This window comes from Camelus ferus, chromosome 21 (assembly GCF_009834535.1).
Source record: "Camelus ferus isolate YT-003-E chromosome 21, BCGSAC_Cfer_1.0, whole genome shotgun sequence".
NCBI lineage: Eukaryota > Metazoa > Chordata > Mammalia > Artiodactyla > Camelidae > Camelus > Camelus ferus.
The window spans coordinates 26,384,482-26,950,098 of record NC_045716.1 but is presented as its reverse complement, the minus strand read 5'-3'; the positions used below and the strand labels follow the sequence as shown (position 1 = coordinate 26,950,098).

At 56.1% G+C, this 565,617-nt stretch overlaps 6 protein-coding genes, 2 long non-coding RNA genes and 1 other non-coding gene across 39 annotated transcripts; 6 read left to right on the top strand and 3 right to left on the bottom strand.

Annotated features, from left to right (window-relative positions):
* The first annotated feature begins 11,272 nt into the window (after positions 1 to 11,272).
* C21H16orf74 (chromosome 21 C16orf74 homolog) lies at positions 11,273 to 36,880 on the top strand. 2 transcript variants are annotated; one of them, XM_032464500.1, is made up of 4 exons: positions 11,273 to 11,470; positions 19,586 to 19,630; positions 33,838 to 33,978; positions 36,344 to 36,880. In XM_032464500.1, exons 2-4 carry the CDS (start codon positions 19,603 to 19,605, stop codon positions 36,400 to 36,402), a joined length of 228 nt encoding a protein of 75 aa, XP_032320391.1. In that variant the 5' UTR covers positions 11,273 to 11,470; positions 19,586 to 19,602; the 3' UTR covers positions 36,403 to 36,880. The 2 variants fall into 2 exon arrangements, with proteins under 2 accessions (XP_032320391.1, XP_032320392.1); XM_032464501.1 differs by lacking the exon at positions 19,586 to 19,630.
* Positions 36,881 to 46,205: 9,325 nt separating this feature from the next.
* On the top strand, positions 46,206 to 55,754 carry GINS2 (GINS complex subunit 2). The gene is made up of 5 exons (XM_032464499.1): positions 46,206 to 46,405; positions 46,673 to 46,787; positions 50,681 to 50,780; positions 53,793 to 53,919; positions 54,115 to 55,754. The coding sequence occupies exons 1-5, from the start codon at positions 46,316 to 46,318 to the stop codon at positions 54,238 to 54,240; spliced, it is 558 nt and encodes a 185-aa protein (XP_032320390.1). The 5' UTR covers positions 46,206 to 46,315; the 3' UTR covers positions 54,241 to 55,754.
* On the bottom strand, positions 55,752 to 159,730 carry GSE1 (Gse1 coiled-coil protein). 8 transcript variants are annotated; one of them, XM_032464488.1, is made up of 16 exons: positions 158,665 to 159,730; positions 90,945 to 91,163; positions 80,389 to 80,588; positions 75,299 to 75,474; positions 74,673 to 74,870; positions 73,951 to 74,142; positions 73,194 to 73,504; positions 72,378 to 72,702; positions 69,213 to 69,826; positions 67,949 to 68,061; positions 67,454 to 67,724; positions 65,881 to 65,994; positions 64,832 to 65,203; positions 63,023 to 63,301; positions 60,298 to 60,401; positions 55,752 to 59,585 (listed from the first exon to the last, which is right to left on the bottom strand). In XM_032464488.1, exons 1-16 carry the CDS (start codon positions 158,699 to 158,701, stop codon positions 59,451 to 59,453), a joined length of 3,660 nt encoding a protein of 1,219 aa, XP_032320379.1. In that variant the 5' UTR covers positions 158,702 to 159,730; the 3' UTR covers positions 55,752 to 59,450. The 8 variants fall into 8 exon arrangements, with proteins under 8 accessions (XP_032320379.1, XP_032320381.1, XP_032320380.1 ...); XM_032464490.1 differs by lacking the exon at positions 158,665 to 159,730 and adding an exon at positions 126,836 to 126,930; XM_032464489.1 differs by lacking the exon at positions 158,665 to 159,730 and adding an exon at positions 107,783 to 107,982.
* Positions 157,621 to 159,823, top strand: LOC116658773. The gene is made up of 3 exons (XR_004314076.1): positions 157,621 to 157,770; positions 158,914 to 158,977; positions 159,702 to 159,823. It is a non-coding gene; the product is annotated as an uncharacterized LOC116658773 (long non-coding RNA).
* A 65,165-nt stretch (positions 159,824 to 224,988) lies between these two features.
* On the bottom strand, positions 224,989 to 448,224 carry LOC116658770. 6 transcript variants are annotated; one of them, XM_032464494.1, is made up of 4 exons: positions 445,614 to 448,222; positions 305,341 to 305,521; positions 290,307 to 290,471; positions 288,461 to 288,789 (listed from the first exon to the last, which is right to left on the bottom strand). In XM_032464494.1, the coding sequence occupies exons 1-4, from the start codon at positions 447,927 to 447,929 to the stop codon at positions 288,746 to 288,748; spliced, it is 2,706 nt and encodes a 901-aa protein (XP_032320385.1). In that variant the 5' UTR covers positions 447,930 to 448,222; the 3' UTR covers positions 288,461 to 288,745. The 6 variants fall into 6 exon arrangements, 5 of the variants coding, with proteins under 5 accessions (XP_032320389.1, XP_032320385.1, XP_032320388.1 ...); XM_032464497.1 differs by lacking the exons at positions 288,461 to 288,789; positions 290,307 to 290,471; positions 305,341 to 305,521 and adding exons at positions 359,862 to 360,360; positions 441,388 to 441,457; positions 441,685 to 441,870 and having other exon boundaries at positions 445,614 to 448,224; XM_032464498.1 differs by lacking the exons at positions 288,461 to 288,789; positions 290,307 to 290,471 and adding an exon at positions 224,989 to 225,801 and having other exon boundaries at positions 445,614 to 448,221.
* Positions 346,677 to 346,748, top strand: TRNAT-GGU. Its single transcript has one exon. It is a non-coding gene; the product is annotated as a tRNA-Thr (tRNA).
* A 70-nt stretch (positions 448,225 to 448,294) lies between the features above and the next one.
* Positions 448,295 to 472,399, top strand: LOC116658772. 2 transcript variants are annotated; one of them, XR_004314075.1, is made up of 6 exons: positions 448,295 to 448,630; positions 462,068 to 462,200; positions 465,316 to 465,543; positions 465,693 to 465,771; positions 469,305 to 469,380; positions 472,106 to 472,399. It is a non-coding gene; the product is annotated as an uncharacterized LOC116658772 (long non-coding RNA). The 2 variants fall into 2 exon arrangements; XR_004314074.1 differs by lacking the exon at positions 472,106 to 472,399 and having other exon boundaries at positions 469,305 to 470,991.
* Positions 472,400 to 488,168: 15,769 nt separating this feature from the next.
* CIBAR2 (CBY1 interacting BAR domain containing 2) lies at positions 488,169 to 505,933 on the top strand. Of its 12 annotated transcripts, none has more exons than XM_032464477.1 (11): positions 488,169 to 488,642; positions 492,033 to 492,153; positions 494,306 to 494,415; positions 497,445 to 497,679; positions 499,339 to 499,407; positions 499,494 to 499,595; positions 499,705 to 499,710; positions 500,479 to 500,583; positions 503,413 to 503,526; positions 504,785 to 504,892; positions 505,624 to 505,933. In XM_032464477.1, exons 3-11 carry the CDS (start codon positions 494,387 to 494,389, stop codon positions 505,732 to 505,734), a joined length of 879 nt encoding a protein of 292 aa, XP_032320368.1. In that variant the 5' UTR covers positions 488,169 to 488,642; positions 492,033 to 492,153; positions 494,306 to 494,386; the 3' UTR covers positions 505,735 to 505,933. The 12 variants fall into 12 exon arrangements, with proteins under 12 accessions (XP_032320368.1, XP_032320367.1, XP_032320373.1 ...); XM_032464476.1 differs by lacking the exon at positions 492,033 to 492,153 and adding an exon at positions 489,222 to 489,411; XM_032464482.1 differs by lacking the exon at positions 492,033 to 492,153 and adding an exon at positions 489,222 to 489,411 and having other exon boundaries at positions 494,306 to 494,504.
* Positions 505,934 to 506,923: 990 nt separating this feature from the next.
* KIAA0513 (KIAA0513 ortholog) lies at positions 506,924 to 565,240 on the bottom strand. Of its 6 annotated transcripts, XM_032464473.1 has the most exons (14): positions 565,008 to 565,139; positions 533,466 to 533,581; positions 528,601 to 529,095; positions 526,390 to 526,489; positions 525,576 to 525,649; positions 523,129 to 523,199; positions 521,801 to 522,005; positions 520,944 to 520,984; positions 520,377 to 520,455; positions 517,901 to 517,978; positions 516,700 to 516,729; positions 513,718 to 513,798; positions 513,177 to 513,271; positions 506,924 to 512,164 (listed from the first exon to the last, which is right to left on the bottom strand). In XM_032464473.1, the coding sequence occupies exons 3-14, from the start codon at positions 528,927 to 528,929 to the stop codon at positions 512,115 to 512,117; spliced, it is 1,233 nt and encodes a 410-aa protein (XP_032320364.1). In that variant the 5' UTR covers positions 528,930 to 529,095; positions 533,466 to 533,581; positions 565,008 to 565,139; the 3' UTR covers positions 506,924 to 512,114. The 6 variants fall into 6 exon arrangements, with proteins under 6 accessions (XP_032320364.1, XP_032320363.1, XP_032320358.1 ...); XM_032464472.1 differs by lacking the exon at positions 516,700 to 516,729; XM_032464467.1 differs by lacking the exons at positions 506,924 to 512,164; positions 513,177 to 513,271; positions 513,718 to 513,798 and adding an exon at positions 556,919 to 557,062 and having other exon boundaries at positions 513,806 to 516,729; positions 565,008 to 565,145.
* Between the last annotated feature and the right edge of the window lie 377 nt (positions 565,241 to 565,617).

Below are 565,617 nucleotides of genomic sequence, written 5' to 3'. Positions count from 1 at the left end.
CGTCAGAGTCGAGCCTTTCAGTGGTGCTTTCATCTGAACTCCAGAAGGCTCCGGCACTAGGCCTGCGAACTGCTGGGAGGAGAGGCCCGTCTTCTCTCCGAGAACTGGTGTGAACGGTGGCTCCGGGTGGGTTTCCCCGGTCTGAGCAGATGCCCTTGGCAGGGCTGACTCGGGTCTGACCAGCTTACTGGAAACCCCTGGTCTGTCTCGGCCAGGCTGGTGCTGTAGCCCCGCCACAGCTCTCGGCCACACGTGAAGACCCTGCACCCTCCACCCGAGTGCTACGCGACCATCCGGTCCCGGCGGCGGCCTGCTGGCGGTTTGAAGCGCCCAGGCCAGGATCAGCACTGCGTTCTTGCCCTGGGGCTGCTTGTCTGGCATCTCACGTGGGCTCCACTGGAGCACAGCCCCCTCCCATCACCATGGCCAGGGGTGCCCCCAGCCTGCTGTGGGGGTGCTGTGAGGGGCTGCGTTCTGCTCCTCCTCCCTGAGGTCCTGCCTGCTTGGAGAGCTGAGACTGCGGGCCACCCTCCCACCCCTCCCAGGCTCTCAAGTCATCAGGTCAGCCCTGCCTGTAAACCCCATGTGGTGACCAGCGTGCCTGACACACCCAAACTCTGAGAACCCCAGTTCCAACCTCCAGACATCTCCCCTTCTGTATGTGAACCACTTCCCAGCAACCCCCGACGCTGACCCTAGCGTCACCCCTTTGGACCCCACGAGAGTCCCACAGCTGCCGTCCCAGGACAGCCTTCCGGAAATCGCCCCGTCCTCCCTCCCGTTCTTCCTCCCCTGTCTGGTTTGGATGCCCTTATGCCTGGGCCCCGGTTGGCCCAACCCTCTGTCCTCGAGGCCAGAAACTGGGGATGTGAGCCAGGGATTAATGGCACGGAGTAAGCTTCCGAAAGCCATGGGGGCCATCGGAAGGCCTGAGCTTAAAGATAATTTCCCTTCTCTGCAAAGGCCAGGCATTTAGTCCAAATGGGCAGAGTCAGGAAACAGTTGGCCAGCCAGGGACCGGGAGCAGCCACAGCCCAGATGGCCACCCGAGAAGAGCGAGTGACTGTCCCCAGCCGGAGGCACGAGACGGCCGCCCACCTCTTCTCCTAGAGGTAAGAGTTGGGGCGCCGGCAGCCTTGCAGGGGCTTCAGCGCAGGGCGTGGAGGGAGAGCAGCCTGGCCCCCCTGCTGTGCCCCTCAGACCCCCAGAAGGCTTGGGGGAGCCCCTCTCTGTCCTCACTGGGGAACTCCTGCCAGATGCCCAGCCTTGTGCAAGCACTTTCCTGTTCTCTTCTCTTGAATTTTGAAAACCACCTTTATTTTCTAATAGCAGAAGACACTCCTGGGTTTGTGCTTTTGTTTTTAACGTAAAGATTATAGGCGTTCATAGTCGGGAAGAGGTGGCAGTGCCGCTGCTTCCCACTCCCCCCACCCCACGTCACCAACTAAAGTCAGTCTTTCCAAATTCAATGAAACGAGGTATTGAAATTAAGTGACACGTGGGAAAGCCAGTTGACTTTCTCTCTCTGTTGGCTGCCAGCGCCTGCAGGGAGGATGGTGTTTCCCAGCCGCGCAGATCACTTTTTCTTGGAGGAGAGCTCGCTGCCAAGGAGAGACTCTCCGATCATCCAGGTTTTGTCTTTGGGCCGCAGGGAGGCTGTGACCCCCTCACTCCCCAGCTCAGGTAGCCGGGGGCTTCCAGGGAGGGAGCTACACTCTGGGCCCCAAGGCAACTTGAAGGTGGATTTGGACTCGGAACTCCCTCTTCTGTGAGGACCCCACGCAGCTGAGTATCTTTGTAGGTGGGAGTCGTGATGATGGGCCTGCGTTTACTAAGCTGCCTGGACCTGGTGTGTTTGGAGGTCTCCTAACGTCTGCTCTTCCAGACGGGCTCGTCTGTCCCGGGGCGAGGGCCGGGCACTGAGGCTCCCCTGTGAGCCACCTGCTGCCAGAGTGGGCACCACCTGCTCTCCAGGGAGTAGTCGGCGCCCTGAGCACTGGGCACTGATTTGGCACTTGCAGACTTGAAAAATAACCTTCAGTCTCTGGATAAACGAAAGAGAATCCTGCACTGATCAGAGGCATATACGAAAGGGGTAAAAATGCCAGTTCTGACCCTGGCTGGCTGAGTTCAAATCCCAGTTCCACCATTTACTAGCTGGTGACACTGGTAACCAGCTGGTGGCTTAACTATTCTGCCTCAGTGTCCTCATCTGTAAAATGGGGGTAAGGATGCCTCCCTCTTGCCCTTGATGTCATTAAGTCAGTTCATTCATGTTTGGCACAGAGCCAGCACTCAACAGTCACGACTGTGACTGACTCAAAGTTCCTATTACCAGCTGCTGGTCATGGAGAGTGGCCACATTTTTGCCCCACATCAGCTCAGTGACACAGGTACTCTTATCCCATCTCTGAGCTGTGGGAATTGAAGCACAGAGAGGACAGGTGACTTTCTCAAGGCCTTTCAGCCATTCATATTTTTCATTCAGCACGGTTTTAGTTTTGTTTTATGAAATATTTCAAGTGAAGAAAAGTACAGAGACCGCTTTAACCTGTACACGGGTGCCTCACCTGTCTTAGCATTTGGCTGTATTTGCTGGATTTCCTAACAGAGAAAATGTTGAGATAAGACCCCCTTGGTCCTCCTGTCCCACTCCCCTTTTCCTCCCCGCTTCCCAGAATCCACTGCTCATCTGAAGCCGGTGGGCGTGCCTCTCCGACAGTCCTGGGCGGTCACATGTGCAGTGAGGTACCGCTTTCTCTCTCTCAAGGCGTTCCCACTGACCTCACACCGTATGATTTTGCTTTCTCCCACTCATTGTGCTTTCGAGTGTTCCCCGTGTAGATGCAGGCAGATGTAGTTCCTCCCCTTGGCTGCTGGGCGGTCTTCCATCGGACGAATAGGTCCTAATAATATGCCACAGATTGTCTGTTTGTCCTTCTGACCAGCAGAGTATTTCCAAGCTCACTGTTTCACACAGGACACTGCAGGGAACAGCCCCAGGCCCCTCCTCATGCTCACATGTGCAGGCTTCTCTGGACACAGATCCTTCCATGGGGTGGCTGACAGAGCAAGGGGTGAGCTTCCCCAGATGGTGCACATTGCCCTACAGTCTCTGCATTTCTACTCCCTGAGCAAGGAAGGCAGTTCTCAGCTCTCTGGCCAGGACCAGCACTTGTAAGCTTTCAATGGAGTGGCATCTCCTCACAGCTAATTCATTAAGTGCTTACCAGCAGCCAGAGTTCACCAGGCACCGCGCACAGTTACCACGTGGCAAAGCAGGGACCAGGAGCCCAGTGCCCTGAGCCCAGGATCCCACGTGGGAGACTGTAGACAGAGGGTCTCTGCTCCCCCTTCCTGCAGCCCTTACCAAGCTCTGATTTACATAATCGGTTATTTACAAGTCTGCAGCCACCACCCCCTTATCCCTCATCCCTGGGGCAGTGATCCCCTCCAACAGAAGGTCTCCATGTTACTATTTTTTGCATCTCTAGAACCGTGCTGTCCCATATGGCAGGCGGCAGCCACATGTGGCTTCTGAGGACTTGAAATGTGGCTAGTCCAAATCAAGATGCACTCTAAGTGTAAAATACACATGGGCTTTGGAAGACTTAGCATGGAAAGAAAGAATATAAAACTATCTTATTAGTAATTTTTATATGGACCACATGTTGAAATAATTTTTGGATAAATTGGCTAAATGAAATATGCTATTCTTTATACTTTTTTTAAACAAGGCTACTGGGAAATCGTAAACGGCACCTGGGGCTTGAGTGAGATTTCTGTTGGAGAGCAGAGCCAGGCTAGCGCCTTGTGGCAGGGCCTGGGAAAGTTTGATGAGTAAGTGAGTGACCAACGCTTTGAGAACAGAACCATGGTGTGTCTGAGTCCCCTGTGGCCCATTCCTGGTGTTCTCAGACTGTGCAGAGCAGCTGGTCCCTTACTGGAGACCCCAGGGGAGGGAGGGAGTGACCGCAGGAGCCGACAGCCTGTGGAGGGAAGACTAGGCATCTGCTGGGCCAGCCCCCTAGAGCACGGCCTCCCGGAAAGCCCCATATTGGCCAGAGAAACAATGTTCTGCAGAACAGCTCCGGCGCCTTTGGAGTCTGCCCTGTCCCAGCCGCTGCATGTGACACCCCACTCTCTGGCACTGTCCCCTGTAGGTTCATCCAAAGCCCTGGGGAGGCCAGGACCACACTGAGGGTTGCAAGCCAGCACTTGGCTACCCAAGTCCTCCCGGAAGAACGCTCGGCCCCGGGCACAGTGCCCTAGCCCTGCGCACCAGGCGCCCACTTTGATGCCTCAGAAAGGTTACCTTTGAAGATGCCAGTCCAGGCGGCTGAGCCAGGCGAGGCTTGAAAAATGAGCCCTAAGGCTCTAGCCCGCCGCATTCTGAGGAGTTGCCCCTGAGCAGATGGGGAGCCCAGGCTGAACTGGGGGGGAGGTCCCTCTCTTTCCAAAGATGTAAGGAAAGCTTTCCCATCTGGAATCTTTGGGAAAAGTCTAGTTCACTTAAGCTAAGGTTTCAGGTCACTGAATCTGACCCCTTCAGGCCCAGCGCTTAAACATACTTTAATGGTTTTAGATGAGAAATAGTTAACAATGGTGTTTATCCTTTTCTCTGTGATGAATGGTGACACCCCCAGGGTCTGTCAAGCACAGGATTGTTTGTCCCTCCACCGCAGTCCCCAACGGGCACACTTTCTGGGTATTTGTTCTCCTTCTCTGGTACCAGGCTCTTCACCAGCTGGTGCTTCTGGCTCCAGCAGGGCCCCTGACTCCCGCATCCCCCCAGCTCACTGCCCCCTGGCTTTGAAATGCTTCTACTAAGCTGAGCTGGGAAAGCCAAGCTTATTCGAGAACATGTGAAGTAAGTCTTGCCTCTGACCCCTGCTTTTCTTCACTTGAAGATCTTTCCACTTCCAGACCTGAAGAGCTTTGCCGTTCTTTCTTGTGGCTGCAATCTTGTTTGTTTTCGTTTACTGTTTTTCTCTCCAGCTCTGGAACCATTCGTAGGTCATGGAGAGCCCACTGGGCCTGGTGCAGCCCTGGTCCATCCGCCTGACCAGTGTCTCTCCCAGCCCCTCCAGCCCAGCCTCCCTGCAGCAGGGTGGGGCCAGCTTTGCAGCCCTCTAGTCTGTCCACCACCCGGCTGAGAACGCTGCCGAACTCCTCAACCCCCGGGGGCCAACTGGTCTGGCCCCTCTGACCTTCGGCATGGCTCACGCTGCCCTCCCACTCTGGGCTCCTCCGCCAGGCCTCCCAAGGGACTTCAAGGCAGGGCCGCCCTGTGGTCACTCCCATCCTGCCACCTTCCCTGCCTTCTTACCTCATCCCTGAACCCTGCCATCTGCCCTGCCGCCCCCGACCTTTGCCCCCATAGCTCCCATCGTGCTTGCCCCACACATGGCAGGGCTCTCTCCCCTCAGCCTGCAGACTCCACGAGGCAGGGTCCTCCTTGTCTTTCCCCCATACCGCCAGCACCGAAAAGTGCGGGCACCTGGGAGGTGCTCCGCACGTGAGGAGCTGAAGGAATGCGCGGCTGCCCCAGCTCTTCTCTGGCACAAGTGTGGGCTGGGAAACACCAGACCTGGTTCCTCTGCCCTCGTGTGCCCCTCCCTCGGGGCCGGGCTGCCCAGCCTGCGGCGCCTCGGGGGTGCTCTCCGAGGTGCCGGGCGCCGCCGCCCTCTCCTCTTCCTCGCCCTCTCTGCCTCCATTCCTCCTCCTCTGTCTCCTTCCGTTCTCCTCCAGGCGCTCCTGCTTTGTGTTCCCTCTTCTTTCCACACCCCCTACCCTTCTTTGTGGGGGCCCAACCTTTGCCTTCCCGCTCCCCTCTACGGGTGCTCCAGCCCCTCCGTAAGACTCCAGGGCTCGCTCTCTCTGCTGCAGAGCTGCCCTCAGGCTGGTGGTGTGGCTCAACCACCCATACCTCTTAAAAAGCCCAGAGCCCCAGAAGCCCAGTCATTCCAGGGCCTGGTCCCTGGCGGGCCGTGCCTCTTCCTGCATCAGCTCTCGTGGCCGAGCCCAGGAGGTGTTAATGCGGCAGCTGGTGTCATTGCTGTTGTCATGTTACAGCCTTAATGAGGTGTAACTTACACACGTAGCATCCACCTGCTTTATGTGCCCAGCTCAATCATTTTTAGTAATTGTACAGATCCCTCTGTCCATCTGCAGTCCCTCCTCATTCCCAGCCCCGGCCCTAAGCAACCACCAGTCTGCTTTCTGTCTCTATGCATTTCTCCGTCAGGACACTTCCTATACAGGAAATCATCCTCAGTGTGGCCTTCCGTGTCTGCCTTCTTGCACTGACATGTTGGTTTTGCGGTGCACGCATGCCGTGGCAGGTGTCACTGCTTCCTTCCGACTTAAGGCTGAGTAGTATCCCACGTCCGGAGGGACACGGTGTAGGTAGCCCTGCTCAGCGGGGGGCTGTCAGGTTGTTTCCAGCTTCTGGTTCTTGTGGATAGTGCTTATACAGGCCTTTTCTTTGCATGGCCACATGTTTCCATTTCTCTTGGGCCGGTAACTAGAAGGGGAATTGATGGATTATTTGGTAAATAAATATTTAACTTTCTAAGAATCTGGCAAGCTGGATTCCAAAGTGGCTGCATCATTTTACATTCCCTGTAGTAATTTAGTAAGAGTTTCTCCACATCCTCACCAGCATTTGTTACGTTCCTTTCATTTTTCTGTTATAGCCGTCCTAGCGCACGTGAGGGCGGGTCTCACTGTGGTTTTGGCTTGCCTCTCCCTGAAGACTAGTGATGTTGAGTGTCCTTTCATGTGCCCCTTGACCATCTGTACCTCTTCTCTGGTGAAATACCTATGCTAATCTTTTAAAAAATTTTTAAATTTAAATTTCAGCTTTAATTGGGTTCTTTGCCTTCTGGTTATTGAGTTTTGAGAGTTCTTTATGTATTCAGTCCCTAACCAGGTATATGATTTGCAAATGTGTTCTCCCTGCAAGCAGCTTGACTTTTCATTTTCTCAACGGCGTCTTTTGAAGTTTTTAATTTAGATCAAGCAGCCATCGATTTTTGTGACCCTCCAGCTCTTGGTGGGCACTGCTTTTCCTGCTGGGCGTGATGACCTGGGCCTTCCTGGGGCTGTGTTTTGCTGTCTCTCTCACTCACGCAAAGGCCCTGATTTTCACTCAGCGAGCACTGAGGGGGGCACCCAGCAGAGTGAGGATATCAGGCTCTGTCCCTCATTAGCCCAAGACCCCGGGCAAGTAACAGCTCCTCTCTGGGCATCGATCATTTCGTCTATAAAAAGGGGGTAACGATAGCACCCACTCAGAAGGCCATGCAAAGTTAGTGCTTAAAACAGTGCCTAGTACCTACTTAGCTATGGATTCTTCCCTGCTAGTGAGACAGACCACCGGTAGTGGCGGTGTGAGCCCTCGGCAGCCTGCGGTAGCCTGGCAAATGGACACCTGCTCAGAGCTGTGAAGTCGGGAGGAGTTCACTGGACATGGGTGGGTGGGGGGAGGGGCATTTCAGGAGGAGGCGCCGTTCTACTGATCTGGTCATTTCTGCCTTCCTTGGGCCGCACCCTGAACCCAGAACCCCGCACAGCAAGTGTTTTCTCCTGATATTTACACGGCTCCCCGCTCCTCCAGGGGCTTAGTCAAAGGCCACCTTCTCAGAGTCTTTAATTGTCCACCTTGTCTAAAGCTTTAGCTCCCCACCCTTTATAGCCTCCTCTGCCGTTTTATTCTCCTTTAGCACTTAGACTCTAACATCCATAAGGGGCAAGGGTTTCTGACTGTCTCATTCACTCACTGGGTTCTCAGAGCCTAGAACTGTGTCTGGTACATGGCAGGTGTTGTCACCGCTGGAATCCTTGATGAATCATACACAGGAAGTTGCTCTCCAAGCCTTTAGCCCCCAGGGGAGGGGAGGGGTGGAACTGCTCTAATTACTCTCCTCCTACTTCCTCTGCAGACCCAGGGGCTCAGAAGGGAGGGTGCTGGGCACAAGTGTCAGGGACCTGACTTCACAAACCACTCCCGGGAGCCCACACCTCAGGAATCCTCCCTCCAGCACCTGCCTTTTCCCAAAGCTCCAAGTGATTCTGCTCACAGGCAAGTATGGGGCTGCCGCCCTGCCTTCATCTCCAGGCTCTGTGGGTTCAAGGCTGCCCCCTCCTCTCCAGTCGCTGCAGCTGCTTCCAGGTGGGTGGTAAACCCACTGAGCTCCACGCTCCTCCAGAGCCCCTGGGGACCCCAGCTTCCTCTCCCTGCCCCCACCCCAAAACTAAGACCAACTTCCTCAGGGTGGGCACCTCAAGTGGCTGCCAGGAAAAGTGTCCAAGTGGGCTCTCTCTCACCAAAAAACCACACACACAAAAAAAAATCACTTTATTTTGGAAAATTTCAAACACAGAGAAAAGTAGAGAGACTAGTATAATGAGCCTCCATGTACCCATCACTGAACTTCAACAATTAACATTTTCCACTGTTTTCATCTCCCTTTACTCCTCCCACTCTCACTCTGCCACCTTTTCATTTTCCTAAGTCTTAAAGCAAACCTCATCATCACACTAATTCACTCATAAATGCTTTCCCATAGGTATTACTGACAGATCGCAGATCAAGGCTTTAAAAAAGTGATGCCACTGTCACATCTATTCATATTAGTGATAATTTTTTTAAGTTTTTTTAAGTTTTTAATGGATACTGGGGATTGAACCCATAACCTTGTGCCCACTAAGCATGTGCTCCACCACTGACCTATACCTACCCCCCCAATATTAATAATAATTTCTCAATATTGTCTAATACCCAGACTGTGTTCAGTTTTCTACTAGTGTCACAAATACCTTTTTCTAGTTGGTTGGTTCAAATCAGGATCTGCCCAGGCTTCCCGCATGGCATTTGGCTGATTCGTGGCTCAAGTCTGTAGTCTTCCAAGTGGGCTCTGACTCTACATGTCCACACAAGCAGCCGATTAACGTTGCCTGGGAATTTTTACCAAACACCCATACCTGGGCCCTACCTGGACCATTCAGGTCAGGGTCCCCAGGGTGAACCTGGGTCTGGGTGTTCGCTTCATTCATTTTTATTCATTTATCGATTAAGCACCAGGACTGGGTACTACTGGAATACACTGAGGGGTTCTCAGCTGTGCCCCCCAGGGGACAGGTGGCAATGTCTTGAGATGTTTGTGGTTGTCACAACTTGAGGGGTGCGATGCCACGGCATTTAGGGGGTGGAGGCCAGGGAGGCTGCTGGACATCTTACAGTGCACAGGATGAGCCCCCATGGCAGAGAATGAACCTGCCCCAAACGTCAAAGTGCTGACATGGAGAAATTCTGATACTGAAGCCCAAACTCCACTGTTTTCAAGGGGCAGAGGCCTCCTGGGAGAGGAAGCAAATTAAACTGGATTCTTTCCACTCCTCCTCTCAACCCCAGCTGACAAAATGATCCAGGGGCTTCTTGTCATTAGCCCCTTGTCCCCTCCCCCAGTGCTGAGTTGGGCCAGGCTCCCTCAAGAGACTGGTGAGACTGGCCTCTCCTTTCTCTGCTTACAGGAGAGCAGGGCACAGGTCAGAACTCACAACTCACCTGCCAGGTGACCTGTGACTGTCCTGCGCCTCAGGCCCCACACCTGGGAAACAGAGAGGAGGGCCATCCTGAGCAGGGGTGACATGGGGCCAAGCGCAGAGGTGATAGTCAGTGCCAGTTATGCTGTTCCCTGTGGTACCCGGTGCCCAGTACAGAGTAGGTGCTCAAAAGGTGCTTGTAGAAATTAATGGATCCCACTTCTCCTTGTGGAAACCTGGGCCCAGAGACAGGCCGAGCTCACAGCCAGCTCCCAGCACTCAGCCGGCTCAAGGATTCTCCGCCAGCGGAAAGGGCTGCGTTTCCGCGACAGGAAGATGGGTGGCTGTGCCCGCTGTCCCTGGGGGCTTCCCTACCCCTCTGTTGTTACCATCACAGGAGACCATGCAGAGCAGCCCTGCCCTACAGCTCCCTGGGGAGGAACATGGACGAGGACCATCACACCCCACCTTCCCCCAGGATGATGGGGGTGGGGATGGGTAGTGGGGCACCCTGCCCCTAACCCTGTCCCACTCTGTCCTTCTGCTTAGGGGAGACAGGAGACATTTCCTGCCTGTCACTCTCACCTTGATGCAGTCAGGGGAACCAAAAGATTGCAATATTTTTAGGAATGACTCAAAGGGAGAACACAGCTGGGGTGCTGACTCTATTACCTGCAACCTGATTCTTTCCTGTGCTCCCCAAAGGAGTGTCATTGTCTTGCTCTGAGACTCAGTTTCCCTTCCTAAGCCTTCAGAAGGACACAGAGCACAGGGTGTGGTGACCTTGGACTGGTAAGATGGAGCTGGTGTGACAGGCTTGTGACAATAACATGAAAAGCACTTGGTAGGGGATGGCTTTGTTATTCCTGGCAAGCTGGGTAGGTGCCTGCAAAGGCCTCCTCTCCGTGGGAGGCCTCCTCAGGAACCCATTTGGATAAAAGGTCTCTGCACCCACACAGTCGGGAACCAGGGAATTACTATCAGCTGGGCGTCCTCAAAACCTGAAGCCAGCCCGCAGCCAGGAGGCAAGTCCTAACACCCCAAGCTGGGCCGCACCGTCTGGTTCACCCCCAGAAGTAGGGGGCAAAAGCATGTGTGCAGAGCCAGAGGGCCAGAGTCTAACACCAGGCCATCTGAAGCCCCACAAGCCTGAGACTAAATGGGGTTGGTGGGGGAAGCTGCGCGTTGCTAACGTGTCCCCAGGGGCCCAGGGCAGGGGTGGGAGGCGGGGGGAGGGGGAGTGGCGATATGGTGGAGCCTTTCACTTCTCCCCTCCCCTCTCTGCAGCCTGGAGGTGGGGCCCTCTCAAGCACGGCCATCTGGTATGGGGGAACCCCCGAGGCCCACCTTCTACCACCCAGGGGTGCATGGCCGGAGCCTGGTACGCAGCCTTGGGGAGGGGCGCGCTGTGGAGAGCCCCCCCACCTCCCCGGCCGCTGCGCAAACTTGCCCCGGCTTTCACCCCTCAAACTCACCCGCCACCTTAACCTTACCCCTCCCCGCACCCCGCTTCCCGGCCGGCGAGAGGAAACTAAGGAGGGCAGGGGTACTCCAAGAAGCCGGAGGCCGGGCGCTGGGCGCGCCCCTGGCTGCTCCCCAGGGAGGTGGCGGGCCCGCGCCGCGCCCCCCGCGCCCCCCGCGCCCCCGCGCCCCCGACCGGTGCGATCCTGCGCCCGAGGGCGGGGCGGGGCTGCTGTCAGCTCCGCCCCCCCGGGGGCCGGGCGGGGGGAGGTGTGCGCGCGGCGGCGGCGGCTGCGGCCCGGAGCCCGGCCGCGGCGGAGCGGGAATCCCCGCGCACTGCCCGGCCCGGGCCATGACCCCCGCTGCTCTCTGTTGCAGGCTCGTCGCCGCGGCCCCTCGAGCCAGGCCGCCGCCTCCACCAGCTCCCGGGCGGGCCCCGCAGTGAGCCTATCAGGAAGCGGTGAGTGCCCCGCGCCGCGCGCCCGGGTGCCTGGCAGGACGTTGCCCACCCCACCCCTTCTAGAAGACGGTGCTCTTGCTGAGAGCCGCAGACCCGCGGAGCAGCGTCCACGCCCCACCAGCTCCCGCGGCGGGAGGGGCGCCCCGGGGAGCGGTGCGGGACCCTCGCGGGTTCGGGCGTCCCCTCAACTTTTGCAGACTTTTCTGCGGAGACGCGGATTTGGGGAAACTTAGGCCCTCTGTGGCCGGGTTACAACTTACACTGGGCGGGGGGGGGGGTGGTCCCCGCGCGTGGAACGCTCTGGCCCCCTACTCTCCACCTGCGCCCCGCGCTGTCACGAGTTCCTGGGGAATGGACTAGACCGCCATTCCTGAAAGCTGGAAAGCAGCCCGGCCGGGGGGTGGGGGCAGGAGGCCTCAAGAGGAACCATTTCCCCTCTATCGAGTATTTCATAATGTATTATTTATGCACCGCCTCACTTAGGGGCCCCCTTCGCTCCCAGGGCATCAAAGCGGGTTTGCAACCGCAAAGGGCGACCAGTGTGAACGCGCTCGCGACTTCTCTCAGCCGGCTGAGCTCAGCGGAACCGGGGATAGGCACTCATGGCAAAGTGGGACCCGCCGCCCCACAGGGCCAGGCTGGTGGGCAGGGTCAGGGCCGTGGGGACTTCTCTCAGAGTGCCCCCAGGCTGTTAGGCCGCGACGGAATCAGAGAAGTCTGTACAGGCTGAGCCACCTCTGCCTCACTGAGAAAGAGGGAGGAGGGGAGTGGAAGGCAGCCTGATGGAGGAACTTCTCTGATACAGCAGTCTTTGTGGAACAAACACCTCATCTTACAGATGAGGAAACTGAGGCTCAGAGAGGCACACCTGGATTGGCAGGCTATGGCCTTTCCTGCACAGCCCCCAAAGGTGCTTGCGGAGCCCACGTCCCAGGCTGGGCTAACTCCACAAAGCACTTCCTTACCTGTCCAGGCCACACCCACCTTGGGTTCTGGGTCCCCACCCTGGATAGGAGGGAGGCAGTGTATTTATGGAAACACTTAATCCCCCTGCCAGGCCCAAGGAGGCTGAAAGCTCTGCCAGTTTAATCTCCTCTCCCTGGAAGCCTTTCTCTTGCCAGTGGGGCGCTCTCAGTGGGCCCTGAGCCCAAGGTTTAGATCACCCCTGGAGACTTGAATGGGAACTTCCCCTCAGTGGACACGGAAAGACAGCGATACCTAACGTTTATTGCACTGAACGCTGGTGCCCATCACCTGCGTTTTCTGTTTTCCTTCTCTGACCATACATTGTTGTTATCCCCATTTTACAGATGAGGGCACAGAGACTTGTAAAGATACAGTGACTGATCCCAGGTCACAGGGCGGGTATGTGGCAAGGCCTGGCCTTGAACCTCTAGCCCTCATAGTGTAGGAGGTACACCAAGTACACACATCCTCCCATGAAAATACTGTTAAGATATACACACAAGAATAGGCACACATTGAAAGTGCACACTCAGATCAAGAAACAGAAATTCCCCCAGAATTCCCTCTTGCCCGTTGCAGCCACAGTCTCCCCTGGGAAGCCAGGGGGTGGTGCTGGGTCTCCCACAGACAGTGCCACACTTTTTGTTTGGTGCAGAGAACAAGTTGTCTTTTCTCTTTGCGTTGCAAACCTGTCGTGGCGGGGTGGGGGAGTGGGGGGTTGGTTGGAGCTGGCAAGCCCTCACTGCTAAGGGCTGGTAGTTTGTGGCTCCTGACTTCAAGGGTGCTGTAAAAACAATGACATGTTTCCTAATTAACCCCATGATTAATTAACCATTAACCCAACTTCCAATAGAATACCCCTTTATTTTTAAATTAACATTTTTGGGGGAGGGAGGGTATAGCTCAGTGGTAAAGCACATACTTAGCATACATGAGGTCCTGGGTTCCATCCCCAGTACCACCATTAAAAAAACAGAACAAAACTCTGAAAAACGTTTTTATGGACCTATAATGTATGGAAAGTTGCACAAACCGTGAGTGTTGCACTGGATCTCACAGAGGCCCAGAGGGGCACTGGGCAAGTATTTAGCTCAGGCTTACATGGCTAATCAGTGGAAGCCCACAGCTAGACTGCCAGGTGGCCCAAGACCCTGCCCAATGACAGCAAAGCAGGTGGGGATTTTGGTGGGCACCTTGCCCCACCCCACCCCCACCCTCTCTCTCTTCCTGTTGGGCCGCTGTGGGCCATTCAGTTGCGGGGCCTCCCCAAGCAGCCTCCTGCAGGTCTGTAGGCTAAAGCCAGGGAGACGCTGGGGTTTGCACTCTGTACCAGGATGGGAGGCGAGTTAACGCTTGTAGCATCTGTTCCCTGCACAGTCCCTTTGGCTGTTATTGTAGGGATTCTGATCCCGTGGCAAAAAGAAAGTGCCTTAAAAAAAAAAAAAAGGGGAAATGGGGGAGGGTATAGCTCAAGTGGTAGAGTGCATGTTTACCATGCATGAGGTTCTGGGTTCAATCTTCAGTACCTCCTCTAAAAATGAGCAAATAAATCTATTTACCTCTCCCCTCTACAAAAAAAAAAAAAAAAAAGAAAGAAAAAAAAAAGAAGAAAACCAAAACGTGCCATGTGCCTGCTGGGAGGCCCGACTGGCCATTCTGCCAGTACCACCTTCCTGGTGTTTGCTGTGAGGAAACAGGCACAGAGAGCTTGCCCAGAGTCCCCCAGCTGGGCATGGGAGCTGATTCCATTTAGTCTGGTGGGTCCACCCACCCGGGCACACTGTCACACTCCTCAGCTGTGACTCTTCACCCCTGCCCTCTCCTTGGTCCTCAAGTGGGATCTTTGGTAAGGATGTGAGGCTCCGTGCCCCGTGTTGAGCCATGACCTCCACGGGGCTATTCTGATTTCATCTGGGGGTTGATTCTGCAGAGACCAGGATCAGATCTCTCACCTGACCCTGCCTTTCCCTCGCTTTCCCTCCCTAGGCCTGCATGGTCTCATCTGGGAACCCCTCGTCTGGGTAGGGTCACCAGGGTTAGCAGAGCAAAATACAGGGTGCCCAGTTCAATTTGAAGTGCAGATCAGCGGTGGGTAATTTTTAGTGTATGTCCCATGCTGTAGGGGCATCCCGTTTTTATATGGCAGCCACTTCCAGTTCCAGATCTGTGTGATTCATTCCGGGAAGGGTTCAATCCGTCCCCCAGAGCCCAACCTTCAGGAGCCCCAAAAAGAGAAACTGCAGGGAACTGGCCAGCGTTGGAGCCAGAATTCTAAAAGCAGTGTCCCTTCTGGCCCTGAGTGGTTCTTGTGTCTCCCACACGCAGGGCTCCATCTTAATTACTTTTTACTTTGTGCAGAGAGCACGTAAGTTGGCTGTTCTCTTCATGTGGCAGGCCTGCGGGGGGTGGGGGAGAGAGCTGGTAAGCACTCCCTGCCGCGGGCTGGGGGCTGGCGGCTCTTACCTTCAAGGCATCTATACAGGCTGTAACAGACAGCCTGGCCCTGTGGGTCCTTTCCCCTGGAGATGCTCGGGGCTGTAGAGAGGCTGTGTGGTATGCAAGCAGCTCTCCATTTATTTCGCCGGCTTGGGGAGGGGCAGACCCCTGCAGGAGGAAGTACCGGTTTATCTCTGCCCAGGACTGAGAGGAGCCTGTCAAAGTGGCCATTTGGCGGTGGGGAGGGTTTTTTTTTTACCGGGTACAAGAAAGAACCTGTTCTCCTTCAAGCTGTTGTGCAAATAATTAACAATCTGATGTTTTGAAGGGGACGTAAACAGAGCCCGATTCAATAGGAAAGAGAAATTCTCACCCCCTGCAAATGTGTGAAAGAAAGAGAACATTTATACCTAATCGCACGGTTCTCTTGGGCCCCACTGCTTTCCCAGCATCTTGCCAAGCTAAGGGGGCCCTCTCATTAAGTTTTCTTTCCTCCCATTAAATCTTCATTTTCTAATTGTAAACATGTGTATCTTGGTAACAAATTCAGACAGTAGACACCAGTGCATGTGGAATGCTGGCGCACTGAGCGGTGGAGGGGTCGGGGGCTCGGCCTCCCAGAGCTGCTGCTCTGAGCCCCATTCCCTCATCTGTAAGGCAGGGGTGACGATCATGGTATCTTGGAGGGTGGAGTTAGGGTTAGGGTTAAATTTCTGTGATGAACTCAGCCAGGACTCCACCTGTTGAAAGCATTCACTCGATATCTGTCAGCTGTCATGGTGGTGCCACTGAAGTTCATGGGGTAGTCACCTCCGTCCCCACAGTTAGGCGTCTGGCTTCCATTCGGACGGAGGGAGAATCACGCTTTCACACCTCCTTCCCAGACATCTCATCCCGTTTACAGGAGGGGGCTTCTCCTGTGAAAGCATCTGTCGTCTCTGCAGGGGGCTGGCCCTGCCCCAGTACCATCCTCTCGAAGCCCTGTTCATGGAGGGAGTGGAGTGGGCAGGGCTCTGTCCACAATCCTACATAAATTGCCCCTGGGAGCGCTTCCTCCTGATGCAAGAGGCCGCACCTCGGAATCAGGGACTACAGGACAGCACCGGCAGAGGAGCACTGGATCGTGACATTAGGATGCTGATAGTGAGGTGATGAGAGTGACGACTCTCCTAGGCCCTGTCCTGGAGGCTGGGTCAAGATGCCTGTTTTACAGGGTAGGACACGGAGCCTGGGGGCCAGAGCATCAGCATCTCAGACTCAGAGAGGGCAGTGACTGGCCTAAGGTCACACAGCTCCTACACACCCCCGGTTCCTCCCAGCCACTCCCACGCCCACCGCCTTCCTTCTGTGTTTGTGGGGAGTTACAGCAACAGGCACTGGGATAAGAAAAGTCAATTTGTGAAAGCTCCATTCAGGAAATTTAGAAACCTGAAATAGAAGCGCTCCACGTAGACGTGACCTCTAAATGCAGAGTCTGCCTGCCCCTGCCCCCCGGTGTCCCCTGATCCACACTGCGGCCACTCCCAGGTCCTCCTCCTTTATTGACTTCCTTCTTTCCCTGAGTGTTTTGAGATAGCTTTTTTTCTTAAGTCACTAGGCAGCTTTGGGGGCAAAACCTATGCATTTGGGACTATTTTCTGGGAGGTGCTGCTCCAGGCACAGTGTAACACAGAGCCTCCCCCGAGCCAGAGCCCTGTCCCGGCCGCCCCTCCAGCCCCGTGGGAGAGGTTGCAGGAGAGCAAGCCGCAGCCTGGGTGCCGCTGGGGGGTGGCGGCGCCGAGCAGAGGCAGAGGGACTCCACTTTTCTTTCCTCCGTTGAGTTCTTCTCTTGAAATAGTTTTGAGCTTGCAGGAAGGCTGCAGAACAGGAGATGCGACGAGCATCCTCCACCAGACATGAAGCTTTCCCCGCAGTTGTTTTCTTTGTCTGCCTGCTTGCGTGTTAATGATCCCTGGCTGAGCTCTTTGAGGGTTAAGCTGCAGAAATGATGGCCCTTGGCCACAAACACTTCAGTGTGTTTCCTAAGACTGAGGACCCTCTCTTACAAAAATCCAGCCCAATGATCAAAATTAGAAAACTCAACATTGGCCCCCTACTGTCACCTCCTAGACAGTTGTCTTTCTTTTGACCATTTTATTACTTTTCCAACTGACACAAAAGTATGTGATGAACTTCCATCTCCCAGCTGCAGCAGTGGACAGCACCCTGTGCCCTCCCCCTCACTGTTGTTGTTTTTCTGGAGTATTGTACAGCAGAGTCCTTCATCACGTCATCGTCAGTGAGGACTTTAGCATAAATCGTTTTTACAAACTGTGGGGTGGGATGTCGTAAAATCTATTGGGTGGGCTGTGATCAACACTTACCCAGGACCAAGTGGAAGAGAGCAAACTGTAAACTCAGAGTGCGCTACACGCAGCGTCTGTATGGTTGTGATGTTAAGGGTGGCCATCGGGTCCTGGGTTTTATCTGTTGATGGTCCTGACCTCAGAGCTGTAGACCCCTTGGCAGGAGACCCAGGCTGGGTGGGGTCGGGTGGGGTCATGGAGAGAGAGAGAGCTAAGCTGAGGTTGGAAATATGGGCTTCGAATCCTGACCTCGCCACCTGCTGCCCATAGGACCTTTTTGCAGGTTAACTGACTTCTTGGTGCCCGTTTTCCCATCAGCAAAGTGGGGATAGAATGGTCCAGTCTCAACGGGCTGTTGTAGGGATTAAGTGACCGTGAGTCTCTGTGAAGGAGCTCAGAAGGCTGCTGGGCACACGCGGATGCTCAGGAGAGGTGCCCATTACTCCCCCAGGCCTGGTCTGGGGCTCTCTTTCTGCAGCGCCAGCATCCCCCACCTTTCCCCTGAGGGAGGACACACTTTCCCTGGCATCTCATCGTGCACATTAGAACATTAGACTCCCCTCCCCAGGGGCTTTTGAAAATCCCAGTGCCAGGCCACACCCCAGGCCAGTTACCCGGAATCTCTAGGGGAGGGGCCCAGGCGTCAGTTTTTTTACTTCAGGTGCCCAGGCTCCTAGTTTCCGGCCCAGAGCAGAGCTGCTCCCACTTTGACCAGCACGTGGATCTCCAGGGGCTTTGTCAAATGTCTAGCCTGGCTCAGTGCAGCCAGGTGCGCCTGGGTGCTGCACTGTGGCTGCTGGTAGTGAGGGCCTGGGGAGCCCTGGCCCGCATGGGCCCCTGGAATAAAGACGCTCCTGTGTGCGCTCAGAGTAACTTCTCAACTACGGAACCAGGCTCTGTCCAGCTCAGTTCTGACCCTTCTGTGGCCTCGTGCTGCCTGGACTGCCCACACCCTGGTTCCTCCCATGGGCCACGCCCCTCTTGTGTACATTCTGTTCCTGAGACCTGGGAGGCTGTTTCCTACTTGGTCCACTCCTGCCTGTCTTCAGGGACATGGTCCCTAGGCCTCCCAGGCTGGGGCAGGAGCCCTCCTCTGTCCTCCTGACCTCAGTCGGCTCTCCCTGGGCTCACCACACCTCTGTCAGCTGCTCCACCCCCGCCCCCAATCATCTGAACAGCCTGTATCAGGCACAGGGCCCCATTTGGCCCTATATCCACCTGTGTTGGGTCTTCTGGGACCAGATGCCAGGATGGGAGGTGTGCAAGAAGTGTATTAAGGGACGTAGGGATGGGGGCTGGGAGGTCTGTGCCCAAGGAATGGCAGAGGCAGAGAAGGCAGGAGCAGGGGGCATCCGAGGACCCTTGGCAAAACCAGAGTTGGCCATCGGGGCGCTTGTGTCTCCCAGTATTGACCTGCCTTAGATCCCAGCCTCCGTGCAGGATGAAAAAACTTGCAAGGGTGGGGCTCCCATTCCATCACACCCACATCAGAGGTCTGGGGGTGCTGCCTGTGGCCGTCCCCACCCCCTCACCCACCAGCCTGGCACACTGGTTCTCCCAGGAGTGAGGGGATCCCTGCCCGCAGCCTCTCAGAGACCCAAGGACCCTCCGAGGTGGAAATAAGGGCCTGCAGAGCCTCTGGGGTGGGCCGCAGCCAGGGGTCAGGGCAGTCCTGGGTTGGAATCCCAGCTCCACTCCTTGTAGTCAGCTGGGTGGCCTCAGGCAGCTGCCACCACCCTCTGAGCTTTGATTTCCTCCTCTGTGAAGTGGGGATGGTGATAGCACCTCCTAGCACTGTAACTGAGGCTGGAGAGTCAGGTGCGCCCTCAGGGGCCGCCTGTTTTATCAGCAACTCAGTGCGCAGGAGCCATCACGTTGCAGGAAGAGCATGGGAACGCTGCCTGGGAACACTTTAACACCCATGGGCCAGGGGCTGGGTTCCCTTCCTCTGTTAGATCTCCAAAGAGCCTGCATTTTGGAAGAGGGACAGCATTATAACAGAAGGTGTGCCCATCATAAGGGCTCAGGGCCCCTCCACAGCCCGCCCAAGGGTCCTCTTTTCCCTGAAAGAAAGGCAGGTGGTCCTGGTTCTGCCTCATCGGCCCCGGCCAAGCCGTCACCTGCAACTTCACTGGCTTGGCCGCCGCACTCGGCCTCCTCTGATATATTCAGCTTTGAGGAGGTGCCTGAAAGTTTTTTCTACCAGCACACACCCGTCTGTGAGCAAATTCAGCCCAGATGTAGTCAGTGGGCGCCATCAGGTCGCGGTTTCTCTCTGCCACTACTTCCTGTTGTGCACCCCTCAGTCCGGGGGTGGGGGCCTGGCCGTGTGCGGCCCGTACAAAACAAGCCTCTCCTGTCTCCCCAGGCTGCAGAGGCACCGACATGGGGCTTAAGCTGACCTGCCTGAAAGGTAAGCTCTGGCTCTTCCCCTCCAGCTCTTGTGGGGGGTAGGGCAGGGGCGTGGAGGTGAGGGAGGGAGGCAGGAGTCAGGGGAGACCCAGAGTCCCCAGTGTTGCTGCCTCAGGGTGGGGAGAGGGGACCACCACTGAAGGCAGCACCTGTATACAGTAGGCTGTGCGTAAGTGCGTGTTCTGACTGAGCATTCCTTCAGGGTTTCCCTTTCACTGGAGTCGGGTGATGGGGGAACGTCACCACGCCCCTCACACCTCGGTTCCCCCTGTGGAGGGATTGCTCCCAGGCTGTGCAGAGTAAGGGGGTGAAGGGCTGCGGAGGAAGGTTCCAGGCACACACCGAGGTGTTCGCTCTCCGCCCCGAGGGCCTGCTATCACCAAGGCAGGCAGTCCTGCCTGCCTGCCGGGTACTGGGGAAGGAGGACTGGGAGAAGGGAAGGCCACTGGGAGAGAGTTCCACAAGGACACAGAGTCACTGAGGGCACTGTAGGTGGTGGCCGAGGCAGCCCGGACCTCTGTCTTGTGCTCCGGACCTTTCTGTCCAGCATCTGAAAGACCTGGGGACATCCTAGACCAAGATGGCCCGCACAGACCCCTGGCCCTCCAAGCCCATCATTCAGTGACAAATGCTCCCACCCAGCGTCTCCCCAGCCTGGAATCTGGGAGTCGCCCTGTTAACCCTCGCCCACGTGCGGCGTGCCCCCCAGCCCTGACTCCCCACCTGCCTGTCTCAGGCCGGCCCCAACTCCATCCCTCTGCCACAGGCAGTCAGGAGGTACCTGGGATGAGGGACCAGCCTTCAGGTCCCCTCGCCAGGATGAGGGAACGCCAGGAGAGAGTCTGGTTGGCCCTCAGAGGGGGCGGGGCGTCTTGATGGACAGCTCCTCCAGGGTGGGAAGCAGTGGTTCCCCTGGAGGAGTGGGGGGAGGTGTTTGTTGAGCAGGTGGGCGTCCAGGAGGGTTAGGGGCCTGTGGTTGGGTCCAGAGCCCCAGCCCTTCCCTTAGCTCAAGGACCGACTTCCTTTAGACTTTGCTGTAGAATCTCCCTACAGAATAGGCATTCAGGACAAGCTTTTTTTTTTTTTTGGTTTTTAATTGTAATAAAGCAGACATAATGTAAAATTTGTCATCTTGACCATTTTAAGTGTACAATCCAGTGGCATTAAGTACATTCACATTGTTGTGTAACTATCACCACCATCCGTCTGCAAAACTTTTCCATCTTCTCTGACTGAAACTCTGTCCCCAGTAAACACTCACTCACCCTTCTCCTCCCCCAGTCCCGACACCCACCACCCACTTTCTGTCTCTGAATTTGCCTCCTCTGGGTGCCTCATATGAGTGGAATTATACGGCTTCTGTCCTTTTGTGTCTGTAATGTTCTCAAGGTTCGTCCATGTTGTAGCAGGTGTCAGAATAGTCTTCCTTCTTTTGTTTTCTTGAGGTATTTTATTGAAGTATAGTTGGTTTACTATGTTAATTTCTGGTGTACAGCATCGTGATTCATTTATACATATATATATATATTCTTTTTCAGATTCTTTTTTATTATAGGCTATTATGAGGCATTGAATATAGTTCCCTGTGCTCTACAGTAGGACCTTGCTGTTTATCTGTTAGACTGTCCTTCCTTTTCATGGCTGAATAGTATTCCACCATGCATGTAGACCACATTTGGTCTATCCATTTACCCCTCAACCGACACTGGGCTGCTTCCACATTTGGCTGTTGTGTCAGGACATCTTTAACAAACCAAGATCCTGGAGGGACCTGTGGGGCCACTTTCCTTCCCTTTCAAGACCGGGGGCTCGGCCAGGGGAGGAGACCCAGGAGCTGTAGGTGCTGAGAGTCCCTGGGAGACCTCCCTGCCCCGCCCCCGCCCCCGCCCCCACCCCTGCAGGACTGATGCTCAGGCAGCAGGGAGCTTTTAGAACGACCACCTTCAGGCCCTGGAGGAGCTAAGTGCTGGGTTGGGTGCGGGGCCTGAGGCACCAAGCCAGGGAGCGCATGCATTTTTTATTGCTGGCTCTCTGGGGCTGGCCCACCGGCCTCTCCCACCCCCAGCCACCCCAGCCTTGGTCTCTGGAGGGGATGAAGTCAGCACAGGCTTGGGTGTGACTCAGGGCATGGGCGGGGGGCGGGGGCACAGAACCCCTCACCGCTCTCCCTGTGCTTAGCCGGGAGGACTCAGGCCCACCAGCCCAGGGGTCCTGCATCCTGCTCTGCTGAGCCTTGTTTTTTTGGGATTTGCCCCGGACGGGAAGTGGCGGAGGGCTGGACAGCTGTGCCCCGTGATGGTCACCCTGTCTACGTCCCGTCCCTCGCTGCCCGGTGCTTCCACCTGGCTGTCGGCGCTGGGCAGTGCAGTTCTGTGCGCTGCCTTGTGTTTTTTTGTATTTAACGTGTGGGTGCGAGCGCTGCACGTCTCCGGGCAGAAGCCCCTTCTTGGTTCTTTAAGGCCTCTATTCCGTTCCGCCAAGAGTTGGGCTTTGGACTGTTCACCACATGGAGCTTTTGTGGATAGTGCCATTTTGAACATCTTTGCTTTCTGATTTTTAAAAGTTATTTCTTTGGGATAAATTCCAGAAATCGGAATGACCTGGTCCAATAATAAGGACAGGCAGGTGAATTCTTACTGGGGAGTTCACCTGGGCCAGGCCTGGTTTCGGGCATTCTGAGCTGGTCCACTCATCCGTCCCTTCTCCCGCCATGAAGTGGGTGCTTTGGGGGTTCCCGGTTTCCAGAGGAGGAGGCTGAGGCACAGAGAGGCAGTGCAGTTGCCTGGGGCCACACAGCTGGGACTCAGGATGGGTGTGAACCCAGGCAGGGCGGTCCCAGAGGCCTCGCTCCAGTCACTGCTGGTGTGGCCTCTTTAGAGGAAAACATTTTAATTCAACCTTTGAAGTAACCGCGGTAGCCAGGAGCTTGGTTTACGTGATCTCTTAAGTCTTCCCATTAACCTGTAAGATGGTGTTTTAGTTTCCTGGGGCCACTGTATCAAATGATCACAAACTAGGGGGCTTAAAACCACAGAAATCTATTTTCTCTCCATTCTAGAGGCCAGAAGTCTGGAATCAGAGTGTCAGCAGGGCCAGGCTCCCTCTGGGAGCTCTCGGGGAAGGCCCCCCACCCCGCCTCTTCCAGCTCCTGTGGCTCCAGGCGTCCTTGGCTTGTGGCCGCCTCCCTCCCACCTCTGCCTCCGTCCTCACATGGCCTCCTCCCCTGTGTTTCTCTGTGTCCTGTCTCTTAGGAAGACATCGCAGTCTCCTTTGTCTTCTGAAGATGCCAGTCTTTCGACTTAGAGCCCGTCTTAAATCCAGGGTGATCACATCCCAGGATCCTTAGCTCATTATATCTGCAAAGACCTTATTTCCAAATGAGGCCATATTTTGAAGTTCCGGGTGGATGTGGACTTGGGGGGCGCTTAACCCACCACAAGTTCCTTCACCTCGGAGCCTCCTGCGCGTGAGATGAGAAGGCTCCTCTCTGTCCTGTTGCCTGTCTGCCGGTGCAGTGTCAGCCCCAGGCGGGAAATCACGACAGTGTAACACTGGGGAGAGGACCACAGCTGTGCTGAAATCCTTTTGTTTCTGGTTCCAAAGGAGGGCGGGCACAGGGGTGCACTTTAAGTGGGGTCCTTGTGCTCACGGGCCTGGCAGTAGCAGCTGTGCCCTGTGGGACTGGTCCTCTGTCCAGAGAGCGTCCCCTTATGCCTTCCCATGTAAAGGTGGGCGTGTGCTGGCGTCCCTGTGATCCAAGCCCTGCTCCCTAAGCCACATCCCCTGAGTCACTCATCTCATCCTCACTAAAGCTGGGCAGCGGAGGTAACTTCACAGGAGCGGAGACCAAGGCACAGGGAGCTCCCACTGGCTCCATGCCCCACTGCCGGTCAGGAAGGGCTTGGCTCGGTGGACGGCAGGGAGGGCGCATGGTCTCCCTGATTCGTGAGCACTTTCTGTCCCCGTCGGCAGTGGTGGCCCTGCCGAGGGAACAGCACGGTGGGGCTGTGTGCTTCTCAGTGGGCAGGGGTCCCCGGACCTGCAGCCTCCACGTTACCTGAGAACCAGACAGATACTGAGAATTCTCAGGACCCACCCAGACCTGCTGAGTCAGAAGCTCTGGGGGTTTTTAAGAAATCCCCTTTGGGGGATTCTGGGGCTCAAGGTTGAGAACCACTAGTGAAGTAGCTTTGGAATTAGAGATCCGGGTTCAAATCCCAGTTCAGTCCCTAACCAACTACAACCTTGTGCAGGATCACTTCCCTGCCCTGCCCAAACCCGTCTGTGAAATGGAGTGATGAGTGGCACCATCTCCTGGGCCAAGTTTCAAGAATGATGAGCACTAGAGACGGTGCCCTGGGTTTCCTGGCCCTTGGCGCCTTGCCAATCCAGAGGCAGCCCCAGCCGTGTGGGGACCCTAGCAGGGGAAAGTTCAGCTGGAGGTGTGGGGTTTCCCGCTGCAGCCACCTCAGGGCCCTGGTGTGGTCTCTGGGAGTCCCCAGAGGATGCTAGCTCCAGCCCCTGCCAATTCCAGCATCACCATGGAGACAGGATCCTGCAGATGGGTCCAGGTGAGAACTGCAGGGGCCAGATGCGGGACAGGGAACTGGGGTTTACATCAGCGCGACGGGAGGCCCCCACAGAAGGGAGGGGCAAAGGTGTTCATTTGGCTAATACATTTTGAGCATACCTTAGGGGTTTCATGCATTTGAAGGGAAGGTCCCATGGTGGGACCAAAGACAAATCTCTTAATTTACTGAGCCTTAGTGTGCCCATCTGTGAAATGGGCAGGGGCTTCCTGCCCATGGAGATCCTGGGGAGGGGAGGGTCCCTAACCTCACTGCCAGCTTGGGACCAGCAGGGCAGCATGATTCCTGACCCCGCGGAGCCTGAGAGTGAGAGGAAAGGGAGGTTAATCCTGTGTGTGCCGTGGTTAGGGACCACGACTCCTCTCCCACCTGCTGGGAGACTTGAGGCCCTCCCTCCCTCCTTCGGGAGGACAGCAGGTGCTGGGTTTAGCTTAAGCCTGACAAGGGGCTAAATCCCTGCAGAGAGCCAGGAGGGCTGCAAGCTCTCCCGGGTGGCAGGGGGAGGTGGGGGCAGGGGCGGGGTCAAACTAAGCCCCATCTGCTTCAGCGAGCCCCTGTCTCCTGGGCCAAGATCTGTTCAGAAGTTTCTAGAAAGAGACCTGTATTGGAGCCTACACCTCCCTGAATCGGTGCTTTTTGTTTTTAACTGTGGAATGGGCTCAGTTAGCGCTGCTGGGCCAAGGCTGTTGTTGGGATGGGAGGGCGCGCGTCGGGAGCTGGGTACAGGGCCTGGGGCGTGGTGTGTGTGCAGAAGTGGCCACTGGGGGCCGTGGTTATTGCTAAGATGTGCCCACCCACTCTCCTCACTTTTGAAACATCTTTGAAGCTGCATTTATGCCCGTGAGCCAGGCCCTCCATGGCTGAAGCGATAGTCCTGGCGCCCACCCCGTGGTCACTGACTCAGCCAAGAGTCCCGCACACAAACAGGTAGCTGTCCTCAGTCTGTCCCAGGTGGCAGGGCAGACCGTGGCCTGGGGAGCGCTCGTGGCATCATGCCCACGTGGGCAGTGGGCAGCCGGGCTCCCACGGGTGGGGTTGGGCTTCCGTGTGGTTGTGGCAGGACCTCCACCAGTCCCAGGAGCTCAGGAGCTGAGATGACCCTGCAGAGCTGTCCTGGTCCAGGGGGCAGGGCTCTTACCTGGCATCTCCCGGACATGGGGAGAGCTGTCCCTGGAAGGGTAGGGCTGAGACCAGGGCAAGGAGAGTGAGGCACAGGTCTGGCCTTGAGAGCAGGTGCCTCGGGAAGTAGTGCCCCCTAAGCTTCTTGCTTGTCCCGCTGCAGGCCCACCCAGCTTGATGAACAGCTTTCTTGGGCGGAGGGTAGGTCCTGGGAGGGGCTTAGCCGTGAGCCATCAGCGGGCAGCGCTCTGGGCCGCTGGAGACTATCCTGGGCCAGGAGGGTGGGTCTGGGCTGCACAGCCCAGCATGTACTCAGGCCGAAGACGCAGAGCAGGCCTGGCCCTGCGGACCCCTGACCTTTAAGCCAGAGACCCCAGTCACAGCCACCCACCACAGCCAGCCTTAGCTCCAGGTCACACGCTCTGATAGCCCAGCCATGGGCTTCCCACTTGAGGGTCAGAAGGGTGAGTGGTGCAAGGCAATAGTCTACAGCTGTGAAAAAGGACCAGCAGCTCCACTGAACGCGTAGGAAGCCATTTCCAACACGGGCAGGGAAGGGAAGAGAGCAAGGTGCAGAACGGGGCCTGATGCCGCCGCCGGTGTTGGAAAGAGAACAGGAATATTCCTATGATCGTATGTACACATATATACACAGAATATTCCAGAAGGAAATACAAGAACATGGTAATCATGGCTGTCTCCAAGTGAAGAGGAGCTGGGTGGCTGGGGAGTGAGGTGAGAGCAGGACTCAGGTGGACTTGGGTCTCTCCCAGCTGCCTGTGTCTCTGGCCTGGGGAGGCTGGCTTGATCCCGTTCCTCGGGACTCTGTGGGCTGGACTCCCGGCTTCCCTGGGCTCCCACGACCACACCCTGGGTGGCGGTCCTGAGTGGTTCAAGGAGAAGGAGTGTTCCTGGTGGTGTTCCCATCCCTTTCCTGTCTCTCCAGGCCTATGCTCTGAATTCTCCCGCAGCCCTCTCACTGCTTGTTACCGTCTCACCTCCTCACCTTGATCAAACCTATCCTGCAGTAGGAGTGCCCTACCTTCCACTTTTGACCATTCCACCTCCTAAATCCGTCTGTGTCAACATCTCCTCAGAAAATGTTTTATTTCTCTTTTTAATTATTTTTTTGACTGTGTAAACCACCTTCAGGGTACAGAACGTAAAATGTGCAGAAGGATCTGTAGTAAAAGGTCAGCCTGCACTCTCCTCTCTCCCAGCCACCTGCTTGGAAGCAGTCGTTGTTACCTCCCAGTCTTTGGTCCGCTCTGCTGTCTGGCTGCACCGCTCTCAGGCCTCTGCCACCCACAGCTGGGTGGACACGTCCCTGTCCCCGGGATCCAGGCACCCCCAGGATAGCACCACTCACCTCCTTCCTCTGGGACTAACTGGAATCTACTTGCTTAATTGCACAGTAATAACAGTAATGTTCTATTCATAGCAGTAATAACTGTTAATAGTAGCAATAACGATATGGCCCCACTAAACACCTGCTACTGGCCATGCTGCCCCAGACCCCTGCCGCCTGATGTCCCATGTCCTTACACATCTTTCTTCTGGCAGGGGGCCAACCACACGTAGCTCCTTTGCAGCCAAGGAAACAAAGGCTCAGAGAGGGTCAGCAGCTTGCTTAGCTCACACAGCTGGCAAAGGGCAGACTCGGGGAGGCCAGCCCCTCTGGCCCAGGCCATCCCAAAGCCCCTTCCCGTGGCTCCAGCCATGTAGGTGTGCAGGGGGCCACTCGGGACAGAGGAAACCAGCAGCTCCCAGGCACCTGCTCTGAATGCCCAGATATGGTCTCAGTCACTAACGGCTCTGTCCATGGTTCTCAGCTCTGCGGGGATCTTGCCCCCCACTGGATAGAGTTGCCAGATTTCGGAGGAAAAAATACTGTAAAACAGGCTGCCCAGTTACATTTGAATTTCAGATAAACATGAACTCATTGTCAAGGATAAGTATGTTCCCCATATTGCCTGGGATATACTTATACTAAAAAAGTGTCTTGCATCTTACTTGGCAACCCTGCCCCCAGGGGACCCTTGCCAACGTCTGGAGACATTTTTTTGTCACAAATGACAGGAACTGCAGCATCTTGAGGCCGGGCATGCCGCTCAGCGCCCTCCAGTGCCTGGGACGGCCCCGCCACCAGGAATAACCTAGCCCCAAACGCCAGCGGCACAAAGGCCTAGGACCCTGAGCTGCGCACATCGCGCTTTTCCCACCGGCCAGGCAGGTGCCAAGTGCTTTGCGGATTTTCTTTGACTTCAGGTCTCACCGTCATCCTCTGAGGGCAGGTCTATCCCTGAGTCCATTTTAGAGACAGGTAGACTGAGGGCCAGGAGGAGGCCCGCTTGGCCCAGCACACAGTGGAGAGGTGATGGAGCCGGATCTGGCTCATCTGAGCCCTCACCCTGTGTGGCCGAGACCCCGAGTAGCCTTCCAGAGGGGCTGGTGCTGGGAGGAGTGAGGACCATCTGCCGGAGCCAAAAAGGGCTGGCGGGGAGGGAGGGACTGCCCGAGTCCAGGCGGAGGCAGGAAAGCAATTGCAGCCCAGGGAGGCGAACGCTTTCCCCACCTTGTTGGGCCGGAAGCGTCTCTCTATCTCTGGCTCCTCCTCCCAGGTTCTCTCCAGCAGCTCATCATCCCTGACGCAAGCTGGGGCTTTTTCCTTAATTAAAAAGAGATTTAAAACATCCACTGCCATCTCCATGAGGCCCTGGCTGCTTGGAAAAGGTAAAACCCCCTCCCACCCTGGCTTCATTTGTAATAATGCAAAGCTTTTCCCTTAATTGGAATTAAAAAAAAAAAGATTATGTGCATCTGGAACCCTCAGAGGCATTTGTCAGTTTGTTGTTTTGAAAGACCTGCACTCAATCCAGATACTCCATCATCTCTGAGGAATTAGTGCCAGCCCCAGCCTCCGCCCAGCCCCAGGGCCTTTGTGCATGCTGCCACTGACCTGAGTGCCCTCTCCATGTCTCTCCCGCCGCTCCTGCCACTCCCATCTCTTCCCTTGGGGAAGCCTTTGCTGAGTCCCCAGGTCTTGCTCCTTCTTCCTCCTATCACTGGCCCAGGCTCTGGAAAGTATTTTTTGCTTCCTGGCCCCCAGGAGGGCAGGCTTTGCATCACATCCCCTGCGATTTCTTTGTGCCTCAGTGTGTCCATCTGAAAGATGGGCTTCTCACATTGCCAGCCTCACTGGGAGGACCAAATGATGAATCCCTGCGAAGTGCTCACGCAGCCCCCAGGCTCCCGTGAGCACTGTCCTCCCAGCTCAGCAGCAGGGGCCCCTCCCAACAATGGCTTGGATAATAGGAGACCCTCCCTATTAATTTTTCTGGCCTCCTCTGAGATCGGGGTCCCAGTTTGCTGCTGGGGCCTGAAGCAAAAGGTGGAGGAAGGCAGTGGGGGTGGGAGCAGAGAAACATCTGCTGAGACTGTGTTGTGCTCTGCTGTGTCCCCAGCACCTGGAACAATGCCCAGCGCACAGTAGGTGCACAACAGATGCCTGTTGACTGAGCACCTCCCCTGGGCCCAGCTCTGTGCTGGGGGCTTATCCCCACGCAGCAAGGGAAGGGGGCATCCCCTCACTGTGCAGGTGAGCAAGCCAGTGGAGCGAAGTCAAGCAGGGCAGCAGGACGATGGGGAGTTGACTCAGTTTTTCTTCCTTCCCGAGCCCGTGGCCATGCCAACTCAGTGAGGAAAAGGGTCTCCGAGTGTTAAGTTAGACCCAGGAATATCTTGTCAGAGTCACCCCACAAACAGCATTGAGCCTGATGCCAGCTGTGTGACTGCAGGGGTGAGACGAGATCCCTGACCTGCACTGGGGATGGGGGGGCGACACCCAGTAGGTGCTCAGTATTGGCTGAGTCAGTGACTAAGTGCTAAGGTTGGGCTCTCATGCTATTAATAACGGCTCACGTGGATCGTGCACGGCAAGGCTGGCTCTGTGGTTTCCTCACCGGCTAAATGGAAATAGCAGTCAGACCCCTTGGCTCTTCTTAATGCTCTCAGAGCCCCCTGGAGGTGGGGACTATTAAGTACCCCACTTTGCAGGTGAGGAAAGAAGGCCCTGGCTGCATTGAAGCCCAGGAGTACATTCTGGCCTCCTGCTGCACTGTGGGCTCAGCAGGACCACTGTGTGTGATGATGCTGTGGGGGAGAGTGGATGTGGTCCCCAGGACGTGGTCTCTGAGCTGGCACCAGGGTGCTGATCGAGCGCCATTTTGGAAAGAACCAGCAGAGGGCGCCCTTAAGCCACGCTGCCTGTAGAGGGGCTGCACCTGCTCTTGGCTCCAGCCCTGCAAGGCTGTGGCCTCTGGGTGGCCTAGGGGCCAGGAATGGTGCCTTGTCCTCTGAGCCTAGGGTGTCCTGAACAGAGAGCTTCTGAAAGATGAGAAGTGGTGTGGCTGATCCCAGAAGAGGTGATGTGGGTGCTCAGGCCCTGAACCATCTGGCCTCTGCATGTCCTCAGACACGTCACCTCCCTTCTCTGAGCTTCAGTTTTCTCACTGGAGAGTGGCCATGGCCCCAGCATCTGCCCTGAGGGATGGAGTGAGGATTAATGCTATAGGGGGAATGGCGTACTCAGCCCAAAGCCCAGCATGGGGGATGCTTCAGAAGGGGCGGCTGATCTCTGGGAGGTGGCAGCAACCTTCACCTGTCCCGGTATTTACCCCCCAGGGCCCCAGCCAGCTGGCTCACCTTGGCCACTTCTCACACACTGGGCAGCCACGCGCCCCACGCCCAGTGTTGCATTCCTAGAAGGTTGGTGTCATAGCTCCACTTTCCCAGCCGGGGATGCCGCGGCTGGGAGAGGACGGCCTCGTGTTCCCAGGCACCCTCGCTCTGGGTTTCCAGCTCCGGTTGTTAGGCTCCCATCAGAGCCTGTTGAAGTCCTGGTGGCCCGTGTAGAGCGGTGAAATCAGGCCCCCTGGGAGCAGGATCCCCCCAACTTGGTATATTTTTTCAACTTCCTACATGGTTGTAGGAGGCAGCCACGGTGGAAAACCACTGCCCTGGAGCCGGGCAAGGGCAGAACCAGGTTTCAGAGGGATTCCGCCTGACCTTATGTCACAAAGCCTCTGTGTTCCAATCACAGGAAGGCCAGCTCCAGGAGGCCAGGGCTGTCTGGCCCAGCCGGCTCCGTCTCCAGCATGGAGAACTGTGTGTGCCCCAGAGCAGGGGCCTGGTCAGGACTGGTGACAGCCACCAGCCCAGAAGCTTCCTGTGCAAGCTCCTCTTTGCATTGTCTTCAGTAGCTCTGAGGATCTGGGATTCACTGCCGGCCTCCTCCCTCCTCAGGGCCTGGCCCCCTGGAATCCCAGCCAAGCCCTTCCCCTTAGGAAATGGGTTCTTAATGGCCCGAGACCAGCACATAATTAACAAATAACAATTCCGGCTTTAGCACAAATGAACTTCTTGTCTGGGACAGGGTTGGCATTTGTTTTTAATCCCCAGAGTCGGCCTTATCTCCTGAGAGCTGTTTCCTCCTGCTCAGCCACCTCTGCTCTGAGGCTGGGCCGCCCAGGAGGATTGAGAGGGGCTGGGGTCCCGGCATCCTTCTTTCCCACCTCTCCTCCCTTCTCTTCCCCATCCTCCCCATCTTCCTCCCCTGTCCTCCTCCTCCCCTCCCTCCCCCACCTCCTTCCTCCCCCTCTCCCCTCCCTCCCCTCCCCTCTCCCTCCCTCCCCCTCTTCCCCTCTCCCCCTCCCTCCCCTCTTCCCCTCCCCCTCTTCCCCTCCCCCTCTCCCCTCCCCCTCTTCCCCTCCCCCACCTCGCTCCTCCCCCTCTTCCCCTCCCCTACCCTCTTCTCTACCTCCAATGTCTCTCCAGGGCCCACCGAGTGACCTGATGCTTCCCGATTAAGAATGTGGGCTTTGCCACAGAACTCCCAGAACAGGTTAAAATGCAGATGTGGGCCCTGGGAGGAGGGTGGCTTTTCTCTGTTAGCATTTATTTTAGGACTTGGGAATATTCAACAAGGAAGGGTCCTAGGAGACAGAGGGGGGAGGCTCCCTGTCACAGATATCAATAATCAGAGCTGGCTTTTGTGGCTGGTGCTCTGAGACGCGCCTTATGGATGATTCTAGAGGAAACTAGCAAGAACTGAACACCCTCTTGGCCCCCCTGGCTTGTTGGGCAGGTGCTTCCCAGGAATTCATTCATTCCATTCATTACATTCACTTGCTCAAGCCCACTGCCTGTCACCCCCCTGCAGCCGAGTTTGGGATGTGGGGTTTGCTTTTGGCATTAACGGGCCTCAGGCTTTCCAGGTTCCACTGTTACCTGTTAGAGCACCAGGCATATCCCTGATCCAAACTCTCCAACTCCTGGGTGTTATAGAGCAGGGACTGGCAGACCCTAGCCCATGGGCCAAGTCTAGCTGCCACTCCTGTTTTTTTGTAAATAAAGTTTTATTGGCACACAGCCCCACCTCATTTACATATTGTTTGTGGCTGCTTCTGCGCTCAAGGGCAAAGGTGAGAAGTCGCAGCAGAGACTGCACAGCCCCCAAAGTCAAACATATTTACTGTCCGGCCTTTGCAGAAAGGCTCCCGGCTCTGTTACAGGGTCGTGGTTGCAAGAAGCACCAGCTTTTGGTCAGACAGACTCAGGTTTGGGTTCAGATCCTGCATCTGCCACACACTAGCTGTTCAACTCTGTGCAAGTTCTTACCCTCTCTGGTCCCAGTTGCCACATCTGTGAGTTCGCACCTTACAGGGCAGCCGTGAAGACTGAAGGAGGAAGTGCTTTGGGGGCACCCCATGTCTAGCACGCGTCAGATGATCGTTAAATGCCGACTGTTACAGGGATAACACGATGGCTTCCTCCAAGTGGCTTCTTTTTATTTGCTTTACATTCCGGGTTTCTGTGTAAGATGGCAGGAAGAAATGGCTCTACTGCTTTAAAGAAGGTGTAAAAACCACTGCCTTCAATCAAGTTGGCAGCAGCCTTAGTGGGTTTTGAAGGATAAGTAGGAGCTCACCACCCTGACAAAGCTGGAAGGAGTGTTCCAGGCAGGAGGAGCAGCCCGTGCAAAGGCATGAGAGGGCTGGGGGGCCCAGGGCACTTGGATATCTGTGAGTAGTTTGGGGAGTGTGGGCAGGTGGCAGGGAATAAGGCTTCAGAATGAGTTTGGGCCAGATCGTGAAGGCTGAAAGCTGGGCTGAGGCTGACTAATTTATGATCAACAGTTCCAAAAGTGTATTTCATGACTCAGGGTTTTGTGAGCTGTTAACAGGTGTTCCTCCAAAAACGGACTTGAGGTTATTTAAGTTCAGGAAGCCTAGGGTTAAGCACAATTAAAGCAGCTTCCTTACTGCAGGACTTCTCAGAGCCTTTAATTCTCGAACATGCATGAGGATCTCCAAGAGAAGAATACAGTAGGTGGGATTCAGCCAATAGTCAAATATATGGGGTTCCCAAACTCATTTGATCATGGAATCCCCTTCCTGAGGGAGCCTGAGGAGGCCAGTGTTCCAGGGAACACACTTTGGAAAATGCTGCTTGTAGCTAGCTGTCAGGAGCCAGTGAATGTTCTAAGCAGGTACAAGGTGTGATCACATTTGCAGCTTCTGGCTGTCATTTGGAGAGTGGGTGGATGAGGGATAAGCCAGGAGCAGAGGCTACCTGGAGGCCAGAGGAAAGAGGAAGGATGTCACAGATACCACAGTGGTGGGATCTGCCGGCTTGGTGGTTGATTAAGTTGGCTGGAGGGTGAGGAGGACAGGAAAGAATTGTGGCCGAGGCTGTGGTTTCTGGCAGATGGTGGTGGCACTGACACACGGGAAGAGTGGAAGAAGGGGTCCACGGAGGAGATGGTGCGAGTACTTTTATGTCAGCCGGAGATCAAAACTGGGCTCGGCCGGGTTATCTGCCCTGAGTTCATGGGAGACCATAGGACAGCGAATTCAGCATCTTGAAGCGGACAAATTCCTTGATAAGTACAGCTTAGCAAAACGGACATGAGTAGAAACAGAAAATCCCCATCTCTATTAAAGAAACCAAATTTGTAATCCAAAGTCTTTGCACAAAGAAAATTCCAGGCCCAGGCAGTTTCTCTGCCGAATTCAGCCCAACACTTAAGGACTAAGCAACACTGATCTCACACGGCCTCTCCCAGAAAATAAGTGGTGGGCGCCGGCTCCCCGCACGGCTCCGAGTCACCCGGGCCCATGTTCCGTTTCCGGCCCTGTTTCTTTCATCCACTCTGAGTCCTGTCTTGAGTTACCTACTGTGTGTCACACATGGAGGTGACGTGAGTGAACAAAGCAGAGGAAAGAGACTTAGGCGAGCTGGGGTGGATCACTTCGCCCTCCTGAGACTCGGTTTTCCACCCCTGCGAAGTGGGGACGTGGAACCTTCGGGTCCCACGTTGCTGGTGGCGGGAGGCGGCAGGTGGCGGGAGGGGGCAGGTGGTGGCAGGCAGTTCCCAGCAGCCACTGATGCTTGTCTCTGTCATGTGTGTACATGTGTGTCCCACGACCTGCCCTCTCAGGCTTAAAAATGTGTGTCAGCAGCAGCGGCAGCCACGACGAAGCCCCCGTCCTGAGCGACAAGCACCTGGATGTACCTAACATCATCATCACCCCGCCAACGCCCACGGGCATGATGCTGCCCAGGGACTCCCGGAGGGCAGGTGAGGACCTCTGGCGGCGGGGCGGGTCTGGGGGTCTGGCTGGGCACAGCTCACACGGGCCACATCTGGACTGCATGTCTGCCCCATCTCCAGTTTATTAAAAATTTATACTTGGATCTGCATATGCTTCACCCGTGGGCCTCGCTGTGGCACCAGCCTCAGCAAGACGTGGCTTGTTAAGTAATTAGCCAGACAGCCCCCGCCGGCAGCCGGCCGAGTGATGGCTGGGGCTGGGTGGCCGCTGAGGTGACTGACGGGCGCCCCCCCACCCTGCAGCCAGGGGCCTGGGGCTCCATGTCACTGGCTGCAGTGGTTCAGCTGGACAAGACGGGCTTGGAAACTCACCCACGCCCCGCCTAGGGCTGGTCTCCGGGCCTGGCAGGTGCAGCTCGCTGCAGGGAGAAGAAAGGAGGTGGGATTGTTCCCAGGGAGTGGGTGAGAGGGGGAGGACCCCACTGGCCCCTCTGTGGACACCGGTGGAGCCGGGGCTTCAGGTTGCTTTTATTCATGAGCAGATTTACTGAGCGGGACCTGTGCTGTGTGCTGCGGCTGCTGGTGTTAGTAAGAACAGTAATCGTAATAGTAACAAGTAGTGATTATGGTAGCAGTAAGTGTATTTTTCTCTTGAGGCCTCACAGTAACTGAGTTAGGTCCAGTTTTCATCCCGGTTTATAGATGGGTAAACTGAGGTTCAGGGAGGTTGAGACTCATTCACTGCACAGCTGGTAAGTTGAGATTCAGACCCAGGTGCTGTGATCTGGAACTTGTCCTCCAGACCCCAGGCTAGACGCCCTCTCAGTGTACCATTGTTCAGCCAACTGACCGTCATGGTGTGAGCCCAGCCTGGCCTGTGCAGGGGACACAGGCCAACAAGGCTGACGTGGGGCTCGTGGGGGTCTGGTGGGGAACTCAGGTAGGCTTTTCCAGAAGTTCTCAGTTTGGATGCCCACCAGGGTGAGTGACCTGGAGGAAGCCATGGGCTCTGGGCCAGGCCCCCTGCAGGTTCTGGGGCTGGGCCGTGTTCAGTAGTGACTGATTGCCGTGGGTCACATTCCTGTGTCACCTTTTCAAGTGCCAGGCACTGGGCTAAATGCTTTTCACAAGTCTTATTTAATTCTCATTCCAACCCTATGGGCTGTGAGGATCACCATTCTCTCTACTTTACAGATAGGGAAACAGGTCCAGAGAGGGGCAGAGACTCAGCCAAGGTCACACAGCAAGGTGGGAGAAGAGCTGGGCTCTTGTTTCAGTGTCTAATGAGACAGGTCAGCACAGGCAGCAGAGGCCCAGGCTCTTGGCTCTGACACTAAGCTCCCTTTCCTTTCTGAGCCTCAGTGGCCTCATCTGTAAAATGGGATCATGACCACCTTCCCTGCACCAGGGCCGGAGTGAGTGCAGAGGGGGCTCATGGTTACTCTACACAGTCTGTGGGATGAGAGCCTAGAGGCCCTTGGTGCCCACAGAGACTCCTAAACCCCTTTACGCGTAAGCGGTCCTGGAGTAGGTTGGTGCAGGGGGATCGGCCTCCTGTCCTGTCGGTGGCAGAGCTCAGGTCTGATGCTCTGCTCTTCCCCGTTTAGAAAGGGGTGCAGGAGAAAGGGCACAGGCCATAGAGTCGGGAGCCCTGACCTGGGACCCTGGCCCCGCCAGGCAGCAGCGCATGGCTGTGAGCAGAGGGCTTTGCCTCCCTGAGCCCAGCCCGCCCCCGTCGCACAGAGAGCGACAGCGCCCCAGAGAGGCCGTGAGGATGCGAGACAAGGAGGGCCTGGCTTCCCACCCAGCACGGTTCCTGTGTTGTTGGTCTTCTCACCAGAGATACTTAGGGGAGAAGCAAAGACCCCCAGACCTGGACGGTGCTTCCTTCCGGGCTGTGGGCTCTGAGTGATGATCAGATACCTGGGGGTCCCCCGACAGTGAGGGACTGGGGAGAGGCCTGCCCAGACCACCCTGCTGACCAGAAGCAGGTCTCCCCATCTCTGGGCCTCCACTTCCCATCTAGAATGGGAGGTGGATGTGTTGACCTCCTGTCCAGCCTGGGGCTTGATGGCATCTCCAGGATGGCACTCAGAAGAGGCTGAGCCAGGGTGGGACCCCGGGGGGGTGGGCAACAATCCCAGAGACTTCAGCCAGAGATCTGGGGGGCTCGGCACTGGGTGTGGGCAGAGGATGGGAGGGACGTCCCGTGAGACCCAGTGTGGTTGGGGTCCCCTCTCAGAATCTGCCAACATCACTGCCCATATGTGGAAGGGCTCGAGGCCGTGCTATAAGGCAGGGAGCCCAGGGGCAGCGGCCCTGGAGCTCCCGGGAAGGGGGCCTGGATGTGGTGGGGGGTCCATCCAGATGTTGATTCTCCCTCTGCTCCTAGTGTGGCTGGATGAGACGGGGTCGTGCCCGGAGGATGGAGAAATAGACCCTGAGGCCTGAGGAGGAGGCGTGGGCTGGGGATTCATCCGCACCGGCCCCTGCTCTGGCTGCCCCTCACTCCACGCACCCGGGAGCCTGGGACAGATGCGCTGAGCAGCCGGATGGGAGAACAGCGACTCTGGCACTTGACCAGAGAGGAGTGGCAAGACGCACGGGGAGTCAGCCCTGCCCGCTTCCAGAACAACGTTTCCCAGGCCCCACTAAGTGGGCCAGACTCTAACGCCTACACGTGCTTGCTGACCCCCGGGGTCACGGTGACGGCCATTAGGGTGCCAGGGAGAGGCGTTCTTCTGGACAAACACAGACGCCCAGTGCCCTGGGCCATGCAGATGGCTGCCCAGGAGGTCAGCACACACAAGAACTTCTTACAAAGGACGGGTTCCATTTTTCACAAGTTGTCTTACAGACAGAGAAACAGTCCAAAAGTGATTTATAATTTCCTTTTTGCATTATTATAAATAAAGACCCTGTGCCATGAGCAGTGGACCCTGCTCCTTGGGGGGGCAGAGGAGGTGGCGCACAGAGGAGGTAGGTTTCTGAGAATTGCTTGTCACGGAGGGGCTGGTCCATCTGGTGACGGGTCTTTGGATGGTCTTGGCGCCTCAATTTGCTGATGGCCCAGGAGGCCTGGGTGTGTGTGGCCAAGGGCACGGGCTCTGAAGTCACATGGACCTCGTTCGAGTTCCAGCCCCGCCATGCCTGCGCACAGCCGCAGCATCCTGGCGATGCCGCGTCTCTAGGATGGGAGGTGGTGGGGTTTTTATGAACTTGCTGGTGTCGCCCTCTCCTCATAGACTGCTCTGATCATGCACATGTGTTTCTGTTTATTTTCCGCTGTTTCTCCTGGTCCTGGTTTGCCCACTCTCTCAGCATTCTTCCTGAAGCAGGCCTGAGCCGTGCCTTCGCAAGCAAGAAATGTATCTGGGTGGTGATCCTGGGGTACAGGGGGTTGGGATCGGGGCCCCAAGGCCCCTCTCAGGCCCAGTGATTCACCAGAGGGACTCACAGAACTCGAAGTTTATAGTGGAGTTTATGGTTTATGACAGTGAAAGGATGCAGACCGAGAGGTGACAGCAGGCATGAGTGTCAGCAAAGGCACGCAGGCAGCACACGTGGGGGTCACCCCTCCGGGACGCGCACCGAGCTCATTTTCACCGGGGGTTGGCCACAGAGACGTGCGGTGGCTTCAGTCTCCAGCTTCCCCAGAGGTCAGGCTGATGCTGCGGGACCCAGGCCCACCACAGAGTACACTGTTCAGACTGTCCCATGTGGCTGAGGCCCCAGGCAAACAAAGACACTCCTGTCAGGCGGGATATTCCAAGGGCCGAGAGGTCGCCGCCCAGGAGCGGAGGGCAAAGACCAGAGCTCGGGGGACACAGGAAGGAGGGAGCGTGGGGCTCCCGTCCGTCCGTGCTCCCGCTGCCCGAGGGGAGGAAGGGGTCTGCGCACGTCACCTCCACTGATTGCTGGCCGAGGGCCGCCCCGGGACCCCCAGCACTTCCTGCCGGGCCGCCTGTGGACAGTGGGCTTGCGGAGGAGACACGGGCACACCCTGGCCCGCTGACACGGTCAGGGCCTGCTCCGTGGGTGCACAGCCTGCAGGTCCCAACAAAGCCCACATTCCGGAGGCCCCACGCTTGGTTTCCTGCTCCACTGTTGCCGTCCTGAAATTCTCTTTTTGGTATGTACATACTTCTATTGAAGTACAGTCAGTGTGCTACGTGTCAGTTTCTGGCGTACAGCACAGCGCTTCAGTCATGCGTGACCACGCAGACACTCGTTTTCATGTTCTTTTCCACGTGGGCTACCGCGAGATTCCCTTAGCTATACAGTGTGAACTTGTCGTTCACCTATTTCATGCGTAGTAGTCAGTATCTGCAAATCCCCAAATCCCAATTTATCCCTTCCCGTCCCCTTCCCACCCCCATAACCATAGTTTGTTTTCTATCTCTTTGAGTCTGTTTTTCGTTTTGTAAATAAGTTCGTCTGTCTCTTTTTTTTTAGATTCCACATATAAGTGATATCATACAGTATTTTTCTTACTCTTTCTGGCTTACTTCACTTAGAATGATACTCTCCAGGTCCATCCATGTTACTGCAAATGGCACTATTTTTATTCTTTTTTATGGCTGAGTAGTATTCCATTGTATAAATACACCACAACTTCTTTATCCATTCATCTGTTGATGGACATTTAGTTTGATTCCATGTGTTGGGTACTATAAATAGTGCTGCTATGATCATTGGGGTGCAGGTGTCTTTTTGAATTAAGGTTCCCTCTGGATATATGCCCATGAGTGGGATTGCTGGATCATATGATAAGTCTATTTTTAAATTTTTTTTTGAATCTCCATACTGTTTTCCATAATGGCTGCACCAAACTGCATTCCCACCAACAGTGCAGGAGGGTTCCCTTTTTTTCAGAGGCAGAATTTGAACCCAGACCCCATAGTCTTACCAACCACACAAACCTCAGAGAGGTTGAATGACTTACCAAGCACATATTTCTTTTTTTTTCCCCAATTTTTTTAAATGGAGATACTAGGGATTGAACCCAGGACCGCATGCATGCTAAGCATGTGCTCTACTGAGCTTTCCCCCGATGGCCCCCAGCATGTATCTCTTGTTAATTGTCCAGGCAAACCATCCCTTTCCTCCTGGATTCTCTGCAAGTGAACTGGCACTTTGCCCCAGTCCTGTTTCCTCTGGAACTCGGGGGGTGCTGGGTCTCAGGGCTGGGGCTGGGTGCTCGCCCTGAAGGCTGGCTCAGTCCACAGGTGTGGGGAGCCCCCATAGCTCCGTGGGTACTGTTCAGAGACCTCTAGCCCACTCAGCAACCTGCTGTGGCTAATTACCACTTCATCCCAGGCTGTTAGTGCCCATGGCAACAGGGAGAGGGCTGTGAGCTGGAGATGGGGGGCTGTGCAGCCCTAGGGTGCTGGACCTGGCTTTCTTGCAGGGCCCAGACGAGCCCGTTGCTCTCCTGGGGAAAGGCCTTGGGGCCCAAGGCACCCACACCTGTCTTGGGCTTTTGGGGCTTCTTGAATCTGGAGGGCTTGTCCCCAGTAAAGCCAGCACTGGGGATGCACCCCAGGACAGTGCCTGCTGGGTGAGGGCAGAGACACCCTTCCTGGCGATATCTGCGCCCCAGGCTGCAGGAAACCCCGTGACAGTACTCGCTGTCCAGCACCTGTCCCTGAGGTTCTGGCTTCTAGCAAGCTCTATCTCCCCATAAAGGAAGGGCGAGGTGGAGGGGCCCTGCTCAGTGCAAGCGCTCACCACAGAGGGCATGAGAGCAGGGGCAGAGCACCCCGCTGCAGCCCAGCACCATTCTTAGGAGCTAGGAGAAACAACAGAGGGAGTGGGTTTGAGCAAGGGCTTTGGTGTCAGCCAGACCTGCACTGTACAGTGTGACTTTGGAAAGTTATTCAAGCTCTCTGAACCCTTCCTGCACCTGTAAAGTGAGGATAACAGGACCTCCCACGTGGGGCACATCTGTAGATTAAGGGAAATAATCCATGTACAACCCTGCATGGTGCCCAGCACAGAGCAAATGGTCGATAAATGGGAGCCATGACCAGGCAGGTCACCTAACTCCCTGGGCCTCTGTTTGCTCATCTGGGGAATGGGGACAGCACCACGGGGACCTGAGGAATCCATGACATTGAGGGTGTGAATGTGGGGTAGGTGGCTAGAGCGACGGCTTTGGAGCAGAGCACCTGGGACCACATCCGCAGAGGTGTCATCAGTGCCCCGGTTTATGTGACAGCAGGATTGTGCCACAGCACCCGTATCTGCAAGGGCTTCCTCTGGTGCCAGAGCCGCTGCAGCGTTAGGGGGGCTTTCACGGCACCTGGCAGTCCCCCTGACCCCTATGGATGGGAGTTAGCAGATAGGTACCCCACCTTCCCAGTCCCTTGGGGGGTGGTGAGGCCACTCTAAGAAATATTCTCGTCTACCCAGGACTTCTGAGACTCGAATGTGCTCTCAGGGGGGATCTGGTTCAAATGCAGATTCCGTTTGGGGAGGTGGGGGGGTGGTCTGCTATGGTGCGTCTCTAACCAGCTCCCAGGGCAGCCATGTGGGTCCAGGGACACACTTCCTAGCTGCCTGAGGTTCCAGGGGTCTGAGCCCTGGGGGCAGCAGGAGAAATCTGCTCCTTGACCTGAACCAGCTCCTCTGGAGTATCCCCACCTTCCCAGGACTTCCTGGGCCTGCCTTCCTTCCGAAGAAGCCACTTCCACCTAAAGCCTGCCTCGGGGCCCACTTCCCAGCCTGTGGGTATCCATCCCTGCATTCGCACTGGTCAGCTGGGGCACCTGGAGCAAGTTACTTTGCCTCTCTGAGCCTCACCTGCTTCAGTCTTCAAATGAGGCTAGCAACTAGGTGGTTACGGAACCTAGAATCATGCCTGGCACAGGGTCTAAAAGTTCCTCTAGGAAGTGGGCGATTAAGCTGATGTTTGCAAAGCCGTGTTTGAGAAGATCTGTGGTCCCAGCCTTTTGGGGTTGTTGGGTTCTAGGGGAACGTGACCCTCCATGAAAGGTCAGGGGTGCTGTACAGGTCGGGGGGGCTCCAGAATGACAGTTTATTTTGAATCCCAAACATGGCTCCCTGATTCTTCTTTCTTGAGTCTGTTCTTCCTTAAATACATTCTGGGGGAATGGCTACTGATGTCTGCAGTTTATTTTTCATTTATTTTTAATGCCAAAGCCACACGCACTGATGAAAACCCACAATGAAAAAGCTTGGTAAATGGCTCCCGGCAAAGTGTGTGTGGAGAGGCAGGGAGTGGGGCAGAGGTCACAGACCATGGTGGCCTAAGAGGAGTTAACAGCTCCAAGCAAGCCCATGACCCCAGCCCTGGTGTGTCCCGGAGAAGTTCCCAGGTCCCAAGAGGTGGGGGAACGTTGGGGTCCTCGACTTGGGATTTGTGCTGTTTGCCTCCAGGAGGGAGGGCTGGAGGGGAGAGAAGCATGAAAACAGATGGAAATGTAGTTTTTTAATGACAGCAGCAGATGGCGAAAAGACACACGGGTGTATTCGCACCGTGTTGGAGCCGTTTGAGAGCGGCCGGCTCAGCCGTGATGGGCGCCATGCGGATGGCGTGATGGTTCCCCCACCAAACCCTGGTGGCCAGCGGGATGCAAGGGGGCGGGGGGACACTGCTGGGCTGTGCAGCGTCACAGGTAGAAGGGGAAGACCTGTGGCCACCTTGGTGGGGTCCGGAGGCATCCCCGGCCTGGCTTTTCTGGACACTGGCAGGCAGTCAATGGCTCTGGTTCCCAGCAGTCCCTCCTCTTGGTCCCCGGGGCTGCTGCCCTAGGTCCAGCCATCACCACCAGCCTCCAGGTGAGTCTCCAGCTGCTAGACCGCATCCCCACTCCATCCCCCAGAGTTCTCTCTCTAAACTGCGAATCTGTTCATGTTTCTCCCCCACCTGTGTCCCTCAAACGGCTTCCCGTTGGTCTCAGGATCTCGTCCAGTTTCTGGGGAGCAGCTTACACAGCGGCCCTGGAGAGCTGGCCGCTGCTTGTCTGTCTCGCTTCACCTGCCACGCACCCAGCAGGCAGAACACCTTGAGGGCTGTCGTGGAAATATCACCAGGCGTGGAACTTCCGTTCTGGGGCCCAGCTATGTCACTGCAGCTGAGAACCTTGCTTGCGTCAATCCCGCCCACCCTCCAAGGGCTCCAGGAGACGGGGATATCAGGACAGGTCACAGCTGGAGCAGCTGGGCCCCACCCATCAGAGCTGCTGCCGGCCAGAAACAGCAGGTGAGGTCAGGCTTGCAGGGGTCGTGATCACCCCAACCTCAGAGACCGAAGAGGTGCGGAGAGGCGCAGGCAGCGCCCACAGACGTTCAGGCCCCTGGACGTGGTAGGGGTCTAGTTAGGGAGGCAATCCTGTCCTACTGTGAGGGCCCTGCCCGGTATCAGCCCGTCGCCTCTCTCAGCCAGGGCAAGGGATGGGAGGGTTTGGGGAGGAGGTGTTTTCCATCCTGCATCTCTCTTTTGCTGCTATGACTGTAATTCTAGCCCCTCCTTAGACGGGAGACACCAATAGCCGCAAGTCACTGCTTCCCTGAATGTCCTCCGGAGACCACGGGAGAGCGGTTGGACCATCCACTGTGGCCGAGGCCTGGGCCCCACCCGGAGTTTCTGATTCCCTCAGTCCAGGTATGGCCAGGGCATCCAGCGGGTGATTCTCATGCACAGGCAGGGCCGAGAATTCCTGGAGCTTCTCAGTCACCTCTTCGATTCTTCATTTTCCTGGACCACAGCCTCCTCACTGTGAGAAAACCGCTCCCACGTGGCAGAGATTCAGAGCAAGAGGCAGACTGATCCGGGATGGAACGAAGGTGCTCGGGGTCTTTCCCAAATGTGCTCAGCCCTGGGACTCATCGAGGGTGCATTGAAGGCAGGAGTGAGTGCCCTTCAGAGGATCCCAGTCCCCCACAAAACTGTTTCCACCTGGGATTTGTGGCCGCCGTCCTGGACACCATGACTACAGGACATTTCCAGCATTGCAGAAGAATCCATGCCTTTAAAATCAGAAGTCCAGGTTGCTGCTGTTCTGTTCCGTTCTGCAGCCTAAATTCTACTGTGACCACAAGGTATGCGCAGTGCTGACCCCCTGAATGGGGCAGGCGTTTCACGGCTGCTCAGTGATTTAGGTGCCCTGGAACCGGCAGAGGAGGCTTCTTTAAACATTTTATTAAAGAGTAGCTTTAGATTTACAGAAAAGTTGCAAAGATAGAACAGAGGCTTCCGTATACTGCACCCCCAGCCAAGTTTCACCTGTCATTAACCCTTAATCTTGTGTTACGCTGGTCCATTTGTCACAATTAACGAACCAATTGTGATCCATGATTATTAACTAAGATCCATACTTTATTCACATTTTCTCGGTTTTCCCCTAATGTTCTTCTTTGCTCCAGGTTCCCATCCAGGATCCAAGTAAGACATTTAGTTGTCAAGACTCCTCAGTCTGCCCTGGACTGGGATGGTTTTGTAGACTTTCTGACGACCTGATGTTTGGAGGAGGACTGGCCAGTTGTCTGGAACTGTCCCTCTAGTAGGATTTGTCTGATGTTCTTCTCAGGATTAGCCTGGAACTGGAGGTTCGGGGAGGAAGCCCCAGGACAAAGCACCCTCCTCATACACCCTTCCGGGGTGCCTGCGGTCACCACGGCGGGTCATGGCTGATGTTGACTTTGGTCACCTGGCTGAGGGCGTGCTGGTCAGGTTTCTCTGTTTTTCCCTGTTTCTGTCTTGTCCTTTGTGGAAGGAAGTGGCCACAGGCGGCCCAGACTTTAGGAAGTGGTGAGCATCCATACACACCATCTGGAATTCTGCCCCAGGGACTCTTCCCCATTTGTTTTGTGTCCAGCTCTTAATTCATTATGGGCCATTCTGACCCCTTAGGGGGAGGCAGGTTTTACAACAGGAGACCATGGTGTGGGGGCTCTGACTGCTCCATCCAAAGCAGGACCCCATACTCCCCCCTCCCCCACTTTACTTCTTGTCTGTCTACTCTCTCTTTCCCCCACTTTCAGAGGCCAGGCTCTCAGAAGTCCTCTCTGGGTCCTGGAGTGGCTGGGAGCTGGACCGGATTGGGGCAAATCACTCCCCTCCCCAGTTTTCCCAATTATAAGAACTTCCTGGGGAGTAGGGGGCATGTCAAATGTGTGATTACTGCATCAGAAAGTCTGAGTGTGTACCTTAGGAAGAGACATTTTAAATAAGTTTTATTAAGGAATAATTCACATATTATAAAATTCACCCTTTTAAAGTTTGCAATTCAGTAGTTTTTAGTATAGTTACAGTGTTGTGCAGCTACTACTAATTCCAGAACATTTCCATCACCCTCAAAAGAAGCCCCATGACCATCAGCTGTCACTCCCCACTCCCCTCCCCCAACCCTGGTAAGCATTAATCTAGTTAATGTCTCCATGGATTTTACATATTCTTCACAGTTCCTATAAATAGAAACATGGTTTTGGCATCTGGTTTCTTTCATATAGTGTAATGTTTTCAAGGTTCATCCATCCACACTGGAGCATGAATCAGTGCTTCATTCCTGTTTATGGCCGAGTAATATTCCATAGTAGAGACTACGTGTTGTTCATCCAACCCTCAGCTGATGGACATTTGGATGGTTTCCACCTTTTGGCTGCTGTGAATCGTGCTGCTTTAACAAGCCCCCCCTAGGGACCCTGATGTACACTCAGGTCTGAGACTCCAGGACACTACCGCTTTGCGGAGTGTAAGGCTGTAGCCCTTGCATCTGGTTCTCGCAAGGCCCTGCCAGGCAAGCAGCAAGCGACACTGTCCCCATCTTACAGGTAAGAACACCAGGACACCAGGCTCTGCCAGCTCTCCTACCCAGCCTGCCGAGGCCTCTCCCAACCTCAGCTTTCCCACCAGCTCTTTTCCTTTGCTCTTTTCCAGGCTGTGAAAATCAGGGAGGGAAGCCTCGCCAACTCTGGAACGCAAATATTTGCCAATCAAGAAAACATTCCCCCATCAGTCAAAACCTAGACAAGCTGGCACAGACTCTCTGCAGATGCCTGAGGGAGATTCTATTTTAGGAAGGGACAGGTGGCCTGCAGCTTCCCCTCCTCCCCAAACATCCGGGGCTCTTTCTCTTCCTATCTTGCTTGCAGATGAGGAGACCGAAGCTCAGAGGTCACACAGCTTCCTGAGAGATCTTTTATTTATTTCTTTTAAAGTAATGTCTTCATAAAGGACACAATGAAGAAAATCTCCAGGTCTGTAATGGCAGTTTCCAGTGCAGGCAAGCAACAGACAGCTTTCTAGGTGATGTGAGGGGCAGACCTCAGTTATGGTTTCGTCATCCCAACAGCCTGACCTGGGGCAGGTTTCAGAGGGTTAGAGAGGAAAGAGTGGGGTTTTCTAGGGTGGGGCAGCTTTCCTGTAGGAATACAGAACCCCGAAATCCTGCGTCACATGTGCTTTGTTTTAGAGCCTAATGATCAGGGTTTCAAACTCAGCCCCTTGCCTGATTCCACCAGTCCACCTCTAGTTGCTTCACCTCCTGGGAAGCTTTCCTAGCCTATTACTGACCCATCAGAATCTCTGGTTAAAGTTTAACCCTCTGTCCCCACCCTGGACCCCAAGCGTGTGCATGTGCACACTGGGAATCTGCTGGGAGGGTTTGAGAACCACTGCTGTTAGGTTTCACACTGTACAGGGAGCACCTGGACCAACCAGGAAATGAGCACTTCAATAGTATTTGCTGCAACCGAACAAACATGCCCCTGTACAAGTCTCACCTGGGGAGCCTGCCAATGTGCAAATTCTGAGCCTCTTTCCCACAGTTTCTGAATTGGAAGATGTGGGTGCGGTGGAGGAATGAGCATTTTTTTTAGATATTAACCCATGTGTGTAGGGAGGACTGAAGATTGTAAAGTTAGAAGGAACAATGCCTTCCCTCACTCTGCGACCTATTAAATGCACTTACTCCTGGCTCCGAATCCACCCCCCACCCCCCAGGTTGACTCGTGGTGTTGGCGGGAAGGCGCACAGGGCAGGGAAAGGGACGCTCAGAGTGGTTCCACGTGCAGGAGGGCCCGCCCGCGGCGCCAGGTGCGCGGCCCACAGCTGGGTTGTGCGGGGACACGGGAGAGGGCGCGGCCTATCCACGAGAGGGCGGGGTCTGCGCGCAGCCTCTTTCAAGCTTGCCAATCGGCGGGCTCGCAGCAGCCGCGATCCCCACCTTCCGCCACCCCGCGGAGAGCGCTGCGTTCCTATAGGCCGGCTGAGGCTCCTTCCGGCCGTGGAAGGGGTGGGCCTCACGTGGTGGCGGGAAAGCGGTGGCCGCGGAGCGTCTTCCCGGACGCTGAGGGGCCGGAGGCCGCGGCGAGTCCCGTTCCGGCCGCTGGCGCCGCCATGGACTCGGCCGAGGTGGAGTTCCTGGCCGAGAAGGAGCTGGTCACCATTATCCCGAACTTCAGTCTGGACAAGATCTACCTTATCGGGGTGAGGAGCCGGCGCCGGGGAGAGGCCGGGGTCGGGGCTTGTGGGGACTCCGCGCGGCCTCCGACTCGTGCGGTCGGTTCTCCTTCCCAGGGCGGAGCCGGGCCCGGCTCCCACAGGTGCCGGCGGGCGGCGCTCTGGGCGCGGGGGGCGGGGGAAACGCCGCGGTCGGCCGAGGTCGCGCGCGGGCTCTTGTTTGTATTTGGGCTTCAGCTTGGTGGGCGGCGGCGATGCTCTGTGCCGTGTGACGGGGTGTGTGTCCTTGGGCAGGGCGACCTGGGGCCGTTCAACCCCGGCTTACCCGTGGAAGTGCCTCTGTGGCTGGCCATCAACTTGAAACAAAGACAGAAGTGTCGGCTGGTTCCTCCCGAGTGGATGGACGTGGGTAAGGATGTGGGGGAGGAGAGGGGGCCCTGGGGGCTGGGGGACACCCTCTCGCTGGTGGGGGCACGGGGTCCTTAAGCTGAAATCAGTGAATGGTTCCAGCCTCACCTCCCAGAGTCTGCTGGGAGCCACTGTTACTGATGGTCGTTGGGGTGGGGTTACCAATTGTAGTTCAGATTTTGATTCTAAGACATTTCGACTTGCTCTTAAAATTTTAAATATTATATAACATTAAAGGAACTTTTTTTTTTTTGAGTTAGGGGGAGGGTATAACTCAAGTGGTAGAGCACATCCTTAGCATGCAGGAGGTTCTGAGTTCAATCCCCAGTACCTCCACTGAAAAACCAAATAAACTTAATTACCGCCCCCCTGCACAACGCGCGTGTGCGCGCACACACACACACACACACACACACACACACACAAGCATGCTGAAGAGTAGTGTCATTATCTTACATTACAGAGGATGCATGAAAATAACGCGTCATCTGTACAAGGAAATATTATATGACCACCTGAAGGGATGAGGTTGTGACACATGGTACGACATGGATAAACCTTTGAAAACATTAAGCAGGAAAAAAAAAACCCACACACAGAGACCACATATTGTATTATTCTATTCATATGAACTGTTCAGAGCAGGAGGATCCACAGAGACAAGGTAGATTAGTGGTCACCTAGGGGTGGGGGCTTGGGGGGGGTGAAGGAACAATTATAGGGTTCCTTTTGGGGTGATGAAAATGTTCTAAAATTGATTGAAGTGATGGGTGCACACCTCTGTGAATATACTAAAAAGCCACTAAGTTGTACAATTTATATGGGTGAGTTGTATGGTAGGTTGATTATGCCTCAGTAAAACTGTTGGAAACAAACAATACTGCATCAAAGATGCAGACAGACTTATCCTGAAACTTTGCAGTTGTCACTTAGGAGGTATGAGTGGCTCCTTAGGGTAAACAATCTTAAATTAACTTTATTCGGGGTCGGGGTTGGGGAGCATAGAGAATTTAAAAAGCCTGAGTAGTTTTGATTGTCCCCTTCACTTTGGGAGTCACCTGGAGTCCCCCTCCTAGAAGCAAGGACATGGGGAGCCAGGCACACTCAAGTATAGTTTAAGAAAGACTGCTTGCGCAATTTGTCTTCATCCCTGTCCGATTAGGATGAGTGAATCTGGTGGTGCTCGGACATAACAGGAAAGTCCAGTTCCTTCTACTCTGCAGGGCTTTTTTTTTAGCAGGAACTCCAACAGACTCTGGTTCTGTTAGTACAGCATCCTTGTCTGGCAGTTTTGGCCTATTCAAACCCAAGGAGATACGGCACATGAACCTGCCAGCGTCAGAGAGAAGGTGCAGAGAGAGTCAGCCTGAGCTTTTCACAGGCCTGGGCCGTACTCTGGTGAGAAGTAGTGAAAATCACTGGTGAGCCCGCAGGCTTGCCCGGGAGCCAGCCACTCCTCCTCCTATCTGCCGGTTCCTGGGCTTTGTCTGAATGGAGCCATCTGGCGTGTCAGCTGACTTTTCTGACTTCTTAACACAGTGTTTTTGAGATTCAGCCCTGTTGCGCGTGTGGTTGCAGCATTCTTCTATCACTGAGTCGTGTTTCATTCACTGAGTATTCCAGTTTGGTCACCCGTTCCTCTGCTGGTGGATATCTGGGTCATAGTGTAGGCTGCTGTGAATGAGGCTGCGTTGAACAGTCTCAGCTGAGTCTTTCTGTGGGTACGTGTTTTTATTTCTCTTGGGTAAATAAATACCTAGAGCTGTGGAGTTGCCAGGTCATGGGGCAGCCTGTACTTAACTTTGTTAGAAACTGCCACCCAGCCCTCCAGAGTGCTTGAGCCACTCTCATAACAATCCCAGCAGAAATGCAAGGAAGTTCCCGTTTTAAAGAAAAAAAAAGTTCCTGTTGTTCCACTCCTGGCCAGCGTTGGCTGTTGTCAGTTGATTCATTGCAGGGTTGAAACAGAGGTATTTCATACTCTGTCCGATTTAGATGTTAGGAAGGAAAAGAATCAGTCTGCTGTGTAGAAAAGATGAGTGTGGGGAGAGGGCAGTAGGGAGTTACCCTGGCAAGAGCTCAGAGTGGCTTGACTAGTTAGTTGACAGAGTTGGGTGGAGTCTAGGCGCATTTGGAAGAAAGGATCAGCAGGATTTGCTAAAGGACAGGCCGTGGGACCTGAGAGATGAGAGTTAAGGGTGACCACCAGGGTTGCTGGCTCGAGCTGCAGAAGGAGGGGGAGGCGCCGTTCCCTGAGACTGGGCAGACTAGGGGAAGTTTGAGGGTTGGAGGGGGAGCCAGGAGATGGATTTGAACATGTGACATTGGAGGTGCCTGTTAGCTGCCCAAGTGGAGACAGTGTGGGCAGTCAGGAATTCTGGGGAGCGGCTGGTCTTGGAGATACAAATTTGGAAGCCACCACGAGTGCATAGATGGCATTTAAATGATGTGGGATGAGAACACACGGGATATAGGTTTAGGTGCGGAGAGGTGCCAGGAGCTGAGCTCTGTCCTCCAGTGTGTCGAGGTCAGGAGGGCCTGGAGGAGGTGGGGAGGTGGGAAGAGGACTCGGGGACAGTGGTGTTCCAGAAGCCAAGTGATAAATACACTGTGAGGATTGACCCCTGTCAGATGTGATGAGGCCCGAGTCGTGGCCATTGGGTTTGGCTGAGCAGAGGTGGTGTGTGTGAGCTGTTTCAGAGGGTGAGACAGGCACCCACCTGAATGGTTGAGGAGAGGCAGTTACCACCAGTGTCAGAGAGCCCTGAAGTTTTGCTGTAAAGGGCACAAGAAATGAATTGGTAGCTGGAGGATTTGGTGTCAGGGGAGGCTTTTCTTTTTCTGATGAAAGATGTTACATAGAGTTTGATAGAATGGTCAAATAGTGAAATACTGATCACTAAAGAGTGAGAGACAGTTGCTGAGCGGTGGTCTGTGCAAGTCGGAGAGGAGGGTCAGGGCGGGGGCAGTTGCAGGGGGTTGAGCGATGTGGCCAGAGGGGGCGGGTGGGCGCCCAGTGAGGCAGCAGGTGAGAGATGAGGGGGAGGATGGGCGGCAGGATGGAGACCCCGAGGGTGAGCAGGGCCGGGAAGGGTCAGGGGCAGGACCGCGCAGAGGGGGAGGGTGGCCAGCCATTCAAGGTGAGACTTGGCAGCACAGTGGTGTCTGTGTGGCCCTTTGCCATGGTGGGCGCAGACTCAGGACTGGGGTTTTCTCAGGCGTGGGGGAGGGACAGAGGGGTGGGAGTGAGGCTGTTGCAGTGTGTGGAGCGTTTCCTGCTGGGTGGAGTTGGACTCTGCTGTTTTCTTCAGGTGTGTGGCTGCCAGCCCCCTATTAGCTGTAAGTTGTCTTGCTCTCTTCGGAACAAGGTTCAGTATAAATACGCCTCTCCAGTCACTGGTTCCTTTCATCCCTGCTTGCGTGTAGGTAGAATAATTTGCTCTTTCCCTAAGAAAAGAACTTCTGGCTCGGACATACTGTTTTCATTAATGTATTCTGTAGGCCAGAGCAACGACAGTTCAGCATGAGGGTCTATGTTCAATGCCTTAGAATAACCTCTAATGAAAAAAAAAAGACAAATGCATACATGTCTATGCATGACGGCCGCTGTGCTGTAGACCAGAAATTGACACATTGTAACTGACTATGCTTCAATTAAAAAATAATTTTAAAAAAAGCAACAACAATAGCAAAAATTTACCACCTTCTCTAAGAGAAGTGTTTGAGGAAATAGGCCGTGAATTACCTAGTTAGCGATAGACATGTTATTCTAAAGTTTTCCCCTCATGTTGTTAGTTGATTGAGTAAGTAACATAGGTGCTTGGTAACTTTTGGAAGGTTTTAAAACTGTTTTGGTTATGGTCATGGTAAATTGTGTTTACTTTTAAATTTCAGAAAAGTTGGAGATGATGAGGGATCATGAACGAAAGGAAGAAACATTCACCCCTATGCCCAGCCCTTATTACGTGGAACTCACCAAACTCCTGTTAAACCAGTAAGTACCTCGCGCTTCCTGGAACCCACACTGCAAGCTGGAGCTCGCATTTCTCACCCCCTCCTGCCGTGTTCCACACTTGTTACCGAGGCACGGGGTATCTTTGGCCGCCCCGTTCCTCTCCTCGGTCAGTGATCTGGGAGTCATTGTGGGCATGCGCGCACTGCCCCGGGGCCTTTCTCTCCTTTCTCCCTTTTCCCTCTCTCCTACCCTTCCCTCTCCCGGTAAACCCTTGGGTCTCCATTCTGCGTGCCGACGGCCACTTGATACCGGACTCCAGGACGGGCCTCTGCCTCCCTAGCAGTAGCCTTTTCCTTAACTGCACATGTTTTGTTGTAAAGCTGTACCCCTTTCTCCTTTGGGCATGTGCACTGGAGTTCTTGCATCTCTTTCATAGGAAAGGCCCAGGGCTCACAGTTGCCTCCGACCCTGAGCTCTAAGGAAAGTGCACTGGGGGCAAAAATGTGCTGTAGTGACTTCTTGTGTCCCCTCGTCCAGTCCAGGCTCCCCATCAGCTTCTAATTCATTCTCCACCTTCCAGCCAGAGTGGACTTTCAAAGGTAAAGCTGCCATGTATCTCCCCTTCTCCTGGGAGCCTCTCCAGGGTTTGAGGTCCTCATGACGGTCTTTAAAGCACCGCAGAGCCTGTCTCCCTCCTGCCTTCTCACAGCCTCCTGTGGCCCTGCTCTTCCCTCTCATTGTCCAAGTTCCAGGCTCACGTTGGCCTCTTTCACTTCTTCACACACGCAGAGCTTGTGTGTCCCTCTGCCCAGTTAGTCCGTCTCGTCTCTGCTTCCTCCTTTGGTTTCACGTAACAGGTCCTCCCTCCCAGGTTGAGTGTGCCTGTCCCCCTGGCAGCTCTGTGTACCTCTGCAGCGTTTGTCGGTTGTAATTCTCTAATTATTGTATGCCTGTGCTGTCCCCCCACCCCCAGTTTTAATGGGCAGGGACTGTGTCTTGTGCGTGCCAGCACAGTGCCTGCTGCTGTTTGTTGAATGAATGAATGAAAATCTGTGGAGGGGGCAGGCAATTGTGGATACTTTGCTTAGGAGATACTTGGAGTATGTTATCTACTGTGGTCTTAAAGGGCTGTTCTTTTTTAAGTGGGAGCATTCCTGTGTAGACTATGTGTCTTAATAGTTTTGTCATGAGGGCTGTTCTTAGTATGGATGGTCACCACGTCTTTCTTCCGTGCGTGCTGGCTGTTACCCCTCTGGGGGTGTGGCTGGTGCCGTGATCAGAGCTTGCCCTGATTGTTGTTGCGCGGGGCCTCCTTTTTCATTCTGTGGTTGTCACATTAGGAGATACTTGGAATGTAATTTGCAAGAAGTCAAGCTTTCGAAGCCCTGAGTACCTTTTCATTGATGGATTCAAGAGGGGAACTAGAACAAAAATTGGCAGCTCCCTACTGCCTGCCGTAGAGCAGCGAGGGTCAGGCGTCCGCCGAGCAGCACTGTGGAATTCAGATAAAAATGTGCATAATGTGGACTTGTCCTTAAGCTGATCCAGGGCTGCAGTTCACAACATTCTGAGTGTACAGTGTGCTAAACTGAGTGTTGCACTAGGTAGTGGAGACAGTCATGCAGGCTTGAGTCCCGGTTTTGTGGGGAAGAGCTGTGACCCTGTTAGCAGGTAGTTACCCTGCAGTGTCATAAATGCTGTTCGGAGGACATTGGATGCAAACCTAACACCCGGCGGTGCCAGAGGGGATCCCTGGCTTAGAGGAGGAGGGATAACTTACTAGGGGAGGGGGCAGCGTAGGTAGAAGGACAGAAGTGTGAGAGGCCATGGTGTGTCTGGGGGACCAGAGCTGCCGGGACACACCCAGACACGTGAGCCGTGCGGGAGGGAAGCCTGTGGTGGTAAGGTCCCTGGGCGGGTGTCATGGGGGATTGAGAGGACCACTGTGGCGGTGGGGGCAACTCAGGGGAGAATACGGAAGCAGAGGTGAGGCTTGTTCATGTTTGGTTTTTCAGTTCAGCACGTTATGTATGCTGTTCCTTTTGAAGCCCTTGTTTTATAATTCCTTACAGTAATTCGCTCAGCAGGGAGACCTTTGTTCTGCAGTTGTTAACAAGAACCCCGGGTCCTTTGTTCTCTAACCTGCAGTTCAGAGCTTAAGATCCAAATGTTTGGATCTCAAATAAAATCTGCGACATAAATTTTCACCACTGATTCTCCATCTACTAAATCACGAGCTAATTTTCGAATGTGGAAAGACCATCCATCTCTAGCTTCTCCTAGAATGTCTGGTGATGAGACGTGCTGGCTTTTGCTTTTGTCTTCTAGTTTCATTCTTCCTTTAAAGATGAGCTTTAAACTAAAGTGTGTCACCCAGGAAGGCAGGCTGTTAGTGCCCCGCACCTGCCCCCGCCCGGACCTGCCCCCAGCGCTTGCTGCTGTGCTGCAGATGCTCAGCTGGGACTTCTCCTGATTTCTGCAAATCTGTGTTTGTTTTCCCTGAAGAGTGGGACACCGCCTGTCCTTCAGGGCTTTTGTGGGGTGGGACTGCTGTGCAGTGCCTCGCAGTGCCAGGCAGAGGTGTGGTCTTCTCTCCCTGGTGGGTTGCTACCCTCTTGGATAACCGGTGGGGTATTAGCGTTAGAAGCCATGACCTCTGAGCCAGCCCTTGAAAGAAACTGATTCTAGATGGAAACTCTACAGCACAGAACACTCAGTTATCCTGAGACAGACGATGACCAACAGGAGAGCTAACTCTCTTTTAGGTGAGCTTCAAGTCCTGGCACCGCACCTGCCGTGGGACCATTAACAGGAACCCAGATAACTCGGTGTGGATCATGGCTGAATTTTCTCGGCACCAAGCTTAACCGCTAGAAATCCTTACATTTTAAAATGGGAAAAACAGAGCATAACCAATTTGGAGTCTAGAACAGCTTGTGCACTTTGCCTAAATCCAAAGAAACATTTAAAAAGAAACCACTTCCACCTGGATGTTGGTTTAGTTCACCGAGTGCTTCCTTATGCAATTTATGTCACCTTTGCTTCCCTTAGTGCTTCGGACAACATCCCGAAAGCAGATGAGATCCGGACCCTGATCAAGGATGTGTGGGACACTCGCATAGCCAAGCTCCGGGTGTCTGCTGACAGATTCGTGAGACAGCAAGAGTCACATGCCAAGGTGGGTGCACAGCGGGCCCGCCCACAAGGGCCTGACATCTGCATTTCGTCTGGGGGGGCCGTCGCAGGAAGAGATTACTGGCTGTGCTGGGCTCTCAAAAAATTATTTACTCGTTTATTTTTATTCAGTAGATTTGATCTTTTTCTCGAAGGCAGAAACTCAAACCAACCCAGCCTGTTCTCCCTTCTGTTTTAGCTGGATAACCTCACCTTGATGGAGATCAACACCAGTGGGGCTTTCCTCACACAAGCGCTCAATCACATGTACAAACTCCGCACAAACCTGCAGCCTCCTGGAGGTGCCCAGTCTCAGGATTTCTAGGGAGACTCTGGTTTGTAAAGGCCTCGTGTCTGCCGGCAGGAGGCTCCCCAGCTGGTGAGTGCGTGCTCAGGACTTGACGAAGGTACTCACATTTCTGGAGCGCAAGAACTACTTCTGAACGTGTAGGGGAAAAAAAGCGCCGTGAAGCAAGGAATGGACCTATAACGATGGGAAGCAACAGACTTGTGCTTAGTCCCCAAGGTGCTCATTAATTCCCCGTCTGTATCTAGCAGCCAGCTGTCCTTGTATAGGGGTGGAGGAGAAAAAGAGCTTTGGCAAAACAAGTTATTTTCCCCAGCAGAGACTCAGGTCTCCTGCACAGAACTGTCACAGGCAGGTGAGTATTCACTGATGTCAAGCATTGCTTTTAAAAGATAGAGCCACAGTAGGAGTGGCAGTGGTGGCCTCGGCCTTTTTTCTTTCTTGCTACTGATCACTTGGATTTAATTTAGAATGTCCTTACAGAGGTAGTTCACAGAGAGGATAGCAGACGAGTGGCTGGTGACAGCGAGCCATGTCCATCTGAGCCCTGAGACATAGTAAAGATGGGTTGGCCCAAATCTCTGTTGGGTTTGTTTCCTGCATAACTACCCCCTGACAGGGGCGAGCCAGGTGGCTAAAACAGCCTGATCGACCAAATAGAGAGGTAGGTAGCAGGTGGCCGTCAGCTTCAGCCCAGGACTCTGCACGTCTCATTCTCTGGTCTGCTCCTGGGTCGGGTCTAAAGGGTGGCTCGCCATCAAGGGGAAAGTCGGGGAAAAATTAATCCCGTGTTACTGAGTGTGAGGGTGAAGCTGAAACACGACACCAGGAGGGAAAGTGGGGACGTGGTGCTGGACGGACTATTACAGGCAGCGGTGGCTTGAAAGGTATTTTACTTTCTCCCTAGGAGAAAACCGTGTAGCTGTAGCATTCTCGAATGGCTACGTCCCCTGTAGAAAGCGCCTTACCTGGAGAGGGGAGTGATGGTCTACTCGCGCGCGTGTGGGTTCAGTGAGCAGCTGTTGGCAGCAGTCGCAGCGGCGGTCAGAGGCAGCGGTGCACCAGCTCGGGGGCTTTTTGAGGCATGGGTGTGCTTAATCAAATGAGGCTAGAGTGCCTGCTGGTCTCTGCCCTTCAGTGTTTCAAGTTACAAGCCTAAAGTTACTCAAGCACTGTTTCCCCAGCCCAGATTGGTGCCCAGCTGTCCCTCCAACAAACAGCTGGTGGCTCTTACTTGAGCACTGAGGGCCAGATGTGGAGGGATCAGGACCCAGAAGACCTAGTCCTGCCTCTTCAGCTCGCTCTTACGCAGAGTCCTTCAGATGTACTTTGGAGACTCTTCTAGCATGAAACGAGCTACTGTGGCAGCTCGGGAGCTGCGCGTGTCTCAGATCTCACCCCGAATACCCTTCTCTTAAAACTTGGCTGAGGTACAATCCAGTCTGCATGTTTTACCTGTAAAGCTATAGAATTGTTGAGCTTTTATTTTTGAGGGGCTTTATTATAACATAAAAGATTTTTTCTCAACATGATTTAGGAAGATTTTATTTTTTGAATGTTGTCAGAAATTACAGCAATATATTCATAAATATCTAATTACTACATTCAACAAATAATATTACAATACAATTAATTCAAACAAGTACACTTAGAACAGGTTTAATTTCACAGCATCTAAACTGCCCCCAGAGTGACCGAGGCACCGTCCCTCCTCCCTCCCGTCCTGGCTCACTGTTCTAGCAGGTAAGCACAGGGCACAAACAGAGCAACACAACCGATCAGCGTGGGCTTCCTCAGGTCAAGGCAGAGCTAAGGGGTTTAAGTGAAGCGCTGGATCAAAAAGTTGGGGACAGACTAATGCAAGTAGTAAGAAAGTCAATAGCTTGGTTACTTGAAAGGAGCACAGGGACTGCTGCCAAGTGGCTAACATACACTTGAGGAGTCACAGCATGGGCGGTGCTGACCGTCTCCATCTGATGGTGGGTCCTTGGAACTTTCTACACCTCAAACCATGGCTCAGAGGGAAAGAGGGGGGTCTGATTTAATTTTTGAGATGTGGTAGCATTGTGAGCTACTTGAAGCACCATCCCATGTATGAACTTTAAGATTTCCTGTTAACAATTCTCTGCTGCTGAAGTTGTGGGCTCCTCTTAATAGTCTGAATTTCCCTGAGGGCATAATCAATGCCAATCAAGTGTTTTATTTACTGTAGAATATAGACTAAGCTGTTGAAAGTCTTATCTTGGTCACCTGTCTGAAATAATCGATTAAGATCATGCTATTTTATGTCAGTTTGGCTCTGATTATATGAAACAAAGAAAGCCTCATTTTCAAAGGATCAGGTTGTGTGGTGCCAAGTTTGGGGGAAAGCTCTGGGTGGTTTCTGACAATCTAACTGTACAAGCCCGGGATTCAGCTTTGGAAGAAATCCCTCACAAGGGTCAGTGAAAGCGCCTTCGGAGGACAGAGGGCAGCGTCTCTCCCAGGTGCTGTGGGAAGACGCGCGGTCGTGAAGCACTGAGGTCTTCATGAAAATACTGGCAAAAGTTCCATAATCGATTCGATTCTAGGGCAAATGTGGTGCTTCTGAACGTTGTCATTGCAGTGTGAGCCAGCTGAGGACAGTGGCAGGGATTCCCTATTTGTGAATTTTTGTTAAGCCCAGGCTGGAGAGACTTAGATGCTCCTGCGTTCTTTCAGAATCAAGTGTTTTCAGGTTATTAACTGAAGAAGCCACGACTGGGTACTGTCTCAGTGGTGCACTTGTTTTCAAGACACTTTCTTACCTTTTTCTTAGTTTATTCATGCTGCCTCACTGGTTTACATCATATTCTGATTGTCATATTCTCGAGCCCGAGCACATTCAGAGAGCCGCACGGATGGGTGGGGTACCGTGCGGCAGAGCGATGGAGAAGCTCCGGGGGGTGGGGGGGGGTGTCACTCGTGTAGAGGGAAAAGGTCGTTAGTTTAGCTCTTGGTGACACAGCTTCCCTGCCCCGGGCAGGCATCCCTTGAACTCTCCCGTAACCAAAACCCAGCTGAGGGGCTCCCCTCGGGTGAAGGGCTGGTCTGTGCTTTTCTTCCCCATCAACTTAAATGGACTACTTTTCCCTCAGTGCTGAGTAGCAGAGGCGGCCAGACCCCTGTGATGGAGGAAGAGGACTGGGGGTGAAGTGTAAGATGTAACTCAAGCCTTCAGACCAGGAACAGTAAGCAGATTATTAATAGAGAAATTCAATGATGTTTGGCCCTGATGGTCGGCCGTGGGGCTCCCTCTGAACACCTGTGCCCACCATCTTCGCAGGTAAGGAGGCCCACAGAACAGCCCTTAGTTTTTGTCAAGTCAAGTCATGTCTGCAGAGAAGAAGGTGCTGGCTGACTGCTGGTAATACTGGCGGCACTTTCTGTCTGAGTTTGCTAATAACGGGAAGAGTCTTGGCAGGCATACAGAGCAAACTGTGTGGGAACAGATAAAGCCACGCGCTGCCATCTGCCAGCAAGCTGTTCCACACAGCTAAGGTCTAGGGCTGAGGGCATGGCCACCGGTCACAGGGAATGGCCTTCCTGAAGGTCAACCAGCCCTTCCCTGGCCCAGGACCAAGGGGCTCCTCCCCGTCTTTCCCGCCAGACCAACCACTGGCTGCTGTGGCCTCTGGTCAGGCCCACTGGGGCATGAGAGCCCCTCCTGATCTGGATTCAGCACTGCTTGAATGAGCGGTGAGTGGGACGGGAAGGAAGCTCTCTCTGCCCGGGCCCTGCACTGATAGGGTGACGCCTGCTCCTGGCTGCTGCTGTGCCGTCACAGTAGGTTCAAGAGGAGTTCTGCTCAGATACCATTTATCCTGCTTTTAGGCTGTTAAAAAAGCTTTGCATCTAAAGCCCCTAAACTTGCTATTTTGCAGCTGCTCTCAGACTGGACACACAAACTGCTCACTTCCCAAAGCCCTGTGTCCGTGTGCCCGTGTGCCCGTGTGCCCGTGAAGGTGCACCACAGTAGCTACGGTGTTCCCACTGCAGACCAGCCTCTCCTCACTTAATAGCGACTGGTTAGCATCGCCGCCTGCTGTCCTGAGTGGGGAAGGGGCACAGGCGGAGGTAAAAAGCAGCGCAGGGCTTTCTACATGACCTTCTGGTGCGACTCAAAAATGAAGTGATCGCATAGGCGCCAGTGGTAAGCTCTTTTACTTTTCGTCTTCTTTAATTTTTAAAAACGCTTCAGTATTTTAATGTCCTGACCAGCAGCAGTACAAACACTAAAAGCAAGTTTTTGCCCAAAAAAACAAAAACAAATAAACCCCCCAAACAGGAAAACAAACAACAAAAATCCCCCCAAACCACATATTAAAAATGGCAGGCTTTTTTATAACAATAATTAAAGTAATAAAAACATACAAAACTTTGTTTTTTAATATATATACACAGTACAAGGCTGAAGCACCTTTGACTTTTCTCTCAAAATTTACGTTTGTATGAAACCACCACCCACTGCAGTAACAACGCGGGGTGAGTATGTGTATACACAGAGCTCGGTACATTCTCCCCCCCCCCCCGCCCCAGAGTAATAAAAAGGTACCTTCAGTTTGTTGATTTGCTTTATCTTTAGGTAAAGAGCTTTTCCAGGGAAAAGCCTTTGGGTGAGGCTTCAGTACTCTTGCTTTGTGTGCTTTAAGGACCTGTTGCTTTGAAGGGAATTTTGCAGAAAAATAACTGAAACAAACAAAAAAGCCCTTTACTTAAAACGCACCCCGCCTTCCTCCAGCTGAAGCAGGTCTCCTCCGCCCCGGGGAGGAAGGAGACCGGCCCCGCCTGCAGCGAGAGCAAACTGGGTTCTCGAGGCCTGGGAACACGGCAAGGAAGGGCACAGAAGCCGTGGGGTCCGACCTGACGCACCCAGGGGCTACAAACGAGAGTTTTAGTGTTGGTAATAGAGCCTTCGTTTTCAGATTAAAAAATGATGGCCTGGGAAAAGAATAAAACCGCCTTCAAAAAGAAAAAGCTACGGGCATCCTACATTGGTTGCTCGCTGAATTACAAAGGTGATTCAATTGCATTGAAGTCAAGGCGAGTTCTTTCTTTTTCTGTGGAGCCTGGAATCCTTTGCTTCATGCATGGCACATTCTCATTTTTTTTTAAGCTTCAAACCTCCCAGTGAAAAATATTAAATATTCAAGGTAATAAAATAGATAATATTTCTATACTATAGGTTCGGCCTAGTGCAAGGGAAACCGTCACCTAGGATAGCCCTTAAAGTAGCCCCTAGGCCAATGCATTGCAGGCAACGCAAGGCACTTCCGTAAGTGATCCAGTTCTGCCTGGAGTCGCTCCCTTTCTGAAACAATCTTCTGTTTCTGGCTCCTCAACTCCTGTAGAGAGAGAGGGTCAGGTGAAACAAACTCATCTCACGCTGTGAGGAAATGTGTGGCGTGCGCTGGAGGCCCCGTGGGAAGGAAGCCCTCGCAGCTCGGTGTTCTGGCAGGGGCCTTGGGAAAGCCAGCTCCAACCGGCCCCCAGCCTTGGGTTCTCACAGAACCCGTGTCTGCTGCTGTCTCGGCTTCAGCCCTGCGAGAACCAGCCCTGCTACTAACAGCTGCTGTGTCAGGAGTGGCCACGGTGTGCGAGACCTGGCCCAAGACAGGTGACGAGGGCTGGGATGCGGGTGGGGAGGAAGCTTGTGTGGCTGTCGGGCAGGCCGCAGCGGGGGAGGGGAGCCTGTCTTGCCTCAAGAGCCTTCCTCCTTCCATCCTTCTTAACGAAGCACAGTAGGGGAGTCTGATAAAGGAAGTAAACAGTTCCCTCAAAGAGCATCTTCACCCTTGAGGATCAATATTCTGTGAATTAATGGCAGACAGGTCCTTCCTTAGGTGTATCTTGGGTCATTAACTGATTCTTGAATCTCCCCCTAAGACTACAAGTTTTGATCTCTCAAGAGCAGGGTTCCCTTCAGCAGTTGCCTGTATGGGCGCTCTCGAACCCAAACTTGAAAGGATGAACAAAAAAAGCATGTATTTGCTTTCGGAGACCCTCCCAGGAGCCCACCGGCAGCCCCTCCGGCCAAGGCAGGGCCCTGAGACTCACCGCCACGCTGTGGGAGAGCTGCTCCGCGCTGCGGCTGAGGCTGTAGTGCTGGGCCTCTAGCCGCCTGCACTGCGTCTGCAACACCTGCCGCTCCAGGTTCTGCTCTGAAAAGTCAAGCAATGTTGACACATTTTCTGCAGGCAGGGGCCACGGCCTGGTGGGCGTTCCCCTCCCAGCAGTTCTCTCCTTGGGCCACGCTGCTCCCAGCCCTTTCAATTGTGCTGGGAAATACTTGAGTGCCACTAAAGTAAATCCAGCCCAGTGGAATAAAGACTAAAGGATCTAGCGTCAAAAGGCATTTAAGAAATACAGGTTAGGAAGTAAGGGTAAATTTATGGCCTTAAAAAGGATTTTTCAGAAAGAAAGATAAAAAGATAAGAGTTAGGCTTGAAGGCTTTTAAACTGTTAGAAAAAGACCCAAGTAAACTTAAGAAATATCAAGTATAGTTTTAGTTAGTAAAATCTCTGCCTTTCCAAAGGATACTGAACCTGGTTTTAACAGGACTTCAAACCTTCAAGAATAAATGCCTACTTTATATGAAATGTTTCAGAGAATGAAAACCAGGAAGGCTACCTAACTGACTTTACAGAAGCCAGAACCATCATGATAGCAAAATAAAGTACAATAAAATCAGTCTAATATCACTTAAGAACATAGATTAAAACCTTAATTCAGCTAAGAGGAAGCAACGTCAAAAAAAAAACATCAAAAGATGAAAACAAGTAAGGTCCTCATCTTGATACAGCTAGAAAATACATGTGAACTTTCAACAGCCACACAACCGTAAACCCAGCAGCAAACAGGAACCTTTATTAGTGGAGTGTTTTGAAAGCTTTGCAAACAAGGGCCCCACCAGTGCCCCTATTCAACAGCCTTGAGATCCTAGGCAGTGCTGTGTGACAAGAAAAAGTACGAATTCAAAAGGAAAGAACTAAGGTTCTCACCTGCAGGTCTGATCATCTATGATTATCTAAGGAATAACAATGACGAGGTGATGCCTAAACTAAATCTGAGAAAAGTAAACTGCTCATTGAGAAAAACAGCAAAAATCTATCACAACTTAATGCCATATTTGTAGATGGACAGCACTATCGAAGATGTCCATTCTCGGGGAGGGTAGAGCACGTGCTTGGCATACACGAGGTCCTGGGTTCAAACCCCAGTATCTCCTTTAACAAACCTAACCCCCCCCAAAATGTCTAACCTCCCCAAATCTGTAAATTCAATGCAACTGAAAAATCTAGTGGGATTTTTTGGGGGTGGAACAAATAAAGTGATCATAAAATTCATTGGGGAAAGCCGAGGGCCAAGAACAGCTGAGCCATCAGAAAAGTCCTGGCGAGTTGCCCCAGGCAATGGGGGTGTCGCAAAGCCCCCCGTGGGGAGAGGGCGCCCCAAACCCACCAGATAACAGGGTGTCCAGGTGCAAAAGGTGGGGCTAGATTTCTACCTTAATCCATCCATGGAAATGGAGTCTAGGCCTAAGAAAAGCAGAACTTGAAGACTTAGAAGGAAATGGAGAGTATGTCCTTGGGGTAAGGAAGGAATTCCCAACAAGACCCCAAAAAGCCAACCTAGAAGAGAGAAACTTCACTCTAGTAAAATAAAATATGGTAACATGCAAAATGAGGATTCTAACTGAAAGAGGAAAGAAAGCAAAATGTAGGTGTCGATGCTCTGACTGTGGCTACAGGGACATTCCTTTCGTCTGTACTAATAAGCTGGTTTTAAAATGCTTGTTTTAGGTGCAAACTAATAATTCTATCTAATAAAACTGGAAAAGGAGAAAAAATTGTAAATGCTTATTTCAAAGTATTACTTAAATGATCACGATAATCATGATAAAAACGAACATTCCTGTACAATATGGTAATAAACAGAAGGTGGCGGTGGCGGCCTAGGTTTTGCGAGCGGTGGCTGGCACCTCCCAACTCTTGTCGGAGCGATGCCTGGCACCGCCAACCTGCTGAGGATGGTGAGCGCAGAGGGGTCCCCGTGGGGTGCCTGCATCAGCGCTCTGCCCCAAAAGGGCCCCCTGCCCGGTTCACTGCAGAGGAGGGGGGGACCTCCAATTCTCCCTGTGCCAGACTTAGACCACAGCCTCTGTCTAACAGGCACAGAGACAGGAGGTGGTGTGCTGGAGGCACAGTGACAGTGCCTGAGCTCTGCCAGCGTGGGCTGCCCCAGGCCAGGTGGGTCCACACTCGCAGCTGAGCGAGGACAATCCTGCGCTGATCCAGGACCACAGTGCCTGTGAGGGAAGTCTGCTACCACCCTGAGATGCTTCCAGTGCGGCACAGGCTCAGGCAGTGACAGGCCTGCCTCTCTGGGGGCTCTGTGAAGTTAATCAGCGTTGCATTTTCTGGGACCCTTGTATGTAGCCACAAGTGTCAGGACTGACAGAATATTTAGGAGCGCAGCGAAAACAGCAGAGAGGGCAAGGCCCAGGTTCGCACTGTCATACTGCATGGGGACAGGAGCTTGGTGCTTAAATTCCACCAGTGAGAATGGCCTCAGTTTTGTCCATGAGGACTTCCATCATAAGGAAGCCGGAGGAATAGTTCTGGAAATAGTGCTGAAGAAAAGGTACCTTCTAGTGTTTGTTTCTACTTGTGTCCCGGGAGCCTCCATCAGTGGCAGGGAAATCTTGCACCGACCAGTCTATTAAGCTTTCTTGCACTTTCCCGATTGGGCCCTCAGCCTGCTCCCCGCCCCACTGCGTACCTTCTATGTGTTCCTGGTAAGCTTCAAAAATGGCCTCAATCCCTTGCCACTTGCGCCTGGGGGGGTCCTCATCGTCCTCCTCCCCGTCATCGCTGTCGTCGTCCTCTGAGTCCTGGTCCATCTCCTGCTGGAGAGGGCCCTTCCTCACAGCAGGGGGCTCCTGCTGCCCGTTGTGCTGGGGCAGGGGCAGCCGGCTCGAGGCCTGCAGCTCAGGAATGTTGTAGTGGACGGACGTGTCAACCTTGTGGTTCTGCTCTGCAGACAGCACAGCTGCGGTTCCTGGGGAGGGAAGACAAGCGCGTCACAGGGCCTGTGGGGGCCGCGTGCTGGGGGAGGGAGGGGCAGGGAGCAGGAGGAGAAGGGGCGACAGCATGACTACAGGTCTCCCAGCAGACAAGACGAAGTAAGAGAGGCCCGTACCCTTCCCACACCAAAGACGGCCCCATCAGAAGTGGCTGGAGGAGTCATGAAGACAGCGGCAGCTCTGGGCTCCCACTGACCAGACATGTCTGTGATCTCAGCTGAGCCGGTCTCTGAGCTGCCATGCCCTGCTCTGTAACACGGGAGTCTCAGCTGCTCTGGAGTCTAAGCTCGGCCCTCGCTAAGCATCACTTCCCTCATGAAATGCAGGCCCTTCAGTCCCGAGCACACCCAGGGCTCTGCCCTGACCAGGACTCCGCTGTCGCTGGGGCCTGTTGAGACGAGGTCCGCTCTGTGCTGGCCCTGCTGGAGGCGGCCTACCAGGTGCACGCTGCCTCCCTGTGGACGGCAGTCACCGCACTAGGACAGCTCAGCCTGGCAGGGGCTGGACGACTTTAAAATCCCGAGGAAATGGTCAAATGTAATACCGGAGAAGGGTTGAAATGGAGCAGGGAAAACGTGTCCACTGGCCACAGGAAAGCCTCTGTGGGCGTGTCCTAGAGGGGCACAGAGGGGTTTAACCTAGCCATCTAGTCAAAACATTTCCTTCTTGAAAAACATGATTCAGGGAACGTCACGACAAACACCCAGTAAAACCCTCCTCCTGACCTGGGGAATTCTTTTTTTAAAATCACTGCAAAACCCACTGCCCTTTCTTTCCTTTTTGGGTATCATTTCTTCTCTCCCGACAGCATTAACTTACCTGAAGGACGCTAACGACATCAGACCTGTATGTCTAAAAACGCTCACCTATCTCCTCCGCTCTTAGACGTTATCACAGAAAACTGTCAACGGTTTTGGTGTGATAAGCAAGCTCTCTTTCTGGCTCCTGGGGAGCGCAACCCTCACTTATACTCAGTAGGATCCCTCATATTCACTAAGGGTTCTTTCCTAGTCAATTTCAGCCTAATCTGATTTGGTGGGAATGAAACGTAGTGACCTCTGTCCTCCGACCTGCAGGGGCTCCCACCAGAATGTCCAAGAGGCATGAATCTGGGGGCTCAAACGTGGGGCTGGAGCAACCATTATGTCACTCAGTGCTCGCCGGGTCTGATCATGAAGGAAAGGCAGGTTTCCAGGCGAGTCTGTGTGGGGGACTCTGGAAAATGACTCCCTCGAGAAGCATGGATCCTATTTTTGCTGGAAAGGCACCTAGCCTGCCCTTACTGAAAGGGCGGGCCTTACTCAATTCAGATGTAAACTTCCTTCAAGTATAGTCAGCCAGCAGACCAGCATCTCCTGGGAATGGAGCATCCTCGGTCCCCATCCTGGACCCCCAGAGGCAGAATCTGCCTCTAATAAGAACACCAGGTGTCTCTCGCACCCCGCCCGAGGTTTGAGCGGCGCTCCAGAACAAAGCAGCAGAGCGGGCCCAGGTAGCCTCGTTACCTTTATGCTTCTGCAGGGCCTTCTGGGTGGACTGCAGGACGGACTCGTGGAACTGATGTGCAAACTCCTCGGCCACGAAGGGCTCCCAGGGCTTGTTCTTCCCGTTGATGCTGTGGGACAGCGGCACGGGGACGTCCTTGGGCGCGGGGCCCCGGATGTAATGAAGCATGCTCAGGCTCTTCCTGCCCCCGGGGGTCTCACTCAGCCTGGCCTTCTCGCCGCTGGCAGGAGCCGTCTCCTGGACTCGCGACGGCTCCTGGGGCCGGAGCTGTTCCAGTCTCCCAGGCTCCGTGGCCTTCGGGACGTCAGACAAGGAAGCAGCAACACCCACAGGCTTCTCCACATCCAGAGAGGCTTGCTGCGTGGCTGGTTCTTTTAGAGAAAGTAGGGAATGTGTTAAGAGCTGCAAGTGAACAGGCAGACCCTGACCTCTAGAGCTTACACTGAATAGAGACTTAGTGCAAAGGACCAAGAACTGCGAGCCATTTAATTAAATGTCAGTGCACAGTGTGGTATGTTTAGCAGCAAGTCCATCCTTGAAAGGTGCTGCCCCAGGAAGGCATCTAGGAAGAAGAATCTGCAGGAAGAAGCAAGTTGCCTCAGGTCATCCAGAAGGCAGAAAGTGACGTAGCCCAACCCGACAAGAAAGACCGCGTTAGGAGTCGAGGACAGGGCCGGAGCATCAACGTCTCCTGCTCCATTAGCAGCACAGCGAGGTGGAGTCAAGAGTCAGAGCCAGAGCAGAGAGAGGAGTGACAGCAGGTGGCGGAGAGGCCTGGAAGGCGGAATGAGCAAGACAGAGACGCCGGGAGGAGAGCGCCAACCAAGGGCCGACCGATGGACAACGGCCACAACCATGCTGCCCACTGGGCGGGGCTCTGCCGAAGCTGGGACCCCCCCTTAGCTCTCCGAGCCCTGACTCTGGCCGAGGAGGTCCTTCACACGCCCAGGAAGCTTAAGAGAGAGACGGAGAGAAGCGCACGCTGTTTCCAGGAGGAAGACGACCTGGAGTGGACAGTCCCGGTCGGTGGCGGATGGGCTGGCCTTACCGCTCAGGGAGACAGCCGGACTGTCCCTCGGAGAGTTCCTGAGCGGGTCTGCCACTGCTGCTGACAGTGCCTTCTGCTTCATGGCCTGGAGCAGCTCAACAAGTTTCTCTTTGTCTATGAGAAAAGCAGCCTGAGATTAACAAGATGGTTGCATCATTTCTGAGAGGGAAGGGGGCAGGAGTCTAGCCCAGGCCATGACTGGCAGGCAGGCAGTTAAGTCCTTTAAAAGGAGAAACAAAGCCAGGGGGACAGCCTGGGTTTAAAGGAAGAAGCTTCCTTTCAGAGCGAGCCTAGATTCTTCCTGGCTTTTACTATGTAACATTTCAGATGTATTCCAAGAACAGCCGTGCGTGTATGGCGAAATAACAGGTATCAACGATCTTCCGAGGTATCTCCTGAGGATGTGTTCTTATTTATAAGATGAAAAAGTTGTCCCCAACACAGGAAACAACCCTGAAGAGCTGAAGAGCCACACCCCACCGTCCGGAAGCACAGGCCGCTTCCAGGCACATTCTCCTTTCCACCGCTCACGTCACGCGAGTGTGATTTCCACGACGGTTGCCATTTGGGGAAAAGAGACCCAGACCCTGTGACATTCGATGCCACAAATTCCTGGTGCACTTCAGGTACCTCTTGCTGACAAACTTAAGTGGCCACGTCACTGGTGGCTTCTAGCAATTAAGTCAGGAAAAAAGATGCTCTTTACAAACAAAACTACACACATTCTTGGGGATCTGTACTGAGAACAACGTGCCACTGCCCCTTTGAGGCAAAGCAAGAATTTCAGCTCGCCGGTTAAACACAAAAAACAAACTGCCACACCCACCTAAAACAAAGGAAAGCAACTAAATGACCGATAAGCACTTCTGCTTTCCTCTGACGTCCCTCCAGAAAGAGCTGACCCGGTGTCAGTGCGGTGGACTCGGAGGTGTGTGCCCCACACAGGCCAAGTTCTCCCCGAGCCACATCCTGGCACTGAGTGAGTGAAAGCGGATGCCCCAGGTGGCGTGCAGAACGCACCACTTCTTCTGCACCAAGGATTCCAGCCCAAGAACCGGCCCCAGCACGGCCCTTGGTGGCCAGACTGATCTGGAAGCATCTCTTCGGAGAAGCCGTCCACTCACAGTGGGTGTCGGCTCTGCCTGGCTGCCACGGACCACCCACCGCCTCCTGGCGTCAGAGTACCCAGCCCAGCGGCCACGGCAGCAGCCCGGAGCTGAGGAGCCTGGAGCGCCCAGCAGAGGAAAGGCGCACCTCCACCCCACGCCCGGGGGTCGAAGGCACTGGGGGAGCCGAAAAGGGCCAAGAGCAACCATCAAGCTTACGGCGGCTTTACAGAGAACAACGGCGAGTCCTCAGCTCCGCCCGGGGGGAGAAAGAGAAGATGGGCCTCGAATGGGGCGACTTGAGTTTCGGGCGGAGAGGAGCATGATGGCGAAGAGACAGTGGGGCAGGTCAGAGCAGAGGGGCTGCTTCCCTGGGGAGCCCAGGCCCCCCCCCTCCCCAGCTTCCCGAGGGGCACTCGGCCTTCCAGGCGGCCCCGCCCCCACCACGAGGTCCAGGCAGGCCTTACCCTTCCTCTTCTCCGCGCTGATGTGGGTCAGATTGAAGATGGTCAGGAACTTCCTCTTCTCTTCGAAGTTTGGGCTGCAGTTCATCTCATCGGGGCTGTAGCGGGTGGTCAGCGCCAGCCTCGGCGAAGGCGTCTGCCGCTTGCTCTGAACCGTCGGGGGCGACGGGCTCCTTTCCCTCAGCATCCGCCGCCGCTTCCTCCGCTTCTGCGTCAGCAATTCCTCCTTCTGCTGTTGGGTGGTCAAGCCAAAAAGTTGCAAAAACTCTAGCTTCTAGATTGGGAAAGAAAACAAATGAGTTTGAAACCACTGGCAGTGGTCTGCCTCCACTGACCCAAGGGCCCCTCCTGGGGTCCTTGAAGCCCATGTGCCATGGCCACTCTGTGCCGGGCCTCGAGGGAGGAGGACCCCGACGGCGGGAAAGCCAAGAGGCGGGCCCCGAGGAGGGTGCCAGCATCCAGCCCACAGCCTGACAGTGGCCACGAAACCCCAGATACCTCAGAGGATGTGTCCAGTTTGAGGGGCGGCTGCTCGGCCACACAGCGGAGGTGGGCCCTGACCTCTTCTTCATCACTCTCATCATAGGAGTCGTCCAGGTCGTAGTAGTATCCTGGCAGCAAGAACACACTGCTTCAGCTGGGCAGGGAGCCTCAATCCTCCAGTGGATGTATAGAGAGCACCCCGTGGAGTGTGCAAACCCACCCATTGGCCCTACTGGCCCTTTGAACACCCCCAAACCTAGATTCCTCTCGTCCCAGGTAGAAACGCACACTAACCCCTAGTCCGAGGGCTTTTCAAGGCTGGGAAGTGGGGGGCAGGAGGCAGGCACCAGGCTTCCCTTGGATCCACAGCCCCCAAATGGTCAGGTGGTCCCTGGGCTGACACTGATCCCTCGGCAGGGGACCGTTCATCGCACAGGCCTGGGGCCGTGTCCAAGGCAGCCCAAAGCTGTCTGTGCACATCTGCTGTCTGCTGTGGCCATCTGGGTCCGTAACTCAGGAGGGGACAGGCACCCTCAGCTCCCCGCTCTCTCAAAGGCACAGAGCATGCACATAAACTCACATGCAAAACAGAACCTCTGCACCTGAGGGCACCAGCGCGCTCCCCGCTCCTCCTCACGAGGTGAATAGAGGACAGCCTTCTCAGGCCCTAAATCTAGCCTAGAACAACCACACAAGACTCACTCGGCCTCGGCCCCAGCTTCTGGCTAAGACACTGAATTCAGCACTGTGCAGAACCTGAGTTTTCCACAGAAGAAACTAGTCTGGAACTTCTCTGATCCCTCCTGGGCAGACGGGGGGTGCAGGTGGGTGCCGGCTCACCTGTTCTCTGGCTCTTTGGGGGAACCCGAGGAACTGGTGTTTAAGTGCCATCCCAGCCCTAGCAGGAGCTGGAATGAGAGGTGGCCAGACCTCCCGACCCCTACCCCAGCCCTGGGGCCACCTGCCTGCAATTGTGACCCTGGCCCCAGTGAGAAGCCCCCGCTGGACCCTGGCCCGCTCTCCCAACAGCCTCCTCCTGCTTGTTGTGCTGCACTGTTAATACTTAGGACTGTCTTACTAGCCCCAGTTCATCGTTTATAACTGTGCATGCTGAGTCAGCTTTGCACTATGGCAAGACAGGCGAAGGAGAAGACAGGGAACCTGCTCCCTGGAGCTGCTAAACCTCAGAGCAGAAGCCAGGAGTGGGAGAAGAGAGGCCGAGAGGCGAGAACCACCGCCCCCTGGTCCTGGGGGCGAGGGCCACCTGGGGAGAGCGGACCTTTCTCCTGGGCCTCCCGCCGCCTGCGCTCCTCCAGGTCCAGCTTGCTGACCAGCCTCCGGGGCTGCTGCAGGAGCTCATCGTAGACGTAGGCAGGGTCGGGGCCCCGAGAAGCTGGGGGCCGGGAGGGCGAGCCTGGCTTTAGGGGCCCGGTGAGCTCCCCGAAGGGGGCAGGATGGGCGAGGGAGGCCCGCTGCTGGCCCAGGAGGGTCTGCGTGGACTTCTCGAGCTCAGCCAGGAAGGGTGCGGACCCGTGAGGGAAGGCCGGCTGCTCCAGGCTCCCTGCCTCCCGAGGCGGCGGCTGGTACTTGTCCAGGGGGGTGGCCTCGCGCTTCCGGGGCCCCTCCTCTGCCTTTTCCGGGCAGTAGATCCTTTCCACCTTTACCAGTGGGACGGCCGCCTGGCGGCTGGGCTCAAATGGGGTGGGGTGGCTGTGCAGGGGATGGCCCTCTGGGGCACGCCTCGTGTCCAGCGTGCTGTCCATCAGGGACACCGGGTTCCAGAGGGCTGTGGGCACGGAGTGGTGCTGGGGCTTGGGCGAAATGAGGGGTGGGGGCCCTCCAAAGTGCTGTGGAGGGTCTCGGCTTCCCGGCTCATGGCGGTTTGGTCCCGGCCTAGGGAGTGAACAGAACCAGCCATCAGTCCTGAGAGGATGGTTGCCATCAGCCACCCACTGGCCCCCGGCTACCTGCCAGCACCTGGCAGCGAGGGACAACTTCTATGGCAGCCCAGATGGGAACTCACTTAGCCCGCCAAAGCTGGAGGGGAGTAAAGGCCTCCTGTAGGCCCCCATCCAGGGCCCCTACCCCACAGTGGAGGGACCACACCTCCTCGAAGACAGCCTAAGGCAGGTACACGCAAGCCCGCTCACGAGAGGAGACAGAGACTCCAGGTGGGCTCTGCTTGCTGAAGGCGCAGCCCCGCTCTGTCCTGTTTCTCACTCATGACCTGGCAGTGGCTCATCCTGTCCCACCACTCCCTAACTTCCCATCAACTCCGTGAGGACAGAGCCTCATCTTTACTTTCCACAGGCAGACCCACCACAGGGACACAAGATGGCTCTGGCGCCTAAGGTGTGGCCACAACTTCCTCTCCCCACTGCACGTGGACAGAAGCCAGAGAGCAGCTGCTGGGGAGACCCCGACAGCCAGGGCAGGCCTGGCTGCTGCTGCCCCCCAGTGGTCCCCGGCAGAACTGCAGCAACCCCACAAGCCCCTATAACAGCAGCTATACCCAAAGGGTCTTCAAGGACCGGGCGGAGTGCCTGACCGGGGAGCCAGGCAGGGAGGGAACTGGAAGGGACCTTCCATCAGACAAGCAGCTTTGCTGGAAGCCAAACTAAATGACTCTTTCCTTGGTGCCTTTAAAACAAAATTCAACTTACAAAAGACAATCTGGGTGTTGTTTTTCCAAAGTTAGTTATCTATTTTTTGAAAGAGAAGCCCCATGCCGCCAAGGTGACCCAGGGCAAGGCCTGAGGGGACGGAAGGTGCAGAGAGCACGGCGGGCGCGTGCCCAGGCTCTCAGAGCCCTCCCTGCCAGGCCAAGGAGGGGACGGTAACCACAGCCACCAAGGCTCCTTGAGTTATTCCCCAGCTCAAGCTGGGAGACAGCCCCGAAGCCGCTGCTCCTCTAATGGGCAGACAGACCCTCATTAAGTAAAGAGCAAAGGGATGAGACCCATCAGTAGAGTGAGTGTTTCATGCTCTGAAGCCAAGCACAGGGTGGCTTTCTAGCTTGGAGGATGACGGCTTCAAAGAGCATCAGGTTCGTGCTGCTGGAGGGCCGCGCACGCCGCCAGCAGCCACGGGCACCACCCGGGCCAGGGCCCTATTCCCCACCCAGGGCTCCACCAGGATCTGGGCAGAGGCCACCCCTGCTGGGGGCAGCAGCACATAGGCCCTGACAGCTGCGCTGGGACTCTGGGGGCCCCACGGAGAGGAAGACACCCTCTGGAGTCAAAGCTGGACTCCAGATTTATCCAGAGATGCTAGACGTGTGATGCTAGGAGATGTTGACTGCGCTCTCAGTCTCGAGTGTGCAGGGATTGGAGGAGCAGAGGGCAGCTCACAAGCAGACAAGCCAGCCCCTGTGTGGCCTTGGGGTGGGCCCAGAGCAGCAGGGGGACAGTCTGCAGCAGAGGGGACTCACTGCAGCCATACTGAGCAGGGCAAGCCGGAGGCTGCCGGAGACCCAGCCAGAGCCCAGCCACAGTTCACTCCCAGTCACACCCAATTAGCCATGGAATCTCTTTGGGGCCTAAGTGGGTGCAGACGTGTGGCTGCTGGGTGAGCCAGTGGCGCCTAGGACACAGCGAGAAGACCCACCCGTCAGCAAAAAGCTGGAGGAATGAGAGACAGGGAGCGGAAGAAGTGGACGTTAAAACACCTCAGACCCAGACACCCTAGTGTTTCTTGTCCCCAGACAGCACTTTGGACATTGAAGGCTGGAAGGATGCTCAGAGGGCCTCCCGCCCCACCTCCTCTGTGCACAACTGAGGAAAACGAGGCCCAGAGAAGGGAAGCAGGGTCCAGCATCCCTGAGGGCTGGCTGGACTCTCTCCGCCCACTCTACCTGAGGGTTAGGGTTAGCCCTTTAGAATGAGCTCTGGAGGGATGGAGGGTGGGCTGGGGGGCCCGGGGCCACAGCCGTGAGCTCACAGGGTGAGCGCTGGCAGCTGGGGGTCAGGCACAAAGGCCTCTAGGAAACGCTTTCATAACAGGTCCAGGAGATGGGAATTTTTTTTAAATTATGAAAACAGAATTAATTTTTTGCTTACAGAAAAATTAAAGGCAGCCCCTTCTCATTAAAAAAAAAAAGTCTGGGCAGAGAGAGACGGAAAGAACAAACGGAATTAGTAATTGAAGATCCTCCCTTGCCCTCTGCAGGCACCACGGGTGTCCCAGTGGGGGCGCAGCTGGGCTGCATGGGAAGGATCCGGTTCTGGGCACGGGCTTGGCGGCAAGGCAACCTGAGGATGGGCGCCTTCGGGCAACTGCCTCCTGTCCTCGCACTGCTCCCTCACGAGCAGGATGGGGGTCAGAGGACAAAAGGAAATAAGAAGTGACAACATTCAGCAGAAAGCAGGCAAACCGTAGGCACTCAATAAATGCTAACCTCAGGGAGTTCCTGCACCCTTGGCCCACCCCGCTCGCCAGGCCCCACCTGGTGCTCTCCGGCCTGTGCTCCGTCTCTGTGGGCGCTGGCGGCCGGCCCATGTCCAGGTGCTGCTCCAGCACCTGCTGCCGAAACTCGGAAACCTGCGACTGCCGGTCCTCCTTCTCCTGCCGCAGCCGCCGCTGCCGCGCCAGCCACTTCTCCTCCTCGTTGGTGCGCTGGATCAGCAGGGCCGCGGCCGCGCTGCTGCCGGGCAGCGAGAAGAGGCCGTGGTTGGAGAGGAGGCTGGGCAAGCCGTGGTGGGGGGTGGGCGCCGGGTGCAGTGGGTGCTGCACGGGCTTGGGCGCCGGCAGGCCCGCGTCCTTCAGCTTCTCTGTGGGGGAGAAGGGCCGTCACAGCAGGATCTTGGCCCCAGGCTCCTTCCCTCTCAGCCCCCCTACCCCGGGGGCCCTTCAAAGGGTTCTCTCTACAGCCGGAGGGGCATGGATGCTCTCAGGAACTGGCCTTGGCCCTTGTTTAGTTGGAGGCTGCCACCAAGTAATGGACTATGGTGCACCAAGGCTGACTGTTAAACATGTTGTTAAAAGTTAAGATTGTATATTTATAATTTTTAAAAAAAGTTACAAATACTCAAAACTATCCCTTCCTAAGACTTCTGCTACACCTTCCTGCGGTGCACGTCCTTACAGTTATCTGCACTGCTGTCTGTATCACACGCCTCTCTCCCCAGCCGCCCCCCCCCCAGCCTGACAGCGGGAGGCCTTGAGCCCGCACCACGCCCTCGGGCGGAGCCTACACAGCTGAGCCCAATCCTCGGGGAGCTGCCACGGCACGTGGCCCCTGGCGCAGCCCTCCCCCTGGTACCTGCTCTGGTTGGGGCCAGCTGCTCTGGGGGCTTGGCCCGCTCCTCGGCGGCGTGGCTCCGCAGCCCGTGCAGCTCGGCCACGGGCAGGAAGGCTGGCTCCAGCGCCTTGGCGGCCAGCAGCTCCTTCTCGCGGGCCCGCTGCTCCCGCTGGCGCTCCAGCTCCCGCTCCCTCTCCCGCTCGCGCTCCAGCTCCTTCTCCCGCTCGCGCTCCTTCTCCCGCTCCCGCTCGCGCTCCTTCTCCCGCTCTCGGTCAGCCTCCCGCTCCCGCTCGCGCTCCCTCTCCCGCCTCAGCTCCTCATCCATCTGCAGCCTGCAGGGTGAGCAGAGGGGGACGGTGACCTCCAGCGCACAGGGTGTGCAGGGACCGGGACGGTCCCTTAGGGAGTGTGCCCAGAAGTGAGAGACTGACTCCCGAGCCCAAGGTTTTCGTGAAAACCCAGCATTCCCATCCGAATACTGATGGGAGGTAAGCCAGGTTCTGCTTCTGTTACTACGTAAAGAAACCCAAAGTCCATTAAATCAAAAGGTGTGTACAAACGCCCTAGAGCCACGAAGAGCTCACAGCCGGGGGCTGGTGACTCCGTGACTCTGAGGCCAGAGCCCCGCCAGGCACCAGCCAGGAGCTCCAGGCACCCACTGTCACCGTCCCTTTTGTAGACGGGCAGACTGAGGCCAGGGTGGCTGGCCTGGGCTTCTTCCTGCTCTGACAGCCAGGGCTGGAGGAGCGGAGATCACCCAGCCCGGGACACGGCTTACCGCTCCGCACCGAGGCTGGACATCCGCTCCGAGTGCAGTGCCGCCAGGGATGAGTGGGAGAGCTCGGGCGGGTAGCGGATCCCAGAGAGGTGGAGGTGCACGGCCGAGGGGTGCAGTGGGGGCAGGGAGCCGGGCGTGGGGATGGGGTAGAAGGGCGAGCGCAGCGCTGATAGGCAGTAGGAGTCGTCCATCCTGTGCCGAGAAGATGGGGCCCAGTGAGCACTGACGTTAAAGGGAAAAGGCAGGGCCCGCCATTCCACCAGGTGCTCCGGCCAGGGCACCTCCACAGAGGTCCTGCAGACGGAGGCCACACCCACAGCCAGCCGCAGAGCCCCTTCCTCACAGCAGCCGACAGGTATCAGCAGCTCGGGGCGCCAGGCCCAGCGGAGGCCTCCGTGGAGGACACTCCACAGCGTAGCTGCAGGCCTGTCAGGTGGGACTCAGGAAGCTTCCACACAGCAGGGGCACCGCTCCATCCCCACTGGGGCTTCCTGGTCACACACAAACTACGGCTCTGTTCTGTGACAGTCACATGCCACCAATGGAGCCAGTGGAAACAAAAGTGGGAAAGGCCAGCAGCTCAAATGCAAATTTTCTACCAGGGCAAACTTTTAACAGCTAATCTGGAAGGTTGGGAGGAGCAGCCCCCGGTCCTCCCCAGGAAGCTGGCCCCGATCAGTGTCTGGGTGAGGGTGGGTGGGGGACGCCTGGGGGCCCCTCACCTGAAGGCCGGGTGGGGGAAGGGGTGCGGGGCCAGGTAGCCAGGGTGGTAGTAGGCGGCAGCAGCGGCCGGGTCCAGGCCGAGGGGAGGCAGGGAGGACACGCGGAGGTCCTCGGCGGTGTGGTAGGGCCGGAAGCTCCTCAGGTAGTCCTCGGGCACTGTGCTGGGGGGCACCACGTGGTGCACAGGCCGCTGGAGGCTGCAAGCAGGATGGAAGGAGCAACCAATGGAGGTGAGCGGAGCTCCTGCTCCAGGCTGGGAAATAGGCCAACCTCCCCGCACCCCTCACAAAGACAGGTCTCTGGGAACAGGTCCAGGCAGGAGGCCCTGGGCACAGAGGTGGGCAGCTGCTGTCCTCACCAGTGGGCGCAGGCCTGCTACCTGAAGCCTGGAGAGACCCCCGGCCCAGGAGCCCAGGCTGGGCGTTTAGGGTTGTTGGGTGGGCAGCAGAGCCAGCCATCAGCTCAGCGGGGAAACGGCCGGTGGGTGCAGACGGGGCTGCCGGCCCAGGGCTGAGCCACCATCTGGCGGCTCTCGGCTCAGCTGGTGCGGACTCACACTGCCGGCTTCAGGAGCCCAGGCCCCAGCCCGCACATCCCAACTGCCGGGCCTCCGACCTGTACTTACTTCAGCGGTGGGAAGCGGGAGTCCTGTACCACCGAGCTGGGGGAGATGCCAAAGGGGTAGGGGGTGCTGAGCAGGTGGGAGGGGATGGCTGGGCCCCCCGCCTTCTCCTGGGGCAGCGGGGGCTCCACGATGAGGCGCTCCCGGCCGCCACTGCTGCCCCGGGAGCCGGCGTCCTGCTGGAGGGCAGAGAGCAGCGGTCAGGGCGGGGCGAGGAGGCAGGCAGCCGGCCAGCTTGCTGCTGCTGCCAGCAAGGACGGGCTGGGCCTTCCCCCAGACCCCCGGGGCGGGGGTGCTCCTTTAGCGCACGTTCCAGAGATGGCCTTTTCTCAGGGTTCTTGCCCAAGCCCGTGGTATGCGGGGCGTGGGAGGCACAACAGGAAGAAAAGCACACACGGGTTTGCGCTCTCCTCAGTCAAAGGGCAAGGATAGACCCTTCAGGATCGGACACAGGTCCCCAAGCCGAGTGCCCACAAGGAACACAGCCACGCAGGGACCTACCCCGCCTCGCACACGCACCCATGCCCATCCAAGCACGATCTCCCACAGGGGCACGCCAGCTCCAAACTGAAGATTCCAGCACCCTAGGAAGAGAGCTCTGCCGACAGTGCATGCACAGAACCGTCTGGAGGCCCTGCCTGCTGATCACCAGGTGCGCACAGGCACCCGAGGGGCCGGGACATCAGCTGTGCTGGCAGTTGCTGGCCTGCATCACAGATACCTCGCCCCCGATGCCCATGGAGAACGTGGCCAAAAAGCTGGCGCTGTCCCCGGGCTGAACATGCCGGCCTGCCCTGCCATCAAACCCTGGGATGGCCCTGGCACCAGCCAGAGCAGGCAGCTGTGGGGCTTCAACTGGCCAGACTTATCTTGAGGGTGCTGGGGGCTGTGCCCTGCCCACCCCAGACTCCTGGACAGAGGGCGAGGCCTGGGGCCTGGCCGGCGAGGCAGACCCCGGGGAAACAGAAGGGGCTTGCTCAAGGCAGGAACGGGAAAAAGTCGGCCCCCGTCACCCCTGGCCACATAAAGGAACATTCTGCATGCCCATCCGCAGGAGCGTGTAGCTCCATGACCGTCGAAAGGTCCTGTCGCTCTGGTTATTCACGCGGCTTAACGGGAGCCGCGAGGTAAGGCGCAGAGCGTTGACTGCAGCCAAGGCTGCATCACCACGAGAGCCCTGCACAGCCTCGGCGAGGATGCTGCCGGCCCCGGCGGCCCCGAGCCCGAGAGCTCCGGAGCCCGGCCCTTCCTGGGGCGGATCGCACAGCACCCCCCGCCCGGGGTCAGGTCTGGCCACTCCTGACAGCAGCAAAGCAGGACACGAACCCAGGCCTGTCCACCTAAACCTGCGGTGTTTCCACCACGGCCCGGAATGCCAACACCCTGAGGACAAGGGGGGCCAACACGCCTCTGCCTCCTCTCTGAATGGGCACGTACCCAGGAACGACCACCGCACACAAGGCAGCGACAAGAGCCCGTCCCCAAGAGGACGTCCTCCCCTGGTTCCTCCAGCCCCCGCAGCCCCAGCTCTGCCCATGGTCTCCCTCTGTCAGAGTCAGGAGACGGGGCAGCAGAGCCCCCCAGCTGACCTAACTCCCCTCGTGGGCAACAAGGGACGGACTGCACCCACCCCCGTGACCCGTCCTCCACGTCAGGAGGGGTGACGCCGCAGAGCAGGCAGGGCCCATCCGTCAGGCATATTTACCAAACAAGCCAGGGCCAGGCCACCACCCCGCCCTCCTCAGTCCTCCAGGAGACACAGCAGCGACCGTTAATTGAAGGAGACAGGCCGCTGATTGGAATTTTTAATGAGCGGCAACATCTGTTCCCTCCCCGCGCGTCGGCACAGCCCCTCCAGTCTCCCGGCGGGGTCCTTGCGGTGCGTGAACCCCAACTTGCCCTTCCCAGGAGGGGTGCTCACGAGGCAGGTGGCAAGGGTGGGGCACACAGGCGCACCAATCCCGGGTCAGGGCGGGGAGCCCAGAACTCCCACCTCCCGGTTTCAGGAGACGCCTACACAGGCTGGGCCAGGCGCAGAGTGGACTGCGGTCTGGTCCTGGAGACCCAGGACGGGTCCTGCAAGTGCCTGCTCCTCGGTTTCCCTGGCTGTCAGATGGGCCATCACAGCAGCCCTCACAGAGCAGAGGGGACAGCGTGCAGACAGATATAAGGGGGAAGCGGGGCGTGCACGGCAGCCGCGCCACCGAGCCGAGCCCCCTCCTTGTGCTCCTTATCCAAGGGACTGTTCCCAGGTCAGCACTGGGCCCCCCCCCACACCCCTCCCTCCACTGGCACCAGCACAGGGCTGACTGCCCCTCACAGGGGCCACTGTGGGGTGGAGAGGCCCTGTGCCCAAAGTCTGGGGTGGACTAAACAAGGAACAGCATGGCCCTGAGACATTCTCCAGAAGGGGACACAGCAGCTGGAACCTGAGGGCCCCCAGGTACCAGCGCAGCTCCTCTGACAAATGCTGGGCTGATCGACAGGCCGGGTGGCCTGGGCTCTGCCTCCACGCTGGCAGCAAGGCCCCACTCCCCCTCGGGCAGGAGTGGCTGGGAGACAACAGCCAAAGGTGTTCTACCCTCAGCCCAGGACAGCAGAGTCCTTGGAAGGGGATCTCAATTTGAGGATAAAATCTGGGGAGAAGCTCTAGGCAAACCAGGCCATCACCCCCTTCCCCATGCTTCTGACTGTGTTTGCTAAATCCAACGGGGGGGGGGGGGGCCAGGCAGCCCCTGCCACAGAGGAAGGGCCTGGATGCACCACCACCCCCAGCCCAGAGACGTCCTCAGAAGCCCCCCACAACCCTTGGCGGGACAAAGCCCTGCCTGAAGGCAGCTGGGCCAGATGGCACCTTCCTGGCTAGCTGCGGACAAATACGGAGCCGGGGGGGGGGGGGCGGGGGCGGGGAGGGCCAGCAGGCAGGGAGTCCAGTGCCAGACCCACGCGTCTCCCGTCTGGCTGGCGCCCTGCCAAGCTTGTGACAGGCACCTGGGAACGAGGTCAGGAGGGTGGGCTGGGGCAGCAGCCCTCAGTCCTGGCCAGGCCTGGGAGGCTCAGCTGGCCCCCCCTAGGCCCCCGACTGCGGCGGCCAGGCCTGCACCATGGGGCATCTGCGGGCGGCTCTCGCTTCTGAGTGGCAGGCGGCCTCAGGCGCAGCTGGAGAGATGGAAGGAGGGAGGACGGGGGGTGGGGGGGAGAGGGTAGCGGGAGAACCCTTCATTCTCTGGTGATTAGGAAGGGTTCCACAGGCAGACGGGCAGACATGCCCTGTGAGCTTTAAAACAGACAATTTGTCATTTCATCTGTCCTCTCATGGCTCCCGCTACCCGGGAAATACCGGTGACCCCGGCGCAGAGGCCCCGAGGCCCCCCACGACTCCCTGCCGCACAGGAGCCCCACCCCCGTGACTCACGTGCTGGGACTTTAGGAAGTGACTCCCTCTCCTGTCCTCACGTCTCCCCTCCCCAGGAGGATTAAATTCTCCCCTGAGCCTTTGTGCGGGAGCTGACAAGCCGTACATCATCCGCTAATCCAGCTCTGTCCCCCCCACCCTCCCTGGTGGCATCAGTGTTTCATGAACCGCCGGCTCGGTAAACGGCGGGGCAGACCCACCACGGCCCTTCCTCTGGGGTTACTGAGTGTTTCTAAGGCAGTCAGGACCCCCGAGGAGGGAGGGCCAGTGCTGGGGGGTAGGAGGCCCACCGTGAAGGCATGTGAGCGTCCAGGAGGGAGACAGCTGGGAGGCTCCTGGGTCTGGAGGGGCAGCTGCTGTGTGCAGGACCACAGGGAGGATTCGGGCCATGGGCACCGTCACCAGCCAGGGCTGACCCAGGGACGCATCAGGACCCAGAACCCGCCTGGGCCCAGTGAGTCACGAGGGTCACGTGGTCAGGGTCCTGCGGTCAAGGCTGACTGCCAGGGGGCCAGGGGACCCTCTGGAGGCAGGAGGCTCCGGCGAAGACCTCTTGTCCTCGACCTCAAACCAGGACTTGGGGGGGGCTCAGGCCGGGACCTGCCCGCCAGGCCCAGCCCTGCCGCCCCGTCTCCCAACTGCAACAAAGCCAGGAGAGCAGCCTCTGGGTGGGCACGGGGCCATGGCCAAGTGACCATCTGGGAAGGCCCGTCACCTCTGATGTGGGGGTCAAGCTAGGGCCACACTCAGCTGGGGGTACTGGCCTATTTCCAGGAATCCAGGGATCCACCTCTGTGGATGGAGGCTGGCTCCTCCAACCTCCAGGGCAAAGAGACCCTGAGTGATGACCAGGTGGGGCTCTGGTGCCCGTCCCCCAACTGGAGCCAGCAGGGCAGAGAGCAGGGTTGGGGTGAGGTGAGAGTTCCCCCCTCCCCCTTCCTCCACTTTCTTTGTGGTTTAATTAGTATTTCCAAGTGGTGCTATCCCTCTGGGAACTCGGCAGAAAAATCCAGGAGAGAAGTGCAGCACTAGGGTTCTCAATTAGGAAAGGCCCCTGCAGGCTGGGAGCACCTGGGAGCCGGGGCGGGTGGAGGCTGGCCGGGCTCAGCCCCGGGGCCGGTACTGAAAACCGCTCCCAAGGCCACTGGCTCCTTCTGCTCAACCAGGTCACCTGGGCAGGGCACATCTGGGGACCCCCAAGTGTGGGAAAGGGCCTCCTGGGGTGGGCAGGTGCCAGAAGTTAAGACAGAAACAGGAAAACGTGACGTGTGAAAATATGGGCTGGCATTTTCGCTACTTTAATCCTGTGTGTGCAATAAATAATAACAGCTATTGTTTACCAAGTGCTTATGATGTGCAAACACCGTTTTAAGCTTCGAGTCTACCCCAGATTCATGAGGTTGAGTCCTAACCCTCAGGACCTTGGAAAGTGACCCTACTTGGACACAGGATCTTTGAAGAGGATGATTAAGTTAAAATGAGGTCACTAGGGTGGGCCCTGACTCAACTAGGACTGCTGTCCTTATGAGAAGAGATCAGGACACAGACACGCACAGAATGCGACCACGTGAGGACTCAGGGAGAGATTTCAACCCCAAATCCAGGCCTGCTCTGCGGAAGGCCGCCTTCCCAGGAGCTGTGGCCGTATCTGGCCGCCACCCACACACCCTGCACTCACCTGCCGGCTCTCACTCCTCCAGACGCCATTGACGGTCTTGGTGGGGGCGATGGTCACTACGGGGGGTGTGCTGGGGACGCTGTGGCCCCCGGGGGGGACAATGATGGGGCCCATGGGCACACGCTTGGGCGTACTGGCGGGGGAGCTGTGGTTGGTGGCTGGAGAGGACACGGGGGACGACTCGCTGCTCAGTGAAGACCCTGCGGGAGAAAGACACAGTAGCCTGAACAGGTGTCCCCAGCCCCAAGCATCACTCCCATGTGTAGTCCCCCCAGGGAGGTCTGGGGACTTCCAGGCTGGCAGGGGTCAGTTTAGTTCCTGGCAGTTCCGGGGTGGGGGGGGGAGAGGCAGGGCCCTAGGGGTTGGGAGGAATTCATTTTGGGTCCCAAGAAAGAAGGCACCCATATTAAGCCAAGCTGGCCAGCAGCACAAGGGGCGAAGAGGAGGGGCCATGTGTGAGGAAGGGGTGACAGGGTTCAGGTGTGCCGGCTCCCCCAAGCCCAGCAGGCACCAGGCTCGCCCTGATGCCTCCTGCCGTGTCTCTGGTCCGTGACTGAGGCACATCCTGGCAGAGGGGTAGCAGAGTGGCCCCTGGAGCTCTGCTGTTTGGGGTGGCTTCCTGAGAGCCACGCCCAGGCCCAGCAAGGTTCAGGTGTGGGCATACCCACACCCTACACTGTTCTGGGCTGCAGCCTGGGGGTGGAAGGGACCCCCGCACATACTCACACAGAAGCCCCTCCGGCACGCAGGTCCGGGACCCAGACCCAAGGCAAACCCCACCTCATCTGAGAGCCACGGAGAGCTCCTGGGGCCCTGTGTCTGGGGCAGGCCAAATAGGGGATCTTCAGATTCTATTCCACAGCACAGCTTCAACAAATTCTAGGCACCACGTTTGCCCACAGTCACAGGGGCTGCGTGGGCTCACGTGGCCAGAGGTGGCGGCACTGGGACCTGAACACTCCTCCTTCTGGCTTTGACTTGGGGTGGGTGCCAGCCTTGATGTGGGCGGATCTGGCTACAGAGGCCCCCCATCTTGCAAATACTCCCCTCTGAGGGGGCCCACTGGGGGCTCCTGCAACCCTGGGGGTTGGGGAGGAAGACGGGCCAGCACGGATGCTGAGGGCCCACAGCTGTCTGGACAGAGCTCTGCCCTGGCCAGGGTGCTCCCGGCTGGGCAGCTCCAGTGTGGACTCCCTAGGCTTGTGCACGGCTCACACACTGTACAGGGCAGCCCCACGAAGAGACACCAGGTCCAGCCAGATCTGCCCCCAGCCGAGCTGCTCGGCGACCGCGGGAACACCACCAAGTCCAGGCACCCCCTCACTCCCAGCTCCCACCCATCAGCGTCTGGCAACAAGGGCAGTGAGCCGTCACCTGAAGGCTGCTGCCCCTGAGGTGTGACCCAACTCCCCAGACGGACTCGCCAACCTCAGCCCACGCACCAGCAGTTCTGCAACCCCAAAGTGGCCAGGGCCAACCACTGAGACCGAGCCCTGGGTCCAGGTCCCAGCCATGCCGCCCAGTGGCTGGGGCAAGCTCCGTGGCTCTGGGTCAGATGTCATTACTGCCCACAGATAGCCAATGGCAGACAACAAGGCCACCTTCCTTTCCCAGGGGGGCAGCCCCCGAGATTTTGAAACAAGCTACGCCTGACAAGCGGATGAGAAGCAGCAGGAGGCGGGTCTCGGCTGACCCGGCCAGCCCTGGGGCGCGGAGCTGGCCGCTGCCATCCTTCGCAAGTCAGCACAGGGCATCCCTGCTCCCTCACCAGGTTTGCTCAACTTGGGGACACTGGGTACATCTTCCCAAGCACCATCTCTGCCCACACCAGGGCCAGGTAACCCCTTGCCCGGGGACCTGGCTGCCGTCCACCAAAGACACAGGCCCAGCAGCTCTAAAGGGAAACTCAGAACGGGGGCCCCGGGGTGGGGTGGGGGGAGTAAAAAGCCACCAGAGCCCTCAGCCACGCAGGTGGGTGGCACAAATGCCACTGAGCGAGGAAGACAAAAAATGGGATCCAGATGCTGTACCCAGTGCGGGCAGAACGGTGGCCAGGGCCTCTCCGCTTCCTGATCAGGCGTGGTTCACTCTGAAAACCTGCCTTGCCGGACACTAACGTCTATGTACTTTCCCGCAGATACTTAGATTTTGGTAATAGTTTCATTTTAAATTTCAGGAGAAGGGAGGGGGGAACCAGGTGAGAAATCTTTCTCTTTAAAAAAGGAACTTCCATGGAATTCCTACTGCTCTTTTTTCAGTCATGATGGCTTTACTGAGCTGTAACTCTCTCGTCTGACGCTCACCCACATCAAGTACGCAATTCACCAGTTTTTAGTACATTCACAGCCGTGCCACCAGCACCAGTCAACACTCAAACCTCTCCTTCGCCCCAAAGAGAAACCCTGTCCCCATCAGCAGTCCCTGTCATCTCTGCCAGCTCTTGGCAACCACCCACCTGCTCTCTGTCCCCATAAATCTGCCTCTTCTGGACATTTCATGGAAACGGAATTTTATGGCCTGTTGGGCCCGGCTTTGTCCCCTCAGCATGATGCCTTCATGGCTCGTGTACGGGGACGCCTGAGTCAGGATATCATTCCTTTTCCTGGCCGAGTAATATCCCACCATACGGACCGACTGCATTTTGTTCAACCGGTCATCTGTCCGTGGACACTGGGGTATGTCCACCTCTGGGCTCCTGGGGAGGGTGCTACCCTGACTGCTGCTCACACTCCCCCCACCCTCAGCCCCAGGTGCATGGACGCCTTGGAGGACCTACTGTGTGCCTGGCCTGCACCCCGGACTGCCCCGTGGAAACTCTGCTTGTGGGGGGAGGAAAGTACTATGAAGCTAAAAAAGTAAAGAAACAAACAAAAACAAACACAAGGGCCCCCAGCAGTCAAGACAGAGGTTGCAGTGCCTGGAGGAAAAGCTGGGGTCAAGGTCAGGGGGCTCTGCTCCTTAAGAGGCCGGGCAGAGGGAGGGGAGGCTGAGAGCAAACCTTTCAGAGCCCTGCCTGCACCAGTCCCTGGGGCCTCGCAACCAGGAGAGTCTGACGGCTCAGGGGTCACACCATCTGCACGTGGGGACTCAGGGCCACCTGGCTCCCGCCTGGCTGCACCCTGCCACCTCTCAGCCCACCCTCCCAGCCTCCGCCCCCGTGCCATTAGCTCGGTCTCTCCGATTCCCCTCGTTTTTAAATGTGGGGGAGTGAGGAAGCAGGAGGGGCCGGCGAGAGACCGGGAGCCCAGGGGCCAGGTGTGCCCGCCCGCGGAGGCCTCGGGCAATCAGCAGCCTCGCCCCTTGGGGGTGGGCCAGACGGGCTGTCACTCCGCGGCCAGATCGATCCCTTACCATGCACCCGCCAATTAGTGTGATCGGCCAGACCCCCGTTCTCAGGGCGACTGCGAGGGCAGTAATTAACTGGCGGTATGTGGCCAGAGTCAGCAAGACGCGTGTGGATGGGAGATGACAGGCGGCAGGGCGTCACCTCTGTCATCTGACCTCACGGATTAGCGCCCGAGGCCGCCTGGGCACATGTAATTAACAGCTGAGACCCCAACATCGTGGCAAGGAGAGCAGGAGGAAGGCTGGAAATAAAACTACAGCAACACAGACGCCCACGGACTTCCTAGACGCCTGCTCGACCAGCCATGCAAACAGCCATTGAGCACCTACTGGATGCCCTTAACAAGGGCTTCTGTGCCAGGACCACCCCCGCCTGGCACACTGGTGGGTGGCGGTGGTGGGGCAAGGCCAGGCCTCAGTCACACTGCAGAGTGAGTCAGGCCACCTCACTCAGGGCAGGGACAGAGAGCAGATGAGGGACAGTGACGACCTGATGTGTTCCCTGAAACTGGACCCTTGGGACACCTTCCTGAGACACCCACTCCTGTGGCCGGAGCCACTCCAGGCTTCGCAGGGCTGGAGAGGCCCACGCCGCAGGGACAGCTGGGGTGCTGGCTGCAGGTGGCCGTGACAGGTCTAGGGTGGGGATCAAGCAGCAGGGCAGGCAGCCACCTGAGACCCTCCGACACAACCACGTGTGAGGCACAGAGACGAAGTCCCCACCGCCAGCCCACGGAGGCAGGGAGCAGGGTGAGAGCCCCCTGGACTCCCCACAGGCCTGGCAGAGGGGCCAGCCGGGCACTCGGTGTGCACAGGGCTGCCCTCGGCCGCACAAAGGTCGATGGCTCCACCAACCTACAGCTCAGGGAGAACCCCTGGGAAAGAGCCCCACAGGCTGCACAGGCCTGCTTCCCTCCCTGGCCCGGGGCACTCCCGGCCGGCCTGCCAGCCTCTCCACGGTCGGAGCAGCCGGGGCCCTGTCCACCCACCACGCTGTCTGTGGAGCTCTCACCCCGCCTCATGCCTCCAGCCAGCGGTACGCTCCTGTCCCCAGCGCGCCATCATGTGATGGTCACTAAGCCCCAACCAGCAAAGGCAAGGGTGATCTTTATCATGAGATGCGTTTTCAGGGGCCAATTATTTGACAATGAGCAGGACTGGGGCTGGGAGGATGGTGGGTTCCCGTGTTGCCTGTGAAGGTACATGAGGGGCAGAGAGGGGGTACACGAGGGAGAAGGGGGGAAGGTGGGCCGAGGGGAAGCAGAGGGGGCTTCTGGGAGGTGTCAGGGGAAGTCACTGTTGCACCAACATGGCCTGGAGAGGTGTCTTGTCCAAATGCCCCAGAGCCAGGCATCACCCACTAACCCTTCCTCTCCCATCTGGCTCCCTGCAGAGGGCAGGCCCAGCTCCTTTCCATAGGACTCGCTCTCCTCCAAATCCCTGGCCTGGAAGACAGAGAAGGACAAGGTGCCAAGACGCCCCTAAGCTCACACCCATGCGACACGACAGACGGGGCTGCAGATGCCCCAGGAAGTGCTGCACCGCCAAGCCCTGCGGCCACGCACCCAAAACACATGCCGTGAGCATGCCGGGCGGGATCTTTTCTCCCCTCATCTGTTCAGCTATTTTCTTTAAAAGAAGCAGATTTCAGGAGGCCCAACAGGAGAGCCCCGCCTCCCGCCTCACTCCGGCTGGCTGTGTGACGGCACCACTGCTGGGCAGTCACACCCCCAACCTCGACAGAGCGGGGCATGCTCCCTGGCCTCCCAGGAACAGGACCTCGGTCTAGGAGGCTCCGGGGGCCCAACGGAAACCAGACCCAACTGCAAAGCCAGCCACAAGACGAGGCCTGCAGACAGCAGACGCCTGCTCCCCTCCAACCGCGCTCGGGGCTGACGGGTCACTTCTCTGGCAGGCGGTGGAATTGGTGCCTGTGCTCTTGGCAGACCAGCTCGGTGAGGCCGCTCGGCAACCCCCACGCCCCACTGGGAGGGCTGGATGTGGGATGCAAATAGGCCTTGTGGCTCCAGAGCCCGCCCTGCCCCCTCTGCCCCCAGAAGAGGAGACTGGCCTCATGGGGACCAGAGGGGAACCGGTCAGGATTGCCCTACGTGCTCCCGGGGGTGGGGAGGCAGCACGGCCCTGAGTCTCACGCACCATCCCTGAGCAGCGGCCAACACGTCGGGCTCCCACACTGCCCTGCAGCTGGGGAGCCCCCGCCTGGCACTGACAAAGGGTCTCATGGGTACAACCAGGACCACCAACGTGGGGTCAGACCCAAACTGCACCCCAAGGCTCCTTGCAGAACGTGCAGCGTGGGCCTGGTCAAGTCCTGAGACCCCCTTTCTCCAAAGACCGAAGGCGACGGTCTCTGGCACGAGGGTCTCAGGGGCACGAGGGTCTGTGGCGGGGGCTGCCCTGGGCCTGGAAGCACCCACGCTGTCGGGACAGGCAGCAGCAGCCCTGGAGGCCAGGGCTGACCCCCCACCTCAGCCCAGACGGGACAGGTTCTCCCTCAAAATGGGGCCAATTTGGGTCTCAAGACGCACACATGCGCAGCACTCTGCTCTCCCAGCCCCTCCCAGCGAGAGCCCCGGGCTGTGCTGCTGGGGGCGGGGGAAGGCAGCGGGGGCAGGGAACAGGGTGGCCATGGTTGGTGGACCTCATCTGTTGCATGCAGCGCTGTGCCTGGAGCTCGTGTTCCCCCCGGGTCATTAGTATCTTTAAGGCAGGATGTTATCCTCACCCTGAGAACAGAAGATAGCTCAGAGAGGGAGAGCGCCGTGCCAGGACACACAGCAAGGACGTGACCAGAGCCTGCCAATACCCATGTCCGCCTGGCTGAGTGCCCACTTGGAAGTGGGTGACAGGGCCGCGCGGGTCCAGGCGTCCCCCTGCGCATGCAGTCCCTTCAGGAGTCCCCCAGGGGCAGACACGCAGGCCGACGGGGGCCCGAGCAGGGCCGTGTGGCTATGAAGGAAAGAACGTGTCTTGGAGCCTCAGGAAAGGTAAAATTCCCACCTCCTCACGTCCTCTCTCGGGGGCAGAGCAAGTGATGCGGCATGTAGATTCCTTCCTCGGAATTGAATTTTTAAACCGCGCCCCGGAGACACGACGTGAGGATAGACACAAGCCTGGGAAGCAGAGGGCAGAGCCGGTTCGCGGCTCAGAGTAAGACGCCTCCGCGGTGGGGGAAGGGGGCGGGGAGGGTCACGGGTAGCCGGAGGCACCCAGGGCAGAAGCCAGAGCCCGGGCGGTGTGCAGCCGATCAGGACGGCCCCACAGCAGGAGGGGGGCCCGCAGCCTCGCCTGTCTCCTCTGCACCGTCAGGCCCACCTCCCACCACCTCCCTGTACAGGTCTGGAGCGATGCTGGCTCTACCTGGGACCGCTCTGCCCGTGAGGACGGGGCTGTTGGGGCTTGGTCATGGGGTCCTGGGTCACCTCAGCCTCCAGATACTAAGATGCTAGCTCCTCTAGGGGCACAGGGGCGTTTTACCCCAGCATCCTGGGGCACCTTAAAGAGATAGGAGGCCTCGCCCTCACAGGAGGGAGGCCTTCAGCAGAGGCCCTGGCTCCCTCCCTATGAGGAGGGGGACATGGGCGTGGGGGGGCCTAGTGGGGGCGGGACACAGGTTCGCGGAGTTTCCAGTCTCCCCTCTGCTGCTTATGACTCAGGAAGCCAGAAGCTGAAAGCTAGGTTTTGTCCAGCGGCAGCAAGATGGATAGAGAGCAAAGGCCAGGCCTGCACTGGGGACGCAGTGGGGGACTGCCTGGCACACAGCAGGCAGCTCATTAGGCCATCACCACCGTGATTAAGGAGGGAACAGCCCTCACTGGGGCTACCTCCTCACACACCTGGTGTCAGGTGTGAGGTGCCGTCCAACCGCCAGCTCATTCAGTCACCAAAACCAAAGAGACACCGGGCTGAGCGCGGGAGCCGGTCACGGGGCTGCACGAGCCCACAGGTGGCAGACATCCAGACAGCAGACTCAGAGACAGATCGTGGCTGCCGGGGCTGCGCACGGGTGTGGGGACGGGGTGCTTTTTAGGGGCTGACAAAAATGTTCTGGAATTAAGGGTGATGGTCACACAACTCTGAATGCAGGAAAACCCACTGAATCGTATGCTTTAAAAGATCAGTTTCAAGGGATGTGAATGATATCTTAAGAAATTAACAGGTTTAAAAAACTCACACCTTCTCCCCCATCACCAAGCCCAGCAAACGTCCCCCTTGGGCTCTCTGGAGGGGCAGGGCACGGGGTCTGGGCCCTGCTGGCTCTCCCCTCGAGCCCTGACTGCATCCAGGCTTCCAGAAGCTGACAGCCCCCACCTCTCTCTGCACCCACCCCCACCCCACCACCAAGCACAGACCCTGCACCACTGTGGTGGGTGCTTGGGGGTGGGGCCGAGGCACCCCTCCCCCAGCCAGGGCCATGCACTCGGGCTTGCCGTCCTGAGTCCAGGTATGTCCACTTGGAAAGGCTTAAGATGCAGCAGCAAAGGACACACACAGGGCACATTCTTGCCACCTGTGTGACCTGAGGCTCACGCCTTGACCTCTCTGAGCTGCAGCTTCTCCATCTGTACAATGGGCCAACTCTGGGCTGCCAGCCCAATCTATAGGCAGGTGAGCTGGCCAGTCAGCACTGGGGCGACTCAGTGCGAAAAACGGGGGCCAGGTGTGGGTGTGGCCCAGAGGATGCTCCAAGGAGTGACTGAGCTCATGCCTTCAACCTGAGGCCCCAGTGGGGTTGACCAGATGGAGCATCACAAATAGCGCTCTTTGCTGCTACTTTTAACTCTCAGACTTTGCTTGTGGCCAGAAATGGCGTGTGCCCAGGACACACAGCACGACTTCATACCAGGGCGGCCCAGGGTCCAAATACTGCTCCCCAGGTGCTGAGTCCCCCAGGCCTTGGCCTTCTCATCAGAATGATGGGGTTCACTTTGGGTCAGCCCGCCGCAGACACCACCCTCTGAAGACAGTATGAGCTCGGGCCAGCGTGGCTCACCCCTCTCCTTCTCCTGACCCTTTGCTGCAAAGTCCCTGGGCACCCTTCCCAGAGCACCACGCAGAACACTCGGATACAGCTGGGGGAGCAGGGCCCTCCCAGCGGCACACTCTGTTCCTGGCCAGCGAGGCTCGGCAGCCTCTGCCACACTGGCTGCCCACTGGCCTGTCACTCGAGCCGGACACTGGAGCCAGCCTGGGGCAGCAGAGAGGGGACAAAGGCCATCAAGGCAGCTTTGCTCTGTGCCTGAGGCCCTCACATGAGCCATGTCTGCAGAACTCGCCACTGCCTGCCCTTGCACCGCCACATCCTCTGTGCATGAGGGGTGTCACCCCGGGACGAGCCCAGCTGCCAGCAGTGGACACAGCTGGTGGATGAAGCCCTGACACTCGGGGGTGACTCAGCCAGATGGAGCCAGCGTCCTCCCACGTGCTGACGGCTGTCTCTGAAAGCCGCACCGGCCCTGTGTCTCTGCCTCCTGGGATGCCAAGGAGGAAGTCAGTCAAGTCTGCTGGGCAGATTCTGCCCCAGGGGGGCTTCTCGCAGACTCTGAAGAAACCCCCAGGTCTCAACCCCGGCTCAGGTTTCCCACTGCAGACACTTCTCCTGTGGGGCTTGCGGCCAGCCTGGGACGAGTGCTCGGGGGGGGGGGGGGCCTGCACCGGGCCAGGCAGGGTGCTCACTGCCTCTCTGCTCTCCAGCTGTGTGGTGTGCGGTGGCCCGGAACGGCAGGGCCTCCGGACACCAGCGGGGCTCCTGCCTGCTGGTCTTGTCCACATGCGGTCAGGGCGTCCCCTGGTGGGCGTGGAGGCGAGGAGAGGCGTGTGTGCAGGGACAGGGAAGGCCTGTCTGTCTGGGTGGACAGGGCAGCCCACTGCAGGCGGATGCCCGTGGCAAAGCCCATCCCTAGCAGAGCAGGCCCCGCACGTGGCCTTTCCTCCTGGGCCGATATCCACTCTGCCCGTCAGTTCCAGCCTATTCCCTCAACACTTCCTCCTCCACCAGTAACCACGGAAGCAGGAAGGGCCTGGGAACAGGTGGAATTCAGAAACTGGCAGATGCCGAGCCCACCCAAGTCAGGACCAATGTCCGTTCTGCAGAGCTGGAGGCCTGGGGTCTGTGAAAACAGAGTTCCCGCACTCATGTCCTCTGGGTGCCCAAGAGGGCCGCGGAGCCCAGGATCAAGCCTCGAATATTCAGGGCAAGCAGAGCATCCAGGGTACCCTCTTCCTCTGCCTGGGAGGTCGACTCCCTGCCTCTAGGCAGTGAGCCCAGAGGGTGTCTGAGAGGCCTGCACCAGAACCCGCAAGGACCCAGGCCTCCTGGCAGCAAACTGCTCCTGCCACCCTGACTCATCCAACCAGCAGCCCTTCACCAAGACAGGCTGACCGTCACCCCTAGAAGTGCTCAAAGCCAGTGCTGTAGCAAGTCTTGTGGTACAAATAGGAAGGCTGAAGTTCAGAGAGGGTCCGTGTTTGCCTAAAGTCACACAGCACATCACTGCCCAAGTGACACCAGGGGATAGGGCTCTGGATTGCTGGGGGACACTTGTCCACGCCACCACAAAACTCCAGCCTTGGGGGGTTAAGCTGTGCCCCTCCGCTCTGGGACAAGGAACGTTTCCAGAGACAGCATGCCCTGCCACGTCTGAGGTGGGTATCAAGGCCTGGAGTTCCTGGTCTCCCGGGAAACATGACGCCTGGGAAGAGGTTCCCCCAAGCAGGCTGGGGGCTCCTGAGGCGGGCAGCAGGGCCCAGCACGCCCTCCGAAGTCGCCTGGGGCTCCCGTGGCCCAGCACGCCCACCGCCTCAGCCACGGGCCACCGGACACCCCCGCAGTGGCTCCCGGAGCCCAAGAAAGACAGAAGCAGCAGAGCGCGCGAGAAGCAGGAGCAGAGCAGAGGTGCCGGGGATGGCGGGCTCCCAGGCTCCCGGGGCCCGGGAGGGCCTGCAGGCAGACAGCGCTGTCCCCGCCGGGACCGAGCAGCCCGAGAGAAACAAGAGTAGACGGGGCTGCAAGCATGTGGGCGGGCCGGCCCTGCCTCCGGAGACCTTCAAAGGCGGCGCGGCTCGTGGGAACAGCTGCGTCCCGGGCACCTGCCCCTCGCAGGAGCTGGCGAGGCCTGGGCAGGAAGGAAGGGGCTGCTCTCGCTCTCTCCCCCTCCCTCGTGCCGCAGCCTGGCAGGCGCGCCTCTTACCTCTGGGCTCCTCCGCCTGTTTGGCGAGCTTGCGCAGCGCGGCGGCAAAGCTGGAGGACGGCGCGGCCTGGGCCGACAGCGCACTGCTGGTGGCGGGGCTGCCGCTGGGCACCAGGGCGCCATTGAGCGGCGAGGGGGTGAGGGGGTTGACGGTGGCGGTGGTCCTGGTCGCGGTGGAAAGCATCCCTAGTGAAGGGGACTTGGGCTCATGGCTCATGCCTGAAACAGGAAAAGAAGAACCAGAGGTCACCCAGAGAGCAGGAGGGCCCAGCACCAGAGCGGGGTCTGCAGGGCCCGGGACCGGCACCAGCAGGCGGCATGCAGAGACGGCAGGAGACCCGGGCAACCCGGCAGGACAGGTGAAGCAGAACAGAGCCAGCGCTGCGGAAAGACTGGAGCCTCGCCCCGGCGATCCCCACCCTCTAAGATCCATCCACAAAGAACCCTGTGCCCAGGACCCTGGTGATTTTAGAGGCCAAACAGCTCGTGCCAGCACGACCCGTGGCACGACCCCACCACCTCCCCAGGGCAGCATGGAGATTGGAAAGCGCCTCCTGACAGGGGTCGGGGGAGACGAGGTGCGGGCCCACATTCCTGCAAGAACTGCAGGAACACCCGCAGACAGAAGGGCGGCATCGGTGCTGATCACGAGAACAGCTCACATTAGAGCACAGCCTGCCCGGCCGCCTGCCTGGCACTCTGGAGAGGCTGGCTCTGTACTGTGCCCATCTTCCAGAAAAGGAAACTGAGACTCGCACAGGCAGGCAGCACAGATCTAGGATCATTCCAGGGGATTGGCCAGAGCCCTGTGTGCCACCAACACACCCCGCTGAATCTCAAAGCCACCAGGGACCCGGCAGGTCTGCACTGAGAAGGCAGCTCGGAGGACAGCAGCAGGCGGAGAGCACAGCTGCCCGCAGACTGTGCCGGGGCCCCGCCCACACAAAAAAGACTATAACTGTGGGTCTGCACTGCCATCCGCGGAGAAGCCCCCTTTCCCCCAGGCTGGCTGGCCGAGGAGCTGCCTCCCACATGGGGTGACATCAGACGCCTTCCCAGGAGCCCCCAGCCTTTCAAGTCCCAAGGAGGCTGGACCTTCTCCAGCCTCACCGCCCCATCATAAAGGCCGGCCAGGCCCCCTTGTGAGCGGGCGCAAGCAGCACCATAAATAAGTTTTCCATTAACATCTCCTGCCTTCTCGGGGGCACTGGCCCAGTCCCCGTTCCCTCACCATGAGTACATGCGAGGGGCGTGAACCCAGGCCCACGGCCTCACAGGGGGCGAGCCAACGGGCGGGCGTGCGCAGGGAGAGGCAAACCAACTTGCAAAGCCTCAGACGGAGACCTCAGGGGAGCAGCTCCAGGGAAGAGCATGGGGTCACCTGGAGAGGGGTCCGGGGGAGGCATGGAAGGGGAGGGCGGACACAAACACAGAACATTCAAGAAAATAACGTGGCAGGAACGTGTGCTTCCCCCGGCAGAGGCCCCCACCCCAAGAGGCTCTCTGCACCCCCCAGAGCCCTTCTCATCTCTGCAGGGTTCTGTGTTCAGTCCATCTAAAGTCTAACTAGAACCTGCTTCTTCACCCATCCCCATGGGTGGCCAGGTGAGCACAGGAGATCCCCACAGGTGGGCCCCAAGACCTGCCCTGCCCATCTGCTGCCCCCAGAACTAGCCAGGAGAGGCTGCAGGCCCCAACACACATCCCAAACACTGATTCTTGGACAGCCGGGCTAAGGTCGCCATCAGTTTCCTGCCAGGCAGGTGGGAAAAGAAGTCTTGGGGGCATGGCCAGGTAAACGGCCATGGCAGTGGGGGGTGGGGGCTGGGGCATAAAAGACAATACCGAGGCAGGCGCAAGCTCGAGGGAACACCATTCTCCTGGGAGAGGGTCTGTACCTCGGAAACAAAGGACCCCCACAAGAGCCCCTGCGCCCACAGCCAGCAGGCTGGCCTCCCAGCTGCTGGCGGCCACGTGGGCGGTGCCACGTGGGAGGGGGAGGGGGACGGCACCGGCAGCAGCAACCCCGTTGAGCAGCTGGGGCAGCGCTGACCCGAGGCCTGACCCTGTGTGTCTTCCTCTTTCTGGAAGAACTGGGGAGAAGGTGGGAGCAGGGGGTGGGATCCACATGCCCACAGGCACCGCAAGCCCAGCAGGGAACGCAACAACCCAGTGGGGTGGGGGGTCCCTGCCCCAGGAGCCCGATGGCTAGAAAATGCAGGTTCCTAACAAGAGTCCTTTCTCAGCCAGCCTGGCACCCAGCCAGCTGTTGGAAGACCCTCAAGCACGACGGACACCGAGCTCTGGAAGGGCAGCCCCAGGCCCCTGTCGGTGCCCTCTTCTCCCAGGGACAGAGAGCGCAGGACTTGCACAGCTGGCCACAGCGCAAGGAAGCAGCAGGAGCCTAGAGGTCGGGGCTTACACCGAACAGGCTGCCAGACGCCGGGGCTCGAGTCCCAGCTCTGCGGCCTCTCGCTGTGCAACCTTGGACAAGTTACTCTGCCCCTCTGGTCTCAGCCTCCTCATCTGTAAGCTGCAGATAAAGACAGAGTCCCTTATGAAATTAATCCCATGAGGGGCTTCAGAGCAGGCCTGGCACACGCCAGGGGCCACTATTATCGTCATACAGCTAGTCAGCTACCGAGGGCATAACAAACCCAGGTCTGGGTGGGTGAGGGGCTTGGCGAATCCATACAGGTCAGGCTCAGCAAACTGGGACCCGAGCTGATGAATCTGTGCCACCTGCTACTAGCCCCCCCCCCAACCTGGGGGACCAGAGCTGCGATGAGGAGAGGTGACTCGGTGTCAGGAGTCCGTGTGCTGTTTGGGATGGGCACCCCTCACCCCAACCTGAGAGCCCTCCCTGCCACTGTCCCTTGCTCCTGACCAGGCCGGGAGCTGCACAGCCCAGCTCTCCACGTCCCTGAGTGGCAGTAGCTGGTGGAAGTTAACACACAGGACACCCCAAGACAGAGGGGGACCAGAGCTCTCGTCTTGCTGCCTGCAGGGACAAGGACATGACCCCAACACGAGCTGATCTGGGCAGCCTAGGAGTCATCCAAGTCTCGCTTGGGACCAGACACCCTCAGTGGATCAGTGGGGTTCTATTTTGGGGGAGGGTATATACAACGAAACACCGCCCTTGCAGAGACCCAGTCCCGGCACAAAGCGCACCAGGTCCTGGAGGTCCCACCAGCACTCGGAGGAAGGCACCACCATGCGGGGCTGCCCCGGGGACAGTTCAGCAGCACACCTAAGACTCAAACCCGACTCCCAGGCCCAGATACACGTCCTCACCACTCATGACACCACCTGCCAAGGCCAACCTGTGATGCCAGACCACAGATGCAAACACCGTCAGAGCTGGGATTTATGATGGGGGTTCAGAAATACGTCCAAAGTCTGTCACTCATGCCTTCAAGAGGTGGAGACAAACCCTCTTCTCTCAAACGTGCGCCAGACGTCTCAACTCTCCTGCTGAATAGGGTACAGCAGAGGTATGGAGTGTGCCTGCCAAGGTGAGGTCATCAGAGCCCCCTGGCCACCTCCCTGGGCTCCTCAGGACTCCTCTCTCTGTGGAGAGCCCCACGTCTGGGGAACTGAGCAGCCATGTGGGGCACCATCTTGGCAGGTGCTCACTCCTCTGACCCCGGGAGTCATCAGACGAGATGGTATCAAAGACGGAGCCAGAGCCTCCAGGCCAAGCCACTCCCAAATCCCACATTTGGGTTTGGGGCAGGTTTTTACGCAGCATCAGATAACTGGTCCAGTGAGCATCATGGCATCCTCCATCAAGACCCTCAATCTCTATTTTCTTTCTTCATGGACCCCAAGTTCAACCATCTCCATATACTCCTGTGTCTTTACCTAGAGCTTCCAAACAGGCCCCTCTGATGCCATCAAAGGCCATTAACCACCTCCCCGTTCTTCCTGGCATTCCTTCAAATCCTATCAACTCTAAGAGAAAAGCATTACTGTGCCCATTTTACAGATGGGAGAATCCAGGCTTAGGCCCTTGGGCCAACCCACAGTCAACAGCAGGGCTGGGATTACCTGACCATACATATAGCTGGTCAGGTCCCAGATACACACCCATTCTGGGGCGGTGGGAGAGGGGCTGGCTCTACTCTGCCCCACAGCCCCCACTACACGCTGTCATGAGATGGCCGGGGGAGGGGGAGCAGGGATGTGACCCAGGCCACGCGGTCCTCCCGCCTCCCAGTGACCCGTCTGTCCCCCGAGCCCAGGGAGCAGATGTGAGGTCACTGCCTAGTGGCCACATGACAGGCTGGCCAGCTGGGACCTGGGTGGACACACTGTGGTGGCCAAGTGCCAGCGCTGGGCAGGATGGTACAGAGGTGCTGGAATAAGCAGGGGACAGCCACGGAGCAAGTCGCAGGTCAGACTCCAACACACCAGACGCCCCCAAGGCTGTTGGGGGTGGGCTCTGGTGGCAGTAAGAGGAGCAATTTCCTCGTTTTTGGCCTTTTTACCTCCCTATGTTCTACCTTTTCTGTAGCAAACCAGGGTTTTTTTGTTTTTGATTTTAAAAGGGGGCCCTCAAAGAGACAAAGACTTGCCTCACGTGGCTGGTATAACCAACAGGAGCATGGGGCACCCCCCAGGCTGGGGCCTCCCACTGGCCGGTCGCAGGAGCCCAGGGAACTGGGGCTGGCCCCCAACCCCCACCAATGGCCTTAGCCCTTCCTGGGTGACCAGGGTCTCAGCAGGAGGGTCCAATATCTGCCTCCTGCCTCCCTGGGTCAGCTACCACCCGAATGTCATTGTCACCCCTTACAGGCATCCAGTGACACTCTACCCCCAGAGTCTGTCCTCCCTCTCCTCCAAGCCTGGAACCTGCTGCCCAGGCCCCACCAGAGGCCTGCAGCACCCGGTGTACAGCCCCCCTGGCCTCCTAGGGGTCCCCCAAAGCCAGCATTCTTGCTGTGGTGTCAGCTGTGGGCCCTGGAGCAGCTTCAAGCTGGGGAAGCTGCTCTGCTGATGTCAGGTCACTTAAAATAGAATTCCAAATGAACAGCTTCGTTAGGGGAGTCTAAAATTAGCATTCCTCCTCAGCAAGTGTGCATCAGAATGGCCGGGGAGGGGAAGCGGGGGCTTCGGGACCACCGGCAGCCGGGGTGACAGCTCCCTGGCACAAAGGACATGGAAGGACAAAGGCCAAACTCGAGGGACCCAGAGCCCAGTAACGGGTCACCCTGGACCTGCTGGTAACTGACACAGCCTCCGGGAGCCCACCCCGACCTCTGTGCTTCACCCACTAGTCACAGGCTCGGAGTCACTTCAGGGTTGCTCTGCCCCCTGCCCACCCAGGTGTCCTACCACTGAAGCCAGGCAGGTGCCACCATGACATAATGGACACCCCAGGGGCAAGTAAGGGGGACAGTGGGCCTCAGGGCAGCCCCCAGAGCAGGGGCGCCTACCCCCACCCCGCCCTCATTAGAGAGGTATTTATTAACTTCTGCGGTGCCTGGCCATGGGCTGAGTTGTGTCTACATTATCAGCTCATGTAAATTCATTATCCTAACAGCTGGGAACAGGCTCCTGCAGCGTGAAGGCCAGTGATGGATGAGGCCCAGGGGCTGGGGCGGCCCAGGGCAGGGACAGGGACGGGGCTCCCTCCCCGCTGTACCAGCCCCAGCATGTGTGGAGCTCAGATGGCCTCCCGGCCTTCCATCTGCATCACATGCTGCTGACCTCCTCTGGACAGGTGCCTCCTGCCACCGCTGGCTGCCCCCGCGACCCCCCAGGAGAAGAGAGCCGCCACAGCCAGATGCCCAGAGGCAAACGCAGCCGCAAGGCCGAGGGCAGGAAAGGAGAAGCCCCCAGCCTGGCAGCACCCGCAAATCAACTCGGCCCCTCAGACCGTGTCCCTCGGGTGGCAATGGCCTAACGCCCGTCCAGCACTGCCAGGGAGGCCCTCAGCCGCCCTGCTCCTTCCACCAGTGTGGTGGCTTCCATCATACTTTTTTCTCGTCTCTGCCTAAGTTTCTAGCACGGCCAGGAGCAGCACAAAGCTTTGGGGGGGGGAGCAAAGAAAAATCCAAGGGCAGAATGGTGAGCCCAGCTGGTGGCACAGAGGACATTTTCCAGAACCACCTTGTTCCCAATGCTTCAGAACAGACCTAGATCGATCGGGGTGCCTGCTGTCCGAATGCTCCGAGCAGCAGGACATGAAAAGGGGGGCAGGCCCCTAACACTCCATTAAACACGGCCTCGGCTCCCGCCCCCTCTGCGGCTCCCGCCCCCTCTGCGCTTGGCGGAGGGCGTTACTAATCAGCACGCAGCGGCCTCCCTCCAGCCCCCCGCGGCTCCTGTAATTACTGCCTCCTTTCATCCCGCTCTCCCTGGCACCAGACCTCAGGCCTGCTCCCTCCATGCTCTGTAATTACAAGCTAATAGCTGAGATGAATTTTCTGCTGGCTCCCGGTTCAAGCACCAATCCGCCCCTTCCCCCGACGGCCCCCCCTGGGGTAATTACACCCCACGAGGTTGGGCCCAGCAGGGCTTCACTTCCAGGCCCGCGTGCGCAATCTGGACTGGGTTTCTCTAATCACCCCTCTTGGTAATTTTTCATTACCACAGAAAGAAATGTTTGTGAACAAATACAGGGCGTCCCCCAGCTCGGAGCCCCCCATGCCCCGGCTCCCCCTGCAAAGAGGGTGAGGGTTCTGCAGCCCTGACAAGGCGGAGGTCACCTGAGCAGAGACCCTGGAAGGCGGCAGCAGCGGCGTGGGGCACCACGTGATCCCGGGAGCCTGAGCAGCTTCATAATAAATTCATTATTATATTTGTCTTCGGCTGTTCTGAGTTCACCCGCACGAAGCAGTTTTTCTTGGGGGTGGGGGCGGGGGAGGCGACTGGAAGAGTCGGGGAAGGTCTTGCTCCTAGATGCACAGGGGAGCCTGCTGTCCGCCTTAACGTTCTTTTCAACTAAGGTTGTAGGTTTCAAAGGGGACGGGGCTTCTTCTGGCCCTGAGTCCCAGAACTGGACGTACTCCCTAAGGCTACAGCCCGTAGCTGGCAGGCAGAGCCAAAGCCACGGCTAATTGCTGGAGCAGGGGCCGGCCCTAGCAGATGGCCTGGATCCTGACCCGGAACCAGAGAGGAGGGTGGGAGAGAGGGGGGGGAGGGGAGGGGAAGAAATGGGAGGAGGGGGAGGCCAGCCTGTGCGACCAGAGGGGACCCTGGCCCAGGAGTGAAATGAGTAACAAGGCAGCTCATTTTACAAGGAGTCTGCCATCCTCCCCCGCGCAGACCTATCTATCAGCAGCATTTATTAAGTCACTCCAGAGTAATGAGTGCAGGAGCCCATGAGCTGCAGGAACTGTCCAACAGGACCCCAGTCAATGAGAATGGGAGCCCAGGTGTGAGCCCACCGCCCAGCGCCAGCACCTCCGGGTGAGCTGTTGGCAAAGCTAATTTCTGGTGTCACTGGGCAGCCACCGCCAACAGGTCCAGCAATGCCCCACAGCTGCAAAGAGAGGGCAGCCACATTTCGGGCTCCTGCTGCAAAGCAGGTGGAGGTGAGAGGAGATCGAGGCCCGTGCAGGGGTTGAGGTTCAAGGCTGCAGACAGCCAGGAGTCCAGGAGGTTCCGGTGGAGGCAAAGGACGGAAGTCAGGCAACAGATGGCAGCGACATTTGATGGCGATTATCCTAAGGGCTGCTGCGTCTGGAGAAGCCTGGGATGGACAGATGAAGGGCTGGCGGCAGCCAGGGGGCGGCTGGGCGGCCTGGGAGGGGTGCGGGGTGGGAAGAGGCAGAAAACCTGCAGCCTCGGGGAAGCGCACAATTAAGACAAAAGAGGCTGAGAGACAGGGTCAAGGTTGGAGCCCAGGACCACTGAGGCGTTCCTAAACAGTGCGGGCAGTAACAACAACATGGCCTGGCTCTGCCCGGAGCATCAGTTACCCTTCGTAGCAACTTTAGGAACAGACCCTGAGCAGACAGGTCACCCAAGGAGCCTCTATACAACCCACTCCCTGCCCCCATTCTACAGACGGTTAAACAGAGGCTGGAAGAGAGTCGCACCCCTGTCTTTGGTTGCAAGCCGAGGCTGAGGAGCAGGGACGGGAAAACAGTTTTCCTTGCTGCTGTCCCGGCCACTTCCCTTTAAATGAGGAGACACTGGAAAGGACCCCCCTACTAGGGGTCACCTCCCATCCTGCAGGCTGCTGTGAGCACCCAGCCAGGGAGGAGGAATACATCTGACCTCGGGGTCCACCCGACCCCCGCGCCCCACATTCTGGCAGCCTGGGCTGGAGGGCACCCAGGACAACCCCAGGAGTGACTCCTTTGTGTGCCTGAGGCCCCTGAGCGAACCAGGCCACCTCCAAGCTGAGCCTCACTCACAAAGGAGCCCTTTGAGCAGAGCCTGGAGGCACAGGGTGCAAGATGTGGGTGGGGGTCAGAGGTGTCCAAGGCAGATGTCCCAAAGGACAGGAACCCAACTTGGCCAGGAGATGGCCACTGGAAGCCTTCAAGTTTCTATGGAGCGAGCAGCAGGCTAGGGCCAGCAGGTGGGGAAACAGGCCAGGAGGGCAGGGGTCAAGACCAGGTCCTTCCTACAGAGGGAGGAAACCTGAGTGGGGGACCAGACTTTGAGAAGAGGAAGCAGGACACTGGGTGTTAGTACAGCTCGTGCCCCGCTCCCCAGGTGAAGTGGCAGGAACGGAGGATTCAAGAGCGTTGCCCCTTCAACACTGAGTGAATGTTGACAAAAGCTGTCTGTGCAGGGCAGGCATCCCACCTGCATCTCTAGACCCGAAGGGCACACAGTAGGTCCACAGCCTGCATAGGCACGTCAGCTACATCTTCACAGGTGCACAGCCGACCAGATTCAACCTGGAGAAAGGCGACACCGGGCATCCGTGCTCAGGCAGACTGGTAACTTCGGCGGTTACGACAAAGGACTGCACCCTTGGTTGGAAAACCAGCCAGGAGACCTGGTCCCCGGCCTGGCTCCCCCTGAACCTCCCGGTGCGGTCCTGTCAGGTCACTATGTGGTCTGAGCCTTGGTTCCCCCATCAGTACTTTGGGTGGGAGGGGGGACTAGACAGGGGGTGCCAGAGGCTAAGCTGGCCTCCTTTCATCCATCCACCTGGTTTGATTTGGCTTGAAGTCAAGACATGTTTAAATGTGAATCAATGGACAGTATCTTAAAACTGGAAGTTTCAAGTCAAAAGACAACATAGTTTCTCTTGAAAAATTAGGAGCCACCAAATCAGAATCCCAAGAGTAGCAACTGTCCCTTAATCTGTCCCTAAGTCCCCAGGTTGCCAGAGGCCCCACTACACCCCACTGTCTCAGGCTGGTCAGCTCGCCCAACGCCGGGAGGTCTCTCCAGTCCAGAAGCGACGTGGGTTTGCCTGGGCGATGAACAGTGTTTGTAGGAGCTTAATAAATGCGTGCGCGACCAGGACACTCCACTCAGGTGCTAGTAACATCTGAATTCATCCAGATTCAACAGGAAGAGGTAACCCCATCCACCCTTAGCTTCAGAGGTGAGGGCCCACCAGGAAGGAGGCCGTGATCCTGGTGCGTGTCAACCACAGGCGGGTCCCACTTGAATCAAAGCCAGGACTTGCCTCAAATTACAAAATGTTTTTCTGGGGTAGCGGGTATAGCTCAGCAGTAGAGCACATGCTTGGCGTGCACAAGGTCCTGGGTCCAATCCCCAGTGCCTCCATCAAGAGGGGAAAGAAAGGTTTCTCTGCTTTTACAAAAGGTCCATTCTCACAATGGTTCCAAGTGGCAGATCAGATCCACTCCCCAGAAAAAAACCCCACTGAATTCTGCACTAACACCTTTCCCCAATATGTTCTACCTGGGCCAAAAGGATACTCAGTCCTTAATGGTGCTTCCACGGTCCAAGTTCTAACGGTGTTTCCTCTTCTGGGCTTATGTACCTTCTTCAAAGTCCCATGTACCGTTTCCAGACATCAGTAAACACCCCATTGGAAAAAAACAACTACCCTGCAGCCAAAATGGGCTTCCAAGTAGGGCCACCAGGGAAGAGCCTGCAGAAACAGTCACAAGCCACCAGCCACGAACTCCCTCGTCCCAACCCTGGCACACGCCGGGTCAAGCTGGTCACCCTCCTCTGGCCACAACCGTTCTCCAGCAACTGCTGCCCAGCCTAGCCTGCACAACCCCTAACTTCTCAAAAGGAACAAAATCCCCTCCACAGCGCCAACTGGGAACTTGTAAGGCTCCAGGCAGGACGCTGAGGCCAAAACCAGTTCCCACGGGTACCGGCTTCATCCCCCAGGACGCCAGGCCAGTGGCAAGGAGCGACCCAGTCTACCCCTGGGACCCGCTGCAGGGGCAACAAAACCCAAGGTTGATCAAAGGGCTTTCACTCCTCTGTAGGGGGAACGAACGACCTTGGAGGCCAAGGGCTGAGGGGCACAGCAGGCACCCCAACTAGCCAGAATCGGGTGCGTCAATGTCTGGGTTGTACAGGCGGGCAGAAGAGCAAGTCCCTGACATTCTTTCTGGAGGAATCTGGCAACATCTTTAAAGATCCGTCACCCAGCCCTTTCCCCTCTTGAAATCTCTTCAACAGATCAGTCCCGAGGTGTGTGCACACCCGTGGGGGTCCCCGTACGCGGCATGGACGCTGCTGGTGACTGCAGTACGAAACCCCGAGACCCGCCAAGGGCCCCGGCAGGAGAGAGCCCGGCACGGACACCCCGCCGCATACACTACCACATCAGGAAGACGTGGTCCTGCCCCTTTCCACTCGGAAACCAGCTGTTTGGTTAAGATGCACTCCCTGTGCTCATGTGACAGCTTCCCAGGTCTGGCACCCCTCCTTAGTCTTACAAAGACACATATTTAGGTGAAAACTGCACGTTGCAAAAAGCTAAGTTGATGTTTTCAGAAAGGAGAGGCCTGGACATCAATCTGACTTAAAACACACCACCTCAGCCCATGCTTCCGTCCCCCTCCATGTCCTAGCAGGGTCAACCAGAAATCCTCTTCAACAGACAGGGCCCCGAGAGCCCAGAGGGCAAGGCCACGGGGGCTGACTGGGGGCCTCAGTTTGCTTATCCTGTTAAATGGGAGCAACCAACCAACTAATGATCATGCAGCCCTTCCACCTCTGGCAGAAGTCCCTCCAACGTTCCCATCTGACGAAGAATTTTAGCTTTATCCACATCCAACTTTGTCTAGTCTAGCAAACCCTCATGTGTTTCAGGGAATACAGGAAGGCCTCACCTCCTACGTAAAAAAGTTACAAAACTGCCTTCAGAGATAAACGGACACCCAGAATTCAGTAGGATGAATTCGCTCATGTCCCTTGGTTTTCCATTTCATACAGAGGGTAGGTAGACAGACAGGCCCCGTGGTGCCTCCATTTCTCCCAGCTAATGGTCAATCCCTACCTGCAAAGACAGACAGCAAAGTAAGAGCACATCCCCATGTCACGTGTGTCGCACGAGGCAGTTGTCCCTCCTGCCCCCTAAACAGGCAGGATGGCGTGGTAGGAGGCGCCCCAAGCTCTGGCTCCGCTGGGGGGAGAGGAGACGGATTCACACGAAGGAGGCCCCCGCAGGCCTGGCCCTCCTCAGCGTGACACGTGGGTTTTCCCGTGTTTTCCTTTGGGACGGCTTAACCAGTCCCACGTCAACACCACCCAGAACGAGAGTCTGCCAGTCGGTACCTTTTATTGCTGCCTGTGGCCACAACCCACTCTGAGCACTGAGCACAGGAAGGGCGGGGCTAGGGGAGGGCTGCCGTTTCACCGCCCTCCTCCCTCCCCATTGGGAGGGGGACACAGTAAGAATTCGTGGTTTCAAGGCCCTGGGGGCAGGCGAGGCCCCAGGAGAAGCCGCCCACTCAGCCCCAACAGGAGAGGGTCAGCAGGGGCCCACTTGGCACTTTGAGCCTCTGGGTCTTGGGGGGACAAGTGGCCGCAGCCCCTCCCCACACCGGACACTGCCAGGGCGGGGGAACAGATCCTTCCAGGCCTCTGAAGTTAAAATCCTAGGAATCCTAAAGCCAACAGGACGGGGATGATCTGGTGCTGTTTCTGACAAACCTGGACACAAGAGCCCTCAGTGACAGGCGCTGCTCTCTCTGGGTGCTTTGAGAGAAAGCATTTAACCCTCAACAGCCCGAGAATGAGGCGCCCGTCATCCCTACTTGACAGATGAGGAAACCGAGGCCCAGAAGCAAAGCGCGCAAGGCTGTGGGGGTTGAGCCACAGGTGAATGCTAACGCCCTGGCCAGGGACTGCCCCACAGATCCACAGGAGGAAGAGCATGACGCCAGGGGCTCATGCCAGGTCCCCAAGGTTTTCAGCCCTTCCCCTGCATGGACCCCTTCAGGGCAGGCATGCAGTTTACGTACGTTCCGTCATAAATCCTCAATTCCGAAAAGGCCTCTGCACCCCCAGTCTACAGGTGGGAAACAGCTGGTTACGGTGGGAGGACCTACACTACGGCCTGCCCACGCGGGATGCCCCCCCTGTCCTGGGCCTGGCAGCAAAGTCACGGCAACGTGCAACTCTTCACACAGGTCAAGTTCTCCAGCTGGAGGAACCAGTTCCAGAACGGGAAAGCTGGGCCAGAGCTCCAGACAGACACAGAAGCCACCCATCCAAATCCACCTCTGCACTGGACAGCCTCACTAGGAGAGGGGCTCCCAGCTCACCTGGGGCAGGAAGGACACCTACCTTCAGGATTTTACCCGAGGTCAATGCAAAGCCCCAGGCAGCCAGAGACCCAGTAACGGAGTCTCCGGCACTGTTTATCCACTGCCTGCCCAGCCAGGGGAGGGGTGCTCGGCCCTATGCAATTCTGGGGCACACAGGGCAGACTCCAGCTTCCCAGTGAGACCCCACGTCTCAAGAAGCATCAGCCATACTTAAGTTAAAAATAAATTTTAAAACCTCCGCCCCCCACCTTCCCCACGGAAAGGAAGTCCTATCTCCTCCTCCCAACCCCCAGCAGGAGGCCCTTTCAGCTCAGCTCAGCTGGGGGCTTACAGAACGCAGATGTCTGGGCCCCACCCCTAGAGATTTGGGTCTTGTTTGGTCACAGACCCAGCCTGGGCGTTTTAAAGTTCCCCAGGTGAGTCTGAAGTGTAGGCAAGCACCTGGGCTGGGGGCTTCCTGCTCCCCATACACCTCCTTCCTCCGTTAAAAGTCACCTCCTGGAGACCTCCAAGTCCCACAGGGACCCCCCCCAAGCCTCAAGTTCACCCAAATTCCCCTCTTCCCCCCAGATGTGTGCGAACTCTGGTACCCTCCCCTTCTCTCCAGGCCTGGCCTCCATCCCACCCTCTCCAGAGGCTGCTCTCACTTCCCCCAGCCCTACAGTGGCTTCCTCTCTGAAAGCGCTGAAGGCATCAGGAAGGGAGGGGCAGCTGGTCTGAGGGACCCCCGGGATGTGGAGCTAAGTGGAGAATTCCAGGCAGAGGAGAGCCCCAGCAGAGACAGGGAGACAAGGCACTGAGTATGAACCCCTGAGGTTTCATCCTGCTGGAGCAGGGGCACAAGCCAAGAGGCCAGTGGGGGAAAGACGCTACAGAGGCGAGATTAAAGCCAACCCCCCCCCCCCCCGTTTTGGCAGGCAGGCAGAGTGTTATCTGTGTGTGCACGTCCCAGCTCAATAAATTCTCATTGACTAGAATGCTCCCAAACGTCACCTCCCGCCCGTGGCCTCGGCTGAGGAGAAAGGCCAGCGCTGGAAAGTGGAGCCAGCGGCTCAGCAACCCGCACCACACTCAGCGAGAGGAGAGAAATTAAAGCGAGTGGCCAAGCTGAAATGTCACCCGAAGCACAGATCCCTGCAGGTTGGAAAAACAGCTCCCCCAGCACAGCATGGAAGCCGGGCGGGCCGGCCTCAGGCAGCCCTGTGGTTTGGAGGCTGCTGTGTTGCCACAACAGAGGGAACTGACGAGCTACCACCCAGCCCCAGCCCGGCACAGACTTCGAGTAACCCAGGCTGGGAATTCCAAGCCTTCGGATGGGGCCAGGAAAAACCTGCCTTGCTGGCTGACTCCACAAGCCCCTACGAGTTCCTGGGGCAAGAGGAGAGAGGTAGCAGCCAGGTCTTGCTCACCCGCGTTCTTCTGGGGAAGTGAGAGCTGCAGGCACCCACCCCTCTGGTAGGGGCTCCAAGCCCAGAAGTCCTTCTTCCTTCAGAGCAGGAGAAGCAGAGACAACTCCTGCCAAAGGGTCAAGGGCTGTTAGGGACTGAGTGGACTGGGGAGGTGTCAGGCTTGGAGGTGCAAGACCCACGATGGCCACAGAGTGGCGCTGTGCAGAGTTTGGCTCCTCTGGCCAGAGATGCTGAACCCAGGGGCTGGAGGCTTCTGCTCCCAAACCCCAAGGCTCTCTCGGAACTGCAGCTCCTGATCTTCCCGCAGAGGCAGGGAAGTTATCAGAGGCCAAAGGACTGCATAAGGGCATGGCTTGACAAAGGAATCTGAGCTCCAAAGGGAGCAGCTGCTTCTAGCTGTGAGCTTAGGCTCTGGTTCTCAGTTCCAGTCTGCACAGTAGAATCACCTGGGGACCCCCGAGAACTCCCCAGGCAGGGGCCGCGAACCCAGAGGCAGTAGCTTCACTGGGCTTGGGGAGGCCTGGCCACCTGCAACTGTAGAAAACCAGGTTGCAGGATCTATAAACCCATCTCAACTGCAACAAGGAGTTTCAGGATTCCGGAAGCTGTACCCAACAGGTCAGGGCCTGCGCTGTCAAGGACTGCCTGTTACCTTGTTCAGAGCCTGGCCCCACAGATAGGGTGGGCCTCCCAGCCTCCCTTCCCAAGGCGGGGCTGACCCTGGGTCACCACCCTGGCTGCTCACCAGCTCCAGACTCTGCACCGCCCCCAAAGTTCACATAAAGGAAGCTTGAAGTGTCAAAACTCTGGCTGGCTGGCTCCTGAGGCCCCGTTCCCTCCTCACTGCAGTGCGGGGTCTACTCCTGCTCTGAGACAATGTGACAAAAGCCAATCCCACAGCACCCTCTTTCACCCTGGCATCAGGACTGCACTGATAGGGGCTGATGTGAAGTATCCATGTAGCTGTTATCTCTGAGCCAGGCCTGCGAGCTTCCTAGTCCACCAGGGCCAGGGCACGGCGGTAACTCCCCTGAACAGCCAGCAGCTGGGATGACACACAGGCGGCCAGTCGGAGCCTGCGCCCTGGGCCCCCTCACCTGTGGCGTGGCCCAGCTGAGTCAGGTTCCACCGTCCCTACGGGTGGAGGCAGCCCGTAAACACAGGCTGAGCAACACTTACATGCCCCAAGCCTAAGTAACATCCAGAGGCAGCCTGCTCACCTTGGTCCCTTCACTTTCCACGGGGGGCGGGCGGGGTGGCAGCGCAGAATCCCAGGGGAGAGGACCCAGCCAGCTAACCAGGGGACATTTCTAAGTGCCTCACACCAAGACCTTCTGACCTTCTGTCCCTCTGCTTGGAAATCGGCTTAAGCGGGGAGGTTCCCACCCAGAATCCGCTGGGCCCTTTGTTCCAGTCTTTCACAAAAGCAGCCCTTTTTTTTTCGTCTGGTGGTCCCGCTTTTTGTTTCCAAACCACAGCCTGTGTGGGCCCCAGATAAGGCACTGCAGGGGTTAACAAGGGTTTAATGTATTTTAGACGCACTCCGCAGACAAAGGCTAGTTTACAAAACAAGAGCCAAATCGACCTCAACTCGGCTAGTATCCACCACCCAGCAGGTGCTTCCCCGCCGAGCGCATAGCCCTCCAAACTTAAAGCCGGCGCTCGACCAAGGAGCCCCGGCACATCACGTGGGGGCGTCGCAGCAACCCTTCACCCAATCCGGGGAACCCTTTCTCCCCAAGACCCGCGACTCAACCTCCACTGCGCACTCCTAAGTGGTCCCCGGCCCCCCCTCCAGAGCTCCGGAGGGTGAGCACAACTCCCGCTCCGCCTCCACGAAGGGAATTTAATTAGCCTGCTGGAGAGGCGGGCGGGCGGCCGAGGAGGTGTCTCTGGTGCTGCAATATAATTGAATCGGCTCCACTCAGTCGGGCCACTCGCCGCCCATCAGCGCGGCCGCCGAGCTGGGGGCGGGGAGGCGCATCCAGGCGAGGCAGGAAGGGCCGGGGAGGAAAAAAAGGCAGCGCGAGTAGGGGGCAGCGGATGCAATCACCTCCCACCTCCGAGGCCGGGGCAGCCATCTTCAGCAGGGGGAGGGGCAGGGGAACTGCTCCAGCGAGGTGGGGGGGGGTGGGCAGAGAGGGAGGAGAGAAGCGACGGAGCCCGGGGCGCGCCCTTGGGAAGCAGGGCGTGGGGGTCGGAGACCTGGGAGGCTGCAGTCCCGCCCTCCCGGCAGTCTCCCTCGCTCCGAGGGAAGGGGGAGGGGAGCAAGACAAAAAGCCAAACGGCGCGGCCCCAGGCGGCGAGCAACCCCCTCCCCAGCCGCCGCCAGCACCTGCCGCGGGGGCGCACCGCCGCCCCCCTCGATCCCTCCCCCGCCGCCGCAAAGTTTTCACTCCGGCTTCAGAGTGTCGACAGCTCACCGAGAGCCCCCCAGCTCCCCACCCGCGAGCTCTTAAGCGTCCCTCGCTGAACGCAGCCACCGAGCCCGAGCCTGCGGCGGCTCGAGCCCCCGCCCGGAGCCAGGCGGCCCAGGCTGCGACCCGCCGCGGGCGGGGGGGGTGCTTTGGTCGCTTGCCTGTTCCGCTCAGCTCTTATCGCCGCTCACACTCTGGGGGAAGTTGCCCTGGAGCCGTTGGCGGCTGCCCCCGCGGAACCCGCGAACTTGGAGGAGAGGGGGGCGCTGGGGAGGGAGGGAGCGCGGAGACCGCCCCCCCCCGCCCCCTGCCCGGAGCGGCGCTCTCACCTTTCATGCCAGGGCCCCGCAGCTCCGCCTCGGCTGACACATGCTGGAGCCACCGTCGCCCAGTGTTTGTCTAAACTGCTTATCTCACCCGGGGCTGCTCGGCGGCAGCGACGACTTGGGCCCGCTGGGGAGGTGGAGCTTCCGGGGCCCGGGCCAAGAAACACCTGCTGCTGTCGCCGCCGCCGAGGACACACCCAAGCGCAACGCCGCCCACTCCCGGGCCACTGGCTCGCTCCCGGCTCCCTGACCTCAGCCAGCGGGAGGTGTCGGGTTTCAGCCGCAAACACGCGCGCGCGCACCGACGGACGCCCGGGTACACCCGCGCGGGCACACGCCCCTCCCCAGCCAGGCCGGCCAGGTGAGCCGAGGACACCAGCTGGTAGGGAAAGTGCCACCCTCAGGCTCTCGGGGGTCCCTGGCTCGACTGGTCAGGGGATCCCCAATACACTGGTGTCCAAGCCTAGCCACTTGAGTCCAAAAGTAGGGAGCAGTCACTTCCAATACGCCCGCCAAGCGAGAAGAGCCCTTGTGCGTCTCACGACCGCTTCCCCGGCGCCTAGAACTGTCTGGAACAAGCAGGCCCAACAAGGAATGAACGGATAAACTCACGTGTTCCTGGAGGCCTTTTGGAGGAAAACTTTCTCGGAGCCGGAGTGTGTGTGCTGGGGGTGGGAGGGTAGTACAAGATAGGCTGTGCGTTTATCCTCCCCACCCCCACCCCTTACTATCCCAACTTGAAATGGCTGAATGTTAAGAACTCGGGCCTACGTGCCTTCCTCTCAAAATTCTAGGAACTCCCCTTTCTCGTTTTGTTTTAAGTAACTTTTCGGAAGGCCACAGTGCGGGGAGGGGCGGGGATAGTTCTTTTAAGAACCCATGTCTCAGCGGCTGGAGAGTCCACGGAGGCGCCGCTCCGCCAGGGGGATCATTAAGTAGCTGGGGTTGCGGTCAGAGGCGAGGCCGCCCGCCTTCAGAAACTGGCACGACCCACTGGGCCTCTGGCCCCGGAGCAGAGCCTCCCCATTCCTGGCACCCCCCCCCCACCCCACCCTACCTCACCCAGGCACTTGACAGACTGGAATGACTCAGGGAGCGTCCTGAAATTCCTGGGCACCCACAGGCGGCACGGCGAAGGACTGAGGCCCCAGCCTCCCCACCTCCCGGCTCCGCCCCGCCCCCACCAGCAGCGGCGCCGTCGACCCGCCTCGAGCCCACCCCCCACGCGGCCCGCGTCTCCAGGAAGCGCCGGGTTAATGGGGCAGGCCTCGCCCGACGCCCCAGGCCCTGGCGCGTTCCGGCGCCCCAGGGCTCTGACCTTGCGGGCGTCCAAAGCTCCCAGCGTTGCTCAGATGCCCCCGGGTCTCTCCCTGTACAACTCCTTTTGAAAATTCTCTAACCTACAGCTTTCACACCTTTAAGCCCGGAGGCAAACCAGTACCCACCGCCCCCTCCCGCACCGCCCCAAGCAGCCGCCCTAGCGCCGCGCTGCGGGTTTCAACTTTCGCCCACCGGTGCCAGCCCGCGCTTCTGCCAGCCCCAAACCTGCCCCGGGACATGCCCGCGCCGCGCTTGGCAGGCGCGCACGCAGCCGTCCCCGCGGGCCTAGCCTCCCCCGCCTTCCCTCCTCCCTCTCCCTCCCTCCTCGCGCCAGTCCGGATTGCGACGGGAGGGAGCGCTGGGCGCCTGCCACCCCCCATCCATCTGTTCCCGATGACGCTGGCGGGCCTGGAGCATTCGGAGCCCGCGCCAGCAGAGAGGAGAACCCGCCTGTGTGCCCGCGGGGGGCCGAGGGGCAGAGCCCGGACAGGCGCCCCCAAACCACTCATTCCCCTGATCCACCTTCCACCGCGGGTCGGCCCCTCTCCTTGCACAAGTCTCCTGGCCGACCACAAACGAAAAGGGAAACGGACTCGCGAGGCCGGGGGCCGTTACTGGCTCCTACCTGCGGGCGCTGGCCGGCCTTGGCACCATGTGGGAGGGGCGCTTCTCCTCCACCACCCGCCTCGCTCCGGGCCTAGCCTCCCTCCAGGGGGCCTAGGCCTCTGCCCGACGCTGTAATTTAGGCACCACACGGTGTCTCCGCAGCGCGGCCTCCGGTAATTTATCGCCAGCAGTGGCCGGCATATTCACCGCGGCCCTGGCGGCCAGGACGTGGGGGAAGGGGTGCCTCCATCCCGGTCTAGAGTCTCGGGTGGGGGGAGGGGAGGGAGGAGTTGAGAGACCAACTACCGGCCTAGGGCCTGAAAAACAAAATTAAAAACCTCTGGGGGCGGTTCCAGCCCTTTCCCACCTAGATTACAGGCTGTGGGGGGAGGGGAGTAACTTGCAAATGAAACAACTCGCACCTGCCCAGGAGTCTCCTCCCAGCCCAGTCTCCAGTCTGGGCACCCACGCCCAACCTCCAAATCTCTCTCACCAGGACATGGGCTCGCGATTATTTCCCTTCTTCCTTGGGGGGCCCCCGGTGGTGGTGTTGGGGAAAGGTCAAGTTCTTCCACCTGTTTAAGAAGGATCACAATGGTCGAACAAAAAATCTGTGGGGTGGCCACTGCGGTTTATCATTTGGCTAATTTTTAGAACTGGCCGATCCCTCTCTTATAGACATCTGGTTCCACTGGATTGCGAGACGGGCAATCTGAGCCCCATTTCAAAGATGAGGAAGTTGAGGCCAGAGTTGCTCAAGGTCACGTAGGCACTGGTGCGATTGTTGCTGGCTGGGAGCTGCTCGCACCTGCTGGAGTCTCCCTGTTCGCAGCACAGCCGGCGGAGGCGGCTGGGAGCTGCAGGAAACCCCAGCGACCGCCGGGAGGCAGCAGCGAGCTGGCTGTGCGTGCCCTGGCTAGAAAATGCTGGCAGCCACCAGGCGGGCTGGCACGGGGGAAGATGGATGACACTCACTGTCAGTGCGCCCGGCCGGAGGAAATTAGTAATCCGGGAGCTGGCCTCCGAGTTTAAGGGTGGGAATTGCTCTCCCACAGCCCGCGCACTCCTCACTAACGAGGTTTGTAGCTTGACTCCTAATCTCAGGCTGGCCACCCTCCATTTCCCTCCAGGCGTGTTCTTTCTCCTCCTTGGCAGCTCCCACCCCGCAGCCAGTCGTGAGTTCTTCCTTGGCAAAGTGCTCCCTCCTTGCACTCCTCTCCCTCATTCCCATATGCCTGGAAACCTGGCAGAAAGAGGAGGTCCAGTGTAAGAGGGCAAGTTTTACCCAAGGCTGGGGCCAATCCTATGGGGGGCTGTAGGGGGACACTTCCCAGATTGAGGACACCTGCCGTGATGACCCTGCTCACCAGAGGCGATAGATTGCTGGCAAGTGCCTGCCCGCACCCCCAGACTCAGGTCAGTGAACAGTGCCTCCTGGAGCAGGAAGCAGGGGTCAGAAGGCCCTGAGCACTTACTCAGGTGCGTCCTTGTGAAATCCAGCCCACATCCAGGAGCTTGGGACTTGGGAAGCCTACCCAGCCAAAGGCATGAAAAAGCCCTCAGTTAAGGAAAAGCCTCAGGACCCTGTTAAACTTACCCACTGAAGCCCGGGACTGACAAGGGATCTCCTGGGAAGAAAGGGTTGACTCTAACCAACATGGTGGACATTTGTCACTCAACAAACACACTAGCCTTCCCAGATACACAACTGAAAATGCCAGGCCCAAGGGGGAGGGTGCTGATAGGAGGGGTACTTTGAGGCAGCAAGGAATTGAGAAGACAGGAGGGCGTGTTGGCAACTTACCCCTCACCACCACCACCACCACCCAGGGACCGTCCTGGGCCAGGTAAGGTTCCCAGGAGTTGGAGGCACTACTTGCCACTGTCCTCCGCTGAGTCTCAGCACAGGTCCAGCCCCTGGTCTATGATGGGCCCTGGATGCCAGGGACGGGGGTTCTGCAGTCCTGTTCTTTATCTTCCTGCCACTGATCCACAGGACTCATGGTCTAACAGTGTCCTCCACCCTAACCAGCTGTTCCTAGCACATAAGGGCTGCGTGTCACCATCATTTTTCCATCACCCCAGACACTCCATTCAGCATCTGAATTGGCAGACAAGCATCAGGGACCTGGACTTCAGTGTGGGTGGGAAGGGAGGTTCCCTTCTGCTGTTTACCAGATACCTAACATGTGCCAAGGCAGCTCAGCTCCTGTCACTTAATCCTCTCGGGCCCTGCAAGGTGGCCTCCTGATCTCCATCACAAAGCCCAGTGAGGAGACCCAAGACGGTTAATTGACTCATCTAGGGCTCACAATTTCGACCCCAAGCCTGATCCAGACTGGGGGTGTTGCCTACACCTAGCAACATTTCTCCGTAGCCTCTGCTGCAGATACACGGGGAAGGGGTAGCTGCAGCATCTCTGCTGGCTGTCCCAGTGTCTGAAACCATTCTCCCTTCCAGGGGACTGAGGGACCCAGAGCCCAGCACCCTGGGATTTGTGCCATCCCTCTGCATGAGTGGTCCACTCACCCCAAGGCCACCGATGTAGAGGGCACCACCAGGGGCACCAAGGGCTGAGGGGCAAGGGGCCTGCCCAGCCGCCCCCTCCATCCCCAGCCCCTCCTGCCCTGCCCTGTGGCCAAACCTCCATCACTTGTACACTGAAGTCCCCTTTCTCTCTCTAGCCAGCTATCACTGGTCCAGAAATCCTCTCCATTCTTCAAAGCCCAGCTTAAATCTTATCTCTTCCAAGAAGGCTTTTCCCATCCCTGCCTCTAGAATTCATCTCTCCAGGGACTGCGTCCCACTCTTAGATAGAGATCGCACAGGGCAGCGGGTCTCAGATAACGGAGAGGAGGGGTGGGAGAAGAGTGTGCGAAATACAGGTTCCCAGGCCACCCTACAGTCTGGGTCAGGGCCAGGGAGCGCATCCTTAGCAAGCTAGGGGCGGCGGTGGGGGGGTGGGGGGTCCTGTGCCTCCCTGTGATGACTGGAGCCCTGGACTCCCCCCACCCAAGAGAGAGTCGGTGCCCAGCAGGGAAGTGACACAGCCCCAGCTTCCAGCCGGCCTCTGCACACTCACATTTCACGCAGACCCGCAGAAAGGGTAAAAAGGGAGGGAAAACCCTGGCAGCCCCTCTCCTTCCCCCTCCCCTTCCCTCCCCAGGCCTGCCCTCCTAGGGAGGAGCCAAGCTCTCCAGGGACTGGGGAGGGGGGCACGTCTAGGCCTGGCCTCGCCATCTCGGCCGGCTGTCCAGTGGCCAAGGTCACCTCCAGGGAGCAGGAAGGGTTAAGGCCCAGACGACCCCTGTGGACAAGGTGGCAGGAGTTTGCCTCTTAACCCTGGGCTGCCCCAACATTTCCTGCCCTTTCAGCGCCGGCTTCCAGGCTGCACCCAGCTCACAGCTGCACTCCTTTACAATCAGTTAACAGCTGTTTTGCATAGATTTTCAATTCTAATTGCCTCGCTTTGTGAGCCGCTGAGCCCTGGTGAATGGGGAAGCCGCCGCACGGCTAGAAAGCAGGCGGGGAGGGGGGACGCTCCAGAGGGACTAAAAGGAAGCCAGTGTGCGCGGGGCTGGCTGCTTTTATTTTTATTTTTTAATAAAAGAATACTCCCACCACGAACTGCCCCGGCTCAGCTCCTGCCTCTCCTTGCCTGGAATCTGAAGATGCCCCCCCAAACTTGGGAGGGATGCCCACCCCCTCCCCACTCTGACCCGGGCCCCACAACCTCCCCCAGACACAGTCCCCTGGGGGCAGCTTCCAGCCCTGGAGCCGCTGCTGGAGCCAGTGCTCCCCTCCCCCCACGCCCCCCCAGCCCCCTAGGCTCTCCAGTACCCAGATATGGGAAGCTAATTGGACAATAAAGTTGAGCAGCGAGGAAACGCGCTCTCTGGAGACAGCTGGCATCTATAAAAGAGAAATATTTGCATTTAAAACCTTTAAACTTTATACAGCGGGGCCAGGCCATGGCAGGGGAGGGTGGATGGATGAGGGGGTTGCTCAGACCCTCAGGGGGGCAGCGGCTCCTGGAGGAGGCAGCCCAGGCTGCCAGAGGTCCACGGAGGGCCTGAGGCTGGTAGTTCTGAACTTCTCTGCCACCCGCGACCGCGACCCCACCCCCACAACACGCCTGCTGTTCCCTGCAGGATACCAACTGGCAGACCCTGGCCTGGTGGCCTCACCACGGATCAAGCACAAACCCTCCTGGCTCCCTACCCACACAGGGGCCCAGGCATTTAATGGGAGTCGCAAGGCCTTTCCAGGTCAAGACCATGAGGCCGGAGTCCACACCCTCGTGGTGGGCCTGGCTGGGCCCTGCCAGGTAAGCAGAGCCTCAGGCCACTCCCCGTCACCCGTCCCTCCCCCTGGCTGCTGGCTGAGTCATGGTGGGGAAAGTGGCCCCCAGGGTGCAGCTTCTGGCAAGAAGACAGTTTGCAAGGAAGGCCCAGGGCTTCCCCACTCGTGTGTGCTCACCTCCGATGTGCAGCTGTGGGAGGACACACCCCTGCTGTGCTCAGGGCCCCTTGGGGCAGCGCCACCCCACTGCCTGGGTGAAGAAACAGAGGCTCAGAGAAGTCAACTGCTTGCCAGGGGCTGGCAGGCACCTCCCCCTCCACGCTGCTGCTGGGGGGAGAGGCAGTTTTCATTTCCGCACTCACATGCCTAGTTCCCATTTTTCATATTTGAGAGAAACCTGGCCACATTTTCCTACTGTCAACATTTGCAGTGTAAAGCCGGGAGAGAACATGTCCCTGAGTGGTCTTATTCTAGCAGGCTTTCATGACGTAGAGCACTCTGAGCCTCAGCTCCACGTCCTGTCTACTGGCAGGCTGACATTGAGGGGGTACGGGGTGCAGACTCCCAGCTCTGCCTTCCCGGGCAGCAGCGGAAACTTCCAGGGTGGAGGGGTGGTGGCAGAAAACGTGGCCAAAATCAACAGCACACGCGCCATTTTCAATAATGTCAAGTAAGCAAAAACCAACCAGAAACATCCCCTCTGTTCCGGAGCAGCCTGTCCTCACAACTTCTGTTCCCAGCAGGAAAGTATTTCCAGTCCCAGCAGTGCCAGCTGAGTTCCTGGCTTGGCATTCAAGGCCTCGGGCAGCTATGATGAAACTGCCTTCCCCCCACCCACCCACCTTCTCCAGCCGCTGAGCTCCCACAGCCTCAGCTGACTTTTTCACCGTCGCTTCCTAAACACGACTGCCCGGTCATCTTTGTGTCAACCTCATTCCAGAATCAGCCACAAAGCCAATTGAAAACACGGTTTCTGAGAGAGCCCACTGGCCTCCGGGAGGGATGGGAGTGGGGCGGGGAGCGGGCCCGAGGAAAGACCCCTGGGCTAAGCCTGAGGGGCTGCGGCCTGGCGGAGCAAATGGCCTCCTCGCTCACTGGGCCCCAGTTCTGCCAGCTGTTGACATGCAAGCAACACAGTCCCTTCCCAAGCTTTAAAGTGAGGACGAAACATGACACTAAACCGGAAAGAGCCTTGCACAGTGCCTGGAACACAGCTGGAGCTCAAGAGAACTACTTACATTTGGTGTGAGAAGGAAATGGATGGCAAGGAGGCAGCAAATAAAACAGTTTTACAAGGAAGCAGGTGGGCAGGCAGGGAGGCCACGCTGGCACGATTTTGGGGGAGGGGGACTGAGGCGTGGGCCAGGGCAGCATGGGTCTGGCTAGAGGCCTTCGGGCATCACAGACCCTCCGAGAATCACGCCAGCCCTTCCCCGGGCACAGCCCCATGCTGGCTTCGGGGTCAGTACTACTGGTCGGTCACCTGCAGGGTGTGGGTAGCCGGATGGACAGGAGGAGAGCAAGAGAGAGCCACCAAATTTCTTGGGTTTGTCATTTTTTTAAAATGCTTGACAGTATGCAGTTAGGACTTCCTTCTCAGAGATGTGTCTTAAAAATGACCTGGGAAGGGAGGGTTTAGCTCAGTGGTAGAGTGCATGCTTAGCACGCACGAGGTCCTGGGTTCAGTGTGCTGTACCTCAAGAAAGGAAGGAAGGAAGGAAAGAAGGAAGGAAGGAAGGAAGAAAGAGAGAAAGAAAGATTGTACATCAACTACAATTCAATAAAAAAATTTTTTTTGAAAATCATCCAGCCACCCCAGTGTCCTTCCACGGATGACTAGATAAACAACGGTGTCATCCATCTCTGCCAAGGATTATTATTCAGCCATAAAAAGGAGTGAAGTCCTGATACATGCTCCAGCGTGGATTAATACAGTGAGACTTGAAAACGTATGTCCACACAAAAGCTTGGACATGGATGCTTGTGGCAGTATGTTCAGCGCAGCCAGAAAATGGAAGCAACCTAACTGTCTATCAACTGACAGTGGATTTTAAAAACCTGTATATAGTCTGTCCACCCAGTGGAATATTATTCAACCACGAAAAGGAAGCAAATACTGAGTGTGTTACAGCACGGATGAACCTTGAAAACAGCATTCTAAGGGAAAGAAGCCAGACACAAAAGACCACTTAGTGTGTGATTCCATCCACGGGAAGGTCCATCCAGAAGATACATCCATAGGGACAATAGATCAGTGGTGGCCAGGGACAGAGGGGCGGGGCAGGGACCGCTAATGGGTACAGGGTTCCTGATGGGGTGAAAAACTGTCTTGGGCCGAGATAGAGGTGCTGGTTGCACAACTTCATGAAGGTATTAAACGCCACTGAATTGTTCGCTTTAAAATGGTTAATTTCACGTTGTGTGAATTTTACCTCAATTTAAAAAAAAAAAAAGATCCAATCTGAAGGCCCCCCAGGTTGGTCCGGGGAGACGCAGGGCAGGGCACAAGTTTCCAGAGAACCCCAGCATCCCCTGGGAGTTCCCTTTCATGCTGTTCGCCTTGGGTATTTCGAGAGAAACTCGTCAGGTTCGAGCATTCTCTGCTTCCAGGGCGTTTTCCATGCTCAGCCCCACCACTCACACAAACGTGGAACACACTCAGTGCTGTCCCTGCAGACGGGACCTCTGAGCCCTCGAGGTGGGGGTTGGCACTGTCCTCCCCCAACTGCGTTTTTCACCCCCATCAACAGTTCTCCAGCCTCGGGGGCGGGCAGGCCATGCCCCGTGAGCTCTGAGCAGCTGGGGGTCAGGACACTGAAAGGCACACACCTGTCCTGGAGCAGCACTGCAGCTGGCTCCCGCCACCTGGCCACCGGGCTGGAAAGCAGCCAGCTGTGACCTGGGCAGGCCTAGGGGACAAGGAGGGAGTGGAGGGTGGGGTGGCATGGGGAGGCTAGGCCCCCAGAGATCACCGGTGGCAGGAGAGACCCCAATCCTGGACCCCTGACCTGAGGCCAGCGTGGCCCATTGGGGGTCAAAAGCCGGAACGCCCAGGAAGCTCCCTGCCCCATGTGCCCAGGGGGCAGGCACACTTCCGCCTTCTGAGCCCGGACACCCAGCAGATGCAGAAATCCGGGTGGTTCCCTCCTCAGCTTCTCAGGAACAACCCTCCTCTGTAAAAATTAACCCGCTGTCCTCCAGCCCGGTGAGGGGTTTTCCTTTCTTCTCGGTCTATCAGTCAGCTCAGAGGACAGGGCGCCAGGACCCCCACCCAAGTGGCCACACAGACAGGCCTCCGGCCCAGGAGAGCCCTGGGGCGGCGAGTCACCCCAGGCCCCGGGCCAGGCGGGGCTGGACAGGGCTCCGGGCCAGCCAGGCCCCTGGGGTCCCCAACAGCGCCAACTTGAAAGGACCCCCAGAAACTTATGTGGGGGCCCACATTCCCCGATTCTCCTTGCACATTTAAAAGCCTTCAGAGTTATTTATGTATCAAAAAGCCCTGCTGAAGCGCACCCGTGGGGCCCGTGGGTTTGCGCCCACGCCTGCACCGGCAGGCTGCTCCCGCTCCCCCCCACCCCCCGCCAGGTAGCCAGCAGGGCTCTGGGAGCTGAGATTTGCTGAGTGCCTACTATGTGCCAGGCCTTTGGCTTCTTGGCGCAGGAGGCTAAGGCTGGGGTTTGAACCCAGCTTCCACTCTAGAACTGCACCCTCCTCTCCCCTCCCCCTGCATTCTCCCCGCACCACCCCCATCCTTTCCAGATGGCAGAGCTCCTGATCATTTCTGGATTCATTATCCACTGCCTGCCATTAAAGTCCTAAACCATCACTCAGACAATGAAATCCCAGTTGCCTTTATCGCTGGCCAATTGGACAAGTTGGATGTGGGCAGAGGACTGGCCCTCACCCAGCCTCGGCCCCCACGGCCAGGTCAGGGGCTTCGGGACAAGTGCTCTCCTGACAGACACCAAAGGCTAGACCCCCTCTTCCAGGGTCCCCTCCTGGGCTGCCCTGTGACCTCACCTCCTCGGGCTCCTCTCCCACTGGATGTCTACACCTTCGCCTCTCAGGACCTCACGTGCCCACCTCTCCTGCCACAACTTACAAATCCAGGTGCCAGCCCACGTCTCCACCCTCCCACACACAGGCCTTTCTAGAAGAGTCTAGACACACTGGAATTCTTTCCTTTCTGTCCTGTGCTGACCAGGCTGAGCCAATGGTGGAGAGAAAACAGCCTTCCTTATTTCTGGACCCTCACAAGCCCTTAAATAACTGTTCGCTGAATTCATCTAAATGAATTTAAGAAGCCCCTGGGAGGACGCAAGCCCTCATCAGCAACAAATGCTGCACGAATCCCTCTTGCCCCAAAATAAACTCAGGACCCAGGAACCTCCCAGAATGTACGTCCTCTCTTCCTAGAATGCTCAGCGCCTGTCCAGAGTAGACGAGGATGGGTGTTTCCTAACAGCCCTTACAGAAGCCTACATCTGCAAGGCTGCCCATCCCTCCCCCAAAAGTACAGTATTCTGCACAGAGGCGCCAGGGCAGCAAACGCGGGGGTTCTGTTGTTGTCGTTTTTAAGGCTCCCAGACGACCTTAAAAGAAGCACGCAAAGAGGCACACCACCAGAGCTTTCCCAGCTTCAAACTCAGCCAGCCCCACCCAGCACCAGCCTCTCACCTAGAGTTCAGTCTCCTCTCCCAGGGATGACAGGGACACTGGAGAAAGCTCTCAGCCTGGCCCTCCTGTCGACTCAGGGTGACAGCTCCCAGCCCCTCCCCTTGGCCCACATCTAGGACTCCATTCCCTCCCCAGGCGCCCAGCTCCCCGTGCAGACCTGCCTGGCTAGCAATTTGAGCCCAGGGTGAGCACAGGCCAGCTCAGGAGTTCTATTCCTGGCTCAGCCGGCAAATTGCGTCGTGACCTTGGGAAAGTCCCCACGCTGCCTGACCCCATCTGTGAGCAGGCTCTGCTGGAAGCCATGTAGTTTCGAGGTGACCCTGCATCTCTCCTGGGGGAGGAAATGCTTACCCAACTGTGCCTCCGAGGCACAGGGGGCCGGGGGCACACAGCCGCAGCCTCAGATGCTCCCGAGGTGGGACCCTGCCTGCCGGAGCCAGACCCCTATCGCAGCAGGGAGGACAGCCATCCTCTGTGACTGGGGGAGCATCTCGGAGCCCTGCCCATGGGTTGGGGTGACAAGCTCACCCCTCCTACAGTCTGGCTGGGATCTTAGGAGGAAGAGGAGCCAGGAGGGGGAAGGGCATGGTTCTCCTAGTCCTCCGGCCACCTCCACCCACTTCTGGCCGTGCTTCAGACAGAGAGCAGGCCAGAGAGGTGAAACGCAAGAGCTGTGGTGACAGTTGGCCAGGGCAGAACCTGGACAGGAAGCTGGCTCTCCAAAGCCACCCCTCTGCTCCTTCTCTTAACCCATGACCTCCAAACTTCACTGTCCTCAACCAGGTCCGCAGGTGTCACTCCCCAGCTGTGATGTCCGTTGCCCACATTCTAATTTGGGGGTGGGGTTGGGGTGAAGCCCAGGAATTTGCCTTTTCAACAGGCAACCCGGGCTCCCTCTCCTGGGGGGGTGCCCCGGGGCTGCCCCTTTGAGAACCACCCCCTTATCCCAGCTGACAGATCATCTGACTTGTGGCGTGATCCTCTTTTAAAAATTAATTTTAATTTATCTCTTCCCCGCCTCTCTCCCCCAAAAGGCTTCGAAGCAACATTACCAATCTCTGATATGGAGACGTGTTTATTATTTTTATGGTTTCTGCAGGAAGCTCCCCGGAACTCAAAGGGGAATTATATTCAGAAAGAATTGGGTCCCCAGCGCAAGTCAACATTATTCATTTAACAACTTCTATCGGCGCATGGAGATGTGAGCAGGGCCTTACCCAGAGATGTCTCCTGTGGTTACTGGAAGATTTAATTCACAACATCCAAGAAAAATAATTAGGGGAGTAGGAGGAAGGAGGGTGTGGGGAGGGGCCCACGGGCACTGCGGTTCCTGGTGCCACTCGCTGCCGAAAGTTCCCCCCAGAATTCCCATGGCTTTGACCGTGGGTGGCAGGTCCCCTCTGGGCATGTCTCATCGGGCACCCCACATGCGGACGGGGTTGGGGCTGGTGCCACCGAGCCAGTCAGGACAGAACTTTGGGCAGAAGGAATCTCCAGGCCCCTTCTGACCAGCCGAGCCTCCCCTTCCCGGCACTCAGCAGGTGGGGGAGCGGCCCTAGCCCTGAGCACCCTGCATGCAGGCTGCCCAGGAGCCCCCTCCCTGCCTGGCCGCCCAGGAGGCACACACCTCGGCCTTAGCAGGGATTCTGCGAGAAGGCTGAGCATGCGGGGGTCCAGGGAGGGGGATCAGGAGTCCCTGTCCAGCTATTTGCAGCGCTAGGGCTTTCTTAAGCTCCTTGTAAATTACACGGGCAATTCCTGAAAGATCAAAGTTGGTTTGGAGTGAGGACACAGAGCTCAGAAAGCCAGGTCTGGCTGGGGATAGGGGTCCTTCTGTGAGAGCTGATGCCTGCTGCTGGAGATGACCGAGGCCCAGAGCACACTGACCCCCTCCCCACGGTGGCCAGGTGTGACGGGGCAGTCGGGCCAGCAGCTTCGTGGTCAGGGCAATGATTTACAACGGAGAGGGGACAAGAGGCAGGGCGGGGACACCTGGGAGTGACCAGCCCAGGCCTGGTGCTGACAAACCCAAGGGCAGCCCCCAGAGACCCAGAAAGCAGGCATCTGGTACAAAGAAACTTCTGGGCCATTGTGTCCAGCCTCCCCTCTGAGAGATGAGATAGTGAAGCAACAGGAGATGGGACACAGGCATAGGAGGAGAAAGAGAGAGAGAGCTAGGAAAACATCTTTCCTTGCACACTGTTTTGCCCTGAAAATGCCTAGGGTCTGGTCCAAGGAACCACAGCCATTTTTATGTTTTCTGTCACTAACAAGTATGGTTTCTTCTAGCCTGGGGAACACTACAAATCTATTTTGTCCCACATCTCACCTTCCTCTCTATGATTCTGAAAGACAGGACACCGCCTCTCCCAAAGGTCCCCAAATTTGATCTCTACAGCCCAGAGAGGTTAAGTGATCAAATCCAAGTCACACAGCACCACAGACAAGACGGAAATTCAAATCTGATTCCCAGACCAGTCCTCCCTCCTCTATCAGGAGAATCCAGGAAAATCTAACCTGAGACCAGTAACAGCTGAGGACGGACCATCTTTTAATTATTTAAGACTCTGCATAAGTAAACACTTAAAACAGCACTGTCCAACAGAACTTTTTGTGACGGCGGAAGTGTTCTGTATCTGAGCTGTCCCATACAGTTGTCCCTAGCCACGTGTGGCCACTGAGCCCTTGAAACATGCCCAGTGCGACCAAGGTACTGAATCTTTCATTTCATTTACTTTTAACTAACTTAAATTTTAAAAATTAAATTTTAATAGCTACATGTGGCCAGTGGTTACCATATTGGGAGGCAGAGACATAGAATATAAAAACAACCACATTTTCTGAGCCAAAGGTTGAGATATTTGGGCCTGACAGGGACACGTGGGCTCACTGAGAAAGCAAGGCAGAGTATTTAATTTGGGGAGAATCCAAAGCTTATATCTTTAGTGAGTTCAGACCCCCGGCTGCCTTCGAGAGGGTCTCCTGGAAAGCTGGAGTCTAGAGTCATCACTGGAGTCTGAGTACACTCCTCCCCAGGGAACTGTGCTAAGGCCTCATTTCTCTAGTTAGTGACAGGGGTCTGCAGCTAAGGTTCACCAGGCAGGGGGCCACTGTGACCGTGTCAGACGAGGTAATGCATCCGTCCTGGGAGCTGTGATGTGCACTGAGTGAGGACGCAGAGTCCCACCTTTGGACCAAGTGTAAGGATTGTAAATGGATGGACAGACCGATGGAAAAACAGAAGACGTTTGCTTTCAGAAGTCCCAGCCACATGGACTGTGTCCAGTTTTCCCCACAGGCCTCAGTGGGTTTTCAGGAAGATACAAGTATTCCCTGGTCAGTAAGATCATGATGCCAGTGAGCCAGCAATCTGCCCCCAGGGGTCCTCGGCCGGGAGGCCACCTCCTCTCTCCCTCACTAGGTCTCCGGAAAGGGGCTGGCGCTCTCAGGCTGCCTTTTGTTAGGCTGAAAAGGACAAGAGGAGCCCTCACAGAGGAAGGAGGCATCCTGGATGTCTGAGACGCAAACCCCAGAAGACTAGACACACAAGGCCAGCAGGCTGCCTGTGAGGCCTGGGAAAGGGGCTGTGCTGTTGGGGCCGGGGCCGGTCTGTCCTAAGCAGAAGCACAGATGCCCTGGAGTCAGGGATATCCAGATCTAGGCGGCCCCCGCCTTTCCTCTGTGCACCACCTGGGCTTCCTGTCCCGAGCCCTGTCTTCCCTGGGTCCTGCTCATGGCACTGGGGGCCTCTCCCATCAGGGCCCTCAGCACAGCTCAGGGCGGCCACATCCCCCAGTGACCACACGTCCTGAGCATCTATTTAGTGCAGGCGTCGCTTGGTGGACTTTATCCCTGTCATGTCCTCTGATGCTCCCCCAAGCCCACTGGCAGGGACAATCATGATCCCCACCCTACAAACGAAGAACAGGCTCTGAGAGGTCACGGGGCTTGTTCAAGTTGCCCAGGGAGGTCGGGCTCAAAGGGACAAAGGCTCGAACTTACACTCATCACGCAGGAAGAAGCACACTGTGTGTTTGTTGAATGACTGCATGAGCCAGTGAGTGAAGGACGGACCATTTGAAGCAGTTCCCGGTGGGCTAGGGGACTGAGGCTGGGTGCAAGAGAAGTATGAAGGCAGGCAGGCTCCCACAGGAGGCCCTGCAGAAGGCCCCCACAGGAGTCCTGGCCGGCCCAGGATCCCCAGTTCCTGGGGAGACTCCTGGGCTCACAGATAGGGCCTGAGACATGGAAGAGCAGATGGAGAAGCTGACCGCAGTGGGCAAGGAGACCTGCAGGTTCTAACCTCTGCCCACCTGCCCCTACCAGTCCCCTGGGATGGGGCCAAGGCCCTCAGCAGCGGGCCTCCTGCCCTAGCTGTCAGGGCCTCTCAACAAACCGCAGGCAGGCCAGGCCTTGGGCAGCCTGTGCTGGTCCACTCCTCCCCTAGGCTCATCTCCTCCCTCCCTTTTCTGCAAAGAAGTCAAATTTGCCACTCAGATGCATTAACCAAGCCGGTAATGAATGGCGACTGTGTGGTGTGCCCGCTTGGAGGGAGAGAGAGACGCAGGCCAGGCACAGACCCCAGCAACCGGGCAATTTTCCAGGCTCTGCTTCTGAGCCCCTCCATTCAACCCTCCTCCCACCCGGCCCCTCCTCCGGCTCCCGCACCCCCCCCCACCCCGCTCCCCATAAGAGAGAAGCAGCATGCTCTGTCATCAGAACCGCATTGTTCTGGCCAGAAGAAAAAACGGGTCCAGCAGATGGCAGGTGTAACAAAAGCAGCTTGCTGTGGCCAAACCAATTATTTATCTAATTATGATTTACCACTTAACCACATGATCTTTCTGCAGAGTTGTGGGCAATTAAAACCAGGGTGACTATGTGGATTATGCAAATGGGCTGGAGCCCAGCGAATAAAATTGGAGATTAGACATTCACACAGGCAGAAGCTGGCACAGGGCAGCCCCCAAGGGAGGGGGGAGTGGAGGGGCTGGTGGGGGGTAGGCTAAGGGGCCGGGCTGAGAGGTGGTCAGGAAGGATGGGGAGCAGGAAGGAGAGAAGAGAATGGAAGGGAAGGGGATGGAGGGGAGGAGATTCGGCTGTGGGAATCACCCCTCTCCCGTCAAGCCTCCAGGCTGCCCCTGGGATGACATCAGGCCCCGGGGAGACAGGGAAGTCAGGGCAGCCAGTGAGACAGGAGCTGCAGAGACCCGGGTGTTGCTAGGCCTGGGGGGAGGCACCTCCAGGGTGACTTGAGGCCCGGCTGGACAGGTCAAGCTGAGGCTCCAAGAACCAAGCCCACGGGCAGCCACACTCCAGGACTGTGAGTGGCAGCCGGGGAGTCTCAGGGCAGGGGGATGAGGGGAGGGGACTTGGGCCCTCTGATGAGGTGACATTCCCCGAGGCTCTCTTGAGCACCAGCCCTAGGCTTTGCAGGTTGCTATGAATTATTTTGTTTGCTCCTCACCACCACCTTGGAGGTACAGCACCAGTGGCCCCATTTTACAGATTAGGAAACTGAGGCCTAGCAAGGCTCTCTGCCCAGGTGGCCCATTGGGCTGGTGTGGATGTGGCTGGCCAGGGAAGCCTTTGGACCTGTGCTGAGCCCTCAGGTGGCCAGGGCTGGCTGGAGGGGACAGAAAGGGTGTTTCTGTCAATCCCTGATCCCATCCCTCCACGGGCTGACTCCGAGTGAGCGCCTCTCAGCCAGCTGCCTGGTGAGGACAGGTCTGTTCAGAGAGGTGGCGACCACCAACAAGGACCTCCAGACCAGGACTCAGGACAGCCAGGATCAGTCCCAGCTCCGGGACTGACCAAGCAGCTGTGTGACCCTAGTCAGGTCACCTGTCTTTAGGCTCAGTTTCCAAACAAAGGGACCACAGATGATGGCTCCTCCGTCCCTCTGCTACTCTAAAATTGTTGCGATACACACCAACATCCAAATGTGATCCAGGGCTCCCAGAGGCAGCTGAGCAGATGAAAGAGAGACCTGGAGAGGGACAGGGTGCCCATGGGGATGTCCAGGGACCACCATCAGTTTCCTCTATTACTAATCAAAGCAAAAACTTGCAGAACATCCACGATAACTCCTGCTTCAAAGGCTCTGGGTGTCTTACCCCATAAGCCTCATAGCAACCCTGAGAGGTGGGGCTAGCGTTATTTCCATCAACTGAGGCACAGAGAACCCTCTCTGTAAGTAAGTTGCCCAAGGTCACACAGCCGGCAAATAGCAGAGTTGGGGTGGTCATGCATGCATGCATTCATTCATTCATTCATTCATTCAACAGATATTTGAGCAGACCCTGACATGCCAAGTTTGGGGCTGGAAGTTACACATAAAAAGCAACCTAGAAAAAGGTCCCCTTTCTTAAGGAGCTGTGTTCTGGTGGAGTGACGTTTTTGCATCTGCTGTGATTAAGCAGAGGAGGGGGCTACTTGCCAGAAACGCTCCTCCCCTCCCACTCCTGTAGTGAGGGGCAAACCCTCCTCCCACAGACCCATTTGAAGGTCCCCATGACACAGGAAGGGGGTCAGAAAAGGAGAACCACATCGAAAATCAGTTCCTAATACGGGTGTTTCTCCCACTGATCTGCACCTTCTAGGGGGGTGGCCACTGGCCCAGAATGCCTCTCAAACTAAAATAGAAATTACTTAAAATTCAATCAAACAAAAACTTCAGTTCCTCAAACTAGTCCTCAACAGCCACATGTGGCCAGTGGCTACCATTTTGGACATCGCAGATCTAGAACATTCCACCACAGTGAAATCTTGCACTGAAGCACTGCTCCATGGTAAGGTATGGGTGGGCAGGATTTTCGTCTGTTTTGTTCACAGATGAATTGCCAGCATCTAGAGCAGCGCCCAGCTGTTCACTTACGGAAGGAGTGAGTGAATGCAATGCCTCCCCTAAGAAGGACTGAAGTGCTGGTGTGGAAAAGGAGCAGCCGGAGTCCCGGTGAAGTCTGCATGCTGACCAGCTGGCCCCCAACCGCAGCTGATGTCCAGGCAACCTCCCCAGGACCCCCACCCAGCAAGGCCGTGGGGAGGAGGGATGGTTCTTTGTGAATAAGCCCATTCCCTACCAAGACGCAGACCCGGGGAGCCGAGGCGGAGGGAGGGGTGCCTCCTCTCTGAACTAGCCATCCTCAGTGCCTCCCTTACTGAGCCAGGGCCCTCGGATCAGACGCGTGTTGGGGTTGCGTTAGCAAGTGCCGCCCAGTAAGAACTTTGCACTCTGAGGATCTGATGAAAGCATCGGACTTTCTGCTCAAAGACTGTCAGGATAACCCTAACCAAGCTGCAGCGTCAGGGGTCTGTGACCTAATGTGTCTGCACACACTGGGAAGTTCTGGCCTCCCCGCAGCTCGGCCGAAGGCGCAGGGTGGTGGGGTCCCTGCTCCAGCTGGGCTTCAGGTGGCCTTCATGACACAGGCTGTGACCTTGGCCCCAACCTCCAATGCCAGCGCAGAGGGCTGGCAGAAGCCCTCACTGTCCCGAGAAGGGCACTCGCCCGCGGGCCACCGCGCCAGTCCAGCTCTGTGAGCCTGTCCCGTCCTCTAAGAACCTGGTCCTAAGCTCCCTCACTGCCCAGCCACGCAGTACGTGCGGAATCCCTGGGAGACAGTATTGTCTCCATTTCACAGGCTGGAAAACAGAGGTTCCCGAAGGCATGCAAACTGCTGAGGCCCACAGAGTCGGTGGGCGGGGCCGGGGTGTAAGCCAGGCCTGAGCTGGAAGAGGCGGCTGGGGGTCTGCTGGGTCCCTGCTCTGTCCCCCACACCCCTTCCACACTGGCACTCACACCCTCACACTTGATGCTTCCTAAATGTTATTTCCATGGAGAGCTGGTAAACAAACAGTAGCGACCCACCCCGTTCCACAGACCCCGGGGCAACTCAAACACTAGGAACTCCAAGAGTTCTTCCAGAAACGCCCAGAGCCCCACCCACCAGGTGCAAGGCCCCGCCCACCCTCGGCCCCGCCCTCACGGCCCTACCCAACTGTTGCCCCGGCCCCGCCCACCCGCTGCCCGGGATCACAGGCCCGCCGCCCTCTCCACCCGCGCCCAGTTCAGCCTCTCCAGCGAGTCTGTAGTACAGTCGGGGCGGACGTGAGCCCACCCACCCCTGCCACTCGGAAATAGGGCCCTACCTGACCCAGAAGCCACCCCAGCAGGTATGGACTGCGTGCCTGGGTCTCACGCCTTGGCACTCTTGACCACACTCAAACCGATGAGGAATCTGGGCGGAAAAAAAAAGCTCTTTTAGCTCTTGCCTGGAGGCTGGCGGCACATGGAGGGGGGAGCACCAGGGGAGGGGGCGAGGGGGGCCAGGGGGGTCAGGACGACCGTGCCCTCCGGGCGCGCGTGGGCTGGGGGAGGCCGCGGAGGGGCGCCGGCATTTGCCTCCCCTCCTGCAGCCCAAGCCCCCACCCCGGGGCCCCTCCTGACAAAGGCCTGCCTTCCTCTGGGGAAGTGCACCGTATTAATAACGCAGCGGCGGCAGATTCCGCCGCCTGCCTGAGTTGATAGGAGATTTATGCAGCCTGCAAAGTCGGGAAATACAGAAGTATTCCTGATAATACTTCTTGTCCTACCAAAGGTCACGGGCAGGGCCCATCAATCCCGCGAAATAAAGAAGGTCCCGGTTTTGCTTGTTCTTCAGCGAAGGAGGAGAAGAGCCTTTTAATCGCCTCATTTGGAGAGCAGGCTGGGGTTGTATGTCATCCGAATTACAGATTCAGCATTAATTGACCAGATGTGGGGGGCTCGCTCAGGGCCCCGGAGGACCATAAAGCCATTCCCACACTGGTAATTAGCACACAGAGCAGCCCAGGCTGGGCCACCGGCCCCCTAAGGCACACAGTGAGAGGGAGGGAGAGCACCGGATGCTGGGGGGGGGGGGCACTGGTCATCCACTGAGCGTGTGCAGTGTCCCCTCAAGTCCAGGGGTCCCAGAGGCTCAGAGTCCACCCTCAATGCAGGGAGACTGAGACCTGCCGCCCAGTAAGGAACACTACATCCTAAAACTGCGGAGAAGGGGGTCCTTTCTCCATGGTAGCTGCCCTGGGTGCATCCAGTGGGCCGGCCGGGTTCTGCCCTCCTGCCGGGAACTCAGTGGGATGCAGGAAGTCAGCTGCAGAGCAGGGGCGGCCCCAGTGACCTGCAACAGTGGACACGAACCCACCACCAAAGGGATGGGCTCACCAGCTGACCTCCTGGCAACTGCAGAGGGTTGGCTGGAGAGGGAAGGGGCACGGCCTCCTCTGCAGAGAGCCGGGAGGACCAGAGGAGACAGCTTGGAGGGGCACAGCTACAGGAATAACATTGAACAATTTTGCAACCAGTCCAGCAAGGCCAGAGGCTGAAGCAGGGTCCAAGGCTGCCTATCCTGCAAAACTGTAACTCTTTACTTGATATGGGAAGGTCTGGGGTCGGGGGCCCAAGGAAGCATCGAGGAAGGAATGGGGATGGGGTGATGGGGATCAATAGCCCTGCTAGGACAACTCGGGCAAGAGCCAGTTTTCCCGTGGGAGACCTTCCTGGGGTCTTGAGAGCCTTCCCCTACCCTTCCCTGGGCCTGTGTTCAGTGATGGGGCAAAACCTACCAGGGGCCTGATTCTAGAAGCCCTGCTGCACCCAGGTGTGTCCCTGGACATACCTGGGCAGAAGGTGGGACGCACACCATCGTCCCCAGGACCCCAGCAGGTGCGCCCTCATCTCCTGCCCTCCCCCCTTGGGAGCCCGACCACCCAGAGCCCCACATGCGCTGCCGCTGGATCAATTCTGCTGTAATGTGTTTTATGAACATGCAGATGGCATGGCTAGGGCCAGGGGGAAGGTTTTACCTTGGGATAAGAAATTAACACTGGCAAATAGCAAATTTACTGCATGTATTTTCATTTTCCTAATACCAGCACCATCTGCTAGCAATTGGGGCTCTACATCGCCGTTTTCCCCCTTTATTTCTCCTGCCCGCTCTTTTTTATTTATTTTTTTCATTTTCCGCAGGCGGGCCCTCCAGATGCCCCCAGAGGTGGGGGTTTCATCATCCCACTAGAGAATCCAGGCTGCAGCCAGCAGCCAGCCTGGACCGAGGGGCATCCCTATTTCTGTCTTCTCCAGGCTGTGAGCAATGGAGGTGCCCCCCAATTCCATGCCTTGGAGGGATGACGTGAGCCCAACAAGAAAGACAGGCTTTAACCAACCCACACACTGAACTGAGGCAGCTCAATAAAATCCAGCTACATCAAGACCCCTGGCAGCCGTGGGCACTTATCTCTCCCTTGCTGCTTGCTGGAATTACTTAAAATTAAAAAGCTAGCTACTGTGCATTCCTACATTGAGCTCCCACCAGGCAGGAGGAGTGATGTGGGACTGGGGGTCTCTGGGGCTACAGAGGGGCCTGGGGGCATGGATGACTCATGCACAGAGAAAGGGGGGAGAAGGAAGCTCGAAGGTTCCTTGCAACACAGAGAAAGCAGCCTCTCTGCACCCAGCTGTGTGCCCAGGGTTCTGTGTGTGCACTGGGAATGCTCTCCGTATGCAAGGCCACAGAGCAGGACCGTGGGCACGACAACAGAGCTCAGCGGGACTGTGAGCACCTTCCAGGAGCAGCTATGACTCCTGACCATGCAACCTTGGCAGAGCAACAGCTGGGGTGGCTGGGCTCCCAGAGGGAAGGAGTCCATCCTGGGAGCCCCGTTAGGACCCACACCTTGACACCAGCTGGTGGGGCACCTACAGGGAAGCACGATGAGAGAGAGGAGTGGGAAGAGAGAGCCCAGGGGGGCAGTGAGGTCCTCAACCCCCAGCAAGGCCAGGGTATGCTCACACCGAGAGCCAGAAGGATTCCTGAGTCCAAGGCCACGCTGGGCTTCAGTTATGGGCTGAACTGTGTCCCCCCCACCCCAACACCAAATTCCTGTGTTGAAGCTCTAACCCCAGGACCTCAGAGTATGACCTCATTTGGGAAGAGAGTCATTGTAGATGTAATTAATTAGCTGAGATGAGGTCATGCTGGAGTAGGGTGGGCCCCCCATCCAACGATGGGTGTCCCTATAAAAAGGGAACATTTGGACTCAGATGCACGTAGAGGGAAGAAAATGTGAAGAGACAGACAGAAGACAGCCCAGGAGAGAGGCCTGGTTCAGATCCTCCCCCCACGGCTCAGAAGGACCAGCCCTGCTGAGAGCCACCTTGAGTTCACACTACTGGCTCCCAGAGCTCTTTGACAATACATTTCTGTCCTTTAAACCACGCTGGTTGTGGTACTTTGCTGTGGCAGCCCTAGGTCAGCTGATCAGCCCTTTCTCGGACATCTGAATTGAAACCAGAGGCCACCTAGGTCAGCCTCAGGCTCCTCATCTATAAAATGGGGATCATTACTGTCTTCCTTCACAGGTAACAGAAAATTCATTAGTGATAATAACTGCATTCTGATGTTCTAGGCACTTCACATGCAGTCCTTGCAAAGCCCCACCTCCCACCATGAAGTAGGTTCTTCTATTACCACCATTTGACAAACAAGAGAACAGAGGCACAGAGAGGTAAAGTAACTTGCCTAAGGTCACACAGCTAGTAAACAGCAGAGCCAGGAAATGAACCCAGGCAGGCCAGCTCTGGGTCCGTGTTACTCACCACGTCCCACCCCTGAGCAAGAAGAGGTGTAGCCCAGGGACCTGGCTCAGTGCCTGGCTTGGAAACACTCAGGAAAGACCACTGCTGGTGTCCTCGCCGCCAGCTTTACAAAGGAGGCATCTGAGACCCAGAGAGGAGAGGTGACTTGCCCAAGGCCATTCGGGATGCCAGACAGCAATTACGAAGGAGGGTACTAGACATGGGCTGGGAAAGGGCAGAAGACGCTCCTCCTCCCACCACCAACAGAGATGCGGCTGGGGAGAGAAACATCCCCAAACCAACAATGGGACAAAGCAAGAGTCTGGAGAAGCTCCCGGCCACACAGGAGAGGGTCCTGCTGTCCCAGGCGCCCCTGCTGGTGTCTCCTGGAATGTGTCCCCCTACCCCAGCTCTGGGCTCCATCCCTGGTATCCTGAAAATGCCACTTGGGCGGCCACGGAGGAGGGCTACCAAAAAGGGGAAGGGGAGAAGGGAAGCCTCAGGTGGATGGATACGGCCATTTCAGGAGCCACAGCAGCAGGGCAGAGCGAGGAGCATTCCAGACACACCCTTGGGGACTGACGGGTAGAGACCCCTGGACACCCCAGGATGCCGGCGGCACACAGGCTTGAAAGACAGAGCCACGGAGGCTGGCACCTGGAGGCCAGGCATATCTCATTGTCCTGTCCACCTGGCCAGCCGCTGAGACCAGAGCAGGTGGAGGCCGCCACCTCTATCCCTCCCGGCAAACCACTCACTGTTCATCACGCCATTACCCCCACACCTTTTAAAAAAACTCCCCGGCAACTTTTCTTTCCCGCAAAAGGGAGGAGGGAGGATCCAGCCCCACACGGCGGGATCCGGCCCTGGAACACGTTCCCCAGCCTATCTTGGGTGGGTCTGTCACAGGTGTGAGCCCAGAAAATGTGGACAGCACTAGATATTTCCAAGAGGGTTCTGGATGGATGGTGCATGGGAGTCAGGGGGAGGGAGGGGATCGGGCAGGCAGGGAGCTGGCGGGGGTCTCAGCAGCCTCCACGCTGGCACGCTCTTCATCCAAACAGACGGCCCCACCTTCACCCCAGCTCAGCCAGCGCTGCCCCCACCAACTTTTCCGGCCAGAGGGAAGCCAGAGCATGAGATTGGAGGATAAATTTTGATTTGAAAGAATTTTATCGCTCAGCCCAATGATGGCTTTAAATATTAAAAAGGCGTAAAACGGAAGGGGAACGGAAAAGCTGTACCAAGTACCAGCCTCAGACGGCTTTTGCCAAATACGATGCCATCTGAGAAAGAACGAGCGTTCGGAGAGAAAAAAGTGTGCAGGGGCGGGGGAACCATTCTGCCTCCCTGATCCTCCTGCTTTGCAGACATTTTCAAAGCAGCATCCTGGATCTCCCAAACCTTACCAGAGACAGGTAATACATTCATTATTGATGGATCAGTACCCGGAGAGTGTAAATTACTGAAACAAACATGGCATAATTAGGGCATTAGAGGGAGCGTGGAGGGAAGGCAGGGTATGCCACACTTGGCTGTGGCTTTCATCTTTGCAGGTGTTCATCTCGATGGCAGCCAGCATCCCAGCCTGCTTACCATATGCACATCCCGGCTAGCCAGTTCTCAGCTGGGAGGTCCACTGGGAACTCCCTCCTGCCCAAAAAGAGGGGCCACGAACCAGCCAGGCATTTGGGGGAACCAGCAGAGGGGAAGAGAGGTCTCTAAGCACACGCACACACGCATATGCACACATATACTCAGGGCCACACACAAATGCAGGCACGCACACAAAGACCCAAGGCCAGTCTGTGGGCTGTGCAGCTGGTGAGCCTGTGTCCCCGTCCCCATGCGTGCCCTCAGGATTTCATGACAAGAATGAAACTGATCAGGCAGCCTCCAGTTCCATAATTAGGGCCAATTGAAGGAGACAAAGAAATCTATGGAGATCACAGTGGGAAGTGGTAGTGATGAACGCTGGCTTTGAAATAGCATTTTGTACTCACTGGACCATCACTGTCTTTACATAAAAGCTGCCTGCCTCCTTTCTCCCGCTCCCTCCCCTGGGGCAGGGCGGCCAGGGAGGCTGGCTCCAGACAGCACCTACCACCAATTGCCTTTTTGGGGTCAGGCCTCATCTCTGGTGGCATGACAAGGAATGGGGTGGGGAGGGGGTTAGTCCTCCTTTTTCGGTCTGGTCTGCGTGTGTGTTTTGGCGGTGGGAAAAGACAAAAGGCAGGCATGGAAAGCACGCTGTCTCCCAGATGCCTCTGAATTAGAGGGAACTCAGGAAGGTGATGAACTTACTGGCTTTCTGGAACAGGACTGTGCGCGTGTGTGCATGCACGCGTGTGTGACTGTGTGCACACATGGGTGTGGATGTGTTGTAACCATGTGTGATGCCTTGTGTGGCTTGTGCATGCACTGCGTGCGGTTGTATGCATGTGTGCACACAAGGATGTGCACGAGTGCATGTGTGACTGTGTGTGCATGCAAGCTCCCCACGCCTGATGTGAGATGTGTCAGTGTGTGTATACGTATGTGTATGATGGGGGGACCCAGGTGTTGAGAACCTTGGCTTCTGAGCTCCTTTCTTGCTCTCAATGTACTTCCTTAAAAGTTAAGACAACAAAACCAGCCCATGCCCAGAACTGGAAACCTTCAGCCCCTGAGGACCCTGGAAGCAGACAAAGAAAGGTGAGATTAGGGGGCACTGGGGCTGCTGGCAGAACTGCAGACTGCAGGGCACACGTGGCCAGGGCTGCCCACGCTGGGCACAACCATCACTCCTCAGGATTCTGGCAGGAGACCCCAGCTGAGAACCGCCACCTGTCTCCTCAGCTGCCTGCTGCCCGGCTACAAGGCACGTGGGGTAGGGGTGCCAGCCTTGCCTGCCGTCTTCTAGAATTCCAGCCGGAGACCCCATGACACCACCCTCCGGAAGGCGGCTGCTGGGCAGCAGCGGCACGCCACACTGGGAGGAATCAGGGGCTCCAGGAAGCGTCCCCGGCTGGCATCCCCATGATTGTGCCAGCCTGCTCACGCACGCATGTGTGGTTTCCCTCCTCGTGCCCGCGGTAATCCTCTGACTTTACAGCAAATTATTAAAACTCACTTATATTTAATCTGCCTTCTGGAATTAATTGAATTTTTACGCTCAGCAAATGCCACAGTTTGTGCTGCCTCCCGATCGCTGACTTGGAACAGCTAAATGACAAGGCGGCAGACCAACCGCAGGCTCTGCAGACGGGCTCTGGGGGTAAAAAGGCATTAGGAGGTGGGGGGTGTCGGGGGGCCTGCACAGGACAGCCTGTCCCCACCTGACACCCTGAACCACTGAGCAAAGAAGCTCAGTGTATCAACACAGGGGGCTGGGAGGGAGACCTGGGCTCAGTACCTGGGGGTACCGTGCTCGACAGGCTCCCCCAGAGACAGAATCAAGCCAGGAAGGACCCCTCCCCTGGCCCTGGTTGACTGCAGGCCAGGGGAGCTTTGCCCTCTCCCAAGGGACTGGGCTCTGGCCAGCCCCCAAAGAGGCTCAAAGAATGCCATCTCCTTCCTCAAACCTGGCATTCACAGCAGCCCAGCACAGGGGGGCTTCCGACCCCTCTGAACCCCGGCCAACTCCTGCAGCGCAGTTCCACCCCGAAGGCGCCAAGGATCCAAGGTCACGTGGAACCCTGGCATGCTCCCTTCTTGCTGGGACACATTAATCCATGGGGTGCTGACACCTCCAGGGGAGGAGGGGCAGTGTTTGCAGAGCCCTGTTTGGGGTGCTAAGTGCATCCTCTTACATCTGCCAGGTTCAGAGTTCTAAGTGAGATGACACCAGGGCTCATGCAGAAGCGGCCGTGTCTGTCTACTCCCGCCCCCTTGCCTCCTGATTTCCGCGCCAACAGCCAATAGCCCACAAACCAAACAGAGGCTAGCCACCGATTTAGAAATTCTGAGCCAAGCCCACCCTAGGCATCCCCACACTGGCACTGTCTGCTTCCTGAATATGACTCATTATCCAGTTGGGGTGGAAGGCTTCGAAAAATGCAGACACCCTGCCCCCTCCACCCCAGCCCAGGTCCCCTGAACCAGATGTGCTGGGTGGCAGGGGGCCTGGCGGGGGCACTGGTGGGGAGTCTGTGTTTTTTTTAACTCCGTGAAATTCAGATGCAGCCAGCTGGGGCTGGGAACCTCAGCCGGCGAATTACAACACTGGAGGGGCTGCACACTGAGCGAAGGTGAGAGGTCAGCCCAGTTCACCAAGTGCGGAAGGTCCACGCAGCTGTGCACACGGTGCGTTTAGTCCCTGGGATCAGAGACAGAAGGTACCACAGGCCCAGTCCCCACTGGACAGCCAAGTTACCTGGCCATGCCTGTCCCTGTCCCCTACGCACACACACTTGCGTGGAGTCAGGGAGCAAGGGCCCTGCAGGAACAGTTCACCTGCGTCCTGCCTAGTGTCCCTTCTCACAACAGTGGTACAGAAACAGGAAAGACCCATCAACCCTGCCCTCCCCAGCTCCCCCAAACCCTAATCCCACAAGGCACACTCCAAGGTCTGTCTTGGCCCTCATGTGCCCTTCCCCTTCAGATGCAGCAGAGAACCCAGCCTCCTCAGCTCCCGGCCTCCTGGGCCCGGCCCCTGGGCCCAGCAGGCTTCCACGACACCACCCCACGCGGCCCTGGCCCGGGCCTGGTCGAGGCGGTGCTGGTGTCTGTTCCCTGGAATCCCTTGTCACCAGACACACTGACCATTCTGGCTCCCAGCAGTCTGCTGTCAAAGCCACAACCTCAGTTGTCAACACTGTCACCTACTTAGTTCCCAGCACGGGCAGGGGAGGGGGGTGGGGTGGGAGGAAACAAGGAGTCTTCATCTCTTGGCCTCTCAGGGAGCCTCCATCTGCCTGACTCCAGCTCCTAATGCAGCAGGAGAGGGAGGCAGGAGGGGAGGAGGGGAGTCCCTCCCCAAAACAGGCCATAGGTGTTTCACCAAATCCTTATTAAAAGCATTCTCCAGGTCAGGCCCAGGGCCCGGCCCCGCCCGGAGGCCATCAGCCCACCTCCACACTCCTCTGCCACCGGGCAGGACCAGGAGACAATGCCCAGGTGTTGTATCTGGGGCCTTAGTCACTGTCGTGGTCCGCTCGGGCTGCCATAACAGAACGCCACGGCCTAGGGGCTTAAAAACAAGTATGTATTTTCTCACAGTTCTGGAGGCTGGGAGTCCAAGATCAAGGTGCTGGTAGGGCTCTCCCCTTGGGGTGCAGACAGCTGCCTTCTCCCTGTGTCCTCGTATGGTGGAGAGAGAGAGCGCCAGCTCTCTGTGGCTCTGCTTAGAAGGGACACTAATCCTATGGAGTTAGGGCCCCACCCTTACGCCTTCATTTATCTCTTAGTTACTTCCTTAGAGGCCCAATATCGGAATATAGCCACACTGGGGGTTGGGGCTTCAACATATGAATTTGGGGGGGGAGGCACACACATTCAGGCCATAACAGCGACCCCTTGACACGCATCAGCCACCGCCGCCAGGCTGTGTGGCCAGCAGGACACTTGAACTTCTGGGCATCATCTGGTTATCATGTGTCAAACAGAGATAACAGTCTCTCTGGCAGGGGCAGGCAGGTCCAGATGAGGTTTGACAGGCTCCTTGCGCACCTCCCCGCTGGAGGCTAGATGGCCAGGAGGGCCCAAATTCAATAGCAAGGCAGAGACACCAGCCCTGCCCTCCTTCTCTGGGGCTCAGCCGCAGCGCAGCTTCCAAGGCTCACCACCTCCTCCCAGGTCCTTCTCACATCTCTGGGAAGTGTCCCTCCAAAGGCTCTGCACGTGCTGCTCTTTCTCAGCTCATCTATTTCTCCCTCTCACCACACGTTTTTCCACTGCAGGGCCATAGTATCTGCAACCCAAGCCACCGCTTGTTCCTCTTTGCTTTCCCTATGACTTGAAGGAACTCACTACACATCAGCAGAAGGCTGCCAGTCGGGACACCTGGCAACTTAGTGCAGGAGCTGAGCCCGGTTCCAGCCACAGGGCCTTTGCACTTGCTGCTCCTGTCACTTGGCTTGCTCTTCCCCCAGGAATCTACTGGGCTGCCTCCCTCACTCCCATCAAAGCCCTTGCTCAGAGGCTTCCCCTGGCCATCCTATGGAAAACTCTGCCCACCACTCGCCCTGCTCTGGCCTTCCCCTTTCCCTGCTGTACCTTTCCTCTGTAATCCCATCTAACACATACCTTATCGATCTTGTCTGTTGTCTACCTCCCCAACTATTGTCAGGTCCAGGAAGTCAGGAATTTTCATTTGCTTAGCTCAGTCCTGGATCCCCAGTGCCCAACATTCAGTAGATACTCAATAAATGTTTGCTGACTACATGGAATGAGTGCCCCGTCCATGGAGGTATTCAACCCAAGCATGGATGATCTTTCAGGGCCGGTTCTGACCCAAGACTTGGCAGTTCTGTGAGTTTTTGAGACGGGCTCCTTGAGAAACCCTGCTCCCGTATGAGGGATTGGAGACCACGCAAGAAAACCAGCCTCCAGCAGTCTCCCACGCTCAGGTCTGGGGAGATCCCCTAACCTCAGCCCTAGGCCCCTTAGGAGCGACACAGCAGGACCCAGCCAGACCCCGCTGCCCCCAGGCCTCCAGGACATGTCACTTTGCCCCGGCCTGCCCAGCACACAGCCCGCGCAGGCATGGCTGACACAGGCCGCCTGGCAGCAGGGCCAGGCAGGATTATCATACATTAAGACACAATTACGCCGTGGAAATTTACAATGCAAAGCGCCCTCCCCAACAAGTTGGCTTCAGAAGTATTCCAAGAATACAAAGCACAGCTGTGTCTGTGACTGACCCACCCCCATCCCCACCCAAGCTGGCCCCAGCCAGAATTTCAAAAGAAGCGGGTGGATGAGACTTCGCAGAAATCCCATTCTGCCCCAAAGGCAGAAGCCCTGCCCACGGAAGGGCCCTCAGGGTCTCTAAGCCCCGCCCCAAGGGGAGGGTCCTCCACGGCCCAAGCCCCACCCAGGAAGCTCCATCCCAGAATTCCTCCAGCCCTGGAGGCTCCAAGCTGGCATCACCGGGTTCTCCTCTTCCTCACACGGAGCCCTCTTTCTTAGGGGCAAGAGAACCACAAATCCCAAGCCACATGCTGGCTGTGACCTGCAGTGAGGCGGAGCTTCCCACTAATAGGTATTCTTGAGGACCTACTGTGTGCCAGGCACTGTGTTAGCGCCAGCTTGCTACCGTGAACAAGACAAACCCAACCTCTCCCTGTTCTGGAAGCGCCTACAGTCCATCTGGGGAGACACACAAGAAAATACACAAAAAATGCACTGTAGGTGTGTGAGGCAGACATGCAGGGTGGGAGAGGGTCAGCGTGCGCAAAGGCCCTGACGCAGGGCCATGTGTGAAAGCAGGCATGGAGCACAGCAGTGCCGTTAAGACAGCAGGCTTGGGGGTCAGGGGTAGAGCTCAGTGGTAGAATGCGTGCTTGGTGTGCACGAGGTCCTGGGTTCAATCCCCAGTGCCTCCGTTAAGTGGGTGAGGGGAGATTGCAGGCTTTATTCTGAGGTTTTGAGCAGGAGCCACTTGATCTGATCTAAGTGCTGGCTCAGTCTATATAGGAATCCTTCTGCCACTTTCTGGCCACAGGACCTTGGGCAGGTCACTTAGCTCTTTAAGCCTCTGTTCCTCTCTGCAAAATACAATAGCCAAAGTTACCACATACTCACTATGCAGGACAGGAGAGAGGACAGAAGCAACGGGCTGGCACACGAGGGGGCAGTGGGAGAAAGCTCTTGGAGCCTCAGTTGCCCCATCTGTAAAATGGGTACCAGGGGCAGGGTGACCTGTGTCTTTGGCCCCTCACCTGGGACCCGAGGTGACCCGGAGCAGACCTCCCGTCCCCCTTATCTACACAGGGGCCCAGCAGCTATGCTGTCAGCGGTATCAACAGCATTAAGGTGAAAAAACTGACTAGGAATTATTTACCCTGCGGCCATAAACCCAGGGGCCGCCATGCAGGAGCAGCTGTCTCATCTCCACCCTCCCAGGTGTCAGCACGCAGTCTGGGGCTGCGCTAGCCTCCTGGGAGAGGCTCCTGCCAGTCGCCTCAGCCTGCTGGGCCCTGGCAGGAGGGGCTGGGAGGAGCCAGAGCTTATCTTAAGATTCACAGGGCCTTCCACCAGCCTCGCTGGCTCCAGGAGAACAAAGGCCAGCAGCCTCCTAACACCAGGTGGCTGACAGTTCAGCAAGAGGCTCAGAGAGGGGAAGGGGCTAGCCTGCAGCTACACCGCACAGGTCTGCTGTCTTTCCCAGCTGCCAACCCCAGGCTCCCCGGACATAGGCGCCTGCTGGACAGAGGAGTCGGCCACTGGGCTTCCGACCAGCTTGGCAGGATCGGCTGAGAATCAGAAAGTGCTGGAGACCTAGGGGGCTGGGTGGGGGGCACCCCGACTTCTCCCGAAAACTACAGGTGGAAAGAAACATCAGTTCCAAGTCAAAGGTAGTGCCTTCTGAAGGTGTGGCTCCCAGGGTGAGCGACGCAGACCTCTGGGCCACTGTCGCACCCTGAGCAGGCTGCACTGCCCTCCTCGCCTGTGCAGTGGGGATGATGCCGGGGTGGGCAGAGGGCTAAGCGAGCTAATACGCAGGAACTGCAGGGCACGGGGCACACAGCAGGTGCTCAGAGGGCCCCCCCACACCCCTGCCCCCTGTCGCTGTCGGGGCAGAGCTGGGGGCGGGAGGGCGGGCCCTGAACCACTTCCTCCACCACGGTCAGCAGGGCAGTCTGCTCCTGACAGCAGATAAAAAATGAAAGTGTCTTGAATGCACAGCCCACTTCTCTGGAGGGTGGTCACCACGGGGTCCCCTGTCCCCCTGCTCTGAAGGGCTTCGCTGAGCTTCTGGCTGGCACCGCAGGCAGGCCACCCCACCTCCAGGACCTCAGTTTCCTGTCTGGGACAAGGGGGTGGAGTGATATCACGCAGGGCCTGCAGTTAGGGAGGGACCTGCTTGCTCTTACAAACCAACCAGCCCAAAGTAGGTGGGGGCTCCCCTAGTGGCCCAGTGACAGCCCAGGGGGCCCTGCTGCCCGTCCCCAGAGTTTATAGCAAGGCAGAAGCACGAGGCTCCCAAGGTCACGTGGGCATGGCCAAGGGATCCTGGGACCCACATCGCAACCCCAGGACACCACTGCCATTGAATTTCTCCCTGGGCCTCAAAGGAAGCAAAGGGGCTGTGACACCCATAACACAGCCCTGCTCTTGGGAGGACTGGGTTTCTTGGAAGGAAGAGTATGGAGGCACTTCCCGCTGGGAGCAGGGCTGGAACAGTCTACTGGGGGTGTGATGAAGGAAGCTGCTCAGAGGTCAGCCCTGGGGCTCCGCAAACCCAGCTTCCCCCATCACCGGGGAACCCAGCCCAGGAAGGAGACAGGCCGCGCCTGGCTTCTGCTGGCTTTTGAAAGGCAACCTCACCTCTGGATTCATTTTCTTTCAAAGTTCTTCTTAGGTAGATAAACTCTTTCCTCTTGGATTCTGTAAAACCCAGTGATTTTCAAATTCCAGTTATATCTGAGACCACATCCCTGTAGAATGTGCCTTTCTCTCCAGAATCCACACGACTCAGAAGCATTTGGTAATATTGTGTATTAAGGACGTGCCATAAAAATAAATTGCATTGTAAAAGGGGCCTCTTAACAGACAACCTCGGCTCTGGGGTTAAATGTCTAATTTCATACCATTATCCACAGTGAGATCAGGCACATCAAAGGGGACCTGGGACGCTGGGCCTGCTCCCGCAGGCCACCAGCCTGGCACAGAGCGGGTTCAACAGGGCCCTCGGGTAGGAAACCCCTTCCAGGTAATGCTTCCCCTTCCTCCCCCCTCCACTGCTTTAATACCAGAAGACTCCTCGGGACCAAGTGCTCCTGAAGACAGCTGTCAGACACATTATAAAACAGGAAGAAAACACACACACACACACACACACACACACACACACACACACACACCCACACACACACACACACACACACCACACACAAACACAAAACGAGGCACCATACCAAATGCCAAAATATCATGAAAATTCAAACAGCTAAAACAAATATAACCATAAAAAGACTAGATTCCTAGAAAAGCAATCTCTGCAATTAAGCAGTTTTCTGCTATATAGTGATAATCACCTAATTATACTATTAATGACAGTTCAACCTGCTTTGAAATAAAAGGACAGTCTTCCATAACAGGATGCCAGCTGTTAGTTACAGATGTCAAACATCTTTAATGCATTATTATTAAGGGGGAAAAAAACTCTATAAAGTGAATACATCCATATTTCTCCCCCAACCCCATGAAAAAAAACATCACCATGAGCCACGTTGCTTTGGCAGTACCCAGGTGAAAATGGGGAAATAAAACGACACCCCAAGGAGGGGGTCTGAAGGGCGGGCAGGGAGGGGGAAGCCGTGTCCCCCCCTCGCCTGGGTCTACACGGGGCGTTTGGCCACAGACAGGCGCCCACCGCAGCGGGAGACGTGTAAGGGGGAGCTGTACACATTCTAACGGCATCTTTCACTCCTTCCAATGAAGTAATCTCCGGAACCAGGGGGTTTATGCCGGGACCAGACCTCTCGGCCATTCTGCCCGTGCTCCCCCAGTCGACACGCACAGTCAGATGCGTGCTGTGGGAAGCGCTCAGCGGCAGCTAAATCTGGAAGGACTCAGGTCACCCAAGGTGGCAGCTGCCTGCCTGCCTGCCTGCCTGCCCGCCCGCCCGCCCGCCCGCCCTGGACCCTGCAGACATGTGCGCAGGCTTACTCCCTGCCGAGATTTCTTCAAACCGTGTGCACCTTTGACATTTGGGAGCCCCGAAGTGTAATAAATATCCAACTTTGTCTTCTGACAATAGGTGGCCCCATTTAATTAACTGGAACATAAAAAGCTGGGAGGAGGGGGAGGGGGGTGTGGGGAGCAGCCAGGGAGCCGGGGATTAACCGTTTAAGCAAGTGGCTGGCGGGGCGAGGGGGGCTTCGGCCTTGTCAGGAGAGAGCAGAGCACAGACAACCACGATAAATTGGAAACAGGGGCACTCAGGGGTCCCCCACACAGCAGATCCCATCACCCTGTCCGGATCCCTCGAGGGGCCCCCGCAGATCTCCAGGGTGACAGGGACAGACGCCAGGCCGCCTCCCGCCTTGTGCAGATGGGTGAGAAGGAAACCCTTAGGGCGAGTGGCATCTAGAAAGCATGAGAGAAACCCACCCAAATCTCAGCAGAGCTGCAAAGGGGACAGGCTGGCCTGGTGCTTTCTGGAAGGTGCACCTGCCACGTTCCCAAACCTGCTCCCCTGGGAGCTCTTGGCAGGGTGGCCGGGCAGCCCCTTAGAGGCAGGATGGAGATGCCTGGAAAGGAACTGGTTTGGGCATCTCTTCGGTCAGGTCGCTCTGGTGGCCTCATGACCCCAAGTCCTGTAGAGGGAGGGGCAGCTCTGTAGAGTCTGGCTGCTGCTGACCCGCGGGGATTAAGCCTTGGGTTTTAATGGGATAGAAGAGGCTATGTCAGAGGGCAAGAGAGGATTTCAGAGCTGCTGAAAGGCACAGACTGCTCTCAGGAGGAGCCTTCCTAGCTCAGCTTAAACTTGCTGTGTGAACCCAGGCAAGTCACTCTCCCTCTCTGGGCTGCAGCTGAATACTGGCCGCTGGGATTTTCCCAGGCTGAATTCTCACTGCAGAGCTGAGGAAAAGCATTCTGGAAGGTCATTTATCCATTTTACAACTTCCACGGCCGGCCCTCAATAGCTTCCTTTCTCTCCCACAAGAGCACCAGGGCCAAGCCAGCTCTGCACTAGTTGGACGTCCTCCAAGAAAAACTCAGGCTCGGGGGCTGCCTGTCAGAGCCAGACAGGAGGCCTGGGCGCTCCTGCCCCAAGGGGGGTTCGGGGGGCTCTCTGAACCAGCTCTCCGGGAGCTGGTGGGCCCAAGGTGTCTTTCTGCCTCAGCCAAGAAGGCAGCACCACATCTGCCCAAGTTCTCCCCCAAACCCCCACCCCGAGGTGGGTGGCAGAGGTCACCCACATGTCCCAGCCCTCATCCCTTTTTCTATGGAATTCAGCTTTGGAGAAATGTCTCTCAAATTCCTAGGAAGTTCCCTAGAAATGCAGGAGGGACACTCGCTCACAGTGAGTCCACGTGGAGCACCGACGGCCAGAAGAGGGGAGGGAGTTCCCAGGAAGGGACTGGCGAGGGCCGGGGTGCTGCTGGCCACCTGCTCTGGCCTCTCCTGCCGGGCAGCCCTGGCGCTGCTATGAATACCAGATGTGGAAGTCATCCTTTAGTTTCATAGAGTTTCCAATGAATGAGTTGCTTGAGACAGAAAAACAGCGGGTCCCTGGGACACTGTTCCATTTCACAGCAGTAAAAACTGAGGCTCAGGAAAACAGTCTGGCAGGCTCAGCAGCCCCAAAGCTTAAATCTAGAGCCACCATGTGATCCAGAAATAAAAACATGTCCGCACAAACACATAGTACACAACACATAGGAGCGTAGCAACATTATTCACAACAGCCAAAAAGTGGAAACAGCCCTAATGTCCATCAGTGGACAAATGAATAAACCAAATGTATACCAGCCACACACTGGAACAGTATTTGGCCACGGAAAGGAATGAAGGTCTGACACCTGCTACAACATGAATGAACCTTGAGGACATTATGTTAAATGAAAAAAATCAGACACAAAAGACCACGTACTGTATGATTTCACATACATGGACTGTGCAGAACAGGCAAATGCATCGAGATAGAAAGTGGGGGTTGTCCAGGGCTTGGGTGATGGCATAAAATGGGTCCAGGATTCCTTTGGGGTGAAAAATGTTCTGGGACTAAATGGTGCTGATGGCTGCATACTTTGTACTAAAACCCACTGAAGCGCAGACTTTAAATTTGCTGTATGTGAATTATCTCTCAATAATTTACAAAGCCAGTGGAAACTCAGAGACGTGCAAGGTGGCAAGGCCTGGGAGGGGATCCCTGGGTGCGCAGGACTCCACGTGGGGGTCTTGTTTTGACATTATGTACAGTTTGGGGCCATGATCCTACAGGGAGGTGGAGGGGGTGACAACTGAGAGGCTGGAAAACAGGGGGGTCATTACTGCCTCTGGAATCCAAATGTCAGGGGCTCCACTACTTATTGGCTGTGTGACCTCGGTTAAGTCACTTAACCTCTCTGTGCCTCAGTTTCCACTTCTGTAAATGTGGCTGGTGATAGCAGTGCCTGGCTAAGAGCGAATGTGAACGTTGGAGGAACCAATCCATGGGAAGCCCCTTAAACCCCTTCGCCTGGGACTTCAGGCACCCCCACAGGCAGGCCCAACACTCACAGTCAAAACCATCTCTTCCCAGTCCAGGACTCCCCCTCCTTGACATCCAGGCTTCTGCCTGTGATCCCTCTCACGCAGATTCCCCAGACGGAACAGAAAGCCTCCTGGGCACGCAGAGGTGTCCCTTTCCGGGATCTTCGCTTGTACCTGGAAGAGGTCACTGAGGTCTCATGGCTGCGGGGACCCCTAGGATTGAGGGTGGTCCCAGAAACCAGAGTGGGATGGAGAGGGGGAGCTGGGTTCCAGAATAGCTTCTCTCAGGTTTGTGCTCCGGGTACATCGTTTCACCTGCTCTGGAAAATAAAGCTCCCCATCCTCCTGGGCCTCCCAGGGAGTAGTACGGATGGACTAAAGCGTGCATGTACGTGAAACAGAGAATCCGTTTGGAGACCTTCTAAAGAGACATCCCGCTCAGGAGACGAAGTGCGTGTGGATCTGCACATCGTAAATCACTAGAGCTGTGGTCCTCCGGGGCCCACCTGGCCCCCAAAGCCAATGCCACTTGACAACGGAGATCACTCCTTCCTTCATCAAACTGTCACTTGGTGGTTTCTGGCCCCAACCTCCATCCCAGCTCACTTCCCCATCCCACTGATGGGCGCTGACACCGTCTCTCCAGCTCCCACACACCCCTCCCTGGCCCTGTCACCCACAAGGGACACTGCCAGCCTGAACTCCACAATGGCTCTGGCTCTGGGAACCCCTGTTTGAGCTCCTGTTACCTCCGAATTATCCTTCCTGTGTTCAATGTTACAGGTAGGTCCAGGGGTTCCCCATGGTCCCAACACAGCAAAGAGCACCCCCTACCCCTGCCCCAGGCTCTGAGACCCTCCCTGTGAAGACTCAAAGGCTTTCCCAGGCCCCTGCTGGCGTTCCCACCCCGCCACCCCGGCCCAGGTCACAAGCCTGCACTGTCTGATGCACCTTTCTGTGATGATGGAAATATTCTCTTCCTGACCGTCCAGTATGGTGGCCACTAGCCCCACACGGCCATCGAGCTCTTGAAGTAAGGCCAGTGTGACAGAGGAATGGAAGTTTTGATTTTGTTTCATTTTAATTAATTTAATTTTCCATTTCTGTGGCCGCATGTGGCTGGGTCTGGCCCCTCGCTACTCCAAGTGTGGCCAGTGGATCAGCTGCAGCAGTGCCACCCGGGCCTGGGGAGGATGCAGATGACCTTGGAGCGCAAGGGAGGGAAAGTCCCCATCTGGTTTGTCAGGCACCACCTCGACCCACTTGAATCAGAACCTGCCCCTTAAGATCCCAGATCATTTGAGTACACAGTACACTTTGTGCCTCCTCCCTTCACACTTGCCCCATCTTCCCCTTTCAAAACCCAACAACTCTTGAGAATCTCTTTCCAACATCACCTCCTACAGGAAGCCCTCTCAGGTTGCTCCAGCCAAAGGGGAACTTCCCGTCCTCCAAATCCCTGGAGTCGCCTGCATCCTTCTAAGGCCCCAGAGCTTGCAGCCAGCTCGTGGCTCAGCCTCTCCCCTTCTCAGGTGGCCAGGAGGGCCTCAGAGCCTGACCTGTGACTTACTTTCGATCCTCCCGTCAGCCCCTCCCAGGCCTGGCACCCAGAAGGTGCTCAGAAACTGCCTGAGCAGTTGCAGTTGCAAGAAGCCAACATCTTTCCAAACCAGGGCAAGGAGAACAAAGTTGGTTGCAGGCTATTTGCTTTATTATTCCTTCCACCAGGCTCACCCCACCGGTCTGACCCGCTGGCTGCCTCTCTCCGAGCCCAAGCACCTGGGAGGTGACAGAGCCCTGAGTCAAAGGCACCAAAACCAGAATGAAAGGCAGGCAGGTGGAGTTACTGGTTTCAATAAACCAAGCAAAGCCTCATGTGCTTTTCATGACCCTCTCTGCAAGCCGGGAGGAGTGCCATGGCTTTGTCACACAGCAGGTGTCAGCCCTCCAAGATCTGGACCTCGGGACCCCGGAGGCCCCCGAGCATTGCTGGCAGAGGTGGGTCAAGGGCGAGATCTCTCCTCCTCCAGGGTGCTCCCACTCCCCACCACGCACTTGGCAGCCTCCCCTAAGTCCTGGGCTCTGAGCATCTCCCCCTACGCCAAGGCCTTGAAGACCAATGCTGACCGAGAGCCAAGGCTGCCTGGAACTCCCCCACCCTGACCAGACAAGGCCCCAAAACAGGCCTGTGTGCCTGGGACTCAGACAGGCCACATTTAATCCCATCTGGCAGCTCGGCCTGCCCCCGAGAGCCGTGTCTCTGAAAGCTCACTGCAAGGAGCCGCCTGTGAAGCCTGGGAACCCAGGGCCGCAGGTCATATCTTGGCTCTAACCCCGGAAGCCGCCAGAAACCTCGCTTTTCTGTGTCCTCCTCTGCCAGGCGGGGGATCGAAACCCCCGTCTCCACCCGCCGGGGCTCAGGCAGGAAGTGGCCTCAGCTCCACACACAGGCCGTCTCTGAGGTCTGCGACACAAGCGGGCCAGTCCAGGCGGGGGGCAGGTGCAAAGCCCCAGAGACTCACCCAAAGCCACACGAGCCCGCCGGGGCTCCCAGGCCCTGCCCGCGGCACACTGTGGCGACAGCGTGATCTGAAGTCATCGGTTCCCAAGAAGCAGGGAAGGCACACATGACACAAGACTGCAGTCACAGGCCCCCGCCTGTGCTCCAGCGCTGGGCTGGGGAGGCCTGCGGAGCCTGCCCGGAGTTCCGGTCCCAGCTGGAAACGAGATGATGGTGACAAGCACGCTAACAGCAATACCAACAGCAGGCGAACAGCCGCAGAGGGCCCGCTCCGCACCGTGCGCCCCGCTGGGCGCTGGAAATTACAGGCCCCTTTACTTCTCACAGCAAGCTCAGGAAGTGCCATCCCCCACGGTTTACACTTGAGTAAACTGAGGCAAAGAGCGTTCCAGGAGCCTGCCCGAGGTCTCACAAGGGAAAAATGGCAGAGCCAGGATTCAAACCCTGGCCACCCGGCTTCTGAGTCCACGAGCTCAACTAGCAGGCTGTGCTCCCTTACATGTGACAAGCTGGTCGGGGGGGGGGGGTCACTCCTGCCATCACAACCTGGAGGCGCAGAGAAAGGAATACCCAGTGCTGATGGGTGAGCCCGGACTAAGCATGGCGGAGGGGCAGAGGTCAGGCTAGACAGACAGGCAGAGGGTTCACTCCCAACGGCCTTGCCTCCCATACTCAGAAGCCAGTCTCTATCAAGGAAGAGCAGATCCCAGCAGAACCATTCTGGAAACGCTAACCTACTACACAGAGCGGTTCAATATGGCAGAGGCCTGTTAGAGTCCATCTCAGAGGCAGTTTCCATAAAACCAACCGGATGCTGTGCCAGAACCAAAGGGTGCCCATCAGAGGGCATCTCATGTCCCTGGGGCGCCCCAGCAATGACTCCTGGGAGATCCCAGGAGAGCAGCAGTGGCAGAGGAGCGTGGGCCTCGGGTTCCCTTCTGGCAGGTGTATCACTGTCGGTGACTCCGCGATGCCAGTCTCTGTTGTGAAACTTGGTGGGTCAGGAGCCCTCTGACTAATGCTCCCCTCTCAGGCCAGTCCTGGCGCTGGCCTCGCTGCAACTGTGCTGATGAGATGTGAGTTATCAGCCCCATCAGTGGACTGAGAAACTGAGGGAGAGAAGGGCGAGCGGTTTCCCAAGAGCCTCCTCTCCGGGCGGCTCGCCCGCTTCTGGGTCACAAGTCTCACTGGCTGCTCCAGCCACTGAGCAATCCCTGCGTGTTGAAGTCGAGGATGAATATTCATGAGCCTGTCTGGTTCCACACTTTCATTTCTGGCCCAAATTAATAATTTACCATGGAGTTTCATAAAAATCAGACATAGCTCATTAGCAGCTCCCCAAAAGTCACTCCAGGCTCCTCACCGATCTTGGTGAGAGGCCGGTCTTTCTTCTGTGACAAGTAACAAGGCTGTTACTTCGAGAAACAACCCTTATGTGAACAGGACTGGTGAACCCGACACTGGGGGCTCCCGCTGCCATGGGAGGCCACCCAGGTTTGAGCACACCCCCCCCACCGAGGCCTCTGCATGGAGCTCCACCAGATCTGCCTTAGGACACTTCGGAAGCTGTCCCTGGAGGAGGACGGAATCCTTCCCCTGCTAAAGACAAGGCTGCCACCTAACTGGACATGGAGATGGTGGGGGGTGGCGTGCGCACGACAGACTGCACCCCATGTGCTGTTCGAGCACCTTGCTGTGCCCCTATCAAAACAGCAGGCTTCACCCTCCCCCAGCTGACCCTCGGGGGCTCATCCCTCACTTGTAACTAACAGAATGTGGCGTAAGTGACACTATGTGACTTCTGCGGCTAGGTCTAGGAGGCCATGCCACTTCCCCCTGTGAGCCAGGACCCCTGTCTTCAGAGCCCTAACCCCCATATATAGGAAGCACAGCTCCCCAGAGGCAGCCATGCTGTGAGGAAGCCCCAGCCACGTGCAAGGGCCCCACGGGGGCGCTCAGACCAAGAGCCCCAGCTGAGGCCTCAGCCAGCAGCCACAGCATCACCTGCCAGACGGGAGAGTGAGACGGGCCCTCAGATGATTCCAGAGTCTAGCCACCAAATTGCCTTCAGCCTTCCAGTCTCCCTAGCTGAGGCCCCAGGCCTTCAGGAGCAGAGACCAGTGGTTTCCCAACCTGCCCTTTCTGAATTCCTGCCTCACAACATCCATGAGTATATTAAAACTATGCTGTTTTATAACCACACATGGGCTTAAGAAGTCCCCCTCCCTCCCAGGGAGTCCTGGTCCCCTGCAGACCCACCCACCAGCCACCCAACTGTTGACATGGCCCGCCCACCCACGGCCAGGACCCTGTGGTTAATACAGAAGTAAGGATGGGTTAAAATCTGCCTGTGCATGAACCTTCCCAAAAGAGAAGTGGTGGGGGGACAGGGACATCCTGGCCCTGGGCCCTTAAGGCCCCAGATAAGGCTGAGACACTCACTCCCAGAGTGGGTGAGAAGCCCGTGTGAGCTGCCAGCCCTGCCTCACCTCACCCCGTCCGTCCTTTCTCCAACTGCTCGCAGGCAGGCAGCCCCACCCCGCTGGGCCCCTCCAGTGAGTTCAATTAAGACCCAAGCACTATCTCCTCCTCCCCTTCCTTTATGTTTCCTGCCTGCCCCCCCTTTCTCTTGTCAGATAATCACGGGAAACCAGCAAACGGTTGACACAGTTACCAAGACAACAGAAGTTAGGACCGGCGAGGAGGTCTGAAAGCTAATCCTAAATGAATTATAGGACAAGAGTGACAAGGGGGTGGGGACCAGTGTCGGGCAGCTTCAAAGAAGGCCCCAAGGTACGAGACAAGGTGCCGTCTGCCTCTGGAGGTGGGCTCTGTTGCTGGCTTGAGGGTGACACTGGAGTCCGCTGGGGGTGGGGAGGTCGGAGAAGGCATTCATTAAAATGAAATTCTCCACCAGAGACGATCTGGCCATGCCACCTACCATCCAGTAAGACTCAGGGCCCAGGGTTTACCCAATATAGATTTTCTGACGTGGGGGGCAGTGGGAAAAGGGCCAGGGCGATCTAATCAAGGCGATTCCATTTCTTCTTTACTTAGTTAGAACTTGCCATCTTGTGACCAGAGCGCTATGCACGGCCCCAGCTGGCCGACAGCCATTTCAAGAGGTTGAGCAAAGCAGCCTGCCCAGCCCCAGGGGCCGCAGGCAATGCCCTCCCTGCCCCGGCCACTGCCCTCATCAAGCAGGACTCAGCCAGGCCCCTCGGGAAGGGCCTCCTCTGACGCCCATCCAGAATCTAACACAGGCAGCACAAAGTCCACGGCCGGGAACTACGGATCCAAAGGTAATCGCAGCTAACGGTTCTACAGCACGTGGTCTGGGCTTCCACGGATGAACCTGGAACCATCGAATGCTCATGACAGCCCGAGGAAGTTGGCCCGCCGTTGGCCAGGTTTAACCGATAAGTAAACTGAGGCCCAGGGGGAAGGGTATAGCTCAATTGGTAGAGCGCCTACTCAGCACGCAAAAGGTCCCAGGTTCAATCGCCAGTACCTGCTCCAAGCAGGAATCAATGAAAAAACCCAATTACCTGCCTCTCAGAATCCAAACAATACAGGAAACTGAGGCCCAGAGAAAGTAAGTAACCTGCCCAGACTCACACGGCCAGGCAGGAGCTGAGGCAGGATCGCCCCCAGTGCTGTCGCCCCAGTCTTTGTTCCAGCCAGGGCTGCAGCATCAGAAGTTTGCTGATCTGGGGCCGGCGAGGCCGCCAGGGCCACCACGGAACCCCAGCTCCCGGCTGCTACCTGCCTCCTCCCGAGTGCAGGCCCTGGAAACCCACACACTTTTTTCCTAGGAGGCCCTTCCTGGTTATTCTACACCCTCTGCCCCCAGCCTCCCCTGACCTTTGTCTAGCTAAGGGCCCCGGTGATAATCACAACCCCATTCTCAAACGTCCCGGGGACCAGCTGCCCCAGCTCAGTTTCCACAGGCAGGCCGAAGTGTTAGACCAGTTCTCACACTTGAGCGAGCATGAGAGTTTCCTGGAGGGCTCGCGAGCACAGATTGCCGGACCCCGCCACAGAGAAGGAGGAGGCGTGGGGCAGCCAGGGTGTGGGCAGAGGGGGGCCACTGAGGCCAGAGACCTGAAGACAGGGAGGTGTTAGCCTCGGTAGGTCTTGTGAAGGGGTCCTCGAGAATCTGCAGCTCAAATCCCTCCCAGCTGATGCTAATGCTGCTGGCCTGGGAACCCCACTTTGAGAACCACAGAAGAGTCAGTCCGGGCTCAAAGGCCCCCTGCCCTGCTCTCTTCCTGCAGGACCCCATCACTCTGAGGGGAACCTCTGCAGACAGTTTGCTTCCACGAGGGAGGCTGTCAGGGCCACCTTCCTAAAACAGATGGGACAAGGCACACCACCATCTGACCCACCTGCATCTCCAGATCCCCCCCACCTCTCACTGCCTCCAGGCTGCCAGTCTGGTCCAGCCTGCCACCTGTCTGGCCTGAGGCCACAGCAGTCACCTCTACGTTGGTCTCCCTACTGCCTTCTGACCACCTGGACTCTCTCTTAGCTCTGCAGCCAGAGGAGCTGCTGAATTTGTACCACCTACCCCACCCCCCAACTCCCAGCTCCATCTCCCCTCCACCCTCTCCCCATGGCTCATGCCCTTCAAGGACTCAGGGCCTTTGTACATGCTGGACCCTCTGCCTGGACATCTCCCCTTCAGCTCTCTCCAGGGCTAACACCTCCCTGTCTTCAGGTCTCTGGCTTCTCTAGCCACCCTCTGCCCACACCCTGGCTACCCCCTGCCTTCTCCACAGCTAGCACTGTGGGATACAGAACCACATGCTCATTGCTAAAGCAGAGGGCACGGTTCTTGGGAGCTTCTTGGCTGTATTTCCATGTGCCTGGGCCAGTGCCTGGCATGTCATAAACATGTATGGAATAAACAGATGGACTTGGCTACTTTAAAGCCCTGGGTTCCCACCCACTTACAGCATTGGCCTCATGACATTCAAGCCCCGCCCCAATGCGGTTCAACCCACCCACTGGCTTCTCTTCCCACCACACTACATCATCCCTCCTCGTCAAGCTCTCCCCTCCCCAAAAACTATCCTTCTGGCCCTGGGGTGCAGTGCAAGGGCCACCATCTCCCAGGGGCCTGGCCCAGCCCCACCGGGGTCATCTCTGCTTCCCACCAGCTGGGTCCTGTCCACCCTGCCCAGACTCTGAGGGCAAGGGCTGGTCCCAAGGCTGCTGCCTGGCCTCCGGGGTCTGGCACATGGGATGGAACAGAGAAGGGAGAAAGGCTTGAAAGCCCCCTGGGCGGCCAGGGAAGGCTTTCTGTGTGAGCCCCACCCTGCCCGCTCACTCTCTCCTTCCCATGCTTCCCGTCCAGGACCCACCAAGTCTGAAAGGGGCCCTGCTGTCTGGACACCCGCAAGGAGGGTCTTCATCCTCTTTAAAGGACGCACAGGCTTCAGAGCCCTGCCACCAGAGGGTACCTCTAAGAATCAGGGCAGAAGTGGGAGCCTTCCCTTCCAAGTGCTCAGAGCAGAAAGGCCAGCACAAACATCATCTCCTCTCTGAGGCCTCCTGGATACTGACGCCACCCCTACCTCAAAACCAATCATTGGCTCCTCTGCACTCCTAGAAATTTCTACACACACCCCTGGGCAACATTTGTCACCCTGAATTACTCAATCCGCATCCCCCACTACCACCAAAGCAGGGACAGCCCAGGGCCCCATTCTTAGCATGCCTGGCGTGAACTCTACATGCCAAATATCTTAACAGTGGCTTCCCTATTCTTGTTCATTCTTTCTCACTGTAATAGCCTCCTTCTACCCAGTCTCAACCTCTGCACCCCTCACTTCCAAGGCCTGCCTCCAATGCCACCTCCTCCACAGAGCCTTCCTGGATTTCTTCCACCAGGGTGATTGATCCTGGGAGACTTCAGAGCACTCCGTCCTTGCTCATCTCGCTCCTTGTGTATTCCTGAAGCAACCTGAGAATGAGACACAGACCTCCTTCACTGTTCCTGACAGGTCAACACAGGGCCCAGCTCCCCATGGGGCAAGCCTTGCCCAGTTCTGGTGGTGATACTTAGGAGGGACCAGATTTGTTTTGTGTCCCAGGAGGACAGAACTAGGTCAAATGCATGTGTGTGCTCCCTGTGAAAAGCAGTGTTCTAATGGCCCATGGTGGCGTGCTATGTCTGACCCTCAGTAACCACCAAATCGAAAGAAGAGAGGGGCTGGGCCATCTGACCTCAGAGATCCCTTCCAAGTCCAATTTTCTGTGACTCCCAACCCCGCAGGCCATTAAACAAGTGGCCAAATGCCCACTGGGCAGCGGTCCAGAGCTGGTCAGAGGGCGCTTCCTGTCTCTCTGTAGGAGGAGCCGGGAAAAAAAACAGGGAGGCACTGATCCTTCAAGACCACGGGCCTCCGCCGGGGGCCTGGGCTCTAGGGCTGGGGTTGCTAAGGCTCTGGGGGTGAGACCTGGGCTCAGATTAACTCAAATCCAGCCCACCCCCAGCAAGCACTGCCCAGCTGTAATCCGGGCTGAGGGCAACCATCAACCCCAGCGCAGACTGTGGAGGGCCTGGCATCGATGGGAACAAGCCAGAAAAAAAATGCACTTCCCCTAAAGACTTGTAAAAAAAATTCTCACTGATTTTTTTCCCTTTTACCCCAAGCTTTCACAGCTCTAAATATGCCACACTTAGTAATTTTACGAGCAAACTAAGCTATACATCACACGGTTTTATGTTCCTAAATTAACAAAAGGACTTTAAATCTATATGGAGCTCTTAAAAAAAAAAAAAAAAAAGCACTGCATCTATTTTTATTCCCTCACCCCCAAATTCCCCCTTCCGCTCTAATATACTCCACCCCCACCCCCCCGCCTGGGTGGCTTCGAAATTTCTGCTGATTGCATAGCTAGACCACCAAGGAGAGACAATTCCAAACACAGACGAGGAACTACTTTGCTAAGGTCCCCCAAGAGGGGGGTCAACTGTCCTTCGGGAAAGGCTACTTTGGGGGCCATGAAAGCTTGACATTTTTTTCCTGCAAAGTGGAATATCCTAGTAGATAAACGCCCTGTTAGGATAGGATGTACCCCAGCAGAAGAAGAGGCCACATCTACCAACCCAATCTCACCAAAAATCTAAGAATTAGAAGTCAACAGGTCCCTAAGGTCTTCTGACATCCGTGTTCTTAGCTGCAAAATGCAGGGCAGACTAGATGACTGGAGGGGTCCATTTGCACTTGACTGTGGAGAGAAGGAAGCACAGGGGGGCTGTTCCATTCACACATGTCCACGTCCAGGGGTAAGATGGACAAGCGACATGGAGCCCTGGACTTGGAACACAAGCCCAGGTCCAGACACTCCATCCTTCCCCTGGCTCTGTCTCTGGAGCTGGGTGGCCCTGGCCAGCTGCCCTCCAACCCTCCACCTCCCCCTGCAGAGAAGGAAGAGAATCCTCCCTGCCCCTGCCCCATTCTGGGGCAGGACTCCAGGTAGCATAATGACTGTTTGCTCCAAGAGCATAAAAGAGACTTCTCCAGACTCCAAGAGTCAAGGAGATAAGAAGTAGGAGAGTTTGCAACTGGGCTGTATCAGATTCCCACCCATGGAGTCAGAGCGACACATTTAAGCAAGAAAAAAAATCTTAATGAGAACCAAATTGAGCAGGGGGGTGGGAACCAGACCAGGCCCCTCGGAGAAGGGCTGGGCCGCATCTGGGACAAAAGGGCCCCTGGCTTTCCCAGCTGACAGATGGAAATGTGGTGGCCCCTCCCCATTTCTCAGGGGTGTCGGAAGGTTAATTGGTGACTGCCTGGAAAGTGCTAGATGGGAGACGAAATCAGACCCTATTAGGCCCAACCTGCTCCCAGAGCAGGCCCTGGATGGTTCCAGAGCTGCCCCCAAAGCCATAGCCCATTGCTCGTGGCCCGGCAGCTTCCGACAGTGAGCCAAAGCCAGGCATGAGCTTGGTCACCGCTGGCAACTGTGGTCAACCCGCCCCCCACCCAGCTTCAGCTCCTGAGGTGGCACCCCAGGATCTGGGCGCCGGCAGCTGGAGGCCCACGGTTCCTGCCTGCTCGCACCTGCAGCCTCATCCAGGGCTTCCTGGAAGCAGTCTGGGGGGTGAAAGTAAAGCCTAGGCAGCTCCTCACAGGCCACTTGGGCCTCAGTTCACCTTCCCAGGCACCCTCAGCCCCCAGCAGGGGAAGCCTGCCTCTTGCAAGCTCTGTCCAAGGATGTGGAGAGCGGGGTCTGGGCCAGCTGACCCTTGGGGGGAACCTGGGGGCATGGAAAATGTTCTAGGGAGACCAAGATTCTCTGATAGCAGACACCAACGGGCTGTGTGGCTTTGGGCCAAGTCCCAGCCCTCTCTGAGCCTCAGTTTCCTCACTGGAAAATCTGGAGTGTCCTTCCCAGCAGTGGACAGTAAATCTACAGGGGAAGCCCGGGTCACCCAGAGTTCAGCATGGGGCCAGGGTGGGGTCAGCTGACAGCCAAGGAGTACTCCCTCCACGAACTCCAGGAACAAGATAAGGGGGCCGGCAGGGCGCCACCGCCAACACCAACGGCAACTCCCTCCCTCACTCGTTCAACAAATATTTATGAAGCAGAGACTCTGGAGCCAGACTGCCTGGGGTCAAAGCCCGGCTGTACCGCTGACTGCCCGTGTGACCTCCACCTCTCTGTGCCTCAGTTTCTTCATCTGACAAGTGGGATTCCATTAACACCATGTCTGGTATGGAGTGGGCACCATATAAAAAGTGACTGCTGCCACTTCTTCCTCCTTATCATTTTTATTATTGTTATTATTGGTCTGATGCTGAGTCAGACCTTTTAAGAAACACACAGTCCCCCCTGCATGGAGCTCACAGCCTGGTGAAGTTCAGGAAAGGCGGGAGCAGGGCGCATGTGCACACAGAGGGAATTCTGAGAAGCCTTAGAGATCCCAGCCACCCACTGGTCCTGAGCTCCTTTTGCACATGCCCAAGTCCCCTTCTCCTGCTACAGGAAGTGTCCTCTGCTAGATCCCAACCCTCCCACCAGTGAATGAGCACCAGAGGCCAGACACTGCATCGTTGGGGTGATAGGCCTGGTCCAAACACCCGAGTTCCAGTCCCAGCTCTACTATTGAGAAGCCCTGTGACTTTCTGCAAATAATTGCATCTTAATAATAATAGTTATTATTATAGCTATCACTTGCTAAGTGTTAACTTCACCCCAGGCACCATTCTGAGTGCAGTGTAAGGATTCACTCTAATCTCTGACACCAGATGTTGGCAAATTTCCCCTGTAAAGGACCAGATAATGTATTTTAGGCTTGGCTAGCCTTGTCACAACTACTCCATTTTGCTGTCATAGCTCAAAAGCTGCCACAGATAATACAAAAAAGAACGGGCATGGCTGTGTGCCAATAAAACTTTATTGACAAAGATCAAGCAGTGGGACGCAGATGGCCACCCCCTGCCTTATGTCCATACTGAGGTAAATACAATTATAGACCCCATTTCCCAGATGGCCCAGAGAGCTCAAGTCACCTGCCCAAGGTCATGGCTCGGAAGAGGCAGAGCAGGACCTCAAACCTACAGTGCCCGGCCTCAGGCCTGCGAAGCAGGGGGAGCCATGCTTGAAGCCAGCTTGGCTGTGAATGGACTGCCCCCAGGAAAGGCTGTACAGGCAGGTTCTGGGCCCTGGCTCCCTGGGGTGACAGATACTGTGACAGGGGACAGAACAGGGTCCCAGAGGCTCGAGAGCACCTGGGTGTCAGCCTTCTAAGGCCATGAAGCCCCAGCACACCAGGTTGGCCGTGTCCAGGCCCCTGCTTCCCGGGCCAGCATGGCGGGCAGCAGCCAGTTTCATGTCCCAGCTCCACCATTTCTGAGTTGGGCCAAATGCTAGTTCCTCTGAGCCTCACATTCCTCATCTGTGAAATGGGCAGACACCAGCACTGAGCTCAGGAGTGGGAATGAGAGTTACAGGACAGATTCCCGCAAAGCACACGCAAGGGGGCTGGGAAAGTTCATGAGAACCAGGTCATTCCTTTGACTATTCCCTCCACTACTCTAAGAGGACTTGGCCAAAGCCCAGGGAAGCAAAGCACTTGACCACAGCTCTTCCCAATTAAGCCTCTACACTGTTACAGCAAAATTATAAAGTACAAATCCTAGTGAGGCAATTGAAAAAAAAAAAAGAAAACTCTAGTGGAGGGAGGACAAACCTCCTTCCACAGGCAGAGAGGACGCGGGCCCTGACCTCCCTGGGGTCCCGACCTACAGCCCTCACCCTGCCGCTCAGGGCTTCACACCAGCCAGGATTGATTTTGCTTAATTGCTCTGGATCCTAGCCTGACACTTCCTCCTTTTCTCTCTGAGGCTTCCAGTGTAAATAGAAAATCGGTCACCTGATGAATAAATATGCACCAGCAGCCACCCAATGGCAGGTGAAGTGGGGTGTAGATTACAAGCACCTGTGCTTTTAAGACGCCCTGTACTTAAGAAGATTCATTCTTGCCACAAATGCACTGAGTGTCTACAAGGCAAGGCGCAGCTCTGGGGGCGGCGCTGCAGGTACAAAGAGGAAAGAATCCTGCCAGCTTCTCAGCGGCTCCCAGGCCAGGGGGAGGCCGCCTGGAGACACCAGCCAGAGCAGGAATGCCGGGCCACAGCTTGGGTTCAAAGGGCCCTGGGGCATCTCACCAGGCACCAGCTTTCAGCCACCTGGGGTCTTCCTATGGGAGAGACTGGGGGCGGGGGGGGGGGGGCGGCTCTGAGCCCAAGGACTGGGCCCTGTGTTAGAACACAGCCCTTTTGTAAATTGGGGATTCCGGTTCTAATTCGGGCCGGATCTGCAGAGGGTAATACAGAGGGGAGCAAGGGGCCGGATTTGCATTTCAGGCAGTGAAGGAAAGAAAAAAGAGATCAAGGGTGGAGTGCAGTCCCTGAATATTCTTCCTTTAAAAGTGGTGGAGACACCAAGAACGAGACACAGACCTTGTCAGTTCCTGGGAAGGGCTAGGGACCCAAAACAGCCACAGAGAAACTCACAAAGGGTAAATGTGCGGACTTCACACAGAACTGAGAAGTCCTTCCCACTTTTTCTTTTCCCTCCTAGCCTCCCCCTACTCTTTCAACTTGGTAAAAATATTTGCCCTGATTCAGGACCAAATCTCGCAGATCTGGGTCCTGCCCAGGCCCATTCCCTCCCCCACAGTCCTCCCGGGGGATCCAGGACAGCACTGGGAGCCACAGCCAAAGTGACAGGGGCTTCTGAACACAGAGGGAAAGAAACCAAAACCCAGCACCCAGCCACGTGCACCTTTCCCCAGCAAAACAGTTCAGAAATAAACCTCTACCGGCAGCGTCTTCTGCAGAATTTTCCAAGCCCCAACATGAAAAGCCCAGGAACTTCCCCTACAGCACCCCAACGTCTCCCCACCCCCAAATCCACAGACGCCCCAACTTCTATAGGAAATGTGTGTCAACGCCCAGGGAAGATAAAACTCTCAAAGGAAGGAAAGGGAAATAAAAACAGCTCATTCCTAGGACCAGCGGTCATACGCAGACCAGCCTGCCTGACCTGGGGTCACGTGGCACACCAGGGATAGGCCTGGTGAGTTACTCCCGACCCATGGGGCACTGAGGGGGGGTGACAGCGCAGCTGCGGGGAGGGCCCCAGGGATCGCCAAGATTCCCACCCCCCTTCACCAGGAACTGTGGCTCACCAGCTACTCTTCAGCCTACATGTAATTATTTTTAAGGTTTCAAAGTCCAAATAAGGTGGACAGAAGAGGGGTTCCCCAAACCTCCGGCTGTCACCCCCGCTCCTCCTCTTTGGGCTGCAAGCGCGACTCGCCCCGAAACAGAAAGTTACAGGGCAGGCTGCTGTCAGGGCTCAGGAAGGTTAGGGAAACAGGAAGACACGCCAACCACCCTCCAGAGCTTCCCCCGGCCCTCTCCTCCGATCTCGGCAGGCACAAAACCTTCCAGGGAATCCCAGGCAGGAAGGGGGGCGGTGGGGGGAAGACACACCACGCTCACGCGGAGACCGCGCAAGGGGCTGGCTGGAGGGAGAGGAAAATAAGCCCTGGGACTCGGGGCGGGGGTCGGGGGGCGCATGCTACCCGATCGTGGCGGCCTGCAGGAAAGTAACTTCACACCCGGTGCTTAATTCACCTCGGAAGGCTTGAGTGCCCCGGCCGCTCGCTGCGCCGCCGCCACGGAGCCGGCTCCGGGCAGACAAAAGGAGCGAGACGCGCAACCCCCGGCGGCGGCGCGAAGCGGGCGGCAGGCCGGGTGGGCGCTCCTCGCCGCACGTAGCGCACACACCGCCGGCCGGACCGTAGCGGGAGCAGCGGGGGCCGCGCGCGCCTGCTGGTCCGCTGGGGGCTCGGCGGACCCACGGCCCCGACCCAGGCCGGGGGGATCTGGAGGGGTCGGGTGGGGTGGGGGTCTGGGGCGCGCCGGCGCCGCGCGGGACCAGGGGAGGCGCACAGAGCTCGCTTACCTGGTAAGTAATACAGAGGAGGCTTCAATCCAAACATGTTTCAGATTAGAATTCCATAGTGGCCAGAGAGGGATGAAGAAGGAAAAAAATGTTAAAACCCAGTGAGGAGACAAAAAGCGCCGTCCGAGCCACGGCGCTCAAAAATGTCCAAAACAATAAAATAAAGGCAGAAGAGCGATCCTGACAGCGACGGAAAAAAAAATCAGTCTTTTTTTTTTTTTTTTCCTCTCTCTCTAAAATGATCAAAAGGCTCTCTCTCCGGCCAGCACCCGAGCAGTTTCGGCCACCTTGGCCCTGGCAGATCCACAATGAGGTAACTGACGACCAGGGAAGGGCTGGAGCCTCCACGGCTGCCCGGTGTCTTCGCCGCGTGTGTATTTTCTGCCTTTTGGACTTGAGATGCAAATAAAAGAAGGAGGGGGCGCACGGCGGAGGGAAGCAGGCGGGAGAGCGGAGAGGAGCGCGAGAAAAATAAAGGGGGGAGGTGAGGGTGAGGAAATTGGGGGGTTAAGATCTTCAGGGATTACTCATTTGAGAGAGAGCGAGAGAGAGAGAGAGAGAGAGAGAAGCAGCCCCCAAAACGTGCGAGTAGCAATCTCTCCTCCATTCAGCCATTTGAATGTCAAGGGCGAGGGTCAAGGGACCTGTTTCCAACAGGGTTTCACGTTCAGAACCAGAAGGAAAAAGGAAGGGGGGGGCGGCGGGAGGGGGTATCTCTTGTTGCCAAGGAGAAATCGGCTTTGTTTTCGTTTCCCCTTAGCTACTGGGTGAGGAGGGGCGGGGTGGGGGAGAGAAGGGGGTGGGGAGAGGGAGGGGAGAGGAGAAAATTAATACCCAAACAGCCAAGAAGTACCGAGGGGGAGATTTCTTCTCGTAAATAAAAGAGGCAGCGATTGCAAACAAGTCTCGGGCAGAAGAAAGCAGGCCGAGGAGCCGGCTCCCCTCCCCCTCTCGCCACCAACACCACCTCCCCCCACTTTTTTTTTTTTTTTTTTTTTTGGTTATCTCCCTGGCCCGGCGTCCCACCACTGACTCAGAGAGCAAGGGTGGGGGAAGGAGAAAGAACTCGCGGGGGCTCGGGCTCCCGGGCAGAAGGAGCCAGGAGGAGAGCGGGCAGGCGAGAGCGCACGGCGGTGGAGAGACCCTCGATCAATTTTCATGCAAGAATCATTATCGGTAAATTGGAAAGCTGGCTGCCTGACAGCAGATTTGTCTCCCCTAATGAAAGCGAAAGGGTAGGGGCGCAGCGGCGGGGCGGCTGCAGGCGGCGGCGGCTCCTTCCGTCTCTACTCGGCATCTTCCAAGAGCTCCACGCTTCACAGGGCGATAATAATAGTTTCACTTGCGAGCTTCCCCCCGCGCGGCCGCCGAGCCGGGCAGCAGATCCATGCGGATCGGGATCGGGGCGCGGAAAGCTGGGCTCCCCTCTCCTAAGGCGGGGAGGGTGCTGCTGTTGGAGGCGGGGTGCTCCCCTCTGCCCCAAAGCAGGGGCCGTTTGCAAACTGTGGGCGGCTGCGGGCGCCGCCGGTCCCCCCCTCCGGCTGCCCAACTCCGCGCTCTGGCCGCCCGCCCGCCCGTGCGTCCTCCCTCCCTCCCCACCCACGTCTGACAGCTGCGGGAGCGAGGAGTTCACTCGCCGCTGGGGCCTGGGAGGAGGATCCCCAAATCGTGCCCCGGGAGCTCTATCCCGCCTTTTGTGAAACCCACACCGGGCTGCGGAAACACACTGCACCGGCCCAGGGTGAGCTCCTAAGGCGAGGAGCTTCTTTCTCCCCTTTCTTTTCCTCACCCCTCACCCCACCCCTTAAAAATCCCTGCTGCAAGTGTAATCAAATGCTTGATACCATCTCCCACACTCTCCCTGCACTGGTGCATTATCAGATCCGGGAAGGCATGCTTCCAGGCAAATAGACCTAATAAATGCTATTACTGGGATTCTGCAAGCCCCGGCTGCACCATAGTAACGAGAGCCCTAGCTAATTTGGTTTAAGAAAACGACCAACTGTACAGAGTGTGTGAGTGAGTGTGGAGACTGGATCCCTCCTCCCCACCCGCCTCTCTTTCACACCAGCTCAAGAAGGCCCCATGTGATAATTCCCCAAATCGAAGGGGAAAAAACCCTGCCGCCAAACCACATCCTGTGCACTCATTGTCCAGCCCAGCGATTTTAAAGAGACAGGATCCATTTACCCACGCCCCGCCCCACATACACTTCAACGCGCGCTGCACAGCTGCCTCTTGATGTGACAATTTATTTTCAAGCCCTTTTACCTTCTGAAGGGCTCCTCAGTGGCACAACCAGCCGGAATCACGACTTGGTAACACTAAGGGGTCACCTTTTGACCCCAGGTACAATCACCTTCGTTTGAGGAACGGACCTGAGCCTGCAGGCACACACCGAGGGGCACCAGGGTCACGCCAGGCTTGGGTTCCTGCCAACGCTTTCCAGCCGCTGCGTAAATTAGGGGTCCCAAGCAGAAGCTGGGGTCCCTGCTAAACTCGAGGGCTTCAGGTGACAATTGGACTCCTGGAATATGATACTCTAGAGGAGAGCTCAGGAGGGCAAATTGGAGGAGGTGGGCGGACGCCGCGTGTCCTTTGACCCTTTATGCCACTCACCACACCCCCACTCCACGTCCACCCCACCAGAAAATCTTAAATGGGCTGGGCGGAGCGCTCGGAGCCAAGGGGAGGGGTGGCGCTCTTCCCCGCCACCACCAAACAGCTGGGTGGGTGCAGCGCGCAGGCGGCTGCCTTCTCCGCCCGCTGGGCCGCCGCTGGTGCGAGGAGCGTCTTTTAATGCCCCACTCCCCGCGGCGCCCCGCCCGGCGCCCCCTCCCCGCGGGCGGCCGAGCGCGCAAGGGCACCAGGGAGGGCCCCGGGGCTGCCGACCTGGAGGAAACCGGCCGCTCGGGGCCGCCGGCGTCCGCCGCCAGCATCTGGCCGCTCCGCCCCGCGCTGACCCCGCAGGTCGCGCTCGGCCCTCGGCGGCGGCGGCCCTTTGTTTCCGGGGCTGCGTGGCGGCGCGCTCGGCGCTCCCTGCGCCCCCCCCCCCCCGCCCTGCGCCCGTCGCCGCTGGCGGCCCTGCGAGGGAGACGACGGCCTGGCACGGCAGGGTCCGGGTCTAACACCTGCCGCCCGCCCCCGGATCGGCCTCTACTTCAGTGCCCACTTTCACCTCCCAGCTATTTAGCACCCATTTAGCACCCGTCCAGTTGATAATCTGCGCCTCCCTGGGAGCAGGGGACACCAAGGCGCGCAACAGACAGCCAGGGTGAGCTGCCCCACCCCCTAGACCCCTCAGAAACATAGGGAATCTCTGATTCTGCTTGGGGGAGAAAAATATAACTTTTTTAAAGACCCTAAACTATCAGTTTCTGTTGTCATTCTTTTATTGGTTTTTAATTCTCGGGGATTACAGGAACAACAGTAGCAATTAATACCGAACCTTCCTCTACTGTATATGCTAATGGCAGGAGCCATAAAAATTAATTTGAAAACATGTCATTACACAATAGCTGTACAGGCAATAAACCTGTAATTATGGGCCAATCACAGGCAGGGTACAGAGGGAGGGATGGTCCCCCAATCTGCTGGGCGCCCCCCTTCCCCTACTAAAGTGGAGAAGATGGTGTCAGAAAGAAGCTTGCCTTCTGGGAGCCACCTGTGGAGAATGCTCCCAGACTGGGGGCTGGCAATGGGGGTCTCTAGTTCGAATTCCAACGACCCGGCTTCTCTGCAAGGCCCTCTGGAGACAGCTGCTCCAGGGCCAACCAAGACTGAAATTGTGGGAGGAGAGGCATGGCAGAGCCTTGGAGAGCATGGGGGCCTGGCTCGCTGCTGGTGGGTGAACATTAAAAGCAGTAGGAGGCAGAGAGAAGGGGAGACCCCACACTGGCTGACCAGCACCGCTTATCTTTGCTTCCCTGTCAAAAGGCAAACATCCCCCCACCAGTAAGTATTTGAACGCCTGCATCAAATTATCTCAAAATGCTCAGGCCAAGCCCTAATTGCTTTTGGCCACTCCCTTGGGAAGGAGGTGAGCACTAAGATTCTAGTGATACCCTAAGCCTCCTTGGGCCCTGGGTCTGGGTAGCTCAAAGGAGGTTAGTGACATTTCCTGGTGACAGAGACATGCGTAAGGGAGGAAAATATGAGCTCTGCCATGGAAGGGTGGCTGCACCGCAGCTCCCAACCCGATGCCAAAACAGCTGAAAAATGTAAAGCAACCCCTGCCGTGCCAAGCAGCCTGCTTAACCGGCTGACTCCCCACTGAATGGCTCGGTTGTTTGCCATAATGTGGCTGAACGGGGGAGCTGGAAGGATTTTCCCTTTCCCACCGGCCCTTGTGGCTTCACTGGAGTTTTTGGAACCCATCACTAAGGCCATTCATTTCCAGGGGAGTCACCCCTCCTGTGGTGGTGCCTATGGACTGGCTGCGGGTGGGAGGGGCAGCCAATCTGGGCCAACCTGGACCAGCTGTCAGGTGCCCAGGTGAGAAGGATAACACTTTTCTGGGGATTTCAGCTCAGTGGGATTCTCTGCAAGGCTGGAATACCATCTCCATCCCCTCTTCTCTCTCAGAGCCTGGCTGTGGCAATACCCTGTCCTCCTGCTCTGTCAGCTCACTTCTGGGGAGCAGTTGGGCACTTACAGAAAAGAGGCAGCGATCGGTGCAAGCTGAGTCTCCAGTGTCCCTTCTGACAGTTGAGGCCACCGAAGGGCAAACTCATCCCCACCTCTCCGAAGACCCCTGCCCAGGTTGCCAGCCAACCCAGGGTCAGAGGGAAGCTCCAAGCAGTGTCAAGAAAGGCAAAGAAAACCACTTCATCTTTCGATGGGGAAACAAGCCGGGGGCTGGCTGCTTCCCTGGAGGTGGCGTGGAGCCCACTAGACCCCCACTAGTGCAGGGGGGCCCCCTCCTTCCCACTCTCCCCAGCTGCACTTTCAAAATGGAGGGGCCCCAGACTCCCTCTAGTGGGGCTACTGTTGCCACAGCATGGAGACAGCCTAGCCAGCCAAGAGCATCAGCTGAATGCAATAAAAATAGTCTCGCAGCACGTGCTGAGAACACAGACTGCGGACGGGGTCTGGAGTGTGCAGCGATGGGGTGTCCGGCTCTGAGCCCCAGAGCTCACTGCCTCTCTCTACCCATTGAAACACTTGTGGCTGCCTGGGCCAGGCTGTGACCTCCCCAAGGATTCCAGGGAAGGGAGGAGAGGGGAGTCTGGGAGACCACATGGCTAACCTGAAATGCCCCTTTGGGCATTTCACTGCCCCCTCCACTTCCCTCTCTAGGATAATTATGCCAGCTGATGTTCCCTGAGCACTCAGTCTGCGCCAGTTGCTGTTCTAAGCACTTTTCATGGATAACTCATTGGATCCTCATAACAACTGTGTTCAAGGTCACCATTAGGAGTTCCATTTTCTAGATGAGGCACAGAGAGGTTGAGCACCTTGCGCAAGGACACACAGTGGGTAAGTGGCAGTTTGAAGCTGAGCTGGGTCCAGAGTCCATGTCCATATGCATCCGCGGTGTGGAGTCAGACAGACCAGAGTGTTCAAATTCCAGCTGGGCTCCCACCCACTGTGTGCCCTCAGGCAGTGATGTCACCACCTGAGTTTCCTCACCTGGAAAATGGGATGAAATTGCCGCTGCATTCCAGGAAGATGCGGGTGTGTAACCACTCTGGTGTCCAGCACAGAGTGAGGACTCTGTAAACAGACCTGGAAATTATGCCGATGTTTTGGGTAACAGTGGTAACAGCGAAAACAGCAGCCACCACGGCGGGGGCCTCGGCACACCCAGGGCTCCGCGCTACGTGCGTTGCTAAGGATGTTATCTTACCTGGAACCTGCCCCCACCCCCCGGGGCAGACCTACACCGACCATCACCCCATTCTGTACATGAGGACACTGAGGCCCCAAGAGGTGAAGTCACTCACCCCAGGGCACGCAGGGAGCGGACACACCCACTTTCTCCCTTCATCCGGCTCTGGTCTTTAGGTGACTGGACGTGTGTGAATGTTCTGTCTCAAGATAAGCAAGTCTGACGTTAGGAGAGAAAGGGAGAACTAATGTCCCGTCAGGGTGACGTCTGCAGACCCAGGCTTCGTTTCCATCTTGGTGTGTTCACTTTTGCTTTCCTCGTACCCAGGGGCTCCAGGGTGCGCCCCATCCAGGGAGTGCTGTCCCGTCTCAGGGGTCTAACTGCGCCTCTCGCAGCCTCCTCCACCTGCCCCATGTAATGATGGGCTGAATGGTGGCCCACCAAAAGATATGTCCACCTGGAACCATGAATTTGACCTTAATTGGGAAAGGAGTCTGTGCAGATGTAATTAAGTTAAGGATCTCAAGATGAGATCATCCTGGATTATCAGGGTGGGCCCTAAGTCCAATGGTAAGTAGCCTTATTAAAAGAGAAAGAGGAGAAGACACGCAAGTGAAAAAGCCCACGTGGAGACAGAGGCAGAGACTGGAGGGGCGTGGCCACAAGCCCAGGGACACTTGGAGTCGCCAGGAGCTGGAAGCGGCAGGAAGGACCCTCCCCTAGAGCCTCTAGAAGGAGCAGAGCAGCCCTGCTGACATTCTTGATTTCAGATTTCTGGCCTTCAAAATATTCAGGAGAGACTACATTTCTGATGTTTTAAGCCTACCCAGTTTGCAGTCATTTGTTACAGCAGCCACAGGAAACTCATACATCCTGTCACATCTGTGAAAACGGAAAGCCCTCTATCCTGCCAGCCCAGGGAGGCCCTGGGCCTTGTCCAAGGCTGGATGCCACAGGCCTCGAGCCAGCTGGGTCGATCTGAGCTTCAGGCCTACAGGAAAGGCCGGGATGAAGATGAAGGACCCAAGGGCAGGTGTGTGCTCAAGCTGCCTGCTCTAGGTGAAGCTGAAGTCAACCCCCTTGACTAGGGGGCTTTCTGGTCACCTACCTGCCCTCTCGTCTCCCCTACCCACGACACACAAGTGTTGGCTGGGGAATGGGCAGCAGCCCGGGTGGCAGGAGATCACTGAGTATGGCTATCTGCTGGTGAACAGAGGGCTGGCCAGCCCAGCCACACCATCCTATGAACTGAGGTCTCTGCCTGCCTTCTGCATCCCAGCCGGCCCCACAAGGCCTGGGGCCACAACAACAAACTACAGAAGCCTGGTGGCCAGCTTTTCACCAAACCTGTTTCCCTTTCCTCCTGGGCTCATACCCAGACTACACTTCTCAGCCCCCCACGCAGATGTGTGGGGCCAGATGACCACATTCTGGCCAAGAGAATGTCTGGTTGAAGTAAGAACTTGCCACTTTCAGGCCTGGCCCAGAAAGGCCTCATGCATGAGCCTCCGCATTCCCCTTCCGGGTCAGCAACAAGGATGACCTTGACTCCACATATAGAAGACGCAGCACCTCCATCAAGCACCCCCAGGTGTTGGTGAAAGCAGAGGCCCCTTCCTGGCTCCCCGTCAATTATACATTATGTTGGGATGTGATTAAGAAATAAACATCCACTGTGTAACTTCCCTTGGGAGTGCATGTGGAGGGTAACTTCTAGTGCCAGAAATCTTTGAGCTCTCAAGGCCTCTTTGTTAGAGCAGCGAGTGGTAGCTTAATACACATACCAGTAGGTCTCCTTTACGGATATTTACTTAATGACTCTCACTGCATTGAATGCTTTAAGTACACTATCTTATTTCATCCTCACAATAAAAATAAATCTATCATCCCATTTTTCAGATGAGCAAACTGAGGTCTGGAGAAGTAAAGTGACTTGCCTAAGGTCACGCAGCCAGTAAGAGGAAAACTCACATTCGAACCCAGACCCTGCATTTTAAACTGCTCTCGATGACAACCAAGCTAGCGGGAGCTGGCAAAGGGGCTTTTGCCCAGAAATCCGTGCTCCCCTCCTTTTTTTAAGTGGAGGTGCTAGGGAACCCAGGATCTTGGGCACGCTAAGCATGCTCTCTACCACTGAGCTCTACCCTCCTCCAACCTTGGAAACCCTTTTTAAGGAAAAGCCAGGCAAGCAAACAAAAACACCAGGAAGGGCAAGAACACTGCACGTTGCTGTCTACACACAGAACTGTGTATCTGACCTCCAGGTTAGGGCTGCCACTGGAGCAGGCTGCCGGCAAGCTCACAACTGGGGAACTCTGCAATAATGGTTTTACAAGACAGACGCTGTGATATGGCCAAAGTGCTCCCTCCCTGTGGGCTGCGTGGATGCCAGTGAAATCAGACAGAGACTGCATCTGGGACTGCCAGGGCCACACAGCATGTCCCTGCAAGAAGGCCCTCTGCCTGTCCTCGCGCGCTCCGCAGGGTGCAGGAGGGCCGCTTCTGCAGGCAGACTATTCGTAACCTCGGATGGCCCTGGTTGTCAACGTTCTGCTTCGTGCAGAGCCAGCAAGCACAGGGCTGGCAGGCAGCTGTTGGAAAGCACCGAGGAAGGTCTCCGGGGGTAGGGAAGACACGGGAGTCGGCGCGGCAGCACCTTCTGGGGACACGGCGACAGCCCACGTGTGGCCTGCCTCTTCAGATCCTGCTGCAGCCGCTGTCCTGTTTGGCTGCCTGGGGGCAAGCTGACAAGGCTTTCTTCTCCCCACTGGTGCCTGCACACCAGGGATCAGGCGAAAAAGCCTGTTCAAGGGAAAAAGGCATCTGTGAACAGCCTTTCCCGCTGCCTGCCGCTGGCGTCTGCCGGGAAGGAAGGAGTCACCGCCGGGATGTAATTACCTGTTTGTGGATGATGCACAGACCTCCCGCCTCCCCCTGGGCCGAGCCGCTCCAGGTCCGTGCAGCCCTCTGGCTGACATGACATGGTGTTGAACGGCGGCTTCTGCCAGCTTCCCCTCACGCTGGGCACACTTTTCAGTGGGACAGAATCCAAGTGGGGAGCCTTGGGCCCCCTTTTTACTCTTCTCCGCCTTTACCTTGCACAGAAATCCTGGGCGGGCCCCGCCACTCCTATCCCTGTGCCCCTCCCCTGCCCAGCATCTCTCTTCGGTCCTCCGTGGCCTGAGTTGCCCTCTATTTTCTTTCTTTCTTTCTTTTTTCTTTTTTTCGGTGGAGGGAGGCAATTAGATTTATTTATTTATTATTTTTAGAGGAGGTACTGGGGATTGAACCCAGGACCTCATGCATGCTAAGCACGCACTCTACCACTTGAGCTGTACCTCCCCACTGAGCTGCCCTTTCTTTATCCTCCAATGGGTCATGTCTGAACTGAGGGAACTCCTGACATGCCCCCAAGAAGAGACTCTCCCCGCCCGGAGAACAGCTATTCTGCCTAGTCATTTGCAAAGCATGCATGTGGCACCGCTGACATTTGGAGCCAGACAGTTCTTTGCTGAGGGGGCTGCCCTGCGCACTGTAGGCTGTGTAACAGCAATCCTGGCCCCGACCCACTGGATGCCAATGGGACACTCTAGTTGTGACAATGAACATGTCTCGAGACAAGTTCAAATTTATGCCCCACGTGTGGGAGGTGGTACCAAAATCACCCTGGTTGAAAGCCTCTGATGTAGCACAGAGGATCCAGCCAGGACGCTGAGGGACCTGAGTTTTAAACCCAGCACCACCGTTGGCCTCGGGCAAACAAATGCCTGCTCTTGGCCCCAGTTTTATCACGTAAAAAATTAGAGGGGCTGAATGGGGTGCTGTGGTCTTCCAGCTGTCTCTGATTCTTTGATGCTGCTTAGAACCAACGGTTCCAAAGTGGGGCTGAGCTTGTGATTCAGGAAAAAGGATCATAAGGAAAGGAATCCAGTGATGTTGTGGTGTTCATATAGAAAAAGAGGAGGGAGGGGCCAGTATGTTAAGTGGGCAACCCTGGTGCCTTGTGGCCTTTCTTCCACAGTCCTCTTTCTCTCTAACCTAAACAAAGCCTGCTCTGAAAAAAAAGTACCTGCTATCAGTCATTTACACTCTAGTATGATTTAGCCCCACTTTACTATCATCATAAAACCAAGGCTATGGCCCTGATTGGAGCCATCTCAGGGCTAACTGGAAAACAGCTGTGGGATATATTTGGGGAAAGCAGGACAAAGGAGCCATTCTGCCCACTTGGGTTGAAATGGTGGTTTCAATTTCATAACATCATGTGAGGAGGTGAACTTCCGGGTTCCCTGTGTTATGGCCCGTTACAACAGCTGCCACGGGGGAGGAAACAGCATCAGTCAAGAGCTGGGGTTGGGAGAAGTTACGCGGCTCCGAAGAACTCTGATAAACAGGCAGGTCCAGGAGGACCACCACCAAACCAGGTGCTGAGTGGCCAGCACTGAGCGGCCAGGTGCCCCAGGCTTCACAACCATCAGTCTCCTGATAGCACCTGGAAAACACCAGCTTGCGCTGAGCTGAACAAAGCACCAAGGCCAGAACATTCTCAGTTGGTGACCACAGTCCTGACCCATGGGTCTCAAAGACAGGATTTCCGGTTGTTTGTGGGGGTGTATTATCCCCGAATCAGTTCTGCTTCAGCTTTTGATTGGGAGGTAGGATGACTTCCTAGGGTAGGGGGAGCATCCACCTATTTAATCCCATAGAGTGGGAGGGGTGTGGGTTCGGAAGAGCGGCTGGGTCCCAGTGCAGCTCCACCCACCCCCATTGAAGGTACAGTGTGGCTGTGGCCATCTCTGGCCTTTAGTCTCCTCCTTGGTAGGATGCTCAAACTAAATGATCCCACAGGCCTTCCAGCTCCGCAAGCCCATGATTAATAGAACTCAGACACACCATCTGCTCACTCTGACATTTAAGAAACAGAACAGGTTTCCAAGAGAAAACTGCCCCGTGTAGCTTGCTTTTTCCTCCTTTGCCGACTGATCAAGGGTGGGTTCACACTCTCCCCGCATCCCAGCCCTGACTTGAAAAATCTCAACACAGACACACACACTGATCACACCCAGAGCTATCTCCTCCGCTTCTCCGCAAAGGTCACAGATGCAGAAGTCAGCTGATGCCCCGGTAAAGCTGAACCACTGGCCCCCTTCTGGGCCCTGCACACTTTATGATGCCTTCTCCGGCTGGACGGCGGGCGAGACATGCATCTTGCTAACACAGCCCCAAACTTCACAGCTGAGCTGGCGCTGACTCATCTTTCCCACTGGTTCAGCTCCTCCTCGGTGCTGGGGAGTGAGAATCGCTGCCCCCTTCACAGACGGGGGCAAACTGAGCTCCAGAAGGGAAGGGTCTGCCCTGAGGGCACACAGATGACAAGCAGGGTGGCAGGGGCGTGACCTGGGCAGCGTACATGCATGTCACATGTTTGTGCCACAAAAGGCAAGTTCCCACAGCCTGGCTCATCACAGAGGATGCCCCCTAGGCTATGTCCTACTGATGGCCTTTCAAGCAAGGTGGCCTCACCTCTAACACCAGGTGCAAAAGAAATGGGTAACAGGGCCACTCTGCTGCCAGACGCAGAACATGGACCCTCTGTGCCACGCCAGTGGCCCTGTTGTGTCCACCAAGTGGCCTATGATCACCAGCACCTGAAGCCAAGCCAAGAGGAGGGAAGTGAAGGAGACATTCTGGGCCAGGTGAGACCCAGCCAAGCCCCAGAGCTGAGCCTGGGCAGCGAGGACATGGTTAGACCAGTGATGGCCACGTAGCAGCTAGGTGTTCTGATGGGCCCACTCTGTGGCTTCCCCCAACTGCCCAGGTCCTGCTTGGCTGGGCCTGCACAGGAGGGTCCTAGGAAAGCCCCCACCCAGGGTCTGTGACTCCGATCGGCTGAGACTCAGGGGGCCACCCACAGCCAGAGAGCCCTCTGGCTGTGGGTGGCCCCTGGGGAGCCAGCTGGTCTTCAGACTCTCTCTGTTGCACTTGGCCACCTGCTCCTGTCCTGACCACCCTGGACACAGCGTCTGCCACTCCTGGCCACTCTCCACGCCCAGCACAGATGTCCGTCTCGTGCTGTGTCCCCAGTCCTGCCCACTGCTCCCAGACTCTGCTTGGAGAAGTGGCCTGGACTTCCTGTTTCTCATAATGGCCAATAAAATCAACCCAGGGAGCCACATAAAAATATCCCTCCAGCTCCTTCAGCGCACCAAAGAGCTGAAAAGACAATAAGGAACCACCAGGCCAATAGGGACGGGGAAACTGGAATCGTCAGAGCTGACCTGAGGCCACACTGGCCCTGAGGGCGTGGACAGAGTCACTGAAATTTGAACTTAGGTTTTTATGGCCTTGAAGGTTAAGGAGGACAGAAAGCAAAGCCTGGGTCCCTCTGTACTAGTCAGGGGTCTAATAGGAAGACCCTCCCCACAATAAGTCAGGGCCCCGGAGAACTACCTAGTCAGGGTGAGAGTGATGGGGGAGCCAGCCAGCCCTTATGCAGAAGCTCAGTCAGACTGAAGTCGAGGGCGCCCCGGGAACATCAAGTTCTGGGCTGGATTAAGGAGGCTCCAAAGCGGTTGTGTCTCTAGGCACCCACTGGAAACAAATACACACCCTCCCAAAGGAAATCAGCTCCATCCTGGGCTTCAACTTATACGGGCAAAGTCTGAAAGAAACATAATGACCGTGCAGATACTAACTATATATAAGATACGTGAACAACAAGGTCCTACTGCGGAGCACAGGGAACAGTATTCAATTCTTGTACTTCACCTATAATGAAAAAGAATATGAAACGGAACATATATGTGTATGTGTGACTGAAACATTATGCTGTGCACCATAAACTGATGCAACATTGTAAACTGACTATACTTCAATTAAAACAAAAAACAACCCATAATGACCAGGCATCAGAAGTGCACACTCCTGGCAGGGAGTCGGCAGCAGCAACGGCGGACAGAAGCAGACCTGCCAACGGCCCCAGGGGTGGGACTTACCAAAGCGTCCGCAGCTCTAGGTCAAGGGAGAAAAGATGAGCCTGAAGGACCCTGCAGAGAATGGGAAACCGAACCTGGAGAACCATCACATCTAAGACCTTGCCAGGCTGCAGTCTCCACCGGGGCAGGGCCTCTGCCTGTTCCTTGCCCCCTGACCCGCCAGAACCGCGCCGGCCCCACAGCCCGAGCTCAGGAGATACCGCAGGTACCTGCAGACCGCTGCACCGAGCGCACATGGTACTCGAGACCTTCAGGGAGGCCAGAGCGTGGTGATCCAGGCTGGCTCCAGGTAGATCTGGTGAATCATTGTGGTCAGTGAGCAAATAGGTGAGAGAAGGTGATTAACCCCAGATTTCCCTTCACTAGTGACATTTCTCTGTGTGAAGGTAGAGGTGCTAATGAAAAAACAAACTGAGTCACAGAACGGCCTTCACAGTGGGAAAAAACACCCCAGAAGTGTAATGATAATGACTACTGCAAAAACGCTGAATCCTGGAGGCCAAAACAAGCACCCCCCCACCGCTATAATTTCGAGTATCCGTTCTTTATTACGATTCATGGCCTTGGCTCTCAAAGCATCTACCAGGGAATCTTTCTGTGGGGGCAATTTTGGTGCCTGCAATTAGCTGAACAGGCATCTTTTGTCCCTGCTAAAGCACTCAATTGCAGGTGTAATTAGGTTCCCTCACCCCTGAAATCTGCAGAGAGCCGCCCGCCTTGACTAACTGCACCCACAATTAAGTGCTTATGGGCATGTGGCTGGAGCCGGCAAACATGTGCACGCAGCTAATAGCGGGGGCACCGAGCCGGCTTTCAAAAATAGACACTGTGTTGGAGAAATCCAGCCTCTTTCCATTTGTTGTTCAAACGGCTCTGTCCAGCTGGGAATAATGAGAAAAGACAAACACGCCAATTAGGCGAGGTCCATACATAAATAAACCACACAGCTCCTTAATTAAGCCACTTACAGGAGTGGGCAAGGCTGGAGGAGATGGGGGAAAGGAAGGCCGTGGCCCGGCCTGGAGACGCAGGACTGCCGATGCCATTCCGGCCAAGATGGCGGCACCAGGATGGGAGGTCTCCATCCATCACTGGGGGCTGCAGACCACTTCAGCCAAGGGATGCTGGCGGGCATGGGGGCCGACCTGGGGGCCAGAGGAGGATTGGTGGGGAGGGGGAGGGGTCTCCAGACGCACCCCAGGGCGAGAGGGAGATTGGGTGAGGGAAGGCAGTCAAGGCGGCAGAAATTCTACCACCAGGGGACAGCAGGACGGGACTGAGCCTCCTTTGTCCTTTTCCACGGGCTGGCTCGGCCTGGCACACGACCTCTTCCCTGAAAGCGGCCACATCTGCTCTCTCCTCCTCTGCCACCTCCTCCTCCCCAGGGCCTCCGAAGGGTGGCGAGGTCCAAAATCAAATCACCTGCCTGCTTCCAAGGTTGGCTCCCTCAAGGCACCTTCAGTGGAGACTCAGGCCCTGGCCAAGCCTCCCCAGCCACAAACCGTACCCATGTTATGTGGACACACGTGGCCAGGGATGAGACCAGGAAGTGCCAGAGGGTAAATGGCTGTTGGTGACAATGGGTCCCCCCACCAGCCCCACCACACACTTCCTACACTCCCTGCCACGCTGCTGTATGGTTTCTCAACAATAAAACCTAGCAGATTACAGACGCTGCAATCACGCAAGGGAGCAAAGCCCCCCGCTCCCCCCTCAGCGCCACTGAAAGCCATTTGCCTTTTGCAGCGCTCAGCAGTCCCGGCTGGAAGCAAAGGGCACAGGCAATGTTTGGATAATTGAAAACCCATTGCCGATGGGCCAGCCGGGTGGCCACAGGTGGCTTCAGGGTAGACCAGCAAGGGCTCAGAATGGCCAGTGTGCCTTCTCTCCTCCTCTTCCAGCTACGGTTGAGGGAGATGAGAGGCTTGGGAGGCAGGCAGGTAACCACTGGGAAATTCTGCTCCAAGAGGAATCAGGCTCAAGCCTGGGATTCTGGTGCCACGGTCCCTACAAGACTTGGCCCCAGCCCCGCCTCTGCCTCACCCCTGCTCCAGCCACATCAGCCTGCCTGGCCTCCTCCTGCCTCAGGGCCTTTGCACTGGCTGTGCCTGCTGCCTGGAACTCTCTTCCCTCAGCTATCCACACAGCTTCCTCCATCCTGCTGCCCCCTATTTAAATGTCACCTCCTCAGGAAGGCCTGCCCTGACTGCCCTCAAAAGAAGCTTCACACAGCCCTTCCTGGTCACCCCATCCCTCCCTCTACAGTGGGGTTTCTGTAGCACTTCATCCCTGAACTTACACCTTGTCATCTTGTACATCTTTCTCTGTGGGGCTTACCTGGCATCCCCACCACCAAGTCCCTGCAGTGCCTAGTGTGATGCTAGCACTCAGTGGGGACTCCATACTGAATAAGTGAATGAATGAATGAATGAATGAATGAACGATGCCCAGATTGGATAGAAGAGGAGCCCAGCGAGAAACCCGATAGGGAACGTGGCTCTGGAAGCTTCCAAGGAGTGAGGGTACCTCTCCACGGGAGCTGGAGTTGGAAGGCATCTCTGGCTGCAGCCCTCCTGCAGTTTTGTGGCCCCGGGCAGCAAAGGTGACCACAGGTCGGTCTGGCCGAGCAGCCTATGTCTCCTCATTTAGCCTTTGAATTTTTAAAGCTTGACCTGGTGCCAAGAATTACTGAGCTCCCGGGAGCAGAGCCTCACGCCTCCGTCTGACCCTCTTCCTGCCCTGCTGCTCCCAGCAGATGCCCATGAAAACCCAAATCAAGATTGGCTCCTCCTTACAACCAAGCCGCGAGTATCTGTTGTCAAGGGGACGGCGGGAGCAGGGAACACTGCAGCACACTGATAACCGAGGCCCCAGTTTTAGGCCCTGCGCCCTCTGCCCCAGCAAACATCGCCCGCAGCTGTTGCTCAGTCCCCAAAGAGCAGGCTTGAATTTCATTCCCCCTAAAATTCCTCCCACCTCTGCTTTAACGGGGCCTTCCCAGGAGCCGCGATGGAAAGGCCTCCTCCTCACCCCACCTGGTGGGGTGGGTCCTGCTGTTGGGGTGGGGGACACTGACTGCTTCGGGCCCTTTGTCTCCTGCTTCTCCAAACTCCTGGAGCACGTGCCCTGCTCCACACAGTACAGTCCTCACCTCACCGGCCCCCAACCGTGCCAGTCTCTGAGTTTCTGGAACCTTCCCCTGTCGTGACCGGTGAGCAGTCTCGATGTCTGACTGGTGGCCGACTGGAAGCCCCAAAGCTCCCCACCTTTCCCAGGCCCTGCGGGAAACAGGGGGGACATGTAGGCTCCCGGTGGGGGAGCCTGGGGGCCAGGTGGCCTGGGTCCAAATCCCCCTGCCACTGGTGACCTCTAGGTAGCTCCCAGCACTGAGTGTGGGGGGAAAGTGTAGGACATTCCACCACCCCACCCTCTCACGTATCCTGTTGTATGTAAAGTGTGGCTAATGGCTCTGTGTCATGGGCCACTGCCCAAGGCTGACGTAGGAGGGGCCACCAGAGCATGTGGTTGGCAAGTGGCAGACACCTCGGGATCCCCCCCTCCACCCTGGTAATAGAGGTGGTTTGGCCCCCAAAGCTTCAGGAAGGGCGCTCGCCTCTTCCCGCCCCACATAGCCAACTTCACTGTCGGTTCACCGAGAAGGTTCTGCTTCCCCTTTTCAAAGGAGTCTTGATCCTAAGCCTGAGCATCAGACCACTTCCCTAAAGGAAACAAGCCAGTGGGGCCCCATGGAGAACTCAGAGTGTCCTGGCCTTTAGCCAGACCCAAGGAGGCTTGGCTGGTGACCTGGCCAATTCTACCAGTCCTTAGGCAGTTGCCTGGCCTCCCTCTTTGGGACACTTCCCCTTAGACAGCCCCTCCAAGTGCCCCCTGAGTCTCTCTCTCGGCCCTTGGGGGTCTGTATCGTCATGATCTCCTTTTGTCACCACTGTCCTGATGACCCAGCCTTTACTGTGTCTTCCATCTTTGAATCCAGAAGTCCAGGCCCAGGGAAGGTAATCACTGAATGCTGGCCTGGTATACAGCAGGTGCTCCATGAATGCATGTCAGGATACCGCATGAAGCCAAGGCAGGGCTGGGTCTTTGAGGCCCACAACCGAAGGAATTTGGAAAACCAATCTTCAGGCCCCATACTCACACAGTACCTTTCAGCAAAATGGGAGTAGGGGTGAATAAATGGTTCCCAAAGGGCCCTGGGCCAGGGGCTGATTTGCTCTGACCTCTCAGTCCCTGGGTCTGGGGCTAGGGTCTTGACCACATGCAGCTCCAGATTAGCGAGGGTCCCACCCACTTCTGCTTTCACTGGGTGTCACCACAAACCACCCAGGCAGCCTTCCTCTTATCAGCAGCTGTCACGCCCAGAGGCCCAGAGGGCTGCGGTGGCTTTGTTTTTTCATCCCTCCCTCAGAGGAGCCCTGATAAGGAGGCCAACCTTTACCCTCTCCTGCTTCCCCTGGTGACTTGGAAAAGCTTCCCCATTAAGGATGTGGGATGCGGCCTGGGGCTTCTGGAGGCTAACTCCACTGACCCCATCCCTAGCCTGGGAGGAGTGGAGAAGGAAGCAGGGAGGGCCCAGTTCCCCATTCCGAAGAACCTCATACCCCAGGACACCTCGCAGTGGCCCCAGGAGGCCAAGACGGTGGCCTGGAAGGGGGTGTGCTGGGCGGAAAGCCAGGCCTGACAGCTGGTGGGCCTCCGCGAGGAGGCCTGTTTACAGGCCTAGCTCGCTTGCTGGTTTATAATCTTGGCAGCATCAAGCAGGAACCGTGGAGAGAGCCAGAAGCAGACTCCCCCCGCCCTGTCTTAACGGCAGCCTCTCTTCCTTGTCTTGGTGCCCGGTGCCCTTCGGGGCAGAGGCTGGGTCTCACTTCCATCTGCATCCAGCACCCAGAGAAGCCTGGTCCAGGGACTGCTCAGAGAGGCGTGGACTTTGGGCAGAAGTGAGAGTCCTGCCCGATCAGCGGGCAAGGAGCCAGCACCACGTGGCGAACACCTGGCTCTCCAGGTCACAGCCCCTAACTCTCTATCCAGAACAGCCCCGAGTGTCTGTCCATCAGCAAAAGAACAGAACGACACCTGTGCTGACTCACCAAGGAACACCACGCAGCAACCTGGACGAGTGTCACAGACAGAATGTCGCACAAAGGCAGTCAGGCTCAGAGCACACGAGGCACAGCTCCACTCACTCGAGCGCAGGCGAAGCTCCCTGAGCGCAGACACAGAAGAACCAAAGGCGGGACCCACACAGACACTGGCACCCCCATGTGCACAGCGCTGCTCACAACGGCCCAAACGGGGAAGCAACCCAAGTGCCCACTGACGGACGAGTGGATAAACACACTGTGATACAGACACGCCGCGGACTATCATTCAGCCTTAGGAAGGAATGAAGCACTGACACCTGCTACCACGTGGGTGAACCCTGAGGACGTCGTGCTGATGAGAGAAGCCCGTCACAAAGGGCCAGACACCGTGGGTCCCACTCATAGGAGGTCCCTAGGAGAGTCAGATTCATGGAGACAGGAGGTAGGATGGTGGCTGCCAGGAGCTGGGGGATAGGTAACGAGGGGTGAGTGTTGACTGGGGACAGAGTTTCAGTTTAGGAAGATGGAAAAGTTCTGGAGACAGATGGTGGTGATGTTTGTACAACACTGGCCACACACTTAATACCACTGATCTGAACATTTGAAAATGGGTAAGATGCTAAACTTGATGTGCACAATAGGTAAGACGCACAATTTGAAAAGAAGAAACTAACCTAGGGTGACAGAAAGCAGGTCAGTGGTTGGGGTGGAGGTAAGTCTGGGCAGGCACGCCTGGGAACGGACTTTCTAGAATGACAGCAAAGTCCTATGTCTGGGTTGAGCTATTGATGACACAGATACACACATGTGTCAAAGGCCAATGAACAGAACTCCTTAAATGGCTGCATTTTAATGAAAACGGTACCTCAATAAAGTCGATTTTAAACGTAAAAAAAAACTTTGAACACTCATCTCAATACACGTATACTTACAAATTATTTTTATGTATTCTATGTTAATAATGTTATAAAATATATGTAAAAGGAAAGATTTTTTAGAGGTGAGAAAAATAAGACTTCTAGCATATTCTTCCCGAGTTAGTGGGTTGCGCGGCCTTCCTTTGGAAAACAGCGGTCAGGGGCAGTCTGTGGGAGACTGCCCAGTGTCTGCAGGAGGAGGAAGAGCTGGGGGGTGGGGACTGGTTTGGGGCACAGGGGCACATTCTGCGGAGAATCACAAGGCTCTGTGCTCTGTTGATGATACCAGGAGACTGAGGCTACAGGCACAGGACGTGCAGGGGGGTCAGACTGGTGCCACATACCCCTTCTCTCTCCCACCCACACGTGTAAGAACAGATGTGCCGAGAGGAGGGTAGAGCTCAGTGGCAGAGCGCATGCCTAGCATGCATTAGGTCCTGGGTTCAATCCCCAGTACCTCCGTTAAAAAAATGAACCTAATTACTCACCCTCCCAAAAAAAAGAGCAGATGTGACACGCCCTGTTCCAAATACCCACATGGGCCAGTGCACCAGGATCCTCAAGAGTCCAGAGTCCCCACCAGAGGGATGGGTGTGTCCTACCTTTCCTGGGGGGGCTCAGGCTCTGCCCAGGGTGGCAGCTGGAAGCAACTCGGGGGAGGGGCAACCCCAAACACAAGGTGGGCAGGGGGAGCCCAGCTTCAAGGGGCAGGATGGGGCAAGAGTCCCCAGGCTCAGATCCCCCTCTGCCACTGTCCAGCCATGTGGCCTTGGATGCACCCCTCTGTGCCTCAGTTTCCCCGTATTTAAGGGAGATGATGGTACTCCCCTGTGGGGTGCTCGTGGGAATTAAAGGTTAACATATGAAGCCCCTGAAGGAAACCAAGCGCTGGCCACCACTGGCTGTTACTTCATCTGGACACCGTCTCTGATCTCTGCCCTCCCCCCCTCTGCCTCTGTCTCCCGCAGGCTCCATGGGGCACCAGGGAGGGGTGTCTTGGCTACTGCTCTGCAGCTCAAGTTCAAGTCCACGGGGCGGGTCTGTGTTTATCTTTAAGTCCTCCTTTTCCTGCCCTGGGCCCAGCACCTGGCCCCCTCCCTGGGCCCATTGTCTCAGGACCCAGGGCCATCCGGTTGTCCTGGGGGAGAACCAGGGAGCCCCCCACCCCCATTTCCTCACACTGGCCTGGACTCCAAGTCCCTGACCCAGCCCTTGGCCCAATAAACAGCAGTGCACACAAAAGACATCCCAGCACAGGCCTCAGGGCAGTGAGGGGCAGCACCAGAGGGCGGAAGGGGAGGGCAGGGCATAGCTCCCAGAGCATTCCATTGATGATGCCACCAGGGCCCTCTCTGGGCTTGGGGGGGCCCCTACCCCACCAGCCCTTGGATCCCCAGGAGCTGGAGCCCACCCAGAAGGGTCTGCTGGCAGAGCTGCCCGAGGACCCAGCCTGGATAGCTGAGGCCCTCAGAAGGCTCCTGCCTCTTTCCTACCCAAACCCACACAAAGGCCCCCGTGCACACGGGCCTCTCCATTCTCTGGACATCTGTGCATCAGAGTCAGAGGCTATCTGGGTGTGAGAGCAAGGGCCTGTGCCAGGTGAGGGCTGCCCACTGCCCCAGGTTACAAGAAGCCACTGCTGCCATCAGCCCCCACCGCAGCCCCGGCTGGGTTACACTGCACCTGACGCTCTCCGCCCCAGGACTCTCAGGGGTCCATCTCTCAGGGGTCCGCAGCAAAGCCAAGCTCCAGAGGCCTACACGGGGGCTCTTTCATAACCGCATCTCTTATCCCCACTGGTATCTCCTGGGATCACCTCCCTGCACCCAAGTCCTGGATCCAGAAAACCAGACCCAGCCAGAGACAGCCCTGCGCTACCAGCATCATGGGGAGGGGGGGGCCGCGGGGACGACAAACCCAACAGGGCCCAGGCATGGTTCATCCCCTCCAGACAACAGAGGTGCAGGGTGGGGTGGGGGGAGAGAAGCCAGAACAGTAAAGTGTCTGAGAGGAGAGCCCCTGGGGCTCAGCCCTGGGACAGGGGACAGGAAGAGAACTGTCCCCACTTGGACCTCAAGGCTTCTTCCTGCCTCAGACGGGTTTGGATTTTCTCTCCTCCCATTAGACCCGACTATCTCCAAAGGAATTGTGGGGTGGTGGCTGTAATTGCTTCCTCCCTATTCCATCCATTAACGGGAACTCAGATCCACAGGCTGGCTGCTTGCTGAGGCTTCAGGTAGCAATTTTCCATTTGTGTTTCAAATTTTAATGAACGCGCCTGTCCCCTGGGCCCCAGGCGCAGGCTGTGAGCAGGTCGCAGGCGCGACACCCAAGACTGGGGCTCCAACGGGATTTCTGCCAGGGCTTGATTCCTCCAGAGAATAGCTATCGAAAAATGGTCCTCACCGCAGCCTGCCCCCACCGCTGGCTCCGTGTCGAGCAGGCTGCAAATCGTGAGATTATTCTTTCTTTCCGACAGCCCCAAAGTATCCTATATCCCAAGATGGAGAGTAAACTTCAGCTCTGATAAGATTGCATCACTGGGGAGGAGACACATTCTCGCCCTTGCTCCCTTGGCCTCGGGCTAACATAATTCCTTTCTGATCTCACCCAGGGCGCCCAGTCAGGCTGGGAGGCAATGGGGATAATCCATTTTAGAGAGATTGATCAATATCTTTAGAAGCCTTTTAAATGGTTCCACAGGCTTCAAGGAGCCAAGGCAGACAGCTGAGCTGGAAACTGGGGGGCCGGGGGGACAGGAGGGCTGGCACAACCCATGGGGATTTTCAGACAGATCTCCTGTTTCCCACCAGCCCTTAGGAGCAGGTTCCAATCAGGGCGAGCAGGCTGGGCACATGTGGGCAGGTAGTGCACTGTACAAGGAGCTGGGCGGAGGGGCCTAGCAGGCTGAGGTCTCGTGGCTCCTGCACTGACACCGGGGCCTGGAGCGAATGGGAGGACACGTGCCCCTCCCGACACAGGCAGGGGCTGCTCCTCTCCCACTGACAGGTGCCAAGGGGAACACAGACCTGGTGGAACCAGAGCTTCAGGCTTTTCAAAGACAGGTAGAAATTCAGTTGTTTAAAAAAAAAAAAAAACCTCCTGGTTTTTAAATATTGGCAATACATTTTAAAAAATAAATAAAACACTGTGTGGGGACCAAGTAAAACACAGCTGCAGGCCAAATATTGAGCCGTCCAAGGTCTTCCACCAGCCACAAGCAGGAGGCTCTGCTCCTTCTCAGAGACCTCCTATCCACCTGCCGCGGAGCTGTCCCTGCGCCGCCCTGCGCCGCCCCTGCGTCCTGGAACAGCTGCCTCTCTGCGCAAACTTTCCCTCAGCCCAACTGCCTTTTCTCTCTGACCCTCAGCATGATCCACTGCCCTTCAGCTCCTCCTTCAAAACATACCTGCAATTGCATTACCTCTCACCCTGTCCTAGCTCACCTGGACTATTGCAGTACCTCCTGCTGCCACCCGCGCCCCCTGCAGTCTGTTCTCAGTACAGCAGCCTAAGGGGGCCTGTCACACCAAAGGCAGATGCTAGCGCCTCTGCACAGAACCCTCCTTGGCTCCCACCTTATTCTGAGTAAATGCCACGCCCTTAAAACCCTCTCTGGGATCTTGTGCTATCTACCTCCCGCCCACCTCTCCCTCTCGCTGGCCTCTTGGCTTTCACTCTCGCCCCAGGGCCTTTGCACTTGCCCTTCCCTTGTTGTAACCTGGGCCACCTCCTCCAATGGACTTCCACATGACCATGATGAGGTTCTATTATTAATCACGTCGGAACAAGAGGCACAAATTGGGACCGCCTGCAGCAAACAGGACGTCCCCGACACCTTTTCTTTCTTCCAGGTTCTGCTAAGGGGTATCAGAAACGCCTTCCCTGGTCACCCCATTAAAAAAAAAAGCAGTCCCCACCCCCACTGCACTGATCACCCTCACCCTGTTACGTCCTCTCCACATCACTTTTCACCATCAAACCTTGGCCTTATTTCTCTGTTTGTTGTTGTTGTTTGTTTCTCATCTTTGGCCTCGTTTAGACTGTAAGCTCCGTGAGGGCAGGGATTTTTGTCTGTGTGGCTCATTAACTAATGTGCACCCAGGCCGGAACAGTACTAAATGTCTCTCCGTTTCCTTCAGGGTCCCCCTGCAAGCTGCTCAGAATGCTGTTCAAGGCCCCTCGCATCCCTGCCCATCCCTCCAGCTGTATTCCCAGTTCTCCCTCCACGACGAGCCCCTGCAGTGTGCTCAGCACATTATGCATGGTCTTCTCTCTTTTCCCAGAGTGCCCTCCTCCTCCCCATTTACCAGGCAAGCTCCTATTCATCCTTTAAAACGCAGTGACAAAGTGCCCGCCTTTAGGAAACACTCCCTGACTTAGCCCTCACTCCCGACTACAATTAACCCCTCCTCCCGTCATCACTCCAACAGGTGCTGCGTTGGCATTTACTGCGCCCGTCTCTGAGGGAGGAGTCTGCTGTGTTCTGCAGTCAGCCCACTGCGGTCAATCAAAGCTCCACACTTCCCACCCAGGGGAGCTGACGGTCCCCAGAAAACTGCATTGTTGCCACAATCCCTCCCCAGGGCAGCCTGATTTGGGGGTGAAAGGAAAGGAACCGCTTTCCGGATGGTCTCTGTGCTCTCTGGCATTGAGTGACCCCCGTTCTCTGAGATGCCAGAGCTGCTGGGAGTGAGGGTTGGGAGGCCCCGCTGCAGCTCTGCGGGGGGCAGCTACCCTCATCCTCACCCTGTCCCTCCTGCTCAGCCTGGGCCGGCTCCTCCTTCTGCCCTCCCTGGGAGGGTCCTTCTTGTAGCAAACCTCTCCCTTCACTTTGTCCTCTCTGCTTCCCCCGCCCACAGCATGGGCACCACTTTTCCCATAAATCACCTGCCTACATGGCAGGTGGCCTCAGAGCCTCTGGTACGTGTGCACACAGCGGCGGGGCCGGGGCCGGGGAATCAGGGGAAGCCAGCAGCGGCCTGGCAGATGATCCCTCCTAAGGAACACAAGGCGCCCATTTTTGTCGCAACCAGCTCCCCTGGGGAGAAGGCCACTCTGGGGCGGGAGGGACCAGCCACACCCCTCCCCAGCTCCCTGCCCCCATCCCCGACAACATTTTTATAACACAGTTTTGGCACGTCCGCTGTGAACTTAATTTAACGTCCATATTGCCGCTACTTAATTAAATAGATGAACTCATTCTACATTTACAAGTCTTAATTCATCCTGAACAAAATTGGCCATGTTTGGTTCTTTATACACTAGCAGTTCCCTGGAACAAATGGTGGCCTTTTTGAGTTAACGGCGGGGACAGGTTAAAAGCTAATTATCAGCTCTGGTCGCCTGTGAGAGAGTGCGCACATCTTTATCCATCATCAGAAGGGAACGGAGTTCTGCCTTCCCAGCCAGAGGGTGGCCGGGGCTGGCAGGCCCTGCCTCTACCTGGGCCTGGACCCACGATGGTGGGGAGACGCTCCGGCCATCCTCAGCCACCACGCCTCTCTCCTTGGGCTCACCTCTTCCAGCCCACAGCCTCGGCCACTAGCATCTCTCCTCGGGAGTTCCGTCCAGCTGGCCAGGCTGCTAACACGCTTGTGTTTGCCTGGGGCTCATCTCAGGGGGCTGGGACAAGGGTTCACCGAGTAACCGCTGGGGAGTGCCTGGACCAGGCCCTGGAACACAGTAGGTGCTTAATACCCGCAGCAGGTGCCAATGTGTCTCCTATTGCACAGGGTGGGGGTGCAAAGGGCCTGGCTTGCAGAGTCAGGGACCAGCTGCCCTGACAGGAGGAGAGTGAGACTGGCTGTCTCAGGGCAACCTTACCTGGTTGGGACCGTCCATGCCTTGGAGCCAGGGACTGGGGGACTGAGGAGAAGCTTGGGGGTCTTCATCTCCTGTCGCACGACTGCCCCTGGGTTACAGGTTTGCAGAACGTGAGGTCTGTGGTGAGATGACCAAGGTGACCAATAGCATTCCGCCAGGTGCTGTTCTAAGAGTTTTCCTGACACGGACGCATGTCAGCCTCATGGCAACCCCGTGCAGGGAAGCACCACTCCTGCCCCACTTTACAGGAAGAAATTGGGCCCAGAGAGGTTAAACAGCTTGCCTGGGGTCACAAAGCTAGCCACTGTGGAGAAGAGATTCAAACCCAGATATTCGGGGGCAGAGCTCACAGTCTAAGCGCCCCCAGAGCTGTGTGGCTGTGTTTGGGCTCCGTCTGAGACTCTGACCCCTAGGCTGTGCCTCCCACACCCTGCAGAGCTGACCACTGGGCAGGCAGCTGGGCCCCTGACGCTGCTAGCTTTTCTACACAGCTGTCCTGCCCTCTAGCTGGGCTGGTCACCACTCTGCCTGCTGATCCTTTGGGGGTCTCCGCCAGAGAGGGCTCGGGGGTGGGAGGGGGAGTAAATCCCAGCAGAGGGGCCGTCTGTGCCACTAGTCTGGGGTAGAGACAAGTGGGCCAGAGGGGCCCAGCTGCAAGTAGGGATGTGCTCGGCGGCCAACAGCTCCTCTCAGGCCCCCTCAACTGGCTGCTGGCCCCGCCACTGGGCTCCACAGAGGCTGGGAGGCAGGGAAAAAGGAGCGAGGGCCAGCAGTGGCTGAGACTTAACCCTCAGGGTTGGCTGCCCAGCAAGCAGCCGGATCACCCAGGGGAACAGTTGTTTGTTTGCAAGAGGGGAATCGGCAAGGGTGGTGGTCACTCACTGGCTTTAATCTTGCTGTGGATTCACAAATGGCAGCCTCCCCACCCCCAGGGGCGGTGGGACAGCGCAGAAATGCCCAGATGAGGGTAAAGCTGCCCTGGACAAACCCTGAGGTGTTAAGTGGGTGTCAGTTTCCCCAGAGTGTGAACGCCCCGCCCCACCCACGTCCCCCGCCCCCGACAGATCTCCCCAGGGTTGTGTGTGGTGGGGGGAAGCCAGCTGGCCCCTGCCCTCTTCTCTCCGTCTGCTAATTACAGGCCTGACTCTGGCTTCCCAGCCCAGAAAAGTGAAGAGCTCAGAGCGTTATGAACATTCCTGCTTCCCAGCCCCCTCAAACGGGCACCACCCTGCCTGGCGAGGGCCTCCGGTGGGCTGGAAGCCTCTTTCTACACAGGCCATCTCCTGTGCTTCACAAGCAGCCCCCATTGCTAGATGAGCAAACAGAGGCCCAGAGAAGCCAACCTCCTTTCCTGAAGCCACACAGCCAGCAAGAGTTGTGACTGGGATCAGATCCCCGGCGGACTGGGTCTCAAGGCCTGAGCGCCAACCCTGCTCCCTGCCCCCTGCCCCCTGCCCCCATCGCCTACTCTGCTGACATCCAAGGGGCAAAGCCCATCTAGCCTGACCCCCACCAGCCAGAGAGGGCAGGCCACCTGCGGGCTGCTGCGAGCCCTGGCCTTAGAGAGCTGGGGAGGCTGGGAAATGGGGGTGCCCCACCCCTCCGGGAACCAGTCCAGGGAATCAGGAGGGTGAGCGGCTTCTCTCAGGCCCCCGTCCCAGGTACTCAGGTGTGATAGAGACAGTGTCACCCCCTCAAAGCCCCAGTCCCCCCCCCCCCCAGAGCCTCGTCACTGAGCCTGGAAACCAAGTGAGCAACCTGGCCCCAGCCCTGGGCAGGCAGCGCCTCTGCAGCCCGGACCCCTGCTCTGCCTGGGCCGTTTACGCCCAGACTCCCCCTCCCAGAGGCCTGCCCACCTGCTTATTGTGCTGCCGTCTCACCAGCCAGGAAAAGCTGGGTGGGGAGAGGGTAAATCTTTCCCCCAGGGGTTAGATAACACCGAGGCTGGACCTTTGGGATTCTCCATTCTCCTGATGTCCAGGGAGCCCCACATGAGGTGACATCTGGAACCTATGGAAAGGTCTAGGGTGCAGGCAGCCAAGAGCCAGGGGCCCCATTCCTTGCTCAATTGCCTGGAATTGCATCAGCTCCAGCCCCCAGGGCTGGGAGTCTTGGAGGGGAGGCAGGAGGCAGCCCCCAGAGTCCCCCAGTCCCACTTCCTTCCCCAGCTCCTTAATCAGTCCCCAAACACTCTTCCTCCCAACTCTGGCCCACCCGAGACAATTTCATCAGACAGTCAGTCAATAAATATTTACCCAGCACCTTCCTGAATGTTCAGAGGGCAGAGATGGGATTTTAACAAAAGCAGAAGACAGGGTTGTGCTGGAAGGTGGGGTCATGCTCTTACCACACACCCATCCACATCCACACACAACACACACTCACGCACATGCACACCACACACACAGGCTCTGGGGCCAGCCCTCTGGAGTTCAAGCCCTCCCCCCACCCCTCAGCCGAGCTCCCGGGCGGGCAGTGTGCACAAGGTGCCTCCACTCCTCCATCTGTAGGGCGAGCACAGTCACCCCTCCTGTTGGGAGTGGTAAATCAGCTCTGCACAACGCCTGCAAGGGGCTCAGGTCAGTGCTGCCTTGGGCAGCCGCCCCAGGACCTCTGCTGTCCCCACTCCCGGCCTGAAATACCCCACCCAGGTAGCACACAGTGAAGGCCGGTGGGGTAGCGGGGTGAGCCCTGAAGACCTGCCGGGGAGGGCGCCGCACTGACCGAGAAGCAAGGCGGGTGGGGGCTGGCCACCCGGAGGGAAGGGAAGCCTGGGATGCGGGGGGCCTTGGGCCGTGCTCAGCCTTCACACCCACTGACACCCTGACCCAGCTGACCACCGCCCGCGGGCGGGCGTGGTTAAGGGTACGGGGAGAGCATGTCTGGGGCCTCTGCTAGCGAAGGCCAGCCCTGGTGCTCTGAGGTCAGGGGCACGGGAGGGGAGTGTGACAATTGCTTAGTTAAATCCTCACAGCCGCTGCCCTCCCAGCCCCCGTTCAGGTAGCCCCTGTTGCAAATGAGGGAACGAAAGCTCTGAGAAGGGAAGGCCGCCGGCTGGCAGGGCCAGGCCTGGCTTCCAAACGCCCTCTTTCCCCGAGGGCTCCTGGAATTTCGAGGAGGCCCTGGAGAGGCTCCACAGGAAGGCGGGTGAGGGCTGCTCCCCCATCATGTTCACCAGCTAGGAGACGCCACTCGCCTCTGTGAGCTGTGCCCAGTTTCTCGCTGGCACGCACAGGCACAGGAACACTTGGTGTTGCCAGGGCCCTCATTAGCAGAGGATCTTAAAACAGTATGTGGAAACCCTTCAAGACCCCCCGGGCTGGGTGCCAGCAGGCTCCGGGTTTTACAGGCTGAGAACACTGAGACGGAAAGGCTGGCCTCTTCGGAGCGGGTGGCCCGAGTGCACAGCCAGGCCGCCCCCACCCCCTGGCCCCCTGCACGTCCTTCACTCCTCCTGCAGGGGTGGGGCTGCAAACCCCTTCCTGCCTGCTCTCAGATGCTGAGGGCGGGGAAGCTGCAAACACACATGCTTAATGCAAGGGAAGGATGCCAGAGCAGGAAGGGTGCTTTGGGGACATAACTGCATAGAAGAAGAAACAGAGGTCCACAGAGGTCCCAAACATGCCCAGAGCTAGTTTGCAGCAGATGAAGATGGGCCTGGAGCTCAGGCTTCTCGATGCCCACAGGCCAGCCCTGGGCAGGCCTCTGCACTAGGCAGGAGGGAGGGCCACAGTACCCAGAGGGCTGGCCAGGAAGGACAGTGCTGGGCCCAGAGGCAGGAGGCTTGGAACATGATTCTGGCTGAGGCACAAACTCGCTTTGGGCTCCAACTCCTCATCTGAACAGGTGAGCCTGGGACATTCTTAGGGTATAAGTCTCTCAATCTGGACAGAAAATCTGCTCCCAGGCCTGGGCACAGGGCCCTGTGCCCTCTGCACCCTGCCCTAGGACCCCAGGAAGCACCCGGGACTGCAGTCAGCAGTCAGTGGGTGGGAGACCAGCACTGGGCAAGGCAGGCACACAGCCCCAAGGTCAGAGTTCCTGCTGTAACTGTGTTCCTCCTGAAGGCCTTGCTGAAGACCTCAGACTCACTCCCCAACCTTCCTCAACCCTGGAGCAAAGACCTCTCAGCCAGACTCTGCCAAGCCTGGAGACTTGGGGGCAGATGACCAACAGACTCACAGATAGAGCAGGAAACGGCCCTCCAGACAGCGGGGAGGCAGGGTGGGTGCCTTCTGGGTGAGCACCTCATGAGGCCGGGGAGAGCCTCACGTTGATGACGACGTGTCCTGAACACACATCAACCACTTTGTCTATACCCAAGAGTCATTCCCTGCACACCGTGTATTGTGTTTCCAACCAACTCTGAATCTGCCCTGTGTGGTATGCTGTCCCCATTTTACAGCAGGGAAAACTGAGTCTCAGGGCAGCGGCTGGTCTGAGGCAGAGCTGGAACCTGAATGTGGCCACCTGGAGCTCTTCTAGGCTCCAAGCTATGTGGCCTTGGCCAAGCCACTTCCCTCCCTGTGCCTTGGTCCTCACCACGCCCTGTCCCCTGACGTAAAATGCTGATATTATGTCCCTGCCTAATGGACAATGAGATGATTTAGACAAGCACGCATCGTGCACCCACGCTGCAATGCAAGGGAGCAGGAAGGGGGCTTAGGGGACATGACTGCATAGAAGAAGAAACTGAGGTCCACAGAGGTCCCAGGTGGCCCATGTATCATGGCCATTTTATCGTGGCTCCTTCCATGACCACCGCCGTGGCTGGCTCTGTCCCATTTACTGGAGCATCCTCATTGCCCAGAGACACCCCCCCCACACTCTCTCCCGGACCCTCACACCGCAAGAGAACCGCCCCATCAGTCCCTCCCAAAGCCCCCTGCACGTGCCTGCACAGCGCCGTGGGATCACTCTGGACCGGGACGCACAGCTGCCTGGGCGGCCGGGGACGTGGGGGCATCACGGGCAGCCCCGCAGGGGCGCGATAACCGGCTGGCTTCCGCTCCCAGCACCTGACGCAGCCCTGCGGGTGGGAGCCCGGGTGGGAGCCCGCCCTGGCACCGGGCTGGAGACGGCGGCAGCAGCAGCGGGAAGGGACAGGGAGGCAAAGTGGGGAGACGGCCCCTCACAAAGAGCGCGTCCTCTGTAAGTGGAGATAAACCCTGGGAGGGAGCGGGCGCTAAATCAGTTGTTGAGCCGATGTACCACATGCTGACAGGGCAGATGTGAGGCCTTTCATGGCCACACGGCTTTCATTTGTCGTTATTCATGGAGGAGCCAGGCGCTTTATCTCCCTCACATTATGTGAGGCCACGAGGCAGACACTTGCTCCGGCGAGCGTGGGGCTCCCTCGGAAAATATTAATATGTAAATGTCACTCTCCCAAGACCAGAAATGAAATGGAATGACCGGCCGGGAGATGCTCTGCTGGCAAGATTAAAAAAAAAGAAAAGAGAGAGAAAAAGCTGCTCAGGGCTGGAAGCGAGGGAGCCGCTTCGAAAGGAGGGCTCGTAGGGGAGCACAGGATGTAGGGGGTGCGCACAGCCATTTTCTCTCTCCAGGCAAATGGCTTCAGCGTAAGACCTCAGAGCGGGGAGGGGAAGCGTCTGGGCTGTGGCCCGATGTCAGGATGGCTCCACTGGTTCCAAGACAAACAACACAGATGCTAACATGTCATCGGGTGGTCCCTCTGCACCTGCGGATCTCCTGGAAGCATTTACATGCGTGGATGGGTTCCTTAATCACTGCCAGCCCCACGGTCCCACTTTCCAGATGAGGAAGTCATGGCACAGGGAGGTCAAGTGGCGGGGCCACTGCCTGTGACAGTGCAGCAGGGGCTGGAACCCAGGTCTTGGGAAGCCCAGCCCCTGGGAGTGTCCTCAGGGACCTCCATCTCCTCCCATCAGATCCCAAGCCAAGACCCAGAGGGCCCCCGTCTGAGGCCCCTTGGGTGCCAAGAAGACAGACCCCCAGGCTGCCTCTGCATCTCCGGGGGGGACACAGCCTGCCCCCTCCCACCCACCAGGAGCGTCAGGAAGCAAAGCCCACCCACTCGTGCCACCATGGCTTTTCAAATCAAGGCAGAAAAATGGCGGAGCAGCCTTACAGTACCTGGTCCAGCCCCTCATTGTACAGCCGGGGAAACAGAATCTCAGAGGACATCCAGCCGTCAGAGGAACGCCTACCAGCCTCAGCCAGGCTGACTTCCCAATCATCACCCCGTTGAACTCCTAGGGGCAGGGCCTGCACTGTCTCCTTGTCACAGGTAGGACAGAACCCACCCAAGGTCACACAGGGGTCACAGGGGTCACAGCCAGAACACCACCCAGCTCCCCCGTCTCCTGCCTCGGGGTCTGCACTGCCTTCAACCCAGGAGCGAGCATTTGCTGGCTGGTGACCTTCCAGGAGCATGTGCAATGATCTGTCCCCAGGCAGGGACCCTAGACGTTGCTCTGATGACGTTCTGGCAGGAAGAAGGGACCTGAGCGCAGGTGCAGGATGCCCACAGGGCAGCTGCCCTCAGGGCTGGCGCTGTGCTCCAAGCCCCACGGCCTCTCTTTCCAGCCTAGCCTGCTGCCAGGGCCTCCTCTCCCTCTTCTCTGCATCCAGCCTCTGCCCACCACTATCCCATGTGCCCAGTGGGGAGAAAGCTGGGCCAGGAGTGGGGTTCCGGGGTCCAAAGGTAGGGGGCATCCACCAGCCACAGGACTAGCACGGCAGCAGGCTGGCTGAAGGTCTTGGCAGAAGAGATGGGAGCCCTCTCCCCACTCCATATTTTTGAGGCGTGCTGGGGGCCCCACCAAAGAGCCCTGCTGTGGGCATGTTTGTCCCCTCCCCACCCCACTAGACCCTCAGAGCCCACTGCGGCACAGCCGGCCACAGGGCAACCTGGGAGAATGTGGGGACACTTTCGGCTCCCCACCTGTTCAGGGCATCTGCCCATACACAGAAATACCAGTTCTGAGCCCCGAGGAGACACAGGCATGAGCTGGGAACAGCCACTAGGACAGCCTCTGGCCCTTCCTTCTGAGGCTGCTGCCCTCCCCCAGCACCCCCATCCCGCTGCCCGGAGCTGGAAGGAGCAGCTGTGCTTCTTCCCGGCAACGCCAGCTCCCTACTTAACCCTGTCAAGCAGGGAGCCCACTGGAGGCTGGCACGAGAGACCACGGGCAAGGCGAGGGTGGGGAAGAGGGGGACCAAGGCCAGGAGGCCCCTGGCTCCCCGGGCACCCCCAGGCTGGAGCGCAGGCCCCTGGGGACAGGGACAGGGATGGAGCAAGGGTAGAGTGGTGCCTGCAGATGGGAACTATTCAGAAAGCTGGAATGCTGCTTGGGGAACATCACTGCTCATTCATCACTGGGAGGCGCTCTGGGAGCTGGAGGGGGGCTCCTGGGCTCCCCAAGATGGAGCATGTACACACACCTCCTGCCCTCCTCACACACGAACACAGATACACACAGGTGAACACATGCACATACACGCATATGTAGACACAAGCACACACTCACGTGTGCTAGCACACCCACACGCTCACACTCATGCACAGAGGTACATGTGCACACACGCACATAAGTGCACACATAAAGGAGCACACATATGCACACATCCTTGCCAAGCCTCTGACTCACCTCTGCTCCTTGGATATCTGCAGGCCTGCGGGCAGACCCAGGCGGAGGGTGGGGCTTGGGGGAGAGGAGCAGGGGCTGGGGGCTCCATAACAGAACAGTGGGGAGGGGAGCGGGCGCTCACAGCCAGGCCTCTTGGTCTGGACTTGAGAAATCTCCATCCCGTAATAGATTCTGGCAACAGGGGCCCTTCCCTGAACCATGGGCTGGAGTCCTCTCAGTTCCGCGGGCGCCTGTGTGCTACGAGTCTGGGCAAGTCAAATGTGTGGTGTGTGAGAAGTGGGGTTTGTGCCAAACCTCCAGCTGGCCCTCTGCTCCCCACAGGGCTGGGCCAGGGGCTGCAAAGCCAGGCCTGCCCACCCCTCCTTCAGGAGCCACTCTTCGGGGGAAGGCTTGAGGGCAGGGAGCACCCTGGAGAGGGGCAGCACTCACCCTGGGGAGGGGGCTCAGCAGTTTGGGTCTGTTTCCAGGGAAGCCCTGGGGGCTCCTGGCCAGAGTGGAGGCCTGGGTCCCTGGTCTTCCACCTCTGAGACTGAAGGGGAGGAGGGGAGGGGGAGAGGAAAAAGGGAGGAGGATTGGGGAGAGAAGGGAGGCGGGAAGAAGGAAGCTAGGAGGGGAAGAGAACAGGGGAGGGGCCGCGTGGGCATCCCCAGGAGAAACCTTCGGGAGCCACAGCCCTAACCTCAGCACCCAAGGGTGAGCGCCCCTCTTTCTCCAAACACAGCCCTCCAAGGCTTTCGCAGCCCTGGCTGTACCCTGGGATCACCTGGGAAGCTTTTCCAGGAGCCCCCAAGGATTCCAATCTGCATCAGTTCTCAAAGTGGGGTTCCCACACGTCAGCAGCAGCATCCTGGGAGCAGAAATGCAGATTCTCGGGCTCTCCCCAGAGCCGTTTTTTACCACAGAATCCGTCCAGGAGATGCGGATGCTGGGTGGAGGGTGGGCCGGACCCCAACCTGGGGTGTGCGCCAGGGGGCCCTCCGAGAGCAACCTGCTCTCAGGAGGAAGGAAAGGGCCGGGTGAGGAGAGCTGTGGGAGTCCAAGCAGGGAGGGTCCCACTGCTTCCTAGGGGAGGGTGAGGCTGACGCTCAAGGCAGGAGTGGCCCCCAAATCCTTCTAGAAGTCGGGCAGATAAGGGACAGGGAGGCCCAATGAAGGGTAGGTGCAGGGACACCTGGGGATGTGCTCAGGCTGAGGAGCAGGGGTGGGAAGAGAGAAAAGTGGCTCCTACGGGGTGAGGTCCAGGGGGCTTCAGTGCTGGTGGGGCAGCCTAGGAGAGCCCCAATTCAGGCTGCAGCCCGTGACGACAACAGTGGCAGGACAGCTGCTGCAGCGCGGTGCCGGGCTGGCTTAAGCACTTGAGCAGCAGAGTCCTCCCACACTACACACAGAAGCAAATGAGCGCACAGAGAGGGCGAGTCAGTGGCCCAAGGGCACCCAGCTGGAAAGGGGCTGAGCGGGGAGGGAAGCGAACCCGGCACAGAGTCAGGGTCCACGCTTTCAACCACCCTCTCTGCAGACGGGGGCGAGGGGGTGGTGGCAGGCAGATCTGGGAGTCAGGAGTCAGGGCATGGCATGGAGTACCGACTGGGCGATGGCCAGGAGCTGCCCAGAATGGGCCAAAGGGCCAGAGAGCAGAGCCATGGAGGAAGCAGACAGAGGTCCGGGTGGAGGAGGGTTTCAAAGGGTTCCAGAGGTCCCCGAAGTGACCCAGATGCTGAACACTGGGCTTCAGGTCAGGAAAAGCGTGGGGCAGACTTCCCAAGACACTGGCTAGCGCCCTGCCCGACTGCCTGTGCTCGCCAGGCGGGGGACAAGCAGGTGAGCTCCAGGTCCCTCTGTCCCTGACCCTCTTGCAGACCTGCAATTAAATTAGCGTTCTGTCTCCACCAACGTCGCGCAGCTCATCAGCCCCCGCCCTCCCGTTCCTGGGTGATGGCAGCGCTTTGTTACTGGGCTGGACTCTAATGCGTGCGGTGTGAGGGACCCTTAATTTATTACATGCCGGTAATTGATGTTTATATAAAGTAGCTCTTACAGCTCCTCAAAGTAGGAGATGAAAGGCAATCCATCAGCCATTTGCCTCAAAAGAAAGGAGAAAACACTGCACATTTCAAAAGCAGCCCCCCAAAACATACTGGAAGGGGTCTGGGTTAGTACGTTCGCACTTTGAAGCTTGGGGTTCCAACCACACAGACAAGCGGCGATTGCCAGGACGTGGGAAATCATCACCAGGCCGCCTGCGGCCCTCGGAGCGGGGCGGGTCTCGGGTCCCTCCCAACAAACCCAGGTGGTGGTCCCGGATGCTGCCAGGTGGCCCAGCAGCCTCCCCTCAGCCGCCTGGCCCTACCACCTGCTCTGATTCCACCCTGGTCCCTCTTTCTGTCCCTCGGGGCCACAACTCCAAGAAACGTGCTCGAGGGGCAGGCTCGGTTTTGCCAGGACTCTGCTGAGCCCCAGGGTGACCCCAGGCTGAGTTAGACCCTGCGCCCCTGCCTCATGGCCGAGTTTAATGATCCCCACGGCCGGGCTGTGCTCCCTGTGGTCTCTCACATCCTGGTGCAGACCCTCCCCTTTCCTCTCCTACCTACCCTCACCCTCTCTCCCACCGTCCAAACCATCCCCAGCCCAGAAGATCCCACAGGCAGAGACCCAGACTCAGAGCACGGAGGGAGGCTGGCCTTTCGGGGAGAGGGTGAGCTTCGAGCTGCCTGTCCGGCCCCTGCCCCGCTGTTGGGGGCTTATCCACGTGCTGTGTGAAATAGCGCCAGACGCCACATCAGTTTCCTGCGGTTGCCACAGCAAATTACCTCCAACTGGAGGAGTGGAACAACACACATTTATTCTCTCCCTCCCAGCACTGGGGGCCAGAAGTTGGAGATCAGTGTCACTGGGCTGATGTCGAGGTCTTGGCAGAGCCGTGCCCCCGACAGGGCACCGGGAGCATCCTTCTCTCCCCTTCCAGCTCCTGGCGGCCGCGGGTGTGCCTTGGCTGGGGGGCTGCCTCCACGGTCAGCCTGGCCTCTCCACGTCTACATCTCACATCTCCCTCTACCTCTCCTGTGACTGCATTCAGGACCAACCTGGATAATCCAAGCGAATCACATTGCACAGTTCTTAACTTAATCACACGTGTAAAAACCCCTTTTCTGAATCACGTCCCATTTACAGGCTCCAGGCATCAGGACAGGATGTCTTTGAGGGGGCCACATGCACAAAGGGAAAATCAAGCCAGGCTCCTGCTTCTGCAAATCCAGCTCAGATGACCACCAAAGCCAGACCCTCATTCAGGAACTCTGACCTGTCTACAACTTCCTGAGTGCCAGGCATGGATCTGCGCTTTGGGGATACGGCAGTAAAGGGAACAGAACGCGGCTCCCGTCTTCACACAGCATCTGTGTGTATGCGGTTCTAGAGAGATAAGTATGAAGTGAAACAAAGCCAGGAGAGGAACTCAGTGTTACGACAGGGTGGTCAGCGTCGGCCTCATGGAGCAGTTCACTCTTGAATAAAGGCCTGAAGGAGCCAGGAGCATGAGCAGGGTGGAGGTCTCAGGGAGAACACTTCAGCAGGGAGAACAGCAGGTGTAAAGGCCTTGAGGCTAGAGTGTGCTTGGAGGGTTCAGAGAACAGCAAGGAGGCCGGCGTGGCTGGAGTGAAGCAGATGAAGGGGAGTCGGAGGTGGATACAGGAGAGGGGGGTAGGTTTGGGGGGTCAAGGAAGGGTTTATAGTTCTAGTTATGACTTTGACTTTTGCTCCTGTGGGATGGCTCCTACAACAAGGCCAAAGCCACATGAACCCACACTTGGGGTCCTGCCTCCCTACCCAAGACGGGTTCTCTCCCCCTTCCAGTGTTTTCTTCCAGCAGCGACCAGCAGGAGCCACCCCTGGCCCTTGCCGAGTATCTAGTCCAGCAGCCTGAGCTCACGCACACGACTGTGGGCACAAGGTGAGGCCACCAGCTGTGGCGTGCATGCCCTGGCCAAGGCAGGCTATGCATGCTGCACGTACATGCGCACTCACGCACGCGCAGACACACACACACACACACACACACACACACACACACACACACACACACAGCGCTGGTCCCAGGCTGGGGGTGAGCCGTGGGCAATGCTGTGCCTGCTGGAGCTGCGGCCTCCATTAAAAATTTATCAGCCCAGAGGGAAGTCTTTAGCTCTGGGTTTCCTGCGGTGGGGTCCACGGCAGTAGCAAAACTTTACTTCTGGGAATAAAATGGAAATTCAGCCCCTGGAGTACAATGTAAAGCCGGCTCACAAGGCGTTTCCCTCTGAGCTGGGCCGAGCTGGGCCAGACTGCGGCCCCCTAATGACAGGAGGGCTGGGGGCAGGTGGGGACCCCAAGGCACCCCAGGGCAAGCACACAAGATGCAGCTGGGTGGGAGGCGCCCGCCCCCTGGGCCCCACCTGCTCGGTGCCGCCTGGCCTAATAAACCCTCTCTCTTCGGAGTCACATTCGATGCGCTTCCAACAGGGAGCCATACGTCACCAAATCCAGCAAAAATCTGTGCTAAATTGAATCAATCCATCTTGGAAATGGCTCTTGTCAGGTTCTGTCAGGGAGACCGTCTGCAAGGGACGCAGAGATCAGGAGGGGTGATCAGGATGCGGAGCCGGGGGCGGGGGGTCCAGTTCCAAACACCTCCAAGCCTCCAGCAGCCGCGGACTGGGCGAGGAGGGGTGCGCGTGCCCACGTCCTCGTGTGCACGCTCGTGTGGGCCTGGCTGGGCTGCCCCTGCTCCACCTTAGACGGGGCCTCCTTGTTTCCCAGTTCCACGGGGTTCCACAGTGCTCAGGTGCCCACTCATTGCCAGGGAAGCTGATGGTAGGTGGTGGCCCAGGCAAGGCAGCCCAGGGGAGCCCAGACCCGTGGCTGCAGGACTCGAGGGTCTGGAGCAGAGGTGCCCTCTAGGTGGGTGTCCTCCAGCCGGAGCCAGCCTGCAGGGCTAGGAGGCTGCTGATGGCCTGAAGAGGCCCTTGGCCTCCCCCTCCATGTGCCAGGATCCTGGACAGCAGCTCCCATATCTGGAGCTCTGGGCTCCTGAGATGAACAAGACATGGGGTCACCCAGCCGGCCACCACCCCACTGCTCTGAGTAAGGCCCAGGCAGCCTCAAGACTGGGCCCAGAAACGGGACTTGGGGCCCTCAGACCCCCACAAACACGGCCTCCCCACAGCCAGAACTCTTGCTATCTCGCCAAAGTCCAGCTCTCAAAGCTGTCCACGGGCCCAGCTCAAACCCTTCCGGCTGCCGTCTTTTCCTCATGTGCCCACACAAACCTGGCTCCCGTCACGTGGAATGGCCACTTTCCATGAGTAGCTCTGCGTGGTCCAGCCTTCTAGCCTTTGTCTGCACTGTGTGCTCCCCATCACAGCCTCCCCTCCTCTGCTGAGGTCTTCCCCACACCCCTTTCCCTCGGGTCCTGGCTCAAGTCCACCCTCTACCCTCGCTGCCGCCGTCCACCTCTGGGAACTCCAATATCCATGGTCATACCTAATGAGTGCCAACCAGCCAGTACTCAGTTACCCTCGGAGCTACTGCCCCGCCAGACACTTGCGCCTGCCTTGTCCACACGGTCCGAGTGCCAGCCACACAGTCCCAGGGCACAGAGCTGATGGGCACACGATCCATCCCACAGAATGTGACATGAGGCTGGACACGAGATGTTTATAAGCTGTTTCTCTGAATGTCAAGTTCAGGGGTGTCAGGACGCAGGTAAAAGACAAAAAACATTACAAAGTTCCTGCGAATTTCACTCTGGGGATAAAACGAACCAAGAAGCCAACATCCCTCTGCACGTCTAGTTCGCAGGGCGACCTCTTCCCTCAGGCCTGTGTTTCTGGGTAATTGCCACATGTCCGTGAAGCAGCTGCCGGACAACTCAGCAGCTGGCCAGCCCCACCCCGAGGCACACTCAGGGCCCAGTCAAGGGGACAGCTGGACCGTGTCTCTTCCCGCAGGCAGCCCGCCTGCAAGTCCCGGGATGGCCCGACCCACTCCTGGAGCTGTTTCTGCTTCTCCCCCATTCTGCCCCTGGTGGTGCAGAAGCCACTCAGAACATGTCACTTCGGAACATCACGCGTTCTAAAAAATTACCTCTTGGGCTTAGAAGTTGGGGCATTGGCTTCCCCAGGGGAACACTGACTGACCAGGGGCCGGAGGGGGCTCCTGGGGACTGGCCACACTCCATTTCTTCTCTGGGTGCTGGTTACATGGGGAATTCAGCTGGTAAACACACATGAGGTGGGCATTTCTATGCACTTTTCTGATGCTCATCATACTTCACAGATGATTGGAAAGGGGAAATGGGGCCCATTACGGGCTGAGTTGTGGTCCTTAAGATTCCTGTGCTGAAGTCCTAACCCCCCGCACCTCAGAATGTGACTATATTTGGATCTTCAAGGAGGTGATTAAGTTAAGATGAGGTCAATGGGGTGGGGCCCTGATCCAAAACGACCAGTGTCCTTATAAGAAAAAGGATCAGGACACAGACACACAGAGAGGGTACCACGTGAGGACACAGGGAGAAGATGGCTGTCTGCATGCCCAGGGGAGAGGCCTCAGGGGGAGCCGACTCTGCCAGCACCTGGGTCTTAGACCTCCAGCCTCGGGAGCTGTGAAAACACTAATCATCTGTTGTCTCAGCCGCTGAGTCCTTGGTGCTTTGTTACAGGGTCCAGAGCCAAGCAGTAAGCACCCGTCTGTGGGCCGCGGGCCCTGCGGTCAGCCCGGCCACCTCCGGGGGGGTTCTGACAGGGAGAGACTGCTCGGTTTGGCTTCACAGGGTTGTTTTCCCTCAGAGTCACCCCCAACCCAATTTCCAAACCGGATCCCAAGTAAGCAGAACGCCTCGGCCAAGATCTACAGGGGATTTATTAGCGGGCAGAAGAAGACAAAGGCAATCTCGTCTGACACAAATGTAGATGAATGCGTGGATAGGAAGCCCACAGACTGGCAAATTAAACCGTGGTTGGGGCTGGCGAGCGTCGAGGACGCCAGTTGATGGATCTTCCCAGCCAGGCAGCCGGGCCCACCAAATATGTCACCGAGACACACTCTCGGGAAACCAGCCCCCACGCATGGACCTCGGGGGGGAAGGAAGGAAGGAAGGAGGGCTGGCAGGGCTGCGGACTCTGAGTGTGGGGACAGTGCGCATGCAGATCAGGTCTGGGAATTGGGAGGACAGGGATATTGACTCAGGAAAAGTGAGTGCACGGGGAGGAGGGGAAACAGGAGGGGGCTTCACCGCTCTCTCCCCTCACTGAGCTGTCAGAGCCCGGAGAGGAAGGACTGCCTGTCCTGCTCCCCAGCAAGCAGCGGGAACTCCCTGGATAGTTGCCAAATGAATGAACAAATGACAGCACAAGGCACACGGAAGCACACGTGAGCTGTTGCGATCGGTGCCACTGCACCTCCACCACCTCCCAGGCCCAGAACTGCATCAGCGCGGACCACCTACCTGCACCACACAGAATCCCTGACCCGAGAAGGGTGTTCCAGGGGTTCCATCGGGGCCATCCTCACGCTACACCGGCCACTCCAGGAGTCTCCCCCACCCCAGCAGTCCTGCCCTTTGCAGCCCCATCCCCTTCTCCTGAAATAACCCTCCCTACCCTGGTGGGTCCCACCGCATCCCTCCTGGGCCCCACAGGTGACAGAAAGGCCCAGGTAACACTAATACGTGGATGTGGAGACACCTGTTCTCTGTCCACCCCCATCGCCCTGCACTCACGGGCACCACCCATGCATGCCTCTGGGCATCTCTCACACGGCTTCGTCACCCATGGATCACCCTGCTCAGCGCAGGCCTGGCCTCCAGTGGCGAGAGCGCCCAGGAGTCCTTCCACTTGGAGCCATGAGGATGGAGCAGGTACAGAGCGAACACTTAAAAACCAGGATCCAACCTGGAGAATGAGTGGGGAGGGGCCCATGGCATCAGGTGTCCCTGTGTGTGTGTCCACGCACATAGGTGCATGTGGGTATGTGTGTGCACGTGTGTGCTGTTGGAGGTACACACAGGTGTGTGTGGCGTGTGGGTGTGTGGGTGTGTGTGTGGGGGGGGATGGTTGGGTACCGCGGGAATTCTCCAGTGATTTACTAGTTCTAATTTCCTTTCAATTTCCATTTCCCTAAATTCTTCCTTTATCTACCAAACAAACCCAAGGCTGATGCCCACCGAGGGGTACGGCCCACCTGACCTACCTCTGCACCCCTTGCCCTGGGATATTAAAATCCCCTTAAGCTGGTGGAGTCAGGCCCCCTGACACCTGCAGCCCCAGACACCCCGCAGAGCCATTTACTTAATATTTGTCTAAACGGCCTCAAGTCACCACTTAAGCCCGGACACTCAAGACGCCACTGGCTTCACTGTTACTGTACCTCCCCGGGATACACGCTAGAATGACAGCTGGGTCCCCCTTAAGTTTGAAGACGTGAATCCACACACCGCCTGTGACGGCCCTGTGGGCGGGACTGGAATCCACCGTGCACCTTGGGAAACGAGGCCTGCAGGGCCTGAAGGTCTTTCCAGTTGTAAAGTGTGAGGGGAGAGACGCGTGAGTATCAGGAAGCTTGAGTGCACTCAAGTGGGACGGGCTTCACAAACTGTAAAGTGTCGTTCTCAGCCCACACCTCTCAGATCCCAGGGAGGATCCAGGTCCCCACGCCCCACACTGAGATGCCTTCTGCCGAGTAGGGGGTCTGCTCCACCATCCTCCTTCAGCCCCAGGGTGCACACACATTTGTCTCACTGAATCCTCTCACCCTACAGGGATCAGCGTCGACCTCAGTCTGGAAGGGCAGTGCAGACAGCGCAGCGGGAGGCAGAGGCGATGAGGACAAGGGAGGCTGCGCTTTCTGCAGTCAGCAGCCTGGGCTCCCTCCCACGACCACCACCACACCTGTCCCTCCTCCTAATGAAGGAAGCGGGAAGGTGACCATCCATCTTTGGTGCTGCAGGTCCTAATTAAGTGTCAGCAAATTCCCTAACCTGCCTGCTTCCCGTCCCCAGCATAATATGTTATTTACCTGCAGCTAATAGGTTCACGGGTAATGATAGTCTTCTGTCAAATGACGGCCGTTTGGCTTCTGACAGTTTTAAAGACCAGTCTTGGGGACACTACAGTTCCTAATTACGGGGTCTGTCACCGGCGAGGTTTGGTTCAACACTACTCCTTCTCCCGCGGGTGACACTCCTGTCCAGATAGGAAATTTAAGCTCAGCCGCGACAGTTAAGGTTAAAAATACTGCTCGGTATGAGGCAAGGGATCATAATTTGGGTCGCTGCCGTGTTTAATTAATTGGACTGCGGCAATCAGCACTCCGTGGGCCGTAATTACAGGCAGGGCGCGAGGCCCCGCTCCCCCTCGCCGTGTCTTACAGCTGTAATTTCGCGGGGGCTCTGACCTGGCTCAGAGCAAGGGGCCCTGGAGTTCTTTCAAGGCGCAGGGTACTTCATTAGGCGGCAGTGATTTGTGAGCAGGAGAGAGGAGCGAGCTCTCGTGCAGGGGCAGGTGGAGGCTGGGCGGGGATGCAAGAGGACCACACCTGCCCTCGTGCTTCCCAGCTGTGGGCTGCCTCCCCTGGGGTCACCCTGGCAGGCAGTGTGATGACAAAGACAAGAGACCCCTGGATGCCAAAGACAGCAGTAGGGAAGAGAGAATCCTGGGTCCAGAAATCTGGCTCTTTGGTCTGTGGTTTCCATGTCTTGCTGTTCTGCACAGGCCAGGCGAGCTCAGACCACAGGGCCTTTGCACTTGTGGCCCTCTCTGCCCTGACCCTGCTTCCCCATATGCCAACACAGTTTCCTCCCCATGTCTTTGTTCAGGTGCCAGCTCAGTCACCTCCTTAGGGGGGCCTTTCCCTGACCTCCCTACCCCCAGTGCCCACCCCTGCATCCCGTCTTTTCCCTCTGAACCCCCATCACCTCTGAGGCCACATTATGAGTGTATGCCCTGGCTTGTGTTGTCTTCCAACAGGACTGAGCCCTGGCCTTTCTTGGAATGAATGGCTCTTTATCACTCCACCTCCTAGTCCCCTGGGGCCACTACCCCCTCCAACACCACCTGCCCAGCTTGCACCTCTGGACCTCCACCCCAGGTGTGTGCCCTCCCCTGGGGGTCTAAAGCAGCTTGCCTCTGAGCATTTAGCACCTCCTTGTCCCACTTCTTTAAGCATTTCAGGCTGGAGCAAGACCCTGAGGTCAGAGGACCTACAGACCTGGGCTCTGGCTTGGCCTCGGGGCTGACCGGCCAAGGGGAAGGCAGTTTTCCTCGGAGACAGTTAAAAGCAGGGGCTTGGGGCCAGACGGCTCTCTGCCTGGATGTCCCGGGCCATCGTCCTGCCGAGCCTGCTTTCCTCGTTTGGAAAATGGGGACTGTCCTATTTCTCCCCACCGAGAGGCAGTTCTGAGGAGCGGATGAGCTGAAGCATGGGCAGTGCTTAGGAAAGGACAGCCTGGAGGACTTCCCGGTTACCTCGCCCCAGGAAGTCGGGGATGGGTCAGGCTGACCTCCCTGGGCGACTGCCAGGGTCAAAGTGAACGATGCACTTCCAGGTCCTCGTAACCACGGGGCATGAGCCTTCAGCGTGGCTGTTGGGAGCCTCAGCCCTTGGGCCCCCAGACCCACACATTTCTCTGCCTCTCTCAATGCCCAGGGCTGGGGGTTCTCGGTTACCCCGCCTCAAGCTGCCCTTCCCCTGCCTCAGTACCAGCAGTGCACACACCCCATCCCTGCTGTCCCCACGGAGCTGCCCCCACTTCTGCCCACTCCTCATTCCTGAGATCTTCCTGCTGGAGCAAATTCCCCATTGGCCCCCGGCTCCCCACTGAGCCTCCCAGGATGAGCACAGGGCAATCTCACAGCTGAAGGAGGATGATTATGAACGCTAAACGGGGCCACCACCAGGTGCTTCCCCCACTGCAGAACGTCACCATCCCACCCTCTGCCTGCCTCATGCCCACCCCACACCCTCCGCCCAGGTAAGACAGCCGGCAAAGGAGAAGGAGGGGAGAGGCCAGGGCCCCACATGGGAACAGATGTCCATTCCAAAACCACACACAGAGGAGATGGCATCAGTCAGCGGCAGCCCGCCCCCTGAGGTCCCCACCCAAAAAGGGGTGTGTGGGCCGAGTTGTGTTTTCCTCAAAAGATACGGCGAAGCCCTCATCCTGGTACCTCTGAATGGGGCCCAATTTGGACAGAGTCTTTGCAGACATAATTAAGATGTACGATGAGAAAGGGTTGCACTGCAGCAGGGTGGGCCCTTAATCCGGTGTGACTGGGGTCCTCACAAAACGGGAAGACACTCAGAGACAGACACACACAAGGAAGAAGCAACATGACAAGAGAGGCAGAGACCGGAGGGATGAGGCCACAAGCCAAGGAGCACAGAGGAGGGGCCACAACACCAGAGGCTGGAAGAGAGCAGGGAGGATCCGCCCCTGGGGGCTTCAGAGGGAGCGCGGCCCTGCCCGCACCACGATGGCTGACTTCAGCCCTCCAGAACGCCAAAGAACGGATTTCTGCTGCTTAAGCCGCCTGATTTTGGCACTTTGTCAGGCAGCCCCAGGACACTCCTGCAGGCACACAGGAGAGGAGCACGCCAGACTCGGTGACCTCTGCGGGGTGGCCAAATCCATCACTGCCACATGTGTCCCTCCTCCCGGACCCTTAGTGCACGGTTCCCATTGAGCCTGGGGGACCAAGGGGTGAGGGACAAACACGCCTGTTTATTAAGAATCGAAGGCTGGGCTGCTGCATCTCAGTGGAGAGCTGCTTTTGAAGTGCCGAGTGATTTATATTAGCCAATTACTGGGCCACTTCCCCTTCCTGAGGACCCCACGTAATTGATTGAAACCTATTGAAAACAAATTAGCCAGCACCAGGATGCAAAGATCTGTTTATCACTTCTCTGGAGGTTTTCAGGGAATCCATGGGAACAACATAGCACATCCGTGTCTGTTTTTCCCGTCCCCAGAAGGACAGGAGGAGAAGAAGAACAAACCTCTTCCAGGCCGTGTGGACCCCTCTGTGCACCTGATGGCTGGTTATTTATTCCCGATTCCTTCTGTCTCTGGGAGTATCGTCCTGAGAACACCCTAATCCTCTGCCATGCTGACATCAGTGCCTGTCGGGGGGACTGAAGGTGGTCCCAGTTTCTCACAGCAGCAAGTACATCTTCATTTCTGCTGCTCTGCTGCCTGCTTGTTTGTGAAGACTGATTTCTTTAGAATAAATCCCAGCATGGGATTTCTGGGACCCGAGCGAAGAAGCATCTCCGTGAGTCTCGCTACAACCCGCCCTTTTGCTTTTCCAAAAGGGCTCTTCCTGTCCTACTGCCAGACTCCAGGCGTCTGTCCATTTCACCACAACTGTGCCAGCAATGCATGTTATTGTTTTATTGCATTTGGGAGCTGACTCAGCAGGTATAAAACGGCTCAGGGGTGGGGGGTGGCTTTAAATGTAGGTGTAGGTGAACTTTTTAAAAAACTATTTTAATTGTGGCAAAACACATACAACACAAAACTGACTGCCTTAACCATTTTTAAGTGCACAGTTCAGTGGTATTAAGTACATTTACCTTAAGTTGCATTTTTCAAAAATTATTTTCTCACCTGTGTGAAGATGGCTCTGTAGCAGCTGGCTGCACACTCACTGGTGCCCACCTCACGTGCCCAGGCCTACCTCTCAGGAGCATGCTCCAGTCCCACTGGTACACCGGGCTCAGAAAGGAGGCTTCCTCCCCTACTCAAAACCCTGTAGTGCCTCCGCCTGCCCAGCCCATCAGATCTCAACTTCTATTAGAAAAGCCTTGTTCCCCCCCGTCCACCAAGTGCAAGTCACTCTGGGCCCCCAGACCCATCCACTGGCCCCCTGATGTCAGGTTTCCAATTACTCAAGCAAGTGTTTGCTTTTCCTTACCCTTCTGCAAGCAAAGCGGGTACAGGGACCACACTGACCCTGCTGCCCCGTGGGTGGCCAGACACTGTCCCTTCAGCAGAGATGGGGCCTGACCAGGTCCTCCTGCATCCCAGCCAGCTGCAGAGCCTCTCTCTCCTTGGCTGCCCTGAACCAAAGGGGCCAGAGCTCCAGGCTCTGTGGGGACTCCGGCTGTCACCACTGCTGTCACCGCTGCGTGAATCCTGCTGCTATTTCTGTCGCACCTCGCTGCTGTCAGCAGGAGCGGCCGGGTTGAAATTACAAGGTGGAAGCGTCCCACAGGGCACCACACCCCGCTGGGCGGGCCTCCCCTGGCGCCGGGCATCCTCCTTGTCATCAGGACGTGGAGGGGCTGTGAACGTGCCACCCATGGGGAGTCTGGGAAGCTGGCAGACCCAGGCCCTGCCCCTCAGGGCCCACATCCATGCGTATGCATGTGATACGTGTATGTGCACGTTGTGTGTATTTCTGCATAATGTGTGTGTGGATGTGTGGATGCGCTGCGTGCATGTGTAGCGTGTACACGAGCGTGTGCACAGGTGTAGTGTGTCTGTGTGCACGCATATTTGCATATGCGTGTGTCCACATGTATGCATGTGTGTGGACGTGTGCTTGTGTGTGATTGTGCATCTGTGTGTGAATGTGCTTTGCGGGTGGGAATGAGGAAACACGGGACAACCCAGCAGGTCAGGGCTGCGGACATGCAGGACTGGGAGGACCCTGGGAGGGGAATCGCTGCCTGGTCAGCGGCAGCAGCAGCGGGCGTGCACTGTGTCCTCCCCACACGCCCACCACCATTTTCTCCATCGGCGGCCCAGCCCCTGCCCACACATCCCTTGGATTCTGGGCCCAGGTACCCCGGCCCATCCACTGAAGGTGGCACTCATGGGCAGCACAGACACAGCAGGCAGGAGAGCACGACCCAGAGCCTGGGTCACCTGCTCCCCCAGCTCCCGGCCAAGAGACTTCAGGTAAAAGTGGCGGCAGCTCCCCGGGCCTCCATTTCCCCATCTACAAAATGGGGAGAACAAGAGTGCCACCCTCCCCAGGAGGCCTTGAGGGCTCAAACGCTGCCCACGCTGGGTGCTGAGACCATGCAGGCACTGGACAAGCGCAGTCCTGGGGCCCCCCATCCCATGACCTTGACCTGGTTGTGGGCTGTGTCCTCGTGCTCACCCCTGGAACCTCCCAGCAAACCTTATTTGGAGATTGGGTCTCTGCAGCTCTGACTGAGATGTAAGCTAAGACACGGAGGTGTTACCCACCTCACAATACCGCCGCGCAGAAGTGTGAGGCCAGGAGAAGATATTTAAATTAGGGATAGCGACAGAAAATAACACCCAGATGTCTTCAATGCCTTCCAGGGAATGTCGTGCTGGCACTGGATTGCAGAATTCACGCACATGATCTCATTTGTCCTGACTGTCCTCAATCCTACCTGACAGACCTGCAGCCCCACTTTGCAGATGAGGAAACTGAGGCCCCAAGACTGAAGGCTCTGGCTCTGGTTTCAAGGCTTCAGCCACACAGGTGTGGGTATTCCCAAATCCCAATGTAAATAGGAAGTAGAGGGGGAAGGGGACCTCAGCAGACCAGGTGGGTCCCCAGGTAAGCCCCAGGGAACAATGCTAAGTGACAGCTTTGGTGGGACTAGAAAAGTCCAGACACAAAGGGGGCTGTGAAACACTCCACCACAAGGGCCATCCTGAACCCCCAGACGGCCGGGTGACAGCCAGCAGGTAAGGGACGTTTCCCAGGCAGGCTGTCCCGAGTCTTCGGGCAACAGCCGTCTCTGCTCCCACCCGCCCCCCTCCCCCGCGGCCAGCCACTCACACACACTCCAGGGAACCTGGCCCAAAATCAGAGGTTCTGAGTCTTTCAAACACTGACAGCATGGTCCCAGCTCTCCTCCAAATAAGCCAATTTCTCCCCAGTTCCATTTCTGCCCCCCACCTGCCAAAACCGCCCAGCCTTTCATGTGCTGCAGGGCAGGCCTGGTGGCTGATTCACAGACACACCCCAGGGCCCAGCCTTCCTGCTCCAACTGCTGTTCCGGTGCCCTTTAGTGGTCTCTTGGGCACGGTAATGGCTCCCTCTTTGGAAGCATCTCACGGCGTTTATTGTTCTGCTCTCTGTGAAGTCCTGTCCCTGGCATTGTCGGGTCCTGGTGGCACTGGCGTCAGTGGTGCAAACACCATCACTCACGTGGCATAAACCTGTTGTAGCAATTCCCAGCGCAGGCTCTCGAGAGGCCCCATCACTCATCCCCAACGGTGGTACTCGGAGGAGCAGGGTGGCAGGAGATGGATGGTTCTGGGAATTACTGGCGGCTGCAAAGTGGGGACCTCTCACCTCCGGGGAGCAGGGTCAAGTCACTGCCATCGTGGGCCCAGCCCCCAGGGAAATGAAGCAGGAGACCCCTGCTCGGGGCAGTGCCCTATCGCCCTCCCACATACTAGCATCTGGCTGGCCTGTGTACTGGGGGTTCCAACTCTGGCCTCCAGGACGATCGATTCGCTGGGGCTGCCTGATGATGCGCTGAGGCAGGTGCCGCCGTAGCTTTTGACAAATGAGGGATCAGAGACTCGGGGACATTGGATGGATTACCCCAGGTCTCCAGGCTTCAGGTGTCCTTTCCAGCCAGCCCCCTCGGGTCACAGATTCGGCTTCCTTGCCCTCAGCCTCCTGGAGGCTACAATTTGGTTTTAACACTCTCTCACCAGTTTAAAGATTTCAAAGCATGTCCTCATTCAAGTCTCAAAACCCAGGGAGACAGGGCTGTCTTTTGTCAATAGTCTGAGAGTGAAGGGTCTAGAAGCCCTGAGGGTGTGAGCAACTTGCCAGGGGGCTGGGGTTTCGTGGCTGGGACTAGGACAGGGGCCTGGACTCTGGTTCCAGTGCTCCCCGCCCTCTTGACGAATCCCTTTGCCTCAGAACCCACGGGAGAGGATCTCCCAAAATTAGCCTGACAGTGGCTTTTGGGGGATGGGTCACTGACATTCTGGACTTTTCCCAGTTCCTCTCCACCCCCTAACAGGGGCCACAGAACACCGGCATGGCCATGTTCTAAATAATGCAGTGCCAGAAAGAGTCCACCGTGATCACAGCCAGGAGGAGGGCTGCTGGCCTGACCTAGAAACTTCTGAGCCAGGCTGAGCCAGGCCAGACCAAAGCTCGGCCCACTCACCCTGCGGTCACCTCCCTACCGTCCAGCTCTGTTTCCAGGCAGCACAATGCAATGCTTTCAGGCTGGGCAACGCAGAGAGCCTGGACCAGGCGTGGAGCCAAGCCTACCACCTCCTCACTGTGTGCCAGGAGGCCCCTGAGGCACCTCACCCACCTGGGCTCTGTTTCCTCATCATCAGATGAGAGGGTCTTGCTGAGTGTGTCCCAAAGCTCCTTGTAACAATCCGAGTCTGTGCTGGGGTGTCAGAGCATTGCCTCCAAATTCATGTCCATCCAGAACCTCAGAACGTGACCTTATTTGGAAATGGGGGCTTTGGAGATGTAGTTAGTTAAGATGAGGCCATCCTGGATTAGGGTGGCCCTAGATCCAATACGCCTGGTGTCCTCACAAGAAGGTGGCCATGTGACAGAAGCAGAGACAGGAGTGATGTGAGCCAAGAAACAGCAAGGATTGCTGGAGCGCCAGAAGTTGGGGGAGGCGGTCAAGACACTCCCCTAGAGCCTTTGGAGGGAGCACAGCCCTGCCCACACCTGGATTTCAAGCTTCCAGCCTCCAGAACTGGGACAGAGTACACTTCTGCTGCTTTAAGACACCCGGTTTAGGGTAATTTGCTGGGCAGCCCTAGGAAACTAAAAGAGTCTGAAACCTCAGACCAGGTTTACTGGGAATATGCTGAGGTGAGGGTCTGCCTCAGGCCCTTTGCACATGCCACCCCATCTCACTGGAACACCTTTCCCCGGACAGCACAGGGCTTGCTTGCTTCCTTCCTTCAGGCCTCTGCTCAAAGTCACATGCACACAGACCTCCCCTGCTCACCCCACTGACATCAGCCCCTGGTTCTCTATACTCTGCCCCTGGCTGTATTTTTCTTCCTAGGGCGTAACCCCCCTGGACTGATTTCTGACCATTATCTGTGTGCTTTCTGTCACACACACCGCCCCTCCTTCCAACACAGAAGCAGAATATAAGCTCCCCCAGCAGAGGTGTCTACCTGGCTTCTTGCTGTGTTCCTAACTCCAGGCATAGAGCCTGATACACAGCAGGTGCTCAGTAAACACTGGTAGGATACACCTGGGTGACGTGGGCCAAGTACCAGGGCAGGCAACCTCATGAAGGGCTAGGAAAGGCACTGAGAGGTCCTATGGCATCACTGCTCCGGGGCAGATTCCTCTGAGAAGATGCCCAAGTGAGCATCATTTCTGGGGTGTAGGCTGCCCTGGCAGTTAAAGGCTCAGTACCTGGAAACGACCTAGACTCAAATTTCAGCTCTGCCACTTCCAAGCTGTGCAACCTCAGGAAAGTTACTGAACCTCTCTGAACCTCAGTTTTCCAAATGGGGATAGAAAAGTACTTGCCTCATGCAACTGCTGTGTGTATTACATGAGTTAACAGGGATGGGGCCCTGAGAACAGTGGTGGCATTTCCTAAGCACCAGGTAAGCATTTACTGATGCTGCTGCTGTGGTGGGGATTTGTGGGAAAGACCGGGGAGGTGAGACACCAGGGAGACTCCATCAGAGGGGCAGGACTTGAATGGAAGACACCCACTAGGTTATTTGGGATGGGGGCCTCCTGGGCCAGATCGTAGGGACCCCTGCACAGGTCTATCTGGGCGGCCCCTGGGGAGCAGCAAACTCGTTAAAAGAGTCAGACTCAGTTTATTTCTGGGTCAAACAGCAAGACTGCAGTGTCCCTAGCTGAAAAGCTAGTTCTGATAAGCAGGAGCAAGTCAACTCAGTGCTTTGGCTGAGCCCGTCTGGCACCTGCAGCCTCCAAGGTGTGGGCACAGCTTCCGGTGGCCAGAGGGACCCAGCTCTCTCTGCCTGGTTCTGCCCAGGGGTCAGCTCCCCCATTTTTGTTTTGTTTTGTTTTGGGGGGAGGTAATCAGTTTTATTTATTTATTTCTTAATGGAGGGACTGGGGATTGAACCCGGGACCTCTTGCACTCAAAGCAAATGCTCTACCACTAAGCGATACCCTCCCCCAGGTCCCTGCATCTTGGTGGCGCCTGGCAAGCAGGAAGATGCCCCAGCCCCGCCCCGGGTTGTCCACAGCAGACCTGAGACCCCATGTGGGGACAAGGACAAAGGACAGAAAGCACCTCCTGTACACATGGGCCACAGGGTATAGCGGGGGACTGTGTCCCCCGAGTGAGGGACACTGTCTGGGCTGCATGCAGCCAGGCCCAAAATGCCCCTCAACCCCGATTCTCTGCCCCTGCTCAGCCCACGCAGGGTTCAAGGGTCCCCATGTGGCCATGGCCAGGGCACCGCACTGCCCCATCCCAGGAGCAGGAGATCCTACCCCACCCCACCCCCAGCCTTTTTCTCACCTCTTCCTTTGCTAGGCCTCCCTGCCTCTGCCCTTCCCCTCCTCCCTCTGCACAACAACCAGAGGGGTCACGCCTGGCCCTGCCCAAACCCTCCGAGGATGCCTGTTCAGCTCCTCAACGCACCTGCCACACAGTCTGTGCCCCTGCTCGTCCCCATCGCCACGCTGTCCTCCTCCCAGCCTTTGCTCTGGCTGCTCCCTCTGCCCCCAGAACCCTCCCCATCCCCTACCCCTCCCCACACCTCTGCCACCCCCTCACCGCCTGCAAATCATTGCTCAAACACCACCTCCCCAATACACTCTCGTCTACAATTGCAACCCATCTACGCCCTCCCCAGAGCATCCAAGTTTCCAACACTCCACCTCTTCTGCGGATGCACTGGGTTTATTACCTGTCTCTGAGGGCACAGATTGCTATCTGTGAAGTCTGATGTGTCCTGGGTGCTCCACAAATACCGGGTAAGGAGCAAACAGATCTTGGGTCCCTTCTCCTGGCCCCAGGGATGCACCCAGAGGAGGCCTCAATCAGCGCCTGCTGCCCACATGAAGGAGCCCGGGCAGCCCACCGGAGGCTCAGCAGGGAGGGGCGGGGAGGCCCCACACAGGGGGAGCCACCACACAGCGGCTGAGAAAGCTCCTCCCGCAGCAGAGAAGCTTCCCCCAGGATGGTGGCAGCATGTGGCACCCACGGGAACCACCTGAAGCAGGGCTGGGGGAACCGGGCGGCCGGAGGGAGACCGAGAGGAGCCTGCCCTGCGGTCGGGTCCAGGGTGCGGCCCCGCCCCGACGAGAGCAGGCAGGATCAGGCAGGAGCTAATGGTTGTGCCCCATCCAGCAGACTTGGCCGGCATTAATTTGACCATATATACACACGCTAATCAGCTGTAACTGTGGCACCCAGCTCAATTCAAATTGATTTACTGAGCCTGGAAATGGATACAAATGTGATTAAAGGCCTTTTATTTTACATAGGTTCTCTATAAAATGATCTAAATCAATTGCCCGGCAGGCCCCATGCTATTACTGCACAGAGCCTCCTCTTGTATTGATGGACACTGTGCTCCGGGCTAGAGCGGGGGTGTCAGCAACACTCTCCCGCCCGGCCCTGGGATCGAAGTTGGACGGTGCAGCACCGGCTGGGCTGACCTGGCACCTCCAAGAGGGCAGCAAGGGCGGGTGGGCCAGTTGGGCAGGCCTGGGAGCCGGCTGCCATCAACACGGCAACAGCCTTGAGCGCCTGTTGTCCGTGACACCCGCCTCTGGATCTCTGGGGGGGCAAGTTCGTAAGCTAGGCCTCCAAGGACGCTGCTGGAATGGATACCGCCTGCCACATCCCACCCATGGCCCCTTTTCACAGATGAGGAAACCGAGGCCAAGGGACGCAAACCAGTGAGCAGAGTCCTGGACAGACGGGTTTCCTGGCTCCCGGGCCACCCACTCCTTCCATTAGAGCCTCCCCACCCCAAGTGAACGCTGAATGGAGCCGTGGTGGTCTCTTCCAGCAAAGATGGAAAATACGAGGTGTTCCTGGAAGCCCCAGCCTGTGAGGGGCACTCAGCATGGAGCAAGGGACACAGTGGGACACCCAGCACAGGGACCACCAGGCAACATCCAGCTGGGGGCTTCAAACAACAGAAATTCATTCTTTCACGTTCTGGGGGCCACAAGTCTGAAACTGAGGGTTCAGCAGGGCCACACCCTCCCTGGAGGCTCTAGGGAGCATCTTTCCTGCCTCTTCCAGCTTCTGGTGGCTCCGGGCATTCTTTAGCTTGTGGCCGCCTCCCTCCCACCTTCTCCCCTGTGTCTGTGTCTCTCTCCTCTTCTTACAAGGAAGTCGTTGGATCTGGGCCTACTCCAGCCCGACCTCATCTTAACTTGATCACATACGCAAAGACCCTATCTGCAAACCAGGTCATATTCTGAGGTTCTGGGTGGATATGAATTTTGAGGGGACACTATTCATCCCAGTGTAGATGGGCTCTGAGCCACAACACTAGGGATACGGTTGGGAAGGGTCCACCCTTTTCTAAAGGAGGCCCTCGGCCGCTTAGTAACTGAACCCGCGAGGCCAGGCTCACAGCAGGTCCGAGGGCTGCACCTGCTTTTTGGAGAGGTGATGTGACACCCCCATCTCTGCCCCGGGGCTTCTGCAGCCTGTTCTGAGCACCTACAGAGGCAGGACGGCTGCTCGAGCCACAAGCCCCTGGCTCCCTGGCAGGCTCCTTCGGCAGCTGGGAGAAGCCCACAGAACCTACTGAGACGCAAGGGCAGCTGTGGGCAGGAAACACCTTGAGCACCTGCCTGCAGGGTCCTTGTTTAGAATGATCACATCAGCCCTGCTCCAAAGCTCATCAAGACAGGGTGTGGGGCCTCTGGGGGCAGGAAGGTGGCTTCATTTCCAATCCACAGCTCTGCTGCCCAGGACAGAACACCCTAGCCACAGGTAGTGATTTGAATTCAAAGTTAAATTTAATTAAAATTAAATAAAATTTGAAATTCCATTCCCTCGTCACAAGAGCCACGTGTAGCTCTAGTGGCTACCACGTGGGACAATACAGACGTGGAACATTTCCCACCATGTAGAAAGTTATACTGGACGGGCATGCCAGACTGTTTTTTTCTTGTGTATTTTGTACCACGGGCAAAAAGAATCAAAGCAAATTTAAAAAAAAAGGTAATAGTGAAAAACACGAACGCATACAGAGCTACTGATTTCCCAGTACTCCAAGTCCAAACCCTGGGGGGCTTTAGGACTCAGTGTTCTCACCTTTCCTCCCATCACTGACCGAACTGTATACACTCTCCAGGGTCTAGCCCCTGGCTCGACTCCAAGAGGTCATCCACCCACCGCTCCCTACTTTTCCCTAATTCTTGCCCTTGCCCATTTCCCTGATCTGCTCAAGCTCCTCCACAAGGCCCTCCTCCACAGTTTCAAAAACTGCATCCTCTGTTCTCGGCCTCACAAACTCCTAGGCATACTTCAAAACCCCATCAAATTCACGGCCTCTGGGAAGCCCGCTCCTACAACATCTTGTACTTCCCTTTCTCATGATGTCTCCCTCCACGAACCTGAGTCACTTGTGCACCTGTTTTCCTCTCCTTGGCTGTAACCAAACTCATCAGTTTAATGCCTGGTAGAGAGCAGGGGGTCTGGATGTGCTGTAGGAGGAAGAAACCAGAATTCTCTCTCAACTAGACCCAGAGTTTCCTGCAGCCTAACCCTGCCCAGAGCCCTGAGGACCATGACAGGTGTCAGCTGCATGAATAAATGAATGAGTGGCAAACAGAGTCCAGGGGTCAGGTCCTACACCCTCCCTCCAGACGCTGAGCACATGTGTGAGCACACAGTAGGAGCTTCATAAACGGAGGGCAGCAGACAGGCTGAATTAAGTGGGGAAAAGAATGCAAGAAGACGAGGAAACAAGAGCTAGAAGGACCATTAAGACAATGAGGTGGGCGGGGCCTGCGTCCTCTGGGAGGACAGACCCCTCCCTGGGAAGCCTGCTCCACAGCTCTGCTTATCCTCTGCCTCTGTCCACGCGCAGACAGCCAGGTGGCCATCGCAAGGTCACGGTGAGGGTGGGCACCGGCTCCCTGTATCACTGAGGGTCATCTTTCCAGGCTCACCTTGCCTGCTCCTGCTTGCAGCCTTGGTGGCCGGGCAGCAGCGCCATCTACCTCCTGATCCTACTGATGCTGCCACTGCCCTACAGAGACCCGAGAGAAGTGACGGGGACACAGAGGGCATTGGGGACGGGTCACCACAGCCTGAACAACACTTTGTGCAGCTAGAAACCACAGCCTCAGGGACTGAACCACCATTAGCCAGAATGGCTCACAGAACTCAGGGGAACACTTTACTTTTCCCACTTATCACTAACGATACAACTCTGGGACAGCAGGATGGAAGAGATGCCTGGGGCGAGGTCTGGGGGCAGACACATAGCGTCCACTCCCTCTCTGGGTGCATCACCTCCTGACAGAGGACGTGTTCACCAACCAGGAAGCTCTCGGAACTCTAGAGGTCAGGGATTTTTGTGGAGGCTTCATCACATAGGCACGATCAATGATTAACTCACGCCCCAGCCCTCTCCCCTCCTTGGAGGATCGGGGTGGGGCTGAAAGTCCCAAACTCCCAATCCTGGTCCTGGTGACCAGACCCACCTTGAGGCTGTTCCCGAGCCCACCCAGAGTCGCCTCATTAGAACAAAAATGTTCCCATCACCTGGGAAACTCCAAGGGACTTCGGAGCTCTGGGCCGGAACCAGGGCAGAGACCAAGTATATGTTCCTTATGACATCGCACTTCCCTCCCTCCTCTCCCAGGGGCACAGCCCTGGCCTCTGAGCGCCTGGCTCCCGCTTCTGTTCTATTCAGGGCTGCACGGGGATCCCCCTGTGGGCCAGACTGCAGCGTTCAAGCCCCGCCTGCCACCCCCAGCTACGCCTCCTGGGCAAGCCGCCGAACCTCTCTGTGCCTCGGTTTCCTGGCCTAACAGAGATAAAGTGGGAGGGACCATGAGGTTGCCATGGGACCTGGACGCGCTCAGATGTGCCCGGCTCACAGAGAGCCCTCCGTCAAGTGTTCATTAAATCAACTCGCCCAGGGTACCAACAGACCTGGCCTCACCACAGCTGGGGCCAGTCCTGCAGCCCCCACAACTCAGGTCTGCAAAGTCAGGGTTTAAACAACTTCTCTCCAGCCACGTGGGATCAGCTGGACGAGCAGGAAGGTACAGCTTATGAGGCAAGATGAATGCACTCCTTCTGGGTGGAAAACTAGGTCTGAGTTCACAAGAACTTTCCCTGGGGGTGTGGGGTGGAGGTGCTGACGGCAGCCAGGCTCACGCAGGAAGTGATGACTCACGCTGCTCCCTCCCTGCTTTCTGTCCCCTCCCAAGTGGACTCAGAACCTCCCAGAGTCTCAGCAGGGCCCCTGTGCTGGGCGCTCAGCTAGCACCTGGCAAACCCCTCACCCCCACCCTGGAGGCGCACCCATGCCAGCCAGCCACAGGGAGCCACAGAGGGTTCCGCACAGAGGCAAAGCGACATCACTCCAGAATCGCGAACTTTTCAGACGGAAGAAACATCATCTCCCTGAACTGAGCCGCCTGCACTCGAGGGCTACTGTGACTCGTACAAGACCACGTGACACCGAGGACAGTGGGGGAGAGGCAGTGCCGCTCCTGGGGGGCTTCCCAAGACTCGTGTGCATACGTGTGTGAGAGGAGTGTGAGTGGACGGGAGCATACGTGCACGTGGATGTCTGTGACAGTACAGGTGAGTGTGTCAGTGTGTGCACCTGCGTGTGGTCATGAGTGTGAGAATGTAGGTGCATGGGGGGTTGTAAGGGAATGCGTGTGAGTAAGAGGGGACTACAGTGTAGAGGGGGCTGGGTGGGGGTGGGTCCCATTGGGTGCACCTCACTGTCAGGCAGACCCCCTCACTCATCTGTGAAATGGGGCCACGATCCCTCCCCAGCCGGTTTCAGGGCAAGAATAGGGGCTTGTTGAATCCAGGCCTTGGGGGGGCTCCTCCCCTTTTCAGTGGGCATGTGAGGGGCGGGGGGCCACAAACCACAGCTCCTAGGACCCCAGCCCCCTAGGGACAAGCTGGGTAGGGGTTGGGTGGGTAGGAAAGGCAGGGCAGGGGTCAGAGCGCAGAGGGCAGCTCCTGCTGGCCGGCTGTCCCCAGGGAGGGTGGCATCAGGCTCCCAATTACAGGAACAATTAGGGCACGCGGATGCACAGCCAGCCGCCTCGGCGCCACCGCGAGAGTGACAAGCTGGCCCCCGGCGGGCTGTGAGCCGGCTCTAATCCCGGGAAGGCTCTCCAGTGTTAATGGTGCAAGCAGGCTCATTAGCTGTAATCCATCTGTCCTTAATGCGGCGGTGGCGACGCAGGTCTGCGGGATGAAGGATGCCCTCCCAGGAACAGCAGGCGGGCACAACGCTCAGAGGGGCCGCCCCTCGCTCCCTCCTTCCCTGGTCTGAAAAGTGAAATGAAGGCAGGGGTGCAGGCACAGGGGAAGAGAGGACAGAGCCCCCACCTCTGATCTGAGAACCCAGTTGCAAAGGTGGGACCTGGCCATACTCCTGCTAGGTGACTGAGGGCAAGTGGATTTCCCTCTCTGGGCCTAGACCGTCCTCTGGGGAAAAGCTGGGGCTAGTATGGATGCCCACAGGGCACAGGAAACCATGAGTGGGCGGCCTTGGGGTGCCTGTCTCCGGGCTTGGCTGTCCCTCACTTGTCTGGAGGCGTATGGTGGCGTGAACATCACCCAGAATGTTCTGGATGGTTTGCTGACAAGCCATAAATCTCACTTTGGCCTGTGATGGAGGAAATGACCCTACCACACCATCTGGGCAGTGGGTGCCCTGGCAAGGGGCCTAAGACAGGTGCTGGGGAGTCAAGGTTGACTAAGCCTCAGGCTTGGCTCAGATGCGGCCGTGCCCAGGCAGCTGCAGGCGCCCTAGGCCCCAGGGGCGGGCCCAGGGGAGGTGGCACCCCCCACAGGCTGTCATGGCAGAGCAAGCAAAGCCCATGAGCTGGAAGGACTGCCCAGAGAGATGAGGAGGTGAGGGGTAGGAGAGGTGGCTGCAGAGAAAGAGGGGCTGGGGGCTCCAGGGGGTTCTGGGCCAGACTGCCTGATGTGAGTCCCCACTCCGCTGTGTGAGGTGGGGAGGTTAATTAGCCTCTCTGTGCCTCCATCCCCCTATCTGTAAAACAGCAAGTAACAGTGCTCCCCGGAGTGTCACAAAGGTGACTGGATGTGCATGAAGCCGATTCCAACAGGGCCGGCTCTTGGTTGCAGCCACATCAGCCACCACCATCCAAGCTGTAGCCTCTCCCCGGCTTCTGTCCCTCAGGGCCACTGCTCTGATTTCCACCACGCCTGTACACCCCCAAGTTACACACTTATTACGCCTTCAGATCAACCAGTTGTTCTGTTTCTGGAGGGATAATTTACAACAACTGATTTTTTTTAAAAAACAATTTATGTCCAGAAGGAAGTTGCCAATCACCAGGGGAAAGAAAAGGCGCCACCCTGTCCTCGAATCCTCCCGGATCTTGTTGGCTGAGCCCAGCTTGTTCAAAGGGGATTAAGCAAAGGCTGGAGCGTGTGGGGCCCACAGACACCTGCCGGCCTTTCTCACCGCAGGATCAGGAGGAAACAGCAGAGCGGGGGAAGCCACGGGGTGGTTTTGCTTAAGGTTACATTCCTGTAGGACACACAGCAGTCCCAGGCCCCCCAGAAAATCGCATGGCATGGGATGCCACCTTCTGGAAATCCATGGGCCTTCATGGGTTCAACGTCACAATCCCTAAGACTTGGGCCACCTCCTCCCTTCGTTCCGCCAAGCCCGGAACGCTGGATTCCAGGCCGGGGCCCTGCTTTTGAAATGCCCCGGCCTCGGCTGCCCAGTCTGGAGAATGGGGGCACTCGATCTATCCCTCTCCTTCTGGCTGTTGGGGGGTTTCAACCAGCCCCCAGGTCTGAAAGCCCCTCTGTCCTGTGTGGGTAAAGGGGCCACCAGCAGCGGAGACGGGCCCAGAAGCCAGCTGGCCACGGACGGGAGGAGGGCTGTTTCCCCGATGTTCTTCAATTATTCAAACAATAACCGCACCTTTATTTAAAGTCTAGTCTTGTATTCGCTGCATCCGGCGGCGGCAAGCACCAGGGCCTGCTGGTAGATTTACACGGGGACAGGCTCCTTCTCAGAAAGTCAATTAATTAAGCAAACACTTCTAGGAGCAGCTTCTCAGGTGTGCAGCCGGGAGGTCCGCCGCCTCTGGGACACTCGATCCCATAGGGCCTGCCAAGCAGGCGGGGACAGTGGCCCAGGGCCGGGCGTTGGCTGGTGGAAGAGAAAGGGCACAGAAACTACTGTCCACGGGACACCTACTAGGTGCTGGGCCTGGGACAGCCTCTCGGGGCTCTTCTGGCCCTCACACCCAGCCCCTAGCCTCTCCAGTGCACAGATGGGGGAAACTGCGGCACAGAGTGGTTCAGTGACTGGCTCAGTGGTAAGTGCTGGGGTGGGGATCTGAGCCCAGCCACCTGGCCTTGGCCCTGCCCTGGAGCTGAGCCTCAGCTGAGCATTGATACCCAGGCACCCGGCACCTGCCAGGCCCAGCTCAGCAGTGTCCCTCCTCCAGAAGGAACACGCACACACTTTCTCCCTCTTACCTGGACTAACGGTACCACCCAGGCAGCCCCCAGAGTAAACGCAGTCCATGGGCAGAGACTTCTGGCATGTTCTGGGCCTGGACCACTTACCTCTCTGGAGAACAGCAGCAGCATGGGAGGGAACCGAGTTTACAAAGCCCTTCTGCAGCCACCAGGGCCTCCAAATGCATGGGACAACCAGGAGGGCTGTCAGCAACAGCAGCTCCATTTTTGGGGTGAGGATGTGAAATCCAGAGGTGAAATGACTCAGGCCAGTTCCCCTGCCTCCAAGGGGCAGAGTCAGGGACCAGGTCTCCAGACACCAGGCCACTGGGCCACAGGGCGAAGGGCCAGCCTGTCTGAGGAGGCTGTTAAGCATGGTGGCTAAGGATGCAGATGTTGGGGTGGGGGTCAGATTGCACCCCAGCTCTGTCACTTCCCAGCTGTTCTCCTCAGGCAAGCCACAAGTCATGACTCTGGGCCTCAGTTTCCTCATCTGTAGAATGGGGATGAAAACAGAATCACCTCCTCGTTTTGGTCGTTATAAGAATAATATAAGTGCAAAATGAAGCACGCAGCATAGGGCCGTCCTCACTGCACCTGTTCTGTGCTTCTCAGCACATCTCCCCAAGTGCCAGCATCTAGGGTGGGTGTCCTCCAAGACGCATTATTGGCTCCAGCAGCAGAATTAGCGGCATCAAGGCCAAGGGAGGTTGCCAGGCCCTGTCTCCGCCAGCTCCTCGCAGCTCCTGGACACTGACCGCACCAAGCACTTTCAGCAAACGCACTGATTTTCCAAACCCGGCACCTGCGCAGGCCAGAGGACTTCAACCCAGCTGGAACATCTTGATCAGCTCCCCACTTTGAAGGAAGAGGAGTCCATCTACACAGGACTAATTTGAGTTTCTTGGCTGGGGTTCCTTTTACCTCGAGTATCTTTCTATCCTCTCCTTATCCACTAAGAAAACTCCTACACACCCCTCAAAACTCTTCTCAAGCATCACATCCCTCTGCAACCCCTGACACCGAGTTACCACTGCTACTTGCTTGTCATCTCTGAGCCTGATGTGTGCCTCTCTCATCACAAGAACCGCCGACCATGAGCCAGACACTACAATGTGCCCTTTATGTGGCTCAGTCAATCTTTCAAAATGGGAAATGCCATTTCTCCATCTGCCAGATAAGGGAACTGACATGCAGGCTGCACAGCCTGCCAGTGGCAGAGCCTGGACTTGAACCTAGGAAGTCTAGCTCTGATCTCAGGGAGGTGGCGCTGTTTCAGGAAGAGCCAGTGTCAGGATTGGCTGGAATTGGTGAAACAACAAGGGGAAAATCGCCGAAATGAGGCAGGAGGCCATTCGGCCCAGGGAGGAAGCAAGGGCAAGCCAAAACACAAATCTGAAATCCGAGGAGAGGCAGCGCACGCTGTCCCAGGAGATGGGTGACAGAGACCTGTGGTTTCTGCACGCGCTGCTCCCTGGGAGACCCGCCAGTGCTTGCTCGGCAGGGAACCCAGCTGCTCCGGGCGACTATTATTTCAGAAGCAGAGGGAGGTGGGTAGAGGGCTCTGGGCCTCAAGCTGAAACCTCAGGGAGCGGGTGCTGGAGGTGCCAAGCAGAAAAATCAGACTGGGGGTCAGGGACCCCTCCGATGGTGCCCGCCACCCAATCTGGCCCCTACTCTTCCCTGGGAGCTTTGGCCGCCGTCACCGCCTGACACACCTGCTGTGAAAATGACACCTCTTGGTGAATGGTCCCTGCTCTGCCTCCTGAGACAGCAATCGGACACCACACACAGAGCAGGAACAGGCAACAGGCCTCTGATCAGCATTGGGCGGGGGGGCCTGGGGATTGGAGTGGGGGCCCTGCTGGGCCTCCCAGGAGCAGCAAAGTTAGAGAGGTTGGCTTAGGAATAGGGGGGCAGCAGTAGGGATCCCCAGGGACCTGTGAGCAGGCAGGGGGTGGGGGTGGGGATGGAGACTTGCAGAGATTCCAGACTTGCCCCAGTGAGAAACCAAGACAGAGGCTCTGAAAGACTGCATCTCACCTTGCCCAGTGGGCCCCTGAGATTTCTCTCTGTCCCCGTCCAAACATCTGCCTCTTGCCTGAGCCCCAACATGTCAGGGTTCAGGTAGCAGCATCTGGAGCCAAAGTGTCCAAGTTCAACTCCTGGCCCTGACACTCAAGGCCCACGACCATGGCATTTGCTTGGCCTCTCTGTGCCTCAGTTTCCTTATCTGTCAGATTGGAACAGCACCAGTCCGCACACCAGCAGGGTGTTATGAGAGGCTAGAGATTTCAACCCAGGGCTCAGGACGGCCAGGGGACACAGGAGATGCTGAAGAAGTACCACCCATCACTGCATGTCATCTCCAGCCCCTGCCCCCGCCTCCCTCCCATCTGGAAACAGAGCCTGGAGAACCGCGACAGGAAGCAAACCCTGACGCTGTAGCCACAGGTGAGGGCCCCCGGGCCTCAGTTTCCCCGCCGAGCACTCGGCATGATAACAGCCCGGCCTGGAGCTGCCCGGGCCTCTGTGAACTGGCTCCAACCAGCACTGGGCACACAGCGACACTCCACGGTGAAGTTGGACGCCCGCAGCCACCCCCACTGCACTCAACGCGAACAGGAAGTCTACTGAACGGGAGGGGCAGTGAGTGACGTAAACACAGGGAGGCCCAGGGATCTGAAAACGCGTCCGCACACATTCACACAGCGCTCTTCACAGGAGCCAAAAAGTGGAAACCACCCAAATGTCCATCCACGGATGAATGGATACACAAAATGTGGTCCATCCACATGCTGGACTATTACTCAGCTGTGAAAAGGGGTGAGTTCCTGACTCACACTACAGGTTGGATGAATCTTGAGAACATTATGCTCAGTGAAAGAAGACACACAGAAAGCCCCCAATTCTATAATTCCGTTTATATGAAATGTCCAGAACTAGTAAATCCACAGAGACAGAAAGTAGCTTGGTGCCTGCCAGGGGCTGGGTGAGGGAGGAATGGATACAGAGTTTCTTTGTGGGGTGATGAAAGTGTTCTGGAATGAGATGGTGGTGACAGTTGCACAACTCTGCGAATGTCCTAAAAATCACTGACTTGTACACTTTAAAAGGATGGTTTATATGGTACGCGAACTAGATCTCAATAAAACCACTAAGAAAGCCCAACTCTTGTAGCCTGTTCTCTGCCTGGAGAGTGACTCTCAAGGGCCCAGGAGTGACTCCTCTCAGTCGGCACAAGGGCAGGGGTGGAACAGGCAGAGGCACTCACATGGGGAATGGCCTGACCAGGGTGGAAGTTGGCCCCTGGCCAGGACAACCTTGCTCACAAGCAGGCAGCACTTGGTAGAAGATCTCCCAGCTTTAGTTTTGGCTAAAGAGTCAGGAAGCACATAAAACTTCTAGAACATCTATCCGGAATCATTTTTGAGCACCTCCTGCATACATGCTCCAGCTGCTAGGCATGATGGGCCCCGAGCCAAAGAGCTGACCCAGTCCTTGCCCTGGTGCAGCCCAGCTTAGCAGGGAGACAGCCGGAAGCACGGTGTCATGTGAACACACCCAAACCAAGCAGACCCAGAAAACGGGCTGGGAAACTCTCGACCCAAAGGAAAAGCTGGAGTCAGCAAGGAACATCATTACAGAAAGCGGGACCAGCATGTGCAAAGGCTGTGAGGCAAATGGGAACATAATGAACTAAAAATGGCTGGTGAGGCTGGACCCAGGGGGCAAGTGGCAGCTGTGAGGACCTAAGTCTGGGACGATGGAAATCTCCCTGCTCCATTCTGCACCCTGAACACTCAAGGTGTCCCCTCCAGACCGTGACAACATGGAGCTGAAAGCAAAACCTGCTGCCCAGGTTTGCAGCCTGCCCGCCTCACTGGGGACAGTCAGATGTGTGTGTGAGTTGGAGGATTAGAAAGCACAGGAGACCCAACTGTTCGCAGTTTGCGATTCTCTGAACGTCATGCGATCCTGCCAGGCCCTTCCAAGCTGCCAAGGAGCCCCCTCCAGGCATCTCAGGCCTTCATGTTCTTAGACAGGAACCCTCACAGGCCTCAGGAAGAGATAATTCCCACTGGGCTGCCTCCTCTCCCTTCCCAGCAGAAGCGAGATGCCCTATTTCCCTCCCAAGAGAGCTTCCTGTCCGGGAAGCCACAGGCCCAGGCACCCAGACATGGGCTCCTGCAGCCACAGAGAGATGTGAGCCAGCAGCCCCAGATTTATAAGGCCCCAAATTGCCCGTCTTTGCAGACAGACCATGGTATGCTACAAATCAAGCAGCTTCCGACGGCTGGGCTGGTGTTATAAACAATCACCCCTCAGCATAATCACAGGCTCTGAGACGGAAGCCTGTCTCCCTCAGCGTGGCAGGCTGGAAGACAGGCCCCCAGCCTCCTGCCCTCACTCACCCTTCCGTGTCTCAAGGGGCAGCAGGTGACTCGGCCTCCATGAGTCTGATGTGACCAGAAATAGTCCTCCCTGTGGGAAGGAAGAGCCCCCTCAAAGCAGTCTCTGGGCCTGGCCCCCTGTGGCCTGGTGACCACAGCCGGAGAGGGTCAAGGGCCCGTGGGGCTCCCAGCGCTGATTAAAGATTTAGCAATACTCTTGTCTACGCTCGCACTCCCCTACAAACTGTCCTGCCTTGGCTGCCCCAGGCTGGGGACCTGGCTGGCAGGGGCAGAGATGAGGAAGATGGAGGTAGAAGAACTGGGACACGGTCCAGGAGGGGCTGAGAAGAGAGAGGTCAGCGGGACCCCAGAGGCGGGTCAATGAATCCCTCGGGAAGGTTATGACAAGTTAAAATTAATTGTCCCTCGGCCACATTAGCTGTGGCATGGGGGACGTGGGGTCGCCCCTGATTCAATCAGGAGATAAATTAGAACCGTCTGGAAAAAGAGCCAAGAGGGAGCTTACACCGAAATTCAGACCCAAGGTCAGAGCAGGGAGTCGGTCAGCGCCAGGGGTACGTCTGATACAGAAGAGAAGCAGGACGGCAGGACGGTGCAGTAAGAGCACAGCATCATTTCGGAAACTGGCACAGGACCTGGCAGCATCCTGCTCCCCCAGCCCTGGGGGGGGCCTGGAGGCTCAGCTTCCAGGCAGAGGGCAGCCTTGGGGGAGAGAAGAGGGAGGGGGAGGGAGCAGGAGGAGGAGGGGGCAAGGGCCGGTGAGGGACGTGGGGGAGGGATGGGGAGCAGGGGTCACGGTCACAGGGTCACAGTTACGCCTTGGCACCCAGCACTCAGGTTTAGTTGTGGGAAATGCTGCAGAGGGAGAGGAAGTGCACTCTGGGCTGGCACAGCCCCTCCAGCGTCCCTGTGGCCCAGGGTCCCCACCCTCCTCCCTCCCGCTCCTCCAGCGTTCTCCCTGCTCCCAGGAACAACAGCTGCCAGCGTGGTGTGGTGGGGTGGGGAGGAGGACGGAGGGAGGAGGCGGGAGGGCTGTTTAGGAAGACAAGACACTCAGAAATCGATCCGAGAGCGGGCTGCCCTGGGCGGGAAGCTGCACTCAGATGCCTGCTCTTCCCCGAAGGGGAGCCAAACCCAGGCCCCTTGTCACCTTCTCCAGCCGAGCTGACACCTCTCACCCAGACTTGTGCAGTAGCCAACTAACTTGCTGGTCCCCAGCTCCTGTCCTGGCCCCATGCTTCATGCTTCATGAGGCACCAGAGGACCCCATGAGAAGGGGGGCTGGCTCATGTCTCCCCTCTGCCCAAACCCTTCCAGGCCCCCACCTCACCCCCTGGAAAGGCCAATCTTTGACACCACTGCACACACACACTTCATTCTCTCCACACCCCGCTGTCCCCACGCCTTGGCTTCCTTGCTGTTTCTTGAACACTTTGGGCAAGTTCCCCGCTCAGGGCTCTGCCCCAGCTGTTCTGCCTGGAGTTCTCCCCCAGGCATCAGCGCGACCAGCTCTGGCACCCAAAAGATAGACCCATGTCCTTACCCCTGGACACCTGCAAATGTGGCCTTATCTGGAAAAAGGGTCTTTGTAGATGTAATTAAGTAAGGATCTTGAGATAAGATCGCCCTGTATTAGCTGGGTGGACTCTAAGTCCTATGAGGAGTGTCCACATAAGAGGAAGAAGATGCAGAGGGGAGGCCTACGAAGATGGAGCAGAGATGAGGCCACAAGCCAAAGAACGCCAGCAGCCGCCAGAAACTGGGAGAGGCAAGGATTCTTCCCCGGAGCCAGAGGGAGCAGGCCTGCGGGGCCTCAGCTTCTGGCCTCCAGAACTGAGAGGATAAACGTCTTATTTAGCATCTAGTTTGTGGCGCTTCATTACTGCCGCTGCAGGACAGCTCATCATCCTGCATCTGAATCCGGCAGTGCCCCACCCCCCCAACTTGGTTTTCACAGCACCTGCACTTTCAGACCACACCACAGCAGGTGCTGCTTCCATCATTTACCACCTAGAACAGAAGCTCCCGACTGGAAGGGTGCCTGGAGCCACCAGCAGCTGGAAGAGCCAAGGAAGGACCGTCCCTGAGAGCCTTCAGAGGGAGCACGGCCCTGCCTGCACCCTGATTCAGGCTTCTGGCCTCCAGAGCTATGAGAAGACACATCTCTGTTGTTTGAAGACCTTCAGGTTGTGGTTTTTGTTACTCACACTCACCTTAAGCTAGTGATTCTCAGCTGTGGCCACTGTGCTCCCCAGGGGATACGGGGCAAGGTCTGAGACATCTTTGGTTGTCACAACTGGGGGATGTTACTGGCATGCAGCAGGCAGAGCCTAGGGGCTGCTCAGCGTCTAACAACACACAGAACAGCCCCACCACGAAGTCTCCAGCCCCAAACATCAATGGTGTCCAAACACCTTAAGATGTAACTACCCATGTGAAGATTTCTCCCCCAAGCTTAAGTGACAGCGTGACAAAATTTTCATTCCTGAGCCATCAGGGCCCATCCCAGGTCCAGCCACCTGCAGAGGCCTGAAACACGTGGGCTGAATGAATGATCTGAGAGTGCGGTGTGCAGCAGGGAGTAACAAAAAGTACCACCTCCATTCCTAGGCTGTGGCCACTGAGACGGAGCCACAACCTCTTTGAACGCCACCACGGTGCAGCAGAACCGTACAGTGGGCTAAGATGCTGGGAACCCAGCCTCTCCACTCAGCTCAGCTGAGGGTGAGGTCTATGAAGCCAAGGGGCCGGGCTGAGAAAGCCCAGGGAGGGCAGGCAGGGGCCTCCGACGTGGCTGGGCTCACCGACGTGCCACAGGGACCATTCAAGGAGGGAGCACCTTGCTCTAGACTGCCGACAGGAACCCTTCCCTCCTGCTGCCCCCCTCCCCCACCAGCATCAAGCTTCAGTGGGCTTGTGTGTCTGCCAGATGGCAGCGCGCTATGTGTCAGGAGATAATCGCTATTAAAAATTCACTCGGTTTTATTTTCCCTGTTTATTTTTTTAGGTTCCGTTTGGGCTCTCTGCTTCCTCCTAAAGAAGCCACCAAACTGCCACCCGCCACACTGTTTTAATTGTCTCTAATTAAAAGAAACATTGGCTGGGTCACCGGGGTTTCTCCACGCTGGTGGCTGGGGGGGCAGCCCGGTGGCCCTAGGCCCTGCCAGCTCGCCCACCCCCGGGGAGCAGAGTAGAGAGGTGCCGCCCTCCGCGGGGGCACCCAGCAGTCCACACAGACCCTGTCACTCACTCCTGATGCTTGGCAGGATTACTTTTCTGCCCCGAGAGACTCGAGCTCTGCCGGGCGTGGGTCACCAGCAGGATGAGCTCAGCATCCCAACCAGAGGCAGCCAGGGTGAAGACAGCACTGGGGCGTCCCAGGGCGCAGTGGCCAGGCGCAGAGATCTGGGCGGCAGCTTGGACCTGGAATGGCAGCTTCACCCGGGAAGGAGACTCAGATCCCAGCTCCAGCCCTGTCCGCCGGGCCCCAGGCAAGCCCTGACCTGCACAGGCCTCAGTTCCTACGTCTGCCCGGGGCCAGATGCAGTTGGTCGGATGGCCGTTGGGACAGGCATGAGTTAGATCTGCAGGGCTTGGCGCTCCGGAGCAATGGGCTGGGTGCGCAGGCGGTGAGGTCGGGTCGGGTGAGGCAGGCAGACACCTCGCCGGCCCCACAGGTCCTTTCAAGTCAAGGATTCGGGCACCTACAGGTTCCAGCATGTTCTGGGTGCTGGGGATACCTCGGTGAACAAACCAGCTGGCTCACCTTCTAGAAGAGAGCGGGAGGCGATAAACGGCTGAGCGCAGACGGGGGTCCTGCAGACTCTGGCTCCAGCACCCGGGAGCCTCGCCCCGCAGTGAGGCCAAGGGCGGATGTGGGGGCAGGGGAAGTGGCAGCATCTCAGGCCGGAGCTGAGCAAGGATCACAGGGCGGCGGCCCTGGCTCCGCTCCCCGCCTCGCCCTCGCCCTCGCCCTCCGGGGTCCCTGTCTCTTGCAGATGGGCTGCAGCCAGGGCGGCTACTTCTGCTGTGCCCACTTCAGACAGGTCAGGCCTTCCTTCCCTCAGCCCAGCTCATTTCTCCTGTCTGAACTGGAGACCAGAGAGGGAAAGGGAGGTCCTAGCCTCCAGGGCTGGGGGATACAGGTCCCCAAAGCCAGGTCTGTATTCTCAGCCATGTCACAATACTGGGGGCCTTCGGTATTTTTTATATATTTTAAAAATATATAAAGGGGGGGATGATGGTGTACTAGTATCCTGGGGCTGCAAGAACAAGTGACTACAGTCTGGGGGGCTTAAAACAAGGGACATGTGTTCTCTCACAGGTCTGAAGACCAGAAGTCTAAAATGCAGGTGTGGGCAGGGCTCACTCCCTCCAGAGGCTCTCGGGGAGGACACTTCCTTGGCTCTGCCATCTTCTGGCGGCTCCAGGTGTCCTTGGCTTGTGGCCCCACCCCTCCAATCTGCCTCCATCTGCACACAGCTGTCTTGCCTCTGTGTCTGTTTTCTCTTATAAGGATGTCAGTCATTGGACTTAGGATCCACCCAAATCCAGGCTGATTTCTTCTCAGGATCCTTAGCCAATTGCATGTTTCCCAGTAAGGTCCCAACCCAAGGTCCTGGGTGGACATGAATCTTTGGAGACACCATTCACCCCAGTACAGATGACCTGCAACGTCACCAGCACGCTAACATGCACATTCCCCTACTTTCCTTCCAGAGCTGACTCTTCGCCATCAGGAGGTGGGAGAGGTGGTCACTGTTCTCGAGGACAGTGAGGCAGGGAGGGGGCTGGGATCAGAGGAGGAGAGGGCCATTCCCTGGCTGGAAGCTCTCTGAGGTGAGGCCGAGGACTGGGTCCTCCCACAGGTTTGGAAGGGATGTCAGCCTTGAAGTGGCTCAACTTACCTGCACCAAGGTCTGAGTGGCTGAGCCCGTGACTCTGGCACTGTGGCCTGGGAGGGGCCAGTCCAAGCCATCCTCATGGAGCTGGGGAGGCAGAGGCCCCAAGAAGGGAAGTGCTTGTCCAAGGACACACATGTGCACCTGGATTCTTCCTGTTCCTCCAGGACATCCCCCCCATTACTGTGGCCCCAGGATCCCTGAACATGGACCTACAGGAGACCAGGCAGGTGAGAGGCAGCCCACCAGGAAGACTCCAATCAAGGTGGGAGAAATGGTCAAGGGTCACTTCAAAAACCAGAGGCTGGGCAGAGAGGAAATGGTATCATGAAAGCAGGCGGGCCTAGGACCCCAGACCCTCCCACAACCACTTCCACATGCTTTCCTCCAGCACCCAGTGTCACTTTAGATGCAAAGAATTTCTCAGGGACCTAGCACTGGGGAGAGCTAACATTTACAAGGTAATCGCCATGTTCTAAGCACAGTTTACACGTATTAACCACTTAGTCCAACATCCTTAGGAAACATGGAGGAGGGAGATTTGAGACGTGTCTGAAAGTCACTGCCTTGGGGCAATTTGTTACACAGCAATAGCTAACTAGAACAAGACAGGCGCTACTGTTATTTCCCCTTTTATGGAGGAGGAAACGGAAGCACAGAGCAGTTAACTGTATTGCCCAAGGGCACACACCCAATAAGAGGCAGATCTAGACGCAAATCCAGGCTGTCTGGCTCCAGACTGGCACTCTGAACTGCTAGACCAGGCACGGGCAGAGGCACGTGCCCCACCTTAACCAGCAGCAGCCAGCATGGCCACCTGGCTGCTGAGGCTGTCCGGAGCCCAGGACCTGGCAATTAAGCTACCTGCTCTGCCCCATTTCTTAATTCAGTTCTTCCTTCCTGGTGGAGGGTCTCTAGGGAGGTTTTTTTCAAATAGGGCAAGACTTGTATGCGAACCTGGCAACGGCACATCTGGTTTACTTACTGAAAGACAGAAGCACGAATGATGTCCCTTCCATCGCCTCCCCCAAGGAGCCTGCACCGCTGGTAGACGTGTTGCCACCTGGCTCTCTCTGAAGGGTTTGCAAGCGCCAACCCCACCTCTCACAGTTGCTGACCCGAGGGACCGACAGGCTCTGCTGCCAGAGTCTGCCCTCAGGGCCCTCTGAGGCCACAGAATCTCAGGGGAGAAGCCTGGTCCAGGTCCTCCAGGGCCTGCAGTGACAGCAAGGGGCCATGGGTTTCTGACAGCCACCGCCCACCCTCTGGGAGTTCCCATTCACCTGGGACCCCACTTCGGGAATAATCCAACAACCAAGACTGTGTGCCGCTACCTCCAGGCTCTCATCTCAACACACAAGGACAGTGCTCTGACGCCCCAGCCCCTGGCCCCTTGTAGAGTGGCCAGCAGCTGGGTTACCCCGACCTGGCTTTGGGGGTGACCCCACATTCAACAGCTGACCACATGGTCCCCCCAGAGTGCCCCGTTCTAACATTCTCCACAGCTGTCCAGCTGTCCAGATGTGAGCCTGACCTCCCAGCCCAAGGAGGGAGGGAGCTCTCAGGGCCAGGGCCTCCCCACTGTGACCAGTGAGCTGTCCCCCTGGGGAGACTTGGAAGCCATTTGAAGGTGTCCCCAAGGGTCCACACTGACTTGGATGTTACTCCAGTATCTGTGAGAGCCAAGCGCCCACTGTGCATGGAGGAAGTGGGTCCAAACACCGATTGGTCTCGCCAGAAAAATGGCAGCCCTCTAGTCATCTGGTAAGCATGTATTGGACACCTATGGCATACTCAGCATCTTAGGAGACTGAAATGAGAAGAAAAGGATCTTTCCTCACAAAACTCTTGTCTGACAGTAGAGAGAAAACACGCACAAAGGTATGGATTCCACCTAGAAAAAAATAACATGGGCCATGAGGACAAGAGGAGGCAAGAGAAATGATTAATGGCTGGGTGGAAACTGGAAGGCTTCTCAGAGGAGGTGGCCTTGAGGTTTGGGTAGACTGCAGAGAGAAACTGGAAGGGCTTTCCAGATGGAGGAAGAAGATAGTAGCAGTTGACATTTATTTACCTGACAGCACGCTGTCACTATCAGTAACCTGGTTGAGGCATCTATTCCTGAGAGGGCAGAACCATCATCCCCATGCTCCGATGGAGACTGTGGCACAGAGAGGTTAGGTCACCTGCCTAAAGTCACACAGAAGTGAGGGGGGTAGGAGGATAGGAACTCGGGGGTCTGGCCCTCTTTGCTTTTGTGCTCCCTGCCTCCCAAGTGGCCGAGGCATCAGGCAGAGAGAGGAATGGCTGGGCACGGCACAGACAAGACGTGGGAGTCAGCTGGCCGGAGGGCTGGGGAAGGCGGGACCAGAGTGGAGCTCAGACTTCTCACGTGGTGGCTGCATCCTACAGGCACAGAGGGGCCGTCCGAGACTGCCACGGAGCAGCCACCAGATCCTGCCAGAGGAAAGGGCGCCAGGCAGCCACAGATGGCTAAGCAGGGACACGGCCCCCAAGTGGGACTGCCCAGGGTTCCCATCGCTTCTCCCTCAGCCCCTTACTAGCTGTGTGACTCTTAGCAGTGAGGGTAACCTCTCTGAGCCTCTTTCCTCACCTGGAGAAGCTAGAGAGCACAAAGCCAGCGCCTCCCCCCTGCAGCTGCTGTGAGGCTCAAGGTGTGACCGCCAGCAAAGGTCTCTGAGCCCCGGCAGCTGATGCAGCGCTTTTTCTACAGGTCCCTCTGGCCAGGTTCTCCCTCCACCCCTCCAGCTGGGCTTCAGGAACAAGGTGAGGCCCCTTCAACCCCACGGAGGTGGACTCTTTACCTGGGGGCTGGGGGCAGCGGGGATTTCACCTTCGAGCACCGTGGGCCCGGGACCCGGTCCACCTGGCAGGTGGTGGCGCACACCCGCGCGACCGCCATCCCCGCTCACCCTGGGGAATCTCAGGTGTGACGTGCTGGGTGACCTGGCCAAGGGCACACAGCCGGTGAGGGGCCTCCTGGGGCTGCCAAGGTCCCTCGGGGTGGGACCTCCGTGACCCCCCTCTGCCAGCCCTGGGAAGAAGGGTGATCAGAGGGAATGATGACAAAACACCTGAGTGAGATGGGAGTTTTGTAGGTTCGCCCAGCTGAAAGGGAAAAAGCCTCCCCCTTCCTCTAAGCTGCTGCCCCCACCTGGCCCCCCCGGGGAGCACGGGAAACCGCCTAAGCCGACATCTGACGGATGGGATTTGTTTTAAGCCCTTTCTACCCACTGCACTGTAATCATCCACTGTTCACGACCTCTCCATGAGCGACTCTTCCCCTCCCTGAGTTTTCAAAAGGCAAAAACCTTTAAAAGCCTCAGTTCAAACAGGCAGAGAGGCATACACAGAGACGTGGGGCTGGAAGGGAGGCGAGGCGGGGAGGAGGGGCTGGGGACCTCAGCAGGGTGGGTGAGGGGGTGGGGGTGGGGGAGCAGGAGGGGCACCTTAGGGTCACCAGCGGAGGAGCAGGTCAGGATGCCCAGCCTTACAGGGGAGGGGGGAGCTGTGCTGATGCCATCCTCCTACCTGCCCTCTGTCACTGGCACCACTGTGAAGGGACCTCGGCAACCTGAGTTACTGTCCGTGGCTGACTTCCATCACCCCTTCTGCCTGACCTCCAGCCGAGGGCCTCAGGGCCTCTGCCGTCCCCACCACCACCTTCAACCCTCAGCGTGCAGGGATGCTCTAGGTATCTCTTGGAGACGTACTAAACCCTCTTCAGCGGAGACTGATGCGGACACTGCCCACAGCGGGCTCCGAGACAGCGCTGGCCCTCTCACTGACTAATTAGTGCACAGCAATGCGAGGTCACAGCCTTGATACCCTGAGAAAGTTCCCTCACGAGGAGGGCCCAGGGAGATGCTAGCACAGCTTGGGAAGGGGACAAGATGGATGAAACGTAGTTTAAGCCACACATCCCACCCTTGGTACCCTCCTGTGTGCAAGAGGATAAGAAATCTCTCCCCCCTCCCCCCGTTGTTTCTTCCTGGATCTCAGCCCCCTGGTTTCCTGCGGGCCCCAAGGGGAGGCCTAGGTTAACACTCTCATCCCAGGGTTGCTAATTAGCCATGATATCGCAGACCCCTGCAAGGCTAGTGCAGGCCGACCACCTCCCCGGGACAAAATCTTAAGGTGATTCTCCATGGTCTCACCGCTACACCCTGGATGTCCCAGGTATGGCCAGACAGGCGGGGCTTTTCTACTTTAAAAAAGAAATCTACTGGCTTCTTTTCTGAGTTGACAGGAAGAGGAGGTGGCAGGCGGCGCGCCTGGGGGCACGTGCATGACCTGGGGGTAATCCGGGTCGGCAGTCAGCCCCAGAAAGTTCCAGCCCAGTCCCTCCCCGTCTCCCTCTCCGTGGGCGGCGAGCCCAGCACTTACTGAGGTTCTGGAGCAGGGACGACCAGGTCTTCATGCCGAGCATGCTGTGCCGCCCTCGCCGGGGCCCGCGGGGACCGGGGGACTCTAGGAGGGGCCTCCCCGCATAGCCGGCGGCGTGGGCTCGGAGTCACCCAGCGGCGGGGCGTCCACGCGCGCTTTGCGCTCCTCCCGCCCGCTGCACGCTGGGGGCTGGGAACCCAGGGAGGTGGCGGGGGGGGGGGCGACGCCGAGGAGGGGGGCGGTCACGGGACAGCCGGGATGCCCCCAGAGGGGCCCAGGAACTGAGGGGTTGGAGCCCCCGGGGACGCCTGTCTGCCTGCTGGAGGGCCCCGGGAGGGGTGCTGTGGCGAGGGGAGGGGGCGGGGGGGGCAGGCCCGGGGCGCCCGGGAGCCCCGCGCGGCCTCTCACGCGGCCCTCAGGAGCGCCGCGCGCCCCCTCGCCCGCGGCTTCATGCACCGCCAGCCGTGGCTGCGCGGCCGCCTGGCAGCAACCATTTTATTCCCTTCCCGCTCGGCTGGGGCCGCGCGCCTCCTCCCCGCCACCTCCCGCGCGCCGCGGCGCCCCCGTCGTCCTCCTCTCTTCCCCTCCCCTCCCCTGCGCCCCGCCCGCTCCCCGGGCAGCCCCCGCTCCCCTGCACTTGATAACGCGCTTGTCAAGACTGCTGAGTTGTTCCTGACCTCTCCCCCGCCGCTGCTAATTAAGGCTCCGCCGTGACAGTTCAAGTGCCGAGCATCAAGTTTGCAGAACCAAAGCCTCTAATTGGGGCCGCTTTTCATTTCTCCATCCCGCGGGCTGGGGCTCCCCAGACCTGGGCACTGGCGCATTTTCCTTTTGTATTTTTCATCAGGGAAGAGGAGAAGGAGGAGGACGGGCACCAGGAGAGGAGGGCAGGCAAACAAGCAAAAGGCAGGTGGGGGTGCAGGGGAGCCACGAAGGGGGCCCTCCCTGCTCCTCAACAGCCAGTCAGCAGCCACAGGCCACCTCCCTCTGAGCCCACCTGACATCTTTTCTAACCCAGGGGTCTCTGAGCTCCCCAATTTGGGGTTGCCAGGAGCTGAGCCTCACCCGCAGGAGGCCACTGCAGGAACACCCCACCTCGCCTCCCTTCCACCCTCTGGGACTGTGGCAAGGAGGGACAGCCCCCACGCTGTGTGCTGGGGGTGGGGGGGACTGTAGCCCAGGTGCTAATAACCCTGCAGAGGCTGGGAAGAGACTGGCTTGCCAAGCCCCCTCCCTGGCTGAGAGGTGTGCTCCTCCTTACACCCCAGCTCCCTCCCAGGGGCTGCTGGCCTCTCCTTTCCAGATAAGTGCTGGCGAGCATGGAGCATCGAATCTCTTAGTGACTCTTCAAGCTGCCTTTCTCCTCCAACGCCTACTAAATCAAGCCGGCGCTGAGAGCCACCGTCTGGGAGGAGAGGGGGAAGGAGGGGCCGCCAGGCTTCAGGCTGGCTCTCAGGAGCTAGTGGAGGGCCAGGGGCTGAGATAAAGTCTCCCAGAGGAGGAGGAGGTGGGGGAGGTGAGCAAGAGGCCCAGACCCCACGGTGGAAGAGGAGAGTTGAGGGGCGGGAGGCGAGGGAGGCAGGCTGGGAGGAAACCTAGTGGGAGGTACATGAGGTCCCTGCAAGGCTGGCTGGAATGGCTGTGGCAGAGTAGCCTATTGGTCCAGGGATGCGGGCTGCTTTCCCCCAGAGTTGGCTAGAACTCCCAGTGGTGGCAGCAGCACCCCACCACCCTTGCCTTGCTGATGGCAGGAGGGGTGCCTGCCCTTGCTTATCCTGTGCAGGGCAGGCATGGGGAGACCAGCCACAGGGCCAGGAACTGGGTGAAGTTGTGTCCTGTCTGTGTCCTGGGGTCCCCTCCTCTTCATCCCACAGAGAAGATAAAGTCGAACTGATGTGCTCAAGGTCACATTAACCTACAGGGCCTCAGTTTTCTCAACTGTACAATGGGCACACTGGGCTAAATGACCTTTTAGAATCCTCCGCCTCTAAACCACCCCTTGACCCACATTAACAGGTCTCAGCCAAGTCCCCCTAAACACATTGGCAAAAGACATCAACCAGGGCAGTGGTGAGGGCCACCCTGGTCTCCCCAGGGTGAAAGAATGGTGGGTGGTGTTGGGTCTGTGCTGAGTCCCTAGCAGCCAACTGGGGGTGGTGATGATGGGAGACAACAGGAACCCTGGGAGAAGAGTCCTCAAGTACAGTTGTTCAAGTTGTTCACTGCACAAGAGTATTTGGCTGAAATGGCAAATGAGAGCTGAAACCTAGCCTTCACTCTGCTCATAAAACAAACCTGGGAATGGGTTCTATCTGCCTGGAGAAAGAGGCACTTTCTAATTTGTACAGAAGATCTGTGCGGGCTGGTGGTGGTTCTACCGCTGCTCGCCAAGTCCTGCCCTCCTGGTTCTGAACCCCTTTCCTAGGGATAGTCTTCCCCTGCACTCTGAGAGAACAGACTGGGAGTACAACCTCCCAGGAAGGACACAGACTCTTAAAATCTTTCAAAGTGGTAAATGATTGATTCCCATCTGTTCCCAGGTGCAGGTGTAGACAGGACAAAGGAGGGCACCAGGACAGTGTTTGGGGTGGGCAGGGTTGTTACCTTAGATAGATCCTGCCTGCCTCCTGACCTGGCCCCAATGCCATACTTTCAGGGTGAATGCGTTCAGGCGTTACTTGAAACCACCAAGCCAGCAGCAAGGTGTCGCATACAGTAGCAAAATGGAAGCAAAACAAAGGACCAAAAATGGCACAAGCAAACCTGAACACCACCTTGCTCCGGAGACAGGAGCCAGAGGGCACGGCCTCAGCCTCCTCATCTATAAGATGGGGCCACTAGTACTACCCTCCGTCCTGGGATGAAATGAGGCAATGTGCAGACAGGCTCAGAACGCAACCATTGTGCAGCGAGGCTTTATAAATGCTGGTTGCTATTATTATTGTTGTTCTTGGGAAACCAGGGGGCAATACCAAGCCTTAGGTCATATTTTCCCGGCTCAGGGATGCTCCCTCGGCCCCCATATCTGTCCCCCGTCCATCCACGCCGAAGCTGGACCCCCTGGAGGGCTGAGGCAGAATGACCCCCAGTCTGATTCCTGGGGGATGAGGACCTCACTGGCCTGCTCACATGGGGCAGGAGGGAGGGGCCGTGTGCAGATGGCCAGGGGGACCCTGGGAGGGAGCCCAGCCCACCCCTGAACCTCACCCCACTCCTCACATGCCCAGAGCTGGGGGCTTGCCGGCTCCTGGGGTGATGACACATTTTATCCCGGTGAGGGAGGCGGCAAGGTCTGCCGGGCTGGCCCTCTCAGGGATAGGAGAGAAACCCAAGATGGCCTGTATCCTCATCCCAGGTCAGAGGTGCCTTCACCCCTGTGGCCGCCAAATTCTTGGGATTCAGGAGCAGGCAGCTGCAGCCCAGGCCTCTCAGGGGAGGCCCGCCCGCCCCTGCTTCCTGGCTCCTGAGGTCGAGGCACACTTGCCCCTCCTCCTCCCACCCTGGGTCTGGCCAGCTCCGGGGGCCTGACCTTTTCCAGATAGGCCCGACAGGGCCTCTCCCCGCCCCTATCTGGCTGTTGGCTGTATATTCCCAGGGCTCAGGGGGCAAACCCAGCTGCCCTTTCTTTTGGGGTCAGAGGAAAGCAGGGGGCAGGAGCAGGCAGGCTCACCTCCTCAGCCACCCCGGGCTGATGGCAAGCCTGGGACACCGACGTCTGAGGCTCCTGTATCAGAAGGCGTCTCGGGAGCCCTGTCAGCCTTTCTGGGCGCACGTGATTCCCTGTGGCTCAGCAGGGAAGGGGCTGTTCTGTCCTCGTGCGGTGAAGGGCGGAATGGTATCCTCTTTGGAAAACACAGCTTGCCCCGTGGTTCCCCTGGGGAGGGGGCCTGGCAGGTCTTCCCTCCAAGGCCTGGGTTCTTACAACAGCCTCCCAGCAGGCCTCTCGGATGCCAGCACACACCCTACTCCAATTTTCCCTACTACAGATGCTAGCTGAATCTTCTCTGAATACCACTTAGCCACCTCGAGTGCTTCACACACACACAAGGCAGAAAGCACTCCCTTTCCTGTCCTCGGGGTCTTTGGGGATTTGCAGGGGTTCCCGGTCCCCACCAAACTCCACACAGTGTGCAATGCTGGGCTGTGTGTGCTGAGGTCCCAGAAGTTTGTTAATTCCAGAGCAGAAAACGGGAAGCACTGCTCTGGCACGTGTCCTATGGCCAGTCCCTCCCTCCTGGAATGCCCTCTCTCCTGGACTCCACCATCGGTCCCCAAACCCAGACAAAGAGAACGCTGACGACAGTCCACAGTGTACCACACGTCCAACACACCATGGGACTGGCACACAGCATCTCCCAAAATACCATCCTGCCCTCCGCTGACCTTCCCCGAGGCCAGGCCTGTGTTAACTCAGCGGGACACCTGCCTCCCCTGAACCAGGCCAGGGGAAGCTGAGTCCAGGGGGAAAGTCAACTGCCCAGGTTCAAATCCCAGCTGTTACTTAACAACTGTGCATCCCCGGGCAAGTCATTAGCCTCTCTGAGCCTCAGTTTTCTCATCTAGAAAATGCATATGCTTCAAGCATCTCCTTGTAGGCTTATGGTGAGGATGACACAAGTTCACATGGGTTTGTAAGGCACATGGAGCAGGGCCTGACCCGCAGGCTCATCCTAGCCTGAGGGTGGGGGATGAGTGCTTCAGCTTGGGGTGGGAGGCGGGTGGCAGGACTCCCGGCAGGCACGAGCCAACCATGAGGGCTTCCAGGCTCGGGATGAGGGTCCTGGAGCAGCTATTTAGAGGCTCTGAGGGGCAAGAGGGCTTCAGAGCAGAGCACCGAGCCGGTGGGGTCGGTCCTAGGGGTCTCCCTCAGTTGGACACGCATCTTCCCAGAACAGGCTGGGGTGTCATCTCGTTTTGCAGGTAAGGAAAATGAGGTGTCAGGAGGGAAGAGGACTTGGGCAGGGTCACTCACATGAAAGGTGAGGGCTCCCCCTTTCCCTGGCCCTCCAACTCCAGGCCAGGAACTGCCCGTCTGAGCTCAGCCTTGCGGGGCTGCCTTGGGGGTTGAGGGACACAGGTTAACCCCAGTCCTCAGCAGCTGGGGCTCCAGGACCCCCAACAGCCCACAGGGCGGCCACCAGATGGGACCTGCCCCATGGCCACCCACTGACTTCACCTAATTAAAGGGGCTGTCCTCCCACCTGAGCTTGGGGGCCCAGCTCCCACCAGGCAGCCCCTCAGCCCCAGTCGCTCCAGATAGCTGGCTCACAGCCTACTTTGTGGCCTTCCCTTTCCCGATTAATCATAATTATCAGACACCTGGAGCACACTGACTGCTCAGGGCCCGGCCTCCTGCACATGCGTTTGCTCTTGGAGGGGCTGTGAAAGAAAGGGGTGCAGAGCGTGGGCAAGCTGCCCAGGGTCCCCAAACCCTGGTGATTTTATTGCAGGGCTCCCCCAAACAGCTTCTCCTCACTCCCTCTTCCGCTCTGCTGATGCCAAAATCCAGAACCTTCATCCAACGTGGGAACAAGAGGGGCTGCTTTGTGGTGGGCAACTACCACCCCAGGTAACAGAGGGAGCCTGGCTCTGGGGTCTGGGCCTCATCTGAGGTGCTAAGCCGGGGTCTGTGCCAGAACGACCAGCAGCATCGGGGCACCTCTTAGGGGTTGTGAAGCCCAAAATACACAGGCAATGGGGGTAATTACAGCCAAAACACACTCCCAGAGAAGGCAAAGGTCTCCACCCTTGGTGCCCGCAGGGTGGGTGGAAGCCACAGAGCAGACCCCAGCCCCGACACAGGGGTCTCCACCCACCCAGCACCAACAGAACACCTGGCGGAAAGGAGGCGCTCAGTGTTTATTAACAAAATAAACGGGGGAGAGAAAATGCCTGGAAAAGCCCCCAGGCGTCCTGCCCACCAGATGTTTCTTTCTGGCAATGTCTATCTCAAGGGTCCCTGAGCTCAGACCCTTTAACGGGATTCCACGAGCCCATAAGGAGGAGATGACCACAAGCCTTCGTGTGGGGACAGCCTGTGCCCATGGGAGCACAGTGGGTCCAGGAAGGAGGTAGCATCCAGAAGAATCTGTCTCCAGGGGTTGCTGGTCAAACTCAACTGGGGAAGCTTTGAAAACTCCCCATGGCCTGGCCACAGTCCAGATTACCTACATCACAACCCTGGGGGAGGGGTGGTCCAGCATCAGTATCTGAAAGTCCCCAGTGATCCCCTAAGCTGCCAGGACCCGGAAACTGGAGGGAGGGAGAGGTGGGTGGCTGGGGTGGGAACACCCAAAGTCCAGATCCCAGCTCACCACCTCATGCTAATTACCCCACCCCCCCACCCCCCCTGCATGTCCCAGCTCGTGAAAATCCAATAAATAAATAAACAACCATGCTGGTAGGGCAGGGCAAGCACCACCAAATTAGGGATGCGGAGTCAGACAGCTTGACTCTCAAGACATAATCGGTTTAATTGCAGGGCCTCGGCGCAGGCCAGGGTGGTGAACTGCTCCCGCACTCCCATTCGTTTTATTAAAATCCAATTATTCGAGCTGGCCACGGGGCTCTGGCAGAGACAAAGAGGCATCTTCAGCCAAGGTCAGACCTGACTCTGGGAGACGGGTCCGGGGGTGCATAGACTTACTCCTTAGGGGACATGGGCCCTGCTCAGTCTCGCTGGGAACCAGAAAGGGGAGAAAGGCAGGCAAGGAGGGCCTATTCCGTGGCCTCTGTATCGCCATCCACCGGTGAGGGGGGGACGATGCCACAGGCTTCACGGCAGCGTGTGAATTGCTGTTGTGGACCAAATGTTTGTGTCCTCCCCAGATTCATCTGTTGAAGCCCTAGCCCCCAGTGCAATGGTGTCAGGAGGTGGGGCCTTTGGGAGGCAATTTGGGTTAGATCAGGTCGTGAGGATGGGGCCCCCACGATGGGATTAGCATCCTTGTGAGAAGTGAGACTCAAGAATGGTCTCTGCAAGTGCGCCAAGCAGCAGCCACGTGAGGACATGGTGAGGAGGTGGCCCCAGGCTGCCGGTGCCAGGGCTCGGGCTTCGAGCCTCGAACCCTGAGGAATAAACAGCTGTTGGCTAAGCCCCGGTTCATGGCACTCCAATGCAGCAGCCTGAGCAGGCAAAGACAGCTGTGGCAGAATTAAAACACACAAAGTAGACACCCCAGTGTCCCTCCACAGGCAAGTGGACACACAGGTTGTGGTGCATCCTGACCACAGGACCCCAGTCTCGACCACAACACAGGCACCAAAAACAGCGTGCGGAGAGGAGAAGGCCAGACCCGTAGTCTTCCCGCTGAACGCCTTCCCCCTACGACAGTCCAGCAGTCCGGCAAAGGCGGAGCCAGAGGGACAGAAAACAGACCTGTGGTTGCACGGGGTGGGGGAGGGGAACAAGGGGCTTTTCTGGGGCGGGGGGTGTTTTGTATCTTCATTGTGGTGGTAGTCTCACTGCTGCAAACATTTGTGAAGACTCACCAAACAGTGCACTTAAAAAGGGTGGGTAAAGCTGAGTGGTAGAGCGCATACCACATGCAGGAGGTCCTGGGTTCAAACCCCAGTATCTGCGTTTAAAAAAAAAAAAAAGAGTGAATGTTACTGAATGTAAGTTGTGTCTTTTTTTTTTTTTTTGAGGGGGGAAGTAATTAGGTTCATTTATTCGTTTTTAGTGGAGGTACTGGGGGACTGAACCTAGGACCTAGTAAGCATGCACTCTGCCACTTAAGCTATATCCTACCCCCAACTGTAAGTTAGGTCTTAATAAACCTGATTTTTAAAAAAGTAAGGAACCCACAATAGAGCTGGCCACAAAGTGAACCCATGAGAGAGTGGTGGGATGCAGCCAGGCAGCTCAGACTCACAGCAAAGGGGCTGGAGGGGGAAGGCCACTGGGGCTGAGACCCTGCCCCTCAGTAGGCTGAGCAGGGAGCCCTCATGGGCAGGGTGGCAGGAAGGGGGCAACTGGTAACTTGCCAGATGTGGCACACTTTTCTGTCTTTCCACAGTATTATTATTGTCATTGTGGTCATCATCAGATCCTCAAAGTGGCTTTTCAAATCCAACCTCTACATTTTACAGGAGACAGGATCAGAGAAGTCAAGCTCTCTGTCCAGGGTCACAGAGCAATGATACAAAGCTGGGCACGCTGACCCCAGAGCCAGCACCCACAACCGCTAGGCTCAGGTGCTCAGTGTTCACCGCATGATTCTCAGCCAGGTAAACAAGGCAATGGGGCTTCAGAAACCTTGTTCCCTAGAGGAGAGGAGACACTGCTGGGCTCACGTTTTCAATCAATCTTACTTGGCAAGTGTTTCTCCAGTCATCCAGGCCTTACAGAAACTGGCTTCTCCAGTGACCCTGCAGCAAAGGTGGAGTGACAGGGCCTGATCTGGAAGCCAGGCCGCCCCCCCCCACTCCCCACACCACTGCCACCCATCCCAGGGAGGGCCCTAGGTTTCCGAGCCACCCGGGGTTTGTTTTTCTAGGCTCTTTCTGGCCCAGCACCACCAGGAATGTCATGAGGCCAGAAACAGTTGCCTGGCGCGGCCCGAAAGTCTCAGACGCGGGCGCGGCGGGAGCCCCCGACCAGCATGCTGCCACGAGGTGAATCGGGCACCATTAGAGTCACAAAGACCAATTAAAACGAGAGGAAAAACAGCCTTCGGATCCCCCAGAGCACCCCGGCCAGCTGCTCCCTGCTCCCACCTTGCCGGCCCCGCAGGGCCGCTCCCTCCCGCGCCCGGCCACCTGCCTCTGACAGCGGCAATATTGATGCCCGCCTCCGGAGCCTGGGCTTCGGCCGCCAGGGCCGAGGGGCGGAGGCACCGGAGAGGCAAACGACTCCCGGATTTTCGACTCAATTGCTGTGAGGAGAGATGAGAAATTGCCTTTCTGACCCAAAACCGGAGTTCACAGCTGCACTTCATTACGGATTTCTCCAGGAGGCCCGGGGAGAGGCCAGCTCGGGAAGGGCTCACCTGTTAACAGCAGCTGCGCCTGCCTCTTTCACGAGCACGTTGGTGGTTTCCTGCCCAGGGCTGCGGGGGCAGGGAGCGGGGGCCGCAGGCGCGGGCGGGCTGCCAGTGGTGCCCCAAACCCGCCCACCCCTGCCAGTCTGCATTAACTCAGTGGATGGAGGGAAGAAGAGGGACCAGATAAGTAAGCGGGAGGGAGAGGAAATGGCCACAGATCCGGGCCTTGCTCTTGTTAGAAGGCACCCCTTCCCCCGGGGTCCCACCTCATTCCCCTGGGTCTCACGTCCACTTCGCTGGGCTAACATGCACCTGTGTCAGGGGCCTGGCGCATCTGCGGGTGCAGAGCAGATGCTCGATAAATGCTCCCTCCCCTCTGCCCTCGCAGTTGGCCTCCCAGTGGTTTTGAAATGCCACCGTTCAACACCGGACAGTTATTTAAAGAGCTCGGGAGCCAGGGGTTCTACACCCTGGCTGTGTTAGAACTATCTGGAGGGCACGTGGAGCCCAGAGCCAGCTGCAGCAGGAGGAGGGGAGCCGGGCGCAGGAGGCAGCCCTCGCTAGCCACCAGGCTGCCCTGCCCTTCCTTGCCAGCCCTCCTGTCCTCCGACAGGGAGACAGAGCAGGCCCAGAGCTACAGGGAACTGCTCCCCGAGCTCACTCCACCAGGAGAGAGCATGTCGGCCTGGCAGTGCGAAGCTGTGTGATGCCAGGCTAGTTCTTTAACTTCTCTGGACTTTTGCTGGCAAGGTTGGGTGCTGACTAGGTACAAACAGCCTCAAAGCTGTGCCTGGAAGGCACCCTAAGGTCTGGCCTCACACTAAAATCCTGCCTCATTTCTTCTTGCATTTCTGAGCTCTCTGTGGTCTGGAGGGAAATGTGGTGAGGGAATGGGGTTTCTTTCTTTCTTTCTTTCTTTTTTAATGGAGGTACTGGGGATTGAACCCAGGACCTCGTACATGCTAAGCACACACTCTACCGCTGAGCCATATCCTCCCCTCAGGAAATGGGGTTTCAATTCAGAAACTAGATTCCTGGACGATGCTAAAAGTTCTGAGCCCTGCAAAGCCTCGGTCACCTCATCTGGGAAGTGGGAAGAATGGAACAACCTCACAGGTCCTTATGAAAGCAAAACAGGCACCGAGCAAGTGCCTGGCCCAGCGATGGTGACAGCTAGCGTGTCCTGAGTCCTGAGACCTCACAACACACCTGCGGGGCTGGTTGTTCAGCAGCCCCATTCTCCAGATGAGAAAGCTGAGGTCTGCAGATGTCGCCTGCCCAAGGTCCACTGGTGACGCTGGGATTCAAACTTGTGAGCCCAAAATCATGGCCCCCACGTACTCCTGTGGGCCTCCTTCTGGTGCCTCCTCTTGTCTTGGGCTCTCCCACCAGGGCCACTGGGACACACATAGGGCCCTGGGCCATGAAGGAGGTGGAGGGGGCACACTCTCACCCGTGCCCACCACTGATGTCGGGGAATACAGCAGGCAAGGCACGGGGGCCCAGAAAGAGGCAAGGGGGGCCCAGGGTGAGAGGCTACACGGGGCTGGTGCCTGGAGCAGCAGAGAGACCTAGTTCGGGGCTGCAGGACACACAGCACCTGACATGGTATAGGGAGGCTGGTGGAGGAACAGGGTCGGGGGAGGGAGGGAAGGAAGGAAGGAAGGAACAACAAAGGAAGCCCTGTGTCTGCAGAAGGAAAGGAGGTCAGGTGGGGACAGCAGGCAGGCGAGGGAGCAAGGCAGCCGGGCCAGGCGGGGTCCTTGAGGAGACACCAACGAGGACACCAAGGCTCAGAGAGGTTAGCTCACCTGCACGATGGTTCACAGGAAGCCAAGTGGGACAGAGGGGCCACCGTCCCCATGACACGCTGTGCCTTCCCTCCTTCCTTGGGCTGAGCTGCAGGCCCACCAGGGCTGGCACAGTGGGTATCTCCACTTCACATGCCAAGAGCAATGGTGGGCCGTGTACAGAGGACCCTTGGAGGCACCCCCTGCTCCGGCCACCGTCTCACTCCTGTCTTGATTCCCTGTCCCCACAGTGTCCAACACAGGGAACCGTCCACAACACCAAGAGCCGACGTTTACTGATGCCAACTATATGGTCCCAGAGCTTAAAGAGGGTCAGCGCATCTCAGCCTCTCAACCACGCTGCGAGGCAAGCTCTGCTCTTGTCCTCACGTGACAGCAGGGGGCAGCCAAGACCCAGGGTATTGCAGCCGCGCCCTGGGCCTCACAGCTGTCAGTGCAGGACTGGGAGGCGGCCAGACCGCCTAGCTCCAGAGCTCCCACCTTTACCCAATGGGTGGAGGGATGAACAGCAGCCCTGGTGTCCCGGGAGAGCCCGGGTCATCCCAGGAATGGGTCCCCTCCTCCCAGATCTGACCCCACACAGCTCCCCACCCAGCAGGATGCTGGGCCAGGCTAGGCTCTCTGGAAGCAATAATGCTGATAGTAATGATGATGGTGGTGGTGGGGATACCAGCAGCTAATATTTACATAACGCTCGCCGAATGTACGCCAGGCACTGTTCCAAATCCTACGTACCCCACCATTACTCACAGAACCTCGCAAGCTTGTGTGGGCGGGGAACACCATCATCTGCCCATTTCACAGATGGGGTGCCTCTGGCACAGAGAGGTTAGGTGGCCTGCCGGAGGCACATAGCCATTAGGTGTCAGAGCCCGGGTGTGAGACCATTGATCTGATCCCAGGGGCTGTGACATGGGGGCCCCTGGAGAAACCCCACAGGCAGGCACGTGATGGGAGCAGGCCAGCCGCCGCGGGCTGGGGGTAGTGGGGAGGGCGCTCTCCCTCCCGCCAGGAGAGGGCCGCCCGCTGGCATTCTCCCTGAGAGGCCAGGCCTTGCAAGGGAAGCAGAAATCTGTCGTTAGCACAGTGCCAAACCCAAAGTGGCTGCGCCCAAGCTTAAATCCAATAAAAGCGCGACTTGTCTATTTATCATCCTCGGGGCTTTTTATCACAGTGCAGATGGTGCCACCTTGGGAAGGCTCGGCAGCTCCCTGCCAGCCGCCCGCCACGCAAAGCTCAGCTCAGCAGAATCCAGGCCTGCACCTGCGCGGGGCCACGAGAGGTGGCCACCCAGGCACGCGGCGTCCGTCTCTCCCTCCTCTGTGCGCTCACCCCAGCCTGGTGCTGCAGCATCACCAGTGGGGCAGGGAGCGTGCACCCCTCTGCCAAGCCGGCCCAGGCCCAGCCACACCTGGTGTCGAGCCCCTAATTACCACACATGGCAGGTGCTCCTGGGAGGGGAGAGGAAGCGGCGAGGGGCCCCGCTGGGGGGCAGCAGGGGTGGAGGGGGGCCGTCTGCAGAGCATGCAGCACCCAAGCCCGACTCCGGGCAGGCGGCCGAACAAGGGGGCCTCGTGGGGCGCCGCCGGCGGTTCAGGCAGGAAGGTAAAGCCTGAGCAGATCAAGGGCGAGCCGTGCAGAAAAGACAGCACCGTGCAGCCTCCTGGCGTGTGTGTGGCTGGGGAGCCCGAGGAATTAGAAGCTGCCTCGACATCACTGGAGGTTGACACTCTGCTGCAAAGCAGGAGTCCTGCTGGGGCCTCCCAAGAAGAGGTGGCACCAGAAGGGTGGGGCAGGACTCCAGGGGGCTCACCGAGCCTCCGTGAGCCTCTGTGTCCACATCTGAAGCCCACGTGGAGCTGGGATTAGAGGGAGGGTGAGGGAGGACCCCGGCTCCACACTGGACAAGAGGTCAGGCCTGACCCAGGTGCTGGTTCCACTCCTCCTAGCATCACAGCTTTGTGTCCAGACAAGGCAGCTTTCTCCAGCAACAGAGCCCCAGCTGCAGCGTGTGTGCACGGGAACATCTGTGTGTGGGGGTGCAGGGGCCGAAGGCTTCACCCCAACCAGCCTGTGATGTGGGGTACGAGGGCACTGCAAGTCATGACCTTTGTCCTCTGGGTGGTAGCCCAGGAAACATAACAACCACCAAAACTCCCCACCCCCGATGCTTCCCGGGCTGTTCTGAGTGTCCGCTCTCCAAATCAATCAGACTCAGCAGCTGTAAAAACGAACGGCCTTCTGCATCACGCACCTCGGGGATCCAGCTGGATGAGGGGCCTCTGATCTGGAAAAGGCATTGCACAGCCTTCCTGCCAACTCTCTGATCTTCCCCCCAGGACTGGAGGCTCTGGCCATCCTGATGTAGTCCCCCCAGCCCTGAGCTGTCGCTCCCGTCTGCCCCCGGGAAATGTGGCTTGTGCCCTTCCTGAGCCTGGAAAGCCCCCTCCTCATCCCCACCCTTCAAGGCCTCGCTGAATTGCAGGAGCTCCGGGCCTTCCGCAGACGTTATTTCTGGCTGGCTGCGGAGGAGGGACAGGTGGACACAATCGCCCTGTCAGCAGAAGCTCAGAGAGGTCAGAGTACCCAGGCAAGGTCACCCAGCCTGCCACATTCCCTGCAGGGCTGCTTCCTCCATCTTCCAAGTGCTAGAGCCCCTGTCGTCCTAGGCACTCAGTGAAGAGGAAAGCAGGGCCGGGGTACGTGTGCAGTATTCCCTTGTGCAGCCTCACGTCCCCGCCAAACACACACCATGTCTGCTGTCCACATTTGCCTCTAGGTTTCTGCTCCTTGTAACCACACTTAAGTTCTGGCCAGTAGTCACAGCGAACACTCACATAAGTAACACTGCAGGCCAGACCCAGATCTAAGCACTTCACATACACGTCCTCATTCAATCCCCTCAACAACACTAGGAGGAAGGTATTAACGCTCCCTCTGTCTTACATGTGGAAAGCAGCACAGAGAGGTAAAGAAACTGGCCAAGGTCACACAGCGGGAACCAGGATTCAAATCTCTACTCAAGCAGCCCAGCCATGCTCTTGACTACCTGCTGCACTGCACGGCCCTGATGGGCCCATCTCCAATACTATCTGGTCACGGCTGCCTGGACCATCTTTGGTCCAGACACCAGGGAACTGAGATTTCTGGGCTCCAGCTGAGGCTTTCTTATGGTCCAGGGGGAAAAGGTAGTATCAAGCCACTCGTCACCCAAGAATTCAAGGTGGCCAGCCTGCTGGAGACCACACAAGGAGATCTGTCCTGGACCCCCCGAGATGGAAGCTGCATCTACCCCCCAAAAAGGAAACTGACCAGGGAGACGTCGGATCTCAGCAGGCAGGGTGGCCACAGGGAGAGGCCACAGGAGGATGGAGGCTGAGGCTGTAGTGCCACAGCCACAGTGGAGGAGAGCCCGGAGCCGCCAAGGAGCTGGGAGAGTCAGGAAGGACCCTCCCCCAGAGCCTCTAGAAGGAATTCACTCTGGACATCTTCATTTTGGACTCCTGGTCTCCAGAATCGTGAGAGAAGAGGCTTTTGTCATTTCAAAGTCTGTGATGCTGGGTTATGGCAGCCCCAGGACACTAACATGGGGGGCTAGCCGGGCAGCCACCACTGAGGAAGGGTCCACACCCGATGGGCCGCCTGACCGGGACTCCCCACGGAACTTACCCTCTAAGTTCAAGGTACGGAATCTGGAGGCATCACATCATGCCTCTCTCCTGATCAAAAAATCTGGACGACCGTGTAGCATCAGATACTGTGCATCAGAAGAGCCTGTTTACCTTTGGAGTTAGGTTCAACCTCCTGCTCCCCAACACATCAGCCACTCTGAACTGGCTCTGATCACACCCGCCCTTCGTTCTTTCATTCAAAAAACATTTATCAACCAACTACTGGGCACCTGCACTCTTCCAGGTGCTGAAAATACAGCAGGGAAGATGATGAAGGTCCTGCCTGTGTGGGGCTGGTGCTGGGGTGGTGGAGACCGTCAGCAAAGAGGTAGACAAGTAACAAACATTTCAGCCCCTGAGGCCTGCTCAAAGGGAGGTAGACGCAGATGGCTGTCTTAAGGAGGGGTGGCCAGCAAAAGCCTCTCTGTCAAGGTGATATTTGAGCTGAGGCCCGAAACAAGGGAGGGATGGAATCCTGCAAGTCTCTGGAAGAAGAGAACACCAGGCCGCTGGAAGAGAAAGTGCAAAGGACCTGAGGCAGGAGCGAGATCTGTGCGCTTGAGGACCAGCAAGGCAGTCAGTGTGGCTGCAGCAGGGCTCCATGCGAGAGAGGGGATGAAGCTGGGGAGAGCTGCTAGGGCCAGGGCACCCAAGGCCTCTAAGCCATCCTAAAGGGTTGGGGTTTTATTCCAGAACACAGCCCAGCAGAGGTTAACTGACTCCTGACCCTCAGCTCTGAACTCCGACGGCCTAGGGTATCTCTGCAGGCCAGACTTGCCCCAAGCCATCCGTTCATTCATTCACTCCTTCGACAAACATGTACTATGCCAAGCCTCAGGGAGTATGCTGGTGAACAAGACAGGGGATGGCCGTCTGCTCAGGGTTACACATGTAGGTGTAAAAGAGATGATAAGGAGGTTCAGATAAACATAGCGACACGACACGAGGGGGCAGAGCAGAGAGAGGCTGGTTCTCGGGGAAGAGACTTTGCTGTGGGGAGAGCAGATGGGTGACAGCCAAGTGTCCTGCAGGAGAGAGAGTCCCCTCTGAAGCCCAGGGGCAGCAATCTACCTCCCGGTGCGCCGCGAACCTGAAGGCGAGAGCCGGGGGGTGAGCATGTGTGTGCGTGTGTCTGCGCATCTCTGTGCACGTGCGCGCATGTGCACACGTGTCTGTGATTGTGTGCTGGGGAGAATCTTCAACAGGTAAGTCCGGATCTGAAGGCGCATCAGAAGCCCACCCCGGCAATGGCACGGGCCCAGGGTTCCAAAGCACCCCAGAGTGATGCCTGGCGCGTTCGTGCATGTGTGTGAGAGAGACCTGTCCTCCCCTTTGCAAGCGCCTCTGAACAAAGTCCACCCTCTACCTCTCTAGCTGGCCCGCCGCCATCTGTCTCTCCCCTCCTGCTGGGCTCCGCCATTAGAGCCAGTGGGGGGGCACCCCCCCGACCTCCAGGGCTGGGGGAGCCAGATGGCAGGAATCAAGGCCTCATCTCCCCCAAGGGAGGTTGAGCCAGAGCTGCTGCCCCCTCCCCTGAGCCCCCCAGCCACCTGGGTCACAGGCCAGGCCACCACCCTCATCCTCGGCGCCTCCTAGCTGTCCTGACCCCTGTCCCTGGGCCTCACCGCCAGTGGCCTTTTGCCACCGTCGCATAAATCACCCTCCAGGTCAGGGTCAGGAGAGGGAGCAGGGCAGAAAAGGGCACGGCCCCCAGGGCCCCCAGACAGAGTGGCTGCCAAAGACCCCCGACAGCCCTGGCCAGGGACATCCAGGGGCCAGCGGGGAGGTCGAGAGGGTCCAAGGTTGCTCTGGGCCTCTGGGTGATGGAGGCTGGCCCCACCGCATGGGGAGGACGCCTTTGACCACAGGCCCTGGGCCAGAGACTCAGGTCAAACCTGCCCAGGCGGCCTCTGCGGGCAGCAAGCAGGAGGCCGCGCGGGGCAGCCCCAAGCAGCTGCCCGCACCAGCCGATGCCTCGGTCCAGACCTCTACACACGGCAGCACACTGTAAGGGGCAGCACAGGCATGGCCCAGGGACCTGGGCACAGCTGAGTGACCTAGACCTTCGTGTCTTCACACCGGCTTTATATGGGTCCCCTAAGAATCCTCAGCACGACTAAGAGTCATTCTTAGAGTCATTCAACAAACGGGACAGGCTGTGGCTGGACAGGCAGGCTATGGAACCAACTGCTTGGTTAGAATTCTGGTATCTTTCTTCCTGACTTGCTGAGCTTGAGCAAGTGACTCAGCTGCTCTGGGCCTCAGTTTCCCCATCTGTAAACAGGGATGCTTGCACCTACCCCTAGGCTCCCTAGGATTAAATGAGGTAGTGCTTGGAACAGGGCCTGGACCCAGTATGAACTACCCATTAAGGTCCTAGGGGGTGAGCACTGGGGGTACCAATAGGAATGGGGTGAAGGCACACTCTTCCCCCTCCTCTGCCCCCTGGAGACCACATGACCTCTGCTGTTCATTCATTCGCAGGCCCATTCCACACATTTTACAGAGTGCACAGGAACGACGGGGGCTCACAGGCTGATGGGGTAGGCAGAAGCAGAAAACACAGAATCCTACTCAGGCAGATACACACATGGAGAGGTAAGCGCCCCGAGGATGCTCAGGACAGAACCCCTTCCTCCAAGCCTGGGACAGCTACCCAGCAAGCGGACGCTGAGCCACATGATGGAAGTCCTAAGAGCAGTGGGCTGTTTTCTGCGTGCTCACCACTTCCCAGCACATTACACCCATGACTGAACGAATCCCACAAAATCCTATGATGTGAGGCAGGTCCTTTAGGATCTAGGAAACTGGAGGCTCAGAGAGGTTCAGCGACTTGCCCCAAGACCACACACCTTAAAGGGTCAGAGAATTTCAACCCAGAGACAGTCTTGTCCCTGACTCGTCATCCAGCGGGCTCTAGGAGTGGCACCTGTCCTAGTGGATGGGCCCAGCAACGAATTTATGCCCCAAGCTGGGAACCAGGGGAGTGAAAAGCACACTTACTTTGGGGGGGTGGACACGTAAGCCCGGATAGGGAAGGGGCAGCCTAGAGTGACAGGCAGTTAGTGGCGGCACTGGGACGCAAACCCAGATCCCTTCCTGGGCTCTGATCCCGAGCAGACCTTGTGGCTTCCCCCTCCCTGCCCACTTCCGGGCCAGAGCCCACCGGGCTGTGTAGACACCCCCCTCCCCAGGGCCGGGGGGGGCATGGGCGACGACCCCTAGGCGGCATTATTTCCGCGTCCCAGTCTCCAGGTCCAGTTGGAGGCCCCTGGCAACCTCAGGCTTTCCAGAAATAAAAATGAGGAACAAAAGCCTTTCTAGGAGGCCGCTTCTTGTATTTATATGTAAAAAGTTCTCCGCGGCGCTCCCCGACCCTCCCCCACTTCCTCTTGGGGCGGGGACTGTGTGGAGGGCGCGCAGGGGGCCTCTTTGACCCCAGGCACCTCCTCAGGGATCCAGGCGGAGCTTGTCCGCGTGGAGGGAGATCAGATGGCCGCGGAGGGGGAGGCGCTGCGTGGGTGAGGGGAGGCAGCCGTTTCCTTGCCCCCACCCCCTACAATGGGAAATTTAATGGGTGTGGTAACACGTGAGACCCGAGGGTTGCGCCTATGCCCCCCGCCCCCGCCATCTGCTCAGAGGCCGAAAGTCGCCGGGGGAGGTGTGGGGCGCTGCTGGGGGCTCCGTTGCTCTGACCTCGGTGTTAACCTCCTCTCCTCATCCCCACTTTTTAAAGCAGATGTCTCCCATTGATGAGCTGGAGGTTCGTTCCAGTCGGACCCCACCACCCCCGGGGTGGAGGCTTCCGGCCGGGGGCAGGGAACCAAGCCCAGCCCACTCTCAGGCCCTCAGGCTCTCTCTCCAACCCGGGAAGGCCGCAGCGTGGGGTCCCAGCCCGGGAACCGGGCGCCTGGCCAGCGGGGCCCCGGCCAGGCAGCCATCCCGCCCCCCTCAGGCAGGAGACCGGCGCCCACGGGCCCTCCGGGGTTTGGGCCGCGCCCAGCTGGCCAGGCCTGGGGCTGGAGCTGGCTCCCAGGGACTCCCCGGGAGGTTAGATCCTCCCCTCTCTGGGCTGCAGAGGTCCAGGCCTTAACCCTCTGGGCCCAGAGTTTCATTTTTCGCCCCTACTGAGGAAGGGAGTTTCCCTCTAACGGGGACCCTGTCTGCACTCTAGATAAAGAATTGCCCCAGTAACATGACCGGTTAACCCCTACTCCTGCCCCAGCAGAGGCTTCGATACCACCACTGGACAGCAAGCCAGAGCTGTAAGGACTGCAGGGAGAGGCGCAGCTGATGTCATCGCCCTGGAGTGGCCACCGACCGAGCTGACGCCTAGCTAAGATCTGGGCTCTGAACAGGCTGAGCCAACTCTCAGCAGTGTGAACTGAGGCCAGTGTCTTGAGGTCTCTGGGCAGTTTCCCTATTTGCAAAATCAGGATAAGAAAAAACGACCTTGCAGAACTGATGATGTATTCTGACACCTCCTTGGAACCAAGCGCAGAGGAGGGAAAGGAGAGTTCTAACTGCCCTCCCGTTAACCCAGGGCCTGAGAGGCTCAGCAGCCCTGCCCCAGGCTCCCTGCCCCTCCCTGGAAGGCCGCAGAAGTTGGGGGAACCAACAGAGCCTTAAGTATATTTCCAAAGCACATCCCTGAGATTCAGGACTGGGAAGTCCAGACTGTGCCTGTCCTCTGGGATGGCTGGGGGACACCAGGGGCCTCAGAGCCCACCACCTGGGGGTGGAATGTGGCCTGATCCCACTGGCTGATGTCTGAGCACACACATGTGACCCCCTGGCCTCAGCTTCCCCCACAGGGAAATGGGGCCCATAGCAGTGAGAAGGCTCACCCGGTGCGTGGCCCCCTGTCAAACCCCAGCCCAGGTCTCACTGCACAGAACAGGCACACACTGGCAGAGACAGCTGGGGGGGCCTGGCATTAAGGAAAAGGACTTAAAGGGCTCCCCGCACAATTAGACCATTCTACATGCAGCTCACTCCCTCCCTCTCCTCTTCTCTCAGACACACTGCCAGGCCTAGATTACCCACCAGGACCCCCTGAAGCTGGAGCACTTGGGGGTCAGGGCAGTGGGAAAGCAAGCAGGCCTCACGCCTTCCCACAAGACCCAGCCCAGAGGTCAGGCTCTGTGCACCTGCTGTGGGGGCTTTGACAGATCTAGGGCGTGGGCCTGGAGCACATGGAGCCCCAGGGGAGCCCCACTGCAGTGGGGGGAGGGGACGCAAGGGGGGAGGGCTGGGCAGAGGGAGCACCCACACCAGGCCCATCCTTGGGAGGCCACTGGCCAGAGCCTGCCTTCCTGCCTCTGCACGCGGCCCAAGGTTCCAAGCATCCCAGGCCTGCTGCCACCTCTCAGCAGGCTCGGGCCCCGTCCCTGAGCTGGACAGTGTCCAGTGTGAAATGAAAATGTGGGGCCCCTTGTTCAAAAAGGATTGAGCATCAAGATGGCAACACCAGAGCCTGGAACCAAGCCTAGGGCTCCATGTGACTGGACAGGTCACATGCCTACGAGGTCCCCCCTGCTGTGGGATTAGGGAGCAGGGCGCCCGCCCCAACGGGGCAGGGCAGGGATGAGCAGGCACAGGCCCCAGCCAGTCTGTCATTCTTGCCCTGACACTCCCTGACTGTGTGGCCTTGGGCAAACCACTCAATCTCTCTGTGCCTCAGTTTCCTCATCTGTAAAACGCAGATAAGAGCCCCTTCCTCACTGGGGTTTTGGGAGAAATCAGAGTTACATACACATGTAAAGAGCTGGCACAGAATACTCGTGATGCGAATGTTATTACTTTTGATTATTATAACCTTTGTTATTATGGGCAACTACCCTAGTGACCTGGGTCATAGGCTAGGTGAGGCTCGTAGAGCAGGAGAGGACCATGGGTGTCCTGTGGGAACCATACTGTGTTATAAGAATGACGCCAGGGTTCCCAACTCTGCCGTGAATAAATCCTGTGACTGCAGCAAGTCCTTACCCATCTCTGACTCTCAGTTTCTTCCCTGGTATAGTGAGGAGTTGGGCCACAGTCCTTCAAACTGACGCCGCAGAATTTGTGCTCAAGTCATCCCTTCCACAAGGGAGATGAGGAATTATGGCTCTTCCTTCCCCTCCCAGAGTCAGAGATTCCTTTCCTTACATTTAGTCATCCAACAAACATCCATTCTTCCAACCAACATCTAGCCATCCATCATCCAACATTCACAACATCCATCGAACCAACCATCCATCTATCCATTCTTCCAATTCCATGCAAGTATCCATCCATCCAACATCTACCCAATCATCTACTCATCTATCCGTCCATCCATCCATCCACACAACTTTCATCTGGTTAGAGAGACAGGTATCAGTGCCAAGTGGAAGGGTCCCAGACCCTGCCAGGAGCAGGCAGCAGAGGGCCCTGGGAGTGGACAGCGGTCAAAGTCCATGCATACACTCAGCTTCCTTCTCTACAGCGGACAGAGGGCAGGACAAGTGACTTGGGGGTTAGAACAACAGAAAAAGGGATTGAGGTCAGACAGATCTGAGCTCGATCAAATCAGAGTTCCAGTTTATGTCTGGTGACCTGACCCAAGTGACTTCACCTACCCGAGTCTCAGTTTCTCTGTATGAAGGGCACAGAGCCTCCTCCTCTGGCTGTGTGCAGACCAAATGAAAAGAAGATGACATGAACCAAGCCAGAAAATGTGTTTAACCCAAAGCATGCTGGATGCCTTGTTCACATCTCGCCGCCCACTGCCAGTAACAGTGCCTGCCCGGGTGGATGCCTCAGCCTGCCAAGCCCTTGGGTCCCTCAGAACTTCCAGGTCCCTCCCAATTTCCCCAGAAAAGTCTCTGGGGGTGTTTATCACCACCTGGGCTCCACAGCAGAACCGAAAAAGCATAAGAAAAAAAGCAGGGCCTTTCCATCCGTACCCAGTATGACTCCTCTAGACCTTGGGGACAGCAGCTCAATCTGTGCTGTTAGACAGACCTGGGTTCAAATCCCTGCTCCATCACTAACGGTGTCTTCGGGGCCACGCTGCTTAAAGGTCCAACCTCAGTTTCCTCATTTGTAAACCAGGGGCACTTCAGGCACGTTCGAAGCATTGCAGAGAGTGACTGTAAGACACTCACCATCTAATTGTCTATCAATAAATACCTGTTATCACTAGAAATGGGACAGAGAGGGGATGCAGGGAACCAGGGAGACTCACGAAGGGCAGGACAGCAAAGGTGGCGTGCAATGGCCCGCGAGTGATACCTGCCACATGTACAACAGTGTGCACGACACACGACACACGTGTACCATGTGCATACAAGGTGCAACATACAGACGTGCGGGCGAGACCTGGAAGGGAACGTGCAAACATGAGAACAACCGCGTGGAGACGTGCGTTCTGCGACATGGCACGCAGGTGCTGGGGCACCTGGAAGAGCAGAAAAACATGGCTGCAATGCCAAAACTGGGTCTCAGTTTCAAGCTGCTCAGTTGCATTTTTCCCACCTGGTCTCCACCTGCCTGTGAGGCGAATGCCCCTGAGACTCCCATCTCAAGGGGGAAGGTTTCAGTTCGCAATGGACTTGGATTTCAGGTGCCTCCCCAGTTCCTAGCAATCACTTGATGGGGGTGGTGGGGTAAGGCAGTGTACAGGCTGCCACCTTCCTGCCTCCCCCACCTGGGCGTGTCCACGTCAGCCACTGGCAGAGTGTTCTGGAAGCATCGCAATCCAGTCTGCATGCTTAGAGCCGCATAGCACTCTAAGGGTTTTATTAATAGCCTATTAGTGGGTAATTCATGCATTTTGATGAGAAGTCATCTAGTGGTAGTTTATGGGGGAGGAGGGTTTCGGGGCAAGTTGGGGGGCGTGGAGTGGAGGGGGGTCACCTCCAAGTCGCTTCCCGGCACCTGCGCAGGTGATGACGACTCCGCTGGGTCCCACCGTGGTGGCATGGCGGCGATGCCCCCTCCTGACAGCCCTGCCACTCATTAATCTTGATGAGTTTTCTGCTGAGTATTCTTCCAGGGCTTTCAAACCGCTCGCTAATTGCAATTAATCACTTACCGAAACAGATGTCAGGAACAATGGGAATGGGGAGGCTGGAGGCTTGATAAAGCTGTCAGGAGAGGGTGCGTGGGCCGCTGGAGGCGGAGGGGGCCCAGACACCCCCAAGGCCCTTAGGGTGTCAGGGATCCGCCCCTGCCCGGGTGGGCTTGGAGTTGGGCAGGAGACAGGCTGGCCGAGTGTCAGAAGGGAGCCAGAAGGAAGACTCCACACCCACCCCCAGAGGCCAATTTCCAGCCCTGATCTCCCTAAAGGATCAGACTAGGGGCGAGCGGGTGCTTGGATGGAGCACCTGTGCTCTGGCCTGCCAGCGCAGTTGGGGTTTGGTGTGGTTTTCGCTAGGTGGTAAGAATGGCATGGGTGCATTCGTTGCCAACTTTAAAAATCAGATTTGACAGGAAAATCTGGACTTCCGGATTCTCTGGAAAAATACAAAGATTTTTGCCATACGCTATCCTGCAGCAACAATCAGCCTGGCTGAGCAAGCCGCCCCCACGCCCCTGCCGCCCCATCATGTGGCCAAATGCCAGATTTTGCCGAAAACCCCTCCACGCACACCCAGGCGGCTTCCCCCATCCTCTGGTTCCCGTGCGTGCTTCCCTCAGCCACACTGGGACAGACGCGGAGGCTTTGCACACAAACGCCCCGAGAGGATCCTGGAGTCTGAGTCCGGCTTTGCACACTAGACGTAAAGGCTCTGCCCCTTGAGGTGGAAGATGCCAACCTTAGCTGCGCCGGAGAGTCTCTCAGGAGGGCTTCTAGAAACCCTCGTGCCCAGCGCACTCTGACAGACCGGGGACGCTGTGTCAGTGGCTCTCAAAGCAGGATCTCCATGCGGCGGCAGCATCTCGCAGAGCTTGTTGGAAATGCAGGTTCTCAGGCCCCACCCCTGACCTGTTGCGTGGGTGACCCTGGGCCTGGGGCCGGCACTCTGTGTCTGAAGGGACCCCCCGGGGGGATTCTGAGGCACATGCAAGTCCGGGAACCACTGCTAGACCTCCATCTGGGTGGAGATAACCCAGGTGTACACACACATAAAAGTCCCCCCAGCTGTACATGTAAGGTGACTGCCCTCCACGCCACCTCCAGATTGCTCCCCAGTAACCCATCCAGAACCCCTGGGGGTAGCAGCTAAGTGTCTGTATTGTGGAAAGCTCCCAAGGTGACTGCCACGTACAGCCCAGCCTGAGAGCCACTTTGTGACTGATGCCTGCCCCCCAGTCTCTCCCACCTCCTTCCACTCTCCAGGCTGCCCTCCCAGTGCAGCTTCTGCCTGTGTCCCTCCCAGGGTCCGCCGAGCTGGTCCTGCTGAGCTGAGCTGGGTGCCCTCGGGCAGATTGCTTGCTCTCTCTGTGTGAGCTTCTCCCCGCACCCATGAACTATGGATTAGGACCATACAGGAGGCGCACCCTCTGTCCTGACAGTTACCATCATTGGTCGTCATCGTTCACCTTTTCATTTGTGTCTGACTGCTCCAAACTACTGCGAGGGGCTAGATCTTATCCTCATCATAAGTCTGTTTCCTCAGCTGCAAAACGTGCTTCATGAGCCATGAGGTTGTGAAGATTAGACAAGGTAGCGCGTGCAGCCCCTAGCTCAGCCCCTGGGGCGCGGCGAGTGCTCAGGAAGCGCTAGATGTTGTTAACGATTCTGCTCTACAGCTGGCACAGAGCTGGACGCAGCCTAAGCCCCTCATCTGCACACGGAGGACCAGGAGAAGAAGAGACAGAAGAATGAATGAAATCCACGGACACTTGCTCTCCCCACAGTTTCTACTGTGTACCTGCCAGGTGTCAGCCCTGTCTTCAGCCCTGGGAATAGCGCTCTGAGTGGAACAAGTCCCTGGTGGAGCTGACAGTGCAGCACGGAGACAGAAACTTAGTAAATACACACATTCATGTGTATATCAGCTGTGGTGCAGAGCTCTGGAGAAAACATCAGAGTAGGTGCAGAGTCCTGAGAGAGGGAAGGAAGAAGGGAGGGAGGCCTCCCCGAGGCTCTGCTGTGAAAGGAAGGATGGCCACGAATCATGCAGATACGTGTGAGTGAGAAGAGTGGAAAGAGGCAATGGGGAAAAAAAACTTTTCATTGGAACACTCCTGAATTGTTTAAAAAAAAAACAAAACAGTGGAAACAGCAAGTGCAAAGGCCCTGGGGCATGTCTAAGAGTCGAGAGGAGGCCGTTGTGGCTGGACAGAGTGGGAGGAGACTAGACAGGGGGTAATGGAGCTAGGGGTGTGTGGGACAGATCACCCCAGGCCTAGACGCCAGAGCAAGGGCTCTGGCTTTGACCCAGTGACAGGAGCCACGGAAGGCTCTGGGCAAGGAGGGACATGACCATACCTCATTCGCAGATCTACACTTGTCACATGGCACAAGCTGCCCCCTGCCCACCCATTACCACCAGAGCCCCTTGGGGTAAACACTGGGTCCTTGGTGCCCTGTGCATGCAGTTTCCCGGGGGGACTTCCTGCCTGGGTGGCAGTTTGGCCCTGTCCCTTTAGGGGTACCCTGTGCCCCAGGTGTGCTGCACACGCACCTGTTACTGTATGGGATGGTGGGCATGTGGCCCTGCAGGGTGTCCTCTGGGGGCGCCCTGGATATGTGCTCGGGGCAGGAGTCCTGTGCTGTTTCTCTGTGTGTGTGGCTCTGCATGTTCTCTTCAAGGGTGGTGTTGCAGGAACGTGAGTGCCCATGAGCGTCTGCTGCTCCCACGTGTGTGTTCAGAAGTTACGTGGCGTATCGGATGTGTGCATCCTGTGTAGGTATGGCCTCCGAGCTGCTGGTGGGTCAAGTATATACAGAGAGAAAGCACGTGCCCAGCCATTCCCACTGTAAGGTCATAGGTTGCGGGGAGGTGGGGTAGACAGCCTCACCACTCCATTTCCCAGGGGAGCAAACTGAGGCTCCAAGGTCACTGAGCAGTAAGGGGTGCAGTCAGGATTCAAACCACAGCCCACACATCACAGCCCACGTTCTGTCCCACCCTCCCCAGTCTCTTCTTCTTGCACCTCTCACTAGAAAATAAAAGATGAGGATCTTTGAGCCACCAGAAGGGGGCTAAAGCCAGGATTAACTCAGCACATTTTCCAGTGACTGCAGATGCCTCTGGCCAAGGGGATAATATTCTGTTGTTTGTTTATTCATCTATCCATCCACCCATTCATCCATCTTCCTTCCTTCCAACCCTCTCTCCCTTCCTCCCTCCATCTATCCACTCATCCATCCATCCTTCGATTTATCTGTCCATCCATCCATCCATCCATCCATTCATTTCCAACAAATTCTTAGGCAGTGGTGACTGAAAGTGTAGATTCTGGAGCAGGACTGTCTGAAGTTTGAATCCTGGCCCTGCTACTGATGAGCTGAGCGAATCTAGGCTGGTACCCTCACCTCTCCCTGCCTTGATGTCCCTATCTATGAGAAAGGATGAAGGGACTAAGCTGTCTACAAGGTATTATCTATAAGATGCCTACCGGCGTCCTACTTGCTGTGGATTCTTGGCCAAGGTGAAGGTTACTTCACCATTCAGCTTCAGTCTCCGCATCGGTAATTTGGGAGCAGAGTCGCTCCTTCCTAGCTTTAAGAGCCAGGGAGGTAAGACTGCCAGCACAGCTTGACAAACGGAAGGTGGGAAAGGCAGGCTGGCCTTGGAGGGGGTGGGGGTGGCGGTGTCTGGTACCACCCCTTGTCCCTGCAGCCCTGCATCTCCCAGGGCAGCAGCAGTGAAGCTCCACCCCTGAGTTCCCAGCAGGAAGTGCCCAGACCTGCCCCTTTTGCCACCATGAGATTTGCTTTGTCTCATGAGCATCAGCGATTCCTCTCTCCAGCTTCTGTTTTCTCCCCACACTCCCGGCTCCTGCCCAGCCACTCCCCGTCCTCCAAGGTCGGCCTCCCAGCTCTGGGGTCCCTCCTCTGCCAAACATCTGGCCCCCAGCAGCCCCAGCCTCTGTCCTGGCCCTGGGGGTGTGCTGCTTCCTGCAGGCACTACCTCTCTGTTACCTGCGTGTCCCCTTTTTGCCATTTGAGTCCTCCAACACCTGTTTCACCAATGCCCTGTATTAAATCCTCTCTGTTGAAATACCCGCTGTGGTTTCTATTTTCTGGCCGGCCCCCAGCTGAGATGGCTCAGAACAGACAGCTGTTCAACAGCTGTGATGATGTGGCAGATCCAGGGATGGGGGCACTGCTGACCCCCAACTCCAGAGCACCGAGGGTGGGCCTTCTGGAGCCTTGGGTAGGAGGCTGGGGTCCCCAAGCCCAGCCCCCCTGGTGTGTGCTGCCCACCTGGCTCTCTGCCTGCCCCGCTGTTCTCTGGGAAGAAAGCCCCACTCCAGCTGCCTGTGTGTGAGGCTGAGGCTCTGCCTACAACCCGAGGAGGCCCTGACACGTGTTAAAATAAATATTCTGCAAATATGATGTTCCATATGTATGACTTCGTGGGATGATGATTTTCCTACTGATAGCAGTAAGTGACAGCTGTGCAGGGAGCGCTGGAAACATGGGCTCGGTGGCCCTCGCGGTGCCACGCGGCAGGGTGGCGATGGGGGCGCCACGCGCAGGAGCATCTGGCGACTCGGGACACGCGCGGGCCCGACGCCTGTCAGTGCTCCGTGCAGGCACATTAGCTATTCCGAGGGACGGATGGAGCAGGTGTTCCCAAGCAGCCTGTTCGTGATAATTACTTTTAGATTGTTTTAAAGTATTCAAGCAAGATCCTGGAGGCTGGGAGAAAAGGAGCCAGGCGCGGGGAGGCTGGGTGGCTGGCCATGTCCCCAGGGATCAGCCTCCTGGATTTGCAGAGGTGGGTGGGGGGCTGGACCGCAGGACACAAGTGGGTCCCACCAGCTGGTGGGTCAATGTGCAGCTTGTAGTCGCTAGTCCAGCTAGGCCAGTTGTAAAAACACTGACATTCTTCCATCCTGTGGCCCCAAGTCCCAGCAAGCTGCTTCCAGAAGGCTTGGCCTCGTGACAGGAAAGTGCGTCTCCCCGTGACCCATAATGAAACGTGGGCCTGGGGCACACCAGGCAAAGCAGCTTGAACAGTGACCCTGACATCACATCTCAAGCTCAGCTTCACATAAGAACACTTGTTCCCTGCGCTGTGAGTGCAGAGGGTCTCAGGTCCACTGCCCACCCCAGTGCTGAGGACACACAGAGGTGCTCAGTAAGTCCTCCGTGAACAAATGAATGAATGAATGAATGAGTGAATTGATGAATGGGGACAGTTGTTAGTAGGGAGACAAGAGCTGCCTTTCTGGCTCCTTCAGGAGACCCTAGAATATTCTTTGTCTGAACAAGCAATGTGCCCGAGCCGTGGGGCGCTGGGGAGAGGGGCTCTGGTCTCATGAGGGGTTCAGCCTGGACAGGAATTAGAGCAGGAAGCTCTGCTCTGGAAGTGTCCTCAGGTCAGCCCCCAAGCCAGGAGAAGAGCTGGGACTGACACCCCAACTAGGGGCTCAGGAGCCCCTTCCTGATGATGCTGGGGCTGCCGGGGGCCCCGCCCTGTGAGCTAGGCCAGGAAGCAGACATCTGGGGGGAGCTCTGCAGGCACAAGAAGAGCTGGAGCATCGGTGGGGGAGGGAGGGTGGACAGACAGACAGACGACAGGTAGGTGCACACTCTCACCGCAGCTCTGTCAGCTTGGTGGAGGAAGGATGTTGCCCCACCCCTCCTGGCACCCTGCCCCCCTGCTTGATCTACTTTCTCTTCTGTCCAAGCCCCTCCCGACCCCCAGTGCATCACAGAACCCACCCTTCAGGGCCTGTAGCATTCAGGGCATAGCAGCCCCCCATGAACTGGCTGCTTGAGACAGATTAAATGGGAATCCCTGCAGGTGGGACTCTGCCCGAGGGTGATTCCAGGGGTCTAAGGCTCAGCAGACGGTGACCACATTCCAGAAGCAGTGACCTAGCCTCTGGGCAGTGGGGGAGGGTGGCCAGGCCTCCTGCTGAGGGGCCTGACCCCAGCACAGGCCTGTGGAATCAGGCAGTGCAGAAGGACAGAAGCCTGGTTCTGCATCAGCGAGGATGTCCATACAGGGTTGGAAATGGCTCCCCAGATAGACTGGGACCTTTGCCCCTTTCTCTAGAGAAAGGTCCCTTCTGGCCATTTCCAGACAAAGGGACATCTACACTCAGGAGCAGGTCAGATGTTTAGGATTCTGGTTCCTGGGTAAATGACTCTGCCCCCCTTACCCTCTACAGTGTTTGCCCAGGCAGCACCTGGGGCCAGCCGCACCTGAATGCCCTCCTCGGGCAGGGATCAGAGGGCTGGGGCTTGGGAGCAGTGGTGTTTACAGCTGCTATTTAAAATCCAGGCAAGTTCAATATTAGCTCAGGGGTTTGTGCAATCTGTTGCCAAGATAAAGCAGGCAAGCAGGAGAGCAGGGTGCCCTGCCCTGCCCTGCTCTGCCCTGCCAGAGCCCAGAGCGACCAGGCCTGGTTAACGAGCAGCCTGGGGACTCCAGCAGCCCCTCCTTCTAAGCCAGCTTGCCAGAGTCTGCTGAGCCCAACCCCGACTCAGAAAAGAAGCCAGAGCCCTGAGTGGTCCTGGAGGCCCTGCAGGACCCGCCCTAATCCTTCCTCCATGGCCTCCGCCCCTCCCCACCTCGCTCTCCAGCTTTAGCCTCAAATGCACCAAAGCACATGCCCACCTCAGGGCCTCTGCACCTGCTGTGTCCTCTGCCCAGAATGCACCTCCTCCTCACCCCTTCAGGCCGGAAGGTCACCTCCTGAAACCTCAGCTCCCACCTGTCCCTCTCCTCTCTCCCTGGCTTCACTGTTTCCACAGCTCTTATCACACTCTGCCCAGCATCATGTACTCACTTGAGCACAAGTGTATTTTCTATGCATGTCCCTTCCCCAGGGTGGGACCTTGTCTGCATTTCTCCCCCACACCCTCCCCATTTATTTTGGCCAGAACAGCGCCAGGCACAGAGTGGCAGCTCAATAAACATGTGTCTGATGGGCCTGGACTCCCAGCCAGTGCCCCTCTGCCCCTCCCTCCTCAGCGCCCCTCCCCCACTTCCGGTGCAGCCCCCAGTCCCCCAGAGGAGGAAGCTGACATCCCTCATTTAGTGGCTCTGTGGGGGCACCCCCAGCTCCTTCCCCAGAAGCCTCTTACCGTCAGTCTTGCCCAGAGCCTCTGTGCATGTGTGTGGGAGGGTCCTGACAGCCACCCCCGCCGAATTCATCTTTTATTCATGCCGATAATATAAGCAGGATTGTGTCTGGAGCAAAGTCACTTAACCCATTAGAAAAAGCTGCTGCTGCGTCACAGCCTTGGATGCGGGAGGCAGGGACCAGAGATGGGGCGACCTAGGCCTCAGGTGCCCTGGGGACAGCTGGGTGCAGGGGTCCACAGATGGGCCACCTGGGGTCCAGGACCGCCTCCCCACGCTGGGTCATCCATTTAAAAATGAACGGTCAGGTCTGCGCATTTATCAAAACCACATCAGGAAGGGTGTCATCAAGAGGTGTTCATCAAGAAGGTCCCAGGATGACAACAAAGGCCCACCTCGTGGGGTGGGGTGAGGGCTGAGCAAGTAATGTGTGGAAAGAACAGAGCAGGGCCTGCCCCAGAAGAAGCTTCAGTGAATGTCAGCTAATATGGGTTCTCTTAGGAAGAAGGTCCTTGAGTCTGGACCCCCAGATAGGCCACTCTTAAAGGAAACATTAAGGATGGGAATACAGCTACCTGCTTTCTCCCCACCTCTGAAGCTGGCAAAGCAGGTAGGATGAAAAGTGACATGTAGCCAACACAACACGCGCGCACACACACACACACACACACACACACGGAGACCATTCACCAGGCCATGTCTGCAGAATGAGCAGCAGATAGTCAGGAAACCTGCCTTCCCCCCTCTGCCCATCAGAAAGTAGCTGTCCAGGAGTCTGTTGAGTGAGTAAGTGATAAGCTAGCCGGGGGCCACTGCTGGAGGCCCAGCTCTACCTCTAGGTCTCTCTGAGACCTGGGCCCATGAGACTCCTTGGGTCAGGGTCAGGCTGTGCCTTGGGGTGATTCACATCTCCACCCCTCGCATCACAGGTGAGGATTAAATGAGACACCACAGAGAGCGCATCGCAGGGTGGGTGGAGTCAGAACCTCAGCCAGCTGTGCATCCTTGGGCCAGGCTCTGCCCCTCTCTGTGCCTCAGTTTGCTTCTCATTGAATGAGGGGTTGGATGCCCTGCTTGCTGCGCTCGTTGGTGGGGTGCATCTCCCAGGGCTGGATGAGACAGAGGCACGGGGAATTGGGTGACTCAGTGGAAAGCAGGTACCCGGCAGGATGTCCTGGGTTCCCATCCTCCCATACTCCTGGGGCCGGGGCCAGGGCCAGAGAGACCCCCAGACACCTTTGTCCTGGGCCTAGGCTGCTGCGGGGCCTCGCTAAGGAGAGACCAGGCTTCCGCTTTCATCCCCATTGCCTGGCTTCCCTTCTGGGTTTTCTTTCACAGACACTTCTGTAGCACTCACCGCCTGCTGGGTGCTGTTCTAAACACTCTGCAGATGCCACTCTAATCCTCCCAGGGACCCCTGGGGTGGGTACTGTTCTTACTCCTATTTGACAGAGCAGGACACTGAGGCCCAAAGGGTCAGGAGACATGCCTGGCACAGGAGGCAGCAGGTGCCTCCAGGACGCCCCCTGCAGGGCGGGCTGCATCCTAGTGACGCCCCCTTATGGAGGCCTGCAACACTGCAGTACTGAAGCTCCAGCCTGGGCGCCCCCACCCTCTCTGGGGGCCCTGGTGGGAGGCCCTAAACCTCCAACAGGACATTGAAAAGCCACCATTCAGCCCCCTTATCCTTGGGCCAGCACGTACTGATCACAGGCAAACAGACATGCTGAGCCTCGGGGCGTGGGCAGGTGTACCGGGTCACCAGGGGCTCACTTGTTAACCATCTCCATTACCAGGGAATCCAACTGGCCAGCAGTAGGAGGTGTGGTCGGGTGGGACCAGAGAGCGCAGGTGCACAGTCAGCCCTGGGACCACCTGGGACTCTCAGGGCCTCTCCCTGGTTTCCTTCGAGGTGAACTGAGGGGGAGGATAAAACCAGGTGAGAATCAAAATCTGCTTGGCCCTGTATGAGTCCTGCGTGGCTGTTGTAACCCAGCACCATAAATGAGGTGACCTACAAAACCAGGAATGTATTTTCTCACAGATTTGGAGGCCAGAAGTCTGAGATCAACTCTCAGGAGGCTCCGGGGGAGGAGCCTTCCTGCCTCTTCCAGGTTCTGGTGGCTGCCAGCAACCCTGGCCCCTTCGCAGGGCCTTCTTGTTGGGACATCAGCCTTGGGTTTACAGCCTGCCTTAATCCTGTATAACCTCATCTTGGCTACACCTGCAAAGACCCTATAGTTCCAGTTAAGGGCACATTCTGAGGTTCCAGGTGGACGTGCACCTGGGGGACACCACCCAACCAGCACAGCCCCGTCTTCAGCAACAACTCAGGCCACAGTCCGGTCTCCGCACCTTAACGCCCAAGCTGACCTGGCCCCTGCTGCTCCCCACAACTGCGTCCCACCGCTAGCACCTCATCCTCTGTCCCAGCTGTGTGGAGATCCGCCCCCTACAGCCCAAGCCTTTTCCCATGCCATTCCCTCTGTCTGGAATGCCCGTCTCCAGTTCTCCACATAGGGAACATCCTTTGCCTTCAAAGACCGGCTCAAGCATCACCACCTTCAGGAAGCCCTCCCTGATTTCAGGCTCAGCTCCCAGCACTTCTACCAGCCACTGTGACAAGCACGCTGTTTAGTGTTTGCCAAGGTAACTGTCAGACCCCTCTAGACACCAGGAGGGAGGACAGGGGACTCATCTCTCAGGTCAGGTCAGCATCCCAACATGGGCCTGGGCACTTCACAAACCCGTGACAACTGCCGGCAGAAGGAATGACAGAACAGTCCCAGCTGGGTTTTAGAGGGGACTCTCCAGCAAAGGTCCCAGCCTTGCCTATGCCCTGTCCTGCTCTAGCCCAGTGCCCCACGACCCTGGCCCTCCCAGAGTAGCGGCTCTCAGTCTCGTCTACAACTCGCAGTCACTTGGGAGGTCTCAAAACCCTCCCCACAGAAGCCCCAGCCAGCCCATTTCTATCAGATCTCTGTGGGTGGGGCCCGGGCATCTGGTGTTTTAGAGTTTCCCGGGTGATGGGAACAAGGATTCAAGGCTGAGAAGCACTGCATCACCACCAAGGGAAAGGCTGGTGTATTCGTAAACTCTGATCCCTCTCTAGATGGAGTCCCTGACGGTCCACAGCACTCTCTCTGGGGGAGCTGTCTATTTGAGGCAGGGCCCATGCACCCTCGCTGCTGTCCTTGTAGTGACCAAGACAGCACCCCGCAACTGTCAGTCTGCCAGGGCCCAGTGCTCCCCAAACACCACTCCCTCCCAACGTGTCTCCCCCAGGCTCCCAGCCTCACACACCATCTGTGCACCAAGGGCGCTGCATTTGTAGCTCCAGACTCAAATATCCAACTGCCAACTGGATCTCCACTTGGGTGCATAACAGCATCTCTTAATGCAGTCAGAACGGATCCCCGGCTCTTCTCCCCAAACCCATTCTTCCTGGCAACGCTAGCCTTCCAGTTGCTCAAGTCAAAACCCTGGACATGTTCTTGAGTCCTCTTTCAAATCCCACCTCCAATCCACCAGCAAATCCCGACAGCTCCGAGTTCCAAACGTACCCTGAATCCAGTCACTCCCTCCAAAGCTACCACTGCAGACCCAGAAACCATCATGTCTTCGCCGTGATTATTGCAACAAACTCCTAACAGTTCCCGGCCTCTGTCCTTGCCCCTTTTGTCCGTTCCCCACCCAGCGGCCGGAGGACCTTGGGCTGGGGCCTGGAAGGGATGACATGGGGATATGAGTCCTTTCAGCTCTGGACCACATCCTCGTGGTGGTGCCTGTCACCGACATCCCACAAGTGGCAGTGGCTTCTCTGCACTGGGGGGCTGGAGCAGTCAGAGAGGGCATCCTGGAGAAGGTGAGCTTTGTGCTGAGTGTTAATCTGGATGGGCAGCCAGGAGGGAGCGAGGCAGTCCACCTTGTCCAAAGAATGGGAGTGGAGATGAGCCACTTGCTGGGAAAGGCAGCAAGTGAGGTTCATCTTCCGCTTCTGAGGCATCCAGTTGTCAAGCACACGCCTCGGATAGCCGTGGGGCCCCAAGCCTCGAAGCCTGGAGCCTGTCAGCCCCACCTCTATGACTTTGCCGCGAGACTCCTGATCAGTCCGTTCCCAGGAGCCCTTCCCCACCCTGACTTCCTCTAGCCCAGTGATTCTGTCTGTGGTCCTGGACCTACGGCGTCAGCGTCACCTGGGAACTTGTTAAAAATGCAGTCTCTGGCTCCGCTCAGACCTGCTGGGTCAGAAATGCTAGGACAGAGCGCAGCACCAGAGATGTTCACACACCCTCCAGGGGATGGTGATGCTGCAGGAGTTCGAGAACCTCGATCTAGCCCCACTGGAAGCTTGAGGACATCTGGGACCCGGAGGCCCATCCCTTCCGTCCAAGGAACGCCACCTGAGTGCATGCTCGCTGGAGTCACCTGGGCCACCCAGGGGAACAGAGCTGCAAACCCAGTCACGGAGATGCTCTGGACCAGCAGCAACGGCGGTAATCCCACAGCTGTCCTGACACACCTGTGCAGCCCTTCTAGAACCACAGGAAGGTAAGCGGAGGAAGTCAGAAATCCAGTGCTCCGACCCCATCCTTCCATCAGTGAGAACACGGAGGCCAGGAAAGTTGAAATCCCAGGGGTGGCCAGCGGCCGAGCCAGAATGTGACCTCAGGTCTTCTGATGTTAAGTCAAGAGCCTGATGGACTATATCAGGGGTTCCTCTGGGGACTGTTTTGCCCCTGGGGGACAGCTGGTAACTCCTGGACACGTTCTGGGTAGTCACAACTTGGGGGGGGTGCTAATGGCATCTCAACATCCCACTGTGTGCAGGAGGGCCCCTCACCGAGAGTGATCGAGCCCTGAACAGCAGTGGTGTTGAGAAGCCCTGGGATGTATTCAGGTTCTTGGGCCCCCAAGCCAGCCCAGGACCAGGAAACCGGTGACCCCACAGAAGGCCATGTGCCAGGCCCCCATTCCTGCCAAACTCTGCACAGCAGCTGAAATGTCCTGGAAGAGTTTGCTGGGCGTCCTGCAGGTCAGAAGGGCACCATACCTCACCAGTGTCACCCCAGCCCCCTCCAGAGAGCTAGTGGGCATGCGCCCTCCTGGCCTGGCAGCTGACCGAGCCCTCCTTCCTGGAAGGAGCTGGGTGGGAAGCGTAGCCCTGGACATCCCGCCTGCTCAGCGGTGGGCTAGTCTGAGTCCGCTGCCTCCACCCCATCATGCTGACTGGGGCTCCGAACAGACAAAACTCACAGAGCAGAATCATACATTCAACCTTGAGAAATTAGGCGGCCCCTCCCAGCTCCGGGCTCCAAGCCCCCTCCCTCCTCTCGCTGGCGAGCACTGGCTCCAAGAGCGGTTCATATTTAATAACGCAATTTATATTCCACTCTCAACATAAACTATTGTAAAGGCGCTCTAATGTAAAAATACATCTGGCTTGTCAATAGTTTATCTTCTGGATCTGCATCTAAATCCCTGGGCCTTTTTGACTTATGGCTGCACCACTGTCTAATGAATAAAAAGGTGCAAATTATAGGCCCGGCTTTAATGCTCATCATAAAATTAGACGGTAGTTGCAAAAGCTGCATTCTCCTGCCCACAGCGCCACGATGGAGAGCCGTAAATAAAGTGTATTTAATGTATCCCAGGGCTGTGCAAGCCCAGGAAACAGTGTGTTATCGCTCGGCCTTCGATGGGTCCGCCAGAAGTTCAATGAAGTGATAACGGATCTATCATGTGAATTTATGTTAACTGTCTCTGCGCAAAGCCACGGCCTCGACACTGTAAATAGCCCACAATCCTTCTAGCAGGCCCGCCTGCCAATAAAACTGTCACTGCTGGGCTGGCAGCAAGCACCTTCAGGACAGGGGGGCAAGCCATTAAGTTCTGGAGGCTGAGGGGGCCTCGCCTCCCATCCTCCCCACCTCTTCTGCAGGTCCGTCAACTGCAAAGGGAATGAATCTTCTTTCAAATAGCAGATCCCAATTACAGGGGTCAACAGAGGTTGGTGGTGGGAGAAGGGTTTGCTGGGGGATGTGACTGGCAGAGACGGCTGGCTGCCTCGGCTGCAGGCGGGGGCAGGGACCCGGGACCCAGTCACTTCCTGCCCTGGTTTGCAGACTCTTTTTCTCTAAGATGTGAGTTTGATGGGACATCAGGATCCCAGCAGGAACCACCTGGTTCCACAGTGGGTTCATCATGTAGTCATTCATTCATTCATTCATTCATCCATCGTTAATATTCTATTCAGCACTTTCTATGCTCTGGGTCGCGTGTGGACGTGAAGAGGACACACTCCCCCCTCAAGAAGACCCAAGTTGAGAAGACAGGACCCCCAGGTGTGATAGTCGCCCCCTGCTATCCTGATATCTATGCCTATCTGATTTCCAAACAGCTCTGGGGCACTGACTCTCACCTTTCTTCTTCAAACTGCAAGTTAAGATCCAAGAAGGGGCCGTGAAATCATTCTGTGGCTAGGGTAAGGATCTTTTCTCCACTGCCCAAAAGAAAATAGGAGACACCAGCATCATCTGAGCACCGTCCCAAGGGCACACGCGCATGCGCAGAGGCTGGGTCATGATGTAAAATGTAAAATTCACATTGTGAGTCACAGATGCAGAAGTCTGGGAAACACTCGTCTGTAGCAGTCATTTGGCAAGCCATTGCGGTTCCTGAAATCCAGGTTTCTTGGCCTGTGGAGGTGCCTGATCTTTCTGCATGAGTCCCATCAGTGCCCTGCTCCCTGCCAGGTCTTCCATAAGCAGAACCCTGACTTCACCCATGTAGGTGTCACTGGGATAGCAGTGTTGGGGAGGGCCCCTCTTTCCCACCTCACTGGGTACTCAGCACATTCCGGGGTGGAGGCTGTGATCCCTCAGGACCCATCTATGGTGGGTCAGGGTGCCAGGCCTGTGGGAAGGCAAGATTGACTTTCATCTTGCATGGGGACCTATGAGAAGATGGAGCTGGCCATGACACCCAGAGGTCCAGATGCACCAGTGGGATGGCAGCCCAGACAACCTGGGCCACTTTCTCAGAAGTGTCCCAGCATCATGGCCAGGACCAGCCCCTCAGAGTGCCCAGACCTGCAGAGCAGAGGGAGGCTGCCCAGTAGCTGTTCTCACCTCTACCACAGCCAGAGCCAAGGGTCACAGCAGAGATGTTTTAGGGGATTAGACAAGTGCCCCCTGCTCTGTGTTGCACCCAGCAGTGCAGCAAGTTCCTGAGCACCCCTCCCCACAGCAGCTCAGGGGAGCACCCCAATCGTACTCCATGCTCAGACTGTCACTGTTCCTTACGTACCAGTCCCCCAAACCTTGGATGATTCGCAAGATGGTCACTCGGGAGAAAGACCGCTAATTTTATCCCTCTCTTGTGACTCCCTGCGACCCCATCTCCCTGTGTTCATGCCCCTTCATGGACTGGACGTAGGGACCTGCACCTAATGAACAGAATACGGCAGAAAGGATGGGATGTCACTCAAGAGATTTGTTTAAAAGACTGGTTCCCTCTCCCCCAGCACACATGCTCTTGCCTTCTTGGCAGCTCACTTTGATAAAGCAGGTTGCCACGTTGTGAGCTGTCACATGGGAGAGGGCCACGTGGCAAGGAATCAAGGAAGGCCTCAAGCCAACCTTCAGCAAGGGACTGAGGTCCTCAGTCCAGCAGCCCTCCAGGGACTGAATCCTGCCAATGACTGTGAGTGAGCTGTGAGGCGGGTCCTTCCCTAGTGAGCCTTCAGATGAGACGGTAGCTTTGGCCAACACCCAGATCACAACCTGTGAGGGCTGGAGATCCCACTAGGCTGTATTCAGATTCCTGACCCACAGACACTGTGAGATAATAAATGTTGTTTGGAGTTGCAAAGTTTTGAGATAATTTGTTACATGGCAGTAGATAGCTGATACACCCAGCCAGACACACCCTCAGCACCTTCTCTGGGAAGTGCTGGCCTGTGGTTTTGTAGCCCACACTCAGCTGAGCTGTCAGAACCCCATCTCCTCATCCACACTCCTATCTCCAACCTCCTGCAGTGCAGCCTGGCCCCAGCCCTCAGTTAGAAGATGACAGGTCCCAGTCAGTATATTCTCAGCTGCGAGGCCGCTCTCTGTCACCTCTGCAAACTCAGCTCATTCCTCCAGGCCCCCTCCAGTCTCCCCTTCATGGCTGACTTCTTGGATCAACCATGTCCCATTGACTTCCCCGCTCCCCTGGGCCCCTCAGTATCTCTAGGTTCAGCTTAGAAAATGCCATGGTCCTCATGACAGGCTACTCCCCAGTCTCAGTGTCCATGGCTTGTTTCGCCTCCTCCCCAGACAGCAAGGTTCCTAAGGATGAATAACTCTTAACCAGCTCAACACCATAGGGCACCTTCTATGTGCAGGAAGCTGGGCTTACAGACAAACGGCACAGGATTTTTGCCCTCTCTGGGCCATCAGTTCTCAGATTTGGGGACTGCAGGGCTTGTGAGAAAACAGTTCTCTCAACGGGAGACCTTAGTGTGCCTGGGGTCCAGCGTTGAGAAGCCCAGGGTGTGGCACTCACTGCCATCCCAAGGAGAGATCTGTGTGAATGTAACTGCACATAGACACACACCCCGAGTCCCCAGAAATGCTCAAAGGGTGGTCGTCCAACAACAGAACATGCTCATGTTGGTTATGTTTAGACTGCCATCAAAGTGGAGAGTGCAAAGTTAAAAACTTCTGGTAGGGAACCAGGGGGACTCCAGGCTGAGAATCACTCGGCCCCACACATGACTCATCTGGCAAGAACAGTCCGGCAGGGCAGGACGTGGCGTCCACAAGTGGGACAGGGGGTGTGCGCATCAGGCCAGGGCACAACACCATTTCCAAACCCTGACTGGGCTGATGGTCCAACAGTTTTAGGACAAAGGGACTGGGGAGGTGGGCCCTGCCCTGGACGCCGTGCAGGGCCTTGCGTACAGAACAGGTGCTCCATGAACACTGTCTGGGGGTAATCAGGGCCTCTCGCACACTCCCTGGCACCTCGCTCAGCACTTGGCTTCTGGGTGTCCCCCACTGCCCCTGCTCTCATCCTATGTAGGTGGTCCCCGCCCACTACCTTCTGGCCACAGCCAGGCCGCCCGCCCAGAGTGAGGCCGGCCCGGAGTGGGCTCAGCTGGCAGGACTGGCCATGCCCTCCCCCAGGAGCCCCCGGCCAGCCAGGGAGACAGCCGGGGCCTCTGGGCCAGCTCGCCAGCTCCTGTCCCTCCCACTCGGTGCCCGTTCCAGTGGTCCTGAGGACTCCCTAATAACAGCAATCCTAAATCCTCATGGCCAATTCTGCTCCATTTCTATAAATAATGTAGAATCTTTTTATTTACTGACAGGTTGTAAAAGTATCAGGGAGAAGAATGTGAACTCAGGAGCTGCTGAATAATGTATGATGTTGGCTCCCCTCCCCATCCTGCCTGGGCGGGGTCCCCACACCCCCAGAGACTGCACCCACGGCGGGGGTAGGGGGTGCTCAGACTTAGAGCTCCTGGGCCCTGGCACACTTGCTCCCATCCAGTCTTTCAAGGTCTAGACTCGATCTTGGGGGAGGTGTTCTGGGGCCACTTGGGGGCACAGGGTCTGGGGTCCACACCCTAGTGATCTGGATATTCAAACTAGGCCTCAGACCCAGCCGCCTTCTCTTGCAAACAGATATTTGCATGGTCCAAGCCAGGTCTCTGCTACACCCGCTTCCAAGCACAGGTGCTCAGACACACACACAGACACACAGCTACAACCATACCCACAGTCAGGTACACACACAATCATACAAAATACACAGCTGCAGACACATACAGAACACAAACACATGCAGACACAACCAGACATACACAATCACACACACATGTACAATCACACAAGATACACAACCACATAAACACAGAGACACACACAGATACACACAATCCCGCACACACAGACGTAAGACACACAGCCACACAGACACGCGTAGATGTCCTTACCACATCCAGAGGCACACAGACACACGGATGGATGGACACAATCACAGACAGAGATGAGACCTCCACAGGCACAAGATACATAACACACAGTCACACCTTGTTTTCTCACATCTTTTTGTTCCGTTGGAGGATAGTCAGCTTCCAATGTGGTGTCAATTTCACATTCCCCTGTCTTTGATGACAGAATGGGGAGGGGCTGGCCGAAACTTTGGTGGATAATCCCATATTTTGCCTCTTGTCTTGACTTTTAAAGAATTTGCATTCGTTATTCAAGGTGCTGGCCTGGCTAGGAGAGTGCAGCGTTATGGGCTGGGGCCCAGTGGGGACGCAGCACGAGGCCGCTGCTCCTCAGCCAGGTGTGCTGTCCGGGCAGAGCCGGCTGAGGCCGGGCTGGTCCAGGTCTGTCCCCCAGCCAGCAGTGACCTGCCAGCAGTCAACGAGCGGGAGCAGGGAGAACGCGCCCTGGAATGTGCACCCATGAGGGCGGGGGCTTCGTGTGTCCACCGCCAACGCAGCCCCAGTGCTCAGGGCGCCTGGCCCGCGGCCAGCGCTCAGCAGACACGCACGCCTAGCAAAGCTCGGCGCCGCTGTTACGTCCACTTCCCAGCAACGAAGCTGAGGCAGGAGGGCTGAGAGACCAGGGGGGGGTCTCCCCAGGGGCTTGCAGGGGCTCTAACAAGCCCAAGGGGGCTGGCGGGGAGAGGAAGCACGCTGGCAGCAGTTCCTTCCTGAGGCTGGGTGCGTGATGTGAAAGAAGGGGCTCCATTCTCTGTACTTCTCTGCGCGCATCAAGTAGTCACACTGACACACGTAAAAGTCCTTGCAGCCCCTGTGGACTGAACCCCACCCCATGGGATCAGACCTTTCCAGACTGCATGGGGTCCTGCTTGGGGTCGGGGGGGCAGCTGGGGGGACCCCCAGGGCCTTCGGACGAGGCAGCCCCCTGTGAGCACGGGGCCAGATGCCGAGGCTGACACGACTCTGGAAGTTTCCCAATAGCACCCCACGAGTGCACGCCCACTGCACCCGTGTTTACACCAGTCAGATAGCACGACAAACACACATACATTGTTTGTACACACAATGCAATGCATTCATCAGTGTGTGTGCACACAGCAATGCAGCAAACACTGCCACATGTGCATGAAAGCACACACCCACACACATTCATATCACATGCACACGTGTGTGCCCCACACAATATCACCCATGTGTATACATAGTTACACACCATGTGAGTATGCATACACTACACAATCACACATATCTACACATGCACACAGCCCCCCATCTAAAAATACCTACACAAATGCACACACACCTACACACACGTGCACACATGTTCCCCTGAGCAGGACCAAGTGACCAGAAAAGACATTGTCCACTAGCTCAGCAACCTGGCACCAGCTGCGAGGTTTGGTTTCCCCTGTTAGTTGCAGGAACCTGAACTTGGCCCCTCAATTCTTGCCTAATTCCCCCGTTTTACAGCTGCGGACATGGAGATACCAGGTTGCCCAGCAATCTGTCTGAGAGGAAGGGAACTGGTTAGTTTCATGCTGGTGACCCAGCAGCTCTCACACATGTTACCTCTATTCCTGCCACAGCCGCAGGTGGCAGACAGGTCCCCACAGTGCAGACATGGTGGGGGGGGGGTGTGCAACCAATGACCCAAAGACAACCAGCAATGCAGCTGGGATGAGACACAGGCTGCCACCTCTGAGCCCCCACCTCCCGACCGGGAGGGAGGAAGCTCTCACATTTGCCTTCGCTCCTCCACCTGCAGACAGATGGCACTAACACTCCGCCCCAATTTCCAGAGGCGCCCATCCCTTCACCTGCGTTAACTCACTGAGTCCCTAGGCCCATCTGTGGAGTCAGCACTACTGTCAGGCCCATTTTGCAGATGAGGACATTGAGGTATAGGCGGTGACACCACCCACCGGGGTCTGAACCCTGAAGACTCGAATGCAGGGCAGGGTGCAGCTATACCAAGGTTCTCACCTGGGTGGCCCATGGAGTCACCCAGGAGCCTGGAAAATCCACCACTCCTGGATCCTCCCACCCTGAGATTCTGAGTGAACTGGTCTGTGGGGTGGAAGGTGGGCCTCAGGATTTTGGAAGAGCAACGCTGTGGTGGGGGGCAGCTCCCCGGGGCTCATCAGCTTCTGGAAGCCTCATGCCTCCCTCCTCAAGGGCCCCAGGGAGGGTCCCGGGGGAGGTGCCCGAATTAAAATCAGACAACAGGAGGGGCTCCCTGCCCACGTCACTTTGGTCCCAAAGCCCTAGGCCAGCAGGTCCCCAGAGAAGCGGTTGCGAAGACGACCAAGGTGTGAAGCTGACGGGTGTCCTTGAGCGGGGCCAGATGGCTGCTCAGCGGGCAGGTGGTGCCGCCCGTGCTGCCAAGAGGCTCCGGGGAGGCCCAGGGGCTGAGTCAGAAGCCCAGGCTCCCTGCCCAGAAGGTGACTTTGGAACCTTGTGAATTCAGACGTGACAGCTCAGAAGCTAGGAGGGCCCCTCTCCAGAACCAGCCCCTCTGCAAGCCTTGGCCACCAGAGACCACGTGTTCCTAGCAGGGACAGTGGAAGGGGACCCCAAGGCCGTGCAGCGGCCGGGGAGCGGGGGCAGAGCAGCACTTGCAGCAGGACGTGGACACAGGTGTGTGTGCATGTGCAGAGGCGGAGGGCCACGGGTCTCGGGCCAGCGGGCTTTGCTGTGTGGCTCTGGTCCAGCACTCTGCCTCTCTGAGCCGCAATTTACTTCTCCATCTGGGAAAGGGGAGAAAAATCTCTGCTTTGTCCCAGGGACTGAGAGAAGGTATTTATTTGAACCCCCGACCCAGGCATTTGAAACCAAGCCTCATCGCTTCCCTTCCTCCTCACCGAACTCCACAGGGAATTGGGAGTGAGGGAGGGCACCACGGGGTTGGCTTCTGCCTGCGTCCATCCACTCCATACCTCCCCTGCATCCTGGCATCCTCTCCCAGCTTCGCCAGCTGGAGGGGCCACCCCTCTCTCACAATCTCTTGCTCCCTGCCCACCCACCCCTGCTCCCTCTCTCTGCCTGTCTCTCCCTTGTCTTATGGTCCCAAGCCTTGTGGGGTCACAGGCTCCCACACAGACGGGACACAGCAGTCTCCCAGGCAGCAGCCACGCCAGTGCTCCCGGCCCTAGGGCCTTCCAGATGTGGCCTCCTGACACACCCCTGGTTCCAGTCCCCACAGGCCCTCCAAGGGGCGCTGTTCCACTTGGGCAGCCTCTGGATGTCCATTCTGACCCCTTGGGAGAACTTGGACATGGCCTGGACGCCCCAAACTGCTCAGAGCCACCCCCCTGCCAAGTTGGGGAGAGGAGGGAGCCGCCGGGCCCCGAGCCAACTGATTTCCTCTGCTGGCGCCTGGTGGTGGGCAGCCCGCCTCTGGCAGCGGCCTGGCATCGGAAGGTGCTGGCAGACCGCAGGCGTGGAGGGAGACAGTGAGCAGGGGCCACATCCAGCCCGCCCACGGCCCCCAGGACAGCAGTCTCTCCCACTTGGAGCTGGAAGTGGTGCTTTTGGAGGAGGGGCGTGTCTTCGCATCACCGTTGCAGTGAATCTGCTGTATTCTGGAGTTCAAGCCGGGACCTGTCTGTGTTAGGGCCTGTGGCTGAATATTTCCTGTCTCTTAAAACAAGAGACACCTGCCCACCCCCAAGCCGCCCCCAACCCCCCACCGCCAAGTGCTGAGCCGGCAGAGAAGAGGCTGCACTTTATCTATCTCCCTCACCGCCCACAGGCTCGGGTGGGGCCGGGGAGCAGTGTGTACATCCCTCCTCTTCTCATGGGATCTGAGTGGGTTTTCCAACATGGGATGTGAGCTGTGAGTGAGCAGGAAAGACTGATGCTGGGAACGGGCAGCCTGGGTCTGAGAGGATGCTCTCAACGGCCTTACTAGTATCTGTGAGAACTTTCTCCAGGAAGGAAGCCAGGGGTAAAAAGGAGGAAAACCCCTGAGCACCCCTGAGCTCAGTGGACGCAAGGAGCCCCGGGACAGCCCGCCAGCCCTCCGGGCCCCAGGACGGGGGTCTTGAGTCTGGTCTGGGGCAGCCCCAAGTCCGGTGGGACTCCCCCAGCCGTCCCTGCTTCAGGGCCAGGGTGTTTGTGGTTTTCCTCTTTCCTGATCTATTCTGGGCTCGCCTCTGCTCCCGGCCAGGCTGGGAAAGGGGCTGAGGCCAGGGGAGGGCAGAGGGGAGCTGGAGGAAGCCGGGAGGAGGCAGGCGTGGATAATTTAGGAGCTGCTCTGGGCAGGCCCCTGGAGAGTGTGGGCAGGGGAGGGCGGAGGTGACAGATGGAAGGCCCGTTTATTAAGGGTGACTCAAAAGATGCAAAGGGTTTTCGTGGGAGCCCTGGTGGGAAGGGAGGCTCAGAGCCACTGTGGTGAGGGCTGGGCGTGGTGCCCAGCCCGAAGCTGGAGCCACAGAGCTGGGCACTGGCCCTGGGAAGTGTCTCTGACCAGCGTACATGCCAGCCTGTGTCTAGCCCAGCCAGGCCTGCAGGCTCTGCGACGCCCCTCTGCATTCCTGCTCCACCCTTGGGCAGACCTGGCCCACACGCTGGCCTCAGTTTGTCCACCTATAAAATGGGGAGATTCGTGCTGTCCTTCTCACATGGAAGAGCCTGGCACACAGCAGGGACGCAATAATCTCAATTTCCCCCTTTTCTTCCTTTTAACACACTCCATAGTTGAAGCTGCCCTCAAGCCCGGGCTGCCCCAGGCTGAGATTCTTCGGCTTGATCCATTCCATTCTCAGACCAGTGGTTCAGGGCAAGATCCATACTCTTAGCCTGGCATGCAGGCCCTGCCCCAGTTTACCCCAGACCCTCCCTCCTGCTCATCTCCCACCTTGCCAGGGCCTGACCTCCAGCTTCCCTTTTTTAAGGTACCCAAGCCCCATCCTCCCTACAAGCTCACCCCCCCCCCCATAGAGAATGCCCAGCCGCTTCCCTCCACTGGCCTAACTCCTATACATGTCCTTTGAGGACTTAAGCATCACCTCCTCCAGGGAGCCTTCCAGGGATGCTTCTAGCCTGCCACACCTTGTAGAGTTTCCAGAGTACCTGACCTGGGCCAATGCTGAGCCTGGAAACTGTGCCAACAGAGCTGAGGCTGGCACGGAGGGTGTTCACAGTGCCTAGGGAAGACACGCTTTCTGGAGGCAGTGGGAAACTGGACAGGAAAGGCTTACTTTGCTGGGGAAAAGATGCTCTGGTGGGAGGGGGGCCTTTCACTCCAACGAAGACAAAAGAGCAATACTGACCCCTCCAGGGACTTTCAGAGGGGAGGTCCACACCTGGCTCCCAGCAGGGCCTGGAAGCTTGGGGTGCACCTGCAGAGGGGAGAGCCACCCCACGAAGAATGGGCACAGAGGATTTGCTAATCCGAGGACCCCCCACATCACCACTTCGAAGGTGAAGCTCAAAGCCAGACCATCCTCCTCACGTTAACATGAGAAAAGCAAGTCCCCAACCTCCACCATGATTTGCGAATTCTCCCTCTATACCCATTGAATTAGAGTGTCCAGCGGGGCCGCGGGAGCACAGGCAGGTATTAAATTTTAATGAGCACTAATGGCTTTGCCCTACTTTGTGAGTGCCGGGCCTACATTTATGAACGTTTAATTTCTCAGGGCTTGACCTCTTTCTTTCCCTCTCCTGCCACCCTCTTGCCGACTTCCACCCTCACAGAAGTTTGCGGGCAGCAGGTAGGGTGGGAACCTTCCTGGACCACCTGACAGCCGGCTCCCTGAGCCCAGGGACTAAATACTCCTCCTCCTGGGAGGAACAGCAGAACTCAACAATCACCACCCACAGGCAGCAAGCAGCCGGCAGTAACCGTCAGTCTGATGCAAGGCAGGTGGCGTTTCATCAGTCCCTCTGCTCCCAGGTAGGTTGACGGAGCACTGGGACAGCCAGCCCCTGGGACGGGGGTGGACATTACACCGATGCCTACAGACCCGCACCCCACCACCAACCCCCAAGACCAAAGTTCCCCAAGCCCAGCTCTGTCCCAGGGGCCCTGAATCAGGACTGCAGGGCTGGGGTGGCAACCAAGCCCCTGCTGCCCCCTGGCGGTGATGAGGCCCACTTGCCTGTGGAGGGGCGGTGCTGACCACAAACCCCTTGGCTCAGGCCAAGGCTGGGGGACTGCCTGGTTCTAGACCAGAACTCCTAGAAAGAGCAAAGCCTGGAGTCGGCTGCTACCTCGTGGGTGTGGGTCCCAGGGCCTTTGTGGGACCACATATCACACCGCAGCCTGAAGAAAGACTGATCCAGAAGGCTCCAGGCTTGTCTCATTCAGTGACAGGTGGCCCTTTGGGTCTCAGAAGTCATCTCTGCTAAATGAAGTTAACAAAACATCCTCCCAGCTGCCTCAGTAGCCCTGCAGCTCCAAAGTACGGTCAATGCCAGTAGCGCTTATTAAGTGCCTACTGTGTGCCAGGTGCCAGGCAGGACTGCGCTGTACCAGCAGCAGACACGAGTGCCAACAGGAGGCCTAGGGTGATGCAATCAAGACACCACAGCTCATTTGGCCTGGAGCCCCCGGGAGGGTGTAGGCCACTGCCTGCCCCCTGCCCCTGTGCACCCGGAGGCCCTCGGACACAGCTGAAGCTCACAGGGTCACTCCCCCTCTAACGAAGAGCCCTTGCCCTAAAGGTCAGGGAGGCAACTGCCTGGCTAGCCCCTTCCACCACCTTCTGGCTGTGCTATCTGGCTGGGCCTCAGTTTTCTCATCTGTGAACTGGGGACAGTGGGAGAACCTCTACCTTAACAAGACTGCCAGATAAAATACAGGGAAATTTAAATTTCAGATAAATGATGAATACATTTTTAAATATAACAGTTTCATGAAGATATAATTCACACACCCTACCCAATTCACCCATTTAAAGTATGCAATTCAATGGTTTTTAGTACATTCTTGGGTTGGGCAATTGCCACCACTGTCCATCTTAGAATATAGTCATCACTCCGAAACGAAGCCCCCTACCCACTAGCAGTCACTTCCGTTTTCCCCCAGCCTTAGGTCATGAATACGTTTTCAGCATAAGCATATTCCAAATATTACATGGGACACACTTGTACAAAAATGTGTTTTTTGTTTATCTGAAGCTGAAATTCAGTGGGGCATCCTGTCTTGTTTTTCTTTGTAAATCTGGCAGCCCTCCGCCCAGGCCTTTTGTGGACATTAAATGCGTTAACTGCCTCGCACAGAGCCAGTGATGTGCGTGTTGGCTGTCCTGTTATTATTTTTACTACTTGTATCGCCTTCGTTCGAGTTCCCCCAGAGGCAGCGCCTGAGGAAGGGGGGAGGGGCCACGATGAACTGTCTTGCTGGACAGCCTGGGAGAGAAGGTCCCTAGGGAGGACCGGAGGACGGGGTCTTTCAGCAACGCCTCTCCTTCTTGGTGCGATGTCAGCCTCCTGCCTGGAGTGGCAGCTCACGCTTTGAATCACAGGGATCTGGAAGCCACGGGGACCTTGGAGCTCTCTGCCGCTAGGCGCCGGGACGGGCGGAGGAGAAGCTAGCGGGGCCCCAGGAGCATCCGCTACAGGGACTGGGGCAAGCATACTGGGGTGAACGGTGTCCCCTCAAGTTCACGTCCACCTGGAACCTGAGAGTGTGATCCCTGACGGAAAGACGGTCTTTGCAGAGGGGGTCAAGTTAAAGTGAGTCATACTGGACCAGTGTGGGCCCTCATCCAATGCTCAGGGTCGTTAGAGGAACAGGAGAATCTGGACACAGATGCACACAGGGAAGACGGTTGTGTGAAAGCAGAGACAGAGACCAGTAGGATGCAGCCACAAGCCAAGGGACGCCAAGGATGGCTGGAAACCAGCAGGAGCTGGAAGAGACAAGGAAGGACCCTCCCCTGGAGCCCTCCGAGGGCTCACGGCCCTGCAACACCTTGATCTTGGACTTCTGGCCTCTGGAATCATAGGAGGGCCAGTCTCTGCTATTTGAAGCTGCCCAGTTTGTGGTCCGTTTTATAGCCCTGGGACACGGATACAGCAAGTCACTTTATCTCTGTGCCTCAGTCTCTTTCACTAACAAAAGGGATAAAAACGCCTGTCTCCTCTGGTGGCATGGGCATAGCACATTCATAAACCAGAGCGTTCAGCACGGTGCCCAGAACCTAAATCCTGGCCAGCACAGCGGAGGCAGGGCTGCTGGTGTGGCTTTGTCTTGTTCTGTCCCAGCCCCTCTGGAGTAAGCAGCACTGACAGCAACAAACTGTGTGAGCAGCCCCAGCCGGGGAGGCTGGTGCCCTGGTTCTGTCAACTCCTGGGGCGCCAGCGGTGGGGCTGGGAACTCATCCACTATCAGTCGCCTGCGGCACCCAGCCCCTTCGCCCGGCCCAACCTCAAGCTTATCATTCTGCCAGCATCACGCATCTCGAGAGCGCAGACACAAAATATAATGTCATAACATCCGCAGTCCAATAACCTCTGCTTCAGGAGACAGCTCCGGCTGTCAGAGGAGCCTGGAGGCAAGTATTTCAGCAGGCGGAGGCCAGCACGGGGGGCTTGGCCAGGGCCAGGCTCCCTGGGGCAGGAGGGAGGGGACAGGCACCGCCGGGGGACCGTTGGCAGGCATCAAACCTCAACCCGTTTAAAATACTCGCACAGTAAATCCAAGGCAAGTAAGCGGGAGAAGCTAAAGCAAGGATAAAATATGGGCAGATATAAAGCCAGACGCCTTTATTGTTCTGAAATGTCTTCCCACAAGTTATGGGACCACAACTTGACCCTAACCCATCATATTGTTATACAGCGGGACACAAAGTGGGCTCTTGGAATTAGGGCTCAAAGGGGCTCGTGGCCCTGCCTGCCAGCCTGGGCCCGGGTCCCCTCACTCGGCAGGAATCCAACCTTGGTGTTGCTGTGAAGAGCCCCGTCCTCCTCTCCTGCTGGGCACCTCCCCTCGGTCACCCGAATGTGCCCCCTGCCTGCCTGGGCAGAGCCAGGTGTGCGGCCTCCCAAAGCGCCAGGCACCAAGTATTTACTGAGCACCTTTTACTCTCCAGCGATGGTCCCAGATTCTGGGCACACAGCAGTACGGGAAAGAACGCAGACTTTCCAGCCTGACCTGAGGGTGAATCTGAGCTCAGCCCCCAGCACAGCTGTGCTTCATTCTCTCCACCCCTTCTCAGGCCTTCTGGGTAAGATGGGCGAAGAGCCTACCTCTGTCCGTGGGGTCCACGTGAGACTTCAGTGCCCTGATCCATACAAAGTGCCAAGCCCCAGCCTACCCGCCACGTGGCTGCCTGTGAGTGACACCGCCCTCTGGGGCTCAGTTTGCTCCTCTGTAAAACGGGGGCAGTGGCTGCACCACCCCGAGAGGTTGTGAGGATTCGGGCGGTTAATTCAGGTGTCGGGCTGCTGCAGGGAGAGCTCAATGATGTGTCAGGATTATGCGTATTTACCCTGAAGAGGGGACCCAGGAGGCTCGGCCAGCAGCACAGGGTGCCCTCCTCCTGTTTCAGGGTCTCTGGGACACTGAAACAGGGTGGGTGGGGTGCAGGAGGAAAAGCAGAGACGTGACCACCTGAAGGAGCTCTGAACAACCAGGCTTGACGCCACCTGCGCGTAAATCTGATGCAAATGCACTTGTTCCCCTCACCGTGGCCCCGACACGCCCCCGCCCCGGCCGGGGATGAGCCCGGCAGCCTTTTGGAGAGGTTCTGCTCAACCACACAGCTCCAGACAATGCCAGGCGGGCCCTGGCTGGTGCCGGGCGCTGACTGCCTCTCTCCCCAGCACCTGGCTGGGGGGCCCCGGGGCCGAGTTCCCCTTCCTGGTCAGTAACGGCCACTCCAAGGTTCCGACAGGGCCCTCGACGTCACAGAGATTTTCTCCACCTTTTAGAAATCATGACGCACCTGTGACCTTGCCTGGAGGTGCTTCATCTAACCCATCTTATCGCCCACCTTGTCACCACCCAGCCACCAATACGGAGCCACCAGCCATCTCCCACTGTCCCCGTCAATGGGCAGAACCGGGTCAAGGAAGGAAAGAGGCCCAGGTATTGTCTGCCTTCTGGGTGGGGACCATTCGTCCATCCACCCAAGTACCCTCCCTGCCTCCCCCTCCTTCTACCCACCCGTCCTTCCTTCCTTCCACCCATTTGTGCAGCCAATTATATTTACTAGTCACCTACTATGCCCCAGGCACTATCCCTCTTTCTGGGGACACGTTAGTGAACAAAAGAGATGGACAAGCTCTCACAACAGTATAGTTCTAACCAAGGGAGATTTTAAAAACCATGGAAACCAATGAACAAGACGATTTTGGGGTGACTAGTGCCGGTGTGAGGAAGAAAGCAAATCAAGGCATTTGAGAACAAGGGATCCTCGGGGGAGGCAATCAGATCGGGTGATCCAGAAGGGCTTCACGGAGGAGGTGACATTGGCGCTAAGGCCGGAAAGGCAAGGGGAGCCAATCATGCAAGGGTGTTCCAGGCAGAGGAAAGAGCAAGTGCAAAGGCCCTGTTGTAGAACCAGGAAAGAAGGGACCACAGGGGGTTGGCAGCAATGGGGCTCAAGTGGGGTGGGTGAGGGGTGGGTGGGGAGGAGGCTGCGTGCTCGGGAAGGAGTGATTCTGGGAAACTGGTGGAGGTGGGGGCTCGGCGGGGCCTGGAGGTGCAGCCTTCAGGTGCCTGGGCAGCGTGCATGGAAAACCTGCCAAATCCTGGACCAGAAAAGCCGTCTTGAGAGACCAGAGTTGTCAGACGGGAGTGGGGACACCCCAGCAAGGCTCCCCATGGCCTTCAAGGGGCTCTTGGTGCCCCAGTCTCAAAGTGTTGAGAACTCGGGAAGCTGGGTGAGGACCTGTGTGGCCCCAAGGGTCCCCAAGCCCCTGTGTTGTAAGGAGTGTTTGGCTCCTGTCCATGGGCCTGGCCCAGAGTCTCACCGTCGGGGCCTGTGACTGGGAGCCCTCCTTTCTCCCTCCCTGGTGTGCTATGGAAGATCCCAGGAGGGCAGCATGGGGTGGGGGGCTATTTCTGGCACCCAGTAACTGGGGCTAGTCTTTCCTGAGTGCTGACTCCACGGAGGCTTCCTTCTAAGGCCTTTCAGGAGTAGCCTGTTCAATCCTCTTATCATTTTACAAGTTGGGAAACTGAGGCCCAGAGAGGGTAAGCATGTGTTCAAAGGTCACACAGCTGGGATCAGAGCCTGCGCCGTGAACTAATGCTGCTGTCACCAACAATAATAGTAACACATCTCAATTCTGAGGCATTAGGTGCCCAGCGCTGTCAAAAGCACGTCCCGCTTATAATGCCCTTTATCATCACGAAACTCCACTAGTTATCATCCCATTTTACACATGGAAAAACTGAAGCAACGGAGGGTCGGCACTTGCTCATTTGCACAGCAGTTAAGATGCTGAGACCGGGGTTTGAACCAAGCAGGACAGGGCTCCTGCTCTGCTTTGGAACCAACTGCCCCCTATCCTGCTTTGGGAGCAGAAGGGCTGATAAGGGGTGGGGGGTGGGGCCAGGCATCTGCTGCTGTTTCAATCTCTGTGGGCCACACTGCTGAGCTGGTGGGGGCAAGCGGGCATGCGAAGGATTCCACCTGCAGTTACCGGGTTTAAACAGGGTGGGAGGTGAGGGTGGTCTCCAAGCTGGCATCCCCTCCACCCTGACCTGTCACAGAGAGGCTTTGACCAAAGGGGCAGTTGCAAAGTGATGCCCACTCTGGGTGTCCCCAGGGCACGGGGGTCCAGCCCTCCAGTTAGGAAGAACCATCCGCTCCTGGTGCCCCCTCACCACCCACGGGGCCTGCGCCAACCCTGAAGATGTCCGGGGCCTCTCCCACTCACTCCCACATTCAGGGCGTGGCAGGCCCCGTCTGGATCTGGAGTCCGCACTGGAGCCGGCCTGGCCTGGGGGTCACCGGTGGTCATCCTTAATGGCTCCACTCTGCTGTCCAGCTCTGTCTCCACAAGGGAGTGATCTATGACCCCATTACTGCTGAGGCCTCTCAAGGGCTCCAGGATGGATTACCGGCTGCCTTGGGAGAGCAGGGAGGCGAAAACACAGGCAGGTGAAAAATGAACTTCATCAGACTCCCCGGGTCTCATTACCATCCATCAGCAGCCAGCCCGACCCCGGGGGGTGGGGGGGTGGACACCCCCTCTAAGCTGCAACGCTCAGCTCAGCCTTGCCTCCTGCCTCGTTCCCCAGGGACACCAGGAAGGAGCTGACAGCCTGCGGTGGGGGCAGGATCAAGCATCTCCCACCAGGCCCCGACTGTGCAGCCATGAGTCTGTCCAGGTGTCTGGACAGTGTACTCTGACAGTGGGGGCCACACTGCCAGACACAGCATTGACACGCTTCCTATCTCTGCCGAGGCCCCCTGCCCCAGACAAGCAGCCACTGGCTGGCACCCACCCAAAAACACCTGCTGAGGTTGTCCTGCTGGGCCCTGCGTGGGACAAGGGGTCTGCTGGGCGAGAATGGGCTTGCCTCCTGAATGGCAGAACAACCCGGGGCCTGGGACAGGTGACAGGGAGACAGCGACACCTTTATGAGGAAGTAATCCTTGAGGTATCTGGTTGAGCTGAGGCTGGGTGGAGCCGGGCAGGTGCCCAGCACCCTAGCCTGGCCTAGCGGAGGCTCCGAGCCCTCAGGACACAGAAAAGGACCCCAAGACTCGGACAGGCCTGCTCTGTGCACTCTCCCAGCCTCTCCCCTGTGGGGCCAATTTTAAGTCGCCCCACTCCTCTGTCCACACACGTGTCCCCGCAGGAGGGCCGGGGCTTCATTAGACCAGCTCATCACGGTCCCGGAAGATGAGGGCTGCCGGGCATTCAGAGCATTCCACCCACGCGCCTGGCTGTGAGCTCTCGGCCCTGCTGTGGGCTGAGCTGCCACCCGCACAGGTTCCAGCTTGTATGAGAAGAGAGAGCAAGACCCAGTGACAGGGGGACAGGTAAACGAAATCTTTTCCCATGATATTCAAGACCACTGGTTCCGTGCCTGCTCTGTAGGCCCTGGGCTGAGCCACCAGCAGGAGTTCACATGACCCTCCTGGTGAGGCTGTGGGTTGGTGATCCTGTTGGTTCCGTTTTATGGTGTGGAGGTGAAAGTTCAGAGAGGTGAAGAGAATGGTTGGAGGTCACATAGCAAGTAAACAGCAGGGCTGGGAGGGAAGCCAGCACCCTGTGCCTGTCGGCTGCGTTTCAGGGCCAGGAAGAGGTTCTCCAACCCGAGCCCGGCCCTCACAGGATGAAGGGGACAGCCCTGCAACACCCACCACATCCTCAGAGCCGGTGTGAGGAGGCCCAGTCCCTGTTCTCTCCTGGGGGGGCCTCCGGGGCCCCAGATCAGGGTCCTGGGCTGGGCGGTCCCCACTGTCTCATCGCTGCCCGTCTCTGAGCTTGTCCTCATCTGTGGAGGGAGGTGATTCTGCTTCTCAGCAGGGAGTGAGTTCTGGGGAGGGACACTCTGGGAAGCGGCTTTGGCAAAGGAAGTGTCCTCCGATGTGGAGGGATGGTTGGCATTAACTTGATTCTGAGGGAAAAACCAACCAGGATCTGAACCAAAGCTGGGGGTGGCTGCCAAGCCTCACAGGGAACAGCCAAGGATGGATGACAGCTGCCTCTGGGCCAAAGACACATCCCTGTGGCCTAGAGACCAGTGGTCCATTCTGACCTTAGGCTTTGCAAATAGGAGGCACATGGGGGTCCTCCCACCCCTGGCCTGATGATTTCCTGCCCTTGGGGGGTCCCTTTAATGGCAGACCCCTCTTACCCGAGTCCCACTCTCAAGACCCTGTGGCTTAAGATCCTCCCGGCCAAGCAGACAAACACCCACGAGGCAATTAGAGGGAAGCATGAATAGTCAATTGTGGGCAGCTTCTGAGGAAACTCACAGTCACCCAGGCTGGCCTTGGGGGAGGAGCATGTGTGTCAGAGAAAGAGAGAGAGACACCGTATGAGTGTGTGTGCGCGCGCGCGCACGTGCGTATGCTGGAGGCTCTATGTGCATGCCTGAGCGTGAGACAGGCTGTGTGTGTGTGTCCAGTGTGCATGTATGAGTGTATGTGTGTGCTTATGTACTGAGGCTGTGTGTGTGTGTGTGTGTGTGAAGGCATGTACACTTGGGAACTTTGGCTACGTTTGCACACACACCTAGACCCATGACCAGAGGTCCGTGTACCCACACCAGGCCCGCGAGGCTAGGTGGAAGGCCCAGGGACAGCCGCGGGCTGGACGGGCTGGAGTCTGCCCTGCTCCCAGATGAGCCTCGGGAAGAGGGAGGGCTTTGAGGATTTCTGGTCTTATTTGGAAGCGCTCTGACCTGCTCTGCCCCCACACCCATCTGTCCTTCCAACTCACCCAGAGTCCAGGGTGGGCTCCCCGGCCTGGGTGCCGGCTGAGGGCCCACAAGCAGGTCCCCTGGTTGTCCAGGCCGCGGTCACAGAGAAATCGAGGGGCTGGCCTCCTGCCCTGCTATCCTGGGGCTGGGTGACTGGGAGGTGCTTTACTCAGTCACCCACGCTGCAGAGATGGGGTCTGAGTGTCTGGAAGGTTTAGGGGTCACCATGTGTCTTCTCAGACACAGTGCTCACAAGTGGAGGCCTCCTGCCCGATCAGCCTTGTGTGGGGCGTAAACCCTGTCCCGAGGGTCCGGGACAGCCGAGGTTCCAGCCCCCATCCCACTTGCAGCCAGGGCTTATGGGTAAAGGAAGGGCCCAGAACAGCAAGATAAAGCCCGACTCGGAGGGACTGGGGAGGGAGCAGCAGGCAGGACGGACTGAGCCATCGGAGCTGCCTGCGCCCCCAGGCCCCACAGCACGTGTGGTGGGGGGATAACCAGGTTTCAGGGGGCGGCCAGGCCAGGGCCCTGGACCGCGAGATTGATGCACAGTGGGCGAGCTGACTGCCCGCAGGAGGGGGCATCAGCAGAGGCAGGGGCGCTGAGGAAGTCGGGGGCCTGGAGAGCGGAGCTGACTGAGAGCCTGCACTGCTGTTATTATTCCTGGGTGAGCAGCAGGGGGAGCCCCAGGGGGGTGTGTACCAGCCAGCTCCCAGGTCAGCGCAGAGGCCCCAGGCTGCTGTTGGACCAGGAGAGGTACCCACCTCCAGTTTGTTCTTGGTGACACTTCTCTATGAACAGACACGCCAGCCTCAGGCTTACCCAACAGCCTCTCAGGGTGGTTGACACAGGTGAGTCCTCCCGGGCCTGTCTGGTGTTCTGGGTGACCCCTGAGGTGTGGTCACCATCCCAAGGGCCAGACGGAGCTGCTGGCCTCAGTTCTGTATAGTGGGAGATACCAGCTCTGACTGCCAGGTTCAGGTCCTGGTCTAACTGCCAAGCCTCCACTTCCTTATCTGTAAATGGGCCAACAGTCTCTACCTCGTAGGGATGCCGTGAATATGAGTGGCACCTAATCAGAGCGCTGCACATTTTTATGAAATTAAATTAATAGTATGACCGAGCAGATTCCGCTCCTGGGCATACAGCTGAACCTTGAACAACACGGGTTTGAACTGAGCAGGTCCACTCACACTCAGGTGTTTCTCAGTAGGAGAGACTACGGTACGGCACAGTCCGCGGTTGGCTGCATCTACTAGTTCGGAGGAACCGTGGATGTGGCGGGACAACTGTAAGTTTCATGTGGATTTTCGACTTCTCGAAGGATTGGTGCCCCTAACCCCCATGTTTTTCAAAGGTCAACTGTATACCCCAAAGAACTGAAAACACAAGTCAAGTGTGTACATGAACGTTCACAGCAGCATTCATCATAGCAGCCGATATATGGAGACAGCCCAAATATCCGTTAGCGGGAGAATGAATACATAAAATGAGGCCATCCACACAGTGAAATACCATTCAGTCATGAAAAAGGATGAAGTCCTGACACAGCCACGGCACAGATGCACCTTGAACACACGCTCACGGAGAGGAGCCAGACACAAAAGATCACATGTTATATGATTCCATGTATATGAAATGTCTGGAATAGGCAAATCCTTACGGACAGAAAGCAGATCAGTGGTTGCCAGGGGCTGAACTGGAAAGAGGTGATGGTCTCACAACACTGTGAACGTACTAAATGCCACTGAATTATCCACTTTAAAATGGGTAGCTTTATGTTACGTGCATTCTATCTCAATAGAAAAAACTTAAATTAACACACATTGCCAAGACTTTACCAGACAACCAGTGGGCTCCCACACCCATTCGGAAATTCACAGGTCCCCAAACCAAACGCAAAGACTGGGAGGAATGTGTCTCCCATCTGGGCAGGATGGTACCTCCTGGCTGATGGAGGAGCAGTGGAGGGTTGGTTTGTGAGGCTGGATGATGGATCAGGAGCTGACGACTCAGACCCCCCCGGTGAGTGTTAATTGGATACAATTAGACATGGGGCCACACCAAATGGAGCCAATTTGTTAACCATGTTTATGTCAGGATTTCAAACCACTACCATTTAAGGAAGAGCACAGACCAAATGTCTAAGTGTCAACTCTTAACCCAATCATGGTAATGGGCTGGGAGGCAGGGACACCTGGGCAGCAGACATGGGGATTCCTCACTTTACTTTGCCTCCGCCTCGGCTTGCTTATGACCTTGACCTTGAAGCAGCATCCTGGGTTTCAGTTTCCACGGGTTGATTCCAGGGCTCAGGGAGGAGATGGGCGAGGCGTTAACATGCCCACAATTCAGACGAGGCCCTGGAGCACCGCCCCTCCTGGCTAGAATAGTCTCCCTGTGTCTCCAAGAAGACCTCAACCACCCTTCTTTGCATCTTGGAATCCTTCAAGTCACAGCTCTGTCTCTTCTCCTCCAGGAAGCCCTCCCAAACTGCTTTGCGGTGCCCAGCTGGACTTTAAGATCCCTGAGGACAAGATTTCTACCTCCGAACTCCTGCTGTCATTTAGGGAGATGCTGACTGTCCATGGTAGAACTTCCTGGCCAGTCCTGAGGTCCTTATAATCCACCAGAATTTTCTGGAAATGACAGTGTTTTGACTACCCAAGGCCAAACACTTGATGTCCTATCTTTGGATTTGGAAAATAAGCCCCATTGCCACCATGCTTGGCAGGGTTGGGGCACCCAGTAGGTGTGCACTGGACAGGAAGTCCAGCAGGCCTGACACCCTCTTGATGGCCATGCTGTGGACCTACAAAGGGTCTTATGTCCAAGGAGTTGGAGCGGGAGGGTGACTGCAGTGACCTGCTTCCCATGCCTCCTGGACCACGGCCACAGGGCTCTGGCCAGGCTGGGGGTCAGGCAGCAGATGGAGCACACACCCAAGTGGCGGGACTCCAGGACCCTCACGGCCCTGCGGGGGTCTGAACTGACACCCACGGGCTGGGGCAGCAGGAAATGCCTGCCAGGATATGGGGCTCCTGGCTCTGTTTTGGTGAGACCTTGACTGGTCCCAAGAACCAGAGGCCCCGGGGTTGGAGCAGCTGCTCAGTCTGGACGTGGGGAAGGACGCCAAGACTCAAAAGCACCTACTGTGTGCTGGGAGCACCACCGGTCTCTTCGGGAGCGAGCTGGGAGTAACAATCAATCGATCAACAAGAGGACAAGCCTGAAGAAGCTCTTTGTTTTGTCTTCCTGATCAGCCACTCATTTCTGCAACAAGTATTTACTGAGGGCCTACTACGTGCTGTGTGCTGATCTAGGTGCTGAGGAGACGGAGAAGAACAAGAACAGATGGAAATTCTTGATCTCTTGGAGCTGCCCAGCCAGTGGAGATGACAGACAACAATCAATGAAAATCAGTGAAATCCATCACTAGGTAATGACGTGTGTCCAGGAGAGCCTAAGGAAGGACAGGATGTGATGTGGAAGAGGCTGTGGAGGGTGTGACTTCACCCTCAGACCTGAGGGAAGACAGGGAGGGCCCTCGGCTTTCTGGGAGCAGCCAGCAGCAGGGCCAAGGCCTGGGGGGGCATGCGGGGAGCATGGAAGGGACACATGCCCCCTGACCACGTGGCCCCCCACATCCCCGGAGGGCTAGGAGGCTGGTACAGGTTGGCAGCCAGTAAGTGCTGGAGCTGGGATCTGAACTCAGATGTTTAAATTCTCAAGTCGCCTCTCCGGATGCCTGCTGTTGGGGAGGGTCCAATTCTGCTACCCTCACCACTGGCTTAGGAAGACTGCTTCCCTCGGGGAGGAGACAAGAGCCACAACAGGGGGAGACAACGGCAGAATGGTGCTAGGGTAGCAGGATGGTCAGGGACCACAGGGACCATATTCCATCTCAAGTTGGCTGCCTGGTGTGCCCCAAGACCCAGGGTGTACACAAGGCCACAGGGCACAGGGTGGCCAGGCCTCAGTCTTCTGGTCTCTAAGATGGGTTAATAACACCGCATCTGCCTCATTCAAGTTGTGGGGAGGATTCACAGTGTGAATCTGTGCAAAGCACGGAGAGCAGGGCCGCCCTGTGCAGTAAGCGCTCCACACACGTGAGCTGTTGCTCTTAAAGGGGGTAGAACCACGTTCTCCTGGTCCTTAGCGGGGCACCAGGGAGGCTGGGCAGCCTTCTCTTGGCTCATCTCCCTGAAATGGGCTTCCCAGCTATGACCCTCCAGGCTCCCCTGGCTGTTCCCTGGGAGTTCAGCCCAAGAAGGCCCTAGCGGACGGGCAACCATGTGGAGGGCACCAAGTCCGAGGGCTGGGGATGGGGTTGGTGGGGTCTGAACGTCATGGAGTCTGGGAAGGGAGTCTGGACTCCTGGCTCTTCCTAATGTGCGCAGAGCCCGCCATGGAGGAGGGGACCTTATCAGGCCAACGTGGGTGTGCCCCCGCCCCCCCGGCCTCCCCCTCCAAGCCCCCTGCCACTTGACCACATGTCTCCCCAAGCCTGCTGGGGCCCAGATGACCAGGCTGATAAACCCTTTTCCTGGGGACAGGGCTGTGCGCAGAGGGCCCGAGATAAAGCTGAGCGGCAGTGCTGAGCCCACGGTTTCCTCCTCATGGGGTTGGGGGAGGGCGGGGCGGGCATGGTCAAAGGGGCCAGGGCAGCGTGGGTGGGCGGAGGGATGGGGGCCCACACCCTTCCCCCAGCTCCAGGAGAGGGAGGGCTCCCCCTGCAACCCTGCAGCTGCTTATGAATCCAGGGCTCACCTGTGCCAAGCCTGGTGTCAGCCGCCCCAGGGGGACAAAGGAGGTGAACCCCAGCCTCCCAGGACCTCCAAGCACTCAAGCAAAGAACAAAGCTGGCAGTTTCTACCAAGAGCACGTGGAGTGAGAAAGCAACTGGCATTTTCTCCATGCTATCCCAGATCGGAGCGCTTTCCATCATTATCTCATTTAATCTGCCCACAACCCTGTTACCTCTGCTTTTCGGATGAGGAAACGAAGGCACAGAGAGGTTAGGGAACCTGCCCAAGGTCACATAGCTGGGAGAGGTTTTGGTCGGCGTTTCTCTTTCCAGATTCTGTTTGGCCAGCAGCCCACAGGGAACCCTCGAGTTAAGACGCTGTGTCTCGGCAAGGAGGGCTAGGAGGCAAAGGAGAGAATGGGACAGCGGGTAGGGAGGCACAGTACCCACAACGTTCTGATGGTACACAGATGCCTGTGGAGAATGGGGTGCCCGGGGCGCTCAGACACACAGACATCCCTCTGACCTCTGAGGGACAAACCCAGCTTCTTGCAACCCCCAAGCCCCACACCATGCACAGCCCACGATGGGTGCCCTGTTACCCCCAATCATTCAACACATCACCCGCACCAACATTCCAGGCTTCTGATCAAAGGTGATCAGAATTCCAGAACCAAAGATCAAAATGTGGTAGGTGGAGAAGATGGGAGGGAGGCCGAGGCCACCACACACTGCCAACTCTAACCTAAGGGCCCCCAGGATGGCGCAGTGCACAGCCTGCACAACAGCAGGAGCTGCTCGGAAACCCAGTGGGACCTGCAGCCCTGGTGATGGTGGCGGAGCAAACCAGCCCATGTCGCCTGGATACCTCTCTCCCCAGAACGGAGTGGGGCAACTCTCTCCCCAACAGACCCCCTCCATGCTGTACTCCCCTTCACACCTCCTCCCTCGCCCCACCCACCTCCTGCGCTGCGGGGGCACCTGTGGCTTGGCAGGGCCTGGCGCTGAGGGGCGAGGGAAGGCGCAGACATCCGCCGCCCCTCCCCCGCTCCTGGGCGCACCTCCAGCTCCCGGCTCCCGCGGTGACAGCCCGCCTCCCACAGCTCGGAGAACAGAGCCAGGCTGTGTTCACGTGTCTCCTGCCAGGACCACACGGCGGGCAGGAGGGCAGAAGGGCGGGGGAGCAGAGCCACCACCCCACACCGCAGGGCCACAGGCTCTGTCTGTGCCCAAACCTGCCATTAGGGAGATGTGAGGCAGCCAGACCAGCCCACCCAGCCACTGAGCCTACCCCAGATCAGCCCCTGGGGGCCAGGGCGGTCCTCCAGGATGGGGCCTCGGGCAGTGGCTGAGGGGCCTGGCCTTCCCAATGCCAGAGAAGATGAACACCCTCAGTTGTCCCCATTTTACAGCTGGGGAGACTGAGGCTCAGAGACAGTACACAGGTCTGCCGGCAGGGTCTGATTCCTGAGACTGCAGTCAGCTTTCTCCCCGTGTTCTGCTTTCCCGGGGGTGAGGTGGGGAAGCCAGGGAGGGTATGCCAGCTTGGTGGTGGGGAGAGGGCTAGGGGGGCAGCACCCGGAGACCTGGAGGGCTCAGGGAGCAGCTGCTCGCATCCAAAGAGGAGGCAGGCAGGCCCTCTCAGAGTGTGGAGGTTGGTCCCCGGTGGGAGTTCCTGTTGTGGAATTGCTGGGCTGCTCCCAGGCCTCAGGATGCCTGGGGCAGACCTCCCACCTCCAGAGACTCAGTTTATCTATAAAACAGGGCTAATGGCTTGAGAGCTGGCATGCAGTAGGTGCTCCATAAATGCTCCTTCCCTTTCTGCGCGCTGCTGGGGGAGAGGGAGAGAGGGCCAGGATGCGGGGGGAGAGGGGAAGGGCGCCTGGAAGCTGCTCCCAGGATACTGCTTTTCTGTGATTTCCGAGCACTTCCTTCACTCTGGACAAGGACTTTGTGTCTCACCGTGGCGGGCATGGTGGGGCGGGCTGCCTACCCACCCCCCACCGGGCCTGATGGGCTCCTCCCTGGCCCAGTCAGGGTCCTGAGATTCCTGCCTTTCTCCCCACCTGGAGGAAGTGGGCTGTGGGTGGTTGGGGGAGGGGATGGGGGGGTGACACTGTGACTCAAATACTCCCAGACAAGAACAGAATGACGAGGGGGACAGTGACAGTCAGGGTGCTGACAGCTCACACTGCTGAACTGTGTTGTCTTGAGGGCCTCAGGTTAGGACCCGCTCCACCCTCACAGCCCTGGCCAGCGAGGCTCACATCAGGAAGTGGTCCAGATCGGTCAGGCAGCTTGTCCAGGGCACACAACAATAAGCAGCAATACTGGGATTTGAACCCAGGCCAGCCGGGTCCAGAGCCTCACTTTTCACACATCTGGGACCCAAGGGGTGCCTGAAATGGTCTCTCGGTCCCCATAAGGGAAGATATAGTGCCACTGCCACCGAGGTGAAGGGGCAGAGAGGCTGGCCCTTGTCCACTCATCTGTCCTCACCCCACAGAGGACAGGGGCCTTCTTCCAGCCTTGGGTGGCAGTGGGCAACCCAGTAGGAGAGGACTTAGGGTCCCAGCCTCAGGGGCCTTCTCCTCTGTGGCCCCACCGAACCAGCAGGTCAGACGTGTGTCACGTCCATGCTGCTCACACCCCTCAGGGACTGTGGGCCTGGCGCCTGCCAAAGCCACTGTCTGCACACTAATTCCCTCAGCCCAAAGCCACAGAGGCCACCTCGCCCTCTGGGCCTGCTGGGCTCACACACATGCACAGTGACATGCACACCGAGCCACACATGCCCACAAACTCAGACCACACAGACCCTCTGCGGCAGCTGCTGCCAGCACTCCTGCTTCACAGGTGAGGAAACCGAGGCTCCGCTAGACAGGAGCAGACACGAGAGCCTGTGCTTTGAGTCTTTCTCTTTCCTTCTTTCCTCTCCCTCTTTCCCCCTTCCAGTTTTTTGTCCATCTTATTTGACAAGAAAGAGAGCCAAAGAAGGCAACACTCTAACGGCCAACAATCGTGGTCTAAGCCAGGCAGCCATGTGTCCTGGTTTGCCCGGGACAGTCCCAGTTTTCAGCTAACGTCCCCACCTAACACCTGCCCTGGTTCAGACCTGGGTGAAGCCAAGTGAGCTCCTCTCGTGCTCTGGAGCTGAGGAAAAGATGAAATTGAGAGAGAGAGGAAAAAAAAACAAAAAACAAAAATGGGGCGGTTATGAGGATGGGGCAATCATTGAAGGCTTCCTGGAAGAGGCAGGGCTGAGCTGCACCTGGAGAAAGGGGCACAATACCCACCAAGATCCTGTGCCCATGACCCAGGCCAGGGCTCAGCTTCCTTCCTCTGTTTAAGGACATTTTGGTTTGAAGGATCCCTGAAAGCATAGACACTGAGTACCAGGCAGTGTAGGAGACGGGGCCTGGGGCTGCCTTGGCGGGTGTGGCCCGCCTGTCTGCCAAGGATGTGAGGAGGCTGGAGTTGGTGCTGGGCCTTTGTGATGGGAACAAAGGCTCTGGCAGCCCCTGGCTGCCCTCCCAGCACCTGCAAGGCAGGCTGGGCCTGGGCCTGCTCCTGGGCACCCAGTGTCCCGCCCCACTGGGTGGACAAGGTGCCCCACCTCCCAACCCCACAGGTGCCTCATTGCTGGGCACCTGCCTGTCCTGGCAGGACCGGAGCTGTCCCTGGCCTGGCGGAGGACCTGGGGCCTGGAAAGCCACCACCCACTGTCTTCCCAGCCAAAGCCCTGCAGTGATTCTGAAGAAACTTTTGGGCTTCCCAAAGCTTAGGAAACATTTTGCTAAATGGGGTTGGACTTCCCATAATTGAGGATATATCCTATCCTGCATGGTGGGTCAGAATGCACACTCTGTGCCGCACTTTTCATCCCAGTTCTGCCACTCAACTGGCCAGCCTGGTGACCACTGGCAAGTCACCTGACCCTCCATGCCTCAGTCTTCTCATCTTGAACGTGGGAGAATAATGGCAACTACGCAAAGGGTGTGTGAGCTGGTGCCAGCTAAGGGTGGCAAAGAGCCTTGGTATACAGTAGGTGCTCGCTAAACGCCAGCTGCTGTAGTCCTTCTTGCTGCACATATGGGGCACAGAGAGGAGGAGAGACCTGGAATCTGAGACTTGGAAAAAATATTGTCCCGTCTGACCACTGCCCCTCCACAACCTCTCCAATGGGTTGGAGGCTCCTCCTTGAATACTATCGATGACGGGAAGCTCACTACCTAACCACTGACCGGCCTGTGGACCGGCAGGGGTGTGTGCCCCCCTTGTCAGTGCATTCCTCCATAATCAGATTACATCCAAACCAGGGAGTGGAAGGTCAGGACTAGTCTGTGCCTCCAGCCTCCCGGTCCAGGGCCCTGCATGTCACCTGAGCGTCCAAGAAGCTGGCCATGGTGGAGGGAGGGGGAAGAGCCCTCAAACCCCACCTGGTATGGGACCAGGAGCTCTGGGGCTTCAGCGTCACCTGCGTGTGCACACTTGTGTCCCTCCCAGGACCTTCTGGGAGGCTGTCCCTTGGCCTTCTCCACCTGCTCCTGGCTCCTCTCCCCACCACTTCTGGAAGCAGGAGGTGGCTTGGGAGAAGGGTCGTCTGAGTTCTAGACCCTGCTCTGTCTTGGGTGGCTGGGCAGAGACAGACAAGTGTGCTCCCTCCTCTGAGCCTTAGGCTCCCTGTGTAGGAAAGGAGGGCAGGATTCAGTGACCTTGGTGGGCCACCCGGCTCTGCACTTAACCTCCACCAGCTAGGAGAGCAGGATCACCTGTGCTCGCCCTTGGGGGCCTCTCAGGGGCCCAGCACTAGTCCCCGTGACAGCCTGTGCCCCGGAACGCACAGTGGGAAGAGGAGCTGCCCTTGGTATGGGCACCGAGGACATGCCCAGGGGGGCCTCGGGGCTGCAGCACTGGCTGCCACACCTCAACGCTCTGCTGGGCCCCTTGAGGGTCCCAATGCCTGCCCTTCGGCCCCCAGGCTCAAACTGGGGCCATTATGCTGGCTTCTGGGGACACTCTGTCTGTCCCCTGGGCCATGAGGCTCCACACATGCATGAGCCGCCATGCCCTGCAGCCAGGATGCACACCCCTCACCGCCTCACAGCCCAGCATCTGCTCCCCCATCTCTGTCTTCTGTCCTGCGAGTCTGGGCACTGTCCCAGGACCCAGTCCAAACCCCACAGCCCTGCATGGGGCCGTCCCGGGGACTCACCCTGTAGGAGAACTTGCCATTTGGGGCTCTTCTGGTCCATCAGACCTGGCTGTCCCAGCCCCTGGCCCCCTGGCCTGGCCGCCTTGGAGCAGCTCCCTTTGGACTGGGGGAGGGCTGCGGGGTGGAGCAGAAAGGCTGGGAGACAGAGGAAGCCTCTCTCCCAGGTCTGCAGACCAGCCCCAGGAGCAGACTCCCGAGAAGTCAGGAGAGAGAGAGAGAGCGTGCGCATGCAAGCAAGGGCTGCCCAGCAAGCCACAGCACAACCACGCGGCGCAGGCCCTCCTCCGGCCCCCAGCCCCCTCCCGCCCTGGCACACACCCTGCCAGCTGCAGACAGGAGCCATGCCCCGGAGGGAGGCGGCCACTTCCTGCCTCCCCGCGCGCTCCGGCACTCTTCTCCTCAGCAGGACCCGGTGGGCCCGAGGGATTTACTGCCCATGGGAGACCCATGCCTTGGGTAGCAGAGGAGACCCCAGGTCCCAAAGGGAGTCACACCCTCCACCAAGGCCGCCCTCGCTCCTTCAGATAATCTTTCAGGCAGCAGGAGCCACACTGGGGGGCATTCGTGGAGAGAAAGGGCCCAGGAGAGCTCAGCTCAAGGGGAGGAAGGGTGCAGGCTTCCTGCCCTGGACCTACGGCTTCAGGCCGGTGCCCGTGGGAGGAAGGGCTGTAATGGGGTAGAGGGGCGAGGAGAAGGCTGGAACAGAGGGGCTCTGTTGGAGAGGAGGGGGCTGTTGAACAGGCAAGGGCGGGTGAGGTCCCGAGGCTCAGAGGGAATTCCAGAAGCTGGGGGTGTGGGCAGCACCCCAGCATGGGCTGTGGTTGCTGGTGACCCATAACGAAGCTCTCGTAGGAGACTCACAGATGGGGAGAAGGGAGGAAGGACGAGGGGAAGGGAGGGAGCCTGTTGTCACAGGGGTCTCAGCCCCTGGGGTCTCCTCCCTGATGGGCCCCCCTCCTTCCTACAAGGGCCCAGAGGCCCAGTTCAAATGCTGCCTCCTCCCGGGAGCCCTCCTGGATACACAAGCCTTCTCTGTTATCCAGTCCTTGTGAGAGCTTATCTTGGCATATTTGTGGACAGAAGAGCTGGACATTTGCTGAGGGTGGGGACCACAACTCAGCTGCCTTAGGGCACAGGCCGGGTCCAGAGGGTTACCTGACATGCACAAAGGTGGGCCCATAGGCTTCCCACTGGGGTGCAGTGGTGAGAGGCTAGGGGAGGGGCAGAGCCACGTCTGGGTCTCTGGGGTCAATCCCCTTCCCTGTATCCAGGTGGGTTGCAGGCAGAGGGACCAGAGTTGGGAGCAACCCAAAGGCTGGGGCTTTGGACAGGTTTCTGGTGCTTTGTTGCGCCATCTCCTGGGCAAATGCCAAACTGCACCCAGAACTTCCTAGGATGGGAGAGAATCCAGCCTCTCCTAGGAAACCTCCCAACCAGGGTGGCCTGGGGAGCCCCCAGGAGGGCGCCCATCCCTACTCTAAATGCTGTGATTAGTGACTGAGGTCATCTTCATGCCACAGCCTCATGAGAAAGGTTCCACCATCACCCTCATGTTCCAGGGGAGAAAACTGACCCAGGGCGACAGGGTGCCCCTGCTGGGGCTGAACCAGCCGTCTCAGGTCCTCTGGCAGCACGGCCGTGAGGCCCGAGGGCCAGTCCTGGCAACACGCCCACAACGGTACCTGGTGCAGGGCCAGTGCGCAGTAAATTCCTGTATCCCCATGCAGACCTCACCGGCCTGGCAGGCTGGGTCAGTCATGGGCATGGGCCCCAAGCCCTATGAGCAGCACATGGTCAGCCCAGCCCAGCAAGAATGACTGTTGTGCAGGTGAAATAATGGGCCCAGAGACGGCCACGTCCTCATCCCTGGAACCTGTGAATGTGTCACTTTACAGAACAGAAGGGACTTTGCAGGTGTGTGATTGAGTCATGGACCCTGAGGTGGGCCCGATGCCATCACAAAGGTCCTTGTACGGGGGAGGCGGGGGTGGGGAGTGAGAGATGCGATGGCAGAAGTGAGAGGTTGGAGTGACTCGGGACACAAGCCAAGGGACACAGGTGCCTCTAGAAGCCGGAAAAGGAAGGAAACAGATTTTCCCCTGGAGCCTCCAGAAAGAACCAGCCATGTGACGCCTTGGTTCTAGCCCAACGAGACTTGTGTCTGACCTCTGACCTCTGGACTACAAGGTAATAAACTTGTGTTGCTTTAAGCTGCCAAGTTCTAGGGGGTCTGTCACAGCAGCCGGAGGAGAATAATACAACCAGGAAGAAACCTGTTCCCAGACTTGCAGCACCTGACGTACAACAGTTGCTCAATAGGCACTCTTTTCCAGGTGCTGATCCAGGCGCCCAAAGCCCCTCCCCAGTCAGCCAAGTCCGAGGCGGAGGAAGGACCAATCGCTCACAGATGGCCTGGAAGTGTCCTTGACCCCAACATGATCACATGTGAAACCTCGAGGAAGAGTAGGCAGCTTGTGGTTGCTGGAATTTTACCTTAGAGCAAAGCCCTGGAGAGGGAAGAAAAGTCCTAGAATGGAGTAAGGACCTGCTCAGAACATCAGCTCTCAGCCCAGGAAGCTGGGGTAAACGTCCATCCCCGATGCCTACAGGAATCTCATTTCCTCTTTACCTTCCCCTTGTCCCATCCCCTAGCACAAGCTGACTTAAAAACTTGTATTCGGTCAGCAAACATTGATCAAGCGCCTACTCTGTGCTCTGCAACAAGCACTGGAGAGATAAAGAGGACCCTTAAGATATGGTCCCTGCCTTCATGGAGAGAGCACGCATGCTGAGCACAGACTGCCTCAGGGCCTTTGCACTTCCCTTGGCTTGGAATTCTCTGCCTGATGCTTCCTCCTCAGCAAGGCCTTCTGGGACCAGCCCAGCTAAAGTTGCAACCCTGTTCCCCTCCCTTGTTCTGCTTCATGGCACCTCTCAGCACCTGGCATCACACCTGCTGCCCGGAACAGTCTTGGGCACATAGCACGTAATTAATAAATACTTGTGAACTGATGCACACACGTGAATGGCTGTGTAGAAGTGGGGACAGAGGTGTAAACAGGCAGCCATGGTGAAGACACAAGCAAATGCTGGGAGAGATGCCCAGTTTTCAAACGGTTTTTGCTCTAACCTCGAAGGTTGTGGGTGAAAGCTGCTGTGGACACAGGGAGAGTCTTACAGTGATGCTCTTCGAGCCAGTTAAATCCACACGGTGCCAAACGGGATAGCCGAGGTCCCTTGACTGCCAGCTTATCTACCACCTTGAACCCTGTTGAGGGGAAAGCAGGGTGGTGGGTGGCTGGGTGGAGGCCATGGCCAGTATGGCAGACAGGTGGACCCCAGGTGCAGTAGCCCCTGGGGGGGTGGTCTGTGCCACCTCCAGCTCCCTGGGGTCCCCAACACTGCACCCGGGACATCCCACCCTGAGCCCCAGAACAGTCATTTCTACAGCTAAGCTGATCTCTCCTTTTTTCCATCTGAAGTCTTGATCACACACTTATTTGGAAAGGGGTTAGAGTTCAGGGCAACAGACCCTCTTGGTCGAACTTTGCCAGACCTGGCCATTTATCTTCCTGCCATTTTGAGCTTCGTTTAAGTCAACGCTCAGTTTATCGTTTAATTAGGTTGCCCAAGTTCTCTTCCCTTTTTCATGTCACAGAAATCTGAACCAGACAGGCACACAGAGTCACACACCAGCCAAGGGACCGGCTGAAAGCAACCAGACCCTGGTGAGCAGGAGAGAGGCAGGAGGGGTTCAGGCCCCCCGAAATATTCCAAGGCTTCTGGGGAGAAGCGACTTACAAGCCAACAGCCTCTCAGGCTGCCTGGGCCTCTCAGCCTCCTGCCCTGACTCGCGAGCTCTGTGCTCCCAAGCGTTACAAGAAGTCCCCCAGAAGGCCAACACTCACTAGCTGGAGAGAAAACAGACTTTGGACCCCAGCTCAGCTGGAGACGCACAAAGGCAGAGACGGGGCGAAGGGAGCGGAGAGGCATTCCTGCTGCATAGAACGCCTTTCCATCGGGCCGGGAAGAGGGCCGGGAGAGCCGCCGCCAAACCCGGCTGCTGGCGCCTCCGAGCAGCTGCCGCTTGGCCACAGGGGCACAAGTCCTCCGAGCGCCTCCCGCCCAAGCGCTCAGTACCCTCACCTGCCCGCTCCAGGCCAGGCCCGCCAAGGGCGTGAGCCAAGTACCTAAGCGGAGGCCCTGCCTTCCTGGCATGGAGGCCCAGCCCTGCAGTCTGGAAGCCCACATGCCCAACGAAGGAGAGACAAAGCTGAGAGGGGGCCAGGGCTCCGGCGGTCACCAGCTCCCTCCCCCGGCAGGAGCCAGGGCCAGGGCCAGCCCCTGTGTTCCTGAGCACCAGGCGCTGTGCTCAGCAAGGGACATGGATCGACTCTCAGACCCTCACAGCCATCGCAGGGGAAACCAAGGCCCAGAGAGGTTGTCTGCCTTCTACCAAAAGCTCAGAAGGAACAAGGCCTGGATTTGAATTCAGAGAGCGCCAGTCTGGATCAGAACACTTAAGGGTGTCCATACCCAACAAACACTGATTTGATTTAAACTCAGGGCTTGAAAAGACAAGAGGGAAAAAGGAAGCAGCCCGAGGACCGTCGCTGGCACCTCTCGTGGTTCAGCATCCAGCCCCTCACACTGCTGTGTCCTCACAGCCCTCCAGTTACAGCTCCCTGGTGTGGCCGGGGCCCCACAGACTCAGCCCGGGTTGGAGGGGCTCAGCTCCTGGGAAGCTGCCTAGTTCTCGGTGGTCTTGGGTGCCCTTTGTTCATGCACTCAGCTTAACCCCGGGGGCACCCTTCCTGGGAGAGCTGGCCAAGCCACAGCACCTGCGGCCAAGCCCCCAGCATCAGCGGAGGAGGAGCCCAGGCAGAGGCCGGTTACACACGGGGCCCGGGACACGCATTTGCCATGCTGTTTGCAGATAGTGCCAAGTACACAGCCCAGGGAACCACGCTGTCTTAGGCAGTTTTGCAGAAGCAGACAAGGACGTGTGTGCAAGTGATTTATAAGGCAGAGCACCCAGGGAGCAGGGACGGGACAGGATGAGGAAGCAGGGGCCACTCCAGGTAAAGCCCCAGCCCGGCCCAGGGGAGCTCCGGATGGTAAGTTGCTCTTTTGCTGGAAGCTGAGGGGCTGGGCTTCATGCTCCCACACCTGCAGGTGATGAGAAGTCCCAATCCTTCCCCAAAGCACACAGGGACCAGGTGTCCAGGAGCAGCAGGACAGACTCAGACCTACATTCTCGGAGCTCAGGGAGCCGTGGATGAACTGCCCAGTGGGATGGACGGCCGGGTAGAGATGGCCAGCCAACCCTTCACCATGCCTGGCCCCTCCTGCAGTGGACAGTTGTCACTAGCCAGCGCCCTTCGATCCTGGAGAGGCCCATGGAAGGACACAAGACACCTCAAGGCCAAGGTGTGGGAGTGTCCAGTGGCTTTCTCCCCTGTGTCTGCCAGTGATGGAATCAGGAAACTCTGTAAGCCACAAGCTGGCAGAACCAAAGGCTAAAGGGAATTGGAGACCCTGTGTCACCCAACCAGGAACCACAGTGGGCGTGGGGCTCCCTGTTATAGCACCTGGCAGTGCTTGCCCTGACTAATGCAACTGACTTTATCAGGGATTCTGCGGTCAGCACAACAATGGCCATGAAATATATCCAGGTCCTAATCCCTGGAACCAGGGGTGATGCTCCCTTACTTGGCAAAGGGAAACAAAGTTTGCTAACCAGCTGACCTGGCGATGAGACAGTCTCCTGGATTGTCCAGGTGGGTCCCCGGAATCACAAGTGGCAGGAGGAGATAGGAAAGAGTCAGAGGAGCTGTGCTTGCAGGAGCGGGGCAGGGAGAGGCAACGCTGCTGGCTTTGAAGATGGAGGAAGGGGCCACAAGCCAAGGAACGTGGGCACCTCCAGAAACTGGAAAAGGCCAGGAAATGGAATCTCCCCTAGAGCCCCCAGAGGGAATGCAGCTCTGCCCACACCTCAATTTTAGCCCAGTTAGACTTCAGCCTCTGGGACAATAAGATACTAAAAGTGTGTCATTTTAAGCCACTGATAATCTGTTACGGCGGCAGCAAGAGCTAACACCCAACTCTTCCACGGTGGTGACAAGAGCAGGGGACGGGAGGGGCCTTCTGGGCCGGCTCAGAAAGGAGAGAGAAGGTGCGCTGTGCCTTCTCCTGTCAGCTCCTACCCCACCCTGCCAGCCCCGTTCCTCCTTTCCCCTCCCCACTGGGCCAGTGGTCTCCAAAATCCTGGAACGAGCACTAACGAGAATGGAGGCTTTCTGGGTGGGAGCAGAGCTGCAGCAGTTAGGACAGCAGGAATGCACAGACCATCCCCAACAGGGGTGGCTCACCCCAGCACCCCAACATGGCCAGGGAGAAAGGGAGGAGCCCCAGGAACACAGCCATGCCTGGAGAATCAATCTTGGTCTGGCTTCTGGTGACCCCATCCCAAACCCATCAGTGGGGTCTGTAGCTTCCACTGTTTCTACTAGTGAAGATATTATTAACCACTTTATAAGCCATTCCGCACCTCAGGAGGGATGTCTAGGGCCCATGTGGCAGAACTCCAGGGCGGCTGCTCAGCTGTGCAACACGGTCCTCCTGATGGCCATGCAGGGAGCACAGTCACAGAGACCACAGCCAGAATGGCACTCCCTGGAGTTGTGCAGTGTGCAACCTGCACAACTCTGCACTGCAGCCTTGGGTGCCTCCTTGGTGTTCCTCCCAAGTCACTGACACTATGCTACAAGGAAGACTTCTTTTGTTATCACACCTACTTGGCAGTTGGAGCAACCAAGCTTTGGGAAGATTCTGAAACTTGCAAAGACTCCATGGCTGGGAAGTTGCAGTGTTGAGACTCAGAGACTTGGACTTGGGTCTAGGACACCAAGCCACACCCTCACTTATCACCAGATGGTGCTGCTTCTCTCCCAAGGAGGCTGTGATGGCACACAGATAATTGTTTAGGAACGCCTGTCCCCAGCAGCTGGTGATGAATTAGGAGTGTCCTCTCGCCAGGTTTTATACTGCCTGCTAGCGGCACGTGAAAAATGGATCCTCCTTTGACTAAAGGCTTAAGAATACTGGGAAGAGCTGGACCTAGGGGCTTGCCGCCAACTAGGGAAGGCTGCCTCTGGTGTGGTTGGGGTTGTGCCCTTCTCCCAGCAGCTTGGTCAGTCCAAGGTTCAGGCCTCGCTTGCCAGAGGCCTCCCAGCTCTGTGGGTCCCTGGTTCCCCTGCAGCCCTGGAGCTGTTCTCCCTGCAGCCAGCAAGTGACTACTCCCCAGGTGGGCTCTCCAAATGCGGTGCCCAAGAACCACACAGCTGCCTCCCCTGGGAGAAACCAAGGTTGATCATGTGTTTCTCCAGGGGAGCTGACCCAGTCACCCAGCCCGGCACAAGGGCTGCTGGTGTGACAGCTTCCATCACATGGTGAAGGCTGCTGTCCCTACACTCCAGAGGTCTGCAGGGAACTGGCAGTCAGAAATGGACTACAATGGGTAGTTGTCCCTCCAGGCGTCATTGCCCGTGGCCACCTGCCCTTCTGGGAAAGGCCCCCGCCCCAGCCAGCGCTGGGGTGAACGTTCCCACACGGGGAGCGGGAGGGGGTTCAGAGCTCTAGAGAGGGGGAGCGACAGGGCTGTGTGCACGTGTGCGCGGGGGGGAGCATGTGTGCACACATATATTGTGTTCCCAGGTGTTTGTCTGCGACGTGTGTTTGTGTGCACGTGTTAGAGTGTCCCGGGGCCCATCTGTGCATGCGTGTCTGTATGTGTGTGTCTGCGTGTTCCTCGGCACAGGTACCCTGTGTGTCATGTGTTCCCCCGTCTGTGTTTGTCCTGAGTGTCCCTGAGCCCGTGCGTGTCCATGTGTCTGTGAGTGCTGCCCCATCTGCTCCCGCCCCGCCATCCAGCTGGCAGTGCGCAGCTGGCCCCGGGGGCTGTACCCACCCGCCCGATGAGAGGTGGCAGGTGTGTAATAAACCATTAGTCACTGTCACGTTTCCACGCAGCAGCGGCAGCCTCCCCGGGAAGGGCCTGACTGCGGGATGGTGCTCCTGGCGGGTCTCCAGCTGTGGAGCTGCATTCCACCCCCCTCCTCAGGGGGCCTGACAGGGAGCAGCTGGCAGACGTGGGTCTTGTGCCACTGCCCTGCCCCGGGTGGCCCTAGGGCAGGGGGCAGGGCCTCGCATGTGCCAACTGGGGCAAGGGAGGGTCCCCGAGGGTCACGGTTTTGCAGGTTATTACCCAGAGCTGAGGGGCAGCCGGGGTGAAGGAGGTGGATCAGGAGAACAGCCTCAGGGATCCTCTGTGCTGCCTGGAGGAGGCACCTTGCTGGGTGACTAGCAGTTACAAACAATAGCGCTGACGCCGGAACTACGAGCACTCAGGCAGGGCAGGGGAGGGGCCGGGTCCTGCGCAGAACGGGCTCCTCTCCAGGCATTCAGTCCTCACGCCTGCCCCGCGGGCCGGGGTCTCTCGTTAGCCTTCACTTCTATCCCTCAGATGAGGACACCAAGGCACAAAGCAAGAAGTCACTTGTCCCAGGCTCTGAGTGTGCTGGGGGCATCCCTGCCCACCACCCTGCATGTCCCCTTTGCTCCCTGACACCCCGTCCCCATCTGCTTGGGTCTGGAAGCCCCTCAGAGGGCCGGGTGGCCCAACAGCCCCCGGTTAGCCAGCTCCATCCCTGGCCAGCCCTTTCCCTTCCCGAGTCCATACTGCAGAGAGAAAGAGGTGAATACTGCTGTTTCCCTGGAGATGGATGCCCCAGATGGACGCCCAGGACCTGAGGACTGGGGGCAGGGGGAGTGCAGCTACCCCCATCTCCATCACTCACTCCCCCTACCTGCTGGCTCCAGGCCCTCTCACTAATAAGCAGTGTTTTCTGCCAGCTGCCCCTGCAGAGGGCTAGTACCAGGGGGGTCTTGGGACTCTCAGGGACAGTGATGGGGGCAAGATACACACAGGGACCCACTCTGAGGGGTCTTGGCCTACGGGGCTGCTCCACGACCCTCCCTAGGTAATAACGCAGGAGTCCACACACTGCTCCCAGCCCAGGGCCCATATGGCCCACCATAAACACCTTGGAGCTCCACACTCACACTCACGGGCCCAACAACCAAGGAGGGGGCCAGCCTCTCCATCATGGAGAAAGTGATGCGTCCGACGGGGCCGAGACAGGCGGACGGGGTCTCTGTGGCTGGGGCCGGGGGGGCTGTAAATGCCCACCCTGGAGAACGGTCGTACACCTTCGTCCCCCCGGCCAGGGTAAGGTTAACACCGAGAGCCGTGTGCGGGGCACCCACACGGCAGGAGAGCGGGTACCCGCACGGGCAGAGCTGCACCTCGCACAGCACGTGGCGGCAGAACCAAGCGCTGCGGCAGCTGTGACAACAGACGGACCTTGCAGTGCTGAGCCAGGCCCAGAAGGCAAAGCTCAAAGCTCAGCCCCCCAGAAACCAGGTGATGGGGTGTTCAGGCAAACACAGGTGTGACAGAAGAGCAAATGGGAGACACGGATCCCTCTGCGGGGTGGGGCATCCAGGTGGATGGAGCGATTTGGGGCTTGGGTTGGGTAGCGGTTCATGGAGAGCCATTACATTATTTTTTAAATTATTTTTAATTTTTTTTTGGGGGGGTGGAAGGTAGTTGGATTTATTTATTTAGTTATTTAAATTATTATTATCTAACACTGAGCTATACCCTCCCCCGACATTATTTTTTAAATGAATGAATGAATATGATGCACACAGAGATTAAAAAAAATACAACAAAGGCGATTTGTGAATCGAGGATGAGAGAGTGTCGAGAAGCAGGAATTCTGGTGAAACCACAGTTTGGTTTAATTCCTGAGAAGCATGAAAAAAATTCAGACTCGGGTAAAGGAGGGAGACTCAGCTTCCTGGCTCTCCCCTAGAATGCAGCGACTGTGGGGTGGGAGTCTGCGTCCGAACTGGCTTTGGGGACCCCTCACTGCCGGGGCGGCCTGATCCACTCTAGTACCCAGGCATAGTAACAAGCCGGCACCTACCTGTGCTGGTGAGGTCCGGTCCAGCCCCGTCCTGGCTGCTCTGCTGACACCAGGCTGGCCCCTGCTCCTGGGCGGTCCGGGGGCCCCTGGGCAGGCTCTCTGCTAGGGCGTTTGGCCGGGGCTCAAGCTCCTGGGCAGGAGGGTGGATGGCCGCTGACGCCTCAAGAGATACAGAGGTGACCTGGAAGGACAGGAGGGGAACATGGTAAGTTTTGGCCACGCCTGCCTGGAGGTGCCCAGTGGGTGGGCCCCGTGGGCCACTGGGCAGCGCCTCCCCAGCGAAGGCCTGGCGTTGTCATCAGGGACTCAGCGTGGCCGGCTCAGGGCAGCGGCAGAGCTGGTCCCAGAAGGCCAACTCACCCAGCAAACCCTGCCTGGGGACATAGGCCAGCCACCACGCACTGGGGCTCTCCCCCTGGGTCCCATCGCTGCCTGAGCCCCTCAGCTCTGCACGGAAGTCTGTAACGGTTACCTACTAGTTAGTTACAACTGTAACGATTAGCCTAGCTAGTCTTCAGTCCACCCTGCAGGGCAGTCCCTCCATCTGCACTTCCCGCTTTGTCTTAGGTTTTTAAATTGTAGTAAAATACACATAACATCAAATTTACCATCTTGACCATTTTCAAGTGTTCAGCTCAGTGGCATTAGGTCCAGTCACCATGTGTATCTATTTCCAGAACTTTCTCATCGTCCCAAATGGCAACCCCATACCATTCACCACTAGCTCCACACCCCTTCCCCCACCCTGGGCACCGCCTTCCTACTTTCTGTCTCGGTGACTGTGGCCATCCTGGTCTCCCAGCCTCTTTCCATGGATTCGGAAAGTGAGGCTCAGAGGGGGCGGGAGGAGCCTCACGTCACAGACCAGACGCCAAGGCAGGGTCAACCCAGGTCAGCAGGGCTCCCCACCCTGGGCCCACACCTCTGACCTCAGGGCCTGGGCGGGACGTCGGGGGAAGCCCCTCCCAGGGCTCCAGTTCCCTGGGGACCAGTCCTGGGGACACAACCCCCAACTCCACAATTACAAGCTCTGGTCCCTCTTGGCTGTGCAAAAGCAACTTCATGTTGATCCTGTTTATTCCGGGATTAGTGCTTTAAAACCAAAGCGCCCGAGAGAGATGGATGGCCCTCCATCCAGGCTCCCCCAGCCCCACATGGGAGAGACAGATAAATCTACTGTTTGTTTCCGGGAACGCTTTAATTTATGGGATCCATATGTTGACACTGCCCAGACCGCAGCCTCCGCAAATCCCTCAGGGGTGCTGGCGGCTTCGGCTTCAGCGGGGGCAGGAGGAGGCGGAGCCTGGGTCCAGCTCACTTCACTCACTCACTGGGTAGATTAGGGTCGGGGGCCCATCAGCACGTGGGGGACCTTAGAGCCCACAGATCCCTCCCCATCGGGTTTCAGCTGCTCGTGCAGCTGCCCCCATCTCTTCAGAAAACTGCCAGACGTAGGGCTGCTGGGTCCCCCACTAGTCACAGGTTGACTTGTCCAGCCACCCCCAGATACTGTCTATGGGGTGGCACCTGGTCACCAGGAAGCGTTCTTGCAACCCCCTGGGGGCGGGCTGGCGGGGAGCCAGGTAGGGCAGCACTGTGCCCCAGCCTTGACCCTGCTCACAGGCTGGTGGACAGGAGAGAGGGGCTGAGGCCCACCTCCTGCTTGTCCTCCAGGGGCCTGCAGGGGGAAGGTGGCTGGGGGACGCCTCATGGGGGTGGGGATGGCTTCCCGGATGGGGAGCTGTGGGCACGAGAATGCCGTTTACTGAGCACCTACCATGTGCCACTGTTAATCCTCCCAGCAGTCCTGTCTCAAACAAAAACATGGAAACACAAAGAGGCAAAGTAGCCCGAGCTCTCACAGTAATTGGAGGAGCTGGGATTCAAACTCAGGCAGTTGGGAGAAGACTCCGCTGTTACGAAGCAACCAGAGGACATAGCTCTTAAGTGGAGAACAGCAGATGGCAAAAGAGAATGCTACTGAGTGGGAGGGGGTGCAGAAGACAAGCACAAAGGAGTCTGAGGATGGAAGAAATCCCCCAAGGGCTAGGAAATCCAGGCAGGCTTCCCGGAGCAGGTGGAATTTGAACTTAGCCTTCAGGAGGAGCAGGCTTTGAAAGGGAGGGGGGACAGGAAGGATGAGAGATTCCAACACATACCCCCGTGGAAGCCAGGAGGGTAAACTGTAAACGAGGATCTGGGTAGACGAGACGAGGGGAACTGCCCCAGTCCCACCCAGCACCGGCCTCCCAACAGGGAGGGAAGCCAGCCCCATGCTGTCAGGTCCAACTTTCCTGGAGAAAGCTGGGAATCCATTTTTAACAGCTGCATTCTCATGACTATTAAGGGTTGAAACACTAAGCAAGCCCTCATGCGCTGCTGGTGGGGTTGTACATGGTGCAGTGGCCTTGCGGACGGCCGGGAAGTCCCTCAAGGGTCAAACACAGAGTCATCATTTGACACAGTAATTTCACTCCTAGGTAGATATCCCAGAGAACCAAAAATGTGGGTCCACGCAAAAACTTGCACCTGAATGTTCGAAGCAGCCTGCAGCTCACAGACAAATGAATCCTGCCCACAGTGAGCTTGGAGGTGGGCTCCTCCTAGGCGAGCCTCCAGTTGAGAGCACAGTCCTGCTGATGCTGGACCGGCAGCCTGTGGGGCCCTTGGCAGGAGACCCCGCTGAGGGGGTGGTCATACGTGTGTTGCTGCGGGCTGGTTACCTGTAGTCCTTTCTTACGCAGCAGTAAATAACTAATACAATCAAAAAGCTCTAGAACAAGGCTTGCCCGGAAATACACGCTCCCTGGCACCTCCGTGTGCCAGAGACCCTCCGGGTCTAGCTGTTCCCCTATGCTGACTCCCCTTGGAAGTCAAAGGATTCTAGCCCCTTCTCTGGCGTTTGTCAGCAGCTGCCTGGGACTCCTGGGGGCTCAATCACTATTAATGGACGGGGGAGGCTGCCAGACACACGTGGTGTGCTGAATCTGGATTATCTCATGCTGGCCGCATCTTAGGTGGAGGCAAAGGTTCTGAGCCAGACCATCACACAGAGGCAGAGAGCCGCCTTTCCTCACCCTTCAAGGCCAAATTTACGACAATTCCTGACTAATAAAAAGCAGGCTCTTGAACCAATGTAGTCTCTACCAGTGCCAAGTGTTCCAAGCTCACAGCTCGTCTTACAGTGCCATTAGGACCAGGCCTGGGACATACACTGCTCCCTGCCTGGGGACCCTGGTAATTGGAGGCATCACAGAGCCGAGAACCCAGGCCAGTCGTCTGTCAAGTACCCAGCCCCTACTGCGCCGGCACCCAGTAGGTGCTCACCCCCTAGTAGGTGCTCACTGAGCACCAGCAGGGCCTGGCTTCTGTACTCGCTGCCTCAGCAGACACACAGTGACTGGACTGTGGTCTCCAGCACGAAGGGTTAGGCCGTGCGGAAGGGGCAGTGGGTTTGCTGATGGGTGGCGACTGATTTACCTCAAGAGCAAGGAGGGAGGAAGAGACAAAACCGAGCTGCAGCTGAGGGGGGAGGAGACGCCAGCATCCTGATGGCACCAAAGGACACAGCATCGCCTGCCCTCTGCCCTGAGGATAAATCAGACACAGGCAGGAAGCCAAGTTCGGGGACAAAAGCCACCTCCCTCCCAAGCAGCCATGGCTGGCTGCCTGCCTTGGCTGGAGGTTGGGTGGGCACGGCCGGGGGTGTACCTCCGGCGCTGGCCAGAGACCTCTGCCACCTGCCGGGGACACGTGGGTCCAGGCCTGGCACTGTCTGTCAAGAAGGGAAATCAGGACTCGGGCCAGCCCTGCACAGGTCCCCTCCTCCCCGTTTCTGGGCCCCCACAAGAACCCACCCACAAAGATGTGTTCGACCCCCTCTGGTAACATTTCCTGTTCCACACTACAAGCTGGTGCGTCAGAGGCCGAAAAACAGTATTTTATGCCCCTTAATTCCCTGTAATAGCCCCGTAATGGCAAGCGGAGAACTCCAAATACTACAATAAAGAGAACGATAAGGCGCCGGGTCAGGGGGAGATGGAGCTGCCAAATACAGAGGCCCCGATAAGCAGACAACGACGGGTTATTAAACGTGCGGTGCGCCCGGGCGTAATTGGAAAGTTATTAGATATGGAATACACACAGCACCCAGTAAATGAGTAATCAGGGACTAATTAAGCTCATGCGACACAGCAGATCGCGCGGGAGAGGCTGGTGGCTGGCACATCTGTGACAGCAATTAGGGCACTCCGGCTGCAGCGCTCGTGGGGAGGGGGTCACCGGCTCGGGCAGCAGAGCCACAGCCGGGGGTCTCAATCAGATTCTTCCCTAGCCGAGTCCCCTCAGGTGCCCCCACGTTTCAGGGGCCGGAGGGAGGGGTGGAGTGAGGTGCCAGGCTCATCCAGCCTTGAGAAGCCCAAGTGGACACAAGGTCCAGGACTGAGAAAAATAAAAAGAAGGTTTTGTTCCTGGCTTCATATCCCGCCAGGTGAAGACTCACTGCAGCCACCTGAGGGGATGGGAACAGTCACAATTCTCCATCTGAATGATTTGCAAAGCGTGTGCACACAGGCACCTCCCAGAGCTTTGCAAAGGTCCTGCCGGGTAAAGCCTGGTGGGGAGTCTGACCAGCCCATTTTATTGATGGGGCAACTGAGGCTAAGAGGTCTGGAAGTGGACAGAGATCACCCAACCTGGTTCCCCTTCCAGCAGGCACAGGACACCTCCCCCTGGGTGTCTGGTAAGGAGAAAGGCACTGGTGTTTCTCAGGAAGACAGTGGCCGAGCTCAGTGGAGAAAAGGGGCCAAAGGCAGTTACACACTCTGGGTTCCAAGGTGGGTGATCTTGGGCTCAACGCCCCTGGGCCTCAGCTTCCTCATCTAAAAAGGGAATGCTGAGAGTTCCAGCCACAGTGCGAGGAGGTTAAATACCCGAGGCTGGATTCATGCATCCTAGCCCAGGATCTTCTGTGCAGCACAGGGAACTATATTCAATATCTTGTAGTAACCTATAATGAAAAGGAATACGAAAACAAATATATGTATTTATATGTATGACTGAAACATTATGCTGGACACCAGAAATTGACACATAGAAAACTGACTATACTTCAAAAAAAGAAAAGAAAAGAAAAGAAAGAGGGAGAACCCAGTCCCACTTTCCATAAAGAGAACCAGAAAGCCCCTGGTTCAAGACCTGGGGCTGCCGGGAAGAAAGATTCTCTGGGTTCAGCTGAAACTAGGCAGTGTCTCCAAGCCAGGAGCCACTGTCTGTCCCTGTAGGGCTGGAGCAGAAGGGTCACGGGCCATAACCCTAAAGCAGAGGCTTCAGCATTCTTCAATATATATTGATAGTACCTACTGAGTGCCAGGCCCCAGGTCAGCCTTTGTGGGTGTCAGCCTCATTAAGCCTTAGTTCCTGGGGGTCGGAACTGTTAGGCCCTATTACACAGATGGGGCAACTGAGACACAGTGTGGGATGGGTAGGTGGGGCATGATGTCCCTGGGAGATTATTACAAAGCCGGAGTCTGCTGCTAACAGCACCCAGAGCACAGAGAGACACCCGGGCAGGCAGGTGCCGCTGGGAAGGGTGGGGCCACAGGGAGATCGGTAGGATATTCAGGCAGCAAGGCCAGTAGGAACTGGCCAGGGGCAGGCATGCCCAGCTTCTGGTGCTCTTGTGGCTAAAAGGAACATTCTAGGAGGCATGAGCCCAGCCCTCACTCTCAAGGGAGGCCTCTGAGCCGGCTGACTCCCTCATAAGGCCTGGGACAGGGCAGGGGGTTGGATGGAGGAATTCACCATTTCCAGAGGCCAGCATGCCTCCCTATGACTGCCAGGCAACAGAGCATGTGGGGGATGCTGGGGGAACCCAATTCAGAGCCAGGGTCAGGGAGAGAACCCTTGGGCATATGGGGGCTCCAGAGTCCTTGGAATTATCCTGGAAGGCCAGCTCCTGGAGGCCGGAAGGGGGAGCTAGACTAATCCAGACCAATCACTGCCCGACACCCCAGCTCTCCTGGGGTCCCCTTTCCCTCCTACTGTGCCTACCTCTTTTTGCCTCCCAGGGAGAGAGCCCCCCAAGGGTTTCTGGGCACACAGCTCTGCTCACTCCACTTGAACCACGGCTGGGCCTGAGCCCACTGTCCAAAACACCACATTCATCTGCCTACATAAAACCCTTCAGGGAAGTTCTGAGCCCTCCATGTGGCATCTAAGAGCCATGTGATTTAGGCCAGCCCAGTGTTTCACACATCTGTCATGCCTCACGTCCACCCACCCACCTTCCCAACCAACCACACATCCATCCACCCAGCCATCCACCTGTCCATCCATCCATCGTCCATCCAGTCATCTGTCTATCCACCCACCCACCTACTTATCCACCTGTCTGTCCATTCATCCATCCATCCAGCTGGCCATTTGTCTACCAATCCATCCATCCATCTGTCCATCCATGCAACTATGCATTCATCCAATAAACATTTATTAAGCACCTGCTATTGCCAGGCACTGTGCCTGAGATACAGTAGCAAACAAAACAGTTTAAACTTCCTGCAGTGAAGGAGCTGGCATGCTGGCTGGGGGAGACAGACGATAAATACATATTCACATGTCAGTTGGTAGGAGGTGCCAGAAAGACAAATTGGAGAAGGGGATGGGGAGAAGGGTGGGTGAGTGCAGGTAGAATTCTCCATTAGCTGGCCCCACTGAGAAGGGGACATTTGTGCAGACTTGAAGGAAACAAGGGAGCTAGCCACAGGGATAGATACCTGGGGGAAGAGTGTTCCAGGAAGAGGGAACAGCAAACACGATGACCCTGAGGCAAGGAGCATGTTTGTAAACCTTTTCTGAAAAGGCCAAATAGTAAGTATCTCTGGCTGATGGACTGTGTGGTCTCTGTCAGAACTACTCAGCTTCGGCCTTGGAGCACCAAAGCAGACTTAAACAGCATGCAAATGGACAGTGTGTGGCTGTTCTAATAAAACTTTACTTATGTACATTGAAATTTGAATTTCATATAATTTTCATGTGGTGAAATGTTATTTTTCTTCCTTTGATTTTTTTTTGGCAACCATTTAAAAATGTAAAATCCATTTCTAGTTCCTGGGTGGTATGTAAGCAGGCTGTAGGCTGGATGTGGCCTGTGGGCAGTTTGCTGAGCCCTGTTCTAGAAGCAGCAAGGAGGTCTGTGGCTGGAAGGGTGGAAGTGGGTGTGGAATGACTCCTGAACACACCTGGGGGAGGAGGGGTCTGTGGGAGGAGGGGAGCCGAGCCATGACTCAGAGCAGAGGAGAGGCTTCCAGAAATGGGAGATGCTGGAGCACTGCTGAGGCTTGCTGTTTACTAAGATCCACCTGTGGGGGAGGGACTGCGGAAGGACAGAAGGATGTGGGCGCCCATCCGTGCGCCTGTACTGCTGGGCTCACCACCTTCCGTTCACCCCTCCGGGCATCCTGCAGGGGCTGAGGGCAGATGCAGAAATCATCAAGCCCGGTTCAAATCCCAGCTCTATTGCCCATGAGCTGTGTGCCTTCAGGCAAGTGACTCTACCTCTCTGAGCCTTGGCTTCCTCATCTATAAAATGGCGAGGGCTCCCCAGGTTCAGGGTTCGGAGTAGAAGCAACACAGAGGTCTGCTCATGAGCCACTGTCATGCCCGTGAGTCCCTCTTCTCACCCTGAAATGCCCTCCGCCCCTCCCCAATTTCCTGCCTTGTTTTCAGCCAAGGGTCTGCCCTGCTCCCCTGGACTCTCGGCAGCTCTCCTTCCCAGGCAGAGCCAGACCCCGCCCTGGACCACCTCCATTGGTGCCCTCATCTGAGAACCCCTGATTCTGCCCCTCCCCCAGACTGTCACTCCCCAGCACAAAAGTAACCTGAGCCACAGCACTCAGTAACCCCAGGGCCTGGCATAGTGTATCCACGAAAGCAGAGAGGAGACATCTAAGTTATGGAAGGAGCCATGTGGTGGCCTGGGGAACAGTGTTTCCGGCACAGGGAATAGCCTGTGGAAAGGCCCGGGGGTGGCAGAGTCCCTGGTATGTTTGAGGAACAGCAACAGGGCCTATGTGGCTGAAGAGTGAGGGAAGTAATGGGGTCGTGTTATGGAGGGCCTCCCAGGCCTCTAAGGGACTCTGGCTGTCATTTGGAGTAAGACAGGAGCTGGGAGAGTTCTGAGCCAAGGAGAGATGTGATCTGATTTTTATTTTTGTTTTAATTGAAATTTTTTACAATGAGATGCTTCTAGATTCACATGGAGTTGTGAGAAACGATACAGGGAGATCCTGCATACACTTTGCTCAGTCTTCTCAATGGTAACATCTTACAAAACTACAGCACAAGGTCACAGAAGGAAACCAACAGGACACCTCATTATCTTATGCACATTTCCCCATCTGACCTGTACTTGTCCATGTGTGTATTTTGTTCTGTGCCGTGTTATCACTGGCGTAGGTTCCTGTACCCACCTCCCCTGCTGAGATACAGAACAGCCCCATCCTGAGCAACCCCTGTGACATTCTGTGGTAAGCACATCCACCTCCCTCCTGCCCCCGACGCCAAGCCCTGGCAACCGCTGAGCTGTTCTCCATTTCTATATTTTGTCATTTCAACTATGCTATGTAAATGCAATCACAGTGTGTAACCCTTTGGGACTAGCTGTTTCCACTCAGCATAATTCCCTGGAGAGTCACCAGCTTGTTGGGCATATCGGTGGTTTGTGCCTTTTTATTCCGGAGGAGTCGTCCCTGGCGAGGCTGTGCCACAGTTTGTAGCCTGTTGCCTGATTTAGGTGGAGGGAAGCTGGTTCCCTGCAGGTTCAGCTACTCCCTCTGCCCTCACCCCAGGTTCACATCCTACCCCAGCCCTGTCCCAGCTCCCTCCTCCTGTCTTCAGGGTCTGCACTTTTCCAGGCTTTACCTAGTAAATCCCCAGTGAGGGTCTGCACCTCTCGCCGATCATAAATCACAGCCCTGTTCACCAGGCATGATGCACCCCACCTACACACACAACCCTCCTTCTACATGGCTTCCTTTGATGCCCCAAACTGGAGAGGTCAGGTGGCTTATCAGCAGTAACCCCTTTGGAGCGCTCCCTATTCAAATAGAGATCAGAGATGTTTAGCAACCTGCCAAACGCCACACAGCAGGAAGATGGGCCGATGCCCACCCTGGTGCACCTCAATCACTGTAAAGACAGATCCCGAAAAGAGGGTGAGAGCAGGGGTCCCTGCCCTGGGCTCTGTCGGGGCTTAGCTCGGCCCTGGGCCTCACCACAGGGGCCTTGGCCGCTGCAGGTGAACATGACATAATTCCTGTGGAGGGAACCGTGCTGTCTCACCCAGGGCAGTCAGTTTATCAAGCGTTGACAGTGCATTAGCTAAGTGATCGCTAGACTATTAATTTTCCCCCAGCCCTTGCCAGGGGTATTACAGTGAGAAACGGCAGCTTAACCGCAGGGAAATTCTTCAGGGCGACAAAAATAAAAATAGCTCTAATTGAAGTTGATAGAAATTATACCCTTTAAAAACACGTCCGGGTGCACCGGCTATAATGTAAATTAATGCCGGGGCAGGGTTTCTGTCACAGGATCATGGAAACACAGTGACAGCCACAGCAAACAGCCTCCCAGGGCGTCACATCTGCTGGGTCACGGCTCAGCGACCCTCAGTGTCAGGGGGCGGCAGGCCGGGCTGGAGGCTGGCGCCTGGGGGCCTGCAGAGACGCTGGCCCGCTCGCCCAGCCCTTACGGAGGGACAGCGGGCAGGACATGGCCAGGGCCCTTCTTAACTCCACTGCTGGGAAGCCTGGGTGTCCTGGCATCCTGCAGGCCCGGGGGCACAGGTCACCAGCCCTTAGTAAGCCAAGCCAGTGCTCCAACACCACTGTCATTGCGGGGCCCTGCTCACCAAGCTGGACGCCGACTTGAAATTCACCCATTCAAACATGTTAATGACAGGGGCCCCAGACAACGAGACAGAATCTGTGTGTTCTGGTCACAGCAGTGAACCGTCTCCTGGCAGCCAAAAGGTTTCATTCGAGATATGAAGGAATGATAAATATAATGGCAATAAAATATGGCTAAACATAGGCATAGCACCTGCTCTGCGCTCCACACTGTTTTAAGTACTTCCCACACATTTTAATTCACTTAATCCTCGAAACAACCAGGGAGCTAGACACTGTCATTATCAGCATCGTTCCAGATGAGAAAGTGCGTCTGGAGGCCCAGAGAGCTTGTGTAACCTGCCTGGAGGGACAATCAGGGGCAGAGCAGGGGTTGAGCCCACTAAGCCTCGTCTAGAGCTGCCCTCCGAACCCCATGCCCGGCGCCTCTGAGCCCAGCAGAGGCTGGGCCCCTGCAGCTGCAGGCGCACAGCGACTGAACTCAGAACACAGCATACGCAGGCACTGGGGCCAGTCCCGCACACTCACATTTTTACATGGCTTGCGCAGTTTACTTCTATTTTGGCTGCACCCTCACCTACGGGATTGAGAATTCACCTAAACTTCCCATGGCCGCCAGTGGCTCAAAATTGTGCTTGGTGTCCACGGGGAGGAGGGGAGTCGAAGAACCAACAGACCCAGGAATTAATTTTTTTTAATTAAAAAAAACTTTTCGGGGGCAGGAGGTAATTAGGTTTTTAAATTTATTTTTGTTTTAATGGAGGCACTGGGGATTGAACCCAGGACCTTGTGCATGCTAAGCATACACTCTACCACTGAGCTGTACGCTTCTCCCTGCACCTAGGAATTAATTTTAGAATATGTATCAGGCCCCTGCCCTGGGCCAGGCACTGTTCTAGGCACTGGGGTTTCAGAGCAAGATGGGGAAAGTTCCAGGCCTCTTGCCACTGACGTTTCAGGTTGGAAGAAGACATTAATAGCACAGCCGCTGACTCTGGGCCCACAGGCGAAAAAGAAAGTCATCAAAAATGAAAATCCAAGCACGGTCTCCTGATGTAAGGACACAATTCAAAAATCTAAGAGTCTGACAAGCAAAGGATTTTAAGCTTACTCTTCTAAAAAGAAGAATTTCCCACTCTCTCTCTCTCTCCGTGGGCACACATGCACACACCCCCTTTCCAGGGAAAGAAATCTAATAATGGGAGAAACATTGAGGAGTGATTTTCAAAGCCTGGCACTGCTGTCTTCCCTGAAAAGATCTGAGGGGAATAATTGACTGGAGCGAGTCCTGATAGAGGTGGAAAGGGGAAAAGTAAAAATGGGGAATGAAGGTGGGAGCCTCTAGAAAGGGCACAGCACGTGGGCGAGTCACGCCAGGGCCGGCTGTTTGTTCAGAGAGATCACGGGAGACGTGAGAGCTGACCCTGGGGACAGCACAGACACGCGCCCCTTTCCCAGGAGGGAAATGACAGGCCAGCTGGCTTGGCACTGATACCGGCGCAGACTCTAGAACAAATCGTCGGGCAGCTGCGGGGGGCGGGGGCGGGGGTGGTGAATCAATTTGCAGTCCCGTAAGAGGGCACCAGGATGACTCCGCGGCTGCCAGCCCGGCGCGGGGAGGGGCACTGCAGCCCAGCCAGTGGAATCCCTTCTGTGGGCGAGGAAGCAGACGCGGGGGGACCTGGGTGATCCCACACTGTGTTCACTCAGCCCACGACAGCCACCTGGGTCAGGCCAGGGCCACCTGAGGCACAGATGCCCCGCTGTGACCTCACACAGTCACCTGCCTGACTGCTCAAACCGACAGCGCCAACGGGAAAAGCAGCCTAGCTCACTTCACACCCGGCTGTGTTCCACACACATCACCTCGTTTCATTCTCGAGCACCAGTATCAGTAATACGCAGGAGGTCGACAGCAGCCTCCACCTATTAAAGCGTGCCTGGACTCAGGCAGCAACTCCTTCACTGTGGGCTGTGTGGCTGCAAGGAAGTTACTGACCCTCTCTGGGCCCCAGCTTCTTCACCTGTAAAATGGTCATGACAGTCCTCACTTCACAGGAAAAGAAAAAGACCCCAGACACAGCTGCTTAGAACACCGCCTGGCCCTTAGGAGCTGCTCAAGAGAGCCCAGATTTTATTTCTCCTGACAGCCACTCCTTCAGATAATTACTCAATGTCATTGATTTATGTGCCAAGCACTGTTCAAATACTTTATACATCCTAACTTGCTAGATCCTCCTAAAACGCCTATGAGGTAGGCTCTGCTGTGTCACACACCCATTTTGTGGATGAGAAGACTGAGGCACAGAGAGGGTAGGTCAGCTGCCCTGGGTCACACAGAGTCGGCTCTGCACCCCAGTGCTGTCATGCTGTCATCCTTAGTCTGTACCTTTAACCTCCACATAAAACTGCACCCCCCAGAACAGCCCAGAAAGTTCAGAGGGCACTCAGGTTACCCCCATCGTACAAAGGACATCAAGCAACTTTATACAAACAGCTGGTTAGAGGTGAAGTGAGATCTGGATGAAGGCAAGTCTGGAGACACAGTGGGATAAAGATCTCACAGTACGACAATCAGACAGCGGAACAGAGTGAACATGAAACGGGGAGGGGGCGACAAGGGTGAGTCAGCCCTTCTGGGGCAGCAAAGGGTCTGTGACCCCAGGGCACGAGCGAGGAGAGGGGGAGGGCGCATCTGGGAGCAGGAGGTCCTGGGAGCAGGAAGGGGCCTCCCTTGGTCCTGCGTCTATTTTCCAGATCTTTATTCTGATGCTGTGCTTCTTTTGATCATCATGAAAAAGGAAAAGCACCACCGGCACCTGGCGGGCAGAGGGGCTGGCGCGAGCGGGGGCAGCGAGCGGGCTGCGGAGGCACGGAGGAGCCGGCTTTGTTTGAGTAATCTCTGTCTCACTGCAAAGATGAATGGGAGCTCGGGAAGTCTCCAGCACCCCCAAACCTCAGAGCGGGGGCAGCCTGAAATGTCGTCTGCCTCGCGTTTCTCAAATTCCGGGATGTTTCCCATATGAGAGCAATTTTTATTAAAAGGGAATGGAATAGAATAAAAAAAAAATACTGGAATGCACCACCTGCTGTAAAAACATCATTTTGTGAAACTTATCCTCCGGTTACTGAAGTATGTCAGCGTTGCCTCAGACCCAGACACCCAGGACCCCTGTTCCAGACCCTGTATTTAGAGTCCACCCCCATTCTGGTCCTCCCTCAAGTGTCCCCAAAGGCAAGGAGTCTGTGGGGCCAAGGGGGTGCCACACCCCACTGCCACCCTGCTCTCAGACAGTTTCAGGACCGGTGTCTCCCTGCTTGCATGCCCCAGTCCCCTCCTCGTCCAGTCTGTCCTCCTGAAGGGCGGCCAAGGCGCAGCACGGCTGGAGCTTGGACCAGCAGGCCAGGTGTCCACGTGTGTGAGCCCTGTGCCACGTGGGAACCAGGGCCAGGCGGGAAGTCTCTGTCTACTGTCCCCAGCAGCCCCACAGGCACCAAGGTCTGCACCTGGAGTGTGTGTGCCCGTGGGCGCGTGTGCACCGGCGCCTGTGTGTGCATGAGCATGCACGTACCCATAAACAAGCATGTGCACATGTGAACTGCACTGTGTCAGCCCGCACGTGTGCACGTGTGTATGTGTGCATGTGTGAACGCATGTGTGTAGGGGTGTGCATGTGTGTGATGTACTGCCCTTGTTCAGTAGCTCACAGTGTGGCAGCTGGAGATGGCTGCCAGGTCCACCGCGATTTGCCAGGGGCTGGGTGCTCTGATCCCACGCCGCGCCTTCCCTGTGGGGCTCCCTTGCTGCCGGCACCTCGGAGACTGTCTTCAAAGCCTGATGCTCAGACTGGGAGCTCCCTGAGCAAACCCTTGCCAACCTCCTGGCCCAGGGCCAGGCCTCATAAACGTTTGTGGAATGAATAAGTGAAAGAACACAGGCTCAAAATCCAGTGGCCAAGCCCCAGACACCACTGAGTCCCACACAACAGGAGAAGGGTTAATAAATGCTCCCAAATGACCCTGGTGATCACCAGTAACCGAGGCACAGGGAGTTCCAGAAGGACCCCAGCCCACACCTGAGTCAGAAGTAACCCCCATGCCCTGTTCTGTCACAGTCCTAAGATGCTGGGGCCCCAGGAAGGCCTGGGTCCTGCCTCATCAAGGCCCGTGAGCTGTGCCCTGGCCGTCCTCCCAGCACAGCCCAGGGGCACGAGGTGGCCCGCACCCTGTTGCCAGGATCCACCCCCGGGGCCAGCCAGCGAGCGGTGGGGGCTCCACGCATCCCTAAGAGGGGAGCCCATCCGCTGGAGAGGGTGCTGCCTGCAAGTCAGGTTGGCCCAACAAACACTCGTTTTAAACTCCACACTCGATTATTTAGGACACCTGGAGGCACTGATGGAGATGAAGGGGAACTAAAGCCCCCAAAGCCTTTCCTTGGCTCTGCAGCTCACAAGGCAGGGATGCCCTGAGGATGGACATGAAATCAGAATCACAGAAATCACAGAAATCAGGCACGGCCAGCAGAGGGAGGCTTCCAGGTGCCCTGGGGGGGGGAGGGAACGGTGGGGAGGGGCAGCTTCAGAGCAGCACAGAGCCGTCCCCGCTGGGGTGGGGGCAGAAGAGCCAGGCACCCACCCTTGGTGCGTGGCTCCGTCTCTGGTGACGCACCCCCAGACACAGCCGCCCAGCATCCTTGGAGCCTGCTCTGTACAGCAGCCTCCACCTCCTGCAGCCCCCGAGGCTGCCAAGGTGCCAACTCACTGGCTCCTTGCTAATTACTCATTTTTGCAGATCAAAGGCCTCGTTTATTAAAAAGTGGATTGAACTTGCCTGCTTGCCTCCCTGGGAAACAAAGCTAAGCCGGTGCCATGTCCGCCTCCCCTCCGCCTCTGAGCCCTACCCTCCTTCTGCCCGGCTTCGCAGAGCAGAGACCCCGTCAGTGCTGCCTGGGGCACCTGCGGCCGTGGGGCTGGGTCAGCAGGCCAGCTCTGGGCCAGCTCAGGGGACGGGCTGACCTGTATCTGGTGCCTGGCTGGTGTTGTGAAGCTGGCTGGTGTCCCACAGCCCCAAATAAGGGGTCCTCCATGAGCAGCTCACCCCATTCCCAGTGCCCCGACGCCACCATGCTGCCCCTGCCCCTCTGGTTGGGATGCCAGAGTGAGACTAGTGCTGCGGGAGCTCAGTCTCCTGGGATGAGCAGGACTCTGAGGACACAGATGAGAGGAAGGGATCCCAGGGAAGGGAAGCTGAGAAGGGGCACACTCACCAGGCATGAATCTGCCCAGCCCAGGCACAGGGGGACAATGACAGCAGATAAAGCCAGACAAGCCCTTTACGAGGGGCCAAGGGCACCGGCAGCCCCCGGGCTGTTCCCCCCTGTCTTGCTACTGAGGCCCTGTTCCAAAGTGTGGGTAACTGTCACCATGACACCCATTTTCCAGAGGGCAAAAGTGACGCCAAGAGGCCCAGGGCCACCCAGATGGGGAGCAGCTGCTCGAGCCACAGAATTCACACCCTTGCCCCCCTGCTGGGTTCCCGTGGCGCCAGTTACCCCGTGGGCAGTGGGGAGTCGAGGGAGGGTGGAGGGAAGGGCAGTGCCGTTGCCACACTGGTGGGCCAAGAGGCGAGGGCCGCGGTGCCGTCAGTGGTGGGAAAGGCTCAGTGAAAGCAATGAGGTCCTGGGGGGGAAACGGAACTGGAACTGGGAAGAAGCCAGATCCTGGGCACCACAGAGGCCTGGGGCCCAGCCCCTAGAGGAGGAATATGCTTTGAATCCAAAGCTGACCCCCTTGGGTGGGTGGGGGCAGGGGCTGTCAGCAGGGGGCGGCATCTGGCCCTGTCTGGAGACATTCGGGTTATCACGACTGGGGGTGCTCCTGGCATCTAGAGGGGAGGGACCAGGGATGCTCGCAATGTCCTGCAATGCAGGGGACAGCACCTCCACCTGGAAAAGGATGATCTGACCCCAAATGGCAGCAGTGTGGAGGCTGAGAAACCCGGGCCAGGGGACCCTCAGCCCAGAGAAGGACAAGGTGTGGGCATGTGGGGGTGTGGTGAGGAGGTGCCTGTGAGCCCCCTGAACTCAAGGGAAGTGGCACCCACAGGATACGCACCAACTGATGTGCAGGAAGCAGCCAGAGGTGTGGCCCCAGAGGAAAGGGGCTGCCCTCCCCAAGTCCTAGGGGCTGCCTGCACAGCTCCACTTCTGTGAGCTCACTCTCACCCAGGGAGCCCTTGTACCCTGCCCGGGAGGGGGCAAGCTACTGTGATTCAAACACTCCTCTGGGTCTTGCAAATGTGATAACAGTCCATAATCAGTTGGCTTTCAGGAAGGGAGATGGCTCTAGATTCTCCGTATGGGCCTGAGTCAATCAGGTGAAAACTTTGAGAGCAGAGCTGATGCTTCCCCGAGGAGGAAGAAATCCTGCTCAGGGACAGCAGCTCCAGCCCGGCAGCAGAGGTCCAGCTGCCCTTCCTGGGGGCCTGCCCTGCAGATTCCACACTCGCTCCACCAGCCCCACCAGCACTCAGTCAGTTCCTGACAGTAAATGTCTTCACATCCATCTCCGGCTGGCCCTGCTTCTCTGGTTAGACCCTGATGGGTAGATGGGCCAAAGCGGGCCGTGGACCAAGACTGGTCACTAGCAGTCACTAGAAGTTGCTGGTGGCCTCGGAAAGCAAATACAGCCTAGGAGCAGAGCTAAAAGCCTCGTTCAGGGGCCTCAGTGGGCAGCAGCCACCTCTGGGGGCTTGCGAGAAACGCAGACTCCCAGGCCCACGCAGCGCTGCTGCGTCAGAATCCGCACTTCACCAAGACCTGGGGGTTCAGATGCTTCCCACAGTCGGAGAAGCCTGGTGCAGACCACCCTGCAGAGACTGGCTGGGCAGGGAAGGAGAGGACAGGGGTGGTGGCGGGGAGGAGAGAGGGTTCTGAGGCTGGGAGTCCTCAGCACGGGCCTGCCTGGGACTGGGGAGCAGTGAGAATAACTTCTGGGGAAGAAGGGACTGAGTGCGGAGATGGGGGTTTCGGAGAGAAACAGAGGGGAGCAGGCAGAACCAGGGGTTTCTATGAAAGGAAAACAAGTGAATACAGCGTGCGGAAAAAAAAATCACACATTCCTCTCCCGCTACGCAAATTAAGAATGGAGAGGAGGAGATGTCTTCCACAGTTGGAACAGAACACACCAAGGCGCTGGCTTCTCAGCTGCTGTCAGCCTGGAGAGGTAGGGGGGGAGGGGAGGGGAGGGGAGAGGTGGAGAGGAGGAGGGAGAGGTGGAGAGGAGGAAGAGGAGGGGAGAGGAGAGGAAGTGAGGGGAGGGAGGGGAGGGGACGGGAGAAGTGGGGAGAAGAGAAGAGGGGAGGGGAGGGAAGGGGAGGGGAGACACCAACTGGTCTCCATTAGGAGCTCAGCTCTGGAACCCAACAGAGCTGGCTGTGAATCCTGCTGTGTGACCTCAGTCAAGTCACTTCACCTCTCTGAGCCTCTGCAGCTCCGTCTGGAAAGCAGGGCCAACGGGGGTCCTTATTTTGCGGGGTTGCTGGAGGACTCTATGAGTTCAGAGGTACACGGTGTGTACTCTTCATCCCCTTCTGCTAGTTTTATCATTATTTGGATGCAGGAGAAGGAATTACACATGTGGGTCCAGAAACCCAGATATCCCAGTGCATAGACCCAGGGGTGGATAGAGCAGTGGCCCCTCTGGTGGCCAACGGTGACATGGCCCTAGAAGACAGCGCACTGCAGCACTGCGTTTTTCCACCTCTAGGTAAGAGCCGTGTTTGGTACCTACCCCAGTGGCTGGATGTGACAGAGAGTCTGGGCCCCTGTCCTGTGCCCAAGGCTGCCCCCGGGGCTGCTAGTATAGGAGAGGGGTCCCAGGGGTCCCTGTCAGATGCCCAGAGCCTGGAGAAGAGCAGCTGAGAGACAGTCAGATGTGGCCAAGCTGGTCCTCCACCTTAAGGTTCCACATCAAGGCTGGAAGCACCCAGGGGCACCAAATCACCACACGGTGACTCAGGTGGGCACACTCTTTCACCCAGAGGCCCCAGGGCCTGACACACACGCTCATGAAGTCCCAGGCGTCCACCTGAGAAGGAGGCGCCTGCTTTGGGTCTTACATCTTCAAGAGAGACTCAAAGATCAGAAGCATTTCCCTGTTTGCTACAGAAGAAGGCTGCGCTCAGAAAGGTTAGGTGCCTAGCCCAGCGTCTCACAGCAGGGTATGAATTTGGTCTCTCTAACTCCCATCTGATTGGTTGGATTAACTCCTGTCCCGCAGCCAGGCTGGGAAAGGGGAGCCAATAACAGCTCCTCTGTGCTCGGGGCTACCCAACTCCCTGCGGACCCTCAGACTCTCCAGGGGCTTGGTCCGAGCACAGGAAGATCTGGTTCCAGTCCCCCAAGGGCACATACTTGGCCACTGATATTTGCCAAAGAGGGGCAAGAGGAGTCTGAGAGAGAGTGCAGCATTTGGGACCAGGCAGATGTCCCTTAGAAACGTTTTAAATTATAAAATATTTCAAACATAACAGAAAATAATGTAGCAAGCATGCAGGTGCCCATCTCTTGTCCACATGTACCCCCTCCACAATCCAGTAGTGATGGACACCACTGTGCAGCCAGTATCCCTGCCTGGAAGCTTTGAGAGGCCCCCGCTCGCCCGTCAGTGGGGCTGGCCCAGGCCTCTGTCGTGGACTTGAGGGGAGTGACTCATGCAGGGTGGCTGTCACTTGGCGGAGGCATCTCGGTCTCTATAGATGGTTGCTACAACAATGATCACCAGCTGGGTCCTTCAGACATTGTCAATTCATTCTCTTACAGTCTGGAAGGCGGAAGTCTGCCACAGGTCTCACGGGCTAACACCAAAGTGTCGCAGGGCTGGGTCCTTCTGGAGGCTCCAGGGGAGAATCTATTTCCTCGTCTTTTCAGTGTCTAGAGGCACCTGCATCCCTTGGCTTGTGGCCACTTCCTCACTTCACTCCAACACTTCTGGCCGTCAAGTGTCCTACCTCCTTCCTTGTAGAATCCTCCTCCACCTCCCTCTTAATAAGGACCCTGAATAAGGACCAGGATGACATTGGTCCCACCCAGATAATCCAAGAACCCCCTCTCCAGATCCTTAACTTAATCACGTCCACAAAGTTCCTTTTGCCACGTCAGGTCACATACACATGGGTTCTGTGGATTCGAACAGGCACATCTTGAGGACTGTTATTCAGCCTGGCACTGCAGGCTTTAATAAACATGGCTTTGCCCCTGTCATTACCCCACTCCTCACTGTCACAGGAAGAACATGTGGACCCTGATGAGCCCACCGAGGAGATGGTAGAGCACAGGCAGGTGGGGGTGGAAGCAAAGGAATGACAGCTCAAGGGCCAGGGGTCCAGGCTTGGGCTCTTGGGTAAAGCCCCTTGGAGAAGGGGGCCTTGCACCTGCCTCTCAAGCAGCCTGGCTGTGCCATGATGGGGAGAGTGTCTGTCTCCAATGCCCATTAAGGATTTTGTGCCTTGGGTTCTGTCCACACACAGCCCAGCCTCCCCTCCCCCGCCCTTCTTCCCAGGCAGCCCTGAGTTACAGTTTTAATGAGTTCCTTGCCCTCTAATTAGCAGGTGCGGCTTTGAAAGGAAGCGCCTGGTGTTTACCTTGCAAGGAGCCTTTAATAACCAAACCCAAGGAATTGCGGGCTGGCTCCCGCCTAATCCCCATCTGAACAGCAGGCTTAATGAGCCTTGGCACCAGTGAACCCTGTCCTGCCCTCTCCCAGGTGCCCCACAGCGCCCCTGGGGCTCGTTACTGAGCGACTTCAGCCCTGCCAGGAGATGCCCCAGCAGTGCAGGGGGGACTGAGGCTCGGGGACCAGTGCATGCCCAGATTGAGTGGCATCCTGCAGGCCACTCTGTGTCCCCGAGCTAGCAGGGCCCCTGCCTTTACAAGCACCAGCTAGACCAGGAGCCCAGACTGTTCTGAGGCTTTGCCTGTCCAAGTGGCTGATACCCAGACACCAACCCTACTGTCGTCCCGTGTTATCCCTGGTCCCTGGGGGCGCCCAGGGGAGATGAGACCTGTATACGCAGGGACATGGGCACTGTGCAGGCAGCTCCTGAACTAATTTCACTCACCAGCCCTGGGAGGCAGGCAATATTAACCCCCACTTTACAGATGAGAAAACCAAGGTGCAGAACAGATGGAGCCTTTGCTGGCAAATAAAGGGTGGTCCTGGGACTCCAGCTAGGCTTGGTATGGTTCCAAGACTGCAGCTTTTTCTGATGAACACAGAGAGCTGTGGGTAGCAGCAGGGGCAGGGGGCAGAATTCAAACCTTAACACAGAGATGTCGCCAGAACCTCTGGTCCCACTGTGGGTAGGGGCAATGACCTCCCTTAGCCCACCACTGAATGCCTGTCTCATTGGAGGGTTCGATCCTGGAGAATCATCAGCCACCTCCTGCAGATGCAGAGGTCTCCTCCTGTGAAGCTGGGGGCGAGAGCAGGGGTAGGGCAGCAGGGAGGTCTGGACATCTCCGTCCTCATCCAACCAATTAACTGCAGGAGGCCCAGGGTGGGGTGGGTGGGGACGCCAGCCCCCCCCCCCGCCCCCCCACCCCCGCCAAGGAACAGCCAGCCATGGGCTGGGTGGCAGCCTCGTAAATCACAGGAGAGGCGGAGCCATCAACAACCCCAAGGAGGTGGGAGGGGCAGGCATGGCAGGGCGGTGGGGGACTCAGGCCCAGGGCCTCTCTCCAGTTCCTTCCCCAGTGCATGGCCTTCAGGGCCCAGAATGGGGACTGCTCTCTGAGAAGGAATATGCTAGAACATGGGGTTTTTTGTTTATTTCTTTTAAAATAAATGGATCTGCCTCTGGGTTGCTGGAAGAAGGCAGAGGCACCTCCCTCCCCATTTTGTGCTGTGGTTACCTCCTCCCATTGCCTCTGAATAGCCCGCCAGTCAGCCGGGGAGCTTGAAAGGCATTTGGAGTGTTCAGGCGGGAGAGAAGAGGCCTCTGCAGGCTCCCTTTGTTGGGAAAGGGCCCCCGCTGGGCCTTTCTCTGGCTCTGCCCGCTCTTCCTGCAGCCGCAGAGACACCTCCAGCAGGGGGCTCAGGAAGCCAGCCCTCCAGGCCTCTCTTCCCTTCTGAGATAGGGTGGGGGTCCCCAGGCAGGCCAGCACCTCTAGGCCCTTGACTCCCGTGGTGGGTGGGCGGTTCGGGGCTCAGTTTGGAAGAGGAGGGGGCTGCCAGGCCCTGAGGTACCTGACATTGGTCAGGCATGAGCAGACTCTAAAGCACTGACTGAGCATTTAATGTACGCAGCACTGAGAGATCAACGTGAGAGGGAGAACTTGAAGGTCTGAGCGGCCTTCTGGGACCTGGCCTGGGGGGGTCAGCTGGACTCAGGTGGCCAGGAATCTGATGCCCAACTCAGGGGAGGCAACTCATTGGGAGGGCAGGGGGGTATAAGGAGAAAGATGACTCCGCTCCTCCTCTCCAGCAATTTGCTATCAAACAGAAAAGATGGCATCCTTCCAAAACTGATATGCGACAGGGGAGAATCTGTGGACCTTGAGCACTCAGTTTCCTCTCAGCACCTCAGTTTTCCCCATCTTTAAAGTGGGTGCCCTCTCCAAATCCATCCAGCCCTGACCTTTCATGTCACATGAATGGATTACATTTCCCCAAATGGCCAGAGAGGTACTTCCGATCCCAGAGGCCCTCTAGAACTTTCTAGTTGTGTCCCCTTCCCTGAAGCCTGGAGCGGGCAGGGGTTTGGTGATGACCTCCAGTGAAGGGGTCTGGCCGAAGTAGACACTAGGGGACCAAGGAGGTCCTGTCATGAAGGTGGTATAACTTCTGCCCAGCTCTCTCTCTCAGGACACTTGGTCTGGGGACCCAGCCACCGTGCTGTGACAGAGCCCAGGCCACATGGGGCTGAGCTGCCAGCCCACAGCCCGCCCAAGGACCAGCCCTTTGAGTGGTGGGTGCGCCATCTTGGGAGTACGGAGCAGAGACCGGTCCTCCCTGCCAACTTCACCCAAGTGGTGGATTTATGAGCAAAAGCAATGCTTGCCATCGTTTCCTGCTCCCGAGTTTGGGGTGGCCAGTCACACAGCAAGATGACTAGTGGGAGAACACCTCCAGGCAGGCGAGGCACCTTCCCCTGCCTGGGGCCCCGCAGGTCACGTGCCCACAGAGGCTGGCTGACTGGTCAGCCCTAAAACGTGAGATAAACTCAGACAGTGAGTACTTCCTAAGTGCCAGGCACTGTTCTAAGCATTAAACACATTTCATCTTAACAGCATTCATTTTCAACTTACAGATGAGGAAACTGAAGCAAAGAGAGGTTAAGGAATTCTCCTGAGGTCACACAGCCAGGAAGTGGTGGAGCTGGGATTCAAACCAGGCCAGTGGCATCCTTAGCTTTTAGGTTTTATAGCCTCTCCCCAGCACACAGCCTACATCCCTTGTGGGGCCCAGACCAAGATGCAAAGGAGGCCCTTGTTCAACAGTGATTAGGAACGTCAGGGTGGCGACAGCACCAAAGTGCGTGTGGGGCCCTGGGTGACTGCAAGTGGCACACCCACAGAGCTGGCCCTGGACATGTGGACAGCACCTTGGCAAAGGCTGTCTCCAGGTCTCTGCCCTCTGCTCTGCTCAGCTGGGGAGGAGTCCGGGAGGTGGGGACCCACAGGGCAGTGTTTCTAGGAGTTCTGGCAGGTTCCACCCACAAAGGCCTGGGGATTGGGGTCCCAGGTTACAGGTCTCGGGTACACACCCCTCCTTTCCACCAGCCACTGACCCGTCTCCAAGCTGGCACCTTCCCTCCCAGAACCCCCTGCCTCTGGAAAGTTTCTTGCTTCTTCCAGAATTGGCTCAACTTTACAGCCTCCTTGGAATCCCGCCCCCACAACTCTGGTCAGCCATCACCCCGACCTCTAACCTTTCACCCTTTCTAAGGGCAGCTGAAGGGGGGCAGGGGGTCCAATCACACCCACCAGCAGAAGGTTCCTGAAATGCTAAGTCTTTGGCACCAAACAAAATGCCCCTGGGCCTGCGTGACCCTGTGTTTGGTTTGGAGACAGTGGTCTTGGAGTCCCAGGCCCACCTGAGATTGACTCTCGGGCTGTTCTCCGAGGTTCTGTCTCTTCCCTGAGCCATAGATGCTCACAGGCGACAAGCCATGGCGCCTGGGGCTGTTCCCTTCAAAGGCTATTTCGGGAGGCTGAAGACAGAGCAGAACAAGCCTGGGGTTCACTTCAGACCCACCAGGGCCCTGTCCCCAGAGGACCTCAGGACCGTCAGAGCCCTGCCTTCCTCAAATGTAAGCTGGAGACACAGCCCTTCCCTGGCAGAGACGTCCTCAGAGCTCGGTGCCCGGGCCCGACAGACCCCATAGATGTTAGCTGCTGGCACAGAGGCCATGTAAATAGTCCCTGGTCACTGCATGTGGCAAATTCACATCTGATATGGTTTATGTATTTATTTTTCTTTGCAACAGGGTTTGGAAGTGCAAACAGTGTGGCCGGTTACGTTGTTTCCAGAAGCCTCTCGCTCTGGGTGGGCTGCCCTTACCCACCCTTGCACCCCCCACTATGAGGGTGCTGACCCGTCAGGTGCTATCAGACCGGGACTGGCTGCCAGGGACGGCAGAGGACACACAGTGTCCTGGAATGTGGGCCACGTGACACTGAGCTGGCCTCTGGCAGACGGTGATGTTGATCTTGGAAAGAGACACGGTGCTCTGGAAGCTGGGAGGGTCTGGCCCTTCTGACCAGCAAGTAGCTGGTGCAGAGCCCCGGGCGCCTTCCCACAAAAGCCCAGGGCCAGCCCTGAGCCACAGTCCCCCGCAGCTGCCCGGGGAAGGAGGAGCTGGGGTCTGGCCTGGTGTGGGGACAACACCCTGGGGTCAGGGAGCAGATTCCAGGTCTGGCTCTACCTCGACTGGCTCAGGAACCTCAGGCCTGTCCCTGACCCCTCCCCTGAGCCGCAGTGCCCTCATCTGTAAAACTGGGCTACACATCTAGATTGGAGGTTCGACTGGCTACAGGCCTCTACTTTCAAATAAGAAACAGATAAAGGCAGAACAGCTTGGGCATAAGGGGGTGTGGAGATGACCTCTTTGCTTCCCCTCCTCTCCTTCTTCCCTGTCCTGTGGCCCCCCGAGGCCTCACTGCTGAATAAATCATTATTTTAAGGAAACCATAGTATCCTTGAAGTCTGAACACCGGAGATCCATGAGCATTCATTTAGGCCACAGATTAACTGAGCACCTATTATGTGCAATGAACTATTCTAGGGGCTGGGGATCCAGCAGTGAACAAGACAAACCAGGTCACGAGTCTTCCAGACTCCTGGAGGCAGCAAGACCAGAAACAAACATATGAGATGCAGGGGGTGAGAGAAATTAAGGCAACTAAAACCACACAAGGGGGGTTAAGAGGGATGGAGTGTGTTGTTTCCAGAAGGCCCACCCGAGGAGACTCATGAGGGAAGAGAGGAAGGGGCTCTGAGAGCCTTCTAGGAAGAAGGACCAGCAGGTGCAAAGGCCCTGAGGCACAAGCACCCTTGGTGCTTTGGAGGAACAGCAAGAAGGCCTGTGTGGCTGAGGCAGCCGAGGAGAGTGGGAAGAAAGGAGGCAGGAGAGCTAGCTAAGGGGTCAGATCACACCTTGGCAGGCTAAGTGGACAGGGTTGAACAGCATCCCCCCAGTCCATGTCCCCCCACCGAACCTCGGGATGTGGCCTTATTTGGAAATAGAGTCTCTGCTGATGTATATTAGTTAACTTGAAGTCCCACTGGATGGGGTGGGCCTCAAATCCAATAGAAGTGTTTTTTATAAAGAGAGGAGAGGACACAGTGACATAGATGGGGAAAGGCCAAGTGAAGACAGAGGCAGGAGTGCAAGGGAGGCGGCCACAGGCCAAGGACGCCTGGAGCCACAGAAGCCGCAAGAGGCAGGAGGGACCCTCCCCTGGAGCCTGGCCCTGCCCACACCTTGATTTTCGAATTCCAGACTGCGAGAGAATAGATTTCTGATGCGTATGCCCCCAGTTGGTGGTCATTTGTGGTGGCAGCCCCAGGACCCCCAACACCCAGGGACGGACTCTGGTTTTATTTGGGGCGAGGTGGGGGTCAACACGGACACGGAGCGGGGGCATGGCGCTACCTGACTGGCAGTGTAAGGGGTTGTGTTACATCAAACTGCCTACTGCATCGGGCTCGGTCTCAGAGGAAGCTAACAGGCGGCGTTCTGGGGGAGAAGAGGAAAACCACTCAGCGCCTGGGCTCACCCGAGAGCCCTCCAGTGACAAGTCTGCTCAGCCACCCACACCTGCAGGGCCCGCTCCCTCAGTGGGGGGTGACCAGGGCGCTGTTCTCCACCCGGGCCCCTCCAGGGCCTTGGGCCCCAGGAACAGCAGCAACATGGATCGGCTGGCCCCAACTGCTTCTCCCTGTTGCCCTATTTAAAGTTTCCCAGAGATCCCCCTCGGACAAGCCGGAACCCATCCTCGTGTATCTCGAGAACCTGCCGTTTTTCCCTAAGGGCGCACAGCCCCTAAGGAGGAACAAGTCAGCTAGGGATGTTGGCTACACACTCTGCGGGTGGTGAGCCCCAGGACGAGGTGGCGCAGACAGGACAGATGGAAGGCCACCCCCGACCGCGCGTCTGCTGCTCCCACACATGCAGCCTCAGCTCAGTCCGACGGTCTTTTACTGAGTGTGTGCAGTTTGTGAGAAGGTCAAGGAAGGTGAAGAGGGAACAAGGACCAAGACACAGGCCTCTGAGAGGTCACAGGGACGTTTGGGGAAACGGGGTGAAACACCATTGGGGCCGGCATTCGCAGCCCCATAGACTCAGCTCTGGGTGGAGCCTCTGCTGGCTCATCTGTGACGCGGTCGTGACGGCGGCTGCCTGAGCCTCCAAAGGTACCCACAGGCTCTAACCCACGAGTGAGCTCACGGCCGGTGCCCCCCCCCCCCACCAGCCAGGTCCAGGGAAGTGGGAGGACGAGGCCCACCTGCGGCAGCCCCGCTAGGACGCCATTCCATCCAGAAGCTTCCAGAAGGATTCCTGCTGCCCTGTCCCACAAGTGCTCCGGGTCGCACAGAGACATGGGTCACACGCTCACTTTCTCGGTGCTTCCCTCACAAATAGACGACCACTGACAGGAGGGCTGGGCTTTTCATTGGCTCTGAGAGCCGAGGCCGCCCCCTGGGATTTGGTCTCAGTGTCAGGGCAGGAGGGGAGCGGAGGAGAGGCGTGGGTGTACTGAGCGCCTCCTGGGTGCCGGGCTCCACAGTTCTGTGCTGGGTGTCACCCCTCCCATCCTTCAGAACTACCCTGGCTTTCCAACCGGAGAACTTGGTGCCCAGACCCTGGGCCACGCGCCATCTGAGCTCAGGGCTCGCCCCCTGCTGGCCTGGCTGGTTCCCTAAGAACCAGAATCAGCCACGTTGTGAGGCTGCTGGGCCCATTAGAGGTGAGAACATTAAGGCCCAAGGCCATTTATCGACAGTTCAACACGACGGCTCGAGCCCAGGGCTAAGCAGGCCCAGTCAGTCCTGGGAGTCCCCCCTATCCCGCCCTGTGTCTCCTGGCACCAGCAGCTCTGGGGGTGCTTGCGGGGGAGGGAGGAGCCGAGAAGCCACATCCTCACTGGCGGTTTGTTCCAGAGCCTGCCCCATGGCCAACACCACCGCCACTGCCTGCCCCGATGACGGCCACACTCCGGGTGTGCCCCGTGCCCTACACTGCCCTGACTGCATCCACACACCACGCACACAGTCTCACACACACACAGTCACACACACACGCACACAGTCACACACACACAGTCTCTCTCACACACACACACACACACACACACACACACACACACACACACGGCTGGGCCTAGTGCACTGTCGCATTGCTGCAGGACCTGCTCCCATCTCTTGGGTCTCCCAGCCTCTCAGCCCCCAAGGTGGGCAGGTGTGGGGGTCCAGCAGGCCCAGGGTGGACACTGCCAGCTCAGCCTGGCTGGAGGGTGGCAGAAGCCAGGTCTGGGACAAGAGAGCAGCTCAGCAGCTCCCACACCCTCTCCCCACCACTGTCCAAGCCCCCAGGCCTTGGGGCCTGCCCAGGCTCTGCCCTCAGGGTCTGCTGAACTGGCCCTGGAGTCCTGCTTTGGGCTGAGGCCTCACTCCTCCCGGCCTGAGGCCGCTCGAGTGAGGCTGCTCCAGCTGTCCTGGGGTGACCGACAGGGCAGGAAACCCTCTCATGGCAAAGGACAGGATGCAGGGGGCGCAGGAAAGAGAACTGGGGGCAGGGGTGGGATTATTCTGCCTGGCTTCCTCAGAGCTGATATGAAAGGGCCCGTTGTCTACCAGAGAGACCGGAGGCCAAGATGGCCTGGCCCTAGCCCAGCCAGGCAGGCTCTCCTGGGATGTCCTCCAGGGTGGTCTTCGGGCGGGGCAGCCCCCCAAACACAGAATCACAGGACTACGGTAGAGCAAGGAGCCCCAGGGGCTTTGAAGGGGAGACACACAGAGCAGGGGTGTCAGCCAGAGAGGTGCGGCCACTGCTGGGGTGGCCACTTCCTGGATAGGAAGACGAGGTCGGCCAGGAAGGAGCAGAGCAGGGACTGGAACCCAGAGCCCACCCATTCTCAGGGACAAGAGCACTGCTGGGCCTCCCCCCGCCCCCCGCCCTGAGAAAGTGCCCTGTCAGGACAGTGGGAGGGGCTCTGCCCCCGTGGCCGGGGTCTAGGGGCTGATGGCATGCTGGGGTATCAGGCCTCACTCTGTGCTTCAGTGGACAGCGGCCTGGTTGGCCCGATGCCTGCTTCATCCCCTGCTTGCTGGCCCAGCACCTTGGGACATGCTCTGGCCCAGCCAGGCCTGGACGACCGGGGGAAGGGGCTGCGGCCGCCCTACCTCTGAGGGCAGCTTCAGTCTAGATGGACAAGACCTCTCCTCCTCCTCCTGCTTGTACTGGGGTGAACAGTGCCCCCCATATGCGTGTCCCCCCAGAATGTGTGAATGTGACCTTATTTGGAAATAGATCTTTGTAGATGCAATCAAGTAAAGAAGAGGTCAGATGGGACTAGGGTGGCCCTAAATCCAATGGCAGGGGGCCCATAAGAGAGAGGCAGAGGAGAGGCCACGTGGTGATGCAGGCAGAGATTGGAGGGGGCCAGCCACAAGCCAAGGAGCACGAGGAGCCACCAGACCTGGCAGGGGAGCCCTCTGCCTGGTGTCCAGGGCAGGACACCTGCTCGGAGCCTCAGCCTGCCCAGCTCGTGCCAGCGTCAGTGGGGACCTAGGTATCAGCCCATCTGCTGGGGGAGAGCCCAAGAAACAAGGCCTCTACTGGGCCTTGGAATCTAAGGCTAAGGAGCAGGCTGTGCTTCCCCTCCCGGCTGCCCCCCGCTGCTGTCAGAGCTGCTGCCTGCGGTAAGGCCAGCTAATCCGCCCTGACAGCCCACCACCATTGCTGACTCCTGACAACCGCAGAGGAGAGGCTGGCGTGGCTATATTTAGTCTCCAATTGCTCTCGCCTTGGGGGCTGTGAAGTCCGAGGCGCTGAAGGATACCGGGTGGGGGCAGGAGAGGGGCAGGGTCGCAGCCCACCTGGCCACGTGACCTGGAGCTCTGGATGGGCGGCTGGGCAGCCCCCGGGCAGGCCAGGAGAAGAACACGGGCCAGAGTCAGCTCCAAGCACCCTCGCTGGGTGACCCCACACACTGCCCTTTACAGGTGGGGCTGGAAGCCCCCTTCCTGACCTGGCATTCTCCTCCAGCTGTCTCCATCTCACCCTGGGGGGCCTCGGCAGTCCTGACCCAACACTGGACAGAGTGGCTGATAAATGATGCCCAGGTGCCTGGGAGCAGGGAGGAGGGTGACAGCGGGAGAAGGAACAAGGTAGGGGTACAGGTGGGAGGGTCTGGGGAGGGAGGGGGGAGGGAGGGAGAGGAGGGGGATGGGCGGGGACAGTGGAAGGGAGGAAGGAAGGCTAATCCCAGTCATTATGAAAACGAGGGTTGGGATGATGATAATACTAATAAAAAATGATGGTTTAATAAAAATAGCCAGCTGGTCTTCACAGCCATCCAGTAGGTCTGCCATGACTATCATTCCATTTCCCTGATGGAGGAAACTGAGGCCTGCAGCAGTGATGGGTACCAGAACAGAGGGCTGCTCCCCAGTTCTCCCCTTCACCATCAGCACAGCTCTGCTTGGACTACTCTGCTGGGGGCGGGGGGCGCTGGTGGGGAAGCCAGCAGGAGGCACAGGCCAAGGCCGAGGGGTGGGGCCCCCCCAAGCCCAGCCGAGCGCCCGCTGGCGGGTCAGGGGTGAGGCGGCGCTAAGTGGCTTATGCCTCCGCGCAGAGGCCAAGTGACAGACGGCTGGATTAACAAAGACGCACTCTGTTCCCTAGCAGGTCATGTGGAAAGCACAGCCACGACCCCTGTCACTTCTCCTTTTTTATTTTTTTGTAAGAAGAGATGTTTGTTCCTGAGCTCGGGGCGGAGGGGGCGGGGGCGGCCGTCTCTTCGCCAGCTGTAAGTGCTTCAGCTGCTGCGGGCACAATGGACGCTTTGCCGGCACGTCCACCCCTCACCGGGAGCCCCAGGCCGCCAGCCGGCCCAGCAAACTGGCTCAGCCTGCTGCCCAGCTTTGCAGCAGACCCACGCGCCTGAGTGCCAGCTCGCAGACCAGCAGCTGAAGACGGATCATTAGCCCCGAACGGAGCCCGCGGAGAAGGGGGCAGTGGGCGGGCAGGCCTTGGCAGCTGCAGACGCTGTTCCCCACCTGCACCCTGGAGGGCCACCAAAGGGGACACTGCCTCCTGCCTGGTCCTGCTGATTACAGCCCACGATGGTGCTATTTCAGATACCAGGTTAAATAAAATACATTCTTAAAACTAGCCTTCTTTTTACCTTTACAATGTGGTTACTCGACAACTGAACGTTACATATGTGGCTGGCGGTCTATTTCAGTTGGGTCCAGCGCTGCGCTAAACACAGTGGTCCAGACCCACAGCGTCAGCCTCCCCTGCAGCGTCTCAGAAATGCAGGCTCCCAGGCCCCACCTAGGCTTGCAGAATCAAACCTGCGTCCCCTGGCCAACTCTGGAGCCCCACAACCACTGCGCCTGTGACCTGTCTCCGAACTGAATCAGGCCTCCCGCACTGCCACGCGCCCATCTGAGCTCCTGCAGGCCTCAAGTCAGCGGAAATGCCCTCCCCTCCGTCCGAGGCAGCTCAGGCCTCAGCGAGGGGAAGTTACTCCTGTGGGTCACGGTGGCAGAAAGCATGATCTCAGAATGCTGAACTTGCCCTGGTCCCTCCAAAGGGCTTCTGGTCAAAACCCCTCTGATTTAAACGAAATGGAGAGAGACTGTCTAGCTTGCAGAACTCAAGAACTGTTTACCAAGAGCCTTCCGCAGCCAAACCATTTAAAATATGTATATTTCATTCACTTTGGGTAGACACCGTTTGCCTTGAGGATCTTGTGGGTGCCAGTTTTACAAGAAATATTTCATAAGACAGATTTCTCATTAAGGACTGACTGCAGCAGGTACGCTGACAGTTACTTTAAAAGTTCCTGGGGAGCTTGTTTTCTCAAGCAGTTTAAAATAAGCCCCAGTGCCTTAGTCTATCATTGGCATCACATTTGTGGCTTAAAGTGTGTGCTGATACTCGAGGAGGCTTTCCAGGCCTGGGAAGCCAAGAGACTGCTTTGACACCCCATCTAGTGTCCCAAAATGTCCCTTCAGAGTCCTCCTGGAGGCTGGACACAGGGTCCAGAGACAGCGGGGACCCGTCAGCCCTTCCCACCCACTGGCTCTCACTGTGGACACATCAGCTACGTGCAGTGAGGCTGCCAGAGCTGAGGGTTCCTTTAGACACGTCCTTTGAATTTAGAGAGGAAATAGCTCTAAATTCTAGTTCAAGTGTGAGGAAACCAAACCTCAAGGCACTGATGCAGGGCCTCCCCTGAATCATGTCTGAGACCTACCGCCCTTCCCTAGGGGAAGCAATCAGCCTTACTAGAGGAAACACCCCTCTTTTCCCGTGTATCAGGAACATGTCATCCACTTCAACAGAGCTGAATCCAAATTTCCAAAACTCCCAGGCAGTGGTGAGTAGCGAAGAGTGGACCATGTCCACAGAGGTCCAGCCTTGGCCCTTGGCTCCCAGGAGGCGACCTCCAGGCCCTTGGGATAGCTTGCTGGGGCCTTGAGCCACAGCACTGTCTATGTGAATGGTGTGACTACAGTGAGGGTCTTGGCCACCTCTGGGTGGGGCGGGCTGGGGATGAAGGTCAGCATTGTGGGTGGTCAGCCAAGGCCTTTGTGACCAAGCCCTGATATAAACTCTGGACACCGAGGCTCAGGTGAGCGTCCCTGTCGTGAGATTCTGTGCACATCACCACTGTTGCTGGCAGGAATAAAGGCTGTCCTGACTTGCTGGGAGGGGCAGCTGGAAGCTGAGTGTATGGGCCCCTCCTGGACCTGCCCCAGAGGCCTCTTTTCTTGGCTGATTTTCATCTGAATCCTCTTGCTGTCATGATCCACAACTGTGAGCGTAGCAGCTCTCAGCTTTGAGATCTGTAGGCAGATTTTCGAACCTGACAGTGGCCTTGGGACCTCACCACAGCCACACTGGTGGGAGAGGCGAGGGCAGACTGTGGGCCACCTCTGAACTTTGCGGATGGCTAAACCAGAGACGATGCAGAGAAGAAACAGGAGAAAGGAGGCAAGGAGCTGTGAGATCTGACGGGGGTGGGGGGTACCAGCATCCCCCACCCACACACACCACTGAAGTCCCTTAGAAGCCACATGTCAGCAGGCGAGCCAGGCCCCAGCCGCCCCCACCACAGGGGGCAGCGGGTCTACCATAGCCTGTCCCTCTGACCTGAGCACAAACTCTGCCCAAACTCTGCTGCTGGGTGGGCCTGGCAGAGCCCCTCACCGGCCTTCACCTGCCCTCACCTTGGCGCGCAGGGCTAGAATCCTGGATGGCGTGAGCTGGGTCTGGACACTGGGCCTCCTCCTCCCCTAAAGCAGAGCTTGTGCCCCGGTGCACAGGAGACCTGGTGCCGGGAACCAGGGTGCTCGGGGGGGCCCTCCAACCTCTCCCACTGTGAAGCGTCTCTCTGAAGGGCAGCTCCCCTCTCTGGAAAACATTTGGCCTAAAAAGCCACTCTGTCAACCCCACGGCTCCCTCAAATCTGCCTTTGCATGGCCGAGCCCAGGGCCAGAGGCAGCCAGCTCTCTGGTTGGCCCCAAATTGCTAGAAAGGTCCCTCTCCTACTGAGTCAAAGCCCTCTGGAACACTACCTCCAGTCTGAGGGGGCCCTCAGCTCCATCCAGAATAAATCTGCTCACTCTTGACATGATGAATCCACTGTGCAAGAACAGCCGCCTGGCGGCCTGTGGTTAAGCACCTGCAGTCCACTCACCCTGACCTGGAGTGGCGTGGCTTCCAGCACCTGCGTCCTGGTCGGCCTCCCGCTCCAGACCTGCCCAGCCGGGCCAGTGTTCCAATGCGCTGCCACTTGCCCTCCCATTCCCCACCCTGAGTGGGGCGGGTTAGGAATCAAAGCTGGGCAAGGACGCAGCCAGAGCTGGAGACCACTGGCAGTGCTTCACGGACGCAGGCAGCCAATAAACTAGAGGAAGGTTCTTGATCGTTTTCTACAGTGGCAACCCCTGATGCTGGCAGCACACTGGAATCCCCAGGGGACGTCACAAAATATTGATGCCTGAGGTCCACGGTCATCAGAGATTGGTTTAGTTGGTCTGGGGTAACGTGGGGAGGCCCAGGCACCAGCATTTTGTTTAAAGCTCCATGGGTGGTTGTAATTTGCAGGTGGAGTCGATGACCATGGCCCCCGAGCCCACGCTGGGTGGGGAGAATCTGGGACCCCCAGGGAGCAGCTTTGCTAGGGCAGGGCCCACCCCGCCACCACCACTGGGATGCACCTGCAGCACCTGATGGGCCGCAGAGGGACAGGTTTCCAAGAGGACTTGGGTTGCGCAGCATAGCCCTAAGCGGGCTTTAAGGAAGTGGGTCCTGCTCGGGGCTGGGTCTTGTCCTAAAGTAGGGCTGTTTGGTGTTAGGGGATCTTAATTTTTTCTAGAAGGCTAGAGTTGCCTCTGGCAAAGGAGCAGCAGCCATGATACTGGTGGAAGAGGAGACATTCAGCCCCCCAGGGCTGTAGAGTGGCTTGAGGCTGCCTGTTGCCAGCAAGGCCACAGGTGCCCTCTGTACCCTGTCTGTCGTCTGTGAGCGTGGCTTATATTTGCTGGGAATGTCACAGCCCAGTGGCCAGGGGCCATTTTTCACACCGGGTCTGATGGACTCGAGACAGAGGACCCCCACCTTGGTGGTTGCCCACAGTGGCACCCCCAAAGCCCTCTTTCCCTTTCCTTTCTGAAGACACAGTCTGGGGCTCCTCCTGGCATGGAAGATGCCCGGTGGCCTCCAGAAAGAGGGGCCTCCACCCTGCTGAGTGCCTAACCTCTGCTAACCACGGGGCTACTCTAAGCTCCACACAAAACAGCAGAATGACTGGTCCCTTCCTCCTCCTGGGACTCAGTTTCCCCATCATGAAACAGGAAGGCTGTCTCCAGGTCCCTCTGTGCTCAGAAAGTCCATGATTTGGGGTGTCAGGTGCAGAAAGGACACAGAGCTTGGACAGTCACCCCGGAGGCACTTTCTGTCATCTCCTCCTGTCTAGTCCTCTCTCCTAGAATCTTCTCCACCCAGGACCTCTCCTGGTCCTGTTCTCCTTGTCTGAGTCGCTGTCTTCGCCTGGAGCAGGGAAGCAGACACTTCCTGTGGTCAGGCAGTTAGTGTGCCTGGTGAGCCCGAGGAGTGCGTGGAGAAGCACAGGGCACAGCGCCCTGGGGCCTCGGGACTGAAGACCCCGCCCGAGAAAGCAGGAGCTGCGGCAGCCTCAGGGCTGTGCTCACCGCACTCGCATGCTTGCCGGGCAATGCACACACGTTCTCCCCTGTCATTCTCACAGCCGTCCTGTGGGGTGCAGCCTGTTTTCACCCTCATTTTACTCACCGGGAAACTGAGGCAGGGCCAGGTTAAAGTCACTTTTCGCAGGCCCCCCAGAGCACAGGAGGCCGTGTCGGCTGTGAACCTGGGTGGCCTGGCTTCACAGCCCTGCTCCTGGCTATCGTATCTGTCACCTAGTCTGCAGCTTGTGAGCTATGTGACCTTGGGCAGGCTGCTTCACCTCTCTGGGCCTCAATGGGAGCTGCTGCCCAGGGCTTGTTGTGAGGGTCAAATGAATGAGCCCAGGAAGAACCCCTGGCATACAGCAAGCGCTCAATAAGGGCCAGTTACTAGGAATACCACAAGTGCTAGTCCTAGTTCTAGTTCAGAGGATGGGGCATTCAGCGCCCTCTGGTGACAGGGAGGTCTCCTGCAGGAAGAGATGTGCAGCCCCCAGCCACTGGCCGCAGGTGAGCGGTGACACCAGGATGGGCTTCTATTCTGGGAACAACTGACTGTGACTCAGCACTGAAGCACAAGCCTGAAACCCAAAGCACCCACTTTCTGGGTGCTCCTGATCTTAGCATGACCATGGCTAAGGCATGTCCTGGAGCCCCAGAAACGAGCTAAATCTGAGTGACCACCACATGGCAAGCCTCCAGTCACTCGGCCACCTCACCTAAATGTCACGCATGTGCTGAGAACCCCGCCAGGCCTTGGATGAGGCAGAGACTGGCCAATACTCACCAAATCTGATTCACAGCTCTGGACACACAGCTAGACAATATTTTCCACCCCTTGCCACTCTGGGCTAGCAGTGGGGGTGCCAAGGTCCCAAGAGACAGCAGTGCCTGGGCCCCTGAACCATCTCACGGAAGACCTTAGGAATACCTTATCCAACTATGATGTAAATGCACATAAGCTTTTACTGCATTAACCGTTGACAACTGGGGGCTATTTGTTACAGCAGCTAGCATCACTCCCCCCTCCGCCGCCTAATACACGGAACTTCAACAATGGCTAAGGCCAAGATCCTACCTCAAGGAATTCACAGCGCTCTTAGGGAGAGCCATATGGGCCTTCTGCATCTGAATTACCAGGAGTGCCTGTTAAAATGCAGATTCCTGGGCCCCAGCCAATGCCTTATGAATCAGAAGCTTGGGGGAGGCCCTGTAACCCACATCTCAGGCCAGCACCCCCAGTGACTCTGATGCACAATGCATGTGAGAACTGCCAGCATCAGAGCAGAAAATTATGACCTCTCATTTGATGCCAGAGAAGGGAAAAGGCTGGGTCCTCGTGCCTGAGCCCAGCTAACCCCCATAATGCTGTCCAAGAAAAGCCCTGACAGCAGCACCATGGGGGTGGGGAGGCCGTGAGTCACAGGCGGCCGATGGTCATTCAGTAAACTGAGCAGACAAGAGATTCATTAGGGTCCTTGCTCAACGCAATGACAAATTCATCGAATTCTGATAAGGTCGTCCCTTAGCAGGTGGGATAAATCGTGACTGATCTCTTGTCAGGACGACTCTGAGTCATCCTGGATTAAATTAATAATGATTAATTGGGGCTCCTGAACGCTGAGGCGCCGAGCGAAGATTAGAGTGTGCGTTCGAGTTCTCTCTCTCTCCCTTTTATTTCCTCTCTCCCTTCCTGGGCTGTGTCTCCTCCCCCAGGTGACATTCTGCGACGGGAAATTGGAAGTGGAGGATTTGGAGATCTGGGGCAGTCATTAATGGCTGTTCAGAGGGCTGTTCAGCAGCTCAGCCGGGCGGGGAGGTCCGGGGAGGGTGTCTGCCTGGAGAGTTCTGCTGCTGTGTGAGTGTTTCCACCCACCAAGGAGGCAGAGCTGTATTCCTGGGTCACAGAACCCAGAGTGGCTTGCTCCCTCCCCCAGCTGCTCAGGCTGGCCTGCACCTGGCTTCCCTCCCGGGCAGGGCTGGACTCTTGGGGCCTGGAGGTGTGTAGGCTGGAGGGGGACAAGGTCGTAGGTTGTGTTGGTTTCATGAGACAAACAGCAGGGTCTGACGCCCAGGGCCTCTGAACCAGGTAGAAGGAGGGTGGGTCCACACTGGGGCTGCTGCCTGCAGGGGGACCCCTCCGCCCTACCCTGGGAGAGGACCCAGGGAGGCGGGGCCGGGCTTCAACAGCACAGAGATGAGACACAGAGAGCAGCAGAGCTGGCGACGAGAGGCAGATGAGCGTCAGGAAGCAGCGTCCCCAGCGAGGATGCACAAAACAGAGAGGCCGGTCATCGGCCCCACGACGTTACTTGGGTGAACTTTCTTTCCGCTGCCCATTTAGGGCAGCTCGGGATAAACCGAATCGCTCCCATCCCAGGCCCTGCTGAAGGGTGGCTTGTACAGGTGAGGACAGAAAGAATCTGTGTTAGGGGGACAGATTTTTAGGAGGAGATTGTGTTTTCTGGAAACCACTCATCACCCCTAGAACCCGCCTCCCAGGGGCCTCCCCATTCTGGGGGCTTCTCCAATTGCTCTCAGGAATTCCACACATCCCCCCAAGTGAAGGCTGCTTCTGCCAGCTGCCTGGGTTATTAGCAAACATTCACAGAGGGCACCACTCTGCTGGGCCCACACGGCCATAAAATCAACACGGTCTCGACTTGGGAGGTTTAACCATCAACATTCCTGTAGCGGGCTTGGCGCCATGTGAGGTGAGAGGGAAGGGGGGGTCCCAGCCAGGCCCTGTGGCTTTGGGAAGGTTTGTGCCACTTCAGAGAGCAGGCAGCTGGAACTGCAGGAATTCCGAGCGATGGGAGGAGGCAGGAAGACGGAGCCCTGGGGGGAGGGCAGCTAGACAAGGTCCCATCTGCACTCAAGGGGGCCAGAGAGCAGAGTTAGTCCTGCAACACCAGCTCACGGGACCAGCTGCCCAGCTGCAACTCTGCCGGTGTCTCCCCCTCCTCCAGCCCCACCGCACCCTCAAACTCCAGGAGGCAGGCCGGCTGGGGGGCTTATGGTATGGGTGTGATGGGCAACCACCCTTGGGTGTCCCAGCTCAGCCACACATGTGCAAGGTGGGTGGTCGAGGCCGAACTGCTCACCTGTATTAAGTCCCATCCACAATCTGGGGTGAGGCTGGGGCCTAGATCGCAGGGCTGTTGGGAGAACTGAGGTAGGTGCCAGGCACACAGTGACGGCTCAGAAAAGTCATCCTTAACAGATGAGTGGGTGAATAAAATATAATCGCTCTGAATAGTACTCAGCCCCAAAAAGGAATGGCGCACAGACACAGGCTCCAGCACAGATGAACCTGGAAAACGTCCTGCTGAGCGAACAAGGCTGGGCCAAACGGTCAGATGTTGTCTGATTCTATTTATAGGGCACATCTGGACCAGGCAGGTTCACAGACAGGAAGGAGACCAGCATTACCAGGAGCTGCTGGAAGGGTACGGGAAGTTATTGCTGAATGGGGACAGCGCTTCTACTGGAAAGATGGAAAGTTTTGGATATAGATGGTGGTGAGAGTGGTACAACGCAGTGAACGCACTTAATGCCACTGAATTGTACACTTAACGATTAAAACGGCAAAGCTTACATTATCTATATTCTAACACAATAAAAAATGTAATTGCTCAGTCTACAGTGAAAGCCATTTTAATTTCTGCAGAAGAAGGGGTAGGGCAGAGGCCTCAGGCAGAAATGCGCTGCACTTGAACCCTAAGAGCAAGTCGAGCTTGCTGGATGCCTAGAGGCAGGCCAGCTCTTGGACACGCCCCCTGTAGCCTCAGGCCTCAACTGTTTGCAGGGGGGAAGTGGGTGTGGACCTGCCCCGGCTTTCCCTGAAGCCAGGTGAGGGCTGGCTGGACGGAGGCACACAGGAAGGCAGCCCAGGACCCAGAGGCCTGGTCCCGTCCCCAGCTCTGCCACGCGCTGTCCTAAGACTGGCGGATTCTCAAACAGACACAAGAATTCTGCCATGCCAGCCTCTGCACCAAACCATTAACAAGGCCCTGTTGGACCAGTGTATTTCCTAGACTTTCCAGGTCAACCCCAGTGCGTCTTCCTCCCTGAAGATGAGAAGGTACATGTAAAACCGTACGAGGTTTGATTGGAACCACGTTCACTGGACAAACTTGCTGACGAGAAGGCCATGCCCCATGGCGGGCTGAGATACAGGTCTGCGGAATGTCAGGAAGACAGACAGACAGATGGAGGTGTGCCCACAACCACAGGTGGTTGGCAGGACTGACTTTGCTGGCCAAGAAGGAAAATTCTCCGACACCAGGTGCATAAAGACCTGACTCCCCTGAGCCACTGCAGTGAGTTCTAGCCTATCCACCACCAAGTCCGCGCCCTGCCCATGACATTAACATGGCTCCAATCCACTTAATTATTTTAAAATATTATGTGGTCTCCTTCATCAGGGCTAGACAAAGAGATGTCCCTCCCAGAGGCCCATCTCAGGGACCAAGGATGTTGACCAGCCAAAGAGGGCGTTCCAGACCCCAAGGGCAACACGGAAAGAAGCCCCTAACAAAGCACCTGCCTGGAGCTTTGGGGTCCTCCATCCACAGAGGGGGCACATCACCCAGGCTGGCTGCTAAGTGTGGCAAACAGAGATTCCCTTTGGGCCAACTGACCTTGAGAAATGGAAACATGCTCGCCCAGGGGTGGGTCTCCACCTCACCCACCCTCCCTCACCACCCCAGGCCGTCCTTAGCCATGTCCCCTCGGCTCCTTGTGGCAGGGCTGCAGCTGGCCCCCTCCCTCTTCTCGGGGGGGGGGGGGGTCCCTGGGTCCCTGGGCTCTAGTTTCTTTCCTGTCCCTCCTTGTTGGCCCCTACCTGCCCAACTAACTGGTCATCCAGGGTATGGTGGTCAGAATAAGGTCCCGCAAAGATGAGTCCCCTGAATCCCCAGAACCTGTGACTGTGTGACCTGACACAGTCTCTCCTCGAGTGGCTGAGATAGAACGGAGTTGCTGGTCATCTGAGCACAAGGCGGGGTCCTGCAAGGAAACCCCTCTTCCCACATGGCTTCCCGGTGGGGCATGCAGGGACCAAGTCACGCACAGCCCTGGTATTGGTCATCCAGGTCCACACTCTGCCACGCCACAGCCGCTCAGCCGGCGTGAGGGCCATTCCTCCCTCTGCATCCTGGCAAGTCTGCAGGTGGAGGGCAGAGAAGATGTGAAGGCTGCCTGCTAAACGCCAGCCCTGTGCTGGCCCCTGGCAGGGGACTAATACATGTCTATGGGAAGAGTTCTCCTGGTGTCACTTCCTGTCAAAAGTCATCACTGCCGCCTGCTGTCCACAGAATCAACTCCACCAGGAAATTTCCGACAGGGCCTCGACTTACATTTCCCCCTGCTCCCCTCCATAAGGGCCTGCTGCTGAAATCTCAGTGTCCCCTCCCCATGCCCAGAGCCCACTGTGCAGCCACCCACCCAAATCCCACCCAAACCAAACCTAGCAGTACAACTGAAGCCCCCACCCCCACAGCATCATCTCCTAGGACCACCGGGGCCATATCCCACCCCGACTGGGGGCTCCCAGGGCCAGCCTTGCATCTTAGACACACCAGCCCACCCTCTGGGCACAGAGCTGGGCCCTCTGGTGCATCAAGAACATCTGTCCTGCCTCCAGGAGCCCCTCAGGCCCACGGGAGCAGCGAGTCCAGCCCGGCAGGTGAGGGGTCATCACTGAGGACCAGCTCGGCACCAATATCACGATCAGACCATAACCCTCTTCCAGACCAGGACACTCTTTCTTCTCATACTTCTGAGAAGCAGCTGTTCATCAGGGGCACGAAAAAGCACTCCGTGAAACCCATTCAGACAGAGAAAATGCGGGGGGTGGAGAGGGATTCCTCGTCCTTGGCTTAAGGGACCATGGGCCTGTCGTGTGGACCTGGGTACCTCTTCACCCCTCTTCTTTTTTCTTTTTGTGTTTTTTGGAGGGGAAGTTAATTAGATTCATTTATTTATTTATAATGGAGGTGCTGGGGATTGAACCCAGGACATCGTGCATGCTAAGCACGCACTCTACCACTGAGCTCTACCCTCCCTCCCACCCCTTTTCATATCCATGAAGAGGGGAAACCAGGAGGACCTTGCCAAGTTCCGGGAGCCCTTGCCTGGGACCTACAGTGACAGCACCTCCACAGACATCGGAGAGAAGCTCCCGCCCACCCATCTGCACCCCAGGATCCGGCAGCCCAAGTCAGGGACACTCAGGCAGGTGGAACCACTCACCCTCCCTCCCCCGCCTTGACAGCAACCAGGTGAAAATGCAGGGGCCAGGTCTACCTGCCTGCCCACCTGCAGGGGGGACGCTGCACCCCCAGAACTCCCTGGGGGCTGCTGCTCACGTCCCACCACCCAGAGAACCATCTGTTTGGGGTGGGAACCCTCCTGCCTGGCTGGAAATAACAGACAATCTCAGGTGACGTCTTGCCTGCAAGTGTTTTAGCTAAGATTTGGCTGTCTCCCATGAAGCCCTCAGCAGATGTAGTCAAAACCACAGCTGCGTGGAGGTGGGGAGAGGAAGATGGAGTCAGAAACATTCTAGAATCATCCCAGCAGGCTGGCGGTGGGATTGAGGTGGGGTGAGGTGAGTGACAGGGCAGCAGGACACTCCAGGGAGGGGCCTGGCCGGGCGGCGCCCTTGCAGGCTGGAGAGGGCTAAAGCCTTGCAGGCTGCAGAGGGCTAAAGACAAAAAGTTTCTTCTTGGGCATATCGGGTTAGGGGAGGAGGCATCTGGCTGAATGGATCAAGGCTCTTGACCTCGGAGAACCCTCCCACAAACCAGCGGCATCTGAATCGTCCAGAAAAGCGAAAGGTGACCTCAGCACTTCAGCCTGAAATTTAGCTGCAAACCCTTAGAAACGCCCCCTTGTAAGCACAGGTTAAAAAACGGGCACCAGGCAGCATCTGTAACAGGAGGTGAAGGAGCCAATGCCCTGTCCTCGGCAGAACACGAACCAATGAACGTCATCATGGAATGCCACGCAGCTGGGGAAAGGAGCAGCCAGATCTACACGACCCTGAGAATAAACCCCAAACCCTAAAGGCCGGCTCTGAAGGGCACAGACTGCCGGAAACCATTTATCCAGAGCTTAGAATCAGGCCAAGCTAAGCCATAGGAGGTCTCTGGTTACAGCCACCTGTCCTGAAAGTCTGAACTTTCAAACTTTGACAGAGGGTTGCTCTGGGGTGGAGAGGACACAGGGCATTCCCGCTGCTGCTGGAGAGATGCCGGCAGGAACAGGCAACTGAATCGGCTGATGCTGGCAGCCAGGCCATGCTCTGGGGTTTTCCCTCTGTTATTTCATTTAATCAATAGCCTGGGAAGAGGCGTTAGTGCCATCATCCCCACTGTACTGATGGGCAAACTGAAGCAGAGAGGTGCTGTCCTGGGTTAGATAGTGTCCCCCTAAAATTCATGTCCACCCAGAAACTCAGAATGTGACCACGGGGGTTGGGGGTATAGCTCAGTGGTAAAGCACGTGCTTGGTGTGCACGAGGTCCGGGGTTCAAGCCCCAGTGCCTCCATTAAGAGGGGGAAAAAAGAACTCAACCTTACTTGGAAATAGTTCTTTGCAGATGTAATTAGTTAAGATGAGGTCATATTGGGTTTGGGTGGGCCTAAAATCCAGTGATGGTATCCCTATAAGAAGGACATGTGAAGACACAGACAAGGCCTGTGACAAGGGCGGCAGGGATGGGAGTGATACAGTTATAAACCCAGGAACACTGAGGATGGCTGGCAGCCAGCAGACGTGGGAGAGAGGCATGGACAGATTCTCCCGCTGAGCCTCCAGAAGGAACCAGCCCTGCTAACACCTTGACCTCAGACCTCTGGCCTCTGGTACTTGAGAGGATACACCTCTGTTGGTTTAAGCCGCCAAGTTTGTGGGCATTAGTTATGCTGGCCCCAGGACACTACTGCAGGCCTAGCACCCGCCCAGCAGCTAGCAGGGAAGGACCAGCTAATCAAGGCAAACAGACCTGTGGCCGCCAGGGGTAGGGCAGGGAGACGGGGCTCACCTGATGACCAAAGGGCACACAGAACTTTCTGGAGTGATGGAGACATTCTGCGTAATGATTGTGGTGGCGGTTCCATGACTGCAAACATTCGTCAAAACTCACTGAATTAGATACCTGAAACTCATGGGTTTTAGTATATATAAATTATATCTCAATAAAGCTGATCAAAATGTTAAAAATACAACAAATTAATCTGCAGATGCACACACTACAAAATTATTCTTCACAGAAGAAGTAATATCTATGATTACCCCCATTTTATAGATGAGAAGTCAAAGCCCAGAGAGGTTAAGTAATTCACCCAAAGATGCACAGCAAACAGCCACTGGTGTGGGATGCTGGCACCTCCCAGGTTGAGGGTGATTATTCTGTTTACCTCTCTGCCTGAGGGGTCAAGGGCAGGGCTTCCCTATTTCTGTCTAAGTCCCCATAGCCTGACCCAGTCAACCCAAAGCCAGATCTAATAAAAGACGGAGGGAAATAAGGGCCCTTTGTGGGTAGAGTGACAAGCATACTGTTCTGTGCTGGGAAGGGGAGGAGGGCAGAGCCAGCCAGGAGTTTAACGACCCCACAGAGAGGCCTGGAGGCGGGTAGCCTCTTGCTACTAGAGGGCTGTGCCATCCCTGCCTTGCACCCCCAGCCTTCTGTATGGTGAGGACAGTGTGGGGATGGTCTCCCCGGGGTCAGGAGCTTGGTCAGCAGCTGGGGCTGGCAGAGGAAGAAGGGTTGGGATGAGGCCTGGTCGGCCTGCTGGGCAGAGGCCACACACTGTGCCCGCGCCATGGCCCTGAGCCCCGTGGGCACGTCTGCCTTCCACGCCGCGCCCCAGGACGCCAGGGCACGTGGGGGCCGGGGAGGGGGCGGGAGGCACGGCAGCCTCTCCAAGGGCTGCAGCAGGCCTTTTGGAAGGGAAGAATCAGGAAAATGCCGCTTGACTGCCTCAGGAAGGAAAAAATACACCAAGAGCCAGACAGACACAAAGGCACTCTTCTGCAAAGTGGCCACTGTGCTGGGCGTGCTGCCCAGGGGTTGGGGAGGGACAGCGCCCCCGTCCCCCAACCCCGGCCTCTCACCCACGCCCCAGACCCTATGTAGACAAGCCATGCCATAGAAGGGTCTGCTGTTGTTCCTGGGGTTGTTTGGGGCTGGCGGCCCTGCTCTGAGTTTGCTGATTTGGCTGTAACGGTGAAGAAATGCCTCCTGGTTCCTCTGCCCCAGAGCACTAAGCAGACACTGCCAGGCTGCCCACTCTCGGGGAACTGTGCCAGCTGGCGGTGGCTGCAGCAGGGGCAAAGAAGTACAGGAGTGGTCCCTGACTGTCATCTGGTCAGAACACAAAGTAACTCAGAAACTAACAGACAGGGTGTGAGGTGGCTGCCTCCTATCCTCTTCGTGTCCCTCTTGACCCCGAAAAGGCTTTTGCAGAGTTGTTAACATCACAGATTATTTCAAAAAGAGGAGCAAGGTGTATATTAAAGGTTTACATTAGAAAAAAAAAAATGTGCTCTTGCTCCAAGACATGTAGTTTGGTATGTGGTGCATAGGCTAGATTTTCAATTGGTGTCCTTGTGCAGTGTGGAACCTGCACAACTGCACATGGGAGCCCTGGAATTATGAACAGAAAGCCACATGAGTGACAGAGGGTTTAAGGCACGTTACCTGATCTCTAGAGGCCTAGCATCTAGGTGCGGGAAAGAGACTCACATTTCAGTTAATGATGTGAGGCAGCACATGATCAGCACCTGATGGAACGGCACAGACTGAGGTGGTGCTGAAGCCTGGGGTGGGGAGGATCCCTGAAGGCCAGAGTGTTCCTGGTAGAATGGCAAGGCAAGAGGAGCGACGTGGATAAGGCTGAGTGGTCAGAGGACAGCAAGGGGACAAGCTGGGCCAGCTAAAGAGGCTGGGGCTGGGCCCAAGGGTAGGACAGGTATCCTCAGGTGTGACATGAAGACGGCCTTTCCTCTTGAAGGACTTAACTGTCCAATAACGGGTATCCAAACCACTTCCCCTCTGCATCAAGGAAAACCCACATGGCACTTTTGGGAGGGACAGGAATCCTCTAACTTCCCCACAGGGTCAGCCCGGACCCCAGACCGGCCTCAGTCCTATATCCAGCGGTTTTGCACACCAGGTCCCCGCTACTGGCCCTGTCCCCAAACACCTCCTCTCCACCTTCACCTGAGATGACACACACGAGGAAGAAGAAACTCTAGCAAAGGGAAGAAGAGCAGGCAGGTGGTCAGCTGAGTCAGCAAAAATCTTGGCTGGATGGAGAGTCTTGGCAGCCTGCCCTGGGGCCACAGGACCTCAGCCTCTCTCGGAGGGGAGGGAGGTCCTGGCTGTGAGCAGGTGGTCTCTGTTCCCTTCACAGCCCCGGGGGTGCCATCCCTCCCCACTCCAAAGACCTGGACAGCTTCTGATGGTGACCCACCCCCCCCAGCCCGAGGAGACCAAGCAGGCCCTGGCTTGGAGGTGCCCCTCACCCCAAACCTTCAGGGCTCCCCACTTGGCAACGAGGCCCGAACCTCCATCGCCCTCGGTTCCTCCCTGGGTACCAGGGCTCTTCGCCCACAAACAGCCTCTGCCCATCTAGGCCCCCGGGGTCTCCACTCGCCTCTTTCTCTCCAAACATCCCCTATCTCAGCCCTGAGAACAAGCCAGCCCCCCAGGCATGGTTCTGGCCTGGCTGGCCCGGACCCAGGCGTGGGACGCTGAGCCTGGGAAGCCAAGTGGTTTCCCTTCTCACTCAGTTTTCAGAGTTGTAATCAAATCAGGCCAGAAGCCAACGTCCCCTGCCGCCTGGACCTGTAAGTCTAAATGCCACGTCACTACCCCGGGAAGCCCCTGACGGATGTCAGCTGCCCTCTCTGACCAGCCCACAGTGTCCAGCACCTAACTCAGCCCTTGGTAACCATCCACCACATCAGCATTAGCCTTATAACGGCATCAGTCAAGTGTTCTGTGCTTTCATAAGTACCATGTAACCCTCCCATTTTACAGATGTGGAAGCCGAGGTGCAGAACAGCTAAATTTAGCCCCAGGGACCCAGTGGCCTGACCCTCACCTCCTGGGCCTGGGTGCAGCACGCAGCTACCAGACCAGTCTGGCAAGGGCACTAGGTGATCCTGGGTCACACTAAGCACTCAAGGTCCTATGGTTTGGCCAGCACTGGCATGGCTGTGTGCCAGCCCCTGGGCCCACGTGGTGGGAAGATAGGCCAAGAAAGGCGCCATTTCACATCCCCCTGCCCACTGACCCACTGCCACCCTGCGCTGCGCTCCCTCCGTGAGAGGCTGTGGGGGTGCTGAGGCCAGTCTGATAGGAGCCCTGGGGCCCAGGCTGGCTTCAGGCTTGAATGTTCAGAGGCACAGTTGTTATTGCCACGTGAGGACTTGGAACCGAAATGAATAGGGGGCTGGCTCAGGGCCCCTCCTGAAGAGGGCCCCTTTGGGAAGCAGAAATGAGCCACTCTGAGCTTTACCCATGTCTGTGGAAAGGGGGTATCTGGTGGATGAGGACCCCAGGGGGGACTTGCTCAGCACCCCTAAACCTCTCCAGCCCTTACCCATGCAAATCCCTCAGCAGCTGTCACAGCTCGTCTTGCAGGGCCAGCAGGGCCAGCTGGGCAGCGGAGCGGAGCAGTGGGGGCCTGGGCTCCCTCCCAGTGCCCCTCCCACACCACTTGCTTTGTTTTGCATGGGGGCTTCAGAGAGGCCAGGAGTCTCCGAGGGCCAGGAACAGACTCCAAAGAAGCTTCAAGCAAGGTTTTGAGGGCCTGACAGCAAAAATTCTGCTCTCCCTGCCTGACACACTCCAGAAGGGGAAGTAGGTGCTGGGACGCCCTGTGAGGTCCTTTGAGCCCTGGTCATTAGATGTGCCCCAGTGGGTCGGGCTGCCAGGTTTGAATCTTGGCTTATCACTTCCTAGCTGTGTGGCCTTGGGCATGTTACTTGCCCTCTCTGGGCCTCAACTGCCCCTTCTGTATCCTGGGAACAGTATTGGTCTCTACCTCCCAGGATGGGGTGAGGAACTGGATGAGACAATCCTTGTAAAGCATTGAGAAAAACAACAACTGACCCTGGCCTGGCGTTCAGAAAATGCTATCCAACAACAGCAATAAATGATGAGTGCCAATCTCCTGAACTCCCCCACTGCCGGTGTTAGACAGAGGCCTCACCTGACAGCTGAAAAGAAAGTGGAGGTTTCCGTATCCCAGAAGGGACAAAGACAGCATGGGCTGACCTACAGGGACCTCTGCCTACTGTAGGGGATTTGGAATTTAGTCCAATGCCTCTTGGCTGTGTGACCTCGGGCAAGTTCTCAACCTCTCTGGGCCTCGGTCCTCATCAAGCAAACAGGGATGAGAAAGCCCTTCTCAGGAGGTGGCATCAGGAGGACTCAGAAGATCTGAAGAGTGCAGGTTCCACCCCAGATGGAGACTTGGTCTTGGTTTTGGGGTCACATAAGAGAAGGAGCCTTGTTACCTGACACTCGCCTCTCAGCCTGGCTCCACATGGCACCTACCCCTCATTTATTCCAGGCTCACTGGCAATCACCGCTGGCTGTTTCAAAAAATCAGTCCCCACCTCCCCAAGGTGAGAGCCTTATGGGCTCTGAGGAAATGCAAAGCTTCCCAGTGTTGCCACAGAAGGAGAGGAGGCCTATGAGTGCTGGCAGGTCACCAAGCTTGGGTCTGACTTGGGAGGGGGACAGCAGTGTTTGTGTTGTAAGCGCCATGTGACTATTTGAATAATTCACTTTGTCTGCTCAAAGTCACACACTGGCTTTCTTTCTTTGTCTGCCTGGAGCGCCCTGTCCTCCTCCATCAGACAGAGGCTTGTCAAGGCTCGTCTAAAATATTACCTCTTTCGGGAAGCCTTCCTGGATTGATGGTCCCCACTGGTACCATCACTGCTCCCACAGAAGTGCCACCCGCATTGTCCTGCCTTTGCCCCTTTGCAGCACCAGGAATTCCAATGGCGGGATGAGGCCTTTTCCTTCATCTTACTCTGGAGCCAGACAACGTAAATCAAATCAGCCACATGCTGCTCCCAGGCCCGGACAAACATGTTTGCTAAACACCTCGGCGATGAAACGGGGGTTAAAGCGGGTTTTAGGATATTACCTGTAATGGAACTAACAGCCACAATTAAGTTTTAAAGATCTTTACTCTTTTCACCCCACTTTCACACACTCCATCTCCCCAGGACCTCGCCACGTCCCCCACCAGCTGTGGGGTTCCCGCCACCAACCCCACGCCTTCCTGTCTCCACCACCCTGGTGGCTCCCCCCTAACACTCACTTCCTTCTCTGCAACCGCCCAACATCTGCCCAACATCTACCAAGCGGGCGGACAAAACCCCAGGGCTTGTGCCGTTAAAAGTTGGTGATGTGCGCAATTAAGCCCAGCATCCCTGAAGGCAGGGCCCGGGGCATCAGTATTCTGCAGGTATCCCCAGTGGGCAGCAGCTGTGCAAACAGCCCAGCTTGGTGATTCTCGAAGTACATCCGTGGCCCAGCACGCTGGCCTTCCCTGGGAACAGGTTAGGAACGCAGAGTCTCAGGCTCCAGCACAGACCTGCATTTCTGCAAGGGCTGGGGGTTCGCGCACTGCACTGTGAAAAGCCTGACAACTGAGGGTGAGCTACGCAGGGGACACGCCCTGAGGTGGACGAGGCTGGCCTGGGTGCAGCTGTGGGAAGTGGAGCTGGGCGCAGGAAACCGGGGCACAAGTGTGTCCTGAGGGACACCTGCTTGTGTAACCTGACAGATGAGGCCTCTTGGGCCCAGGTGAAGCCCCAGCATTCATAGGGAGACAGACAAGGTCAAAATGAGTTCACCAGAGGGGTTTGGGGGATGAATGCTCCAGTGTACCTGGACAGTAGGTCTGCACTCGATCTGTTTAGGTCAAAGCCATGCCTTGCCAGACACCGGGGCTTTGCTGAAGTTTTTTCAAAAAAGAAAATTAATCTTGAGATTGGGTCTGATTGTTCTGAGGGAGATGGTCAGGGCTGCCACGGCACGGACCCCCCAGGTGGAGGCAGGAAGGGTGGCCTCAGCGTTAAAGGCTCATAGGAGCCAGACCCTGCTGCTCTCTCACCAACCTCCTCTGCTCAAGGTGTCCCAAACCACCCACGCCAAGTCTTGGGGCCAGTGGAGCCTACTCAGGTTTTGGAGGGACTGGAGGCGGATAGTCACCAAACAAGTAAAGCAGTATGTTGGGGACACACATGGTAAAGGAAAATAAAGCTCAGGAGGTGGGAGAGGAGTGGCTGAGTTGGGAGCTGGAATTTCAGAGAGAGTGGTTAGGGGAAGGTAACAATTGAGGGAAGTCCCCAGAAGGAAGCAAGGGAGCCAGCCACACAGGTATCAGCAGAAAACATTCCAGGTAATGGGAACAGCACGTTCAAAGGCCCTGAGGCAGGGACACAGCTGGTGTATTTGAGGAACAGCAAGAAGAGCAGCTGAGCGAGAACAGAGTGAGTAAGGAGAGGAGAGGAGGCCAGAGGTGGGGGTGTGGGCAGCTCAGGGGTCACTGTAAGGTTGTGAGTTGTCATTAGGCTTCAAGGTCCTCCAACAGGTCCTCCCGTAAAACCCTGGCATGCGTGGCACAGGGTAGGGGGGCAGGCGATGGGTGCCACCCCCAGCCGTCTGCTGCGGGCCCCACGGAGGCGGCCCCGAGGCCGCCCCGGAGCACAGGCCCCTGCAGCCCCGCCAGGTGCAGCGTGTCTTGCACAACTTCCGGGAGCAGAATCTGACAGCGCCATCTGCTCGAACAGACCCCAGCGCTTGCCTCCAGCTGGTCCCTCGCACGAGCCAAAGCTCTCAGTGACACCACAGAACACTCATCTGCCATCCCTGTCCCCTGAGACGCAAGGGGAGACAGTGCGTGCAGCTGGGGCGAGGCAGTGGCACCCCAGAGGAAGCTGGAGGGACCGACCGCCCGGAGCCCGCAGGCCCTGGCTCTTCTCGGAGCGGAGGCATACTCTGCAACAGCTTCTCTTTAAGTGGGCTGCTTCCCACAGGGCCCCGGAGCCCGGGAACCCCGAGCTCCACGCCGCAGGACAAGGGAAATGCTTGTGTCAGTTTCACTGTTTTCTTTCTTTCTTTTTTTTTTTTTTTGAAACTCCCTACACAGGGAATAAAACATTCCATTCTGGCTGATAATATAAACTCGCCTGACTTTAAACTTCCCAAGTGATGGCAGAACAGATGTTCCAATAGCCCCCTAATCTTTCATCTTTCAAAAAATAACCCCACCCAATCCAATCTGAAGCTGTTGGGCACTTGGACTAATAGATGTGTGCACCGCAGCGCCAGACAATTTTTGGCAAGCTGGGGAACTCATGATGCTGATTATAGCTCAGACGTGCCTGCTCTTAATTTATTGTAACAGGACCCAGCCTTCTGGGCCAGGCTCTCCACCATAATCTACTGTTGGGATGGATGTCTCCTGGTGCGAGGACCAGCATTTGGAAGCCCACCTTGTGGACTGATACCCCGGCATGCCAAGTCCCCCATTCAGCGAGGTGGTGACACAGCGGTCTGAGGGGAGATGGGCCAGGCACGCAGACACTGAAACCCCCATTTTATTTTCCAGAGCTGTGCTGTCACACACTCCCTCAAATAAATGTTCTGTTTCGAGTGAGTCACTTGGCAAAGATACCAGGCGCCGATGCCAACACGTGGGCTGACCCGCCTGAACCCTTCCTCAGAAAACACCAAGTGTCCGCTGTGTTCCTGGTAATGAGCTTGGGACACGAGCCCTCTGCCTGTGCCTGTTTTCCATGGCTGGGTCTCCTGACCTCCTCCTGGTGGAAGGAGGTCCAGCGTGGGCCCTGGGCTGTAAACTCAGCAGCTCAGGATGAGGGGCTGAGATGTGTCAGGACATCTCCTTTTCTGCACGAACAGTCCGTGGGGCCCGCAGCAGACGGCTGGGGGTGGCACCCGTCGCCTGCCCCCCTACCCTGTGCCACCCATTCTCCCCAGTAACCTGCCCTGGTTTCCCCATTTGCCTCCTCTCATCTGCCAGGGTCCTGCCTCAAAGTTCTGGTTTCCTGCGTGGCTCCCTGTGATGTTGAAACGAACTGGATCCAACCTATACTCTCAGAGTTGGAAGGTGCAATAGAATTCTCTGCAGCCTTCATCGTGTATGTGAAGCACCCGGGGGTCTTGTCAAAGTGCAGGTCCTAGTCTGGGGCGGGGGGCCCGAGATCTGTATTTCTTCCACAGTCTGGGGAGGGGGCCGCTGGTGCACAGACCACGTCAACAACGGTTGCTGAAATCAGTGGGCAGACGCGTGTTGGGAACCAGGATCCTGATGTCGTTTCAAAGTATCTCTCCTGGAGATCTTTATGGATTTTGAAGGGGAAAGTGGTCACTTTAACCCTGTGCCAAGCGCTCAGTGTTACCATCACAAAAGTACCAGTGACGTGGAGGGGCCTCCTGGTATTACACACCGCGAAGGACACCATGTTACCTCCTGTTTGGAGAGCGTGTGCCTCGTGCCCACTGATTTTGTCATCCATTGATGATTCCTGCCTGAAATGATTCCTGCGCTGTTTGCAAACGGCGTTCTTCTATCTCCCTCATTCTCTCCGTGCTTACTAATTTTCTGATTCAAATTTGGGTCTGTTGTTATACATCTAATACAAAAAGAAACTCAGATACAGTTGTGCTAAAGTCTTAGCGATGCCTGTTTCCTGCCACTGTGGAAAGGCAGCCTCTTTGTGCACGGTGGCCGTGTGTGCCAGCCTTCCCTTTATGAGTCCACGGGTCACCATTTCCTCCATGATCCCTCCAGCAGCGGACCACGACTCTCCCAGCAGCAGGCGTTTAATATCCAGGTAGTGGAACCTCACCACCCCCTCGCTGGCTCGAATACATCTGCACCAAGTTCCTGAGAATCATCAACCCAGCAAATCCCTTAATTGGTGGACATGAAAAAACCAAGCTGTGTGCAGCAATGACAGAATCCTGGGGCCAGGGATCAGGTGTCTGGGGCAGGAGAAGAGGGAAGGGCACGGGGCAGGTCTCCCCGGCCACCTCCCCGAGTTCTCGTGGAGGAGATGTAAGTGGAGGCTCCCAGGCCCGGCCCCCACCTGCTCTGCCCTCTCCCACCTTCTCTCTGTCTGATCATCCTCTGCTGTCATGTCTTTGTCCCCGAGCTGCATACTGTGATTACACACCAAGAGTCATCCCGCAGCGACAGCTAAAGCACAACCCATTGGACAGATCCTCAATTCTCCCGGCCTCCTGACCCGCGGGGCCTTCTCCTGGGCCGGGGGCAGCTCGAAAGCAGAACACCGTGCTTTGGAGGGCTGGCAGGCGGCTGTCTGCAAGGGAGAGCCGCAGTCACAGGCACGCACTGAGCTGCGGGAGGGAGCACGGGGCCTGTGCAGTCCTGCCTTTCGCCCCAACTCTATTTAGCTCATGGGAGGAAACCGAGGTTCAGAGGCACAGAGACCCGCCCAACAGCGGGAAGGAAGGAAGGATACAGGCAGGAAGGCAGGAAGGATACAGAGAACTGGATCAGAGTGAAAACCAGACTGCTTGGGCTCAGATTCCAGCTCCAGTCTTTCCTAGCTGTGTGGCCTTAGGCAAGGGATTTAATTTCTCTGGGCCTCAGTTTCCTTATCTGTAAAATGGGGCCCACGATAGTCTGTACTCCCTAGGGAGGATGAGATGAGCTAACACACTCGGGAAGCACTGAGAACAATGGCACACACAACCGCGGTGCTCCTCTCCCCCTCGGCCAGGTACCCGACCCTCTCGCAGTCCTCGTGCAGTGCTGTGGAAGTCAGCCTGCTGGGAGGGCATCCAAGGATTCAGCGCTGGCCCCACCCCACTCTGGCTACAGCCGGTGAAGATCCAGCTATCTGTGGACTGGATGCATGAGGGCTGTGTGGCCCATGAGCCCCCTGTGCTCCCAAAATAAACATACGTGTGACTCAGCCCGGCTGCAGCCCCACAAGTCAAGGGGGGACCCAGCTGGAGGCCAAGTGGCACTAAGAAGTGTGGGGCACGACGGGGCTGGCACACACTCATCTCCCACTTTTATGGCCCCCCCGCCCCCACAGGGCATTTCCAGCTTCTGCCAATTCAGCCGCTTGGTCAGGCCAGAGCAAGGAGCAGGTGTTGAAGGCCACTGAAGCAAGGGCAGGGACCTGTGTGGCCAGTGAAATACGGTGGACAGGACAGCCTGTGACTCCTGAGGCCAGGACATTGCAGGTTAGACCCCCTCCCTCCTGCTCTCCTGGGGAAGCCGGCCGCCACGTTGCCAGGCCCCTCAAGCCGCCCCGTGGGGGGACGCCCCACGTGGACAGGATCCAGCTCCCCTGCCGTGCAAGGGCATCACCCTGGAAGCCAATCTTCCCACCCTAGGCCAGCCTGGAGACGATTCCACCCCCAGCTGACGACTCAAGAAGCCTTGAGTTAGGACTACCCAGTCAAGCCACTCCTGAAATCCCAACCCAGAAACCATGAGAGGCAGTCAATGCTGGCAGTGGTTCAGGCCACTGGGTTTGAGGGAGATGAGTGATCTCGCATCAGTGACTGAATTGTACAAGTTAACTGGGAAACAAAACCTTGCAGGAGGCAATCCAGGTGAATCTGGACTTAAGAAACCTTGGAGTAGAAAACATAAAATTATGGACAGAAAGAAGGGAAGTCACAGTCATGATAAAATCCTCCCAGGAAAAACAAGAGTCTTTGGGGTCCCCCTGGCTCGAGCAATGTGTGTTGTTGCAAAGCCCGTTCCTCCAGGGGCTCTGTGTCCTTGTCATCAAACCGACCGGCCACCTGGACGCTGCTCTGGACCTTTCAGACTTGGCCATTCAGCAGTCTGGGATTTGTAGCCCTGACCTAGTTCTGCAAACACCCTGGGTCCCCAGAAGACCCAAGAAGTCTGGAGCAGACTTTTGGAAAAGCAACTTTCACAAACCTGGAGGGAGGAACTTTAATATGAGTCAACCTCAGTGGGAAGCAGGTTGCCAGCAAGTCGACAACGAGTACTAGTGGAAAAGCAGGGTGACCAGATGACAGGCCTGATGTGGCCCCCAGCACAGCCCGTGCACCCAAGGCCCTACATGGGGCAAATGCAAGCCCCGGGGCTCCACGGGGCACGAACCCAGCACCCCGTGATCTCTGACTGAACAATCCTGCGTGTCCCGGGGATCGCGCCCACTCAGACACGTGAATCCCTCCAGCAGGGCCCTCTGGAAGCAGGAAAGGGAACTCTAATCCCCCCCAGCCCCTGGAGCCCCCGCCCCGGGCTCCTATCCCACAAGGACGCCGCCCGTTGCCCGGACAGTGGGCCGATGCACTAAGACAGGTGCCCCTTGGGAAGTCACTGCCCCCAACCCCACTTCCATTCCGTCGCGTCTGCTGGGATAGACCCGGTGGGACAGACTTTAGATTTATGTTCTTTGGAGGTTTTCTTTTGCTGGAGCATTGCATATGGTTTTTAGAAGACAACAAACACAGGGTCTTCGAAAGTAGTTGGTAACGAATAGCCCCGACTAATTACGAGGCAGGTTAGATTAAGCTCTGACGTGGAGTAACTTCTCCATTTGGCATTTCATACCCTCGCCCAACCCCGTGGGCCTCGGTTTAACCACCTACGGAGGGGATACAAGTAATAATTATCCCCTTTGGAGAGGTGCTGGGAGGGTTAATTAACTCATGGCTGGAATGCTTTGAGCCACTCCGCGTCCTAACTGGAGGGTGTGAACATCACCCCGAGGTTCCAGTAAGAAGCCATCCTTGTCTGCTGTCAAGAATTCATGACCTCGGACAAGTCCCCAGGCCTTGGATGTCGCCCATCCCCTACCAAGGTTCAGCACTGACGTCCTGTAAGACCCCTTAAGACCCCTTGCAGCTCGGAAGTTTAATGGTGCTTGGGCTGAAAGAGAGGGCGTCCGCTCCTTCACCTTCTGGGTCTCTCCTTAAGCAGCTTTAGAGCAAGGAGGCCCATTCCTCCCAAACTCGCCCACAGGGACCAGAGACAGGAGCACAGCAAGGGCACCTGGCCAAGCTCTTCCACCAGGGCTGGTCCTCCCAGGGGAGTTCTCACCTGGCCCTGCTGCTAGAGCAAAGTCAACCAGGATGGGCTGAGGAATTGTGATGATGATTCTGCCCTGGGGAGCCAACCTCACCGCACCAGCTGGGCCCACGGGCCCCACTCCTTGTCCCCAGCCCCTCCGCTTCTCTCTGCCTGGTTTGCCTGAGAAGCCAGATGCAGTAACACAAGTCAACGTCCTCAGTGGGCTTTGAAAAAGGAAAAACGTTTATGCAAATACAAGGAAGCAAGGGAGACATTTTGTAAACTAATGATTATAAGTTTGCAGGAACAATGTGTGGGGGAGGATCTCCAAACCAAAAGAAATGAGGAAAAAAAAGGGGGAGATCATGGGCCCCAGGGACCTCAGCCAGGCACTAGCCCCCAAGGGTCAGAGGCTACGGTGCTGGGAAGGCTCTTAGGCAGAGAAGCCTCATCTTGGACCAGTGAAGGGACTTGCTCAAGGTCACGGAGCAGGTGGACGCAGGAGCTGGGTGCAGGCTCCCTACACCCTCCGCACTCCCACCTCCCACCCCCACCCCCACCTCAGGCTCCACCTGCAGGGAAGCTGGTTTTCCAAGGGCCAGTTCCATCTCCTCTTAAATGACATGGGCTTTGGAGTGAGAGCTGCAGACCTTCTAGCTCTGGGAAAACGGCCAGCGGAAGTGCCGGCTTACGCAGCCCTGGGTGAAAGGCACGCCTTCCAGGGCCTGGGCGGGGCTCCTTCTCCCTCTTCAACTCCGTGGGTGCAAAGAATTGAGCGATTCCTGGGGTCACGCACTTTAACTCCACGAATGGCCATCTCCCCAGCTCACGATTCCCTGGAGTAAAGTCCCCTATTTGCTCTGAGATGCTGTTCCTTCCAGCGAGAAATGGGCTTCTCCCAAAATCCAGATCCTAACTTGGGCAGGAGAGGCTAGGAGGCTCGGAGGCTCCGGGGTTTGAGTGAAGACAGGAGAAGCTGGAGTTCAGAAAGCAACCACCTCCAGCGCTGGCCTGGCTCTGGGCAGACGCACAGGTGTTCAGGTGCAGGGGCTCCTCTGCTCCCTGTTCACCCTGAGAAGCAAGCAGGGGTGGGGTGACCCTGGTTACAAGTGAGGACACAGGCTCCAGGCTGTGGAGCTACCTTCAGTGGGATAAGGGCAGGCTTGGCAGAGGCGTTTCATGGCCAGAAACCTGAAAACATGGGTCCCCTTGCCAGGGACTCAGACCTGGCGCTCCCCCTCCCTCCCTCGTCCTTCTGCCACTACGCTCCACACCTGAGCGGGAGGAACGAACCGGGCTGAAAGCCTCTCTTCGATACCATGTAACATTTGCATTTTTAAAAATTAGGGGTAAATGTGCAAAACATTTGAAGTAAAACAACAGCAACAAGCCCTTCAGGAATCCATGCTCATCAGAGAAGCACCAGTCAATCCAGAATCAAGTGCTTTAAAAAAAAAATCTGCATTATTAAATGCAATGTCACCTTCCTCAAAAAAGCTAAGGGGAAGCAAGCACCTGGAAACAAAAACAGGAAAAGTGCCATCCGGTAACGGGCGCAGAGCCCCCCAAGCAGCAGGTCAGGACCACCACGGCCGCCGCCTGGCTCCACTGCTCCACGGCAAGGTGATGGGGCCTCAGCTTGGGAGCAGATCCTGCACTCCGGCCCAGGGAACTGGGCACCTCTCTCCCAGTTCTGTCATCTGAAAAATGGGTTACAATCATCACTTTCCTAGCGCAGCAGCTGTAAGGTTTGAGCGGGACCATCTAGTTAGAGCAAGAGCAGCGATCACTCTCCCTCCCTTGAACGGAGCAGAAACAGCCCCTGAGGCCGCCTGCCTCGCTGCCCACGGCCGCCCTGTGTGCAGAGACCCCACGGGGTCCCAACGTCCCCTAGGCAGGAAGAAGTCCCGAGGAGGAGGCCCAGAGGAAATCACAGGCCACCCCTGCCACAGGCCCTGCAGCCAGACATCCTGGGGTCACTAGGGGTCTCCCCCAGGCACACACAGCTGGGAGGCCCTGGCCGGCCTGGACACAGGTCAAAACCAGGGATGGGAAAGAACTTTAGGCCTGAGCTGCTGGAGATGGACACAAAGGAGAGAGGAGATAGTCCATGAGGGGGGCCCGGTTGATGGAGGGGCCCCATCAGACCCCTACCCGCTTGACCCCTGCCAGCTGCCCAGCTGCACCCCAGGGCCTTCTCCAGGTGGGGGCTCAAAGTGAGGTCTAGACCAGCATTACAGGCATCACTGGGAGTTCAAAATGCAGAGTCTCAGGCCTTGCCCTGGACTCATGAGAGCCCTGGTGTCTGGCGAGCACATCTGAGCTGCACAGACCTGGGGCTGGGCCTCTATGGGCCCAGGAGTGCATTTCTGAGAAGTCTGGGTGACGTCCGTGCGGCTGCCTGGCCCCACTGTCCCCTGCCCTGGACCAGACCTGGAGTAAGGCTGTTCCCTACCCCATCTCTGCACCCTCTTCTGGGCCACCTGCCCCTGGTCACTCCTCATCGCCAGGCTCCAAAGGCCTCCCTGACCCCACTGCCCTTTCAGGATCCAACAGCCTTAACACTGCGCCAAGGCACTGGGCAGTCTTCTCCTGGGCCCTGCCGTGGCTGAAACTGCTCAGTGACTCATCAGCTGACCTCACTAGTGTCCTCCCTGGCAGGCTGCAGGGGCATGGGGAAGGGTGCTGGCACACAGTAGGTGCTCAGAAAATCCTGGGTGAATGGATGAGTCTGACCTGGTCTAGCTCTGAGCCAGACCTCCTGGTCTACCACGTGGCAGCTCTGAGGTTCCTGGGCTACCTTCCTCAGCTCCTTCTGCCTCAGTCTCCTTCTGGATTAAGTGAGGAGATCTGCATAAAGTGCTCCAACAGTGCATACAGCAAGCCTGCAGCAAAAGTCAGCAGCCACCAGGACGGTCTTCTAGCTGCCCAGCAAGGTGGAGACAACTGGCTTGGTCTAGACCTCCCAGCTGTGTGACCTTGGGCAAGTAACTCAATCTCTCTGGGCCTCAGTTTCCTTATCTGCAAAATGGGGACAGATTGAACCCTGCCAATGCAATCTCAGAGTTGGGACCACCTCTTCTGCAGCTCTGGCCACCCACCAGGTGCCATGCTAACACATTGGTAAATTATCTCTGGGCTTCCCACTCTGAAGGCAGGAAATGTGCCCACTGTTGGGATGGGGACCCTGGGGCCTATGAACTTAGCAGCACCCCCTCTGGCTGTGCCCACAGCCCTGCTAGAGCTGAGGGAGGGCCTCTGTCAGGCCCTGCACTCACATGTGCAGAAATAAACTGGGCCAGAGGGCAGCGGGCAGGCCAGCAGCTCAGCCATCTGCCTCTTCCCTTCCTGGGCCAAGGGCACCATCTGCTGGGGGGTAGTGGGCTTGGCACCCTGACGCACTCCTCTGCTCTGCTCACACCTAGGTCCTGGCTGGGTGGGGTCATGACTTGAATGTACCCATGATGGGCCTCTACAGTCCCTGTGACCTGACTGGCTCCCCACCCAGGACAGACCCCTGGGATTCAGCCTTGATGCCCATGAACCTGGCAGTGCACTGGAGGTGCGGGCTCTAGAAACTTCTCTCCTTTTGTTGGCATGGTTCAAACTCACTGGATATTTACAATGAGTCTGGGGAGGCTCACGCACAGCACGGCACTTCTGTGTGTAAGGTCCAGGCCCTCTCATCGAGATGCTCCTGCCCGGGCCAGGGCCAGGGCCAGGGCCCGGGCCCAAGGCCCTCCCCGAGCCTGCGCTCGGCCACCCCCAGGCCTCCGCCCTCGCAGGGCCCAGGGCCTGGGCTTCCTCTCCCGGCCCCCTGCCTGCCCTCTACATGGCTTGCGTGTCTGGTGTTGAGTGGCTGGGACTGGGGCTCAGGCCAGCTGTCCTGCAGGACCTGTCCACCCTCCTCCCAATCCCTGGTGCTCTGGTATCTTCCTCTGCAATCTCCACCTCTCTCTAATTCCAAAACATTTTCATCACCCGAAACAGACCCTTTGTACCCATTAGCTGTCAGTCCTCATCCTCATTCCCCAGACCCGAGCTCCTGGCAACCACTAATCTGCTTTCTGTCTCTCTGGATTTGCTTATCCCGACATCTCCTATACATGGAGTCACACCTATGTGGCCTTCAGGGACTGGCTTCTTTCACTCTGTATGATGTTGTCAGGGTTCGCCCACATTGTAGTCTGTCAGTGCTTCGTTCCTATTCATGGCTAAGTAATATTCTATGAGATGGATGGATCCCATTTTGTTTATCATCTGTTGATGGACATCTGGGCTGTTTCTACCTTTTGGCTGTTGTGAATCATGCTGCCATGAATAGTCATGTGTAAGTTCCTTTAAAATGTTTAAAAGTCAGGTTGTTGAGGTGCAATTACATGCAGTAAAATCTGCTTTTCTCAAGTAGACATTTCACTGACCTTTGATGGTCCCATGTCTCCCCTTCAGCCCTCACACCCCTGTACAGTGGGTGATGTTTGTCCCATGTTAGAGATGCAGACACTGGGACCTAGAGAGGCTGAGTAGTTGCCCGGGGGTCCCCCAGCTCTGGGGGTGCACCTGGGGTCTGAGCAGGCAGGTGTGGCCGTGAAGCAGGCGCCATAAACCTCCAGGCTGTCACTGCATCAACTCCCAGACAGTCCTGGCTTCCACTCTCGCCTGAGAAGGCGCAGGGCTGCTTGGCACAGATATGGCTGCAGGGCTCCCTCCCGCTCCCCCTCCTGGCCCTAAACCAAGCCCCTGCGCACGGCCAGGGGGGCCTGCTGAGCCGGTCTCACCGCCCTAATGTCTGGCTTGCCGGCTGCAGCACGAGACCGACTGGGGGCTTCTCAAGACAGGTGCCAAGTGCCTGGGGGGTCAGGGCAGAAGGCGCCAATCAGGCAGACGCTCTGAGGGTTTACGGAACACCACGTGTAGCTGAACGGCAGACCAGAGGAAGATCTCACCAAAACCGGACAGTTTTCCAAGAAACTAAAAACTGTCAAAATTGATCCAGGAAGCAGTAGAAACATGAACAGACGTCAAACCCGGGAAGAAACAGAAAAAGTTGTCAAAGGATTTACTCCAAGGATGGTGAAGGCCAGACGTGGTTCCTCCGATCATTCCCAGGCTGAAGGCTATTTCAAAGCGTGGGGGAGGATGGAGCGCTCCCGACTTGGGAACGCCAAAAGCTGAGAATCGTGTAGGAGAACAGAGCCCGGGGCCTGTCTGTCCCTCGGCTCCCGGCGGACGAAAGGTGACAGTGATGAGCACGCTGGATCCGGGCCTGGGGACACCAGAGCACAGGGCACCTGCACACCTGTGCCCAGGCTGGCGGAATCACCCACCCGCAGTACGTGGGGAGCAACCTCCATAGAGGGGAGGGGCGAGGCGGGAGGGCATCTGGAAGAAGTCCTCGGAGAAGATGCCCTGCAGACAGCGGCCTGGCCCCGAGGCCCCTCAGGTTCTCCCAGGCCCCCACCCAGCCCTGGGGCCTCCGGCTGCTTCCCCAGAACGAGGCATGTCTTAGCCAGAATGTGACCCTCCCCTGGCTCCCTCTCCATCATCCCCTCCCTCCCCTGCTGCCCTCTCCACTGGGGCTCTGTCCCAGGACCCATGAAAGAGGGGCATGCGGTCAGAAGACCCCCGCTAGCCTGGGACCTAGCAGGCAACCTCGGCCCCTCTGGGCCTTATTCCAGCTGTAAACCGGGGCTGGTTCTGGAGGCTCCGACTGCCTCTCGGGATGGGACGGCACTGATTCTGCGAGTGACAGGCAAGCAGTCTGTAAACGTCAAAGACACCTCATGGCTGTCCTCTCTAGCCTGGAGAGGTTATCAGGCTTCGGGGTGCCTCCCCACTCACCCCCAGAAGGCTGCTGACACCAAGAACCTCAATGACACTTCGCCACTGCTCCCAGACCTTGTGTCTGCAGGCCACTCTGCACCCCACCCAGCTCCAGGGGCAGATGGAGACAGGACCCAAGTGTGAGCAGAGATGTGGGAGTGCAGGCAAGAGGGAGGGAGAAGGGAAGGGAAGGGAGGCATGTGGAGCAGGTCACCCGACCCCCAAGCCTACTGATCCCACCAGGAGCTCTGTCCTGGGAGCAGGACAGGAGGGGGCTGGGGGGGGGGTCAATACACCAGTTCCCTGCAATCACCAGGAAGGGCGCTACCTCCAGCATCTCCAGCCACAGGCCAGGTGCGCTCAGAAGCACTCAGGGGCCAGGCCTGCGGGATGGAGGGAGATGGGGCCACGGGCGGGCCTGACTCCTCTGCTGTGTCTCCAAACAAACCCTGAAACAGGAACACCGGCTGCAGTCAAGAAACAGAGAAACCAAAGCCATCTGAGCCACTGTGAGAAGAGGCAGACCTCCGAAGCCAGGCGTGCCTGCCTCCGAGGCTGCCTGCTTTCCCTTCCTCCTGCCTTGGTCGAGCCCAGGATGGATGGGCTGTCGGAGGCTGCAGACAGGCACATTTAGAAACTGCTCTTTCTGGAGCGGATGGCAAGACCTCATACAGAACCGCTCCCACCCCGGAAACACCCAGGGCGACATTCTCTGCAGCTCGTGGAAGCTGGGCTTCCGAGAGTTATTAAATGGATTTTTCCTCCCTCTGGTGTGTATTTCCTTCAAGGCCGCACGCAGGACCAAACATTAACAAAGCAGCCAGCCCAGGGCAGCATCAATCCAACAAACAGAACAGTCTGCGAGCTTTGATTTAATAAAAGTGGCCCCCACTGGGCCACTTTAATTGTTTCCAGATTCTGAAAATATTTGAAAAGAGAATGCAAATGGAAAACTCCACCTCTGGCTACCGGGCATCTGGAGCTCGCTGTGCTGGATGTCCACGTGGGCTGTGTCCCCAGAGTCACCTGGGCAGAGGGAGTGAGACCCTGATGTCACTGAGACAAGTGGCCCAGGAGGAGAGGGACACAGGGAGGGGAGGACCTCTTTATCCATCAGAACAGGCTCCTGAGTGATGTCAGCGGGAGAGCAGCTGGTCAGCACGGTCATCGCCCTGCCAGGGAGCCCTGGAGCAACGAGGGTCTAGGCAGTGCCCCATCGGTCCCCAGAGACCCCAGGGCTGTGCTGTGGCAGGCAGGACCAGGGACTGGAGCCCCAGGAGTCTGCACAGGGAGCTGGTGGCCCAGGGAGGTCATGACTGAGCACCTATCTGGTCCCTTCTGGCCAGAGTGACCCTAGAGGAGCAAAGCCACACCAGGCCCTGGGCAGAAGACAACGCAGCAGCATCACAGGAAGGGCATGGGGGTGGAGTCCAGTGGACTTGAGTCTGGATGCCAGCTCTACCAGCTGTGCAGCCTCGGGCAAGTCACCTGCCTTCTCTGGGCGTCAGGGTTCAAAGCTGCAAAATGGGCTGGCTCTGCAAACCCCAAAGTGTTCGATAGCATCCACTTATGGGTTAGTGGCAAATCGAGTGTGTGAAACGCAGGCACCCTGACTACAGGGCCATCTCTTGCCCAGAGACCCCGGGCAGACCTGCTGCCACAGGCCAGGGTGCAAGAACACTTTGGCCATTTTTCAGAAGACCTGGGAGTCCTTTCCTATGGCTTGGGTTTGAAGGTGGGCAAGGGAGGCTGGAGAGAGGGACTTCTCAGGGGCCAAGAGAGGGGCTGGGCAGGCAGAGCAAGGGAGGAAGCTCTGGGGAGTCAGGAGTCCCCTGTTCCATCCTGGTCCCCAGCCCTGTGTGCCACCAACGCCGCGTTGGTCAGGTTCTCCCTAATCAGGAAATACTGTTATTGCCGTAAGACACAAGGTGAGAACACACACACAGCACATATATGCGCGCGCACACTCACTCCCACCCCAAGCCTGACACAGATGACAGCCTGTCACGGTCTGTATGTTACAAGTCAATTACGCCCACCTCCCTGCCAGCCTCTGATGTCCCTGGGGGCAACCGTGGCACCGCATTGGGACACTGCAGAAGGACGTGGGATGCTCCCCCAGGAGAGGCCCCCCAGCCCTAAGGAGGCTACCACCTGTCAATCAGAAGGAAATTGGAGGTTGGGGGGGCTCATTTCTTTTCATCCCTCAACCTCCATATTAAATAGCATGGCAATAAAAAAAAAAATATGGTGTGGTTCCACTGTGGCCTCGGACAAGTTCCTGAACATCCCAGCCCTCAGCTTCTCCATCTGTACAATGGGGGGCCTGTGCCCACCCCAGGGCCACCCTACAGGGAGCCCTTGGCTCAGAGGATGTCAGGGCAGTCCCTCCCCATGCTGGAGTTTCTTGCAGCCTCCCCTTCTCCCCACCCTACCTGGACCTTGGTCATTAAAATCAGAGCTTAGTGGGAGAGGGGGGAAAGCTGGCACAGACATCTGGGGTGGAAATGGGTCCCCTGCTTTAGACCCAGTGTCTGGACAGCTTTGAGTGTGGAGAGGCCACCTCCCAGAATGGGGAGACCCGCTGCCCACAGTGCTCCCCACCGAAGACCCACGTGGTGGGAGGAGGCCGGTGGGGACAGGAGGTGAGGAAGTGTCGTGTGCAAGGTGCAGAGTATGTTAAGGGGCTTGCCACACAGTCCCTGTAGGATGGTCATCACGGTCATCACCATCACTAGTATGCGGAGGACCCGAGGGAGCAGCTGCCAGGCGTCAGAGCTGACAGACGCTCTGTGCTAAAGGGTCACACTGTACTACCTCCTCTGGGGCCCCGCTGCCCAGCTCTGTGCTGCACACAGAGAACACAGCTCGTCCCAGGCCCAGCCACACACAACCCACCCTGGCAACAGGACGGACAGCGTTGTGTGAACACAGAGGCAAGAGAGAAGGCTGCTGGGGGGTGGGGAAGGGGCTGGGAAAACCACTTCTCCTCACCACCAGTGACAAACCCTGACATGACAGCCCTGGGCTATGGCAGGCGGGAACCAAGCTCATTCCACGTATGACTCATTGACCTTTAATGCAGGCGCTTCTGCTGTCCCCACTTCACAGAGGAAGACACTGAGGCTCAGAGAGGCAACTTGGCCAAGGTTGTTGGTTAGTCTGTGGCAAAGCAGAGTCTGAACCAGGCACCTGGAGCCACCTTCCCCACTGAGCCGGCACACGTCTCTCTTGTACAGCAGAGCATGTCAACGCAGTGTGCAGCTGTCTGAGGAGGGGCTGCCTGCAGAGGATTCTGAAGGGTGAATAGGGGTTGGCCAGCAGAGGAAACAACTCAGGGGTTGGGGAAAGTGTGCATGTGCTCAAGAGACTGGAGAGAAGTGAGTACAGGTGGAGAAAAGCAGTTATACGCCAGGCATACAATAGGTGCTCAATAAATAGGTATGGAACGAGGCACCGGAGGCAGGGAGAGCAGTGAGAAGCAGGCTGGGAGGGGTAGGCAGAGGCGTTTGGCTTTATCCTGCACACACACACACACACACAAACCTGTGTGCACATATGCACCCCCCCCCCACTGCCCTCACTTCCTTCCTGCCCATCCCCAGTGGTGGCCCTGAATTGTCCGGGTCTGCCCTGCGCTGCCCCCAACTCCAAGCATCCTTGGGAAGATGAGAAGAGAGGGGACTCGGTGAACAGGGATGCAGCAGGAGTGGGGAAGTGAGGATGGCCACCCGCTGCTGCCCCCTCTTCCTGGGAATCTGAGCTCTAGGTGGGGAGGGGGCCCTGGGCAGAGGCCAGGAGTCTCAAGGGAGGCTGGCTGGGCGGCCACCACTACTGCTCCGATAACCTTCAGCCCCGACCTCATTTCCTGCCGAGGCCCATGCAATTTCTTCCAATTTTCCACATAATTAGCTGAGCTGGAGACGCATCCCTCCTCTGAGGCAAGAAGGAGCCGGCTGCTCCAGGGCCTGAGACCTGCGGCTGAGGGCAGAGCGGCCTGGCAGGCACCGGACGGCGGGCAGCGGAGGGGACAAGGTGGAGGGGGGGGCAGGACACAGGCAGGGGCTCAAATCTCTGCTCCCCGACCTGCTGGCTGTGTGCCTTCAGGTCAGATGTCAGCCCCAGGCCTCTGAAAGACGTGGGTCGCCTACGGTCTTTCCCAGGATGGACTCACTCAAGACTCAAAGTGGCCAGTACCTGTAAGTCCCTGTTAGATCCCTGCCTACCCCACCTCCAGCCCATGTTCCCTCCTTTTTTCTGCTGCTCTCCCTCTTTCTTCCAGGTCTCCAACCACCGCCGTTCCCTCCTGGAGAGGTGGGGGCCCAGCAGCTAGGCGGGTGGGTGCGGGTTTGGCTTGTGACAGGCAGCACGGGAGAATCGCTGGCCCGGGTCTCGCCATCTGTGGAGTGGGCAGAGCAGAAGCCACCTTGAGGCTGGGAGGAAACAGGCCCCGATGTGGAGGCCTTGGCCCAGGCCGCCGGGCTCCTGGGAGCCCCTGGGGGAGCCGGGACCACACAATGGGAGCACCAGCTCGGCTCCCAGCACTGCTTCCTTTCCAGGCATGCTGTCACCCCGGCCCGGTTCTGGGGCGGCCCAGGTGGCTCTGGGTGCCCGCTGTGAGCGGTGAAAAGGCAGGTGAGAAGGGGGAAAGGCCTCCGTGGTGCGCGCTGGCAAGCATTAACTTGTTCCTTAGGCCTCGGTTTCCCTAACTGGGCAACAAGCAAGGTCCTCCCCACCCACCTTCCGAATCACTCCTTCCTGACAGCAGAGGGCATCCCGGAGAGAGACTGCACACCTCCCAGCAGCCTCGCCCCACGGCAGGAAGGGGTCGAAATGGCCCCCAAGGAGCCCCACAACCACGGGCTCCTTGGAATGGCCTTCCCCTGACAGCATGAGCGATTCCCTTCCTCCCTCTGGAGCCGGCGCCAAGGCCTGGAATCCATCACTCCGTGTCATCTGTCTAGGGCTCCGCCGGCTGCCAGGACACTCTCCTGGGGGGCGCGGCGAGCGTCCTCAGGCAGCTCAGGGCCCAGGGCCTGGAGGATGTCAGGGCTGAGTGCCGACACCTGGACACGCACCTGCCCCGTGACCGTGGACTTGGGACCTCACCTCCTGACCCTGGGATGCTTACTGGAAAAACGCACTCACCCAGGTTCCAAAAGCCCCGAACATCTAGGGTGCAGCTAGGGACTTAGGCACCCCACTTCCCATGTGTAGCAGAAAGCTCCCCATGGCCTGATCAGAACATGCCTCCCTCACGAAAATCAGAACCTGAACGTGTGGCTCTCGGTGGCGGGGGTGAGCAGTGCCCTGGAGCCGGACCACATGCCCAGGGTGAATGGTTGCCCCCCGCCCTCACTGCAGGGTCTGTGTCGGTATCACGGGGCAACTTCCCACACGCCGGGGACATGGGGCCTGGAGGAAGGGGTCTGCAGCCCTGGGGGGACTATGAATCCCCATAAGGGCCTGTGGAAACCTACACCCCAGGTCCAAGGGGCGGCCACTGGGGAAGGCACAGGGCTAAGAAATAAAGGCGTCCAGTGGATGGGGGAGGTCAGGGAGGCCTTCCTGGAGGAGGGGGAGTGAGGCTGGCCTGGGAAAGAGATAAGCAGTGAGAAGAGAAGGTGGCCCAGGCAGAGGGTGAGGGGAGCCACAGTGTGACAGCATCTGTGATCTGGAACTCTCTGCATATGGAGATGGATTCCAGCAGGTCTGGGTCGGGGCAGGGGCAGGTGGTGATGCCCCGGGCGTCCGTAGAGGCCTCGCCCCCGTCTTTGTGCAGACTCCCACCCCTGGAGGGAGCTCTGAGGGAGCCCCTGGGTAGAGGGATGGCTGTCTTCACTTTGGCTTCCAGCACCCCAGCGGGCCTATGGTAAGCAGGGCTGATGACTGTAGGGCCCGGGGTCCTCTGTTACTCAGAGGGGAAGAAAGCAATGAATGGGGAGGGAAGCCCAGCTGGGGTCCAGTCGGTCCCAGGAGAATTTGGGGCAAAGGATAATACCATTCATTCATTCATCAAACTTAAAGCCCCTGGCCCTAGTGGTGCTGATCACACAGGAGAAACTGGAGACACAGGCCTTGACCTGAGGAGCTCACGTTACATGCGGGAGACAGATGTGAAACCAGTTACCAGGAAGCTGATTTGTAGCTACTGGTAAGCTATCATGGGAGACTTCCTGGAGGAAGTGACACCTGCAATGAGGAATTTTCCCAGAGAATAAAGGAGGGGTGCGGGGAATCCCAGTTATAAGAGACAGTTCAGGCATACTCTGGAGGCGGCCAGTAGGGGGTCTGAGCTCGGGGGGTCTACATGGGGTGGGGGTTCTGGAGACAGGGTCCCCAGAGGTCAGACTCAGCAGGAAAGGCGGCATTTCTGAGCAGTCAGCTCCCATTAGCAGCAGTCATGACTGCCTCCACCCACCAAAGGATGGCCGCAAGCTCCTTTCTGTTTTGTTTAGGAAACTGGCGCGCCAGGCAGCCACGACTGGTGACAAGCTTTTCCTGCTGCAAATATAAGCTGGTTTCAGCTCCCATCTGTACCCCCTGCATCTACCCGCAGGCCCTTGTTTGTCTGATTCCATTGCTCATTTGCTTTTAAGAAAACCAAAATGATATTTATTCCCCCTTCACATCACTCCCAATTTGGCGATGCTGGGGAGAAGCCCTCCCACCCCCACGAATTGTACAGTGGTAACAGCAAATGCTTACTGCGCATTTACAACACTCCAGACACACTCCAAGCACACTTGCCTGTTTACTCTTCACCGCAGCCCCACATGGCCATGGCACTGTTACTGTCCCATTTCTCAGAGGGCAAAGTGGAGGCACAGAGAGGCCAAATCACTAGACTGGCATCACACAGCAACCCAAGTCAGGACCTAGGCTGTCTGACCTCAAACCGCAAGGGCTTAACCCCACTGCCCCTGGCCCTCTTGGTCCCAGCCGCTGGCATCCTCCAGACACATCATACACCAGGGTTCTCAACAGAGGGAGGGACCAATTTCACATCCTTCTCCCTGACTCTCCACATGTTGGAATCGCTGCTGCTGGGAAGCTGGCAGGGAGAGAGGGCTCGAGCCCCCAGGATCACGGCACACAGATGGACATTACAAAGTGCAGGTCTTGGGGCTGCACCGGCCAGTCCTTTCCCTCCCTCCTCCTGCCCGAGGCTGCTCTGAAGGCAGTTCTCAGGTCTCTGTGAGAGCTTAAAGCCAAAGATGGAAAGTGGGGAGAGACGGGAGGGAGAGGCTCTGAGCACCACCAGGTCAGAAATAAAAAATAAGGAGATGGTGAGGTCATGGGGACTCAAGTAAATAAAGATTGGCCCCAGAAACCCAGAGTGGAGGTGTGTGATACCCCAACAAGAGCCAGCTCGGGGTAAGGCCAAGGCTCTCACTCTGCCTGGACGAGCTCCCCGCCAGCAGTGCCAGGCCTGTGGGGTAGGGGCCTGGTTCATGCTGTTGCACTTGGCCAGTCTGAGATGGGGTCCCCCTGGTGGTTTCATTGTGCTCCAGAAAGGATCTTGGGGGAGGCAGAATCACACTCAGCATCCGGGACACACATCTGCACAAAGATGTCACACATCATCCATCCAGGGCCCCCCTCTGCCCTCAGGATGAAACTCCAGGAAGAAATGTCCCTGGTGGGACATTTGAGGCCCTTGGAGAGGGACCCCACACCCTGATCTAGTCCCCAGGCTCTTCCCCAGCAGGCTGTGCCCCATGGTCACTCACTCCTAACTCCCCTCCACCCGGAACACCCATCCCATCTTCCCCACCTGGTGGTACTGAGAGCCTATGGAACTGTCACTCAGGTGTCACCTCCTCCTGGAAGCCCTCCCTGAGGCCCAGGCTGGCTCTATTCCAGCACACGGGGTCCATAGGTGTGTCCTCCCTGGTGACTGGCAGCTCCATGAGGACCAGAACAGCTGTTTAGACCCAGCACATCTGGAGCTGAACCAAATGAAATGGAAAACGTGGTGATTTCATACACTTTGATCTGGGATGTATTTGTCCCCGGAATCAGTGGTTCTTGGTTCAAGCTGTAACATGTGAGCCAAGTTTATTCCCGGCCCAGCCCCAGGGTCCCCAGGCCGGCAGCATCAGCATCACCTGCGACCTTGTCATAAATGCAGATTCTGGATGAGGACCTCTGGGGACAGCCCGGCTGTGTGTTTAACAAGCCCTCCAGGGAATCCTGACACTGCTCCAGTGTGACAACCCTGCCCTAAAAAACATAAAGTAATACACTGTGCTTTTCTAACAAGCCAAAAAAAAGGTGGGGGTGGTTCATGATCTCTGTTACTCATCCTCGTAAACAAGCACGATACTAATAATGATCGATGCTGATGGCGAGCCTTTTCCTGACCATGCAGTTTGAAATGGCAACTTTCTCCCCTCCCGGCACTCTCCACCCACCCCATGCTTCCCTCTCCTCCAGGCCTCTAATCACCTCTAATTAGCTGTCAGGAGAATGCCAGCGAGCCTGGCCCCCTCCCTGACAACAGCAGGGATTACATAGTCTATTTCTCGGTTTGTTATTATCTCCTCCCTTCTAGAAGGTCAGCCACCGTTCTGTTCACTGCTCTATACCCCCAGTGCCTAGAATGGGGCCTAGCACACAGTAGGCGCTCAGCACATACTGGATCCCTGAACGGAGGAACCCAGACGCTTGCTTAGTTCTTTTGGCTCACTGTGCAACACATTCTCTGACAGGATGCAGGCCGCAGGTGTCAGGGAGCCAGAATGAGTTACACTCAAATTACAGATGAGGAAACTGAGCCTCGGGGAGGAGCGGACTTGCCTGAGGTCACCCGGAGCCTCAGACTCCCACTCTGGTCTGGGTCCTAATACAGAACCCTGCTAACTAGTGGCAAACTCGGTCCGCAGGGATCAGCCATGCCAGCCTCACCCTCCCACCCCGGTCAACAAGCAGGCTCCAGAGGGGCCACAGTCCAAGGGCACCACCAAAATGGAAACCGCCACCCCGGGCACCTCCGATCCGGGGATGCAGGTGGGAGGCCATGGCGTGCCTCTGAAGCCTTGGTGTGCGGCTTCAAGGCCCTGAGGCTGATGCCTGCCATATGAGAGACCCCCTGGTGCAAAGACACACAGCTAATTAGCTGTCAGGAGCGATGCAAACTCTAGCCTGGCCCCTCCCCGACAGCTTCTCCTGGAATTGCCCTCTGCCACTGCATGTCACCACATGATAAAAAGAAATATGTTCAAAGCTGAGCCACTAACAAGAGACGGGGACACTCGCAGAGGCAGAGAGAAGCAGATTGCCTCTGACACTCTCTGAGGAAAGAGGGATAAATTAAAGCCATTAAAAAAATAATTTGTCTTCGTCAGTTTGCAGAAAGGAGTTATTCTTGAAGAGCAGACTTCCTGTTTGGGGTGCTGGCTGGGAGGTGCCAGCAATGTGGCGGACGGCCTGGGCTCTGGATTCAGAACAGGCTCTGTCCTTGCCACCGTGTGACCCTGGGCAAGTGGCTCCTGGGCCTCAGTCTGCCCTTCTGTAGAGAGGGGGTGATCAGAGGCCCTACATTATAAGGTTTAGGGGAGATGAGTGCATTTTAAGTGTTCGCGTCACGGGAACGTTGTAAGTGCTTCTATGCTGCTGCCATCCCCGCTGAGCGAAAAGATGCTCAAATCCTTGACTTCTCTCTGGAATGGGGATGACAACAGCTCAGATCTCAAGAGTTCTCAGGAGAACTCAATGAATAAAAGAAGCAGAAACGCCTAGAACATGCCCGAGTAGACGGCTGCTGTTTTGATGAACCATTCAAGGGCACTGGCTGGGTCCCATGGACACCATCAAAGGTGGATGGCCTCAGGATAAGGGGCACCAATAAATGTCAAGTCCTTTCCTGCTGGTGGCCAGGGCTCCAGCAGACCGGGCTCAGCTAATCCCTCACCCTGAGCCGGCTCTCCCCTTTCCCATGCGGCCCCCGTGGAACCTGCTGGAAGTGCTGCCTGGTGGCCAGAACCAGCTGTGCCACCTTGGAGATGTGAGTGCCTTCTCTGGGCTCCCCTTCTCTGCAGGGCAGGGAGAAGCACAAGGTTTGCTGCCCCTCCCTGAGCCCTAACCGGAAGTCAGGCATGGTTCTAAACTCTACATGAATTCTCCCACAGAGTTCCGGCATCAGCCCAGGGTACAGATGGGAACACTGAGGCCCCAAGAGGCAAACTCACGTCCCCAAAGTCACACGCCTAGTAAGTGGTGGCACGGGGATTCCTGTCCCCCAAGAACCCTCATAGGTTGTCACAAGGATTCAGTCGTGCACATAAAGGGCTCCACATGGGAGCACACAGCAAGCACTCAATAAATGCTGGTTGGTGATGGGGCCACAAAGGCAGCACAATCAGCAGGAAAGCGCTGGCTCTGAGCCTAGGCTGCAGGAACACAAGCAGAGACGGGGCTTCCCAGGGCAGAAGACAGAGCCGGGATCACAGGGAGGGGAGATGAGGGTGAAGGGGAGGGCTGGGAACTGACGACGCTGGCTGAGAGCCCAATTCCCGCGAGGCCTGCGCGCCTGGGAGAGGACGATTCCCACGGGACATGGGCCGTCTTGGTTGAATCCTTGCCGAAATGCCGAAAGGCCTCAAGTCTTTCCACTTTATTTCTGCAGCCAGGCAGTGCGGGTCAACGGATGTCCCCAGGAAAAAAACAAGAGCCCACCTCGAGGCTGATAACCAAGGCCACACATGGATTGAGTCTCTGAGTCCTCGCAGACAATAGCCCATGCACTCATATCACAGGATATGGCGAAGGGGCGAGGGGGCTCCACCAGACACCATCCTGGCTGTTGCACAGCACAGCCTCAGGGGCAATGAGCAAGCCCAGAGCAGTTACAGCTCCTGCAGAAAGGACTCTGACGGCGGACACGCCGGCAGGAGCCCAGAGCGCCTTCCTGGACCCGGGAGGGCCCAGGGGGCCAGGAGGCTCCTGTGGGTCAGCCCCCATTGCCATGGAAACCTGTTCCTGCTGGATGAGTCCACTGAGTTGAAATATTTGACCTGACAAGCGTCAAGGTCACTGAAATTAAAGCCACAGTGTACCCCCTGAGACCAGAGGTGACTGCAAGGCTAGGTGGTTGGGAGGGTTTGATGGAGGGGGTGGGGCTGGAGCTGCCCCAACCCGGTGCTGCTGGAAGGGCAGGTGGGCTGCCATGGGCCCCCTCCCATGGGCCACCCCAGCCTGGGACCACCATCCAGGGTCCTTTCAGGAGCTTGTGCGGGGAGGGGCGTGGCCCTGCCCCATCCCTTACTAGACCCCCACTTCTACCAGCCCTCGCCCTCCACACCCGTTCCTTCAGCTCCAGCCAGACTAAACTCCATGAGGGTGAGATCAGGGGCCCCACCTCCTCTGAGCTGCTCCGGTGCTCCCACTATGAGAGTTCTCCCAGCTCTGCACTGGACCCCTTTCTGCTTCTGAATCTCCTCCCCCAGTTCTTCCTCCTCTCTGGGTCCCCCATCTCCCACACTGATGTCTCCCACACAGTGAGAACAACCCTAGGAGGGAGGTCGAACTACATCCCTGCGCAGCTAACGACTGGTCAGTTACCCTCTCTGTGCCTCCCGGAGAGCCACCAATCCCCTGGGATAGCTGTGACTGTGGTCTCCATTCGGACACGCCCGTCTGGCTCCTTACACAAGGAAGAGTCTTCTGGTGCCTGGCCCCCAGTGGAGCGGGCTGGAGCACACAGTGGGGGCACACAGTAGGAGGGACACAGTAGGGGAGGACCACACAGTGAGAGGGGTCACTCAGTGGGGCTGGATTAGGCCTCCCGGTGCTGCACAGCAGAACAGGGTGCTGCACAGATGACTGGCTGGGAGGCATCAGCCAGGCCCTTGGAGACCCAGGGACACCCCACCCCCCACCTCAGGGTTCTTTTATTTCATTTCTCTCTGCCCTCCCCCTACCCACAGCTTCCCACCAACTCCCTGGCCACCCATGGAACCCTCATTCTTTGTCTGGTGCCCTCCACCCTCCTCTGGTAGGGGTCAAGGTCTGGCCTCTGGGGAACCCCCTTTTTTGCCCAGCAGCCCCTGGGGCCTCCCCAAAGTGACTCTGAACCCGGAGAGAGATGGAGAGGAGCAGCAGGCCCTGCTGACATGCTGAGGGGTTGCCATGGCAACCATGTAGGGCGGGCCAGCTGGCAGGAGTGGAGTCTGGCAGAGCAACGGGCCTGGCCTCCCACCAGGGCCGGGTCGGGCTGGGCTGCAGGGGCCTCACAAGGGCCAACATGACAAGGCCATGTCCTCTCCGAGGACAGTGTGGTGACATCTAGGGAAGCCCACCTCCCTTCCCCTCACACAGAGGGGTGGAGGCTCTTGCTGGAATTCTCTGATGCCTTCTAAGGCAAAGGGCGCCCCAGTAGCCCCCGCCCCCTACCCCTCTCCCAGCCAGGAGGGGCCAAGAGGCTGTGGGGTCCAGGAGGCGGGGCTTCCCTGGCCGTGCTCCCTATTTCTGCAGCGCGTAGTAGGTACCCAGTGAGATATGCCTACGGAAGGATGAACAAACAGCATGTTCACAACCGCCAGTGGCTGAGGGTGGGAGGAGGCTGCTGAGTGCAGACAAAAGACCCGCTGAGATAAAACTCAGTCTGCCTGACTCCTCCCTCCCCTGCCCTGTGGACGCGGGGGGCAACACCCACCCCCTCTGCACCTTTCTTGCTCTCATCTGCACCCCTGGAAGAACTCAGAGCCCTGCTCCGAGAACACAATGCCTGGAGAATGTGTGTTCCCAGGGAGCTCTGGGGCCCACTTCCCTCCCTCCACCCCACGACGGGAGAGCCGCGCTATTCTGGGCTGTGTGATGGGCCTGCAGTCAGATGGCCTAACTCAGACCGGGCCGCGTGGCATCAGTGGCCAGCAGCAAGGCAGAGGGGCCTCTTAGCCCAGCTCTGTCCATTCTGCCTCTTCTCAAAGTGGCTCCCGCCAGGCCTTCCCCAGGCACTGCACATGCCCCCAGTGAGATCCTCAGCTCAGCCAGGGGTATTCTGCCCATTCTAGAGACGAGAAAACTGAGGCCCCGAAAGTGGGCTAAGTTGCCCAAGGTCGCTGGGCAAAGCAAGGATGAGAGTCCAGGCCCTGTGCTCCCTACCACCATGCCAGGTCCCCCGGATCTCCGAGCTAGGGGCCCAGGAGATCAGCTCTCATGCAGCTGTGCAAACTGAGGCCCAAAGGAATGATGACAAACGTCCCTGATGTTCAGAGAGATGTGTCATTTTAGTGTCTTTTTTCTTTTCAATAGAGGCAATCTGAAAAAGGCTTAACCAAATGTGGTTTCATTTTTCATGTCTTTTAAGACATCTATAAATCAATTGACAAATATACAAGGATTATCCTTCCCCAGACCGTGTGCTCCAGTTTGAGGTCTGGTAAAACGTAACAGACTGAGTTCCTGCAGAAATACGGCATAAAATGCAGAGTGGTTCCACTAGGTTCCCGCCTGCCTCTTAGATAAGAACAGCAAATGTCACCTACCTTGCACCCCTCAGCCTCCCCAGGAGGCAGCAGCAGCACTCTACAACAGAATGTTCTCTGATGATGGAATGTTCTAGATCTGTGCTGCCCAATACGGCAGCCACCAACCAGCCACGTGTGGTCATGGAGCACATGGAATGCGGCCAGTGTGATCAGAGAATGGAATTTCTAACTATTTCATTAAGTGGCCACCCACCAGACATGCTTTTACCAGAATAAACTCCTCTCAGCTCTACAACACTACATGTCAGGTATTATAACTCTCCCCACTTCACAGATGGGGAAACCAAGGCACAGAGAGGTTAGGGGACCTACCTCTCCACACAGCTCCACATAGCACAGCGAGGACTCAAAAGCAGGCACTGACGTTGCCCCATCTTACAGATGGGGAAACAGGCTGGGAGGGGCATCCTCAGTGGTCCTGGGTCGTGTAGCCAGGAAGAGGCTTAGCCGGGCTGGCAGCTAAGACTTGGGCGTCTTGCGTTCAGGCTCCAACCACTGGGCTCTCAGGCCTCCCAGGCAGGCTTGAGGCAGGGTGTTTCGGGGAGAAGCCTCTGGAAGGGCCAAGGAGGCAGGATGGGGGTGGGGGAGAGGTGGCAACAGCAGGCTAGACTTCTGCCACTCGCTCCCATCCCTGCTTCTCACACCCGCCGCTGCGGGGGAGCCGGAAGCTGGCAGCACCAACTGTTGCCACCTCCTCCCCTCTCCCTGCCCATCTGCTCCCGCAGAGGATCGGGGTGGGCGTCAGGTCCTTGCTTAGACTGCCTGCTGCTGTCGTAGTGGGGGCTGGCCCCCCACCCTCCCCTTCTCCTGGGCCAGGGGACCCCCAGGGGAGACAGAGTGGTGGGCACAGTGAGCCGGATGCCCCTTCACCTCCCTGTCACACGAGTGATGGCACAGCACACACCATCGACATGGTGTCGAGCTCTGAACCAGCTTCCACCCATACCTGGGACCACTTCCTGTGTCTCCCTCTGTGGGTTTTCTGACCACAGGGCCACGGGTCCCACAACACTCCCACTACAAAGATCTCCTGCTGTCCCAGAAATACAGTTTTCCTCGCCACCTGCTGTGCGACTGAGACCCAGGACAAGCCAGGTGCGGGCGGACAGCATGTGTGGGAGGGGACCTTTGCGGCTCCCCGGCTGGTGGCAAAGGCCCGGGGAGGCTGAGGGCCCAGAGGAGTCTGTCTCAACCTATACCACCCTTTGCCAGGCCTCCTGAGGACTCAGGGGACCCCTCCCCATGGTACAGCCACACTGAGGGGCCACCTACCAAGAACAGAACAGGTACTGGGTGCCTGCTGTGTACAGGGCACTTTGGCAGAGGTAAAAGGACAACTTCTGAGGGTCAACACGTGTCTCCACACAGGCAGCCAAGATGACAAGGCCTGCAGGGTGTGTGGGCCAAGGGGGCCACAGGGAGGGACAGGGTGGCAGGTAAGGCTTTACAGGCAGAAGAGCTGGGCCTTGAGGGCTGGGGAGTGCTCAGTGGGCACCCCAGGACCCCTCCTCGCTTCCCTCACCTCTGACACGACCCTGTGGGAGGGCTCCATGCTGGCTCTGCCACTTCCTGGCTGTGTTACTGCAGGCCAGTTACTTGGCCTCTCTGAGTGCCAAGCACACCACGGATTAGAACAGCACCCCACTCTACAGTGACTATGAGGACAGGGTGAGGTGCACCTGGCACCCAGCAGGTGCTCAACACGAGGGAGGCTGTGGGCCGATGAGAAGGCTGCTGTTCCAGCTCCAGCCAACCTTCCCACGCCTGGCCAGGCTCCCACCACACCAGCCTCCGCCCCAAGCACCCGGCCCAGTCCCACCTCCTGGCCTTTGCACATGCAGGTCCTTGCTGGGAGCACCCTTGGCCACCTTCCATCACCACTTGGCTAACTCACAGTCTCCCTCCAGGTCTCAACCCACACCCCACCGACTCCAGGAAGGAGGCGAGGCTGAGGGTCCACAGGCAGCCCCCCTGAGAGAGACCCCACCCCGTTTCCAGGGCCTGATTAGGCTGTGGTCCGCAGGATCTTGCAGAGGACAGCGACACCTAGTGGGCAGAGGTCATCACCCCAGGAGGTGCCCCAGCTCACCCTAAGTACCAAACAGAGCGGAGGCTCACCCTCCAGGTAGACCTGGGGTGAGGGGCGCCAGGAATTCGAGCAAGCACTGCGCATCGTTGGCGCCAAAGCAGGTCTCAGCTCCCTCTCTCAGAACGCCTGCTGCCTCCTCCCGTGGGAAGCCGTGTTCCCGTGTGGCATATGCCCGCCATATGCTCTCCTTGCGACAGCATCCTCGGTGGGCCTGCAGGCAGCCTGCTGGCGGGGGCGGGGTGCCTCTAAACTGGAGCTCACCCCAACTACTACACGGAGCAAGCTGCACAGGGGGCTGCTCGCAGGAGGGCCAGCCCGCGGTGAAGGAGGCCAGTCTGCGATCCCACACTACAGACCGCCAAATGGAGGCTCAGAGAGGCTGAGCGCTTTGCTTGAGGCCACACAGCGTACAAGGACAAGTCCTGTGGCCCACAGCCTCCGACTGTGTATCTGTAACTTGAGAGGGGCTGGGTGGGACAACGCCTCGTGGAATTCTCTGGTCACTGGGGCTGGGTTTGTTCAAAGCTTTGCTTGTGTGAGTCCCCACACCAGGATTTCCTCCTCCCCATGGGAGCATCAGGGCCCTCTTGGAGACCTCGGCCTCCCCGGTCTCCTCTTATTCTGACGATCCCAGAAGAGGGGTCTCAGGGCACTCTTAGCCTGGAGGCTGAAATTGACTCATGCTTCTCAGTCTGCGTTCCCAGAGCTTCCGTGTTCTGCAGGTGGGCTTGGGGCCTGCCTGGGGAGCTGGCGGAAAATCGAGGGGTCGTGGGCTTGTCCGCTTAAACCACAAATTGTCTAGAGCTGATTTCCACAGTAAGCCCATGGGGACACAGTCTGGAGTGATGGGGGAGGGGAGGAAGATTCTGGAAACTTGCAGAGGGAGGGAGGTAATACTGAGTGTGTAATAACAGGCCCAGTGCCCCAGAGCGCCAAGGAGCCCGGCAGAGACAGCTCTACGGGGAGCCTTCATCAGCAGCAGACGTTTATCAGCATCACTGAGCATGCGGCAGGGTCACTGAACCCCACGTGCAGGGCTTAACTCGGGGGCTCAGGATCAGAATCCCTGGGTTCAAATCCTGCCTTTGCTTCTTGTCAGCTTGTGTGGCTCAGGTGAGAGACTCTATCTCCGAAATGGAGCCAAAGACAGTTCCTACCTATGGATGACAGTGTGGGTGAATGAGCTCATGGATTGGATACAACACAGCTCAGGAGGCCAGCAGGCTGCAGCCGAGGTGTCAGCCGGGCCATGCTCACCCCGGAGGCTCTAGGGGAGGGTCCCTGCTGCCTCTCCCTGCTTCTGGGGTGGCCGGTAGTCCCTGGATTGCAGCACCGTAGTTCCCGTCTCTGCCTCCATCTTCACCTGGCCTTCCCCGTGTCTCTGTCTCCACATGCCACTCTGTATCTGAAATTCTGCTCTTCTTATAAAGATGCTAATCATTGGATTCAGGGCTCCCCTCATCCAGTATGACCCCGTTTTAACTACCTACATCTGCAAAGACCCTCCCTCCCAATAAGGTCACATTCTCAGGTTCCGGGTAGACAGGCATTTGGGGGGACGCTATCCAGCCCACAACATCCATCTACTAGTTAAGAACAGTGCTTGACACACCGATTCTCATGGCCCAGCCAGCCACCCCATGTTTGCTGAACACCTACTTAGTGCCACTGCTGTGCTCAGGACTGAGACACAGAAGCAGACAAGCCCCAAGTCCTCCCCCGGAGGGACAGGCTATACTGCTCTCGGGCAGTCCCTGAGAGGACCAGACTGAATAACATCGGGGCAGAGCCCAGAAGATCTAGGAAAGGTTCTCTGGTGAAAACGGACCGGAGCCTGGAGTCGCCCAGCAATTCCACCCCTGCGGGTGTGAACCCAAGAGAAACGCAAACACACGCCCGCACTCTGTACCTGCGCGTTCACAGCAGCCCAGATGTCCACCAGTGGTGGCGGGTAGACCAAATGCGGCACATCTACTCCACGGATGGTGCTCAGCCATCCAAAGGAGTGTGGCACTGACACGTGTTACCACGTGGATAAACCTTGAAAACATTCTCCCAAGTGAAAGAAGTTAAAATACAAGAAGACACAAATTGTATGACTCCATTTATGTGAAATCTCCAGAAGAGGCAAATCCACAGAGACAGAAAGTAGATACGTGGTTGCCAGGGGCTGGGGGAGGGAGGAATGGGGAGTGACTGCTAAGGTCAAGGGATTTCTTTTCGGGGTGATGAGAGGTTCCAGAATTACATGGTGGTGATGGTTGCATACATCTGTGACTGTTCTAAAATCCATTGAACTGTATGCTTTAAATGGGTACATTGTTATAAAATTCTTATTCTAAAAACTATACTTAAAATAACACTTTAAAGTACCATTTTTCATACATTTTGAAATAATAAAAATTAAAAGGAATGAGCACATACTGTTTTGTGGTCAGAGATATAACACAGGTGCTTGTGGGCACCCTGTTTTATGCAGCAAAGGGGTTTTCCGGGCAGGGCTGTGGAGGCTCAGGGAGGGGAGGCCTTGTCCAGCTTCCCCAGGAGGCAGCACGGGCCTGCAGCAGGAGAGGGGCGGCACCCAGTCCCCGCCAGCCCAGCTCTCCAGGAGCCCTGGAGACAACCAGCTGGTGCGGGGGAGGTGGTGGGGAGGACCCAGAACAGACGCCCCGAGGCTTCTGTGAGGCTTCTGTCTGTAAACGGTCAGCAGGTCGTGGAGGCCTGGCTGTGGGGGCAGATGTCTGGGCTGGCAGGGGTTCCCTGGGGACTTCCGCTGCAGGGGGTTCTCCCGGGCGGTATTCGGTTGACCACCAGGCCCCCTGAACACCAGGACCCGTGGAAAGGGAAGGCCACCATCTTTTCTCTCTGCAGAGGGCAGGAGGAGGGGCTTGGCCTGGCCTTGGGATGGTGGACGAAATTAGGATCAGCAAGAGACTGCCCGAGGCCATGGCCAATATAATCACAACATCACAGAGCGAGTGGCCTATGTTCCCATGGGTGCTGTTCCGCAAACCTCCCACTGCCCCAGCGAACCCACAACAGCCGGAGAGTAGGAATCAGTCACCCCTGTTGTACAGACAAGGAACCGAGGCAAGGAGGGGCCCCAGTCACATCTCTCAGTCCTACAGCACCTGCAGCTGCTGCAGCAGTGACATCTGCCACGACACTGGCCGTCCACACGGAGGGTGTCAGGGCGCCGGGCTGCGGGGCGCCTGCCTGCCTCCCGCCCCATCGCAGTGTGAGCCTGGCACTTGGACTCCCAGCATAACCCCCTTCCCCACGACTACCATCCATCTCTACTCATAGGACGAGGTGTCCGACAATTTAACTCAGTTCTGACACTAATTACCGGAGTTAGCACAGACCCCACGGTGAACAACGGCTCAGGCCCGCGAGGGGCCCCCACTTCCACGCCAACCACCAGTCCCGGAGCTCCCACGCTTCTAGCTGACCAGCTCTAAGTCGGGGGTTCCCATGACTCCCTCCTTGGGTCTGATATCTGCTAGAAAGGCTCACAGAACTCCAGGAAGCACAACTTACTGGAACTGGTTTACTGCAGTGGGGACAGCCACATGGAAGGCCCACAGCATCCTGCTGGGTGGACAGCTGGGCAGCGGGGGCCCCGACCAGCCCCCCCGGGCCCTGAGAGCCGGCCTGGAGGCCAGCCTGTCCCATCCAGTGGCAGGCAGCCCAGAGACTGGCTCTGAAGACCTGTTGTTTCCAGTGAGTGACTTCTGCCCTGTGAGGTCCCTGCCCGGAGGCAGGCTGCAACCTTAGAGAGAACTGCTCCCCACCCCCAGAGCTGGGAGTCCTGGTTTGCATCCCAGCTGTGCCTCTCAGTTTCTCAGTCTCTGAAACGGGCTAACGCCGTCCTCCCATGGAGGAGGAGGCCCATAAAACACTGGCACCCAGCCTGGGCGGGCTAAGTCCTCCAACGGCAGGAGCTCCCTGGCTCTCCCTGGGACTGCACCTGGCCAGGCCCCATGCCTCCTTCTGGAAGGCCAAGGGCAGGGTCTGAAGCAGGGGTTCCCCACTGCCCCATGGGACCTAGCGAAGGGGCCCTGTGGGAGTGGGATCTGACTAGCATCCTCCCTCCACAGCAGCTTTGTTCCACCTGACTGGGTACTTTGGGCTACTGGGTACAATGAAATCTGAACAAATACCACTGCTGCTTAAAAACCTTTCATGCCTGGGTAAGGCAAGATTTCTCAGTTGTGCCTCAAGCTGGCTGAGCAAAAGATGGACTCTGTTGATGTGGTAAGTGAAGAGTCTGGGGTAGAAGGACTTCAGGCACAGCTGGATCCAGAGTCTCATACACACATCACCTAGGAGCTGCCTACTGTCTGTCTCTGTCTCTTCTCCTCTAGCCCTCTGGCCTTGAGTTCTTCGATGTTGGCCTCACACTTGGGGGACTCCTGCCATACAATGCCCCCAGAGCACTAACTGGAAGGGATGCTGAGTGCCCAGTGACCACCCAGGCTGGTCCAATCAGATCATCCCCATCACTGAGCCTGTGCTTTCTGGGACCATCAGCCCAGGCCCTGGCATCTCCAAGCCCAATGACCAAAGAACTCCCAAGCGGGTGCCAACAGGGGAGATGGCACCAGCCAGAACTGCCTCTCCCAGATCGGCTCCAGCCAAGATAAGGCTCCCACAGGACTAATGCTGGTGTGTAAATATTAGATACTTCTGTCTCCTTCGAGACCAATTACACAGATCATGGTGGCTCCCGCAGGACTCTGCCTTCCACTTACTGTATCATCATTAACAGCCTATTAGGTAACAGCTGCTCAGAGAGAGAAAGTGGGCGAGGGGGAGGGAGGGGGAGAGGGAGGGGGAGAGGAGGGGAAAAAAGGAGAGAGGTAAGAGACAGAAAAAGGGAAAGAGACAAAAGGAGAGAAAGAGACAGAGACAGCAAGGATGACAGAGAGACATGGAGAGAGACAAACAGTGACAGACAGTCAAGGAGCAGGGAGAGATGGGCAGACAGCATAGAGTCAGAGACACAGACATTGGAGGGAGAGCCAGGGAGGAGGTAGCTGTGAGCTCTCCCAGGTGTGTGGGGATCCAGGGGCCCAGGCCCACCTGCCCATCAGGGTCCCCTGCAGGATACACAGGCAGGGCCCTGCCCATCCTTGTCTGCCCGCCCCTGCAGCTGGGCTCGCCCCATGCTGCCCTTGGCCCTGCAGGCAGGCAGGCCCAGCTAGAGGGCACCAGGCAGGCCCCAAGAAAGCCCTTCTAAGGCCAGGGCTGCCCACAGCAGGCCTTAACCCCACACCTGATTTATCCCCCAGGGATTCCTACAGCCAAAAGGTGAGAGTCATCACAGCACAGAGCCCCAGACCTTTCTATGGAAAGGCCTTCGGGTGCCTGTCCAGTCCAGCTGCAAGCCACACAGTGGGTGCCCAACACTGGTTAGAAGAGAAAGCCGGGGGTCGGAGTTCTCCATTGGCAACCACAGACCAGCCCCCCGGGATGTCTGCCATGCACCCAGCCTCTCCCTGCGACCCCTCTTTGAGTCCCTCGACCAACCCTGTGGGACAACCTATGCAGAGATGGGAAGGAAAGACACACGGGGGTTGAGTGACTGGCCCGCCCAAAGCCACCCAGCCGGGGACGCCATGTGAGTGTTCAAGGCCAGTAACCCAAGGTCAGAGCCACGCTCCTGAATCCTGGTACACTGCCTCTGGGGGCTGAATGTCTCCTGCTGGAGGCTAAGGAACAAACACAGTCCCCGGGGCGGAGGGCTTGAGCCAGTCTCCCAGAGGAGGAGGGAGAGAGAACCCCTGTGTGCTTGGCCAAGGCCAGGACTCCTCCATGAGCACGACATGGTCCCCCTGGCAGCAGACCCCTCTGGGTCCTGAGCAGTCTCCAAGGCCACTCCGTTCTCCCCACTCACAAGGCCCCGTTGCTTCTGGGCCCTGAGGTCATGTCTGCCCCAAGCCTTGGCCTCTTGGCATGGCTGTGGGCTTACCATCTGTCTGTCCATCCAAACCACAAATATTTACTGAGCTCTCTCTATCTACCGGTGCTTGTCCAGGCACTGGGGACAGCGGGAACAGGCAGACACGGACCCTGCCTGCATGGAGCAAAGGGCACCTGTGGTCAGCAATGAGGGCCCAAGAACACGGGTCAAGGAAGGCCATGGTGACAGCAGCCCTGAGAGGACACAAAAGCGGAGGGAGAACTGACTTAGCATGTCTGAGAAGTGGGAAGCAGCCAGTGGTCGGGGGAAGCGGGGCTTGGGGGGTGGGGGGCTACAAAATGAGGTCAGACAGGAAGGGGGCACTCAGATCTAGAATTTCCTTTTAAGAGCACTGGGATGCTGCTTCACGGATCCAAGCAGAGGGTGACCCAAGCTGGGCCCTCTACAAAGCTGCTCGGGCTGAGTGTGGGGGACACACCAGCCATAAGTCCTTGAGAGGGAGGCTGAGTTCGGGGATCCCCCAAGCCCCGACTCCCTTCAGCACTCAGAAGAGGCGACCGATGTCCCCTGCCCCAGTCTGCTCCCCAGAGACCCCCACTTTCATCACTTCGAGGCACAGTGCCCTTGGCTGCCCACCCAGTCCCCTCTCCAGGCTGTGGGAGGTCTGGGGCCACTGAGGGTGGGGGTGGGGTAGGCCTGGCTACCCCGAGTCCCCGCTGGGATTTCAGGTTCCCAGCTCAGCAAAGCATTTTCTTTCTCCTCCTTCAGGGCTGGGAATAATTTAGGCAACCAGGAACATAAATCATGGCCTGGCCCTGTACATCTGCTAATCACGTCTCCTGAGGATGGGTGGGGTGGGGTGTGGTGGGGGCGCAGGGTCCCTGCATCTGGGGCCTCCTGCAGGGAGGCCCACACACCCCAAGTCCACCATGCTCCTGGCAAGGGTGTGGGGGGGCCGGTGGAGACTGTGTGGTTTCAGGTTCCCTGAAACTCACACATGCACACACACACAGGCACATGCACACAGGGTCCCCCCAGTGAGGACCAGGAAACTGCAGTTCAGTGTTTTGGCGCCACCTAGGGCCCATCTCCTGGAACTGCCAGCCTGGACAAGGCAGAGCCCCCGCACCCTCATCTCCTCCCTCCTGCCAGAGGAGGAAACTTCTTTGTATTAAAGTCCCCTCATCTGTACCAATTCTGGTACATGTGTAAATAAAAAGTTGGCCCCTTAATATTATCGTTGTTGTCCTTGGAGAAGGAGCTTCCTGACTGTGATAAAAACCCCTTTTTGGCCCCTTTTGGTTGGATTATTGAGATAAAGTTACACGCCTTGGTCTTTTAAGCAGTTACATTAAAATTTTTATATATTTAGTTCTTAAAATAGTCCTTACTCCTCCCTCCAGCCAGGGCCACTGCTGCCTAGCACGACTGTAGTGCAAGGCTTCCTTTTACAATAAATTTACTTTTCTCTCTGTTTTTTAATAGAGGTACTGGGGATTGAACCCAGGACCCTGAGTACGCTAAGCACGTGCTCTACCACTGAGTTATCCCCTCCTCCCTAAATTTACTTTTAAAAGGGGGGACCTTATGCAAATAAAATTATGAAGTGAATACTGGTATAAGTGTCATGTGAGGGTGAACATGCCAAGCAGAAGGTGGTGCCGGAGGCCTCCTCACAAGGGGGCTGTGTGTTGTGTCTGTCTTTCGGGAAGACTCAGTGGCCCTAGGAGGTTGATGGATGGCCTGGCAGAGCTGGACATCTGAACCAGGACGGTGTTCTGGACACGAAGTGGTCCCCTGGCCCTCAATTCATCCCCCTTGTGTGACGAAGTCTGGGAGGTGCCCTCACAAGGCTGACTGTCGCCAGACACAACGCTCAGGGACACTCGCCCCTGGGTTCCTCTCTAATCAGTGTGCCTGTGACTCAGTTTACCCCTTCATCCACACTGCAGCCTTTCTCACACCTGACGCTTGAGGTTTTCTCTGTCCAGACTGGACACCCAGCAGCACACCCTCACACAAGCCCCTTCCAGGAGACCCCTGGCTGAGCAGTGAAACAGGGCAAAGCACAGCGGGCAGCCCTGCCAGCTCGACACATCTCAAGGACACAGCAACCTGTGTGCATCCGCCACCCGAGGTCTCCCGGGCCCTCCCTCCTCGTCCAGCGCCACCCTAAGGGAATGTCTAACCAGAAAAAGCCACCTCCAAGTTTCCGGCCTGTGAAGCAGTGATGCCCCCCTGGCCCCTGGTAACACTTCGCTTTACACCGAAGGCGTAAAATGTTAAATAGTGAGACACATGATTTTTAAAAAGCCAGTCAGCACAGAACACTGCACCGTTACTTCCAGGAGAAGCCCCTGTCCGTGCTTTCGTGAGCATCTCTCCAAAACCCATCATGCACAAATGCTGCACAGAGGGCTGGGTTGATTTCACCATCCTGCATCCTAGCAGGGCATGGGTGGCCTGGGTACATGATGCCATAGCTGGCATCATGTACCCCACCTTCTTGGAATGTGTCAGGCTGCTCTGGGACATGGTGCCCCCCCCCCCCCCGACAGCAGAAGATGCAGTCCTGGTGGCAGAACTGTCAGGTCAGGGGTGTGCGTCCCATCTAGTATAGCCCTGCTGCCTTCCCACGTCTCTCCTCCCGGAGAGCCTCTAGAAGCTGGAAAAGGAAATGAACAGATTCTCCCCTGAAGCCTCCAGAAGGAACCAGCCCTGCCCACTCTGACTTGAGTCCAGTGAGACTGATTGTGGACCTCTGGCTCCCAGACATTACTGTTTAGATATTATCCAGACACACTAATTATTGAGATTATAAACGGGTCTTGTTCTAAGCCACTGCGTTGGTGTTTACTTGTTTCAGCAGCCACAGCAAACTGATACCCTCGTGTGGCCCATCGCTGGCCGCGTGTGGCCCATCGCTGGCCGCCCACTAGACCCACCTGGGGCACTTTACACATGCCCTGGCCTCACCCAAGACCTGCTGAATCAGAGCCCCTGGCAGTGCTGGCAGCTGGATTTTTCTAAGGGGCAACCAGGGTGGGGATGCGGCCCAGATCTCCTGTTCCTGGAGCCGCAGCCTGGGCTGTGAAAGCAGTTCTCCTCCCCAACCTGACATCTGCTGCTGCTGCAGACCCCGCTCCCCATCGTGCCTGGCAGGGGGCTCTGTCCTCTCTGAGCCTCAGTTTTTCCCATCTGTAAAGTGCCAGTAATAGCATCCTCTGTACTAGGCTGCTGTGAGTCCAAAATAAGGAGCCAGGTGCCTAGCAGCGGACACCTGACACGTGGGTGTCTTGACTTCAGTCTGCTGTCACCTTCACCCCAGAGAGGATGGTGGGGGGCCACTGGGGGCATCCTGGTCCCTACTCACCCTGGGGGCCTCAGGCAGCTCAGGGCTCCGCTCCCACACCTTGAATCCTCCCAGTCCAGTGGCCACTGGTGCCTGAACATCCAATGTGTGCAAGGTGCCAGCCCCACACAGCAGCCCTAGCAGCTCTTTCTTCACCTATGGGACACGTGACCAAGACGTGTATGCAGAGCTGCGTCCAGCAGGAGGGACCACTGAGGTCTGTGGGATTCAGGAAGGAGGGGAGGGGATGGGAGGACATTTGGGCATGTGATGAGGAGGGCATCAAACTCCACCTCAGTGCTAGGAAATCACGTGAGGCATTAGGACCACACAGCTCTGAGAATCTGGGCTGCAGGAGCATCAGGACGGTGGCAGATCAGGTGGGCCAGGGTGGGAGCTGCGCTGGGTGGAGGGGAACAGACAGGGACCTGGCCAGACCTGGGGGCGCAGGCAGTAACTGGGAGACGTTAGCGGCCTTCCAGGGGCTGGCTCCCTCCCTTGCCCATCACAAACGATGGGCACGATGCCAGTTCATGGCTGGAGAGGATGCCACAAAGGGCGTCTGGCCAAGCCTTAGTTCTAAAGCCAGAGGAGAGGAGAGATCTGGGGGAGAGAACCCTTTGAAGCCTGGCTGGGAGCCCCATCACCACCAGGAAGCCCTCCCTGACCATCTTTGCAGGCTGAGAACTTAAAGCAAAGGGCTCTGGATTCCTGCAGACCTCAGCTTAACTCCTTGTTCTGTCACTTGCTAGCTAGGTGACATGCTCCCAAATCCAGGCACTGGGTCCTGGGAGGGAGGACACACTGTGTAAACGACACAGTTCTTTCAGAGACTCAGACACCCCTCCCCAGTGGTGTGTGGTAAACATTTAACAATCAGCTTTCTGAAAAAAACAAAAACAAAACAACTCCGATTCGTAGCATCTGCCGATTTCCATGGTATAAATACTCCCACCACAGCTGACTTGGGAGGGGGTGTGCAGGGGCACACCTGGGAGGCGGTGGAGGGAACACAGCCAAAGTGGGCATCTGCCAAGTGCCAGGCGCTGGGCTGGGGCTCCTGGGTTGGGTCCTCACCACAGCCCTTCAGGGCGAAAATCACCAGCCCCATTTTACGAATGCAAAGATTAAAGCTCAGAGAGGGAAAGTAACGGCCCCACGGCAAACAGCTAGAAGTGTCAGAGCCATGTTCAAACCCAGGTCTGTCGGTCTCAAAAGGGAGGAAGAGGGCTTATAACAGGGCCCTCAACCCCCACCAGGGAGATGGGGACCTGCTTCAACACACACTCCCGGCTGGAGGGAGGCTCCAGGACCTCAGCACCTCAGACAGCAGCTTTTCATTAATAAGGCATTTTTCAAAAGGGAGCCAGAACAGGTAAAAGCAGGGTTGGAACATCTCATCTGCCATCTATGTGGCTGGGGAGGGACCCAGCCCAGCAACAACAGGGTGACTCTGGGTGGCATGGAAACCCCCCGGGGCCGTATGTTTCATCAGAATAGCACTGCACTGCACCTGTGCTAATTCACTCCCAGGAACCCAAGGAAGGCAGCACCTATGCCCCCACTTTGCAGACAGTGACACTGAGGCCGTGACTCACACCAAGTCACCCAGCTCCGTGGTGGTGCCCTGGCCCGGGGGCCTGTGTCTTCCCACTGGGCCACAGACGTTCACAAACAGGTAAGTGCACACAGCTCAACGTCCAGCCCAGTGCTGAGGTACGTTTGGATGGACCCTGTGCCCAGCAGCTTGAGACAGAGAATATTTCCAGCCCCCAGGGCATCTCCGTGTTCTCTCCTGACTGACTGGTCTCATCACTGTCTGGATGGGCTGGCTGCCCGTCCTGGGAGCCAGTGGAACAGATGCTTGGCCCCCACCCCTGCCAGCCTGAAGTCCCCCCACTCTGGGATCTGGGATCTTCAGGATTCCAGTGTGAGGTTTCAGGATGTGGTGCAGCGGAGCCCAGAGCAGAGAACAGATTTCTGCTGAACTATGACAAACGGAAAATCACAGACCCTGGGGTGATGCCCCAGCCCTGTTTCAAGCGTTTACCCTGAAGAAGCCCTCCTGGCTCTGGGCCTCCCATCTCTCCAGGGCCCAGCCCACCTTCTGCACAGTGGCCATGGCCTCCCTGGAGAGCTGCAGCAGAGCTCAAGGGCGCACAGTGCTCAAGGGTGCGGTGTCTAGTCCTGATGGAGCCTGAGCCCCAGCTCCTGGAGAGGCTGGAGGGAGCGGCAGGGCAAGCGGGAATCTCAGCTAGGGGTGCCCCTTCTTGTGGCTCTTCCAGAACCCACTTCTCCCCACCCCTGCCAACCCTGTCCAAATTGCTCGGGGAGTGGCTGGGGCGTTTCTGCCTGCTTTGCTCACACCCCGCACTGCTCAATACACATCTGTCCCCGTGGACGCACATCAGCCACCTCACCTCCTTTCTCCGCAAGTCACAGTGGGCTGTCACACATGCAACTCTGGTCTCCGCACCCTCCTTGCTGCCCTCCTATGGCTCCACTGCCTTCTCCAGTCCTAGGCCCTGCTTGGCAGGTCTTGCCAGCCAGCGCATAGTAGATGTTCACAGAGTGTCTGCTGGATGAATTGACTAAATGAAAGTCAAAAGTGGGAAGGAGGAATGAGGCTGGAGGTGTGGGGAGAGGAACAGGAGTCAGCACACTGCACAGGTCCCTGCCCTGAACAGGCCCAAGGCCCTGGGCCACAAGGGAGAGCCCTGCATCCCGGCCTAGAGCCCTCCCCTGCCAAAGTTCTGACCCAAATCCTGCCTGAGGGGGTGCAAAGGGGTGAGGGGGAGCAGGGAGAGGGGCCAAGACAAGCAGAGGGCCTTCCAGAGCCCCTTCCTAGGACACACAGAGGTGAGGGCTGCTCTCACGCATGCTCAGAATTCCACCAGCAGAACCAGGAGCCAGAGCTGACAAAACCCCGGGCGCCTGAGGATGCCGCCCGCCTGCCAGGGCCCCAGCCTCCCACACTATCCCCTTTAGGGCTGTGAGGCATGATGGGGCTGTGGAGGGCAGAGGGATGTCTCCAGAACACCACCTCCCTTGGATGACTGCCTCTGTGGGAGGCGATGGTTCTGGAAGAAAAACAAACAGGCGCTGGGGGCAGGGAGGAAGCAGGCAGCAGATGCTGGCAGGAGAGACACAGTGTCTGGGGGAGGTCAGGGCAGGCTGGCGGGTGGCTGGGCTGGAGGGTGGCCCCCCTGGGTGCCCTATGGCGCCAGGCCAGGGTTGGGACCCCAGGCTTTTCCGGCTGGGCCTGGCAGAGAAAGTGTCCCTGGCGGGACACCACTGCCCAGGAGTCCTCCCCCTGTCTTGTGTCTGACAGCACCGTCAGCTGGATGGCCCAAGCCAGGACCCTGGGCCCCAGTTCCCTGCTGTCCACCATCCTCCATGACCCCTGTCCATGCCAAGCCCTTGGCCTTCCTTCCTCGGCACCCTATCTTCATTCACTCAGCCAGTAATTAGAGGACTCCTAGGATGTGCCCAGCCTACTCAAGGCATTGGGGCTGGAGCAGCAGAGAGACCCATCTTGCCCCAAAGAGTTTCATTCACTCAACTTCAATGGCTCCCCCCAACCCATACCTTCAGGATAAGGCAAATCCCCAAGCATGCATTCAAAGCTGTCATCTCCTAGATTAAACTCCCCTCTCAGGATTCCAGCCCTGCCCACCCTCAGGTCATTGGGACAAGCCCCGGAGTGCATACCTGGTCAAGCTCACCCCTTCCTCCAAGCCTCTGTCCACACCAGTCCCTCTGTCTGTGGTCCCATTCTCTAGTCTCCCTCATCCTCTCCACCAGAGACTAGCTTTAAACTGAAGACCCCCGAGTGTGAGGTCTTGGTGACCAAAGCACTCGGGGTGTATGTGATTCACAGGAGGCCTTGCAGGAGAAGGGTGTGGGCCTGAGGAAGTGGTGGCAGGGGCAGCTAGGCAAAGTTCCCGGGGGGCCTGGTGGGAGCTGGAGTCAGTTGGGAGCCTTACAGGGAGTAGGGGTGGTTCCCTCACGGTCCCTGGGGCACTGGAGAGTGAGCTGCTGCCTGGGTGTCCCAGGCCACTCTCCTGCTCATGAACCTTCATGGGCTCCCCATGGCCTGGCCACGAAGTCCGAGATGCTGGGTGTTGGCTCCCGGAGCGAGCATTCCCAGCCGTCACGCTGGCCCCAAACTACCCGCCTGCCTTCACTCCAGATTCAGGCACATGCACCTGCTGTTCTCTTTGCAAAACACGCCCCTTTCTCTGCTCCACATCTGACTGTGCGTGTGTGTTTATACAGCCCTCTTCTTCCTCCCTCCCTCCCATCCGGCTCTGTTCTCAAATCCTGAGCCATTTACCTCCACAGTGGCGGCACACTCCTTGAACTAGGTACACAAACTAGCCCATTTTACAGATAAGGGTGAGGCACAGAGAAGTTAAGTCACATGCCCAGGTCATATAGCTTGGAAAGTGATGGTGCTGGGCTGGGAACCAGGATGCATTACACAGCTAGGACTGTCCCAGCACTGGCCTTGGGGACCTTGCTTTGCCTTTCATTCGTTACTGTGCCCCCGGCCAGGCCCCAAACCCCAGAGCTTCTAGCCCCGCCAGCCAGAGGTGAAGCCCTAGCCAGAAGGGGCGTGATAATGAACCTCGGTGGGCTCTATCAGACTCGGATCTGTACCATTTTAACACTGAAATCAGCATCTGCCCTACAACTGCCCACACCACAGGGGAGCTGCGTGGCCCTGGACAAGGCGCCTGACCAGGCCTCAGTTTCGCCCTCTCTACAATGGGCGCCAAGCAGCTGGTCCCGAAGTCTCCCCACCTTGGAGAGAAAGCCACATCCCTTTGCCCTTTCCGTCCGGGGGGCCTACCAGGGAGCCTGCCCGGGAGCCACACAGGCTGCCAGAGAAGGGAGGAGCCAGGAAATCCGGGCGGGGCGGCGCCCACCCCAGCCCCAGGCCAGGCGCCGGAGGGGGCGCCGGCTGCCCCCAGAAACGCGCTCCAGATGCACGAGGCGCTGCCAGCATTCCTGGAAGGTAACGCCAGGCCAGGCAGGGGGGCGGGGGTACTGCGGCAGACCGCTGCCAGATGTGCATCGCGCACAGCTGCCCCCCGGCTAATAAGGTCAGCTCCTGGCTCCGGCGAGCCGCGCACTCACCGGCGGCCTCCGCCCGCCTGGCACCCGCGCCGCCTCACTTCCTGGGGCGGGAGGTGAGCCCCTATCCCTCGTCCCCGGGGCCTTGGGGGAGGGCCCGGACCCACCTCCACCCCTGCTGCAGTGAGGGGGATCCCCAGACCCGCTCTGTGGTGACGGGGGAGGGGCCAGAATACCTCCCCACCCCATAGTTGTGGTGGGAGGGAGGGGTAAGAACGAACCCCTCTGGGAGCCAGAACCCCTTGCAGGTGGGAGGGGGGCAGAAACACCCAGCCCCGCCCCAGCCAACACTTCTCGACGCTTGTGTGGGGAAGGGGGGACTGGGAGTTTATTCTGATTTTCTGTTTTATTGGCTGTTTCCCTTCTGTGATGGAAAAGGGAGACCCAGTGCTACATTTGGGGCTGTGGCCTGAGGTTGAGGTACTGCATTTCCCATGCCCCCCAGGTTGGGGATCCCCTCTGTGGGCCAGGCAGGGGGCCTGGGAAGTGCAGCTGCAGGGACCCCAGGGCTCCTAGGATTCCCTGTCCCCCCAACGAGGGACCTCACTGTCCCCAGCCTACCCCCTCCACCTTACCCCTCCCCAGGAACACCCTGTCCTCCATCCAGAGAAGTGAGGTCACCACCCTGCAGGGTCATGGGGTGGGTATGGGAGCCAGTTTCTGATCAGGGCCCAGAGTCCCCTCCTCCCTAATACCCAGGTCCCCCACGGGGCTGGGGGCAGCCTGCTCCTGCCCCCTCCCGCCCCTCCCCACCAGATAAAGGCGCCGGCAGCCGCCTTTGTTTCTCGGGTGTAAACTGAGCCAGATGCACTCTAATCCCCCAGCTGGGCTGGATTTGCCTGCGGCTGTGGCTCCAACGGCTCCCAGTCCCTCCGGCCCCTCCCGTCTTGCTGTGCCCCTCTGCCTGGCGTTCCCAGGGTGCCTGGGGGCCAGGGGAAGGGGGGCACAGTGGCCTGGCAGCCTCAACCTCACTTTCTCCCACCTGAAGGCCAAGGGCAGAGTAAGATCTCTGGTTTGGGGATCATGCCCTCCTGGGCCTGGTGACCATGGGCCAGTCACGTGACTTATCTGAGCCTTTGTTTTCCTGTCTATAAACTGGGAATGTTGAGAACACAGGCCGTGGGTTGTGGAGGGCTCAGTAAGCCCGGATACTATGTTATTAGGACCTAGAATGAAACTCATACCTTCCTGACCACCCACTGAGCACACATGGTCCCATCTAACCACGCAGCCCATCCCCAGGGCGTGAGACAGCAGTGACAGTCACTTAGGTGCCTATGGGACTCCTCAGACATGGCTCATTCACTCCTCCCAAGAACCTGAGACTGAGGAGGCTGGCACTAGTGTTAACCCCATTGCAGACAAAGAAGCTGAGGCTCAGAAAGATCCCAAAGCTAGTAAGAGATAGGATTATTATTAAAAATGAGGAGGTGAACAGCAAGTTTATACTGTATAGCACAGGGGATTATATTCAGTATCTTGTAACTTACAGTGAAAAAGAACATGAAAACCAATATATGTATGTTCATGTATGACTGAAGCATTGTGCTGTACACCAGAAATTGACACAACATTGTAAACCGACTATACTTCAATAAATATATATACAAAAAAAAGAGAAAGTGGCCCAGAGAGGTAAAGTGCCTTGCCTAGGGTCACACTGCAAATGAGAGGCCGAGAGAATGGATGCCCAAGGGGCAAATAGAGGAGGGGGCAGGGGAGGGCACCTTCCTAGCCTTTGCTTTCCTTGTAGCACTAGGTGGGTTCTTCAAAGTGTGGTCTGAAGCCCTCCAGAATCAGACCCTTGTGATACTTGTGTTAAAATGCAGATTCCTGGGCCTTGATCTGGCCCTACTGAACTAGAGTCCCTGGAGGGGGGCCCTGGAACTGCATTTATTATAAATATGTTGAGGGGGATTGAGGAGCTGCCTTCCATGCTGCTGCCGACGTGGTCTGGGCCGTGGATGAGGGGGATGGGTTGAAAGGGCCTAGGGCAGGCCAAGCTGAAAGCAGCTCTGAAGGGGGCTCTCTGTCCCCACCCCCCAGGACTCAGCCTACCAGCCCTGGCCACTGGGCTGGGAACATAGCTCCACCTGGGCTGGTTCAGCAGAGGTGGGCAGAGTGCCAAGCTCAGAACCTGCCAGCAGCGTCTGATGGACACGGCGCCTCCTTCCAAAGCCCATTAATCATCCAGAGAAACTCCCCATCAGTCCGTCTGTTCCCATCGCCTCCACCCATGCACACTGCACACACATGCACCACTTGCACAGACACACACACCACACACATGAATACACCCCCCCACAGGCACACACCACACATGCAAGAAAACACAATACATGCAGGCTCTGTGTGTGCACACATCACACACCCACACCTCCCCCATGTGCACCACAAAACATACTGCACTCACGCCACATGCATGCACACAGGAACACAAACATGCAAACACACAGATACATGTGTGCATGCACGTAGCTGTCAGAGCAGTTCCCACCCAATAAGGAGACAGACTGGGCCCCTGGTAAATATCCCCAAAGGTGGAGCAGCCCCTTGCAGCCCCAATTTGAGGGCCCAAGCCAGGTTCCAACTCCTGGTTCCTTTACTTGGAGCAGCAATTCTGACAACCAGCTGCCTCCCCCATGCTTTTCATCCCCATCCGAAGCTCTGGCTGGTGGGCAGAGTGATTAATAAAAAATGAGGAAATGAATTAACAATTGACTGATAAACGTAGTTTGGCTGACGCCTTGCCTTTGCAGCAGGGAGGGCGGTAACTACTTGGATTCTAGGGGCGAGAAGGCTGGTACTGTACTTCTGATGCAGTTCGCTGATGAGAACCAAGCCAGGGCGAGGGTGGGGGACATCCACAGCCAGCGGTCCCCAGGAGGGCCCTAGGACCACAGCGCAGGTCCTTCGCTGCTGCCTGCCCACCACCCTCTCGGACCCACACCCCACACCCGGAAGCCCAGCTGTGGGTGTCCTGTTCAGGCTTGTGTGCGTCACGCACTGGAACCTGGAGCCATTTGTCCATTCATCCATCCATATCAGAAAGAACACAAACACAGGGTTTAGATCCTAAAGATGCAACCAGGGTGCAGAAAAGCTTTCTTCAGCTGGAGTAGTCAGGGAGGCCTCCAGGAGGAGGTGACATGAGCATTCAGTGAAAAAGAGCTGGTACTCTGAGCAGAAGGGCAGGAACCCCCACCCCCAGAGCCTAGGAAGGAACACCAAGCGAGGGCTGGGGGAGAGGACCACCTTCTCCCTGCCTGATGCCTCACACAGGAACTCAGCTGGCCCTTGCAAGGGCCTCCATGACAGCAGACCCTGCCTGAGGATCTGTCCGTTCTGTCCCCAAGCCCAGATCCTGAGCAGGACAAAGCACTGGGAGCAGCCTTGTCCCTCTTTACTCCAGACACGTACAGCCCGTCCACCCGCCCACCCCTCTGAGGGTGTCACACCTGGTAGTCTGGGCTCCCTGCCCTAGGGGAACAGACTGGTGCTAAAATGGGCAGAACATTCACATTCAGATGCAAGGGCTGGCCCCTTCAGAGTGTGCCCTGGGGAAGCACCACGTGGCTTCTCCGGGATTTGCATGTTCTTTGGGGTTCAGAAGGCAGCTCCCAAGGAAGAAGTCATAAAAATGCTTGGCTCTGTGTAGCCTTTTGGCAGCAAAAGATACCTCTGAAGAGATGTACCAAAGACCAACGTCTTGGCTCTGGTCTGCCTGCCCAAAAAGGTCATCACTGTTCACCCCCCACCCCCAACCGTGGGGAAGCAAGTCTGGCTGGGCCCAGACCCCATGAACCCGGCACTCCCTAAACCAAGGGCAGAGGGGACACCATCACTGGCCCTGGCAGCCATCAGAAAAGAGCCATGGAGTGACACCCACCAGCTGTCGGCACTGGGGGCCCCGGAGGCCACTATCATGCTGACTCTCCATTTGCTTTTGCAAGTTATTCTGTATCTTCCACATTTTCTGAGATGACCAGGCATCGTTTTATGCTGGGGAAGAGTAAATGTTATTAAAAACACTCATAGGAGGAAGGAGCAGAAATGACCTTGATACAGCAGTGAAAGGTTGAAGGTTGAGATGGGCTTTGGGGCCTGGGGAGTTAGGGGCCTGAGAGGAAGATCCAATGCAGCCATCATACTGCTCACACAGGTGGCTCTACCCTAGGAGCCCCTAGGGAACGGGGGGTTGCTTCAGCCAGCCAGCCACCCCCAACTCCAACCATCCATCCAGCTACTGCTCCATCTATTCGTCTGTCTGTCTAACCATCAGGACACTCAACCATGCATCCCTTCATCTGTCCATCTTTCCATCCATCCACCATCCATCCATCTATCCATCCCTCCATCTGTCCATCTATCTGTCCATCTATCCATCCGTCTGTCTAACCATCAGCACACACAACAATGCATCCATTCATTTGTCCGTCTTCCCATCCATGCACCATCCATCTATCCACCCATCTACCCATCGTCCATCCATCCTTCTATCCATCTATCCATCTGTCTGTCTAACCATCAGCATATGCAACCATGCATCTATTCATCTGTCCATCTTTCCATCCATCCAACCATTCATCCATCCAAATATCCATCATCCATCTATCCACTGTCATTCCATGTTGCTGTCCCTCCACCAATCCACTCACTCATCTATCATCCATCCATCCTTCTATCCATCCTTCGTCTTTCCATCATTCTGTCCTTCCACTCACTCATCTGTAGTAAGCAACGTTTTCATTTTTTCTAGTCTGTCCCTCCCCCACCCAGTGGGGCTGTCTGTCCATCAACACACTGCTTTTCCCTTTATAAGGTGGGCCAGTCAGAATCTTCCCTGGGACATTTGCTAGGAACTGCTCCCCACTCCCCCCCAATTTGGAGTCACTAGACGTCGGCCTAGAACTGCTGGGGGCCATCTCTGACATGTAATGCGAATCTGCCCAAGAATGAACCCCACGTGGGAGAAAGCAGAGCTGAGAATGGAGACATTTGATGAGCCTCGATGCAAGAGTCTGGGGCCAGCTCCACCCTCACCAGTTACCTGAGTCAACAAACCCCCTTTTGCTAGAGTTGGAGTTGGGTTTGTGGCATTTTGAACAGAAACGGGTGTGAGTAACACAAACCCTTCCTATATAGTACAAGGTGGTTTAGAACCTTCTAGATGCTCATTCCTGAGTCAAATCAGGATGCCCAAAAGACAAACAATCCCTGTTCTGACCTGCCAGAGGCTGACCCCCAGCTGGAGATGTAGTTCTAACACAAACAAGGAGGAAAGCCACGCAGCCCAGATGCTGGAAGCCAGCATGGGGTCCAAAGAGGCCAGACAAAGCCCCTATCACTAAGCTTCAGCCTCCCTGTCTGTGAAATGAAGACGTCACCCCCTACAGTGCAAGGCTGTCAGTGACGGAGCAGACTGACTGGGCTGCTCACCCACCAGCCAGTCCTACCCTCTTCTTTTTTTTTTTGATGGCACAACCTGCACTGCATAAAGTCTGAGAAGGTCAAATACTCGTGTTCCCAGTACCCTGCAGTTACAGATGGGCACATGACCCAGACTGGACAAGTAGGCCCAAATTTGCTAAAAATCTTCTGTAAAACACCATTGTCCCAAAGAGAAAAGGCCAAGAGAGCCCCCTGCCCCTGCCTGTCCTGCTTTTGGATGCTATCCTGAGCACGTGATGCCTGGAGTTGCGGCAGGCAGCTTGCAACCATGAGGAAAGGGACAAGAGAATTATACTTGGATTTACTTTGATTTCAGGAAAAGATCATCTCTTGGATAATTGGGGCTGTAGGCTACAGTTTACACTCTCACTATTGGTTGTGGGAGCTGGTCTCATGAAGCAGTTAAGGGCAATGGATTCTGGAGTCACCCTTCTTGGGTTCAAATTCCAGCTTTACTACTTGCTGGCTGTGCGACCTTAGGCAAGTTACTTAACCTCTCTGTGCCTCCATTTCCTTCTCCATAAAAGGTAAATAATATTTGTGAGTGTTAAATAACTTAGTACGCCTGAAAACATTTATTTAGCACCGTGCTTGGCACAAAGAAAGTGCCCAATAGACATTAGCTCTAATTAGCCATCGCTGTCAGAGAATGTGGGGGTTGTGGGGGGCCAGGCCAGGCCTGGGGGCAGCTGGGCAGGCACAGAGGCCCAGGCCCGCAGGAGCCGAACAGAAGCCGCAGACTGCTCCCAGCCTTGGCACTGTGGAGGCTGTGCTGACTTGCTCCGGGTTCACCCTGTCGAGGCCAGAGCAGCTGGCTCCAGCCTGTCGACGCCTGCAGGGAGAGACGCCCCATGATGCAGCCGGTCGCCTCCCTCCGCCCCTGCCGACCCGGAACCAGGCTGGCAGACCCCTAGGTGGGCGCCAAGCGGGCCTGGGGGGACCTCAGCCGGGTGCAGAGATGCCCCACCCCCCACTCTGCAGGCCAGGCTCCTCCAGCCCAGGCCAGTTAGCCTCATCTTCGTGGGGAAGGCGGGGTTCCTCCACCCCTCCCGCCAGAGCCAACGGGGGAAGCGATTCCACTTGGCAGCCGCACTGCAGTGACTCAAAAACAGTTGTTTGGCTTGTCGGATGCCCAGGCTCTGCGCAGCTCAGAACAGGCTGCTGGGCTGGGGGCCGCGTAACTCTCTCGGGTATGTTCTTGTCTCCCAGGAGGGTGGAGGCCCCAGGCTCCTCGGCAGCAGGATAAACTCCTTCTGCACCGGCTCCTCTTCTGAGCCGATCCTTTCTGCTCACTGGTCTTCTGGGCTCAAGAATGTGTGCCCGCTGACCCCCTTCCTCTCCTTGAGCTCATCGGGCACAGCTGAGCTGCCCTGCTGCCTGCCTGCTACCATGATTCATGTGGCTCTCACTGGCCCGAGGGGCGAAAGTCCCAGCAGCAGCCTCCTCCGTAGACGGGACTGGGCTGCTCACATGCCACACCCCCTGACGAATCCCTGGTGACCCCAGAGACAGGTGTCATAGTTATTCCCATTCTACAGACGAGGATACTGTGGCTCAGAGAGCGTGAGTCCCTTGCCTGGGTCACGCAACTAGTTCATGGCAAGGAAGTGACTCAGAGCCAGGCTTGACTGACCTCAAAGCCTGGGCAGTAACTGCGCTGACTCAGCACTCCCAGAAGCTTCCGGTCCCAAGCTTTGCCCTCCCCCTCCTGGCCATCCTTCACATCGCTGCCCAAGAACAAGGCTGACAAGCCACCCCTGCTCAACAACGTTCACTGGCTCCCAGCACCCACAGGAAAACAATCCTCTGGAAAGCCCTCTCCATCTCTAACTTCTGACATCACTCCACTACTCCACTCTCCACCACAAACCAAGTGACAGAGCTTCTTGAGAGCAGGGACTACGCACTGCCTCCTCCAGCAGGGCAGGCCCACACCCATCACAGGGGCCTTTGCGCATGCTGTTCCTTAAGTGTCGCCTCCTCGGAGAGGCGACCCTGGCCCTCCCCGAGGCAGTGCTCTCTACTGCTCCCTTCTCCTGCAGGATTTTCTCCACCACATTTCTCACTACCCAGTGTGGCATGCTCTTGGCATTGATTTATGTTTAGTGTTTGATGCCTCCGATTACACTGTGAGTCTGTGAGAGCAGGATTTTGCCTGTCTTGTTTACTGCTGCAGCCCCTGTGCCAGCAGATGGCCAGCGTTCAGGATATGCTGGGTGAATAAATGAGTGAGTGAATGAATGAATGAGTTCCCTTCTCCCAGGGCTCACTGCAGAGCCAGCATAGATCTGGAGTCCTGGCTGGCCTGAAATGAACCCCGCTCCTGTGTTCTCTGTCTACATTCATCCTCCCCAACACTCAAGAGTTCCCTCAAGGGGCCCAACCCCACCTCCCGACTCTGACTGCAACCTCCAAGATCCTCCATGACTCTCCTAGACGCTCCTCACTGCATAGACTTCCCCAGACTTGCCTGTGTAGTTCCTGTTACCTGAAACACCCTTTCTCCCTCACATATCCAGCCAACTCCTGCACATCCCTCAAGAGCCCTTCAGGTATTCCATCCCTCGAAAGGCAGATCCGATCACGCCCCCTTTTGACACCCTCTGTCCTGTGGACATACCTACCGTGAGGTCCTCATGTGTTGGCCTTCACTGCTCACCATGCTGCACACAGCAGGTGCTCACTACACTGTTACAGAATAACTAACCACCTCCTCTCAGATCCTTCACAATGTACGGTCCTCCCTGACTGGACAGGAACTCTCTGGTGGCAGGGGCTGTTTCGTTCACTGTTATGTCCTCAGTGCAAAATCCAGTGCCTGTTGGATGGATGGATGGATGGATGGATGGATGGACTGATGGACACATGAATGGGCAGATGGATGGATGAAAGAAAGGAAGGAAAAATGGATGGAGGGATAGGTAGATGGATTGGTGGATGGATATACAGAGGGGAAAAAAAGAAATGAATCGATGGATGAATGGAATGAAGGAGTTGGGTAAGACAGAGATATGAATGGGGGGGGAAGAGGGAAGGAAAGGTGCATGGATGAATGGATGAATGCATGTGTGGATAATGGATAGATGGGTGGGTGAATGGATGGAAAGAAGGAAGGAAGGAAGATTGGATGCATACACGCATGGGTTGGAAGGACAGAAAAGATGGATGGATGGAGGATGGAGGGGTGGATGGGTGGGTGGGAGGAAGGAAGGACGGATGCATGGATGGATGGGTGCATGGTCAGGCAGGCCACTGGGTGGGGAGGATGACCACTGCTTGGGTTACTTACCCCTTCGTGGGTAACCTCAGTTTCCTGACCTGATGAGAAACCCCCACAAAGGAATCTTCTCCATCTTCACCAAGTGCTACCACTGCTCTGAGTGAGCGGGGTCGGGGGGGAGTGTGTGTCTGGTATCTCCTTAGTTGTCCATCTACACACACACACACACACACACACAAACACACACACCCCGGTTGTCACGAGCAGCCCTGCAGACCACGTGGTGAGGCTGAAAGCACTGTGCCACCTCCCTGCAGAGCACACTCACTGAGCCCTTACTGCCTATCCAGCTCTGTGCCAAGCCTTCCGTGAAGACCCCACCTGAGCTCCACAGGCTGCTCCCTCATTTTATCAAGAAGGAGACCCCCAGGAGGTGAGATCATTACTCACAGCCACACAGCTGCAGGGGCTGAGCCAGGACTCGAACCCAGGCAGCCTGGCTCCAGAGCCCGCACCCTCAGCCACCGCTGACAGCAGGCCCCAGACTTGGCCATCACTTGGGATTTGCACTCTCTGGTCCTTCAACTTAATTAGTATTTACTTAGCATTTCTTACTTCATAATTTTCCTTAAGTCCATTCACTTCTTAAGTTTAAATTGGTTTGAATGTATACGACAACCCTAAAAGGAAAATCAGTATTGAACAACAGAAATAGAAGGTAACCCTAAAAACATATACTGTGAACACGCAGCAACGTTACTCATTTTAGCCAAATACTATTCCCGGGTGAAGGCTCTGGATCCAACACCTATTCTCTCTCTATTAAAAAGGGAGATCAGCAAGTGTTTAAAAACATGTCCGCAGATGCTTTGACATGCCCTCCTTGAAAAGGCGGGGTCCTGGAATATGGGCCAGACTTAGTGATTCGCTTCTGATGAATAGAACAGGGCAGAAGTGACAGTGTGTGACTTCTGAGACCATGTCATTGAGGCACAGAAGCTCCCTTCAGGTTCTTTCTTGGATCGATGACACTGGGCGAAGCCAGCTCCTCTTGGGAGAGACCCACATGGCAAGGGTCTGAGGCCTCTAGCCAACAGTCATGTGAAGGTGCCATCTTGGCAGCTGCTCCTCCAGCCCCAGTCAAATCTTTAGGTGAGACCACAGCCCCCGGCTGACATCCTGATTACAGCCTGGAGCCAGAACCACCCTCCCTGAGCCACCTCCCACAGAAACTGTGAGGTAATAAGTATTTGTTGTTTTAAGCTGCAAGTGTTTGGGGCATTTTGTTACACAGCACTAGATGACTTACACAGCAAGTGTCAGGGAGGCATTAAAGACAGCAATTCCAAGCTGAGACTCTTTGTGAAGTAATCAGTGATCAAAGGGCAACTGAAAGGGGAGTAAGTGGACCCTGACTGTACTCACTGTATTCTTGATGCTATGTCACCATGTCCAGGCCTGCCCCTTCCAGTCTGCTCTCCACCTAGCAGCCACAGGGATGGGGGTTACATGAACCAAGTCACAAATACCTGGGGAACTTCCCCAGTGGATCCCCTTCCCACTTAAACTCCCAAGGCCCCATGTCTTCCAGCCCCACTGACCTCTCAGATCTCCCCTAGGCTCTCCCTTCTCCCTGTTCATCGATTCCAGCCATGCCAGCCTCCTGCTTCATCTACAAAACCCGAAGCTCATTCCCCAGCCAGTACCTCTGCACTGACTGATTTTCTGTTCCTCCTGCCAGGACCACTCCTCACCTGGCCTGCCCCTCACTCCAGTCAGGGCTTCGCCACCCCTAGCCCCCGCCACTGACTACAGCATCGGTTAGTCGATCCACACATAGCCCCTGCTCCTAGACCCCCTCCAGCCCTCACCATCTCCACGTGATACCATATTGTGTATTTGTTCCCTGTTTTCTTTAACGTCAGGAGCAACTGGGGAGGCATGGGGGGAGCAGAGGCAGTCTGCCATGTTCAGGACAGCACCTGCCTTACTTGGAACAGTGCCCCACACATAGTAGGTGCTCAACAGACCTTCATGGAGTGAATGATGGCGTTTCTGGCTCCTGCCAAGGGCTCATCATCCAGGAAACCAGGGAGTCAGACTCGAAATGAACTAAGCCATACGCTGGAACTGGAACAGACCGTGCTAATCCGTAGAGCCTCCAGCTCAACCCAAATATAACGCTGTTTCTCGGCTGCCAACCAGACCAAGGGCTTTTATTTTAATGAGTTTGGCTCCAGGAACCTCTTGTCTCTGTTCCTCACCCCCCTTCCCTTGCTTCTCCCCTCCTTGCTCTCGCTCTCTGGACTCACTCCTGTCAGTGGCTCACTGATTTCTGCCCTGGTTTTCTGCTCCTCTGTCCTCTCTGCCGCGTCAGGGGCTGTCACCCCTACACAGGAGCCCTCTGTATAAGTCCTCCTCTGTGGGCCTCAGAGACGTGCCCTGTGCTGCCTGGGAAGTCTCTCTGTCTCCAGAACATCATAAAAATAGTACTGGAAATGGGGATGGAGCTTCCGTTTGGGGTGATGAGAAAGTTCTAGAACCAGAAGGTAGTGACCATTGCTCAACAGCAATGAATGCACTTAACGCCAATAGACTGCACCCTTTAAAATGGTTTAAACCTTTTAACAATGGTAAAAGTTACATGGTGTTTATTTTTTACACACACACAAAAAATTGTAAAAAACTGGTGCTGGCCCCAACGGTGCTTGGCCATTAAGTTTAACAGTTTGAAGATTTTATCATTTATAACACTGGTGGGTTTCAAGGCATTTTTCTGTGTTTTCCTGAGAGAGAACACATGGGTGCGATAGCTGTTGATTCCCGCCTGCCCAGTGAACCGGCTGCGCCTTTGTACAGCTCGCCAGAAGACAAACGGAAACGTCCACCTGGAAAAACCACCTACAAAGTGAAACTCAGAGAGTTTCACACACATGCTTTTGGGATATATAGTAGTTTCCAAATGTTTCTTTTCCTCTTTCTTACACAGAAGTTAAAACAGAAAGAGGAGAAGAAAAGTCACAGTGTGGATGGAGCTCTGCTCGGGGATGGTGGGCACAGGCGGAAGACCAGGGAGACAGAAAATAAACATATGAAAGCTTCCCCACCTCCACCTCCGAGGGAGCATTTTCCACGAGAATCACTCCCCTCCCTTAGTCTACGCAGTTTTTAACTGGGTCACATGTTCAGCCTCCTGGACTGTTCCAGAAGGCTCTAAGATGGTTACAATTTTCAAATTGTTTGATCTGACAGAGATGTTGGTGCACAGCTAAGGGAGGTGGGAATCAGCTGTTTTGAAAAACAAATATAAACCTTTTGAGAGGGTTTTTTCAAGATTTATAGCTGCTGGTGGGCTGGTTTCCACCCTCCACGACTCCCCAGCCAACTAATGCGACAGCACTGCAATGTGGAAATATCCCCCAAGGGGTGTTGTGGAGGCCATGGTCCTGTGACCAAGGGCGCTGCCTCCACCTTAACCTGTGGTCCCACCTCACCAACTCGCCGGCAGCGGAGGGATGCAGGAGTCGCATTCTGGAACCAGTGGAGGGGGCGCTCCGCACACTGCCGTACTGGACAGATCTGCTCCCGAGGTGTCTGTGGGCCCAGTTCAGGGCAGAGTCTGACAAAGGAAGAGGCCAAGGCCTCCACCCTAAAGCATGTAAGGTCATTCCACTGAGGACCCCAGCCGGGACGGAGGGTCTCTGGGGGCCAGGCCAGGTCCCTGACAGCATGGACCCAGCTGAGAGGAGGGGAGGCATGGAACTAGCATCCTGGCTTCTCCCTCTCCGCCAGGCATCCCTGGCGGACCCCCAGCTGCCCTGTGCCCAGGCTGGTGTAGGCCTCTCCTGACCTCCCCGAGGTGGCCCAGTGAGTCAGAGGTGACCCTGGGGAACAGAGGCTGAGATGGGCAGCTAAGTCAGCACCCACCAGATGAACCAGAGGGGAGGCAGAAAAACACCCCGGCCAGCTCCAACCAGGGCCTGCCATGGGGCCCGGCCCCCAGCCCAGGCTAGGGGCCATCAGCAACCCCTTCCCTTGGTGCAGGAGTGGCTGCGGGCCACGCCCCACTGGCCTGGAGAGCTTCCCCCTGGACCTGGGATTATTTACAGAGCTGGCTGCTATTTAAAGCTTTGGCTTGTTCAGGAAGCGGGCAGTGTGTGCTGGCCTCTTAGGGGATGAGGCTGGGGGTCTGGGGCCGGTGGGCGGTCCTGGGGCTGGCGAGCCTGCTGCTGCCGTTTGAACAGGGGACCAAGTAATCCCTTTGGGGGTGTGGGGGAGGTGACTTGGCCTGCTCACCACCGGCACATCGGGGGGGGCATGAATCCTGCCTGCAGCCCCTAGCTGACTTTCCCAGCCACAGAGCCACACAGTGGGCTCCTTAAGGGTGCCCAGGCCACCCGCCCCCACAGCAGGCACAGCTGCGGGCCGCCCCAGCCTCCCTGCCCCAGGCGGGGGCTGAGCCACTTGACCTCAGAGGGCTGGTCTGTGCCAGGATTTTACAGTTGGGGCCTAGTTTTCCCAGCCACAGTGTCTCAGAGAGGGGACAGCCCAGGGGATGCTGAGTGGCCACAAAGGTTGGCTGTTCTCCCATATGCCTGTGGGCTAGACGGGGGAGGAGGGCTGCTGTGGGGGGACAGGCGGGGTGGGGGCGGGGCAGGGAGATGCTCCAGGAATCCCAGGGGCCGGGAGGGCAATCTGGGACGGTTTCCTGAAAAAGGAAGCAATGGGAGAGAGAAACAGAGCCATGAGACACAGAGATACAGAGATTCAGAGACACAGACACAGACACAGACAGACTGGAGGACAAAGAAAGGTGGAGGCAGCAAGACAAAGGGAGCGCGGGGCGCAGGAGAAGGCGCGAGCGTCGGACATGTGTGTGGTGAGGCTGAAGTTCAAAAGGGAGGGAAGAGGTGGTTTGACGACCAAAGTCATTGAAAAATTTTTGGCGCAGCTGTCCCGAGGTTCCTGGCCGCGGGCCCGGCTCAGAGCTGAACTTAAACAAACCCCTGCAGCAGCCATCTGCTTGATTTTAAAATAAATCAAACAGTCTGCTGAGCCGGGATCGAGTTTCCATCTGCGCCGCCGCCCGCTCGCCGGCTTGGAGCCGCGCTTGCCTCTCCCAGCCAAGGCTCCTGGCAACATGTGGGCCGGTAATTCCTCCAGGAGCAGGGAAACCGGACCCCCGCCACCCCCAGCTCCTAACTGAAAGCAAGTGCTATTTTTACAGCCACCCACTGGAGAGGGGGGCCCGAAAAGGGCTCAGGAAACCCAGGCACGGGGTTATGCTGAGTTGCCTCGGCCCAGAGGGGTGGGGGACACGCCTTGGGATTCCCCCCTCTGCCTCCAAGAAAGGGGTGAGGGGCTGAGTGTGGGGGTGCTAGCCCCCCCGGGGCCAGGAGGATGCTCCAACATCACTCGGGAGCCAAGGTCCAAGTCCAGGCAGCCATGAACCACTGAGGGTGGCAGCAGCCCAGCCCCCTCACCCTGGAGGGGCTGAAAATAGCAGCAGGGCTCTCCCCCCTCAGGCTGGGGCCACCCTTGGAAGCGCTGCCCACCTGTCCCAGAGAAAACGCGTCACCCACAGGGCCTGGTGACCAGGGAAGCCTGCTTTCCCTGACCCAGGCCAGAACAGAGAAACGCCAGCCTGGCCGGCTTCAGTGAGCCCATCTGTGCAGTGAGCATAACGCCGCCCTTATGGTGGTCTTGGGGAGACAAGGATGGGGTCCTACGATCTTGGGGCTGCAGCTGGCACATGGGGGCTTCGTTTGCCATCTTGGAAAACATGGGAAGGGAAGACGTGACCACAGGAAAAGATGCCATCCTGGGGAGCTGCACATTCCCAGCCCAAGGGATAACAGGATGGGAGAGACAGGCCCGAGGCCCCCGTCAGGCAGAGGCAGGTCTCCACCTGCAGCTGGGTGCCTCGGTTCCACGGTGCAGACAGCCCTCTGACTCCTGCCAGATATTTCCGGATGCATGTGCTGGGTCCCAGCAGGGAGGTGCACGGGTGGAGGGGAACCCCAATTTCATATAGACTCAGTACGTAAACCAGGGCAGGGGCAGAGCATGCGGATCTGGACCAGTACCACCTTTCACACCCAAGTCCTGTTCCCTCTGAAAAGCACGCGGCCGGCGGGGATGTGGGTGGGAGGTCAGGGACCTGCCAGCCCCCACCTTGTCACATTCTGCATGGCCCTTTCGGGCGACCAACATTCAGATGCAAAGGCTTTTGTACGGAGAAGCTTCCTCTGGTTTCTGGACAAAACTTTGCTCCTCAGCCCCAAACGCAGCCCAGAAATGAAGACAAGCCAATTCCACAGGCATGGTGTGTCCTGTCCTTGTCAGGCACCCAAGCACGCTGTCTCCCACTATGGCTTGAGGTGCAGGCTTTGAGAGCCTGTGCGAGGCTCCCTGTACTCCTTCAAACCCAGCCACCTGTGAGGTTGGTGCTTTCATCACCCCCATTTTCCACATGGGGAAACTGAGACAGAGAAGGTAGAGTCAGTTATCTCATGACAGACAGAGAAGGCACACTGCCCTCCATGGGCCAGCTCACTTATTCCCCAAGGCCGCTCAGAGAAGCAGCACTGCAGACCCATTTCACAGCTGGGAAAACTGAGGTCTGGTAAGTTGCCCAAAGCCAGAGAGCCAGCAAGAAGCAGGAGAGGGACTGGAGCAGCGAGCATTCTGGCTGGGGCTGGGCCTGGCACAGCTGCCCTCTCCACCACAGCCCAGAAGCCAGGACGGGACAAGGAGGGAGAGGAAAACAGAGGAGGGGCAGTGGGTGTGTGCACTGGTGCCCCAGGACTGCCGTGACAAAGTCCCACAAACCAGGTGCCTTAAATGACAGAAATTAGTTTTCTCAGTTTGGAGAAGTCTGAGATCAAGGTGTGGGTGGGGCCACACTCCTTAAGGCTCTAGAGGAGGAACCTTCCTGCCTCTTGCAGCTTCTGGTGGCCACCAGCCATCCGTGGCATCCCTTGGCTTGTAGTTGCATCGTTCCCATCTCTGCGTCCACCTTCACGTGGCCTCCGCGTGCGTGTCTGTCTCTGCATACCATTCTCCCCGCCTGTGTCCAAACTCCCCCCTTCTTATAAGGACGCCAGGCAATGGATTTAGGGCCACCCTAATCCATTCCGACCTAATCATAACTTGATCGTATCTGCAAAGACCTTATTTCCAAATAAGGGCACATTCACAGGTTCAGGTGGACGTGAATCTGGGGGATCCCCCCAGCACGGTCCCCTAAAGTGTTGGCACCTGAGCAGATCTCATCAAGTGAACAGAAGACGCTAAGAGAAGGGGCCAGCAGGCATCCCGCTCACCAAACCCAACACTTGCACGATGTCAACGTTGTTTCTGTCTCTGGACTCCTAACAGCCAGAGCCTACTATGGGATATTATGTACCCGAAGGAAGGGCGTCAGTGCCAGCACCCCCACCTGGCAAGAGGTGCCCTGGGATGGCCTCTGCCCCACTTCACAGCGCTCTCTTTCTCCCCCTCCCTCTCACACAGAACCAGCCACAGAAGATCTTTGTGGGGACGACCAAGACCTCTGTTCCCACTCGACTGACTCAGCGCAGCTGCCAACAGCCCACTGACCTCCGCCCTCGGAGCCTGTGAGCCTGAGCCGCCTGCAGCCGCCTGTCTTCCCGCCCCAGGCTGTGGGGATCCTCCAGTGCTCCCTCTGCCTATGAAAACCCCAACTCAGAGTCTGAGCCCAGCAGACAATCTTCAAGGTCATGTGCTCCCCTTGAGGGCACTCCTGACAGGTGCGAGCCCAGGCTCTAGGCACCCCAGGCCTGGGAGTGTCTTCCTCACGCAGCACCACCAGTCTTGCTGACTAACGCACTCAGGGTGGGTGCAGAGCTATGTGCAGCAGCCTTGGCCCTGGGACATTTCTGGAAATGTATAAGAATGAAAACCATTCAGGTGCAGGAAGATAGTCTTTGCACTGTTATTTATAATAGTGGGGGAAACATGCTAAGTGTCCAACAATAAGGTACAATTAATAAAACCCAGACATCCCCCTTCACATGCTGCTGAACATCCTCAGTTACTACCCTTGGACACCCCTCATGGATGTCCACGGGGCTGTGTGTTGGTTTGCTCAGGCTGCCGCAACCAAGTACCAGGCCGGGAGACTCAAACAAGACAAACTTTTCTCCTAGTTCTGGAGGCTGGAATTTGGAGATCAAGGTTGTTGGTAGGTTTGGTTCCTTCTGAGACCTCTCTCCTTGGCCTGCAGACGGCTGTCTGTGTATCTCACAGACAGTTTTCCCTCTGTGTGTTGTCTGTGTCCTAATCTCTTCTTCTTACAAGGACACTGGTCCTATTGGATTAGGGCCCATCCTAATGACCTCATTTTACCTTAATCATCTCTGTAAAGACCCTGTCTTCAAATACAGTCACATGCTAAGGTGCTGGGGTTAGCACTTCAACATGGGAATTTGGGAGGTACACAATTCAGACCCTGACAGGCATCCGCCACCAAACGGAAGCCATGCTGCAAGTGACACCGGCACCAAGGTGACACAGAGGCTTTCAGCCACCTTGTTGCACGAGACCCAAGAGTTCAAAGATCTTACTGGCTCCCAGGAAGGAAATCCTGTCTGAAACCTTCTACCCCAAGCGGCAACATCAAAGTCAAGGAAAGGGCCTGGGTCAGCTCCCAGCTCCAAGTCTCAGGAGCTATGTGGCCTTAGACGAGCCACCTCACACCTGCCTCATAGGTCTTCAGTATCAGAGGCCAAGCTCCCTGGGGCCTGCTCTACACCCCTCCACCCTCAATATCCTACCCAACTCTGGCCTCCCCAAGCTAGATGGCAGTGACCCAACTCCATACAGGATAACGGCTGTCACCGTGAAGGCCTTGCAAGGCAAGTCCTCTGGGTCCTTCAGCCCCAAGGGCAGTGGCGGAGGTGCCCGCCCATTTCACAGATGATGGAAGGGAGCCTCAGAGACGTCTGGTGGCTTGTCCAAGATCACACAGCACAGAGGTGGCAAAAGTGCCTCCCTCATACTTAATGCTAAGACAGCATGGTGACAGCAGGTAAGTAGGTCTCAATGGGATGGGGATCCCATCCCCTGCTGAACACAGCCGCATCAGCCTTTCGGGTTCTCTTTCAGCTGCAACTTAGGTGGACATATTTCTTGAAGGTTGTAATCAAGACACATGTACAATTTTGTGTTCTAACTATTTTTACTCAGCATTAGATCATCAGGTTGTCTCTGTGTCATCAGGGCTCCATGCATTTTAAAGCCACATAATATTCCACACAAGGGACACTCAACAGTTTGCTGAACTGTGTCTAATTGTTGGACATTCAGAATTTCCCCACTATTATAAATAACAGTGCAAAGAACATCTTTGTGTGCCTCATCGTTTTCACTGCTGCAAGTTAATTCCTTAGGATGCATTTCCAGAAATGAGACGGTTGGGTCAAAGTATGGAGTATTTTTAAAGCCCTTGATACCTACTGACAATGGTTTGAGGGAAAGACAGTATGATACAGATCTGTGCTGCCATCGGCAATACGAATGAGCCGTATTTTTGCACCTTCATCAGCACCAAGTCTTACCATTTTTCTGGTATTTTAATAGTTTTCATGTATCTATTTCCCCATATATGTATTATTTGTGTTTTCTCTCATTTGAACTACCTGTCCAAAACTCTCTTTTTTATAGCCACCTGGGAGACCAGGAAGTTCAGAACCAGCCTCAGGTGGTCCACAGTTTCAGGACACCAATGGGTGACTTTCTGCGTCTGATCAATGACAGGAGACAGCTTCTCCTCAGGCCTCCACTGCCAGGGCAAGTCCAGCGGGCAGTGTCAGGCTGACTGCCTTGGGCTCCTACTCCCCGCCTCGGTCACATAATGTGGCTGAGCCCATGTGACTTGATATAGGGTTGCAGAATGCAGGTGGAGCAGCTGAAGGGACCTTGTGTGACCTGAGGGCTGGCCATGGAGAAGCAGGTGCTGCAGAAGCTGTCTATGGAAATTTAAGTTGCTCCAGTGGGTGTCTCCCGAACTTGGGGGCAGGTAAAGGTGGTGGGAATAGGATGGGTGGAGGTGAATGCGAATGAGGACGCAGGCCAGTGGTGGGGAAAAAGCCAGGAACAGAATCTGGGCTCTTTTTACATTAAAAATAATCAGGGTAGGGTAGAAGGCAGAGAAGCTAGCTGCCAAAAGCCATGTGGTGAGGTACCGTGGTTAAGACAGACGCTAATGGTCTGTGTTCAAACCCCATTGTTGCACTGACCGGCTATGAGACCATGGGCTGGTTTGCTAATCTCCCCGGGCCTCAGTTTCCTCATCTGTGAAATGGGATCACAGTGCCTATCACAGGGTTGTTGCCAGAGTCAATGGAGCCAATACGTATGCAGCTCAGCAGGCCCAGGGCACAGTCAGTGCTCAGAAAACAAAAACCTCGGACATGGGTGATGCACAGCCAGCCCACACCCCACCTGGATGGACCAGAGGAGGCCGCTGCCAACTGTAACCCACCAACCCACTGGCCAGCCCTGAGCTAAGAATGGCTTTTACATTTTAAAAGAATTGTGAAAAATAAGAATATGCAATAGACACCGGACTGGCTCACAAAGCCTAAAATATTTACCACCGGGTCCTTTGAGTAAAAGTTTGCCAAGCCTGGTTTAGGGCCACAGAAGTTCCCCGTGGAATCGCGGAGAGGGGACAGACAGCAGGGCACAAGGGCCTCAGGAGTTAGGAGAGGAAGCAGCAGGATGTTGGTGGCTGAGCAGAGGGTGGCACGTAAGGACCTGCAGGTCAGAGAAAGTGCTGGCTCAGCAGTGGGCACGTGTCCAGCAGGGAACTGGGCTGACGGTGCTGCCTCTGCAGTGGGGACAGCAGCAGCCACTGTGGGATGGGACCTGGCTATGTGGTATGGCCCTTCTCCACTGGAGCTCAGAACCCAGATCTGGACAAACATTGAGATGCCACAGGGTTGGACCTCAGGAAAACTGAGGCGAGACAGTACGGCTTTTCCAAGGTCACCAGCCAGTCAAGGACGAGAATCCAGGTGAGTCAACCCCCCAGCTGATGCTCCACACTGCCCAGGGGCCTGGGCACCTGCGACCCTCCTGAACTTCCTCTGTCCCCACAGACCCTGGTTGGACCCCTTTCTATGGAGCCACCCTGGCCTGGACAGGGTGCTCCTTGAGTGAGGCCATGGGATGGGGACCCAGGGACACCAACCTCATTCCCAGCTACACTCTGCATCACGTCTGTCCTTCCCCAGCCTGGTCCCTTGGGAAAGCTGCCCCTGCTTCCTGCATCGCCCCTAAAAGCCACTCCCGTGTTCATTTGTCACCATGTGCCAAGCATGGCACACAGTGACCCCGAGCGGATGTTTGAATGAGAAAGTGATCAGCTCCATGAGGTCAGCTGTAAAGTGTCCCATTCCTCCTCCCATTTTACAGACAAGAGAGCAGAGGCTGGGAGAGGGACTGGGACAGTCTGGTCAGCAGCAGAGCTAGGATTTGACCCGGCGCAGTCTGGCTCCAAAGCCTGGCTCCCTCACTGCAGCCAGACTCAGGGGTAACAGGGACCAGCAGGCACTGCAGCTGGGCCAGGAGGGGACCTCTGAAGGAGCCTCAGTTGCCCTTGCCAGGGGACCACCAGACCTGCCCAGCTGGGCAGCCACCCCAGAGGCCGGGGCCCCATCTGTCCTGCTCATTGCTGTCACCTAAGGCCTGGCACATGCCAGGTGCTCAGCGGGACTCTGCAGAGTGACTGAGTGACTGAGGCTGACCCAGCCAGCAGGCAAAAGGGCCCCCAAAGTGCTGCTGGGCCCTGATGACCTCCCCAGTGGGGCTCTGGAACCCTGGCCCACACAGGGCCTCCTGGGAGCCCAAGCAGGGGGCTAGGGTGCAGCTTCCAAAGGTGTTGTGGTGGGCGCAGTGCCCTCCGGGAGGGCAGGGGGCCCCTGGGCCTCAGCTCCACATTCTGCCTCCTTGACTGTAAAATAGGAGCGAGGGAGGGAGGGAGCAGGCAAGTACAGACACAAACAGCCCCCCAGCCGCCAGCCTGTCCCCATCACCAGGAACCCTCCGCTCGGCCCTGCCAAGAGCCGGGGCCAGCAGTGGGCCTGGAGAATAAACATGTCACGGCAAGGCCAGCCCGCCGGACCGCTGGAGCCAAGAACCGCCGGAGGCTGTAAACAGTCTCTCTCTTGGCCACAGACTCTGGCCCACCTCTCTGCGCTGGGAATTAGCACTTTGCCTGCCGTAAAGAAAGGGCAGGCCAGGGTGGGGGTGTCTGGGGAGGGGGTGGTGGGCAGGGAAGCTGGGTTGGCCCAGGGCCAGCACCTCCATCCTCGCGCCCTGGAAGTTCCCCCTTTCTGGAGGAGGCAGTGGGAGCCTATGAATGAATGCGCTGTGGTGTGGCTGCTGGGAGGCCCAGCCGGGCAGTGCCGGCCGCAGGCTGGAGAGGGGACAGGGGAGGGGTGAGGCCTTCTCTGGGGGCCCCGGCCTTGGCCAAGGGAGGAAGATACTTTTTCTAGCACCCCAAGCCCCACCTGGGGCTTCCAGCTGGATCTTGGGAAGGCAAGAGAGCTCTGTGCAGAGATGCCCAGGTCACATAGAAGAACCTTTTACCATCTTGAGAAACAGCTCACACCAGCCCTGGGAAGCAGCCCCTCTCATTCTGCCCCTGGGCGGATCCTGTTGCTGGTTCACATCAGGCTCAAAACCTGCTCCCTTCATTTTGGTTCCATGCTCCGGAACCATAAGGCTTCTCAAAAGGCAAATCTAGCCACACTGCCCCCAGCTGAAACCCTTCAGCAGGGCCCCTGCCCTTCACATCATGGTACTTCTAGCCCTGCCTGCCTCCTCAGCCTCCCCTCCAGACAGCCTCCCCACCATGAGCCTCTCTCCTGCCTCTGGGCCTTTCCACACACTGTCCCCTCCACCTTGAATGCTATTCCTTTCCCCCTTAGGCCTTGTCCACTTGCCGTTACTGTTCAGACCGTGGATCCACAGTCACCTCCTCTAGGAAGCCTCCCAGACACCACCCCCTCATGAATTCAAAGGCCCCCGTTACCTCCTCTCCTCACACCACATCCCTCTCCTTCCAAACCCTTGTCCCGGCTGCAAGTTCACAGGTGTCTGCGTGTCTGGTGGCGAGCACCTGTCTCTCTCCCACCAGCCTGGAAGCTCTGTGAGGAAGGGGTTGTGTCTGGTTTTGCACATCACAGTTTCTTAACTGCCAGGTTCCTAACTGCACTCAGTAAATATTTGTTGGATGAATGAATCAGTGAATGAAGGGATGATGGGAGTGGCAGTGTCATGCAGAAAGGTCACCCAGGCTCAGTTCACATCCCCTCCCGGTCAGTGGAGCCTTCACACGCGGGCCGTGTCCCCTGCTCCTTGGAGCTCTGCACATCTCCTGGCCCCGAGAGAGGCCTGCATCCGCCGTAGACAAGAGCACCCCCCACCACTGACTGTCAGGACTGTAGGATGAAGTGGGTTAGGGGAAAACAAAGGCAGAAAAAGCAAGGCTCTGAAGACCGTGGGCTGAGCACGGACTGGCTGGCTGAGTTCAAGTCCTGGCTCTGCTGTGTAGCCTTGGGCCAGTGGTCTGACCTCTTTGGACGTCAGTTTCTTCACCCACAAAAAGGAGATGCTGATCACAGTGCCCAGCTCTTCATGGGCTGTGTGAGTGACCAGTGAGCTAAGATGGGGAGAAGTCCAACAAACGAGAGCCTTATGATTCGGGCAAGCCATCCGTCCAGAATGTTGGAGGGGGAGTGTCAGGGATTTTCTCTGGAATGCCCCAACCAGGGGCTTCGACCTCCTGGACTCCAGAACTCTGGGCCTGTGGTCCACCCACCCCACTGAGGTCTTAGCCCGAGGACTCTGTAAGCAGCTATGAGCACACAGTGCCCCCAGCTGGCTGGGGGCAGGGGAGGGGCAGGGGAGGGACAGGCTCGGCATCACAGGAGCTGCACAACCCCACCGTCCAGGAGCTCAGCCTGCTGCTGCAGGTGCTGGAGCCCCAGGGGGGACAGCCCCACGGGGCTAGCCCTGCCAGGGAGAGGGCACAGCCTCCGAGGGCAGAGACCTCAGCTCAAACCCCTCCCTGACAGTGAGGCACCACTGCGCCCACTCAGGGGCAGCTGGAGTCAGAGAGACAGTAACAAGCAGTGGTGAGGATGAGGGGAGATGGGAAGCCTCGTGCACCACGGGCAGGCATGTTAAGCAGTGCAGCCGCCGTGGAACAGTCTGGCAGTTATCATGTGACCTGCCAATCCCACTCCTATGTACCCAGAGAATTAAAGCATTTGTCTGCACAAAACCTTGAAGTGAAGATGTATAACTGAATTGCGTGGCTGTACGTGTGAAACTAACATTGTAAATCGACTACACTTCCATAAAAAAATAAGAATTAAAAACAAACTTGACATGAATGTTCAAAGCTGCACTTGTCATAACAGCCCCGAAGTGGGAACACCTCAATGTCCATCAACTGATGAACTGAGATGCATCCATACAGTGAATGTTACTCAGCCATAAGAAGGAATGAAGTCCTGACACAGGCTCCAACACGGATTGACCTTGAAGACATTATGCAAAGTGAAAGAAGCCAGATATGAGATGATTCCATTCATACGAAATGTCCAGAAAAGAAAACTCCACAGAAAGATTAGTGGTCACTTTATGGGAGGGGAGGGGGCGGGCGGCAGGGAGTGAGGAATGACTGTTCATGGGCACAGGGTTTCCTTTGGGGTGATGAACATGGTCTGAGATAGTGGTGATGGCTGTATGACCTTGTGGACGTGCCAACCACTGCTGAACTGTACGTGTTAGGTGGGTGAACTGGGTGCTGTGGGAATCCTATCTCAACAAAACTGTTACAACTCCAGTCCCTGGCCTCAGTTTCCTCAACTGTAAAACGGGGCAGCTCCTGGACCACCTCTCATGCTTGCCCCACCCACCATCTGCATTCCTCGAGATGAATCTGGGTGATTGGTATGGGGAGCCCAGCCTGCCAACTTCAGGCGGGAAGGGCTGGCAGAGGAGAGAACGGGGTAGCTTCTGCGTCCGTCACCCAGGCCCTCCCTGCAGGGCCGTCTGTTATCCTGTGTCCTATCCATGGCGCTGCTCACAGACCTCCCTGGCTGCCCTCCCTCGGTCCCCAATGCTGCCCTTACCAGCCCAGGGAGCCTCCCGCCCTTCCTCTCCCTACACCAGCCCTCACCTGGGCACAGAGGGCCTTTGCTAAGTCCTCCTTGGCTGTGGACATGTGTGTGCATGGCTGTCAGGACCCTCCCTACCTGAGCAGGCCTGACGCTCACCCCCTGCAGTGGGGCTGCAGGCTGAGAACACCCACAGGTCAAGGCAGGCCTGGGAGAGGCTGTGTGGGTGGCCGTTGTAAACCAGGCACCAAGAAGGGCAGCTGGAGGGAAGATGGGGTGGGGGTCCTAGGGGAGAGGCGGGGGCTCGGGGCCCTAAAGCCAGGTGTGAATTCACAGCTCAGGTGTCCCTGAGGACTGGCTCCCAGAGGAGAGGACTAGGGGCCAGAGCATCTGGGGAGCAGTCCCCTGCAGGGCCGGCTGGGGCTGTGAGCGCACAGATGTTCTGCAGGAGCTGGGAGGAGGAGGAGGGGAGGAGAGCAGTTGGCGGGAGAGGCCGAGGGCTGGCGGCCTCCCCAAGGAGCTGGGGCACAGCCAGGAGGCCTGCAGACTGTCGCCAGGGCGGCGGCGGGGCGAGGCCAGACCCCTGGCCTCCTGTCCCGCCTCGAGGCCCAGCCTAGCTCCGCTCCGGGCCTGGGAAGACCACGTCTGGGCTGTGGGGAGGGCACTCAGGCGAGGGTAGGCACAGGGAACTGGGCGTGATTTCTGTCTGACTCCAAACCAAGGTTCCCGTGTGGGCAGCAAAGTCATCTCCCCGCACACTCGGCCGCCAGGATCACAGGGGTCTTTCCAAGGGGCACGGGGGACCCCATCAGGACACTCCTGGCACTCTTGGGGGACAATTCCTTCTGCAGGTCCACCCTGAGGCTCACAGGGCACATTGAAGGCTGGGAGCCCCAATATTGTGACAGTGAAAACATTCATATTTACAAGTGCTTCTGGGGTGGGGGCTCTGCCCGTGGGGACCCACAGCCTGGTTTGGGGTATCTGTGTTCTCCAGGGCAGTCTCCAGAGTGTCAGCCTCCTTCTCCCATCAGTACCTCCCACCCCACCCCACCAGCTCCCTAAGAGCCAGACAGCTGTCTCCTGGCCTCGGAAAGCCACGCAGGGCCTTCAGCAGGCCCCGCACTGATGTCGTGGGGTGTTACCTAGGCTTCTGCAGGGAGGTGGGGCCCGTGGGAAGCTCCTTGAGACCCTGGCCCTCACGCCCCTTCCTGGGAAGGTGTTGGATTCCAGAAGGCAGCGGGGCCTGGGGAGGAGAGGTTTTGGGATGAGGACAGCCCGCTCCTGCCCCTCACCACCCAACTCCACAGCTGTTGGGATTCAGCTCTGGAACCCAGCTCCTCCACACTGTGGACCACGGAGCCCACGGACATTGGATGGGGGGGTCTAGATGGAGGGTGTCACCCTGCCTCCCAACTTCCCTGAGCTCGGTTAAGTCCCCATACCCCCCACTGGGGCTATCATTTAAGCGAAGATTTCCTTTTCAACTCATTTTTTAAAAAACCTTTTAAAGATTCAAAAAAATCAGCACCATTCACCATCCACAGGTAGTAGCTAAAATGTATCTAGGAAGGACTTGGTTTTAAAGCACCATTTTTCTTCATCCTCAATTCTGAAATTGAAAAGGCTTTAAAGACTAAAAGCAACGCCTTTCACAAGTTTGTGGCAAATTTTATGTTATGTCCATGTGATCCCAATACATTTTGTTTGTTTGTTTCTTTATTGAGAGAAAGAGAGGGGGTGGTTTGAATAAGATGCTAGCCCTGAGATGTCTCCCGGTGGTAAGATTACAAGTGGAGCCCAGGAGGACAGCTTTCCCTCCGAGTGATTCCCAATCCGTTAATGCCGCACCTGCGGGCCCCTTACAAGACATCGGCCAGTGTGAGAGCACCAAGCACACTTGGGAAAGGCTGGTCCAGAGGAGAGAGCTCGGGACCCAGAGACCAGCATCCTGAGTTCAAGTCTGGCCTCCACAGTACAGCTGTGTGATGTAGGGGAAGTCAAATGACCTCTCTAAGTAAAGTTTCCTCGTTTCCTGGCTCTCGAAACAGAGTCCATGCAGCCTCTGAGACAAGGAGACCAAAACCCTCAGGAAACAATCCATAAATATCAATCAGCCCTATAATGACGTGAGGACCACAGAGATCAGTGATGCTGACCTGGCTGCCCGACTGGAGATGCGGAAAACGCCCAAGGATTCTTTCAAGAGGTCCCTGCCCCAAGGGAACTCAGAGCCCCAGAAGGGAAGATAAAATTGGCCCACAGGACCATCTGTGACAAGAATGAGACCTAGGTATATTTGAAGGTGGAAGTAAATGGGAAGAAGAGTGACGAGGTGTCAGGGAGCAGGCGAGGAAGAAGGTGGGGTTGTCCTCAGACAGCAGAGGGAAGGGTGACAGTCTTAGCTATTTTTACTTAGGGGAAAACAGAGCAGGGCAAAGTCAGACAGACTTGGTGAGCATGTCTTCTGGCCTAAAAGTCAGTCTTCAGGCCTGACCTGTTGCATCCCAAAGTGACCATCCACGACATCCCCTCATCTGTGCTTGGACCATTGCAGTAGCCTCCTCCCTGCTCTCCCAGCTGCCAGCCTCTGAGGTCACCCGGCCCTCCACACAGGGGTTGACTTTGTCTCTGGTCACATTAAGGCCGTGCTCAAAAGCCTTCCCTGCTGCCCGTAGCTAAGTGGACAAAGTGTGCTCTCTGGAAAGAATGTCCCCATTTAATCCTTTTTGGATCCTGAGCTCCAGATTTCAGAGAAAAAAAAAAAGGGCAGACATGCAAACTCTGAGTTCCCACCCAAAGCACTTTTTGACAGACAAGAAAAAATTGCATATTTACACAGAAATAAAGGCGGGGAATCTTAGTGAACAAACTTGTCTCTTTTCGCAGTTAAGCCAACACGCCTCTGACAACATAAACACAGCAGGACCTCTGTTGTATATTCTTGGAGAGGGTGATTACACTTCAGAATAAATACATCTCCCTCCCTTGAGTCTTTGGTCCAAAGGATTGATGTCTGTTCTCTGCTCCACATGAGCCAGAGGGCCGGGGGATGGAGAAGCCCCACACTTCAGCTCAGGCTTTGCCAACACAGAGGAGGCCTGGGCATGCTGCAGTGCCGGGACCCAAGCCCATGGAGCGAGGCACTCGGGGGTGTGTGATGGGGGTGTGGGGGCCTCTGTGCTGCTCATCGGAAGCACACAGTGGTGTCCAGGGTTGTTCAGGGGAATTTGGGGGCACCTCTGAAGCCACCAGGGCCTCCTCTGGGCGTCAGTGTCCCTCCCCAGGCCATGCCTCTGGCCAGCAGGACTCTGGGCCACCACCTTCCCACCCCCTCCCAACTGCCTCACCTCTCCCACCAGGCCACCGTCAGACGTGCTGCCTGCTCTGCTCGCCCACTTTGTTACTGCCTGTCTTCTTGGCTGCAGGGTCAGCTCCGGGCGCACAGGGACTCTTGTCTGTGTTGTTCATGGCTGTGCGCCCCCCGCCCCGTTCTGGACAGGGCCTGGCCAGCAGCTGGCACTTAGAAAGTGTTTGCTCAGTGAATGTGTTGCATGCACTTGGCCAGCCTCTTGTTCATCCATTCATCCAACCAGCAGAGGAAGACTCCTTTCCCTTTTATATCCAGGGACCTGTGAGCTCCTCTCTCTGTGAACCCTTGACCCCGATGGCTAGGGGCTGGGGTGACCTGTTCTGTGGTCCCGAGGGCCTCCCAGGGTGACGGGACAGCTGGGGGCTGGAGAGCATGGGCTGGAAGTGGCCAGGGTTTCTTGCTTTCCTCCCCCCTTTCCACCTCCAAACAGGTTCCAGGGGCAAGGACCCTGAGGACCACGCTGAACATCCCACCAGCCCACGCAGAAGGATGCGCCCAGTCACAAAGGCATTCTTAGTTGGAAGTAAGAAATGTTGACCCCCTGGAGGAAAACCGCCTGTCACTGATTGGCTCTAGAGATTGCCCCCTGCCCTCACCACACACTGACGGCAGAGTCAAAACAGACTTTAACAATCACACGGACCAGCTCTGCTCCAGCTGCCAGGCTGAGGGTCAGCCCTGGGCCGGCCTTGCTATGTCGCACGCCCTTTCTCTCTTGGCTTCCAGGCGGTTACTCGAGGGCACAGGACCACCACTCTGGGAGCTCTCGGAATTTTCCCATTTTGCCAACCAGGAGACAGAGGCACCCAGAGCAGGGACAGCAGGACCAGGTTCCTAGACTAGGTGACACGTGGCCTTGATCCTGGGAGAGAAGTGCCAAGTGACCAGGCGAACAGAGGTATTTACTGTAGCTCTGCCAAGGGGCCGATGCCCGAGTGACCATCGGCAACTGGAGAAATACAGCTCGCATTACCTATCCTTCTGAACTGCACTTTGGTGAGCTGATGTCTTTTGGGTTTGAGGCCCTCAAATGAGATATAGATTCAAGATTTCAAAGCTGGAAGGGGTCATAAGCGTTCCCTGCCCCTCCCGAGGTAAGTGAGGGCCTTCCTGTTCCCAGCCCCACTGTCCTGGCAGCACCTGCCTGTCTGTCCAGTTTCGCCACCATGCTCTTAGCTCCTTGGGACCAGTACTCTCCACTGCACACAGTAGGTGCTCAATAAGTGGTTGATCAATGAATGAGCCACATCCACCCCTTCTTCTGACCCCGAGGAAACAGAGAAGTTTAGCTGCTGGCCCAAGGTGACCAGTTAGCCGACAGGTCCTGCAAAAGGGTCTTGAGAAGCTCTGTGCACTGCTCAGGCCCCGAGGCAGTGCAGCCATCTCCAAGATGCATGGCCCGTTTTCAAATGCTGTGGCCACACGGTCGCTTTCAGCATCCTCAGGAGAAGCCCAAGCATAAAGTGACCTTCAAATTTGGTTAAAAATGGATTTTGCTAACCTTCATAAAAGATCCATTTCGCTTCTGAATGAGGGAACACAAAGTCCAGCAGATCCCACCCCATTTAAACACGCCTCGTCCGGGACTCCCTCCCAGCGTTGCCTGAGAGCTTTTGTGCGGGATGGTAGCATGTCACGGGGGGAATTCACGGAGCTGCTCAAGGTCTGGGCAGGCCTGGCTGCCAGCAGCACAGGGAGCACAGGCTGGGTCCCCTCGTGAAGGAAACAAGTCAACGTTATGAAAGCTTCAGATCAAATCAAGAAAAACCCCCAATGCACTGGATACAAGGGGAGCCCCGGGCACACCAGGGGCCATTTTTGCCTTTTTTCCTAAAATTGAAAAAAAAATAACACACACTCACTGCATGAGTCAAACTGTGCAGGGGTGTATGGACAAGAAGTCGGCCGTGTCTCCCATCCACCCCTGTTTGGGGGTGGGTGTTGGATACAATCAGATCAGCTCCTTCCTCGGCTTTCTCCATCTTCACATAAACACAAGAGTCCAGAGAGGAGAGTGGCCTTCTCTCCCCGTCACCTAAACCAAGACTCTCCTACACCTGGGACTTGACATCTCACAGGCGTCGCTCCAGTGGAGGCAGTCCTAACCCCGATGCCCATGTCCTTACCCACAAGCCCCAAATCCAAAAGTTCTGGAAGCCAAAAGTATCCCTGACTTATTTGCCAGCAAAACCTGCCCTGCCTGGAGGCTACTTACAGTCTTGGGTTTTTTCCCACCAGGGTGTTCACATTTTGCCCCAGAAACAGGACAGGGTTCGATTCCAGGGTACTGCCCCTTCCCTCCCCCGCTGGGGTGTTACGTGAAATACAGCATCAGCACTAAAAAATCTGCCTAAGGGGCTGAAAACTTCTGAAACACTTCTGGTCCCAAAGGCATCCGACAAGGGATGTGGACCAGAAGCAACATGGACGGCAGCTGCTAACTTTTACAAGGACAGAGAGCTCTCCTTCCTTCTAACCTCCCCGTGATACTCCCAGTAGTGCCGTGTCCTGGGACATCCTGAATCTTCTCCGTCATGGAGAAATTCACAGGGTTAATTTCTGCTACCACAAGCGATGCTGCAGTGGACATCCTGATTCACACACACGAGTCCTGTTTTCTACATGGTGGGTCAGCAGTGCATACCTCAAATGGTGGTGAAGATACGCTGCAGGTGAAGACAGCTATGTCTCACATGGCAATGTTCCAAGATGCTGAAATCAGAGAGCTGAATCCAAGTCCTGGGTCTGCAGACCAGCAGCTGCATGACTCGGGGCAAATGGCTTAACCTCTCTGGGCCTCAGGAAAATCGGAAGCTGTGAGGCTGCTTCCAGCTCTCCCTTCTCAGCTCCCACCCCTGCCTAGGCCTGGGTGAGAGCAGCCACCTCCCAAGTGGTTGACAACTATTTCCTTTTCTCCTCCCAACCTGCCTGCCTAAAGCCAATCAGAAAAATCCTTCTTTTAAAACCACTTTCGTTACATTGCTCTCAACCCGTGCTCCAAATACACAATGGCTTTTTATTGCCCCAGTGAATGCAGCCCAACCTCCTCTGCTGGCTTAAGGGGAAAAAAAAGTCTTATATTAAAAATAATAAATCACCCGAAATTCTGTCCACCTAGGACAGCTGGCGTCATCTATGCGAGTTTCTCCCCTATCCACACACACAAAAGCACATGGTTGGATCGCGGTGGGTGGACAGATCTGTATCCCACTACTTGCCCTCTCTTAAATATTTCCTGGGCTGGGCTGGGGCCTTCATGTTCACCTGAGAGTGAAGGCCCTATAAGTGGCCCCTTGAATGCTCACTTGCAACCACACCAGCCTCTTCTTTAAAAAAAATACAAAGACTTCAGCCCCTTGTATCCCGCTTCTTGGGCACTTCTGCCCACCGGAGCCCTGGGAGCAGAGTATCTTGTTAAGAATTTCCTGAAATACATTGTGCAGAACAAAAGTCCTTCCCCTGCCAAGAGGGTCATAGTGCACATCAATGCATTAAAGGCACTGATAAGTCCTGCAGCACACGACCCTGTTTAGCTTTCTTTCGTCTACTGTTTCCCAAATGCATGTGAGGAAAAAAATCATCCTAATACTCGAGTCATTAGTGTTCCTTGGCACACACTTGGGGGCACTCCAAGTATCTGAGGTCACCGCGCACACTTCCGGAGTCATCTCCTGCTCAAAAACCTTCCCAAAGGCCCCTACCACTGCCTCCCTGGTAACTGATCTGAATCTGGAGCCTGGTGTTTGTGATCAACAGTGTCCTCTGTCCTTTCACCTCTTGGAAAAAGAAGCCCATTGGGGTGGCTGCCACGTGCAGAGTTGGAAGAAATAGAGCCAGATCAGCCCCTGCCCAGATGGGTGATGTTAGGCAAACCTATTAACTTCTCTGAGCCTCAGATTTCTCATCTGTGAAATGGAGGAGCCAGCAGCTCAGCACCAGCACCTTAGGTTTCCAGCCTGAATAGGGGTCTCAGCTCATAGCTGCAGCAGAAACCCAGTGGGGTTACTGAGTCCAAGAACAGCAGCAAAGAGTAGAGGTGATTTTCTTCCCTACAGTAATTCAGTGTCCGGACATGTGGCTCAGCTCTGCTGTGCCCTGACTGCCTCGTTCTGGGTAAGGCCTTGACCCCTGAGCTTCACTTCTTCCCTGTAAAATGAAGCAGGCCACAAGGACACAGAGACCCCAACATACACAGAGATGACACTGAACAGAGAAACATGTAAACACACACAGACACAAGCACACCTGGACGTGCACACAAGCGCACGTAAAACTGGTGAAATCTGAGTCAGAGGGGTGGGTTGTGTCAATGTCAGTCTTCTGGTTGTGACGTTGTACTATAATTAGGCAAGATGCTACCACTGGGGAAAACTGGATCAAGGGTTAGTTCTCACAACTATATGTGAAATTACAATCATCTCAAACTAACAAATTCTTAAGATGAAGCAGGCTGACACCTATATCCTGGGGACATGGCGAAGGCCCAACAAGACGGTGTATTTCTCACTCCCTGCACGCTGCCTAACCAAACCACACGGCGGCTTTTCAGGAAACAGATGAACTGAGTGGAGGAAGATAAGGAGCACACAGTAGGTGATCAAAATTTTTCCTTACTCTTTTGATAAGGTCTTATCAGCCCAGAGAAGTGAACTCATTTGGAGTCTGCTTGCTGGGTCCGCTGCAACCAGAGGTCTCCCCACATCAGAGGCTTTATTGAAACTTGCCAGCTGCCAAGGGAGTAGATCTCCTCCCCGTCCCACAGCCTTTCTGCCAGAAGCCAGCGGGGACTGGGGGCGTGGGTACAGGCACTGCCAGCAGAACCAAGAATAGGGTTCACTCTTGCTGGGGAAGGCGTTTATTCAAATCCCACCTCTCTCCCAAAAGGGTTGAGATGGTTTCCAGCGGAAGCCCAGGTGTGAGACAGGCCACCCCAAACCCCATGCTGGCTCCCCTCCTGCCCAGCCCCTTCCTACAGCTGGTCCAGGGAAGCCACTCAGAGGCTGCCAAAGAAAACTTCCCGCTCCTGGTCACCCAGTCCTCTGGCCACTTGCTGCAAGGCTAGCAAGGACGCTGGAGACCCCCAGGCTCCCCACTGCCCAATGAGGCCAGGCCAGGGCAGCCCCTGAGGTCACTTAGTAATAGCTGGGGGGGGGGGCAGGCCCAGGGTGGAGGCAGCTGAGGTTCAAGAAGGCTTATTGCAGAGCTGCCACATCTGTGAAAATCCAGAAACAAGCTGGGTATTCAGCAACAGGTGTTCTGGGGTCACCACATTGCCCATAAAATCCCTATTCTCAAAGGATGCTGAGTGATGTGGGAACCACAGGATAACAGCTGGCACTCTGCTCTGACACATGCTGGCTTGTCTAATCTCCAAAACGACCTGATATAAACACTGCTATGACTCCACTTTACAGATGGGGAAATTATAGCACCAAGAGGTCAAGTAACTGGCCCAAGAACACACAGCTAGTAAGGGGTGCAGCCCCGATGAGAACCCAGTCGTCTTGCTCCACAGTCCGAAGTCTTAGCCCCTCTGAAAAATATTAATGATGCTCTAGGCAGAAAAGACTAGAAAGCACAACACACAGGTATGATCCACCTACAGGAACGTGTGTGTGTGCACACATGTGCAGAAGCGGCCGGAAGCTCTGAGTCACGGAATGATGGGTAACTTTCATTACTTCCCTTTTACCTCTACTGTCCACATTTTCAACATAGAACATGCTCAACTTCAGGAAAAGACTCAAAAAACTGTTAAGTCAGCTGCCCTTGACTCCCTAGTGTCACCTCCTTCCCCTTTCCAGGTGCTCTCCCTCTGCATGTTCCCACCCAGGCCCATGAGCTCTGGAAACTTTGCTCAGGGTCTAAGTCCTTCCTGGCCACCGTACCATACCCGCCCCCAAGGTCTGCCATGAGGTCAGGGAAAGCTTTTCAAGCCAAAAAGCTTACACAGCATTGCCTGAAATGCACTTTACAGTGGCATCAATTCTCTGCTCTACCTAAATGTTCACTCTTGGCAGTCGGGGGGGGGGGGGGGTTGGGGGTGGGTAAGTTACGGCCTTCCTGCTTGGGAGTCTATCACACTGACATTAAAATTATGTTTACAGCAACACTGGGAAATGTTTGTGCTGGTTCATTAAGTGAGTAAGAGCAAGCTGTCCAACTGTACACAGAGGTTCATTTCAACATTGAAAATGCCCAGGAGGAAACATACGACAATGTTAACAGTAGCTGCCTCTGAGCTGTGTTGGGAGCAGGTACTGAGGGTGGGCTGGGGAACCAGTTCTCCTTTATTCCTTTGTTTACTTCCCCAAATCCCTACGACAGTAATACAATCATAATGAAAATAATAGCCAGCATTTGTATGGGGCTTACTGCCAGATACCAAGCACCTTATACACATTAACTCACTAACCCCCCTCTTGGAGATAGGTACCACCACAAATGTTTTACATTAGAAGAAACTGAGGCACAGAGAGGTTACTTAACTTGCCCGAGACCACACAGTAAGTGCCAGAGCTGGGATCTGTCATCTTTAACAATGAAAAAGTATTAAAATCATCCTTTGATATGAGAGCTCAAGGACGGAAAAGAACTTTACTATTTATTAAATATGTATTGTTACTCAATATACAAACATAATGTGTCTACCCACTTTGTTCCTCTTTTCAAAGCAAATCACACATGAGAATCCTCATTCCTTGGCAATTGGAATATAAACCTGTGCAGCCTCTTTGAAAACAACCTGACAGTTTCTCAAATGGTTAGACCTAGAGTTATGCTATGACCTAGCAATTCCACTCTAGTGTACCCCAAGAGAAAAAAAATACATTCACACAAAACCCAGTACGTGAGTGTTCATGGCAGCATTATTCATAACAGCTGAAAGATGAAAAGAACTCAGATATCCATCAACGAGTGAATGGGCAAATAAAACGGAGCCTATACATACAAAAGACTATTACTTAGTCATGAAAAGGAGCGAAGCACTGACACACACTACAACGTGGATGAACCCTGACAACATTATGCTGAGTGAAAGAAGCCAGACACAAAAGACCACCTAGTCTACAATTCCATTTACAAAAAATGTCCAGAACAAGCAAACCCACAGAGACAGAAAGTAGATTAGTGGCTGCCCGAGGTTGGGAGGAGGGGAGAATAGGGTTTCTTTAAGGAGTGATGAAAAATGTTCTAACATTAGATAGTGATGTTGGTGGCACAATTTTGTGAATAAAAACCACTTAACTGTACACTTTAAAACAGTAAATTTTATGGTATGCAAATTTATCTTAATAAAGATGCTATTAAAATGTTCTTTTAAATAGAATGCAACTCACCCAGAAAAAAACTCCCTGAAGATGGAGGGGCAGTAGATTCACAGAAGGGTGCTGTTCACCATCTACACTCACCTTTGTGAGTTCCCCTCCTTTGTACCAAGGGCTGGGGATGCCACATGGGTTTAGCAGCTGGGACTGGCCTCTCATAGCCCCTCAAATTGCTAATGCAAGAAATATCAAGATATCTGTCACTGGAGAGATGGCCTTAGCTGATGAATTGGAAACGTCCCAGGGCACTGGCATTCTGCCTCAGCCTCGAACATGCTCTGTGTTCATGGGCAAGTCCCTTCCCCTCCCTATGCTTTGGGGTCCTCTTTGACAAAGGGAGGGAGGTTGGACTCAAGGATTACTAAACTTCCTCCCAAGTCTGATTCTAAAGAGACACTCTGAGATTTGATTGCAAAGACAACAGAAACAGAAGTTTCAGTCAGGTTACAGATGAAATATACTCGGTAGCAAAAGCATAAATGGACACAAACATTTTAAACAGTGGATACTCAGTTTAACAAAATGTGAAACGTAGCATTATTGAATACATATGTTCCAAATAACAGAGCCACCAACATACAAAAAAGCTGGCAATCCTTCACAATCTGTGGTACTGAGATAATGTAGTTTTACATTTTGCATAAAAAAAAATTTAAGTCTAGTACCTTTTCTTACTTATCTTAGGTTTGATAAAATCCCCTCAAGCAAAAGAACATATCATCATGACTTCACCTGTGGAGGTCACAAGGGCAGGTTAACAGAAATGATTTTAACAAGCACTGGCTCAACACAGAGAGAGAAAGTCAGGCTTGGAAAACATGCCCTTAAGCATAAATAACTTGGAAAAGGCCCGGTAGTTTCACAAATATTTTGTCTATACCTGCAAAAATAGAACAAGAGAGGATATAAGTGTAAAAAGACATTACATTTCAAGCCCAAAAGGGCTGGTTCAAAACATTAAAGAGGCACAGTCTCTAAATATAAACCTTTCGGGAGATCGATAAAATTGATAAACCTCCAGCTAGACTGATCAAGGGAAAAAAGAAAAAAGGCACCAATGACCACTATCAGGAATGCAAGAGGGGATATCATTACAGAGCCTACAGACATTAGAAGGCTAATGAGGGAACGTTATGGAGGAGTTATGTCAATTAACTTAACTACCGAGGTGAAATGATTAAGTTCCCTGAAAAACATAAATTACCAAAATTGTTTCAAGAAGAAACAAACCTCATGGGAGAATTCTCCCTCAGCACCTCAAGATGACAGCCAAGTCAACCACCCACTGAAGAAGGTAATTCAGGAAAAGGCTAATGACTGGAGCAGGTTTCAAAATGTGGACGAAGCTGGTTTGTTTTGGCAATGATGTCTTCTAGAACTTTTATTCACTGTGGTTTTTAAAGCTATATACTTAATGCCATCTTTATTGTTTTTTTCCCTAATGCATTCTCTCTGAGAGTTTGACTTTGCCAACTGTGGCTCTGCCAACCACGGTGCTCTTCAGGAATGCATTCCCACACCTGGCAAGGAATTGCTGTGTACGACACACAAAGGGAAAACCAACGGAGGGTCAAAGGATAAAAATTCCAAGTTTAGCTATTTTCTTGACTTAGTTGGAGAGACGGCTTACAGATGTGAAGCAATCAGAAGACAACGTGAAACCACATATAATAAAGTGATTAATTATTACCAAGTGTGAAAAAGTTGCACACAGGCAAGGGCCTGAACCAGCCAGGAGAGCGGGCGGGATTTAGCAAAGAAGGCTTCCTGGAGTGGGAAAACAGGCAGGAAAAGCATGTGTCAAGACATGGTGGCGGGGACAAGTTGGACAGTTTCAAGGAGCGGTGAGGAGTCAGCTCGGGTGCATGGCGCTGTGAGTGTGTGTGCAGACAGGTGCATGTGAACATGGCTCGTTACCTTTTAGGGGGGAGACACCCCTTCGAGAGTCTAATAAAAGCCACTGATCCCCTCCCGAGAAAAATGCACCACAGGCACCAGGTTTCGCATAGAGTTCTGAGGTTAAGAAACCTGTATATGAGAGTTGGGGTGCAGCATTGAGAATGATGGATCTTCGTAAATTCCCTTACTTCCTGACTCTAGAGTGTGCCTCTGCCTCAGGACCTGACCCAAAATGTGCCCCCCTTCTGGTTCGTCTCAACTCACTAATGGGGTCCAGATTCCCGTTTTTTTGAGGTCCATAGGTCAGTTCTCCAGCACCATCAGCACTGGAGAGGAAATTAAATGACAAATTGCAACATTGATGAGCCAACATTTACTGAGTGTGTAATATATACTGTGCCCTGGGACACACCCAGTACAGGCATTCCCACATACAGATGAGGAAGCAGGCCCACAGACAGACAGACAGACAAGCAGTCAGATGGCACGTGCCTGCTGACTGCCACCAAATACCAAAGTAGCTCCTCTCAGGGCCAGAAGTCACGTGAGGGACCATCACCTGACTGCCCCCTTCACCTCTCAGATGAGCTCAGGGAGGGGACCACAGGAGCTCAGATGCCAGCTACCTCTGCTCACATCCAGGTTTCCCACCCCCCTCCTCTGAACAGCAGCAGCCACGGCTTGGTGGTGGTCATTCTGAACAAGGCCCAGCTTCATGGGAGACTGACCAGGAGCTCCCGCTACTCACCAGGACGGCCTCAGAGAGGGGGCTCATGAGTGGGGCTTTTTGAGGGTGAGGGGCACTCATTCCACAGGCCTTTGAGGCCAGGCCTGTGAGTGGAGCCTCAGATTCTTACTCTCCCTCCTTCCTCTGTCCCCAGGAACCACAGCAAACATTTCTGGGGTCTTGACTGCTTGCCAGCCCCACTAGGGGCTTCACCTGCCTCCTGTGCCCCTGCAGGACGTCATAAGACTGTTCCTGCGTATGGGCAAGAAGCCTGGGGCTCAGAAAGGTGAAGAGATGCTGAGGCCCACGTGGGTGGTGGGGGAAGGTGGCAAGGTCTGACTTCAGAATCCCCTTGGCCAAACCACACCATATGCCTGTGGAGAGCACACCAGCATGGCCTCCCCACGGTTTCCTGGGTATCAAAGGCTTCCAACTTCCTTTTGTGTGGACGGCTGAGAGAGCTGGGTGATACTCAGTGGAGAAGTGCTTCATAATGGGGAAAGTCTAGGAAGCAAATTTCTGATGTTCTTGTTTCTCTCTTCCCAGAGCAGAAAGTCTCCTAAGTTTTCAGGCTCCTGGCAGGTACCCTGAACCCTCCCTAGGAGCTTGGTTTGGCCTGAAGCTGCTCCCAGTAGGGTGACGGGGACATGGAAGGTGGGGACACTGGCACTCCTGCTCCTGCCCCTCCCACCAGCCAGGGCCCCAGAGCCACACGGCGGCCAGTTTCTGCTGATGCTCTGTTCCACCTGATTAAAGCCCCAGCACCACTGCAGCCAGAATCACGAGAGCTCTCTCAGGCCCCTTGGGGCGCAGAGCCCTGGGCACCAGAACGCCACAGCATCAGCCTATCAGCTGAGTCACGCCCTGATGCTGCCAGTGCTGAACCAGGAGGTGGCAGAGGTAAGAGGCCTCTCCAGGCTGGCTGCCACCATGGTGCTCCACACAGCCGTGTCGCTGCTGGGTCAGCCCCAACGCGGCTTGGCTCAGCAGAACCCACCAGTCACCGCAAAGTCACCCAAGGGGGCCAGGAGGGAAGACAGGTGCCATCTTTCCTCACTCACCCACCTAGGTCCTATTCATGGGGTCAGTAAGACGAAGTTTTGCAAGCACCTAACGTGTGGTGGCTGTCACTGCTGTTTCCTTATCACCATGCTCATTGCCATCATCCCATCTTACTGCATCTCATTGACTTGAAGACCCGGACTACCTGTTTTATATTTTAACCTCTCTGAAATCAGGACGAATCTTACAGTGGGTGGAGGACTGGTTTCATGAGAAGCACTTTTCTCTTGCTTAGTGGCACCGTGTCAAGGATTAGATAAATAACAGCATTCCCAACCTCCACCTCACACACTTACGGTCCATAACTCTTGAGCAGAGCATCTGGCGCATAGTAGGGCTCAGTAACACTCTGCTGATGAACCAACCCAGCATCCTTGTTTATGCTCTTATTTATAGCTTAAGGCAAAGATGTCCCCTCACTCTGTCAATTCTCCCCACAGATGTCTCCTAGGCAACAACCCTCCCAGGCCCCCTGCAGGCACTGGAGTTTCGCACAATGCCCCAGGGAGGTGGAGGCGGCGCTCCTCCAGACCCAGGAGCAGGGCTGGCTGGGATGACTCGGACCACTGGCAAGCGGCCTGCTGCCAGCGCAGAGCCCCCAAGGAGCTCCAGGCCGTGGGCCTGGCTGGGGTGAAGCCGCCAGGAAGTGGATTTGGCACAAGCTCCAAAAGGCCCACACAGACCAGAGAAGCCAGTGGAGGGGGGACATGTCTTGCCACCCGGAGAAATTCCACATGTGAGTCCTGGGAAGGCCCGCCCATCATGCTGGGAACAATCTCACCAAGCAGGGTGGGGAGGGGCCAGAAGCTGTGGAGCAGAGTTTGGCCAGAAGTTTCCACAGGGTGTTCCAAGCATGCTCAGCTGAGCTCCGCAGGCTGCAGGCCAGATGCTCAGCTCCAGTGGGGGCCGACCTCTGGGGCTCCTGGGGGCTCTTCTGCTGAGGGCGGGCCGGGACACAGCTCTGGCCGCCTGACAATCATGACATCAAAATGCAGGCGCCCAGAAAGTTAGCAGGAAGGGGATTCTCTCAGACCCACTGCCCTAAAGCAGCCAGTGGGGTGGAGAAACTATTGGAGCTCCACAGACGGTTTTGAATTGTACTCCCAACAGTGACAGCTGTGTGGCCTTGGGCAAGTCACTTTCCCTTTCTGAATCTTGGGGGCCTAGATTTTCAGATGGGGACGACTTCAAGACACAGACATTGCCAGAGGTAGAGGGATAAGCCTTTGTGGTGACAGGGCCGATCCATCAGAAAGACAGAAAGATCACAAACGTGCAGGAGCCTCAAAGTTCATGAAGCAAAAGCTGACCAAATTAAAGAGAGAAAAAATAAAAAATAAATCCAAAACTGACAGATATTAACACCCCCTCTCAGAGAATGTGGGGCAGAGGTGGGGGGTGTGCTGGTGTAGGAGCGCGCGCGCACACACACGAGGGGTGGGTGTCAGAGTGCAAGCGTGTCAACTTGGGTGTGAGAGAGAAGGTGAGTGTGTCGGGTGTCTGCATGAGTCAGTGGGGACGGGGGGGTGGTGTCGGGAGGAAGGGCTCCATCCTCTTACACCCCCACCACCTGCTGTCCCTCCGATTCAGGGCCTCCAGTGCCCCCTCCTCTGCCTGCCCCCGGGGACCTGCCCCCAGAGAAGGTCTGGTGCATCCCCATCACCTAGCGAGTGGCAGGTAAACGGTGACCGGGGTCCAGGTTGCATCCACTAACAGGAAGGACTCCAGCCACCCCATGGCAGGGAGCTCCGAAAGCCAGGCCTTGCTTCCCCGCACGGTTTTGAAAAGCAAAGAAAGCGCAATTTCACAAGAGAAGGAGGGTGAGGGCAAGAGAAGCAACTCTTCCCCCTGCCAAGGGCCAGACCACCTCCCAGCAGCTGGGGTGACTGCTGCGGGGCCACACTGTGCGCAGGCCGGGCTCCAGGACCGCCCTTTGCAGGGATACAACACGTGGGTCCCGATGGAGTCTTGGCTCCTGTACGAGATGGAAGCAGGGCCTTGTTTCCAGGGTGGCATTGCCTCCCCCAACCCAACATCCCTGCAGGACCCAGGGGATGGTGCACAGTGAGGCTGCCTGATCTCTGCCTCTGGGTGGCTCCAGCCAAGCTGCTCTCCCGGAGCATCCAGGGGGTTCGGTGCAGACTCCTGTCCCGGGAGCCTCGTTCTAAATATCCTGGCCTCCCTGTCCAAAAGGCCTGGGATATCACACAATCACACAGAGAAAGAACAGCACAGGACTGAGCAAGACCTTCTGGAAGGGAAAGGACACAGGGAGAAACCTTGCTGTCAGAGGAATCAGGATTAAAAGAGCTGCCAACGCCGATCCAAGGCCACCCTCTCGGGCCGTCTGAGCCTCAGAGGCTCCTCCCGCCTCCCCTGTCTTGGACCGACGGCTGTGGACCCCAGGACCCCTGAGCCCCGTCCTGGTGCTGCTGTGTCTCGGAGTCTGCAAGGCCCACGGCTGCCTCCCACCTGCCTCCGACCCTACCCGGCTGGCAGAACCCACACAAGCCTCTTAATCCCCATCTGTGAACCCTCCCGTCTGGAAGCCAGGACGACTTTACGGGTCTGGGAAGACTTATAAAACGCGGCTGCAGTAGGCCCTGCCCCACCCCTCCTCCCACAGGCCCCTCTGGAAGCTCGTGCAGGAGTCCCAGGGCAGCCTCCTTGTGGGGCCCCTGCCAGCCCCACATCCTCTCTCATAGGTGCCGCTCAACCTTGGGCAGAGGCCAAGGTCGGGTGTGGGACCACCCGCTCTCACACATTCCTGCTCTGCCATTTAATCCAAAACTCTCAGGGTCCTGAGCCTTGGCCTCCTCATCTGAGAAATGGGGCTGATGCCATCTTCCCACAGGGCAGGTCATGCCACCCTCCGTGGTTGGAGAAGGATGTGCCGTCTAGGGAGGAAGTTGGCATCTTACTCTAGGTCACCGAGTTAGCTGGTGGCAGCTGTGGAAAATGGAGCTAAGAGTGGAGCCACAGGCCAGGGATGAGCTGAACCTGCATATGACCCACCTCTTACCTGCTCTAAATTTCCAAATTTTCTATCATGAAGCACATATTTTTTTTTTGATGTAAAATATAGTACAATTTGAAAATGTCTTTAAAACACTGAAATGGTTCCCACGGTACAATCAGTTGACAGGCAGCATCCAAGCAATACATTTAGAGAATAAAAAAATTAAAATTTGAAAAATGGCATTACTGGCATATAAATCCTGTAAGGGGAAGCCTTTTCTAGATTCACCACTTATTTAAATCCTGCCGATTTGAAGACCCCCATCTACGACTCCTTCTCCATGCAGCCTTCCCTGACTCCCATCCGCTCCAAGCCACCAAATATCGGCTGGCAGCTACCTTAGGCCAGGTCCTGGCTGGGCCCTCAGCTGTCTCCCCCACTGAGCATACACACCATGGTCCACTGTTAACTGGGCAAACTTTTATCTCCCATGTGGCTACATCTTGGTACCCACTTGGGAGGCATGTGGGGGAGCAGTTAAGCTTCTGAATGCTGGAGCCAAACAGCCTGGTTAGAATCAGATTTGGTACTTCCCAGCTGTGTGACTTTGGGCGAGTGACTTCCCCTCTCTGTGCCTCAATTTCCTTATCAATAAAATAAGAAAACCTACCTCATGAGGCTAACAGAGGGTTGCATGAGGTTATACAGGCACAGAGTGAGTGCTCTCAATGTCATCTGCTAGTGCCATAGTGTCATCAGCACCACCATCTCCTTAGACCTGTGTCTTCATCAGGACTAGGACAAAACCGAAATGACCTTTCTTGTCAGCAGCTCTGCCAACACCTGATACTCGCTGGTGGGCAACAGTGGTCTTGGCGGTCCCTGACCTTAAAGGGCCTCCCTTGGACCCTGGATGGCTTCTTCTCCCCACTTTACTCTCACCCCACAGCCCGCAAGGCAGAAACAGCTTTAGGAGGTAGCTGCTCCTGCCCAGGGTCCTGGCACGCCTGCCTGGCTCAGCTGAGCCAGATACCAACTTCGACCTTTGTGCCATTCATTCAAGGTTGCTGGCACCTCTCAAAGGCAATCCAATCCAGCAATCAATTTCACACAGGTTTCCACACTGAACAGGTCAGGTAGCAAGTAGCTGGGGCAGCCAGGGATGGGGCAGAGAACCTCAGAGCCGCTGGACTCACAAGGGTCTTCTCCATCCTCCTCTCAAGCCCACTCCTGCCAACAGGTGCAGAAAGATGAGGCAGCTAGTGCCTGACAGCTAGGCAGGAGCCGAGGGGCTCAGCTGCTCGTCCACCGTCATATCCCATTCTACAGAGGAGAAAACTGAGACCCAGACAGGTAGAGGGTCTTGCCCACTGTGAATGCTGGGGCCAGAATCCGGGGCTTCTGATTTCCAAGGGTATAGCTGGAGCAAGTCAAACACCCTAGGGGCAAGTGCAACCCATTTTTAATCCTTAGTACAGCTCCCCCTAGTCCCAGGGAGGAGGAGATCAACTCCCACCTTCAAACACAAATCTGTTGATGGAGACCAGGCACAGGAGGACCAAACAAAGCTTCAAGGAGTCGCAAATGTGAATTTTTCAAGCCTAAGTTGTACCATGTTATCTGCTTGCCTGAAACCCTCAATGGGAAAGCAGAACTTACAGTGTAACCGAGGAATTACCAGATGACTCAGCAATTCACTCTAGGGTACCTACCCAGGAGAAGTGGGAACACAGGTCCCCACAAACACCTGTACACAAATGCTCACAGCAGCACCATTCACAACAGCCCAGTGTCCATCAGCTGACGGGTGGATAAACATGCTCCATCCATACTGTGGAATACTATTCAGCCATCAAAGGGGATGAAGTATTGACTCATGTTACAACATGGGGGAGACCCGGAAAACATAAGTGATGGAAGCCAGACCAGACACAGGAGACAAATACTGTATGGTTCCATTCCTAAGAAATGCAAAGCAGGTAAATCTATACAGACAGGAGATGCATGGTTGCCAGGGGCTGGGGGAGGGGGAGTGACTGCTAATGGGGACAGGGTTTCTTTCAGGGGTGACAGACTAGACAGTGGTGACAGGTGAACAACTCTTCAAATACACTAAAAACCACTTAAGTGTATACTTTAAAAGGGTGAATTTTGGGGGGAGGGTATATCTCACTGGTAGAATGTGTGCTTAGCATGCACGAGGTCCTGGGTTCCATCCCCAGTGCTTCCATCCTAAGTAAGTAAGTAAGTAAGTAAGTAAGTAAATAAATAAATAAATAAACCTAATTCCCCCACGTCCCCCAAAATTTAAAAGGGTGAATTTTACAGTATGTGAATTACATCTCAATTTTTAAACAAATAAAATAAAACAATGTCTTCTCAGGGTCACAGTCCTGACTTCCCAGCAAGGCCCACCTAACAGACCCCTGCTGGCCTCTGAGATGAACCCTCGCCCCCCAGACCCTGGCTTCCTCACTGTTCCGCAGTCCCACCTCAGGCCGCTTCCCATCTTCCTCACTGCTCAGGTGACAGCGCCCACTCAGCCCTCTCTCTGCCACCCTGGAGTCACCATCACAGCCCCTCCCCCCCCGGGCCTGGTTTGCTCACTGCTGGATTCTGATGCTCAGAACAGTGCCTGGCATACAGAAGGCACTTAATTAAGACTGAACAAATGAATAGAACTCCTTTAACGACCGCCATGCCATACCTTCAAGACAAGAGCCCCAAACTCCTAGGCTGTGCTCAAAAAGCCCTCACTCAGCAGTTGTCCCCCCTAGTGCTGGGATCTTCCGGACGCTTTAAACACCAGTGCCACGACTCAGAGACCCTGATTTAACAGGCTGGGCTAGTGGATTCAAATGTGCCTCCGGGGATTCAAAACCTTGCTGAACCTTCCAACTCCATCCCCTCCTCCTACTTCCACTAGAACTTTTTAAGGTTCTTCAGCAAATCTCACCCTCCACATCCAGGCCTTTGCACATGCTTCTCTGCCAGAAGCACATCACCCCCTTGTGGACCCCGCTGATTCCTTTCCAGGCTCTGGGACAGCTTAGGTGTCACCTCCCCCAGGAAGCCTTCCCTGAACATCCCCGTTTCCCACCATCCTGTGGGCTCCCAGGAGACCCCAGCACAGAACTCAACACATTGCACAACCATAGCCAGGTCCTTACATCCCCCCATCCCCCACAGGCAGGGCCTGCCTGATTCTATACCACGTCTTTGGAGCGCCAAGTGCTCACAGAGCACCTGGTACACTGCAGACGTGCAAACGTTTCTTTCGCTAATGGGCAGAATGTATACGAATGTTTCTCCAGATCAAGGGCAGCAGACATAACTGCAACAGCACCCCTGAAAGAGGACTGGCAGAACTTCTTTCAAAACATATACATCTAACTAACTTGTGCTACTGAAAAAATAAAACAGCAAAAGTGGCCTTAGGCTGTGGATTTGTTGGTCCTTCTGGTACAGCTGCTTGAAAAGTGATGATCAGTGAGGATCTGATAACGTATCATCCTCCCCGGGACGGAACATCATGGTGTTTTAGGGCCCCAGCATGACATATGGAATTTAAAACCCAGAGCCCATGAAATAAGGAGACACTGAAAAAAAAGCCAAACTTCCAGTAACAAGATTAACAAGTTTGGGGATCTAATGTACAACATGGAGATTACAGTTAATAACACCGTATCACATACTTGAATGTTGCTAAGAAAGTAGATCTTCAATGCTCTCACCACAAAAAAGAAATGGTGACTATGTAGTGGGATTGAGGTCATTTTGCAATACATACATACATCTATTCAACATGATGCACACCTTAAAATTACATAACATTCTATGCCAATTAAATCTCAATAAGGCTGGGGAAAAAAAAGAAAACTGCTAATAAATCACTAGGTCTTCTCCCAGCAAGTCCGGACACAGCGTCAGCATCCTTCTCAACACAGTGCTAGCAGTCAGTCAGATACCATGCGTGGGAGACAAACCGCTGCGACCCCTGAAGACGGGACCTTTCATTTTGACAGATGGGGAAATGAGCAAAGGTCACATGGTGACTAGAAGCTCCTTCCACAGCCGCCCTTGGGAGCCTCCCATTGGTTGTGTGGCGGCCAAAAGCCAAGGTCCCAAACGCTCCTCCCAGAGGGCAGAAGTGACATCCCTCTCCACCGTCCCCTCCAGGATCCAGACCTGGGGCAGGAGATGGACCTGAATTCCAGACGTGGGCTCCTCCTCAGCCGAGAGAACATGCCAGGGAGGCAAATCTGTCCAGAACCTTCGATCCCTCCAAAGACAGTCATGGCAAAGTTAACTTCCCAAGGGTCAGATCCAGACAGATCTAAGCAGAGAAGGGGCCAGAAAGCTCTGGGCAAACTACCTCTGCAGCTTGGCCCCTGCCTCTTCCCTGCCTCCAGGGAGGGCTGAGTTTTGAAGACCTTCTGCCTTCCTAGTTGTCTCCGATCGCCTCCAGGTTTAAGACAAGGCGCATCTGGAAAGTTTACTCCTCTGAGCAGATGGTTCCCAACCCGCCAAGGAAAGCACAGCCCTCCCCTTGGAGGTGGTCAGAGCTTGAGAAAGGCCCAAAGAACAGTCACTTCCCAGCAGCTGACAGGGAGAGGATGCCAGTGTCAGCCCAGCCAGGTGGCCTGTTCCGGCACCTTCCAGAAGGCTCCCCCATCCAACTGCCTTACCCAGGTGCCCCCTGGAGCCTGGACCCGGGGAGGAGGGGGTTGCCAGGCCCTCCCTGAAGAACAGGGAGCCCAGTGGGTGCAGAGAGCCGGGAACACAGGAAACAGATGTGCACGCGGCCCTGACAGGCGAGTGATGACAGACGCTCTCTGCAGGCCTCAGATGTCAGCGGAAAAAAGAAAGGCAGCCCAGCGGCAACACCTGTTCAGGCTTGGAGGCCACACTGGGGGTTGGGGGCAGCCCTGTGAGGGCGCTCCCCCACCTCCCAGGGTGCCGCTAGGTAAACAGCTGCACGCTCCATCGCCCGCAGCACTCCCCAGACCGATGGACGGACGGAGTGCCGTGAGAGGGAAGGGCAGCCTGGAGGCCAACTCGCTTGCAGGGAAAGCAGAACCATCACGCGGCAGACCCACCCTCGACGGGAGCCAGCTTCTCCCAGCAGCAGAAGGCGGTCCTGGCTGAAATCTGAACACCTGAGCAATGCTGGGGGAGCAAACACAAGGGAGCCACTTATCAGCGAGTGGAGAAACGTGGTGGGGTAGGGGGAGGACAGCAGAGGCAGCCAGTGGGGGCTTCTCGGGGGCCTCTGGCCTCTGCAAGCTGCCTCCTGCATCTCAGCTGCTCTGCTGGCTGAAGCGGGGGGGCAGGCATGTGCAGAAGAAATTGGGACCCAGGCACCCCCCCACAACCCCTGCCCAGGGCACTGATACCTTTATAGCTGGAGCCCCGACGGGACAGAAAGTCCGGGAAGAGTCAAGGGTTGGAACGCATACTCCAAAGCCGGGCTCCTGGGTCAGATGCTGGCCCTGTTGTTGTTTGCTGAGTGGCCTTGGGCAAACTCCTTGACCTCTCTGGACTTGTTTCTTCCCCTGTGAAATGGGGATAGCAGCACCTCCCTATGTGGGGTTGTTGTGAGGATTCGGTTAAGCGTGAATACAGGTGAAGCCTGTGGCACAGCCTAGAACACAGAGAACATTCTATATCCTCATCATTATTATGTCCCCAGATGCCATTGCCAGCCGCCTGGCCAGCTGTGCCTCCCAGCTCCGAAGGGAGGGACAATTCCCCACCCCCAGCAGAAAAGTGGGAGCAGAGGCTGCAACGTTAGAGCCCATGGGTGCCGACGAGAGACCCAGCCCTCTGTTACAAGTACCTCGGGGAAGAGACAGAAGCGAGTGTGCTCCGCACCCCTGCTGCCCAACAGCTGCTCTCACATCTCAAACCTTCCAGAGGAAGGAGCATCTGCACTTCTCAAGGGCAGCAACTGAGGCTTAGAGAGGGCAAGAGTCTTACCCAAGGACACACAGCCAGCTCTCTAGAGAACAAAGACTGAAGCCAGGTTGGTCTTAAGGCCAAGGCAGGGTCTTCCTATGGCTCTGCAGAGCTTCCTGTTCTGGGGCTCCTACCCTGGAAGCATCCCCAAAAGGGTGGACTGAAGCCTCCTCAGCCCACCCCCTGACACAGCCCTATTCAAGAACCAGCTCACAGATATGGTGGCCACAAAGCAGGGAGCCCTCCTAGGGGCCAGGAGTCCAGCTGGTGAGAAAAGCCACAAACACGATCTAAACAGAGGGCATCAGTGACACCCTTCCTTCCTTCCTTCCTCTCTCTTCCACATTTCTTTCGTAGTGGTTAAAGTTGATTGAATAACGAATGAACACTTCACAGGAAACAACTGAGGCATCACGGGGGGGCGGGATAGACGAGGTTCTGGAACACAATGTCCCAGCTAAGCCGTTTCCCTGCACCACCTTCCAATGCCCCAGCCACTCACACCCGAATTCTCAAACTACACACCAAAGAGAGACACAGAATATGGATATGAGAACCAAGGCCTCAGGAGCTGACATCAGGAAAGGAGTGTGGGGGCCTTGGCCCCTTCCCTGGTGACACCAGCCATTCCTCTGCCCCTGCCAGCCCCTGCCTGGAGTCCCCTGGGTTTGTCTGCAGTTCCTGTGACCCTGCGCTCTCATCCCTGTGCCCACCCTGGCACTTGGCCTTAGCCTCATCCTGATTTGCTTACAGCTCTGCAGGAAGCTGTACTCTTTGCGGACTCTGTGCCCCCTTCCCCCAACACCGGAGGCTCTGTGCTGGCCACCAGACCCCTAGTGTCTGGAACAGCGCCTGGCTCAGAGCAGGCGCTCCACAAATATTTGTTAAATGAATGAGAAGGGGGAGAAGGGGGAGAAAGGGGAGGCGCAGAGACTGCATTTCCGGCGTTCCACCGACTTTCAATCAGGCCCTCTTAGAAGCAGAAGTTGAGGCTCCTCTCTCCCTCTGTCTAAAGGAGCCTGAGCCCCACACCACTGCCCTGCCACACACAAGCCCGAGGCCCCATCGGCCACCTGGGTTGTTGCCATAGCCCGGCCCTGGGTGGAGCTCTTCCCAGCCCATTCCAAGCCTTCTTTCAAGAACTTTTTACTGCTCCGCTGTATCTAAACCCAACCTCTAGTTTACACCAACCTTACTCCCCTTTCTCCTGAATTCCACCCTCCTCAACAAATCCTCCCCATCTTCCAAGGCTCCACTTCTGCCAGGCAGTCAGCTAGGATTAAGACTTTGAAGTAGGAAGACCTGGGTTCAAGACCCACCTCAGCCACCTACTGGCTGTGTGACAGTCACCAGGGTCATCTGACCTCTGAGTCTCAATTTACTCACCTCTAAAATGGGAATAAAAAGGACTCACAGGGACATGGTAAGGAGTACCCGAAATAAGTTGCTTTAGAAACGGTGCAACAGTTAGTGTGATGTTCAGCCCTCCAAACTCCTGCTGACTCCTTCTGGGCAGACACTAGTCTGTGTTTTCATCCACACCCGGCTACCCTCTGGTCCCCCACTCCCAGCTGTACTGGGAACTGCAGCTTCTTTTGTTTCTTCAAGTTTCTATCAGTGAAGGCCTACACTGGCATCTCATCAACTCCTGATGAGTGAGCAAATCAACGTGAGAAAATTCACCGCAATTTGCATGTTCCGCAGAAAAACAGTGAGAAGCCTCACGGTGGGGAGCTCTGATTACCCGAGGCCTATCACCACCAAGCCCCAAATCTGCACCCATCCTGCAAACCCAAAGCCTTGCAAACAATCCCCCTGCACCCTACAACAATCTGCCCCAACATGTCGGGCTCACGTGAAGGTCCAACTGTGAGCCAAGTCCTTGACTTTCTGGAAGCGTTCAAATGCCCCGATCTAGTTAATTCTCACAATGCCCCACGAGGCAGGTGATACTTATTGCTACTCCCCAGCCAAGAAAATGAGCTCAGGGAGGATGAGAAGTGTACTCTCGGCAACTCAATTAACAAGAAAAAGGGCAGGACTGGAATCCGGCTCTGTCCTGCTCCAAAGCGGGGTTCTTCTCTGGTCCTGGCCCTTCTGACAGGCTGGACCACCACACACAGCAAACGAGAGGGTCAGCATCCACGATGGCGGGGCAGGCTTGACCACTTTAAATGAGAGGCCACCCAAACACAGCTCTAAAGACAAAAGCCCCGGACCAGACCAAAGCCCCCAAAGACAGCACTGAGTCCAAAGGTGACACTGGCATTGAAGGAACCCTGGGCAGAGCCTGAAGGCACGGGGGATAGCATCTACTTTATAGACGGCAACCACTGTGAGTGAACACGCAACCCAGGAACCCTGCACATGTGCACGCGCATGGACACATGGGAGGCAGGATTAGGAAACTTTCAAGCCGATGGCACCACCATTCCTGATCAGGAGGAGACACCCTCGCCTGTTCACACATCCCTCTGCCAGCCCCTCGCCAGCAGCTACCACTACTGGCGTCTGGCCAAAACAAGTCAGTGTCAGTGGCTTTGGTGGAAATTAGGATTCTTGGCCCTGGTGGCCATGGTAGAGACCACAACTCACAGGCAACTTCTTCCCCAGACCCACCGGGGGCTATTCCTGCTTCAGTCTTTGCAAAGCCAGATCCAAAATTAACTGAGCCCCGTCTGGCTGCTCCCGGGCAGGCAGCGTGAAGGCAGGCGCCTTATAAACAGGGCACACACCAGGCCTCCCGCCCTCCCCCTGCACAGCTGACTTGCAGAGAAGAGAGACTCTCTTCCCACAGGGAGAAAAGTCTGTTTAGGCCACTCTCCCCTGGGTCCTGAACCCCCATGTCTGGAAATCTGTCTCCATCTGCTATTAAGCAGCCAGAGAGCCTCGGAGGAAAAGTGTGAACCTGGGTGGAAAATTCTGGAAAAGCTGAGCCAAGTGGGAGCTAGTGTAGAGGAACTTCCATCGCTGATGTGTTTCAAACCGGGTAAGTGCAGAGACCTCTCGGTGACCTGCATGGCTGGACTAATTACCAATGTTATCAGGCGGATGACAGACATGCCCCGAACTTCCTCTGTTTGATAGATTCCGCTGCAAACACACTCAAGTTCAGGCCCATGCCTGCTGTTTTCAGCAGTGCCCTATGCTTCTACGAGACCACAGTGGGCCCCCCAACTCCTCTGACCTGCCGCACGTAGAGTTCAGCCAGGCCAACACACACACTGAGCACCAGCCAGGTGACCCGGGGAGGGCACCTCCTGCTGGAACACACAGTACAGAATCAGGGCAAACTCCTTCCTAGCAGAGGCACAGAAACATCTCTGCTTTCCCTGCTCACATTTCAGAGATGAGCACTGCTGCTTACCTTCCTTGCCACTGCCACTGGGGAGCTCCAGCCCATGGGTCCCTGGCGGGTAAGCCCTTGGCCAGCGCACACCAGGGTCCCACACTCCACACAGGCGCCAATGATCAGCTGCCGCCCATCGTCCACTAGCAGGCTGTGGCTTGCTCGCAGGGTATAGAGAAACAAGGGTAACCGGGCCACCCTCACAGCCTTCAGCCCAAGACACCGCTTCTTCTCCTGCTGGCAGAAGAAGCACACGAACATCTCCACTTGGTACTGCCGAGACCAGGGGCTGATGGCGTGGTGGGTGCTGCGGGCCTCGTGCTGCAGCCACTGGCCCAGCAGGTCGTGGTAACAGAGAACGCAGGTGGCCACTAGGCCGGTGGAGTCAGCAGGCCTGGCGTGCGGGGCGGGCGGGTAGACGGTGAGGAACGGGAAGAATGGTTCTTTCTCACCCAAGCGGCTGGAGGGGTTCACATTGAGCTGGAACTCCTTCCCAGGGCCCAGCTCAGCCCCACAGATATAGCAGACAGACGCTGGGCTGCCCTGGGCTAATGTGGGCGGCTCGGAGAGAGCAGGGTCTGAGGCAGAGAAGGCCTGGTGGTACCTCCCCAGGAAGCCCTGAACGGAGGTGATGAGCTCCTCATTCTGGCAGGCCCGGTACAGGGCCCAGACATCCTCCAGGACGCTGAAGCACTTGGGGCAGCTGCGGACCTCACAGCGCTTGTTGGGGCCCTGGGCGTTGGGGGGGCAGGGCAGGAGGCTGAGAAAGGGGAAATGCATGGAGCCCCTGGCATTGCCATTGAGGACCCTGGAGGCCACGGCCCGGGCATCCTGGGTACAGTCTTCCCCACAGAGGTAGCAGGCCTCTGGCAGAGCCCCAGTAGGCAGGCCCTCTTCCCTCGGGAGCCTCCTGCCCTTGGAGGCCATGCCAGGGGCGTGGCTGTTCAGCGGAACCACGTATAGCCGCTGCAGGACAGGTACGTTGGCCAGCTCGAAGCTCTGCCACTGCTGCATGAGGGATGAGAAGCAGCAGGGACACACCAGGGTGCTGCCGCCCTGGCTGATGGGCTGTGCCCCGGGGGGCGGGCTGTGCAGCCACAGGAAGGGGAAGAAGGGAGCCTGGGCCAGCTTCTCCTGCTTCTGCACGTGGATCTGGTGCTGCGAGGCCGGGGACAGTGCCGACCCGCAGATGTAGCAGCAAAGGCCCTCTGGTGGTGCAGCCCGGCTATCCAGGGGAGCCCTGGGGGCACGGCCGCCACCGTTTTCCTTCTCTTTGGGGCGGCAGGGGCCTGGGAGAGGCTGCTCCTTCCGGTCCTCTTCCTCGCTGGTGATGTTGATGTCACTGTCCTCAGACATGCAGTAGCCCCCTCGGGTCTCCCTCAGCGGTCTGCTCTCAGGAGTCTTGGCGGCCCTCACCGAAGGAGCTCCTTTTACGCCCTCTGCAGGGGCCACTTGGACTGCAGGCCCTTGCCAAGGGTCCTGAATGCCCCTCAGGACGCTGGCCCGGGCCTCAGAGACCCAGTGCCTCCCGGTGCCCTTCCGCCGGCGCCGGATGCCGGTCTTGGGCTCCCCGTCCACGTGGAGTTTCGAAGGGACTCCCTCGTCCTCCAAGTCTCCCGGTGTGGAGGTCTCCACGCCCTGTCTCTGAGCGGGTCCCGGCGCCGGCCTCCACTCCGGGCAGCGGCCCCCGTGAGGCCCTGGCCCTGGGGCAGCCCGCGCCGCTGGGGCCCCGTCCTGGTGGGGACTGGCAGCGTCGCGCGGGGCCGGGTCGGGCTCAGAGAGGGGATCGGTGTCCGACAGCTCCGACAGCTCCGAGTCTCGAGTCTCCTCAGCAGCCGCGCGGGACCCGGGGCCGCCGCTACCGTCGTCGTCGTCGTCGCCGGCCCCGCCGCCCAGCGCGTAGGCGACGTTCCACTCACGGGGAGCCCCGGCGCCCCCGCGGCGCCCGCCCGCACCAGCGTCGCACTGGTGGGGCCTCTTAAGCCAGTACATGCGCTTGTCCACGGGCGTGCGGGCGCGCTCGAAGGCGGCCCACTGCTCGCCCAGGAAGCAGCGGCACACGGCGCACACCAGGACGCACCCGTCGGCCGGGGACAGCTCGCGCGCGCCGGGCGCCGGCTCCTGCTGCTGCAGGAACGGGAAGAAGGGCTGCGCCGGGGCCCCCGCGCCCGCCGCCGCCGCCGGCTGCTTCACCTGCAGCTTCAGCTCCTTGCCGCGTCCGATGCCGCCGCCACAGATGAAACAGGAGAGCGGCGCGCCGCCGCCCGCCGCCCGCTCGCCCACGGCTGCCATGAGCCGCTGCTTGCGGGAGACCGGCGCCGGCCGCCCGCTCATGGCCGCGCCGCGCCGCCCGCCCTGGCCCCCTCGCGCCCCGGGCCGCCCTCACCGCCCGCCGCCGCCGCGCCCAACTTGGAGCATGTGTGCGCGCCGCAAAGTTTGGCGGCGGGCGGCCGGCGCGGGCTCGAACGCTCGGCCGCTCGCAGGGGCGCCCCCCCAGCCGGCCGAGCCCCCGGCGGCGCCGCGGCGAGCGCGCCCGGAACGCAACGGCGGCGGCGGCGGCGGGCCCCGGGCGGCTGGAGCGGCAGCCGCATGTGCGAGCTCCGGCGCCTGCCAAAGCGTTGGGTCATTTAATTGGGGAGGAGGGAGGCGGGGCGGCGGGTGGCGCGGAGGGAGGAGGGGAGGAGAGGGCGGGAGGGCAGGAGCACGGCGGGCGGGGGAATCCCTCCCTCGCGCCGCTTCCCCTCCCTTCCCCTCCGCCTGCCCGCCCTCCTCCCTCTTCTCCTCCTCCGCTCTCCTCCACGCCACCCCCACCCCCCCGCCCGCGTCCCAAACTGCGCACAATAGCTCGCCGGCTCCTCTATCTATTTTGTGTCCAGCCGGGAGCCGAGCTCGATGATTCATTGCCCCAATTAGGGGCTTTCTCCTTCGCGCCAGGCTCGAGCCGTCTGAAGGGTCTCCTCAGGGACCCGCGGAAACCCATCAGCCGCTGGAGCTGGTCTTTAAGTAAAGGTCAAGCAGGACGCGGGAGGACCCAGGTAAGGACGCAGCCTGCATCCCCAGAGACCCAGGAGCCCGACCAGGAAGGGCAGCTCTCCAGAGGGGCAGCCTCAGCCCAGAAGTAGGGACGCTGCAGAGTGAGCTGGGATGCTCTGACCCCCTCCGCATTCTAAAGGGCCGTTTACAGCCCTGAGGAGCCGCGGGTTGGGGGCACGTTTCAGGGCCCAGGGTTCTAATTTTGGTGAGAGGGAAGAGAAGCTGTCTCCAGTCTCCCGGAGCACATTAGTGAAGGCACCATCCAGGGGACAGACTCCTCAGCCTGCCACACCCCTACCCAACACTGGCCAAGGGCAGAAAGGGTCCTGTGTCTGGGCTGTGTGTTCCAGGGCAAAGACTCAACAACTCTGGGCCCTTTCTTCCTCTTGTTAAACAGAAGCTCTGGCAGGGGATTAACTGTTTCCATGTATTTACTGCACATGTGTATAGATACATGCATTTATTAAACAAAGGAGAGAGAACTCAGCATGTGCCAGGTGCAGAATCTAAGCACTTTATACATATCCACTCAGTTACTCCTCCCAGTAACTCTGGGTTAAGTGCCATGGTCAGCCCACTTTACAGACGAGATAGAGGAGGCACTGAGTATTAAGGTACTCGTCAGGAGTGGTGGAGCTGAGATTCAGACCCCGGCAGCCAGTTGCAGGCCCCTGTTCACAACTGCCTGCCTGTGTAGCCGCACTAGGCGAACATCTGGTCTCTGTCATCCATCTGCTGATGGAGACTGTCCACGGCAGGGAACACAGGCAGGACCTCTCCATCCTCTCTGCTGCTCTGCCTCAGACTGGGAGGCCTTGTGCAAATCCAGGCCTTTCTGGGCCTTACATTTTCCATCTGCAAAATGCCACCCCTTCCAGCTTGAAAATTCTATGTCTCTGATTTCTGAGTAGTTGACAGCTGTCCTAACCTGCCAGCTGGAGCCCAGAGTCATGAGGACAAAGGTGCCAAGTTGCCCCCTGCCCTCTGGGGCACTGACATGTAAATAAAATTAGGCCTCCTCTTGGCGTGGAGGAGGGCCATGCATTATAAATAAATGGAATAAGAGAAAAGGGCCACCTCTTTGGAATCCCGGGTGGCTGTTGCAGGGATCACAGTCCAGGGGTTAACAGGAAAGTCATCATCATCATCATGGCGAGAAATGCAGGACTTCGGGTTCTCACCCAGACCAGAGAAAAGCTGTGTCAGCAAAACTGTCCCAAAGGAATGTTGGGGGCTGGGCGAGGGGCTTTCCCTGCTTCTGGCATTTTTCATACCTGCTGAGAGGAGGGGGCCTGATTAGGAAAACTGTAAAGGGTGATGTCTGTGTCCTAGCACACCTCTCAAGCCCCACACAGTGCAAGAGGCTGCTGGTAAAACAACCCCTGGCTTAGGAAAGGCAGGTCTGCTGCAGGACTACACATGGGTCCCTTAAGGCTTGGCACATGCTGTTCCTTCTGTTTCAAATGCCTTTCCAGTCTGTCTTTGTGAAGCCAACTCCTCTCATCTTTATGGTCTTGACTGCAGTGTCTTCCCCCAGAGGATTCCCTGCCTTCTCCATCTAAAGTAGTTTCCCCTGTTATTCTCAGTCTCAGCTTGTTGGCATAGGAATTTACCAATGATTTTATTTCTTTTCCTGTTGACTCTTTCCCTGTCCAGTTCCCCTGGGAGCCCGGGTGCTCCCTTCTGTGGGAACCAGGTCTGTCTTACCGTGTACATCCAGGCCTCACTGCTTGGGTCCCACATACCTAGGGCTCCATCCTGTCCCATCCCTCTCTAGCTATGTGAGCCTTGGGCAAACCTCTTAGCTCCCTAAGCCTCAGTTTTCTGCTCTGTACAATGGAGCTGTGATCCTCACCGGGCTTTTTTGCATGGATCACAGGGGCCTGGCACGTTGTAGGTGACTCTGTTTGCGTGTGTGTGTGTTGATCCTTCCTAGCTCTGTCCAGCGGTTAACGAGGTCTTGCTCCTGCCTGTCTGCACTCCTAGGTGAGGGGAGCACTGTGATGAGATCACACACGGTCTGAAGGAGGAGGGCCACAGGGGTCAACAATTCAAGAGGGAGATGGAGTTTTCTTGGCCAAGCTAGAATCATCCAGGGAATATCCTGAGTATGTGCCACATGTGTGAAAGTGTGTGTATTCATGTGTGGTGTGTGCATATACTTATGTGTGTGCATGTGCGTATGCATCTTAGTGGGCACATGAGTGCCTGCATTCACGTGAGTGTGCATTTGTGTATGCACGTGTTAAGTGTGCACACATGTGCATGCATCCCTGTGCTTGTGTATGCATGTGTTCACGTGTGTGCCTGTGTATAAAGTGGGCCGGGAGTGGGAGTAGAGAGGCACTGGGCTGGATGTTTTGGTTTCCTTCATTGACCTGGTGACTCAGGAGAGCCCCCTGGCACACATCTGGGGAGCCAGGGAGCAGGAGAGCACAGATCAGAGGAGGAAGGAGGCATGTGACGATGGACGGTCGTCTGTAGGAGGATGACACAGGGCTGGGGCTACTTGTGCAGCTTGACACACCAGACTGACATCACAGCCCTGTCGTTTCTTAGCTGTGCAGCCTTGGCCTGCTCCTTAACCTCTCTGAGCCTCAGCTTCCCTGTCTGGAAAACAATGATAAGGAAAGGATGCACCCCACAGGGCTGGGAGGAAGGTGCATGGAGACAATCCGGGCGAAGCACACCCTCCAGACACAGAAATAACGGTAGTGCTTGTGCACAGCGATTCAATATTAATCACACAGGGGTCCCTGTCCCGCACAGAGGCAAAATGTCCAAATTTTTGCAACAAGCCAGGGAGATAGGTACTGCTATGTCCTCAATTTCCAGAGGAGGAGACAGAGAGGGAGGTAAAGGCTCAAGGGCCCGCCGCTGGGGGAGCTGGGGCCACAGCCCAGGCATCACGTCTCTGTCACTCCCTGGCTTTATCAGCCATTAACTTTGCCCGGGGTCCTGTGATGCCAGCTCGTCCTCACCTGTGTCCCCAGTTTCACACCTAAGGAGACTGAGACCCAAAAGAGGCTGAGCGTAGGCCAGAGATGAGGTGAAATCTCAAGGTTCATTCGTATTAACTTCATGTCGGAGCCACAGCCTCCCGACCCCAGCAGAGCCAGCCCCGCGGTCCTCCTTGCAGCTCGGGAGAGGGTGCCAGGCCCCCCTGAGGCCACATGAATCACCACCCGGCTCTCTCCACCTTCGTTCCTCGGACTCAAGTGTAGTAGGCTTGAAAAGCACTGACTGATGCTCACAGGCAGCCCTGGCCTTGGGAAGGGGGAGAAACACCCACCCCGGGTCATGTGGAGACCAGAAGGCCGTCAGCGTGGAACATCTGGGCACATCTCAAATTTGCGGCTTCCTGTAGGGTCGTCTTGGCCCAGAAACCGCAGGAATCTGCCCTCACACTGCGGGGGAGAGCAAGCCTCCAGGCTCTGAGCACTTATCACACGTTGTTCTGTGTGTCTGTCTCTGGGTGGCTCCCTTTGTGCCATCCCACAGCACCACAAGGCTGGGATATGGTAGGGGCCCAGTCTGTGCCTGAACATGGGATGCCAGGCTCGATCCAAAACCTCACTGCAGCTGCCAAGTTCCAGAATCGCCCGGCTGCTCCTGCCGGCTTCCAATCTTTCATTCTTCCAAGTGCCAGCAATCCAGACCAGACCCTCCCACGTGCCCCCAGCTTCTCCCGACCCTGAAACCCAACTTCCCTCCTCACTGGTACCCTTGCCTGTTTCCTCCTCCCTCTAGGCTGTGCGTGCACCTCTGGCACCCCTCCCAGGACCCATTTACCTTCATAGGCTGGTCCATCGTTCCTCTTTTAGAGGCTACGTGTACTGTGTGTTTGGCCTCTGGCTCACTGGGGACCAGAAAAACAAAATTTATCATCTGACTGTCCTATTTTTTTCTTTCTTTCCATTTTTTTCCCCCTAAGAATGAAGCAAGCATTTCTCTGCTGTCCTCAGAAAAAGCTTGAAACATGGCAGGCCACAGGCAAAAGCATATCCTCCTTCTCAGAGGGAAGGAATGTAACCGTTAACAATAATAATAATAAAAAAATCCCTAGGATTTATGGAAGCCTTGGGTTTATGAGCCGTCTCACATCCGTTAGCTCGAATGACACAGCCATCTAGGGGGGCAAAGCAGGATTCACCAGCTCCATCTCAGAGATGGAGAAACTGAGGCTCGAAGGCACAGATCCTAAGACCGGGATAAGCTCCCAGCTGCCAGGGCTGATGAAATTTCCTTGCATTTGTATGTTTACACATTGGGCAGATTTGTTCCATGTAAATATTAAAAATATATGGTGTGTCTGATGACCCTGGCTTCGCATCCCCCCCTCCTTTTTAAAATACAGGAGCATCAGAGGGTAGAAGTGAGAGGACCACCTTCCATCTCCGGGGCTTGACGCAGCCTACGCAGAAGCATTTTGTAAGGCACAAAGGGTTTTGTTAAAAAGAAAAAAATCACCGCTTGTGTTATACAATTAAGGATCAGGGCATGGGGTATAGAGTCTAAGAGCAGAATTAGGTGCTCCTGAAATCTTGCCTGGTTCCTGTGAACCTGAGAAACATTCCAGAAGCAAATAGCCCAGTCTCTCCCTCCTGTGACACCATTCCCCAGAACTCCTCCATCTCGAGACCCCAATCGCTGTGAACTTCAGGGCCTCGCAGAATTCCTTTGATAAATGATCACTGGGGTGGACCTGCCTCTGGGAATGACAAGACAGACACTCCACATAAATCTTGAGGGGACTCAAAGTCTCCCTTGCTGCTGGCTTCTCAATAGACCCCTGATTTGCAGCACAAAATCCATAGTAATCATTCATGTGGTTAGTTCCCAGGCTTCCAAGCCCAGGGAGGTTTTGGAGAATGTAGGGAAGGGGAGGTGGTAGAAACAAAAGTGGACCGTAGCGACTTCCAACTGCCTTGCCAGTAGGCAAGTACACAGTAGGCGCTCAAGACAAACCAGTTTGCGTCCACCAGTGTGTATGGTAGCTAAGGTTTACTGGATGCTGACTGCCAGGTACTGTGTTCAGAGCTCATATCATCATCTAGTTTAGATCTCATGATGGTCTGCAAAATAAGTATTAGTCTTTACCCAATTTCACCGATGGGGACACTGAGGCTCAGAATGGTGAACACACGTCCCCAAGGTCACAGAGATGAGCTGGCAGGGCTGGATTCAAATCCAGCAGTCTGGCCCCAGAGCCTTGCTCTTATCTACCCTGCTGGGTGCCCAGCTCCTGGACTGCCAGGCCAGCCTCCTCTGGTTCTTGTCCTTGGCTGGGTCCTGCCAGGGAGGCTAACGGTAGGGCTTGCTGGACACCCCCGAGTCCTGCCTATGGCTCCACCAGTGGCCACAGCCCAGCCCAGTGTCCCTGGACCCTTAGCAGCCCAAGGTCTCAGGCCCTGGAATACTCGGTGGGCTGTGGCAGGTCCCCACTGTTGGCTAATGCAGGGTGGGGGTGGTTGGAGCAGCCACAGATTCTTTCCAGCTGTTCCTCTGAGTCACTGAAGGATATTCCAGACCCCACTGCCAGCCCGCTTGCCCTGGTCTCTCACTTCTGCCGTGGGTTGTGCTGGACTCATTGATGGGGCTGTCAAGCAGGATTGGAGTGTGTGTCCAGCACTACACCAGGGTGTAGTGATTTTTAAGACCTCTCATTAGGTTTTTACCTACAGAAAAGCGTGTACATGTACAGAGAACCGGGTGCTTCGTCCTATGGGTGCAGCTTGTGGAATTTTCACAAATTGAGCACATCTGCGTCATCAGCACCCAGAAACAAGGCATGTCCAGCCTCCTAGGAGCCTCCCTGCACCTCGTCCAGGCACTACCCCCGATTAAGGGGAATGACTTACAGCCAGAACCCCGGGCAACCTGACTTCTAACGCCAAACTGTTCTTTAGCAGTTTTATTGAGATCTAATTCACATACCACACAACCCACCAGTTCAGTGGCTTTCAGCATATTTATAGAGTTGTGCAATCATCACCAGAATCAATTTGAGAACATTTTCATTGCCCCCAAAAGGAATCCTGTATCCATTAGCTGTCACCTCCCCATCCCTCCAGCCCCTGGCAAGCACTGTCTACTTTCTGTCTCTATGGGTTTGTCCATTCCGGAGGTTTCATATACGTGGCATCATACAATATGTGGTCTTTGGTGACTGGCTTCTTTCACTTAGCGTGATGTTTTCAGGGTTTATCCGTATTAGAGCTTGTGTCAGTACAGACTGTCTTTGTGTTTTATATAAATAGAAGTACATCATATGTACTCTTTGAGTCTGGCTTGTGGCTCTATTTTACATCTATGAAATTCTTCCCTGTTTTTGCACCTAGGAGTACCTGATTCTTTTCCATTGCTATATAGTATTCCATTGATGAGTATACCATAATATATTCAACCATTCCACTGTTGACTGGCTTTTCGGGAGCTCCCATCTTAGGCTAACATGAATATTGTTCTCTGAAAATTTTCGTCCAGGTCTTTTGTTGAAAACACAGGAGCTTCTGGTCATGGGGTGGGTATATGTTAGATTTCAGTGCACACTAAGATATTTGAAACTACATTCGTGGTGGCTTGGAACTCCCAGGGTTCCCTAGTCCCCGACCCCTCCTCTCAGGTGCCCACCCACTAGCCTGACCCTGTGGGCTGTCGCCCTGCAGGGCACCCACCCCCTGCCAGCCCCCAGAAGCCCACATGCAGCCCAAATGGGCCACAGAGGAAAAGGGCTGGGTGGCTGGTATTTTTGTTGGGTTGTGTGAGCACGCGTGGTTTCTCTGCCCTGGCTCTGAAACTGTGTTCCTTTCACAGGCCAGAAATACTTAGGCATGGCTTGCTCTAAAAGGGGAAACACATTTTAAAATTCCAATCTGCCCAGGTCTTAGAATGATTTAGAACATTCCAGCTGTCGAGAGGACAGCGCTCACCAGGAACAGTGACTTACAGTCCCTGGTTCCCACTTTGGGACCTGATTCCACTCCCTCCTGGGTTCAAAGTGCATTTCTTGAGCGCCTGCCCACCTAGGGGGCTGGGTTAGACGCCGCAAAGGCTCCAAACAAACGGGCAGCGGGATGGTGCAGTGGGAAGAAAGTGGGTCTTAGAGAGAGGTCATCCCAGACCCTCAGCCAGCCACTCTCTGTTCTAAATCTGCATCCATCCTCTCATTTAATCCTTCCACTGGCTCCATGAGGTAGAGGCACAAGTATTATTTCCACTTTATAGATGAGGAGACGGAAGCCCAGAGAGGCTACACTATTTGCCCAGGATCACACAGCTTCTCAGTGACAGAGCCAGAGTTCCAAACCAGGTTGTCTGGCTCCAGAGCCCACTACTCTTCAGGGCTGCAGTATTTTGCCTCTGGCTTTCAACATCTGGATGGAAATCCCAGCCCTGCCATTTTTTCTCTGCCTGGCCTTGGGCAAGCAACTGAACTTCTCAGGCATATCTGCATAGTCAATACAAGTATGGGGAATAACCATGCTTATCACCTCTCATGGCCTGGGGGAGAGCAAAACACCCCTGTACGCAGAAGCACCCAGGAACACAGCAGGTGCTGCCCCTTTCTGCCCTCTGTAGCTCCCCACAATGGTTCCCGCCTTCAAGAAGTGTATGCATTGTGATATATCTGGAGGAAACTCTAATTCAAAAAGATACATGCACCCTAATGTTCACAGCAGCACTGTTTACAGTAGCCAAGACATGGAAGCAACCTGCATATCCATCAATATATGACTGGATAAAGAAGCGGTGGTATATTTACACAATGGAATACTACTCAGCCATAAAAAAGAATAAAATAATGCCATTCGCAGCAACATGGATGGACCTGGAGATCATCATTCTAAGTGAAGTAAGCCAGAAAGAGAACGAAAAATACCATATGATATCACTTACATGTGGAATCTTAAAAAATGACACAAATTATTGTATTTACATAACAGAAACAGACTTGCAGACACAGAAAACAAACTTAGGGTTACCAGGGGTAGAGGGGGTGGGAAGGGATAAATTGGGAATTTCAGATTTGCAGATCCGAAGTACTATATATAAAACAGGTAAACAACAAGGTCCTACTGTCAAGCACAGGGAACTATATTCAATACTTTGTAATAGCCTATAATGAAAAAGAATATGAAAAGAAATGTATATATGTGTAATTAAATCTCTGTGCTGCACACCAGAACTTAACACAACGTTGTAAACTAGCTATACTTCAGTTTAAAAAAAAAGTGCATACTTCTGGGGAGAGTTGAGACCGTAGACCCTCTCCAACCCACCCTTTAACAGGTAAAGGGTCCCAGGTGCAGGGTAGCCCTGACTTGTCCGAGGTCTCATGCAGTCTCGAGGGAAATGCTCAGCCTAAAGCTCTTTCACTCCTTAGGAAATGGGGGTTCATGGTTTTGAGGCCAAGGTTCCCTCACCCAGTTGTTCAAGAAATTCTTCCTGACCCATCTCTTCCTCAAGACCCCAAAGGTCAGCTCACAAGATGACTAGCTCCAGCTTTCAGAGAGAACAGAGCAAGTCTGATGCTCTGGGTGGCTTCCCGGGCTCCAGGCTCGCCCCCAAGTGGGCTGGGCTAGGGGTGGCGTGGGGGCAGGCCAGGAGGCTGGAAGTGAGGCCCCAGTGTCCCATTGCAACCCTGGCCGGGCACCCTGAAGTGCCTTGCAGAAAGACTATGTCCCAGCGGGGCTACCCTCGACACTGCTCAGCCATCAATATTTATCAGATCTGAAAGCTGAGCCGCTGGAGAAGCAAAAAACAGCCATGAACAGGTGCCTTGGTGGCGGGCACCCTAGCCCAGGCCACAGGCAGTTGGGGGGCTTAGTGGAGGGTGCGAGGGTGGACGAGGCAGGCTGAGCAGGGGACTTCATCTGGGGGAAGCAGCAGATCAAGGAAGCAGCCGCATCACTATAAGAAGGTGGAGCTCTCCTACTGTGGGTGTGCTGGGCCAGAGGGTGGGGAGACCGGGTCGGGGTGGGGTGCCAGGCCTGGGGCAGAAGCTGGGAGTTGTGGGTGGGATTGGAGGGGCAGCCATGGCCTCCTGCCCGCTTCCCCTCTGGGGACGTCTCACAGGTGCTCTCCACCCAGGGGCCAGCATGATCTGTTCCAAAGTGCAAATCTGGTGGTGGTCTCCATCCTGCTTAAAATCCTCAGGCTTCACAGCTCTCAGGTGGAAGATGGAGCTCCCTGTTTCTGGCCCTGCCCAGGGCTCCAGGAGACCTCAAGACCTCTAGGCCTCTCGTGCCCTCCTGGTGCCTTGGCCTTCCCAAGAGGCCTGTGCACTCTGCATCACACAGGGCCTTTGCACATGCTGTTTTGGCTGACAGGAACTTGATGCCCTCCCCTCTGTGCCTATTTAATTCCTGCTGTGCCAGATGTAAGCCATTCCTCACCCTCCTCCCGCTCTGCAGGCCAACCCTGCAAACAACACACCGCAGCTTCCCCTGCCTTCAGCCTCCCCGTTTGGTTCAGCCAGTGGAGGCACTGGAGGGAGACCCAAGGGTGGGAGGAGGGGGAAGCCATTTCTTCCTCTCTCTTCCCCTCTCCCTTCCTCCCTTCCCCTCTGCACCTCTCCTCCCAACCTCTCCCCCTACATCTATCCCTCTCCACTTCTCCATCCTCCCCTCCCTCTTTGGGCACTGTCTCTAGAATGGCTGTATCTCTTCTGTGGCTCCAGCAGCAGCTCCAGTAACTGTCTCCTCTCTGTCCCTCCAGCCTGAAGGTGACAACAGCTTCCTGCCATTCCAAATCTCCCCTACTTGCTCTATCAACTACATTCCCACCTTTGTAACCAGGTCCCTTTATTTGATTCCCTCTCTCGAGCCACCTGACTTTCCTGGCGGCTGTTGGCTCATCCTTTGACTCCTGCATGAGGATCCAAGCCCCACAGGAGCCTTCCCTGCCCCTGGCCTGGCTCGGAAACCTCTGGGATATGCTGGGTGATTTCTTCTCCTTCTGGGCACTTATTGCTGTTTGCAATTATGAATTCATGAGTGTGGTTATTCGATTAACATCTGTCTCCCCCCAGATTTGCAAGTTCCACAAGGGTAAGGGCCAGACATCTGGTTTTGCTCAACACTGTATCTCCAGCACTAGAACCTGGTATAATGCCTGGCACCTAGGGGCACGCAATAAACATTTGCTGACAGAAGGAATAATGGATGAATGAATGAGGAGGGGTGTGAGGAACTCATTCAGCCAGAACCACTTGTTCCAGATGAATCTTGTTTCCTTCTTTCATAAGGTTACTGGGTAAATTGGTTGGAGAAACTTCATTCATTCATTCAATTATGATTTATTGGGTACTCACTGGGTGCCATGATGCATGGATGGATACAGGGATGGATCAGTGGATACACGGATGGATACATGGATGGATGCATGGATGGTAGGAGAGAGGAAGAGTGGATGGATGGATAAATAGAAAAATAGACGGTGGGAGGAAAGAAGGATTTATTCTTAGAAAAAAGAAGGCAAGGAGGGAAGACAGGCAGGCTGGATTAAGATAAATGACACAACCATTCTTTTGAGAAGAAGCAGAGGGGCAGGGAATGGCAGCGCTCACATGGGAATTTTGTGCTGAAATTTACAGGAAGGTCACGTCCTGAGAAAGGAGCAGGCAGGGAAGGTAACTTCTGAATGGAGCTGCGACTCCCTCATGGTAACCAAGGTTAACAGCTTCGGTCTGGAGAGCCCATTCCCAGCCATGGCTCCGAGACCAACAGGGTGTGCCCGGTAGCCTTGGGCTGCCCCAGAGACACAAGGTTCCTGAGCTGGCAGCCAGGGTTGCCCTGTCCCTGGTAGCAGGGGATAGAGGCAAAGCTGAGCCCCTGGGAGCCCCCGAGCACACGTCCACTTGGAGTTGGGCAGCATTTCTCCTCCCCCCAGTCCCTGGGACCCAGACAGGCTCAAACCTGACGAGTCCCGGCACCACCTGAGCCCGTCCGGCACGCTGCTGCCTGTGGCCCTCCCCGGGATCTGGGTCGCCAGCCGGGCGGGGCCTGGGCATCTGCATTGTTTTAATGACCATCCCGGGATTCTCATGCAGGCGGCTCATGACCCATAGTTTGAAAAACACTGATAGTGGTGCCGTCTCAAATCACATCAGGAAAGAGCAGGGCACAAGGCAGGGAGGCAGTGTGTGCTAGAACTTGGCAGCCAAGGATCTGGGTTCAGTCTGGATGGAGGAGCTCCCTGAGCCTCCGTGTCTCCATCTGCAAGCTGCATACAACACCAGTGTTTTATCTCTCCCTGCTGACATGAGTATTAAGCACAAAACACCCGCAGAGTGTTACATCCAGCAAATGTAAGCTACATTTGAACACATCCAACTCAGTTAAAGTCTAGTACATCCAGCAGAGGAGCTCCAGAATTCGGAATTTTGTGGATTCCAGACACACAAAATGCTGCCTATGCCCAATATGACCATGTACCTCAGTGGGGTCTGCGCAGCACCCTTAACCAAGCTCGCTGAGATCTCTGTAGCAAAATACATGAATCTTCATGCCAAGGGGGAGCCGTGGAGGCTATAAATACCCTCATGTCAGCTCAAGGCAGGTTTTTGTGGCCAAATGAGTTACAGAAAACCTTGGTTTTTCCAGCTTTTGCGATTTTAGAACTCTGGATAAGGGACTGAGCCCTGTATAAAGAGGTAGCCATCCAAAATGATGCTATGAAAAGTTTTAAAAATAATGCTCTGGCCACGTCGGTATGGACTGAGAAGGTGATGAATGCCATATTGTGAAAGTAAAATAAGAGGAAAAAAAGTTACACATGTGTACATGGAAAAGAGACCAGAGCAGCAGACACACCTGACACCGGGGGCTACAGATGGTGGGGTTGGGGGGGGTTTGCTTATGGGTATTTTCAAAAGTTTCTACCTTGAACCATGAATATATACTGCTTCGTGGTTTTTTCCCCAATAATATTCCAATTATTAGAATTCCAAAATCTTTAACTGCCCAAAGACTTGGGGAAATGACCCCCTCAGGGGGCAGTGGTGGGGCAGGAGTGTCAGGAGACTCAGGGACAGCTTAGCCACAGCCCCTCTCGGAGTCCTGTCAGAAGGTGGACAAAGCCCCTTGCCTGGCTGCTAGGGACCTCTCCCTCCCCCAGCCCAGAGAACCAGGCTCTCAAGGGAACCAGCCTCAGTGTCTCCCCTTTCTCTGAGAGTCCCAGGCCTGGAATGTATGCCCTGGGGGCCCAGAGTGGAGTGGGGAGGCAGGTGGGAGGGAGGGAGGGGAGCGGCATGGGCGGCAGAGAGGCCACTGGGCAGGAGCCGCTGATTCACAGCCACCCCTCAACAGGTGGCCTGCCATCTGCTCCGGCTCCCTGCCCAGGCCACGTGTCCGGCCCTCTTGAGTTTAACTCTGGCTCTGCACACAGCCTGAGTTCATACAGCCAGAAAAAGAACTTGCCGAGAGCGGGCCGGGCCGAGGACAGAGCAGGGTCACTTGTCCTCTGGAAGCAAAGCTAAAAATGACCAGGGACCTTGGAAAGTCCCTGTGCTCAGGCCCAGCCCTGCCCTTCTCATCACTGGGTCCCTGGAAGTTTGATCTAAAAGCTTTTTAGAACTGGATGCGCCCACCCATTACCTGACAGGTATCGAAATGCAGACCCAGAGAGGTGAAGGAGCTGGCCTGGGGCCACACAGCTTAACATTCATTGATTCACTCGTCGATTTCTAACTGTCCAGCCGGCTCCGTGCCAAGTGCAGAAATAGGGCCTTGGGGAGCCTGTAAACCCATTGAGGAGACAAGTCATATAGACGCCGAAAGTTTTAAAATGCAAGCGCTTCCCAGCTCTATGGCCAAGACCCTGAGAGACAGCCTGAAGCCCCCTGAGCCTTAACTCCCTCACCTGTGAAGTGAGAGTAATGATGACAGCGCCGACCTCTCAGAGCTGACGTGTGGAAGGAGGTAGCGCACAACACGCCGTGGATCCAATCTCTTCGACTTTAGCCTCACATGCTATTGTTTTAGTCTCACGTGACCTTGTGTGGTCAGTATCAACAGCCCTTTCACATGAGGGGCGGGGCATGGCAAGTCGTTTGCCAGTCTGCCCAGGGCAAGCCTGGACTTGGCTCCCCAGCTGCCCCACCACTGGCCCTCCTAGGGCCCCCTCCTTCCTCCTCGCTAAATCTGCCTCCACCCTGGAAGGGAACATGCTGGAATCTGTCCCCAGGGTGGGGCCCAGCTGTCACACTCCCAGCTGCTGGGACCCTGGTGTGTGGTGCCCCGTGCCAGCCTGCAGGCGGAGGCCCGGGATACACACACAGCTTCTGACCCATCAGGGGCAGGGAGGGGGACCCAGTGAGCCAGCAGGAGCCACAGTTAGTGTGTTCTCCCCTGCGCTACCCCCTGTGCTACCCCCTGCTCTCTAACAGGCACCCTCTTCCAGGCAGCCGGCACTGCCTGACACCTTTTCTCCCACAGGCCAGGTACCTCTCCTGCACTGGCCTAACGGCACTCATGGAGAGTTCCCGTTCCAGGATGGGCACTGCCTGCCCCTGACGGAATCTTAGGAGCCTGGGATGGAGCTGGGCCATGTGGGGGCTTGTCAGTACAGGTGGGTTTTCACGAATACAGTTGGAAGGACACTTTGTGAAGATCCACTGAAAGGCTGTGAGCATGTGTTGTCCTCATTAAGGGCAGAGCTGGCCTTTCCCATCAGGGTGGTAGGTGGGCAATGAGGAGCTGATGTCCATGTGGCTGGGGGCCCTGTCTGTATCTCAGCTTTCCTGGGAGATGGTGACCTTGAACTTGGAGACATGTAGAACTGACACTGGGGAGATGGGCTGTGAACCCAGATTGGTGGATCCCAAAGCCATGTTTAGCCCACTGGGCTCTGTATTCGTAACAGATAGCTGTTCTGGGTGGGCTGTAGTGCAGCTCAGGCCAGCCCTGTCCTGACCGCTCTGACCTCGGGGTCCTGCCAATGGCCTCACCCCTCAAAGCTGTCAGAGGCTACCTAGCAGCTCATCCAAACAGGAGCCAAGCAGTGCAGACAGCGGTGTGGGAGGATGGCCGGGGTGTGACCAGTAGGGTCCCAGGAGGGCACAGGAGGATAAGGCAGCACCGAGGGGGGAGGCCCAGTCCTCACTCTCCTCCCCTCCCTCAGAACCCCAGGTCTGCCGGCTGGGGGTGCTTGCATGGAGGGCAGCAGGCAGGTCCTTCCCCTGCAAGCACTCAGGGCCCCAGAGACCCAGTGAGAGGGAATTTATCCTACAGGCGTAAAGAGGAAAGCCAGCCAGCTGCAGTGGGCGGGGAGCGGGCGGTCCTGTCCCAGGAAAGGCCTGCCTGCCAGGCCCTGGCCTCCCTGGGCTGAATGCCTCTTCCCGCCGGCCCAGAGGCGCCAGAGCAGGCCTGGGAAGGAGCCGCGCCAGGTCAGGGCGGGCCTGTCCCCCTCCCTCAAGTCCCCGCCCTGAGAAGGGTTTTCTTCCCACCGGAGCCAGAAGCAGGAGGGGACGTGGTGATTCTGACCATGCAGAGACAGAAACACCAGAGAGAGACAGAGACAGAGAGTCTGAGAGATAGTGATACAGAGAGGCAGAGACAGGGAGAAACAGAGATACAGAGAGGCAGAGACAGAGACAGAGATATATAAAGAAAGACAGAGAGAGACAGAGATAGAGAGACACAGAGACAGATACAGAGAGAGACAGAGGCAGAGATATAAAGACAAACACAGAGATACAAAGATAGACACAGAGGCAGAGAGGGACAGGGACAGAAGGAGACAGAGAGACATACACACATAGACACGTATACAAGACCCTGTACACAGAGAGACACAAAGATAGAGTCAGAGACACAGAGCCCCCCAAGGCCCTCTCAGCCTGCCAGCCTCATCACCCCAAATCAGCTGCTTCCTAGTGGAGCAGCTGGAGCAGACCAGCAGACACTGGGGCTGTCCTTCCGGCAGTGACCCAGAACACATGGGGCCCCAGACACCCAGCACCTCATATGCCAACATCAGTGTCCTATGTCCTGACCCAGCCAGACGGCTCAGGGCCAATGCTTCCAGCAATGCGGGAGCAGGCAGATACACAGGGGCCAGCAGGCAGCAGCCTGCATTTGAGTCCTGGGTCTACCCCCATCCCTCCTCGAGACCCGGGTCATGGACATCACCTCTCTGAGCCTGGGTTCCGTCAGCTGTGAGGTAGAGGGTGGAGACTGGAGGAGGGCTGCAGAGTGCAGGAGAAAAGTGAGGAACCTTGGTGGGTGCCCTGGGTAGACGATGTCCCACCGGGTACATGTGTCCCCACCACCAGGGCAGAGAGAGCTGGCAGCTGGAACTGCGGGGTCCAGATGAGGACCTGGCCTTCAGTCCCAGGGGGACAGTAGTGAGCCACGCAGCCCTGGGCTTGGGCTCTGAACAGAGTCCTCCCAGTCCTGGGCTCTGCCCGCATCCAGGCAGAGTCACGGCATGCGGTGGGAAGTCCACAGACCTCAGTCAGCCTACAGCCACGCTTTCCAGCAGGCCTACTGTGTGCCAAGCACCGGTGAGCTCAAAGATGCTACAAACTCAGGGACCATGCGAATAAAGAGACCCAGGCTGTGTGGTCCAGAGAGCAGGGGCATGGAGGACAGCAGGTGGGAGAGGCCAGGACACACAGCTCTTTTCTCAAACCGCCTTTACAGAGGCACAGCTCATATAATGAAATACATCCGTGTAAGTAAGTTTGGCACATATATACACCCGAGTAGCAACACTCAGATCAAAATAATCAACATCTCCATCACCCCGAAAACCCTCCCTGGTGCCCCTTCCCAGCTGGCCCCCCACCCGACCCCCTGAAAACCACGGTGTGTGCTCTGTCACTGTGAGTTGCCTTTCCTAGGCTTTCAGACGAATGGAGCCACACAGCGTGTTCTCATGCCCAGGAAGTGTTTGAGAGTCTTCCAAGTTGCCACGTGCATGGGTCCCTCCTCCTTTCATACTAATGGGAGGTGTTCCAGTGTCCGATGACACCCAGTTTGTGCACCCGTCCCCTGTCGATGGACACGTGAATGGTTTCCAGCGTTGGGTTACTGTGAACACAGCTGCTGCGGACGAGCAGTTCTTGGTGTGCAAATGGGTTCCCCCTCCTTTTAGATAGGGTCTTCACTGGGTCCCAGGCAGGTGTTGAGCCAGTAGCTGGTTTGGTCCCACTTCCCTTGTATTTAAATGAGGATTAAAAAAAAAGTAGAAATAACCCATATACCCATCAACAGATGACTGAATTAACAAAATGCGGTCCGTCCACACACCGGAGTTATATTCAGCCTTAAAGAGGAATGAGGTCCTGACACAGGCTACCACGGGGATAAACCACCAAGAAGCACCACGCAGAGTGAAAGCAACCAGACACAAAGGGCCACGAAACGGAGGATTCATAAGAAACGTCCCGGATATTTACAGAAAAAACACAGAGGGACAGAAAGGAGATTAATGGCTGCTCAGGGCTGGGCAGGGGAGCTCAGGAGTGACTGCGAATGGGTACAGGGTCTCCTTCTGGGGTAATGAAAATGTTCTGAAATTAGAGGTCAGGGTTGTACAACCTTGTGACTATACTAAAGGCCACTGAATTGTACACTTGAACATGGTTAGATTGGTAAATTTTATGTGATGTGCATTTTGCTTCCATTTTTAAAAGGGGGGGGGGGACAGTTAGCCTGATTATGATTGTGCTTCTTTGCAGGATTTCTGTGAAGGGGAATGAGATACTACGTGGAAGGACTGAGCCCAGGGCTGGGCTCACAATCCCCAGACTGAAAGCTGGAGATGCTTGGGGGTTCTGTCCACTTATTCACAGATGTGGCTCTCTCCCCCATGCCTGGAACACTGCCTGGCACACAGTAGGTGCTCAACAAACAGTCTTCAATTCATGAAAGGCTAGATTTATGTCATGATCTCCCCAGCTTCCCAGGTAAAGCCCTGCCAGTGGGGGTGGAATGGTAATGAGCCTGTTTGCAGCTGCTACTCTGACCTTCATTATTCTTCAAGAAATCTTCAAAACAATCCCATCAGATGGGAATCTTTTAACATTTCTTGTTATTAATTTCCCCGTGTTTACAGAGAAAGAAATCAAGAGAGGTTAAGGAACCTGCCCGAGGTCAGCCACCAGGCTAGCAGACTTCCGAGCCCTCGGGGCCAGGTGAGCACACAGCATGGTCGGTCAGCAGGCCAGCATCCCAGGACACTCATCCTGGGGCCTCCATGCAGGCAGATGTGCCCTTGGCCATCTTTGCAGAGTGAGGACCTGCCTCTCTCTGACTTTCAGGCCAGATTTTAATAGATCTGGGGGGAAGGGAGGCCACACTGTATCCCTAAGAGCCTGGGCTCCCGGCAAGGGGCAGGATGTGGTCCACTGGGGTCCCTAGTGACCAGGTAGAAGGCCCTCTGGGAGGCCTGGCCGCTAGGGTGTTCCCAGGGACTCCAAGTCAGCTCTGACTGGAAGGGAAAGAGGAGGTAAGGAAAATGCAGCAACAACAAGCCAGGGAGACCCACTTGCAGCTGCCTGGGTGGGTCTCCGTCCTCAGGTAGCCAAACGTCTCCCGTGACCTGAGCCACTGGCCTCTCATCCCTAGCCCTCAGTGGCATGGGCACATCTCATCCTCCATCTTGAAATTCTCCTGAGACCTGGCTCCTGGCTGTGTCCCAGCCTTGCTGACCGCTCCCCTGGGCCATCACACCACTTCCTGCCTGGTTGCAGGACAGTGTCTCCTAGAGGCTCTCCCCCTTCTCCCCACTCCACGCACAAACCCAGGTGCCCCAGCCAGCCCATCAGCAGGCTGCTCCACACCCAGTCTGCCAAAACTCCACTTTGTTCACATCACTACCCTGCCCTCAAGCCATCTGTGGCTCCCTAGTGCCCCAGAGAGGCAGTTTGGAAATTGACAAAAAGGAAGGACTCTATAGTCAGGGGACTGGGGTTCAAATCCCGTACAAATTGAGTGACATCATAAATTCCCCCCTGCTTCTGCGCCTCACTCTCTCCAACTGTACAGTGGAGTAAGGATGGTGCTTCCCACACCAAGTCACAGGCAGAGTAAATGAGCTGACACCCCGTGGGGAGTGTTCAGAGGAAGAGCCAGCTGGTCCTTTTGAGAATTACAGATCCTGGGGATAGAGGCAGTCCATCTTCTTAGTCTGGCCGAGGCTGGGGTGTCCTGGATCCACCCCAGCCAACCAGCAGGCACAGCCCCCATCTGGCCGTCCTCGGCCAGCCCCAAACAGCTGTCCCCATCACTATGACGTCTGCCTCCCGCCTTCCACTCCATGCTCCATGCATTACAGAGAGGACTGGCAAGCTGTGCCAACAGAAAAAGAACAGTGGGCGCTCACAGAGGCTCTGCCAGGCCCCAGGGCGGGGCCACTTCTAAGAGTGTCCCACAGGCTGATTCATTTAATCACCGTCACAATCCTATGAGGTAGGTACTGTTCTCCCCTGACTTGGCAAGTGGGGAAACTGAGGCACAAAGAGGTGAAGGGTCACTCAGTAGCACACGAAGAGGCAGGACTCACAGCAGGTGCTCTGTCAACGCACAGGTCCCTCGGGTGTGAATCTCAGCCTGTCCGCGTATGCGGGTGCATGTGGCAAGAACTGGGCCCGTGGTGACTCCGGGTGGCTCATGGGCCTCCCTTGAGGGCTGTTCTGTGAGGACTCCTGGGGCCCCGAGCAGGAGGGCAGCACCCCCTCCACTCACCTCTCACTGTAGCTACTGTCCTGCACTTAGTCACGTCTCTCCTGGGAGTCCGATGGCCCTGGTCACGTGCCCCCCACCAGGAGGCCAGCCTGACCGCACCTGGGACTGTCCCCTGCACCGTGGCCCTGGGGCGGGAGGACCCACCCGGCGGTCACCGCCCAGGTCTGCGGGCTCTGCGGCTGCCCCTCCCAAGTCGGGTTCGCTCAGGCCGTTCATCAGGTCAAAGGGCTCTTACGGTGGAAGGGGCACTTCCGGGAGAGGAGGGCCTCTGAGCTGAGCTCCAGGCCTCTGCCCACCCTGGGCCCCGGCCGGTGGCTCCGTCCCCGGGCAGAGCTCAGCGGCCCTCACCTCTCCCCTCTGAGGCCCTCTCCCCTGCCTGGACCAAGGTCCCAACACTGGTGCCCCCCGCCTCATTTGTTCGTTCATTCTACACACAACCATTAAGCATCTACTGTTCCCCAGAGTTGTTCTTCTTGGGACACCCTTTACCTTCTCAGCTTGTGAGACGGTCCTGGGATGGATCATTTCACCCAGGTGCGGCCTGACCAGCACACTCCCATGGCACAGTCTCCTCAGGACCTGCACAAGATGCCCGTGGGGTCAGCTGCCCCTGCAGGTTAACCATCTCCTGTGTGCTGGGCACTGTGTCGGCAATCCCATTGCACTCCCCTAACCCTCTCATGCCCCCTGCTCTTCACCTGCAAAGACTGAAGCTCAGAAGGTAGCGTGACCTGTCCCAGGTCACACAACTGGCAAGAGACCAAGCCAGGGCTTCCCCACCCCCACCAACCTCAGCTGTCTGTGCAAGCTGCATGTAACAGTCACATCCGCGGCGATTCTCCGCGGCTCCTCAGCCCTCTCCAGCCCCTTTAGGGAGCAGCTCGGTCCTGTCGCCCACCTTGACCCTGGGGTCCTGGATGCCCAGCCCCCAAAATTCCACCTAGATATTGATCTGCAGTCAGCTGAATAACAACCCCCAAGGCGTCCACGTCCTGCTCCCTGAAACCTGTGAATACGTGACCTTAGATGGCAAAGGGGACTTGGCAGATGGATGAAGAGAACGATCTTGAGATGGGGAGACTGTCCTGGATTATCTGGGTGGCCCCCACGTAATCACAAGGTCCTTAGAAGAGGGAGGCAGGAGAGTCAGAACCAGAGAGAGAAATGTGAAGACGCTGTACTGTTGTCTTTGAAGACAGAGGAAGGAGCCACGAGCCAAGAAATGTGGTGGCCTTGAGAAGCCGGGAGAGGTAGAGAAACAGATTTCCCTTGTAGCGCCCAGAAGGAACCAGCTCTGCTGACACTTTGATTTTAGCCCAGGGAGACCAACATCAGATTTCTGACTTATAAAGCAGTAACAGAAAAACCTGTGATGTTTTAAGCCAACACATTTGTGGTCATTTGTTTCAGTGGCCACAAGAAATTCCCATGATGCCCTGGACGTCCCCTCTTGCTGTCGGGGTCCTGCCCATGCCTTCCCCACCTCCACCCGGCTCAGGCAGGGCCTCGCCTGCCCTGGGCTCCTGCACCCTCACTGTCTGGTCCTGCTCACTTTCCTCGCCTGCCTGCCATTGTTAGTCACCTTATCATGCTTCTGCATCTCACCTCAAATCTAATTGGAATTTCCTCAAAGGCAGGAAACCTGATTTAGGCATCTTTGTCCCACAGCACCCAGCGTGGTGTGGCTTCAGCCACAGCACACGTGGTCTAGCTACCCTCCTGGCCCCCAGGGGGTCTGCCCTCCCCTTCCTCATCACCGCACTCCAGGCGGGTGGCCTATTTCAGCCTCTCGGCAGAGTGTTTGCCCAAGCAGCTCCTGGAGCGCTTGTCCCCTCTCGATGCAAAGCTCTGCCTGTTCCCAGGGCTCAGCAAGGCGGAAATGAGGATGTCACCTCTTCCAAGAAGTGCTCCCTGATTGTCCATCAGAGGTCTGCTCACATGGCATGCCCCAAACTTGGAAATCATTTCCTTTATTGCTCAGCTTTTGTTCTAGAATCTTCTTGAGGCCAGCACTGTGCCTACACTGAGGAGAAGGATCCACAGAGCCCTCACAGAAGGTGAAGACCGATGTCCTTACTTCCAAGCCCTCCTGACCAGTTGGGTGATCTTGAATGGGTCACGACCCCTCCCTGAGTCTGGGTGTTTCACCGGTAATGTGGCAATAACAGCACTTGCCTCTCTGGACATTGATGGCTGAACAAGACGCCCAGTGTGCTGGCCCCGCACAGGCTGGCACACAGTAAGTGCTCAGTTAACAGTGGCACACAGTAAGTGCTCAGTTAACAGCAGCACTCCGTTCCCTTGACTGTTCAGTGGCCACCAAGGTGACCCGATCCACAGGCTAGGGAGGTGGTCAATTTCTCTGGCAATGGAAAACACAGCCCACGGAAGCCCTTTCCTCCTTGCAGCCTGACTGAGGGCCAGGGGAGACCCACAGCTGAGTGGTGTCAGCTCTCAGGGGGAAGGACACTTTCTAGGTGAGGTCACGGAACTCAAAGTCATGCATCCAGACTTCCAGCCAGCTCTGTCTGGTTTCCCCCGTGGAGTATCGATGTGGTCCGCAGGAAGACAGCAGGGTTCAGGAGCATTTTGTAGGTGGATGGAAACATCCTGATCTGTCCTTGGCTCTGCAGTAACAAGGATCCCAGGGGCAGCTCAGTTTCCCAGCCTGGCCAGGTGTGGATGGGCAGAGCGGGGACAAGGTGCTCCAGGTGCAGGGACAGAGGGACCAAAGAGACTAGGGGGCTCAGAGAAAGGATCCTCCAGCCACCCCAGGGCAGAAATCAGGTCCCTGACACCCAACTGCAGCCCAGGCCCCGCCCCAACCCCTTGCAATCTGGGGCCGGCTGGATCCAGGCCGTGGGGAACACATCCTGGCCTCAGGAGTCAATGACAGGAAGTGCGATGTGACCTTGGCTGGGTTTGGAGGCTGCCTCCGGCCAGGCTGTGCCTCTGGGTACTGTGGCCTCAAACTGCAGCGCCTTCTGGAGAGGTGGCAGGCCATAGTCAGGGTGGGAGGCCCCTCGCCCCTGGCCGGGCTGGGCAGCAGGGTGTCCTCCCTTTGAACACTGTGCTCCCTGGCCCCCTGACACCCATTTACTGAGCCCCCTCTGTCTGCTCAGCACTGGGTGGACACTATTTGTATAAATAAAATTCTGTTTTGGCCTGTGTGTCTCTGCCTCAGCCAAAGGCTGGTTAGAGGCCAGGAGTGACAAGATCTAGCTGTCACAGGAGGGGGCCGGGGGGGTCGAGGGTGACCTTTGACAGCTTGCCCCCAACGTCTCCAGTGGAGGGGATCGTGCCCCAGCCCATGGGAGGTGGAAGTGAGGCTGACAAGGAGCAGGACACGGCCCCCATGAAGGTCCCTGACATCGCAGATGACATTTCTGTTGAATGGAGGCGACCACGGCCACCTGGGGTCACGAGCTGGCAGCCACCACCACCGGGTCAGGGGAGGCTAGGAGGTGACCCACACCCAGAGCCAGGAGGCTGGTGGACGGGCTGCAAAGGCCCCCTCAGCCCAGTAAGCAGAGAGCATCCACTTCCTGTGAGACCCTCTCCCCAAGGCCCCAGAGCAAACTCCCCTCCCGCCGCCCCTGGGCCTGACCCTGGCCAAGCAGCACGGGGCTCTCTGGGGAGGGTTTTCACAAAGACCCGTCCAGGCCCTGGGCTGCTGCAGGAAACCCTGGAGGCCAGCATTACAATGCATTGCTTCCGGCCACCGAGGGGCCCTGGGCACAGGAAAGAGGTGCCGGTGGCCCTGGTGCTTTCCAGAGGGACTGGGCCAGGTGGCCCCTGGGAACTCCATGGGCCTGAGAAGGGGACAGAAAAGCTGCCCTGGGTGAGGGTGATGGGCATTTAAGCCTGTGAGGGGCAGCCTTCCTAACACCCTCTTTCTCATGTTCCTCCTCTGTTCACTCACCTTCTATGGCTCCCCATTGCCTAAGGAATCAAGTCTAGACACACAAACTCGGCATTCAGGGCTCTCTCAGGCCTCTCCACCAATGGGAGCCTCCTCCCCAGCTAGGCTCCTCTCAGACACCCAGTGTTCCAGGCCTGACTGAGGCCTTTGTCTGGGAGACTGTCACTCCTCTCACCATCTCAGCACCAATTGTCAGCCCAGTTCATTTAGTGCTAATTGTGATCAATTATGATAGCTCCTCCACCTCCAATGTTGACTGAAACCTCCTGGGTCCCGGATGTGGCCCCAGCCGCTCCCACAGGGAAGATGTGCATGGTGTGGTCAAGAGAGCCAGTGGGGGTCCTGGTCCTGCCTCTGCTGTCCTCTGGTGCCCCACTGATGAGATGGGACCCCTAGCTCTCTGAGGGTAGCCATGTGGTTGGTACAAAAAGCACAGTGCCCGGTGGGTCAGAAGGAATCAGTAAATGTTAACTACTGTCATCATGGTCACCAGAATAACAGCTCCAAAGATGTCCACACCCTCATCCCTCAAACCTGGGAATATGTGATCTTAACATGGCAAAGGGACTTTGCAGGGATAATCAAAGTGGGCTCCTGAGACAGGAGATGATCCTGGACTATCCAGGAGGCATCATAGGGGTCCTCAGAAGAGGGAGGTGGGGGTCAGGGTCAGAGGAGATGGGACAATAGAAGCAGGGTCAGAGAGAAAGGAACTGCAAGATGACGTTGTTGGCTCTGAAGATGGGGGAAGAGGCCATGAGCCAAGGACTGGGGTAGGCTCTGGAAGGCTGGAAAGGCAGAGAGCCGTCTCCTCTAGAGCCTCCAGAATGAACGAAGCCCCTTTCTCGCCTTCACATCAGGGCGACTGACCACCAGACGAACAAGACAAGGTATCTGTGCTGGTCCAAGCCACGGCATTGGTGGGATTTTGTGACAGTAGCCACAGGAAATTACAGTCATATCCTCACTGCTGAGCTCATTGGGCCTCTGAGCAGTCCTGGGATGGAGATGGGGTGAGTACTCCCTGGTCGGCTTCGCACCCCATGGTCCCCCCGTGCCGCCCACCCCTGGGAGCTTGCTTTGTTTTTGAACCTTTGCTCATAAGAGTATTTGTATTTCATGTCACATGTCGTGTCATGCCAACAACCTGCCCTTTAGCCACACTCAGCCTCCTCATGGCATGTGCCTGCTGCACCCTGAAGCCTGGGGGCAGGATGTGTCCCCCCGGATCCGTGAATGTGACTGGTGGGAGGGTGCACACCAGGTGCTTCACCAGCCAAGTGGAGATGATTGTGTTCAATCTAACAAAGGTCCTTAGTCCACCTCCTTTAAAATTACCTGGTGTGGGGAGTGAAACAGCTCAGTGGTAGAGCACATGCTTATCTTAGCATGTACGAGGTCCTGAGTTCAATCCCAAGTACCTCCATTATAAACAAACCAACCAACCAACCTAATTACCTCCTTCCCAAAAAAGAAGTTTAAAGTTTTTTTTTTTTAAAGAGAGAGAAAAACATAAAATTACCTGGGAGAAAAAAAAAAAACTACAACTGATTCCCAGGCTGCACCCTGAACACATCAAATCAGAATTTCTGGTAAGAGCATGTTTTAAAGTCCACAGGAGCATCCTGTGCCTAGTGGGGCTGAGAACCTCCACCTTCTGGAACTGTTTCAAGGCTTAAAAAAGCAACACGCGCCTATCACAGCAGCTAATATTTATTGAGCACTTATTATATACAATCAAGTCCTTCACCTGTATTTGCTTATTTCATCCTCATGGCAACCCCATGAGGTAGGGACACTCATCACCCATATTACACACCTGAAATGAGTGAAGCACAGAGAGGTCCAGCAACTTGCTCAAGGTCCCACAGCTAGTAAGCAGTGGGGCCAGGGCTTCAACCCAGACACTTAGCTCTTCAGTCCACTCTCTTAGGACCCCAGTAGGGCATGGTGGTAGAAGAAAGATTTTATCATTTGTTTGGAATAAAAAGCAACTCAAAAACTGACAAGCAGATCCTAAACTGCATATGGAAATGCAAAATTCATCTGGAAAATTCCAAGACAATCTTGAAAAAGAAGAACAAAGTTGGAGGACTGGACACCTGCCTGATTTCAAAACTTTCTACAAACCTGTAGTCCACAAGACTGTGTGGTTCTGGCCTGAGGACAGACTCAGAGATCAGCGGAAGAGAATGGGGAGTTCAGAAATAAACCCTCACATCTACAGTCAACTGGTTTTTGACAGGGGCCAAGATCACTCAATGGAAGAAGACTGTCTTTTCAATAAATGGGGCTGGGACAACTAAACATTCACATGCAAAGGAATGAAGTTGGACCCTTACCTCACACCATATACTTAAAATAAATCAAAGACCTACATACAAGAGCTGAAATTATAAAACCCTTAGAATAAAACATAGGGGGACTCTTCATAACCTTAGATTAGGTAGTGGGCCTCAGAAATGACACCAAAAGGACAAGCAACAAAAGAAACAAGGAAACTGGACTCTGTCAAAATGAAAACCTTTTGCACGCCAAAGGAGACCATCCAGAAAGAGAAAAGACAGCTCACAGAATGGGAGAAATAAGGTGCAACTCACATATTTGATGAGGGATCTGTATCCAGGCAGAATTAAGAATTCTTACAATTCAACAATAAAAAGACAAATAACCTAATTTTTAAATGGGCAAAGGATTGGAATAGACAGCTCTCCAAGGAAGACATAAAAATGGCCAACAAGCACATGAAAAGATATTTAACATCATTAGTCATTAGGGAAATGTAAATCAGAACCACAGTGAGATAGTATCTCCTACCCACGAGGATGGCTAGAATCAAAACGAGAGCAGTAAGTATTGGTGAGGAGGCAGAGAAACTGGAGCCCTCACACACTGCTGATGGGAATGTAAAATGGGGCAGCTGCTTTGGAAAACAGTCCAGCAGCTCCTCAAAATGCTAAACATACAGTCATCATATGACCCAGTGATTCCACTCCCACATATCAACTCAAGAGAATTGAGAACACCCATCCACACAAAATCTTGTCCACAAGTGTTCCGAGCAGCTTTCTTCATAATAGCCCAAAGTGGAAACAACCCAAATGTCTATCAATGGATGAATGGATCAGTATATATGGTCTATTCATACACTGGAGTATTATTCAGCCTTAAAAAAGAATGAAGTACAACACAAATGAACCTTGACAACATTACATCCAGTGAAAGAAGCCAGTCACGAGAAACCACACGTTGTATGATTCCATCTACAGGAAATGCCCTGAACAGGCAACTCCCTGGAGACAGAAAGCAGATCAGCAGACGCTTAGGGGTGGGGACTTGAGAAAAATGGGGAGAGATTGCCGGAAAGGAGTTTCCTTCTGGGTTGGTGAAAATGTACTGGGATCAGGTAGTAGTGACAGTTGCACAATCTGTGAATGTACTAAAAACACTGAATTGTACCGGGTGAACTCTACGGTATGTGGATTATACAGCAATGAGACTGTTACATATTAAAAAGCAGATGGCCTTTTAGTTGCTTTGTTGTGAAGTTCTCTAAGACAAACGACGCCCCCATCACCTGCCCTGCTCCCATGGCCCTGGGCTCAGTGACTATGCCTCTCACCTCTGCAGACCCACCTCTGTGTGAGCCCCAGCTCAGGAGGGACTCAGAGCAGGAGCGAAAGAACTGGCCTCGTCTCCCCAGGCCTCTCCCCGGGCCTCTTCCCGGGCACTCGTGGCCCTGCGGCCGCCCTCACTGACACCTCAGACACATACCCATCATTCACACGCACGTCCTTTCACTCCGGTGACCTGCTGGGCTGCCCAGACCCCCTCAAAGTGGATGTGTCCTGATGACGGGCAGTGCTGTCAGTAGACAGCTTAGCGGTCGCCCCTTAAAGCGAGCTGCACCCGGGTCAGGCCCTTCCCAGGTGTCCCGGGCTCAGTGACCTACCAACGCTGGTGCATAAAATCCCAGCCATCTCAGCTAAGCTGGGGTCAATTGCAAGGGCCACTCCAGCGCCACAACTCCCTGGGGGTGGGGGTAGGGGCGGCCAAGCCGCCCTCTTCCCCCTGCGGTGCTGACCCAGGAGGCCCTCCAAAAAACACCTACACATCAGCGACCTCCCAGAGGGGACGTCAAGAATGCTGTTCAATGTCCTACAGGGCACAGGACAGTCCACTGCTGAGGATGAGTGGCCCTGCTGCCCGCAGCCCTGAGCTTGACAAGGCCAGACAGCCCAGGGGCTTTTGGACTTCTGTATATTAATACACATAAACATTACTTAGTAATAGACTCTCAGGACGGTGGGACTCTCTCCAAGACAAACAACCCTGTTTCTTCAATAAATACAGTGTAATGCAACAAAGAGGGCAGAGGAGAGACTGAGAGACAGAGAGAGACACACACAAAGAGACAGCAGTGAATGGAGGGGGACAGAGGCAGAGAGAAGCGGAGGGGAAACCTATGTATCAGAGTCTATATATTAAATTAAACCTTCACAGTGCGGACCTTATTTGGATCCTGATTCAAACATAGCCCAGGTCAGGCTGTTGCGGGGGGGAGTGTTAAGAATGGAAATAGATGGTGTGAATCTTTATCCCCCAAGCAGTCTGAGCAGCACTTGCTCCCCAGAGAAGGCCCCTGGCGGACCCCAGGCTGACGCTGAGTTCGGCGGGCTCATGATGCTAAAGCTGTAGTTACGGGGTGCCAACGATGAGCCTCGTGAACATCGGTGGGCCTAATCCCTGTAATCAGTGTTTCTCCTTCCATCTCATCCGCTTCTCCAAACCCTGCTTTTTATGACCCAGGGGCCACGTCATCAACCAGCCTCAACCGCTGCTCCCAAAGCCCCCCACAGGGAGGCACTTAATTGCTTTAAATATTTTAAAGTTTTTTTCAAAAGTTAGGTTACTCATGCAAGAACTTTAATGGACAACGTATTCTTTTTTTTTAAATGATGCTTACTAAGTAGCCTTGCTGTATTGAAATATCTCTCTTACTTTTTTTTTTAACATTATTGAGTAATAGTCATTTTACAATGTTGTGTCAAATTTCAGTGTAGAGCACAATTTTTCGGTTATACATGAACATACATATTTTCATTGTCACGTTTTTTTTTTTTTTGCATAGGAAAAACGTATTCTATATGTTCCTCTTTTAATTAAAAAGATCCTGTTCCTAGTACACCAGACATGGCAAGTGATGCCATCACCCACATCTCTGGGATGCTCTGAGGTGGAGCTGGGTGAGTCGGATGCAGGTGGGCTGGACCCAGGCCACCATAAAGCACCAGACCCAGGAGGAAAAATTCAGCAGTCAGAACTCCAAGACCATAAAACAGAAATACCCTCCTGAAGCCGCATCTCACCTCACTCAACCGACCCATCTGTCACTGAGCCAGACAAGAGCAGGACTGGGGTGTGAGCTTGGGTCTGCCTAACTCCTGAACCCACTGTGCCCTGCATGCCACCTGCCACCTTCCAGGTGAGGCCTGTTGGAGCTAAGCTGCTCGGTGGCTGATTCTCCAGGGAGCAGTTCAGAAAAAGCAGCAGAGTTAGAACTGCCTCTTCTGGGCATGTCTCCCTCATACCAATGCCATCTGCAGCCAACAGGATCGCTCAAAACCACAAAACTGATGATGACACTGAGACTTAAACCTTCCAGTGTCCCCTGGAGCCCACAGAACAAAGTCCTACCCACTCCGTGACCATAGACCAGTCACAGCCCAGCCCTGGCTCCCAGGTCTCACCTCCTCACTGCTGCTTTTGAAAGCACTGGCCTGCAGAAGTCCTCAAACGCACATGCTTCCTCTTGTCTTCAGCCCTTTGCCTGGAACAGGACTTTCCCACTGCCCCAACCCCCTTTTCTCCTGGCTCTTACTCATCTTTCCATTTTCAGCTTTAATGTCTCCTCCTCCAGGAAGCCCTCCTGGTTGTTCCAAGATGGGGTTGGATGCCCCTCATGAATGACTCCTCAGAGCTGCCTCTATATTTTATGTTTTTTACTCTGTCTTGTAAATGCTTATTTAATTGTTCCCCTTGCTTGCTACCAAAGCCCTTACGAGGGGGGACCCTCTGACTTCTCCAGGTTTAGGCTGCTGTTCTCCACATCCAGGGCATCACCCATCCACGCCACCATCACCTCTGCTTAAATGTTTACAGTCGACTCCTCCTGGCTCTCTCTGCTCTCTGCTGCCCCTCCTACACCACTCCTACCACCTGGTGAGGGGTCTTCCTTTCCTAAAAGGTAAGCCGATCATGATGCTCCCCTGTGTAAGCTTACATAGTGACTTTACCACTGCTCTTAGAACAAAGCCCAAAGTCCTGGCCAGGGCCCACAGGGGACCAGTTATCAGGCCCCATACCCCCAACATCCTCTTGTCCCTCTATCCTTCTTGTGCATTCCATTCAGATCCTAGAAACTACCAAGCTGTTCCTGCCTCAGGGCCTTTGCATGTGCTGCCCCTGCTACCTGGAACATTCTTCCCACTCCTTATAAGACTGGACCCTGTCTTCCTACCCAGCCCAGGCTGAAGGAGCCTCTGCTCTGAAGCAGGTCAACTTTGGACCCATGGGCTCTGGTGCCTTTATTGGCTCACCCTCCTTCCTAATTGTCATCACTTACATTTACTCACTTGGGTTTATTTCTAACATTCTGCTAAAATGAAGGAGGTAGGGACATTTCGTCTTGCACACTCTTATAATCCACATATCTGATACATGCCTTGATGCCCAGAAGGACTCAGTCGATATTCGTGAAACAAATAAATGAATGACTAAAGGGACACAGAGAATGTTCCCGGCCAAGCTTTGGGGATGCTGAGAGCCTCAGTAATACCTCAGGGCTTCTCTGCTGCTCTGGGCTTTGAGAAGACCTGGGACCAATAGCATCCCATCCCCCAGCCATAGGAAGGCCACCCAGACTCCCCTGGTGAGGTTTTTTTCATTGGAAAGAGCTGACGCTTGCATACAAAATAAACATGTCATAATAAATAAATAAAGCCTCCTGGTGTTGATGGAGGATTGAGCAGGTGGCTGATGGAGGGAGACACAGACAGATGGATGGATGGATGGACAGAGGGTCAGCCAAGTTAGGGGCTGCCTGGTACCCACCAGCTGGGGCTGGTGGGTTTGTGGCTACAGCTGGAAGGGCTCCTTAGCACCTCAGCCTAGTTCACGGCTCTGCTGAGATCTGTGCAGCCCTTTCCGCACCCGTGTTTGCCTCCGAAGCAAGCATCTGCCACTCATGAGCATCAGGAAAGCTCTGGGCCTGTAGTTGAAGGCTGAAGGGTCATTTTTCACTTTTAAAGGCCCAAGGAGAAGGGCACTCAACACATGATGGAGAGAGGTGGGCAAGACACAGCCAGCTCCCCTACCTATCCAGTTATCTTTAAGCACAAAGACCAGGTTTCTCTAAAATAATGCTATTTGTTCAGGCTCTTGCTTTCAGCTCAGTTTCAAAGGATGTGCTCTTTGAGTGGGAAAATTAACAGTCATTTCAAGGAGAAGAGAGAGGAGAGAAAAGGAAAGAACAAAGGAGAAAATAAAGAAAGAAAAAGAAGGAGGAAAGGGGGATGAGAGGAAGGAGGGAAGGAAGGCAGAAAAAAGACAGAAAGAAAAAGAAAGAGAGAGAGAGGAAAGAAAGAAAGAAAAGGAAGGAAAAGAAGGGGGAGAATTAACACCTCAACCCCTAATCAGAGAAGCCCCACTGTCCCCTGTCCCAAAGCCACCCCTGAGGCCCATTTCTGGACTTGGCAGGCCAGGCTTACTGGTGGGACCCCACCCTGGGCCCAGGCGGTCCCCTCCCTCCTGGACAAGGCTGGTTACACAACCCCTCTGTGGACGCTGTCCAGGAGGCCAGTCACATGGGGCAGCTTCGGGGGTGGGGGGAGGTGCTTCCCAGACTCAGGCTGCCCCCACTGCAGCCCCTACTCCCCCGCTCCCATGAGCTTGGCCTAGGAGTAGGCTCTTCAGCCCACGGCTTAGCCAGACTGATCCGAGAGTGTTCCCAGATGTGCACTGCGGGTAATAAAAAGGCGAACGGTTCCTGTCAGCAGCAGGAAACTCCAGGAGGGCGACCCCCAGCAGTCAGCAGGGCAGATGTTTGCAATGTGTGCTCTGGCGGCAGGGAAGGGAGGCCGGAGGCACCAGGGCCGGCACAGGGACTGCACAGGGGATCTCACTGCACCCCTTCTCCTTGGACATGTGGCGGAAGGGGGTGGGGTCCCCATGCATTCCCCTTGCCGGTCCCGCCCACTCGGCTCCGTCCCACCCTGCTCCCACCCGACCTTGGACTTACCCTGACTGTGGACATCTGGCAGTTGGATTTTCCCCACAGCCCCACTCCCTACCCCGTGGAACTGCATCCCTGACCTGGGAGAGTGGCTTCTCCCACCCAAACCCCAAGATTGGGGGGGTGGGGGGCAGGTAACAAATACAGTATTTTGCCCTTGCCCCTTGGCAACCAGGGAGATCATGTGACCCAGTCCTGACTGATCACATTCACCCCTTCTCCTAGCTCTGTGATTGGTGTAAGGATGGGCATGTGACCTAACCAGGACCAATCAAAAGCCTTCCCTGAGACTTCTGTATGTGGACAGAGGTGGAGGGAAGTACCACCCTGAAGGTGGACTTTGTGAGAGGTGGAGCTGGAAGGATGTCTGAGGTCACTGGAACTGCTCCTTGGACAGGGAGATGGGGTCCGGAGCTCGCACAGCAAGTGGGCGGCAGAGCGTGCTGGTCTGGGCAAAGGGTCTCTGAAGCGGCCTCGAGGGGGCTGCGGTGCCTCCCAGTGCCTGGTTCCTCAGCTCGACTTGCGGGGAGAGCAGGAGTGGGCGGACCATGCTGAGCGACCCACTGACCTGGGGCCTTAGAGCACCATGAAGTCGGAGCACTGGAGGGGCTGCAGCGCTGCAGCCGCACAGGGTGGGCAGCGGGCCATCCCGGGTTGTGAGGGGAGAGACCGAGTTTTGCCTTAAAATCCAGGCTGAGGCTAATCAAACCAACTGGGCCAGGTTAGGCCCTGGCCAAGCAGCTGAGGTGACTCTGGGCAGGGGAGGGGTTAAATCAGGGCAAGGCCTGACCAGCCAGTTTGGAACAGGAAGTGGGGCCAAACCAAGGCCAGGCCCTGGAGGAAATAGAGAATTCTTTCCCTCAACCCTCAAACTGACCTTTTGGTATGGCCTGAACGGTCTTACTTTTTTTTTCTAATGTGTATGAGCACCAAGAAGCACCCTAATCTCCTCTTGATAGCTTATCTATTCCTCACAACCACCCACGAGCTAGGAACGATGTTTTGCTCATTTTCCAGATGAGGAGACTGAAGGTCAGAGTGGTGATACATCTGCCCAGAAACACCACTGCTAACAACTGCAGGACTGAGGCTCTCCTGACTCCGGAGCCAAGGCTCTCTCTCCTCCGCACCCGTGGCTCCCACTGACAGGGCTGGAGATCCGGGATCTGCAGGCAGACCCGTCCCTCGGCCCTGGGGAACCCCCACCTGAAGAGCCATGCCTTCTCTCTCATCAACCCCCCTGGTCTTGTGGCTTGACTGTGTTCCCTGCCTGCCTTCTCCTCTCTTCTCCTTCCAACCCCTCCCACCGTCTGCTCCCATCTCTGCTCTGACAGCCAGGCTCTGAGGAGACATCTGTCCTCCAGGCGTAGGTGGTAACACACACGCGTGCGCTTGCGTGTGCACATGTGCGTGCACACACACACACACACACACCCCGACTGTCCTGGAGAAACTTCAGAAGGAAGCAGCACAACCGCTCTGGTCTCCCCTGTAAGAACCGCTGTTTGGGCAAAGTCCACTCAACTTTCTGGCTTGTTCAGGCGGTTTTGTTGGATGTTACTGGAGCCAGGAATTGGCAAGGGTGGGGGTGGGGAATGTTCTCTCTGATTTCAACGCAGTCCCAGGCATCTCCACCGGGCGTGAGAATCCCAGATGCAGCCTGGGCGAGCGGGCTGAAGTCCTGGGGCTTGCAGCCTCCACAGGGCAGGCTGGTAGAGTGGTTAGACCCTCCCAATTTGGGGGCAAACACGCCTGAGCTCAGACCTTGCCCACTTTTGGTAAAAGTTGTGTGACCTCCTCAAGTCACTCAACCTCTCAGAGCCTCAGTTTCCCTACCTGTGTAGTGGGGATGATGACACTGGCCTATCCAAGGACTGCTGAGCGAGGCCTGAGTGAGTGTGGAGGGCACCCACACAATGGCCATGACACAGATGAGCATCTCTGTCTCAAAACCACCCTCAGCGAGCATGTGACATGAGTCAGCTGCACAAAGCCAGAGCTGTCAACCCCCCACCAGGCCTCATTACTCCCTCCCCTCCTTGGGGGCTGAGACCTCCAGCCCTGTGCCCCAGGGGAATATTCTAGGAAGGCAGGGGTGGTGGTGGGCAGACACTGGAGCAGCCAGGCCAGCAGGGCGGGGGCCGGGAAGAGAAGGGGCAGCCACAGGAAAGGTGTGGCCGGAACCCCTGGAGCCAGCAGCTGGAAGGAAAGGGTCGCCAGGTGGGCCCCGCCCTCGGCAGGCAGCGCCGGGTGGGCAGAAGGCCAGGGCGCTTGGCAGGACCGGCCCAGCCTCCGGAGACCCCGGGATGTCCTTCGGGCCTGAGGGCCAAGCATTGTCCCTGATCACAAGAGGTTCTGGCCGGTGGCGTTGACACAGCTCACTGTGTCCCAGGGCCCGTGGGAACTGGCTCCTGTTTCCCTGGCTCAGTGGGGTTTCAGATTGTGGCCCCTCCCTTGGCCAACGTCCCTGAGCTCAGTGCCGAGGGGGATACAGACAAGAAGTGAGGGGAGGGGAGGTGGGCTGAGCTTTTGTTCCTACAGTCATTCAGTCAGTCTGCATTCAGGATGCCCACTGGGAGCCAGGCCCTGTGCCTGGACCACGGGGAGAGTGATACAAACTGTCTCTAATCCCTGCACCTCTGTTCCTTCTATCCCTTCCTCTAGGGTTCATCTGTGCTCTCTATCATTAGCGGTTAGACGCTGGGATGGGGCCAAATCAGCCAATCAAGCCACGGGACGAGCCTGGCCCAGGCTCTGGGAAGACAGCCTCAAGCCCAAATCTGCTTATTCATCAGGGCTGCTGTGTTCAGTTGTTTAGGTTGTGCGTTGCACAAGGTGCCATATCTAAGGGGATGCTGCTCACACAGAGACATTATTGTATTTTTATTATAGCTTTATTGATGCGAAAGACAGGCTAGTGGCACATCAATCTGCCAATGTTCTGTCCAACTCGTTATAACAAAGTTGGCGTAGCACAATTGTCTTAATTATTCCTAAAGGTTATTCTGAAAATTTTGAATTCCCCATTATTTTATGTTCAACAGTTTATATAGAATGCCTTTATGTTTGGCATACTGTTGTTATTAAGAAGATAATAGTTCAGCTTAAAGTTATCTAATGGGGAAAGAGGTGGCTCTTTGTATGTAAGGAGCCTGGGCCAGACCGTTTTCCTCTCCAAGCATCAGTTCGGTCCACATCTGTCTTATGGGCCTAGTGGCCAGGCCCTTGCAGGGTCTGCTGAGGACACAGGGAATATACTGGAAGCCTGTGATGCCCACCCAGCAGATGGTCCTTTCGGTCGTTCTCATCCAACATGCAGCCCTCCCGGAAACTTGCTCAGCAAAGTGAAGGTACCTTGGTGCCTTGGTTTAAGCACCCCTCCCCCCAAGAAGCAGACGCAGCCCTCCCCAGGACCACCATTAGGGGAGGATGTTCTGCCTGCATAGAGAGGCCTATTCCTGCCTGGGCTGAAATGCTTGGCCCTGAGTTTCTCCAAATTTGGTCCTGCTCAGACTCTCGACCTTGTTTCCTGCCCCCGCCCCCGCCGCTGCCCCTCCGTGCTGGCCGCCAGAAGGGCCGCCACTGATGGGGGCCCTCCCCAGAGACCCCAGAAGCCGCCCAAAGAGGAAATCCTCTTCCTCCTCTTACAGGCTGGAAACTACAGAATGTTTCTTTTGGAATTTTTTGGCTTGCACATTGCAGAATGTTCTAGCCTCATCAGCCACAGGCCCTCCTCCTCTGCTGGCTGGCAATTCTTCCGCCAAAGACGTGCTAGGACCTCACCTCCCCTTTCCCCACCCTTAGGTTTGTTGCAAGCCAAACAAAAATGCCAAGGAGCCCTGAACAACCAACCGGAAATTACCCAAACTCGCCTACGGTTGATCCTTCCCAAAACTAGAGATGCCGGGGCAGTGGGAACACGACAGCTGTGGCCCCCGATCTGACACGAGGCGGGGCGGGAGGACAGGGAGAAATCCGAAAGCCTCGGTCGGATCCCGCCATGGCCTTTGAAAAGAAAAATCCAGCTCTTTATTCATTTTGCTCTCAACCCTCCCCTCTTGGCAGCAAAATAATTAAATATTCATGTATTTTCTCCTTCCCTTAAGAAAGTGATAAGTCAGATTTCTGCACAGACATAGAGAAAGTGCCCCAAGGCGAGGAGGGACTGGAGCCAAATTTCAGCTGAAGACAAAGCCTCCACTTCAATTTACAAATGAAAACACCCTTCACCTTTGCTGCTGTGAATTTCCTAGATACACGCGGTCAAGACAATCTGAGAATTATGAGGCTCCAGGACCAATTAGGGCTGTTTGTGTTGACGTAAAGTCTGGGGGAATTTTTTTTTCTTCCTCTTGCAAGTATTTATGATACCGACAGATGCAACAGGAAAAAAAATCCTGAACAGGAATAAGCCTTGTGGGGCCCCGTGGATAAGGATTTCATGTGAACAGCAGCCCTTGGTTTTGTTTAAGCCACAGGTCTGCCTGTGCCCAGGCTCGGCCCCTGCCCTGCCAAGTGAAGACAGGGAGAAAACAGCCACTGCTCGCACCAGCACACACCCCGGCGGGCAGCAGAGAGGAGGTGGTTCAAGCCGCACCGCAGACCCAAGGGCAAGGTGTTCACCCCATTCTGCAGGTGAGGACACTAAGGTCTCAAGCTGACAGTTGAACGCTGGTTCTCCCAGCAGCTGTTCTCCCAGAGACCATGCTGTTTGGAATTCCAGTCCATTCAGGTCCTACTGTGTGCAGAGCGCACGGGGCAAGGAGGGTGCATGTGAGGCTCCTGCTGCACCAGTGGCCAGGGGGAAGCAAAGGCTGGCAACCTTGGGACTCTGTCCTCAAACGAGCCTCTTCTGGGCACAAAGATATTTGGCGGGGAGCACCAGAAGGGGTGAAGGCCTCCCCCCCATAGGACTCCGTGTCTGAGCCGGCATCCCAGGGAATGCAGCCTTCTCTACCCCACCCCCACTGCCTCTCACAAAACTGCCTGGAGAGGGGCTGGGCGCTGGCGCACTTGAATGCACCCAAGCCTCACTCAAATAGGCATTTATTCAGCACCTACTGTGTGCAAGGGTACTGTGTGTGGTATAAGTGTGGCCTCCTCCACACTGGGCCTCGCTCGAGCCCTGGACAAGCAATTGAGCCCTCTGGACCTCAGTGTCCCATCTGGAAAATGGGCACAATGAGAAGCCCTCGCAGGGTGTCACTGAGACAGGGGAGCACGAACCCTGTGGGTTTCTGCAACCAGAGGCCTGGGTGCAAATCCTACCTCTCCCATTTGCTGTGTGGTCCCAGGCCTACAACCTACCCTCTGTATCTCAGTGTCCTCATCTGGAAAATGGGAAGGTAATAGTGACTACCTCATGGGGCTGCTGTGAGGGTTAAAAGTGCTTATAAATTGTTAGATAGTACATACATGTTTTGTGTAGTTTTCCGTATGTGTCTTATGCTTCGTAATATAAAGATTGTGTGTGATGGGGAAAGAGGCATTGCAGACAAAACCCTTAGCACAGTCTGCGCACATAGTGAATGGTCAGGATATGTGAATGCTATTCATCTTCTTCTAATTTTTATACTGTGGGTCAGTGGGAGCCATGGAGAGTCTCAGAGTGAAGGGTGGGGGATCACACTTAGCAAAGTTCTGTTTTAGGCATCTTAGAAGATACAGGAACCAAGACCGCTAGCCCATGAGTGCCTTTGTGTGTGTGTGAGGAAAAGCTTCCCTGCTGGGCGACAGAGCCGTGTGCCAGGGCACAGGACTTACTGGACACAGCCAGGTCCTGCTGCAGAGTAAGCAACCTGCCCAACGGTACTGGGCAGCCCTGGTGGAGAAAAAAGACCGGAACAGTTGCTGGTAAGGGCCTTCACCTCTGAATGTCTCTGCCTCTCCGGCTCAGCCCCTGCCCCCTCCACAGCATGGGCAGCTGGAGCCGAGAAGCCCACGCAGCAGATGGAAAGGCTCCCCAGCTGGCATGTGTGTGGGTGGGTGGAAGGGGGGCGGCGCAGCCATTTCCTGTGCCCCAGTCCCAGCTCGCTCACTCCCTGACCACATTTTTCCACCTCGCTTTTCCCCTTATAACGCGCTCACACGTCTTAAGATCTAGATTGTTTTTGTGAATGGAATGTAACTTGAGAGCTGGGGAGGAAAGTCCCGGTGAGGCTGAGCAGACGGAGAAGGTCCCCTCTCAGTGTGAAAGGCAAGCCAGGCAGCCACGAGCTCCCTGGCGGCCCAGGGCAGCCAGTGAGATGGACGGGGCCAGGTGCGGAAGGTCACGGCGCCGGCAAGGCCGAAAGGGGAGAGGCCAGCACTCCCCCGCCATGTAGGGGCCCCTCCAGCAGTGTTTTCTGGGTTTTGTGCTGATCACACCCCAGCGCAGGACCACCCATGGAGAATCCGACCTCTGCCAGGATGGGGCACCTGGGGGCTATGGCCTCCTCTATGAGGGGTCTGGTGAATTCCAGAGGCCCATCCTGCAGTCTCAGCCCAGACCCTGGCACTAAGTAGCACTCATTCATTCATTCATTCATTCACTCATTTGTTCAAAAAAATATTAAAAATATTATCCCTACCAGGCATTGTCCCAGGCGCCAGGTACTGCTACAAACAGGACAGCTGGGCCCCTGCCCCGATGGACTAATGGACCAGCACAGGATTCTGGACCAGAGACATTAAACAACTTGCACAAGAACAGAACCGGCAAGGTTGAACCCAGGTCCTGCTGACCTCTGATGCACATGTCTAACCACTGCACTTCCGCCGGCCAAGGCCAGCTCTGGACAGACCTCAGGCTCCCTGCACTCCCTGGGTGGTGGAGAACTCCTGGCTCCTCCCAGGAGTCAGGTAGGCCCTGCTTTGCAGGAAGGCCAGGCTCCTGCCAGAGTTGCATCCCTCCTGGCACAACCGTGAAAAGAGCATGAATTCGGGGGAATCACGAATCTTCCCAAGGCTCCTGCCTTCATAAACTGAGGATAACAACTCTCACCCAAGGTTGAGTGTGAAAATTAAACAAAGTTCATTATAGAAAATAAGCTCAGTATGGTTTCTGGTGTATAGTAAATGTTCAATAAATGCTGCTTGCACAGTGAACAACCTGCCCAACAGTACCTGGCAGTCCCCTCTCTGTTCCTTTTCATTCAAAGGCTATACATTTAAACTGAGAAGGTCCAACAAGGGCTGGCTTTGAAGCGCAGAGGATTTGAATGGTGTTTAGATCTCCAAAGGAAAGACAGACATCCTTGCTGCTTCTAATGTACCTGTCTTTTCTGAGCACAGTAAGTGCTCAGAATGTGCCAGTACCTTCCCTGGACAGCCCAGGCCACAGAAATAACCCAGAGCAAAAGAGATCTTGAAGAAGGGGCCACAGCTATGTGGCCTTTGAAAACCCAGAAAATTTAAAAGGAATGAATATTCTATATACTTTCCAGGACTTACAGGTGGAGAGATCCATGAAAGATTGAAATCTCCCATTTCCTGGCCCTTCTCTATGCTTCTTTTTAAATGGAGACAGAATTCATATACAACACAATCCACAATTTTAAAATGTACAATTCAGCATTTTAAAAAAAAAAACATATTCGCAAGGGTATGTAACCATCACCACGGTATAATTCCAGAGCATTTTCACCACCCCCAAAAGAAACCCTATTTCCTTTAGTGTCACCCCAATACTCCCTACCCCCCACCTCGGCAAACACCAATCTACTTGCCGTCTCCATGAACCTTCCTACTTTTGACATTTCATCTGAGTGGAATCATACAATATGTGGGTCTTTTGCGACTGGCTTCTCTCACAAGTACAATGTTTCAAGGTTCATCCACGTCCTAGCCTGGGCTTCATTCCTTTTTAGGGCTGAATAATCTCCCAGTGCACGGAGGGACACATTTTGTTTATTCATTCATCCGTTGATGGACATTTGGGTTTCCACTTTTTGGCTGTTGTGAATAGTGCTGCTGTGAACATTTGTGTACTCGTTTTTGTGTGGGCGTTTTCATTTGTCTTGGGGAGAGACCTAGAGTGGAATGACTGGGTCACATGCTCACTCTATGTTTAACCTTTTGAGGAACTGCCAGGCCATCTCCCCAAGCAGCTGCACCAGTTTCCATTCCCTGGGTTCTGATTTCTCTGCATCCTCGCCAACACTTGTGACTGTCCATCTTTTTGCTAGTAGCCATCCCAGTGGGGGCTCTTAACTCTTAATTCCCTCTTCTGCCAGATCATCTGAACACAGTCTTCACTGCCCACGGGGCTGCCATGCCCCTGTGTAACTGGGGGCTCCCTCTAGACTGAGACTCTAGGAAGTCAGGGCACACACCTGACTTGTCCATCGTGGTCCCCTGGCCCACAACCCAGAGCAGTCGCTCAATAAGAATTGTGTTGAATGAATGGATGACTTTATGACCACCCTCAGCACCCACATGTGAACACAAATCCTGACTGCACAACTGCTTTAAAGACTTTTTATCACTCAGAAGTCCAAGGAACCAAACCCAAACTGGCATCCAGTGGAAATTTCCATGTTCTCGTCACGTTCTGATTAACGTGTCACCGCAGGCCCCGCCGGGCTGGGTGGCGCACTCAAAGTGACTGCCCTGGGAGGGACCTGGTCTCAGTTCCCCCGCCCCACCACTGCAGTTCTCTGCTCCCAGACGGGCCCGGCCCCCGCACCTTGGCCTCTGCAGTGTCCACCTCCGCCAAACGCAGCGGATGTGCGATGCCGCCCTGTGAGGGAGGAAGCACAGGAGCTCCACGCTTATTGTTTAGAGGAAAAAGTTCTGTGCAGCCCCAGGGAAGAGGCTGAGTTGTCCTTGTGGAATCAGGGAGCCCGAGGGGCGGTCACCCTTCGGTGCCTCTGATGGAGGCGGCTTGGACGGTGGCCGCGGCCTCAGTGGAGCCTGAAGTCAGCAGAGTTGATCTTGGACGCCCTCCCACTTTCCTCGCTCTCGCTCCCCCTCCTCCCCGCGGTGCTGAGCCCAGCCAGGCCCCTGCTCCAGGACCGGGAAGCAAAGCGGCTGTCATTTCCGGACTAGTCACCATGCACCAGGCCCTGTCGAAGCTCTGTCTTACTGTTCCCACTTCACAGATGAGAAAACTGAGGCCGCGGCAGGTAAGACCTTTGCCACAGCCTCTGGGCTGGGGCGCAGAGGAGCTGAGATTCAAACCAAGCAGTTTGGCTGAGGTTGTCCCCCAAAGGTAGGCTAGGAGTCCTAGGCCAACGGGAACTCAACAGAAAAGCAAAATAAGGATGCTGAGCGTTTAGAATGTGTCAGCGTGAGGGGACAGCTGGCACCCACCCCCGAGGTCATCTGTGTGTGTGTGTGTTACAGTGTTTTTCCTGGAATAAAATGCTGTGACAGGGAGCTCTTCATTTTGGAGGCTTTTTAAAAATGTTTCTGGCTTGGCCAAATAAAAAGGCATTTTATCTGCATCAGTTTCCCCAAATAACTCTGTTTAAATTTTCCTAATGGGTGAAATCAGGACTCTGAGCAGATGGAAGGCAGAGACTTTGGGGCCAGCTCCAATCTCCTCGGGCACAGACCCCACCCCGTTCTGTGCCTTCGTTTCCTTGTTTAGAGGGCTGGGAGATAGGTGCACATGTCACACGTCCCAGGGAACCGTACCCCCAGCAGCCCTGAGCGTCCTGAGCCGTCTCCCTTACTGACGCCAGTGGCTCACCTTCTCCCAGGTGATGCTGCCCCTCCCCCTCGAGCCTGGGGCCTTTGGATACGGGGACAGTCTGGACAGGGAGAAAGTCAAGCTGCAGGTCAGAGAGGTGCAAACGGTCACCACACCCTGATGTAGGCCTTGGCTGTTCCCACCCTCTGCGAGTGTGAGAGGTGCACCAGATGGTGGTTCCCAGCTCTTCGATGTCACAGGTTAGTCGTTTTTCTCTTTCCCCATTTTGGGAACCATCAAAGGGTTGCCAACTCTTCGTTTTGCCAAGTGAGGACATTTTAAAAAATGCCACTTACAACCACTGACGTTTTGCACAAGAGACACTTGAGCACCAAAATAAAGAAAATCAACAGTCCAGCACTTTTTTCTTAATGGGATCAACCCCACTTTGTGAGTTCATTTTTGCCTCTCCTGTGGCCCTTCCTGTTTGTTGGCTTTGGACTGTGAAATGCTAAGCCATGTGGTCAGCCTTGGGGGGCCACTGGGCTGGGTCCTGCCGTGGTCACATCCTACCCATGGCTGGTGGCTGTTGGGGAGACGTGGCTGATAAAAGCCTTGGACCACTTGGCACTGGTTTCCCACTGGCTGGGGGAGGCCCTGGCGACTCCCTCCTACTGAGGAAATGGGCCTCAAACTGATGGGTCAAAAGTCCCCAGAGGGAACCTTCACCCATCTCGAGGGTGCCCTGAGCTCCCAGGAAGGCTGGTTGCATGTTAGAAATTCCACTTCACCTGCTGGCTGATGGCTCCGTGATCTCAAAGATTCCCCACTGAATATCCACTCGGCAAATGCCGGACTATTGCTCCCTGGTGTGGTCCCCGTGCCTAGGAGACCGCTGCGCACAGAGTAGCCACTTCATAAATGTTTGCTCGGTAACTGACCAGGTCCGAGTACAAGTGCTGTCATGGAATGTATACAACCACAAGAATAAGGCTGACGACTGGCAAACGTTCGTGGTATTTGAACTGAGACTGTGGGTACACAATTTATAATGTCCTATATTTCCCACTGTTCTGTGTACTTGAAATCTTTCTTAACGAAAAGCCGAAAAAAATAACAAAAATTAGACCAATACAGAGTTGGTAAGAAACCAGGCATGCCTGTGATATGTAGAAATCACGAAATGGTATAAATTATTTACCAAACGGATGGTAAGGACATGCACCCCGGTGTAGCTAAGGGGCATCTCTGGATGCGGGTTATTGGCTTTTCCATCCACACTTTCTACCTATGTTTTTGGACTTTCTGTAATTAGGGGGGAAAAGCTGTGTAAAATATATGAATAAGATGCATCTTAGGGTTTTACTTTCCCACCATCCTTCCCTGTGTCTCTTCTCCTGGGGAGCTGCTAATTGCTCCTAAATTGTCTTCTCCTTGCCTGGGAGGGAACAAGGCTTTCCTGTTCAGGAAACATTTGTGCTGCCAGGAGTCCAGCAGATGAGAAAGAATAGAGGAGAGAGGCCCCTTCACGTGGAGCTGGGGCTGGGCTCCAGGAGCCACGGTTCCCCAGGCAGCCTGAGCTACAGGCTGAGGACTTTCTGCTTATCAGAAAGCTACACAGGGTCAGAGCGCAGGGTGTTCCGGGATGTGGAATTGATCCCCAGGGCAGCAGAAATGGGAGGACACTTGGTCCCACCCTCTCATTATACAGATAAGAATCTGAGATTCAGAGAGGGGAAGTGACCTGCCCAAGGTCACACAGCATCCTGCAGCCAAGGCAGGACTTGACCCCGTGACTCATGAGTCCTCCTCCCCAGAACCCCTCTTACCATCCTCCAGGGCCCTCTCTCAGTAGTGCTCCTGAGTTTTTCTCCGTTTGGTAGACTCAGATAGCAACTACTCCAACCCCTTCCTGACTTCCTACATCACCCGGTTTCGAAATCACCCCTGGGTTTTCCAAGAGAAACATATTTTAGTTTTGATTCTTTCTTTCCTTCTGCTCATTTGAAGAAATCTGAGAGCCCTTTTCTAATTGTTTGGTCAAGACTGCAGACAGGCAGCGAGGCATGCCACAAACATGATCTTGAGCCCGAGGAACCCGAGGCCACCGCCAGCCTGGAGAAAGATGGGACATCAGGTCTGTCCTTGGTGCTTGCTCAGCACATGAGCCCTGAGTTCTAGGAGACACAGGGTTGGGTGTTTGCCAAGTTCCCCAGATCCCCGATGTCAGGGCCCTGCCAGGAAAGTCTGAGGGAGTCCACATCGAGTCTCCCGAGGCTGAGGTTTAGTGGCTGTGAATCCATGGGGAGTTGGTGGAGGTGTACCCTGCCAGATGTGGGCTCTGCAGCCTAAACTACATTTCCTAGCCTCCCTTGCAGCTAAGCGTGGCCATGTGACTAAGTTCTGGCCAGTGGGATGCGAGCACAAAGTGATGTGTACAACTTAAGTAAAGAAGGGGGCATGCCCTTCTTTGCCCCACCTCTTTTTGCTGGATGGTAGATGTGATGACTGGAGTTCCAGCTGCCACTTTGGAACACAGGGGCAACTCTAGAAATAGGAAAAACAAGATAGGAGAGACCTGGGCCCTAGCATCATGAAGCCTCCTACAGTGAGAAAGAAATTTCCATCTTCTTAAAGCCATGGTTATTTGAGGTTTCCTTTGATTTGTGGCCAAACTATTCCTAAGAAATGCACCATCCTTTGGTTGGAGAGTGGCTTGCAGTCGTTTGCAGAGGGGCTGTAGGGCGCCTGCTGTATGAGAGAGGCTGGGGGGCTCGGAGGTGAGACTGACAGTCGCTGTGTGTCTGCATAAAACACTCAGCCCAGCACCTGGCTCAGAATAAGAGCCCAGTGAATGTCAGTGACTACGCTGTCATCACAGGTGATCACACCATCCACCTTGGTCCATGGGATACCAGGGCTGTCTGGGGCCAGAGGGCACAGCTCAGATGGAGGAGGCATTTGAACATGACCCAAAGATAGGAATCAGAAGAGGACGACTGGTAAGCATTGACACCATCAGACACCGTGACGAAGACATTATTTGGATAGTTTTACGGACATTATTTCTCATAACACCCTCGGAACCCAGTAGGGTAGATGCACGCCACCCTCGTTACCCGGGGAGGGTGCTGAGCCTCGGGGAGGGTGGTGCCCCACCCTCAACCCCGCCGCCAAGATCACCCAACAGAGCCGGATTTGGACTCTGCACTCTGGCTCTGGGGTCCTCCTGTCTGGGGGTCTGTGGGCTCAGGCAGTGGGAAGAGTAGGAGCAGAGGCCACTCAGGAAGGCACCAGGGGTCCCGTCTGGAGCTTAGGCCCCAGGCCCAGGAGTGAGGAGCGTGAGAAAGACCAATAGGGGGGCAGAGGGCTCCACAATCAGTGGGCCCATGAGTCCTCTGGTCCACTTAGAAAAAGCACACATTTATTATCTCGTATTTTGGAGGTCAGAAGTCAGCCAAAGCAGAATCTGGGGTGTGAGGGGCTCTTTGCCAATTCAAGGCCTGGCACGACTGAGGAAACTTCCCCATCGCCCCCTCCAGCCTTACCTCTCCGGCTGCCCTGATGCCCCCTGTGCGGGCCCATCTAGGACAGAGTCCACCCCACCGCTTCCACCACTCGAGACTCACCTGCCTGACCCCAGTCCCAGTGGGGCCTGAGCACATCCCCCAAGCCGGGCTCTGAATTACAAGAAACCCTGGGGACCGACAGGGCTGCAAAGCCACTGCCAACTGTGGGGTCTGCAGAAGCCCCAACTCAGTGCCCCTTTTGGAGTTCACCTGCCCGCCTGCTGGCTTCGCGAAGCCTGTGGAATGCCAGCTCGCTGTGATGCAGCTGCTAAAAAAAAGCTAATTCATTTCTGAGCTACACAAAAAATGTTGGTGCATTGGATCTGGGAGCAGACCCCCAGGTGGGGATGGGGTCCCTCCAGGCACTGGTAGCCACCCTCATCCTGCCCATCCTACCCATCCGGCCTCATCCTACGGAGGCCGGACACCAAGGGTCCCTCCCCAGCCCCATCTCGTTTCCTTCCTGAGGGGACCCTATGAGGGTGGATGACTACTGTCCCCACCTCACAGATGAAAAAAATCAACACTCAGAGGAGCCCTGGCCTGCCCTGGGGCCTAGCTAGGAGGGAAGAGCCTGGACTGGGCCCCTGGGCAAAAGCTTCACATGGCAGGGACCTGTCTGCCTATGTAGAGACACGTCCCCACCAGCAGCCCAGGCCTGGGGGTGGGAGAGACACTCAGTGAGCACCTGATGGGAAAACTTGACAGTGGAGAGAGTACTGGATGCCAGCACTGCGTCCCTGTCCCTTCCTGGGTGTGTAGTCACTTGAGGTCTTGCAGGAGAATGAACTTTCTCCTGCAAGGAGAAAAGGTCAGGATGTCTGCAATTGTCTCTCTCGTGGTTCAGCAAAATTAACTTGTAGGAAAGAGAGAGAGTCATGGGCTCTAAATGAGGGGTGCACATGGTTTGTGCAGTTTTTCTCAAGGACACAGACCTGCCTGCCCCTGTGGCCAAGGGCAGTGAAGGGGCCTGGGGTGGGTGAGGGGGAGGGAGGGCCAGTTCTGTCCTCACTCAGCCCCTGCACCCTATCCCTCTCCCCGACTTTCCCCTCTCCCCACTACCTCAGCTTTTCCCTCTCTGGCCACAAGATGTCTCCACGTGGCCCTACAAAAGGTGGTTTCCATTCCTTAGTTCTTAAAGTTTCAAGATGTGAATTACCCGTTGCCCTTCCTCTCCAACCCGCTGCTCTTTCTCCCCTCACGGGTAAAGGCAGTTTTCTCTGGGATGTGCTTCCTGAGGTCACACAGTCCCCTCGGCCCGCCACTCGGGGATTCCCCATTAGGTGGTCTCTGCTGCCCTCTCGTGGCCATTGCCTGTAATGCCAAGCCCACCCTCCCAGAGCGGCAGAAACCTGAAATGGCTTTGCAGCCCCTCGGGGTCCTAGAAGAGATGGGGGCTCCAGAGAAACAGAATCAATTAATCGGATACATGAAGAGATGTATTTTAAGGAATTGGCTCATGCAATGTGGGGGCTGGCAAGTCCCAAATCCACAGGGCGGGCTGGAAACTCTGGCAGGAGCTCACGCTGTTGGCTTGAGGCGGAATTTCTTCATCTCCAGGAACCCTCCTCTGTTTTGCTCTTAGGATCTTCCAGTGATTGAGTGAAGCCTCCCCCGACCCTATTACTGAGGGGCAGCCTCTTTACTTAAAACCAACTGACTGCAGATGCTACCACATCTCCCAAATGCACACACGTGAGTTTGCGTTGGATGAAATGGTTGGATACCCTGGCCCAGCTGAGTTAACATGGAAAACTGACCATTGCAGTTGGCTCACTGGAAAGGTTAGGTTTGAAAGTGAAATGTCTCAGATTCTGTTGTCCTCCTGATTCCCAACTCCCACTTTTTTTTTTTTAATTGAAGTAGAGTTGATTTAAATGTGTCAGTTCCTGGTGTACAGCATAGTGATTTAGTTATACACACACATACACACACACACACACACAAACACACACACACACACAGTTTTTCGTTATAGGTTATTTAAATTTGTATCAGATTTGTATCAGAGGCTACAGTTACCAACATTCTGCTGTTCTACCTCCTCCTCTTCCCACCCCATCTCTCATGCTTGCTGTGCTTGTGAGTTTCATATTCTTTTCTTTAGGTAAAGTGGAGGCACACTGAATTGCACAAATCTTACAATTAGCAAAATGGATTGTACTTAATCTTAAGTTAGTACAGTTTTATACGTGCTGTTATATTTCCTCCTTTTTGTGTTCTCTTTGGGTTTTTTTTTCTAATAATGAGCAGACAGTTTTTATCATAAGGGGACAAAACCAATAAGATGATGATAAAAATGTTTAAGATGTTCCTGTGGGTGAGTGCCATCCCCTCCATCAGTCACAAGGCCTCGGGACCCCCCAGGTTCACTCTGTGCTTCTTCACAAACCTGCCCCGCACAGCCAGCTCTCCGAGGAGCCTGGGGAGGCCAGGCCACCTCCTTGTGGGAGAAGGAGACTCAGCGATAGATCCACCAGCACATCTGGGCCCGGGGCTGAGTCCCGGGAGAGCAGCCCAAAATCCAGTCCTTGCACCTCCTGGCGAACCCCAACACTGCCAAGTTCACAAGCACCTCCACCTCCATGTGGAAAGTAGGAGCCTCTGGGACCCCACCTGGGGTAGCCTCCTAACCCGCTTGCTCGGGGGCTGGCCCTGAGAGAGGCTGCCCAGGCAACCAGCCAAGGCTCCTCCCAGGGTGACTGTGGGTGGCCACATTGCCTGGCAACCAGGTGGCAGCGTCTCTGGAGCCAGGACCACAGAGCTGCGCCCAGCCCTGTGCGGCTTCTCCCAGGCTTTTGGGAAGGACCCCTGGGGCTCTGTCCTTATTCCCTAAGACCAGGACAGCTGCCAGCTCTGGTCACAATGAACATTGTTCTCTTCAGGTGAGTGGCCCTGCGCTGATCCCGGCTGGGAGGGAGGTGGCGGCCAGGTATTTAGGGCCGGATGCACCAAGACAGATGGGGCAGCCTGGACTGCTAGGGGGCGGTGGTAAGGGTGCTCTCTCACTTACACCAAGCCCACCTCAAGGTCTAGGGAGGACAGGGCCCGGGACCATGGAGGCTTCCAGAATCTGGCCTCTGACTGCTTTTCCAGCATTATTGCCCACAGCTCTGGGGTATCCAACTTTCCTTGCTCACCTCTACCTGGGAAACCCCTCTTCATGCCTCAAAGCCGCATCAGGCACCACCCTTCTGTGGAATCATCCCTGACCCCACTGCCTGCAGCCTGATTCTACCTCTCATCTCATCGGCTTTTTACCTGGCTGTTTCCATGCCTGGTTCTTCTGGGAGGTTGCAATACCAAGGGCACCTCTGAACCACCCAATGTGCTTCTTTAAAAATGCACCCCCCTGGGCCTTACTCATAGGGAGTATGGTTCACAAGTCTGGGGGCGGGTGTACTGGGAATCTGCAGGTTTAACTTGTGCCCCAGGGTGATTCTGATTGAAGGGTCCCAGGACCCCAGCTGGAGGGACAGAGACTGCGGCTGGCTATGTGACCTGGATCAATACGCTTTACCTCTCTGGCCTCCGTTTACTTTGCTTGCAGAGTAACGCTTGCCGTGTGCATTGCAAACCATGAAGGGCAGTTAGGGTTTGTCAGGGGGAGGACAAGGGCCCTCCTTCCAGCTTCCAGCTTTAGAGGTATGGTTAGAGGGCAGGGGGATGGCGCCCTGGTCAAATGGAGACAGGCAGGGGCAGTGACCACCTGGAAGGAGGTGCAGTGGGGTGGGAGGGAAGTGAGGGCCTGAGGCTGCGCTCCCTTTGCTGCCTCGGGAAGATGAAATCCAACAGGCCCTACGCTCACTCTATCTTATTTCATGGAACACCTCCTATGGGCAGGCAGGCACTGGGTTCGCAGCACATAAAGATGTGTCAGCCAGCTCCAGCCCACCTTACCCCGAAAAAACCAAGCTCGGCAGGAAGTGATAAGCTTCGAGCCAGGGGGACAAGCTAAAGGTTCAGGGCTGGGGGAGGGAGGAGGGACAAACAGGTGGAGCACAGGGTCTTTGGGGCCATGAGACTTCTCTCTGTGACGCTGTGACGATGGAGACAGGGCCTCAAGCACTTGTCAAAACCCATGGAACGTAAAACACAGAGATGGAATCGTCATGTCAAGGAGGGACTTTAGTTAGTAAGAACATATCACAACTGGCTTCTCTTTTGTAACAAAGGCACTGCCCCTGAGGGCAGCTGTTAATAACAGGGGAACCACAGGTGCTGGGGAGAGGATATCTGGGGACTCTCTGTCTTTTCCACTCAGTTTCTCTGTAAACCTAAAACCGGTTCCCCCGCCCCCCCCCCCCAATTTTTAATTAAAAAAAAATAGCTTTACAGTTTAGAGAAAGGAGAGAATTTCAACAGCTGGGGGTAAAGACAGAATCGGGGGGTTTCAGACGGAAGACACTGCGGCCGCCAGGATGGCTGCAATCTGGCCCAACTCCGTGGGGACGATAAAGCCCCTCTAAAGGGTCCCAGGGTGGAAGAGGTTGGGTGAGGAGTCAAACCCACGTTTGCATTCCTGTCTGGCCACTGACCAGCCCTGTGACCCTGCCAGTCTCCCGCATCTGACCCAAGAACTGAGCGTTAACCCGGGGAAGAGACACCTGGCCTGGGGCTTGCCACTCAGGAGGGGGGCGACAGGTGGGTGACCCCTGCGTCATTGTCCTGATCTGGCTGAGCGTCACTGCCCAGAACGGGCCCTCAGGCCCCCGACTCCCCAGGGACTGCCAGGTGAGGGTGATGGAGGAAACGGTGACCAATGCCGAGAAGTACTTCGGCCAGTTCTGCTTGCTGCTGGCTGCCTACACCCGCAAGACGGCCCGTCTGCGAGACAAGGCCGACAAGCTGGTCAAACAGCTCATCGACTTCGCCAACACTGAGAACCTGGAGATGCGGACCACCCTGAGGAACTTCGCAGAGGACCTGGCCAAAGTACAGGATTACCGGCAGGCTGAGGTGAGTGGGTTGCCCCAGAGGAGCCAGACCCCATCGCCTGACTGGGTCTGAGGGATGGAGCCGACTGGTGGGGACCACAGTCAGTGGACATGTCTCCTGCAAAGGTGTCCCCGAGGGAGGACACTCACACCACTCCCTCCCCAGGGCCACACCTCGGTTTATAGGACTGAGAGCCCGAAGGCTTAGCAGGGGGAAAGGGGGCTGCAGGGAGTTAGGGAAACAATGAAAAATAAAAACCTCCAGCCAGCCCAGAAAAATCCTCTCTGTGATGGCAGAAAAGAATGAAACACCTTTTCTACTGAATAAGCATCAAACCACAAGGCAGTGCACGTCACAGGGATCAGACAAGTGACGGCAAAGGCAGAAACCGCGCTCCTCTGACAGCCACACAGGAGGAAGCCGCTGTGGGCACGTTCTGGAGCCGGGAGGTAACTGTCCTCCGGGACGGGGCCTCCCCGAGGACTGGGAAGGGGACAGCACCCTTTGTCACACAGGGCTTCCTAATTCCACCTGGCGACTGGGTGGCCACCTGTGCTGGCTGTCTTTATCCAAAGAAAATGAACACTCCTTGTCTCCCTCAACAAGCAGGCAGGCAGGTGAGGAGCCCGGCGCCAGGCAGACCCCCAGGAGACGCTCTTATCCTTGACGTTTGCAGAGATGACTGATCTTTCCTGGTGTAAAACCAGCCAGAGGCTTTTCCGTCTTTGTCAAAAGGTTGACATCCATCCCAAAGGGACAGAGAAAGGATTTACAATTTTAAGTTTTCTAAAGGAAACGCTGCCAGCAAAGGGAGGGAGCAAGTCCCCTTCCCTTTCCGTACCTGGGAAAGCTATTATTCTCATGAGTTTTAGATCTGCATTTACAAGCACCATAAGTGCTGATGAAGGAGGAGGCTGGGACTGCGTGGGGACTTTGGCCCCCCTGACCCATCTGGCAGGCCAGACCATCCTCCAGCATCAGCCTTACCTGGGAACTTGTTAGGAATGCAGGTTCCCTGGACCTGCTGAGTCAGAACCTCTGGGGTGGGGCCTGGCGATGGGTGATTGAAGGAACCCTTGGGGGCACCCCTACACCTGCTCTAGTGTGACCCCCACAGGGTAAGTGTGTGATCCACACCAGCTGTCATTGTGACCATTGTTATTGTTACTGACATGCTTACTCGAGTGTCTAGCCTTAGGCTGGGCATTTGGGTACTGATGCAGGGGCCCGAGGCATTGCCTTGGCCGACCCTGCCGTGTCCCGGGGGCCGCACAGAGCAGTCACCTCTGAATTCCGTGTTAGTCCACGTTCCAGGCGGGTGTGTCACCCTCCCCTGGAAGGCCTTAAGGCAGTTTCGAGAACTGAAATAGTGCTGGGTCCCCTTGAGCTGCCATGAACCCTGGGCACAGTCATACCCATTTTACAGGCAAGGAAACAGGGCTCAGTGATATGAAATGTGTCGCCCCAGCCCTTGGGAGGCAGCACCCTGAGCCCAGGTTGGTGCTCTCAACCCTAAGGTAGGGGAAGGGTAACCGGTCCTGGCCTTGTCCCCCATGGGCCCATGGTGCAGCTCCGGGTATGCAGATGGCACACTATAAATGCAGGTCAGAGGCCGCGAAGTCTCCCAGCACCTCCGTGGCTCTGCCCATTCTGACTCTCTGTGTGTCCATGGTCCCCCAGGTGGAGAGGCTGGAGTTCAAGGTCGTCAACCCCCTGAAACTCTACGGGACACAGATAAAGCAGACCCAGGTGAGTGAGGGCCCAGCATCGCGGGTGGGCCGCATCAGAGGCTGGCCAGGCTGGGACCCCAGGAAACAGCCCAACTCCTGCCTTAGGCTGAGATCAAGAAATTCAAACATGTCCGGAACCATGAGATCAAACAACTGGAAAAACTGGAGAAGCTGAGACAGAAGTCCCCTTCGGACAGACAGATGATCGTATCCTTCCATGAGGCCGGGCACCGCGTGCTCCCGGGGAGGAGGGGGTCTGCAGGGGCCACCCCAGGGGCTGCGGGTTAACCTGGCTCCTTAACAGCACCTTTCTCAGTCCCAGGTGAGCAGGACACGTCTGTCTGGGGAAGGTAATGAATGGCCTCGCAAAATGGTGAGGTGAGCTTCACCCAGGCAGGTGTGTGCGGGGCCCTGAGTTCGAGCCGGGAGTCTGAGGTGCTGGGAAAGCGGTTGGTTGGGGTCTGAGAGAACTGGGTTCCCTCCCCACAGCAACACCACACAGCAAGTCAGGGAGTCACTCCCCTCCGCGGGTCTGTAACGTGCTCACTGCTCACACGAGGCGGGCCGTCTAGGTGAGGGAACCAAGAGAGGTGACTCACCCTAGGTCACGCAGGGAGCTGAGTGACAAACCTGGAACTCAGCCCTGAGGGCGCCTGGCTCTGAAATCCAGCTCCTTCATCTGCCGGCCTACCGTGGAGTTGGTCATACAGATGTCAATCAAAGGAACCAATAAATTAGTTACCTAAAACCTTTCTACCTGCAGGAATTCATGATCAGTGAATGTGGAGTACCTGTTATAATAGTATCTCGGTGGTGCCCACTCTAATTCTTGCAACGATCCTGCAGAAGCAGGCCTCATCACTGTCCCTTGTTTGCAGGAATTGGGGCTCAGAGAGGTTAAGTGACTTGCCCAAGGTCACACAGCTGACAAGTGAGTCTGTCCAAGCGGCACCTGCCCCTTTTGCCATGGTCAATGACTAAATTGGCAAGAGATGCCCATGACACAGGAAAGCTGGCCCCAAAGTAGGGTGAAGGGACAGAAAATGATCGAGAATGGAGCCCCCATGACACCCTCTATCTCCGGGGCCAGGCGGAGACCTGTGTGCAGAGAGCCTCGGTGGATGCCGGCCGCACCACCCACCAGCTGGAGGAGACGGTCAATGCCTTCCAGAAGCAGAAGCTAAAGGACCTACAGGTAGAGGTGGGAGGTCCCCAGGCGGAAGTCTTCTGGGCTGCCTCTTGTGTGAGAACTGGTGAGTGTGCCCATGTGTGTGTGCACATGGTGTGTGTGTGTGTGCGTGTGTGTGTGAGCCCAGGCTCCTAGGACAGTTAATCCTGGCTTCATCCTGGCCGCGGGGGTTAAGAGGCCGGCTGCTTGGGCAGCTGTCCTGCACAGCTGTCCTGCCTGGAAGCCAGCATTGGCAGCCCAGCCCTCTCAACACCCAGCACGGCTCCCCACCATCCAGGAGACCTGGGCAGGGTCTGTCTTCCCTAGCCCCCTTCCTGTCTGCATAGGACTAGCCCTGACTGCCTCTTCCCCTCTGTGAAGCCCCAGTCACCCAGACCCCAACCCGATGCCCCCAGAATCCTGGGCCCAGAGCCCCTCTCTTACAAGAGGCCTCAGGGAGTCAGGGTCTTTAAGGGCAAGATGGTCACAGAGGCCCCTGTACCCCCTCTTGACTCCCCCTTTAGTCCATTTTCCAAGTTGCAGCCCCAGGGATCTCACAAAAGACAGCTCTGATTTGTTACTCCTAGGTTTAACACCATCCCGTGGTTTCTCTCATTCCAAGGATAAAGGCTGAAATTCCCCCCAAGTCTCCAGAAGCCCCAGCCCAGCCCTCCAGCCTCATCTGGACATACCCCTCCAAGCTCAAGCGCACCAAGCCGTTTCATACCTCAGGGCCTTTGCACAAGCTGTGCCTTCTACCAGGAGGGTTCTGCCCTTACTCTGCATCAAATTAATACCTCCTTGTCCTTCAGGGAGGCTCACCTGGACCCCCAGACCTGGTCCACCCCACTGTTAGCACACATTGCCCTGCTCCCTCGGGGGACAGTTATCCTAGAAGGTGGATTCATTGTATCTTTAATTCACTCTTGAATCTAACAGATGTTTAAATACACACCAACTATGTGCCAGGAGCTATGTCTGAGGCTGGAGACACCATAGCCAACAAAGCAAGGCCCTGTCCTCACAGAGCTGACACCCTTGGGGGAGACAGATCACGCAGACCCCATAAGAGCGAGGACAGAGCTCACTGTTCCGTGCCTGGCTCCCACGCTGCATGTCAGCATCACAGGGCAGACCCCTGCCTGTCTTGTTCCCCACTGAGTCCTGGGTACCAGGCCCCAGGCCTGGCACTCAGCAGACATGCAGTAAATATTTGAGAAATGAACAAAAGAATGAACGAACGAATGAAGTGAGTGAAACAGTGGTAATTAGTGCCCGAGCTGTTATGTCCAGGCAGAACCTAAAACCACCAGCAGACCAGTGTCCAACACCTGATGTTCATGAGGACTAAAAGCAGGACTCCTGGGGGGTCAGCGAGAGCACCCAACATTCTCTACGGTCAGGGGCCAACAGAACATGCAGTTTAAAACCAGCATCTTTTAACATCCAGGGGTTAAACTGATAAGAGACACTTATCCAAACCTCCAAATTTTTAAAAGAAATAAAAACCAGAACTTGAAATAATGATTATCATTATATTGGTTTTAGATCGCAATTCTAAGAAAATGATCACATTTACAAAACAACTCTCTGACTCCTATAAAAGAATGTAAGCAATACTCTCATGCAGGGGTTCCCCTACCTGAGCAGGCATCAGAAGTCCCCTCGAAGGCTCCTTACAATGGAGATGACCAGCCTGCCGTGGAGTCCCATCCCGTGGGCCCGGGTGGGCCGGAGAACCTGCATTTCTGATAAGCTCCCGGGTGAGGCTGGTGTTGAAGTAACTGAATCTCGGAGGGCCTTGTGAACTGGGACCGCTCTGGTCTCTGCTGTGCAGATGAGTAAACTGAGGCTTGAAGGGATAAGTCATTGACTCGGGCCACACGCCAGTAAAGGGCAGGATGAGGCCTTGTTTCACAGGTGTTACTGCCAGCATCGCCTCCCAGGGCAGGCGGGGAGGAGCGGGGAGGCAGGGATTTCCATCACAGCCTTGGACTCCCTCTCCCAGGTCAGCTTACAGACCTCCTCGGCCCACCTTACCCAGGCACTTCCCATGTGACGTGAAGAGGGAGTTTCCAAACTGCAGGATCCTCCCCTAGCACCAAGCCTGTGTCCTGCTAAGGCTCCCCACACAGTAGGAGCTTGTGCTGTGTCCAGCACACAGAAGAAGTCCACACTGGGGCGGGACACACAACAGGAGCCTGTGCTGGACCTGACACACAGTAGGATCTCCTCTCAGGTCTGGCACACAGTAGGAGCTTGTGCTAGACCTTGCACACAGTAGAAGCCCCCCACTGGAGGCAGGCATGCAGTAGGATCTCTGTAAGAGTTTACTAAGCCATGCTGAACCATCTGATCAAGAGAAGCCTACCTCTCTATCACTAATGTTTTGACAAGCTGGCTGATCAGGTCGTGGGGTCTCTGGGCCGAGCAATGTCTACCAGCAGTAACCCCTCCCTCTCTGGTAAGACCCACTTCCAGCTTGTGGGTGACAGAGGCTGAAGGTTTGTAGGCATCAGCCTGCAAACACTTGTCCGCAGAGTGAGACAAGCAAAGGCTGAGTGGATGAGCCCAGGATGACAGAGCTGAGAGCAGGATGCCCTTCAGAAAGTCCTTGCCAAGAAACAAGGCCTCACACATTTCTGGAACAATCCCTGTGCAAGGCAGCATTTGAACTATGGAGATGCATTATGTGTTCAAACAAAAATAAACTAATTTGAAATAATACATTGAAATTCCCTGCCAAGGACCTGCCCCACAAGGACAACTGAGCCCCCACCTCCTGGTTTGTCCATGCCTGAGGTGACCCCAGGGCTGTCCTGACAGCGTTGCTGATCCGGGCTTGTCTCCCCATAGAAAATTTTGTCGGATTTCGTGACCATTGAGATGGTCTTCCATGCCAAAGCGGTGGAGGTATATTCCAGCGCCTTCCAGACTCTGGAGAGGTACGATCTGGAGAGAGATCTGGAGGTGGGTCATGTACACCCCATCTTTTATTTGGGGTGTGGGGTTGACCTTGAAGTTGGTTGTGTCTTGATAGAAGCAGTTTTTGTTGGCAACATTTTGCAGTTTCTCTAACTTTGAAGGCTCATTCTCTTGAAGTGCATTAAATAGCTGGCCCTTGGCGCCAGACCAGGGGCAGGTAACGGCCCCCGCACTGTCTCTCTGGGATATCACCATGTTCACTGTCACCTGGGTGTTTAAAAACAAATGAATCAACAACAACAAGCAAGTCCAGGGAGATGCTCGCTGCACTCTGCATATAGACAAGGTGCGCATCCTCCTCCTCTGATCTGAGCGCGATCTAGAGTAAGCTGTCTGAGTTACCTCTGACGCGACGCGCCAAGCCTGGTGGTGTAAGTCAGCCAACATCACCGTGTTTGTCTTCTTTGGTTCTGGGGTTGGAGGGTTCAGCGGCGCCATCCTCATCTGGGTCCTTCAGCCAGCCTGTAGCTGGGGCTGAGTCTTTTCCAAGGCTTCCCACTCGTGTCTCGTTGATGAAGGCTGTCATCTGGGTAGCCAGTAGGCGATGTGATTCAGAGTTCAAAATGAAAACATGGGCCCTCTGTTCAACAATTACTAAGAATTCCAAGACGGCAGAGTCCTTCCGAGCTGGGGGCCCTGGGCAGTGGTATGAGATGTACCCCGACGAGGCCCGCCCCGTCTGGGTCCGTAGTGGGGTTTGCACCCGGAGTAACTGACCACGGCCTCTCCCACCGTGGCAGCTGCTCCAAGAGCGAGCATCAGAGACAGAGCCAGGCGGAAATACTGTGTCACCTTTTGTGACCTAACCTCAGAAGTATCTGAGCTTCACAAAGACCATATTCAAGGGGAGAATTACAGTCCAGCTCCTGATGGGAGAAAGTGTCAAAGAATTTGTGGATGAGCTTTAAAACCACCATAAGACGTTAAATGCAGATTGGATAAGCTGCGGTGCAGTCACTCATCTCTACCCTATTTTGGGGGGCAGGAGGGTGATTTCTAATCTTCCTATGTGACGATGGACATGTTACCTAGCCTCTCTGGGCCTCAGCTTTCCCATCTGTAAAATGGGGTGATAACGCCCACTTACAAGGCTGCTGTAGCTCAAACAGACTGAGGAACCGGAGGCTCCCAGTGCGGGTGGGGGGCCCGGCAGTCACCTGTGCGCCCGCCATCCTGTCCAGCCCTCTTTCCTTCCCGTTCACACTCCTTTCTGTTTCCTGAGCGGATTCAACCCTCCCGGCAGGATTTTAGAGCCAAGATGCATGGAGTTCACAGGCCTTACGGGCCTCGCGACGCTCGGCCGCTCACGGACACCGGCCCGGCCGCGGCTGCTCCGTGGTCTCTCGCCCAGGTGAGCACTGGCAGTGGGGCGTCAGGCCTGTGACAAAGTGAAGGGTCCAGAGGCCACCAAAGAGCTGGAATCCGAGCCTAGCTGCTGAGAGGACCGGCCTGAGGTGGACTGAACCGGCCAGAACCGGACTCAGGAAGCCACGCCCCCGTGCCTGTGGCCGCCGCGGCTCCCGAGCGCCCCCTAGAGGCGTCTGGGGGCGTGTGCACTCCTGCCTCCCAGGGCCCCGCCCGCGTGTTCAGAGCTCAGAACGTCTCAGCTTTTCGGAAAGAAATGCGGTGCACGAACTACCTGCTACCTGATGAACCCCAGCAAGGCCTGTGGTCAGGCACGTTTATATTCCTGCAGGGAAACCCTTGAGTGCTCAACCAGGTGGGATAAATCAGGGCGCTAAGCAGCATCATGCCAGTCAGGGTAGATTTAGTCACCCAGCGAATAGGGGGCAAGGGGTGTCTCATGCTTTCTGGATAATTCTCTCTAAAGGCAGTGAAGGAAGTACGGTCCCCAGCCAGACTGCCTGAGTCCAAACCCACTGCTCCCAAGCTGGGTGACTCTGGGAAAGTTCCTTAATTTCTCTGTGCCTTAGATGCCTCACCTGCAAAGTGAGGCGAATGATAGTAACCCCTCAAAGCATCGTGGTGGTAGGTGAACAGACCTTCCCGAAGCACTTAGAAATCCATACTTGTCACCATCATTATGATTAGTGCTGTGATATTGTTGTTGTTGTTGTTTAGAGTGCTCAGAGCACCATGAGAAGCCAGAGAAAAGAAGCAGCAAGCGAGGACAGCTCTGCCGAGGACCCCGTGGAGGACCTCAGGGGGCAGGGGCAGGGCCTCCACCACTAGGACGAGAACTCCCGAGACGGGGGAATGGGGCTGACGCTGGTTGCTTGGGGGCTCTGCTGTGTCTCTGAGCCTCTGTTTCCTCATCCGTACGACAGGGAGAGTATCACTCTCAGGACGCTCTGGGGATCAAGGTGCCAGCCGGGTGCCTGGTGTATAGCTGGTGCTCAATAAATGTGGGTGCATCTCACCCTGACTCGTGCCGGGTCTCGCTTCCTGTCTTATGACCGGGGCTCCGGGTGTTTAAGCCTGTGTTAACGTTGAGAGCTCGGTGGATCAGTCTCCAGGGCCGCCTTAGCAAATCACCACACACTGGGCGCTTCAAACAACAGAAATCTATTCCCCTACAGTCTGGAGGCCCCAAGCCTGAGATCAGGGCTCTGGCAGGGCTGGGTCCTTCTGGGTCTGTGAGGAGGACCTCTGGGTGGTTCCCAGACATCCTCGGTGCTCCCTGGTTTGTACACACATCACCTTGATCTGTCTTCATCCTTACATGGCGTCTCCCCATGTCTGTGTCCAAATGTCCCCTTTTTATAAGGACACCAGTCATATTGGATTAGGGTCCACCCCATTCATCCTAACTGAATATATCTGCAAAGACTATTTCCAAATAAGGCTACATTCTGAGGTCCTGGGAGTTAGGACTTTAACATGTGAGTTTTGGGGGTACTCAGTTTACCCACAACATAGGGACATGAGGTGCAGGGATGACCGTGGGGCCACTGACCTCTTATCATCAGAAAAAGAGAAAGCCAGCATTTCACAAAAGCTGCCTATCAACCAAGTTAGGAAGGACTGATAAAGGTGTCCTGTTTGTGTCTGGCGGGAGCGGTAATCTAGTTCTACTTAAAGCCCACCCCCAGCCCCCAAAAGCAAGAAGCTAGGCAGCGGGGCCCAGAGGAGGGGCAGGATCAGGGTCCCAGCTGAAAGAGGTGAGAGCCTCCTGGAGGCCCGGCCCTGGCGGCAGCTCAGGGGACTCTGCTGATCGGGGGCACTCCCTTTCCAGATTTCCCACAAGATACACACACGTCTGCACAAGACCTGGCCGCTCAGCCTAAGTGAGGAAGCATCTATGTGACCCCAGAAAAAGATGTTTTCTTCTGAAAAGCCACCGCTGTCACTAAGACTGCAAATTCTTTTTTTTTTTTAAAGCCCTCAAGGATATGTGAAAACAAAAATTAAACAGGCTGACTTCTTTTTTTAAAGATAATTTATTTCAGTTTCCACCTTCTGACAATCTGAGGTGCAATATATAGACATACTTTTTTTCTTCACAGGAAACAGCTTTGATTTTAGCACTGTTCTGAGATCTTCAACCTTGACACTTTCTCCACCTTAAAATATAGTCTGTAGCACACCACCCTATGGGACACGGAATTGCATAACTGTCCACATAACACATCACGTACCTGTATCACTGACCCCTACTTCTGGGCCACTAAGGGCAACCGTGGGTGTGGCAACGGCAGGTTCAGGTCCGAGACAGATGACAGGAAAGAAACAGAGGACGCGCGCAGGAGAGCCCTGCAGAAAGTGCCAGAAGCCTCAGTTGAGGGTGGCAAAGCTCTCCCATGCTCACGCGTTTTAAGGGGATGTGTGTCTGCTGTCTGGGTTTCTAGCATCTCCTAGTGTTGACCTGTCCTCCTCCAGGCGTCCACGGAAGGGGCGGCCCCACGCTGGCTGGCGGCTCTGCGGGGAGGAGAACTGAAGCCTCCAGCACAGCAATGTGTGTGGGAACTGAGCCCGCCGCACGCTACCCTTTCGTTTTCACAAGCACATCATCCAAGACCAAGGAGGGAACATCGCAGCCCCCAGGGCGAGGGTGGACTGCGGTCCAAGGGGCTTCACCATCAGGAGCCCTGCTTCCAGTTCAGCCCCCACCCCAGTCCTGCTCGGGAGAGCACCTGGGTCTGACCCTGCAGCACAGGCCAGAGGTCCTGCGGGGAGTGATGGGAGACTGGCAAAGCCAGACCCTCTGGCTCTCTCCTGGAAATGATGAGGCTCCCCCTTTCAACAGTAATCAAGAACTCTTTGGTGGGAGCACTGCCCTCCTTGAACTCCCAGGACACAGCCAGGGGGAGGGTCCCCTTCTGAGCCCTTTGCTCACCTCAAGCTCAGAGCTCAGACGGATCAGCCACCTGGGGGCACAGGCCTGTGCCAGGTCACCCAGGGGCCCAGGCAGGCTGGGTGCACACTGTGGGTGCCTCCCTCCCCGAGGACAGCAGGGAGGCCTGGCACAGAACGAGGCCTGGGGAACTCTGCCCCCGGGAGAGCCTCAGCATCGAGGGGACTCCTGGACATGAACCATCTGGAGATGCTTCTCCCGTTTGTTATCTGGAGGGCCTACAGTCCTGCTTCAGGCCACACGGCAACCAGGACAAGTTCAAGTACATGGGATGTGCAGCCTGTGTGGCTTGGGTAGACCTGGCTCCACCCCAGGTCTGCACCCTGCACACCAGTCAATCAGGGCTGCTTCTCACCAGTACAGTCCCCTTCCTGGGGGAGCTCAGCTGAAAGCCTTCCAAGTGAAACCCACCCTCGAGAGTCATAAAAAGGAAGAAATGATTTACAGGAAGGTGGGGTGAGACGGCCAAGTCGGACAGGCAGTGGTTCAAGGGAACTGGAAGGTTGGGGAGGGGAGGTCGAGAAGGACTCGGGGGCTGAGAAGAACTGAGGAAGACGAGACGAGAGACCGCCCTGGGACCCCCAGCTGGATCCTCTCCCGCGGTGGGGACTGGGCCTCGCCGACCTCCTGTCTTCGGCCCCTGCTCCCCGAACTCCCCGCTGTTCTGGCAAATGACTCGGCCCCCTGGCTGCTCAGCTGTCTCAAGGTGATTTGGTACACTATCTAAATCAGGTAAATACAGCTATCTAACCATGCGGCTCTGTCCAGATCCCCTCTAATTAAAAAGCCAACTAGTCAGGGTGCAGTCAGGGCCAGGAGGGTCAGGCTTGTAGCTGCCTGACCTCTGGTTATGGTTAAACAAAACCCGTGCCAAACCCCTCTGTGGTGTGGGCGCCGTGCTGCTCGCACCGGGAGGCTGGGACTCCAGGTGCTCGGGATGATAGCTTAACCCACAGGAAACAGTTCACAGAAAAGCAAACCTCGGGGCTGTCGCCTTCTCTGCACAGCAGTGAACCCTGCCGTCCAACCGGGGAGGGCAGGAGGGTGTGGGCTCCCCTGGCCTCCACTCCCAGGAAGGAGGGAAGAGAAAGGCCAGGTGGCTTCTCTGACACCCACCCAGGGTCTCTGTCCTAAACCCCAGGGGCTTGCCCATTACCCGGACCATCTCAGGGTTTATTTGGACACAAAACTCAGCAACTGGACTCTTCCTAGTCCTCCTTTTGGTAAGGGCTCCTGGGCCTGCTTTGTTTTTTGGCAAATGGAAAATCATGGTCTACTCCATTTCACTTTACGAGTAACTCACAATATTGGAACTTGGCTCTCTTCTGCCTTTGGTTAAAGGCGCACACACACACACACACACACACACCCCGTAGATACAATCTGAACATTAACGTGGTCTCTTAAACATCTATCAGTATTGCTAAAACTGTTAATAATGGCCTAAAACATACAAAGCCACATCTCAATATCACCCTGTTTCCAAAGTAGGGGACTTTTTACTTGGAAGAGTGAACTGTTTTTGGCTCCCTACGACTCACACTGCCCTGAAGGACAGACAGCAGGAAACCCGAAATTCCATTGCTAATGCAGACCTTCGAAACTCCTGGCTTGGGACACCGAACCTGCTGGGACTGGAAACTCTCTTCTTGAATACGACCCAACACATCCTGCACCGAGTCTCAGAGTTCTGAGCTATTTCTGTAAAGCCTCCTGTGTGTCTGGCGAGGTGAGACTTCTCTGCGCACTGGGACCTTGGAAAGCATGCTCCGGGTCTGCGCTGGCAGGTCCGGGGGGAAGAGACTGTGTCACAGAGAGGAAATCTCAGTGAGGCAAGCTGCTGGCCTCCACTCGGGATGCCGTGTCCCCTCTGGTGACACTGGCCAGACACTCCAAAGTGAAATGTCCAGCCAATGGCAGCTGCCAACAGGAGACAGACAGCAGAGCAGCCTCCAAGCCACCTCGACATCGTCACTCTGTAGTGTCCCCTCGTGGGGCTGAGCATGACAGGTAGCACCTCAGAGGTCAGACTAATTCCACTCTGAGCAGCTAGATCTACACGAACAAGGGGAGGGGGCAGAACCCATGGCAACCCTTGCTTCTACTTGAATTGCTATTTCAAGAGGCCTATATGGAAAAAAAGTCTCAAGATCATTGTGAAGTTAAAGTGCTTGGAAAAAACTGAAGACAGCAAAGCTGCATTTCCTTCCAAGGCTGTGGGGGCCCTCCCAGCCCCCGCCCCCAGGGGGGAGAGAGCTGCCCTGCACCCCCCAGCACTCCTGCAAAGACTCTCAGAACCGAATCCCTTCCCCGAGAAATCAGACCGAATCAAATATCCATACAAAAATCTGATATACACAAGGATAAGTCTTTTGGGCACCTTAGAATAAAGTCTTAATGCATTTCAACTAACCACTAACAAATGACGAGGAAAGCCGGGGAGAGCGCCCCCCGAGGGGCTTGCTGGGGTGCTGGAGGGAACACAGCGCACCCAGGGGTTACAGCTGAAGGTCTCAGGAGGGGCTGTGTTACCTGCAGGAGGCATGCAGGCCTGCACGCCTGGCCACTGGATGGGATTTCTCTGAAATGCATTCACTGGAGACATGCACTATCCCTGGGCCAGACATCAGGGTGGGGGTGCCCTCCCTGCGTGACCTGCCCCCGCGCGGGCCTGGCAAACTGGTGACACAGTTGTGCTTTGTTTAGTGACAGGGCCAGAGAGGCTGACGTCACACACGTGCGCACACACACACACACACACACACGCACGCACACATCATCATAAAAACAGTGGAGCTTCTGAAGCCCCAGCCCCCCAGTCCTCCTGGAGAAGCATGTCACACCCATGCTTCATGTCGCCTCTCTTGTGATCACCAAGACACACGTCCTACAGCTCATTCAACACCCAGGAACAGTCCAGCGGGGCACGAGGGAGATCTTGAGCACTGGAGACAGCTGAGGACCAGGCATGGTCTGTTGTGCTCCAGAGGACACAGCGACTGGACGGCGAGCCGGGGGAGGTGGGAGGGAGAACAGGACGGGGACAAAGGCAAGAGGGACAGCACGAGCTGGGGGCGGACAGAGGGACCCAGGCAGATGGAGTATCCACAGCAGGGCAGCCGGCATGCTGGAAGCCTGTCTGTCAGACCCAGCGCCCTCAGACTGGTGGCTGTGCCCGGTGCAACCCCAGGGAGCAAAGCTCCGGCTCCCGGGCACCGGCACAAGCCGGCCAGGGGCATCCGCAGAGTCCTCAGAGCCTCCGGGCCCTGGGCCGCCGGGCGGGGGGCGGAGGCTCCCAAGCGCTTACTAACGCATCTCAAGCGGTCGCCGCCAGAAGCCGCCCCTGCCCGCCATCTGTAGCACTGACACAGACCTTTCTGTCTTTTTTGAAATCAAGAGCAGCACTGTGTGCTTCATAAAGGGCGGCTGTCTTGAAGTTGCTGAAAAAACTTTTCTGTGCTTCGTCAAGGGGTGCACAGCCCCAGGGTACCCCCAGGATCGAATGGCAGAAGTTCCTCTGCTCAGAAGGAAGCTACCAGGAGCCCAGGAACCTCTCAGATGGCCTGACACAGGCCCCTAGGTTCCCTGTGACGTCTCCAAAGCACTCACACACACCCAACTGCGGCCGGGCCTTCTGTAGACAGGAAAAAGTGTCCTCTGTCCCCATCTCTCTCCTCCTTGAGGATCCTGTCACTCCAGTCCCTGTCACATGGAGGGGGGAGCCGGGGAAGAGCCAGCACCAGCCCTAGACTGATGCAGAGAGGCCCACTGCCGCCTCTGCATGAGCCCTGACTGTGAGAAGAACCCCAGATCCCTGCAGGGGAGGACCCCGGATCGTCACCCGCGACTGCCCCGAGTCACCAGCATGTGCTGGCTCACGGCTGCCTTCACCCCTCCTTCCCACGGACGCCCCACCCTCTCCCCCAGGAGGCTGTGACTGACACTGCGCCTGCCCTGGACCAGGCATCCTCTCTCCTCCTCTGTCTCGGCCACAGGCCTGATGCCAGAGGTGTGGACAGTCACCTCGGTTTTAGCCGTGTAATCCCAGGGACACTTTGGCACGTGGACGGGGGAGCAGACACAGGCAGAGGGGAGGCGGGGAGGACGGGCGACCAGAATCTTCTAACCGCTAGTTCTAGGGCGGCGTGGAGCGGCTCCAGGTGCTGCCGATGCCATGCAGGGGAGTGACGGCCAGCCGCTGGCCCAGGAGAGTGGCGTGCGCCACAGTCCTGAGGGTGTCTTGGGCCACCTCTCGCGGCTACTCAGTGGCCGTCTGCTCGATGTGGTCGCTCAGCAGCTTGTACTGCTCTGCAAGAGAACACAGCGTGACTTTTTGGAAGAGAGGGCGATGCAGACAGGCCGGTCACGCTCTTCTCATTCGGGGCAATGACAAAGTAGGACCTCCCAGGGAAGGGTGAGCACGTGGTGACACAGAGCCCTCAGCTGCTAGCACGCTGCACGCTGGCCTCAGACACGTACCAGAAGTAGGCTCCTCGGAACCAGATGCATCTTACCGTGGAAATGATGCTCTGGAGGGCAGCCCCACAGGCCCCCTGGGGACCCCGAGAAGGGCTGGTGTGGTCAGATGAACCACATCACAGGAGCCAGGCTTGCGTCCTGGAGACCATGGAGGGGCACATGGTAGGGGACAGTGTCCTTGCCCTCTGCCAGGTGGGGGGCTGGTGGCAGGACTTTGAGATCGTCCGGGGGTTCCTCCTGAGGCCACCTGTCCACCACCCTCTTTAACTTGGTGCAAGATGGAGTTTTATTTTTAAACAGTATTGATCTGTCCAATTACATGTCTGAGTGGAAGGCTTTCTAGGCCACGAAGAAGAACTATCTTGCAGCAGGTGGGATCAGGGGCAGGTGTAGATTAGGAAGGCCACCAGCAATGTGTCCCCTTCGATTACAGAAGTCAGAGATTCTGGAAACACCTCAAGACTGCCCCCTCTCCCTGCTCCTGGACCTCCCACGGCAGGGTGGTCCAGGAAACAAAGGCAGGCCATATGGTGGCCGTTTACAAGAAGGGGCAATTCATGGCCAGAGTTCGCCCCTTTTCAAGGTCAGGGTCTGAGTGCCAAGGTACACCTTTACTTGGCCCTGTCTGTGGGCACTGACCTGGCAGGCTGCCCCAGCCCTGGGCAAATCCTACTGGTAGAAATGGAGTTCCAAACGGGAGGAAAAGCACAGAGGCAGGCAGGAACGTTTAAAGTCACATTTCTAACCACAGTAGGGATGACCCTCAGAGCAGGGTGGGAAGGCCCACATGCAGCACACTTGTTCTTAAGACCACAGCCCTGCCGGCCTCGCCGCCACTCACCCTCGTCCAGGCTGCCGATCACTGCCTGCTTCTTCAGGAAGTCAGTGCACAGCTTCTTGTTCAGCCCGAACGCCAGCATGTTGTGTGTGAACGTGCTGCGGGAAAACAGCCGTGAGCTGGCGCCCGTGCTGCCTTCCTGGGGAAAGGGAGCCGGGGCCCCACACGCAGCCTGCGGGGACTCATTAGAGAGAAGGAAAGAGGGAGGGCCTCACCAGCCAGCCGGCAACTCTTCCTGTGACACTGCCCCCGCCAGGGGTGGTGCTGAGGGGCGGGTTGATTAGGAACTGGAGTTGAGGCCGAAAGCAGTTAATCGTGTGCTTCTGAGCTGAGAGCGCACAGTGTCTGGCCCTGAGTCACGGCCGTGTGACATCGTATGGTGGCAGGAGCATCTCACCCAGCAGCCCCTCCTCACTGAGTCTGGGCATCAGTGTCAGCGCCCCCGCCCCGCTTTCTCATCCCCAGGTGGCCTGATGTGGGGAGCGGGGCCCCCATCAGCACCCACGCAGGGTGGGGGTGGGGGGAGACCGGCCGCTGCTCTCACCCCAGCTGCCCGAAGGTGATGTTCTCGTTGAAGCGCAGGCTGTCATCCCGCTCCTCCTGGGTCATGTGGCTCCACCTCTCCCTGCAAGCACAGAAGGAGCAGCAGGGGGTCCTCAGAGCCTGGGCCATGTCCCCGCCGTGCGCCTCCCCTGTTCTGACTACAGGTATTGGCAGCACGGGTGTGGCCTCTCTGACACAAGGGCACCTCCGCGGAGGAGCTGTTGGCTCTGCTTCCAGAGAAGCTGCCCAAGGCCTGCTGCCTGCCCGAGGGCCGAGACACAAACTCATCACACGGTCCTGCTGGAGATAGGAGGTCCGGGACCCAGAGATGATGTGTGCTGAGTGGTTCCCAGAACATTCTTTAGGAGACAGGAATGCTGCCCATCCCTCCGCCACCACGCCATCCTTTACAGTTCAAGGATAGGAGGTCACAGGGCCCATGTGACCGCCCGGAGACCCGCGGAGAGGGCAAGGCCCCACAGGAGGCCATCTGTGGGGAGTGAGTGTTGCAGACCCAGTGAGGAGGTCCCAGGACCTCTGCTTGTCCCCAGGCCTCACGGCTCCTTGGCGAGGCCCACCCGGCTGTGGGGCTGGAAATGCTCTGACCACACACTGCCTACCAGGCCGGCCTGGCTCTGCCACCGTCACTCTCCTTCCAGGCTCATCCTGCTTGCTCCCTCCCAGAGTGCATGGATAGGACCTGTTACTGCAACCCGTGACCCGCCATCAGGACAGCACAAAGCTTCTAAGCAAAGCTCAGAAACCCGACGAGGAAGGACCTGGCCCGTGGGCTCCAGGGCTGTGTTCTCTGGGCAGAAACAGGCTCAGGGGGAGGGTTCTCTTTTGAGCTGTAATTGCTCTGTGTCCCTGAGTGGACTGATTCTACCAGCTCCTGGAGGGCATCGGCCCCTCCCCTATGGCAGAGCATCCTTGTCCCAGGGGGCCGGGGCATTGCCCCTGTACCACTCCACCCCCGCCTCAGGGCACAGGGCTGTGCGACTAAGAAGTGAGCAGATGCAGACATGGAAGAGAAGCTCGTTTTAGCCTATTTCCCCTTAAAAATTACACTCTGGATGAGAAGTCTGACTAAAACAGGGTTGAAAGAAAAGATAAAAGGGAGAGAAGAGGCAGTGTTAGGAGCGGGGTCAGGGTGATGGAGAAGCCGAGGGAACAGGACAGAACCATGAACATCAACTCTTAACTCCTCTCTACCCTCCTGGCCCAGGGAGGCCACTGGTGCCGCTGCAGCTGAGCGGGAGCTGTGGGACGCCAGGGCACGACAGAGGAGAGTGGAAACGTCACTCCCAGCCTCCTTGTACTAACGACAGGACACCCACAAAGAGACCCAGACTGTGCTTCCAGGTACTGCGTCGATCCCATCCCATCTTCCTTCCCATCCTCTTTCCCCTAGGGGTCACCCTTAGGTATCCAAGCACAGAAATCCCCACACCAGTACCAGGCTTGCTGTGTACAGTTGTGCAGGTTGTGTACTGCACAACCCCAGACCACATGGAAATGGCTCCCTTGCCGTCATGCAGCACAGCAGCTTTGACCCCTACTCCTCCGGAGGAGGTGATTCGTTTTGCTGGGGTTAGGACTAAAATTGGGACATTTAATCTGACCTCTGAAGAAACAGGTAGAAGGTCATCAGCGATCACAGGCTGCCTACGATCAAATCCATTCCTTAAAATTGAGTTCAGTGCCCAATACCAGTCAATGTCTAATAACACAAGAGAGCAGAACATGTGTCTAAATTGCCACAGTGGGAACTGGGATGTGACCAACAGCTTACAGAACAGGAAGCCTCCTGAAATGGGGACATTTCCGCCTCTGAGAACAGAGAGGGTACTAATGGTGTTGCAGCAGAGTTTACCAAAGGGCAATAATGTTGGAGGCACAAAGTTGCCAAGGACCCAGAGCCAACGCCCCTAGTCCCCAATCTCAAACACTTGCCCTCCTGCTGGGTCATGTAGGGTGTCCCGGGGGGCAGGTCTGGGATGTGCATGGCCAGACCACATCTGCTCTGGGTGAGATGGCCTGTGAGGCCCAGAGACTCACTTCCCCTCGCGGGGCTCAGCACGGACCAGCTCAGAGGCCGTGATGCTCCAGCCCGCTCGGGCCTCGGCTGTGGTGCTGGGAAGCCTTGCTCCAGGAAGGCTGATTCATCACCCTCCCCCTCAGAGAGGCTGTGGGAGCGTGGGGGCTTTCTACAGATGGAGGTATCTGCTGTGCCTAAACAGGCCTTTTAAAGCCATAATAAGGCTGCATTAAAAAAACAAGACTTCTCATAAAACAATAAGAGCTAAAAATATACCACTGATTAAAGGAAACATGCTTTTGGGAAAAAAACTCACTGTATCAGAAACTATATTTTGAATCAGCAGGCCTTTAACTCTAAAAATATCTTACAAAGGTATCTAACAAATATAAAGTTCAAACAGTTAAAGTCAGACCCCCACCATGGGCTCACAGGAAACAGCCTGTTCTAGACCCTTCTCTCCAAGAGACCCCCTCACACACACAGGCTCCACGTCACACAGCAGCTGGGAGGAGGGAGCAGCTGTCCTTTCTCCGGGATCCCACCCCCAAACCTGTCAGAGCAGGTGAGGGTCTGCCAGAGCCCACGTGCCTCCGGGCATGATTGCAGAGACAGGTCCTCTGCCCCAACCCGTAGCTTCCGAGTCGGGGTCAAATGTGTGGTTCCAGGCTCTGTTCGGAGAAGCCGGAGCGGCCAGTGGAGGCTAGACTCGCTCACGGTCAGAGCTAACTTTCTGGACCTCACTGCTCTCTCCTCTGGGAACGCACACCGGGCCCCGTGGGGGTCTCGGGTGCGGTGTTTGCCCCCTGACCACTACAGGTCTCTATCCTGGGTGAGCTCCCACCGTCACCAGCCTGTCCCCGCGTGTCTGGGTGCGACCCGCCCCCACCCCAGTGGCCCCAGAAGGGCCCCGCACTGCCCGCGGACAGCCACGTGGACACACACCTCTTCTTCTCCTCCTCTCCAGCATCCCCTCTGGAGCGGCAGCAGAAACAGGTAAACAGAGGAACATGTCAAAGTCATGCAAGATGTGTGGACGGACAAGAGAACAAGCGGGAAAGAGGGCTATCCCAGCAGAAACGGAGGTGGAGACGGGGCGCCAGGGGACAGCTGCCTAGGAGTCTGAGGAAACCCGGCTCGCCTGCAGGCACTTCCTTTCTGTGTCTCTTGGCAGAGCGGAGAACTCTCTCTCTAGAATCCTCAGGAATGTACCAACGACTCCCCCCCTTCACATGCTCCCGACTCCCAAGGAAACGTAGCCACAGCAGGCTGCCGCGGGGTGCGAGGCAGGCCCTCCCGCCCCGGTTAGGGTCTACTGCCCCCGAGAAAGAAAGCTTTCGCTTGAGCTCCGCCACGTGCTGGGGACTAAAGTCTTCAGCAGCAGGTGCCTGCCTACTCCCCTGCCCGGAGAAAGTGGAAGGGGTCTCCCCAAGTTGGAGAAGGAGAGGACTCGTTTCATGAACGAGGAGAGATTCAGAGACGTCAAAGTCCCGGGACTGGAGGGGCCAACACGGCGACCCAGGCCTGGTGGCTGCTGCCTCTTCCCCGCGCAGCCGCCGCTCACAGCGGGCGGCAACCTCAGCTCGCAGTGGCCAGAGAGAGCTGGGCCTGGCGCCCCCGCCGGCGGCCACTACGTGCTCTGTGGAATGGTTTACAAAAGGGCTTCCAAGGTGGCAAGACTGCCCGTAAGGAGCTGGAAAGGCCTGTTCAGACTGCAGCCCAGAGCAGTAAGTTGAACAGTAGCAACTGCCTTTCCCTAGACGTGAGCCCCGCACCCCAAGACCGCACTGCCATGGCCCCAACCCAGGAGTCTGGCTTCTTAGAGAGACAGGCAGAGGGGGTCTCAGGAGGTCCCGATGGTTTCATTCAGTGGGAGTCTGCATTTTTTAGAAGGGTCAGGCCAAGTCATGCCAGAGCCCCAGGGCAGGAAGCGCTCATGCAGGCTGAGCCCCCCACCCACGAAGCTGCGTGCCCAGGACCCTTCAGGCAGCTTGCAGGGCACCGGGACCGGAAGGGATGGAGGAAGAAACACAGACGCATCGACTCAGCCGTTCTGTTCTTCCATTCTCCTCATCAGAAACGGGAAAAGGAAGCCTCTCCCTGGGCCTCGTCCCTGAGGCAGCGCAGGCCCGGACTTTGCCCCTACCTGGTCGTGGGGGACCGCTTCCTCCTCTCACAGTGGACAGCGTCAAAAAAGGCCGCATTCCAGAACCTCAGCGTGTGCCTGCCGGACAGAGCAGGTGGGAGAGACAGTCTCAGGTCCGCCTGAGGGATAGGGATGGGGAGCCTCAGAGAGCAGAGACGGAGGACACAGACGAGCATGTGCCTTTATCCCACTGGAACTGGGTCCCTGGGCTCCCGAGGAGGGAAGAGCATCACTGGGGATGTGCAGGCGTGAAGGGGAGGGTGGAGCTGGGTCAGCCCGACTCATCAGGTCAAAGCTGAAGCCGCCACCTGCAGGATGCGGGCAGGGACCATTTCCTCTGCTGCATCTCCTGCTGAGGCCCCCAAAGGGAATTGGAGGCTTTGGGAGACCTATTTTTCTAGAGCTGGGTCTAGAAACATAAATGGGGGCCTGGTGGGGACAGGCCATATGCAGAGAGAAAACACATTTATAGGGACACACAAGACAGAATCATTCTTCCCAAAGACCAGGGTCAGCAAATTTACGGCATGTGGGCCAAACTCGGCCTTCTGCCCATTTGTGTAAATCAGGTTTTATGGGCTCACAGCCACGCCCATTCCCTGACGTCCTGTCTAAGGTGGCCTTTGCACTCCAGCAGCAGAGTAGAGTGGTTGCCTGCAAAGCCTAAAATGTTTATCACCCAGCTCTTTACAGGGAAGTGTGCTGAGTGCTGTTGCAGATGCAAAGACAGCCGCCAAGGCCCGGCCCAGAGGGGCAGAGCTAAATCTTGGCCTGGTGGGACCGGGCTGCTCGGCTTCTTCTCCCTGCTTCCACTGAGCCCGGCCCTGCAAGGTGGGGCCCCTCTCAGAGGCTTCCGGACAGCTGCACCCCAGCCCCTGCTGGCCACACACCTCATGTGCCCTGCTCTGCCGTGGCCAAGTTCTCCTACTGCTCAACTGTGATCTTCAAGGGAGGGGCACGCCTGAGACCCTTTGGGTTTCAGGGGCTAGTACGCTGCCTACTTGTGGGTAAATAAAGCATGCTGATGGAGAGGCTTCGGAGGGATGGTAGCAGCACGAGTGGGCATCCTCCGAGCAAGACAGAGGGCGGGAGCTCCCCGACCGCTGGTCTCTTGCTTCACTACGGCCTTCATGTGTATACATTATTTATACACATACGTGAAATGGCTTTAATTAGGATATCATTTGCACACCATAAAATTCACTCTGTTAAAGTATACACTTCACTCCTGGGCAGCTATCTGGAGAGAACTCTAATTTGAAAAGATACATGCACCCCAGTGTTCACAACAGCACTATTTACAACAGTGAAGACATGGAGGCAACCTAAATGTCCACTGGTAGATGACCGGATAAAGGTGATGTGGGGTGTGTGTGTGTGTGTGTGTGTGTGTGTGTGTGTGTGTGTACACAAAATGGAATATCAGGAATGTTACTCAGCCATAAAAAAGAATAAAATAATGCCATTTGCAGCAATATGGATGGGCCTAGAGATTATTATACTAAGTGAAGTAAGTCAGCAAAGAAAGACGTATCATATGATGCCACTTATATGTGGAATCTTAAAAAAAAAGATATAAATAAACTTATTTATAAACCAGAAAGAGACTCACAGACATAGAAAACAAATTACAGTTACCAAAAAAGAGGGTGGGGAGGGATAAATTAGGAGTTTGGGATTTGCAGATACAAACTACTATATACAGAACAGATAAACAACAAGGACCTACAGCCCAGCACAGGGAACTGTATTCAATATCATCTAATAACCTGTAGTGGGAAAGAATCTGAAACAGCATATACAAATATACACACACACACACGCACATGTAACTAAGGCACTTTGCTGTACACCTGAAACTAACACAACGTTTTAAACCAACTATAATTCTAAAAGATTAAAAGTAAATTCAATGGCTTTTAGTCTATTCGTGGAATTGTGCAACCATCACCACCATCCATCTCATGGAACATTTTCACTCCCCCAGCCCCTGGCAACCACTAACCTTCTCTGTCTCCCGGGGTTTGCCCATCCTGAACACTTCACATAAATACACTGTGTGGTCCTTGGTGTCTGGTTGCAGTCACTTAGCAGAATGTTTCACCCCCATGTTGTGGCAGGTGTGGGTGCCTTGTTCCTTTAGATGGCTGAGTAATAGCCTGCATTTTGTGTATCCAGACATCAAATGCCCATGGAGATGGACATTCAGGTTATTTCTACTTTTTAGCTCCTAAAAATCATGCTGTTATGAACATTTGTGCACAAGTTTTTCTCTGAGTACCTGTTTTCCACTCTTTCGAGTATCTACTCAGGAGCAAAACTGCAGAGTCCCAGGGGGACTCTGTTCAGCCTCTGAGGAACTGTCAGGCCCTTGCTCACAGTGGCTGCCCCCTATATGACACTCCCACCAGCTGTGGGCAAGGTTCCAGTGTCTCCACATCCCCGCCAGCACTCGCTACCGTAAGGGTGGCCTTACCAGATGGGTTGCTGCTTCAGGTGCGTGTACAGGTAGATCTTCTCCCCCCTGCTCTCCTCTTCCGGGCTGCACACAGTCACTGCGGGAGGGGGAGGAGACTGAGGGGGCGCTGCCTGCATCAGGTGTCGGCAAACCCTCGGCACTGCCCCCGGCCAGCTCTGTGTCCCCCCGGGGGTCACACAGACACGAGGCTGAAGTTCCTCGGCATCTGCTCTGCTGCCCGTGGTGATGCCCACGCCCTGGCTAGGAGGGCTCCTTTTGAGGGAAGGACGGGGTAATGGCTCCCCCACCTCTGGTGATACTTCCCTCGGCCTCCCTGGGGTGAGGCGTTTGCCCCTAGAGGAGTGGGTTTTCATGGAAATTCAAGAAGAGATTATAGGCCAGAGCTGAGAGGACCCTGGAATCACGTACGGCAGGGCCTTGTGCCTCAGGGGAGCTGGAGCCCTTGACGCCGGGGAACCTGCTTGGAGGTGCTGCTAGTTAGTTGTGGGCTGAGCCAGACCCCAGTGGGGCTGCTGGGGTGCCGGCCTGGCGCCCCCGGGCCCAACAGCACAGGGAGGCACTCACCTGTCTTCCGCGGCTTCTCCTGGGGCTTGCCCTCATCCTCCCTTGGGGAGAGAAACCGCAGCAGTGACAAAACGACCCCCACGGTTTCTCCAATCAAAGAAACCCTTCTACGCTGCTGAAATGGGATTATGACTCGTAACCAATATGTACATTTAATGGGGTTTTCTCTGGGAACATGTTTATGAACTCAAGGCTTTATTTACCAATTGCCGGTCTTTTAGAATTGAACAGATGTGGTGTTTAAGCTTCTTTGTGCCATTTTCTCTGAATCTAATACTGTCTGGACCAGAGAAGGAATATAGCCAAGTCACCCGGTTGTAGCCAGGTCATCGGAGGTGATGGCAGGGACCATCCAGGGCTCAGGGCTCTCTCTTGCTGCATGGAAGTCCTAGTTTCTACACTGTTCTAAAGTGCCCAGCCCCCAGAGGTTCCCGAGCTACTGCCGGAGCACTGCCATCCTGGGGACATGATTTCTCCTGCATCTGCACCTGCTCCGTGACACAAGCTCGCACCGCACTTAGAGGAGGAGCAGGAGGGAGGGTTTATAATTTCCCTCCCGCCTACTGACAACTTCCACACGCTCCTCATCAGCCCTAGAAACATGGACCCACGGGGAATATCCCTGCATGTCAGCCAACCGAACAGTGCTGGGAAACCCTGGAAAACTCTGGGGCCAGGGAGCAGGCTGGGCTGGAGGCTGTGCTTCCCGGGAGTGTGCTCCAGCCTCAGGGATGGCCGAGGGCCCATCGCCAGGCCAGGCAGCGGCCTCCTTGTCACCACCACCCGCAGGCTAACTTGGCTTCTGCCCTTTGTCAGTCCTACAGTCAGGGAGGGATGCAGGCCAAGGCGATACTTACTCGTTTCTCCTGGCCAAGGGCCCCTTCGCCTTGGTCTCCAGCCCAAAGAAGCCCTTGACACTCTCTGTCTTGCCCGATGTGCTCTTCAGCAGCCGCTCCGCGATGTCCTTCTTCTCAGCTAACCAGCTGTTGGCCGACTTCAAGTAGGAGTCGATGCTCCCAGCCGGCTTCTCCTTGGATTCTGAGCGGAGTAGGTGTGGTTTACCTGGAGGGCGCAGGAGAGAGCAGGAAGAGCTGCTTGGATGGTGGGGCCGCCCCCTCCTGCAGTCGCCAGATACCACAGCAGGAGCAAGAGGCCCAAGGATGCCCGAGAGCAGACAGAGGGCAGTCACTAAGCACCCACTGTGCACAAGAAGTGAGCCAGGTGCCACAGGAGGTAAAGAGGAAACAGGCAGGGACCCAACAGTAAGGAAGCAGTGAGGCCGGAGCGAGGTGAGTAGTGCACGGGGACAGCGCAGCACACAAATGGAGGAAGAGGGGAGTCTTTCCCGGTGGAGGGAGGGGCCTGCAGTTTCCAGATTCATGGCCCCTGGACTGGTCCTGAATAAGGAGGGTGTTGGACGAGGGAGACAGTGGGAGGAGGGCCCCCACGAGAAGGAGGAACATCTCTTCCTCAGGGCAGTGTGTGGAGCAGGCCCAGCACCCCTACGGGCCAAAGGGCACCCTTCAGGGCAAAGGGCTTCTGCACAGAGGGGTATGGAGAGGGCAGGCTGCTGGGGCGAGGAGAGGACGAAGCCTGGTTGCAGAGGAAGGGGATGCACCACGAGAGTGCACCCACCGGTGGGAAGGGAGGCCGGGGCTCACACTGCCCTGACCCAGCCCTGGCCCCGGCCCATGCCGGCCCCCAGCAGCCCTGTCCCTGTGGTGCCAGAACGCGTCTTTGTCATCACAGCCCAAGGAGCGGAACATGTGATGCACCAGGAGGTTCTGGTGCAATGAGCCAGGAGATCTCAATCCACATGCCCCACCAAGGCACCCCCAGCCCGTCCAAAACCCTGGACGGCCCCTCCTCGCCCCCTTCCACAGCCAATCCTGTGTTCCATTTGGCTAAAACATGAGACCGATGTCCTCACACCCAGCAATCCGTGTGTCGACCCTGAAACGTCCTGCCCTGTGTGTCCACAGCCAGGACCGCCAGCCTCCTGACTGGCGCCGTGGACCACTCCTGTCCTCCTGCTCTAGGGGACTCACTGCTCGTGGGCTCCCTCCCTGACAGCAGACCCCTTTGTTTTCTGGACCAGGAAGAAATCCTCATTTGATGTGGCCTCAGAAGCTGAGCTTCAGGCCCTGAGTGTGTGCCCCGCACCGTGAGCCACGCCGGGGCTTACCGATGTGGTAGTAGGTGAAGCACATGGTCATGAGGTTCCTGGCCGGCCCGAAGTCGTCCATCTGGTGGCACCTGGCAGGGGCAAGGTGACAGGCTGGAGAGGCACCCACCTGATGCCCACCTTGCGCGAGCACCGTGCTGCGAGACCAGGACACCTCGCTGCCCAGGGGCCACGTGGGAGAAGCAACAGAAATTCCTCCCAGGGTCCAACAACTGGGTCATCAGCAGGCACACGGCCTGGGAGAGCATCTGGTTCCGGACGGGAAGGAGCTCACCGTCCGTCAGCTGGGCTTCTTTTACCTTCAAGGTGGAACAGCCAGGGCCCAGGAAGCTCAGCCCCACAGCGAGAAGCTGCACTAAGCTGGGGGTCGGGCGCAGGCCCCAGGCCACCTTCTAGCCCCTGCTTTTCAGGAGCGAGCAGTGACTCAGGTGACACACCCCAGACGGGCGCAGCAGCTGGGTCACCTCGAGGGCCTGTTAGGAAGGGTGTCCCCGGGCCCACCCCCGAGTCTCTGGGGCCGCAGGTCTGGGACAGGGCCTGAGAATGTGCGTTTCTAACAAACTGCCTTGTGACACTGAGGTTCTGCTGCTCCCGGCCCGAGGACCGCACTTTGAGAACGAGGGAATGCAAGTACCTACTTCCCTATGTCATTTGCTGAAAATCAAATTAAATGATTCCATACTCCGATAGGCTAAAGAATGCTCCACAACGTGAAGGGCGATACTCGCTACATACGTTGCACTTACTACATTACGGTTATGAGATGCACGTGGGTCCATTCACATCCGCAAACAAAAAAGGGGGAAAAACTTCAAAAAGAGGGCCTGTCTGCCACTAGGAATTTCTCCTGTTACAGTTGCAAAGGCTACAGTGATGTCCAGTGCAGCACTGTGAGAGCGAGGAAATGGGGAGTCAGCCAAACGAGGGTCAACAGGGCACGTGCTGGATAAACAATGGCCCATTCACACGGTCACTAGCCCGCCTCGCAGCCGTTACAGACGCAGCGCTGTACGCAAATGCATGGTGCTGCCTGTTTTGAAAATGCATGTACTTGTGGGCATGTGCATCACTAAGAGTGGCTGTCACTGGGAGATGGACCGGAAGTGAGAGGCAAGAGTGTGAAAGAGTTGGACCTTGAATTTAACTGCCCTCTCCACCGCCAAGTTTTACTTATTTAAGGACAAATTGAAAGAAAAACTTAGAGTTAGGAAAGTACGTTATCACGTGGGACAGGCACCACCTACCCGAATACGGGTTCGTGAAAATCCCAGTGGATGCAGATGTCTTCCGGGCAAGAGAGCACGCTGGCCCTGCCACCCGGGGGGACTTCGGAGCAGCTCCCGACGTGCCCCAGCCAGCGTGGGCACGCTCCACCTCCCCCGGTGAGGGCTCACCCGTCCACCTGAGCTGGCTCCCAGACCCAGATTTCCTGCTGGGCGCAGCCTGAACTTGGGACATTCTGAGCCGGAAGTACAGGGGCTCCTCTCTTTTGGTCATTTTCCTCCAGGACATGCCCCCCATTCATGGGGGGACAGAGAAAGGTGGGGAGACACTAAGACACAAGGAATTAAGGTCAAGGGAGCAGCCACATTTCTGTTTGGAGAAGATGGGGAAGGGACAGTAAGGGAGGAGTTTTCCATCCTGGAAGGACACAATGACCATGGGGACATGGTGAAGTGGCCATGGCATAAGCCACACGACCAGGACCTGCTCGAGGCCACATGGAGGTGATGGGGGCAAGTGGGCACAAACGACAGTCAGATCAGGGTCAGGGCTTCCCTCCGCACTCCCTTTCCCACGCACACCATCCCCACCGTGAAAGCCACTGCTCAGCTCCCCCCAGGAAGACACAGCCCCTCTGGGTCATACTTTGGAGGGCGTGTCCAGCTCCAATGCAAGTCAGGACATCTCAAGTGGGCCTGGCAGTCCTAGAGCCACGGCCGCAGGAGCCCTGCTGGTCACATGGCCTGCCTCCCACGGCCACACCGAGGGGAGGGCCCGTTCGCCCTACCCCACACTGTCCAGAACGCCCTCCGTGATGAAAGGCTCCCGCAGTGCCTAACTGGTACTCAGGGCGGGCTACGTCACCCCACCCTACCATTAAGTGGGCGGTGACTTAGTGTGAAGTACTTCCCAACAGGAAACCAAGAGGACTCCAGATCTCCAGGAGGAGGGCGGGGGCCGTGTGTCATCACAGCCTGTCCCGGGACCCGCATGGAGGGCTTTACTCACACCCAGCTGTGGGCCTCTCATCTCCACTGCCAGGTGGGGACTGCCAACTCTCTCGTGACATGTTGGTCACGACTTCTTTTAGCTGATGCCGGGGGCGTCGGAGCCATCGGAGCTGATGACGCCTGTGGCCATTACTCACAACTGGGGTGTCGCAGGCGGGAAGGGAGGGAGGGCCAGCTGTGAGGACAGAGGCTCTGTGCGACAGCGTCACTTACTCGAACAGGACCACCGCAAAGGACTGCACCAGGCGGTAGAAAGCCGGCTCCGAGACGCACCTGGCGTTGCAGCGCTGTCCGGGGAGAGGCAGGCACGTCACAGGTGGCCGGCGGGCGGGCCCCGCCGAGCATCACTGGGCGCAGCCGGGATGCGAGCCCAGGACGGCCCCACTCCACAGACCCAGGACCGAGCAGAGGGCTGGCCCCCTGCACACGAGCATCACTCAGTGGAGCGCAAGCAGGTGCTTCCTGTGTCTCCTTAGGAGATCTTAAAAACCAGCCATGTCACATGCTCACCCCCGCACGGGAAAGTGTGGGGGGACAGGACCCCACGGTGACAATGCCGGCTATCTCCTAGACTGTAGGTTTCTGGACACTTCCTCTAATTTTGCTTATCTGCATTTTCTAATTTTTCTTTGAAGAATTAATTATTTGTGACAAAAATACTTTAAAAACCAAGAATTTAATACACTTTACAGAAAAAAAAGAAAAAGAACCTGCTGGCTATTTACAAAACTTGGTTCTTATCTGAACTTACTTGGCTGTCATCGTCTTGAACATTCTACCTTTATGAAAACTGAACATTGTGGGTTATTTAATAAAAATATCCATGGACAGAGCCCACGTGCTTGTCTCAAACAAGACGAACTTTTCTGGAGTTCCATGTGGAGGACAGACGCCTTCCCTTCTGGGAGGCACTGTCCACTATTCTAAACAGGCCTTTCCGGAACCTCTCCAGGGGCGTTTCCCTGACTCGCTCCCCAGGGCAGGTGAATGGCCACACAGCCAGCCCCCACCGCACCGCCTTCCTCACCTGGGCACTCACATACCGGGCGAACCATTCCCGGCCTTTCCCGTCCTCACTGCTGCAGTACTCTCCAAACCGGGCCTTCTCCTCCTGGTCCAAGTCCTCCCTGAGAGAGAGGGCAGGGGGGAAAAGCAGAAACCTTCAATCCTCTGGAACCAAAAAGCTCAGAGTCGGGGAAGAGGAAGGAGAGGAACTCCTGAGTGCAGTGGGCCGGTGTCCGTGGGTGCAGGACCATTGGGGTTCAGTGGCCACAGTGTGTCCATCCCTGGGTCCTGCACCCCCGCCAGGTACAGACACCTGACTTCTAGCAGCTCATCTCACCCTCCGGGCAGACTGTGAGGAAATGGTATTATCTCTGTTTCAAAGGTAAGGAGACTGGCTAGGAGGATCAGACACAGCCCGGGAGTGGAGAACCGGCGCTCCAGCCAGACTTCCCAGCTCCAAGGCCCACATGCCTTCACCTCCCTGCACGCTCGTCCTCCTGCCCCAGCGAGGTCCGGGCACTAACAAGGGTTCCACGACCCTCCAAGGGCTTGGTTCTCCAGCTCATCCAACTTCCTGCTAATCTTTGCTGCTGAGGTCGGCAAGGAGCCACCCACTGGATTCAAGAATTCCTAATTTGCTCAGTCTCAGCAGGACCCAGCGAGGCCAAGGAACACTGAGGGGTCTGACACCACCTCCACCCATCAGAAGGAGGGCATGGTTGCGTCTTCCTCTGCCCTTCTGAAGAGCCAGTCTGCCCACCTCCCTGATGATCCCCAGCTGTGTGTGTGGGGGGTGAAGACTATGGGGGCCCCAGACCTGGGGGTCACCACTGCCAGGGTGGACAAAATGCTCACCTGATCTCAAACCACTTCCGATCACCTTCCCAAGGAAGCCAATACTCTACCCCAGATTTAACGGCGGAAAAGGGGAAGCAGAAGGCTGAAGATTAATTGGCTTGTGCAATTTCATTTATTTAAGGTTTTGCAGAAAACATCTTGGTCTCATTTATCCCAAAATACCAACACCAGATGAAATGTGATAATTTGCCAGCCATTTGCAGGGATTTCTGGAAAGCTCCTGAAAATGCTTCCAACTCGGCTGTCCGTGATCCATATCGTCAACTGGCTGCCACAAATGCAGACTGGCCTCCCTGGCAAATTAGCGAGCTTCTGGGCTTTCTCCCCTTTTTATTAACTGGGTGTGCGCAGAGAAAGCTAATTTCAGTGCTTGTCAAACAAAATAAGTAGGAAGCCACATCTACTGCTCTCCCAGAGTGCACAGGACCAAACGTAAAAGCGTTTTGGGGATAGCCAGCTATTTGGGTCCTAGGACTCCTCCCCTCTCTAACCACATAGAAAACTGAAGTGCACCTGAAAAAGGTGGAAATCAGCCCTGCCACTTAGCAAACGAGGGACCTAAACCATGGCAGAAACAACATACTCCTTGTATGGTGTCAACTGGCAGAAATTCTTCTCACACTTTAATGAAAATGGAAGAGTGTCCTCTCAGGCAGAATGCAGTATGTGCACACCCAGGGGCCTCGTTCAGATGCAGATTCTGACTCAGTGGTTCTGGTGGGGCCTAGGACTCTGCATTTCTAACGAGCTCCCCCTGATGCTGAAGCTGCCAGTGGCAGAGATGACCTGACCAGCACCACTTAACCTGCTGCTGTGAGTGACACAGGACCAGCTGTCAAGACCTGAGGCCATGGACTGCATCTGTGGTCGCAGGTTTCCCTTCCACTGCAGAGACGTTAACAGCGGTGAGACAGACTCCTGGCTCCTCGGTCCGCGTTTCGACTCCATCCTCCACTTCCTGCTGCAGTTTTCACTGCTTCTTATTCACCCCATCAAGAACCACCAAAGAGAGGCCAGAAAGAGGTGCAAGGGGAGGTGGTCCCTGTCCTGCTTAAGGCTCAGTTGCCCGTGAGCATCCCAAAGAGTGTGGGTAACTGAAACCTCCTTGCCTAACATGGCCCTAATTCACTGTCACCTAGTAGTTCGGACCTGACGGGGGCTTGGGTGCTATGGGAGCAAAGCCAGTGGCCTGGATTTAGTGCTGACGAGGTCTGAGTGCTGGTGAGTGGAGGGCAGGAGTCGGGGAAACTCCCCAGGGGGGTCCATGGGCAGAGGGTGGACCGAGACCACGAGGTGGCCGCTGCAGGCTGGTGAGAGGTGGTGCCAGGCGGGTGGCGCCCTGTGAGGGGAGCAGGGGGACCGCAGCCAGGCTTACCCTCCGGAGAAGATCTTCTCCACGTAGCTGCGCATGAACTCCCGGAGCTCCAGCGGCTCCTCGTCCTTGGCCGAGTCAGCGCTCTGGTTGGAGGAGAAGGACTCGTTGGAGGAGGAGCGGCGGTACTGGCCCCAAGACGGGTGCGAGGGCGACTCGCCCATGTCGTTCTCGCTGTCCGCGGACTCCGTGGTCTCGCTCTCTGATGCGCCCTCACCCGGGGAGCTGTCCCCATCCTGCAGCTTTGGGGGCAGCACCTCCAGGGGCGAGGAGGAGGATGGCTCAGCCCCAAAGTCAATCAGCGAGCCCACAGGGACCTCAGGGGCCTCCATGGCTCGGGTGGGCAGGCTACGAGGACGCCGGGCGGGTGGGGAGGCAGGCAGATGGGGTTCCCAGGCAAGTCAGAGGGAGCCTGCGGCTGAGCGCGTGTGAGCTGCTTGGTTGCTGCTGGCCACTGGGGAGGAGTCCTCTGGGGCTGCTCACGTGGCCCTAAGGCTTCTGGAATGGAAGCAGAGACACATTATCGTTCCCACCACGAGAGCAACTCCTCACATAAGGAAAGTTTGGCACCAAGATCCAGACTTAGCTGAATGAAGTAGGGCACAAACCCCCTGTAAAGAGAAGAGGCTCCAAACTTCCAGAATCTATGCCAACACGGTCCTCCTGTGTCTACCTGACTGCTAAATACCCTGTATGTCGTGGGCAGCCAGTAAATATTTGTCGAATAAATGAACAAACACCATCAATGAGGATTTCTCCAAACTAAGCAAACAGACTTTAAGGGGGCTGCATCCAAAGGACCTCTTCCCACTCTGGCCTAAAGACTGAGGCTACTGGAAACAGAAAATCACCAGGATGGCCACCCGCCACCCGCTGTCACTGAGATCAGCAGACCTGGAAGACTGTGTTGTCAGGCACGTGGCTCACATCTCTTCCTTCCTGGTTCCTTTCTTAGCCTTCTCCCACTCAAGACCCAGAACCTTCCCGGCTGTCCAATATGTGTCCCCTCTCACCACTCCCTCCAACTCCTGATGGCCAATGGTTTCTAAGTGACATCTGCGGTTGGACCCACTTTCTCCTCCCTGCCCTATCCCCGCACCATGGCCACCCTGCGTGACGGCACCCTGTTTCTCTGCTCTGAAGGCAGGGCAGTCCTCTCCCTTCTCCCCCATCTTCCTCCCTCAGCCCCACTTGGAGTTCTATTCGCCCCTCAAGGCTTAGCTTAGCACCAGCTCTTCTGAGAAGCTTCGCTCCATGCTATGCAGACCATTTACTGATTCTTCTGTGGCCCCAGTGGCATTTTGTTTATACGCATTTCTAAGTCTGCTTGTGTGATGGGTAGATGTTAGCGTTTCTGTTCATCCCAGTGAAGTGTAATCCCCTGAGGAGTGGACCACACCATAGCCCCCTCTGTAGCGACCTGAGCGCCCAGCGCAGAGCCTAAGTGTCCACGGTGTTACTGCTGAGGGACGACCAGACCTGACCGTGAACTTGCTCTAAGGGTCTAGGGCGCTGACGACGTAGGCAGAGCTGGATTAGGCTCCTCCCTTCTAAACCAGGTCTCCTGGTCAGTTTGGGGGTGACCTGCCAGATGTGGGGCTCCCTCCCCAGCGACGAGGGGCACACAGCTAAGCAGGATGCATCAGCTCCTCCAGGCAGGGGCACGTCTTGATCCCAGGCCATGTCCCTCTCCTCTGCCTCCACGGACCTCAAATATCTAGGACAACACTTGGTGGGCAGGTAGTCGCTGATACTGTGGAACTAGCGCATCTTCTGATGGTGATTCAGTATCAGAACTGCATTTACTGCCTCCTGAGAGCTTAATGTTCATGAATTGATCATGGGTGCCTCCAAATTCCCCAGCCTGGGATATTTTTAAATGCCCTGAGTCAGAAAGGTGCAACAGCTGGCTCCGCATCATTTGGAGTGGCAACAGCCCATCTTCAGGAGAGACAGTCCTACGAAGCCTGGCTTGGTCCAAACCAGAGAAGCACTAACCTCAGCTCAAAAGAACTTTCTGGGCCAGGAAAGCAATTGGGGCGTGCAGGAGCTCAGGTGCTCAGAGAGCTCGAGATGAAAGGGTCGTGGTTGGGGCCAGCCCTGGCTCCCCTCTTGCCAGCAGGGGTGGTGGGCTATGGCCTCTGTGCTCTGGGCTGGGGACCCCGTCTGAGACACCGAGGTCAGGTTGGATCTCTAAGGTCCTTCTGGCAAACACGCTCTCAGGCTCTCTAAAGAACAGAAAATCACACCTATAATGACTCACCTGATATTAAAAACGGAAAATCACACACCAGGACATTGTTCATAGTCACTACGATAGGAAAATTGAGTTAACCATGTCTATATGGTAAATTCGCCCAAATTCAACTAAAAAAAATCTATATTCTAATAGATATTCAAACTACTCAAATAGGCAACACAGACAACAGGAAATATTATTAAGTGCCTAGGCAATTCTTCAATCCACACTAATAACCACACATAGAGACATGCAAATTAACACAATTAAGTACCAGCTTACACTATGCAATAAGCAAAAACTTAAACACTATAACCTACGTGTAGATGAGATTATGGTAAAGCTAATATTCTCAAACAATCCCAGCAAGAAGGATAAATAAGACTTTAGAAATCAATTTCTATAATTCCTACTTTTCTCTCCTCTGACCTAGGAATTCAAATGCTTGGAATTTATCCTAAGAAAATTCAAAACACTCAAAAACAGTTATATGGAGAAAAATGCTCACTGCAACAGTATTGACAATCTTGATAAATTGGGGGAAAAAATCTAAATATAGTAAAGTGGCAAACAGATTCTAACAATTTGATGTAAGAGCAATCAGTGTATGATGCAATTAGAAAAATGTTCACTTCATAGTTAAGTAAACAAATATTCTACAATCGACAGATGTTTACTGAATCATTCTACTGCAAGCTATCCTCTGTCTGGGTGCCGGAAACACTGAAGTGAATGAATTTTAATTTTACTGTAATTACAGTTATGTGTACATATGAAAAAGGACTGAAAAAGAAGACAGAAATGTACTACAGTGCTGGCACTGAGAGAATTTCCTCTTTCTGTTTTATCCTTTATCATAACAATGTAGTTTGCAGTAAATAAAAATCCAGAGGAAGAGAAAACGAGTTACTGTATCTGGAAACATTTCAGGTGGCTGGTCTGAAGGGCTGCATCTATTTACCAGAGCAGAACACAACAACACAGGAGATTCCAGATCAGAGAAAACCATCATGGCTATTTCTGGTTCGGCCTGAGGCGCTCTCAGAGGCTGGCAGGAAGCTCTCCCAGCGCCTTTCCAGCTCGGAAATTTGGGGCGTGCATGAGTCATCCTTTCCCAGAAGCCTCCTCTGTGGGCTCAGGAGGAGGGGGACAGAGTGACAGGCCTAGTACTGCAGGAGAGGAAGTAGAAATGGCAGGAGGGCCCAGTCCTGGGCATGCAGGCCCCTCAGCCCAGGGACCTCCCCTCTCAGGAGAAAGGTGGCATAGCCAAGCCCATTTGTGGAGCCAAGATGCCAGTGTGAAGTGGCCACTTGTGCTAAGGGCCTTGGAAGTGACCCCAGCCTTTTCCTCCAGGAAGGAAACGTAATTACAGGCTTCTACACTGGACAAGGTGACGGTCGCTCTCAACACACCAGGATCACACACCTCACATGACCACCTGTGTTCTAGCAGCTGGAGAACACAGAGGAAGTGGGCCCAGTGGGGACTGACCACATGCTGCCACTCAGGATCAAGGGCCCAGTGGGTCCCGATCTAAAGAGCTTTCTAAAGGGCACTGAAATCTACAACATGAAATCCAATTCTTCAACATTGGCAACTAATTTAAATTTATTTCAAAACACATCAAAGGACAAAGAAAAACTGTCTGTGGATTACACCCAGTTCCTCTGTGTACAAGGAGGTCTCCAGAGCCACTGCAAGGTCTGCAGACTCTGAGACTCAGGGTTTTAAATCATGGTGGAATCTCTCCAAATACAGAGAGTGGATGTTAAAAGTGCACTTCTACAGACTTGCAGCAAAACAGACCTTCCTGCGACCACATCTCTACAATTCACCTCCTGGGCCCTATGGCAGAAGTTTCTACCAACACAATTAGACAAAATTCGAAGTCAGTCTATAACTTCCAAAGCTCTTAACCACTCATTCATACAAGTTATTTACTAATAAGCAGCTCCTATGCACCAACTAGGAGTTGAAATACAGACCTGAATAAGACCGTATGCGGCAAACTGGTCGTGTGTGTGTGTGCGCGCGCGCTGGAAGACAGTGGGAGGGTAAAGGACAGTTAATAAAATAAAAACCCTAGCCAGAACTTCAGGGGCACTGAGTGCTACATAGATAGTCTCACGGCGACAGCTCCCAGCACTGAGAGGCAGCTTCTTTGGCCTGAGGGTCAGGGAGGCAGATATGTGAGCCGAGACAAATGGAGGGACGACCAGCCCAGAAGACTCGAGGACAGAGGTCTGGGTGGAGGCTCAGCCAGCACAGAGGCCCTCAGCAGCTGTGACTGTAGAGTTCAGGGACTGCTCACGGGAAGAGGTTGGCAAGGCAGGCAGGGCCAGCACTAGGAGCCCGGGCTGGGTTCCTAGGGTGACAGGCAGGCAGCCCTGGCAGCAGGTAGAAGAACGGGACAAGAGCGAGGGGGCCAGTGGAGGTGGCCAGATGGGCACATCTGGTGGGAGGTTTCCTGACTTCCTCCCCCAACCCCGACGCGGCCCCAGCTGCGGCAGGAAGTCGGAAGGACATTACCTTCTGTGGCTGCCGGGCCACGTCTCCAGGGGCTTTGCTCAAACCCTGATTTCCCCAGCACCCAGCGCACCCAGAGTGAGCACTTCTTTAGCAGGCTGACCTTGGGCGATCAGACAGGCCCCTGGAGAGACTCCAGAAAGTTCTGTAACTCTGCCCTCTGCCATCCATCTCAGCTCCTGTTTCTTCAGTGTCCCCGAGCCACCACATGTGCTGCTCCTACCATTAAAGAAGAGACATTGCTGGACCAGCATGCGTGCCATGCATGGCACAGGCACGCCTGGCACGCAGACACGCATGACACACAGCACGCGCAGCCCACACGGCACGCACGCACAGCACTGAGACATGCACGGCACGCACGGCACGCCCGGCATGCCGGCTTCCGGTCCTTCCCATCCGCTCGCCCCTCTCGCAGCATCAGAGAATCGAGGCTCGGGTGAGGAAGCAGGGGGTTTGCACACAGCTAGGAAGTAACGGGGCACAGAATCCAGGTCAACAGGGAGCCTCTCTGATCCTCAGTCCTGAGGGCCCGTTTCCAGTGCTTCAGGGTCAGAGGCCTGCACGTCATTGAGGCCAAGATGGCACTGCCAGATCACCGTTCCCAAAGTCTGTCCTGTGGCCCCTCGCACTTAGGGGTTTTATGGGGGCATCTCTATTGCAACAGAAAGGTCAAAACACAGTCTGACCCCCCCAGTCCAGAACCCAGACCCGTTTGTCCCTCGGGTGGAGTGGCAGCACCACGTGAGAAAGTGCAGGTTCGTCCTGCAGACGAGGAACCAGGACCCCTGAGGCCAGAAGTGCCCTTCCCCAGCCTCTGACTATGGCATCTGGTGTGACAGCTTTGCCAACAACTTGCCCAAAGAAAAACCAGCCTCCTCCCTTGAGTTTCAGCTCCAACCAGACTCAGACTGGGAAAATACCTGATATCTGTACTGGTCTCCTGTCTTTGGAAAAGGTGAATTTGAATTTTCGTTGTCCCTAATCATCTGGATTATGATCGAGATAAAGGAGATGACACACTGTGGTATGAGCTGAACGAGGCGCCTGCTGTGGCCACGTGAGGCAATATGAACAGAGCAGTTGGTGCTTCCCAAGGCACAAAAATACATCAAGACACTTCCTTCTCTACCACTCTGTCAAGCTGCTGGGGCAGTGCTGCGTTTTCACTCCTACTTTAGAGAGAAGTCTGGCCTGGGGGAGGGAGGCATGTGCCGGGGAGGGTACCCCGCGGGGGTGCAGAGCAGGACCACAGGGTCCCTCACACCAGCTGCCTGAGCATCTGCTACACGTGACCTCTCTCCAACCACAACTTGAACATCCTCTGCAGGGCCTCTTGTAAAGCCGAGAGTCAACATCCCTACAGAAAATCTACCGTGCTGTGCTGAAATGTGGTAGAGGGTCAGTGACAAAGATGCACAGACGCCTGTAATCCAGGTGTGGATTACTGTAGGAAAATACCCTCCATCCTGAGACTCCAGTTCATAAGACTTTCAACCCCACCTGACTCCATGCAAAGGTACTTCCAAACAGAGAAGGTGAGGGTCTCCAGGGGGAAGCAGGAGTATTAATGATTGTCCCCCAGCTGTCATCGGACCCATGTGAACTCAGATTTAACCCTTGAAGGGCAGTTCACTCCCTTGTTGTGACACCTGTTTCACTCACGCAACCTGCTGTGACTAACACGGTTATTAGTCAATTTAACGCCCTCTATGGCTTTTCAGTAATTGTCTTTCAGAAAATATGCCCAAAGAACCCAAGAAAAGTTAGGTCTTTTCTTCTCAGTGGTTGTGGCCACAGGGTGTTCTGAAGAGCCTGACTCCCTCTGCATGGCCTGTGATGGAAGGGAAGCGTCGGTCTGACTGGCCAGGAATGGGGCCAGGGCTCAGCCAGGAGCAGACTTCTGGGTCTGACAGCATCTTCTTAGCTGGTGGTCTTAGCTGGCTGCTCCCCACAACTAGAGGAGGCAGCCTGGCTAAGGGGGAACCCCCAGTCCTCACCACAAGGAGCTGAGTGAGGATGCTTTTAACCTAAAGTTGTGGTTCCCAAACTGGTGCCAGGGTACCCCAGACTCCTGAGCAAACTCACAGGGGGTGCTGTGGGGTATTTCAGTTTTTCAAAGGAAACAGCAATATTTGGCACCTTCCAGACACAGAGCGAACTACTAGCTCCAAGTATTTCACAGTTTCACCATTAGGTCATGCTATACAGGAATATGGACCTCGGAGATATTGCAGGTTTAGTTCAAGGCCACTGCAATCAAACAAATACGGCAACAAAGCGAGTCACACAGATTTTTTGGTCTTCTGGTGCAGGTAAGTTATGTTTACACTATACTGTAGTCTAGTAAGTGTGCAGCAGCATTGTCTAAAAAAACAATGTTCACACTTTAAATTCTTTATTGCTAAAAAATGCTAACCATCATCTGAGGTTTCACCAAGTCATAATCTTTCTACAATAGTGACATCAAAGATCGGTGACCACAGATCATCATAACAAATAAGATAATAATGAAAAAGTTTGAAATATCATGAGATTTACCAAATGTGACCCGGAGACGTGAAGCAAGCAAATGCTGTTGGAAAAACAGCACCGACAGACCAGCCTGGTGCAGGGCTGCCACAAACCTGCAATTTGTGAAAAACACAGTATCTGTGAGGTGCGGTAAAACAAGGTCTGCCTACAGACCTTTTGATGACCTCACCTGTTTCTGAGGCTGTATTTTCAGCAGTTTACCACAACAGAGATCAAGCACTGCACAAAAACCAACATGGGGGAGAGGGCATAGCTTAGTGGTAGAGCTTGCTCCTAGCATGCACAGGGTCCTCGGTTCAATCCCCAGTACTTCCATCAAAATAAATAAATAAACCTAATTATCTCCCCCAAGACAAAACAAAAAAAATTTTTTTAAATCAACGTGGAGCGGGAAAGGAGAGTGGCTGAGTCCAATCTGATTCCCAGGACAAGAAGGTGTACTGAACACAAAAGGTGCAGAGGTCCCATTAGTAAGTAATCATGGTTATTTGAGAATGAAATAAAAGTATGTTTTCAAGTGGTGTGGTATGCTGAATAGTGTTCCCCCAAAGATGTCCACTTCCTAATTCCCAGAACTTTTGCATACATTACAGGAAAAAGGGAATCTGCAGATACAACTGAGCTCGGGGCCTTGAGATGGGGGCCTGGTCCGGGATTCTCCAGGTGGGCCCAACATAATCACAAGGATCCTCGGGAGAGAGAGGCAGGGGGGTCAGAGTCAGAGAAGGTGATGGGTCGATGCTATGATGCCAGCTTTGAAGTGGAGGGAGGGGCCACAGCCAAGGGATGCAGGCACATCTAGAAGCTGGAAAGGGCCAGGGAGGAAGATTCTCCACTGGGTCCTCCACAAGGGACCAGCCCTGCCGACACCCTGACATTAGCCTGTCTGGCTGATTTTGATCTTCTTACCTCCAGAGCTGGAAGAGAATAAATATTCATTGTAAGCCACTGGGTTTGTGGGAATCTGTTATAGCAGCCATAGGAAACTGATACAAACAGCTAGGATGTTGTCAGGACATAAATACCTGTTAAATCATTGAGACTATTCAGTGTTTGTTTTAGCCTGGCTGGGGGCGAGGGGTGGGCAGGAAAAAATGACTGAGATGCTAACGTGCTGGGAAGTTCGGGAACCTCTGGCCCAGAAGGCAGGCCAGGGCCATGCCTGATAAACCCTTTCTCTGCCACCTGATGTAGACTTCACATGGATCTGCGAGATGGGTTCTCTCCAGCACTCAGTCAAGTTTGTGGAGATTACTTAGTTCTCACATCCCTTTATCGTAAATGTATTGGGAGAGAAATATTCGGAAATAGAAGGTGGGGAGAAAAAGCTCTTGGTCCCACGGCGCCAACAAAATTCATCTTCATTTGTGTGGATTCCCTTCTCCTCTGGTCAACCAGCAAACTTTTTTTTTTTTTTTTAACCATTTCAATGTTGAGAGAAATCTGAACGTCTGTCTGTCACCCTCTTATGACATCTACAACATGCAGGCGACCTTCCTGGAGAGGGTCTTCTCCAGTCCTTTGAAGAGTGTTTTATTTCAAAGGGACCTAAAGGAAGGTCGACAGGCCGCCTGGGTTTGGCTGCAGGGACCTGGGGAGACAGACCCCTGGCTTAGACTTCTGGTCTCTGGGGCTATCTTGAGATGGGTGACCTTGGCTCAATTAGTAGATTGCTGTTATCTGTGTCTGGTCAGCTATTAAGTGACAAAATAATGAACAGTTTCCAGGAAAACTGTGCCACACGGAAACAGCTGTTGGAGAGGAGACGGGGAAGAAGAGATGCCCTTCAGCACACAGCTTGCTCCGTCATCCTGTGGAGAGACCGCAGGACCTGGTGGATGAACTGTAAACCCTCAAGGTCCCACAGCACAGCACCCTCTCCCCGTCCCCATGAGCCGTCGCCGCCCTGGCAGGCTCTCAGCATCACCATGATGGGGGGCAGGAACTAATTCCACACCCCCCAGCCTGCCTGCCACAGATGATCAGCCTCACAGCGCACAGGCTCCTCCTGCGGCTCCTTGGCATCTGGTCCCCAAGGGCACCCCCCCCCCCCCGCAGTCACAAGTCACAGAAAGACCCCGTGCGCTTGCTGAGGGCAGCTGGGGTGAAGCAGAGCCCCAGCCAGACTGCACCCCAGCCAGACCACAGCCACCAGCTGAGCCTCGTGAAAACCGGCTTCCTGTTGCTCAGAACCTCTCCCACAGCAAGACCACAACAAGGGCTTTCATCCGCCTCTGCCGGCGGCGGAGCTGTCAGCCCTATGGCTGCTGACAGATAACTCCACTCAGCACTTTCTGGCTGGGTGATAACTGACACTGCCTTGGAACCAGGAAGAAATTTGGGGCCACTTGGGGCTATGAGGCAACAGTCGTTCCAATGAATGAATACGTATCAAATAAGAAGTGTCACCGTTGTCCTTTTAGATGTCAGTGTGTTTGGGCAGCTGTTCCATCATAGATTTATATCCAGTCAATGTGGATCTAGGGCAACTTCAGGACAGTGGAATCAAAGAAACCCACTCCTAAAGCTGGACAATGAATGTAGTGGAGTTTCCTGGCAGCCAAAGTGAAAAAGGGAATCTCACTGGTCATAAAATATTCTTTTCATTCTGACAAATTCATCCACAGATAAACTTTATCCAGATGCTGAATTTTAAAATTAATTTGTCAAGAAGGTCTTCATATGAAAAGACACTGATTATTATAATGAAAGTTTCTAATAAGGTTCTGTAAAAGATAGAGATGTTGAAATATACATTTTAAAAAATGAGTCTCCAAAAATCTGAAGGCACATGTTAAATCCATTTGGAACAGGGATTTGTCTGGTGAGAGTGTGCTATGAGGTGAGAATAAGATCTCCCTGGTGGTGCAGGGACAGGGCATCACAACCTGGGAACACTGCAGTTAATATGCCCACGAGGGTCCCTCTTCCTCAAATATCAGATGTCCCAAAGGGCTTCTGGCTAGCACCAACCGCCACCCGTTCCTGGCTGAACTCTCTGAAGAGCACGTGCGGTGCCAACGTTCTGATTTCTTGATCAAAACGGTTTGAAAGAGCTGGAACAGTGCGGGGAAGGAGCCCCAGCAGGTTCTGGGAAGAAGAGCAAGCACATGATGCCCTGACGCCCAAGCCACCAGCTCATGGGTTTTAATCAGGATGGAGAGCCTGCACTGGTTAAGGAGGTGGGAGCTGAGCCCCTGGTGACCAATCACGACTCCCGGCCTGTGCGGGGAGGGGGTGGGGTGGAGGGGTGGGGGGTCTCCCAATCACAATCTCTCCTCTCCGAGGAAGCGGAGATGATAGGCAGGGGAGAGGTGGGAGAGGGACCAGTGTAGCCAGATTTCAAAAGGGAAGATGGGAGAGGGTGAGACAGACTGAGTGAGGGAATTCCCTGAGCGACGCTGCGGACTGTCTAGAGGTCACCAACAGATGACCACCCAGACCAGGAGGCAGTGAAGACAGGTCAGAATCTGATGTCAAACAAAGCTCTAGAGCCATTTGCGTGTTTGTTACAGACTCGTCAATCAAGGGGACACTGTAGAAACGTACGTGGGTTTTAGCAAGGTCCTAGACAAATGCAATACAGCTCTGAGGACAAGACAGAAAAATATGGCCCGAATGCAGCATAGTTAGCTGGACTCATAAATACTGTATTTCATTGTCCTAAAATGCACTTTTTTTGCATTTTAAGATCTGTGAAATCAGACACGTCTTAACGTTGCTCCCATCCAGGCCCATGGAGATACAGTTGTCACTGTCCAGAGACAAGGTCAATACCAAGAGGCAGCTTGTCTGCTCGCAGTACGCGAGCTGCAAATCAGGGGGTTTGACACTGACAACAACAACAATACACCAGAACTTGACCTTCAGCTGCACGGACAGAAGGACCTGATGCAAAGCAGGAGGGGTGGTTTCACTCCACTCTGCTTCTGCTGGCCAGGCGCTCCTGGAACATCCTGTCCAAGCCCACACCTTGGAAGGAAGGAACCACCTCCTCTGATGGCAGCAGATCTGGGTAAACACGCCCAAGAACCCAGGCGTAGATCTCCCCAGTCGTGAGGCCCGAGGCAACCCAGTGGGATCCATTGCTTCAGAAAAACTATTAAACTGGCAAAAGTATTTTAATTTCATAAATGCTTATAAGACTTTTTAAAAAGGAGAGGAAAAAGGAGAGAGCTGCTGAGAACCTGGAGAACATCCAAAGAAAGAAACACGAGAACAAACAGCCACCTGTAACTGGTCACATGAGCAATACTGAGTAAGTTGAGGGGGTTTGCTGAGGGGTGAGTAACTTGGAAGATGGGAGAGTGGGCTCAAATTTGTGAGGCGTGGCCATGGGACCGAGGGATCAGATTGTTCTCTACGGCTCTAGAGGGAAGAACCAAGTCCAACGGCAGAGTCCCAGCAAGGTGGCCATCTCCACCCACCAGGAGGGTCCCTTCAGCTTCCCCTTTATAGAGAAGCCGGACGCAGATGTGGGCAGGTCATTAGTGGGCGAGGCCGCTGGACCTCTAGGCTTTCATGCCATTTCTATCCCGATAACATTTTATGACACTTAATGCAGGATTTTCTCCACTGCAGCTGTCAGGATGGTTATACCCGACGATGACTCCTATTTTATGACCTCCGGGAAGAAGGAAATGTCTAAAATATTCACAGTTCCCAGGAAAAAGAGATAAGGGACCATCTGCTTGTTCCCCCACGCAGTGAAAGGGTAAGACTGACAGGTTCTCCACAAAGACTTCCTAACAAATCTGTGACCTCGCTGGCTCAGTTTTATTAAAAAAAATTTTTTGGAGGGGGGAAGATGATTAGGTTTGACTTTTTATTTATTTTTTTAGAGGAGGTCCTGGGGAATGAACCCAGGACCTTGTGTATGCTAAGCATGTGCTCTATCCCTTAAGCTGTACCCTCCCCACCTGCTGCATCAATTTTAAAACCACGACAAGGGGCCAAGTGCTGTGCTCAGGGCAGGAAATAGGGCCGTGGAAGAGACAGGTTCCCTACAACTTAGTGGCTCTGCCTCCCTTGTTCAGCTGCAGCAGAGAAAGCTCCAGAACAAACCCCATTTCACCACGTTGCCCAAATCAGAGGGGTCCAGGGTTTTACCCAGCTCCGAGGGGATCAGGGAGGAAGGGAAAGATACAGTATGATGACAAATCATTGGTCCTCCCCAGACTAAGTCTCTGAAATTGCTTAGCTTTTCAAAAGCTGTTCCAAGTCTCAATGCAAAAATCACCTCCCACAAGCACCTGGATGCTTTTATACCTTTTGCACTCTACTGATGTTTAATTTGTCCCAGGTAGTCCCTCGGCGACTTGGTGAGCCCTCGAGTTAAAGGCAATAAGGGGGTATCTGGTGACAGGTGCTCCCCATTAAGTCTCACCACAACTCACTGTGTTGGCTGTGCTTTAACCAAACGTCAGAACTGACCGCTGGGCACAGCCTCCCTTGGTGAGCAGTTACTCTGCTTTAGTATAAGAAGGACACAGCTGACAATTTGGGGACAGCTGGAGTCAATCTGGACAGAGACCAGCTTGGCCTTCCAGCCTTTCGGGTAATTTGGCAAAATAATGGCATACTGCCCCTGACCGCTGTTCAGAGACAGCCATGCCTCCCTGGGTTGGGACAGGCTCCCTCAAAGAGCCGGGACTTGGTCCTCCTCTGAGAACCCAAGGCGGTGAGGGACGGAGCTGAACAAACGTCCATCCTCTTCGGGCTTGGCGCTTTGCTCCCCTCCGCCCAACGCAGGGCCAGAACAAAAGCCACGCACATGGGACACCTGCGCCTCCGCGGGAGGGAAGGCTCTGGACGACCCCTCCTGGACGTGGGATCACCTGGAGGCCACAGTAAGCCCTCTGCCTAAAACCACCAGTGTCCGTCACCAGTTAGCCAGGACACTGTCATCTCTGGCTGGTGGCCAAGGTGCAGCTGGTAAGGCTGCCCACGCAGCTTTCCAACGGCCACATGCAGAGCGAGCACTGCTGTCATTCAGAAGGAGCCTCACATGAGCATTGGGTTGTTGGTTTCCTCAAGACAGAACGTCTGCCCGCGCCGGCCAGCACCCCCTCTCTGACACCCGCTGGGCCTCTGCTGCTGCTCTCTTCATTTCCCTGTGCACACTCCCGCCTCCCTCTGGCTAGATCTCTCGGCACATCCAAAACCTGCCCTGCAAAACGGAGAAATCTGGAAATTCTTACTGTGTGAAAGCTGGCGTTTTCTCTAGGTCATTTGTGGTCTTTTGAAATCCTCCCTAATGTTGAAACGTGTTTAACAATATTTTTAGCCTATCGAATTAATCCATCCTAGGGAAATAATCCAAGACATGAACAAAACACCTATATGCAGCCTGCCTTACAACAGCAAAAAACGTGGTAACAAACTAAAGTCTCAACGAGAAGAGAGTTACGTAAATTCTGCTACATAATTCCGGCGCGTCACTGAAACACCAGAGCAATAACGACAGCATGGCATCGTGAAGATGTTTATGTTAAATGGAAATAAAGTGAAAATGAAAACCAAGACGTCAACTCCTACTCCCCCTGTAACTACAACATAAAAACAGCCCAGGAAGGACGGCGCCACGGCCACTCGCCTGCCCCGCACCGCCGCTGTGAGGACCAGGTGAGCTGAGGGAACAAGCCAGGAAGAAAAAGCCAGAAGGTGAAAGCACTGCACGAATTCTGAACGGTGCTAATACCAGGCATTCAAAGAACGTTCAGGCCACAAACCCACTGGGCGACGGGAGCTTTAACGGTCACATCGGCGCCAGAGAGCCCGGAGAAGACGGCCGCTTGGCAAGTCCTGCTTTAGGGCTTTCAGGCGGGCTTTGCTTGCATTTGCTTCAACGTGTGCAGATGGAAAGCAGCAGCCACTGGGATCAACGGTCTCTTCTCAGCCAGAAAACCTCTGAGCAAGGCAAGAGCATTCTCGCAGCGAAGGCTGAAGGCTCCGCTTTACTTGAGGGAGAGGGGGATCTGCTGTAAGAGATTAGCTCCCTTGTCAGGTCCAGACCAGGCTCTGCGGCCTGAGGCTGCACGCGGCAGTGACTACCTGGATACAAATGCTCAACATCCTAAATTAAAGACTCCTGACTCTCCACACATACGTTTCCTGACATCCCTGATGGAAAGGGATAAAGCCCATCTGCTGACAGAGAAAGCAGTCCCTTCAACCTGCCCGCCTGGAGCTCCTTCTCACTCCGCAAGGCCAGGCCTGTAAGGACGGGGTGAGAGAAGTTCCAGCAAGAGGGTTCGGTAGGCCCTCTGCGTGATGCTGCGTGCCAGGCACTTCTGTTACTATCCACCTAATCCTCCCACCTTCTTTAATTTCCCTCCTTCCTGATGCAAACCAACCACAGTTCTCCGGCACCAGAGACAGCCTGACTTCCTTTGATCGGATTTCTTTGTTGAATGCCTCTAAAACACACATCTTCTGGCTTCCTTCTGGTTCTGAGAAAGTTGGAGTGAGCACCCTCTGTCCTGTCTTACCCACTGAATGTGGCTATAAAACCTGACAGGATGGACAGAGCAGCTCCTTGAGGACTCTGAAGGGTACGCAGCAGCAGGCAGGTGAGGGAAGATACCCAGGGTCCGAAGCATCACCAAAGTGGTAGTGGTCCTGCCATCCCCGCCTCCAAGACCCCCAGCCGGGACTGAATACAGCCTGAGACCCAAGCCATAGGCATCCGCAGAGCTCCAGGAGAAGCTGGCCCAAGCCGAGGAGCAGGGAAGAGGCAGCCCAATTCTCAGAGACATTGAGCCAAGACCCAGGGGTCTCCTTTCTTCCTGCTTGTCTTCTTGGCTCTCTCATGCCCCAGACCCAGCAATTCCACAGCAGCAGAGGGGCCCACAGATGCCTCAAACCTGGAGGGAGGGAACTTTCCTTTCTGGTTGGAGGAGCTGTGGTCTGAGAGAGTGAAAACCCTGTTGGATTCTTCTCTCCTGGTCGTCCTCTTGCTTAGTCATGGTTGTGAGCTAAGTTGCAGGAACAGTAGAGCAGAGCAGCAGGAATAACGCCCCTGTTTTCCGGCTGAAAAAACAGAGACTGCAAAGAGAGGCAGGCTCCAGGGAATAAGCCCATAAAGCTGTGTATGAGCTCCCAGGCTCCCCACTGGCCGTGTAGACATGATCCTAACCAGCAGACTGCAGACGGTGAGTCCTGAACGTCAGCAGAGAACACTGCCCAGGTCCCATGCTGGCCACACGGTGACACACGGGGGCAGATCTGAAGAGCACCACGAAGGCTTTGAGAACACAGCTGATACTGAAATCCAGAGAAGGCCGCTGGGGACTTAGAACCTGAACTTAAACCAGTCAAGTGCCTGCTACAACAAAGATAACAACATTCTCACGATTTAAACAAGGCCCAGAGTCTCGTGATGTAACATTCAAACATTCAGGAGCAATCCAGAATTACTCAACATACAAAGAACCAGGAAGATCCTCAACTCCACAGGGAAAGATAATCAATTTACACCAAGGCCAAGATGACAAAGTATTGGAATTAACTGACTTTGAAGTAGTCATTATAAGAAACACTCCAATAAGTAAGGGAGAACATTCTTGAAATAAAGGGAAAACTAAGAAGTCTGAGGAAAGAAACAGAAGAGATGAAGAAGAATCAAATGAAAAATTTAGAACTAAAAAATACAGTAACTGAAACATTTAAAAGCCGTAAATAGGCTCAAAAGCAGAATGAACACGACAAAGGAAAGATAAGTAAGCATGAAAACAGATCAATAAAAATGGTCCATTCTGAACAATAGAGAGGGAAATAGGTTTTAAAAGAGTGAACAGAGCCTTGGGGGCTTGTGGGACAATCTTAAGGGATCTACCATTTGTGTCATTAGAGTCCTACAAGGAGAGGAGAAAGAAGACAGTGCAAAGAATACATCTGAGGAAATAATGACTGAAACTCCTCTAATTTGGTGAAGGACATAAACCTACAGATCTCAGCAGCTCAGCGAATGCCAAAAAGATAAATCCAAAGAACCCACACCCACACTCATCGTAACGAAACTGCTGAAAACTAAAGACAAAGGACAAATCTTGAAAGCAACCAGGGAAACATCTATTACTCTCGGGGAAATAAGGATTCAAATGACTATAATCAACAAAAATCATGGCAGCCAGGTTGGAACGCAGAAGATGGCGGAGTAGAAGGACGCTCGCAGGTCACCCTCTCCCACAAATACACCAAGACCCACATCTACAGACCCACTCAGCCAACCAGAGCACCTGTGGAACTCCGACAGAACATCGCCCTCTTCAAAAGATAAAGACGCCAAAAATCTGGTAGGAGAAAAGGAAAAAAGAAAGAACAAAAGGCAAAGCAGCGCGGGACGGGTCCCGCGGGGAGGGAACGGCAAAGGAGGACTGGCGCTCTCTCGCTGGGTCTCCCCTCTCCAACTGAGAGGCCAGCGGGACGGAGGGGGAGCCTCCGAGGCTCGGATCTGTACAGAGCAGCCCTTGACTAACAGAACTAAGTTAAACGGGCACAGAGCGTCCCCCCCGACACCCAGCCTGAGACGTGGGCGGGCAGCGGCGGGCACGGCCAGGCTGCACAAGCCGGGCGGAGGACGGAAGTGGCTGCACGGAGGCGGAACGCAAGGGGCTGCGCGCCGTGGCTGTGGGTGCACAGGGCAGAACAACCTGGGCCCTCCATAAGACAGCACGGTTGATGTGCTCTCGGGGGAAGGGTGCGCACCCCCATCTCTGAAAACCCGCGGAAAGTTTTAGGGGGAAGAGAGGCGGGGCTTAGGCACAGCCGCCATATCCTCCGCGCTGAGCACTCAGGCAGGGGCGGGGGCGAAACCTGCATCCGCACCAAAGGGCTTAGCAGCCTCAAAGGCCAGACTGAGACTGGCCTGCAGCCCGGGGCAGACAGGATCCTTCCATCCTGGTCCCTCAGAGAACTTGCTCCACAAAGACAAACAAGGAGCTGGGTTTTGGCTCGGAGCAGGGACAGGGCTGTCCCTCGGTCTTCCCCGAGCCCACCCGCGGAGCGCCGACCAGGGCGGAGCGCGCAGCCGCACAGAGCAGCGGAGCTACCGGCGGCGGCGCAGGTAGAGCGAGAGCGGCCCCCCGCCTTTCGGGCAGGAACACAGCCCCTGACCGAGGTGCTGGGAGGGGGCACGACCTGCCCTCCTACCTGGCCAGTCTGCAACATCTGACTGCGGCATCCGGAGGGGCAGCGACCCACCCGCCCACAGCAGAGGAGAGCTGCACCTGACCCAGTGTTAGGAGGAGGCGCGATCCGCTTGCGACAGGTGCTGGGAGCAGCACAGAAGAGGGCGCCAACAGAGGGCCTCTGAAAACAGCAAGCTGAGCTTCCAAAACAGGACGAAGACAGAAAGACTTCACATTAAAAGCACACAGACTCCAGGAGAACACCGACAAATCCCCCCCCCCCTTTTTTTTTTAAATCTGTTTTTACCTGTTCTATTTTCTATTACTCTCTTAATCTTTACTTCTTAATTCATTTCTATTTCTCTTGGGTTTTGATGTCCTGCTATTGATTAGACACAGGTTTCAAATACATCTATTCATCTCCCCCCCCCTTTTTTTGTAAAGTTTTTAAAAGGACGTCTCAACCCGATTAATACTCTGCTTCAACTCACTCTTCTATTATTCATTATACACTGTTTTCAAACCCTCTTTCTCCCTTCTTTTAAAATTCTTTCTCTCTCTCTCTTATTTTTTTTTCTTTTTTTCCTAAGTTCTATTCCTAAATAGGCATCAGATAGATAAAATCCTTAAGGACCAAAATAAACAACTGATACTCCGTAAACCACAGTGCCAAAGAGGTATGAGCAAGATGAAGAAGCAGAAAAACCTTTCACAATTAAAAGAACAAGAGAAATCCCCTGAAAGAAAGATCAACGAAATAGACATCGATAGCCTACTAGATCAAGATTTCAAAAAAGGAGTGATCGAATTGCTGAAGGAATTAAAAGAGATAGTGTTTAGAGATATAAAATATGTCAAAAATGAAATTGAAGCTATAAAGAAGAGCCAAGTAGAATGGGTAAACTCATTGACAGAGATGAGGAATGATCTAATAGCTGTGCAAAGCCGACTAGATAATGCAGAGGAACGAATTAGTGATCTAGAAGACAGGGCAATAGAAAGCACCCATTCAGAAGAACTACAGGAGAAGCAAATAAAAAATAATGAAAATAGCATAAGGGACCTATGGGATAATATAAAGCGTCCCAATCTTCGCATAATAGGGGTCCCAGAAGGAGAAGAAAGATCAAAGGGGATTGAAAAGGTTTTTGAAGAAATCATGACTGAAAACTTCCCAAACTTAAAGAAGGAATCAGATATCCAAGTACAGGAAGCTCAGAGGGTCCCAAACAGGAAGAACCCAAATAGACCCACACCAAGACAAATCATAATCAAGATGGCCAGAGTCAAGGATAAAGAAATGATTCTAAAGGCAGCAAGAGAAAAGCAAAGAGTAAGTTACAAGGGAACCCCCATAAGGCTCTCAGCTGATTTCTCTACACAAACACTACAGGCCAGAAGGGAGTGGCAAGATATATTCAAAGCCCTGAATGAAAAAAAGATGCAGCCTAGGATCCTTTATCCAGCAAGGCTATCCTTGAGGATAGAAGGAGAAATAAAGAGTTTCACAGACAAAAAAAAAAGCTGCAGGAATTTAGCAACACTAAACCCATGCTAAAAGAAATATTGAAAGGGCTATTCTAAATAGAAAAGCAGCAGGATGCTACAGAAATGAGAAACACACAACTGGAAAGGTGATAACTCATGAATTACAAATAAAGTAAACATGAAATTATAAAAGAAGACATACAAATCACTGAGAGTGGGAGAGGGAGGCAGGGAAATACAGAATATTTTTTTCTTTCTTTTTAAATTGTTTTAACAGTAGGATGGGTTTGAGATCATGTTACTATCAGTTTAATAAAAACACTTATAGTAATGGGTTGATAGATTTACAAAAAAGGGTAACCACAAGCCAAAAATTTACAAAGGAGTCACAAAAATTAAATAAAATCCATGATAATACAAAGGAAAATTACCAAACCACAAAAGGAAGAAGAAAGGAACAAAGAGGATATACCAATTCAACTGCAAAGATAAGTTCAAAATGGCAATAAACACACATCTATCATTAATTACTGTAAATGTTAATGGACTAAATGCTCCAGTCAAAAGACACAGAGTGGCAGACTGGATAATAAAGCAAGAACCTTCAATATGCTGCATACAAGAGACCCACTTTAGGGAAGGACACATATAGATTGAGAGTGAAAGGATGGAAAAGGATATTCCATGCAAATGGAAAAGCCAAAAAAGCAGGTGTTGCAGTACTGATTTCAGACAAAATAGACTTTAAAACAAAGGCCATAAAGAAAGATAAAGAAGGACATTTTATAATGATTAAAGGAGTGATACAAGATGAGGATATTACACTCGTTAATATATATGCACCCAATATAGGAGCACCTAAGTACATACAAGAATTACTAACAGAGATAAAGGGGGATATTGATGGGAATACAATCATAGTTGGAGATTTTAACACTGCATTAACATCACTAGACAGATCTTCCAGACAGAAAATAAACAAGGCAACAGAGAAATTAAATACTACAATAGAAAAACTAGATTTGGTGGATATTTTCAGAGCATTACACCCCCAAAAAATAGGATATACATTCTTTTCAAGTGCACATGGAACATTTTCCAGGATCGATCATGTACTTGGGCACAAAAGAAACCTCAACAATTTTAAGAAGATAGAAATTATCTCAAGCATCTTTACTGACCATAATGCCATGAAACTGGAAATCAACAACAGAGAAACAAAGGAGAAAAAAAGGAAAGCATGGAGATTAAACAATATGTTATTGAAAAAACAATGGATCAATGAGGAAATCAAAGCTGAAATTAAAAAATACCTTGAGACAAATGATAATGAAAGCACAACCACTCAAAACCTATGGGACACAGCAAAGGCAGTGCTAAGAGGGAAGTTTATAGCGATACAGGCCTTCCTCAAAAAAGAAGAACAATCTCAAATAAACAATTTAACCCACCACCTGAATGAATTAGAAAAAGAAGAACAAAAAGCCCCAAAAAGCAGCAGAAGGAAGGAAATAATAAAGATCAGAGAGGAATTAAATACAATAGAGATTAACAAGACCATAGAAAAAAATCAACCAAACCAAAAGCTGGTTTTTTGAAAAAGTAAATAAAATCGACAAACCTCTGGCCAAACTCACAAAGAAGAAAAAAGAGAGAGCACAAATTAGCAAAATAAGAAAGGAAAATGGAGAAATTACAACAAACAAAATAGAAATACAGAATATCATACGAGAATATTATGAAAAACTATATGAAACCAAACTGGATAACCTAGAGGAGATGGACAAGTTTCTGGAAACATACTGTCCACCAAAACTGAATCAAGAAGAATCTGAACACTTGAACAATCCGATCACTAGAAAGGAAATAGAAATAGCAATTAAAAACCTCCCTACAAATAAAAGTCCAGGACCGGACGGCTTCACCGGGGAATTCTACCAAACATACAAAGAAGAACTCATACCAGTCCTTCTCAAACTCTTCCAGACGATTGAAAAGGAGGGAATACTCCCAAACTCATTCTATGAAGCCACCATCACCCTGATACCAAAACCAGGCAAAGACACTACAAAAAAAGAGAATTATAGGCCAATATCACTGATGAACATAGACGCCAAAATCCTCACCAAAATTTTAGCAAATAGAATCCAACAACACATAAAAAAGATTATACATCATGACCAAGTGGGGTTCATCCCAGGGACACAAGGCTGGTTCAACATACGCAAATCAATCAGTGTAATACATCACATCAACAAGAGAAAGGACAAAAACCACATGATCATCTCAATCGATGCAGAAAAAGCATCTGATAAAATTCAACACCCATTTATGATAAAAACTCTCGCCAAAGTGGGTATAGAGGGAACATATCTCAACATAATAAAAGCTATATATGACAAACCTACAGCCAGCATAGTACTCAACGGTGAAAAACTCAAAAGCTTCCCACTAAAATCTGGGACAAGACAAGGATGCCCACTATCACCACTCCTATTCAACATAGTCCTGGAAGTCCTAGCCACAGCAGTCAGGCAAGAGAAAGAAATAAAAGGGATCCAAATTGGAAAAGAAGAGGTAAAAGTGTCATTATATGCTGATGACATGTTACTATATATAGAAAACCCTAAAAGGTCCACACAAAAGCTACTAGAGCTGATTGAAGAATTCAGCAAGGTAGCAGGTTACAAAATTAACGTTCAAAAATCAGTTGCATTTCTTTACACTAACGATAAATCAACAGAAGAAGAAAGTAAAGAAACAATCCCCTTTAAAATAGCACCCAAAGTAATAAAATATCTGGGAATAAATCTAACCAAGGAGGTGAAAGAATTATACACAGAAAACTATAAACCATTGATGAAGGAAATTAAAGAAGACTTTAAAAAATGGAAAGATATCCCATGCTCTTGGATTGGAAGAATCAATATTGTTAAAATGGTCACACTGCCCAAGGCAATCTACAGATTTAATGCAATCCCTATCCAATTACCCAGGACATATTTCACAGAACTAGAAAAAATCATAATAAAATTCATATGGAACCATCAAAGACCTAGAATTGCCAAAGCATTACTGAAGAGAAAGAAAGAGGCTGGAGGAATAACTCTCCCAGACTTCAGACAATACTATAGAGCTACAGTCATCAAGACAGCATGGTATTGGTACCAAAACAGACATATAGACCAATGGAACAGAAGAGAGAGCCCAGAAATGAACCCACAAACTTTTGGTCAACTCATCTTCGACAAAGGAGGCAAGAATATACATTGGAATAAAGACAGTCTCTTCAGCAAATGGTGTTGGGAAAACTGGACAGCAGCATGTGAAAACAATGAAGCTAGAACACTCCCTTACACCATATACAAAAATCAACTCAAAATGGATTAAAGACTTAAACATAAGACAAGATACAATAAACCTCCTAGAGGAAAACATAGGCAAAACATTATCTGACATACATCTCAAAAATTTTCTCCTAGAAGAAATAAAAGCAAGAATAAACAAATGGGACCTAATGAAACTTACAAGCTTCTGCACAGCAAAGGAAACCAGAAATAAAACAAGAAGAAAACCTACCGAATGGGAGAAAATTTTTGCAAGTGAAACCGACAAAGGCTTGATCTCCAGAATATATAAGCAGCTCATACGACTCAATAAGAAAAAAATAAACAACCCAATCCAAAAATGGGCAGAAGACCTAAACAAGCAATTCTCCAAGGAAGACATACAAATGATCAAAAAGCACATGAAAAAATGCTCAATATCACTAATTATCAGAGAAATGCAAATCAAAACTACAATGAGGTATCACCTCACACCAGTCAGAATGGCCGTCATTCAAAAATCCACAAATGACAAATGCTGGAGAGGCTGTGGAGAAAGGGGAACCCTCCTACACTGCTGGTGGGAATGCAGTTTGGTGCAGCCACTATGGAAAACAGTGTGGAGATTCCTCAAAAGACTAGGAATAGACTTACCATATGACCCAGGAATCCCACTCCTGGGCTTGTATCCAGAAGGAAATCTACTTCAGGATGACACCTGCACCCCAATGTTCATAGCAGCACTATTTACAATAGCCAAAACATGGAAACAGTCTAAATGTCCATCAACAGGTGACTGGATAAAGAAGATGTGGTATATTTATACAATGGAATACTACTCAGCCATAAAAACCGACAACATAACGCCATTTGCAGCAACATGGATGCTCCTGGAGAATGTCATTCTAAGTGAAGTAAGCCAGAAAGAGAAAGAAAAATACCATATGAGATCGCTCATATGTGGAATCTAAAAAACAAAAACAAACAAACAAACAAAAACAAAGCGTAAATAAAGGACAGAAATAGACTCACAGACAGAGAATACAGACTTGTGGTTACCAGGGGGGTGGAGGGTGGGAAGGGATAGACTGGGATTTCAAAATTGTAGAATAGACTACACTGTATAGCACAGGGAAATATACACAAAATGTTATGATAACTCACAGAGAAAAAAATGTGACAATGAGTGTGTATATGTCCATGAATAACTGAAAAATTGTGCTGAACACTGGAATTTGACACAACATTGTAAAATGATTATAAATCAATAAAAAATGTTAAAAAAAAATCATGGCAGCCAGAAAGAAGTGGAAAACACTTTTTAAGTGCTGAAAGAAGAGAGCTGCCAGTCTAGAATTCTATATGCACCAAACCAAACCAAACAAAAAAACAAAACAAAACAAAACAACCTTCAGGAATGAAGGTGAAAACATTCTCAAGAGAATCTGCTGCCAGTGGACGTGTTCTGCAAGAAGCGTTAAGGAAACTTCCTTAGAGAGAAGTAATACCAGAAGGAAACGGAACACCAGTAATGAGGGAGGTGCAAGTGAAAAGGGAAAAACTCTGGGTAAATAAAGTGGGCCATCCTCCTCCTCTTGAGTTCTTTAACATGTGTATGACAGTTCAAAGCCAAAGTTATACTGGCTGATGAGGTTTTCAACGTTAAACGATGTAATACATATGAAAACTACACACAAAGGGGAGAGAATAAAGGGGCCTATGTGGTGCTAAGGTGCCCAGAACAGCGGCTAAGTCAACAGTAGCTCCCTTCTCTTATAAAAAGTGGGGCCCCAGGGACCCAGACTCCCCAGCTGCATCCCAGATTTCTTGGTTTGGCCGGTACCAGTGTCCATTTGGAATCACACACCCTTCCTGACAAACAGGTCCTGAGCCTGAATCCCTGGAGAACAAAGGCCACCAAACAGGTCACTTCAATCTCCGTCCCAGCCAACCTTAAAGGACGGCCCCCTCCTACGGACAGGCCCTCCTTCCTCCACAGTTTACTCGCCAATAGCCACTCCCTTGGGGAAAGAATTACTGCTCCCGGAGACAAAGAAAACAGAAACCAATCAAGAGTCCAGTAGACAGAAAGCGGCTAGAAATGATGAACGCAGAGAAGAAGGGCCTCCAGTGGGCGGGCGTCCGAACTCCTGTTTGACTGGGCTGAGCATCAGACACACGGGGAAGGAGGTGGGGAACTGAGGGAGTCCTCGGTACCAGAGTCCCCAGGTTTTCTGAGATTTTTTGTCCTCCTTTGCCCATGTGGAGGGAGGGGTCACGCAGGCAGGAAGTGCCCTGGATCCAGTTAGTTGTGTTTTAAAGCTAACCAGGTAAGAAGCTGCCGGCAGAACAGCCACGTGTGCAGCCCTGACCTCCTCTCCTCCCGCTCTTCCCTGCCAAGGAAATGTCCAGATACGCATCTGTCCATTACAGACCATGGACGTGACAAGGGACAGACACCTCCTCCTTTAAGGGCAGCACCGCCTTTTGGTGGTGGGAGGAGAGAGACTGTTTCCCGAACTGTGGGAGATCTGGGATTTCCCTCTTCCATACCAGTGAAAGTAACTGCAGTCAGAGCTCCCCCTCCGAAAAAAGAATGAAATAATGCCATTGGCAGCAACCTGGATGGACCTCGAGGTTATCATACTAAGTGAAGTGTGTCAGACAGAGACAGATTCCACATAGGATTGCTTACATGTGGAGTCTAAAGAAATGATATAAATGAACTTTTTTACAAAACAAAAACAGACTCACAGACACAGGAAACAAATTTATAGTTACCGAAGGGGAAAGGGAGGGAGGGGTAAATTAAGAATTTGGGATTAACAGATATACACTACTATATATAAAACAGATAAACAACAAGGACCTACTGTATAGCACAGGGAACTACATTCAATATCTTGTAATAACTTAGAAAAGAATCTGAAAAAGGATGTATAACTGAATCACTTTGCTGTACACTCGAAACATGGTTAAGTCAACTATACTGCAATAAAAAAAAATTTTCTTTAAACCTCCTTTGGGGCCACCAGGGCAAGGGCTGGCTTCTGAGTCACCTCCCTGGGTGACAGAGGAGACCACCCCCACCCCTTCCTGGGGACCCTCGGCCCCTGACAGGCACTCTGGCACAGGTCACCTCCTTCCTTCCAACTCACACTATGCACACACTGACTGGACAAAGGCTCTGAGCCACGGAGACCTCGCCAAGTATCCCTCTATAACTGAGGCTTCCTTCTTTCTGAGCCATGCTGGTTTTTAGGAAACGGAGGTGGGAAAGCTCACACCTCTCTAAGGACAGCAAGGTCCATGTGAAGCATTCCAGGCAACTCAACATACAGAGCAGAACAACCCAAGCAGAGAAAAGAAGAGGCCAGAAGGCAAGTCACGCGGGCAGCGCGCTGTTCTCCGGAAGGATGTGGCCGGCAGGGAGGCACCACGCTCCCCATGCTCAGCCACCGCCTGACCCAAACCTCTGCCAGTCATCGGGGCTGGAGAGAGTCGCACCCCGAGGCTCAGGAGAACCAAGGGTGATGGCTCTGGGTCCTCTGGGGGACTGGCTCCCAGGCCGCCACCTCCATGGCTGGATTTGTGAGTTTGTCCTACAGTGATTTACCCCAGTTCCCCACTGCTGTCCCTTGACTGAGCAAATGCGAATACCTTCCTAAGATCCCATTCCAGACTCTCAGTGTGAGCATGAGATCACATATGCTTCTTGGACTCAAAATCCCCCAAAACATTACTCCCCCATGGGAGTGAGTGTCATCTCACCAAGTGCCTCTGATCAGACCATACCTGCTCGGTTGTCCTAGCTCCCTGGGAGACAGAGGGGGAAAGATGGAGGGACAGAGAGAGGGGCAGAAGGAGGGAAAGCGAGAAAGACGGAGACAGAAAAAGAGACACGGGGTCGGGGGAAAACTCACTGCCGGGTCCAATGACAGAGCACCATCAAGTCTACAAAGTGCTCTGAGGTGTGAAATGAGGTGTTTTATCAAACATTTTAAAGACTTTTATGCCACTCATTGCAGGAGCCACATTCAATCACATTTTTCTAAACATTTCCCCCCCTTACAAATTTGGATTTGAATACAAGGATGACATTTTCAAACATCTCAAAACAGTCACTGCTCCCTCCTCCCACATACTCGCCTGAGGCCTTCTGCCACCCCTGAGCGTGGCCGTGGTTCCTGGTATGACGTGCTCTTTAGAAGGTCAAAGCCACCGCTCCCTACTGCTGCTTCAGCCAACAACAATCCTGGGAGAGAGCTGGGCTGGTCTGGGCTGTTCTTTTCCATAAGGTTAACTATTTCCATGATTTAGTACTTTTGAATAATTAAATGATAATTACAACCAACACTCACTGTATGCTCACCACACACCAGGCACTGCGCTAGCACTCCATGCTGATAACCTGATTTAATTCTCGTAACACAGGAGCTAGGTCATCATCATCTCCATTTTATGGCTGAAGAAACATTAAGGTTTAGAAAAGCTCTTTAAGTAGCTTTTTAGAGAGAGAGTTTTACATAGCTGTCTAAACCACGGAGCTAAATGAACGGACTAGATAAGCTCACGCAGTCTGACCGCGCAGCCTCGCTGTGATGTAAGGAGCTGACCGTGCTCATTCGGGCCCGGAGAAGGATGCTCCAAGAGCTGCCAAAGACTGGAGTCGATGAACACTTCCCTACTGCAGACAGCAGTCTATAGGTCTTCCTGTTTGGAAGTGATGCAAGCAAGGTCTGCTTTAGCCACCTGACATTTATTCCAAAGCATTTAAAGATGTTTCCTAATTTCTGTTTTGGTAGAGACAGACAAACAGGGAGGGCTGAGCCCTTTTAACTCACAAATGCTAGGATTTTATATTACTTTTTCAGTAATATAAAATATAATATTTCCCTTAAGGGAAAAAGGAATGATTTTAAAATAATAACAAAAGAGTAAAGGAGATGTCTGCCCAGGAATGGGAACAAAACTGTTACACACTAAATAATTCTAGACTTTGTTTTACTCGAGTAAAATCCCAAGATGTCAGGGTCCAGAAGACGGTGTGGGCCAGAAGGTAGACAAGAAAGGGCCAGGGGAAGCAGACAAGGAGCTCAGGGGAAAGGCACAGACTCACGGAAGGAGATCTGAGATGAGAAACTGAGACCCAGAGCAGAGAAGTGACGGGGGTGGCGTGTCTGCAAAGCCGCACGTTGGTTCATACAGAACCTCGCCTGGAACCCACACTTCCTGCCCACAATGAGCAAACCGGAGAACCAGGGACAATGTGGGACCACTCCTGCCCCTGGACTGGTTAGTCCTCTCTCCGCTCAGTGCCAAGGCCTAGCATTTTACCACTCCAAGGCCAAAGAACGGAGCTGCTGCCTCTCTTTCCTTCTCTGAAGGAGGCTGTGCCGGCGTGGACAGATAAAAGGTGTTATTTTGTAGAGTTCAGGTCACTCGTTTGACAAACATTTATTGAGCCACTACTGTGTCCTGGGAACTGTGATTAAGTCCTGGGGACACAAAGATAAATAGGAGCCAGGCCTTCCTTTCCCAAACACCATCTAAGAGACAGACACAAGTAAATGATTATAGCAAGTGACAAGTGCTGTAATTCCAGGATGCAGATGCTAACGGGAGCCCAGAAGTAGGAGTACTCAGTCCTGCCTGGGGAAACTTTAAAGATTGCCTGGTTTGGGTCAAATCTGGTAGGAGCCTGCCAGTCAGACAAGGGGGAGCTATTCTGGAGAAAACGGCATGAAGCAGCAGGCAAGAGGCGGTCGACACCCCCGACCCTAGTCCAGCTAGTTCAGGCCTATTCTGACCTCGGTGGAAGGTTGGGAAGGATAAAAAAACCAGTGCCAAGTTGCGCACAACTTCGCTTTGTATTTGAAAGTAGTCCCTAAAACCCTAAAACTAAAACACAAAACCAGTCCCTTTTCTACCCTCAATAAAATGGGAGCTGAATTCTCTAATACTTGGGGCAGGGGGTTAATATTTAACAAGGATTGAAATATGTAATTCTTCACTCCAATCCTGCTTTTTAGTATAAATACGTGGTTTTTTAAAAAGCGTAGCTGACAGATGTTTACCTGAATGTAAGTGAAGAGAAATGGGTTTCTGCTGTTGCTTTGCTTCAAAGGCATCTGAACAGCGTCCCAGGGCTGCTTCAGGTGTACCGCCCCACGGCTCTCAGGTGCCGGCTGCTCCAGATGGCTTCTCTGCAGAATTCTAATCTACGGTGTGAAAGCGGACCTGATTTTCTTTCATCTCAAATGCTCAGCCAGAGGCAGCCCCTGTTTGGCCCATTCTTTGAGGAGAGGAAATGGTAAGTAGGAGCAGGTTTACAGGACAGAGAGAAGGGAATGAAAAGATGGGGCCAACACAGAACCTGTCAAGTTTCCGGAAACTAACAAGCTCCCTGACGTTACCAGAGGCAGATCAGAAAGGCAGCTAGCTGCCAACGTGAGTCAGGCAGACCCACGGCGGGGATGATGCTTCTCTGCAGGGAGGGCTGTCCCGCGTGCCAACTGCAGCTCGGTTAGCAGCACGGAGGCGGGAAGCACCTCCCAGTCGTGACCCCAAACTGTCCCTAGATGGTGCTCCCGGTTGAAAATCCCTGATCTGGATTAGCTTCGAGCAGTACCACCACCAGCATCTCAATCCTGCCAACTGCTTCCTTTTGAAAATCCTTCTTGCTAGTATTGCTGCTACCTCCCAAAAGAAGCCCAAAAAAGAATAGTCACAATGGGTCTCTGACAACACACGAGTCCCGATGTGAGAGAGTTAGGGACCTACAGGAAACAGGGAACCTTGTGCATGGAATTCCCTTGATGAGAGGACGCTCCAAACGGCACTAGTACTCAGCTGTCTCCAGGACGTGGAGAGGATGGAGGTGCGTTTCGTTTGTTTGGTGAGATGTTCGTGTGATCACCCAGCAAATATTCTGGATATACAGTGTGTCAGGCGCTGCGCCTGGTGAACAGGACAAACAGAAGTCCAGGCTCCAGGGAGTGTGTGTTCTCGTCGGAGAACAGAGGAAAGCGGACATCGCTGCAGTCTGTCGTAGAGGCTGTGAGTGAAGCCACGGCACGTGCGGGTTAGCGCTGCGCTGTCCCTCCAAAGCCACCCGCCCCGTGTGCCTACTGAGCCAGGAAACGTGGCTCATCCAAATGGCAACGTGCTGACCACAATCCCAGACTTGGTGCAGAAGGAGAAAGTAAGCTGCCTCGTGAACCATGTTTATATTGATCATTGGGCCTGCTTACTCATTCACTGTGGCTGCTAGAAGCTTCAGCCCATGCACGTGGCTCAGCCCGTCCTCCTGTTCCCTCGTCCTGAGAGACCTCCACCACCAGCGCCTGGCCCCGGGGAAATGGCAAGTTCCCGGGCTCTGCGGTGGGAATGAACTCGGCCCAGCTGAGGACGGCAGGGCTGAGGGCTGTGCACTAAGCAGGGGCTTGGAGGCCAAGTTAAGGAGTTGAGATTTCTTCCCAGGAGCAACTGGGAGAGCACCGGAGGGTCTGCATCATGGGAACACCATGACCAGACTTAGACTTTACAGAGATGCTGCGCTCTGGTGGCTGTCTGGAGAGAAGGCAGGCATGCAGGCACGGACAGAGCAGGACCCCTGGGCAGGAGGCGTCAGCCCTGAGGGACCCCTCAGCTGTCAGCCACTCCAGGTGTCCTCAGAGGTGAAGTCCGAGATGCTGCCTTTCCCCGTGGGGTATGGGAGCCTCGTCAGTTCCCCTTACGTTACACTTTGATTATGTAGAAGACCTCTTTCCCCCACGAGGGCAGGTAAGTATTTTTTTTGATTACCCAAATCGGGCCTCAGGATGCTGAGTGATTCTGCTGCCTGATCAAGTTCAGGGGGTCAGAGCAGCTTTCCTCCATTAACTGGCTTCCTATTTCCTTTGTACAACTGCCCAAATTAAGTTTAAAATCAGGGGGCAGGGGCCTGAGGTTTGTCGCTGTTCTGTTCCCATTTAATTCTTTTACTTCATTCTTGGTATTTACTATCAACTCCCAGTTCAGTTTTCTTCTCTCGTGAGGTTTTCACTCACTTTTCTTGGGCCCTGTTTTTGTATCTTAGTTTCCCAGCTCGCCCCCGCCCCCAAGCCCCTCACTCACTCAAGGACGTCAGCGGAACAGCAGCCCTCCCAGCTCATTTACTCTGGCATTTTCCGTTTGCTCTGCTGTTTCTAGAGTCTCATTTTCCCCCAGCTCACTGGTCATTTTTGTCACTGGTGAGTCATTGGCTCTGAGTCACGCCTGGCTGTGATGCAAAGGCCAGGATGACGCCTCAGCGCACACCTGGTCTACAAAAGGCTGTCACTAAGGGGGACACTCACAGGCTTCCCCATGTGGATTCGGTGATGAGGAGGAAAAATAATCCCCTGCTCTCTGCTTTTTTCCCCTCCAAGCCTACCATTTCTCTCAGCTTCTGTTGGAGATGATTCCTTTGGTGGAATGTCTGGGTCCTTTGTTTGGACCCTGAAAGGCAGGGGAAGGAGCCCAGGGAGCCCCAGGGTTGAAGGCTTTTCTTCCATGAGGTTCTTCTCTCTCGTACAACGTGGAGCATCCCCAGCGCCCCACACTGGGCACTGGGATCACGCTGCCTTTTGAGAGCTACGAAGATGCCACCAAACCACACATGAAACAAGGAAGGATGAGAGCCGTCCCGGATCAGGAGGTGGGGAGACGGCACGGGAGTACAGCGTGGTACCCGGACTGGATCTGCCTGGGTCTGTGCGCCAGCCCTGCCCTTACAAGCTGGGACAGGAGGCATGTCTCTCAGCCTCTCCCTGCCTCGGCTTTCTCATCTGTGAAATGGGGAGGGCAACAGTAGCAACCCCATCACTGTTCTTGTGAGGGCTAGTGACAACCCCCTCAGAGCACCTCACACAATAAACAGGAGCTGCAACACCACCACCTTGATGCCCTCAGGGACACAACATCTACTGTCCCTGCCGCCTTTCCTCCCTGAGCGCTCTGTCTTCGCCTCCTTATCACGGCTAACCCTGAAGTTTAAGGAACCTGACCTGAAAATCAGGCCATAAATAAAAGCTTTCCCCACACCCTAGCCTCAAAGCCCCACATTTCACCATTATAGACTCATTTCTTCCGAGCACCTTCCTTCTAAATATAAAGCCCTTGGCAGAGGTGTTGTCATCAGCTCTGAGGACCTGGGAACAGACCAGCCTATCAGGTCCTCCCAGAAAGGGGTCTGAAAAGGCAGGAGGAAGGAAGAATGGAAAGCAGGGACGGAAGCACAGCCCGTGGGGGCTGGCATCCAGAGGACATTCAAGGACACCAGGTCTCTGGAAGGAGACATGAGAAACTGGAGGAGATGGGGGGATAAGGGGGACCTGGGTGAGACAGAGCCAGAAATAAAAAGGTCCCTAAAGGCGAAGGAGTAAGTCACATTGGCTATCTGGCCGGCAGCCTGCCCTGCTCTCACCCTGCCACCCCTAAATCAGGAAAGTTTCTCTACGAACTCCTGCACGGCTCACTCCTGGAACATCAGCAATACTTTTTCAGGGTCAAAATCTGAGACATTGAAACTCAGAAGTCTCAAAACCTTACTTAAAAGCTCTTTGGAATCACTGGAAAAGCCCAACGAAGGGAAAATGCAACTTCTCTAATTCTGTGGCCCCGGGTCAAAGCCGGCCACGCGAGGTCTGACGCTGGAACCTCGCGCCCAGCTGCACTGTTTATGTCACTGGCGGACGCCAGCTACAAGGGCTGCGCCATGGCCCCTCCACCACGAGGACAGCATAAGGCAAAATGCTGGGGAAGGAGACAACCCCTCCAGGGCCCCACAGGACTGTCGGAGAAACCCCGCGTCCTGCCCTGGGTTTGAGCCACGAGGAAGACCTGTCCACTAGCAGGCAGGGGAGGGGTGGAGAGGCCGTGCGCTCTGCAGTCACAGTCAGGAGGCTCGTCTGGTCCTGCCCGACCTTGGGCATGTCACTCAGTCACTCGGACCCTCACTCTCCTCACCTGGAACACATACAGATCCCCACTTACCCTGCAAGTTGTAAGGATCACAGGTGCTTTAGGCACAAACATCCAAATCCATGGCATTATGTCTAAAAACAATCCAGCCTCTCCTGCCAGTTTTTCCCTTTAAAATGTCACTGGACCTTGCAGTTAGAAGGTGTTATGCATTGAAGTGAACACTGAAACAGATAAGGTGAAGTTCTAAGCCCTGGAACCTGAGAATGGGACCTTATTTGGAAACAAGGTGGCTGCAGATGCAGTTAGCTAAGATAAAGTCATAGTGGAATGGGGGTGGGCCCCAAATCCACTTTGACTGGAGTCCTTGTGAGAGATGGAGAGACACACGCAGAGGGACAATAATGAGAAAACACATGCACACGGGGCGGCCATGTGACCTTGGGGGTGGGGAGGGGAGGGATGCAGCTACAAGCCGAGGAACAGCAAGGATGGCTGCAAAGCCCCAGATGTGAGAGGGGGCACGCACAGATTCTCCCTCCAAGCCCCCAGGTCGGAACCAACCCGGCCGACACCTTGGTTTTGCATGTCGGATCTCCAGAACTGTAAGAGAATAAAAATCTGTTGTTTTGAGCCTCCCAGGTTGTGGTGCTTTGTTATAGCAGCCTTAGGAAGCTAATACAGAAAGACACCTGGCTTTACCGTCTGATGCTTGAATTCTCTTGCCCGATGGTCGGCGAGCCAGCCTCTGTATGACTGTCTGTAGTAAAAGACGACTCACTTGGTATCTGCCAATGGAGCAATCCCTCCCATCTTTGAACACGTCTGTCCTAACAATCATTCATTCAACGAATATTATTGAGCACCTACTGTATGCTAGGCACTGCCTGGGGCACTGCTGATACAATGGGAAAAGCGGAGCGGACCATAAAGGCATTCACAAGCAAGGCCGTTTCTGACACCGGGATGAAGAAAGCAAGACAATGTGATACGCGTGAGTGCGCTGGGGACCAGGAAGACATCATTTAGACTGTTAGGGAAGGTCCCACTAAGCGTGTGATACTGGATCAGTGACTTGAGTGACAGGGATTCAGCCATGGGAAAATCTGGCAGGAGGAACAGCCAGTGCAAAGGCTCTGAGGCAGAGCAAGTTAGACACACTCCAGGCACAGAAAGAAGGAGAGGTTTTCGTGAGAGAATGGTCACCGATAAAGCTGAAGAAACGAGGAAGGTTGGCCAGTACTCACAGAGGAGACCCAAGTAAGATGTTTGACTCTGATCCCAAGACTACTGAGAAGTCACTGGGGAGAGACATGATTTGATCTGTAGGTTTTAAAAGGTCACTCTGGCACAGTCAAGTTCTTAAAACCGAAATCTTTCTAAGTATTACATTTGTCCTTTCATTCTTGGGCTCCTACGCCTCCACAGGACAAGTTTAATCAACGACATTCCTGAACCTTCTGGAATCATGGCTCCCAAGATTCTCAGGCTCACCAGCTCTAACTCATTCCCCATTGTAGCAATTTTCAACAAATATGCTTGATTTTTTTCTGTGTTCTTCATCAAACACAATGCCCAGAAAAAGAACTCCATATTCCAAGCACGAAATAGACTGGAACTTTCACTTTCTCATTCCAGATCTATACATGTACTGATGTGTGCCAGGACTGCCTTGGCTTTTAATTCTGTTTTGCACCATGGACCTGCTGAAACACATCTCAGCCAACTTCCCCTGATGTCCTTTTTCAGACCTAGATGCTCAGATCTAGAAAACAGGATTAAAGCTTGTTTCTCCCTAATGAGAACAACTGTGCCCTGTTTTTTCTTTTTTTTAAAAAAAGTGTCACCATAATCCAAACAATGCCATGTATGAAAAACTGGATAAAACAAAACTACTGGGTTAACTCCTTAGGTTTCACAACCACTACATTTCTCTTCCGGGTGGAGAACAAGGAAAGTTATTATGGCAAGTTTCCCTAGCACTGCCTTGGCCGCTTGCATCACACAGCTGAAGACACTTAGACTATTAGGAAACCCTGAGTGCTTGAGCAAAAAGACACTCCCTGCAATCACACTTCCTAGATTTCTCAAAGTCTTATAAACAAATCTGAGTTGTCACAGCCTCTCTCAAGCCTGGGGTAGGGGAAATGGTGAAGGCGAGTCTACACCTGCACGCTATGCTGACTTAGGTGGAGGAAGCAGTGGGAGAGAAGGATGCTGGGAAAGCACTAGGGCCCTGTGGTGTGTGTGTAATCCACCCACATCCTTCCCACATCCCATTCTCCAGATGGGTGATGGGCTGCTGCATCTGGGGTCAGACAGTGAGGCTTACCACTTGGCTCTGGCCTCTAGTATCTAAGTGACTTTGAGCAAGTCAGCCTCAGTTTCCTCATCTGTGACATGGGAATGACAACACTGCCTACACTCCAAGTTTATTGGGAACATCAATTAAGATTTTGTGTGTGAAGCCCTTTGCAAATTACTCTGTCATGTAAAACTGAGCGGTTATCACTGGTGATAAGAATTTTTACTCTGCCCTTTGCATGTCCTTCCTGCTGCTAGTTGACTTTTCCTGACTTTTTGTCTCCCCAGGCCACCTTTGATGTTTCTTTTAACCCAATTATTTTCTTTTTTGAGGGAGGCGGGAGGGAGAGAGACAGAGGCATGACTCATCCCACCCTAAACCTATCCTAAAGACTGTCCTAAAAGAAGTGCCCTCAGAGCCATGTGGAGTCACCGTAAAGCAATTTGCCTCCGAAGAACCAAAGCTATTGTCATGAAAAAAAGGACCACATCTAATACCTACGGCTATTCTCCACTCTCTGGAATTCCATAGCAAGTTATTTAAGGTTCATGATTTACTCACATCACCTGGGAGCTTTTCACTGTCCTCAGATCACACAAACTATCCTCACATTAACAGGCACATGCCATACAAAAGAAAAACACTGCAAAAAACCCCCAAAAAACAAAACACCAAACGAACAAACCATGGGAACGTACTCCAAACCAAATGAGAGGCTAGAGATATAGTGCCCCTGCCTGTGTCCTCAGGATCTTTGTTTCTTCCATGGAAAAAGAGGATCTCATGAGTCAACTTTTCAATTGTGAGCTGATCTCAATAGCCTATCGCCCTGAGCTTCAAATGCATAAGCAGTCCTATTTCTGAACAAAGTGGAAATAAAAACGGTGACAGCCGAAGGCAGAGACTGAACAATGGGGGAACATACACTTAGAAATGTGAAACGACAGGAGGAAGCGCTCACGTATTAATACAACTGAATTTTTTTTTCTTTTCTTAATTCAGTGTTAGGCATCTTGGCTGCTGTGGTTTAGCATTAGGGAGGGGGTGCCTCTAGTCAAATGAACTGAAACCTTAGCAGTAGGTGACAGTGGTCTGGAAGGCAGCCTGGCTACAGCAGCCTGGTCCCTGACAGCTGTCAAATTGCCTCTAACACTGATTCGCAACAACCTCCACATCAGGGCGCCTTACCTGTGCCAGCTCAGAGGCGAGTTCCTGTCCAGTCTGCAGGCTGCCACCCTCACCTCACACTTAACCAGAGTTAGAGGAGCTGGCCAGCGCCCGCTGCCAAGTCTTGTTCTCCTCAAATCTAATCAACGAGCAACCTAGGGAAGTACAAACCTCACCCAAGAGAAGACGCACACCCGGCTCCAGGGAGACCACATCTTGTCCATTCAAAGACTCTGGACGGTCCAGGCCACCCTAAACAGATTCTAACCCTGCGTTTGTACCGCTGTCCGCTCTGCAAAGCTCCGCTTCCTTCCTGATCGTGGGTGGAGGGGGCCCTGGGAAGGCACAGGCAGCGCCCCTTCTCCCTGGTCCCCACACCTTCCCCCCCACCCGCTGCCACCCCAGGAGCAGAGAGGCAGCAAACTTAAAACGCGACACACAGCACAACTTGGCAAACGTCTCTCCCCGCCCAGTCCCTGGCACCCCTCCCCGGCATGCCCTCCAGGAGTCGGGGGAGGGGGGGTTCTTCCTCCCCCAAACTGAGGAACCAGCTCCATCCCAAAGCCAGCTGGCGACATAGTCAGCCACCGGGGGTTGGGGACACCTTGTCCAGCCCCGCCACTCAGGCATCGCGCTGCTCCCCACACCGTGGGCTCCGGGCCCCGCTTCCCATCTCCTCAGCCCCGGCACGCGCGGGCCCCGCAGAAAGCCCTGATCTCCCGACCCCCACCCACTCCACGGCCCCTCACCCGCCGGTCTCCGGGCGCTCCAGCTGTCGCCCCTCGGAGAGCCCTCGCGCGGCCAGGAGAACCTGGGCACGCCCTCCCCTCACGGGGGCCGGCGGGACCCTTCTCACCGCGGCGGGGGCCGGCCGACCGCGGGGACCGGGGAGCGAACCGAAGCGGTCGGGCTCGGCGGCGCGGCCACTGCGCCGGCCCCAGAGCCGGGTCCTTCAGAGGCGCCGGCCCGCGCGAGCTGTCAGTCAGCAGCCGTGCCCGGCCCCCAAACACGGCCCCGTCTGCGCAGGCGCAGGGCGGCCCGGGAGCCGCGTCACGTGAAGGGGCGGGGCGGCCGCTCGTTTCCGGCGGTCTCTGCTAGGGCCCGGGTTCCCCCGCGCGGGGGCCGCCCCTCGGCGGGATGTTTCGGCCCTCGGCCCCCGGCCCCCAGCCCCCAGGAGCACGCGTGGGGACTTCTCGTGGGTTGCTGTAGCAGAAGGTCCCGGGAACCCGTTTCCTGGATCTGCTCAAAACGAGGGTGTTCTCCCGGGCAGGGAAGAGCTGGGTGGGGCAGGCCGTTCCGCGAGCACATGAGTGAGTGGTTCGGTGATTTGGGTGGGAAGGTGGGGGGAGCCCCTGCAAG

Coding starts and splice junctions, on each gene's coding strand:
- GSE1 (XM_032464488.1), bottom strand. CDS start 158,701: ATGTTTGGATTGAAGCCTCCTCTGTATTACTTACCAG. Junction 63,302..64,831: donor GGCCCTGCAGAAGCATAAAG/GTAACGAGGCTA, acceptor TTCCCTCCCCAG/GAACCGCAGCTGTGCTGTCT. Junction 59,586..60,297: donor AGCTCTCCCACAGCGTGGCG/GTGAGTCTCAGG, acceptor CTCTCTCTACAG/GAGTTGAGGAGCCAGAAACA.
- CIBAR2 (XM_032464475.1), top strand. CDS start 494,406: ATGCACACACGTGAGTTTGCGTTGGATGAAATGGTTGGATACCCTGGC. Junction 500,584..503,412: donor AGAAGCTAAAGGACCTACAG/GTAGAGGTGGGA, acceptor GTCTCCCCATAG/AAAATTTTGTCGGATTTCGT. Junction 504,893..505,623: donor CTCCGTGGTCTCTCGCCCAG/GTGAGCACTGGC, acceptor GTTGTTGTTTAG/AGTGCTCAGAGCACCATGAG.
- LOC116658770 (XM_032464494.1), bottom strand. CDS start 447,929: ATGAGCGGGCGGCCGGCGCCGGTCTCCCGCAAGCAGCGGCTCATGGCA. Junction 290,472..305,340: donor ACCGGACCTCACCAGCACAG/GTAGGTGCCGGC, acceptor TTTGCCTCCTAG/CCCTCCTTGCCGAGACACAG. Junction 288,790..290,306: donor TCCTCATCCGAAAAGCAGAG/GTAACAGGGTTG, acceptor GTCCTTCCTTAG/GCTCTCCTGGACACACGTCA.
- KIAA0513 (XM_032464473.1), bottom strand. CDS start 528,929: ATGGAGGCCCCTGAGGTCCCTGTGGGCTCGCTGATTGACTTTGGGGCT. Junction 513,799..516,699: donor GGAGAGGAGGAGAAGAAGAG/GTGTGTGTCCAC, acceptor CTGTGCTTGCAG/GGAGAGGTGGAGCCACATGA. Junction 513,272..513,717: donor ATCACCTTCGGGCAGCTGGG/GTGAGAGCAGCG, acceptor GTTTTCCCGCAG/CACGTTCACACACAACATGC.
- GINS2 (XM_032464499.1), top strand. CDS start 46,316: ATGGACTCGGCCGAGGTGGAGTTCCTGGCCGAGAAGGAGCTGGTCACC. Junction 46,406..46,672: donor ACAAGATCTACCTTATCGGG/GTGAGGAGCCGG, acceptor GTCCTTGGGCAG/GGCGACCTGGGGCCGTTCAA. Junction 46,788..50,680: donor TCCCGAGTGGATGGACGTGG/GTAAGGATGTGG, acceptor TTTAAATTTCAG/AAAAGTTGGAGATGATGAGG.
- C21H16orf74 (XM_032464500.1), top strand. CDS start 19,603: ATGGGGCTTAAGCTGACCTGCCTGAAAG. Junction 19,631..33,837: donor TAAGCTGACCTGCCTGAAAG/GTAAGCTCTGGC, acceptor CTGCCCTCTCAG/GCTTAAAAATGTGTGTCAGC. Junction 33,979..36,343: donor CAGGGACTCCCGGAGGGCAG/GTGAGGACCTCT, acceptor CTCTGCTCCTAG/TGTGGCTGGATGAGACGGGG.